The sequence below is a fragment of the Vipera ursinii genome, assembly GCF_947247035.1.
Source record: "Vipera ursinii genome assembly, chromosome: Z".
Taxonomy (NCBI): domain Eukaryota; kingdom Metazoa; phylum Chordata; class Lepidosauria; order Squamata; family Viperidae; genus Vipera; species Vipera ursinii.
Genome location: NC_139517.1, coordinates 10,049,605 through 10,572,644, shown reverse-complemented (window position 1 = coordinate 10,572,644; position 523,040 = coordinate 10,049,605). Strand labels below are relative to the sequence as shown.

The 523,040-nt window shown below is 41.9% G+C and overlaps 32 protein-coding genes and 1 long non-coding RNA gene across 43 annotated transcripts; 26 read left to right on the top strand and 7 right to left on the bottom strand.

The window, feature by feature from the left end:
* The first annotated feature begins 14,391 nt into the window (after positions 1-14,391).
* On the top strand, positions 14,392-22,052 carry LOC310648333. Its single transcript, XR_014494071.1, has 3 exons — positions 14,392-14,661; positions 16,016-16,043; positions 21,926-22,052. It is a non-coding gene; the product is annotated as an uncharacterized lncRNA (long non-coding RNA).
* Positions 22,053-46,918: 24,866 nt separating this feature from the next.
* On the top strand, positions 46,919-49,757 carry CCNB1IP1 (cyclin B1 interacting protein 1; the record flags this gene model as incomplete). Its single annotated transcript, XM_083376089.1, has 3 exons — positions 46,919-47,215; positions 48,017-48,350; positions 49,558-49,757. The coding sequence occupies 3 exons, from the start codon at positions 46,919-46,921 to the stop codon at positions 49,755-49,757; spliced, it is 831 nt and encodes a 276-aa protein (XP_083232215.1).
* A 4,312-nt stretch (positions 49,758-54,069) lies between these two features.
* Positions 54,070-72,926, top strand: TTC5 (tetratricopeptide repeat domain 5). 2 transcript variants are annotated; one of them, XM_083378602.1, is made up of 10 exons: positions 54,070-54,149; positions 55,912-56,041; positions 58,791-59,002; positions 63,743-63,893; positions 63,992-64,083; positions 66,033-66,089; positions 67,535-67,681; positions 67,790-68,004; positions 69,915-70,062; positions 71,960-72,926. In XM_083378602.1, exons 1-10 carry the CDS (start codon positions 54,102-54,104, stop codon positions 72,077-72,079), a joined length of 1,320 nt encoding a protein of 439 aa, XP_083234728.1. In that variant the 5' UTR covers positions 54,070-54,101; the 3' UTR covers positions 72,080-72,926. The 2 variants fall into 2 exon arrangements, with proteins under 2 accessions (XP_083234728.1, XP_083234727.1); XM_083378601.1 differs by having other exon boundaries at positions 54,078-54,149; positions 55,912-56,044.
* An 8,229-nt stretch (positions 72,927-81,155) lies between these two features.
* LOC310649131 (olfactory receptor 11H6-like) lies at positions 81,156-82,097 on the bottom strand (the record flags this gene model as incomplete). The annotated part of the gene is made up of 1 exon (XM_083377415.1): positions 81,156-82,097. The coding sequence occupies one exon, from the start codon at positions 82,095-82,097 to the stop codon at positions 81,156-81,158; it is 942 nt and encodes a 313-aa protein (XP_083233541.1).
* Positions 82,098-94,731: 12,634 nt separating this feature from the next.
* LOC310649430 (olfactory receptor 11H6-like) lies at positions 94,732-95,670 on the top strand (the record flags this gene model as incomplete). The annotated part of the gene is made up of 1 exon (XM_083377840.1): positions 94,732-95,670. The coding sequence occupies exon 1, from the start codon at positions 94,918-94,920 to the stop codon at positions 95,668-95,670; it is 753 nt and encodes a 250-aa protein (XP_083233966.1). The 5' UTR covers positions 94,732-94,917.
* A 1,586-nt stretch (positions 95,671-97,256) lies between these two features.
* LOC310649375 (uncharacterized protein) lies at positions 97,257-500,305 on the bottom strand. Of its 2 annotated transcripts, XR_014494214.1 has the most exons (4): positions 499,924-500,305; positions 497,111-498,243; positions 485,811-486,596; positions 97,257-97,270 (listed from the first exon to the last, which is right to left on the bottom strand). XR_014494214.1 is itself a non-coding variant. In XM_083377763.1 (2 exons), exon 2 carries the CDS (start codon positions 498,233-498,235, stop codon positions 497,216-497,218), a length of 1,020 nt encoding a protein of 339 aa, XP_083233889.1. In that variant the 5' UTR covers positions 498,236-498,243; positions 499,924-500,305; the 3' UTR covers positions 497,004-497,215. The 2 variants fall into 2 exon arrangements, 1 of the variants encoding a protein (XP_083233889.1); XM_083377763.1 differs by lacking the exons at positions 97,257-97,270; positions 485,811-486,596 and having other exon boundaries at positions 497,004-498,243.
* LOC310649130 (olfactory receptor 11H6-like) lies at positions 100,343-101,590 on the bottom strand (the record flags this gene model as incomplete). The annotated part of the gene is made up of 2 exons (XM_083377414.1): positions 100,343-101,308; positions 101,579-101,590. The coding sequence occupies 2 exons, from the start codon at positions 101,588-101,590 to the stop codon at positions 100,343-100,345; spliced, it is 978 nt and encodes a 325-aa protein (XP_083233540.1).
* LOC310649129 (olfactory receptor 11G2-like) lies at positions 110,079-111,035 on the top strand (the record flags this gene model as incomplete). The annotated part of the gene is made up of 1 exon (XM_083377413.1): positions 110,079-111,035. The coding sequence occupies one exon, from the start codon at positions 110,079-110,081 to the stop codon at positions 111,033-111,035; it is 957 nt and encodes a 318-aa protein (XP_083233539.1).
* On the top strand, positions 118,784-119,737 carry LOC310649128 (olfactory receptor 11G2-like; the record flags this gene model as incomplete). Its single annotated transcript, XM_083377412.1, has 1 exon — positions 118,784-119,737. The coding sequence occupies one exon, from the start codon at positions 118,784-118,786 to the stop codon at positions 119,735-119,737; it is 954 nt and encodes a 317-aa protein (XP_083233538.1).
* On the top strand, positions 127,598-128,545 carry LOC310649127 (olfactory receptor 11G2-like; the record flags this gene model as incomplete). The annotated part of the gene is made up of 1 exon (XM_083377411.1): positions 127,598-128,545. One exon carries the CDS (start codon positions 127,598-127,600, stop codon positions 128,543-128,545), a length of 948 nt encoding a protein of 315 aa, XP_083233537.1.
* Positions 139,531-140,484, bottom strand: LOC310649126 (olfactory receptor 11G2-like; the record flags this gene model as incomplete). Its single annotated transcript, XM_083377410.1, has 1 exon — positions 139,531-140,484. The coding sequence occupies one exon, from the start codon at positions 140,482-140,484 to the stop codon at positions 139,531-139,533; it is 954 nt and encodes a 317-aa protein (XP_083233536.1).
* LOC310649125 (olfactory receptor 11G2-like) lies at positions 148,667-149,611 on the bottom strand (the record flags this gene model as incomplete). Its single annotated transcript, XM_083377409.1, has 1 exon — positions 148,667-149,611. The coding sequence occupies one exon, from the start codon at positions 149,609-149,611 to the stop codon at positions 148,667-148,669; it is 945 nt and encodes a 314-aa protein (XP_083233535.1).
* LOC310649383 (olfactory receptor 11H6-like) lies at positions 156,158-157,096 on the top strand (the record flags this gene model as incomplete). The annotated part of the gene is made up of 1 exon (XM_083377782.1): positions 156,158-157,096. One exon carries the CDS (start codon positions 156,158-156,160, stop codon positions 157,094-157,096), a length of 939 nt encoding a protein of 312 aa, XP_083233908.1.
* LOC310649123 (olfactory receptor 11H6-like) lies at positions 162,111-185,568 on the top strand (the record flags this gene model as incomplete). Its single annotated transcript, XM_083377407.1, has 2 exons — positions 162,111-162,332; positions 184,831-185,568. The coding sequence occupies 2 exons, from the start codon at positions 162,111-162,113 to the stop codon at positions 185,566-185,568; spliced, it is 960 nt and encodes a 319-aa protein (XP_083233533.1).
* Positions 174,124-175,083, top strand: LOC310649124 (olfactory receptor 11H6-like; the record flags this gene model as incomplete). Its single annotated transcript, XM_083377408.1, has 1 exon — positions 174,124-175,083. One exon carries the CDS (start codon positions 174,124-174,126, stop codon positions 175,081-175,083), a length of 960 nt encoding a protein of 319 aa, XP_083233534.1.
* Positions 196,224-197,207, top strand: LOC310649970 (olfactory receptor 4Q3-like; the record flags this gene model as incomplete). Its single annotated transcript, XM_083378802.1, has 1 exon — positions 196,224-197,207. One exon carries the CDS (start codon positions 196,224-196,226, stop codon positions 197,205-197,207), a length of 984 nt encoding a protein of 327 aa, XP_083234928.1.
* LOC310649969 (olfactory receptor 4Q3-like) lies at positions 212,946-213,908 on the top strand (the record flags this gene model as incomplete). The annotated part of the gene is made up of 1 exon (XM_083378801.1): positions 212,946-213,908. Exon 1 carries the CDS (start codon positions 212,961-212,963, stop codon positions 213,906-213,908), a length of 948 nt encoding a protein of 315 aa, XP_083234927.1. The 5' UTR covers positions 212,946-212,960.
* Positions 219,701-220,543, top strand: LOC310649968 (olfactory receptor 4Q3-like; the record flags this gene model as incomplete). Its single annotated transcript, XM_083378800.1, has 1 exon — positions 219,701-220,543. The coding sequence occupies one exon, from the start codon at positions 219,701-219,703 to the stop codon at positions 220,541-220,543; it is 843 nt and encodes a 280-aa protein (XP_083234926.1).
* LOC310649966 (olfactory receptor 4Q3-like) lies at positions 222,790-230,182 on the top strand (the record flags this gene model as incomplete). Its single annotated transcript, XM_083378798.1, has 3 exons — positions 222,790-222,830; positions 225,610-225,629; positions 229,224-230,182. 3 exons carry the CDS (start codon positions 222,790-222,792, stop codon positions 230,180-230,182), a joined length of 1,020 nt encoding a protein of 339 aa, XP_083234924.1.
* Positions 238,006-247,302, top strand: LOC310649965 (uncharacterized protein; the record flags this gene model as incomplete). The annotated part of the gene is made up of 3 exons (XM_083378797.1): positions 238,006-238,955; positions 241,517-241,524; positions 246,350-247,302. 3 exons carry the CDS (start codon positions 238,006-238,008, stop codon positions 247,300-247,302), a joined length of 1,911 nt encoding a protein of 636 aa, XP_083234923.1.
* On the top strand, positions 255,846-265,568 carry LOC310649964 (uncharacterized protein; the record flags this gene model as incomplete). The annotated part of the gene is made up of 2 exons (XM_083378796.1): positions 255,846-256,761; positions 264,631-265,568. 2 exons carry the CDS (start codon positions 255,846-255,848, stop codon positions 265,566-265,568), a joined length of 1,854 nt encoding a protein of 617 aa, XP_083234922.1.
* LOC310649963 (olfactory receptor 4N5-like) lies at positions 269,345-270,271 on the top strand (the record flags this gene model as incomplete). The annotated part of the gene is made up of 1 exon (XM_083378795.1): positions 269,345-270,271. The coding sequence occupies one exon, from the start codon at positions 269,345-269,347 to the stop codon at positions 270,269-270,271; it is 927 nt and encodes a 308-aa protein (XP_083234921.1).
* On the top strand, positions 276,580-277,605 carry LOC310649962 (olfactory receptor 4K1-like; the record flags this gene model as incomplete). The annotated part of the gene is made up of 1 exon (XM_083378794.1): positions 276,580-277,605. One exon carries the CDS (start codon positions 276,580-276,582, stop codon positions 277,603-277,605), a length of 1,026 nt encoding a protein of 341 aa, XP_083234920.1.
* LOC310649122 (olfactory receptor 4N2-like) lies at positions 286,251-287,183 on the top strand (the record flags this gene model as incomplete). The annotated part of the gene is made up of 1 exon (XM_083377406.1): positions 286,251-287,183. One exon carries the CDS (start codon positions 286,251-286,253, stop codon positions 287,181-287,183), a length of 933 nt encoding a protein of 310 aa, XP_083233532.1.
* LPCAT4 (lysophosphatidylcholine acyltransferase 4) lies at positions 311,795-348,739 on the top strand. The gene is made up of 14 exons (XM_083377844.1): positions 311,795-312,095; positions 331,260-331,402; positions 331,506-331,726; positions 334,662-334,774; positions 334,869-334,929; positions 336,003-336,058; positions 337,389-337,423; positions 337,521-337,575; positions 338,555-338,637; positions 339,158-339,283; positions 340,906-341,047; positions 342,796-342,894; positions 345,060-345,219; positions 347,992-348,739. The coding sequence occupies exons 1-14, from the start codon at positions 311,988-311,990 to the stop codon at positions 348,147-348,149; spliced, it is 1,560 nt and encodes a 519-aa protein (XP_083233970.1). The 5' UTR covers positions 311,795-311,987; the 3' UTR covers positions 348,150-348,739.
* On the top strand, positions 367,111-372,173 carry NOP10 (NOP10 ribonucleoprotein). The gene is made up of 2 exons (XM_083377842.1): positions 367,111-367,296; positions 371,282-372,173. The coding sequence occupies exons 1-2, from the start codon at positions 367,243-367,245 to the stop codon at positions 371,420-371,422; spliced, it is 195 nt and encodes a 64-aa protein (XP_083233968.1). The 5' UTR covers positions 367,111-367,242; the 3' UTR covers positions 371,423-372,173.
* On the top strand, positions 375,737-436,058 carry SLC12A6 (solute carrier family 12 member 6). Of its 7 annotated transcripts, none has more exons than XM_083377640.1 (26): positions 375,737-376,187; positions 378,124-379,265; positions 409,545-409,589; positions 414,343-414,437; positions 415,692-415,823; positions 417,311-417,457; positions 418,381-418,435; positions 419,154-419,284; positions 419,497-419,738; positions 420,770-420,984; positions 421,724-421,882; positions 422,274-422,372; positions 423,542-423,599; positions 424,674-424,848; positions 424,939-425,057; positions 425,135-425,233; positions 425,723-425,842; positions 426,071-426,175; positions 427,703-427,871; positions 430,343-430,538; positions 430,631-430,800; positions 430,888-431,019; positions 432,157-432,285; positions 432,364-432,548; positions 434,199-434,332; positions 434,411-436,058. In XM_083377640.1, the coding sequence occupies exons 2-26, from the start codon at positions 379,019-379,021 to the stop codon at positions 434,500-434,502; spliced, it is 3,450 nt and encodes a 1,149-aa protein (XP_083233766.1). In that variant the 5' UTR covers positions 375,737-376,187; positions 378,124-379,018; the 3' UTR covers positions 434,503-436,058. The 7 variants fall into 7 exon arrangements, with proteins under 7 accessions (XP_083233766.1, XP_083233767.1, XP_083233765.1 ...); XM_083377641.1 differs by having other exon boundaries at positions 375,737-376,284; positions 432,157-432,264; XM_083377639.1 differs by having other exon boundaries at positions 375,737-376,284.
* Positions 437,338-442,915, bottom strand: EMC4 (ER membrane protein complex subunit 4). 2 transcript variants are annotated; one of them, XM_083377812.1, is made up of 6 exons: positions 440,992-441,134; positions 439,295-439,386; positions 439,080-439,194; positions 438,803-438,956; positions 437,958-438,118; positions 437,338-437,640 (listed from the first exon to the last, which is right to left on the bottom strand). In XM_083377812.1, the coding sequence occupies exons 1-6, from the start codon at positions 440,992-440,994 to the stop codon at positions 437,605-437,607; spliced, it is 561 nt and encodes a 186-aa protein (XP_083233938.1). In that variant the 5' UTR covers positions 440,995-441,134; the 3' UTR covers positions 437,338-437,604. The 2 variants fall into 2 exon arrangements, with proteins under 2 accessions (XP_083233938.1, XP_083233939.1); XM_083377813.1 differs by lacking the exon at positions 440,992-441,134 and adding an exon at positions 442,767-442,915 and having other exon boundaries at positions 437,386-437,640.
* Positions 443,067-455,117, top strand: SDR39U1 (short chain dehydrogenase/reductase family 39U member 1). The gene is made up of 6 exons (XM_083377788.1): positions 443,067-443,107; positions 446,577-446,683; positions 449,317-449,399; positions 451,454-451,575; positions 453,678-453,821; positions 454,496-455,117. The coding sequence occupies exons 1-6, from the start codon at positions 443,092-443,094 to the stop codon at positions 454,909-454,911; spliced, it is 888 nt and encodes a 295-aa protein (XP_083233914.1). The 5' UTR covers positions 443,067-443,091; the 3' UTR covers positions 454,912-455,117.
* KHNYN (KH and NYN domain containing) lies at positions 465,507-496,946 on the top strand. 2 transcript variants are annotated; one of them, XM_083377647.1, is made up of 8 exons: positions 465,553-465,668; positions 468,822-469,076; positions 473,673-475,516; positions 478,018-478,148; positions 479,147-479,243; positions 484,014-484,121; positions 488,700-488,801; positions 492,717-496,946. In XM_083377647.1, the coding sequence occupies exons 2-8, from the start codon at positions 468,879-468,881 to the stop codon at positions 493,036-493,038; spliced, it is 2,802 nt and encodes a 933-aa protein (XP_083233773.1). In that variant the 5' UTR covers positions 465,553-465,668; positions 468,822-468,878; the 3' UTR covers positions 493,039-496,946. The 2 variants fall into 2 exon arrangements, with proteins under 2 accessions (XP_083233774.1, XP_083233773.1); XM_083377648.1 differs by lacking the exon at positions 468,822-469,076 and having other exon boundaries at positions 465,507-465,668.
* A 3,346-nt stretch (positions 500,306-503,651) lies between the features above and the next one.
* On the bottom strand, positions 503,652-505,004 carry LOC310649391 (arylamine N-acetyltransferase 2-like). The gene has a single exon (XM_083377792.1). It carries the CDS (start codon positions 504,817-504,819, stop codon positions 503,977-503,979), a length of 843 nt encoding a protein of 280 aa, XP_083233918.1. The 5' UTR covers positions 504,820-505,004; the 3' UTR covers positions 503,652-503,976.
* A 5,077-nt stretch (positions 505,005-510,081) lies between these two features.
* Positions 510,082-513,251, top strand: LOC310649121 (olfactory receptor 2G3-like; the record flags this gene model as incomplete). The annotated part of the gene is made up of 2 exons (XM_083377405.1): positions 510,082-510,104; positions 512,324-513,251. 2 exons carry the CDS (start codon positions 510,082-510,084, stop codon positions 513,249-513,251), a joined length of 951 nt encoding a protein of 316 aa, XP_083233531.1.
* A 6,203-nt stretch (positions 513,252-519,454) lies between these two features.
* Positions 519,455-522,241, top strand: LOC310649120 (olfactory receptor 2D3-like; the record flags this gene model as incomplete). The annotated part of the gene is made up of 2 exons (XM_083377404.1): positions 519,455-520,160; positions 522,237-522,241. The coding sequence occupies 2 exons, from the start codon at positions 519,455-519,457 to the stop codon at positions 522,239-522,241; spliced, it is 711 nt and encodes a 236-aa protein (XP_083233530.1).
* Between the last annotated feature and the right edge of the window lie 799 nt (positions 522,242-523,040).

Sequence of the window (523,040 nt, the reverse complement as noted above, 5' to 3'; positions counted from 1 at the left end):
TTGTTAAGTGAGCCATGCCCCCTTTTATGACCTGTTTTCGCCATTGTGGTTAAGAAAATAACTTACAGTGGTTAAGTGAATCATGCAATCGTTAAATAAATTTGGTTCCCCCCATTGACTCTGTTTCCTAGAACCTCCCAAGGAAGGTTGCAAATGAACATCACAGAACCTGGGGATGCTGCAAGCATAAATAAATTCAATTGCCCCAAAGCAATTGCTGTGGGGATGCTGCATTGGTCATAAGTGGGCTAATGCCTCCTTAAGTAACACCAGCTGCCTGCAATTAGTGCAGGTTCACATCCCACCAGGCTCAAGGTTGACTCAGCCTTCCATCCTTCCAAGGTAGGTAAAATGAGGACCCAGATTGTTGGGGACAATAAGCTGACTTTGTAATAATGCCGCTTGGAGTGTGTGTGAAAGCCCTAACAAGCAGGCATATACATAGAATGAAGGCTACTGCTAAGCTTGTAAGCCGCCCTGAGTCTTCGGAGAAGGGCGGGATATAAATGTAATAAAAATAAAATAAATAAATAAAAATAAGTTTGAGAACTGGTCATAAGTCATTTTTTTCAGTGCCATTGCAACTTTGAACAATATGAAATGAATGGTTGTAAATTCAGGACTACCTTTATAGCCACCCAGCTTATAACCCTCCCAATCAAAAGTTAAAGCAGCGTAAAAGCCATATTAAACCTATGAAGCTAAACACATTAGCAACATCCAAAAACAACAAAAAACTGGCGCCAAGTCAAACCTCTGATGTGCGGCCTCCTGTAATATTTTTCTCGGTGATTTGAGGATGAGGCTCCATTGAAATTTCGCTGTTTTCAGCCCCAAAGTAGCCACAAGTTAATAATCCATGATCTTCAGTTCTGTTCACATGTACTTCTTCCATCAGTGGGTCCTTTCATCCAAGCAGATTTCATTCCCAGTTTAAGATGTACCCTCATTCGATCCAGACTGTTTTGATTAGTTTCAGATCTGTTCGGATATCAGGACACTGGGCAGCTTTATATTTCTGAGAGATGACAGATATTGCAAAGAATCACCGGCCAATCCACATTTCCTCTATGTCTAGTCAACAGTTGACCAAGGATAAGAGCTAGCCAGCAGTTACCACCCTGTTGGGTCCATGCCTAAACACACATCCCTTCCTCCTGTTAGTACCATTTCTTTATGTTCTGTACTTGCCAGGATGACCCAAATCCTTCACCTTCCCAAACTCCTATTCTGCTTGTTCTTCATTCGGGCCTTTGCAGAACATGAGCTAGAGCAAGTACAGAACAAATCATCCCTTTTAACATCCAGAGCAATTTGTTGATATTCCAGAAGTGGCATTCCCTGCTTTAAAACAAAATTTCCTAAATCCACATGTAGCATGGGGAAAGAAAGAGAATAAATTAAACAAAGAAACAAATGTCCTAGGCATAGAAGTATGCCAATATTGTTTGCAACTGCAAATCCCATGTGATCAGTAGAAAAACCCATCTCTCATTATAAACACTGGTACTCCGCCCGTGTTTGGAAGACCTTTGATCCTCCTGTTTTCACTAAAAGCTTATTTTCTTTCTGTTTTTTGCTGAGCACTCATGTCCTGTTCAAGCAGCCACACTATCAAAAGCAGGGCCTTACTTCACTGAACTTGTGACACTCTGTATTCAAAGAATTTAAACGCAATGGCAAGAAATGTAATTCTGATTATAGTGGCTACAAGTTTTAGAAGAAGAAAAGCCAGTTTTGTCCAATCGTTACATCTGTCTTTATTCAAATACTAGAATAAGATCATATGGGTCTTTCTTTGTTTTGGAATTTGGCAAAGCAGAAAAACCCCTTGAGAGCATGCCTCTTTGATTCTGGTTTTATCCTTCAATATATTCCTGATATAATGAAGAGAAGGACAAGGGGTGACATGATAGCCGTGTTCCAATATCTCAGGGGCTGCCACAAAGAAGAGGGAGTCAGGCTATTCTCCATAGCACCTGAAAGCAGGACAAGAAGCAAATGACGGAAACTAGTCAAGGAGAGAAGCAACCTAGAACTAAGGAGAAACTTCCTGACAGTTAGAACAATTAACCAGTGGAACAACCTGCCTCCAGAAGCGGTGAATGCTTCAACACTGGAAGTTTTTAAGAAGAGACTGGCCAGCCATTTGCCTGAAACGGTATAGGGTTTCCTGCCTTAGCAGGGGGTTGGACTAGATGACCTCCAAGGTCCCTTCCAACTTCTTCTTCTTCTTCTTCTTCTTCTTCTTCTTCTTCTTCTTCTTCTTCTTCTTCTTCTTCTTCTTCTTCTTATTATTATTATTATTATTATTATTATTATTATTATTATTATTATTATTATTATTATTATTATAGTATACACTGCATGAATGAAAACAAAAAAAACTTAATTATACATTTATTGTATTCCTTAACTTACAATCACAATGGAGCCCAAAATTTCTATTGCTAAACAAGACAGTTGTTAAGCATGTTTTGCCCCATTTTACGATCTTTCTTGCCGCAGTTGTTAAGTGACTCACTGCTGTTGTTAAGTTAGTGACACGGTTGTTAAGTGAATCTGGCTTCCCCATTGACTTTGCTTGTCAGAAGGTCACAAAAGCCCATCACAGGACCCCAGGACGCTGAAACCGTCATAAATATGTACCAGTTGCCAAGCATCCTCATTTTGATCATGTGACCATGGGGGATGCTGCAATGGTCACAGGAAACTTGTGTGATAAATGGTCATAAGTTATTTTTTCCAATGCCTTTGTAACACACACACACACACACACACACACACACACACACACACACAATAGATCAGAGGTCTTCAAACCTGGCCCTTTTATGACTTGTGGACTTCAACTCCCAGAATTCCTCACCCAGTGTGTCTGTTGAAGTTCACAAGTCATAAAAGGGCCAAGTTTGAACAGCCCTGATATAGATGATATAAAGGTAAAGGTTCCCCCGCACATGCATGCTAGTCGTTTCTGACTCTAGGGGCCGGTGCTCATCTCCATTTCAAAGCTGAAAAGCCAGCGCTTGTCCAAGGACGTCTCTGTGGTCATGTGACCGGCATGACTAGATGCCAAAGGCGCACAGAGTGCTGTTACGTTCCCACCGTAGTGGTCCCTATTTTTCTACTTGCATTTTTACGTGCTTTCGAACTGCTAGGTTGGCAGAAGCTGGGATGAGTAACAGGCGCTCACTCTGTTATGCGGCACTTGGGATTTGACCCGCCAAACTGCCGACCTTCTGATCGACAAGCTCAGTGTCCTAACCCACTGAGCCACCGCGTCCCTTTCATAGATGATATAGAGATAGATAAATATAGAGATATATAGATACAGACAGAAAGAGATGATAGATAGATAGACAGATAGATAGATAGATAGATAGACAGACAGACAGATAGATAGAAAGAAATAGAGGTATAGGTGCATAATATACTGTATGGAAATATATACAGTACACTGTAAAAGGAAATAGATAGAGCTAGATAAACATAGAGAGATATACCTATAGATATAGACACACACAGCAAACAACAGCATGCATATACTGTATGGAAATATATATACTGTAAAAGGACAACATATACATATATGTATACACATGTGTGTGTTTCCTTTTACAATATAAGAAAAACATGCTTTAAACAGCAGACAGATTTTAAGTCATCAAAAAATCTCAGCATCAGAGAGGAAGTATCTGTAATTACAAACAACGTGCAATGGAAAAAATATGTTGTGGGACTTTAAATTCAAAGATTATTTGTCTCAGCCCCTGGAAACTAACTAAAGAAATTCTAGCTTTTGTTATGTATCCCATCTTGCAGTCTGTGCCCATTTATTGTGGGAAGCAAGAAACCTTTTAAATGGTGGGAATGCATGACTCATACGGTACATTGTGACTAATCAGGAAATTTGAAGATTGCCAAAATGACAGTGTTTTCCTTTCTCTCATTTGTAATAATCTGTTGGAGAGGGAAATGGAAAGCGAAGAAGAAAACAAGCATCCAGAAGTCACAAGACGATTTGGGGATAGAAGGGTGAGAGAGAGGGAGATCTGCATTGTGATGTTACCACTTGTGTCATCATTTTTGAAATCATTTCAATTAGCTCCAGATTTCTGGGCTTTCAGTTCATATTACATGGGTATCATATTACATAGGTATCATATTATATAGGTATCATATTACATGGGTATCATATTATATGGGTATCATATTACATGGGTATCATATTATATGGGTATCATATTACATGGGTATCCATTCCTGCTGCAGGGTCCTGATTGACCAGTATATAGGTAGCCCTCAACTTACGACCACAATTGATCCCAACATTTCTCTTGCTAAATGAGACAGTTGTTAAGTGAAATTTGCCCCATTTTACAACCTTTCCTGCCATAGTTGTTAAGTGAATCACTGCCGTTGTTAAATTAGTAGCATGTTTGTTAAGTAAAGCTGGCTTCCCCATTGACTTTGTTTGATAGAAGATTGCAAAAGATTATCTCATGACCCGGGGACACTGGATCTGTCATATATATGAATATTGATCAAGTGACATGCTTTATTGAAGTCAAGCAGAACAGACCTGAAACAGTGGCTGCTGCGCAGCTACTTATATGGTTGGCCACTAGGCGGCGGCCAATAGGTTTAAAGAAACCTGTTCCCACCCCAAATCTACCAATGATATTCCTGGAGACAACAAGTGTGGCTTGGTCTGTAGCTGTTACACAGACACACCACTGAGTAACCGTTAAGCAGCATTTAAACAGACACGTGAATCAGTACAAGCAAAAACCCCAATACATTACAGTCACAGGTCACTTTTTTCGGTGCCATGGTAACTTCTAACAGTCTTGATAGTGACCCCCTTGCTTAGTGACCAAAATTCTGATTCCAATTGTCATAAGTCGAGGACTATCTATAATGACAATAAACCTGCTCATAGCCTCATTTTCTTGATTTTTTTGGGGGGGGGGAGATATCATTTTTACGGGCCCAGCCACAATATCCTGTCACACACACATATTCCCTTCGCCAGGAAATTCTAAAAACACCCCAAAAGTTTAAACCTGACCAGTTATTTTGTGGAGTTTGTGCTTATCCCATTTGCTTATCACTGTGCAAATACATTTCAGCTTCAGATTTTTGAAAGGGTGCCAGTTTAAGGGGTTTGAGCAAGCCGGGGCATGCAAAAGAGAGATTTTCCCTTTATTTAATAGTTTTGGGATCTTCTACTTTTCCTCAGGCACATCCAAATAACTAGAGGGCACTTTTTTTATAAATTTAAAAAAAGAGAAAACACTCACACCCAACATGAAACTCAAGCTCTTGCAGGAAGAATAGAAAGTGAAAGAACTTCACAGCTGAAACAGACCTTCAGAAACTCAGTTGCTTGATTCATCAATCACTACTTAGTTATCAGTGGAGTATGTCTTAGACTAAATGCTCTGGCAGATGCAGAATCTGGATGAAAATGTGAGTTGAATTCTTTACTCTCTCTCTCTCTCTCTATATATATATATATATATAAATATATATAAAAGCAATTATCCTTAGCAGAAATAGTTCTGTTTATTCCCAATGCCAAGTGTTTCTGCTTTGAATATTTGAAAGTCAGACTTGAGAAGTTAATTGGGAAAAGCCTCTTCACCCTAGGAAAAAGTTTAATTTGTTGACTGAATGAAAATGAAAGGATGTTTGTGGCTGGGGTAGTAAAAATCATATATCACCTCCAAATAATAAAAAATAGGCTGGGTTTGCACAACACCCCTAAACATAAATTTGGCAAACCTATTTTAACAAAAGATGTTGTGCAAATTCAAAAGATCAGGTTGAGGGAAACTCTGGTTCAGTCAACCATGGGATAAGTCTATCAGGTGAAGATAGTTTGAATGGGAGAGCCAGAGGGGACAAGATTTTATAGTATTAAAGCAGGGGTCTTCAAACTTGGCCCTTTTATGATTTGTGGACTTCAACTCCCAGAATTCCTCAGCCAGTGTGTCTGGCTGAGGAATTCTGGGAGTTGAAGTCCACAAATCATAAAAGGACCAGGTTTGAAGACCCCTTGCATTAAAGCATGGTCATTGCCACATCCGGCTACTGACACCCCTACTGAGAATTCAAAGAGCTACATGGTCTTGCCGAACTCTGAAGACCAAGTTTCAACAGAGATAGTAACAACTCAGGTTAAATCTTCTATTTTTGTGTGACATGCTTAACCATAAACTAACTAGACTAAGTTTGTACAACACATTCAGTAAAAATGCAGCGAGCTGATTTGTGGATCAGGTTAAGATTTGAGGTAAACCTATTGTTAGCTGATGTTTTTGGAAATGTAACTGCAGAGACCAAGTTTTATCCAGCTGTGGGTAACTTCCTGATGTGCTATGAGAGTTGAATTTGTTGGAAAATGGTTGGGAAGCTTAGATCTGAAGGTAAGTGGAAGCGAAGGAAAGCTATAATCTATGATCATTATCTTTCTATTCTTGGAAAGAGTAATTAATTAGAGTAATTAATTAACCTGAGGTCCTCTAGTTACTAGTAACCATCTCCAATATACACTGCATAAACACGACAAAAAATAAATAAAATAAATTATGCATATACCCACATACACACATACATATGTGGCCCAGAGAAACCACACAGTCTTTATACATCTGAACTAGGCTGTGTTGTTTGCTCCTCTGGGCCACATATGTGTATGTGTATGTGGGTATATGCAGATATCATTTTATTTATTTTTGTCGTGTTTATGCAATGTATATTGGAGGTGGTTACCCTTTGAGAGCTGTAAGCAAAAAAATCTCATTTTCATGTGTGCTGATTAGTGTACATTTAAAGTGACAATAAAATTATTATTCTGTTCTGTTTTTCTACATGAAGTTGGGCATAATATAATTTGATTTTGGCTTGGAAGAATATACATAGACCTACCTTCCTTCCTTCCTTCCTTCCTTCCTTCCTTCCTTCCTTCCTTCCTTCCTTCCTTCCTTCCTTCCTTCTGTAAGGTTTTCCACTTAGTCTCACAACTGTCCCAGCATTACTCAGGAATTTAAAAGAGCCAAAGAAACTCCTGAGCCAAGGTTTCAGCAAGCAAACAACTTTTATTTTGATCAAAATAGAGTTGGGTGACTCTATCTCTCTTCATGGCTGGTAGAGAGATGAAGGCAACAACCAGGAAAGATGTCTTCCACCTTTTATACCTTTCCAGAACAAAAAGTTCAGGTCCCAGTACCAGGCACAAGATAGCACAAAAAATAATTCCTAAATGATGACTCATCCACAGCAACCCAGGCTCCATCCGTAACCTTTCCCCCCCTCCCCTCACCGTGCTCTTTTCATGTAAAGCAATCACCTGTACCTAAAGCATGAAACATTTGCTTTTATATAACTAATTTCCCGATCTAAAGCACCTACAAAGCTGCTTGCACATAAACATATATATATATAATGATCACAAAGTATCTATCACTACTAATATCACTACTACTAATTTATAGGTTAGTTAGCTGGTTCATGTCAGCCCAGTTGTGGGTTGTTCACTCTATGCATAGTCTGCAACAACCACTCATTTAGTTTATGCATAGTCTGCAACAACCAATCATTTAGTTGTAGGTTTGAAGTTACAACAGCATTGAAACAAGTGAATTACAACTGGTCTTCGCCGATCGCAAGATCAAAATTTAGGCATTTGGCAACTGATGTGTATTTATAATGGTTGCAGCATCCCAGGGTCATGTGACAGCCATTTGCAACCTTCCAACAAGTAAAGTCACAATGGGGGAAGCTTGATTGACTTAAACACGTGATTCACTTAACTGCAGATATTTACTTAACAACTGTGGCTTACTTAGAGCTTTTGGTTGTAAGTCAAGGACTGCTTGTACAATGTTTTCACAAGCCCTGCCTTGGGACGATAGATGAACTGAATTCATAGGATGCGGTGGGTAAAATGTGAGTCGGGAGTCAAGAGATTTCTGATGTGTGAATTTCAATGCAACAATAAGATAATCGTGGTTGCTCTGCTGCTTTTTTCCCCTAGCATACTTCACAGGGTTATTTTGAAGATAAAATTGGACAAGATAATAAAATCAAACAGTCAAGATAGGACCAGGCAAGTGAACAATAAAACAGATCTATGCAATCTGAAAAGGGATAGGGAAAGATGACAAATTGGAATTCATCTAGGAAAACTTTCCTAGATTAGATGTAAATCCAATTCTTTAAAGCCAAATTATACGTCAGGCTGTCACTTAGGAACCACGGCAACTGTAGTCAGATATATTTGGTAGATATCCAGTTGGGAAAACCTGATGAATGGACCAGAGTTGTTTGAATCAAGAGGGTGATAGCAGGCTGTTGGATGAAATCTACAAATCTAGTTTGATCCAGCTTTCTTGTAGCTCCTAAAATTGGAATGGAGGAAGAGGCTATTGAAAAACAGTAAATGTGCCGCTCTTATGCACATATTTTCCAGAAATACATGCCATCACTGACTTTATTTAAGCATGGCCTTCAACATCCTGTAAGTTTGGAGCGGGGGGGGGGGGGGATTTGAAAGCATAACCATCCTTTTAGTGGTTTCCAGATCTTTCCAGAGCAGCCAGCGTTTTCAGTTCTTTTAGTGCATTGGGGGATTTTATTTATTTATTTTATTTTATTGGATTTATATACCGCCCTTTCCCGAAGGACTCAGGGCAGTTTACAGGGTACTTAAAACATTGATACAAAAATTAAAAACAATTAAAAAGAATTAAATTTAATCCCTGAAAAAAATATAAAAACCTCAATTAAAAACTCTCAGCCTGGGCCGGAGAGCTCAAAGTGCCAGGTCTTCAGGTCCCGGCGAAATGAACAAAGGTCGGGGGCGGTCCTATGCTCCGCGGGCAGCTGGTTCCAGAGGGCAGGCACACCCACAGAGAAGGCCCTCCCCCTGGGTGTTACCCGCCGGCAATCTTTAACCGCCGGCACCCTGAGAAGGCCCTCCCTGTGGGAGCGCACTGGACGAAGGGAACTTGATGCTGGCAGCAGGTGTTCCCTCAGATATCCCAGACCCAAGCCATTAAGGGTTTTATAGGTCATCACCAGCACCTTGAATCTTTTTTTAAGGGAAAAAATGGATCTTTATACTTTGCTGATGCTTCAAGAATCCATTTTGTCCTTCAACTGCTTTACACCCCAAAAAGATGGTTCTCTGGCTCCCACCCTTGTTTAAAGAGTTGACATTGATGTTCCTCACAAAACCTGGGGCTGTCCTTGAGCTGATAGAGGTTTTGCACTCTTCAAATGCTTTACATCCCAAAAAGATGGTTCTTTGGCCTCACAAGATCTGGGGCTCTCCTTGAGATGATAGAAGTTGTGCATCCTTGCTTTATGCAGCAGACTCTTTCTTCTTCCTACCTGTAAGAACAAAATCAGCACACTCCATTCCGCCAACCAAAGGAAGATCTTTCTGACCGGGCCTTGCAATTATCACCTATTTTATTTTTCTTCCTAACAGATCAAACTCTGGCAACATCTGGCTTTCTGTGACTGGGAAATAGGTAGGACTATCCACTAGCAAACTATCTGCTATCAGATAGTCCTTAATTTACAACAATTTGCTTGAACTTATAACAGCGTTGGAAAAAAAGTGACTTATGACCGTTTTTCACACGTATGACCTTTCTAGCATTCCCATGGTCACATGATTAAAATCCATATACTTAGCAATTGACTCATATTTATGACAGTTGCAGTGCCAGGGGTCATGTGATCACCTTTTCAAACTTCTGACAAGCAAAGTGGATGGGGAGGCCAAATTCACTTAGTAATTGTATTACTAACTTAACAACTGCAGTGATTCACTTAACAACTGTGGCAAGAAAGATTGTAAAATGGGGCAAAACTTGCTTAACAACTGTCTTGTTTAGCAACAGAAAATTTGGGCTCAATTGCAGTCATAAGTCGAGGACTACCTGTATGTCGCGGGCCAAGTAAAAGTTTTGATGTGGGTTTTGCTAAATCTTTGTGTCTTTCCCTTAAAGACTATTCCTAGCCTGTTATTCTCTTTCAGGAAATCAACTGGGCAGATGTGAAAAGAGTTGAGCGCTGCTTTCTCAGGCCAAGTAAGCTGTGAATTGTTATTTGAGTAATTTTAGCAAGAGGACTATCTAAGAAAAAAAGGGTTGTAGCAGCTGCTAAGGTGCTGCGGAAGGCCAGGATGAATGAAGAATTCAAGATGGGGCCATCAAGTCCAGTTCGAAGAGGTGAACTTCAGGAGGTCTCTGATGAAAAAGAGCCAAGCAGGCTTAGATATGGAAATTCAATCAAGAAAACTCCTGAAACGACAGAGCTTCTGTTCATTACTCTTCCAGAGCAAAGGTTGTGGAAACAGCTCCTGGGAATCCTCTCTCCATCCCTTTGGGAAGTTAAGGTTTCAGCAGCCCACCAAAGCAATTCGCCAGTCATCTCTTTCACTGGCTCCCCAGAGGTGGTTCTGAGAGCCAAAGAAACGATCAGCAAATTGCTTATTTTGGTAGGCTCCCAGGTTCAAGTCAACCGGATGGATGCTCCACTCCTTAAAGCTGTTGGCTTCTTCCAACTTCAGAAGGGATCCCATCTTTTCCTTTGGGAAGGAGAAACTTCTCACATCAGGGCAGATGCCGTGGTGAGGATCGGCACCAAAAGTGGTCTGGACAGTGGAAATGCCGTGTTTGCTCAGAGGGTGTGGAGCCCAGAAGGGTCTCTTTATACAAACTTGGACATTCACTTTTCATGTCCACCAACAGCTGCTCTAGCAGCTGGGATGGTGAAACTGGCCTTGGAGGCCGCCTCGCGGAAAGGATTCCAGTCTGTAGTTGTAACCTACTCATCAGGCAGTACAATCTCTGCAACTGAAGCTGAGGTAATAGTTCTAGGAATGGAGGCCTTTAGGAAAAAACATCCTGTCGGTCCCTTGAAAAGCCTTCACCTGGTCTCTGAAGACGGACATGCCGCTACGCTATTCTACAAGGAATGTCAGAAACACTGGTCTTCTGGAAAAGATGACTCAGAGAAGTTAAGAAACATGCTATTGTCTTTAGAGTCCACCAAGATTGAGGTAGCGATCAGTCCTGATGAAAAGAAAAAAGTAAGTATCTGTTGTTGTTTTTTTAAAAAATCAGTTACAGTTACAGGTTGACTTACAACCATTTGTTTAAGGCCCTTTTGAAGTTAAGACACTGGAAAAAGTGATTTATGACCCCTTTTCACACTTATGACTATCGCCGCATCACGTGACAAAAATTTAGAGGCTTGGCAACTGGCTCGTATTTATGACGGTTGTAGTATCCCGGGGTCATGTGATCTCCTTTCGTGATCTTCTGACAAACAAAGTCAGTGGGGAAGCCAGATTCACTTAATAACCATGTTACTAACTCAAGCACAGCAGTAATTCACTTAACAATTGTGGCAAGAAAGGTCGTAATATAGGGCAAGACTCGCTTAACAATGGTCTTGCGTAGCAATGGAAATTTGGAGCTCAGTTGTGGTCATAAATTGAGGACTGCCTGTACTTATTGGGCAGGGACAGGAAGAGAAATGGAAAAATAACATGGACATGTAAAAAGGGTGTGTGTTTGCTGTAATTGTAAAAAAAAAGTTTCACTAGGTTTTATTTGAACAAACTTGCATTGTTTTTGACAGGTTCACTGGGATCTCCTGATGCTAGTTTTGATTGTGACAGCACAGAAATATGCGTAATACATAAATAAATAAGTAGATAAATACAGGATTAGACAATTGGGAGACCAGGATTTTTTTCAGATGATTTGAAGTAGATGAATAATGTTCTACAGACGTTTCCTCATTAGAGATTTACAGCTTCTTAATAGTCATTCCACAATCATTGTGGCAGGATAAAAGTGAGGTAAATAGCTTTTTGGTTGCCACGGTGATGACTGGGTAATGGTTTGACACCACTCAAAGAAAAAAAATAGCTTATGATTCTCATATGTTGTGCAACAACAGTTAATCAAACCACAACCAAAAGGTGCTGTGATATGCTTTTAATAGTTGAATTAGTTACTGAATGACCTTTTTCCCCCCGATTTTTTTTTTTTAAAAGCTTGGAGGCCCAACTTGGAACTGCATCTGGGAAGAAGTTTCTTAATCTTGACCAACTTAATGGTCCCCATTTATGAAACAGTTGATAACTAATTACTAACTGCCTCATAAATGGGAGTGTTAAGCTGGTCAATATTACGGAACGTCTTCCCAGATGCTGTTCCAAGTTGGGCCCCCCAAACCTTTAATTTTTTTGAATTGGGGAAAAAGCAGCTACTTTTAAAACATACCGAGCTTCAGTTTCCATAATTTTGTACATCCTCTGCATTAACATGATGGAGAGAACATACTTTGGAGGTGTTGCAACTGGCAAGAGAAGACCCAAACCTTCCTCTGTGTGAGAGCCCTGAGCTGAAGAGCAGATGTTGATTGTTAAATTAATATGTCACATCATGATTCTGGTGACTTACCACAAGCGAAAAGCATAAAACACCCATGATAAGTCAGAGATTGGGCTCCTGAGCACCTGCTTTTAAAGAAGGGGGTGGTCTTGGAGATAAGGTACAGTCTTTTCTCTTTGTGCATCTTTTACTGTGAATATCCAATTGAGCTAAAGCCTTTTTTTCTTTGTGGACAGGCAGATGTGGCGGTTCTGCCCCTGGTTCTGGATCCTGATGGGCTGGACTGGGGATCAGGAGTCCGCGCCATTACCCAGAAGGCTCTGGAGACTGTCCCCCAATGCCATGACCTGTGTCCAGGTGATATTCTTTTGGTGGCAGGTTCAGCCTTTCCAGAGCTTGGCTGCAGAATGGTATACCTAGTAAGGTTTGATGACTTGCAGCGGACATCTAAAGAAGCCCATAAGGTAAACAAGACAGAAGCTATCATGCTGATGCCCAATATCTGTCTTCTCTCTGTGTGTTTTTTCCTTCCTTCCTTCCTTCTTTCCTTCCTTCCTTCCTTCCTTCCTTCCTTCCTTCCTTCCTTCCTTCCTTCCTTCCTTCCTTCCTTCCTTCCTTCCTTCCTTCCTTCCTCAGATATTTCTTACTGATCTTTGATAGTGAGCTTTCTAGTTTTCATTTTTCTTCTGATGTTCTACTCAAGCTTTCCAGACTTGGGGAGGTTTTATATATTTGTCGTCTACTTTTCATTCTACTGATAGATTATTTATAACTTGGGGTTTGAACTGTGGGGTTTTGGTGCTCTCTGAGCTTGGTGGTTTTCTTGCAGACGTTTCATTACCCAGCTAGGTCTGATGATGTTCGGTGCTAGTACTGATGATGTTACCTAGTTGGGTAAAGAAATGTCTGCAAGCTCAGAGAGCAACAAGGACCTCATTTTTCATTCTTTATGAATTCTTTCAAGAGATTTTCCTCCTATGTTGTCATATGTAGCCATTTTCCTATACTGTCCTCATAATAACACTACTAGTTAGGTTGACAGGAGGGAACTAATCCAGTCAAAACCATTCTTTGACCATCCTAATTTCTGTCTCGGCCTAGCGGTATGCAGATGCATGCACTGTGTACTGTTTTGTGTGCATTGTGTACAGTCCATTGTGTACTGGAACTAATCCAGTCAAAACCATACTTTGAGCATTCTAATTTCTGTCTGGGACTAACTGCAGATGTGGACACTGTGTACTGTACCATGTGCGTTGTGTACAATCCAGTGTACTGTACTGGATCTAATCCAATCGAAACCATCCTTTGAGCATCTTAATTTCTGTCTGGGACTAACTATGCAGACGTTGGCACTGTGTACTATACCGTTTGCATTATGCATAATCCAGTGTTCTGTATTGGAATTACAGAAACCATCCTTTGAGCATCCCAATTTCTGTCTGGGACACTAACTGTATGCAGATGTGTGGATTTTGTACTTCGATGAGTCAGAATTTGATGTTCATGTTTCGGTAGATTAAACTAACATTTTTTTGACCCATTAAGCCATGTGGATGCCATTAACTATCTGCAGATGAATCAACAAAATTTCTGGGTGTTGTTCTTTGCTGTGGGTTAGAAAAATAAAGGACTGTCAAGCACTTTTTTTTTGCACGGTTAATATCATTTCAAACCAATACAAATACAGGGAGTCCTTGACTTACAGACATTTGTTTAGTGACCAAAGGTATAACAAACTGAAAAAAGTGACTTACAATTGGTCCTCAAAGCATCCCCATGACTATTTGATAAAAATTCAGGTGCTTGGCAACTGGCATGTATTTACAATGGTTTCAGCATCCTGGGGTCATGTGATTGTCATTTGTGACCTTCCGAGTTGGCTTCTAATAAAGTCAATGAGTGACGCTGGATTTGCTTAATGGCTGCATCGATTCACTTAGCAAGTTTGGCAAAATCCTTGGCCTAATTTTTCCAATCGTCCTAATGTATGTTGCTTTCCCAGCAGGCTATTCGAAACATGGTTTGGAGCTGTCTCAGCACCTTCTATGGGTCCTTCCTGGAATCCATTGTGTTTCCCATCCTCCAACCAGTAGATGCAGGTCAAGTTGTGATGTGGGAATGGCTCCTTATTTTGTTGGAGGAAGTTAATCGGTTCTTGAAAAACTTTCCCAATACTTGGATGAAGCTGGTGCAAATCAGGCCCCTTCCAGGATGGATTCTGCCATGTCCGGTAACCATCATGGGCATCAAATGGTTCTGGAATGTGTGTGTGTGTGTGTGTGTGTGTCTGTGTGTGTGTGTGTGTGTGTGTGTGTGTGTGTGTGTATACAGGTAGTCCTCGACTTACAACAGTTTATTTAGTGACCATTCAAAATTACATACTTACGACCATTTTTCTCACTTGCAACCATTGTAGCATCACATGATCGAAATTCAGATGCTTGGCAACTGACTCATATTTATGATGGCTGCAGTGAACCCTAGGTCATGTGATCACCTTTTGTAACCTTCTGACAAGCAAAGTCAATGGGGAAGCCAGATTCACTTAACAACTGTGTGTCGTGGTTCCGACAGATGAAACTCTTCAAAGAACTTTGAGGCATTGTTTACCTTAAAGAATCTTTATTCGAGAAGCATAGCATCGGCACGTACATGGTTGAAGCCAAAATCTGAATTCCCCTCCCTTGAGCACATAGTATCAAAGCACAATTCCTTCCTCTAATGAAGAGTCGTAAACCACATTCTCCAATTAGTTTGAAATGCAGGCTTTCCCTCCAGTTCTCCAACCCGCCATTTCTTATCATCTCTTATTTCAAAAGCCCTGCGTTCACACACAATTATAATATTGTTATGTCTATCACAGTCCTCCTCCTCCCCCCAGTATCATCTAATTCTAAGAGTAAAGCATAAGAAAGGAAAAGGCTGCATCTCCATATGTAGTGAAAGCAAGAACATCTGATGTTAGCAGCGTTGGCACTGTGTTACTAACTTAATAACTGCAGCGATTCACTTAAGAACTGTGGTGAGGAAGGACGTAAAATGGGGCAAAAACTCACTTAACAAGAGGCCTGCTTAGCAACAGAAATTTTGGGCTCAGTTGTAAGTTGAGGACTACATTTATATCCATGTGGATTTTCAGATGAAGAAGGAAATGCTACCCAGATCAGATTTTCCAAACCTTTGCACACTTTAGATGCCTGGATTTCAAAACTCAGAATTCTCCACAAGTCCATAGATCTGGGATTGCAAAGGATTAGGAAAATTGTAAGAATACAATATTGATTTCCTGCATATTTAATGCACAGGTTACAATGTTTTTCTGGGTGTACCACCATAATTCTGGAATAGATGCATTTCTTTTGAGCTTTGTGACCGAACGCTACAACCTGAACAACACAAAGGCATGTAGAAATTAAAATAGGCAATAGGATGCTTAATTTCTGGTTGTCAGTCACTCTGTATTGCGAGAAGGGTGGCATATAAGTTTAATAAATAAGTGATTCCATTTTTAAATAGACAAGAATGTAAATATGCCAGCACTGGGATATCTTTATTTTTCATTTAATGTCTTTTTGTCTTAACAGGTAGAAGATTCTGTCTGTTTTGCTGCAGGTAAGACCCTGCAAGTCTCACTGCTGTATCAATGAAACACAACACAGATGTCTGGAAATGTGGTTGTTATTACTCCATACACACAGTCAATTAGTTTGACTTATGTGGCTTGCAGATGTCCTGTACAGTTTCAATTGGGCTACATGATGGTTATTGTTATATGCTAAGGAAATGTCATGCAATGGACAAAGATATTCTTTAGTTCTCCAAGTATCAAAAAAATGTGGAGTGATTTAAATAATATACATAGCATGCTTAACCTGATTATTATCTCAACTCATTTTCTGGGTTTATAATATATATATACTGAGTTATGAACAAACTGAACAGGGTAGATAGCAAAACATGCTAAAAATAACCAAGATTAAAATTAATCAAATTAGTATGTGGTGTGAATACAGCCGGTATATTTAAACTAATTAAGAGCGTGTGGATCCAGCTAAAGAGTTAAAGACAGTTTAAATTCCATCTATATATTAATTCCAGTTTGATTTCTAATGTCACTTGAAAAATGCCAATGCCGGTTTGCAATATATATGTAAACGTTTTGGCTTGCTAACAAAGAATAAAGGGATACCGATATGATCATTTCAAACTTATTTGTTCTCATCAGTCAGCCATTCCCTTCTGAGATTCGAACCTGGGCCAACTGCATCTTAAGCAGTTGTTTTAACCCCTAGGCCACAGGTTCTCTCTCTCTCTCTCTCTGTTAGCTGAAAAGCAAGGAAGATATGTGTTAAATATATGTGTTAGCAAACCAAAAAAATTACACAAATATGAGCTGCCACTGCTGTGGCTACTGCCTGTAGTTGGCCTTGGGCTAGGCCATGGGTAGGCAACCTCGGCTCTTTTATGACCCATGGACTTCAACTCCCAGAATTCCTGAGTCAGCATAGCTGACTCAGCATAGCTGACTCAGGAATTCTGGGAGTTGAAGTCCATGAGTCATAAAAGAGCCGAGGTTGCCTACCCCTGGGCTAGGCTGAAACAGGAAATAAGATGCTTAACAAACATTTCACACACACACACACACACATATATATATATATAAAGATTAAACATGGATTTCAACAGAATACAAGAGAATAATAAAAACAGAATACTAAATCAGAGCTAGATAAAAGATTCCGATCAACATAAAAATTTCAAGCAGGAAATAAACCAAGCTTGGGAAAAGAAAAAGTGGAAAGTGGAAGGTATCAGAATTTCTCTGAAAAAGGGGAACCAGTAAGGTCTTTCAGATGTGTTTGAATATTAGTAGTTTGAGTTGGTAGCTGGGCTGTTAGTTTGATCTCCTAGCTTGGCGATTTGGCTGCAAACATTTCGTCTCCATTCAGGAGGACATCTTCAATAAGCAATGAGCAAGTGTTCTTTTTAATCAGAAATTATGGATATGTCTTTTGAAAGACAGAAAGGAGACTGAGAGAGAGAAAGATGCAAATGCAAAGGGGGAAGCATCAGCCAATGCTATCCTCAGGCTTTTTCCCCGGATGTAAGGTCTTTAGTGAAAAAGAAGTCAGCAAGAGGTGCCACCACTGAGAAGACTCTGTCCTTGTAAACTTTCAAAGCAGGATTTGCTAGATCTTTTGTCTCATCCAAAATTACAGGTTTTTTTGGTGGGAAAAGTGATAAGTAAGCATGTTGCTCATCTCAGTATTACTTAGCTTTTGGTGGTTGTCTTTTCTTTATTTTGGAAATGCCATATCCACACTTAGTTAATGTACATTTCATCTTCATAAGTAAGAAGAATCTGAAACAGAATCAGGTTTTACAACTTTGCAGCCTTTGGAGACGAGCAGGAAAGTAGCTGGATGCTGCCCAAAGTACACAAAATTGTTTCCTTCTCGGTATAATGTAGAAGAGGAAAAGGCACAGCAGGATGTAAGCTGATGGATTGATTTTATTAATTATTTACTGCGTCATGGTCGGCGGTGGGATTCGGCTAGTTTGCACCACTTCAGCAGAACCGATAGCTAATTTTTTTGTTGCCCGGGCCCAGCGTGGACTTCCAGAAGCAGCATCCACACAGAGAACTGGTTGTTCACATATTTGAATCCCACCACTGGTCGTGATGGCACAGTAGTTGGAATGCAGCATTGCAGGCTGACTCTGCTCACAGCCAGGAGTTCGATCCTGAGCAGCTCAAAATTGACTCAGCTTTCCATCCTTCTCAGGTCGGTAAAATGAGGACCTGGATTGTTGGGGGCAACAGGCTGACTCTGTAAACTGCTTAGAGAAGACTGTAAAAGCACTGTGAAGCGGTATATAAGTCTTAAGTGCTATTGCTATTCTGCAAATAGAACAGAAATACAGCAGGTACAAGGAACACCGGGCCCATGAGACTAGCCCAACTGAACTTCAAGTATGGTTTTCTTCCCTGAGTCTAAATTTGCAGGAGTTTCATCAGAATTAAATTATGTGCTGAGGTCACATAACTGTTGTTTGTAACCTTCCCAGTTGGCTTTCAGCAAACAAAGTCAATGGGACAAGACAGATTCGTTTAACAGCTGAGCGATTCACTTAACAACCACACTGATTCGCTTAACAGCCCTGGTTATAAAATTTGTCACGACTAATTTAACTGCCACCTTGTTTAGCAAAATAAATTATGGTGCCAGTTGTGGTTGTCATTGTTTATTTTTATTGTTCTATTATGTTACTTCAGTCCTGTTCACACTCCTTTCATTTTTCTTCCTTTTTTGTTATTGCAAGCTGCCTGGAGAGAGAGAAGAGGGCAAATAAATTTGACAAATAAATAAAATAAGCTACGTATACAGCAAATTATAAAAGGGACGCGGTGGCTCAGTGGGTTAGGACGCTGAGCTTGTTGATCAGAAGGTCGGCAGTTTGGCGGGTCGAATCCCGAGTGCCGCGTAGCAGAGTTGAGCGCCTGTTACTCGTCCCAGCTTCTGCCAACCTAGCAGTTCGAAAGCACGTAAAAATGCAAGTAGAAAAATAGGGACCACTCTGGTGGGAAGGTAACAGCGTTCCGTGCACCTTTGGCGTCTAGTCATGCTGGCCACATGACCACGGAGACGTCCTCGGACAAGCGCTGGCTCTTCGGCTTTGAAACGGAGATGAGCACCGGCCCCTAGAGTCGGAAACGACAAGCACGCATGTGTGGGGGAACCTTTACCTTTACAGCAAATAATAAATTATTAACAAAGCTAACCACTAGAGGGCAGCATAGGCACACTAGTTCTTAGCTCTGTTGCTGTAATAGGAAAAAAAAACACTTGCAAATTTTTTTTTCCTGGTTTTTGAAGGTTTCAGAATAACAGAGTTGGAAGGGACCTTTCCTTATTTAAAATAAGATACAGTGTAAAACTCTCTTGCATATCTATTACTGTAATAAATTCCTGTCCTCAGTTCTTGTTTTCTCTCAGGTTTATGCATTTTGCTATTATTTTTCTCTCCCCCCCCTCCCCTGAGGCTTTTTTTTTGGGGGGGTGGCTTTAAATCACCACTTAGTCACTCACATATTCACTTCAATTACCTGAACTGTGAAATATATGATTCATTTATAACAGATACATTAAATGTGAAATACCGTATGTTGTTTGGTATATCAAAGAAGCAAAAATAATTTACTTAAATAATAATTTAGCACTGATGATGTTACCTAGTTTTGGATAATGAAATATCTGCAAGAAAACAGCCAACCTCATAGAGTATCCAGGACCCCTCATAATTTATTTCCCCTACGATGAGGTAAATGCCCATTGAGACAAATGTTGGCTTATCAGTGGCTTGTTCTTACTTATGCTGACTTCTCCCCAAGTGAGATGGCTAAGAAAAAAAATGCACTGTTTAGTTTTACGTTTGTCCACATCATCTGTAGAGTATTTTTTGATCCCCCTAACTAGTGCCATAGTAAATAAATCTGAAACAAATCTTAGGAATGCTGCCTGGTTACCAGCGCCCTAAAGAATTCTGCAAATGACACAATAGATTTCCCATAAAATATGGTCCCTGGTCCCTGGTTTTGAAATGAATATGATTTGCTTAACAATTTGGATGTACAGATAGTCCCTTCCAACTCTGTTATTCTGAAACCTTCAAAAACCAGGCAAAAAAGGGATTTGCAAAAGAGCTTCCCTCCCCCCCCCACATCACAGCAACTGAACTGTGATAGGAAAACTTACAACCATTCATTTGGTGATTATTTGAAGTTACAGTGGCACTGAAAAAGTGACTTACAACTGGTGCTCACATTTATGACCATCATCCCTACAATCACTGATAAAAAATTCGCATGTATTTCTCACGGTTGCAGTATCCTGGGCTCACGTGATTGTCATTTGTGATCTTCCCAGCTGGTTTCGGACAAAATCAATCGGGAAAACCAGAAAATAGGATAGCATAGGCAATCAAACTGGTGAGTCCTAGAGGAGATCAACCCTGACTGCTCTTTAGAAGGCCAGATCCTGAAGTTGAAACTCAAATACTTTGGCCACCTAATGAGAAGGAAGGACTCGCTGGAGAAGAGCCTCATGCTGAGAAAGATTGAGGGCAAGAGAAGAAGGGGACGACAGAGAATGAGGTGGCTGGATGGAGTCACTGAAGCAGTAGGCGTGAGCTTAAATGGACTCCAGAAGATGGTAGAGGACAGGAAGGCCTGGAGGAATGTTGTCCATGGGGTCATGATGGGTCGGACACGACTTTGCAACTAACAACAACAACAACAACAAGGATAGGATAGAAAATAGAATAGAAAATAAAATAGAATAGGAATAGGAACAGAATGGAATGGAACGGAATAGAATGGAATAGAATAGAATACAATAGAATACAATAGAATACAATAGTAACTTTATTGTCACTTTAAATGTACACTAATCAGCATACATTAAAATGAGATTTCTTTGCATGCAGCTCTCAAAGGGTAACCATCTCCAATACACACTGCATAAACATGACCAAAAAATAAAAAAGTGCATATAATCACATGTACACATGCATATACGTATATGACCCAGACAAATAACACAATCTAGTTCTGATGTACATGGAGAGAAAAAAGAATCCTGCGAATTTACAAGACAGATGGCGTAGGGAACAAAAACTGTTTCAGAATCTGGTAGTCCTGCTACAAATACTTCAAAACCTCCTCCCAGAGGGGAGCAACAGAAACAGACCGTGAAGTGGATGTCTGGGATCAGATTTGCTTAATGACTGTGTAATCCACTTAGCTCCAGTGATATACTTAACCAGGGGAAAAATAATAATAAAAAAATGTGCAAAGACACACTTAACTGCTTTACTTAACAAAAAGAAATTCTGGTCCCAGTTGTACTTAGCCAACTGAATTGAACTTGATAGCCTGATTAAACAGCCACAACTTAGCTTTAGATTTGAAGATGGGATTGAGAAGACGTATTTTTAGTTTATAGTTGGATAACAAGACTATGATCTTGGCCACAGATAGTGGAATTACAGTAATCCAGACTGAGTGCTGCGTAGCAGAGTGAGTGCCTGTTACTTGTCCCAGCTTCTGCCAACCTAGCAGTTTGAAAGCACGTAAAAATGCAAGTAGAAAAATAGGGACCACTACGGTGGGAAGGTAACACTGTTCTGTGCGCCTTTGGCGTCCAGTCATGCCGGCCACATGACCACAGAGACCTCCTTGGACAAGCGCTGGCTCTTCGGCTTTGAAACGAAGATGAGCACTGGCCCCTAGAGTTGGAAATGACTAGCACGCATGTGTGGGGGAACCTTTACCTTTAGACTGAGTTTATTCTCCACAACTAAACTTTAGTTTTTCCTCCCTTCCCATTTCCTGTAAAGGCATTTTTTCCTTTACGTATTTCAAAAGGGAAACTGAGAAACCAGATCATGCTAGCAACCTGGCCTAATGTTCATGACATCCATCTTTCTTTCAGAGCCGGTGGGATTATGTCACATGGAAGAACCACTTTTTCTCCAGTACCTTGAGGAGAACTCAAGTGCCTTCAGTGAATTTGAAGTTCAACTGAAGAAGGCTGGCTATGACATCCAGATAGACTTTGATTGGAGACTATTGATATTCCAGGCCATCAATCAGTCTATGCAGCTGCTTGACTTAGAAAAAGCCTTTGAGTTTGTGCGGAAGAAGTACGTGCTGCATTGCGAGACACGGGGAGAGATTCTAGAAGTCCTGATTGACCACCAAAGACTTATGAAGAGATATGAATCCCTCAGGATCTACACCCTTGACCAAATGTGGCTTGTAGGCCTGTTTGATGAGGTCTGTTGCTTCTTACAATGCCTTGCCCAGGAGGCATCTCAGAGGAAATTGGTGAGCTGGGAGTGCACAGCTGAACCATTGCCCTGGTATACTATTGCCAAAGATGTTGTCCTTCAGGAGATACTCCCATCCAATCCTATGATAAAGCTTGAAATTATTGCTAAGACTCCAGCAACTATCAGATTCTGGGGACCCTGTCAGAGAGTCAAGGAAGCAGAGAGGCGTCTCAAGGAGCTCTTGGACAGCTTCCAGATTCTACCAATACCTTTGTCCAATTTCCAGTTGCAATTTGTCAAGGCACATTGGGGCAAAGTGTTCTACAACCATTTCTTCCTAGAGAGGAGCATCCCGGTTGTTTTGGAGTTCTCTCAGGTTGTCCAGATTGCTGGCCTAGACTTGGGCAAAATGAAGGAAGCCAAAGAGATCCTCATGAAACTAGTGTGTGAAAGGACTCTGGACATTGCAGAAGACTTGAAGTGGGCTACTGAGTGTTCAGAGTGGAAGGAGCTGCTGCAAAGACTGGGAACCCATAAGGAAGTAGCCATCCACCATGTGGCACCTGGTTGGGTGATCTTGGTGGGTTTCTGTCCTCTGATCCTTCAAGCAGAAGACTCTATTAAGGAATATTTGAGAGAGAATTCTCCTATGGAAGAAAAAGTGAGACTCACTGGACCAGAATTAGCTTTAGCTGGGAAGGATCTGCTTCATATAATGGGCTGGGAACGTCTCAGCATGAATGTTGCGTTCCAGGTGAACAGTCAGCCTTTAGTGCTGCAGGTGAGTGGTCTTCAAAAATACGTGAAAAAAGCCCTGCCAGCCATCAAGAGGGACTTGGATTCTTTGGGATTTGATATAGTACCTCTAAGGAAAAGAGTTCTTAGTGAATACTTCTCTGGAGTTGGAGCTAGTCTGCTCAAGAACATGGCTTGGCAGTTGGGCTGCATTGTTGGTATGAAGACTGAAAAGCCCGACGGTTGGAACAGCTTCATAAATAATGAGGATCTCATAAAAGAGGTAAGTATAATCCATTTTTAATGGTTTCTATTTGCTTTTTGAAAAAGCTTGTGACATGCTAAGGAAGATGGTTCAATTCATCCTAAACAAGATTAAATTAGGAATATGGGTCATTATGTGTAAAAATAGCCAAAACACTGATGCTCTGCTTCTTAAGGGCGGAATCTAAACAGGTTATTTTATCAAAATTCAGTGCTATATTGTCTGCCCATGAGCTTGCAAAAAATTATACTAGCGTAAATTATGATGGCTTTCATTGTGCATTCAGGTTTTGTCTTAATAATGTGAGCATTATTAGTGCTGTCCTTACTGATCTAATGCAGGACAGCTTAAGGAAATTGGTGTGTTGCTTAGCTTTTATCCCAGCTACAGTGTCAATCTTGCATCCATTCTAGTCTAGCTGTATGAGTGTTCATTAGATTCCCTTTGACTTTACTGCCCACTTCTGGTTTTTCATTGAAAGCTGAATGCAAGCTGTCCTAGTCTCATTGGATCCTACCATTGATGGATATTCAGGTTGTCCTCATGGATCTGGCTGGCTGGAAACTGGGAATACTGATTTTGACATAATGTTTCAGGTTATTAAAATTGTGAATTATCTTCACAATTTGATATATGCCCCATGATTGGTGTTCATTGACTATTAAGCATGTAATCAAGTTTTATTGTTTATAATGTAGCTGTTATGTTTCTGATGTCCCCTGTTAGGTGGGAGAAGGTCTTCATGTTTCATCTCTAAAATAAATTTATTTATTTATGAGAACATGACAGAAGAGAAGTAAATATGCACACCATCCACATAATTATATACATAACTTCTAAGGTGTTACAGCTATGGATTCATAACTAGATATTCAGGTGATCATCTCTGGAGATGCTTCATGCAGATCTTCCAAGAAACCAGAGAACACACATTATGGTCAATCTTGCACAATATATTTAATAACCAGATAAATGTGAAAGTAAGATAAAAATCCTTATGGCTGACTCACGCTTCTGCATCAGAAAGTAATAGGCCAAGGTGGAAAATTATCAAAGATACTGATGGGAAGAATGAGTTTCTCAGTTGTAAATTTAGAATGCTTCACACTTATTTTATGACTTAACCTTATAGATCATACCAAGAACTATTGTGTCCTTAACATCCAATTTTCTTTATTTTTAGAGATTTGCTATGGGCTTCTCAGAGGCAATATATATAATGGGCAAAAGGGACCCTATGATCTTGTTGAAGCAAAATGTGGTTGGTTTCATCACAAAGTTTTGTACAAAATCCATCCATCATGAAGCAATTGCCACTTCTAAAAATATGAACATTGATGAGTTCCTTAGGAACATATCCCACAATTTTCCTGTAGATATCCGTTGGCTGCAGGATGATGAACTCCAGATTTGTGGTTTCCAAGAAGACATGGAGAATGTTCTGGAAGCTGTTCATAGAAGAATTGAGAAATACCAATCTGAAACAATTGAAGTCAAAGCTCAATATGAGTCAATCCCTTATCTTGTTATAAAAGAATGCTTGCTCCAGAAGAGATTTCCAACAGACCCTTTGGTAAGCACAGAAATGTTGGCCAAAGATCCAGCAACTATCATATTTAGAGGTCCCCGTCAGAAGTTGGTGGAACTGAAAAGGCACTTGGAGGAGCTCTTTAATGGTTTCCAATTTTTACCGGTCTCTCTCTCCGAACTCCAGTTTCAGTTTGTCAAGGCACAATGGGGCAAGCTCTTTCACAATGGTTTTTTTCCAGAAAGGAACATCCTGGCCGTTTTGGAGATCTCTGAAGTTGTCCAAATTGGTGGCTTAAGCTTGGGTGAACTCAAAGAAGCTAAAAAGATCCTGATGGAACAAGTGTGTGAGAAGACCGTGGAGATTGCAGATGAGTTGCAATGGGTCACTGAGGAGACAGAGTGGGGAGAGTTGATGAACAGATTAAAGTCTCGTAAAGACGTTGCTGTTCATTTCACTCCATCCAACCAAGTCACTGTGGTTGGTCCTTCTCCTCAGACTGCTGAGGTAGAAGAATATATTAAGGAGCACTTAAGAGATAATTCCCCTTTGAAAGAAAGCATGATGCTGAATAGATCTGAATTAGTATTAGCTGGTGGGGAAAGTCTCCTTCATATTATGGATTGGGAACACCTCAAGGTGAACATCAAATTCAAGCCGAGCAATCGTAGGTTGTCATTGCAAGTGAAAGGGCTCCGGAAATTTGTGAAGGAAGCCCTTCCTGTGATCAAGAAAGATTTGGATTCTCTAATGTTCGATATGATACCTCTGAAGAAGAAAGCATTATGCATCTACTTCTCTGAGGATGGGGCAGATCTGCTGAAGAACATTGCAGAAACCCAAAATTGTATTGTAAGGATGCAAACTCAGGGGAGCCACAGCTCTAGCAATGGAACTGCCAGTACTAAAGGGGAAATATTGCAAGTAAGTGATGGTGTTTTTAAAGGCAACAGCTAGTTGTTCTTCTCTGTCCTTCGGTCAAATGTATATAGGTAGTCCTCGCAACTGAGCCCAAAATTTGTTTAACAACTTAACAGTTGTTAAGTGAGTTGTGCTCCATTTTTACAACCTTTCTTCCCACTGTTGTTAAGGAAATCCCTGCAGTTTATTCAGTTAGTAACACGGTTGTTAAGTGAATCTGGCGTTCCCCATTGACTTTGCTTGTCAGAAAGTCATAGAAGGGGATCACGTGACCCCAGGACACTGACAACCATCATAGCCAGTTGCTAAACATTGAATTTTGGTCACATGACCATGGGAATGTTGCAGCGGTTGTAAGTGTGGGGAAAAAAAACATCCTAAGTAACATTTTTGTTAGTGCCATTGTAACTTTGAATGGTCACTAAAAAAATGGTTGCAAGTCAAGGATTGCCTGCATTCCCGTCAGTGCCGGCACCTGCAGTTTTCTTGGCAACTAGAACTCACAGTGTCCCAGAGAATAGAATAGAATAGAATAGAATAGAATAGAATAGAATAGAATAGAATAGAATAGAATAGAATAGAATAGAATAGAATAGAATAGAATAGAATAGAATAGAATAAAATAGAATAGAATAGAATAGAATAGGTTTTCAATCTTGGTAACTTTAAGACAGGTGGACTTCAACTCCCAAATTCTGCTGTTTTCTTGGCAACATTATCAGAAGAGATTTGCCTGCTTCCTAAGGCAGTGACTGGCTTAAAGTCACCAAGCAGGTTTTGTACCTAAGACAGGACTAGAACTCCCAGTCTTCTGGTTCCTGAGCTAGTGCCTTAACAACTATGCCAAAACTGGACCTAGCTTGTGTCAAATCCAAGCCCCACTTGAGGCATCTATTCACTATGTTAAGTTTCCTGATTAATGATTGATTAGATGTTTCCTCAGTACTAGAAGTACTTTTTTATTTAAATTGGTTTTGTAGTAATTGTCCAAATGGAATTGGGCATAATTCCGGTATGTTGAGTTCTAGAAACGTGAATTAAAACTTGAGGAGCAGTGAGGTTGACGTGATTAGAACACTGGGTTGGAAGTTAGCAAACTTGCGTTCAAGGCCTGAGTGCTGCTGTGGGGTAGAGCCAGCTCCCATCCTTTGCTCCAGCTCCTGCAGGGGGCACGAAAGGAGCCCTCTTACTTGGTGTCCCCCAGGCAGTAGTGATGTCAATGGTTAATCCTGAAAACCTGGAAGTGCCTTGGTGCTTCTGACACAAGTGCAATGTATATTAAACCTGACATCCACATTTCTAACCCATTTGATGTTGATTTTCTTCCAAAAAAAAAGTTCTTTTTTTCCTCCCTTCCCAGGACTTAGCTGAGGACCACAAGGCTGTGATCCATATAGTGGGCAACAGAAGCGAAGTGACTTCACTCAAGCAGCATTTGTCAGATTTTATCGCTAAATTCCACAAAGAAACCATCTGCAGTGCCGAGCTATCAACCTTCAGTAACGACAGCCTGAAGGCCCTTTGCGAAGCTGTCTCACCTCAGTATCCAGTTGTCTTCCATCGCCTAAGAGAAAAGGTGGCTTGGCTTTGTGGTTCTCAAGAAGATGTTGAAAATGTTTCTGGGAAGATTTACAACAAGTTAGAGGAAGTTCTTGTGGCAAAGATCCAAAAAGCTCAAGCTGAATACACAGATTCCAAGCTTCTGTATGAGACTATCCGTTGGTATCATAAGTCTGATGCCGGATGGTCTACTTTTGACATGCTAACCAATCGCTATCTGGAGCAGGCATATAGCGAGAAGAAAACAGAGGCACTAGTGCCGTGGGATGGACAAAAACTGGCTATCAACTTCCTGATGGGTGAGGCCTTCAGGCCAGGCAAGACAAAAATCAGGATAAGGAGAGAGATCTGCTTATGGGGTGAGAAGATGTGCCTTACTTTATTAAAAACTCTCTTTTTAGACTAAACTACCTAGATTAGACTAGACTGGACTAGAATACGGTAGACTAGACTAGACTAGGATAGGATGGGATGGGATGGGATGGGACAGAATAGAACAGAAGAATAGAATATAGTAAAATAATAGACTAGACTAGACTAGAAGAATAGAATAGAACAGAAAAGAACAACAGAACAGAACAGAATAGAATATTCTTTATTGGCCAGGTATGATTGGACACAAGGAATTTCTCTCCAGTGCATAAATTTTCAGTGTAAATACAATCAACAAAGTGATAAGTCATAGATCATAATGTTCTGTACCAGCCTACTACCGGCCCTGCAGAAAAGGCAGGGACAACCCCTTTACAAAACGGCAAGAGGCTGGAACTAAGCCTGCCAAATTTATTGACATAAAACAGAGCAAAACAAGACACGAACCATGAAACGGGCTATTCAAACAGTTGCCTTCAGCAAACCAGCCCTCCCACACATTCCCCTTTTAAACAGTTCAAGGTGTGGCTTCTCTCTGCCTCCTTCCGAGGTGCCCCATTGCCTTCCTCTGTTTACTCCTGATTGCCTGCCTCCTGCGTCGGGCATCCTTGAACAGGGCCAGCTGTGGGTCATCTTCATCCACGCTGTCAGGCTCACACAGCTGGGTCTGCATCGTAACCAGATGGGAGGGGCCTGGCTGAGGGCTCTGCGAAGCCTCAGGGCTATCCTCTGCAGGCTCTCCAACACCCCCCTCCTCCTCCTCTGAATCTTCCGACCCAACTGCCGAACCTACAGGCTGACCCTGAATCACAACACATAAATCACAAAATACAATCATAAGATACAAACAACAAAGTGATAAATCGTAAGATACCAATAGGAGAAGGTAATAGGAAAGATGAGAATACAGTCCTATTACATGGGTAAATATCATTAGGCATAAGACAGTCATGTGGGAATTAGGTGTTTATAGCAGAATGATGGCACAGGGGGAAAAACTGTCTTTAGGTCTAGTTATTTTGGCATCCCATAATGGCATCCTGAGGGAAGGATTGAAACAGTTTGTTTCCAGAATGTATGGGTTCTGTAGATATTTTCTATCCACCCTTTCTATATCACCCTTTTTATTGCATTTTCTATGGAAGCGGTATCTACATTTCTTATATCATCCCCATTTTCGCTTCTTTTTCTTACTTCATTCTTTAGTGGGTTGCTTTCTTTGACAGAGAACCTATTTTACTTGTATTTTAGCCTAGAGAAATCAACAGATTTTTTTTTTACCACAACATTGCTAATAAATAAACAGCATTGTCAGGTAATTCTGACTCACCATATTCCACCCACTTGTTTATCCGATCTAAGTTTTTTTCCTGTTAGGGAAAACGTGTAAAATTTCAGCATTATTCAGTGAAAGGTTTGACATCCCTTTTTAAAGTGTGGTCTGCATTAATAACTTTGCTTAGCAAAATAAAAATCATGGATATTTTCAAAAGGGTTATACAGTTGCTTTGAGGATATGGCCAAGCAGATATGTGGGCAAAAAGGCCTTAGGCAGCAAATATTCACAACCAGCTTTATTTTTTTTGTATTGTGTAAATGTGGAAACCAGTTTGATTTTAGAGTAAAGCTTAAAATGTGGGTTTACAAAGGAAGTGAGTGTACTTTTAAAACCTCACAGGGATATAGCTATATGGTAATCAAAATGTTTCTCTGAAAAAGAAATAATACAATATGAGAATAGAATAGAATAGAATAGAATAGAATAGAATAGAATAGAATAGAATAGAATAGAATAGAATAGAATAGAATAGAATAGAATAGAATAGAAATACAATATAGTACAATACATACAATATATTTCAACCTTGGCAACTTTAAGATGGGTGGACTTCAACTCCCAGAATTCTTCCCCAGCCAGCCATTTTGGGGAATTCTGGGAGTTGAAGTCCACCCATACCCATTTTAAGGTTGCCAAGGTTGACAAATATTATAATCTATATATAATATGACATATGACACACACATATATATATATATATATGTAAAGGTAAAGGTTCCCCGCACATGTGTGCTAGTCGTTTACGACTCTAGGGGCCGGTGCTCATCTCCGTTTCAAAGCTGAAGAGCCAGCGCTTGTCTGAGGACGTCTCCGTGGTCATGTGGCCGGCATGACTAGACGCCAAAGGCTCACGGAACGCTGTTACCTTCCCATCGTTAGTAGTCCCTATTTTTATACTTGCATTTTTTACGTGCTTTCGAACTGCTAGGTTGGCAGAAGCTGGGACGAGTAACAGGTGCTCACTCTGTTACGCGGCACTCGGGATTCGACCCGCCAAACTGCCGACCTTCTGATCGACAAGCTCAGCATCCTAACCCACTGAGCCACTGAGTCCCTTTTATATAATATATATAATGTAATACAAAGCTGGATAATGGAATTTGTAGCAGAGGAGCTCTCCTACTAAAGACACTTTGTACTTGCTCAGTTTGAATGACTAATTATATTGTTAAGTTCAGCTTTGATTCTGAGCCAGCAATAAGCTTAGAAGTCAAGGCGACTTTCTTCATGCTATTGTTCTGATGTTGCAACTGAATGCTGGGCAGAGATTCAGAGTAAAGTCAGCACTGTCACACAATTGATATATGTTGGTATTTAACCTTTTTATCATGGGAAATTAGCAAGCAAACTATGCCAAGCTGTGAAAAAGGTAACAAAAAATAAATGAACGGTTTCTTTCCATTAACCTTTTATGGCCGATCCCAATGACATAAGTATAATAGATCTTGGATCTAAACCAAGATTTCTTTTCTTAATCCTATCCCAACACAAGCTATATCAAACTGCATTACTTACCCAAGTTCAAAGTCATGATTATATTATCAAGAGTTTCAATTGTAGTCTTTAAAAACTGCCCAGACAACTCTGCTTTTGGTATCCTGAAGAACAATGTTCATGCCTACTTTTTATTAAGGCACAGAATAAGCCCAAAGCCTTTTCTTTTAACGATAGAGAGATATGCAAGTAGTTCTCGACTTACGATCACAATTGAGCCCCAAACGCACATATTCCAGAGAGAGAGGATGGGCTCCAGCTTGTAAGAATCAGCCTTTGGTCCCAGGGACCGACTCCGATTGGATCCCGAGCCCCAAATTTCCATTCCTAAGCGAGGCAGGTGTTAAGTGAGTTTTGCCCCATTTTACAACTTTTTGCCACAGTTGTTAAGCGAATCATTGCAGTTTTGAAGAAAATCGTGCAGTCATATGCAAATCTGGCTCCCTCCCATTGGGTTTGCTTGTCGGAAGATGGCTGGGGAGGGTAATTGCCTGATTCTGGGACAGTGCAACAGTCCATAAGTACATGCCAGTTGTCGGAAGTGTCGGAATTTTGATCATGTGACTTCAGAGATGCTGCGGCAGCATCACTCCTAGACCATAATAATAGCAGCATTCCTACTTGGTGGTCTCTCTCTCACAACACTTGATTCTGCCTTGGACACTTGTCCCATTTCATCCCGAGCATCACAATTTAAGATATTTCTGTAGAATACTTAAGTATATGAGGATTTAAATCATTCTCCTCTATGTGAAATAAATAGATTGATTGCAAAAGCCTGGGTTGTCTACATGATTTCCTGGATGAATTTGCCAAGGCAGACGACTTTCCGCGGTCAAAAATGTTCTTCCTACCTATACAGTATATCAGAGGAGGACTATAGTACTCTTCATTCATTCATTTGTTCATTCAATTTATTTGTTGCAGACAAGAATATTGCTCCCTACTGGGAAGCCATGGATGGATTAGTTAAGAGAGTGGAACTGCAGGCACATTCAAAGGAATATCAGGATGTTGTGAAGAATTTCAACAAGACAGCTGGGAACTACAAAGTTTTAAAAGTAAGTTGTGATCAATTGTAGACCTTGCTATTAGGATAAATTAATATAAACCAGTCTTTTCCAAGCTAAGCAACTTTATTATGTCTGGACTTCAACTCCCAGAAATCCTTAGCCAGCCTGTAGTTTGTTTTAAGGCATCCCGTTCTCTAAATCAGATGATAAAATTCAGACTATAATAGATAAGAAGCACAGAACAAGCACAAAGCAGGGAAAAGGAAAAATAGCTAATTTTAGATTATTTACGCAAGAGAACCCAGTCATATATTACAATAGCACCAAACTTTCTTTTAAAGTTGAGATTTGATATAGTTCATTTCATGATAAAGTAGGAGATATCTAATGATCACAGACATATATGGGTATAGATATGGGTAGCAAAACTTCACAAAACTCCACAAAACTCTTTATTATACTTTTCTCAATCTACAGTTTAAGATGTGTGAAAAATAAACCTGTGACTCAAGTTTCTGCTCATAATCTTTCTTTCTTTCTTTCTTTCTTTCTTTCTTTCTTTCTTTCTTTCTTTCTTTCTTTCTTTCTTTCTTTCTCTCTCTCTCTCTCTTTCTTCCTCCCTCCCTCCCTCCCTCCCTCCTTTCTTTGTTTCTTTGTTTCTTTGTTTCTTTCTTTCTTTCTTTCTTTCTTTCTTTCTTTCTTTCTTTCTTTCTTTCTTTCTTTCTCTCTCTCTCTCTCTCTTTCTCCCTCCCTCCCTCCCTCCCTCCCTCCTTTCTTTCTTTCTTTCTTTCTTTCTTTCTTTCTTTCTTTCTTTCTTTCTTTCTTTCTTTCTCTCTCTCTCTCTCTCTCTCTCTCTCTTCTTCCTCCCTCCCTCCTTCCCTCTTTTCTTTCTTTCTTTCTTTCTTTCTTTCTTTCTTTCTTTCTTTCTTTCTTTCTTTCTTTCTCTCTCTCTCTCTCTCTCTCTCTTTCTTCCTCCCTCCCTCCCTCCCTCCCTCCCTTCTTTCTTTCTTTCTTTCTTTCTTTCTTTCTTTCTTTCTTTCTTTCTTTCTTTCTTTCTTTCTTTCTCTCTCTCTCTCTCTCTTTCTTCCTCCCTCCCTCCTTCCCTCTTTCCTTTCTTTCTTTCTTTCTTTCTTTCTTTTCTTTCTTTCTTTCTTCTTTCTTTCTTTCTTTCTTTCTTTCTTTCTTTCTTTCTTTCTTTCTTTCTTTCTTTCTTTCTTTCTTTCTGCTGGTGATGACCTATAAAGCCCTAAATGGCTTGGGTTTGAGGGAACACCTCCTGCCAGCATCAAACTCCCTTCGTCCAGTGCACTCACACAGGGAGGGTCTTCTCAGGGTGCCGGCGGTAAAAGATTGCCGGCAGATAACACCCAGGGGGAGGGCCTTCTCTGTGGGTGCGCCTGCCCTCTGGAACCAGCTGCCCGCAGAGCTTAGGATCCCCCCCCCCCCGACCTTCGTTCATTCTGCCGGGACCTGAAGACCTGGCTCTTTGAGCTCTCCGGCCCAGGCTGAGAATTTTTAACTGGGGTTTTTAGTTAAGGGATAATTTAATCTTTTTAAATTGTTTTTTAACTTTTGTATTTTGTACTGTTTGATTTTAAATACCCTGTAAACCGCCCTGAGTCCTTCGGGAAAGGGCGGTATATAAATTAAATTAAATTAAATTAAATTAAATTAAATTAAATTAAATTAAATTAAATTAAATTAAATTAAATTTCTCTCTCTCTCTCTCTCTCTCTCTCTCTCTTTCTCCCTCCCTTCCTCCCTCCCTCCCTCCCTCCCTCCCTCCCTTCCTTCCTTCCTTCCTTCCTTCCTTCCTTCCTTCCTTCCTTCCTTCCTTCCTTCCTCAGACACACAGGGCTCAACTAAATAAAGCCACTCACCAAGATGCTTGCTTTTCCCATCTAGGTAGAGAGGATCCAAAACCGATATTTGTGGGTTTCTTATTGCTGGAAAAAAAGCTGGATGGAGAAAAGAAATCCAGAAAGGACAAACAATGAACTTATCCTCTATCACGGGACGCTGCCAGAAAACTGTTCCTCTGTCTGTGAGATTGGCTTCAAAAATGCTTTTCGAAAGCGTAAGAGACTGAGAAAGGGGTTCCTATCATTCTTTCCCCAAAGCTATCTAGTTCACCACTCTCAAACAAATAAACCTATCAGTAAAGAGTCCGAGGTAGTCCTATAGATGATCATTTGGCTGCCCATTTCTATTATCCTAACTTCAAGTCTCGCTAGAAGAGAGAGAATAAAAAGGGTGGGGAACCAGACGAAGGAATAGTATCTGCATAATTCAAGGAGATATAGATAACATAAGAAACCAGAGCTCGTAGCAGGAGAGATTTAAGGTTGGGGGTGAGCTCTTGGAATAGCCTTAACATTCTGAATATTCAGCAAACAGAAATTGGTTGTCTTTCGTGTCTACCAGGGGAAGATTTTTGTTTTGACTATGAAAAGCAAAGTATTTCTTGAATAGCACAAACCGCAAACTATTTACATTTGCAGCACTGTAACTTTTTTTTATAAGGGACGCGGTGGCTCAGTGGGTTAGGACACTGAGCTTGTTGACCAGATGGTCGGCAGTTTGGCGGGTCGAATCCCCAGTGCTGCGTAGCAGAGTGAGCGCCTGTTACTCGTCCCAGCTTCTGCCAGCCTAGCAGTTTGAAAGCACGTAAAAATGCAAGTAGAAAAATAGGGACCACTACGGTGGGAAGGTAACAGCGTTCCGTGCGCCTTTGGTGTCTAGTCATGCCTGCCACGTGACCACGGAGACATCCTTGGACAAACGCTGGCTCTTCGGCTTTGAAACAGAGATGAGCACCGGCCCCTAGAGTCGGAAACGACTAGCACGCGTGTGCGGGGGAAACTTTACCTTTAACTTTTTTTAGAACAGAATCACCAAAAGGACACCCTGCCCTCCAGCCAATGGAGGAAGCTCATTTTGGCACTGTTTCCTTCCATCAATTCTGGTTTGCTTTTTATTTGCATTTCAGAGGTTGAGCTGTACTAATGTCAATCAATCAATCAGAATAGAGATGGAAAGGGACCTTGGAGGTCTTCTAGTTCAGAGGCCACCAACCTTTTGGGCACCAGGGACCGGTTCTATGGAGAAATATTTTTCCGCGGACCAGAGGGGGTGTGGTTTTGTGTGCTGCCTGCATCCCGTGGATGGGGCTTTGCTTGTTTGCGTGGCCCGGTTGCTGGCATGCCACGGCCCGGTGCCGGTCCATGGACTGCAGGGTGGGGACCCCTGTTCTAGTCATATCCCCTGCTCAAGCAGGAGACCCTATACATTTCAGACAAGTGGGTGTCCAATCTCTTCTTAAAAACCTCCAGTGATGGGACACCCACAACCTTTGAAGGCGAGCTGTTCCACTGGTTAATTATCCTCATTGTTAAGAAGTTTCTCCTTAATTCCAGGTTAATGTCTGAGAAACATCCGGGAAAGATGAATTCCATAGATCAATATTCAATCTTTTACATGTTACTAATTCTAAAATGTGCATATTGTCTGGGTCTCTGAGGACTAAAAATATGGTCCACATTTTCTTGGCCTCATTAAAACTTGCCACATTTACAAGATCTAATGTAAGTCCAAAGGTTCGTGAATAATGGAAGATCCGCACTGGTCATATACAGTATGTGTAAATTCAATGCATTCTGACTATATTTGTTATAAATACAAACACAGGTAGTCCTCGACTTACAACAGTTCTCTTAGTGACTGTTCAAAGTTATAGCAGTGCTGAAAAAGTTGACTTATGACCGCTTTTCACACTTACGACTGTTGCAGCATCCCCTTGGCCACGTGATCAAAATTCAGACCCTTGGCAACTGACTCATATTTATGACGGTTGCAGTGTCCCGGGTTCATTGTGCAATCACTTTTTGGGACTTCCTGACAAGCAAAATCAACAGGGAAGCCAGATTCACTTAAAAAAATATGTGTTATTTAATTAACAACAGCAGTGATTCACTTCACAGCTGGGGCAAGGAAGGTCATCAAGTGGGGCAAATCTCGCTTAACAACTGTTTTGCTCAGCCATAGAAATATCGGGCTCAGTTGTGGTTGTAAGTCGAGGATCACCTGTACAGGATGCTTAAACAAACAAACAAACAAACAAACAAACAAACAGTCAAATGACACCAGTGAATTCTAACTTGGTGATGACCTATAAAGCCCTAAATGGCTTGGGTCCGGACTATCTAAGGCAGGGGTAGGCAACCTCGGCTCTTTTATGACTCATGGACTTCAACTCCCAGAATTCCTGAGTCAGCTATGCTGAGGGAAAAGGGAGAGGTTTCCAAGCTGAGCCATGCTGACTCAGGAATTCTGGGAGTTGAAGTCCATGAGTCATAAAAGAGCCGAGGTTGCCTACTCCTGACCTATACCATCTCAGACAGGTGATTGTCTAGTCCAGGGGTCGGCAACCTCGGCTCTTTTATGACTCTTGGACTTCAACTCCCAGAATTCCTGAGCCAGCTATGCTGGCTCAGGAATTCTGGGAGTTGAAGTCCACGAGTCATAAAAGAGCCGAGGTTGCCGACCCCTGGTCTAGTCCATAGCATAGCTGACTCAGGAATTCTGGGAGTTGAAGTCCATGAGACATAAAAGAGCCGAGGTTGCCTACCCCTGATCTAAGGGAACACCTGCTGCCGGCATCAACTTCCCATCGTCCTGTGCGCTCTCATAGGGAGGGCCTCCTTAGGGTGCTGCCGGTCAGGGAGTGCCGGCGGGTGATCCCCAGAGGGAGGGCATTCTCTGTGGGCGCGCCTGCCCTTTGGAACGATTTACCTGTGGAACTCCGGACTGCCCCCGACCTGCGCTCGTTTCGCCGGGACCTGAAAACCTGGCTTTTCGATCTATCCGGCCTGGACTGAGGGGGGTTTCAGTTTTAAGTTTTTAACATTGTTTTATTGTTGGGCTATTATTAATTTAATTCTTTTTTAATTCTATTTTTATCTTCATTTATATTGTCTTTTAAATATTGCCCTGTAAACCGCCCTGAGTCCTTCGGGAGTAGGGCGGTATAGAAAACTAAATAAATAAATAAATAAATAAATAAATAAATAAATAAATAAATAAATAAATAAATAAATAAAAAAAAAAAGAAGTTGATCAGGAGGAAAGGTGTACAGAACACTGAGAAGTGAATGAGTAACTATCTAAGTATGATGGTTGTTTTTGTTCTCTTTTTCTAGAAAGTCTCTATGGACAAGGCATTTATTTTTCTGTGGCTGCTGGCCGTGCTGTGTACTATGCCAAACCAGATCCCCAAGGGCTCCGGTACATGTTTCAAGCTCGAGTTCTTACAGGGGAATATGGTTGCGGGAAAGAAAATATGGTATTGCCTCCAGTGAAACAAGAGGGAAACGGCCGCTATGATAGTTTGGTGGACGTCCTTTCCAAGCCGAATATTTTCGTGGTGTTTTTTGACGATCACGCTTACCCTGAGTACTTGATCACCTTCTGAGGCATGACATCTTCATAGCAGTTCTGAGGGACCGGAAACGACCTCAATGGGACACAAGTGGAAGCAGAGAGATTTTCTGATGGGAACGAAGAAGAAATAATTTCTTTCAGGGTGTATATAGTGTATCGCTGGAGGGGAGATTGTCAGAGAATTATGAAACGCGCAATTCAATTTCAGTTGGAGGTCTTATCCTCTGGAAATGGTTTGTGGAACATCCTCATGTCAGGACAAGGAGGCTGTGTGAACATACGAATGAATTGTACCATTCCTAACTTATCCTCCTAAACCCACCCAAGTTTATACGTGTGACACAGCTCTACCTACTTTGCAATTCTCAGCCTCTCTGAGATTAAGTATAAATTTTGAATGAAATAAATATTAAGGGTAGTTCTGGTCATCAAAAGGGAACCTGGGCTTGTTACATTCAGTCTATCTTTCCAAAATCACTCACATAACAGAAAAAATGGAGGGGACACCATTACAGAATGAAAATTTAGTTTCCAAATCTTTCCCCGCACGGTCAAATATCCATTTTTCCAGCTATTGCTCATTTCTGCTTCCAGTACATTGGCTTTTCTAAAACCCATGTGTAAACAATAAACCTTGTGCAGTATAATTACTGTTTTGTTTTTCTGTCCACAAGAGTAATGTAAAGTTATAGATGGTTTTGAGAGAGAGTTGGGATATACCGTGTTTGCAAGAAGAAATAATTTTGGGGCAGTTCTGCCTTAATCCTTGGCATATTATCAGTCAGTTAGGCCAAAACTATAGTGTGTGATGTAAAACATTGTCTTCTGTGGGACTTCAGTACTGCAGAATCCTAGGATATAATTCTTTAGGTGGATGGATAGACATCAGGACCACAAAAGTAAAGATTTCTCGTCTGGTCGTGTCAGACTCTGGGAGTGAGGCTTATCTCTGTTTCTTACCTGAGGGAGCCAGCATTGTCTGAAGACAAATTCCACGGTCATGTGGCCAGCATGACTATAGGCCGAGATGCATGGAACACTGCTACCTTCCCACTGAAGTGGTACCTATTTATCTACTTGCATTTTTATGCTTTCAAATTGAATACGGTGCAAACGATAGACCAAAATATATTTGAATGTGCCATTGGATTATAAATCTTCACTGGCAAAACAACAACAACAACAACAACAATGATTTGGAAGGGACCTTGAAAGTCATCTAGTCTAACCCTCTGTTCAGGCAGGAAACCCTATACAATTTCAGACAGATGGCTGTCCAGTTTCTTATTAAAAACTTCCAGTGTTGGAGCATTCACAACTTCTGGAGGCAGGTTGTTCCACTGGTTAATTGTTCTAACTCTCAGGAAATTTCTCCTTAGTTCTAGGCTGCTGTTCTCTGGTTAGTTTCCATCCGTTGCTTCTTGTCCTGCCTTCAGTTGATTTAGAGAATAGCTTAACTCTCTCTTCTTTGTGGCAATCCCTGAGATATTGGAACACTGCTATCATGTCACTCCTAGTGCTTCTCTTCATTAAACTAGACATACCCAATTCCGCAACAGTTCCTTATATGTTTTAGCCTCCAGTCCCCTAATCATATTTGTTGCTCTTTTACATCGTGGTGACCAAAACTGGATGCGGTATTCCAAGTGTGACTTTACCAAGGCATTGTAAAAATGATATTAATACTTCACGTGATCTTGATTCTATCCCTCTGTTAATGCAGCCTAGCACTGTGTTGCTTTTTTGGCAGCTACAGCACACTGCTGGCTCATATTTAAGTGATTGTCCACCAGAAGTCTGAGATCCCTCTCACAGTTACTACTATTGAGCAAGGTACCACCTATGCTATACCTGTACATTTGGTTTTTCTTGCCTAAATGGCGAACCTTACTTTTTCAACATTGAATTTCATTTTGTTAAATAATGCCCAATGCTCAAGTCTTTCAAGATCCTTCTGTATCTTAAACCTATCTTCTGGAATGTTGGCTTGCCAGCTTGGTGTCGTCTGCAAATTTGATGAGTTCCCCTTCTATCCCCTCATCCAACTCGTTGATGAAGATGTTGAAGAGCACTGGGCCCAGAACAGAGCCCTGGGGCACCCCACTACATGCTTCCCTCCAATGAGATGCAGTTCCATTGAGGACCACACGCTGAGTATGGCCATTCAGCCAGCTACGAATCCATCTGCTGGCGACGCTGCCTAACCCACATTTTTCTATCTTATCAAGTAGTAGATTGTGATCTACTTTATCAAATGCCAAGTAAATTATATCCACAGTACTCCTCTGGTTCACTAATTTTGTCACCTGGTCAAAGAATGCAATAAGATTTGTCTGGCGTGATGTGTTTTTGACAAACCCATGTTGGCTTTTGGTAATGACTTTGTTTGCCTCTAGGTGTTCACTGATTCATTGCTTGATTATCTTTTCCAGAATCTCCCCAGGTATTGAGATCAGATTGGTAGGTCTAGTTTCCTGGATCCATTTTTTTCTCTTTTTTGAAGATGGGAACTACATCAGCTCTTTTCCACTCCTCTAGTAGTTACCCAGTGCCCCAGGATCTTTGAAAGATATAGTTCAGTGGTTCTGAGATCACATCTGCCAGTTCCTTGAGAACCTTGGGGTGTAATCCATCTGATCCTGGTAATTCGAACCCAGCTAGGATGGACAGGTGCTCACTTACCATTTTCGTGCCTATCTTAAATTGTGTTTCTAATCTGCTTTTTACGGTACTGTTTTTGATAGGTTGGACTGTTTTTTCCCTTAACAACCGTGTTACTAACTTAACAAATGCAATGATTCATTTAGCAACTGAGGCAAGGAAAATAAAATAGGGCAAAACTCACTTAACAAATGTTTCACTTAGCAACAGAAATTTTGAGCTCAATTGTGGTCGTAAGTGGAGGACTACCTATATTACATGAGTGTCATTAAATGAAGAACATTTATAAAAATTATGCTTTGTTTACATTATGTATTTTTAGTAATTTTCTTTGAAACATTGAATTTTCTTTTAATATCCAAGCCACAAACATTTTCTTATAAATGAGAATAAAAATTATAAAATAATTTTTTTAATAAAAATTTATAAAAATTATGCTTGCTTACATTATGTATTTCTGTTGGTATAGAAAATACCTTAACCATTTGCAATGTAAAATATGCAAATGGTTAAGATCTTTTCTATACCAAAAGAAACGATCCATTTAGCAGGAATTCTGTGGGAAGGGAGTGCTGTTTCTTGTAGAATGAAAATAACAGTCCCCTTTGGCATTACTTCAAAGCATTCCAACTTTACAATGCGATTTGTGAGTAGAGAACGTAAAATCGTCTGATTTTTTTTCCTTAGTATTTTCAGTTGGCTCTCAGGACTGGATCCAAAATGAAATAAGGTACAAAAACCAAGGGCATCTGCTCATCCTCAGATTGAAATAATAATAATAATAATAATAATAATAATAATAATAATAATAATAATAATAATAATAATAATAATAATAATAATATTTGGAAGGGACCTTGGAGGTAATCTAGTCCAACCCTCTGCTCACGCAGGAAACCCTATACCATTTCAGGCAAATGGCTGTCTAGTCTCTTCTTAAAAACTTCACAGCTTCTGGAGGCAGGTTGTTCCACTGGTTAATTGTTCTAACTGTCAGGAAGTTTCTCCTTAGTTCTAGGTTGCTTCTCTCCTTGACTAGTTTCCATCCGTTGCTTTTTGTCCTGCCTTCAGGTGCTTTGGAGAATAGCTTGACTCCCTCTTCTTTGTGGCAGCCCCTGAGATATTGGAACACTGCTATCACGTCACCCCTCACCCTTCTCTTTGTTAAACTACACATACCCAATTCCAGCAACCGTTCCTTATATGTTTTAGCCTCCAGTCCCCCAATCATCTTTGTTGCTCTTCTCTGTACCCTTTCTAGAGTCTAATATTCAGACTAAGTCTTAATTGCTCTCTAAAATTATTCTAGAAAGAGAAGAATTGTGGCTTGGATATTAAAAGAAAATTTAATGTTTCAAAATATTTGCCAAAAACATATAATGTAAAGAAATGGCACTCATGTAATACAGCTAGTCCTCGACTTACAACCACAATTGAGCCCAAAATTCATATTGCTGAGACATTTGTTAACTGAGTTTTGCCCCATTTTACAACCTCTCACTGCAGTTGTTAAGTGAATCACTACAGTTGTTAACTTAGTAACATGGCTGTTAAGTGAATCAGAGAACGCCCTCCCCCTGGGGGTCACCAGTCGGCACTCTCTGATCGGTGGCACCTTGAGGAGGCCCTCTCTGTGGGAGCGCACTGGGCGGAGGGAAGTTGATGCCGGCCGCAGGTGCTCCCTAAGGTACTCTGGACCCATGCCATGTAGGGCTTTAAAGGTCATTACCAGCATAGACCAAGGCATACTTGATAATGTTTTGCACACTTGCAGACTCATTGCCTAATATTATATCAGTGATTTAAATACAAACAGCTATTGGATGTGATATAGCAAAACAAATATACAAAATCAATTGAAAAGCCTGCAAAGTGCTATACTGACGATGAGATACTATATACAAAGGATTCAAATCATATTTAGAAGTTTATGAAATATTAAAGGATGCATTTAATCTCATAAAAATTGAAATATTTATTATTTGTTTCTACCCTGATTGTTCTCCAAGAGGCAACAGTACCATCGCTTAAGTATCTTTCTCTGCATAATAACCCTTTGAGATAGCTTGAGTAAACAAATAGACCCAAAATATATAACTCTATCATTATTGGATTAGTGGACAATCACTTAAATATGAGCCAGCAGTGTGCTGCAGCTGCCAAAAAAGCCAACACAGTTCTAGGCTGCATTAACAGAGAGATAAAATCAAGATTACGTGGTAACGTAATTACGTGGTAATAACACTTTATAATGCCTTGGTAAGGCTAATCAAGGAGAGAAGCAACCTAGAACTAAGGAGAAATTTCCTGACAGTTAGAACAATTCATTAGTGGAACCACTTGCCTCCAGAAATTGTGAATGCTCCAACACTGAAAGTTTTTAATAAGAAACTGGACAACCATTTATCTGAAATGGTTTAGGGGGTTGGACTAGAAGACCTCCAAGGTCCCTTCCACATTCTATTCTATTCTATTCTATTCTATTCTATTCTATTCTATTCTATTCTATTCTATTCTATTCTATTCTATTCTATTCTATTCTATTCTATTCTATTCTATTCTATTCTATTCTTCAAATCAAATAGAGTTTCTTCTCCTTTCAGTACCATCACCACCACCTGGTTATTTCTGAAACATACAGGTAGTTTTCAGTTCACAATCATTTGTTTAGTGATTGTTTGAACTTACAACGGGCCTGAATAAAGTGACTTGTGATCAGTCCTTACCCTTATGACCATTGTGGCTTCCCTACTGGACATGATCAAAATTCAGGCTCTTGTCAAAGGGCATATATTTACATCAGCTGTAGGGTCCTGGGGTCATGTAATCACCACATGTGACCTTCCCAGCCTGCTTCCAGCAAGCGAGGTCAACAGGGGAAGCTGGATTCAATTAACAATTATGTGATTCACTTAACAACTGTGCCAAAAATGTCATAAAATTAGGTGTGACTCACTTAAGCAACTGCTTTGCTTAGCAATGGAAATTCTGGACCCAATTGTGGTCATAAGTCAAAGTAGTCCTTGACTTAAGACCATAATTAAGCCCACAATTTCTGTTTCTAAACAAGACAGCTGTTAAGTGAGTTTTGCTCCATTTTGCAACCTTTCTTGCTAAAGTGAATCACTGCAGTTGTTAAGTTAGTAACCCAGTTGCTAAGTGAATCCGGTGTCCCCATTGATTTTGCGTGTCAGAAGGTTGCAAAAAATGATTGCATGACTCTGGGACAATCATCAAAAGTATGAGCCAGATGCCAAGCAGCCAAATGTTGACCCTATGACCACAGGGAAGCTGCAAAGGTCATAAGTGTGAAAAATGACCATAAATCGCTTTCTTTCAGTGCTGTTATAACTTTGTACGGTCACTAAACAAGATTGTAGGTCAAGGACTACCTGTATCTATATTGAGTCTATTATTGCACATCTGCAACACAGCTAACAAACTATAGATGGCTTCTCTATAGTTGTTTTTTTTAAAAAAACTCTGTTGGATCAAGCATTATCTGATATCAACAAACAAGAGAAAATAAACAAAATCTATGCTTGTCTGGGTTGTTCATCTCTATTCTATTTACCAAACACAGAGAAGTAGTTGTGCTATTATGCTTTTTCATGATTAATAATCTATAAAATTTATAACCAGGACCATAATCTGTCAGGTTTATAGTTGCAGACCAAATTTCCCTATTCTTTAAGGCCCATGAAGCCAAAATCATTGGGAGGGCCAATGATTGGCTCTCAGGGTGGAGGGAGAGGCGGGGCTTGAGCACTGCCACTTCCTGTTCTCCTTTTCCCGCCTTTTCCCACATATTGCTGCTCTTTTCTAGGAAGACACCCCCTCCAATGCTCCAGTCTCCATGGCAACCTAATTCGGCCTGCAGAAACACATACAAAAACCGACTGCATGGCCATCAAACGTGGCTCCTCTCCGGCCTGCAAGGATAGGGCCATTTTGCAAGATGGCTGCGGGTTAAAAAGGGCTTCTGGTGTGGGCAGTCCTCTGCCTTAAGCACCGCTGGGCCAGTCTGGAGGATCTCAGGGGGAACCTTGTCCATTTCTGGCAGAGCTGTGCCTTTTTGATTGCTCTTGCAGAAATTTGCCATCCTTCTTGCCCTCCTAATTAAGAAAGAAGGCCTGGGTAGCCCTCACTTCTTTTCCCCACTTCAAGACTGCTCATAAAAAATTATAAGGAGCTAGTCTAAACCCTGCACTTTTCAGGCATTAAGCGGGTAAAATAAAACAGAGGCTTTTGAAACTTTGGGTTTTTTAAAACAACCCTTAAAAATGAGGGTTGACGTGGGGGAAAATATGGAGAGGGGTATATGTGTTGGGTTTCTGAAGGGAAGGCTGGATTTACATCTATGAAAAGGGACATATGCTTCAACTTGGCACATAAGAATGGTGCACTTTATAGAGTGAATCCTGGCTTGGTTGGTCTTTGGGTTGCTACACAAATGACAAACATGTCAAGCATTTTCAAGTGTTTTTAAAGCAAAATGCATTGTTCAGATGACAAAAAGAAGAAATGACTATTAACACCTATGGAGATTCTCAAATCATCCAGATCATGGTTATCTCAAAGATGCTTTTTTTGCAAAAGGCAACTGGAGCTTCATGGTTCTTTTCTTTCTCTGAAAACATAGAACATAGAGTAATAGAGTTGAAAGGTCGAATAGAACAGAATGGAACAAAAGAGAATAGAACTGGAAGGGACATTGGAGGTCTTCTAGTCCAGCCCCCTGCTCAAGCAGGAGAACCTATACCAGGTGTAGGCAACCTCGGCTCTTTTATGACTCATGGACTTCAACTCCCAGAATTCCTGTCAGCATATGCTGACTCAGGAATTCTGGGAGTTGAAGTCCATGAGTCATAAAAGAGCCGAGGTTGCCTACCCCTGACCTATACCATCTCAGACAAGTGACTGTCTGGCCTCTTCTTAAAAATCTCCAGTGATGAACTTCAGAAGCCTTCAGAAGCCCACAACTTCTGAAGGCAAAGCTGTTCCACTGGTTAATTGTCCTCACTGTTAGGAAGTTTTTTCTTAATTCCAGGTTGCTTGTCTGTTTGGTCAGTTTCCAACCATTGTTTCTTGTCCTGCCCTCTGGTGCTTTGGAGAATAATTTGACCACTTCATCTTTGTGGCAGCCCCTCAAATACTGGAATACTGCTATCGTGTCATCCTGTTTCTTCATTTCTTTAGACTAGCCAAACCCAAGTCATGCAGCCATTCTTCATATGTTTTAGTCTGCAGGCCTTTGATCATTTTAATTGCTCTTCTCTGAACTTTTTTTCAAAGTCTCAACATCTTTAGTATGGTGACCAAAATTGGTTTCAGTATTCCAGGTGTGGTTTTACTAGGGTTTTATTTTTCTAGTCCAACCCCCTGCTTGAGCAGGACACCTGATATCATTTCAGACGAATGGTTGTCCAGTCTCTTTTTGAAAGCCTTCCGTGATGGAGCACTCACAACTTCAGAAGGCAAGCTATTCCATTGGTTGATTACTCTCACCATTAGGAAAATTCTCCTTATTTCTAGGTTGCTTCTCTCCTTGGTCAGTTTCCAACCATTGTTTCTTGTCTTGCCTATTGGTACTTTGGAAAATAGTTTGACCACTTTGTCTTCGTAGGAGTCCCTCAAATATTGTAAAAGTGCTATCATGTTCCCCTCATCCAAGAAGCTTCTTCAATTCTTAGAAATGCTTTCAAATAGGGGGAAAAAAAATCCTAAGCAAATCCAGCTGCCTTTTGGAAAAAAAAAGCACCTTTGGGATGACTGTTAATAATATAATTTGAATTTTCTAAGCTGACCTGTAAATAAGTCATTATAATTTTCTATAATCACTCAGATCTCCCCGTTCTAAGTCTGGGAGTTTAGAGAAAATGCATAAAGCCATGGTTTATGATATTGATTACCCCAGGGCGTTATTTACTTAGGCATAGCAGCAATCACTGGTTTTGAGGGCTTTTAAGAAGGATAGGGCAAAATAATAAATTTTTCTAAGGTGGTAAGCTGTGACAATCGAATGGATCTTCCATGTTCAGAAGCAATATGCTACTAGTGCCTGAAAATAACTGTAGTGAGGATACTGCTTCTGTTTTGCTGCTTGTGTAGCCTTGAAGGAATTATCCAGGGTGACAGACTTTAGCCCTTTAATTAATAATGTGCTGGAGGATGGTGGTGATGGAGGTAGTGAGTTGGGGAATTAAAGAGATGAAATTGGCACCTTAAAACTCTGCAAAGTTTGAGACATGCATTTTGCCCCTCACTCCAAATACTGAAAGACCCCATAACAAAGAGAGGTGGAGGTGGGGGACACAAGGTTCATATCTACTAGGCCATACTTTGAAACAATACTCTGGATTCCAAAATATCTTGTAAGGTCCCAGTCCCTTACTTAAACGTGAGATACCATATCAATCTAATTAGATAACCCAGGTGGAGACTTCTTGATCAAGCAGCACTTTATTTGATCAAATTAAGCAGCTGGGTGGCCCACAATCTGGAACACTGGCAGAGTTACGTCCAGAAGTGCCATACATTAGAAAGTTGGTAGCATTGCTTTATAAACTATGTTAGCCAATGAAAATCAAAAACAGAGCCATTACATCATAAAGAAGGCATCAATCATTCCTGTACACTCCCTTCAGTATATCCCATCCATGTTCCCACACTTGCATGAAATTTCTCTGGTGCAAAAGCTGATTACAAAAAGCAAGAAAGCAACAGTTAGACTAAACAATTTCCCTTTGTTCCAGAACCCTTAAGTCTCTTTGTTATTCCCGCTTTATCACCAAATTCATGTCTTTCAGATGTATTGGACCAGCTCTTATGGCCAAACTGGTTCGGAATGACAAAAAAGTACTTCAACCGAATTTGGAAGGCAACAATTTGAGGCAGGTTGTTTTTGCTTCATTTATTTTCTTTGATCCATCATATCAATTTATTAGCTTCAATTGTAATTCCTTGGTTGTTTCGACGTTGCAAATTCATTTAGTATCTTTCTTATACTGCCAGAAGGCATGCTGGGAACTGTAGTTCAGGAGCATCACGTGTTCTACACACTTATTGTACTGTACTAGCAAATGTGTTTGCATTTGAAGGGGAAAAAGTGATTTTAAGTCCTTCTGAATACCAGCTCTGAGTCTGATCAAATGACCATATTTTTTTCTAAATTCAGGTCTGTGCTGAGACTAAACCGTACAAAAGATCTAAAAATGTTGACAGTAATATATATTTTTTGCCCTATAACTGTGATACTGTACAGTGAATGCTACATAACTCTTCCACAGGAATCCTTTGTAATACATTTGGCTTGGCTGCAGTAATATGTCTGTCTGTGAGGATATGCTTCTTTGCAATTATCGCAAATGTCGAGTCAAGCTTTCAGGCTATGCGTGGGTCACGGCCTGCTCACATATCTTCTGTGACCAACATGGCAGTGGAGAGTTCAGCCGATCACCAGCAGTTTGTCCAGCATGCACCAGTGCCCTCTCTGGCAAGTTGGATATTGTTCGGACAGAGCTCAGTCCTTCGGAGGAATATAAAGCCATGGTATTAGCTGGATTGCGTCCAGAAATTATTCTGGATATCAGCTCCAGGGCTTTGGCTTTCTGGACATATCAGGTAAATTATATCCAGTAATGGGCAGTTAGAGTTAGAAAGAATTCTTTAGTTAAAAACTAGCTAGGTACCTTGCTCCTATGCATATTTAGTCTGAATATTTTTTATCATTCTTATTGCTTTAAAATGTTTTCAGTAGTTTTAATTAGACACACACTTTTTTAACTGTAAGCCACTCAGAGTCATTGAGATAGGCTGCTATAGAAATGGATAGATAGATAGATAGATAGATAGATAGATAGATAGATAGATAGATAGATAGATAGATACAGTAGATCAGGGGTGTCAAACTCAATTTCATTGAGGGCCTCATCAGCATTGCGGTTGCCCTCAGCAGGCCGGGTGGGTATGGCCAGGGTGGGCATGGCCTACTGGGTAGGCGTGGCTAGAGTGCGTATGGCCTACTGGGTGGGCATGGCCAGCTCTACATCATTGGCATCAAGGGTGCCTATGGGGGCCTGGGCAGGAGTAGGACAGATCTGAGGGTCTCTGGCAGGAGGAGGGTCTCTGGGCCAGGGCCAAGGCAGTGGGGGCCGTTCCCTCATTGTTTCCAAGATGGCTTCGCAGGCCACATGAAACCACTTCACGGGCCGGATCTGGCCCCCAGGCCTTGTGTTTGACATGTCTGCAGTAGATAGATAGATAGATAGATAGATAGATAGATAGATAGATAGATAGACAGACAGACAGACAGATAGATAATCTCCACAGACACATAGAAATAGTGCATTGAGTGACAAAAGTAATTTCATTCAAATCTTCCCAAGACTTACTCCTTGCTACTTATTCTTTATATCCATGTAGGTCCATCAAGAGCGTCTGTATCAAGAATATACTTACAGCAAAGCAGAGGGCCACCTGAAGCAAATGGAGAAAGTCTACACTCAGCAGCTCCAGAGCAAAGATATGGAGCTGACATCTATGAAGAGTGAAGTCTCTTCCTTAAAGAAAGTATTGGAGGAATACAAAAAGAAATTCACTGAGCTGTCAGAGAAACTCATGGAGCGTAATCGTCAGTACCAAAAACTGCAGGGCTTGTATGACAGCCTGAGATTACGGAATATTGCTGTGGCCAATCAGGAGGCAGGCCAAGAGCCTGCCATGATGCCTCAGCCTGCTGTCTTTGGTTTCCCTCTGGGTAAGAATGGTGACTTTTAGTATGATACTTCACAAGCACTTCATTGACAGGGTGAATAATGCTTGGATGGAATCTATACACACAGAGCATTATTAAAATGACATAGGGCTGATAAGGACACTGGGCGTTAGACAACTACATGAATGTGGCAAGTATTGTATACTATGTTATGCTCCCGTTAATAACTTACTGAGCATAACTAGCTTTCCTAGCAATTTAAAGATGTATTATCTCAACATAGTGGTTAACCAGACCTTTTAATTATCACATTTCACAGGTAAAATAGCATCTGCTTTTTCTGACTGTGAAGTTTTTTTTCAGATTACTTGCATGCATCGCATCGCACCAAACATAGCATGCATCAGTAGACTGCAATGCACAACTTAAAGAAAAGCAGTGTGTTGTCCTGTCTTGGGGTTTGGCAATTGCAACATAAAATGTAAAAATGAATCCCATCCATTTTTAGCTATTATTTTGAATCTAGGTAAAGGTAAAGGTTCCCCCACACATGCGTGCTAGTCGTTTCCGACTCTAGGGGCCGGTGCTCATCTCCGTTTCAAAGCCAAAGAGCCAGCGCTTGTCCGAGGACGTCTCCGTGGTTATGTGGCCGGCATGACTAGACGCCAAAGGCGCCCGAAACGCTGTTACCTTCCCACCGTAGTGGTCCCTATTTTTCTACTTGCATTTTTACGTGCTTTCGAACTGCTAGGTTGGCAGAAGCTGGGACGAGTAACAGGCACTCACTCCGTTATGTGGCACTCGGGATTCAACCTGCCAAACTGCCAACCTTCTGATCGACAGGCTCAGCATCCTAACCCACTGAGCCACCGCATCCCTATTTTGAATCTAAGCTATCTTTAAACAATCTGGATATTAAGTGCTTTCTGAATAAATATGGTGCCAATCAATATTTGCATGTTTTCTCTTCTGGAGCAAAGAGAGTTTAAATTGGAAAACTGCAAAGAAAGATTTCAGCAACTTCTCCCTAGCATCAGAGTTCTGATTCCCACCTCCTGTGTCTATAATATGGTTTACTTTAAAAATGGAGATTATGATTATGGATCTTCCACCTAAATATAATCTGTCCCTTATTATATGCATGTATCAGTGTTTGGCATCAATGTACTGTAGCTAATAAGGCCATTTTTACAGGAGAGGAAATTTAAGCCCTTCTCTAATAAACATGTTTCTCACTCACACGTTCTAGGTAATGCTGCCAGACTGTCTGGGAACTTCACACCTATCCAGGGCCGACATGGTGAGGGGGACTTCCATTTCAAACCCTTCTTTGCCTCCACTCCACCCATGGGTGAGTCTGCCAACGGCTTCTTTTCCTTTGCCTCTCCTGACCGTGATTTGGAACACCACGCAGGAGGCAACAGAGCTTATAAAATTAAGAGAATGTAAATCCTAATGTGCATTTCAGTTTAAGTGCAGGACCTTCTGAAAACCCAGTTCAATATTTACAGGCCCGAGGTTTAAAACTAAACAAAATCTCAACACAAGAAACCAACTTTTCGTTATGTCAGTGAATGTCAAATATTTCCCAAGCCATGTCATATGTTAAAGCAAGAGAGGGACATTTGCAAAGTCAATATTTTTTGAATGGTTAGATAGTATACTGGTTTACTGTAGTTTACATGTGCATGAGTTTGTTACAGTATTCAGCTTGTCATTGTTCCGCTATATAGCAACCTCCTTGCAAACACAACAGTTGTGACACATTTGCAGTGATTTGATTATTGTGCATTATGACAGTTTAATTAGTGCTCAAACACTTAATAATTGCTTATTGTAACGAATGTGTTATAATGTTTTAAACCTCTGATGACTGTTTTCAACTCTCACATCTTAAAATAGCATGTTTTCTTTGATGGGTGTGTAAATATATTTGCAAGGATTTGTTTCTTTGTTTCATTGTTACTTGTAAATAAAAATATGTGGAGGGAAAAATATTACTTGTGTGTATATGTTTCCATTGGTATAAACATCTGTGGATGTCCTTTTTGTCTTTTGTCATTAAGCATTAAATGTTTTTCTGGTCATCAGAAGTAGTCCTCCTCTTCTACCACTTGGATGTTGAGGGAGAATCATTTTATTAATTTTTTTAAATGGACCTAAATTATGAGGGCTGTGTTGCTTCAAGCACTTCATCTATTTGATAAATCAGATCATTGGATCACAATCATCCATATGATTTTCTCTGTGTTGTAACATGTAGAATATACCAAATGGGCCTTAAATTTGTAATGATTATTAATTCCATTTATTTAATGGATTTATGGTCATTGCAAGCCTTGATCTCACGGTATTTCACTGTATCACTTTGTAATAAAATCACTCTGATGAAAGGAAGGCTAAGATGGGCAAAATGAGCATGAAAAGTATTTACTGTTTAAAATGAAATCTCACAAGCACGGCATGTACATATGGACATAGAGACATAGAGAGTGAGGGAATTTATTTATATATTTGTATCCTGGTTTTATTATTTTACAAACCACTCAGAGTGGTGAACATATGTATTTATTTGTATTCTACCATTGTTAATTTTACAAATAATTCAAGGTAGCAAACATATCCAACACACCTTCCTCCTCCTGTTTTTCCCACAACAACAGCTGTGTGTTGTGTGTTGCGCTGAGAGAGATTGAGTGGCCCAAAGTCTCACCCAGCCAGCGTTCATGAGTAAGACAGGACTAGAAATAACTGTTTCCTTGTCATTCACCCAAAGTCACCCAGCTCACTTTCATGCCTCAGGCGGGATTAGAACTCATGGTCTCCAGCTTTCTCACCTGGTGTCTTAGGAGCTGAATTAAAACATTTGAAAATATTTTCAAATCCTCTAATAGGATTTTATTCTTCATGATACAAACTCACAACATCCTACTACAGCATGCCACTCCATTCCTTGACATATTTATTTCTGACTTCTGAAAGCAGTTATTCTGAGGGTACCAATCATAATCAAACCCCAATTTTTATTTCTATGTTTGGAGAAAAAAAAGGCCCATTGTCTTAATTGTTATGGATTTTTTGCTTTCTTTCTTTCCTGAATTACTGTTTTTGATGCTTCCATAAAATATAGAAAAGCAATATATAACTTTTTTGGGCTCGGGGCACATCTAGATTTTTTAAAAAATTCCATTTATATCCCGCCCTTCTCCGAAGACTCAGGGCAGCTTACAAGCTTAGCAGTAGCCTTCATTCTATGAATATGCCTGCTTATTAGGGCTTTCACACACCACCCAAGCGGCATTAATTTTGAGAGGAAATGATGGATAAATGGATGCCAGGGGAGAATTGGTGGTTGTTGATTTTTTTTTGGTTTACAAAATGGACATACATCATGGAAAGCATGATAACAGAGTTGGAAGGGACCTTGGAGGTCTTCTAGTCCAACCCCCTGCTCAGGCAGGAACCCCTGGCCTGTACCATTTCAGACAAATGGTTGTCCAATCTCTGCATAAAATCCTCCCGGGATGGAATTTTTTTTCAAAGAATTCTTGTAGTTGAAGTCCACTCAAACTGCCAAGATTGAGAAACACTGATCTAAGCAAGGAGCCTTAGTTAGAAATACTCTCCAGAAGTTGTGGGTGCTGGAGGTTTTTAAGAGGAGATTGAACAACCATTTGTCTGACATGGTATAGGGCAGTGATGGCGAACCTTTTAGAGACCGAGTGCCCAAACTGCAACCCAAAACCCACTTATTTATCGCAAAGTGCCAGGGCCACATCAGCATTGTGGTGCCTTCAAGGGAGGGGCAGGGAAGCACCTTTGAATGCTGCCGCTGGCATACAAAAGCCGGGGGGGCGTGCGCGCCCAAAAGTGGGCTACCGTGCTGCAAGGCACGAAAATGGCTGCCGCGGGGTGCAGATACAAGGCGCGGGACCAAGCAAGAACAGGGCAGGGCTAGTATCACGCAGGCACTTGCCCCACCCCATTTGCAGCGTGTGCGTGCTCGCAGTCCCGTGCATGCATGTACGTATGTAAAATGCTCCCCCCTCCCTTTTCTTCCAGTCCACCAATCGACAATGGTTGGTGACCTCTGTTCTATCACTTCTACTCAAGTTTGCTACTGGTCCGCTCTGCCTCCTTTGTGCTGGGTGGGGCTCCTGTGGCGGTGGTGGCCTGATGGACCTGCTGCTGGCGGCGATGGCACGTGTGCCAACAGAGAGGGCCCTGAGTGCCACCTCTGGCACGCATGCCATAGGTTCGCCACCATTGGTATAGGGCAGGGGTAGGCAACCTTGGCACAGCTGGCTCAGGAATTCTGGGAGTTGAAGTCCACGAGTCATAAAAGAGCCAAGGTTGCCTACTCCTGGTATGGGGTTTCCTGACTGAGCAGGGGGTTGGACTAGAAGACCTCCAAGGTCCCTTCCAACTCTGTTATTCTTCTTATGAAAATAGAAAAACCCCAAAGTTACTGTTGCCCTGCAAGGCAGCAGCCCCAAAAGCTAATACAACAATCCTTGGCTGTATAAACAGAGGCATAGAATCAAAATCACATGAAGTATTAGTACCTCTTTATAAAGCCTTAATAAAGACCACACCTGGAATGCTGCATCCAGTTTTGGTCACCACATTACAAAAAAGATGCTGAGACTTTGGAAAAAGTACAGAGAAGAGCAACTAAGATGATTGATTATAAAGGCCTGGAGGCTAAAACATATGAAGAAACAGTTGCAGGATTTGGGTTTGGCTAGTCTAGAGAAAAGGAGGACTAGAGGGGGACATGATAACAGTATTCCGGTATTTGAGGGGTGTGTGTGTGTCACCTTATTTTCCAAAGCACCAGAAGACAAGACAAGAAGCAATGGATGGAAACCAAATCAGGAGAGGAGCAATCGGAAATTAAGGAGAAACCTCCTAACAGCGAGGACAATTAACCAGTGGAATGGGTTGCCTTCAGACGTTGTGGATGCTCCATCACTGGAGAAGAGACTAGACCACAGGTCTGCAACCCGCGGCTCCAGAGCCGCATGCGGCTCTTTCAGCTTTCAGCTAGCTTTCGGCTTACTGCTAAGCTTGTAAGCCGCCCTGAATCTTCGGAGAAGGGCGGGATATAAATGGAATTTAAATAAATAAATAAAATAAATCTCCTGCGGCTCCCGGTCCTTTGCCATGTGCAGTCCCCCTCCCCCCCAAAAAAAGTGGGACTAAAAAAGTTCAACCAATCAATTCAAATATGCAGGGTAGGTGCATATCTCGCCTTGGCTCCACTCTTCAGTCAAACCGTGTTCTACGCATGCACGTGCATGTGCACACATTTTTTTGCGGCTCCCAGTTTTTCCTTTTGTGAGGGAACAGGTTCTGAGTGGCTCTTTCACTGTTTCAGGTTGCTGACCCCTGGACTAGACCAGCCACTTGTCTGAAATGATATAGGTCTCCTCAGTGCTTTTTTTGTAAAAGAAGAAAAAGGTGCCGGAACTCACACACGTCATACAATTTGCCTTGCCTACCCTACAAGGTTCCATCTAAAAAAGGTGCCGGAACTCCGTTCTGAGCGTTCTTTGAGGAAAAAAAAAAGCCCTGGGTCTCCTGCTTGAGCAGCGGGCTGGACTAGATGACCTCTAAGGTCCCTTCCAAGCTCTGTTCTGATCCTGGTTCCGCTTCTTCCTCCCCCCCCCCCGCTACGTCTGAACTGCTCCGAGTCCTCCCGGCCTTTAGAGGCCTCTACTTCCCTCCGTGCTGGCAAGAATGAGAGAGCGAGAGAAGAGGCGGAAAAGGACGGCGAGGCCGCAGCTAATCATGGCCGAGGACGACGAAGAAAACTCGCAAGGTCGGCAACGTCTGCAGGTAACGGCGCGCACCAGAGAGGTTTTTTTTCTCCCCCTCTGCATTTGAAAGCCACGATTAAAATAATAATATTTTTTTTAAAAAAGAAAAAAACACGCCCGCGCGTCCTCTTCTTGGGGAAGGGGATGGAGCAAAGTCCCCAGAGCTTTCCCGGATTTACGCAGGCAGGTAACTAGCTGAGCTGGTGGGCAGGAGGCCTTGTCCAAAGCTAGCCGCGTTTGAAGAAGTCGCGGACGAGCAAAAGCAGCTGGCAAAGCTTCTGCTTTCAAATTTGGTTTCCGCTAGCCCAGGGCTAGGCAACCTCGGCTCTTTTGTGACTTCGTGGACTTCAACTCCCAGAATTCCTGAGCCAGCATGGCTCAGCTTGGAAACTTCTCCCTTTTCCCTCAGCGTGGCTGGAATTCTGGGAGTTGAAGTCCACGAGTCGTAAAAGAGCCGAGGTTGCCTACCCCTGCGCTAGCTAGCCCGATATGCTCCTCTAGCAATTTTCACAGCTCAGTAATTTAGGCAATGCTGGGAGGGACGAAGTAGGCAGAGCAGGGGACGCTGCCCTCCTGCTTTGGTTGCAGAGAAAGGTATCCCTCTGTAGATCTCCCAAGGTTCTCTTGGATTCCAAAAATGTTAGAGTTACCAGAGAAGTCCAGTCTTAATTGCTGCGTCCGGAGTGAGCCATCGTTACGCTCCGTGATCCTGAGGATCAAAGATTTCTGCATTAATCTCCCGGCTATTCCACGAGGAGGTTAAATATGCTGGTTGGTTTTATGTAAAAATAGTAGTTCTGTGCTGTGGAATGTAGTTTAAATTAACGTTTCTCCTTTCTCATAGTTATGCTTGACTTTCAGACAGTACTAGTAAGGAACATTAAATGGAGGACTGATTGTCTGATTATATTTTGGATTTTCATATATATACAGGGCTTTTTTTGTCGTAGAATGCTCAGAACGGAGTTCCAGCACCTTTTTTGGATGGAACCTTGTAGGGTAGGCAAGGCGGGTTGTATGACGTGTGTTACGGCACCTTTTTCTTTTACAAAAAAGCACTGAGGTTTTCGCGGGTGTTCGTATGTGGATCTTTGGTTATTCGGGTTTTTCCCCCGCGTAGAACTAAAGGTGTAGGGGCGACGTTTCGACGGAATCCCATCCGTCATCATCAGGCTGGAGGCTTCTGCTTCCTTCTTCTGGGAGAAGCATGTGGCTGTTTGTTCCTCTTTTTTAAACTGGCACCCCCTCTGGCAGTTTAAAAAAGAGGAACAAACAGCCACATGCTTCTCCCAGAAGAAGGAAGCAGAAGCCTCCAGCCTGATGATGACGGATGGGATCCCGTCGAAACGTCGCCCCTACACCTTTAGTTCTACGCGGGGAAAAACCCGAATAACCAAAGATCCACATATATATATATATATATATATATATATATATATATATATATATATATATGTATGTATGTATATGTATATGTATGTATGTATATGTATGTATGTATGTATGTGTATATATATATATATATATATATATATATATATAGAGAGAGAGAGAGAGAGAGAGAGAGAGAGAGAGAGAGAGAGAGAGAGAATGGTATCAGCTGTGCTGCCACATTTGTATGGAATGGACACGCTAAGTTTCAAATTGGGCAATTACATTTTAGCTTAGATACTGAAAAATGCTTAATTTATGGTATGCAACCTGGGTGCATGTCGGTGTATTTTGTATTGGCAAGACATCGCTATTGGGAGATCTGACAGTATTTATCCATTTATGAATAGGAATTGGTTGACCACCTATATAATTTCCGAGATCATTATTTTGAGAACCACAGTGTGGAAGATGCTGGGAAAAAACGACAGGATGTTCAGGAAGAAATGGAGAAGACTCTTCAAAAAATGGAAGCCATAGGTGGTAATTCACACATAACTTGCATTTCTGTATCTATCTTAAGGCATCTGTTCTGTTTCATTACCAGGTCCTTCAAATATACCAGTACATATGATGCAGCCATAGAATTGAAGATATTTGAGTCTAGTACCATGAGAGAAAGGGAAGTTATAGGAATAGAAAACGCACAGCTGGGGCAGACAGAATTAAACATACCAGCAGTTTAGAGTCCTTGTGTTGCCACAAGAGTCCAGCTGTTCTTGAATTCTGTTGATTCTTATCTAATGCCAATCTAGCACTTATAGTTAGTTGACCAGATTCTAGTGTCTGGGCCTCAATTTTTTTATGCTGCAATCTACACAAATGGTCCAGATTCTTTACATCTGACAGAAGCAGATCTGACAGATGATTACAGTATAATCCTCCCCTCCAAAACATCCAGTCCCATGTACCCAATTTTTCTTCATTTCATCATTTTGATATTCTGATTCTTTATGACTTGGCTACTGGAAATCTTCGTTGTTTGTTTGTTTTAGTTAATTATTTAAAAGATTTGGACAGTCTTGAAAGAACTTTGGGTGGCTCACAAGGACCGTAAAATGGCAAAAAGCATAAAAGCCGTGGCACAAAAATTAAAAACCCTGCTGCTGCAATCAATCTTTCAAGGTTCCCTAACAAGCAGCCACGGACTCCACCCTTTGACCCAATCCCTTGGTAAAAAGTTCTAATTGCCTTCTGGAAGGTTAAGAAGATGGGGGCCTGTTGGATTGTGGGATGGAGGATATTCCATAGAGACAGCCACAAAAATGGCATGCTTCCCAGGTTTCCTTGATGGCAAAATGAGGCCTGGAATTTGCTTACCCTATCCCAGGGGTAGGCAACCTGGGCTCTTTTATGACTCATGGACTTCAACTCCCAGAATTCCTGAGCCAGCCATGCTGAGGAGAAATGGAGAGGTTGCCATGCTGGCTCAGGAATTCTGGGAGTTGAAGTCCACGAGTTATAAAAGAGCCAAGGTTGCCTACTCCTGCCCTATTCCATCAAGTGGGAGAGGCAAATACCCTTAGGGAAAGGCGGTCTCACATTGGTCCCATGTGATGTAGCGCTTTAAAAACAATGGCCAGCATTTTGAATTACACCTGGAAGGTACTTCTAGATGCACCCAACACTGTGCTGCTGTGTTCTGGACCAGTTGTAACTTCTGAGTGGCCTTCAAGGGCAGCCCCATGTAGATTGTATTTAGGTAGTCTAGATCCTATTTCCCATAATGAGCAACAGATGCTTCTGGGAAATCCTTTAACTAACTCACTAATTTTCTTACTTGCTTATTTCATTTGTATAGTAATGAATTGTGGTTTTGCTCAGCAAATGACTCTGGGCAGCTCACAGTTCATTAGTCAATGTGAGGACATGCTTAGTTTTCTGTTGATAATTAACTTTGATTTTAATTGGAAGAAAATCTTTCTGAGGGTCATTTAAGCAAAGAAATTTAAAACTTAAATGTGTCTTAGTGCTGTTGCTATTACGCATTCTAATCTTGTAAAAGACAGTTGAAAATTCACTTTTGTGAATTATCAACAACCTTACAGACAAATCATCTCAAGCATTTGCAGCACCCAAAAGTCCGTTAGGACTTCTACACTCAAATCAATTTGAATACTCCCTAAATGTAATAACTAAAAATACTAGAAATTAGAATTAAAAATGGAAAGTTTACAGCTATTCCTCATGTACCCACTGCTTTGTTCAGTGACTGCTTGAACTATGACAGGGCTGAAAAAAATAGGTTTACCACTGATCCTTGCAGTTCTCGCAGTGGCTCCATGATCATGTGACTGCAATTCGGGCACTTTGCAGCCGGTGTTCATTTATGATGGTTGGAGCATCCTGTAGTGATAGAATCGCCATTTGCGACTTTAAGAACCAGCTTCTAACAAGCAAAGTCAATGGGGAAGCCGTCAGGAAATTGCAATTCCTGGTCATGTGATGTCACATCATGTGATTCATATGATGTAATGAACATAGTGGAACTGATGTAACTCTGGTGCAGTTGAACATCACTTTTCTGAACTGATGCATCACTTAAAGATAGAGTTGCTGGTCCCAATTGTGTTTATTAAGAGAGGACTACCTGTATCGTTTGATACCCATGAAAGTTTATATCTGGAATTCAGATTTACCATTACCTACTAAGATAGCAGGGATGCGGTGGCTCAGTGGGTTAGGACGCTGAGCTTGTTGATCAGAAGGTCGGCAGTTTGGCGGGTCGAAACCTGAGTGCCGCGTAGCAGAGTGAGCGCCTGTTACTCGTCCCAGCTTCTGCCAACCTAGCAGTTCGAAAGCACGCAAAAATGCAAGTAGAAAAATAGGGACCACTACGGTGGGAAGGTAAAACCGTTCCGTGCGCCTTTGGCGTCTTGCCATGCCAGCCACATGACCACGGAGACATCCTTGGAGAAGCGCTGGCTCTTCGGCTTTGAAACAGAGATGAGCACCGGCCCCTAGAGTCGGAAACGACTAGCACGCATGTGTGGGGGAACCTTTACCTTTTTACTATGATAGTATATTTCAATTGCTAGTTGTATGGTTTTTGTATCGAATTATATCGGTGAGAGACATGTGTAAATTGAATGGCAAATGGAAGAGAAAAAAATGAACTGGCAAAAAGAAATGTATAATTACAGCTCAATATTAGATGGACTTTTTTCTTTTTGGGGGACAATAATATATGGATGGAATTTCTCTTTTTCCCCCCTTCCACTTTTATTAGGCTTATCAGAAGGGCGAGCGTACGCACTGATGCTTAAAGGGAAAGCTTTGAATGTATCGGCAGACTATGATGCCCAGTCTGAAGAATTGCTCTCCAAAGCGGTCAAGCTGGACCCAGAATTGGTGGAGGCATGGAATCAATTAGGCGAGGTTTACTGGAAAAAGGGAGATGTCTCTGCTGCCCATACCTGCTTCTCTGGAGCGCTCAGCCATGTAAGCTTCCCCTAAGTTCTCTGCTATCAAGTAGTTCTTTTGTTTGAAGGATTGTTCGGGAACCTGGATTCCAAAATGGTGGCGCAGTGCAGTACTGCAGGCTGACTCTGCCTACAGCCAGGAGTTCGATCCCAAGCGACTCAAGGTTGACTCAGCCTTCCATCATTCTGAGTTCGGTAAAATGAGGACCCAGATTGTTGGGGGGCCATATGCTGACTCTTTTAACTGCTTAGAGAGGGCTGTAAAGCAATATGAAGTGGTCCAGATAGGGCTCGCAACTTGGGCGTCCTCCTGGATTCACGACTCAATTTTGAAGACCATATAGGAGCCGTGACCAGGGGGGCTTTTGCCCAGGTTCGCCTGGTGTGCCAGTTGCGACCCTATCTGGACCGAGATGCCCTACGCACAGTCACTCATGCGCTTGTGACCTCCCGGTTAGACTACTGCAACGCTCTCTACATGGGGCTGCCCTTGAGGACCACTCGGAGGCTTCAGCTGGTGCAGAATGCGGCCGCGCAAGTTGTGATGGGGGTTTCCCGATACTCCCATGTAACACCTCTACTCCGCGAGCTGCATTGGCTCCCGGTTGCCCTCCGGGTGAGATTCAAGGTGCTGGTGATGACCTATAAAGCCATAAATGGCATGGGTCCGGGTTATCTGAGGGAACACCTGCTGCCGGCATCAAGCTCCCTTCGTCCAGTGCGCTCCCACAGGGAGGGTCTCCTCAGGGTGCCGCCGGTAATAGACTGCCGGCGGACAACGCCCAGGGATAGGGCCTTCTCAGTGGGTGCGCCTGCCCTTTGGAACCAGCTGCCAGTGGAGCTTAGGACCGCCCCCGACCTCCGCTCGTTCCGCCGGGACCTGAAGACCTGGCTCTTCGAGCTCTCTGGCCCAGGCTGAGAATTTTAATTTTAATTTTAACTGGGGTTTTATTTGTTCAGGGACGGATATAATTTTTTTAAATCTGTTTTTAACTTTTGTATTTTTTGTTTTAACCACCCTGTAAACCGCCCTGAGTCCTTCGGGAAAGGGTGGTATATAAATATAATAAAATAAATAAATAAATATAAGTCTTAAGTGCTATTGCTATTTCTGATGGTATTGTGTAGATCAAGTAAATCCCTTTCAGAGAAAAGATAGTCCTTGACTTACGACCACAGTGTGTGTGTGTGTGTGTAAAATAGACCAAGTCAATCTGATACACTACAGGTAATCCTTAACTTACAACCACAATGGAGCCCAAAATTTCCATTGGTAAGCAAGACCGTTGTTAAGTGAGCTTTGCCCCATTTTAGAACTTTGCTTGCCACCATTGTTAAGTGAATCGCCGAAATGTTTAAGTTAATAACAAGGCTGTTAAGGGAATCTGGCTTCCCCATTGACTTTTGCTTGTCAGAAGGTTACAAAAGGTGATCATAGAACCCCAGGAACCAGTTGCCAAGCGTCCATGCATCATGTGACCATGGGGAGGTTGCGATGGTCGTTAAGTTTGAAAAGCTGTCATAAGTCACTTTTTTTTGGTGCTGTTGTAACTTTGAACAGTTGATTGCAAGTCGAGGAGTACCCGTTAATTTGGAGAAGCCTGTTTGCGCAGTCCTCAATTTGCAAATGGAAGTTCCATTGCTCAGCATGGTGACTGTTAGCACCAGAGTCCTGGTGGACAGTCACTTAAATATGAGACAGCAGTGTGCTGAAGCTGCCAAAAAAGCCAACACAGTGCTAGTGTCAGGACCCACCCCAAACCACGTCTTAGGAAGACAAAATTCTTGGAGTCAAATCTATTCCAAAAAGAATCTTTACTATGATATGCTTGGTTGTAGGAAACGAGACAGGACTTAATATTATTCCACGAAGTAAACCCTTTTAAAGAGTTCCCGGTTTAACCCCCCTTAACCCCATTTGGTCAGTCCCCCATCCTTTCTCTCGTATCATCCCTCTCGTGGGAAAAAGGAACTTAGGACCTTTCATGTTTATTGCTCTCTTCCGTGACACAAGCCACATGCTAGCCCCCCCCTTTTGTTTCCCCAGTTCAAAAGGCTTCTCCTTTCCTTTGAAATGCCTAATACCGGTTCAATACACATGCATTCTCTCCTCTTCAGAAGATGGCAGAATCCATGGAATAATGTTTGAAACATTCCATCTGTGAATATGATATAAATGGATTCTGACAGCTAGGCTGCATTAACAGAGGGATAGAATCAGGATCATTTTATAACGCCTTGGTAAGGTCACACTTGGAGTACTGCATCCAGTTTTAGTTGTCACAATATAAAAACTGGTGAAACTAGAAAGAGTGCAGAGAAGAGCAACAAAGATGATTGGGGGACTGGAGGCTAAAACATATAAGGTCCCTTCCAACTTTATTATTATTATATAAAACTTTTATTCATTAAACATGAAACTCAGTCAACCAAACACTCAAATTGGCACTAACGGTTGACACAGGTTGCTGCCAGTATCCTAGGTATCAACCAGGTATCTCCTTAAAATGTAAGATGTTCCGAGTAGCACAGTTTTTTTGTAGCTTTGCTGGACTTATTGTAGGAAGCTGCGATTTCTTGATGTATTTTGCAAAGTTTTTGGACATAGTTCCCAGTGCCCCGATGACAATGGGTATCATTGTTACACGTTTCATCCATAATTGCGCAGTTTCGATGGCCAGGCCAGGTCGCGGTATTTCGTAATTTTTTCCAGTTCTTTTTCTTCGACTTTGGCATCTCCTGGTACAGCGATATCAATCAACTGTACGCTTCGGTTCTCTATGACTGCGATATCTGGCGTGTTGTGTTCCAAATGGCGATCTGTCTGTATTCGGAAGTCCCACAAGAACTTCACCCTCTCATTCACGACAACTTTTTCCACCCTATGTTCCCATGACTTTTCGTACACAGGCAAGTCGTATTTTTTACACAATGCCCAGTGGATGAGTTTAGCAACTCGGTCATGTCTAGCTTTGTAATCAGTTTGTGCGATTTTGCTGCACTCACATATTAAATGTGAAACAGTTTCAAGTTTGTCGTTGCAAAGTTGGCAATTTGGATTATTGTTGTTGTTGTTATTATTATTATTATTATATTATATTATATTATACTGTATATTATATCTTATATATTATATATTACGTATTACATATTACATATTACATATTATATATTATGGTCTTCCTTGCCATGGTTGTTAAGCAAATCACATTAGCTGTTAAGTGAACCATTGGGTTGTTAAGCAAATCCAGCTCCCCCCACCCCCCATTGACTTGCTTGTTGGAAGCCGGTTGGGAAGGTCGGAAATGGCAACCACCTGACCCCAGGATGCTACAACTATCATAATTACATGCTGGTGGCCAAGTGCTTGAATTTTGATCACATGACAGTCGGGATGCAGTGGTTGTTAGTGAGAGGACCAATCATAAGCCTTTTTTTTTACGTCACTGTAATTTCGAACAACTGCTAAATGAATGGCAAATAATATAATAATAGCAATAGTAGTAACATCATCATCATCATCAAAAAGTTGGAAGGGACCTTGGAGGTCATCTAGTCCAACCCCCTTCTCAGGCAGGAAACCCTATACCATTTCAGACAAATGGCTGTCCCGTCTCTTCTTTAAAACCTCCAGTGACTGTTTTCAGTTCTCACATCTTAATCCAATGGTGCTCTTTCACAAGGCAACTGGACTTTCTTGTTTTTCTTTGAAGACATTTCGCTTCTCATACAAGAAAGACCACAGTTTGGACAGAGGGGACTGCTGGTTTGAAAAAGGGGTCAAAGAAGCCATCTGTGTTAACACCGAACAGCCTTCTCTCAACAGAGGGAGAGGGATAGGACATCATCTATCTCCAGTCTACAAGACCTTCCTTTCAGCAGTTCCAGGAAGGCTCCACATCTATTTGCACTGCACAGGTGACCCTGACGACACAGATAAACCTCCAAGTGGCCTCACTGACTCTCTAAAAGAATGCAAACGACCAGCTGTCTGTAAGGAGTATAAATCCTTCCATTCCCCACCATCCAGTCAGAGCTGAAGAAGCTTCTTGGATGAGAAGTGAAATGCCTTTAGAGAAAAACAAGAAAGTCCAGTTGCCTTGTGAAAAAAGCACCTTTGGGATAACTATGACTTAGATGACTTGAGAATCTCCATAGACTCTCACATCTTTAAGGTAGCATGTTTTCTTTTTTTCTTTTCTTTTTTTAATCCCATTTATATCCCGCCCTTCTCCGAAGACTCAGGGCGGCTTACAATCTAAGAAGCACAAATCAATGTGCTTAGCAATAGCCTTCATTCTATGTATATGCCTGCTTATTAGGGCTTTCGGGGGCCCCAAGCGGCATTATTACAAAGTCAGCTTAATTGCCCCCAACAATCTGGGTCCTCATTTTACCTACCTCGGAAGGATGGAAGGCTGAGTCAACCTTGAGCCTGGTGGGACTCGAACCTGCACTAATTGCAGGCAGCTGGTGTTACTTAAGGAGGCATTAGCCCACTGCTCCACCAAGGCTCTTGATGGGTATGTAAATATATTTGCAAGGATGTGTTCCTTTGGTTCATTGCTGCTCGTAACTAAAAATATACGGAGGGAAAAATATTACCTGTGTGCATACATTTCCAAACCATTGCTAAACGAATGGACAATAGAGAACTGCCTGTATTTGGAGCTTAATAAAACTTCTAGTTTTATACAGAAATCATGTCCTGCAGTGTTGCTATCTCAGCCAAACACGCCTTTCTTTTCTACCCTCTCAGCGTAAGAACAAAGTCTCCTTGCAGAACCTCTCCATGGTGTTACGGCAGCTGCGCACCAGTTCTCCTGATGAACATGCACAAAACGTGATGGACAGTGTGCGGCAAGCCAAACTGGCGGTACAGATGGATGTGCGTGACGGACGCTCTTGGTGTGAGTTTTACAACACAGTCTTTTAGCCTAGGCAGGGAAAGGGCAGAGAAGAGAACGGGATATGCAATTGGCTAATTTATGTTTTCTGCATTCCACAGATGTGCTGGGCAATGCCTATCTCTCCTTGTTCTTCAATACGGGGCAGAAGCCCAAGATCTCCCAGCAAGCACTGAATGCCTATGCCCAAGCAGTAGGTGCTGGAGGGGACCCGGGACAAAGCTGTGGTATGGGGGAGGAAGGGATGGTTGTTCAAGTTAAGCCTCTGTAGTAAATTCTAGCGCAGTGATCCCCAATTCCGGCTTTGTGGACTGGCGGGGGGAGAGAGGGAATGATTATGCATGAGTGGCAGGTGGCTGCTTTTGCCTCCTGGTTCTGAACAGGCTGGGGCCCAGAAGTGGGCCCCAGCCTGGCTATTGAGGAACCCCCGTTCTAGAGGGCCAGGTGAGAAGAGTACATTTTGTGCAGTAGTCAGTGTGGTTATTGGAAGACTTGAGCTCATATTTTGATTTAGATGCAGAATACGCTACAGGTAGTCCTTGACTTAACGACCATAATTCAGCCTGGAATTACAGTTGTTAATCATATTGGTGACCACACCTGATTTTGCAATTTTTTTTGTGGTGGCAGTTAAACTGAATGCCATGATCTTTAAATGAGAGCTGGCCGGATGCGTCATGCCGAAACTGTGCCCACCCCATTGCCGGCTATGGGAAAAAGTCCCGCTATGTCGCGTGATGTCACAATGACGCCTGTTCTAGTCCAACCCTCTGCTCAGGCAGGAAACCCTATACCATTTCAGACAAATGGCTGTCCAGTCTCTTCTTAAAAACCTCCATTGTTCGAACACCTACAACTTCTGGAGGCAATTCATTCCACTGATTAATTGTTCTAACTGTCAGCAAATTTCTCCTTAGTTCTCGGTTGCTTCTCTTTTTGATTATTTTCTGGAGTGTAGACCACAGTTCCTTAACAATGTATTTCTAATGTGATTCTCGCTTGATAATGACATTCTTCTTATGAATTCATGCACCCCGAAAGATTTTATAAAAGGTCCATTTGCTAGATAGAGGAGGGTACAGCAGGATTAATAGTGTATGGGAAAAGTTGTCATACCTTTGAATGGTCACTAAGCAACCAGTTAAAAGTCAAGGACTACTTGTAATTTGGTTTGGGGGAAAAAGGCATTCTCTTGAATTCACTGGAAAGCTTCAAATTTTAACTGTGGCAGAAATGCATCCTATTGGTCACATCAGTTCCTTAGCTCTGCCTTAAACTGAGAATTCTGTGGGTTCCTTCTTGCTATATATAAAATGTCTGTTGATACCTACTCATACAGTAGACCTTGGTTGTAAAGGTAAAGGTAAAGGTTCCCCCGCACATGCGTACTAGTCATTTCCAACTCTAGGGGCCGGTGCTCATCTCCGTTTCAAAGCCGAAGAGCCAGCGCTTGTCCGAGGACGTCTCTGTGGTCATGTGGCCGGCATGACTAGACGCCAGAGGCGCACGGAACGCTGTTACCTTCCCACCGGAGTGGTCCCTATTTTTCTACTTGCATTTTTACGTGCTTTCGAACTGCTAGGTTGGCAGAAGCTGGGATGAGTAACGCGCTCGCTCTGTTACGCGGCACTCGGGATTCGATGCGCCAAACTGCCGACCATCTGGTCGACAAGCTCAGCATCCTAACCCACTGAGCCACCGCGTCTCTTGGTTGAGATAGGTGTAAATAAGAATGAATGTTTGTTTTGCAATAACAATAATAGATTTGGAAGGAACCTTGGAGGACTTCTAATTCAACCCTTTGCTCAAGCAGGAGACCATACCGTTTCAGTCAAATGGTTGTCCAATCTCTTCTTTAAAAACCTCCAGTATTGGAACACCCACAACTTCAGAAGACAAGCCGTTCCACTGATTAATTGTTCTAACTGTCAGGGAATTTAGTTCTAGGTTACTTCTTTCCTTGATTAGTTTCCATCCATGGCTTCTTGTTCTGCCTTCAGGTGCTTAGGAGAATAGGTTGACCCCCTCTTGTTTTGAGGGAGTGAGGGAGGAAGAATATTCCATGTGAATGAATTTGTTCTTTATCTACCTGCAGTGTTGATTGTGCATGCTTTCCTTCTGATTTTTTTTTTTTTGCAATAGGAAAAGGTGGACCCCACTGCTACCTGTAACCCAGATTTGCATCTCAATCGAGCCACGGTAAGGAAATGGAATAAAGAAGGCAACACAAAGTTGGCTTATGTAGGAATGATCCACTAAGAAAAGCTTTATTAGAATCACAGTTGGTGATTCCTAAGTGTAATGTGATCCAAGGCTGTGGGCTAAGTTGTTGACTGGAAAATCATTTTTTTTTAACTTTGGAGAGTTGGGGCTATGTTTTAATTGCTCAGTATCAGGACATAGCAGCATTTGTTGATCTGGTTTGGACTTGGGATCCTAAACAGCATTAGGGGTAGTTAGTATTTAACAGAGTTGGAAGGGACCTTGGAGGTCTTCTTGTCCAACTCCCTGTTCAGGCAGGAAACTGTTCTATACCATTTCAGAGAAATAGTTATCCAATGTCTTCTTAAAAATGTGGAATTCGGATAAAGCATCATCAGCAAATCCCAGGGTTGGAGGCAGATGGAAAAAAAAACATTTTGGAAAAGGCAGCATCAAACACATGATGCTCCACGAGTGTCCCCAAGGATCTCCATGAATGTGTCTAGGAAACTCCTTGGGGCAGAGACTCTTGTTGACAGAGAGATGGGGCGCTGAATAGTGAGTAACAAAAAACACGCACTCAGCTCTTCAAAGACATAGAGAACCTGCTTAAGTTTATTCTCCCCAATTCTTCAAACAGATCTGTACACCTTCTAGTGGGGGGAAAAAAGGCTACACTACTAAATGAAAGATCACTGGGCCACTAAGGAATACCTGGTGTGCCAATCAACTGTTGAGTGGTTAGTGGACAGGCAGTGGTCCCAGAGCTGGTGGCAGCAGTGAGGCGTGGAGACACTTGGAATTGTGTCTTTTGGGAAGGCAGCACATTAGTTTTGTGGAAAAAACAACAACAGTGGGTCACAAAGGCTGCTTGATGGACTGCCTGTGGCCCTTGAGCCAAGTGCTTGCCTTGAGCATTTAGGGACGGGTTGAAAAGATTGGAGTCATAGAAGTCAAAACCAAGATTTCACAAGTACCAGGTGGTCCTTGACTTACGACCGTAATCGAGCCCAGATTTTCTGTTGCTAAGCATGAGTTTTTCCCCCCATTTTACGACCTTTCTTGCCACAGTTGTTAAACGAATCATTGCAATTGTTAAGTTATTAATGTGGTTGTTAAGTCAATCTGGTCTCCCCATTGCCTTTGCTAGTCGGAAGGTCGCAAAAGGGGATCACATGACCCCGGGACACTGCAACATGCCAGTTGCCAAGCTTCCGAATTTTGATCACACGTCTGTGGGGATGTAAGTGTAAAAAGCTATCACAAATCACTTTTTTCACTGACAAAGCTGCCACTAAACGAATAGTTGTAAGTGGAGGACTACCTGTGTATATTTTTTCATTCGTGTATTAGGATGCTGAGCTTTTTTCGGATCCTAGAGACAGGCATCCATCTGAGTCCGAATTGTCTTGCAGTGTTGTTTTTGTATACTTTTTGCCCAGCTTTCTAAGTATGAAGAAAACTACATGGAAGCCTTAGAGGGTTTTGCACACGCCGCAGCCCTTGACCCGGCTTGGCCAGAACCTCAACAACGGAAGCAGCAACTCATGGACTTCCTTGAAAGACTAAGTGGACTCCTTGAAAACAAGGTATTATGGTGGTGGGATTTGTCTTTTTTTGTCCCACCCCCGTCCTGCCCATGTTAGGTAAGGTCATGTCTGCAAACAAGTCTTGTTTCTGCTCTTTTCCTCTCATAGGGCAAGGTGAAAGGCAAAAAGCTGCAAAGCATGTTGGGAAGCCTACGGACCTCCCATCTGGGCCCTTGTGGTGATGGACATTATCAAGGGCCTTCAGGTCAGAAGGTAGAACTACAGAGACAATCTCTCAGTGCCTTGCAGCCTGGTGTTAACACTGGTACTGTGATCTTGGGGAAGGTGCTATTCAGCCTGACTACTGAGGAAAAAGTGCCTTTGTGAGTAGAACACTCTATTTTCAATCTTTCCTGCCCTGCTATCACCGATTTCTGGTGTTGGCTTTCACAGCCTGCGTCTGTTAGGTAGTGTTGGACTTCAGGGTTTAGTGGCCTTGGTGCAGAGCAGGGGTAGGCAACCTTGGCTCTTTTATGACTCTCGGACTTCAGCTCCCAGAATTCCTGAGCCAGCTATGGTGACTCAGGAATTCTGGGAGCTGAGGTTCATGAGTCGTAAAAGAGCCAAGGTTGCCTACCCCGGGTGTAGAGCAACTATGGCAATATTACGACCTGTGGACTTCAACTCCCAGAGTTCCTGGCTCAGGAATTCTGGCAGTTGAAGTCCATTGGTTGTGAAATTGCTATAGGTGCCTAACCCCTGAGCTGGAGAACTGTGGCTAGCATCCAAGGAGGCCAAGTTAACACAGACCAGAGGCAACATCATTTTCCTTCTGAAGATGGCAGCCACAGCTTCTAGCGATTCAGAGGGTTTTAAAGATTGATATAGAAGTTGAGACCATAGAGGATTTGGGTGTGTGTGTGTGTGTAATTGATGGATAAAGAGTTGCAAAAAAGTTGTGGAATTTTGTTTATATGACAACTATAGCGAGATTTAAGGTGCTGGTACTTACCTTTAAAGCCCTACATGGCTTAGGCCCGGGATATCTGCAGGACCGTCTGCTGCCGGGGACGACTTCCCATCGCCCAGTGCGCTCACACAGAGAGGGCCTCCTCAGGGTGCCGTCGGCCAGACAATGTCGGCTGGCGACCCCCAGGGGGAGGGCCTTCTCTGTGGGAGCGCCAGCCCTTTGGAATCAACTCCCCCTTGAGCTTCGGATGGCCCCGGACCTCCAGTCCTTTCGCTGCGACCTCAAAACGTTCCTTTTCCATCAGGCTGACCTGGATTGATGATGGGTTTTTAAAAGTTTTAATTTTTAACTGTGTAATTAATATTTGGGGCTGTTATTTAATTTTTTCTTAACTTTTGTACTGTTGTTTTTTATTGCTGTTAGCCGCCCTGAGTCCTCTGGGAGATAGGGCGGCATATAAGTCCCATAATAAATAAATAAATAAATAAATAAATAAATAAATAAATAAATAAATAAATAAAATATTGTATGCGCAAAGATGGAAAGATATGGACCACCGGCGACGGATGAACAGTTGGCAAGGATGACAGAATTTGCTGAGATGGCTGAATTGACTTCTTCGATCAGAGAAAAGACAAAATATACATTTACTGATATAAACTTATGATTTATGGCAGAAGTGGGCAACTATGGCCTCTTTATGACCTATGTGTTAAGGTTCCAACTGATGATCCCAACGAAGTAAGCACAGCTGAAACTTTCAAATCTCTAATGAAAACTTTATGGAGCACACCATTTCGGCACAGATGAATGGAAAACCGGTCCTGAATAGTTGGCACCAAAAATCAGTATATTAAAGTATAGAAACTCCCCTCCCTCCTAATAGGTCACATTGTCAGACAGTTGTGAGAAAAAGTCTTCAGTTCTTCGTAAACAGCTTTTGAGAAACCTTGATTCTCACAACCTGGCAGCTTGCATCTGCAGTCCATATTCCATTCCTCCCTCTTCCCCACTGAGTCTGTAGGCCAGCTAAGAAGCAATAATGGATGAAGCAGCATAAGCAGTCTTCGCAGCTTGACACTATGGACTTCAACTCCCAGAATTCCTGAGCTAGCCAGGCTGGCTCAGGAATTCTGGGAATTGAAGTCCACAGGTTGTAAAGGGGCCATAGCTGCCCACCCTTGATTTATGATTTAGTAACTGCCTCTTGAATTCACAGCATGTAGTCCATGCTAGATCTTTATCGAATATGTTTGGCTTAAATTGCACAACAGGGGCAATAATTGACTTATTTCAATTTTTCCACTTTCTGTTCCCCAATAGCACCTTCGGATTGGTAGACTCGCTTGAAGGCCCTTGTTTTGCTGTCACTGTTTACAACATGGTACAAAGCTGGGGGGTCCTAATTGGGGACTCGGTGGCCATCCCTGAACCACATCTTCGGCACCATCACATCCAACACCAGAACAAAGTGAGTCTACTCTCCCTATTCCCCCTTTGTCTCTCCTAGGTCATGCCATGAATCAAGTTCAAACTTAACCAGAGCCTTCCACAAATAATCTTAACGTTTATAACGGGCAACCTGGAATTACAGACCGCCCTCAATTTATGTCCACATTCAGGACCAGAATTTCTGATGCTGAACAAGATCATTGTTGAGTCATGCCTGATTTTATGACCTTTTTACCCTGGTTGTTAAACGAATCACTGCAATTAAGTGAGTTCAGGCAGTTGTTAAATGAATCCGGCTTCCTCCATCGACTTTGCTTGTTGGAAGCTGACTGGGGAGATTACACATGGTGATCATGTGATCCTTCAACTGTCCTAAATACATGCTGGGTTGCCAAGCCCTTGAATTTTGATCATGTTACCATGGGGATTGCTGCAAGGTTTGTGAAAGCAAGGACCGATCTCTAGTCACTTTTGTTCTGTGCTATTGTAACTTTGAATACACACTAAAAGAAGGGTTGTAAGGTGTGGGCTAGCTGTACTTAAATGGAGAAATATTGGAAATATTCCTTTGAAAACAAAATGAGAGCTTTTATTTTCTTCATACATTTGTACGTGTTTCATGTCTTTTTTTTTGCCATGTATATGTATAAATTCAAACTAGACATGTTTCTCTGTGTCATATATGTTTGTATATGGGTATTTGCATAATGGTGTTTTTTTGAGAGAGCTGAATGCAACAAAATTTCATTTTAATGTATGGTGATTAGGGTGCATTTAAAGTGAGAATGAAGTTTTTATTCTAGTCTAGTCTATTCTAAAGTATCTGTGTAAGCCAGCTATGATTGTTCTTTTGTCCTTGTTTACATTATTGTTCTATTATTTTACAAGTAGTCCTCGAGTTAACAACAGTTCATTTACTGACCGTTGAAAGTTACAGTGGCACTGGAAAAAGTGACTTATGACCGTCTTTCACACTTAACGACTGTTGCAGCGTCCCCAGGGTCACGTGACCAGAATTCAGATGCTTTGGCAACTGACTCACACTTACGGCGGCTGCAATGTCCTGGGGTCACGTGATCTCCTCCTGCAATCTTCTGACAAGCGAAATCAATGGCGAATCCAGATTCACTTAACAACCATGTTACTAAGATTAGATTAAAGTAAAGGTAAAGGTTCCCCCGCACATGCGTGCTAGTCGTTTCCGACTCTAGGGGCCGGTGCTCTTCTCCGTTTCAAAGCCGAAGAGCCAGCGCTTGTCCGAGGACGTCTCCGTGGTCATGTGGCCGGCATGACTAGACGCCAAAGGCGCACGGAACGCTGTTACCTTCCCACCGTAGTGGTCCCTATTTTTCTACTTGCATTTTTACATGCTTTCGAACTGCTAGGTTGGCAGAAGCTGGGACGAGTAACAGGCGCTCACTCTGTTACGCGGCACTCGGGATTCGACCTGCCAAACTGCCGACCTTCCGATCGACAAGCTCAGCGTCCTAACCCACTGAGCCACCGCATCCCTTGCAAGATTAGATTAGGTAACCCTTATTGTCATTTTACTGTCACTTTAACAATTTCAGTGATTCCCTTAACAACTGTGGCAAGAAAAGCAGTGAAATGTGGCCAAATTCACTGAACCGCCGTCTCGCTTAGCAACGGAAACTCTGGGCTCAGTTGTGGTCGTAAGTCAAGGACTACCTGTACTCCCAATTCTATTTTCAAGCCTCCTCATTTTTATTCCTCTCCTTTCGATATTTCAGCTGCCTCTCCACAAGAGAGATAGGCCGCGAATGTATGTGAAAAATAAATCGTGCCGCTTACGCTGATGTGTGTTTTTTTTTAAAAAAAAGCATCTCACATTACCTAAAGTTCTTCGTTCTCATCCTTATTTTCCCTTTCTTGTTCTTCTTTTTCCTGCTTTTTAGAGTTTTTCTTTTTCTGGCATCCGCGTAGAGACCCCTCTGGTTCTGGTGGTGAACGGCAAAGTGCAAGGATCGCAAAACCAGGCCGCTGCGACCGTTGCCTATCAAGCACAAAGTGAATGAGGAGAGACGAAGGGCAAAAATTTCCGGGGATGCTGAAGAGTTTTAGGCTACATCAGTTCCCTCTCTGGCTACTTTTTCAGTAGTTTAGAGAGATTGGACCATCCAGCCGTTAAGTGAAGGAGTGAGAGAAAAAGAGAATTGTTTGTTCAACCTGGTGCTTAATTCTCATCTGTTTTTGTCCCCATCCACCCCCCGATTTCTTTTCCACCGATAGCTGTTTTGCTTTCAGTTGTACTAAAATGAGTGTCTACAGAAAATCAGGGGGCTGCTCATCTTGTTCCACTTCTCTCTGGTTTTCTGCCCTTTTCCTGATCCCTTCTTTCATCTTCGCTCTCAGCTTTGCCTCCATCGCATTTAAGTTTGGGCAGTCGGTCAGTTTAGATTTTTTTAAAATCCCATTCGTCTGAATCAAACTCTGCTCTTTTTGCAGCGTATTAATGAAGTCAGTGGGACTTAGGGTAGCCTGGCTATCCTAAATCCCACCGTCTTCTGGGTCAGTATGATCAAGGCTACATCCAACTCGTTATTTCTGTGTAAATGGAAGAGATGCTTCCTGTATTTATTTGATATTATTTTGTGGTGGTTTGTTGTTGTTTTTTTGTAATTTTTGTATACTTTTTCCACCGGACTCCTGATCATTTCCCTTCCAAACCAATAAAATGAGTCCTTTGCCATAATGTTGTGTAAAGTTTATGTTTGAGAATGGTAAAACAACTGTTTTAATTAGAATTAAGCAAATCATCTGTGTTGATCTCATACTGCTTAGAATGGAATGCAATGGAATAGAAATAGAAATAGAAATAAGAACAGAATGGAACAGAACAGAATAGAAATGGGAACGGACTAGGAATGGTGGAGCAGTGGGCTAATGCCTCCTTAAGTAACACCAGCTGCCTGCAATTAGTGCAGGTTCGCATCCCACCAGGCTCAAGGTTGACTCAGCCTTCCATCCTTCCGAGGTAGGTAAAATAAGGACCCAGATTGTTGGGGGCAATAAGCTGACTTTGTAATAATGCCGCTTGGTGTGTGTGTGTGAAAGCCCTAATAAGCTGGCATATACATAGAATGAAGGCTACTGCTAAGCTTGTAAGCCGCCCTGAGTCTTCGGAGAAGGGCGGGATATAAATGGAATTAAAATAAATAAAATAAATAAATTAGGAATAGGAATGAAATAGAACAGAATAGAATAAAATAGAATGGAACAGAATAGGAATGGAATGGAATAGAATAGAATAGAATGGAATGAAATGGGAACGGAAGAGAATAGAATGGAATGTAGAATAGAATGGAACAGAACAGAATAGAAAAATAGGAACGGAACAGAACAGAATAAAATAGAATGGAATGGCATAGAATAGAATAGAATAGAATAGAATAGAATAGAATAGAATAGAATAGAATAGAATAGAAAATAGAATAGAATAGAAAATAGAATAGAATAGAATTTTTTATCGGCCAAGTGTGATTGGACACACAAAGAATTTGTCTCCAGTGCATAAGCTGACAGTGTTCGTATAAACAGCAAGTAATATGTCATAGATCATAATAACAATAGATAAATCATAAGAAACCAATAGGAGAAGATAGTAGGAAAGATGAGAGGATGAGAAAAGATGGGAAATGAGATGGTGCTGTGAGAATTAAGTGTTCAGCAGAGTGATGGCGGGTGGGGGGGACTGTGTATGTAGTAGTTTTGGCATGCAATGCCCTCTAGCGGCATAATGGTTGCAGTTAAAGAAGACTGCTTGTGTAAGGCCATGCAGAGATTATTATAATTGACAGAAGTGTTCATTTTGGTAGCATGACCAATTAGTTGCCAAAGAACGGGCAAGAAATGTAATCTTGTGGAGTGAATCTGCCTTCTCCTTATGACAAGTAATTTTAGTCAGCACCTGCTGGCCCTATCAAGTTGGGATCAAGAAATTGTTTAAACATCGACCCATGGTTATCCTTATAAATAAAATAAAAAAAAACTAATCAAATTGTAAAATGTAGGGAGCTTGTACACTGTGAAATTTAAATTTGATTTCTTTCATGGTCTGTAACAAGAATCCAGCAGTTTTACATGTATAATACGCATATGAAAAGAATACTAATAATGGTGGTGACATCCTCAAATGGAACTTTAACTCATGCTGACGTAAATGGATGCACTTCCCTTGGCAAATAATTACCTGGGTTTTTATTCTTTTTATTTTTTTCAGTCTAATACAGTGTTTCTTAACTTTGGCAATTTACAGATGTGTGTACTTTCAACTGCTCCAGGAATTGATGAAGGATTAGGTTCATTAGATCCTATAATAAAATTCCATTCAACTTCATCTGTCGTTTCTAGAAGGGTATTGTAATAGCTTATATACACAGGAAAATTTCACATACAGGTAGTCCTCGACTTAACAACCATTCATTTAGTGACTGTTCAAAGTTACAGTGGCACTGAAAAGTGACTTATGAACATTTTTAACACAACTGTTGCAGCATCTCCATGGTCATATGATCAAAATTCAGAGGCTTGGCAACTGGCATGTACTTATGACTGTTGCAGTGTCGTGGAGTCATGATCACCATTTGTAAACTGACCAGCCGGCTTCCAACAAGCAAAGTCAATGGGGGAAGCCAGATTTGCTTAACAACTGAACAATTAAATTAACAACTTCAGTGATTCACTTAACTGTGGCAAGAAACATTGAAAAATAGACAAAACTCACTTAACAACTGTCTTGCTTAGCAATGGAAATTTGGGGCTCCATTGTGGTTATACGTTGACAATTACCTGTAGGGTATTTTACCTGTAGTGTAAAATAGACCAAGTCTATTTTGATATAAAAAGTGAATTAAAATACCATACTAACCGATATACATATATATGCATATATATAATTTACTGTGTGAATTCAGTAACTGCTTATTTAATAAATCATGAGATGAGTGGCATATCCATTTAATAACTAAATCATGGTTAACCAAACCATGGTTTAGCATAACATGTTAATTCAGAGTCTCTGCTGCTTAATTTGAGGTAAAATCCAGCCTAATAGCAGTTCCTTAACTAGCATGTATGCGAATAGATTCCTCAACTGTGTTCAACAGAAGATCAGAATAACATTTCTATAACCTTTCTTCAACCTTTTTTAATTGCAAGAAGTGTATGTTGTTTAATTGCTTGGCTTGGTACTGTAGAAAAAAGATAAATTGCTATACAAAGCTGGCAGATTTAATTGGCTCCTGAAGGAAATCCCAAAGGCATAAGTTCAAATCTGCATCTGCCTAATGATGCCAAAATGTTTTTGTCTTTAATTAGTTTAACTCTTGTTACCCTTTCTGTCCCTTGAGAAAGTGGCAGCTTTTGGACTAATGTATCAAGTAGATGCTTGATGCAAATGCCAGGGGAAAGTAGTGGAGACTTTTGAAGCTCTTTCCTACTTTTTTATTTTAGGAAGAAGAAGACAGGATGACTTGCTGTTTCCTGCCATTAAAGATGACTAACAAATTGTTTATGAAAACTACCTTTGTGGTGGTTTGACAAGGACAATCACAGTTCTTGTACATGGGTGAGGGAGGCAAAGCCTTGATGACTTTAGGTGATAAGACAAAATGGTGACATCTGACTTCCGGTTTGCCATTGCAGCCTCTGGAAGGCGAGCTCTGTCTTTTGTGTTTGATTTTGCACCACTGGAGGACCCTGGAAAAGGTCAAAAGGGGTGACCAGTAAGGAGGGGATCCCCGCTTGATCGCGGGACGGCGGTAGCCCTTCTGCTCGATCCAGGGCAGCCCTCTAAACCGGCGGACAAAAGAAATATGGCTCATCAGTAGGCTGTAGACAGCCGAAGTCAGTCTTACCACCAGGCACTCCAAAGCAGCGCGGATGAGACTGGGTGAGATCTGAACCTCTCTTTAATCCCAAGTATTTTTTTTCTCCTGCAAAAGCTGTCCAAAGTATCTTCCCCCCTGTGAGGAGAAAGGGAAGGGAACTTTTATCCCACCCTCTAAGAAAAGCGATGACTGACTATCCAGGGGAGTTAAAACACTGAAAGAATAACCTTAATCTAACTGGATTTATATGGTTCTAGAATTTGGGGACCAAAAGATTTTTTATTCTTATTGAAGACCTTGTTTTTTATTTACAAAAAAGAAATAAAATTGGAAAAAGGATTATAAAAATTTTGGACTTAAAAAAAAATCTTAAATGGCATTAGTGACATCATGTGGCTAGGTTTGATATTACAACCTGTTATTGTCTAAAGAAAACTTGGCTGGAAGCCCAGACTACAGATAAGACTTTTTAACCTTGACAAATATCAGCTGTGAGAAGCTCAGCTGTGTTCTATACTCAGTTGTTAACTTATTTTCACTCTCTGACTTTAAAGCTCTTAATTTAACACACTGGATAAAGATCAGGAACAGATTCTTCTTATGTTAAAAGCAATACATGAAACCATTCTTTCAGCTTGTGATGAAATAAGATGCTACAGAAAAGAACAAGATGTTAGTCTAGATATACAAACTCAAATTTTGACTAAAACTCAAAAATCAACCACACAAAACACAACAAAGAAGTGCAACAATTAAAAACTATGACAGAGGATTCAACTGACCAGCAAATACAGTCAATAGAAAATCCAGAAAAGGGACTGCCAACATTGAAAATGGAATATAAACCAGAAGAAACTTGAGAAGCAAGAAGAAGAATGGACCGAAGGGAAGATAAACATATCAGGACAATTATGGGGATCTGGAATAAAATGGCGACTGGATGGTCTCTTTTATTTCAAATAATATATATAATAACAGAGGGAGATCTATATGATGACCTAAAAGCACTGAAATAGAGGGCAATATGGCAAAGGAAAAAAGCTAGAATAAGGCTGAAGAAAATTGGGGTTTTGATTTATCAGTGAGGATTTTATATTACTAATTAAAATAGAATATATTTAAATAGACAAGATGTGTATTTTGAATACCAGATTTTCTAATGAATTGAGATTTAAAAAAACTGGTTATTTAAAACTTGGAAGTATAAAAACTAAAACTTGAATTTGAATATTGATGGGAAATTAAAAATTGTGGAAAACAAATAAATAGGATATTGATTGTTTATAAAGATTGAATGTAAAAGTAATTAAGATATGTAATAAGCTAAAATATTAATAAATGTAATAAATATGTTTTTATTTAATTGAGATAATAACTATTAGTTTAAATATGAGATAGTAGATGTCAAGAATAAAAGAGGAAATATTTGATGTTGAAATAGGGGAAATTTTGGTCATTAAATGTAAGACTTTTGGACACTAATTGAAAATAAATGTTATATTGTATTATTAATTAGATGATGTAAGATGGTGGAAAATAGAATATACTCAAATAGATAACGTGTATTTTGAATATTAGACTTTGTTAAGAATTGTGATAAAGGAAACTTTGGTTACCAAAAATTTGGAAATTATAAATATTAAATGTTAAATTTAAATATTGAGGGCAAACTGAAAATTGGGAAAAACTAACTACAGGACACTGACTGTTTATAAAGATTGTATGTTAAAGTAACTAAGATATGTATAAGCAAAAAAATTATTGATAAATGTAACAATGCTATCTTTACTTAATGGATATAATAAGAATTGTATTAGTTCAGGGGTAGGCAACCTCGGCTCTTTTATGACTCATGGACTTCAACTCCCAGAATTCCCGAGTCAGCTGGCTCAGGAATTCTGGGAGTTGAAGTCCATGAGTCATAAAAGAGCCGAGGTTGCCTACCCCTGTATTAGTTTAAATATGAGATAGTAGATATTAAGGGAAAAAGAGAGCAAATATTTGATGTGATAGTTTGAAACTTGTACTAAAGAGGATGGTGACATCTGCTAAAGCGAGATTGCTCCTTTTTCTGGCCAGAGACTAAAACATACAGTATATGAACCAAAGAAAAGAGAGTCAAGCTATTCTCCAAAGCACCTGAAGTCAGGACAAGAAGCAATGAATGGAAACTAATCAAGGAGAGAAGCAACCTAGAACTAAGGAGGAATTTCCTGACAGTTAGAACAACTAATCAGTGGAACAACTTGCCTCCAGAAGTTGTGAATGCTCCAATGCTGGAAGTTTTTAAGAAGAGATTGGATAATCATTTGTTTGAAATGGTATAGGGCAGTGATGGCGAACCTTTTAGAGACCGAGTGCCCAAAAACAGCCCCCAACCCCCCCACCCCCCCGTCACCCACAGGGCCACCCACCACCTACACAGCCCACCACAGCTGATCACCCATGTGTCCCAGCAACGCCATGGCGGCCACACCCTTGCCTGTGCCCCACAGAGCGATGGGGCACAAAGGTGGGGTCTTGTCCTCACTGCCCAGCTGCCATGTCCTTGGCTATGTTGCTCCGCATGGGCTGCATCCGGGGGGGGGGGGGTGGTGACTCTCCACCAGGGGGCTGCTGGTGAGGAGGGGGCTGTGAGGGGAGTCAGGGCTGAGTGCCCCCTCTGGCACGCGTGCCATAGGTTTGCCACCACTGGTATAGGGTTTCCTGCCTGATCAGGGGGTTGGACTAGAAGACCTCCAGGGTCCTTTACAACTGTTAGTCTGATAAAATACAATTTACATTTGAACATTCCTGTATTTTTTTTTGATAATTTTCTCCTTGAGTCATTTAAAAATTACAGTTCAGAGGCAATTCTTCAAGATGTTTTTGGAATTTTACATAAGGTTGAACATCTGCATTGAGAGCCATTGTTTATGTTTACTGAAAAACACATTTAGTTCTGTTTACATGTTAAACCAAAAACCATGACCCTACAAATCATCGAGTTTAAGTACACCCAACACAATATACCAAAGCAAAGAAAAGCATGTTATAGTTTAGCGCCAAGTATGTAGTAGTAGTATGCTAAAACAATAGCTCAAACGTAATTGATATTTCTGTTCTTTAAGCATCATACCTCTGTATATCCCATAGTAGTATTTTAACTGAGAGCATACTTTCACTGTACTCTAGCCCTTGTAAAAGACTTGGCTTATTTTTGTACTTGAAAACCAATTGATTGACTTTCAAGTTTAATAGTCCCTAGAAAGACTCTGTTCTCTTGACTAAGGTCTAGATTAGCCATCCATGAATTATAGCCATAGATGATAGATAGATAGATAGATAGATAGATAGATAGATAGATAGATAGATAGATAGATAGATAGATAGATAGATAGGGTAAGACTACATCTGGAATACTACAACCAATTTTGGTCACCATACTACAATACAAAAAAGATGTTGAGACCTTGGAAACAGTTCAGAGAACAGCAGCTAAAATGATCAAAGGTTTGGAGACTAAAACATATGAAGAACGGTTGCAGGACTTGGGTTTGGGTAGTCTAAAGAAAAGAAACAGGGGTGACATGATAGCATTCCAGCATTTGAGCGGCTGCCACAGAGAAGAGGGTGTCAAACTATTCTGCAAAGCACTAGAGGGCAAGACAAGAAACAATGGTTGGAAACTGATCAAAGAGAAGCAACCTGGAATTAACATTGACAACAATTAATCAGTGGAACAGCTTGCCTTCAGAAATCATGGAGATTTTTAAGAAGAGACTAGACAGTTACTTGTCTGAAATTGTATAGGTTCTCCTGCTTGAGCAGGGGGCTGGACTAGAAGACCTCCAAGGTCCCTTCCAGCTCTATTCTATTCTATTCTATTCTATTCTATTCTATTCTATTCTATTCTATTCTATTCTATTCTATTCTATTCTATTCTACTCTACTCTACTCTACTCTACTCTACTCTACTCTACTCTACTCTACTCTACTCTACTCTACTCTACACTACTCTACTCTATTTAGATAGATAGATAGATAGATAGATAGATAGATAGATAGATAGATAGATAGATGAGAGATTGGGGATAGAGATATGTGATGATGGATGGATGGATAGACAGACAGACAGACAGATATGATAGATACACAGATAGATGAGAGAATGGAGATAGAGATATGTGATGATGGATGGATGGATAGACAGACAGACAGACAGACAGATATGATAGACACACAGATAGATGAGAGATAGGAGGTAGAGATATGTGGTAGATATAAATGATGGATGGAGAGATAAATAGATATAGAGACAGGCAGAAAAAAGAGGTAGATGATGGAAGTATATGATAGATATAGATAGGTGTGCGGCTATGTGCATGTCTCTGTGTGTATGTGTGTGCATCCGTGTGTGCGTACATGAGAGAGAGAGAGAGAGAGAGAGAGAGAGAGAGAGAGAGAGAGAGAGAGAGAGAGAGAGAGAGAGAGAGAGAGAGACATAGTAATAGGAAAACTTGTGTGGCAAAGTTAAGCACCAGCCTTAAGCATAATACATGCCTCTAGGCCCCACAGAGACCCTGTGGTTGCAACCCAGTGCTTTTTTAAAAGAAGAAAAGACCCATTTATCCAGAGGAGAGAAAAATACAAGGATAAATTGAAGTAATAGCATATTCTTTTTTTTATTGAAAAGTTTTACAATACATTTTTTAACAAAGCAAAACCCCTCCCCACCCCCTCCCCTCTCCCCAACCCTCCCCAATACCTCCCTCCCATCCCCCTCCCCCCTCCCCGACTTCCCAGAGCTCAATACAGGGTATAAAAATACAAACAATCATAGTCTACCTTATGCAAACAATAATAAAATATTAAATCTATCGCACTTTAACTCTTATAAAATAACTACAAGCAATATAAATATCACATGAATACTTATTCAAATGCTAGGTGAAACTTTTTAGTCCCATATTTATTCTGGATATAATCAATCCATCTTCTCCACTCCACAATATATCTCTGTTGCTAGTAATAGCATATTCTGAAGTGCTGGATATGGAAACAAGTTTGCCCTCTGTTGAATAGTTTTGGGGATTATCCAAGACCATCGTGGCCACTATTCTGTGACACTGGATCTGCCACAAAATCCCAAATGTGTCCACCTAAACAGGATGATTGGCGGCTTCTGTTCTTAACATTTGAGTCTCTCTCTCTCTCTCTTTCCTCAATTGAGGATGTGCTCATCCTTAATTCCTTTTTCAGCTGTTTAAAGTATTTACTCGTTTTACATAAATCTCCCTTTTCTTTTCAGCAACCTGCCCAAAGCCTCTTTCACCTGGTCATTCCTCAGGCAGTAAATCAAGGGATTTAGAAATGGGGTAATGGTGGTGTAGAAGATGGTTTCTAATTTGGTAACATCTGCTTGACTTTCTCCCCCAGGAGTTAAGTAAACCCCTGCCACTGACCCATAGAAAAGTGTGACCACTACTAGGTGGAACACGATAGTGGAGAAAGTCTTCCTTCGGCTCCCTTGCCTAGATTTTTGCATCAGTGTGAAAATCACCATGCTGTAAGAAAGCACAACAAAGATGAGGTTGACTGCAAACACGGTATTCATAAACATTTGGCAGATAAAAGGAGCTTTCCCTAAGGGTGGACATGCCAAGGATAGAATTGGTCCAGGGTCACATAATAAGTGATCGATGATGTTTGAGCCACAAAAGGACAACTTGGACATTAATATCACAGGGACAATGTACCACAGAAAACCAAGGATCCAACAAGTAGCCACCAGGGCTGAGCAAATACTTTGGGACATTACTTGCCGATAACGCAATGGATGGCAGATAGCTAAGTAGCGATCGAAAGCCATAGCAGATAGGAGGAAGCATTCTGTGCTGCCCAGGGAGAAGAAGATGTAGAATTGAAGGAAGCAGGCCTGGAAAGAGATGTTCCCCTTTGAAGTTACCAGGTCATAAAGCATACGAGGCATGGTTGTGCTCACGTAAGCCATCTCCAGCCAGGAGAAGTTACTCAGGAAGATGTACATGGGAAGCTGAGCCAAGTGGGAATCTAGGAACACCAGGGTGACAATGATAATGTTCTCTGTCAAAGTCAGGATGTAGAGAACAACAAAAATAACGATGAGCAGGTGATGTATTTGTTGCTGACCTCCAAAGCCCACCAAAACAAACTCTTGAACTTTGCTCTTATTGACCAACTCCATCTGGAAGGCAACAAAAGGATCCTCATTACATACCAGAAACAAGTTCCATCTTCTCATCTTTCTGTTTCCATCGAAATGAGAAGCTGAGCAACTATGCCTTGTGACATCTGAATGAGGAGCCACCTGAACTGTCTTGAAGAATTCTAAGTCAATGTAGCTAGTCTTCCCTCCTCAGCCTTTGTGGGAATCAGCAAAGTTGGTAATGGCATTAGGAGCTGTGTCCCTGGTACTCTATGCATGAATGTCTAGGGCACAAATTATTCTGTCCCCTAGAGATTTTCCAAACTGTGTTTATAAAATAGTGGATCTTTTTCACAATTGTATCTCCTTCCCTTGTTTCCCATATAGTGAGACCCACATTTTCTTGAATAAGCCAAGATCATTTGGTTCTACTGATTTTCATTCAAAGGTACCTCATCCAGTTTGACCACCAGTTGACTTTACATTGATAGTACTTGCCGGTATCTTATGCCTATGCCAAATGTTGATAACATCTAGCTGAAAGATCGTCCCAAATATAGCATCAATATTTGGAGGAACAGATGAGAATGCATTAGATGTTTAGTTATGGTAACAAGCAGGAATGTAAGGCATTAGCCAAAGACAAAATGATCCAGAGTCAAAAATTATGCTTGAAGGCTGACTTTAAATATTTGGACTGGAACCATCAAATGAAACTCAAAGCAACATCCCTTGGGAGATCATTAATTCCTTCCAATTTAGGGAACTATTCCCAAAGGTGAATTTTAATGGTTTTGCTTTTGCTTTTTCTTAATATAGGGCAAACAAACCAATATAGTATTATGCAGGAGCTATTTGTGAAGACCTAAAAGTCTTTTTTTTTAAAAAAAAAAAAAAACCTCACCTTCCTCCAAATATTTTGGTCACCTTCCATCATATAAAAATACTTTCTGTCTATGGAAATTTAGAGTTTGAGAGAGAAAGCGAACTAGATCCAATTCCTTGCCATTTTTGTTTTTTTCCTACAGAATCATGCAAAGGATTTTTGTTTCATTTCTTTCTTGCACGGATGTAAGAGATTTTGTGGGGTCAGATTAAAATCCCTAATCCAGATACATCTTCCTAGAGAAAGAGTTTAAAGGTAAAGGTAAAGGTTCCCCCGCACATGCGTGCTAGTCGTTTCCGACTCTAGGGGCCGGTGCTCATCTCTGTTTCAAAGCCGAAGAGCCAGTGTTTGTCCGAGGACGTCTCCGTGGTCATGTGGCCAGCATGACTAGATGCCAAAGGCGCACGGAACACTGTTACCTTTCCACTGTAGTGGTCCCTATTTTTCTACTTGCATTTTTACGTGCTTTCGAACTGCTAGGTTGGCAGAAGCTGGGATGAGTAACAGGTGCTCACTCTGTTATGCGGCACACGGGATTCGACCCGCCAAACTGCCAACCTTCTGATCAACAAGCTCAGCATCCTAACCCACTGAGCCACCACGTCCCTAGTAAGTACCACATAAGCTCGTGGTAAATCAGCACTCCTGTGGATTGAACCCTGGGAAATGGATCCCTCATCAGTCATCACATAAATACTATGCATATAGAATAGCCCAAGGCACACATTTTGGTGAGAGAGAAGTTCCCTGAGTAAGGGCACCAGCATGTGTCTGAAAGCTTGGAAGACTAAATCTCTGGTCCTGGTGACCAACTCTTACTGGATCCTGCAGCATTATCCTAGGACATATATATTTGCCTTCCTTCATGGCACAAAGTTCCAGCTTTGCCAGCACTCCAGCGATCAGGTGATCACGACCTGGGTGCTTGACAACTAGCTCATATTTATGATGGGTGCAGTATCCATGGCCATGTGATCATCGTTTATGACCTTCCTTGCTGGCTACCAAAAGTCAATGGGGAAGCCAGCAGGAAGTTACTTGCAAGTTAAATGGGTAAGTTGCTTGCACCCTCCCCTGTTCACCAGCAATCACCTCCAGCTCTAACATGTTTATGCCATGCCACATGGGCCACTCATACAACATCCTCTGCCCAGCGGTACCTAAACCTGGCCCTCCTGCACTCTATGCCTTACTATACCTGCTTGCCAACCTGGCACTTAACAACTGATGATCCTCACTTAATGATGGCTGTGGGGAGTACTGGGATTGCCATCACTAAGCTACATGGTCATGTGACATTGTGCTTTACCACTTAGTGACAGAAATTGCAGTCCCAATTACTCTTGTTAACTGAGGACTACCTGCCTGTTTGTTCTTTCAAAGCCATATTATAATAATATTCTCTGTCGTCCCCTTCTTCTCTTGCCCTCAATCTTTCCCAGCATTAGGCTCTTCTCCAGTGAGTCCTTCTTTCTCATTAGGTGGCCAAAGTATTTGAGTTTCAACTTCAGGATCTGGCCTTCTAAAGAGCAGTCAGGGTTGATCTCCTCCTCTCCATGCTACACGGCATCAAAAAGTGTCAGCCTTCCTCTGAGGGAATGTGCAGCTGAAGAAGGAGTTGGGGGTGGATTTTGGCAATAGTACTATGACTTTTTGCAATGTATGGCAGTGAAAGTTGGACCATAAGAAAGGCTGAGCACCAAAGAATTGAGGCCTTTGAACTATGGTGGTGGAGAAGACTCCTGCAAGTCCCTTGGACTGCAAGGCGATCAAACCGGTCAGTCCTAGAGGAGATCAACCCTGACTGCTCTTTAGAAGGCCAGATCCTGAAGTTGAAACTCAAATACTTTGAGGGACAACAGAGAATGAGGTGGCTGGATGGAGTCACTGAAGCAGTAGGCGTGAGCTTAAATGGACTCCAGAAGATGGTAGAGGACAGGAAGGCCTGGAGGAGCGTTGTCCATGGGGTCGCGATGGGTCGGACATGACTTTGCAGCTAACAACAATTATGACTTTTCAGGGAGGAGTTAGCATATTCCAGATAGGGGCCTAAGACATCAGACTTCACAGTGCTGAACTGGATTAGGAAGGGAGGGAAAGGATTAGGGTAGCCACACTGTAGAATCTCCCAGGTTATATCTATTCTGTTAGAAGACTATAGCTTTAGTCTGGCAAGATTCTGTCTATTAGGTGGAAGCAAATTAAAAGCTGAAGTCAAGTGGATCTCAGTGTGCTATTTTTGCACTTTGGGCCTGACTCTTCCCTCATGCATCAAATGTAAACCAATCTCACAAGAGACAGAGAAAATAAACTATTAGAAAGGATTTAAAATGTGGAACAACATTTACCTTTCGATGTTGATCTCCAGGCAATAACCTTGGAAAAGATAACTTAGAGTGCTTTTCTAATTAAGGCATCCAGCATGTGCAAATGAATGGGACAAGAGCAAGAATTCAGCAGAATGCATAGAAGTTCTTTTTTTTAAAAAAAATATTTTTATTAGAAGTAAAACAAAGGTTTAGGCTGGATGGAGTCACTGAAGCAGTAGGCGTGAGCTTAAATGGACTCCAGAAGATGGTAGAGGACAGGAAGGCCTGGAGGAACGTCGTCCATAGGGTCGTGATGGGTCGGACATGACTTCGCAGCTAACAACAACAACAACAACAACAACAACAAAGGTTTAGGAAATTCTGATCCATTGTAAGATGGTGCTAATCTGAGATCAATGAAAGAAAACTGTTTTTGAAAACCTGCCTCCAGAAGCTGTGAATGCTCCAACACTGGAGGTTTTTAAGAAGAGACTGGACAGCCATTTGCCTGAAATGGTATAGGGTTTCCTGCCTGAGCAGGGGGTTGGACTAGATGACCTCCAAGGTCCCTTCCAACTTTAGATTATGATTATGATTATGATTATTATAAAGACCAGTGGCACAAATTTCTTGAAAGCTTGCTTTAAACTGACTGAAAAGACAATATTTTAAAATTATGCAGTGAAAAGTAAATCGGCAGAGACAGATGGCCTAGGGAGAATTAGGCTTTTTCTACAGGATAAATGGACAAACCTTCCCACTTAAAGAAAAACAAATTGGGATGGGGAATATGGAGTTAGAACAGGGAGGAAAAGACTGTCTCTCACTCCTTAATTTTAATCCCTCCTTTTTTCCACTCCAAAACAGCCTTTATCACTCTCTGTGGACAGGACCCTCCTGGGACCTTAAATAACGAAAATACAGGGCCAGATTGTTTTTATTGGTGAGCTCATCATAAAGGGGAAGATGGCTGGATTTGCAGAGAATTCTTCCAAATCTAGTAGTGTTTGTAGGTTTGCATTAGTGCTTTTTTCCCACTGTGGGACCGTCTTTTCTTCTAATCACTAAATATAATTGCCCTTCTATCCTTGAATCATGTGGGGGAAAAAGAACTCTGGATGGACATGCAACTAAACTCAGCTCTCTCTAACCTATCAATTCTTCTAGAGCTGAAGAAAGAGCCCTCAGTTGATCCTTAAGGTAGTTGCACCCTTTTCTTAAGTTTAAAGGTAAAGGTAAAGGTTCCCCCGCACATGCGTGCTAATCGTTTCCGACTCTAGGGGCCGGTGCTCATCTCCGTTTCAAAGCCGAAGAGCCAGTGCTTGTCCGAGGATGTCTCCGTGGTCATGTGGCCGGCATGACTAGACGCCAAAGGCGCACGGAACCCTGTTACCTTCCCACCGTAGTGGTCCCTAATTTTCTACTTGCATTTTTACGTGCTTTCGAACTGCTAGGTTGGCAGAAGCTGGGACGAGTAACAGGCGCTCACTCTGCTACACGGCACTCGGTATTCGACCCGCCAAACTGCCGACCTTCTGATCGACAAGCTCAGCGTCCTAACCCACTGAGCCACCATGTCCTTTATTTCCTTAAGTTTAGGAGAAGGAAAAGAGAGGAAAGGTAAACGTCAGTATTTAAAATATTGATCCTGTAGACCTCGCAAGCTTGAAAAACTCACATGGAATGAAAACTACAAACATTGAGGCAATAGGTTTGATCCTTCTGGGCAAGGTCTACTTACCTGGTCACTAGAAGTCAGCTCTGAGTTGATAGCAGTTGATAGGTATGTTTGAATCAAAGATCATAGGAATCAAAACACAAATCACGTTACACAGGTGTTTCTCTGTCTAAAAGAAAGACTAATAGTACTATTACTTTTCTCCTCATATGTAACTTCCTTGTGCCCCAGATCTGTACATATGAAATTAGCATGACATATGTCATCTTTGGATGCCTCCGAACCTGTGGTAAGGAATTCTGATTTATACATTTTAAGGACCCTGGGACACTGACCATCATAAATATGAATCAGTTGCCAAGCATCTGAATGTGAATCACAAGACCCTGGAGATGCTGCAACATTCCAGCTGTTCAGCGCTTCTTCTGGGCTCAGCAGAAGTGCCAGGATCAGTGCTGAGCTCCAGCTGGAGCTGATCCTGGTGCTTCCACTGAGCCCTGTCAGCCCTGCAGCTCCAACCATCTCTTGCTCAGGCTTGTGCGGTGCTACCACCGGTTCAGCTCATTCCCCTCCCCCGCTATCACTTTTCTAGGATGGTCACGTACCACCTGCCAGGTGCCAATGTACCACAGGTGGTACCTGTACCACTGGTTCAAAAGCCCTGGTCTATGGAGATTCTCAGTCATCCAGGTCATGGTTCTTCCAAAGGTGCTTTTTCATGAGGCAACTGGATTTTCTTGTTTTTTTTTTGAAGATGTTTCACTTCTCACCCAAGAAGCTTTTTCAGCTCTGACTGGATGGTGATGATCCTTCCATTCCCCACCGTCTAGTCAGAGCTGAAGAAGTTTCTTGCACAAGAAGCAAAACGTCTTCAAAGAGAAAAGAGAAAGTCCAGTTGCCTTGTGAAAAAGCACCTTTGGGACGCCCAAGACAAGAAACTGCATAAACCAGAGCTGGATGGGAAAGATTCACAGTATCCACACCATAGAAGCTCCCAGGGCATATCTATTAGGTTAGAAGTTTATAACTTTAGTGTGGCAAGATTTTGTCTATTTGTTGTAAGGAAATAAAGAACTGGAGTTGATTGACTCTCACTGTGTTGTTCCTGTGTGACTCTTTCCACTCCCATTGGATAAAAACCAAATTCACAAAAGATAGAGAAAATAAAACTTCATTTAAAAGAAGGCTTTAAAATATGGAAAATATTTAGCTTTAAATGTTGGAATGCAGGTAATCAACCTTGGAAAAGATAACTGAGAATGCTGTCTATGACAAGTGCTCTTGAATGTATATTTTGCTTTAACTTGTCAAATGGACAAGCTCATTCATGAACTGTTGGCTTTAGTTTTCTGAGGTCCAAGAACTGTTGTTCATAAAATATGGTTTCTACTTTGGTCTCTTCTACAAAAGCAACTAAAGCACACTAAAAAGCAGAGACATCACCCTACAGTCAACAAAAGTGCGTATAGTCAAGGCTATGTTCTTCCCAGTTGCAATCTATGCTTGTGAAAGTTGGACCATAAGAAAGGCTGAGCGCCAAAGAATTGAGGCCTTTGAACTCTGGTGCTAGAGAAGACTCCTGCGAGTCCCTTGGACTGCAAGGCGATCAAACCGGTCAGTCCTAGAGGAGATCAACCCTGACTGCTCTTTAGAAGGCCAGATCCTGAAGCTAAAACTCAAATACTTTGGCCACCTAATGAGAAGGAAGGACTCACTGGAGAACAGCCTAATGCTGGGAAAGTTTGAGGGCAAGAGAAGAAGGGGACGACAGAGAATGAGGTGGCTGGATGGAGTCACTGAAGCAGTAGGCTTAAATGGACTCCAGAAGATGGTAGAAGACAGGAAGGCCTGTAGGAACATTGTCCATGGGGTCACGATGGGTCGGACACGACTTCGCAACTAAGAACAACAACAACAAAAGCAACTACACTGTTGTTTAGCAAACAAGCTATCTAGTTGTTGTTGTTGTTGTTAGTTGCAAAGTCGTGTCAGACCCATCACGACCCTATGGACAATGTCTTCCTGTCCTCTACCATCTTCTGGAGTCTATTTAAGCTCACGCCTACTGCTTCAGTGACTTTAACTATCTAGACCTTACCATAAAGTATCAACATGATGTAAGGATGAGCCAAAAACGTATTTGGGGACTTACAGTGAGTGAAAATTAATTGGATCATGTGACTACTATGCTGACATTGCAATGCAGGATCAAAATACGAACATGCTAACTTCATTGTTCCTAGAGTGAAAAGTGGCTTCAAACTATTGCATTCCAATAGTTTGAAGTCATGGAATACTGTATCCAGTTTTGGTGACCAGGTTGCAAAAAACAATATTGCAACTTCGAAAAAAGTGCAAAGGAGAGCAACTAAGATGATCAAAGGCTTGGAGACTAAAACATGAAGAACGATTGCAGGAATTGGGTTTGGCTAATCTAGAGAAAAGAAGGACTACGGAGGACATGATAGTAATATTTCAGTATTTGAGAGGTTGTCACAAAGAGGAAGGGGTCAACTTATTTTCCAAAGTACCAGAGAGCAGGACAAGAAACAATGGAAAGTAATCAAGGAAAGAAGCATCTTGGAATTAAGGAGAAACTTCTGAACAGTGAAGACAATTAGCTTGCCCTCAGAAGTTGTGGAGACTTCATCACTGGAGGTTTTTAAGAAGAGACTACCTAGCCATTTGTCTGAAATGGTGTAGGGTCTCCTGCTTGAGCAGGGGGTTGGATTAGAAGACCTCCAAGATCTCTTTAAACTCTATTTTGATTGAGTGAGTGAGCACATTCATATAGAGGTTAAAAAAAACCCTCTTGTAAGAATTTCATATAGAGACAGTTCTGTTTTGGTAGGTGATTTTCATTATAGGAAGAACGTTAAAGCAACTGATTTATCTGTGGAAATTGCTGGTAAAAACCAATCAATTAAGTAAATTCCAATTACCACATTGTTTGTGCTTTTAAAACAATTGCAGAAGTTTTGCCATCCCCAAAATAATAATTGCAATTGTCCCCTGCCCAGAGAACTCTATTTAATAGGGTAAATCAGAAGTATATTTGCTTGTGTAGTCAATTTAACTTTCCGTGGGCTTATTGAGTAGAAGGTATAACGAGAGGACAATTGAAACAAATAAAACCTCAGTGAAAACAGAAAAACAATGCAAAAGGGAAAAAACCACACCGCATATCTTCATCCCCCTTTTCATCGAAGTGTGTGCAGCCCTTTGAGGTACGTAGGACAGGTCATGAAACATGCTTGCAAGAATTATAGGAATGTTATTTTATTTTTGTAAGATCTTATAATTGAACATGAGAGCGGGCCAGAATTTCTCATTCTACATTCTTGTACAGAGATGGACTTGCAAGTAGCTGCTTCTACAAGATTAGGACCAAATATTTTAGAGCAGGTCAGTCTGCAGTCAACACAAATGCCTCAAGTTGTACCTCCAAACCAACTGGCGATTAATTCAAATTGGGAATTTGCTGCTACAAGATGTGGTGCTGGTACTACCTAGGCTGGCTTCAGAAAAGGGTGGAGCAATTCATGGAAGTCATGGGAAACATTGGTTATTAGCCTGGATGGAAGTGGGATCCTAAGGGCATCTGCTGGAAGACTTGTGGGTTTTTTTGCAGTTGGTTGGCCACTGTGAGAAAAGACTTCATGACTAGATGGACCAGGATAGGCCACAATGGGCTCTGCTCATGTTCTTAACTAGGAATAAAGGTAAAGGTTTCCCTGTCTAGTCATGTCTGACTCTAGGGAGTGGTGCTCATCTCTGTTTCTTGGCCAAGAAAACATTTCTTGGCCTGAAAACATTTCCGTGGTCATGTGGCCAGCATGACAAGTTAGCAAAGGTGCATGGAACACTGTTACTTTCCCACCAAAGTGGTACTTATTCATCTGCTCGCATTTGCATGCTTTCGAACTGCTAGATGGGCAGGAGCTGGAGTAAGCAACGGGAGCTCACCCCATCATGAGGTGCTTGGGTCTCAAACCTGAGCTGTTGGTTTTCCAGCCAACAAGCTCAGCATCTTTAACCAGTGAGCCAACATACCCCCCCCCTTCTTAACTAGTACACAGGCCACAACCTCAGTGTTCTGTGTTCCCAATACCAAGAGGCAGTTAAGAACATGGCCATCACATTTCTGAATAGTGCTAAAAAGCAGCCCCACATAAAATACATTGCAGAAATCCAACCAGATAGCAATGAAGGTGTGACCTACTCTACGTCTTCCTGCCATTCTGTTGTCCTCTTGGGATACAATGGTCAGGGTTCTCAGCCAGAAGGACTCAGGCATCTGACCACAGCTGCTACTAAACAAATGAAAACATCCCAAGTTCACTTTCTCTTCTCAAGAGAGAGAAAACCCTCTTGAGACCTTAAATAATGGAAATACAATGTCAGATTTCTTTTATTGGCGAACTCTTCATGATGGAGACGTTGGGTGGATTTGCAGAGAAATCTTCCAAACCAGGTAAGGTTTATGGGTTTGCATTACTGTTTTTTCTACTAACTAAACTTCTTATGTTCTAAACAATAAATCCAATTGTTCTGCCATCCTTGAATCATTAAAAAAAAGTAACTGTGGCTGGACTTCCAAATTAACACAACTCTGCATCCTACTAATTCTTCTTTTAGAGCTGAAGAAGGAAACTTCTTCACCCTAGATCTAAAGGAAGTTGTAACCTTTCCTTAAGTTTAGGAGAAAGAATAGAGAGGAAAAGTAAATTTTAGTACATCGAACATTGCACTTGTTGAGCTGAAAAACTTGAAAAACTCATAGATCTAAAGCTACATACAGTGAAACAATAGGTTTGATTCCTCTGGAGAAGGTCTAGTTATATGGTCACTGACTTGATGGCAGCCAATCAGTATGCTTAAATGAAAGACATTTGAACTTAGGAACCAATATATGTATGATGTTACGCGACTGTTTCTGCATATAAAATAAAGATTACTACCTCTTCTTTTCTCTTCTTCTCTAATTTCCTTGTGGCCCAGATCTGGACATATGAAATTGACATGACAGATGTCATCCTGGGATGTCTCAGAACCTGTGGTAAGGAACTCTGATTTATAAATGTTAAGGACTATTTCAGGAAGAATCAATCCAGATTTTTGAAAAAATAATGTTGGACTGTTAGGTCCTACTAGTGAAACTGGTGAGATGTGTGTCTGATGGACAAAAATTAGTGAGAAGCTGTGTTTTGATGGACATGATGGGTTGGGGGAAGTTAGCTTGGGTAGATTGTATAACATTGCAGTGACAGTTAGGAAATGAGTTTAGGAGTTGTCTAGAAAACATAGATGATGGGGCAACTGTATAGGATAAACTCCACCTTTACATTCTTTATCACCCCAAAACCCATTTTCCTCTTTTTGCTTTCTAGAGATATATTCTCAAGTCTTTGGTGAACTCTCCAACTTTTATTTTTTACAAGGGTTACTGCCCTGTGAGTAGTTAACTGTCACAGAGACATTAATATTCATCCAATAATAGTCTGCTGGGTGGTGGTTAGATGAACAGCCTAGCAGGCATGTCGAAAGAAATTGCCTGTCTGAATTTAGAAGTGGAGAACATCAAGAGAGAGTTTTCAGTGAGTATAGCTTCCAGTCAGGGTTAGTCCATAACGATCTTGGGCTTCCTGTAGACATGGACTTCAGCTTCCAGAATTGTGCAGCTATCATTGCGATTACTGAGAATCTGAAACTTGAAGTCCTTATATCTGGAAACCACCCAGTTTGTGGAAGGGGATTGTAGCATGCCTTCTCTGAGATCATTTTACCATGAAGGGACATTTATTCATGTTTGGTGGACATGGAAGAAAGCTAGAAAAAATGTATTGCATTTAATAATACAGAACATTTTAAGGATGAATATATAAGTAAAAGCAGAGAGTTTTCTTTTGGGACTGATGGATAAGGAGAGGGGGGAAAAACCATGAAACTTTGTTTTTATTTTTGCAATTACTGAGAATTCTGAAACTTGAAGCCCATAACAACTATATAGGATAAACTCCACTTTTAAATTATCACTCCAAAATCCAGATCCCTCTTTTTGCTTTCTTAGAGATACATTCTCAAGTCTTTAAAGACTCTTTCAGAAACAATCAATCCTGATTCTTCAAACAGTGATATTGGACTATGTCTGATGGTGTGAAACTGGTGGGACACATTTCAATCTGTAAATTAATGGACAGTAATGGATCAGCGGAATGTTGGTAGAATGTTGTCTGATAACATTGCAGTGATAGTTAAGGAAATGAGTTTGAGAACTCCCTAGAATATGTGGGTGATGGGACAACTATAACAGGATAATGCCCAAAGAAGGTCGATAAGGACGATTCAGGAGCCAATTTCTATGAATCAGAAGGACCTGGCCATGTTTAATCTGGAGAAATGATGTCTGAGGGACAATCTGATAATGCTCTTCAAGCATCCAAAAGATCCATATTTGTTCCCTGTTGTTTCACAGCACAGGATTCAGAGTGACAGATTTAACTCCCAGAGAAGCAGTTTGGATTAAATGTTAGACAAAAATAGTAATGGTAAGAGCAATTCAGTGGTGATAACCATCATTTTGAAAGAACATGAGCTCTCCTTCATTGGAGGTGCTCAAAGAATTCTCAACATCCATCTGCTGGGGTGCATAATTTGGATTCCTGGATTGAGCAGATGTGAAGCTATATGTGAAGCTATGTGAAGCTATGATTCTGTAAACTAAGTTATTTGAGGTTAAATGGGTTTAGTTTTTTCTTGAAATGGTCCTCAAAGTTTCCTTTTTATGAAGCATTTAGAATATGAGTCTAGAATAGTCCAAGTATATCACAGTTCTATTTTTTTTTTGGAAAGGCTACTCAGTTTTGCACATCATAAGGCTGCTTTGCAGGGAAGTTATGAAAATAAAAGGAAATGGGGTCATCATTTATGACCCCACTGGCTTTCTTGATAAGAAGAAAAGAAGGTTGGGCAAGTGAAAAGTAAGTTAAAAAAAGAGTAAAAAATGACAAATGTAATTTTTTTCCCCTTTCTAGAAAAACGGAGAGGTGAAGCAACGGGAGAAATCCTTCATTCTTAGTAATATTTATTTGTATTCTAAAAGGATGCTATTTATTGAAATTCCAGTCCCAAACCTAGCTATCTATCCCTTTACTTCAGATTTTGGGAGGTAAAACAGACCTATGTTGATAACTCTACAATCATTTAAAATCAAAATACCTCATATTGTGCCACTATATTTGACAATTATAATTTTTTTTCTCTTAGGGTCCTTCTGACAGCTAAAGATGGTTTCTGTGTTGATAATTTACAGAAAGCATTGTTATAAAATATTTTTTTCCTTCCAATTTTAAGTTCTTTCTGTTTATTTTCTCTTGACCTTTAAATTTCTTATCACTCCGACACTCAGTTCTCTCTTTCTGCTTTCTAAGATATGTTGCTGTCTTCTTCTATAAATTCTCCAACTTTTCTAGATCTATTGGGTGGTGGTTAGTGAATAACCTGGTAGGCAAGCTAAAAATTATTGCTTATCTGAATTTAGAAGTGGAAAACAGCAACAGAGAACTTTCAGGCCAGTGATCCTCTAGGCATGCTTAATCCGTAATAGTCTTGGATCCACCTCCAGATGTGGACTTCAGCTCCCAGAATCGAGCAGTTATTATGGTGATTACTGAGAATCCTGATAGTTGAAGTCCACATATCTGAAAGCTATCCAAGTTGGGGAAAGGGATCATAGTATAGTTTCTTTCAGACATTGACTGTTTTCCCAATGTGTGATTCTCCTAGCAACCGTGGCACAACCCTTTGGATCAAGTCAACCATACCAGGGTGGTGACGGGCTTTGTTCTCCTGGGGTTCTCATCCCTTTCGCCCTCCTTCCAGCTGCTCCTATGCTGCCTACTTTCCATCTGCTATGCCTTCACCTTGGTGGGGAACCTCTGCATCGTATGGACTGTTCTCTTGGACTCTCGACTCAGCCGCCTGCCCATGTATATCCTCCTGGGAAACTTTTCAGGTCTAGAGATGTGCTACGTAACCACCACGGTACCCAGGATGCTCTTCGATTTGGCCTCTCCACTGCCGGGTGCCATCTCTTTCCGTGGCTGTTTCCTCCAGTTCTATTTCTTCTTTTCTATGGGGACCACCGAAAGCTTCCTTCTTGCTGCAATGGCCTTAGACCGATACTTGGCCATCTGCCACCCATTGAGATACCCACTGCTGATGTCTCAAAGGTTCTGCTGCATCCTGGCTGCTTCCTGTTGGGCCTCTGGCTTTCTCTGGTTTCTGGCACCCATCATTTTGATCTCCCAGCTCCATTTCTGTGGCTCCAGCGTCCTCGATCACTTTATCTGCGACCCAGGGCCGTTGTTGGCATCTTCATGCACTCCAGCCCCAGGCACAGAACTGGCCTTCTACAGCCTCAGCTCCATCGCTATTTTTGGCCCCTTCCTCTTCATTGTTTGCTCCTATGCTACTCTCCTCTGGACAGTAATGAGTCTGCCTTCAAGCACTGGCAGACGGAAGGCATTTTCCACATGTACCTCACATATGCTGGTGGTAAGCTTCTTCTATGGCTCCATCATGGTCACTTATGTGACCCCCGGAGCTTCAGGAGGAAGCAACAAAGTGGTGACACTTTTCTATTCAGTGCTGACCCCCTTGCTCAATCCACTCATCTACAGCTTGAGGAACAAGGAGATGAAAGATGCTATAAAAAGGACACTGTTCTCGGAAAATTAGGGAATGTGATTCATGGATGGTTGGTCTGGACCTTGGTCAAGAGATCAGGGCCTTTTCCCTTCTAGGATCTTTTTGAATTTATAATGACATCATTGTTGTTGATTTTCATGTATAAAAATAAGTAAAACAATGAGGGACTGGACTACGATGAAAGTGTGCTTTTAGTTTAATTACTACTGTGTTTCCCCCCAAATATGATCCAACCGGAAAATAAGCCCTAGCATGATTTTTCAGATTGCTTGTAATATAAGTCCCACCCCCCAAATAAGCCCCAGTTAAGATTGTCAGCCAGATGGATGCATTTAGTACTGTATTTCTCTGGAAATAACCTAATTTGAAAATAAGCCCTAATGCGTCTTTTGGAGCAAAAATTAATATGACACTGGTCTTATTTTCAGTATAATGGGATATACAAAAACATGATGGTTAAACAGTAGAAATGTCAGTTGTATTTGAGATATTTTTTGATACAGTACTGGAGAAGAGCCTAATGCTGGGAAAGGTTGAGGGCAAGAGAAGAAGGGGACGACAGAGAATGAGGTGGCTGGATGGAGTCACTGAAGCAGTAGGCGTGAGCTTAAATGGACTCCAGAAGATGGTAAAGGACAGGAAGGCCTGGAGGAACATTGTCTATGGGGTTGTGATGGGTCAGACATGACTTTGCAACTAACAATAACATCTGTATTTTATCCCTGGTTTCTTTTACTCATAATTTCAGATTCTCCATCTCAATCTGTTTGCTATCAGGTCGAAAGAAGATTTTAAAATGTCTGCCAATAATATTGCTATTAATCAATTAGACTGAAGCCAGGCAACCAATGGGGGGCTATTCTATTTCAGACTGAGGGATTCTAGAAGTTGGAATGACTCGGATATGATCAGCAATCATCTTTTGGGGTCACGATGTGATCGAATTCCTTCTTAGCACTAAACCATCATGTGTTTTTCTCTGCATTGGTACTGTGTGTATGTTACCCCTGTGATTTATGGACCATAGATTGCGGATTAACACGCTGTGTAAAAAGAAACCATTTTACAATAAACCATGGTTATAAACAATGGCTCCCAATTGAGATGCTTAGTGTTAAAGTGCATGAACTCTAATAATTGCTAATGGGGAAACTATAAAATATACAGATAATCAAATGAAAAAATAAAAAAATGTCCAGTTAAATTTATGTTTCGCCTCATGTATATCTGTATATATGAACCTTTTTTCATTAGGCGTAATTAAAATGTCTGAACATTCACTGCACGTTTATTTATTTATATCCCAGCTTTATTATTTTTACAAATAACTCAAGGTGGTGAACATATCCAGCACATTTTTCTCCTATTTCCCCCACAACAACAACCCGGTGAAGTAAGTTGGGCTGAGAGAGAGGGAAAGTAACGCAGCTGGTTTTCATAGCTAAGGTGGGAATAGAACTCATAGTCCAGGGCCTTAACCAGTAGACCAAACTAATTTTCTGTAGCTCTGGACAATCTGTTTACTGGCTTCATGCCTGAGGTATTTTTAGAACACTTTTTAATAACCTCTTCCCCACCAGCTTCAAAAAAAAATTATAAGGAGAGGTCTTAGTATCATCTTCTTTGCAATCTTCCCAGATTCTCCGTTCGTCTTTTGATGAAGACAAAATAGTTCCACAATATTAATACCAACACAAGTTCAATTCAGAAACCCTAGATATCAGCCTTATCTCTTTCCACTCCAGAAACAATCTTTTTTGACCCTAGGAAGCAATCCTCAATACCTAATATTCAGAAGTAAGGATAGAAGTAAGGGACGTGGTGGCTCAAAGGGACGTGGTGGCTCAGCGGGTTAGGACGCTGAGCTTGTCGATCAGAAGGTCGGCAGTTTGGCGGGTCAAATCCTGAGTGCCACGTAACAGAGTGAGCGCCTGTTACTCGTCCCAGCTTCTGCCAACCTAGCAGTTCGAAAGCATGTAAAAATGCAAGTAGAAAAATAGGGACCACTACGGTGGGAAGGTAACAGCATTCCGTGCGCCTTTGGCGTCTAGTCATGCCGGCCACATGATCACGGAGACGTCCTCGGACAAATGCTGGCTCTTCGGCTTTGAAACGGAGATGAGCACCGGCCCCTAGAGTTGGAAACGACTAGCACGCATGTGCGGGGGAAACTTTACCTTTACCTTACTTTAAGGATATTATGGGATGTGAGATGGTGGAGTATGAACAAACCTGAAATCAAACTAAATGGTCGGTCATGGAAGGTAGGGGAAAAGAATAAAAGAGAATATTTGCAGTTCAGGGTTGAACTATGGAGTCTTTGGTGCTCTCTGAGCTTGGTTATTTTCTTGCAGACATTACCCAACTAAGTAACATCATCAATGCATTGATGATAAAGTGACCTAATCTTTAATGCCTTTCGTTGCATGGGCCCAGGTTATCTGAAGAACCGTCATTGAAAGCATTAAAGACAGCAGACAGAAAATTCCAAGCTAAAAAATATGGCACAAAAGGAAAACATGAAAAAGGAATAGGTATATCTACATCATTGTCACCATCAACAACAATAGTTTATTTATTCCATAGCAAGATAATCCAGCTATATATCCTACATTCATTAAAAAAATAAGGCAAGCATTTTGAAATACCAACACCTAATGTAGAAGTCCATGGCTGAATATTACACATTTAATTAAAAGTATCTTTATACTTGCATTAAGTATATTTTTCTTTTGACCTCAAATACACTGTCATTTTCATAGCTACACAACAAATTAATTAGAACACACATATACAATCCTCAGGTTTTTCCATTCCTTGTAGGAAGAGAAAGTGACAGTTGAATGAGAGAAGAGGCAAGTATCATAGATTAATTATCAGCAGTTTCCCCTCTTTTAGACATAACACAACAAGATAACACAGAAAAAGGGAGTGTGTGTGTGTAAAAAGCATTAATGAAGCTTGGCTGTCAGACTTTCTATAGTTTAGCTGCAACTGTGCTGCATGAAAACAGACCAACATGAAATAGAAATAGTTCTGAAAAAAGGGAAGTTGGCTAAAAGGCTAAAGAAATACACTTGTTTTTAAATCTCCCAGTAAGATTTTGCATTGCATTAGACCAGGGGTGTCAAACTCAATTTCATTGAGGGCCGCATCAGCATTGCAGGGGGCCGGGTGGGTATGGCCAGGATGGGCGTGACCTACTGGGTGGGCGTGGCTAGTGTGTATGGCCTACTGGGTGGGTGTGGCCAACTCTACATCGTTCGCATCAAGGGTGCCTATGGGGGCCTGGGCAGGAGTGGGACAGATCTGAGGGTCTCTGGCAGAAGGAGAGTCTCTGGGCCAGGGCCAAGGCAGTGGGGGCTGTTCCCTCACTGTTTCCAGGGTGGCTTCGTGGGCCGCATGAAACCACTTCGCGGGCCGGATCCGGCCCCCGGGCCTTGTGTTTGACATGTCTGCATTAGACCATGCAAAATATTTCACAAGAATATTTATTTATTACATTTTTATGCCGCACACCTTACTTACAAGGTGACTCTGGGTGGCTTACAAGCTGTAAAACAAGTAAAACATAATTAGAACGTTAAAACATTAAAACTACACAGATTAAAATATTACAAAGGTAAAGATAAGGGTTTCCCCTTTGCATTCATATATGGACTGTGGTGGGAGAGTGCTCATCTCTGTTTCTTAGTTGAGGGAGCCTGTGTTGTCTGAAGACATTCCTGTGGTCAGCATGACTACACACTAAGGTGCAAAGAACACTGTTACCTTCCCGCCAAAGCGGTACTTATTTGCAATACCGGCGAATATCTGTAGTTCGTGTGTAGAATGAGGGTAAAGGTTCATTCTCTGAGGGTATGGGTTGATTTCTGAATGTTTTGTTACCAGGCTAGGTAGCATCTTCAATGGAGTTTAGGGGATGTCAGTGTTCTTCTGTTTATAAGGGCTTCAGGTGTGGGTGTTATGTGGGGGACTTGTGATGGGTCTTGTGATGGGGAGGTTACCTCAGGTCAGGGTCATTGGGAGGTGAACTACTGGTAGCAGGGGGGATAGGAAGGGGCTTGCGTGGGTTGCTGCTGTCTCTGGTTGGCTGTGTGGTTGATTTGAATCCTGACGGGTTCTTAGGCTGGTTGTAGGTCAATGTGTCTGTTGATGGAATTGCTTGTGGAGTGCCAGGCTTCAATGAACTCACGAGTGTGGTGGGTGGTAGCATGGCCAATGATTTTGGTGTTACTCAAATTGAACTGGTGCTGTTTGGTGTTGGCGTGGGTAGACATTAAGGATTTGCCAGCCAGTGTTCAAGGATCCTGCTTTTTAATTAACGTGACGTTTGTCTCATGTGGAATTGGTTGCAATTGGTACCTATTTATCTACTTGCATTTGCATGCTTCGAATTGCTAGGTGGGCAAGAGCTGAGGCAAGAACGGGAGCTCTCTCTGTGGCGTAGTGCTCGGGTCTCAAACCCAGGCTGTCAGCTTTCCAACTGTCAAGTTCAGCATCTTTAACTGCTGAGCCATGATGCCCCTCAAAATATTATTAAAATCTATACTAAAACTGAATCTATAAAGCAAAGAGATGGATGAAACGGGGATGAGGTATTCGTGAGAAAACAATATTCCTGTTTGCCAAACTGCGACAACACTTGTTTATCTCACTGATTGGATGATTAGTTATGTTTGTGCTATTTCCTTCTAGTTTCCTAACATTTATTTGCATTAAATCTTAATAAAGCTACCTTATTTCTTTGTACCCTGCCAAGGGCCTCCTTCATCTGATCATTCCTCAAACAGTAGATCATGGGATTGAGAAAGGGTGTAATGGCAGTGTAGAAGACAGTGATTATTTTTGTGATACCCGACTGGTTTTCCACACTTGGGGATACATACATCCCTGCTACGGAACCGTAGAAAAGGGTGACCACCATGAGATGGAAGGAGATGGTGGAGAAGGCCTTCTTACTGCCGCTTTGGTGAGTGGCTTTCACCAAGGTGAGAACCACAGCACTGTAGGATAACACAACAAAGAACAGGTTGAGTATGATGACTAGAGAGCTCATTGCAAATTGATAGTGAAGGAGCATATTTCCAAGTGGAGAGCAAGCCAAGGAAAGGATGGGTCCAGGATCGCATATCAAATTATCAATGACCTTAGGACCACAGAAATCCAACTTGGAGATCATAACAACTGGGATTAGATTCCACAGAAAGCCAAGAATCCAACAGATAGCCACAAAGGCATAGCAGGAATGAGGAGACATGATAGAGGGGTAGCGTAGTGGGTGGCAGATAGCCAAATAGTGATCCAAGGCCATGGTTGAGAGGAAAAAGCACTCTGTGGCACCAAGGCTAAAGAAGATGTAGAACTGAAGGAAGCAGGCATGGAAGGAGATGGTCCCATTTGGTGAGATCAGGTCCAAGATCATACGGGGCACGGTTGTGCTCACATAACACATCTCTAGCCAGGAGAAGTTGCTCAGCAAGATGTACATGGGAAGACGGGCCAAGATGGTGTCCAGGACCACCACGGTGATAATGATGATGTTCTCAGCCAAAGTAAGAATGTAGAGAGTAGTGAAAAAAATGAGGAGCAGTAAGCGTTTCTTCTCCCCATCTCCAAAGCCCACCAAAATGAATTCCTGGACATTGGTGCTATTTGCTGTCGCCACCTTTTAACATATAATACAGGTAACAGAATATATACCTGAGTAATCAAGGTCCATAAACTTTGGAATATCTGTATTCTAGATAAGATTTTTTTTTTGCAGAGAAATGTCACATGGACTAAAGTTTGTGGGATCCTTGGTGCTCTCTGAGCTTGGTGTTTTTTCTGGTAGACATTTCATTATCCAAATAGGTAACATCTGCAAGGACACTGATGATGTTACCTAGTTTGGTAATGAAACATTTGCAGGAAAATAACCAAGCACAGAGAGTACCAAGGACCCCATAGTTCTACTCTGATCCCACAAATATTCCTTCTTATCAGTATTAAAGTTTGCTGATCTGCTAGTTCATAGCTGAGTTAGGATTGGAGTTGTAGCTATATCACAAAGTACTCATTTTAGCTTTAAAGATTTAGCAGAGTTTTAAGATGAAAAATGAAAGATCTTTAAGAACTCATCAATCTTCTCCTCTCCCACCCCAAAAATTTATAGATAGATATTCTCTATCATCTAACTAGGTATCTCAATTAAATCACACAATTAAACCACACAATTATTTTATCAGAGTAGACGACCTAATGCAAAGTGCAGAGGTTACAAGAAATACTAATTTAAAAAAAAAATAAACATGAAAAAGGAAAGGAAAAAGAAGTACAGCAAATCTTAATTCAATGAACTGTTTAATTATCTTCATTACCTGCTTTTTTCTATTTTTAGATATTTTGAGTATTTTAACTTCTGTTAAATTTGTTCCATCTATGTTTTATTTCCTGTTACCAATATAAGGTCACAGACACAAACACACAAAACAAAGTAATAATACAATGGATTAAAAAATTAAATAAATTAAATAAATAGTTCGAGATTGAATTGCAGTGGTTCTTTCTTTTTTTTAACTAATATCATTTTTGGATGAAAAGTTAAATAATGTTATATGTGTAACTGTGACATTTCAAATGGCAACTGATACTGGTAGAGTTTTTATTTTTCTCTTTTTATTTTTAATGCTTTAAATTTTTAAATGAAGATTAAAAACTTTGAGTCATATTATATAAATATTGCTGCATTCAAATCTGTGTTGAAATAATACAATATATTGTGATTTATAATATTATAACAAAGGAAAAAAAACAATCTTGAGAACTGTTTAGGTCAGGATGGTAATTTTCTATAAATAAATAAAGTATTCCCTTTTTCTAATTGTGTTTTGGTGTGGGGAGAAATCTGTTTCTGTGTTTGTGTGTGTGTGTGTGTGAGAGAGAGAGAGAGAGTCTGTCTCTGTGGTTGTCTACATCTATTTCTCTCTCTCTCTCTCTCTCTCTCTCTCTCTCTCTTTCTCTCTCCCCCTACCTACCTACCTGTCTGTCTGTCTGTCTGTCTGTCTGTCTGTCTGTCTGTCTGTCTGTCTGTCTGTCTGTCTATCTATCTATCTATCTATCTATCTATCTATCTATCTATCTATCTATCTATCTATCTATCTATCTCATATCTCTCTCTCATCTGTATCTCTATCAGGACATTAACTTATTTGCTTAGGATTTCAGCAAGTGTTGCATGCAGTACTAAAACTGCAATTTCAAGACAAATGTATGTGTGTAAATCTCACATGAATGTCTCCACCCTAGTTCCTTTCCTTGTGTCATAGGCTGACACTGCACATACATAGAAAAGGATGGGGCTTAGACTGCACTGCAGTGCTTGTCCTTGTTTTGACTTGTATGGATGCTGCTGAATCTGTAACTCCCAATGGTCCATTTTTTCCCCCTCTGCAGTCTTATGAAACCTTCAGAAAGAGACTCCAAATTCTTCTAGGGTAGAAGTAACTTGGTCAGCAGTCATGACTCAGCCCCTGGAAGCATTGACTTCCCTTCCTCCAGTCACACCTGATTCAAACATGAAATGCCCACCATTTCTGGAGCATGAGAATACATCTATCTCACTCGATATACATCAAACAAGCATCTAACGCCAGCACCCCTTGTGTTTTCTAACTCTGTTTGAAAAATGGTTTTCTGTCTTGCACCAACCCAACTGATGCTATCTGGCTTGCATTCTGTGCTTCAGTTCCTTGTCAGCAGCTGGCAAATAGTTACCGTATGTTAGTGGAAATGTGCTAGCCCCTCTGATCGCTGGTTCCTGTCCCCTAATGCCATTATTTTGAACAAATTTGTTTTAACACTGGTCATTGGAACAGTAAATGAACAACCTTTAAAAAAAACAACCTTGTGAAGTTGTCAAGAATTCTCCCCCTTTTCTAGCCCAAGATATGGAAAAAAAATAGTAAAATAATAATAACACTTAGACCTATATATCATTTCACAGTGCTTTACAGCCCTCTCTAAAAGGTTTACAGAGTCAGCCTGTTGCCTCCAACAATCTGGGTCCTCATTTTACCCACCTTGGAAGGATGGAAGGGTGAGTCAACCTTGAGTCAGGATCAAACTGCTGGCAGTCCGCAGAATTAAGCCTGCAATACTGCATTCTAATCAATGTACTGCCACAGCTCTTCCAAAATAGTAATCTTTTTAGAAAAGCTGGGAATCTGCCACTCAAAGTCTCTGATAAATGTGGACTGGATAAAACATCAAGCCAATTCTCTGGCCAAATTCAACAAAAGTGTTGAGATTTGGAAAAGAATTTCTTAAGCCGACTTTATTTCCACAAAGTTGACAACATGGGAAAAATTCAAAGAGCGCTCACAGCAGTTATAAACTGGTGAATAACTAAGGAATCCCATATCTAGTTATACGTGTGATTTATGTCCCTTACTATATGTCTCAGCCTTCTATAAATTCCACCACAACTATTTCCTAAAGAGCCTAGTCTGTTTCAAGAGTAAGCGTGTTTGTGTGTGTGAAACATTTGAAGATTGTTTAGATTTGGATTGTTATGTGTCATTTAGAGCCTTGGTGGAGCAGTGGGCTAATGCCTCCTTAAGTAACACCAGCTGCCTGCAATTAGTGCAGGTTCCAGTCCCACCAGGCTCAAGGTTGACTCAGCCTTCCATCCTTCCGAGGTAGGTAAAATGAGGACCCAGATTGTTGGGGGCAATTAATCTGACTTTGTAATAATGCCGCTTGGGGTGTGTGTGTGAAAGCCCTAATAAGCAGGCATATACATAGAATGAAGGCTATTGCTAAGCACATTGATTTGTGTTTTAAATTGTAAGCTGCCCTGAGTCTTCGGAGAAGGGCGGGACATAAATGGGATTAAAATAAAATAAAAAATAAAATAAAATAACATTTAGTTTCCTGATCTTCCTTATTAGAAAAAAAAGGAAGAAAAGGGAATAGATATGACCTTTTTTTTTAGGCAAGCAGAAAGCTACACAATTGTTCACTATGTTCACCTTTTAGTTTTAAGCTAAGGAAGAATTTAAATAATACCTATTTGGTCAAGTTCTTCCCTTTAGTTAATTTCCTGTTAATTCTCACCCCCATCTTCTGTTGAGCCGTCCTGTATCTCACTGGCTGCAGTGGACCATTCCATGAGGAGAAGAAAGGGGAAGATTCTAGATCATAGCATGAGAGAGATCCTCTTATATAGATCCGGTTTCTCTTGGGAAGGTGTCCCAAAGGATCTGCCTCATTAGTTTCCAAAAGATCTTTTCTTTAGAGACTGGCTCCTCGGCCTTCAAGACCAGTTTCTAGAAACGGAGGTTTTTTTTAAGTCTACGAGGTTCTGAGACCCCCCAGTCTTGAAAGCACTTCATTTAAAAAAGCAACATATTCTTTCCAGTTCTTTCTATCTTGCTTTTGTCTGCACAGAAACCCAGAAAAGGAAGCTGCCAGCAGCTTAGCTAGATCAGAACAAGATCTGCAAACTTGATAAGGTATGTTGAAAGCAGATCTTACGGAGAAAGTATAATTAGATGCACAAGGATGTGGTTAGAACAGTATCTAGAAGCTTGTTGCACTTTGGGCTGAAGGGCAAACAGGAATCCAGGTGGTAAAGGTTCCCCCGCACATGCGTGCTAGTCGTTTCCGACTCTAGGGGCCGGTGCTCATCTCCGTTTCAAAGCCGAAGAGCCAGCGCTTGTCCGAGGACGTCTCCGTGGTCATGTGGCCGGCATGACTAGACGCCAAAGGCGCACGGAACGCTGTTACCTTCCCACCGTAGAGGTCCCTATTTTTCTACTTGCATTTTTATGTGCTTTCGAACTGCTAGGTTGGCAGAAGCTGGGATGAGTAACAGGCGCTCACTCTGTTATGCGGCACTCGGGATTCGACCCGCCAAACTATCAACCTTCTGATCGAAAAGCTCAGCATCCTAACCCACTGAGCCACTATGTCCCTTGTTTTAGTAACTAGGCATGTCTTTGATTGATCCTCCTAATTTTTTGAAGTAACAAAGCAACAAAGTGGATTCTGATAAAGAATGTGAAATTTTGATAAGAATCAGTTCAAACCAGCCAGAGACAAGAATGTCCAGAAAGTTGAATTTTATTACAGGTAATCCTCAATTTACAATCACGACTGAGTCCAAAAGTTCTGTTGCTAAGCGAGGCAGTTGTTAACTGAGTTTTGCCCCATTTTACGACCTTTCTTGTCACAGTTGCCAAGTGAATCCTTGCAGTTGTTAAGTTATTAATGCAGTTGTGTAGTGAATCTGGCTTCCCCATTTTTAACTTGTCAGAAGGTCGCCAAAAGTGATCACATGAACCCAGGACACTGCAACCGTCACAAATATGAGTCAGTAACCAAGTATCTAAAATTTTGTTCATGTGACAGTGGGGATTCACTTAACAACAAGAAAGGTCATAAAATGGGGCAACACTGAACAAATGTCTCATTTAGCAACAGAAATTTTGGGGCTCAGTTGTGGTCATAAATCAAGGACTACCTTTACATAAATAAAAAGGTATTAATCTATCTTTCTGGCTCAGATCCTATTTTGGCCAAAGGTACACCGGCTAAAAACTTTGCTTTTGTTTATGGCTAGCAAATGTTTGAATAGAGCTTGCTAGAAGCAGATAGACTGATGGCCCACTGCTTGTTAATGGGAATTATCTTCCTTGGGCCACATAGAGATACTGATAAACATGGCAAATCCCATTCTTAGAGCATAAAAGTTGATTTTTTTTACTGTAAGTGAAGAATAAAATCATGATTGGGAGCCTCCCCCTCCCCCCCACCTTTCTGTAAATCCAGAAGGCACTAAATCTCCTTTGGGGACCTATTTATTCTAGGTTTGATTTTCCTAATTAATTTCTTTCCTTCTAAAAGAAAGGAAGGACTGGTGGCCAGGGACTTCCTCTTGCTATTTATCCAAGGTTTATTTATCCAGTTCTTACAACTGCACTTGATTGCTTCCAGGAATCTTCCTTTGCATTCTAATTTTTTTTAAAAAAAAAATTACTAATAACAATGTATACTCCTCTACTGGATAAGGACTGTTCATTTGGGATTGCCAGTGGATGCTATAATGATACACAATGATTGTTCTCTTCCAACTAAATGATCCTGTTTGCACCAATATTTTGATCCGTGTGGCATAACATGGTCTTGCTTATTGCAAAAATGACTGATTATCCTCCAGTATGGCCCAGTATGGCAGGATCGCATAGAACCAAGACATTTCTTCATTGGGTCGCTTTGTAATGCTGAGTTTGATCTCAGTTCGGTTGACTGTCTTATGCAAGGCAGCCTCGGCACAATTCCTCAGTTGAGAGGAACATCAAGGACTCCACCACACACCCTTGTCTTCTGGGAGAAGAAACAGAGCTAATGGTAAGTGTTTATTACCTGCCTGGAGAGAAAGCATCAATAACATTTACCAAAGATTTTAAATGTTTCTGAGAGATGCCTCTATATGGTGTTCAGTTTAGATCCAGTCCCAAAAGTTCCATTCCTACAGCCTCTTTCAATTAAAATGAAGACATCTCTTTGGTTGGTAAATTGCACCATGAATTGTGTTGCGATGTTTCATTTCCCATCTTTGGATTAGAGTAACAGAATAACAGAGTTGGAAGGGACCTTGGAGGTCTTCTAGTCCAACTCTCTGCTCAAGCAGGAAACTTTATACCATTTCAGACAAATGGTTGTCCAATCTCTTCTTTAAAACCTCTAGTGTTTGACCCACAACTTCTGGAAGCAAGCATTGATTAATTGTTCTGTCAGGAAATTTCTCCTTCGTTTTAGGTTCTCTCCTTGATGAGTTTCCATCCATTGCTTCTTGTCCTGCCTTCAGGTGCTTTGGAGAATAGGTTGACTCTCCCTTCTTTGAGAAACCCTTTAGATATCAGAACACTGCTATCAAGTCACCCCTAGTCCTTATTTTCATTAAACTAGACTGTTGCATGGAGGAAGATGCTGAAATTCTACATCTAAATTCTAGGGCTGGTTCATTTCTCCTTTCCTGTTAGTCTCTACTGGAGTTACAGGCTGGATGTTTATTAGTTTAACCTTGTTACATCTTGATCCAGGCTATAGATCTTTACTCTCCTGAGAGGGAGAGAGTCCTTTACCATCAATATACTGCAGAATTTGATCAGCAATATCATTGCCACCCATCTTAAATGTGGCAAGTTTCATAAATGGAAAATTTGGGAGAAATAAATATTGTGAATTCCTCACTTAATCTAGCTCTCTCCCTGTTCCCTATTTCCTTGAGCAAAATATAGTAATAAACATCTAGCACTGTGTTGTCTTTCTTCCAGATCTCCTATAAGAAACTAAAATCAAATTTGGAACTAAAGCTTATCAAATATATCTCTGGAGAAATGTCTATGGGCATTCTCAATCATCCAGGTCGTGGTTGTCCCAAAGGTGGTTTTCCAAAAGGCAACTGGACTTTCTTGTGTTTTTTTTAAAAAAATGTTTTGCTTTTCATCCAAAAAGCTTCTTCAAAGAAAAACAACAACAAGGAAGTCCAGTTGCATTTTGGAAAAGCACCTGTGGGATATCTCTGGAGAAATTCCAGAGTAGCAAGGCAAGGAGATGAAATGGGGTCAAAAGTGTTGCTCCCACTGTCTCACAAACTCTCATGGTTAATAGTAGGATTTTGCTGTTGGTGCATTAGTGTGACTAAAGAGATGCACTCGTTCACCACAGGGAAAATTGCTAAGTTGTTTGAGGAAATATCTGGAGATGCTTTATTCCAGGCAGCTGCTAATTTTTTCTTGACCCACTCTTTGTCTTGTCTCATTCCTCTTTCCAGAACAGTTTCTCATGTGAAGCCTGAGATCACATCTCACAGGAGATAAATACCAGACATCTGGGTTGCACTGAAATTAGACTCTCTGCCAATCTGATCTATGGGAGCTTAATGTTCATAGTGCATTGAGTGGAAAGATCCTGACTCATTATCCTGGAAGACTGGACTTCTCTCCTAGGTTTAACTGCTGGTGCTGTCATCCATTGCGTGATGACAGCTCCTTCCTAGAGTTTAGCTCTTCTATCAGCCCACAAAGCCCCTCTACATCTCCATCTCTGAGTCCAGCCTAAGTTGCAATCAAAAGGAGGTTTCTTTGGAAACATCTCCAACCCACACCATGTTGTCCTCCAAGTTTTCTTCGATCACCTGCTGTGATGTTAAGGGAGACAGTTCTAAAGCTGCATCTTGTTGTTGTTAGCTGTGAAGTCGTGTCCGACCCATCGCGACCCTATGGACAATGTTCCTCCAGGCCTTCCTGTCCTCTACCATCTTCGGGCCACCTCATTCTCTGTCATCCCCTTCTTCTCCTGCCCTCAATCTTTCCCAGCATTAGGCTCTTCTCCAGTGAGTCCTTCCTTCTCATTAGGTGGCCAAAGTATTTGAGTTTTAGCTTCAGGATCTGGCCTTCTAAAGAGCAGTCAGGGTTGATCTCCTCTAGGAATGACTGGTTTGAATGCCTTGCAGTCCAAGGGACTTGCAGGAGTCTTCTCCAGCACCAGAGTTCAAAGGCTTCAATTCTTTGGCGTTCAGCCTTTCTTATGGTCCAGCTTTCACTGCCATACATTGCAACTGGGAAGACCATAGCCTTGACTATACGCACTTTTGTTGACAGGGTGATGTCTCTGCTTTTTAGTGTGCTGTCTAGATTTGCCATGGCTTTCCTTCCCAGGAGCAAGCGTCTTTTAATTTCTTGGCTACAGTCCCCATCTGCAGTGATCTTGGAGCCCAGGAAAATAAAATCTGTCACTACCTCCATTCCTTCCCCATCTATTTGCCAGGAATTGAGAGGGCCGGATGCCATGATCTTGGTTTTCTTAATGTTAAGTTTCAAAGTTGAAACTTAACACATTAAGCTGCATCTACTGAACTGTATTTTCTCCTATGTGTTTCATCTACTAGGCATATGGAACACTCTACTTTGGCTATTGATATGATGAAACAGAAGTTGTTACAGAAGTCAAATATTTAGGTCTAGAATGATAACTGTGTGGATGATGTGCTCATAGCAATTATTTTTTAATTTGTATGATACTAAATAATGACATTGAAAAGGTTTCAGTGACATAAGAAACTAAAAGGAGCTTGTATTTTATTATTCAAGTTGATGAGTAATCCTTTTGATTTTTCAGTGATAGAGTTATAGATGAGTTCATAAGGTTCCCATCCACCTCTCTAATCTGCTCTTCATTCTTCAACATTCTTGAAGAGCATTTTCTTAAGGACACACACACACACACACACACACACACACACACACACATGTGATAAGCAATCCCAGAAATTTCCTTCTTGTTGATTTGGTAGTTCTGTACTCTGCCATTTTAAAATCCCTTGTGGAAATAGATATATTTGTGAATTGCTAAGGATATTTTATCCTGATTCTTTTTCCTGATTCCAGATGGAGCTGACCAATGGAACTACGGTCCAGGAATTCATTTTGCTAGGCTTGGAGGACGGGAAGCAAAAACGGTTCTTCCTCCTTATCCTTTTTACTATTGTCTACATAAGCACTTTGGCTGAAAATGCCATTATTATCATGCTGGTGCATGCAGATGCACAATTAGCACAGCTCCCCATGTATAACTTTTTGGGAAACTTCTCCCTGCTGGAGATCTGCTATGTGACCACCACCATGCCCCGTATGCTCTTTGATCTGGCTTCTCCTCAAGGGATCATCTCCTTCCAAGCCTGTTTCACACAGTTCTACATTTTCTACTCACTTGGTAGCACTGAAGACTTTTTCCTCTCAGCCATGGCCTTGGATCGCTATCTGGCCATCTGCCACCCACTCTATTATCCATTAATTATGTCTCCAAAGAACTGTTCCAAGCTTGTGGCTAGTTGCTGGATGGCTGGCTTTTTGGTATATGCTGTCCCAATAATTTTGATCTCTAGGCTCTCTTTCTGTGGCTCCAATGTCTCTGACCACTTTCTGTGTGATCAAGCCATTCTGTCCTTAGCTTGCCCTCCACTTGGAAATGCTCCACTTATCCTTTTTTCCGTGAATATTTTCATCATATTGGGCAACTTAGTCTTTGTAGCTATTTCCTATGGCGTTATAATTGTCACACTAATCAAATCCTCTAACCAAAGTAGCAGGAAGAAAGCCTTCTCCACCGTATCCTTTCACCTCATGGTGGTGACCCTTTTCTATGGTTCTGTGGCAGGAATGTATGTAACTCCAAGTGGGGATGGTCAGTCATGTGTCAGTAAAATTGTCACTGTCTTCTTCACTTCTGTTACGCCCTTTCTCAATCCCATGATCTACTGTCTGAGGAACAATCAGATGAAGGAGGCCCTGGACAGGTTGTTGAGAAGGATGGAGCGATGGCTGAGAAAAAACATCACATCGTGACAACAGGAGTGGAAAGGAGAAATCTATTCAACCTTTAATTCCAGTGTTGTAAATCCTTTTAGAAAATTGTCATGCCCTCCATTTTTTTAAAGTAGATTTCAAGTACAAGGAACTTAACCAAGAGGAACGTAGGTGTCCTAATTTTCAGGTGATTGATCCAAATTCATGTATACAATCCTATGATTCTCAATTCAAAATGCAACATTAATAGGGCAATAAAGGTAAAGGTAATGGTTTCCCCGGTCTGATTCTAGGGGATGGTGCTCATCTTTGTTTCTTAGCTGAGGGAGCCAGTGTTGTCTGAAAACACTTCTCTGATAATGTGGGCCACATCACTATACGCTGGTGCACATGGAATGTTGTTACCTTCCCATCAAAGTGGTACCTATTTATCTACTTGCATTTACATGCTTTTGAACTGCTAGGTTGGCAGGAGATGAGGCAGGAATGGGAGCTCACCCTGTCATGAGGGGCTTGGGTCTTGAACCCAGGCTGCCTTTAAATCTTCAAATAAATTTATGTCTTTAAATAGTGCAATATTTAAATTCTAACTTCTCCATCATCATACTCTGAAATGTCCAATACATAGCCACACAGCGACAGAAGTTTTTACAATCACCCAAAAATTATTTTACACTGTTTAAGTCGATCCTTCCTTGATCTACCAAAACAAGACATTCAAGCTTCATAGATCTTTCAAATAACTAATATTGGTATAATTAGCTTCCTTCATCTTTCTATATAGACTTTCCATACAGGTAATTACTATAGATACTGTGTTTCCCTGAAGGTTAGACTTAGCCCGATAGTAAGCCCTAGCTTGATTTTTGGGGGGTGGACCTAAAAAGCCCTACTCCAAAAGTAATCCCTAGTTCTGGGGTGAGGCACACCCCTAAAAATCAAGCTAGGGTGTGGGTAGGGGGGTTGAAGCTTCCCCACACACCCCACACCCACTTACCTTATTGGTAGGACCACCACAGCTAGGCCTCCCTCACCCTAACACCTGTCAGGCCGTTACTTGACTTCTTCTGCGGCTGCTTGCTGCTACTTGTGGCCAGACACCATGTGGCACATTGCATTGTTGCAGCTCCTCACAGAAGGATGCTGCATGGCACCGTTTCCGCTGCTCATGTGCTTCAGGCCACTTCTGCTGCTTGCATGCTTCAGGCCACTTTTGTTGCTCACGGACGGAGGCCACATGATGCTTTGGGATGTTTCCACTGTGGAAATGGCCCAAAGAGTCATGCAGCATCCTGCCAGGAGGAGCAGAAACAGTGTAAAGCACCATGTGGCATACTGCCCGGAGGAGCAGAAAGGGCGCAAAGCACCATGCAGCATCCTGCTGAGAGGAGCGGCAACTGTGCAATGCGCCACATGGCGTCCAGCCACAAGTGGCGGCAATTGGCCGCAGAAGCCAAGCAGCAGTGCAACATGTGTCAGGGTGTGGGAGGCCTAGCTGTGGTGGTCCTACAGTAAGACATTCTCCGAAATTAAGACCTAGTGCCTCTTTTGGAGGCAAAAAAATTATAAGACAGGGTCTTAATTTCAGTGAAACATGGTAATTCTTCCCTCTTCAAAACATCGAACTACTAGGAAGCACCTTCTGACAAGAAAAGTTAATGAGGAAGCCAGATTCATTTCACCACCATGTTACTGACTTAGCAACAATAGTGATTCATTTAACAACTGTGGCAAGAAAGGTCATAAAACCTAGGGCTCAGTTGTGGTCGTATGTCAAGGACTACTTGTATTTGCCAATTACAATTTTATTTGTTTGTTTATTTATTTATTTCCTGCCTTTATTATTTTTATAAATAACCAAAGGTAGCAAACATATCCAACACACCTTCCTTCTCCTATTTTCCCCACAATACCAACCCTGTGAGGTGAATTAGGCCCAAAGTCCCAAAGTCACTAAGCTGGCTTGCATGGGTAAGGTAGGAATTGAACTTATGGTCTCCTGCGTATCTGACAATATAATGAAGAATGAGTATTCTCTATGTGTGCATGTTTCTAAGTCATTCTGTGTTCTGATAACTCCAACTATCCATGTCATTTGAGCTCTGGTGACACAGTGGTTACAATGGAGTACTGCAGGCTAATTCTGCTGACTGTCAGCTGCCAGCAGTTTGGCAGTTCGATCCTAACCAGCTCAAGGTTGACTCAGCCTTCCATCCTTCCAAGATGGGTAAAATGAGGAGCCAGGTTGTTGGGGGAAATACGCTGACTCCATAAACAGAGAGGGCTGTAAAGCACTGTGAAGTGGTATATAAGTCTAAGTGCTATTGCTATTGCTGTGAAAAAGTCAGCATCTTCAGATCCATATTTCTTTGCACATTGTGCATATGACATGAATTGTTTTTGAAGTTTTACACAGTTCCTCCATATGATTTTGCTTTTCACATTGGTGACATTTCTACCCACATCCTGGTCAACATTTGTTTATCTTCTTCATATATTTTGGTTAAACTGTTGACATATCCTTTGCCTTTTTTCAAATCTTTATTACTTGATGCTGGGTTTTTTTGTTAGTTTTTTGTTGATTTTGTGTGATGGAAAACTTGCAATATTATCCCTAATATCTTCTATAATTTTCATATGTAACTAAATGACTTTCGCTGCTTGTCATATCATACTTTTCTAAAGAGTTTTCATATTAATGCTTTCTCCATTTATTAATGTGAATATATTGCACACCCCAAAACCATCTCCTTCAGTGCTTTGTTAAGAAGAGTGCTATTTTCTGATTATTATTATTATTATCATTTATAGCCATCCACTCCAAAAGACTCTGGGTGACTTCTAATCTACCGACTATATAAGTAAAAGAGTTAAAAATCTAACAACAAAATATAATGCCCAGGAAAGAGAACAACCATAATACTAAAAACCACAATTGGAATTCCACAAAGACAGTAATCTAGATTTAGGAATGAAGGCATGTTTCAAGGGCTTCCCTCTTGAAACTACGTGTTGCTCCTTTATGAACACGCAATAATACAAAAGGCGAACTGGCTGATTTTGAAAACATTGCCTTGGTTTCCCCTTTGACGTCAAACAAAAAGAAACTTAATATATCGCAAAGAACAGCCCATTTCTTCACATAGCTTTGGTGGATTCAACTTCTGCTAGGCAACAACTTCCTCACATTAGAATATTTGCATAAAGAATTAAGCTTCAGCCAATCATCAGAAATGAAGTATTAGTTTGTTCACAGTTCTCTAGCTCTTTTGCACCAAATTTATGCTAACTTCACTTCACATCAACCAATCTGAAACCACTTTCTCAGAAATTTTGAACACCTGAAAATTAGCAAAGTCAATTTATGAAGCTGGCTAGGATTTTTATAGGAGTTTCATCTTTCTCTAGACCAGGGGTGGCAAACTCAATTTCATTGAGGGCCGCATCAGCATTGCGGTTACCCTCAAGAGGCTGGGTGGGTGTGGCCAGGGTGGGCGTGGCCTACTGGGTGGGCGTGGCCAGCTCTACATCGTTTGCATCAAGGGTGCCTATGGGGGCCTGGGCAGGAGTGGGACAGATCTGAGGGTCTCTGGCAGAAGGAGGGTCTCTGGGCCAGGGCCAAGGTAGTGGGGGCCGTTCCCTCACTGTTTCCAGGATGGCTTTGCGGGCCGCATGAAACCACTTTGCGGGCCTGATCTGGCCTCCGGGCCTTGTGTTTGACATGTCTGCTCTAGATCTTAAATCAGTGGTGGGATTCAAATACCTGAACAACCGGTTCTATTATGTGATGCAGGCCTGGGCCTCCGTTGCCTAGAACGGACTTCCGGAAATGGTATCCATGCACTTCTGGTGGGATGTTCTAGGCCTGGGAGGCCTCCAAGGCCTAGACTGGACTTCCAGAAGCCAGCCAGTTCTCTGAACTCAGGTAAATTTAGCTACCAGTTCTTCCAAACTGGTGCGAACTGGCTGAATCCCACCACTGCCTTAAATACATCTATTTATGGGATTATTTATTTAGTTCTATTTATAATGGGAGGTACTCTTGTCCTTCTGGAACTGAAGAAAGAAAAGAGGGGCAATGAACATGAGTAATATGGGTATTTTACTCCTCCTGCCCAATACCATATGCCACCCAGCCTTTTTTTTTTTGCTTGATCTCAGAGTATCTAATCTTGTTTTCCCCAAAATTGATTTGCAGTGAATGATCCCTACTAGAAAGGGTCAAAGCTTTCATTGTTCTCCTTAGAGCTTCTGGGGCTCTTGGACCTCCTTTACATTCATCCAATAGTACTGTTGCCGTGGGTTTCCTGTTGAAGATCAGGATACATTGGTTAAATAGCCCTATTGAGCATCTTTATAGACATGCCATTCTATCTGCACTTTATCTTCCACTAGGTGTTATGCTGTAATATGAGGGAAAGAAGATGACAGTTCAGCCAGTCAAAAATGAATATGCAAAATCAGTAAAATAAGATACAGTGTTTGAATAAAACTTGCAAGAAGCACTTAGTTTGATGGTCAAGAGCTGGTTAAGGGAACTATCTTTCTTTCTGTTCATGGAAATGCTGATAATTTTGGTAACCCTCTTCTCCATTTGGAGTATATCTACTGATCTTTCATAGTGAAGAGTGAATCCAGGGTCAGTTCCCTCACCAGGCAAAATAATCCTCTGCCAATTCAATTGTCACAGAATCTCCTTTTTTGGATTTGAATAGTCTAATTAGTTTATCTTGTAAACCCATGAGTTTAATTCCACTGACATCATTTAACACCAGCCTAGGGAATTCCTGTTCCTGAAAATCTCCAAAATTTATCCAGGACATTCACCTTGACAACTGCTCTGGATTGCATCCAGCACCTTCTGTAGTCTTTATAATGCTTTACTGGATAAGGAGTGTTCAACTGATGTTGCTAGTAGATGGTATAAATGAAGACAGTGGCTTTATTCTTGCACACAAACAACCCTTTTCACACCAATGTTTTGGTCCATGTTGGATAATGTGCCTGTGCTTAATGCAAAAAGGACTTCTTTGCCAGTAGAGCCCAACCAGGATCTTCTGGCAGCATGGGGGGGCTTCTAATGATTTTTGACCATACTTCTAGCAATTTCAATCACAACTGAGCTCATTTTAATTGACCAGTTTATCCAAGCCAGTCTCAGCCTGATCTCTGTCCTCTGAGCCAAAGAGTGGAGCTAATGGTAAGTGATCATTATTGGCTTGGAGAGGAAGCAGCATTAATATTTACTAGAGGCTTTCAAAGTCTTTGAGAAACAGCTGTGTATGGATCCAGCAACAAAAGTTGATCGAAAGGAGCTGTTGAATAAGAGGATGGTGCTGAAATTCTGCATGTAAATTCTTGGTCTGGGTCATTTGGTCTCTCCTATCAGTAAAATCTTTACCTAAGAGGTGCTAAGCCACTGGTTATATGGTTTTTAGTTTACCTGTGCTACTTCCAGAACATAGATTTTTAATCCACTTAGTGAGAGAGAAATGTTTATCAGCAATGTATTGCAGAACTTGACCACCTCTTTTAAAAGTGTCAGATTTATTGAATGATGCTTGCAATTTGGGGGGAAAAAAGAATGTTGGAAGCTTCCTATTTAATCTAACACTTTCCCTGTTTCTGGTTTCATTGATCAATTCTGAATTACAGCCATCTACTGTACTATTAGGTGCCCATTCCTCCAGATCTCCTATAAGAAAATTCATTTAGATCGGAAGCTAGATCTGATCAAGTATATCCGGGGACATATCCTTATAACCAGAGAAATTCCATGATACCCAGGTAAGAAGATAGAGTGGTGATGGTGCTGATGCTGAAATTCTACATCTAAATTCCTGAGCTCGGTCATTTGATCTCTCCATCAGTAAAGTCCCACCTCCACAGTCTCACAAACTTTTATTGTTTAATAGATAACGTAGAATTCTGCCCTGGGGCATTAATGTGGCTGAAGAGATTCACTTTAAATTTGACTACTGTACTGGAAGATTTACTAAATGACTCAGTCGGGGGAAAATTTTTGATTTGGGGCAATTGCTTATGTTTTCTTGACCTCTCTTGTTCTTGCCTCATTCCTCTTTCCAAGACAGCCTCTCAGATCAAGCCTGAGCTTACAGCCCATAAAGCACAAGCTGTGAGATGCCCCATTTTAATTTCTCTGTTCCTGTTGAGGTTCATAGTGCCTCAAACATGCTTTTCTCTGTCTCAGCACCTCTGGAGGTTTCTATGGAGTCTAAATGCAGGTGCTCTTCCTTCTTACATTGTGGCAGCTCCTTCTGGAGATTTAGTTCTTTTTTCTTCCCCCACATTATCTTTGAGTTCAGCTTCAGTTGAAATGAAAGGAGCATCCCTATCAGCAATTTGAATTCACGCCCTGTTATCATCCATGTTTGGCTCTGTTGCTTGTTACAGGGCAATTCTAGGTTTGTATCTATATTGCACAACCTGCAGTAGCCAAAGGAAGACCCACCACCAAGACAATGGTGAGATAAAAGAAGTCTGAGGGGAAAAGTAGAAATGTAATTTGAGAAAGCAATCCAGACAGGACCCCGATGAAGATAAGGAGAAGGAAGATATTCAGGATTGCAAGTTTATATTACTATATAAAGGTAAAGGTAAAGGTTCACCCGCACATGCGTGCTAGTCGTTTCCAACTCTAGGGGCCGGTGGTCATCTCTGTTTCAAAGCTGAAGAGCCAGCGCTTGTTCAAGGACGTCTCCGTGGTCATCTGGCCGGCATGACTAGATGCCAGAGGTGCACAGAATGCTGTTACCTTCCCACCGTAGTGGTCTCTATTTTTCTACTTGCATTTTTACGTGCTTTCAAACTGCTAGGTTGGCAGAAGCTGGGATGAGTAACAGGTGCTCACTCTGTTATGCGGCACTTGGGATTCGACCCACCAAACTGCCAACCTTCTGATCGACAAGCTCAGCATCCTAACTCACTGAGCCACCGCGTCCCTTATATTACTTATAATATTATGTTATGTTATGTTATGTTATGTTATGTTATGTTATGTTATGTTATGTTATGTTATGTTATGTTATGTTATGTTATGTTATGTTATGTTATGTTATGTTATGTTATTATGTTGCATTATGTTATGTTATGTTATGTTATTACTTATATTACTATAACTTTAGAATAAAACTAGTATGAATATTCATAGTTTTGGTTTCCCTGTATAGCCCACTTTGAAGAGGTAACAGTGTTTATCATCTGTTGTTTCATCTATGTTTTATGCTATGTGAAATAGTTTACTTTGGCTATTGATGGGATGTGTTTCAGTGCTGAGAATTATGCAGTATTGCATAACTCTGAGTTCAAATATTTAGGTCAGGAAAGTTGTGAGAATGATGTACCTATAGCAGTTATTGTCATGTTTCTATGATAGTCTAGTAATAATCTTAAAAGGAATTCAGTTGAAGAAGACACTGCCAACAATGAGTTGTTTTTTTGTTTTTCACGATGCATGAAAAATACATTCATGATACATTCATTGATACATGATATCCTGAGAAAGGATCCTTCTCTAATCTGTTGTCCATACTCCATCCTTCTTGAAATGTTCTTATTCAAGGGGAGCCTCAGAGAGGAGATGAGCAGGGTCAGAACAATTCCTTCTTGCTATCAAACTGATTTATCATCAGTTGGCACTTAAATCAAGTAAATTAAATCGTCAATTCTGGCTGTTCCACATTTAAGAATGTTTAGATCGTGGATAGAAACATTTGTGAATAATACTTCTTTAACAGTGTAGAACTTTTCTTTCTATTTGATTCCAGATGGAACTGGCCAATGAGACCACAGTCCAGGAATTCGTTTTACTGGGTTTGGAGACTGGGCAGCAATGGCGATTCTACCTACTTATCCTTTTTAGTTTTACTTACATAATAACTGTGATTGAAAACACCATTATTATCACTCTGGTGCATGTAGATGACCACTTATCTCAGCTGCCCATGTACATCCTCTTGGGAAATTTCTCCTGGTTGGAAATCTGCTATGTGACCACTACCATGCCCCGTATGATCTTTGATCTGGCTTCTCCTCAAGGGATCATCTCTTTCCAAGCCTGTTTCCTTCAGTTCTATATTTTCTTCTCATTTGGCAGTACTGAATGCTTCTTCCTCTCAGCCATGGCCTTGGATCGCTATTTAGCCATTTGCCACCCATTCCGCTACCCAACAATCATGTCTACAAGAAACTGTTCCAAGCTTATAGCTGGTTGCTGGATTGCTGGGTTCTTGGACTATGCTGTCCCAGTGACTTTGATCTCCAGGTTGTCCTTCTGTGGCTCCAATATCATTGACAACTTTGTGTGTGATCAAGGCCTCCTATCCCTGGCTTGCCCACCTTTTAAAAATGTTTCTTTTATCAGCCAGATTTCCATGAATATTTTGATTATATTGGGTAACCTTGTCTTTGTTACTATTTCCTATGGCATTATAATTGTCACACTGATCAAATCCTCTAACCAACACAGTAGGAAGAAAGCCTTTTCCACTATATCCTTCCATCTCGTGGTGGTGATCCTTTTCTATGGTTCTGTGGCAGGGATGTATGTCGCTCCAGGTGGGAAAAATCAGTCACATGTCACTAAAATAGTCACTGTCTTCTACACTGCCGTTACGCCCTTTCTCAACCCCATGATCTACTGTCTGAGGAACAATCAGGTGAAGGAGGCTCTGGGCCGATTGCTGAGAAGGATGGAGCAAAGGCTGAGAGAGAAAAAATAATGTATGCAAAAGGGTTGAGAATGAGAAAACAAATCAGCAAATTGTATAATATTTTCCTTATTTGTCTTTTTAAATAGCTTAAAAGCTGAATAATTAAACAGATTTAATTCAATTCCGTTGGATTGGAATGGAATGAACTGGATTGGATTGGAGTGTAGTGGATGAAAAAATATAAAGAAAAATTTTCTCTCACATGTTTTACACCTGCTAACCTCATGATCCAAAATAAATCACGAATACTTTTGGCACATACATAACGGAATAAAGAAGACCACTTCTGCTTCTTGAAATATTAAGTATATAATTTCATTTTTAACTGTTCCTCCCATTTCAGCATTGTTCCAGCTGGTCTGTTCATTGGAATGACCTAGTGAAATAAAAATGCAATATCTAAAATTATAAATGAAAGAGATTGTCTACTCTTCTGCATGGCAGGATGTCATGTATGACTGTCCTGGTAGGCAACAAACATATATGGGATGTTTGTCTCTAAGCCATGACAGTTTCACAACATCTTCTCTGGCACGTGTCCACATCTGTTTGCCACTGAATTTTTAAAAGCCCATGAAATTACCTTTTAACATAAGTGATCTCCTGAATGCTGTGGAACTAGATGAATGAGACTTTGAGCAGGCCTCCCTAATTCCATTATGTTTGGTTAAATTTAAGAAGAGGGGAAAGAAGACCTCTTAGTAATATCTAAATAAGTAGGAGGCCAAAGTTGAAAGGGGAATAGATGCTCCACTGTGATAATAAAAAAGCAGAGGCAGAACAAATATTCAAATACTTATTTTAATTGGTTTTTTTTAATTGCGCAGGGTTAGTTTAATCTTTTTTAAATTGGTTTTTTAACGTTTGTATGGCTGATTTTTAACTCCCTGTAAACCGCCCTGAGTCCTCAGGGAAAGGGCGGTATATAAATGCAATAAAATAAATAAATAAAAAACCTAAAGATGCATTTCAATCATGTGAAGTATCCATTTGTCTGAAACAGTGTCGAGTTTCCTGCTTAAACTGGAGGTTGGACTAGAAGACCTCCAAGGTCCCTTCCAACTCTGTTTTATTCATAAAAGAGATCTAGAGTTTAAATAATATTGCTATTATTAAAAAAAGATGATTGGAATGATCAAATGGATGGCCCCGGACCTCTGATCCTTTCGCCGCGACCTCAAAACTTTCCTTTTCCATCAGGCTGACCTGGATTGACAATGGGTTTTTAAAATGTTTTAATTTTTAACTGTGTAGTTAATTTATTTTGGGGCTGTTTATTTAATTCCTTTTAATTTTTGTATTGTTGTTTTTATTGTTGTTAGCCGCCCTGAGTTCTTCTGGAGATAGGGCGGCATATAAGTCCCAAAAATAAATAAATAAATAAATAAATAAATAAATAAATAAATAAATAAATAAATAAATAAATACTGAGATTTAACCTTTCCAATGTATAAAAGTGGTGTTCTCCTATGCTTAAATTTGCTGTTGCCTCCCAAAATGCCAAAAGCCTCCATGCAACTTCTCTATGATGGCCTATTGCCAGGAAGGTCTATAGCTACTGACCAGTTTGTTTTTCTAAGGAGACAATAGCACAAGAAGTGAACTGTTCTTGTTAAGTTGCTGCTGTGCTCTCTTATTGGGAGAACATTCCTGGGAGCGATGAGTGAAGAACACTGGGAGGATCATTCCAAAGTTGATTTGGAGTGAATGTTCCCTACTAGAAAGTGTCAAAGCTTAATTGTCTCCTTAGAACCTCTGGGCTTCTTGGACCTCCTTTTTCTTTCTCCAGGATCACTGCTGGGAAAGGTTTCTGGAGGAACATCAGGAGATAAATATCCTCTTCGTTTTGAGGTACAATTAGCATGGAGTGAAGTCAAGAAACACCCACATTTACATACCTTCCTATTTGAACTGACCATGAAAGATGTTCATTCTACACAGTTGCACTTTATCTTGCAAGAGGTGTTATTGTAAGGACCCACCTCAGCTAACCACCCAAGAGAGCAGAACTCTTAAAACAGGCATTGCCTCAAAAGGAAACTTTTATTAGGGGTTAGAGACAGTAGGGAAGTCAAGGCAAGATCTGGGGAAAATCCCGCTTTAACGGTATACTTAAACTAGTAATATTCCTCCTCGCACCAAAGTCACAGTGTCCATCTGAAATTCAGCCAATCCACAGGTGGCACGATGTGTGGGTAACTGGCACAGTTGGCCCGCATCTCAAGGTCTTCTCCAGTTTGTTTCTCTGTAACCATCTCCCTGATAAGTGGATAGAGGTGGGAGACGAAACGTAGAAAGCAAAAGTTATCCCAAGTGGAAGCAAATTCCCCCCTCCCCCCAGCAGAATGACAAGCCCCAAAACAAGAGCATGTATGCAGGGAAAACAATAAGGATTTGGGGACCTGGCAGTTATACTGTAATGAAAACATGGGGATAAGGCAAGAGTGGGCTGTAGCTCAGCAATTCTGGGAGTTGGAAGTCCACAAGTCATAAGAGTTGCCACAGTTACCCACCAATAAAGAATATTTGTAGCTCAGGGTTGAATGGAAGAATCCTTGGTGCTCTCTGAGTTTGATGGTTTTCTTGCAGATGTTTCATTACCCAAACTAAGGTAACTAGGTAACTAAAATACTACTGACGTGCTTACCTAGTTTGGGTAATGAAACATCTGCAAGAAAACAACCCAGCTCAGAGAGCACCAAGGACCCTTCACAGTATCCCACCTTTGCAGTGAGGAGATAACCATTCACTGAAGTGTCCTTGGTGCTGTCTGAGCTGGGTTGTTTTCTTTTTTTTTTATTGAAAAGTTTTAAAATACATTTTATCTTTAACAATCCCCCCTCCCCCTCCCCTACCTATCCCTCCCTACCCCTCCCCCCTCTCCCCCCCCCAGACTTCCCAGAGCTAAGTACAAGGTATAAAAACAGAAAACAATCATAAACATCCATATGCTAACAACAATAAACTCTTAAATCTATCGCCCTCTAACTCATACAGTATAAGATAACTATTATGTTGTTTTCTTGTAGACCAGGCATGACAAACTTGTGATGTCACATGATGTTGCGTGATGTAGCGTGACTTTCCCCCCATTGCCAGCAATGGGGTGAGCGTGGTTTCAGTATGATGCATCTGGCCTGCGAGCCGGCAGTTTGACATGCCTGTTGTAGACATTTCATTACCCAAATTAGGTACCATCCTAAGTGCTAGCCTTGCTCAATTCATTGAGGAAATTTTGAGTTTCTGCCAAAGGATTTCCCTAGATCAGTGATGGCGAACCTTTTAGAGACCGAGTGCCCAAATTGCAACCCAAAAACCCACTTATGTATCATTGGGTGCCGGGTGGGCATGGCCCATTGGGTGGGTGTGGCCCATTGGGTGGGCGTGGCTGCGGTGGTAACGGCGGACTGGGTGGGACTAAAAAGTTCGATCAATTCCAACTTTGTGAGATCTTTATCTTCCCTGCGAGACGTTGAATTGATTGATTAATTGAACCTTTTTGTTTTTGCCCACGGCGGCAGAGACCTAAATCGAAAAGGTTTTATAAAATCCAGCTGAAGGGCTAGGACTGGGGCGATGGCGTGTGTACCCACAGAAAGGGCTCTGCGTGCCACTTGTGGCACGCGTGCCATAGGTTCGCCACCACGGCCCTAGATATTTGAGTCAAAAGCCTTCTATGAAATCCTGTGGAAGCAATTGACAAAGTTACTTTAGGATCAAATTGTAAAAGATGGAGTTCAGATCACACAAGGACTGGTTTGATCTAAGGCCATTCTGGTCATCTGTCAAGGTATTCCCCTCCCTGTCAATTCCAAGAACTTCTAGCATAAGCATTAAAACCAGTAAAATAAGCTAATAGGTCTCATGTCCAATACTTAGCTTGCTGATAAGACTTAGGTTTTTTTACCTTTGTGGAAATGCTGACAATTATAGGCAAACAAACACACTGTTTATACCTGATTTTGCACTGTAAATGAAGAGTGAAACTAGGCAAATGATCCTCTATGATTTCAAATTGCGTTAATCCTTTTCTTGCACCTTTCTAGGTTTGATTTGCCTAATTAGCTTGCCTCCTTCTGAAACCACCATGGATTGCCAATTATTTCACTCAAGCCCAGGAAATTCCTGTTGCCACAAGTCTCCAAAATTTATCCTGGGCATTCATTCTGACAACTGCTCTTGATTGCTCCCAGACAACATTATTTCGTATTCTTTTGTTTTTAATTGCTTGCAACTATTTGTAATACCCTACTGGATAAGGAGTGTCCAGTTGGTGCTGCCAGAAGATGTTATAAATGAGAGGCAGGAGATTTTTGCTGGCATACAATCAAACCTGTCCACACCAATATTTAAATCCATGCTTGGTAACATGCTCTTGCTTAATACAAAAAGGACTTCTTATCTGCCAGTATAGCCGAATTGGGATTGGATGGCACCACAGTATTTGTTCATTTGGATGGCTTGTAACTATTTTGCACCATGCTTGTACAAATTCAAAATCTTAGCTCATATTGATCTGACACCTACTGATAATTTTATGGAAGGCAGCCTCAGCCTGATCCCTCATTTGGAGCTGAGAGGAACAACAAGGACTCTACCACACACCCCTGTCCTTTGGATGGAGGAGCAGAGCTAAGGTATGTGGCCATAATCCGCCTGGAGAGAAAGCAGCTTTAATATTTACTAAGGGTTTTCAAAGTCTTTGAGAGATTGCTATGTGCAGTGTTCAGTTTACAAACAATCAAAATCATCTTCCCTTGGAGGCTAAAGCATATGAAGAATGGTCACAGGAACTGGGCATGGCTAGTCTAGTGAAGAGAAGGACCAGGAATGACATGATAGCAGTGTTTCAATATTTGAGGGGCTGTCACAGAGAGGAGGGGGTCAACCTATTTTCCAAAGCACCTGAAGGCCAGACAAGGAATAACAGATGGAAGCTGATCAAGGAGCGATTCAACCTAGAGATAAGGAGAAATTTTCTGACAGTGAGAACAATCAACCAGTGGAACAGTTTGCCTTCAGATGTTGTTGGAGTTTCATCACTGGAAGCTTTCAAGGAGAGACTGGACTGCCATCTGTCAGAAATGGTGTAGGGTCTCCTGCTTGGGTGGGGTGGTGGTGGACTAGATGACCTATAATGTCCCTTCCAACTCTGTTTATTCTATTCTGTTCCGTTCCGTTCCATTCCATTCCATTCCATTCCATTCCATTCCATTCCATTCCATTCCATTTTATTTTATTCTATTCTATTCTATTCTATTCTATTCTATTCTATTCTATTCTATTCTATTCTATTCTATTCTATTCTATTCTATTCTATTCTATTCTATTCTATTCTATTCTATTCTGTTCTATTCTGTTCTGTTCTGTTCTATTCTGTTCTATTCTGTTCTATTCTATTCTATTCTATTCCCACAAAGTCTTTTCATTTATAATGGAGACATCTCCTTGCCCAGTAAATTGCACCAGGAAAGACTATGTAGTATTTCATTTCCCATGTTTAGACTAAAACACATCTAAGGAAATTGTTGCATGGAGGAGGATACTGAAATTCTACACCTAGGTCATTTCTCTTGTCCTGTCAGTAAAATCTCCACCTCAGAACTGCTCAACTAGAGGTTGGATCACTGTTAATTTAACTGTGCAATTCCCCAATTCAGGACAAGGACTTTTAATATACTAGGAAACAGCGATGTGTTCATTAGCAATGTACTGCAGAACTTGAATTTGATTAGCAGTGTCACTGCACCCCTCTTTGATGTGGCAAGTTTAGTGCCTGCTGCCTGCAGTTTGGGAAAAATGAATGTTGTGAGCTCCCCACTTAATCTAATTCTCTCCCTGTTTCCTTTTTCCCTGAGCAAAATTGCATTGTAGCCATCTTGCATTAAGTGGGTTGTCCTCCAGTACTCCTACAGTATAAGAAAGTAAAATTAGATCTGGACCTAAATCTGGTGAAATATCTTTCTGACTACATCCTTATAACTAGAAAAACACCATGATAGCCAGGCAAGGAGATGGAAAATTATTTGACTTTGGGCAGTTGTTTATCTTTTATTGGCCCTCTTTTGTTTTTGCCTCACTCCTCTTTCCTGGACAGCCTGTCAGGTCAAGCCTGAGCTTACACTGCACAAGATACAAGTCTGGTTATGCCTTAAATGTAGCTGCTCTATTCCTGTTGGTGGTGCTAGTGCATTGAATGGGAACCTTCTTTCTCAGAATCCTGCAAATCTTGGTATCAAGGTTCCAACTGATGAACCCAACCGAGCAAGCACCATCTAGACTTCCCCTAAGTATCTCCATCTTTGTGTTCTATCTCAGTTATAATCAAAGGCACTATCTTTCCCCACATCTATAATTCACACACTGTTATCCTCTTACTTCTTTGCTATCACGTTAGTGAGGATCCATCTATCAGTAGACGTCGACAGATGTCTCCTATCATGTGTTGTTCATTCTAAACAGTGTTTATCAGCCTTGGCCACTTTGAAATGTGTGGACTTCAACTCCTAGAATTTCCCCCAGGCAGAATTTAGGAAGTTGGAGTCCGCACATCCTAAAGTTCTCAAAGTTGAGAAACACAGTTTTAAATGATAAAAAAATGGATTACAGTACTTGGCTATAAGTGCGATGAAGCCATCTGAGGTTTGGTGCAGTTTAAACATTATGTTCAAGGCAGCTATGTGGATGATATAATAGCATTCAGTTTCCACTATTCAACATATCCATTGAAATATAAAGCGAAATTCCATTTACTTTATATTTTCATAATGTTATTGGAAAGGGTCCAGTGATAGAATGCACTAGGACTGTTCTTGAAAAATTTTAATGACACCCTTAGAAGACATCCACATTGCCAAACTATTTGTTCTTAATTTGGTAATCCCACGATCAGGCATTTTAGAAATTTAATAATAATAATAATACGTTGGAAGGGACCTTGGAGGTCATCTAGTCCAACCCCCTGCTCAGGCAGGAAACCTTATACCATTTCAGGCAAATGGCTGTCCAGTCTCTTCTTAAAAACTTCCAGTGTTGGAGCATTCACCACTTCTGGAGGCAGGTTGTTCCACTGGTTAATTGTTCTAACTGTCAGGAAGTTTCTCCTTAGTTCTAGGTTGCTTCTCTCCTTGACTAGTTTCCATCCGTTGCTTCTTGTCCTGCTTTCAGGTGCTTTGGAGAATAGCTTGACTCCCTCTTCTTTGTGGTAGCCCCTGAGATATTGGAACACTGCTATCATGTCACCCCTCGCCCTTCTCTTCGTTAAACTACACATACCCAATTCCAGCAACCGTTCCCTATATGTTTTAGCCTCCAGCCCCCTAATCATCTTTGTTGCTCTTCTCTGTACTCTTTCTAGAGTCTCAACATCTTTTTTACATCGTGGTGACCAAAACTGGATGCAGTATTCCAGGTGTGGCCTTACCAAAGCATTGTAAAGTGGTATTAGTACTTCACCTGATCTTGATTCTATCCCTCTGTTAATGCAGCCTAGCACTGTGATGGCTTTTTTGGCAGCTGCAGCACACTGCTGGCTCACATTGAAGTGATTGTCTACTAGGACTCCGAGATCCCTCTCACAGTTACTACTGTTGAGCAAGGTACCACCTATACTATACCTGTGCATTTTTCCTGCCTAAATGTAGAACCTTACTTTTTTCACCATTGAATTTCATTTTGTTACATAGTGCCCAGTGTTCGAGTCTGTCCAGATCCTTCTGTATCTTAAGCCTATCTTCTGGAGTATTGGCTATTCCTGCCAGCTTGGTGTCATCTGCAAATTTGATGAGTTCCCCATCTATCCCCTCATCCGAATTATATTGATATATTTGACAATCTTTAACACTGTACAATTCTGACTTCTGATTCCAGATGGAGCTAACCAACAGGACCACAGTCCAGGAATTCATTTTGCTAGGCTTGGGGAGTGGACAACAAAAGCGTTTCTTCCTTCTTATTCTTTTTACTATTATCTACATCAGCACTTTAATTGAGAATACCACTATTATCACACTGGTGCATGTAGATGTGCAATTAGCACAGCTCCCCATGTATAACTTTTTGGGAAGCTTCTCCTTGCTGGAAATCTGCTATGTGACCACCACCATGCCCCGTATGCTCTTTGATCTGGCTTCTCCTCAAGGGATCATCTCCTTCCAAGCCTGTTTCATACAGTTTTACATTTTCTACTCCCTTGGTAGCACCGAAACCTTTTTCCTCTCAACCATGGCAATGGATCGCTATCTGGCCATCTGCCACCCACTCTATTATCCAACAATTATGTCTCCAAAGAATTGCTCCAAGCTTGTGGCTAGTTGCTGGATTGCTGGCTTTTTGGTATATGCTGTCCCAATAACTTTGATCTCTAGGCTGTCTTTCTGTGGGCCCAAAATCTCGGACCACTTTCTGTGTGATCAAGGGCTTCTGTCCTTAGCTTGCCCTCCACTTGGAAATGCTCCACTTATCCTTTTTTCCGTGAATATTTTCATCATATTGGGCAACTTAGTCTTTGTAGCTATTTCCTATGGCATTATAATTGTCACACTGATCAAATCCTCTAACCAAAGTAGCAGGAAGAAAGCCTTCTCCACCATATCCTTCCATGTCGTAGTGGTGACCCTTTTCTATGGTTCTGTGGCAGGAATGTATGTAACTCCAGGTGGGAAAAGCCAGTCACTAGCTGCTAAAATAGTCACTGTCTTCTACACCGCCATTACACCCTTTCTCAACCCCATGATCTACTCTCTGAGGAACCATCAGGTGAAGGAGGCCCTAGGCAGGGTTCTCAGAAGGACACAGCAAAGGCTGAGAAAAAGATGACAATATGAAAAGGAGATAGGAAGATGAAAACAAAACAAGAAGTTGTAAAATATTTATAGTGGATTTTTAGTTGGCTCTTTGAATAGCTCAAAAACAAAATAATTTGATTGGATTTGGTTCAATTGAATTAGATTGGACTGAACTGGATCAAACTGGATTGGGTTGGACTATGTGGAAACTATGAAGGAATGTATTTACATAGGAAAATTTTCTCTTGCACTTGTTTTATATTAGTTAATCTCATGGCCCAAAATTAAACATAAAAGGCACAAGGTTGTGGGAAATATTTAATGAAAGAAAAAATAGCACCTCTGTTTCCTGAAATATTAAGTATGTACCTTCCTTTTTAACTGTGCTTCCAATTTCAGCAATTGTTTTGTCTGTTCTGTTCTTTGAAATGATGTAGTGAAATAAAAATACAATATCTTTCATCATAAATAAAAATGAATGGTAAATTTTCTCCAGTGTTTACATTTGCTGTTGCTCTAAGCCCCCAAGAATCTCCATGCAATCTGTCTATGATGGCCTATTGTCAGGAAAGTTACCAGCCAGTTACTTTCTTGGTGTTAATTAGTTAATTAGTTTCATAAATCCACTATGGCCTGAAACAAAACAGAATGTCAATATTTTAAAATATATGCAGCTCAGGATTGTACCGTTGACTTCTTGAAGTTCAAAGAAGTTTCTTTCAACATATAAATAACAAGAAAAAAGTTGAGGAAACAGTAGATTCACCTAAGAGGGAAGATGGCAGCAGAGAGAAATAGAACTGCTTAACTCTTTTGCATCAGTCTTCATGCAAAAAGAAACTATAGCCCATTCTGTTCTGTTCCAGCCTATGACCAGCCCTGTTTGAATGTCAGGGACAACCCCTTTTTATAATCAACAGGCTGGAAAAAACCCAACCAAATTTATTTACAAAGAGTTCAAACAAAAGTTAAATGAAAAGTTCAAACAAGACTTAAACCAAAAGGTTAAACAAGAGTTAAACAAGAATAACAGACCAGGACTCTAGCAGAAGATCTTCAAACGGTTGCCTTCAGCAACCAGCACCTCCCACACATTCCTCTTTTATCAGCAGTCCCAAGGTGTGGCTTCTCATTGCCTTCTCCCGAGTTGCCTCATTGCTTTCCTCTGTTCTGTTCTGCTAGATTGCCTCCTGCTCCTAGTGTCCCTGAACAGAGCCAGCTGTGGATCATTTTCTTCCAATCTTTTAGGCTCACACAGCTGAGTCTGAGGAGGAACAAGATGGGAGGGGCAAGCTGAGAGTTCCGCAGTGCATCAGAACCTTCCTCTGACACCAAAGGCTCTCCAAACCCCTCCTCCTCCTCCTCCTCTTCAGAATCATCTGACTCAGCTGCTGGAACCACAGGCTGATGCTGAGTCACAACACAGTCTACTAAAAACATAACAGTAAAAAACAGACTAAAAATTAAAATTAAAATAAGCAAGAAATGGTTAGAGAACGCCTATCTGATCTTGATGAATATAAGTCACTAGGACCTGATGGATTACATCCCAAAGTTCTGAAGGAGCTGGCAGATGTTATCTGAGAACCATTGTACCATATCTTTAAAAAATTGTGGAACACTGGGGAATTACCTAAAGATTGGAAAAGAGCGATGTGGTTCCCATCTTCAAAAAAAGAGGGGGGAAAAAGATCCAGGAAATTACAGACCAATCAGCCTAACTTTAATACTTGGGAAGACGCTGGAAAGGCTAATAAGAATCCTAGTGGATGATCACTTAACTATGAGCCAGCAGTGTGCAGCAGCAGTCAAAAAAGCTAATACAATCCTGGGTTGTATAAACAGAGGCATAGAATCAAGATCACGTGAGGAATTAGTACCGCTTTATAAAACCCTAGTAAGACCACACCTGGAATACTGCAGCCAATTTTGGTCACTATATCACGGAAAAAAATGTTGAGAGTTTGGAAAAAATTCAGAAAAGAGCAACTAAGATGATCAAAGGCCTGGAGACTAAAACATACAAAGAATGGCTGCAGGACTTGGGTTTGGCTAGTAGTCTAAAGAAAAGAAAAAATAGGGGAGACATGATAGCAGCATTCCAGTATTTGAGGGGCTGCCACAAAGAAGAGGGGGTCATGTTATTCACCAAAGCACCAGAGGGCAGGACAAGAAACAATGGTTAGAAACTGATCAAAGAGAGAAGCAACCTGGAATTAAGGAGAATCTTCCTGACAGTGAGGACAATTAACCAGTGGAATAGCTTGCCCCCAGAAATCATGGGTGCTCCATCACTGGAGATGTTTAAAAAGAGGCTAGACACTCACTTGTCTGAGATGGTATAGGTTCTCCTGCTTGAGCAGGGGGCCGGACTAGAAGACTCCCAAGGTCCGTTCCAGCTCTATTCTATTCTATCTAGAAACAAATAAAGTTATAACTAAAAGCCAGCATGGTTTTATTAAAAACATATCATGCCAAACCAATCTTATTTCATTCTTTGATAAATTAGGAGACCAGTGAAATGCTGTGGACATAGTAGACTTAGATTTTAGCAAGGCATTCAACAAAGTAGACCACAACCTACTTCTTGGTAAACTAGAAAAATGTGGCATAGACAGCATCACCACCAGATGGATTTGTAACTGGCTGGCAAACCATACACAATGAGTCATCCTTAATGGTACTACATCTACATTGAAGGAAGTAAAGAGTGGGGTACCACAAGGCTCTGCCCTAGGCCCAGTACTCTTCACTATCTCCATAAATGACTTAGATGAGGGAATAGAAGGGGAACTCATTAAATTTGCAGATGACACTAAGCTGGCAGGAATAGCCAACACCCCAGAATACAAGTTCAGGACCCAAAAGATCTTGACAGACTTGAACAATGGGCCCTATCCAACAAAATGAAATTTAATGTGGAGAAAAGTGAAGCTTTACATTTAGGCAGGAAAAAAAATCAAAGGTACAAGCAGAGATTAGATGAAATCTGGCTCAAAAAGAGTAACGGAGAGGGATCTTGGAATCCTAGTGGACGATCACTAGGAGGCGGTTCGGGTCTGGATGGGGAGGAACAGACTTCAACTCAACCCCGACAAGACCGAGTGGCTTTGCATACCTTCATCCCGGGTCTATTCGGATATTCCATCTCTTTCTATGGGGGGTGAATTATTACCCCCCGTAGATAGGGCTCGCAACTTGGGAGTCCTCCTAGATTCGCGGCTTACCTTGGAAGATCACATGGTGGCTGTGACTAGGGGGGCTTTCACCCAGGTTCGCCTGGTGCGCCAGTTGCGGCCCTATCTAAGCCGGGATGACTTATGCACGATCACTCACACGCTCGTGACCTCTCGTCTAGACTACTGCAACGCTCTCTACATGGGGCTTCCCTTGAGGACCACCCGGAGGCTCCAACTGGTACAGAATGCAGCTGCGAGAGTTGTGTTGGGAGTCTCCTGATACTCCCATGTGACACCTCTGCTCCGTGAGCTGCATTGGTTGCCAGTTGTCTTCCGGGTGAGATTCAAGGTGCTAGTAATGGTGTTCAAAGCCCTCCATGGCATGGGGCCGGAGTACCTCAGGGAACATCTGCTGCCGGCATCAAGCTCCCTGCGCCCTGTGCGTTCCCACAGAGAGGGCCTCCTCAGGGTGCCACCGGTCAGAGAATGCCGACTGGTGGCCCCCAGGGGGAGATCCTTCTCTGTGGGCGCCCCGGAGTTATGGAACCAGTTACCGGTTGAGCTCCGGACGGCGCCCGATCTGCGCTCCTTTCGCCGCGATCTGAAAACATACTTGTTCGAGCAAGCCGGCCTGGCCTGAGGGGGGATTGGTGGGGTTTTTTATCATTTGTATTGGGGTTTTTACTATGTATCAATTGTATTTTAATCGGGCATGTATTTAATCATCTTTTAGTTTTTGTAAATTTCTGTGTTTTATTCTTGCCCTGTACACCGCCCTGAGTCCTCCGGGAGAAGGGCGGTATAGAAATATTAATAAATTAAATTAAAATAAAATAAATATGAGCCAACAGTGTGCACTGTGCAGCAGAAGCAAAAAAAAAGCAAATAAAATCCTTGGTTGTATAACAGAGGAATAGAACCAAAATCACGGGAAGTATTAGTGCCACTTTAGTGCCACTAAATCCTTAGTAAGACCACACCTGGAATACTCCAACCAATTTTGGTCACCACATTATAAAAAAAAGATGTTGAGAGTTTGGAAAAAGTGCAAAGAAGAGCCACTAAGGTAATGAAAGGCCTGGAGACTAAAACATATGAAGAAGGGTTGCAGGATTTGGGTTGGCTAGTCTAGAGAAAGAAAAGGACTGGGGGGGGGGACATGATAGCAGTATTTCAGTACTTGAAAGGTTGTCACAAAGAGGAGGGAGTCAGCTTATTTACCAAAGCACCAGAGGGCAGGACAAAAAACAATGGGTGGAAACTAATCAAGGAGAGAAGCAAACTGGAAGTAAGGAGAAACTTCCTAACTGTGAGGACAATTAACTAGTGGAACAGCTTGCCATCCATATTGTGGGTGCTTCATCAATGGAGGCTTTTTCAGAAGAGACTAACAGTCACTTGTCTGAAATGGTATAGGATCTCCTGCTTGAGCAGGGGGTTTGGACTAGATGACATCCAAGATCCCTTCCAGCTCTATTCTGATTGATTGATTCTTTGAGTGTGCTTGTTTTTCTGAAGATGTTTCATTACCAGGCTAAGTAACATCATCTGTGCAGAGAACATAAGGAAACCAAGAAAAATAATTTGACATGTTGCAAGAAAAATACAATTATTCTCAAAATAAGGAGGTTCAACTTTGGAATGCGCCAACTGACATTGCATCTTTCTCAATTAAAAATATATCCACATAATATTCAATACTCTTAAATTATTTGGTTCAGGATCATGATAATATGTTTGTTAAAATAACTCATATGGCAGTAATATAGGATAGTATAAAACAGTACACTATTGTGGAACAGAGTATAACAAAGATAACATAACAACATAACATAATACAACACAACACATACAGTAATGTAACAAACATGGCATGATAACATAACTATAAAGATAAAGGTTCCCCTGCACATGTGTGCTAGATGTTTCCGACTCTAGGGGCCGGTGCTCATCTCCGTTTCAAAGCCGAAGAGCCAGCGCTTGTCCGAGGACGTCTCTGTGGTCATGTGGCTGGCATGACTAGACGCCAAAGGCTCACGGAACGCTGTTACCTTCCCACCGTAGCGGTCCCTATTTTTCTACTTGCATTTTTACATGCTTTCGAACTGCTAGGTTGGCAGAAGCTGGGACGAGTAACAGGCGCTCACTCTGCTACGCGGCACTCGGGATTCGACCTGCCAAACTGCCGACCTTCTGATCGACAAACTCAGCGTCCTAACCCACTGAGCCACCGCCTCCCTACTTGATAGCTACCATGTAGGAAAAAACTGCAGATCTTGCTTTCTGGCATCTTTAAGAATATCATGTCATTAGCTAATGACATTAGTTAGGAATTTTCTCCTTAATTCCAGGATGCTTCTCTCCTTGAGTAGTTTCCATCCATCATTTCTTGTCTTGCCTTCTGCTGCTTTGGAAAATAAGTTGACCCCCTCTTCTTTGTGGCAGCCTCTCAAATAATGGAATACTGCTATCATGTCCCCCCAGTTCTTCTTTTCTCTAGACTAGCCATACCCAATTCTACAACCATTCTTCATATGTTTTTTTTTTCTCCAGGCCCTTAATCAGAGATTAAGAATTTGTGGAAATAGAGAAGACTTGAAAAAAATTATCTTTGGGACTGAAACTAAACTGAGGACTCTATTCACAGTAGCTATCTCTTGAAGATTTTGAAAGCCTCTAGTAAATATTATGCTGTTTTCTCTTCAGGTAGGTAATGATCACTTACCATTAGCTCCACTCCTTCACCAAGAGGACAACTGTCAACTGTAAATGAGGAATCAGGCTGAGGCTGCCTTGCATAAGATGATGATCAGCCCAAATGAACTCACTCCTCAGCTAAAGCAATGTCCAATGTCATTACAAGTCAACCCAATTAAAAAAAAAATATTTTGGTGCTATGAGATTGGGCTGTACTGGCAAATAATGAGTAATTTTTGCAGCAGGTAGAATCACATTATGTGACCCGAAGCAAAATAGTAGCGTGGACAGGATTTCTTGTGTGGAAAAAAAAATATCACGTTTAAAGTATCTACTGGCAATCCTGGCTGAACACTCTATCCACTGGAACATTATAAATTCTTATTAACCATTTAAAAAAAGAATGCAGAGGAAGGTTCCTGGAGGCTGTCAATAGCATTGGTAGGAGTGAATACCTTGAATAAATAACAACAAAAATTCCCTGGACTGGAGTGAGGTGATTAGCCACCACCCCTGGGTTTAGAAGGAGACAAAGTAAATAGGGAAATCAAACCTAGGAATGCCACCAATTGACTTTAGTGTCATGTGAATTCATAGAAAATAATTTTGCCTGTTGGGAAACCAACCCTGGTTTCATTCTTCACTTACAGTGAAATATAAGCTGTAAGGTATACAATATATTCACATCAATGGATGAAGAAAGAAGTGACTTGAAAGCTCTAATGCAGAATATTATGACAAGCAGAAAACAAGCAGTGGTTAGAATGCAGTACTGCAGGCTAATTCTGCTGATTGCCGGCTGCCAGCAGTTCAGCAGTTTGAGTCTCGTTGACTCAGTCTTCTATCCTTCCGAGGTTGGTAAAATGAGGACCCAGATTGTTGGGGGCAATACGCTGACTCTATAAATTGCTTAGGGAGGGCTGTAAAGCACTATGCAGCAGTATATAAGTCTAAGTGCTATTGCTATCACCCAGTTATATTTGAAAATTATAGGACACACTTCACATATTAAGGGAAGGACAGCCATCGGTTTGGCCCTGACAAAGGAAACATCAACAAATAATAAAGATTTGTGAAAGGACAGCAGATACACCAACAGTTTTGTCAAATAATATAAAGCAAGTGTCAACATTCAGTTCGAGGATTCAAATAAAAGTCCAGGTTCATTCCATTTCCAAAAATCTTACTGTTTATTGAATACACAGCATGGTTATGTTGAAGCAAAACTAACTCTAAGGTTCCCAGGCACCAGTTCATAGAATTAAACAAGAATATCTCCAGCCTAACCCCCACTCTCTCATATAGTCCATGTAAACAATTTCACTTTGTTATGGAAACTGTTTGCTTCTTCTCCACACCTGCTGGAGTGTCCTTGGAAAGGTTTCAGGCTCTCACAGTCCTCAGCGGAATCATAGAGGTTTCATTTCTCCATCTTAACCAAATCTAAATAAACAACTCCTGTCAGTACCCACCTCAATCCACATCTTAGGAAATAAGAATTCTTGGATGCAAGTTTAGTCCAAAAGGAAAATGTTTACTAGTATGGGATCGATTGTGTCAATACAAGACGGAATCTAACAGAGTTACATTTCAATCCTATATAAAGCATTCCCATTTCAACCCCCTCCCCTCATCCATTTGGTCAGGCTCCCATCATTTACTTAGGTGTCAGACCCTTCTGTGGGAAAGGGAACTCTCCTTGTTTTTATTGTTATTGCTTCTTCCTTTTTCAGTTGTAAATGAAGATGCGATCCAGATTTCTCTCTCCCCCTCTCTCCCCCAGATCAAACGTTTCCCTGGTGTTTGAAGATAGCCTATTTCAATCTAAATAACCATCTTCTCTCCCCCCCCCCGAGAGATGGCAGAATCCCCAGAATGAGCACAATGTTCTACCTATACATTTATGAAGTGTGATATAAATGGATTATGACACCTCCCCCAAGTTGGCAAGTTGAAATGAAGAGGCATGTAGCTACCAAAGTTTCATTCTTGACAGCAGATATATAGATAATATCCAGGATATGGGTAGATGTGTTCCAAATGTGGAAAGGAAAACCATGTGGCTGAATCTTAGCATTTTCCCAGTAGGTACAGAGTCTGCTTTTTGGATCAACACAAACACCACCTTGTGCGATCAAACGCAGCATCTGGGTTTAACTGGGCATTTTTTGTGCTCGCATTTATTGTATCTTACCGTCTTTGCTTTGACCTTCCACGTGGACACTTGCCATCTGTATTAAAATGGAAGGCAATGTGGACAACAGTGTGGGGTGATGCTCATAGAACATGGTCCTACAATTCAAGGAGTTTCTCCTGAATTTTTTTTCTGATATTGGCACGGTGCCCATTTGCTTCCAAACTATGTCATGGCTGACCTGGTCAAGTAGAGAAATGCTTAAGGACCAATGAAGAAGAGAAGTTTGTGCATGTGAATAAATCCCTCGTTATTTTTTCATGCCTTCCACTCCAATTTATTGTTTAAAGAGACAAAGGAAATAAAAATGTAACCAGGTCTTATGTAGTATAGTGATTTGGTTTGTTTCTTCCTTCCTCATGTTTACACTGCATTCTCCTTCCTCGCACCTGGGATATTCCAAGGGGTGCAAAAACTTGGGTTTTCAAAATTATAGTGTATATGCATAATTTGTTGCCATTATTTCAAACTTTTGTAAGGGGTATGAGAATATATCAGAAGCGTTCTAGGGCTGCGGGGTATAGAAAGGTTTGGGAGCCACTGCTCTAGCCATTGCTAGAGCATCATCTTCCCATCGTCCTGTGCGCCCCCACAGGGAGGGTCTTCTCAGGGTACCGCCGGTTAATGAATGCCGGCGGGTTATTCCCAGGGGAAGGGCGTTCTCTGTGGGTGCGCCTGCCCTATGGAACCAACTACCCACAGAACTTAGGACTGCCCCCGACCTTCGCTCATTTCACCGGGACCTGAAAACTTGGCTCTTCGATCTGTTTGGTCCAGACTGTGGGGTTGTTAATTTCACTGGGTTTTATATTTACTCTTGGGGCTTGAATTTAATTTAATTGTTTTATTTGTTCTTAATTTTTTGTATTCATGGTTTTAACTGCCCTGTAAACCGCCCTGAGTCCTACGGGAATAGGGCGGTATACAAATCCAATAAAATAAATAAATAAATTGCTAAATCAGATATTCTCTATCCTATATTTGTCCATTTCATATGTTCCCTAAGTGAGCTTTCCTCTATTAAATTTCATTTTGTTACTTTCATTTTGTTACTTTCTAGCATTATCAAGATTTTGAATTTTACATCTGTCTTGTAGGATATGAATTGTTTCACCCAATTTGGGCTCATCTGGCAATTCAATAAGTGTTGTCTCCGTTTCTTTGTTTAAGTCTCTTACCACAATTTAAGAATATGGAACCCAGAGTTGACTTTTGTGGTATCCATGTGGGCCTTATGAAATTCATGTAGTAACCAAAGACTTGCTTGGACATTAGAATTTGTGCGTTTGTGTGCATGTGCATGTGTGTTTGACACAGCCTAAAGCTTCACTTGCCCCATTTTTTAAAACCCACACAAAATGCACACTCATGTTCAGTCTCCATTTAATATTCCAAGGTTACTAGAGTTGGAATTCATTGATAGAATGTATTTTGTATTGCAACAACTACAGAATTAATCAGCCAGTAAATTGCAGTGTTTAGTTAGCACCTACTCTATGGTTATAAATCCATAGTTCCTTTATGTTCTCAGGAGAGTTTCCTGTGACAGTTGTGACAGTTGTGAAACCATTAAATAGCAAAGCTTATGGTGACTGTACATTGCACATTTTGTTTGATCTGTATGGCTATGTAACTATCTTCTGCTACAATTTCTATATAATTTATTTATTTTATTTATTTATTTAGAAAATTTATATTGCCGCCTACTGGGACATGGCGACTCAAGACAGCTTACATGGATATAAAATATGGTATAAAAAGAATAAAAAAATAACAAGAGAAATAATAAAATAATAACCCCCACCACCCCAACAACAACACACATTCAAATTAGCCATTTAATGGGCTCCATCCCCCTCTGTGTTCCCCAGGCCCAGTGGCAGAACCAGGTCTTCTGGTTCTGAAAGAGTGTTAGAGTGGGGGCCAGTCTAATCTCTGGAGGAACGATGTTCCAGAGAGAGGGAGCCACCATGGAGAAGGCCCTGCAACAGTCCTTATCCCCCACCACTCTAGTGGGTCAGTAGATGTGACCAGCAAGAGATGGTCCCTCAGATAATAAAAACAGATTTTCTAACAGCTAGCCATAACTAAACCAGATATTCCCTATTTTATTACTGTTCATTTATAAGTTCCCTAAGTGAGCTTTCCTCTGTTAAATTTCATTCTGTTACTTTCAGCCTACTTCTCTAGCCTTATCAAGATTTTGAATTTTATATCTGTCTTCTAGGATATGAATTGTTTCACCCAGTTTGGGCACATCTGACAGTGTGATAGATTTTTTTCTTCATTTCTTTCTTACAACCTTTGAAAAATGGGGGACCCAGAATTTACCTTAATGGTTCTCCATGTGGGCATTATGAAGCTCATGTAGACCTGCTTGGACATTGGATTTTGTCTTTTCAAGGTGACATAAATGCTGTTACTATTCTCCAAAGCACCTGAGGGCAGGACAAGAAGCAATGGATGGAAACTGATCAAGGAGAGAAGCAACCTAGAACTAAGGATAAATTTCCTGACAGTTAGAACAATTAATCAGTGGAACAACCTGAAGTTGTGAATGCTCCAACACTGGAAATTTTTAAGAAGAGAGTGGACAACCATTTGTCTGCAATGGTATAAGATTTCCTGCCTGAGAGGTGGGTTGGACTAGAAGACCTCCAAGGTCCCTTCTAACTCTGTTATTCTATTCTGTTCTGTTCTGCTCTGCTCTGCTCTGCTCTGCTCTACTCTACTCTACTCTACTCTACTCTACTCTACTCTACTCTACTCTACTCTACTCTATTCTATTCTATTCTATTCTATTCTATTCTATTCTATTCTATTCTATTCTATTCTATTCTATTCTATTCTATTCTATTCCATTCTAGAAGCACACCTTTGACTTAAAGTTGTATATGTTGGTGCTTGTGTTTGATTTTGGTTACATCTTTCATCTACAATTTTAGACTATTCCTTGCTCCATATGAGTCTCACCTTTCTCCTTAGTAATGTATTCAGTGCTTCTTTAACTTGATTGTTCCTCAGACAGTAGATCAAGGGGTTGAGAAAAGGTGTAAAAGTGGTATAGAAGAGAGCCACTGCCTTAGTGATACCTGACTGGCTTTCTCCACCTGGTAACAAATACATTGCTGTCACTGAACCGTAGAAAAGTGAGACCACAATTAGATGGAAAGAGATGGTAGAAAAGCCTTTCCTACGACTGCCTTTGTTGGACATCTTCATTAGAGTGACAATCACAGTGCCGTAGGACAAAATAACAAACGTCATATTACCTAGGAGCAGACCACTGAGACAAATCTGACTCAAAGTGGGAACCATTCCAAGTGGAGGGCAAGCCAAGGATAGGATTGGACCAGCATCACACAAAAAGTGGTCAATGACATTGGCGCCACAAAAGGACAACTTAGTGATCAACGTTGCTGGAACAAGATACCACAAGAAGCCAAGGATCCAACAAAGAGCCACCAGAATGTAGCAGACATTTTGAGACATAATTTGTGGGTAGTGCAATGGGTGGCAGATGGCCACGTGCCGATCTAAGGCCATAATTGAAAGGAAAAAACACTCAGTGCCCCCAAGGATGAAAAAGATGTAGAACTGGATTAAACACTCTTTGAGAGAAATGATCCCGCCAGGAACTGCTAAGTCAAAGATCATGCGAGGAACTGTGGAGGACACGTAGCACATTTCCAACCAGGAGAAGTTGCTCAGCAGGATGTACATAGGAAGCCGCCCAAGGTGAGTGTCCAAAAACACCAAGATAATAATAGTGACATTCTCAACCAAAGTGAGCACGTAGAGAAAAGTGAAAAGGACGAGGAGCAGCAAACGCTTGTGCTGTCCAATTCCAAAACCTAATAAAACAAATTCCTCAACTGAAGTCTTGTTGGTTGAATCCATCTGCAATGAGATAAGAATTTACAGCCTGACCCACATTCTCTTTCCACATTTCTCAGTCACTTCGAAAAGTACACATGTAGTAAATATTTCAGTTTATGTGTGAAATCAGGCAGGTAAAGTGGTGCACCAAAGGTTTCAAATTTTAAATTGTGCTTTAACATTGCAATCATCAGTTGGGGTAAACAATATGGACTGGATTACCTAGTCCATTACAGGAATATTGACCAACCATACTATTTTAACTAATCAATTTGAATAATACACCTACAATAATAATGAAATAATTTTGTTTTAAAAAAAGGAAGAAAAAGACATCGGAATTACCAGATAATTATTTTACATCAGCTGCCTCTAGTAGAGCTTCATCAGGATGAATTTGACTATCATTTTTCTGGAGATGATGAGGTTTGTGATTTTAGTGGTCTGTCGAAAGAAGCACAGGAGACATCAGCATAACTCTACTGTTTCTCATAGGACAAGCCTACATTGGAAGTTTATTACATCTCCCTCATTTTATTTGTTTGTTTATGTTGTCCGATGTGTAGGATACAGTTATCCAAAAGCTCACCATACAAACATAGCAAAGGATTCTATTAAACATGAAAAACAATTAAAATGGCATTGATGCTTAGGAAAAATGCTAACCTTTAGACTCCCATTAACAGCCCACCCTCTTCCTTCCATCTCCTTCCCTAAACATATGATTGATATTTAGTAGCTTTGAAATCTGTATGAAAGAAAAACTGGAGTCAATACATGAATTACCTTTTGCATAAAATATGCACATATTTTGATGTCACCGGATACAGTTCATGCTGATATTTGATGGAGGGAGTGGGGAAGGGTAGGCTACTTATTGATTTAGGGTTTGGGTTGATGGAGTTCTGCAAAAGACTTTACCAAATCAGCCAGAGAGAAACTGGGAGACATCTATGAATTGGCAGCCAGACTGCTAAATGAAATTATAGGAATAAAGCTGCCCATAACCAATGTGGTGAGAACACAAGAAGCATCCTGGAGCACAGAACTTTGCTGAAAGATGGAGGATTGCGAATGATGTGTAAAATTCCCAATAGGTTAAAATATACCATCCATGTAATAAAGGGGAAGTTGACCAATTTCATTGTTTCCCAGCCCTAGGAAAGAGGTAATGACAAATGACTTTCAAAAATGTTGGCAAGGAAACCACAGGGCCTAGCCCTAGTTTCTCCAAAGCACCTGAGGGCAAGACAAGAAGCAATGGATGGAAACTAATCAAAGAGAGAAGCAACCTAGAACTAAGAAGATATTTCCTGACAGTTAGAACAATTGATCAGTGGAACACCCTGCCTCCAGAAGCTGTGAATGCTCCAACACTGCAAGTTTTAAAGAAGAGATTGGACAACTATTTGTTTGAAATGGGTTTCCTGCCTGAGCAAGGGGTGTGTGGATTAAAAGACCTCCAAGGTCCCTTACAACTTTGTTATTCTATTCTATTCTATTCTATTCTATTCTATTCTATTCTATTCTATTCTATTCTATTCTATTCTATTCTATTCTATTCTATTCTATTCTATTCTAGTCTAGTCTAGTCTAGTCTAGTCTAGTCTAGTCTAGTCTAGTCTAGTCTAGTCTAGTCTAGTCTAATCTTTTGTGTAGTTTATTCTAGTCTAGTCTAGTCTATAGTTTAGTGTAGTTTATTCTAGTCTATTCTACTCTATTCTAGGGTAGGGTAGGGTAGGCAATTGCCAGGAGTCAAGAGTGACTTAACTTCACATTTGACAATTTATTATTTGTTAGATTAAAACTGAGAGAAGGCTATTTTATGAATATAAATATTTTAAAGTTGAGTCCTAGCATTTTAAGATATTGGTATTATTTGCTTAAATTTAGAGACACCTTGTTGAATGGACTCTAGACTAAAAGAAAACCAGAGATCATCTTTGTGATAAAGTGGTTTGTTGTATTTTTTTTGTCCCTTCTAATTTGTTTTGCTATTCTCTTTCCCTTTTATATTAATTTGCATTTTAATATTTGACTTTGAAATTTAATAAAGGTATTATTATTATTATTTAAAAAAGAAACTCAGTGTTTTGCATCCCTGCAGAGAAACTGCTCCATAGCTTAACAGTAGGAAACCCATCAGAAGTAGCCAGCAGCCCTGCAAGAAAAACCTGGGCAATTTTTGTATGGGTTGCAAGCTGCAAAGTTGCTCGTGCCCCGCTTCCTATAGGGGAAAGGCGCTCTTGCCATTTATTCTTTCTTCTTTCCCCAGTTTCGCCTGAGTGGCGGGAAAAAAGTTTCCAAGAGGAAAGAGCAACTTCTTCGTTGCTTGTTCCCTGACCCTTGAAATGATGATTGCATGGGATAATAATAATAATAATAATAATAATAATAATAATAATAATAATAATAATAATAATAATAAAAAGTTGGAAGGGACCTTGGAGGTCATCTAGTCCAACCCCCTGCTCAGGCAGGAAACCCTATACCATTTCAGGCAAATGGCTGTCCAGTCTCTTTTTAAAAACCTCCAGTGTTGGAGCATTCACCACCTCTGGAGGCAGGTTGTTCCACTGGTTAATTGTTCTAACTGTCAGGAAGTTTCTCCTTAGTTCTAGGTTGCTTCTCTCCTTGACTAGTTTCCATCCGTTGCTTTTTGTCCTGCCTTCAGGTGCTTTGGAGAATAGCTTGACTCCCTCTTCTTTGTGGCAGCCCCTGAGATATTGGAACACTGCTATCAGTGTTTTAATTTTATTGGGTTTTAGTTTAAATTGGGGATTTGATTTAATTAATTTTAATCTGATTTTAATTTTTGTATGTTTGTTTTTAACTCTCCCTGTAAACCACCCTGAGTCCTACGGGAATAGGGCGGTATATAAATTTAATAAAATAAATAAATAAATAAATAAATGTCACCCCTAGTCCTTTTAAACTAGACATACCCAATTCCAGCAGCCGTTCCTTATATGTTTTAGCCTCCAGACCTCTAATCATCTTTGTTGCTCTTCTCTGTACTCTTTCCAGAGTCTCAACATCTTTTTTACATTGTGGTGACCAGAACTGGATGCAGTATTCCAAGTGTGGCCTTACCAAGGCATTGTAAAGTGGTATTAATACTTCATGTGATCTTGATTCTATCCCTCTGTTAATGCAGCCTAGCACTGTGTTGGCTTTTTTGGCAGCTGCAGCACACTACTGGCCCATATTTAAGGGATTGTCCACTAGGACTCTGAGATCCCTCTCACAGTTACTATTATTGAGCAAGGTACCCCCTATACTATACCTGTACATTTGGTTTTTCTTGCCTAAATGCAGAACCTTACTTTTTCACCATTGAATTTCATTTTGTTAGATAGCGCCCAGGATTCAAGTCTGTCCAGATCCTCCTATATCTTAAGCCTATCTTCCTGAGTGTTGGCTATTCCTGCCAGCTTGGCGTTAATCTATCAAATTACAAGTCACAGTGGTATTATGTGACTTGTCTCTGTGAAAATATCCTTCCAGTGGATTCAGGAATTGTCTGATCTTTTATGATGAGTTTATGAATAATATTCCATAGGAATAACTAAAGTTTGATATTCATGTTCTCTACCTGCTTGTTCCTTTCAAATCACTAGAGATATAGAAATAATTTGCCCTAATTCCAACTCTGCTTTTTACTTGCAGTGTCCCAAGAATGAAATACACATGCGGAGAGGCAAGAATTAGCTTGGATTATTGATCGAACATTTACTGTAATTCAACCTGCATAATAAACTTAGTACAGTTCCTCAGATTCAACTCGTTAGTTTAGAATGGACTCCAAAATTAATAATAATAATAATAATAATAATAATAATAATAATAATAATAATAATAATAATAATAATAATACACAATGGAAATTCTCCAAGCTAAAAAAAAGAAAGGGGAAAAATTAAATGAAATGTTCTACCTAAGTACAGCCTCATGTTTGTATTTACAAAAATCAGAAAAGCAGTTAAGATAGAATATGCCTACATAAAGGTTTCTATTTAACAAACCTATTGTGTCTAAGCCCCTGTTTCAATCATAAATTGCCCATGAATTAATTAACTTCCAAATGGCACAATGGTATCTTACCTTGGTCCTTCTCAAAGGTGTTGCTCAGCTATCAAGAAGGATCTGCTGATGATATAAGTTATGTGCTTAATGCTGAGAAATGGTCTGGAAGGATTCTAATCACAGGACCATGATAGGAGAATATCACCACAGGACTTTCCCAAGCATAAAGACAAGCTATGTTGTGAAATCAAAAAGCAGCTAAATTTCAAAATATCCTGGCTTGAGTTCCCCAACAGTTCTAAGCTTCGTGTCTTCAACCACATTGATTTTTGTTCTATCAACCACAACTGCAAATTTTCCAAGGTGAGTCTCTCTTGCAGAGTTTGTTTGTGAAAACTTTCCAACCATTCTCTCATAATGCGGTAATTCCATTGAGACTGTTCAGTCCCTTTAGTTATTTCTTGCAGTTTGTTAAAAGTTTGCTGCTCCTGATCTTGACCTCAAGAACTAAATAGTGGGCAAGAAAGTTCTTTGAATATCTCAAACTTAAAATAACAGAATACCAAGCAGGGTGGTGATGATACTTTTTTAAAAAAATACCAATAGCAACAAATAATATTTTTTAAAATGCCAATAGCAACAAATAATATTTTTTAAAAATACCAAGAGCAACAAATCATAAAAAGGTAAAGGTAAAGGTTCCCCCGCACATGCATGCTAGTCGTTTCTGACTCTAGGAGCCGGTGCTCATCTCCGTTTCAAAGCCGAAGAGCCAGCATTTGTCCGAGGACGTCTCCGTGGTCATGTGGCCGGCATGACTAGACACCAAAGGCGCACGGAACGCTGTTACCTTCCCACCGTAGCGGTCCCTATTTTTCTACTTGCATTTTTACGTGCTTTCGAACTGCTAGGTTGGCAGAAGCTGGGACGAGTAACAGGCGCTCACTCTGTTACGCAGCACTCAGGATTCGACCTGCCAAACTGCCAACCTTCTGATCGACAAGCTCAGCGTCCTAACCCACTGAGCCACCACATCCCAACAAATCATACATTCCCTCAAATGTTCATGGATAATAATAAAGCAATAGAAATTCATTAACTACAAAAATAAGCTGCAAAGAAGTCCAACTTGTCAGTTACTCTGAAATGACTGGGGTCTCCCCAGTAAAAAAAACCAAACTGCTTTTAAGCCCCTGCCTCTATAACCTCCCACAGAGAGGGGACAAGTAGCATTATAACACCTCCAAATTAATCAGACTAGAAATAGGGATCCTACTTTAATGAGGCTTTTTAGGTGAAAATCAATATAATATTGTAACTTCACAGAAAAAAACACTAATGTTATTCATAGAAAGGAATGAGAAATCATTTCTTTTGACAATTTGAGTCACTGTGTAAGGATCTCCTTATTCTTTTTGTTTCCAGCTATCCAAAATCAGAAGTAAATCAATATTCTTCAGATGCCAGCCCCAAAGAATGATGATCCTCTTTTAATTGAAATTTAGCATGTGAAGATCTCTAGAACATGCTATCTGAAGATGTGAAAGCATTTAAATGCTTTCCCAGGTGTACAATTCACAGGAAGGTTCCTATTGTCATCCTATTTTTCCAGAGTAAAAAATGACTTTTGATAGGAATATTGGCGTTATGTCATAAAATCATTTTAAAGATTTGCATTGATGTTCTTTACTCCTGTTAGTAAATTTTTCTAAGCATCTCCCGCTATTTTGGGCACATATTAGCCATTATATTTTGTGTAATTAGATTCTTAGACTACCACCATTAATTCATCTGAGAAATGCTTTTATACACACCACGCACACACGTATGTGAAAAGTCAAGAAGAAAGTATTTTATATTCTTTTTTATGCAAAATCCCCGTATGTTCCTAAATTGAAAATTCATAAATCCCAAATTCAAATTAATTTTTTTCATCAAATACATGATAAAAAAAGAGAAGAGATTGCCAAAGACTTTATTTTGTCCACAATTCCAGTACGTTCAGATAGAATCCTTGAATATGGGTTGTGTTTGTTCTTAAAAGACCTTACTATGCAATCCTATTAAAATTATTTCAAAATAAAATCTCCTACATTTCATTGGAGGATATTTTATTGTCGCTGTTTTCTGAAGTGTATGAGAAAGTTATAGGTTCATCTGACAAACGTTTGAGATTAAAAAAATTTTTTTAAAATAATTTTATTCAAATACAAATAATACAAACATAATACATATGTCTAAATAAAAAACAATATAAAAATACAAATATTACTGTCCACCCACCTCCCTGGAGACCATTTTTGTTACCTATATTTCTTCTTGTACAACAACTAACAATATACAATATTCCCTTATCTCAAATGTTTGAGATTTCGTAAGCCTTTAGTTCCCAGATTCAGATACCTGACAAGCATTAAACTTTGTTTCAGGATATTTAAAAACATGTTTTGTTGATAGGAAAAAGGTCACTGCCTTGGCCTTTCCTTTGTGGGGTGTCAGAAGCTCATTCCTCTCCCCCCCACAAGTTTAATATTTACATGAAACCATAGCATTAGGTCATCTGCTAGCTTAGGGAACAATATTATTGATATACTGACGATACCCATTTAAAACTCTTGACCCCAAGCTGTCCAAGTTGAGGTCTTATCCCAGTGTCTAAAAGCTGTGCTGATCCAGATGGGGAGAAGCAGACTTTGAGTTAATCCTACTGACTTGCTGTGGATTTTATGTCTTCCCCCCACCCCAGATCATGGGTTTTCCACCTTTAATCTTGGATTGCACATCCACATTCAAAAGTAGTTCCCAATCTGGTGGTTTTCTTGGTATTTACACAGCTTCTTGTGCACCGTTTGTACCCTGTCCTGTATTAGAAATCCATTCAGATGGTCACTCTTGTCTGGGTCACCTTGTAGCTTGACTATTGCAATGCACTCTAGATAGATCTGCCCTTGAAGACTACTTGGAAGCCTCAGCTGATTCAGAATGCAATGGGAAAGGGTGAGTGCAATGTAGTGGGTCCGACGCAAGGAAGAGACGCCAGCCGGAGTATGTGTTCAGCTCTTTATTGGGGGGGGGTAGCGTACTGGGGAATGAGGGTTACCTGGCCTCCTTAAATACCTGGCCAGGTGAGCAGACAGCCAATGGGGTTGGCCCTAGGTTTCCCGCTGAAAACTAGGTTTCCCGCCAAAACTGTTCAGGCCAACGCCCCCTGGTGGCTGTTGCTATGCAGGTGCCTGCATACATAACAGTGAGCATGTGCTTTCCTTCTTTGTGAGCTGCATCGGTTGATGGCATGCTTCCAGGTGAAATTCAAGGTGCCGCTTATCACCTGTAAAGCCACCCATGACATACAGCCAGTTTATTTGATGGACCACCCATTTCACATGGTATCTACCCAGAGAGTAATCTCCAACCTTGTCAAGATTCTTCTGAAATTTATTTCTGTCTTCTAGGAAGTTAGTTATTCCATTCCAGTTTGTCTCATTTATAGGTCTGATCAGCCTTTCCCAACCTCTTTAAGTCATTAAAAATATGGAAGAATAGACAACACATAAGAGATTTTGAGGAAGCTAGAGAAGGAATTGTAGACATAAACAATCACTGCTGACAAATCAGGAGACTGCTTCTTATCACATAAAAATGGTCCTCTTTTTGTCTTCTTTATGGTGATCATTGTAGCATGGTCAGTTGACCATTGCAAGAAAAGAAGAGAAGAGGAAGGAACTGTGGTCTTACCTTACATAAAAATGGAAAGAAATCTGGGAAGAATTCAAATCACTATAAGGGACTCTTCCTTAATTAACTCACTATAAACGAGGGTGGGAAATTTCTCTTGCAGTTATCAACACTCTGAATTTACCCCACTCTACTAAAATCTATGTTCTTTTTTTCCTCTTAATTTTGCCCAAGTGTGTGCGGCTTCACAGAATCTAGGATGAAGTGTTGTCATATTTTATACAGCTATGATGAGGACAAGGTGGGGCTCAGGGACATTTTTGGAAATAAAGAGGAGACTGGACATGGAAAATTTCAAGATGACATGAACATTATTTAAAGAAGCGTGCTTTTTGGTTTACAATCTGCCGAGGGCTTCCTTCAATTTATTTGTTTGCATTTTCTGTAGCTTTTCCTTCGATTTTCCTTGTACTGTATCTTTTTTGTGTGTGTAAACAAACAATTACTTCTTCCATATCAGTCTCACCTTTCTTGTTAGCAATCTGCCCAGGGCTTCCTTCACTTGATTGTTCCTCAGACAATAGATCAAAGGATTGAGAAAGGGTGTAATGGCAGTATAGAAGAGGGTCACAGCCTTTGTGACTCCTAACTGACTTTCCCCACCTGGTAATAAATACATCGCTGCCACTGAGCCATAGAAAAGTGAGACCACAATTAAATGGAAAGAGATGGTAGAAAAGCCCTTCCTAAGACTGTCGGAGGTCTTCACTAGAGTGAAAATCACAGTGCTGTAGGAGACCACAACAAAGGAGATATTGCCTATGAGGAGACCATTGAGACAAATCTGGCTGAAAATGGGAGCTTTTCCAAGTGGAGGGCAGGCCAAGGATAGGATTGGACCAGGATCACACAAGAAGTGGTCAATGACGTTGGCAGCACAAAAGGACAACTTAGAGATCAACTTTGCTGGAACAAGATACCACAGAAAGCCAACGATCCAACAAAGAGCCACCATAAGGTAGCAGAATCTGGGAGACATAATGTGTGGGTAGTGCAGAGGGCGGCAGATGGCCACATACCGATCCAAAGCCATTGTTGAGAGGAAAAAACATTCGGTGCAGCCAAGGGAGAAGAAGATGTAGAACTGGATGAAACACTCATTGAAGGAGATGAGGCCACCAGGGATTGCTAAATCAAAGAGCATGCGAGGCACCGTTGTGGAGACATAGCACATTTCTAACCAGGAGAAGTTGCTCAGCAGGATGTACATAGGTAGCTGGCCCAGGTGGGTGTCCATAAGCACCAAGATAATAATGGTGATATTCTCAACCAAGGTGAGCACATAGAGAATAGTGAAAAAGATGAGGAGCAGCAATTTGTTGTGTGGTCCAATTCCGAATCCCAGCAACACGAATTCCTCAACTGAAGTCCAGTTGGATGATACCATCTGGAATAAGTTAAGATAATTTCCAGCCTTAACCATATTCTCTAAATTCATTTTATATCTTCTTGCACTATTTTGGACTTCCCTTCCAAAACAAGAAGCTAAACAACACTCCCCATGTTCATCACTGGGTTACATCTTTCCATACTAAAAGTCAGAGAGGGGGGAAGAAGGAAGGAAGGAAGGAAGGAAGGAAGGAAGGAAGGAAGGAAGGAAGGAAGGAAGGAAGGAAGGAAGGAAGGAAGGAAGGAAATAACAGAGGGGAGGAAGGGAGGGAGGAAAGAAGGAAGGAAGGAAGGGAAGGAAAGGAAGGAAGGAAGGAAGGTAGGAAGGAAGGAAGGAAGGATTTTTATTTATATCATTCTCATTCAATGTGTTCCTTTCAGATGTATATGAACACAATGTCTGGAGACTATGAAGTTTGTAACATAATGGCTCATTGCCTTCTAGAGGAACAGTGAAATGAGTAAAGGAGACATTGGCCTGACTCTACTTTTTGACATAGATCTGGCTAGCATTAAGGACTTATTGCTCACTGCTTACCATGCATTGGCACTCTCTGTAAGCTATAGAAGGCAGGATAAAACATTGATGGGAATTTCCTCTAATTCCTGCTTTCCAAAAGCTGCACTGAAATTACAGCTCCCTCAGGCATTTATACATATTACAAGAAAATATCTATGAAATTCTCAAATATGATAGAATTTCATGAGACAAGACAAGTTTTGGAAATATTTCTGAACTTCTCCACTGTGTTTCACCGGAATGTAGGAACCTCCCTTGTATCAGAATCAAATCTTTAATCCATTAAATATAGTATTGTTTCCTCTGGTACTCAGGCAATACTGCTTCCTCATTTTTCCCCCTTCCATTTGAATGTCCAAATCTTGTCAACTGCCTGGATATGTCTCTGCAATTAATTTGGCAAGGTTTTCTTTTTCCAGAAGTGCTTTGCTATTGCCTCCTTCCTAGGGCTGAGAGAGAGTGACTGGCACAAGGTCACCAAGCTGGCTTTGTGCCTAAGGCAGGACTAGAACTCACAGCCACCTGGTTTCTGGTCTGATATTTTAATCACTACACCAAACTCTCTCTTCCTCATTAGGTACACCTTTACCCTTGAAAGGATGCTTAATTGCATTGAAATAGGTGTTCATTATTCAATTATATTTTTCCCAATTTTTTTCTTAAGGGGGATATTCGGGGAGGAGAAAGCAGAAGATACATCAGATATTCTGTTACTAAATAGCTTGGACGAATCCTTCGTTTAAAATCTGACAGCAAGAAGGACTCATTAGTCTAGAAAATAAACACTATTTTCTGCTGAGATATATATGCAAAGTAGAAGAGATAATAAGCAGAGTTGGACATTTATTAACTGTTACCAGTGAAAGCAGATAATACAATTTGAAATGAAGTTTAAAAACCACAACCATGGCTTATTCTTGTTAGTCATCACTTATATATTGTTCTCATACCATCTTCCTGACCAATGAACTCTCTTCTTTCTTGAGAAGGTGGTAGCTGATCAAATTAATTCCTTCTTGGTCCTTCCTCACAAAATAACTCCTTTTTTAATAAGAATAGTTCATGCTTTACCTCAGGGTTACTCCCTCCAACAGGAAGGATGTTGAAATGTGTTAGGATTAGGGAACGAGAAAAAGCTGTCATCCCTTCATTCTTACAGTGATGCTTAAAATTCATAGTCAGGGACTGAGCAGGGAGAAGGATGTGCTGTAATTTACAAACCTTGAAGGCTGGTGTTAAGCATTGGGTGCCTTGGGGATTGTGTCTCTCAAGAACAGAGATCATTATCCATAAACCCCCAAAGAGTGTTTCTTTGGGATTGTTGCTTAAATGGAAAGATGCTATGTTTTCTAATAGTAGAATGAAGTCAATTCTTGCAGATAATCAATCCTTTTGTCAAATGTCTATGGAGATTTCAGTCATCTATTTATTTTATTTATTTATAATGAGACTTGTATGCCACCCTATCTCCCGAAGGACTCAGGGCGGCTAACAACAATAAAATACAATAAATACAAATATTAAAAAAGAATTAAATTATGTCGAAGTCCCACTAAAACCAATAAAAAACATTTAAAATCATAATTAAAACCCAATTATCATCAATTCAGGTCGGCCTGTTGGAAAAGATATGTCTTAAGGTCATGACGAAAGGACCGAAGGTCTGGGGCCATCCGGAGCTCCCGGGGGAGCTGATTCCACAAAGTAGGTGCCCCAACAGAGAAGGTCCTCTGCCTGGGGGTCGCCAGCTGACATTGTCTGGCACACGGCGATGGGAAATCGTTCCTGGCAGCAGACGGTCCTGCAAATATCCCGGGCCTAAGCCATGTCATGGATGTCTCAAAAGCGCTTCGCTTCTCATCCAAAAAGTCTTTTCAGTGATCTGAAAAAGCTTCTTGGATGAGAAGCGAAACATCTTTCTTAAGAAAAAAATGTTGCCTTTTGAAATAGCACCTTTGAGATGTTTTGTCTAATGGTCGACTTTTCTGAGCAAACTAGTGGAGAGAATATGTTGTAGAGGAGGCAGTCACATTTGAAATGTTTTAGAGAAATGTCCATCTGTTAAAATAAAATAATAATAAATGCCCAAGTAATCTATGGATATTTTTCAAGATATGTAGGGTCTTGCTTCATTGCAAGGAAACCAGTTATCAGAATCTTCATTTATTCTAATCCTGGATTGAGGATTAAGAACAGACATTGCTGTTGCCTGGGTCAGAGACTTTATCTTATGTTAGTCACTGGATGCTTTGGAGCCCCAAAAAGAGTGCCATAGCTAGGTGGCAAGCTTGGTTTCTCATAACCTTCCTGGGCAAAATAGTTTGCAATGCAATAAATCCCAACCTTCCATTGTTCCTAAGTATTTCTCATACAGTATATTCTGCCCTTGGCCTTCAATCCATCTTCATCACCACATTTGCTTCCTTTATCAAAGATGAACATTTGTTGAGATTGAATTACATGCCTTTCTCCTCAAGAGCGGTATTGAATAAATATCTAAGTTCTGCATTTGATTTTTCAATAATTTTAGGTCACGCATATATAGCAAATGACTTTGATTTGAGAGTTGATTTGAGAGTGGTATCATTGCTAAAATCCATAATAAAGGTGACATTAGAATATTCTTTTTCTAATTTTGACTTTGATGATCCCTTCATTATTAGCAATATCAGATTTGTTTTCCATGCATTTATCAACAATTAAGTAGTTTTGAATGTTTTTACTAAGCCTCTCCTGATCCATCTATGAGGATGAGAATCAAATGCCTTTTTACAGTAAATCTAAGCCATAACAGGTTGCCTTTTCTTTTCTTGGAGATTTTAAGGATAATGTTGTTTTTTGTGCTGCATGGATTTGCGTTAAGTTGTTTTTGTTCAATGAGGGAAAGTGAATTTTCTTTCAAATGAGAATATAGTAAGTTTTCTAGGATTCCTGCGAATAATTAAAATGATGTGAGAAGGCAAATAAAAGATCTATAGGTGTCAGGACGGTGCCCATTTCTTTGTGTCGTATTCTGTGAGATATTTTGGCAAAGCTTGGTCTGTTCTAGGAAAGGTACAGCAGACTTTTCCTTTTGTAGAATGCTGCCTCTGATCACTGTGACTTTTTATTAATAATTTTATTAAAGAATATGTTGTGTAGATGCAACTAATACAAAGTATAAATGCAAAGAAAAAAGAGAACTTTTTGAAAGAGAAAGATGTAACTTCCACCTTCATGCCAACTTATCGCCGTCTCTTAAAATAAAACAATCTCTTCATTTCATATCTCGCCTCATTCTTCAATGAACATATCTCTAAATTCTCATCCTCCATCTTAGTCAGCAAAAGAGTGAGCATGAGGATCTGTGGTGGTGCAGTGGTTAGAATGCAGTATTCTGACTGCCAGGGGTTCGATCCCTACAGGTCAAGGTTGACTCAGCCTTCCATCCTTCCGAGATCAGTAAAATGATGGGGGCAATATGCTGACTCTGTAAACCGCTCAGAGAGAGGGCTGTAAAGCACTGTGAAGCGATATATAAATCCAAGTGCTATTGCTAGAGCTATTAAGGGTTATCAAAAATAATGTTTTATAAACTCAATCTAATAAAGCTGCTTTAATTATTTAATTATTATTTATTATTATTATTAAATTATTAATTGTTTAATTCCTTTTACATTTATATCTCATTTTCCATTATTAAACAAATCCCCCAAATCTCATCATTCAAACCTAATCTTTAAAAATCCAATAACAGTTATCAGAGATAACTGTTTTAACCTTAAACAAATTTAATATTCAGCAAATGAGCGGTTTCCTATATAATTCTTATATTTAAACAAAATTTTAAAACATCATCATTTAGTCCTGGTCAGAAAATAATCCATTAAAAATGTCCAGAAATCACATTATCTATTTTGATCTTGATTAAATAAACTAACTTTGTATTCCCTCTCCTTGCTCTTAACAATGTCAATTTTTAGTCCTTTCAAATATTGTCCAAACACTTGGTTTATTTTCATTTTCTCTTTGTCTCTTCTCACAAAATCACTGACAATATTAACAAAGAGAAAACTCCCTTTTTATGACCCTGTAATCCCTTAATTTGGGGTAGAGTCAAGTCAACTGGATAGAGCTGAGCATTTACTGGCCAGATACCCTTCCTGATGCCTAGGGGGAGTTCACAGCAGATTTTTTTCTTTGCACCTTAGGAAAGAAACATCTTCTGCTACCTAGGATTGAATTCTCAATGTTCCAAGTGAAAGGAAAGAGTCTTCACCACTAGATCATCATGCCACTCAAACAATATTAAAAAATATCTTTTGTAAGTCCAATGTAGAAAGGTTAACAGCCAGTTAAATTTGAATATTCAATATTTCACTTCAGGTAATAGAGAAAGGATTGGTGATTATGTTCAGTAATTAAAACATACCTTCCCAACAAAGCATTGTGAACTGTGGACCTCTGTCAAACAAGATATGATTGGGAAAGTTTTGTTTCAGATAATGTGTTGAATAAATTATCCCAAGAATATAGGGGAAGCCACAAGAAAAGAAATCAGATGGTAACTAGGCCTTTGACATAGGAAAATCAATAATAAATTTCAAGAAAGCTCTATTCTAACACACACCCTTTGAGATGTAACAATCTAGTCAGTTTATTTATTAGTGGCATGGAGAAAAGTGCGGCAAGAGGAAATCACCTTGACTTTGAAACCTGTTCTAATGCAAGGCCTTTAAAATCACAGAGAAGGAGATGGACATTTTAAATACTCAAAAATGTCAGCAGAAAATCGGGTTATGTTCTCAAGAACATCTTACTGAGTCTGATGGAAAGGAGTTGCTGAATGCATGGTGAGAAGACTGCCTTCAAAGGTAGACCATGAAAATGCAGCTTCCAAGATTAATACAGCAATTCAGCCTGTATAACAAAGGAGTATGCTGGATTTGGATATTGGAGATGAGCTGAGAAGGGCTGTTTCACTAAAAGGAACATTTGGGGGCATTAGAATCCCTTTTCAAGGTGGGTCTTCTTTTTGGTGAGATGATCTTTTTGGTGTTGTGGTTGCAACTGCCCTTGTTTTCTAATTTGCTGGAAAAAAAAGTATTGTGTGTTCGTGTGTGTGTCGCTTCCTGACAATCACTGGTTTTCACCTTGCTAGCTACAATTTTTATATATTGAGACTTCACATTGAATACTCTTGAGAAATCTGTCCTCCCTTGATTTATCCATTCTCATAGGAAATTTTGTTTTCATGGAATTAAATCTATCCTCAATAGAGCAGTTCCCAAGGAGCTTTTCTTTGTTGGATGAAATTTGTGATTTAAGTTCAGTATGAAGCATATAATCAAACTTCAATCCTTTGTCCCTTCACCAGCAAGCAAAACTCTGCCTGGTTGTAGCTGCTCATCCTGCACTGCTATGGTAAATAAAGATTTCTTAACAAACCAAAGTAGGGTAATGTACTCTCAGAAGATAAATAAGATTTACAAAGATTGGTCTGGGTGGCCCTGGATGATTTATGGAAAATGCATATTTATTAAAGGAATGAGTCTAGTTGATTACATTGTTAAAAGTGGTGGCTTGGTGGGGAGAAGAAATGAGGATCACTTTAGTCAGTTGTACCAGCTGACCACTAGAATTTGCTTGGATTTTTAAAGAATTCTGCACCAGAATTAATTCTGAAACATATATTTTCTCAGACAAGAATGTATATACAAAATCACAGAATATTAACTTTTTAAATAACCTCAGTGTGAAGACAGGGGGGGGAGGAGATGAGTGAATGAGAGATTTGTAGCAAAAGTAAATACAGCAGGTAAGACTTAAACCAACTTATTTCTTTTAGTAGGTATCCAACTTATTACAATCTAAATGACTAATGTATTGCATCATGATCCAACAACTCTACAATAGGACAGACTTTTTTTGGCTGCTACTTCCAAATATTGTTGCCTTCATACCATTTCAAAAAAAAGTTAGATCAAATCTGAGGCTCAAATAGGAAACTTTGGATCAACTGTTACCCTGGGAACTATGCTCTAGATGGAACAGTTTAATGTGTCAACACTGCAGGAATTCATTCTGCTAGGCTTCAGAGTTGGACAACAAGGACGTCTGCTGCTTCTCATCTCATTCACAGTGGTCTATGTCTTCACTTTGGTTGAAAATCTGGTCATCATCTTGGTAGTATCTGAAGATGCTCAGTTGTCTCATCTTCCCATGTACATTTTGCTGAGCAACTTTTCCTGGCTGGAGATCTGTTATGTAAGTGCTACAGTGCCAAGGATGCTCTTTGACCTGTCCTTCCCAGGTGGGGTCATTTCTTTTCATGCCTGCTTCATCCAATTTTATGTCTTCTTCTCCCTTGGCACCACCGAATGCCTCTTCCTCTCAGCCATGGCCTTGGATCGGTACTTGGCCATTTGCTGTCCACTACGGTACACACAAATTATGTCTAAAAAATTCTGTTTCCTCTTGGTGACTCTTTGTTGGATTATTGGCTTTCTCTGCTACATTGCCCCAGCATCCTTGATCTCCAGGTTGTCCTTTTGTGGTCCCAACTCTATTGATCACTATATCTGTGACTCTGGAGGACTTCTAGCCCTAGCTTGTCATCCCCCAGAATCTCTCTCTCTTTTCTGTTATGTCACCAGTTCTACCTTAATTCTAGGCACTTTCCTTTTCATTATGATCTCCTATGTGGGGATTATTTTCACCCTGGCAAAAAAATCTAGTGAAAACACTGGAAAAAAGGGCTTCCAAACGGTGTCTTCTCACCTAGCAGTGGTGACCATTTTTTATGGTTCTGTGGCCACAATGTACATTGGGCACACTGAAAAAAATCGTACTGAGAATATTAAAGTGATGACATTGTTCTACTCGGCTGTTGCCCCTTTGCTTAACCCCTTGATCTATTGTCTCAGGAATAATCAGGTGAAAGGTGCATTGTCTAGGGTCTTGAGAAAGAAGGGAGTTATATAGGGAAATAAAAGCAATTGTAATGAATTACGTCAGGATCAAGTATTAGTCATACTTGTTAGGATAGATCAATAGCTGTGAAAGTGGGGAAGCCAACTTCAACTGTGGGCAAAGAGGAATAATAAGATATTATACAAATTAATAGCAGGGAACCATTAAATTTTAATAGTAAGGTTGTCTTTAATGCCAATAATACTTATTCTTACAGTTTTAATAGTAACAGTGATGTGAATACGAGTAATGCTTATTCTTGCAGTTATTTCCAACTGTAATATTTTAATGAAGACCTAATATCAGAGCATTCGAACTGTACCAGAGCTTTTAATGCCCACAGCATATCTCTAATTGACTGTTCTAGAAAAGTAGGACTATTCCATTGAGTGAGAAATTATTGACACCAAATACATCAAATCTCAAGAAACAGAATGGGTTTTTTTATACATTACAGTTATTAATTGATAAGGAACTTGTAATCTGTTTTGCATGTAACTTGTATCTGCATAACTAACCTGTCTTCTCCTTTTTAATCCACTCCTTTCCCTCTACCTTTCCCCAGTTTAAGCTCTGCTGCTGTCAAGCCACTCTGCATTTAATAAAGTGAACTGCAGCAACATAAAAATATATGTCTTTTAATAAATTTTGTTACTTGGAAAAGATGCTTCAAAACTCCTGATATTTTTTTTGCCATAGGAAGCATGTGATTGTCATAGAAAGTTTAGTTCAGGATACAACCAGCAAGGCTATGGATGGTCAAATAACCTCCAGCGTCTGCATGTGCTTCTTTTTCAGCCCCAACTTTGACACATCACACTTTTTAAAAAAATAATAAGTGCAATACAAGTACAAGTACATTACAACTTGTATCTTTAAATTTTCTTTGCTTATATGTTCAGTCATATTTAATAATAATAATAATAATAATAATAATAATAATAATAATAATAATAATAATAATAATAATAATAATGTTGGAAGGGACCTTGGAGGTCCAACCCCCTGCTCAGGCAGGAAACCTTATACCATTTCAGGCAAATGGCTGTCTATATTTGGCAGACCTCAAATAGTATAAAGCCCCTTCCAGCCCAATAACTCTATGATCTGTAGATATTGCTTAGCTCTTCCTTGTTCAGTTCCATTGTTTCACCTGATCATAGTTTACTCTTGGGAGATTTCCAAAGGCTACTCTTGAACTCATGGGAATAAGACAAGCCATCTGTACTTGAAGGAGACAGAGGCTTATGCATTTTGTTCTTTGACAAGTAAAAATGCAGAGGGAAAATACAGGTAATTCTTGACTTACAAACACAGTTAAGTCAAAAAATTCTGTTGCTAAGTGAGACATTTGTTAAATGAGTTTTGCCCCATTTTACAACCTTTCTTACCACAGTTCTTAAGTGAATCACTGGAGTTGTTAAGTTAGTAACGTGGATGTTAAGTGAATCTGGCTTCCCCCCTGACTTTACTTGTTAGAAGGTTACGAAAGTTGATCAAATGACCCTAGGACATTGCAACCATCATAAATATGAGTCAGTTGCCAAGCATCTGAATTTTGATCACATGACCGTGGGATTCTGCAATGGTCATAAGTATGAAAAATGGACATAAGTCACTTTTTCAGAGCTGTTGTAACATTGAACAGTCACTAAGTCAACTATTGTAAGTTGAGGACTCTCTGTTCTCATAAGAATGTCAGCGGTGAATTAGGAAAAAAAATACTTGGATTTAAGATAGGAATGGAAAGAACCTTAACTTATTAATTCCTGCATTGCTAGGAACTGGATATATATTATGCAAACATTTTTACTTATCATACAGCATTACCCCCATCACCACCAGCCCAAGCAACAATTGTAATAGACAATGATTACCATTATTATTCCTGCAGAATGGAAACTGAATTTAAATCACACTCAACATGGAATTAATGATTAGGACAATTAGTAGCATACAACATATTATATATCCCTGTAATAAGGGAAAAGGCGCCCTCTGGGTCGAATCATTTCTTTCACTGAGTTACCTCACTTCTGAGGTAACCCAGGCTGGTGGTGAATAGCAATTGGCAAAGTAGGTCTCCATGCTGCCACCTCTTCTTGGTAAACCCAGTTTCTTCCTTCCCCACCAGCCTTCTGGGAACCAGAAGATTGAAGGGGTGACCCTCATCCCGCCATGGATCTACCTAAATACAGAAGAAAAACTCAAACTCAAAATTTGGGGAATCTGCGGCTCAACCAAGCTGAGGCAGGTGCCACAAGGCCATTGGTCTGTTCCAGAATTGAAACAAGAAAACCAACTTTATTAAAGGCACCAAAAGAAAGCAAGTTTCCATTCACACAACATCCTGTTTCAATGTAAAAAACCCCCTAATTCTAACCCAATTCTAAACAGAGCTAAACTATTCCACTTCTAGCCTTGCCTGAGGCCATCCCTCATCCAGGACTCCATCCAACTCCCTCACAAAAGAAGTCCAAAACGTTTCCCGCCAAAACCCAATGAAAACTCCTTTCTTTTCTTCGATTGGCTGTCAGGGGTCATGTGACTCCCTCTGAGTATCTCAGGCTTTCCTCACTACAGCCACAATGAAACTTAAGGCAGCTAATATAATGTAAAGATAAAGAAGAATCCAAGTAACATACTAAGAGAAGAGTTTAAAATGTGGAGTCTTGGAATTGGGACAAGTTATAAATTTTAGTTCAATATGTAACTACTTTGCAGTGTTATTTTGCCAGGCAGTTGCCCCTTTGCAAAGGATACATGCTTTCAATCCAATTAAAGAGGGAATATTTTTAGGAAAGTAAATATTGCTATAGCATACACTGAAATCACTCTTCAAGGATCCTACTCCATAGTAAATGAACCAAATATTGGAGAACAGGCTACTTCTCTTTATTGCTGTTTCCTTGAAAGGAAATCAAGACAGGATCACCTTGGGTTTGGAATAAATATTTTTTGGGAAATAAAGAGCACATGATATTATGGATTATTGCAGCTAACACAGAACCTGAAGAAAGCAGGATCCATGCCATGTGGGCAGAAGACATGCAGAACAATCCTCAGAAATATTGTTTTATTGGCAAACAGCATTTTTTTGATAATCAACAGGCTGCCAAACCTGAAATGCTAGTGCATACAATGGGCATTCCATGGTAGCACACACATTCAGGAATACACCTGGAGTTTCCCTCTTGTAAACCTACAATAAAGTCCTTTGGGCTCTTTGCTTGATTTGTCCTAAAGGTGTTTTTCCAAAAGACAACTGGACTTTCTTGTGTTTTTTTTCTTTGAAAACATTTCGCTTCTCATCCAAGAAGCTTCTTCAGTTCTGAAGAACTAAAGCTTCTTGGATGAGAAGCGAAATGTTTTCAAAGAAAAAAACCCAGGAAAGTCCAATTGTCTTTTAGAAAAACACCTTTGGGACAACCATGACCTGGATGATTGAGAATCTCCATAGATACTCTTTACCTGATTGGTCCTGCAGGGAAAGGACCATGTCAGGCCCTCAGAAGGAAATTGTCCTTCCTGAATTATGATGAAGTCCTTGGGCAGAATCTTCCCAAGAGGAAAAGATGGGTTAAATCCTACTGAGGTGTGGAAAGGGAATGTTTTTGAAGAGAAGAGACTTTCCATGCATTCGCTCTGCTCTTTTGCCTGGTGCACGAGGCTCTGATGGTGGATATTGTGGAAGGATAGAAAAGGATGGAGGATTTAGTATATTATTTCTAAGCTTCTACTGCCAGGAATGCAGAGAGGTCACGTAACAAAACAACAGGATCTGACTTGAGTACAATACATTACACTTTGATTTCAGTAGATCTATTGGTGAGACTGCCTCAGGCTCTTAGAAAAAATGCTGGGTTGGGAGGATTTTGCAAGGGATCCTGGATGGACAGGAGACGTTGTACTCAGGCTGTGTTAAGATTTTGCAGGGAGATCATGGAAGGGAAAGTAATTTAGAAAATCTTTAGAACAATGCAGTTTTTCTGTGGGCGAAGGAAGGATGGGCTCAAATGTTTTGTGCAACGTATCTCTGAGTCAATGGTGGAAGCCAGAAAAATATGTCGATGAGCAGTGCTTTTTTTGTAAAAGAAAAAGGTGCTGGAACTCACACATGTCATACAACCTGCCTTGCCTATACTACAAGGTTCTATCCAAAAAAGATGCCAGAACTCTGTTCTGGGCGTTCTATGCCAAAAAAAAGCCCTGTCGATGAGAAATGATTTTTAAATATGATATTGGTATAATAATAACTCAAGGAGAAAACCATATTACAGTAATTTGCCAATAGAGAAAACCATGGTTATTGTGGAATGGGAAAGAAGCTATTTCAATCCCAGCATTCCTATTAACATTAGTCTCCCCCAGCCCTCTCTCACACACACACAAAGAGAAATTGCTATATTTGCAAATAGATTTCAAGTAGCCAAGAATAAATGTACCACAGAGATTATTTTTATGCTCACAGTAAAACAAAGGAGCATATTTTCCAAGTCTAGGAGAATTAGTCAAAATATCATAATAAAACAGATAATCATTTCTCCTTTTTTAAAGCAAATGAAATATAATCTGTAATCATACGGTATTGTTTTTGGTAACAGGACAAAACAGGTTTGATACATTAGTCGATCTTGATTCTTGAATGCTAATGTTTGTTCTGTTATTGTTTCATATTGTTTTTTTTAAGTAACCTTTAAACACACCTTTCTAGCTTCTGGAAAAAACCCAGTGCTTTTCAAATATTATAATTACACTTTAGAGCAACCTTTTTTCAAAGTGTCATGCATCTATATGATGCAGATAAATATTGGAACAATCCATCTTCTTTGCTGGACATTAGCAAAGATATAGTAGAGCTCTATAGTTTCTGGCAATTTGTAGAAAAATATGGCAACTGCTTGTTAAATGGCCATAACTGTTCACATTCATGAATTTATGTTTTTCTTTCAAGCTAATCTGATAGACATCTGAGATAATAACAAATGTATCTTTGTATAAGAGCAATTCTCATATATGATTCTAGATGGAGTTGACCAATGGGACTGGAGTCCAGGAATTCATTTTGCTGGGATTTGGAATGGATCAGGAGAAACAATTCCTGCTCTTTGCTTTCTTGATTATCCTTTATGTGCTCACTTTGGTGGAAAATAGCACCATCATCACTGTGGTCCATATAGATGGTCAGTTGAGCCAACTCCCCATGTACATCTTGCTGAGCAATTTTTCTTGGCTGGAGATCTGCTATGTAACCACCAGTATTCCTCGCTTGCTTTTCGATTTGGCAACCCAAAACCAGGTCATCTCCTTCCATGCCTGCTTCTTCCAATTTTATATTTTCTTCTCACTTGGCAACACTGAATTTTCCTTCCTCTCAGCCATGGCCTTAGATCGCTATTTAGCCATCTGTCATCCCTTGCATTATCCCAATATTGTGTCCCCAAATTTCTGCTATAGATTGATAGTTGGATGTTGGTTGGTTGGCTTTCTAGGATTCCTTCTCCCAGTTGTTTTGATCTCCAAATTGTCCTTTTGTGGAGACAACAGCATTGACCACTTTGTCTGTGATCCTGTGCCAATTCTTTCCTTAGCTTGTCCTCCTCTCGGGAAAGCTCCACTAGTCATGCAAATTAGCATGCAAACTATATTTTTAGTCAGTATCTTCTTTGTGATATTCTCCTACGGTAATGTGATCTACACTTTGATGAAATCCTTCAGCAAAAGTGGGTGCAGAAAGGGCTTCTCTACCATCTCTATGCATCTCTTGGTGGTGACACTTTTTTACGGTACTGTAGGAGCCATGTATATAATTCCACATGGTGAAAGCCACCCAAACATTAGTAAGGCAATTACAGTCTTTTATACTGCTGTCACACCATTTCTCAATCCCTTGATTTACTGTCTGAGGAATGACAAGGTGAAAGAGACACTGAGCAAGTTGCTCAGAAGAATGATAAGATTTCTGCTGAAAAAGATTACAGTGGAAATCCAGTAAACCTGACTGGAAAAAAATCCAAATTCTTCTTAATTCATTTAGGGAAAAGAAAGGGTCTGACTGGTCTGAAAGTATAAAAGATCTAAGACTCATGGAATCTCTGACATGTGATACACAGAAGAAAATGCAAATTGTCCCGATTGTCTCATTGTTTCAAAATATGTGACTTTCCTAATAGTGTCCATGGAGATTTTCAGTCATCCAGTCATGATTGTCTCAAAGATGCTTTTTTTCAAGAGGGAACTGGACTTTCTTTATTTTTCCTTGAAGAAATTTCGCTTCTTACCCAAGAAACTTCTTCAGTCATTTCCTAATAGATGGTGTTAAAGCTGGATCAGAAAGACCTTAATCAATTCTGGATGGCAATACTTAAGGTAAAAGTAAAGGTTCCCCCGCACATGCATGCTAGTCGTTTCCGACTCTAGGGGCCTGTGCTTATCTCCGTTTCAAAGCCGAAGAGCCAGCGCTTGTCCGAGGACGTCTCCGTGGTCATGTGGCCGGCATGACTAGACGCCAAAGGCGCACAGAACGCTGTTACCTTCCCACCGTAGTGGTCCCTATTTTTCTACTTGCATTTTTACGTGCTTTCGAACTGCTAGGTTGGCAGAAGCTGGGACGAGTAACAGGCGCTCACTCTGTTATGCGGCACTCGGGATTCGACCCGCCAAACTGCCGACCATCTGATCAACAAGCTCAGCGACCTAACCCACTGAGCCACCATGTCCCTTATTTCACCAAGGAAGAAATGGATAAAGTAGATGAAACTGCATGAAGAATACCTTCCATTATTCTGGATGCAGTGTGTAAAATTGAATTGAATAACTGGGCAGAAATATTTCTTTACTTTGAAAGCATTTGCTGATGTTTCTGACACTTAATTCCCACAGAAAACAGTGGATATTGGATATTATCGCCTCTAGATGAGATGGGTGGCCCATAGATCAAACAAACAAACAAACAAACAAACCAAGTTTTCCCATTGAAAGGCTTTTTAATCTTTTCTTTCAAATCGAAGAGAATGGTATTTTCATTAAACTCTAAAGCTCTGGGAAGCCTTTTAACTAATTTTCTCTGTACCTTGTTCTGATTTATGATGCTTGCATATTTGATCCTTGATTATTTTATTGCCTTTGGAAAGTTGGTAGCTATTTAGCTATTTTTCATGAGAAGGGTGGTTTGGCTTGGTGGGTGCGGTGGGAGGGATGGAAGAAGTGAGGGAGAAAAGCAAAACTACAGGAATCCACCTGCCTCTGCCCCAAAGACACCTTGTACATTATAAATAAGGTCAGCAGCATTTATCCACACCATTCCTTTGGCAGGATGGGATGAGCAAGCTTTATGCTGGTATAACTTTCTTCCAGTGTCAACTGCCACTTTTATGCTTGCTTGTGCTTTGCTGCCATGTGGTGACAGGTTGCTACGAACTGTGAGGATGGGGAATGAAGGGGGAAGAGGCTTGGGGAAAATGAAAGTAAGTGCTGTATTTCCTTGAGACACTGCCTCAAGGTCACCCAGTTGGAAGAAGGAGGGAGCCACATAATAATAATAATAATAATAATAATAATAATAATAATAATAATAATAATAATAATAATAATAATAATGATGATGATGATGATGATGATGATGATGATGATGATGATGATGATGATAATGATAATAATGATAATAATAATAATAATAATAATAATAATAATAATAATAATAAGAAGAAGAAGAAGAAGAAGAAGAAGAAGAAGAAGAAGAAGAAGAAGAAGAAGAAGAAGAAGAAGAAGAAGAAGAAGAAGAAGAAGAAGAACTTGGAAGGGACCTTGGAGGTCATCTAGTCCAACCCCCTGCTCAGGCAGGAAACCCTATACCATTTCAGACAAATGGCTGGCCAGTCTCTTCTTAAAAACTTCTGGTGTTGGAGCATTCACCACTTCTGGAGGCAGTTTGTTCCACTGGTTAGTTGTTCTAACTGTCAGGAAGTTTCTCCTTAGTTCTAGGTTGCTTCTCTCCTTGACTAGTTTCCATCCGTTGCTTCTTGTCCTGCTTTCAGGTGCTTTGGAGAATAGCTTGACTCCTTCTTCTTTGTGGCAGCCCCTGAGATATTGGAACACTGCTATCATGTCACCCCTCACCCTTCTCTTCATTAAACTACACATACCCAATTCCAGCAACCGTTCCCTATATGCTTTAGCTTCCAGTCCCCCAATCATCTTTGTTGCTCTTCTCTGTACCCTTTCTAGAGTCTCGACATCTTTTTTACATCATGGTGACCAAAACTGGATGCAGTATTCCAGGTGTGGTCTTACCAAAGCATTGTAAAGTGGTATTAGTACTTCACTTACCAAACAGGGCTTAGACTGATCATTATGAAAACATCTTGCCTGAGTCTGATTGGTTACACTGTGGTGGACAATGATGGAGGGAAAAGTAGAATAGGAATTTTGGAGTGGATTCTCAGTTCTGGCTTTGCACTACTGCACTACTTGATCTCTAATAAACTATACCTTTGTCAAAAAATGGAGCCAAGGATCATTTCTATTTAAGTTGAGGCAGATCTGACAGCCAATTCAACTGGGGGATCACACTTAAACTCAATTGTAACAAACAGCTCTAAAGGTACATTAGTATTATGTTTATAAAATCCACACATGCATTTCCCATGCTCACATATTCTATTGCCAGATATTTCACATTCTCCTGCGTATTCTCAGCAAGTTATATTAATAGCCAATCCCTGTCATTCTTTTCTTGTTGTGCATACTATCGCTATGACTTTTACTGTGTTATATATGTAAACAGCTCATATACTTCATTTAACAGATTGTATAAAGTAAGGAAAACAGTCTGACAGGGAAACACGCGGGAACTTTGACAGCTGTCAAAGTTCCCCGCACAGCGCAGGCGCAGCCACTGACAGCTCGCGGCTGTCAAAACACCGGACCATGCGGAAGCCTGAGCTGTCAACAGAAGACGACGCGGATTGGTTCCGGTTAGACGCGGCGCCAAAATGAACACCCCTGATTGGCTCTCGCTAACAGCTGCCGGCTATAAAAGCCGGACAAGTTATTCTATGTTTGCCTTGTTCTAAATAAACCCTGTTGTTAACTAGCCTGTCGTCCCGAGTGGTCCTTAGGCTACTTCACTGGCGACGAGGGTGGGATTGCTCCGGAGTTGAAGTCACGGCCGAGGAAGAGAGTTCCCGGCAAGAGCTGTCACGGGAAGTTTTAACTTCCATAGGAGCAACCCAGGACCGGACGACATGGCAAACTTCGGGCGTGTGAGGGAATTTGATACTCGCCATCCCGAGAGATGGCAATCACACCTAGGCCAGGTCGAGGGATTCCTCCTCGTCAGTAAAATCACTGACGACAGAGCAAAGGCCGCCGCTCTACTATACATCAGCGGACCTCCAGTGTATGATGCCGCCGTTGGCCTGTTCAGCCCGGTGCCCATCACAGAAGTCTCCTACGCGGACCTGGTGGACCAGCTGAACAAGTACTATATGCCGGCTCGCTCAGAACTGTACTGGCGGGTCCAATTCGCCCAAAAGAAACAGCGGCCGGACGAGCCCGCCAACGAGTTCATCGCCGGGGTCAGACACGCCGCACGGAACTGCTGCTTCCCCGACCTGGAGGACCGCATCAGAGACCAGGTGGTGATCGGTCTGAGGGATGAGAAGCTGCAGAAGAAGCTAACATCCAAAACCGACATGAGCCTGGCAGAGCTGACCAGAGAAATCATGGCCTACGAGCACAGCCACAAGAAGAAGCCGACGACCTCGACCCCAGAGAGCCCAGCGACCGTCTTCCAAGAGAGCGCAACCTTCAGCGACAGCGAAGAGTCGGTGGATTTCACCGACGGAGAAGCCCTGCAGCGCAGAATGGAACGCAGGCAACCAAGGAGAGGCGACACTTCAGACCGCCGTAGGTCCTGGAACCCCCCTCTGCCGCCGCCATGTTATGAGCAACGGGCCGCCTGTGCCAGCTGCGGGGGCAACCATGCCCGAGGAAGCTGCCGATTCAGAAACGCTAAGTGCCACAATTGCGGAAAGACCGGCCACATCAAACCGGTGTGCCGCAGCAAGGGCCGTGACAACATCCATGATCTGGAGGCAAACTCCCCAGGTAGGCCAGCTACCCAGGCCAGCAGAGAAAAACCGCCAGGGCCCCTGGTAGAGACAATTGACAGGGTAAACAGCCTAAGCGCAAAGGTTAAGATCTGGGTAAAAATTCAGGGGGTGCCCTGCCACATGGAAGTGGATTCAGGGTCAGCAGTCTCCTTAATTTCATTAAAAACGTATCAGGAGATCTGTCGGCAAGGCAAGGGACAAATTCCCCTGAGGCAAACCCAGGTACACCTAGCTGACTTCCAGAAAACCCCTATTCCTCTGGAAGGGAGGGCTAAGGTCGTAGTGCAGTACAAGGGGTTCAAGGGCCCCTTAGAGGTCTTAGTTACACCAGGGAACCGCACCAACTTGATAGGGTTAAACTGGTTCGGGCCGCTAGGGATCGCCATAACGGGGGTAAACACAATTCAATCACCCAGCCTAGAAGCCGTTTGCAACAAATATGCAGACGTCTTCGATGGCACTTTAGGAAAATACACTGGACCCCCCATCTCCTTACAGTTAAACCCAGCAATCCAACCAATTAAGATAAGAGCTAGGAGAGTACCCTTTGCCCTAAAAGAAAAAATAGAAAACGAACTTGATCGCCTCATAGGTCTCGGGGTGCTTGAACCAACGGAGGGGGGGACCTGGGAGACCCCTATTGTCACCCCAATTAAACCTAATGGAGAAGTGAGAGTGTGCGCAGACTATAAAGCGACAGTCAACCTAGCCCTCAGCCCCCACGCTTACCCGGTGCCAGCGGTAAGGGACGTATTTGCTTCCATCCGTTCTGGCGCCATTTTCGCCAAACTCGATCTCACGCAGGCGTATTTACAACTGCCTGTCACTGATGACACCGCGGAAGCCCAGACAATTGTCACCCACCGCGGTGCCTTTAAAGTAAAGAGACTCCAATTCGGCATATCGGCGGCCCCGGGTATATTTCAGGGTATCATGGAGAAGACCCTGAAAGGAATACCCGGGGTCTGCCCCTATTTCGACGATGTTCTCATCGCCGGAGAAAACGAAACAAACTTAGCTGACAGGCTGTCAGCTGTGCTGAGCCTGCTCAGAGAAGCCGGCCTCAAACTTAAGCGAGAAAAGTGCTCTATTGGAGTCACATCCACTGAATTCCTAGGGTACAAAATAGATGGCCAGGGCATCCACCCCACCACAGAAAAACTAAGGGCTATTCAAACTGCACCAAGCCCAAGGAATAAACAAGAGCTTCAAGCCTTTTTAGGATTATTAAACTTTTACCATGCCTTCATCCCCCATAAAGCCACTATCGCTGAGCCCCTACATAGGCTCCTGGACATGGGTACGGTTTGGTCCTGGACCAAGATACATGAGAATAGTTTCCAATCATTAAAAAAGATTATCTGTCACAGCTCAACTATCACCCTTTTCAGAGAAGACACCCCAATATGCATCGCTTGCGATGCCTCTCCCTATGGAATCGGGGCTGTGTTAAGTCATCTATTCAAGGATGGTACACAAAGACCCATAGCCTTCTATTCACGCACTCTGACCAAAGCAGAAAGAAATTACGCACAAATAGACAGGGAAGCCCTAGCAATAGTTGCAGGGGTCAAAAAATTTCATGACTACCTTTATGGGAGGCCATTTACTATATTTACTGATCACAAACCCCTGCTGGGCATATTCACTTGGAATAAAACTACACCACAAATTCTCTCTCCGAGAATTTTACGGTGGTCCACATTCTTAGCAGCCTATTCCTATCAACTAATACATAAACCAGGAAAAGAATTAGGACACGCAGACTGCCTCAGCAGACTGCCCATGCAAAACAAGGATTCAGACCCAGCCCCAGCTGGTCTGATTTTAGCAATCTCTCAACTTCCAGATTGCCCCCTGACTGCAAACATTATAGCCAACAATTCAGCTAAAGACAAAATACTTAGCAGAATCCTCAAATGGGCCACAACAGGGTGGCCAGCTCAAAACCCACAACCCCAATTCCAACCATATTTTAACAGGAAAAATGAGATTTCCACCCATAGGGGATGCCTGCTGTGGGGAAATAGGGTCATCATACCAGAGAAAAACATAGACCAAACATTACACATTTTACATGAAGGACACCCAGGCATTGTAAAGATGAAAGCGATGGCTAGAAGTTATGTATGGTGGCCAGGCATAGATAAACAAATAGAAAAATATGTGGGAGGGTGCTATACCTGTCAGGCGACCCGAAACGAGCCACCCCAAGCACCAATCCACAAATGGGAAACTACAAGGAACCCTTGGTCACGTATACATTTAGATTTTGCAGGACCAATCCAGGGCCAAAGTTTCTTAATTGTAGTGGACAGCTATTCTAAATGGCTAGAAGTCACTCCCCTTAGAAAAACAACGTCTGGAGCCACTATTCAAGCCTTAAGAAAAATATTCGCCACACATGGCCTTCCTGACACCATAGTTTCAGACAACGGACCTCAATTCACCTCTCGTGAATTTCAGATGTTCGCTATGAAGAATTGTATTAGGCTGGTCACGTCTGCACCGTTCCACCCATCGGCGAACGGGATGGCTGAAATTATGGTACGGTCCACAAAAGAAGCTTTAAAAAAATTCGCTAAAGGGAACTGGCAGAGGCGTCTCAGCCAGTTCCTCATGTCACAACACACAACTCCATGCACAACAACGGGCAAATCACCAGCGGAACTGAGATGGGGGAGGAGGCTAATAACACGACTCGACAGACTGCACCCTGACACATATCCGGAAGAAAAAGAGCACCCCTACCCAACCCGCACACTTAACCCAGGACAGCTGATATGGGCACGGTCATACACGGATAAAAACAAGTGGGTCCAGGGGACAGTACTAAAACAAACCGGACCCATTTCATATCTTATAGCCACACAAACCCATGGTAACATACGCCGCCATATAGATCAACTCAGACCCAGACAACCGCCACACAACTCAGAGCAACCAATGGAACTCGAGCTACAACCACCCCCAGAAATACTTCCTATACCAAACCAGGAAGAAGAACAGCAGGGGAACGAACTACCAGAACCAGACAATCCCCCACCCCCCCGCCGCTCCAACAGGAACCGAAGAGCCCCCGCCTACCTAAAAGACTATCAGTGGGCAGGCTCCAACACCCAAGGGGGAGGAAACGCGCCAGGGGAGGGGTAAGGGGTGTGTTATATATGTAAACAGCTCATATACTTCATTTAACAGATTGTATAAAGTAAGGAAAACAGTCTGACAGGGAAACACGCGGGAACTTTGACAGCTGTCAAAGTTCCCCGCACAGCGCAGGCGCAGCCACTGACAGCTCGCGGCTGTCAAAACACCGGACCATGCGGAAGCCTGAGCTGTCAACAGAAGACGACGCGGATTGGTTCCGGTTAGACGCGGCGCCAAAATGAACACCCCTGATTGGCTCTCGCTAACAGCTGCCGGCTATAAAAGCCGGACAAGTTATTCTATGTTTGCCTTGTTCTAAATAAACCCTGTTGTTAACTAGCCTGTCGTCCCGAGTGGTCCTTAGGCTACTTCATTTACTACTTAGTTTGTCAGTGGTTATTCCTAAATATTTATAACAGGTGGAAATTTGAACATCAAGTCATAAAATAAAATTTTCCTGATTTAGGAGAAACTGTATATTACCCTTCAGTATGTTACCTTCTTAAAGGGCAGACATATTTTTTTCTGCGGACTTATACAGAATCCTGAAAAATTCTATTGTGCTTTCAAAAATAACAGAGGTACTCTGCTCATACATTGCAAAAACATTTTTTATGAATTATTATGTATGTCAATGGCATAGTTTTATAATCTTTGCAGATCCTGATTTCAAATTCATTTATGGGCGAGTGGACATTTGTACTCAGTTTAAACCATTATATTAGAAGGAGTCCTCGACTTACAATCTCAATGGAGCCAAAATTTATGTTGCAAAATGAAACAGTTGTTAACTGAGTTTTGCCCCATTTTACAACCTTTCTTGCCACAGTTGTTAAGTGAATCACTGTAATTGTTAAGTTAGTAACACAGTTACTAACTTCCCCATTGACTTTGCTTGTCAGAAGGTCACAAAGTGATCATATGATGCTGAGACAATGGAACTGTCATAAGTTCATGCCAGTTGCCAAGCTTCTAAATTTTCATCATGAAATCACGGGAATGCTGCAACAGTTCGTAAGTGTGAAAAATAGTCATATGTCACTTTTTTCAGTGACATTGTAACCTCGAAAGGTCATTAAACATAGTGTCAGGGACTGCCTAAGATGCTTAATTTTACTTACATTATTTTATTAATAACAACATAAAGTTAATAGCAACAATCAACTATCAACTCAGACAAAAAAATCAAACAACAAACAACAGCCTAATCAAGGAACTACTAAGAATACTTCCACTAACACTGACAGTGCAAACCAATACTATATAAACAGAGAACAAATCCTAAATTCTTCTAACCCTAACCGTCATCCTAGCTGGGTAATGAAATATCTGCAAGAAAGCCATCAAGTTCAGAGAACATAAAGCACTCCACAATTCAACCCTGGAATTAAAATATTTACTTCTATTGGTGTTCTCCCTGAACCATGAAAAAAGAGAGTACAAAGGGTAGGATAAACAGATGAAACAATGCCCATAACTACTACAAGGATAAGAAAAGTCTGGAAAGCTCATATATTTAGATCGAGGATGCAATTATATTCATTGCAAGGCAAATATCTGTTGGCGATATTCAGAATGGAATTTGTGCCCAATATAATTGATTATATAGCACCAGATCTCATGAATTATAGAGAAAGCCTTTACTGATCAGTTGTGGACCTCTTATACTTTTACTTTGCATTTTTTTGGTTCATAAAATCGCATTTCCATTAAACCCAGTAAGCAATCCCTACTGGAAGTGATGGGTGACAAATCTTTTGAATTTCAGAATATCTAGTATATCCGTTTTGCAATTTTTTACTGGCAGGTTTGCAAAGAGGTTCCAATGGCGTTTCTAATCAAAATTTCTTACTCATCCTTAGTTCCAATGGTCCTCTGTCTCTCTGTATGTGTGCGTATACCTTTTGCTGTACATTTCAGCAGCAAAATGTGTGAACAGAGGTCATGCAGGGAAAATCAAGCTGCGCTTTGCAGAATAATATTGAAACAAATGGCAATCTCCTTATACCTCCCTGAATATATAGTGGAGAATGATGAATAGTTAATGAAGTAGGAAAAGATGATTAGGGGACTGGAAGCTAAAACATACAAAGAACGGTTGTAGGAATTGGCTATGTCCTATTAAACGAAAAGAAGGACTAAGGATGATATAATAGCAGTGTTCCAATATCTAAGGGGCTCCCACAAAGAAGAAGAGGTCAACCTATTTTCAAAGCACCAGAAGGCAGGACATGAAGCAATGGATGGATACTGATCAAGGACACAGCCAACCTAGAACTAAGATGAAATATCCTAACAGTGGGAACAATTAACCAGTGAAACAGCTTGCCTTCAGAAGTTGTGGGTGCTCAAACACTGGAGATTCTTAAGAAGAGACTGGACAGCCACTTGTCTAGAATGGTATAGGGTCTCCTGCTTGAACAAAGGGTTGGACTAGAACAGTGGCCTCCAACCTTTTGGGCACCAGGGACTGGTTTCGTGGAGAGAGGTTTTTCCATTGACCAGAGGGGGTGTGATTTCATGTATTGCCCGCATCCCGCAGATGGGGCTTCGCTTGTTTGTGTGGCCCAGTTTCTGGCATGCTGCAAACTGGGACAGGTCTACAGACCGGGGATTGGGGACCCCTGGACTAGAAGACCTCCAAGGTCCCTTCCAACTCTGCTATGAAAACTTCCTTAGATATTTTCTTCAAAAGATAGGTTGGAGGTAAGGTTGGTATAAATAGAATTCTTTCTCCCAAGATTATGTTATTTCATTGCAAATTGGCCTTGCATATTCCCAAGTTCCATTTCCAGATAATGATAAAGGTCATCTGGGAGAATCTTTCTACAATATTTGAGCTCTTACTTATTACACATACATGAGGAGCCTTTTTACTATCAATCTCACAGTATGATTTTATTCTGCATCAGTCTTCTAGACAAGTACCAATAATATACAGCAACCAATGTTTGTAATGAGCTTACTGTCGTAGAGAACAATATTTTTACTCTGCTAAGGTATGAAACTTGAAATTCTATTTATGAGAACTGTTGGGTAGCAAGAAGAGATAAATGAACTATAATGTGGGTGACATTTCCACTTAAATCTTTAATGTCTTTGGCACATTCCCATCATATGTCAAGAGCCAAATAGATTTTCATAGCTTTCCCATTTATTGTATTGACACAAAGTGTCAAACAACACCTAGCTACCCAGTTTGTTATGATAATTAATAGCACATTCCAAAAAAGAAGGAAGGTTATAAAATTACAATAAATAAAATAAATAAAGCATAAAGCATGTTTCTTGTTCTGCAGATATCAAGCACCGTGGTACTGTTCTATTCTTCAATGGACTTTGTTATGAGTATCTAACCTCATTATTTTAATTGTCAATATGAGGCATAACATTGAGTTAGGTTTATGATATATAAAATAATTACATCGCAGCCCAAGGTATGGCTATAATGACTACATAACACTTTTGAAGCTCAAATATTTTGGCCAACAAATGAGAAGAGAGGACTCACTGGAGAAGAAGCTGATGTTGGGAAAGATGGAAGACAAAGGAGAAGAGGATGGCAGAGGGTAAGAGGGTTAGATAGCATCATCAACGCAGTGGGTGTGCATTTGGCCAGACTCAAGGAGACAGTGGAGAACAGGGAAGCCTGGCTTGCTGTGATCCATGGGTTGATGAAGAAATGAACCTTATTTAGCAACTGAACAACAACATATAAATCTTTTAATTTTTTTAGAAGCATTTTTATGAGATAGTGTTTTTATTATATGATTCCAGATGGAGCTGGCCAATGGGACTGTAGTCCAGGAATTCATTTTGCTGGGATTTGGAATGGATCAGCAGAAACGCCTCTTGCTACTTGTTTTCTTGATTATCCTTTATGTTTTAACATTGATTGAAAACAGCACCATTATAACCCTAGTCTGTCGAGATAACCATCTGGGCCAGATTCCCATGTACATCCTGTTGAGCAACTTTTCCTGGTTGGAGATGTGCTATGTGACCACCACAATTCCTCGCATGCTTTTTGACCTTGCAACCCATAACCAGGTTATCTCTTTCCATGCTTGCTTCCTCCAGTTCTACCTCTTGTTCTCTCTTGGCATCACTGAATTCTTCTTCCTCTCAGCCATGGCTTTAGATCGATACTTAGCCATCTGCCACCCACTGCACTACCAGATAACCATGTCCCCACATTCTTGTTATATTCTGGTAACTACTTGTTGGATCCTTGGTTTCCTGGGCTATATCACGCCTGTTGTTTTCCTCTCTAAGTTATCTTTCTGTGGACCTAACATTATTGATAATTTTTTGTGTGACCTCATTCCCCTTCTGTCCTTGGCTTGTCCACCACTTGGAAAAGCTCCTTTGATTTGCCAAATTATTGGGGACATTGTATTTTTAAGCAATGTTATATTTGTTATGCTATCCTATGGCATTGTGATTTACACCTTGATGAAATCCTCCAGTAAAGGGAATTCTAGGAAGGGCTTCAACACTATATGTATGCACCTGTTAGTGGTGACCCTTTTCTACAGCACAGTAGGAGCAATGTATCTATTTCCAGTTGGAGAAAGCCATTTAAAGATTAATAAGACAATAACACTCTTCTATGTTGCCATTATACCTTTTCTTAACCCCTTGATCTACTGCCTGAGGAACAATCAGGTGAAGGAGGCACTGCACAGATTATTGATAGAAGTATCAGGCTTGATAATGTCAACAATCACAGTGTAAAAAAGATCAATGTCTCTGGGTGGTAAAAAATCCAAGTTACATTTACTTTTTCTACATACATGAAAGAGGATGTAGCCCTGAATTCATACAATTTCCCTCCTTATTTCTCCTCAACTCCACAAAAATCAATGCAAAATCCTAGATTTCTCTTGACCAGTTGTTTCCAAAAAAATGACTTACTACTTGGCTAATGTGTGGCTCTAAAGATTGACTTTAAACAAATTACTCCATGAGTTATTTCAAGATATAATACATATAACTTCTGCATATGGCGGACGTGTCGGGCTGAGCTCCGTGAGCTCCGGCTATGGGGCGTCCTTTTGGAGTCCCTCAGGGGTCTTTTCGGGCCCACTGGGTAGGGGATGTGGATTTTAATCCACGAAGTGAATTACGAGGCAAATGAGGAGGCAGTTTGGCTGCTTGCCTGTTCCATCTGCGCGTCGCCTTTCCCTCGCCTGTTTGCCTGTTTGTCTCCCGCGGTGCTGCTGGGTTCGGCTTTTTTGGCCGGCCGGTCTCTGCTGCCCTGGTGTCTCCTGACCTCTCTTAGGAGGCTGCGGTCAGCAGTGGGGGTGTTCTCATCTGTCTTGGGCTGCCTGGGCTGTCGGGTCGGCGCTGCTGCTTCGGACGTTTTTCGGCCGTTTTCGGCGGCGTTCTCGGCGTCCCTGGAGCTTTCGGCGTCTTCAGAGCCCCAGCTGATCGGCGCTTCCGTGAGAGGGGAGGAGAGCCTGTATGAGAAGCCTGCAGACTATTCTGGCGGCGGCGGCAGCAGCAGCAGCGGCAATGGCGGCAGCGGCGGCGGAGACACTTTATTGTTGGACCTGCCTGTGCCGTTTGTTGGCGGCTGCGGCGTCTTCGGGCCGTTTGGCGGCGGAGAAGACAGCTGCTTGTTATTTTACTGATGGGGCTGCCCTTTGTGCGGGTTCTGGGTTACTGCCGGCGATGGAGGTGGCGATGGCGGCGGCGTCCTCGGGCTGCTTTGGGCGGTGGAGAGGACGACCATGGCGACAGCGATTCGTTGATTTCCGGCTGCTTGAGATGATGGCGGCGACGGTGATGGTGATGGTGGCGTCTCCGTGGCCTATTGGCCTGTTCTGTCGGCAGCAACGACATTTGTGGCAACGATGGCGATACAACGGACTGCCAACTTATTCATTAACTTATTCACTATCTTATTTATTAACTTTCCATCTGCCTCCTTCTTTCCCCTTTGGACTGGGACGGACCTGGGCACGGGCCACAGTGGGAGAGTGGCCTGTTTTACATCGGCAGCCCCATAGAGGTGGGAGCTCTGTGGGTGCTGCCCCACCCAGGGTGGGCATTTTGGACCATCCCCGGAGGCAGACTCGCGCCCCGTTGTGAGAGGACGGGTTGTGGTATGCCCCTGGGAGCATCCAACCAAGTGGCAGTTGGTTGGTGGATGGCCCAAATGTCCCACTCCTTTCCTTCGATCCTCCTGTTGGTTTTAATTGTTGGACTGCCCTTTCTGGACTTGCTGACCGGATGCATCGATATTCCGATACGGACTTACTCGCCCTCAGGGGTGCCCCCCTCTCCTGGGTGCGTCCCGCCTTCTTTTCTTTCCCTAGTCTCGATGAGGGGCCCAATTGTTGGGACCCTGAGAGATGGCCGGGAAAGGCCAGGGGCTCTCGATATAAACCTAATAAGAGGCCCCTGGTTAATTTTTTAGCCAAATTTTTTAGGGGGTTGGGGAGGGGGGTGGGGGGTAGTGGTTGTCTGGCGGTGGGGGGTAGCCAAACAACTTTGTTGCAGGCCAGGCCTGGGTCTGACGGCGTTCGGGGGGAGCGGGTTGTGGTTACATCTGGGGCTCTTGAGCGGGTCGTGGGACTACCAATTCCCACGACGGGGAAAGGCAGCAGGCGGAGAGACAGGGGGCCATATCGTTACCGGGAGGGCCGTCTCCGCTGTTTACAAGCGGTGAGGCGCTCCGACCCTCTGGTTCTTCCCCGAGGTCCCGGGAGCGGGGATGTGCAGCCTCCTGAGCTCCGGCTGGTGTACCTGAATGCCAGGTCCGTGGTTAATAAAGCTCCCCTCGTTAGGGATTTAGTTGAGGGTGAGCATGCGGACCTGGCTTGCATCACGGAGACTTGGTTGGGCCTAGAGGGTGGGGTCCCTCTGGTTGACCTCTGCCCACCAGGTTTCCGGGTGCTACACCGGCCACGAGCTCAAGGTAGGGGTGGGGGAGTGGCGGTTACCATTAGGGAGACCTTATGTCCGCGGGAGACCACCGTTCCTCAGATAGTCGGGTGTGAGTCTCTCTTCATGAGATTTGGTCCTGGGGCGCAGTTGGGCTTGCTGCTGGTGTACATTTCGCCTAGTCGCACAGCGGCAGCCCTGCCCGAGCTGCTCGATATCCTCTCAGGTTTGGTGGTTGAGTTTCCCAAACTTATAGTTTTGGGAGACTTCAATCTACCATCCCTGGGAGGTTCATCTGAGCTAGCTCGGGAGTTCATGGCTTCCATGGCGGCCATGGACCTGACGCAAGTAATTTCAGAGCCAACTCATGAGGGAGGCCACACCCTTGACCTGATTTTTTTATCTAGACGGTGGTTGGATGATCTAGGTGGGGGCTCTCCATTTATTATGCCCCTGTCATGGACCGATCATCATCTCCTGCGGCTGGTCTTCCGCTTTGCCACCCCCCGCCGTGGGGGTACGGAGCCAATTAGATGGTACCGCCCCAGACGCTTAATGGATCCTGATAGATTCCAAGCGGCGCTGGGGTCCCCACCTGCCTCCACTGCTCACAGCTCGGCTGATGCCTTAGTGGAAGCCTGGGAAAGGGCAGCCACTGAGGCACTTGACCGGGTTGTACCCTTGCGGCCCCTGACCCGGCGCAGATCCCAGCGAGCTCCATGGTTTTCCGCGGAGCTCCGGGAGATGAAGCACCGGAAACGGGGCCTAGAGAGCTGCTGGAGGTCTAGCCGATCCGAACCCGACCGGTTGCGGTTAAGAACCTATATTAGGTCTTATCTCGCTGCGATGAGGGTGGCGAGGTGTAATTACTTCTCCACCCTCATCGCGTCCGCAGATAATCGCCCGGCCGCCTTGTTTAGGGTGACTCGCTCACTTCTTAATCAGGAGGTGAGGGAGGATCCCTTGCAAGGTCGTGCCGAGGAATTTAGCCATCATCTGTCGGATAAAATCGCTCGGATTCGGACCGGTTTGGACTCCAGCTGGGCAGAGTCGGGCGATCAGGACACGGGCGGTCTTGTCAATGTTATCTGGGAAGAGTTTGATTCTGTGACCCCTGATGAAGTGGACAGGATTATGAGGAGGCTGAGCTCCTCCACATGTTTGTTGGACCCGTGCCCTTCCTGGCTGGTTTATGCAGCTAGGGAGAGGACACGAGGCTGGCTCCAGGCGGTTATATCTGCTTCTCTGAGTGAGGGTTATTTCCCCACCGTCTTGAAGGAGGCGGTGGTGAGACCTCTCCTCAAGAAGCCTGCCCTGGACCCAGCCATTTTGAACAACTTTCGTCCAGTCTCCAACCTTCGCTTTCTTGCGAAGGTTGTCGAGAGTGTGGTGGCGCATCAGCTCCCTCTGGTCCTGGATGAAGCGGATTATCTGGACCCCTACCAATCGGGTTTCAGGCCCGGGTACAGCACGGAGACGGCATTGGTCGCTCTGGTGAATGATCTCTGGAGGGCGCGGGATAGGGGACATTCCTCTGTCCTAGTCCTATTAGACCTCTCAGCGGCTTTCGATACCATCGACCATGGTATCTTGCTGCGGCGTCTCAGGGGACTGGGAGTGGGAGGCACAGTTCTTCAGTGGTTCTCCTCCTATCTCCTGGGACGCTCGGAGTCGGTGTTGGCAGGGGGGCAGAGATCGGCCCCTAGGTCTCTCGTTTGTGGAGTTCCTCAGGGGTCGGTTCTCTCGCCTCTCCTGTTCAACATCTATATGAAACCGCTGGGTGAGATCATTCGTGGTTTTGGAGTTGGGTATCATCAGTATGCTGATGATACCCAACTTTTCTTTTCGACCCCAAACCACCCCAGTGATGCCCTCGCTGTGATGTCCCGTTGCCTGGAGGCGGTTCGGGTCTGGATGGGGAGGAACAGACTTCAACTCAACCCTGACAAGACTGAGTGGCTGTGCATTCCGGCATCCCGGGACATTCCAAATGTTCCACCTCTTTCTATGGGGGGTGAGCTCTTACCCCCCCGTGGATAGGGCTCGCAACTTGGGAGTCCTCCTAGATTCACGGCTTACTTTGGAAGAGCATATAGTGGCCGTGACTAGGGGGGCTTTCGCCCAGGTTCGCCTGGTGCGCCAGTTGCGGCCCTATCTGAACCGGGATGCCCTGTGTACGGTCACTCATGCGCTCGTGACCTCTCGCCTTGACTACTGTAATGCTCTCTACATGGGGCTTCCCTTGAAGACCACTCGGAGGCTCCAGCTGGTACAGAATGCGGCCGCGAGAGTTGTCTTGGGAGTTTCCCGGTACTCCCATGTTACACCTTTGCTCCGCGAGCTGCATTGGTTACCAGTTGTCTTTCGGGTGAGGTTCAAGGTGTTGGTTACGACCTTTAAGGCCCTTCATGGCATGGGTCCGGGATACCTCGGGGACCACCTGCTGCCGGCATCGACTCCCCTCCGCCCTGTGCGTTCCCACAGAGAGGGCCTCCTCAGGGTGCCGCCAGTCAGGGAATGTCGACTGGTGGCCCCCAGGGGGAGGGCCTTCTCTGTGGGGGCTCCGGCATTATGGAATCAACTGCCGGTGGAGCTCCGGATGGCACCAGACCTCCGAACTTTCCGTCGGGGCCTGAAGACCCACCTGTTCGAATTAGCTGGTCTGGCCTGATGGGGGATTATGGGTTTTTAATTGTTTTTAATTTGTACCACTGTTTTATTGGGCATGGGTTTAATTCCTTTTTTAATTTTTGTATTCTCTTTTTGATATATGCCCTGTGAACCGCCCTGAGTCCCTACCAAGGAGAAGGGCGGTATATAAATCAAATAAACTATAACTATAAACTATAACTATAAGATGAGTTGTATATTAAACTCATCTTGAAATAATCCAGTATTTAATTTGGGGAGAAAAAGAGAATCTAAACCAAACCTATTTTATAACATGAATTACATGGGGAATGTCTAGATTAAATTATTTTTATACAATGAAATTAATGTTTGCCAATATTATTGACTAAATGGTAATGTATACTGGTGAGAAAAATGCTTACTTTGCATATATTTTCACTCTGGGACCTTTTCATGTTACTTGGGAAATGAAAACATTTTTTAGTGCACACCAGTTTTTCATTTGTTATAGAATTTTAATCTGACATTTTAATTGTTAGTGAAGTGGTTCAGAGTGGTTCACATTTTTATTTCTTGTATTGCATTAAAAATAAGCGGCACTATTATAATGGACAGAAAACTGAATTCAAAGACACAACGTGTATGCAGCATTTTGAAATGTGAATGACCTTATGAGCTTTTTGGAGGCGGGTTGTTAAATGAATCCATTGTCTGCAATGAGCATTTTCCCCCCCAGAAACCAGAGTAAATGTTGGTTTTGGCAAAAAAAAAACACCTTTGTAAATTATATCTCTGTGACTGTGGGACTCTGCAAAAGGCCCTAAATAAAAAACCAGTTGCCAAGTGCCCAAAATGCAATCACATGATTACAGGGAAGGCAGCCATCAAAACTTTGAATCCAGGTTATAAGTAGCTTTAGGAGTGGGGTGGGGTGGTGTCATAATTTTGAATATTTGCTAAGCAGCCAGTCATAATTTGAGGAATCTCTATATAGCTTAGAGAGCTCCTTCTGGATCATTTTGATATGTCTGTGCATAGTGGATTGTACATCCTGATTTGAAATCAGGAAGTTTATATAAAACTTGCATCAGCTAAAAGAATTACAATTAATGCATGTTACCTTGTTTATGTTCTCCATTAGTAAAGGTAAAGGTTCCCCCGCACATGCGTGCTAGTTGTTTCTGACTCTAGGGGCCGGTGCTCATCTCCGTTTCAAAGCCGAAGAGCCAGCACTTGTCCGAGGACATCTCCATGGTCATGTGGCCGGCATGACTAGACACCAAAGGTGCACGGAACGCTGTTACCTTCCCACCATAGTGGTCCCTATTTTTCTACTTGCATTTTTTATGTGCTTTCGAACTGCTAGGTTGGCAGAAGCTGGGACGAGTAACAGGAGCTCACTCTGTTACGCAGCACTCAGGATTCGACCCGCCAAACTGCCAACCATCTGATCGACAAGCTCAGCATCCTAACCCACTGAGGTGCAATACCAATGGATGAAGAATGCCAAGAATGTCCATTACTGCTACAATGACAAGAAAACTATTAATTTGGCATACATTTAGGTGTTGGATGTTAATACACTTAGAGGAAAGCTACTGCCTGATATTGATATTTGGCATGGATATTTTTGCACTGTACATTCTATATATTATATTGTAGCTGAACAATATAGTAAAAAATATATAATGAACAATATTAATTACTGTTCACCACCCAGAGTTTCTTCTATTAAATGGGCACTGATGTAAGTCGATTTATTTAATAAATAGATAAATACATAAATATGCAAATAAATGTATACATCACCAGTATAGTAAATTATACAGAAAGGCATCAGAAATCATTCTTTACCAACCGGTTGTGGAATTCTTCTCATCATAGTTTGATTCTTGTGCTTGATAGTTCTTAAATCCCATTTCCATTAAACCCATCAAGCAATTATGACAGCAAACGATAGGTGATGAATCTCTTGAATTTCAGGATATTTAGTACAGAATATTAATTTTGCAACTTTCTACTTTCAGGTTTACAAATAGTACCAATCATATTTCTAAACAAAATTTCTTACCTTAATTCCAATAGCTCTTTTCTCCCTCTCTCTCCCTCTCTCTCTCCCTCTCTCTCTCCCCCTCTCTCTTTCCCCCTCTCTCTCTCTTTCTCTCTCCCTCCCTCTCTCTTTCCCTCTCTCTTTCTCTCTCTCTCTTATTCCATATGTGTGTGTATCTCTTGTTGTACATCTCAGCAGCAAAATGTATGGACACAGGTCATGTATTGACAATCAAGCTGTATTTTGCAGGATAACATTGACATAAATGGCAATCCCTTATATCCCCATGATTATTCAGTGAAGAATGTTTAATGAATAGTTAATAAAATAGAATTCTTTCTGTAAAGTAGCGTGGTCGCACACAGAGACGGACACTCAGCTGGGTGATAACTTCTTTATTGCGGTCAGGAACAAAGCTGGGGAAAAGGGTTTACCTGGCGTACCTTTATACCTGCCCAGGTGAATGCCGACCACTCAATTCAAACCTGGGCTTCCTGCCATAGCCAGTGACCAAGATTTAAACCTTGGTTTCCTGCCAGAGCTGTCTATAACCCGGGGCTGTCAAACTTGCTTAAGCCAGACTTTCCCGCCAAATGCGGTTAAGCCTGGAGCTGTCCAGCCCCCTGCTTTGCTGACAGCCTGTGTATGCTTTAGCCACATACACTACTACACTTTTTCTGCGAAGGAAAAAATTCTTAAATATTTTCTTTAAAAAATATCTTTGTGGAAACTTGGTATAAGTAGAATTTTCCCTCCCAGGACATGTTGTTTCATTGCAAATTTGCCTTGTTCCTGAAAAGCATATTCCCAAGTTACATTTCCAGATAATGATAAAACTCAGCTGGGAAAATCTTTGTACATTTGAGCTCTTATTTGTTACATAATGATAGTGACTCGTTCTACTATCAGTCTCACGATATGACCTATTCCTCCATCAGTCTTCTAGACAAGCACCAATGATGTCCAGCAATCAATTTTTCAGATGAGCTTTCTATTATAGGGACCAATATTTTTCCTCTGCTAAGGTATGAAAATAGAGATTCTATTTCTGACAGTTGAGTAGGAAGCAAAGATAAATGACACTTCCACTTAAAACTTTAAAATTTATCCAAGGTAATTTTGCCAAATTCCATCAAAGGTCAAGAGATGAAGAGATTTGCATAGTGTTCCCATTTGTGGATCTAATAACAAGAAGTCAATACCTAACTACAATTTGTTATAGTAACATGGGGAAGAAAGGAAAGAAGGAAGGAAGGAAGGAAGGAAGGAAGGAAGGAAGGAAGGAAGGGAGGGAGGAAGGGAGGGAGGGAGGGAGGGAGGGAGGGAGGGAGGGGGAAGGAAAGGAGGAAGGGAGGGACGATATTAAATTCTATTTTATGCTACTGAAATAACATATATCAGGTTTCGTCTGCAGTTTTTTTTCAGGGCAGATATAAATAATCCTGATGAAATTCAGTGGGACTTATACCCAGAAAAGTGTGTATATGATTGTAAACAAGTAGCATTAAAAGGGTTAAGAAATCCTTTTTAGGGAGCTGAGATAGTCATTGCTCCAGCTAGAATTCATGATTTTATTTTGCAAAATTCTATTTCAAAGTATTTATTATTTACCGTATATGCAATCAAGATTCTATTTACATGCAAGTCTGTCAATTGTTTGGCTATCCATAGACAAAATCAAAGATAATGAAGGAGAGTGGCCCTTAACCATATAAGTGTCTACTCACTGAAATGATTATGCAATAGAAATAGTTATGGAATTTTATCCCCAAAAGCTGCCAATTATTGTAATGTAATCTATGTCTTAAATTTAGCAAATTGGTTCAATTCCAATTATCTTGCTTTTTTCTTCTCTCTCCTAGAATGCCTTAAATGTTTATACTAATATATCTATGCCTTTATCTGCACTTTTCTTTGAATATTTTATCTAAGATTCATACTGTTTACCAATAATTCCCCTATATCTTTTGGTACATGTTTTTCATAAATAAGCAGCTTAATACAGACTTTTCCCCAATACACTTTTCTTGAATCTGAACACTTCATTGTGAGATTTAGAGAGATTATATTGTTCAATGATGGCTAAATTAAGATGGTGATAATAAATGTGAAAATCTTACTCATTCCTAATCTAGAGTAATGACTGAAAGAAAAAATGCTAGTTATAAGAGATGTTACTTGACCAAAATAAACAAATAAACATTGGATTAAAGCTACATCTGTATCCAGCAATTTCCCAAGCTGTCTTCCAGATGTCTTGAAACTATACTTTATAGGATTTTCAAAATGTTTGAAAAGTCTTACATCAGCAAACCATAATGTACACTTCCTGGCACCACATCTCCATGGTCGAGCTGTCATATCTTATCCACAAATATCGGGATGATCTGTAGACAGTATTAAAGAATTTTTGCAACCACCCAATGGTTGTCTGGATTTTTGCAGCCTAAATAATGTGATTCTACTCCAAAAATTCAAGTAGCGATACCTTCCAGTATCCTTTATCAAGCACCAAAGTGTGGTCTTCAATGAACGTTGATGAAATTCATTGTTTCTTAGAAATTCTGTGAAAGCGTTATGAGCATCTGAGTTTAGTATTTGAAATGTCATTAGTGCAAGGCATAATATTTAGTCAGGTTTTTCATATATAAAACAATTACTTTGTGGTGTGTGAAATTATATGATTCCAGATGGAGCTGGCCAATGGGACTGCAGTCCAGAAATTCATTTTGCTGGGATTTGGAATGGATCAGCAGAAACGCCTCTTGCTACTTGTTTTCTTGATTATCCTTTATGTTTTAACATTGGTTGAAAACAGCACCATTATAACCCTGGTCTGTCGAGATAACCATCTGGGCCAGATTCCCATGTATATCCTGTTGAGCAACTTTTCCTGCTTGGAGATGTGCTATGTGACCACCACAATTCCTCGCATGCTTTTTGACCTTGCGACCCATAACCAGATTATCTCTTTCCATGCTTGCTTCCTCCAGTTCTACCTCTTGTTCTCTCTTGGTACCACTGAATTCTTCTTCCTCTCAGCCATGGCTTTAGATCGATACTTAGCTATCTGCCACCCACTGCATTACCAGATCATCATGTCCCCACATTCTTGTTATATTCTGGTAACTACTTGTTGGATCCTTGGTTTCCTGGGCTACATCACGCCTGTTGTTTTCCTCTCTAAGTTATCCTTCTGTGGACCTAACATTATTGATCATTTTTTGTGTGACCTCATTCCCCTTCTGTCCTTGGCTTGTCCGCCACTTGGAAAAGCTCCTTTGATTTGCCAAATTATTGTGAACATTCTATTTTTAAGTAATGTTATATTTGTTATGCTATCCTATGGCATTGTGATTTACACCTTGATGAAATCCTCCAGTAAAGGGAATTTTAGGAAGGGCTTCAACACTATATCTGTGCATCTTTTAGTGGTGACCATTTTCTACAGCACAGTAGGAGCAATGTATCTAATTCCAGTTGGAGAAAGCCATTTAAAGATTAATAAGACAATAACACTCTTCTATGTTGCCATTATACCTTTTCTTAACCCCTTGATCTACTGCCTGAGGAACAATCAGGTGAAGGAGGCACTGCACAGATTATTGATAGAAGTATCAGGCTTGATAATGTCAACAATCACAGTGTAAAAAAGATCAATGTCTCTGGGTGGTAAAAAATCCAAGTTACGTTTACTTTTCTACATACATGAGAGAGGATGTAGCCCTGAATTCATACAATTTCCCTCCTTATTTCTCCTCAACTCTGCCTCACACAAAAATCAATGCAAAATCCTACATTTTCCTTGACAAGTTGGTTCCAAGAAAATGAGTTACTACTTGGCTGTTGGATGGCTGTGACAATAGACTCTAAATAAATCACTCCACTCTTAATTTGCAACACTTCTTATCTTGCGGTAATTCAGCATGAGAATTATTTTATTTGAAAAGAAAAATTGGTCCAGACCAATTTTCTTTTCCAGCATGAGTTAAATGGGGAACATCTAGATTAAACTATTTGTCTATAATGAGACTAATCTTTGCCAACCATATTACTATTTGCTAGAAATAAGGAGAAATTTCCTGAGAGAACAATCCATCAGTGGAACAGCTTGCCTTCAGAAGTTGTGGGTGTTCCAGCACTGGAGGTTTTAAAGAGGAGATTGGATAGCCATTTTTTTGGAGTAGTATAACATCTTCCACTTGAGCAGGGGGTTGGACTAGAAGATCTCCAAGGACCCTTCCAACTCTGTTATTCTGTAATTTTCTAATTCTATTGGCTATTGATGAATCTACTGGTGAAAAAAATGCTTATTTTGCTTATTTTTCCTCCTGGAAGACCTTTTAGTTTAGATTTAGATTTAGATTTAGATTTTATTAAATTTATATGCCGCCCTTCTCCCCAAGGACTCAGGGCGGCTCACAACAATAAAAAATTAAAAAACATAAAGTACAAAATTTAAAAAAGAATTAAACAATGGATGTAATAAATAAATGACAATTTAACCCAATAAAAGCCAAATTTAAAACCATAGTCAGTCCAGGCCCGCTTGTTGGAATATCCATGTCTTCAGGTCACGGTGGAAGGACCGAAGATCAGGGGCTGTCTGCAACTCCGAAGGCAGTTCATTCCAGAGTGTCAGCGCGCCCACAGAACGGAACCCTGAGGAGGCCAACTCTGTGGGAGCGAACCGGGCGAAGGGAGGTTGACAATGGCAGCAGTTTAATCTGCAAACAAATCAGTTTTCTACTTGTTATGAAATTTTAGTCTGATCGCTTGATTGTTGGTGAAGTGCTTCAAGAAGAATTCACATTTTTATTTCTTGCATTATATTCAGAATTGGGGGCATTATCAGAGTGGATAGAAAAATGAGTTTAAAGACACAAAGTAGTATACAGTGTTTTGAAATATCCATGACTTCCTAGTAGTTGTGAAGCGAATGTCCTTTCACATACAGAAATCTAGGTAGACAGATTGTTCATCATGTTGGGGGCTGATGTTTTTTACAGTATTGACATAAAGTATAACTAGTCATGTCTTGGTCAGGAAGATTACTTAAAAATGTTTCTTTGGAGAAAAGCCACCAGAAGACAAAGGAGACAGAAATATGTGAAACTAAGAATAAAGATGTATTTGTTTCATATAAATGTGGCAGGGCCCAGCAGACCTAGGTTTATATCTATCTATCTATCTATCTATCTATCTATCTATCTATCTATCTATCTATCTATCTATCCATCTATCTATCTATCTATCTATCTATCTATCTATCTATCTATCTATCATCTATCTATCTATCTATCTATCATCTATCTGTTGGATGAGAAATTGCCAGAGGTCCAACAGCTGCAAAGAAGTAAAAAATAAATGAGAAAGAACTGAGCAGAAAGTTGTGATGACAGTAGTGACTATCTTCAGTTCTGCTGTGATGCCTTTTGTGACCCTCATCGTCTACTGTCCAAGGAACAATCAAACACTGGGCACTATCTAACAAAATGAAATTCAATGGTGAAAAAAGTAAGGTTCTACATTTAGGCAGGAAAAATCAAATGCATAGGTATAGTATAGGTGGTACCTTGCTCAATAGTAGTAACTGTGAGAGGGATCTCGGAGTCTTAGTAGACAATCACTTCAATATGAGCCAGCAGTGTGCTGCAGCTGCCAAAAAAGCCAACACAGTGCTAGGCTGCATTAACAGAGGGATAGAATCAAGATCACGTGAAGTACTAATACCACTTTACAATGCCTTGGTAAGGCCACACCTGGAATACTGCATCCAGTTTTGGTCACCACGATGTAAAAAAGATGTCGAGACTCTAGAAAGAGTACAGAGAAGAGCAACAAAGATGATTGGGGGACTGGAGGCTAAAACATATAGGGAACGGTTGCTGGAAGTGGGTATGTGTAGTTTAATGAAGAGAAGAGTGAGGGGTGACATGACAGCAGTGTTCCAATATCTCAGGGGCTACCACAAAGAAGAGGGAGCCAAGCTATTCTCCAAAGCACCTGAAAGCAGGACAAGAAGCAACGGATGGAAACTAGTCAAGGAGAGAAGCAACCTAGAACTAAGGAGAAACTTCCTGACAGTTAGAACAATTAACCAGTGGAACAACCTGCCTCCAGAAGTGGTGAATGCTCCAACACTGAAGGTTTTTAAGAAGAGACTGGACAGCCATTTGCCTGAAATGGTATAAGGTTTCCTGCCTGAGCAGGGGGTTGGACTAGATGACCTCCAAGGTCCCTTCCAACATTATTATTATTGTTGTTATTATTATTATTATTATTATTATTATTATTATTATTATTATTATTATTATTATTATTATTATTATTATTATTATTATTATTATTATTATTATTTTATTATTATTATTATTATAAGGAGGTCATGGCAGGGTCCTGAAAAGAAATGAAGAATTTCTGGAAAGGAAAGTGACAGTTTAGGGGCTGAGGAATATAGGGTAAAGGAATTATGTGAGAAATAAATGAGATTGGAGAAGAGATCAAGAAGAGTTAATTTTATTTTTGTTCAATTTATGACCTACTTTTCTCCAGAAGCTCAAGAGAACAAAGTATTCCGTCCTCCATTTTTCCCTACAGAACTCTGCTAGATACATGAGTTTCCAAGTTTAACATCTTAACTCCTGCAGTGATGTCCCAATATCTTTTGAAAAGTCAAAACACGTAGTGTGCATAACATTTTTGTTTCATACGTTATGTACCATCTTTGCAAATCAAGACTATTTGGGCTATCACCACTTTTCTTAAAAGTATATTCTATTTTATTTATTTATTTATTTGATTTTATATACCGCTCTATTTCCGAAGGACTCAGGGAGGTTTACAGGGCGAATTAAACAATACAAATAAATACAATTAAAATAGAATTAAATTAAGACTAGCCCACAATTAAAACAAATTAAAATTTAAAATTTAAAATTAAATTAAAACACCCTGAGTCCAGGCCAGAAAGATCAAATAACCAAGTTTTCAGGTCCCGGCGAAACGAGCGAAGGTTCGGGGCAGTCCAAAGCTCCACCGGCAGTTCATTCCATAGGGCAGGCACGTCCACAGAGAATGCCCTCCCCCTTGGAATCACCCGCCGGCATTCCCTAACCGGCGGAACCCTAAGGAGGCCCTCCCTGTGGGAGCGCACAGGACAATGGGAGGCTGATGCTGGCAGCAGGTGCTCCCTGAGATAATCTGGACCCATGCCATTTAGGGCTTTATAGGTCGTCACCAGCACCTTGAATCTCTATTCTAAGAAGAAGATGAGCACCGGCCCCTAGAGTTGGAAATGACAAGCACGTATGTGCGGGGGAACCTTTACCTTTACCTTTTAAGAAGAAGATGTATGGAATCAGAACTCATATATCAAACACCATTTGAATCAATGCCAGTTCCATGAAATGAGTTCAATAAATAAATGTTAATTATAATTAGAATAGAATAGAATAGAATAGAATAGAATAGAATAGAATAGAATAGAATAGAATAGAGTAGAGTAGAGTAGAGTAGAGTAGAGTAGAGTAGAGTAGAGTAGAGTAGAGTAGAGTAGAATAGAATAGAATAGAATAGAATAGAATAGAATAGAATAGAATAGAATAGAATAGAATAGAATAGAATGGAATGGAATGGAATGGAATGGAATAGAGCTGGAAGGGACCTTGGAGGTCTTCTAGTCCAGCCCCTTGCTCAAGAAGGAGAACCTATATCATCTCAGACAAGTGACTGTCTAGTCTCTTCTTAAAAATCTCCAGTGATGGAGTACTCACGATTTCTAGAGGCAAGCTGTTCCACTGGTTAATTGTCCTCACTGTCAAGAAGTTTCTCCTTAATTTCAGGTTGCTTCTCTAATCACTTTCCAACTATTGTTTCTCCTCCTTCCCTCTGGTGCTTTGGAGAATAATTTGACCCCCTCTTCTTTGTGGCAGCCCCTCAAATACTGGAATACTGTGATCGTGTCTCCCTTATTTCTTCTTTTCTTTAGACTAGTCAAACCCAAGTTCCACAGCCATTTTTCATATGTTTTAGTTTCAGGCCTTTGATCATCTTAGTTGCTCTTTTCTGATTTTTTTCCCCAAACTCTCAACATCTTTTTTGTGATACGGTGACCATAATTGGCTGCACTATTCCAGGTGTGGTCTTACTAGGGTTTTATAAAGCAGTACTAATACTTTGCGTGATCTTGATTCTATGCCTCTGTTTGTACAACCCAGGATTGTGTTAGCTTTTTTGGTTGCTGCTGCACACTGCTGGCTCATAGTCAAGTGATCGTACACTAGGACTCCAAGGTCCCTCTCACAGTTACTGTTTTTGAGCCAGGTCTTGCCCAATCTGTACTTGTACCTTTGATTTTTTTTCCCTGCCTAAATGTGAAACTTTGCTTTTCTCCACATTGAAACTCATTTTGTTGGATAGGGTCCATTGTTCAAGTTTGTCAAGATCTTTTTGGATCCTGAGTTTGTCTTCTGGGGTGTTGGCTACTCCTGCCAGTTTGGTGTCATCTGCAGATCTGATGAGTTCCCCTTTGTTCTGTACCAGCCTGCTACCGGCCCTGCAGCAAAAGCAGGGACAACCCCTTTACAAACGGCAAGAGGCTGGAATAAAGCATGCCAAATTTATTCACATAAAACAGAGCAAGACAAGACACGAACCAAGAAACAGGAGCTTTAAGAAACAGGAACTATCCAAGCGATTGCCTTCAGCAAACCAGCCCTCCCACACATTCCCTTTATATAGAGTTCAGGGCGTGGCTTCTCTCTGCCTCCTTCTGAGGAGCCCCATTGCCTTCCTCTGTTTACTCCTAATTGACTGCCTCCTGCGTCGGGTGTCCTTGAACAGGGCCAGCTGTGGGTCATCTTCATCCACGCTGTCAGGCTCACACAGCTGGGTCTCTGTGGTGACCAAGTGGGAGGGGCCTGGCTGAGGGCTCTCATCAGCAAGATCTTCAACCCCCTCAGCAAGGTCTTCAATACCCCCCTCCTCCTCTGAGTCGTCCGACCCAACTGCCGAACCCACAGGCTGACCCTGAATCACAACACCCTTCAATTCCCTCATCTAAGCCATCTATGAAGATATTGAAGAGTCCTGGGCCTAAGACGGAACCTTGTGGTACCCTGCTGCTTACTTCTTTCCATGTGGATGTAGTGCCATTGAGGACTACTTGTTGAGTATGGTTTGCCAGTCACCTGGTGGTGATGTTATCATTCCACCCTTTTCTACTTACCAAGGAGTAGGTTGTAGTCTACTTTATCAAATGCCTTACTGAGATCTAAGTATACTACGTCCACAGCATTTCACTGGTCTACTAGTTTAGTCACTTTATTGAAGAATGAAATAAGATTGATTTGGCATGAACTGGTTTTAACAAACCCATTCTGGCTACTGGTTATGATTTTCTAGTTGTTTGCAGATCTGTTTTTTGATTATCTTTTCTAGGATCTTCCCAGATATTGATCTTATACTGATTGGTCTGTAGTTTCCTGGGTCCATTTTCCCCCCCTTTCTTGCAGATGGGAACCACATCGTCCCTTTTCCAGTCCTCAGGTACTTCCCTGGCACTCCAGGATTTATGAAAGATGTGGTGCAATGGTTTTGAGATAACATCTGCCAGCTCCTTCAGAACTCTGGGGTGTAATCTGTGGGTCCAGGTCCACTGGACTTGTGTTTAGCTATATCTGTGTGCAGGTATTTTTATGGGTCTGCTATTTTAACTCCTGATAATTACAACCAGTGTTATCAATGGTGAGGAACACTAAATATCGAAGTTGTAATGTGTTAAGAATAATATGGTGGTTCTCCTTCCTTAATGTAAAGGGTAGTGCATACAAGCATAAAGGAAATAAAGGAAAAGCTCAAAAAATAAAATGATACAAGAAAAATATAAACCATCATCATCATCATTGTCATCATGTTTATTAAATTCTGAAAGATTTAAAGGCCATCCCAAATGCAAAGAGGATAGGAGCCAATTATGCATCTGGGCCAGCATATTGCACAATGTGGAGCAATCAATGAAAAATGAGCACCTCACTTCTGCCCTTTGTGATTGTGGTGACATTCAGACAACAATACACGTGTATGCCTGCCCTTTGTGTCCTGATCAGTGCACATTTGAGGACCTCATGGTAGCATGACAGAACACAAGGTTGCTAGATTCTGGGTGAGAGCTGCTTAACTCATATTGTACATACTTGTACATATTTTAAATTGTATTGTACATATTTTAATATTGTATTTGATATTTTAAATTGTATTGTACATATTTTAATATTGTATTTGATATTTTAAATTGTATGTAATATAGTGTGCCTTATTTTAATTGTGATGCATCTGACACGAATAAAGAAACAAACTAATGAGAAAGCTTGCTTTTTGGCCTAAACCCCTTTCCCTTTCCTTAGGTGCAGCATCTTTAATGGATTCTCTCAATATTCATCTGGATATGTAAAATCAGGTCAGAGAACATGATGTACTTATGCATCAACATATGTTTCTGGATAAGCAACATCTCACAAGATAAATTACCAATAGCCAATTTCATATTTAAACCACGAGACTTTCAATGTTCTAAGTACATGCTTGCATCATCAGACTGGTGGGAAGAAGTAAAAATGAAGTCCTCTTGGTTTGAGCTTGATTTCTTATGATTTCAGGGATGAGTTTTGTTGGCAACAGCATAGAAGAAATGTAACATTACTTTTTGCATTATTTAAAATTTCTCAGTCTAGTGTACAGTCTGGGATATGAAACAGGTTCAACACTCATTAGTTTCTTGAGATCATCCAAGGATGGCTAGAAGTAGCAAACCACTTCTGAAAAATCTTGGCAAGAAAATGGCAGGGACTAGTCCAAGCAGTCATCAGGAGTCCAAAACTGACTCTCAAAGGTGCCTCTCCTTAAAAAAAAGTCTTAGTGCTGCCACCTGCCATTCTAAAAGTTACCTTTGTGGTTCATCAAGGTCACTCTGATTTCTGGTACCTGCAGATACACGTCATTGCAATTTTCTCGGAAGTGGTTTGCCATTTCCTTTTCCCTAGGGATGAGAAAATGTGATTGTCCCAAAGTCAATCAGCTGGATTTGTGTTTAAGGTAGGCCTAGAATTCACCATCTCTTGGGTTCTACTCTAGTGTCTTTAACCACTGCACTAAACTGTTTAAAAATAGAGGTCTGATCAACACTTGTTCCAACAGCTTGCATTTCACTCTCAACTCCCCAAAGACAACTCCCCAAATGGGCACAATGATTGTGGAAATGGGATGATTTCCATGTTAGTCCAGAACAACTGGAAAATTGCGAACAAGAAATGGACAGATTTGTCCATCACTCTCATTGATGTCAAAATTATTACTTCCGAGTAAGTAGTTTAAAGATTAGAGCCCAAGAGGCTACCTAGTTGTCTTGAAGACTCATCTCCAAGGTCAATTATTTATTTCGGCAACTGTTTCTAATTGGGGGCATCACTTGTCACTTAATCTCTCAAGATATAAACAAAAGCTGGTATCCCAAAGGCTTTGATAAAGAGTTAATTACTTTTTTTGTTAATGCTTGAACTGTGAGCAATATTGCAAGGTAAGAAGAAGGATGAAGGTTTGGCACATTAATTTGTTCCTTTTCTCTGAAGGAGAACTTTGGTTTTTCTTCTCTAAAAAAACAATCTGCTTTTGAGATTGTCTGAAGTTTGAGCGAAGGAATGATCCATATCAATGGTGAAGTTTGGGAATAAAAAACTCCGTTCCAGGTATGGGCTTTCAAGAAAGGAGACTGGTAGTTACGTCTTGATTTTAATTCTAGCTGGAGTAGCCATGAAGAGGTCTATCTGTGAACTCCGTATACCAGAGTAAATGTTTATTTACCTATAAGATTTTATGCCACAGGATGAGATGCATGGTTCTTTATTCTTTTCAGCTTCACAATATAATTTTTGAGACAGTTTAGATTATGACTGACCCGAAAATCATCCAAGTAGAACCTTATAGCTGTCCAGATTTGATCTGGTTCCTGTATTTCATATTTTCTCTCTCCATCACTTTCTGTCTATCTATTATTCATCTATTTTATCTATTATCTAATACCTACAGTATATATCTTATGTATCATATCATCTATCTATCTATCTATCTATCTATCTATCTATCTATCTATCTATCTATCTATCTATCTATCTATCTATCTACCTACCTACCTACCTACCTACCTACCTACCTACCTACCTATCTATCTATCTATCTATCTATCTATCTATCTATCTATCTATCTATCTATCTATCTATCTATCTATCTATAATAATCTATCATTTTTATCTTCTCTCTTTCTCTCTCATTTGCCATGTCCTTTATAAATTACCTTTTTTCTGAGAGCTCGAAAATATTTCTAACATTTATTTATAAATTCATTACACGTTTATCCCACCTTTATTTTTGGTAAACTCAAGATGGTGTAGGCACTTAACGCTCCCACTTTCTCTTTACTCCACAACAACAACCCTATGAATTAGGTTGGGATGAGAAAGAGGGACTGACCAAAAGTACCCAACTATTTTTCATGCCTAACAGAGGAAGAGAACCCATGGTCTCTTCTTGTTTTATAGCCCAGCATCTCAAAATGGATTTCCCTCCAGCAACAGCCTAGTGAGGTGCATTGGGCTCAGAGAAAAAGCAAGGACTCCAGGTTGCCAATGAGCTCTTTATTGAATGGGGAGCAGGTCCCACATTTTAACTGCTATGTTCTCATATTGGTCATGATGAATTTTCTTATATGGGGCTTAACCTGATATTACTGGGATGTTTCTGATCCATAGATATTGAGCTCTTCTTCTTGTGAAGAAAACATTTTCCAAGAAAGGAAATGGGGAGCAAGTTCCACATTTTAACTGCTATGTTCTCATATTGGTCATGATGGATTTTCTTATATGGGGCTTAACCTGATATTACTGGGATGTTTCTGATCCATAGATATTGAGCTCTTCTTCTTGTGAAGAAAACATTTTCCAAGAAAGGAATCCAGACAAGAACTAAAGGAGGGCAAATTTCAGAAACAACTTCACACTAGTGCATCAAAAACTCTGCTCTTTTTCTCCATGAGTTATGATGGAATCCACATACTGTATATAAGTTTTTGTCCTTTGATGGAAGCATTGGATCTTATGGTTGCCCTTATAGAAGTTAGCCATTTGCTCCATTCTGGGATAGAAGATAAAGTGAGATTAGATAGATAGATAGATAGGTATGTATGTAGGTAGGTAGGTAGGGAGAGAGAGAGAGAGAGAGAGAGAGAGAGACAGACAGACAGACAGACAGACAGACAGACAGACAGACAGACAGACAGACAGACAGACAGACAGACAGACTTGTCCTAAGGGCTATTCTCATAAAATGGTCTTGATTTGTGCATGGATCCTGAAAAGCTTAGGTCTGCCCATTCCATAATACTACCCTTCTCTGTGGTAGAAGAAACCAGATACATAAATGCTAATATAGAAAATGCCTCTAAACAATCATAAACTCTTTATATTGTCTAGAAACTATAGATGATGTGGAGAACAAATTATGGCAAAGGGAACGTTTTCATATTAAAGACCTGGCTGATTTAATGTAATGTAATTAAAACAGAAATGCAAATTCAGTTCAATCCAGCTTAGTTGATGCTCTGGGGTCCTGATTCTGTCTTCGCCTTGACCCCATCTACATTTCAGAATGCTAGCCAGATGGTCATGGGCTATCAGTGATTCTCTAAACATTGTGTATGAGAAGATCAGAACGGTTCATGTTGGAGATTAGAAATCCACATGATTCATTACTCAACCTGAGGAAAAGGGTCCCGCTTTGCTCTGTCTTAAGTTGATGGAGACTCACACAGATAAACATGATCAGCAGGCAGCATAATTGTATAACTGACTTCCCCACTTTATCTCCATCTGCCATGGTTAGATTGATGAAGAAATTATGGTCAGAGCGGCACAATGCAAGTGAAAGTGGGAAAAACATGATGATGATGGTATCACGATAGCTGAACTCAACTCAGCTTTACAGTCGGTGATCAAGAGAAAAGAAGGGAGGGACACTGATGATTATACATTGTCTTACAGATTGTAAGGTCACCGATTTGCAGATGGGATGATGCACGATTTGTATAGCTCCACAGAGTTTCTGATCTGACTACCACCATGGGTATGGAGCTTATTTAATATCTACAAGAGCTAAAATGAAACATTTTGTTTTCAAATATCATATTCCAAGAATGGAATTTGTAAAGAAGAATTTCCTTTCTAGTTTCTGCTGATGTCCCCAAAGTCACAAAACATGTCATTTTCTCGTCTTCCAGGTCTACTCACGGCCCTCAATGATTCTACTGTTACAGAGTTTATCTTCTTGGGTCATTCCAATTCTCGGCCGATCCAGCTCCTTCTCTTTGTATTAGTCTTGGCTGCTTATACAATATGTCTGGTGGGCAACCTCCTTATTGTAGTGACAGTGCATGGAGAACCCCACCTCTCTCAGTCACCCATGTACTTCTTCCTGGCCAACTTGTCTCTCTTTGATATTACTTTGGGCTCACTGGCTACACCCAAGCTTTTAACAGATTTAGTGAGCTGCAGCAGGACCATCAGCTTTGTGGGTTGTATGATCCAGATCTTCTTTATTCACTTAATTGGGGGCTCTGAGATGCTCCTTGTAACCCTCATGGCTTACGACCGTTACATGGCCATCTGCCACCCTTTGACCTACATGAACAGGATGAACCGTCCACATTGCATCAGACTTCTTGCCCTCTGTTGGGCTGGAGGCCTCATTCACACTACCATCCAGATGTTTTTGCTTCTCCAGCTCCCATTTTGTGGACCAAACACTCTGGACAATTTTCATTGTGACCTCCCACAGGTGATTAAGCTGGCTTGTGTAGACACTTATGTCACTGAGCTGCTGGTTGTGGCCAACAGTGGCCTACTTTCCCTTGTGTGCTTCCTTGCCTTGCTTGCTTCCTACAGTATCATTGTCAGCAGCCTTCGAGGCCACTTCAAGGAGAGTGGAGGCAAAGCCCTGGCTACCTGCAGCTCCCACCTCATTGTGGTCTTCATCAGTTTTGTGCCTTGCATCTTTGTTTATTTAGTGCCTTTCTCCAGGTCTCACACAGACAAGGTGGCTTCTGTGTTCTACACCCTAATCGTACCTTCTGTCAACCCACTCATATACACCCTGAGGAACCGAGACATGAGTAATGCAATGAGGAAGTTAAAGAAGAGGTGCCCTTTCTTACCTTCTTCTGGGAACACGGAACGAGTATGAGTTGTTTTGGTCCACTCTTGGTCCAAATTCTATTTGCCTGTTATTTTCTTCTCTGGTTCCCATTCATGTAGGTGACAGTTGCACCTGATCTTCAAGTCAGTACTGAATTCATAGCTTGGTAGACAACATACGGAGACATTCTTTGGACAAAAGAGACAGTGGCCATTGTAGCACGATGTAGACAATACACTTTTAACCTGGAAAATGTTATTCATACAAGTGTTTTCATCATTCCTTCCTAGACAGGTTGAACATTTTCCTCTATTATTGAATGTTCTCTTGTATTGAATCCTGTTATTTCTCAACTGGAAAAAAGAATACATTGGCAAGTGGAATAACCATGTGGTAAATGGAATGGAATAAATGGAATAACCCATGTGATTTGTGTTGTCAGAAGGACTCACATAAGGCAAGTTCAAATTTAATTCAGCTGTAGAGAGGAATTTTAATTAAAACACAACTGACAAATGGCAATCCTGTCCCTACTTGGATTGTGAGCTGTCCACGGTTGTCTGCTCGGATGGGCAGCTATAGAAATAAAACAAAGAAACAAATAATTGTAGACATACAGTGAAGGAGAGTTCAGCAACATTTTTGGAAAATGCTTTCTTTACCCATTGTTTGAACTGTTAGGGAGTTTTTCATAAGTTTGACTAGAAAAAAATCTTATATTTCTGTATTGATTCCTTAAAAATAAAACTTATCTGATTTTCCTGTGTTTCTGTTGAGTCAGTTCCCAGATTGCAACTGTAACTTTCCTAACAATGTTGTTGAGGTAGGTATACTACAGGACATTTGTATTGTGACAGTGGAAATAGGTACTTCAATATTACCACAACTGATTCTTTGATACAATACATCTTTGCACTACTACAAAGGGAAGGGGGATGTTGAAATGTCTGTGAGAAAACCTAATTTTCATTCGACTTCATTATTCCAGTGCTAATTTTTCTCCGATTCATGTCCCTATAACTTGTGTTTGTTGTATAATATTAAGAGATATACATGTTTTTCCTGTGCACGATATAAGAAGTATCATCTGAAAAACTGCACATGAAGTCAACGAGTTTGAAAAGAGGTCCATGAACATCTAGAAAGGGCAGGAGACAGGAAAGGGAAGTAAAATACCCTTGATATAAGGGCTTAAGGGACAGAGTCTCCCTTGTAATGTAATCATGCTTCATTAAGCTGACTTTGTAATAATGCCGCTTGGGGGGGGGGTGTGAAAGCCCTAACAAGCAGGCATATACATAGAATGAAGGCTACTGCTAAGCTTGTAAGCCGCCCTGAGTCTTCGGAGAAGGGCGGGATATAAATGGAATTTAAAAAAAAACATAGCAGGACCAGATGGTTGAGACCTCTTTATTGATGGTGGATCAGAACCATTGAGAGACCCTCAGCAAATCAGACTTCCCCTAAGTCTCCTTCTTTTAAATGTGACAGCAGGAGAAATGATTTGCTAGAATGTCAGAATGTAACAAACACACCTATTGGATCCAGATTTTGCACTCCAGTCAGAAGCATCAAGGCATTTCCAGGTGGAAATGATTAGATGGTGATATCACCATTGCCTTGGAGACGCCCAGCTGGGGGCTCCTTTCATGTCCCCAGAAGGAGCTTGGCGAGTGAAAGACAAGAGCTCAATCCCACCCCATGGCCGGAGTCTCAAATGCAGGCTTGCCAGCCTAGTGCCCAGCATTTCAACAACTCGAACCACTGTGCTAAGATAAGACAACCTTGTCATTTATTTATTTTTACTGTGGGCACCCTGGCACACATTAAAAATGAAATTTTGTTGCCTGCTCTCAAAAGCGTGCATATACACAACACACAAATAAACATGCTATATACATACATAGGTATATACCTACACCCTTACATATAAATACATATACATATTAATGACTGTCCATCTTGGATACATAGCGGAAAGAGGAAACTTGAAAGTTCACAAGGTTGATTACTGTATGGGACAAAACTGTGACTGAATCTGGATGCTCTGCTTCAGATACTACGAAGCCTCCTCCCAGAAGGTAACAAGGAAAAGAGGTTGTGAAGAGGATGTGTAGTGTCCCAGATAATCTTAGGGATCATGCTCAAGCAACGCTTAAGTGCTATGTCCTGGATGGAAGGGAGGGAACTGCCAATAATCTTTTCAGCTATCCTCACCACTCTCTGCACCGCCTTCCTGTCTGATACAGTAACACTTCCAAACCAGACTGCAATGCAATATGAGAGGATCCTTTCCATCGTCCCTCTATAGAAAGTGGTAAGGACAGGGGAAGGAAAATGTACTTTTCTCACGTGATGTAAAAAATGCAGGCACTGCTGTGCCCCTTTCATCAGTGTCTTGCTCCTTACTGGATCAAATTACTGCTCAGTGTAGTGATAGATTCTCAAAACAGCCCAACTTTAAGCATCTCTCACCTGGACATAAAGTGATTTGTATTAATGAAATAAAAGTGTTGCATATACAAGGGAGTGGTCCAATCCCTGTCTTGCTGTGCTGCAATTGCACCCTTATTAGACACTCACCAAGCATACAGGACAATTGGAGGAGAAGTAAAACTAATTGGAGGAGAAGATTGGTGGAGACAGACTTCCCAAAATTTATCCCAATGTGTCTCCCATTCATAGCCTTGAAGTATGAATGGATGAATTCATAATTACAGTAGTCCTTGACCTATGACACCATTGGGACCAGAATTTCCATTACTAAGCAAGACAGTTGTTAAGCAAATTCTGCTCTCACCATGGGTTTTTCTCGTCAAAGGCCAATTTGGAAGGTCTCAAATAGTGATCACATGATCCCAGGATTCTTCAACCAGCATTGCAAATATATACTGGCTAAGCATGTGAACCTTGATCACATGACTGTGGGGATGCTGCAACAATCATAAGGATTACTTGTAAGACATTTTTTCAGTGCTGCTATAACTTTGAACATTTGCTAACCAAATAGCTGTAAGTTGAAGGCTATCTGTATATTACACAGACAGGCAGTTCTTTTTTTTTAAAGGACTTTTAAGAGCACAGATCACTTACCTTCCACATTACTGGCCTAACTGCTCACAATGCCAGACTGAACTGGAAAAGAGAAATTAAGAAAAAGAAAGTTGACTAAATTACTCAGAAAGCTGGGAGAATTTAGCTCCTTTCAAACATGTCTGTCTTCTTTGACTTTTTTTTTTTTTTGCCGGCTCCAAAGATGGCGGACGTGCTGGGGAGAGCTCCGTAACCCCCAGTGGTAAGGCGTCCCCCCAGGAGCCCCCCAGGGATGTCAACAGACCCCTGGGGTGGGGTCAGAAGTTGGGCAGCTGAGTTGGGCAATGTGCCGTCCGCTGCCGCCCCGAATCAGCTGTAGGGGTGCCGGGACATCTCCGCCCCACCGCCTGGGCCGTTGGCGGCCGTTTTAAATGGGGCCAACATCCTCGCTCTGCCTCAGCCGCCTGATCTACTCTGGGCGGTGGCGGTGTCTCCGAAGGATCAAAGGAGACGCCGCAGATCATCTGTGAGGCGGAGGCGGCGAAAGCGAAAGCGAGGACAACAACAGCGGCGGTGGGAGCGCTCCAAGCCCAAAGCCGATCATCTTCCCCAGGGGGCTTGAAACAGCGGTGGCGGTGGCGGTGACATCTTCGGCCCACCCCCTGAGCCGCTGCGGCTGTACAGCCAGCTGAAGTGAGGCCGACGCCTCCGCTCTACCTCGGCTCCCTGGCCCGCTCCCGGGCAGCGGCGGCGTCTCCGAGGATCAGAGGAGGCGCCGCGGATCAGCTGGGCAGTGGAAGAGGCGGCAGCGGAGACGACGGCGGCCGGGACTGCTTCTCCAGGCCCAGTCGATCGCCTCCCAGGGGCCTTGACAGCGGCGGTAGCACTGGCGGCGTGGCATCTCCGGCCTGCCCCCTGAGCCGCTGCTGCCGTTGCAACCATCCTGAGCGGGGCCGGAGTTGCTGTTCTGCCTCGGCTGCCTAATCTGCTCCCGGATAGCGGCGGCGTCTCCGAGGGATCAAGGAGACGCCGCAGACCAGCTGTACGATGGTAGCGGCAGCAACGAAGACGCGGGCGGTGAGACAGCTTCTCTGGGCCCCGGTCGACCGTCCTCCGAGGGGCCTTGACAGAGGCGCTAGCAGCAGCGGTGTGGCATCTCCGGCCCGCCCCCTGAACCGATGCAGTCATCTTGAGTGGGGCCGGTGCCTTGTTCTTCCTCGACCACCTTGGGCTGCTCCTAGGCGGCGGTGCCTCCAAAAGATCCACACCAAAGGAGACGCTGGGCAATGGAGGCGACGGCGGCGTGGGCCACAGCAGCAGCGAAAGCTTCTCCAGGCCCCGGCCGACCACTCTCACCAGGATCCTTCGACGCCGGCAAAAATGGACACGGCATAGCGTCTCCGGCCTGCACTCTGAGCCGTTTGCAGCCGCCCCGAATGGGTGCCAACGACTCCTCTATGCCCTGTACGGCGGAAGCGGTGGCAACGAAGGCGAGGGCGGCGGTGACAGCCTCTCCGGGCCCGGTCGACCGTTTTTGCCCAGGGGCCTTTGACAGCAGCGGTAGCAGCGGCGGCGAGGCATCTACGGCCCACACCCTGAGCCACCTCTTCGAGGCACCTTGAACGGAGACGGCAACAGCAGAGACATGACACCAGGGACTCCCATACCTCTGGGAGGCCACGCTCCGGACGGTCCCCAACCAATAGGGGCCTATGGAGCTGCGGCCGGGAACAACGCCCAGAGGATCAGGGAGGAAACTGTTTGGGCGGCTGAACCACCAAAGCTGACGCCAGTTAATGAATCCCTCCACCTTGCCTTCTGCCCACTCTCAACCATCCTTGCCCATTCTCTCCCCACAGGACATAACGGGCCTGGGTGCAAGCCACGGTGGCAGAGTGGCTTGGCCTTACACCTGCAACCCCATAGAGGTGAGAGCTCTATGGGGTATGCTTCACCCAGAGTACGTTCTGGACCACCTCCGGAAGCAGAGACACAACCCATCGTGAGAGGATGAGGAGTGGCCTGCTTCTGGGGGTTCGCCCGGCCAAGTGGCAGTGGCAGGGTGACGATCCAGAAACCCACCTACCCGACTCGACCCTCCTGCAAATTCACCATCCAGGGGACTGCCTTCCCGGAACCCCTTGTGACTATGCTCCTTCAATACTCCAGCACAGTACTGCACGCCCTCAGGGGTTCCCCCCTCTCCTGGGTGTGACCCGCCTGCACTACATCCAATCTCGATGACGGGCCCGACCACTGGGCCTCTGAGAGATGGCCGGGCAGGGTCAGGGGCCTCCAGCATAAGCCCAACAAGAGGCCCCTGATTAAGTTCTTAGTTAAGTTTTTTGTGGGGTTAGGGAGGGGGGTGGGAGAAGACTATGGTTGCGCGGGAAAGGCATGCCTTCCAGCCACCATAACGCAGGCCAGGCCTACGACCATTCGCGACGGTGTAAAACGAGGACCAGTCGCCGATAATACCCAGTGGCGTACTGACAAACAACCCATTCCCAGGATGGTGGGGAACGGCAGAAGGTGCACAGACAGAGGGCCGTATCGTCACCGGGAGTGTCATCTCCGCTCTGTACAAGCGGTGAGACGCTCCGACCCTCTGTACTCCCCCGGAGGACCCGGGAGCGAAGGTGTGCAGCCTCCTATGCTAAGGCTGGTCTACCTGAATGCCAGGTCCGTAGCTATCAAAGCTCACCTCATTCGTGTCCTAGTGGAGAGCGAGCATGCGGACCTGGCTTGCATCACGGAAACCTGGCTGGGCCCAGAGGGTGGTGTCCCTCTGGTTGACCTCTGCCCGCCAGGTTTCCAGGTGCTGCACCAGCCTCGGACCCATGGGAGGGGCGGGGGAGTGGCAGTTATCATCAGGGAATCCCTTAGCCCGCGAGAGACCACCGTCCCTCAGATGGTCGGGTGTGAGTCTCTCCTACTGAGATACGGCCCAGGGGCGCAGTTGGGCCTGCTGCTGGCGTACCTACCACCGAATCGTGCAGCGGCGGCCCTGCCCGAGCTACTCGATGTCCTCTCAGGGTTGGTGGTTGAATTCCCAAAACTCATGGTCTTGGGCGACTTTAACCTACCGTCCCTGGGAGGATCGTCAGAACTGGCTCGGGAGTTCATGGCTTCCATGGCGGCCATGGACCTGTCGCAAATAATTTCTGGACCGACTCATGAGAGAGGCCACACCCCAGACTTGGTGTTCTTGTCTGGACGGTGGCGTGATGATATCGGTGGGGGTGCCACGACTGTTACGCCCCTGTCATGGACCGATCACCACCTCCTGCGGCTAGACTTCCCCTTTGCCACCCCCCACCGTGGGTGCACGGTGCCAGTCAGATGGTACCGCCCTAGACGCCTAATGGACCCTGATAAGTTCCAGGCAGCGCTTAGGGACACACATGCACTCCCTGCTCACAGCTCGGCGGATGCCTTAGTGGAAGCCTGGGAAAAGGCAGCCACGGAGGCTCTGGACCGAGTTGTACCCTTGCGGCCTCTGACCCGGCGCAGATCCCAGCGAGCCCCATGGTTCACCGCGGAGCTCCGGGAGATGAAGCGTCGGAGACGGGGCCTAGAGAGCCGTTGGAGATCCAGTCGATCCGAATCCGACCGATTGCGACTAAGAATCCTCACCAGGTCTTATCTCGCTGCGATAAGGGTGGCAAAATCCAACTACTTTTCCACCCTCATCGCGTCCGCAGATAATCGCCCGGCTGCCTTGTTCAGGGTGACTCGCTCCCTATTGAACCAAGAGGTGAGGGAGGAACCCTTGCAGGGTCGAGCCGAGGAATTCGGTCAATATCTGCTGGATAAAATTGCTCGGATTCGAACTGGCCTGGACTCCAACTGGGCTGAGCTGGAAGAACAAGACATGGACAGTCTTGTCGACGTCATCTGGGAGGAATTTGATCCTGTGACTCCTAAGGAAGTGGACAGGATTATGAGAAGGTTGAGCGCCTCCACATGCTTACTGGACCCGTGCCCTTCCTGGCTGGCCTATGCAGCTCGAGAGGGGACACGAGGCTGGTTCCTAGCGGTCATCTCTGCTTCTCTGAGTGAGGGTCACTTCCCCACCGCCTTGAAGGAGGCGGTGGTGAGACCTCTCCTCAAGAAGCCCACCTTGGACCCATCCTCTTTGAATAACTTTCGTCCTGTCTCCAATCTTCGCTTCCTTGTGAAGGTTGTTGAGAGCGTGGTGGCGCACCAACTTCCTCAGATCCTGGATGAAGCGGTTTATCTAGACCCGTACCAATCGGGTTTCAGGCCGGGCTACAGCACGGAGACGGCATTGGTCGCTCTGATGAATGATCTCTGGAGAGCCCGGGACAGGGGCCATTCCTCTGTCCTAGTCTTATTAGACCTCTCGGCGACCATGGTATCTTACTGCGACGCCTCAGGGGACTGGGAGTGGGAGGCACGGTTCTGCGTTGGTTCTCCTCCTTTCTCCAGGGTCGCTCGCAGTCGGTGCTGGCAGGGGGACAGAGGTCGACCCCGAGGCCTCTCGTTTGCGGAGTCCCTCAGGGGTCGGTCCTCTCGCCTCTCCTGTTCAACATCTACATGAAACCGCTGGGTGAGATCATTCGCAGCTTTGGAGTAGGGTACCATCAGTATGCTGATGACACCCAGCTTTTCATCTCAACTCCAAACAATATCAGTGATGCCCTCGACGTGATGTCCCGCTGCCTGAAAGCGGTCCGGGAATGGATGGGGAGGAACAGGCTTCAACTGAACCCGGACAAGACTGAATGGCTGTATGTACCAGCAAGCCAGGATATTCAGAACGTCCCATCCCTTAACATCGGGGACAAGTTACTACCCCCTGTTGATAGGGCCCGCAACCTGGGTGTCCTCCTAGACTCGCAGCTCTCCCTGGAAGATCACATAGGAGCTGTGACCAAGGGGGCCTTCTCCCGGGTTCGACTAGTTCGCCAACTACGGCCTTATCTGGACCTGGATGCCTTACGTACAGTCACCCATGCCCTTGTGACCTCTCGCCTAGACTACTGTAACGCTCTCTACATGGGGCTGCCCTTGAGATCCACTCGGAAGCTTCAACTGGTGCAAAGTGCAGCGGCACGGACACTCTTGGGAGCCTCCCGATACTCCCATATCACACCTCTCCTCCGTACGCTGCACTGGCTTCCGGTTGCCTTCCATGTGAAATTCAAGGTGCTAACAATGACATACAAAGCCCTACATGGCATGGGTCCGGACTACCTACGGGAGCACCTTCTGCCAATGTCAGCACCCCACCGTCCTGTGCGCTCCCACAGAGAGGGCCTCCTCAGGGTGCCACCGCTCAAGGAATGTCGGCTGGTGGCCCCCAGGGGGAGGGCATTCTCAGTGGGTGCGCCAGCCCTCTGGAACTGCTTGCCAACCGAAATCCGGATGGCCCCTGACCTCCGCACCTTCCGGCGCGACTTAAAAACCTTCCTGTTCCAGCAGTCCGGCCTGGCCTGATAGCTTTAATTGGGGTCCCAGTTTGTTTTTACTATTGTTTTTTATTGTTCAATCTGTATACCTACCTTACTCTGTACACCGCCCCGAGTCCCTCGGGAGAAGGGCGGTTTATAAAAACAAACAAATAAATAAATAAATAAATAATCATAATCATAATCATAATCAGTTGGAAGGTAATTTGGAGGTCATCTAGTCAACCACATGCTCAGGGCCTACATCATTTCACACAAATGGATGTTCAGTCTCTTCTTAAAAACTTCCAGTTTTGGAGCATTCACAGCTTCTGGAGGCAGGTTGTTACACTGATTAATTGTTCCAACTGTCAGGAAGTTTCTCCTTAGTTCTAGGTTGCTTCTCTCCTTGATTAGTTTCCATCCGTTGCTTCTTGTCCTGCCTTTGGGCGCTTTGGAGAATAGCTTGACTTCTTCTGTGTGGCAGCCCCTGAGATATTGGAACACTGCTATCATGTCCCCCCTCGTCCTTCTCTTCATTAAACTAGACATACCCAATTCCAGCAACCATTTCTCATATGTTTTAGCCTCCAGTCCCCCAATCATCTTTGTTGCTCTTCTCTGTACTCTTTCCAAAGTCTCAACATCTTTTTTACATCGTGGTGACCAAAACTGGATGCAGTATTCCAAGGATGGCCTTAGCAAGGCATTGTAAAGTGGTAATAATACTTAATGTGATCTTGATTCTATCCCTCTGTTAATGCAGCCTAGCACTGTGTTGGCTTTTTTGGCAGCTGCAGCACACTGCTGGCTCATATTGAAGTGATTGTCCACTAGGACTCTGAGATCCCTCTCACAGTTACTACTATAACCGCTATAACTATAACTTATAAACAAACAAACAGGAAATCACAAGGTATGTTGGCTACAAATGCTATGGATGGAAGCTAATCAAGGACAGAACCAACACAGAACTAAGGAGAAATTTCCTGACAATTAGAACAATTAATCAGTGGAATGACTTGCCTCCAGAAGCTGCGGGTGCTCCAACACCGGAAGTTTTAAAGAAGAGATTAGATGACCATTTGTCTTAAATGGTATAGGGTTTCTTGCTTGAGCAGGGGGTTGGACTCGAAGACCTCCAAGGTCCTTCCAACTCTGTTATTCTGTTAAAGGGTGCTTTGATTTTTGTTATTGTTACTGTGGATTGTACTGGAAAAGGTTTCAATGGTTCTTCTAAACTAGAGCTGAAGGAGGAGAGACTGTAGTAACATCAAGAGGGTAAAATCAGCATAAAGAGAAGCCAAGAAATGACTATGATGAAGCTCTAATGAAAATACTATTGAGATTCACGAGAACACCAATGCTTTGAGTATGTCATCTGATTATACAGATAGTCCTTGACTTACAAGCTTTCATTTAGTGACTGTTTAAAGTTAGAACAGCACTAAAAAGTGACTTATGATCCTTTTTCACACTTTCAACCGTTGCAACATCCCCACGGTCATGTGATCAAAATTTAGACACTTGGCAACTGACTCATATTTATGATTGTTGCAGTGTCCCTGGGATCATGCGGTCACTTTCGCAATCTTCTCCCAAGTAAAGTCAATGGGGAAGCCAGATTCCCTTAACAACCATGTTACTAACTTAACAAGCATACTGATTCACTCTGTTATGCGGCACTTGGGATTTGACCCGCTAAACTGCTGACCTTCTGATCGACTAGCTCAGAGTCCTAACCCACTGAGCCACCATGTCCCTTATTAGAGCAAAATTCACTGAACAAATTTCTTGCTTAGCAACAGAAAGTTTGGGCTCAATTATGGTAATAGGTTGAGAACTACGACTATGTCAATCTTCTGCAAAAAACAAAGGAAGCTCAGTGTTTCAGTTGTAATCATGTAATCATGTAATCATGTAATCATTCATTCATTCATTCATTCATTCATTCATTCATTCATTCATTTCTATAGCTACCCCACTCAACCAAATGGTCCTGGGTAGCTTACAATTCTATCATGATGATGATGATGATGATGATGATGATGATGATCATCATCATCATCATCATCAATCAATCAATCATCCATTTTTTCATTAGACCATAAAAATTACCAACTATCCAATTATCCTAGTCAATTTCAACCATATGCCCTTTGACTTCTGCAATTACCTCTCCCTGACTGGGGATCTAAGAAAAGGCTCATAATCCCATTGTCCCAAAGGTCTAATAATGGGTCACTGAAATGCTTCATTTGTATTGATTGGTGCCCTGGAGGAAGGAAACAGAAGGCACCCCTCCCTTGTAAGGTGATGTGTTTGATTTTCCACTTCTGGAAGAAGAAAAAGACAATCACCTTTTAGAGTTACCTTCATTCCAGCTGGGAGAAGCCACTAAGCGACTGGAATGAACAGGTATTGTGGATATTGGTCTCTTGGTTTTAGCAGAAGAGTAAGTTGAGTGGCGATCAGGAGCAGTGGGGAAAGGAAGAATGCAATGTCTTCTTCTTTCAATTCTTCCTTAATGAAGAACCAATGCTGACATACTTTAGACGTGCCTCTAGCCTCTTTTGGCAAGGTGGAATTATGTATGAAATGAGAAAAGAAGAGAGGAAAGAAGAAGAAGAAGGGGGACTAAGATTCCATAGTTCCCTGAGTCCTTCGGGAGAAGGGCGGTATATAAATCAAATAAATATAAAATATAAATATAAAAGCAGCTATATCTGAATGCTTCATTTGTAATTGTTATAGCAAATCAGTTGTTTGCCTTTACACCAGAACACTAAGTTTAAGATACTCTTATAAGGTAGATATAGGGACATGGTGGCTCAGTGGGTTAGGACGCTGAGCTTGTCAATCAGAAGGTCGGCAGTTTGGCGGGTCGAATCCTAAGTGCCGCGTAACAGAGTGAGTGCCTGTTACTCGTCCCAGCTTCTGCCAACCTAGCAGTTCGAAAGCACGTAAAAATGCAAGTAGAAAAATAGGGACCACTACAGTGGGAAGGTAACAGCGTTCTGTGCGCCTTTGGTGTCTAGTCATGCCGGCCACATGACCATGGAGACGTCCTTGGACAAGCGCTGGCTCTTCGGCTATGAAACGGAGATGAGCACTGGCCCCTAGAGTCGGAAACGACTAGCACGCATGTGCGGGGGAACCTTTAACTTTACCTTTATAAGGTAGATATTTGAAGTTCCTAATGCCCCTTAATGCTTTCTTTTTATGCTTTCCTTCACGTCTCAGGGACATCAGCTCTGAAGATATCCTAATGCAGTTCAGTGCTATTACAGACTACCAAACCTGGGAACAAGAAGGGGAAGAATATCTTGGCCCCAAGAAATGGACAGTAAGTAACCATGAAAGAGAGATGGCTTCAAAAATCTACTTAGGGAGGAACCATGTTATGATGGTATCACAACATTGTTTTGTGCTGATCTGGAGAGAGAAGACCTAAAATAGGTTTCTCATATATTATTGTTGTAGTTGTTGTTGTTAATCATATTTATTGGCTGCAGGTGTCTGTGGAGATTCTCAGTCATCCAGGTTATGGTTGTCCTAAAAGTGCTTTTTCAAAAGGCAACTGGACTTTCTTTATGTTTTTGCCTGAAGATGTTTTGCTTCCGAACGGCTGCTGGAATTGGGTATGTCTAGTTTAACGGAGAGAAGGGTGAGAAGGGTGAGAAGGGTGATAGCCGTGTTCCAATATCTCAGGGGCTGCCACAAAGAAGAGGGAGCCAAGCTATTCTCCAAAGCACCTGAAAGCAGGACAAGAAGCAATGGATGGAAACTAGTCAAGGAGAGAAGCAACCTAGAACTAAGGAGAAACTTCCTGACAGAACAATTAGCCAGTGGAAAAACCTGCCTCCAGAAGTGGTGAGTGCTCCAACACTGGAAGTTTTTAAGAAGAGACTGGACAGCCATTTGCCTGAAATGGTATAGGGTTTCCTGCCTGAGCAGGGGGTTGGACTAGATGACCTCCAAGATCCCTTCCAACAACAACTTCTTCTTCTTCTTCTTCTTCTTCTTCTTCTTCTTCTTCTTCTTATTATTATTATTATTATTATTATTATTATTATTATCATCATCATCATCATCATCATCATCATCATCATCATCATCACCACCACCACCACCATCATCATCATCATCGAAGAAGTTTCTTCAGTTCTGACTGAATAGTGGAGAATGGAAGGATCCTTCCATATAAATCCTGCAAGGAATATAACAATAATAATAACAATAAGTTGGAAGGGACCTTGGAGGTCATCTAGTCCAACCCCCTGCTAAGGCAGGAAACCCTATACCATTTCAGACAAATGGCTGTCCAGTCTCTTCTTAAAAACTTCCAGTGTTGGAGCCTTCACCTTCCATTCTCCACCAAGCCGAAGAAGCTTCAGAACGGAAGAAGCTTCTTGGGTGAGAAGTGGAATGTCTTCAAGCAAAAAAGAAAGTCCAGTTGCCTTTTGAAAAAGCCCCTTTGGGACAGCTTACCACAGGGTAACTCTGGGTGGCTTACAATATTACAGTACAATACATGATTAACAACTACAAGAAGAATTTTGTTGCCATGTGTAAGTCCCTGATGTTACATGTCTTTGTGTCTTGGAAAGAATCTTTCCATGTGGTCACTAGTAGTCAAAAATGATTTGATGGCACATAATCATCAATCAGTCAAAGTCTTAATTAAAAGGATCTCTCATTCTAATACCACTGAAATGGATTGCTAATCTAAAATGAAGTGTAATCACTTAAAAGCAAACCAACAATCTCCTAAGAATGAAAAGGGATCACAAATCTGGATGAAAATAAATTAGCAACATTTTCAATGATAAAAAGCGGCCACTTTAATACCTAGAAGATCACTGAATTATACTGTATACTGTGTTTCATTCTTGGTTTCTTAGCAGCTGTCAGGCTCCAAACATATCCATACCACCTAGGCATATTTTTCTTGAACTCAGTTGGCTTACTCTTGTGTAGAATTGCACTGCAATAGATGATACAAGTCTGATCACGATTTGCTGAAACTAGTGGATATACAAATATTTACTCACATAACTGGTTTTCTCTCCTGGCCAATAGTGGCTATTTGTGTATAGCCCACAATTTTCAGGATTAAATCCAAAGTTTAGTTGATGTTTGTAATGACCTACAGCATTTTAAAAGATGTCTATTAATTTTGGAAAGTCATTGAGGTTACTTCCAAAGAAGGAGGCACATGATGAATCATTTTAAAGTGGGGAAATTCTCCCCCAGGAAAAGTCGATGAAAGAGAGAAGAGAGGAGAGAATGGACATCTATACCTTACTGACAGTGGTGGGATTCAAATATGTGAACAACCGGTTCTCTGTGTGGATGCCGCTTCTGGAAGTCCGTTCCAAGCCTGGACAACAAAAAATTAGCTACCGGTTCTGCCGATCTGGTATGAACTGGCTGAATCCCAACACTGCTTACTGACAAGTGTTTGTAGAATTATGGAGCTGGGAGATTCATGACCTGGATTGACCTTGAATGTACAGAGAAATCATCCTTTATTGAACCGAATTAAAGCAAAATTAATACAGATTCCTTCTCTTAATTGTCCTGAAAGAAGGATGGCTTAAGCGAATGCTTAGCTAGAAACGTTCATATGTGCATCCTTTGGGGAACAGATGTAAAATGGATCAGCATACATAAAAATTTATTCTGAGAAGAAATGTGGGCTGTAGGTGTCCTACCTTTTAATGGAATTGGCAAGACTGTGGGTGTTCTATTGCCTAGGTATTAATGGGGACTTAGAAATGGATTCCTAAATTACTATTCGGGATGGCTTTGGAAGCAAACAGACCCACCCCCACCCCCAAGGGAACAAAATGGATATGGATGCTGCAGATGAAGAAGTCTCTCTAGTGCCCTGTGGATCACAGAAATATTATAGGTAGTGGTGTGTGTGTGTGTGTGTGTGTGTGTGTGTTTGTGTGTGTGTGTGTGTGTGTGTGTGTGAGAGAGAGAGAGAGAGAGAGAGAGAGAGAGAGAGAGAGAGAGAGACTGTTGCACAGAATATTTTAATACTGTAGTTACATTCCAATACAAAGGAATAGATGTATACCTGTGTCTGCGTGTATATTTATATCTACTATATATCTTTATAATCTTTATTTACATTATTTATATGATTTTATACTGCCAATATATACTTATTTTTGTAGAGAATAGTTCCACAAAAACATTGTACTAATTTCCAATCTGTCATGTGCATGACTGCATGAACTAAACTTTTCACGTGAATCTGAAAATGATCTGCTTTATTCATTGGGTCTATAATATTTTAATCTCATACCTCTTTTTTCCCTTCTGGTTAGTAGTTAGCAGTATACAGGGTACAGGTTTTCAGGACTATGTCCTGAATTTTTCTCATGATTTGGAAATATTTCTAAGTTGTAACTATATGAATTGCTTGTGGACAAGTGGGTATGAACAATTTTAAAGGGTGAAAAATTCCCCTTGAAGAAATTGTAGAAGTAGATTGGAAAACTGGAGAAAGAGTATCAATATCTAACTTACTATTTTTCATAGAAGTATGAAGCTGGGAGAGTCTTGCAAAGACTCATGGCTTAGATGGACCTTAGTTTTGCTACAGGAATCATCACTCATTATCCTAAATATGAACCCAATTTCTTTTGCCTTATTAGTTATACTGTTGTTAACTACTACTTTATATGGTAGATTTCCTTGTTTTTTCAATTTGTCTTTTTTAAAAAACAAATTCATTCCCTTAGAACTTACTGCTACTACTGCTAATATTAATATGTAATAACGTGTTACATATATATTGTATACAATATTCTACAAGAAAATGCTTCTTCTATACATCTGTGAGGCATGGGGAAGATAGTTACACATTGGCTCACCAAAGTTATTTAATGCCAGTTTAACAAAAGAAGCTTCAATGAGAAATTGGTAAGCTATAAAATGAAATAGTGGACATCATAAAGCATTTATATATGACGATGGTGGCATTAGGGTTTCAGAATCTGCTGCTTGATTTAGTTTAAATTCTGGATTCTTCCCTGGAGTGTGAAATTGTAATAAGCAAACACTGCAGAACCGCAATACCCAGTATCTCTAGTCCACAATAAGGCCCCAGGAGTAATATAAACCAGTAATCTGGAAGGAAATGATTTGCTGCAAACTCTTGTAAAAAATGCTCATTTCAATATTTTCTCTTTGCATTACAAGACTTTAGGAGTACAGTCTACTTTTGATTCAAATAGAAAAACCACATTAGTCATTGTTCCATGTTGTCATTGATTAGTATGAGAAAGTTGTAATGATAATTATTTCTTCTTTCTTCTTGCAAGGTCCTGTCACTTTCATGAATGCCTCCAGGGTCACTGAATTCATCTTACTGGGTCTTTCCAGGTCTCGGTCCACCCAGCTCCTTCTATTTGTCCTGGTGATGTTGTGTTATGCTGCCATTTTGTTTGGCAACCTTCTTATTGTATTGACTGTGCGCGTAGATCCACATCTTAAAAAATTGCCCATGTATTTTTTCTTATCCAATTTGTCCATCATTGATACATCGGTGGGTTCAGTGGTAGTCCCCAAGGTAGCAGCAGATCTGGTCACCTGTGGCAGGACCATCTCATTTGCGTGCTGCATGTCCCAACATTTTTTCCTACACTTCTTTGGGGGTACAGAGATGCTCCTCCTAACCCTCATGGCCTACGATCGCTATGTGGCCATTTGCCATCCACTGACATACACAGCCACGATGAACCGGCCACGCTGCATTAGACTGATGTGCTTCTGTTGGTTTGGAGGCCTCCTACACTCTTCTAGCCAGTTGTACCTGGTCTTACGGCTGCCGTTCTGTGGGCCAAACGAAGTGGACAATTTCTTTTGTGATGTTCCACAGGTAGTCAAACTAGCTTGCGTTGACACCCATGTCACTGAGATACTCATGGTGGCCAATAGCGGCCTGCTCTCCCTGGTTTGTTTCATCATCTTGCTGATCTCCTATGGCATCATCCTGAGCACACTTCAAGGCCGCTTCAAGGAGAGTGGAAGGAAAGCTCTGTACACCTGTAGCTCTCACCTGACCGTGGTCAGCCTTTTCTTCCTACCTTGCCTCTTTGTGTACCTTGTCCCCATCTTCAGCACCAGTCTGGACAAGGTGTCTTCCGTGTTTTATACCACAATCACTCCTTTCCTTAATCCTATGATATATTCTCTAAGAAATCGGGAAATGAAAGAGGCAATGGGCCGGGTGAGGCAGAAATTAACTTTTTCCCACTGGCCTCAGAAAGAAGCAGAAGGATGAGTAGATTTTTCGAAAACCCTTGTTCGTTTCAGATCATCCTATTTGATAGTGTAGTTCCTACCATTGTATGTGTAACGGCAGTGGTGGTGAACCTCAGCATATAAGTTCCCTGAGATAGAGCACAACCAAATATATGAGAGTCAATATTTCCTTTAGGGACATTGGAGCTCTGATTTTAGTGGAAACAGGAGTGCTTTACACTTTATAGATGTTTTAGCCAAATGTCTATGGAGATTCTCAGACATCCAGGTTATGACTTTCCCAAAGGTGCTTTTTCAGGAGGCAACCGGACTTTCTTGGTTGTTTTTTCTTTGAAGACATTTTACTTCTCATCCAAGAAGCTTCTTCAGCTCTGACCTGATGGTGGGGAATGGAAGGATTTATATTCCTTCCGGATAGCTGGTCATAGCTGAAGAAGCTTCTTGAATGAGAAGCCCTTGATTGTTCCCTGAAAGTCTTGTAGAATTTGTCATAACAAGTTGTTTATGGATTAAAATGAAATACTCAAGGACAAAAGAGAGGAGAGAGAGATGAATGATTCTAATAAACAAGTAAAGGAATTTTTGGACCTCAAAGAACCGACTATGTTTTCTTATTTGGGAAGTAGGTTTTTTAGAGCAAGGTAACCATCAAGGCTTAACTAAAAAGGGTTGCCCTTCTAAGGAATGGATTCACAAGAACCCGGTCTCTGAGAAACACAAAGATATGGGTTTCATTTGTACAACAAGATTATCTTGAAAGTGTGAACTATTTGAGGTTCACACCAGGCACTGATTCATAAATTTATCAGTGAAGCAAAGGATAAAACCAATGTACACAATATGTTAATAAGAACATAAGAACACTAGCATACATGTTAATTGGATTCATGTATGGAAAGTCAAAAGTAAACCTATTACATTATGGCTTAGTCCTGTGGAGATGTGAAGAACCTTTTAGATGTACATTGCTGAAATAAATTCACCTTTCCCAATGTTTCCTTGTATTTTTTTTCCTTGTCCATTTATGTCTATTTTGGTGTTTGGATTTTTAAGGGAGGTTTGTACATGAAGGTTAACCTGAAGGGAGGAGTGATTATTCATGTTTGGTGAGATGGGCATCTATATAGATTAGTTAAATAAATAGATAAATTCCCTCGACACCCAAGGGATAAAAGAGGAACTAAAGAAGAATAGAGAAATAACCAACCAAATTTAGGAATCCTTGGCTTAAAAATATGTGTGAACCATCCCACAAATACAAACTAGAGAGAAAGTTCCTCTTTCAACAAGGGCCACCTAACAAACATTATGCGGTGACTGCAAGAAGACCAAGTCACCACTGAGGTTTGCCCATGCAGTTATTATAGTTTTCATAAGGGAATTCATTCCCTTTTCTTTTATCATGAATAATGGGAAAAGGAAAGACAATGGATCCCTGTCAGTTGGGAAGTGGACTTCCCTTTCTCTCTCTTGCTCAGCCAGTAAGCCAGGGTCAAATTAGGATGGAAGAAAGGAAGGAAGGAAGGAAGGAAGGAAGGAAGGAAGGAAGGAAGGAAGGAAGGAAGGAAGTCTATATATTGGTTAGAAATTATTTGTAGTAATGATCTTCCATTTTAATTTTCCATCAGTATGGCCTGGGTTGTTCTGCAGTTTAATGATTAAAGATTCCCACAAACACAGAGATCCCAAACGGGACACTGTCCTGGAAAAACATACTAGCTGAGCAGGGCCAACAAAGTTTCAGCTGGAAAAAATCCAATTTTGTTTACTCTTTTCTTGGGTGTTGTTAAAATAAAACTCATCCACTTTATAGTTCAATTGGTTTTGCCTTTCTTCTGAATCAAATCTTTATTTTCCTGAGTTCCTTTATCTCCATGTTTCCAATGGCAGAAAGGAGGTGTTGAAATTGTATATGCCATTGTTAAATGAATCATAAGGTTTTTAAGTGAATCTGGCTTCTCCCATCGATGTTGTTTGTTGCAAGGCAGCTGGGAAGGTCAGAAATGGGAGTCAAATGATCCTGAGATGTACAACTGACATAAATTCATGCCAGTTGCCAAGCACTTGAGTTTTTGATCACATGACTGTAGGGATGCTGCGACAGTCATAAGTGCAAGGACCAGTCATAGGTCACTTTTTTCAACCAATCATCCCGGTCATAGTTGTCTCAAGTGGTGTTTTTTTCAAAAGCCAACTGGCCTGTTTTTTTCCTTGAAAAAGAAGAAAAAGATTGTAATTGCTCAACAGTGTCTATGAACACGTTCATGACTGCACACTGGGAAGGATGTTCCTCTTTCAACAAGGGCCACCAATCCAGCATTAGGCGGTCAATACAGTGTGAGCAATTGGCCTCTCAGAATGGGCCATGAAATTATTATGCTTTTGATAAAGGAAACTCCTCCCTTTAAATGGGAAAGGAAGCAAAAAATATATTCCTATTGTTTTTGCAAGTCGGATAACTTTTCTCTGTCTTGCTTAGTCAGCAGGTAGATACCACATTTGTTAAAGAAGAATACTGATGGAGAAGCCTTCCAAATTTTAACCTCAGTTTCAAATTTCAAATAATGTAGTATGTATGTATGTATGTATGTATGTATGTATGTATGTACGTACGTACGTACGTACGTACGTACGTACGACATACGGATGTAATCCTAATTTATTCCAATATCCTGCTTTCAGAAGAATGGACTTTTAATAGCCCTGACACATGTTATTCCTAGACATTGTTGACCAAGCTCATTCTTGATGCACACACGAGTTTGGACAAAGAAGCTCAATCGCTTAGGAAGCCATGTGCGTTCAGTATACTGCTTATAAATGCTTCCATTTTCTTTGTCATAGGAAGGAAGGAAGGAAATCGATCCATATTTTGGTTAGTAATGATTTGCAATCAAGGTCTACTATCTTAATTTTCCATCAATGTGGGTTTGTGGGTATCATTAAGCTCTTAGAACAGAGCTCAACCATCCCACAAACATACAGGAGTTGTCCCCAAGCCAGGAGTCAAATGTCTGACATGTTACTGGATTTTAAATATGTTTCCAGAACATGATGGAGGACAGAGTTCAGTATTATCTGAAGAGCTGCCATTATCATTTTATTGCAATAATTCCATCAGCAGCCCTCTCTGATACCAATTTAAACTCCATTTCATCCTGCAACATGGGGAACAAAAGGAGACCACCACCACCCCTCCTCCTCCTCCTCCTCCTCTTGATCATCATCATCATCACCACTGTCATGGAAAAACCCAGTGAAAAATACAAGAGACAGCAACACAAAACAATAATTCTTACTTTAAGATTCAGAGGTTTATTTTACTAATAATTTGGAACATAACAAGCATAATAACACAACATCACTTACATTAGTAACCCATTGCAATGAGGACCATATGGCAATAGCAGGTTCCAAAGGACAGCTAAAGGCCAATGGCCCCGAGCTGGACTTAAACTAACATTTTTATACCTTTCTTCTAAAGACCACCCTCAGATAGTCAGCATCTTGCAAAATCAGTTCCTTCCTTGTTCTTTTGTGCTGACCAGAAGTTTCCTCATGCACCTGTGTTCATCTAAAACCTCTATCCGTCTGCTACTTTCACTTCCTCATTTCCCACTGTTGCAATACTCATGTTCCAAATATACACAAAACTATCTACTTTGCAAGTTCATATTGCGCATAACTCAGCAGATTACAAATAATACATCCGTATTGTGAAATATGGAGTTCAAGCTAAGCTTTTATTCTCTTGAATCACTACTGTGGGGCCTATCTCAGGTTTGCTACAGCCTCATCTTGATAAATGAGGAGGGGGCTGTATTTTCCATCTCCCACACCACCACCACCATCACTATCATCATCATGCAATTTATTTTCTAGATTTTTCCCACACATGAGCTCAAGTGCTCCCACGTAGTTTTCAATCAATTAACCACAACCCTAAGAAACAGGTTGGGCTGTTAGAGAAAATGGTCCAAAGTTATCAAATAAGCTTCCATGGTTGAAGATAAACTAGAACTAGGTCCCCGTGCCCATTTTCAATCCTTTTAACCACCGTTCCCCATTAACTCTCATCATCATGATATAATGATGCATATTAGAAAAAAAGATGTAATAAAATCTAATCCTTTTCTTTCCATATCTTCTTTTGCTTTTGCAATTATCTTTTTTGATTGGGGACCTGGGAATGGCCTCATAAGAATGTTTCCCAAAGGTATAATAACAAGACACTGAATATTTCTTATGTGTTTCTTGGTACACTGTTGGAAGGAGAAGTAGATGTCATTCCTTGTTAGTCTGATTGCTTGCTTTTCTGAAGAGAAAAAAAGGTAATGGTGAACTTCTCCAGATGTTAACCTTTAAAGGTAAAGGTAAAGATTCCCCTGCACACACGTGCTAGTTGTTTTCAACTCTAGGGGCTGGTGCTCATCTCTGTTTCGAAGCCGAAGAGCCAGCGCTTATCCGAGGACGTCTCCGTGGTCATGTGGCTGGCATGACTAGACACCAAAGGCGCACGGAATGCTGTTACCTTCCCACCGTACTGGTCCCTATTTTTCTACTTGCATTTTTACATGCTTTCGAACTGCTAGGTTGGCAGAAGCTGGGATGAGAAACAGGCGTTCACTCTGTTATGCGGCACTCAGGATTCGACCAGCCAAACTGCCAACCATCTGATCAACAAGCTCAGCGTCCTAATCCACTGAGCCACCGCGTCCCTTGTTAACCTTTAGGTGTTACCTTTATTCCAACTTGGAGGTACTCTTAGCAACTGGAATGAACAGGTAATATGGGTTTCTACCACTTGGCTTCAGAAAGGGAATAGTTAATTAGAAGATAGCTGAGTAATAAACAACGGAGAGCTGCTAATTGATATTAGAGGTCAGTTTGAAAGTTTTTGAGGTCATTTTGTCAAATCAGTGAGAAAAAATTAGACCTTGACTGGGTCTAATTTCTTGCATTTCTACTTGCAAGTGAATGCCTGTTACTCATCCCAGCTTCTGCCAACCTAGCAGTTTGAAAGCACATAAAAATGCAAGTAGAAATGCAAGTAGAAAATTAGACCCAGTCGAGGTCTAATTTTTTCTCACTGATGGTTAAGTTTTCTTTCTATGCTAGATTTCCTTGCTTCTTACATTTAGATCATACCTGTGCATACACCTTGGAGTATTGCTGCTGCTTATGCTACTGATCTTCATTTTTAAGTTTCCAGACATCTCTGAAATACTAATGGAAGAGATTCAGGATGTGGCTGGATAATTCTCATTTACTTCATTTCACATTTGGCAAAAGGCAAATTACACAACATTTGGATCTCTTCAGAAAAATGTGCTTCGTCAGCTAAATAGGACATCCTTTGAAAGATTTTCTGGTTCTGCCTACAAAATGGTGTGGATTAATGAAGCAAAATATGGGTGTAAAGGAAGTTGAGAATTTGCTCTCTGGTTCAATGAAAATTCTGGCTGTAGTCCCAGTGAGGAAATGGTAGCTACTAAAAATTGAAGAACTATAGTATCAAGAATCCACTGGATCACGGTAACTCAGACCTCTATAATCTAAGGGAAGAACCAGGAGGGTCAGCTAGTGAATAGATATTGAAACTGACATTACTTTTCTTTGTACCATATGACAAATTGGGTTCACTTTGCTGGTTACTGGGAAAACATGCTGGAAATGGCAGTAGTAAATAATTGACTTTTGTCTTTGTAAGGTCCTATCAACTTCATGAATGCCTCCAGAGTCACAGAATTCACCTTCTTGGGTCTTTCCAAATCTGGATCAACACAGTTTCTTCTATCTGTCCTGGTCACCATGTGCTATACCGGCATTCTGTTGGGAAACCTCCTCATTGTATTGATGGTGTATATAGATTCATGCCTTCTAAGGTCACCCATGTATTTTTTCTTAGCTAATTTGTCCATCCTTGATACTGCTTTGAGTTCTGTAGTTGTTCCCAAGCTGGCAACAGACTTGATCACCCAAAGCAGGACTATCTCATTTAGGGGCTGTATGTCCCAGCTCTTTTTCTTACACTTCTTTGGGGGTTCAGAGATGCTCCTCCTAACCCTCATGGCCTACGATCGCTATGTGGCCATTTGCCATCCACTGACATACACAGCCACGATGAACCGGCCACGCTGCATTAGACTGATGTGCTTTTGTTGGTTTGGAGGCCTCCTCCACTCTTCTAGCCAATTGTTCCTGGTCTTACGGCTGCCATTCTGTGGGCCAAACAAAGTGGACAATTTCTTTTGTGATGTTCCGCAGGTAGTCAAACTAGCTTGCGTTGACACCCATGTCACTGAGATACTCATGGTGGCCAATAGCGGCCTGCTGTCCCTGGTTTGTTTCATCATCTTGCTGATCTCCTATGGCATCATCCTGAGCACACTTCAAGGCCGCTTCAAGGAGAGTGGAAGGAAGGCTCTGTACACCTGTAGCTCTCACCTGACCGTGGTCAGCCTTTTCTTCCTACCTTGCCTCTTTGTGTACCTTGTCCCCATCTTCAGCACCAGTCTGGACAAGGTGGCTTCTGTATTTTATACCACAATCACTCCTTTCCTTAATCCTATGATATATTCTCTAAGAAATCAGGAAATGAAAGAGGCAATGGGCCGGGTGAGGAAGAAATGTATTTTTCCCCATTGGTCTTAGAAGAATGGGAAACTATGAGTAGATGCCTCAAAAACCTTTGTGATTTTAGAGATCAGATTTTTAGGAATAATTCTTGTTATTATACAAGAATTATACAAATTATACAAAATTATACAAATATAATAAATAATAATAATAAATAATAAGAATTACTAAAAGAGTAATTGCAGATCTGTTCAACATACAAGTCCAAGTCGCCATGTATGGTCATTCAAATCCCCCAAGTAGAAGAGGGTGATCTTTTTTAGAGCCAATGTATGTTTGTTTGTTTAGAAAATTTACATTGCTACTCATGTTACATATGAAAAACATAATGATGAGGTCAGTTCAATAAAACCTCTCTTGATCAATCAAAAACAGGGGGCTGTAAGAAAATTATCATAATATAATAATCAAGGCATTGTATACCAAACTCAACAGCACACAGTACACATTCTGTACCTATATTCTGCAAGTAAATAGCTATTTTGGAAGATCAGGTTTGCAGGTGAACGTGCACCCAAGGCTGAAGTCAAATGTTTTCTCATCTGAAGCATCATGTTCTTCCTTTTCTTTATGGGATAGATTTCCAAAAACTAAATCTCAGAAATGCAAAATCATAAGCGTTTTCTGCATTATCCTTACATGTTTATCCAGAATGTTTTCACATATTTGCAGGACCACTGCATATGATAACATGTACCTGGATTTTGATTACATTTCCAACACTTGTTAGAGGTCCCTCTATACATATAGCTAATCTATCTGGAGTCAAATATCAATGACATATCATTTTATATATATAAAAAAATTCTTCAAAACTATAATTCAAAGTAAATTTTAATCCATTCGTCCATACATTCTCCTATTTGTCTAGTGCTATATTATACCCCCCACAAATTGCCCATTTTACCATACAGTCTTTTACATATATTCATCTTGCAGGTTCATCTTAAGTAACATTTTATATACTTTAGCAATCAATTGGTCATCTCCAGAACATAAATTGATATCCAATTCAGTTGTAACTCCTGTTTAACTTTCTTGTTAAATAAGGATGAGAAAGTTTATAACTATTTGCAGACCCATTATGTAAGGAGAGCAGAATTTGTCATGGGTTTTTTTCCCAGCATACAGCCAGGGTGGATTTTTTTTATTTTTATGTTTAACGTTGGCTGTTTGGGGCATTTTTTTCTCCTTTTTTCCTTTGTTGTTGCTGTTGTATGTATGTTTTTTCTGTTTTATATTTTATTCCCATTGATAAAACACAATAAATATAATAATAAAATAAAAAATAAATACAGTCATGTGCTGCATTTGTACAATAGGCGAACTTAATGTTGAAGTATTTTTTATCCATTTTCGTGCTGAATCAAATACCCATCAGTAAAGTTGTGCTTCCTAATAAACTAAACCAAACAAATTTAAGCAAAGTTGGGGTATGCAGTATAATTTCTTAATACAACCCCTAGGTCTTCTATAACCCTTTTTAATGACATTGTTGTTCAAATCCAAAAGCTCACAACTGTAACAGAATAACAGAATTGGAAGGGAACTTGGAGGTCTTCTAGTCCAACCCCTTACTCAAGCAGGAGACTTTATACCATTCCAGACAAGTGGCTGTCCAGTCTCTTCTTAAAAGCTTCCAGTGATGGAGCACCCACAACTTCTGAAAGACAAGCCATTCCACTGGTTAATTGTCCTCACTGTCTCCTTAGTTCTAGGTTGGTTCTCTCCTTGATTAGTTTCCATCCATTGTTTCTTCTCCTACTTTCAGGTGCTTTGGAGAATAGGTTGACCTCCCCCTTCTTTGTGGCAGTCCCTCAAATATTGGAAAACTGCTATAATGTCACTCCTAATCATTCTTTTCACTATATAGTGTGACCTCATTGTACCCATGAAAAAACAGTATATGGAAGTCCTCTTGATATTCTTGAACTCAAAATCTCATTAACATCATTTGTATAGAAGGAAGCCAGAATAATGAGGACTTCAGAGTTATTATCACCCTTCTAGTGCAGTGGTCCCCAACCCCTGGTCTGTGGACTGGTACCAGGCTGTGGCATGCCAGCAACTGGTCCACACAAACAAGCAAAGCCTCATCTGCAAGATGCAGGCAGCCCACAAAACCATTCTCTGGTCTGCGGAAAAATCTCCAAGGAACCAGTCCCTGATGCCCAAAAGGTTGGGGACCTCTGCTCTAGTGGTTAGAGCACTGGGGTAGAGCTTGTGATTGTGAGGCTCAATCCTTTGTTTAGAATCTGTCGATGTGCCAGGAACCACACGGCTGGCTCAACGTAGATCTCAGGCAAGTCGGAAAACATAGAAAACCGCTTATATTATTAAGTCCTTTTCTGAAAGTATTGCCATGTAAAGTTGAGGATACTTCTTCCTCCGTTTTACAAACACTAATTTTATATTAGAAGACCTGTGGCTGGATTTGATTTGTATTCAGAAAAGTGATTTATATTGATCTGAAACAACCTGTTTGGGCATTATGAGTCTTCTCAAAGCTGGTGCTCCTCTCATGCAGAATGGCTGTGTTCCCTCATCTTGCCAAGTCATGGTTGCTTTTAGATGTTGGTTTCCACATTGGTTGAAGCCATCTATATGAAAGCCAACCCCCACCCCACCCCCAGCAAAACAACAACAACCCGGCAATAGTTTGATCGTGTATGAATTAATCCATGAATGCAAACTGAAGAAAAAGTTCCATTTCAACAAGAACAACCAATGTCAGACTATGCGGTGAATGCAAGGAGACCAAGTCACCATTTACACCTGGCCATGCAAGGATTATAATTTTGATAAGGGAAATTCCTCCCTTTATTTTTGATGAAATTGGAAAGGAAGGAAGAATGGATCCCCCTTAGCTTTGCGAGTGGGCTGTAGTCTTTATGCCTTGCTCAGCCAGTAGACATGGGCTGAATTCATTAGAGCAGAACTTTGATGGAGAAGGATTAACCCAATGTGCATTGGTTGCAAAGGAGTATAGCATAAATGGATATGAATACATGAAATATGGATATTTTCCAAGACAAATGTCCTACTTTCAGGGGAATAGACTTATATTTGCCAGAAACAAAGAAATAAGCAGTTGTTTTTGGCAATAAACATAAATCATAGTCACATGACTACATGATATTGCAAACTGTTGTAAATGTGGGCCAGTTGACAAACATCCAAAATGCAATCATATGTCTCTGGGAGGGAGAAACCAACAAGGTTGTTGGAACTTTAAATATGTCCTTTGGGAGTCCATCATAACTGACCAGTTGTAAGTTGAGAACTACATGTACTTAAGCACTACATTTCTATGTTCAGTACAGGAGACCACAGGGGCGCATCCTTTATTTATTTGATTTGTATTCCATCCTTTTTATATACATATTGCTTCCTCTTTTTCTGCCAAGTTTCAACAACCCTGTAAGGTAGGTTGGGCTGAGAAAGAGTGACTTCCCCAGGGTCTTGATGAGTTTCCACTGCTGAGTATGAACTAGAACCTGTGTCTCTTCATTGTCAGTCAAAACCTTTAAACACTGCACCACACTAGCTCCTTGTCAAGTTTCGAAATCCTGTCTTGCTGGTGTGACAGACATTGCTTCTCAGCTTGCCAGAAAACTCAGGGGAGGGAAGAGGTTTGGAATGCAGAGGTCAAAGATTAAGAAAGCAGACTGTGGGAATCAAGGACAATGGCCAGGTGTCTGCTGGATCTAGAGAAGCTTTGTCATAACAATATTTCCCAACTTGATTGGCCAACATGACCTGACCCAGAGAGAGGAGGAAGAAGTCAATGCTTTTACTACGGGGGTTTGGTGAAGGGGTCTGCCAGAGCTGGTTTTACTTTCATATGTGCTGATATGCTGTACTGAATGAAGTTTTGTACTAAGAGCCTGAAGAGACTCGGAAGTGTTTGCTTCATTGGATTTGCTAGTCAGAATGATACTCTCATCTTAGTCAGAGAGAGCCAAACCAAGCTTGCATAATGTGCAAATATGGGGACTGAATGTTAAAAACTTCACATGGCCTGGGATGAACAAACGATAAAGGTAAAGGTAAAGGTAAAGGTTCCCCCGCACATGCATTCTAGTCATTTCCAACTCTAGGGGCCGGTGCTCATCTCCATTTCAAAGCCGAAGAGCCAGCACTTGTCCGAGGACGTCTCCATGGTCATGTGGCTGGCATGACTAGACACCAAAGGTGCACAGAACGCTGTTACCTTCCCACCGTAGTGGTCCCTATTTTTCTACTTGCATTTTTACATGCTTTCGAACTGCTAGGTTGGCAGAAGCTGGGACGAGTAACAGGTGCTCACTCTGTTATGCGGCAGTCGGGATTCAACCCACCAAACTGCTGACCTTCTGATTGACAAGCTCAGTGTCCTAACCCACTGAGCCACGGTGTCCATATGAACAAACGATATTGAGCCACAAATCAGCCAATGATCTCACTCAGATAGTTTATGTGGATTTTGAACATTAGAGGAGGAGAGAGTTGAATCCTGAGGCACCCCACAATGAAAGACCTTGTGAATGATGTCCCCCACCAACCAAACTATCCCAGAGGAATAAAAGGCCTCCGTAGAATGATAACCCCTATTTCCAACCCCCCCAGAGCCATCCCAGAATGATATCATGGTCCACAATATTGAAAGCCACTGAGAGATCAAGAAGCACAAAGTTGGCTGCACCACTTTCATCCTGGTTCAGCTGGTGGTACATAGGTGCACATTAAAACAAAAATTCATATCGCTGCCTGCTCTCTTTCCTGCAGAAATATTTTTCTTTGTTTTTTGCAATTACCTGATTTTAATAAGGGACCAGGGAAGGGCCTCAAAAGAGTGGCTTCCCCAAGGCTTAATAAGAAGCTGCCGAAATATTTCTTATATGTTGCTTGGTGCAGGAGAGGCAGGAGAAGCAGGAGTCATTCCCTTGTCACACCCTGTGCTTGATTTTCCAAAGAGGAAAAAAGGTAAGGGTAAGCTTCTCTAGGGCCCCATCTGAGGGTGTGATCTTTATTGCATCTCAGAGGTCTGTCTAAGCAAGCAGAATGAACAGATAATGTGAGATTCCCCCACTTGGTTTCAGAAATAAAGTAACTGTAGAAGGTAGGTGAGTCCTGAACAAATCAGGGCTACAAATTCAAAATTAGGAATTTTGGAGTGACTTTGATATGCAGTGAGGATCTTGTCTATTTTGGGATGGGGGTTTGAGGAACTTGAGAAGAAGGATTTGTAAGTTCCATTTCTGCATTGATGCTATCCTGAGTTATTAGTCATTATCCTGAGATGGAGTGCTACTTATTCTTTATTTATTTTTCCCTCTTTAACACTTGACCAATTTCCTTGATCTCTCAAGGGACCACAATTCTAAAGATATTATAAGGCAGGCTAACGATACATCTTGGGAATTAGAAGTAGAATGATGGCCATGGAATCATGGACAGTTAGCGATCCTGAGAGATGGATGGTTTAAAGGTGGACTTAGCTAGAGACCTTAGAGTGGGATCCCAACCCACCGTTTTGTCCATTCTTTTGGAGAATATGTCAAGGGCTGGAGAAATCAAGAGATTCAGGCAGTTCAAATGAGTATAAAGATTTATTACAAGCTTAAGTTCTCTACAAGAATCTAAACTACTAACGGTCAAGGGAAATTAGTGGGAGTTAAGAATAGAAAGGAATTCAAGGTGGACTGGACCTAGATCTTTTTTGGGCATGCGGGAACTCATGACTGATGATGCATTTGACCCTTCCCTCCAGGTCAGCCTGGTCATCTCCTACAGAATAGCTATAAAACAATGTTGGCTTATTCTCTCTGTCGCTGTCTGTCTCTCTGTCTCTGTCTCTCTTTCCCTCTCTCTCTCTCTCTCTCTGTGAGCATGCACACACACATATCATATGTGTTCTATATACCTTGGTGGAATGAGTGGGATGGTAGTCGGTATCCTGTTCCCACTGTGCTAGTTGCTCTTATTCTAATACCACAGAAATAGTTTACTGACCTAAAATCCAGAGCAGCTTTACAAGCACGCAAGCAAGAAGAAAAGGGAAGACAAATCTCACACAGATTCACATGCACGTACAGAATTTTCTAGCTACATGCCTATTTAACTGGTGCATAATTCTCCCTACACATTGTGCTGACTTCTGATCATTCAGATCAGATTGCCATAACACATTTTTCAAGACTCTGAAAATGTTTTGCTACAGTGAGTGAATAAATAAATCTTGACTCTTATGCTTCTGTTTATCTCCTGATCAGAAATAGCAGATCTGATATAGGTTCACGTCTTCAGGATTTAGTCAAAAGTTGGATGAATATCTGACCATCGAGAACTATGTGTGGACTTAAATCTGAGACTCTTTGTCAGCGGGAGTTAATTCCAGATCAGCAGACACGATCTACGTATTTAAGGTGTTATATTTTCCCCTTGAAAAATTATGAGGATTTTTGAGTTCGAAAAGAGCAGAATGGGGATCTAACTTCCACTCGCTACTTCCCATAGAACCTTGGAATCAAGTAATTCTTTCAAAGAATCATATCTTAAATGGACTTTGGCTGGATAGGGAAAGTCATTCCTTGTCATCCTTAGCTGGACAATTTTAGGAGTCCTTTTCCATGGTGTTACTTGATGGTTAATGGTTCCTTTCTATGCTAGATTTCTCTGCTTCTTAGATCATATCAGTGTATGCAACTTGGAGCATTACTGCTGTCATTAGTACTATTAATTTTTTTTAATCTTCTGGAGATCTTTGCAGTACTGGTGGAAAAGATTCTGGACATATCTGTTTATTTTGTGTTTGAGAAGCTACTTAAACGAGATCATGTGTCATCTCCAGAAAAACATTGTATTTCATGAGCTGCATATGAACTGTTTCATTTTTATTTTTCCATTATGAAAATGGAATAGATTGATGAATAAATTAATCTATACTGGATGGTGAAAAATTTAGAATCTGCTTTCAGGTTCAGTGGAAATTTGGCTTCTTTCCCAATGAGAAACTGGTAGCCTAATCTTAAACTATACTATGAAGCTGCTGCTTTGTCAGCGATAAGTGATTGGATTAATTTAACACAAGTGAGATTATTAAATCTTGAAGGCCATGATTTGTTATTTGGTTGGCATGCATACTTATTGTATGATAAGAAGGTGGATAATGTGTTCAAGGTACATATTTTAAGACATGCTCTGTTGCGAGTTTGGAAAAAGTATAGACATAAGTTAAATTATAAGATACCTATATGGGCAATACCGAAACGTGCATTAGAAAATATAAGTGTTGGGTTTAAACATGATGTGACTACATATAAGGAAATTTTAAGTTTGGAAAGGAATGTATGGTATTTGAAGCCGTATAATATCTTAAGAGAAGAAAAGATTGTTCAAACTTGGTTTCAGTATGGGTAACTACAGGCCAGGTGGAAAGAAGATCAGAAAATTGGTTTTTCGATGACTGATGAAAATCTGGTAAAGCAAATTAGAGATCAAGGTCAAGCACATATTAAAAGGATATATCTTGCATTGATAGAAATTGATTCAGAGACAGAACTTGTTAAAGACTGTATGATAAAGTGGGCTCAGAATTTTCAAGAAGTCATTACAATGGATACTTGGGAAAAGATTTGGGTGAGAAATGTAAAATTTACGCAGGCTCAAAACTTAAGAGAGAACTTTTATAAAATGTTTTATAGGTGGCATTTAGATCCTAAAAAAATAGCAAGTATGTATTCGAACTGCCAGCCCAAATGTTGGAGGTGTGGCGGTGAAGATGCAACGTATTTTCATATATGGTGGACCTGTAAAAAGGTTAAAGCTTTTTGGATTAAAATTTGGTGGAACATGCAAAAGATATTCAAGAAAAGGATAAAGTTTTGTCCGCAACTGTTTTTACTGGGCATTATTACTGATACTACTGTTGTGGACACTAAGCTGATGTTGAACTTAATTACGGCAGCAAGACTGTTAGTAGGGCAATATTGGAAGAAGGAAGAACTGCCGACTATAGAGGAATGGACTTTAAAAGTTTCCAACCTGGCGGAAATGGCAAAGATCTCAGCGTACTTGAAAGACCATTCGCAACAGAGATATATTGTGGAGTGGAAAAAATGGATTGATTATATCCAGAATAAATATGGGACTAAAAAGTTTCATTTAGCATTTGAATAAGTATTGATGTGATATTTATATTGCTTGTAGTTATTTTATACGAGTTAAAGTGCGATAGATTTAATAGTTTATTGTTGTTTGCATAAGGTAGATTATGATTGTTTGTATTTTTATACCCTGTGTTTAGCTCTGGGAAGTTGGGGAGGGGGGAGGGGGAAGGGAGGGAGGTGTTGGGAGGGGGGAGGGGGTTGGGAGGGGTTTTGTTTTGTTAAAAAAATGTATTGTAAAATTTTTCAATAAAAAAAAAGAGAAACTGGTAACCTTCCCAAAACTGAAGAATTGCAGTTACCCAGCATCTACTTACCCATGAAAACTCAGGTTTCTATGAACTGACTTGGAGTAGACAATGTGAAAGGCAATCTGAAGGGTGTCTTGTAATAGATATTGAAGTTTAACATTGCTTCTCTTTGCACTAGGTGGCATCGGAGGTTCATTTTATTCCTATGCAATTTTTTTATTGATCCACGAACTGTTAGAAGTTGTGAAGCTAACTTGGAATAGTTGTGGAGCTAAACTATTCTTTTTTTCTTCCAAGGTCCTGTCACCTTCATGAATGCCTCCAGAGTTGCCGAATTCACCTTCTTGGGTCTTTCCAGATCTCGACCCACCCAACTCCTTCTATCTGTCTTGGTCATGATGTGTTATGTTGCCACACTGTTGGGTAACATTCTCATAATATTGACGGTGCATGTAGATCTACGTCTTCTAAAGTTGCCCATGTACTTTTTCTTAGCGAATTTATCCATCATTGATGCTGCTTTGGGTTCAGTGGTGGCTCCCAAGGTGGCAACAGACCTGATCATCTGTGGCAGGAAAATCTCATTTGCGGGCTGTATGTCCCAGATCTTTTTCCTACACTTCCTTGGAGGTTCAGAGATGTTCCTTCTTACCCTTATGGCCTACGATCGCTATGTGGCCATTTGCCATCCACTGACATACACAACCAAGATGGACCGGCCACGCTGCATTAGACTGTTGTGTTGGTGTTGGGCTGGAGGCCTCCTTCACTCTGGCAGCCAAGTGTTCCTGGTCCTGCGGCTCCCGTTCTGTGGGCCAAATGAAGTGGACAATTTCTTTTGTGATGTTCCACAGATTGCCAAACTGGCTTGTGTTGATACCCGAGTGACTGAGATACTCTTGTTGGCGAATAGTGGTCTCCTGTCCCTCATGTGCTTCATTATTTTGCTGATCTCCTATGCCATCATCTTGACCACACTCCAAGGACGTTTCGGAGAGGGTGGAGGGAAGGCTCTGTACACCTGCAGCTCTCATTTAATAGTAGTCAGCCTCATTTTTGTACCATGTCTCTTTGTGTACCTTGTCCCCCTGTTTAACACCAGTGTGAACAAAATGGCTTCCATATTCTACACAATAGTCACTCCTCTTCTCAATCCTATCATATACACCTTAAGAAACCGAGATATGAGGGACGCTATGAGCCAAATACAGAGAAAATACATCTTTCCCATTGTTGCACCACAGAAGAAAACTTAGCACTAATTGGTTTACAAATCTTTGGGTGAGGTGGGGCTGATGGCTCACTTTTGATATTTTTTCTGAATACTGAAAGTGAATATTTCTTTATGCAAATAAATATGTAGATATGGAAACCTATATATATATATATATATATATATATATATATATATATATATATATATATATATATATATATATATATATAAATCTTGATCTGTGTATTAATATTTTAATTATTTTTCTATTTGCTTTATAACCTGAAAGCCACCCAGAGTCACCTTTCATGGGAGATGGATGGAATGAAAATTAATTAATTAATTGAATCCCATGGACTCCCTCAGATGGAGCACATTCATATTTTTCAGAGGCATCCCCCCACTTCCTTGGCATATCAGAAACTAATCATGAATAAACTTGTTGCTGCAAATTGCCACAATTTTTAAACATATTTCATTTACATTTAATCACAATAAAGACATTACCTGTCTTGTGTCTATAATTATCTAGGTGTTACAAGTGATGGCTTGATAACAGTTATTCAATAAAGTAGTATCATTTCCCTTTACTTAAATGTGTAATATTCATTTGTTCACATCCTTTCCTAGCAACTTTCTGTTCTAGAATCCAAGAAGAGACTTCAGACCCATGAAGTGGGTTGATACCCCATATCTGAATCTTTGACTCCAGCAGACCTTTCAGAAGATGCTTCACCATAGAAACCAAGGATAATTTCATTGGAAGGTCATTCCATAACTAAGGGCCCACTCCCAAAAGGCCCTGCTCCTCATGAAACTGAGTTTTTTGTGTGTGTTTGTGTGTGTCTATTATATGCATGCATATGTACCTCAAATCAGTTTTGACTCCAGGGGACTATATGGGCAAGATGATAGAGGTTTTTTGGCAACATTTTAGGAAGTCATTTGCTACTTCCTTCTTCTTCTTCTTCTTCTTCTTCTTCTTCTTCTTCTTCTTCTTCTTCTTCTTCTTCGGAAGAAAGGTAATTAGGTCAAAGTCACCCTATTGGCTGAGAGTAATTGGATCACCTAATTGGCTCCTGGACCTAAGGCAAGATTAACTTGGATATACACAGGGTGTCAAACTCAATTTCATTGAGGGCCACATCAGCATTGCGGTTGCCCTCAAGGGGCCAGGTGGGTGTGGCCTGGATGGGCGTGGCCTACTGGGTGGGCGTGGCTAGAGTGCGTATGGCCTACTGGGTGGGCATGGCCAGCTCTACATTGTTCGCATCAAGGGTGCCTATGGGGGCCTGGGCAGGAGTGGGACAGATCTGAGGGTCTCTGGCAGAAGGAGGGTCTCTGGGCCAGACCCAAGGCAGTGGGGGCCATTCCCTCACTGTTTCCAGGATGGCTTTGCGGGCCACATGAAACCACTTCATGGGCCGGATCCGGCCCCCGGGCCTTGTGTTTGACATGTCTGGGTATACATGTTTCTCAGGAATACTCAGCTCAAGGCAGAGTCTGGTCCAGGCCAGAGCAAGGATACCTCCATTTGCACATCTCATATCATGGTGGTAGCTCTGTGTTTTGGACCTTGCATCTACATTTGTCTACTCTAGTGAAAAGAAGACTAGAGATGACATGATAGCAGTGTTCCAATATCTAAGGAGCTGCCACAAAGAAGAGGAGGACAATCTATTCTCATGAAGGCAGGACAAGAAGCAATGGATGGAAACTAATCAAGGAGAAAAGCAACCTAGAACTAAGGAGAATTTTCCTGACAGTGAGGGAAACAGTGAGGGAACGGCCCCCACTGCCTTGGGTCTGGCCCAGAGACCCTCCTTCTGCCAGAGAACAATTAATCAGTGGAACGATTCGCCTCCAGAATTGTGGGTACTCCATTATTAGAAGTTTTAAAGAAGAAACTGGACAACCATTTGCTCAGAATGGTTCAGGATCTCCTACTATTGACAGGAGGTTGGACTACTAAAAGATTTCCAAGGCCCTTTGCAACACTCTTATTCCATGTTCTACTTTGCCACTTATTTCCTAGGAACTATAGAGAGATTGGACAACCATTTTTCTGAAATGGTGTAGAGTTTCCTACTTAAGCAAGAGGTTGGAGTAGAAGACCTCCAAGATCCCTCCCAAATCTGTTATTCTGATATTTGTGCTCATCACTTCTGCAGCTTTTTCTTGGATAAGGCAGCTTCTGTTCTCTACACTGTCACCACTCCCATCCGGAGTCCCTTCATTTACACCCAGAGGAGCCAAACACTCCAAGTGGCTTTGGAAAATCTCAAGGGAAGACAAGGAAAAGTGATGCCCTGACTCTAGACATGTCTTTTTTATTCCAGAAAGTCCAAACTCTTCAATTAAAAGAAAGTTAATGAGAGATAACTATCTCAGGAGTGCTAATAGCCAATACTTGTAATTCCATTGCATGAAAAGTCATTGGGATCCACCTAAATTATTTTCTACTTGCAAGGGAAGAAGTGTTACGAATTGTGGATGTTCCACTGGCACTTGGAAAAGTCTGGGAATTGAATTTCACACATCATAAAGTTGCCAAGGTTGAGAACCCTTGAACTAGACACTCTATGAACAAGGGTGCTGCAGCTCCTGAAAATGTATGCCTTTTAATAGAATTTGCTAGTCAGAAAAACTGCTCTCAGCCTCCTGATTTTTTGACACTACAGACTAACATGACTAACATACCACAACTACTACAAGGAAAGCTCAGGATTGAGTGTAGATGCAGCATGATTAGAAAAGAAGGCTGTATGCCAAAAAAGCCAACACAGTGTTAGGCTGCATTAACAGAGGGATAGAATCAAGATCACATGAAGTATTAATACCACTTTACAATGCTTTGGTAAGGCCACACCTGGAATACTGCATCCAGTTTTGGTCACCACGATGTAAAAAAGATGTCAAGACTCTAGAAAGGATACAGAGAAGAGCAACAAAGATGATTGGGGGACTGGAGGCTAGAACATATAGGGAACGGTTGCTGGAATTGGGTATGTGTAGTTTAATGAAGAGAAGAGTGAGGGGTGACATGATAGCAGTGTTCCAATATCTCAGGGGCTGCCACAAAGAAGAGGGAGTCAAGCTATTCTCCAAAGTACCTGAAAGCAGGACAAGAAGCAACGGATGGAAACTAGTCAAGGAGAGAAGCAACCTAGAACTAAGGAGAAACTTCCTGACAGTTAGAACAATTAACCAGTGGAACAACCTGCCTCCAGAAATGGTGAATGCTCCAACACTGGAAGTTTTTAAGAAGAGACTGGACAGCCATTTGTCTGAAATGGTATAGGGTTTCCTGCCTGAGCAGGGGGTTGGACTAGATGACCTCCAAGGTCCCTTCCAACTTCTTCTTCTTCTTCTTCTTCTGATGATGATGATGATGATGATGATGATGTTATATTGACCCTCCTCTGCTCTTGACTGTCACCAAAGAAAAGAGTGTTACTTTCTCACAAATCCAGAGACAGGGAAGAAACACATTTGGTTTACAGAGTTGCATAAATGTATTTATTTAGTCATTTTCAAACAATACACCTGAAACCAATACATTTGCCTTTTTCTGTAATTTGCAAGGAAGTCTTTCAATTAGACATCATAAGTCCTAGATCCACTTGTGGTGCTAAGATAGTTGGTGAACTTGGGCTAGACATTTTCTCTCAGCCCTAGGAAAAAGGCAATGATAGATCACGCCTGGAAAACCCTTCAGTGGCCCATGACATAACTCAGGTCTGAGATTTCCCACACATCACTTACACCCCAGATGGCAAGCTCAGGATCCAAAGAGATCTTGACAGATTTGAACAATGGGTCTTATCCAACAAACTGAAATTTAATGTGGAGAAAAGCAAGGTTTTACTCCTAGGCAGGAAAAAAAAGAAAGGTATGAGTACAGATTAGGCAAAACCTGGCTCAAAAACAGTAACTGGGAGAGGGACCTTGGAGTCCTATTGGAGGATCACTTAAACATGAGCCAGCACAGTGTGGCAGCAGTCAAAAAAGCTAACACAATCCCTGGGTTGTATAAACAGAGGCATAGAATCAAGATCACACAAAATACTAGTACAACATTATAAATCCTTAGTAAGACCACACCTGGAATACTGCATCCAGTTTTGGTAACCACATTACAAAATAAGACATTGAGATTTTGGAAAAAGTGCAAAGAAGAGCAACTAAAATGATTAAGGAGAGACAAAAACATATCAAGAATGGTTGCAGGATTGGGGCATGGCCAGTCTAGAGAAAAGAAGGATTAGGGATAGCAGTATTCCAGTATTTGACTGGCTGCCACCAAGAAGAAGGGGACAACTCATTTTCCAAAACACCAGAAGGCAAGACAAGAAACAATGGAGGGAAACTAATCAAGGAGAAAAGCAACCTGGAATTAAAGAGAAACTTCCTAATAGTGAGGACAATTAACGGGTGCAACAGCTTGCCTTCAGAAGTTGTGGATGCTTCATCACTGGACATTTTAAAGAAAAAACTGGACAGCCGCTTGTCTGAAATGGTCTGAAAAGGGTCTCCTGCTTGAGCAGGGGGTTGGACTAGAAGACCTCCAAGGTCCCGTCCAGCTCTATTCTGATCGATTGTATTGGCCGCCTCAATGGAAGCATCTAGCCAGCTTTATTATCTAAGCAGGGCTGGTCCCAATTTGTACTTGAAAGGGCAAAGGGAGTAGGTTAGACTAGGAGATAACAATTCCTCCCCAAAGAGGAAGTTTGAAAAATAATCCTGTACCATTGTCAATGCATACAGAATAACAGAATAAAAGGGTTGGAAAGGACCATTGAAGGATTCCTAGTCTAACCCTCAGCTCAAGCAGAAGACCCTATACTATTCTGGACAAATTGCTATCCAATCTCTTCTTTAATATGCCCAGTGATGGAGTACCCACAACCTCTGAAGGCAAGACATTCCACTGATTAACTGTTGTCTAGAAAATTCTATTTAGTTCTAAGTTGGCTCTCTGCATGACAACTTTCCATCTGTTGCTTTTGACCTGCCCTTGGGTGCTTCAGAAAATAGGTTGACCCCCACCCTCTTCAGTGTGACAACCCCTCATATATTGGAAGACTATCATGTCACCTCTAGTCATGACATAGTATTCCTATGCTATCTGCTTTCATACATTATACAGGTATTAAAGGTAAAGGTAAAGGTAAAGTTTTCCCCGCACATGCGTGCTAGTCGTTCCCAACTCTAGGGGCCGGTGCTCATCTCCGTTTCAAAGCCAAAGACCCAGCGCTTGTCCGAGGACGTCTACGTGGTCATGTGGCCGGCATGACTAGACACCAAAGGCGCACGGAACGCTGTTACCTTCCCACTGTAGTGGTCCCTGTTTTTCTACTTGCATTTTTACGTGCTTTCGAACTGCTAGGTTGGCAGAAGCTGGGACGAGTAACAGGCGCGCTCACTCTGTTATGCGGCACTCGGGATTTGACCCGCCAAACTGCCGACCTTCTGATCGACAAGCTCAGCATCCTAACCCACTGAGACACCGCGTCCCTTTTATACAGGTATTAACATAATTCTAAAAAATGCAAAAAAAAGAAAAGACAGGAGTACAGATAACAAGGAACACATCAATGTTCTTTAATATCAGTATGTTGCTTACAGACCCTTCATATTTTTCAGCTCTGAGTGTAACCTTTAGACCTATCTGGGGACTTCCTTAAAGTTTTGTCTTCTTCATCCCTCAAGGGAAAGAGACAAGTTGCACTTTTAATGATTTCCCCACAGAATTCACACATCTTCTAGTGAATCCTTAAGTGTTGCCTGATCCCAGATCCTTATGCTATTATGCAGTTACATTTTGTAGGTTCTTGAGAAGATGATCCTCCCAGAACAGGAGTTCCTTTGTTGGCAGAAAGGAGTTGCTTCCTCTCTTCAACTGTGTTGCTGGTAAGGAGCCTTGGTGGAGCAGTGGGCTAATGCCTCCTTAAGTAACACCAGCTGCCTGCAATTAGTGCAGGTTCGCATCCCACCAGGCTCAAGGTTGACTCAGCCTTCCATCCTTCCGAGGTAGGTAAAATGAGGACCCAGATTGTTGGGGGCAATAAGCTGACTTTGTAATAATGCCGCTTGGGGGGGGCTGAAAGCCCTAATAAGCAGGCATATACATAGAATGAAGGCTATTGCTAAGCACATTGATTTGTGCTTAGATTGTAAGCCGCCCTGAGTCTTCGGAGAAGGGCGGGATATAAATGGGATTAAAATAAATAAATAAATAAATAAGTATTACTAAAGCTTTGTTAATCACAGTAAATGGAGATGTGACATCAAATTATCCATTGATATCAGAAACCTCTTTATTTTACAATAGCAGTTTGCCTCACAGAGGATGCTCCATACGTGCAGTAGGAAATAATTGGCTCCTTCTACAACTACCTGTCTGTTATTTCATTTTTGAATTTTTCTTCTAACATGTTTAAATCGGCAATGGGAATTTTACACTGGTGCAGAAAGGTGGGGGGGAGATGAACATAATATGAGAAATATATGTTATCAATAAAGGTAATGGTAAAAGTTCATTAGGAATTGAGATTAAGGAAATTTCCAGAAAAAAAACATTTCAGACAAAAAATAAATGAAAGGGAAAAAATGGTTTTGAACTATTTGTCAGGTTTAAGAATAAATCAGGAGTTGCGGGGATATCAGGAATAAAGCAAAGAAATGTGCTGAGAGAGACAGGAGGAAAAAAATTCAAAGAACAACAGCAACAAAGGCAGTGGCGTAATGAGTATTATAGTTTCAAAAGGAAGGAAAACCAGCTCTCAAAGGGTCACCACCTCCGATATACACTACGTAATTATGACAAAAATAAATAAATACAGAATTATGCATATACTCACATACGTATATTATATGACATAGAGAGACAGTCTAGTTCGGATTATGTATACCTGTGCATGGCAAGAAAAACGAATCTTGTGAGTTTACCAGACGGATGGCATAGGGAACGAAGCTATCACAGAATCAGGTAGTCCTGCTAATTACCTTAATCTAGGAGGGAATTTATAAGGGACGCGGTGGCTCAGTGGGTTAGGACGCTGAGCTTGTCGATCAGAAGGTCGGCAGTTTGGCGGGTCGAATCCCGAGTGGCGCGTAACAGAGTGAGCGCCTGTTACTCGTCCCAGCTTCTGCCAACCTAGCAGTTCGAAAGCACGTAAAAATGCAAGTAGAAAAATAGGGACCACTACGGTGGGAAGGTAACAGCGTTCCGTGCGCCTTTGGCGTCTAGTCATGCTGGCCACATGACCACGGAGACGTCCTCGGACAAGCGCTGGCTCTTCGGCTTTGAAACGGAGATGAGCACCGGCCCCTAGAGTTGGAAATGACTAGCACGCATGTGCGGGGGGAACTTTACCTTTACCTTTTATGAGGGAATTACATACGTTTAAATCAGAAGGTCACAGAATTGCAAATATAATGGGAGCTCTAAATATAATGGGGGAAAATTATCCCAATTCCATCCTGTCGTCAAGGTTTAACACAACGTGGACAAACTGAACTGCTTATTATGTACTAGAATATTGTCCTTTTCACTTTTTTCTTCCCCTTCTTTTCCACTCTTTCTGTTTTTGTTTTCTGATCTTTTTTTCCCTTCCTTTATTTCAGTAAATGTTTCTCATTTCCTAGTGGGTCTACCTTTGATAAAGTAGTGGAAGGTAAAATTAACGGAGCTGTATGTGAATAATTCTGCCCTTAGTTTGCATCAGTTCTTTGTCTTCATTCAGTTGATCGGTTTCTTATTTCCCGCTCTTTTTCCCACCACTTCTTCAATGATGCCCATTCCATTTTCCTTTTGTTTCCCAAAAATTGAAGACTGGAACAAGAGTCGCTGAATCTGCAATGGTAGAGTCACCTTCTGCCCCACTTCACCCACCATCTATGGGAGTGAGAAACAGCTCTGACGTGACTGAGTTCATACTGATGGGTCTGTCCCATGAACGTGGCGTCCAACTCTTTCTCTTTGCTCTCTTCCTCATGTTTTATCTCATTGTCTTACCAAGCAATGTGCTGATCATTATTACCATCCGGGGAGATCCACATCTCAACTGCCCGATGTATTTTCTATTAGCCAACCTGGCTTTTTTAGATATCTGGTATTCCTCCATCACTGCGCCCAAGATGTTGGTTGACTTCTTTGCCGAGCGCAAGGTCATTTCTTTCGGGGGCTGCATTGCTCAACTTTTCTTCCTCCATTTTGTGGGGGCTGCAGAGATGTTTCTACTCACCGTCATGGCCTATGATCGCTACGTCGCCATCTGCAAGCCTTTGTATTACTCAGTCCAGATGAGCCAACGACTTTGCGTGGTATTAGTGGTGGCTTCCTGGGTGGGAGGTTTTACCCATTCCCTCATCCAGGTGGTGCTGATTATCCGCCTCCCGTTCTGTGGGCCCAATGAACTGGACAATTATTTCTGTGACATCACCCAAGTCCTGAGGATCACCTGTGCTGATACCTTCTGGGAGGAGATGGTCATGATCTTCAGCAGTGGCCTGATTTCTGTGGTCTGCTTTGTGGCACTCTTGGTTTCCTACGCCTTCTTGCTCACTGTGCTAAAGAAGAATGTGGGTGAATCAGCTAGTAAGGCTCTCTCTACCTGTTATTCTCACATCACCATTGTCATTTTCATGTTTGGTCCCGCCATCTACATCTATGCCCGTCCTTTTGATGAATATGCACCCGATAAAGTCGTCTCTGTCTTCCATACCATCATATTTCCCCTCCTAAACCCCATTATTTATACCCTCCGGAACAAGGAAATAACTACAGCCATGAAAAAGATGGTTCTTGAGTACCTCTTCTGCAGGAAATATGCAGGATGATGTATTGACCCATTCTGTGGATTTATAAATTGCATTCCTGTTCACCAGGCTGATAATAAGCTAAGTGAGTTTTGCCCCATTTTACAATCTTTCTTGCCACATTTGTTAAGTGACCCACTGCAGTTGTTAAGTTCGTAACACAGTTGTTAAGTGAATCTGGCTTCCCCATTGACTTTGCTTGTCAGAAGTTTACAAAAGGTGTGTTATGGCTTCCCTGCATGCCAGCTCAGATGACAAGGAAAGTCGGCTCTGGGGAAGCCATTACAAGGTGATCACATGACCCCCAGGACACTGCAGTTGTCATCAATATGAGCCAGTTTCCAAGCATCCAAATGTTGATCACATGACCTTGGGGATGCCGCAATGTTCGTAAGTGTGACAACTGGTCATAAGTCACATTTTTCCAGTGATGTTGTAACATCAAATAGCCACTAAGCAAATGTTTGTAAGTGTTGTAGATCTCTTGAAATGTGATTTCTTTTATGAGATGAAATAAAATGCTGGATGGGCCTCCTTTGTTTCTGCTGCCTTCTCAGGGGACATCTGTGCATGTTTTGTGTGGAAGCTACACAGTGGGCTATATACGCTCAGCTCTGTGTCACACGATGGGAGGTAAAAGGGAGGGATACTTAAAATGGATCGGTCAGTAGCATTCCAAGATGTCTTCCCAAAGCTTCTTCAATGGGAGGAATTTTCTTACACATTTTTTCTCCATGATGCTGGCCAGGTATGGTTCATTCTTTCTTTTCTTGACGAAGTCAATGCACACAGACTTTGTTTCTTTTCTAACGCAAAAAGAGAACTGTTTTAGATATTAATGGGAAATTGGAGTGTCAGGTTTTGAAGCACAGACTTGCTGGTGTGACAGAACTTGCTTCTCAATTTGCGAATGAATTCAGGGAGAGGGGAGAGGCTGTGGAATGCAGACTTCAAAGATTAAGAAAGCAGACCGTGGGAATCGAGGACAATTGCCAAGTGTCTGGCCAGACTCAGAGTTGCTGTCCCATAACAATATTTCATGACTTGACTGGGCAAAGTGGATTGTCATCGGGTTTTGGATGTACTAAAAAGGAAAATAATAACTGCTCAAATACAATTATCGAAACATTTTAAATATTTTAATCAAACCTCTGAAATTGTTCTAGGTTTAGAAGGCCTGAATTAGATCGGGGCTTTTCAACCTTTTCACCCATTGTACCACTTTTAGGATATGGGAACATCCGAGTACCACCAGTTGCCTAGCAAGGTGTCAAAAACTTGATGACCAAAAAAAAAAAGAAAGAAAGAAAGAAAGAAAGAAAGAAAGAAAGAAAGAAAGAAAGAAAGAAAGAAAAAAGTGATGAAGTACAGGTAGTCCTTGACTTACAACAGTTCGCTTAGTGACTGTTTGAAGTTACAATGGCACTGAATAAAGTGCCCCCCAAGCCACAGCCAAGCAACACTTGCCTGCCCGCCCAGAGGTGCTCTTCCTCCTGTCCGAGGTTTTCATTGTTATGAGCATTTCTGTTGAGGATTGGCAGCGAGGATGGGGTGGGGGGTGTTTGGTTTTTATTTCCCCTGTCTGCTGGGTGGTTGCAGCAGGTTTTGGTCACTTCACATGACCCTGGGACATTGTGACCATCATAAATATGAATCGGTTGCCAAGCATCTGAATGTAAATCACAAGACCCTGGAGATGCTGCAACATCCCAGCTGATCGGTGCTTCTTCTGGGCTCAGAAGCACCAGGATCAGCATTGAGCTCCAGCTGGAGCCTGGCGCTGATCCTGGTGCTTCTGCTGAGTCCTGACAGCCCTGCAGCTCCAGCCGTCTCTCGCTCAGGCTTGTGCGTTGCTGCTACCGGTTCAGCTCATTCCCCTCCCCCGCTACCACTTTTGTAGGATGGTCGCATGCCACCTGCCAGGTGCCAATGTACCACAGGTGGTACCCGTACCACTGGTTGAAAAGCCCTGAATTAAATGACCTTTGTAATCTTGTTCAGCTCTGCAGTTGATTCTGTGATCCTTGGACTCACCCTTTCTGTCTTTTGAAGGGGGAGAGAAGCCACTGATGTGAAGCTGCCCCTCTCCCTAACATCATTACCTTTTCACTTTGTCCCAGATGATAAGGGGTCTTGAAACTAAACCATATGATGAACGATTGAGGAAACTAGAGGTTTTGGTAAGAACTAGGAATGGTACGATAGCAGTCTTCCAGTACTTGATGGGCTGTCACAGAGAAGAAGGGGTCATCTTATTGTCCAAGGCACTTAAGGACAGGACAAGAAGTAACAGGTGGAAGCTCATTATAGAGAGATCCAGCCTACAACTAAGGAGACATTTCCTGACTATGAGAACAATTAATCAGGGGAATGGCTTCTATCTGGAAGTTGTGGGAGCCCCATTACTGGAGGTTTTCAAGAAGAGACTGGAGTGGACGACCATTTGTTCAGAATAGGGTCTCCTACCATGGGCAGGAGGTTGAACTAGAAGACTGCCAAGGCCCTTTGCAACTCTGTTATTCCATGTCATACTTTGCCACTTATTTCCCAGGAGCTATGGTGAGGTCCACAACTTTTGTGAACCAAGGGCTGCACTTGAGCATCAGCCATAAGCCAGAGGCCAGTCTCCATAAAAGTGACGGGGGGAAAAAACCTTCAAAATTTGACAGGATCTGTTCATGCCACTCAATAATCCCAATTGCTAAATTTTCACTTACTGAATTAATTAAAATGGCTGGACTTCATACAACACAGTTCAGTTTTGGTGCAAAGCTAATCACATTCTAAATCACTATGGATAAAGAAAAGAGAATGGGTAAGCAGGAGGCAGGATCAGGTCAAAAAATTAAATTTAACTGAAACTGAATGCAAATGTAAGTTAAATCAATTAAAATCATTAATGTGAATACTAATACTAATACTAATAATGCCAGATGCCAGAGTCAAAGAAAAAGAACTGGGAAAAATTACGAAATACCGTGACCTGGCCATTGAAATTGCACGATTATGGATGAAACATGTAACAGTGATACCTATTGTCATCGGGGCACTGGGTACTATGTCCAAAAACTTTGCAAAATACATCAAGAAATTGCAGCTTCCTGCAATAACTCCACAAAAGCTACAAAAAACTGTGTTACTCAGAACATCTTACATTTTAAGGAGATACCTGGTTGATACCTAGGATGCTGGCAGCAACCCATGTCAACCATTAGTGCCAGTCAATTTGAGTGTTCAGTTGACTGAGTTTCATGTTTTATAAATAAAAGTTTTATAAAATAATAATAATAATAATAATAATAATAATAATAATAATAATAATAATAATAATAATAATAATAATAATAATTTAAAAAAAAAGTTGGAAGGGACTTTGGAGGTCATCTAGTCCAACCTCTTGCTCAGGCAGGAAACCCTATACCATTTCAGACAAAACCCTATACCATTTCAGACATCTGTTTAACAATTCCCTTTTTAGTTTCATTTAAAATTAGAACAGTAGGGTAAGGTTTGGGAACTTGCAAGCACAACTGAATTTCTGGTTACCCAACCTGTACTTTTCAGCTCATTCCAATCTTTTAATTCTTCTCTACTTTATTTCCCTTTATTATTTATTTGCAGTGAAGTTCAGACTGTAACCTTCTTGGGGCAAGGAACTCTTCTTACTCTCAGTAAAGAGATGTTCTATGATTATGATCATTATTATGATCATATTATCATATTATTATGAGCAGTGGGCTAATGCCTCCTTAAGTAACACCAGCTGCCTGCAATTAGTGCAGGTTCGCATCCCACCAGGCTCAAGGTTGACTCAGTCTTCCATCCTTCCGAGGTAGGTAAAATGAGGACCCAGATTGTTGGGGGCAATAAGCTGACTTTGTAATAATGCCCCTTGGGGTGTGTGTGAAAGCCCTAATAAGCAAGCATATTCATAGAGTGAAGGCTACTGCTAAGCTTGTAAGCCACCCTGAGTCTTCGGAGAAGGGCGGGATATAAATGGAATTAAAATAAAAAAAATTATGATTATGATCGATGATACATATTCCTTGATCTACATATAATCATATGCTGGTCTATGACTGCAATAACATTTGATTTGGTGGATTTCACATATAATTAAGGAACAGGTAACATATAAACAAGTAAGCAAGCAAAAGAATAAATAGCAAATAACATTTCAATGGGCCAAAATACTCTACTAGCTTTAACAAGTTGTGTTAAAATATAAGTTAGCTAGAACTTGGTCATCATCTCCTCTGGGGCTGATCGATTGAGAACTCCCAATTGCCTTGCTGACATCCAAAGAGAGAATTTTTTCCATACTCTCATTTGCCAGTTTTACAGTCAGAGTCAGGGAGAATTCAAAAGCATTCAGTGATGTCCAAAGACCCCATTTTAAGAGGTGATTTGACAGTAGGGAGAAGGATTCTGTGCAACCTCAGGCAAGTATGTAAGGTAAGATGGATGGATCTGGTAGAATAATCTTAGGAGGGAAAAATACTAATGAATTTTTTTCTTCAATGAAAACATGCATAAAAGTTGGAATCTGAATGTTAACTCTGCAACATTTATGATAAGTCTGGCTTTAGACATTTTTGCAAATCACACAGGAAGTGGTACTGTAATTGGTTTGTCAATTATTGAATCCATGTTATAGGAATAAAAGATTTTACTGCAATATTTTCCTTCCTTCAAAGACTAGACAAAGGTATCTAATAAGTAGGACTTGATGGAATCAGTTTTTGCCTATTTTGTTCTCTACAGATATAAAATTCACAGGTATGTTGGGTCTAAAAGTGAATACTCTTTTGGGCTATTGTATCATTTTTTTATTCATTTGTTCTTCTATGAAGTCATTCCTTCTGTTTTTCATCTCTCTCTCTCTTTCTCTCTGTCTCCTTCTCCACTTCCCTCCAAACATGGAAAAAACTATGAGCATAATTCAGTTGGCTGAAACATTATCACTTGAAGGCTAGCATCTGCATTTCTAAAATAAAATGCTCCTTATATGCGTGGGTGATATTTTAAAAGTAAGAATGTGGAACTAGGAAAGGAACCCAGCATGCATGGAAAATGAACAATCAAGGTGAGACATAAAGGCATTATTTTGAAATACAGAAATAAGGTCATTTCTTGGGAAAAGGTCCAAGAGTTTTGCATGGGCCAGCTGATAATTTCAGCAAAAAGGGACATAGCATTGATAGGCATGCTTCTGAACAGTACACGATGTTTATGAAAGCGTTTATCATAGCCTGTGATGTTCTAGTGATTTTCCTTTAGTGGCCCTGGAAAAAGCTAGAGAAGTTAAGCAGAAATTATTTGTTAAAATTCTTTGCACAGAGATGAATAAATTGCAGTTTGGAGAAGTGAGAGGTGAGGAGGCACAGAGGCTCTTCAAAAACCCCATCAGCATCTTAGGATGCTGGCTGTCTCTCTAGATATCTTTCTAGATAGAGCCTTGGTGGAGCAGTGGGCTAATGCCTCCTTAAGTAACACCAGCTGCCTGCAATTAGTGCAGGTTCGCATCTCACCAGGTTCAAGGTTGACTCAGCCTTCCATCCTTCCGAGGTAGGTAAAATGAGGACCCAGATTGTTGGGGGCAATTAAGCTGACTTTGTAATAATGCCGCTTGGGGTGTGTGTGAAAGCCCTAATAAGCAGGCATATACATAGAATGAAGGCTACTGCTAAGCTTGTAAGCCGCCCTGAGTCTTCGGAGAAGGGCGGGATATAAATGTAATTAAAAAAAAATAAAATAAATAAAATATCTGACCTTGATTGTTGCTTAAAACATTGGAGCATTTATGAGGGTTGGATATAAAGGAAGACCCCACTTGACGATGCTCAAATTTTATTGTTCCCACGCTAAATTTCCAGGTAGAATCACGACCCTGGCCTTAGCTCTAAGATGTAGCTTTTCTTATCTGTATGACTTTCCCACAACATACTTTCTTTGTCCTAAAGTGACTTCGCACACATTCACATTCACATTCATCCTGCATTTTATTCTCTGGTCTTACCACAGGTTCTCTCGTTCTCTCTCTCTCTCTCTCTCTCTCTCTCTCTCTCTCTCTCTCTCTCCCTCTCCCTCTCCCTCTCTCCCCTCCTCTCTCCTGTTTTTGCTGCATCATCTCTCTTTTCTCTTCTTCTCTTCCCCTCTTTTTGTCCCTGTCCTTGCCTTTCTTCCTGTTTAACACTGAAATTTGCAAAACCTTCCCTTACCACCAATGAACTTAACAGAGGGAGGGGATTTAGCACAAAATGAGGGAGAGTTGGATCTCTTTCAAGTTCACATATTTGTATTTATTTGCTTACTTTATTTATTTATTTTTTTATTTACAGGCCCTAACTATTATTTAAAAGAAAATGAGCACTAAGGGAAGTGAGTATCTTAGTCTCTACTGCATGGATACATGTACTTTTCATGTGTTTGTGTTTGTGTTTGTGTGTGTGTGTGTGTGTGTGTGTGAGAGAGAGAGAGAGAGAGAGAGAGAGAGACAGAGAGAGAGAGAGAACAATCCAAATTGGGCCAAACAATGTTTTTTTATATAAATGTTTACCTTTCATTTCATAATAATATTTGGTATTAGATTTTTTTATCCTGCCGTTATTATTATTTTTGAAATAATTCAAGATAGTAAACATACCAAATACTTCTTCCTCCTCCTCCAGTTTTGTGAGTTTGATGTTCATACACCAACACTGAGAAACATGCACATTTACAAGCTATGTTTGGCTCCAAATTCTTGGGATTGTAATCCCAAAATATTTGAAAAGACTCTTGTTGAGAAAAGTTTATTTGCCAAGGGGCAGAAACAGGAAGAATCCATGGGGATGAGAAATAACACAATAACAGAGTTGGGAGGGACCTTGAAGGTCTTCTAGTCCAACCCCCCACATATGCAGGGAACCCAATACCATTACAGACAAATGGCTGTCTAGTCTCTTCTTAAAAACCTCCAGTGTTGGAGCACCCACAACTCCTGGAGGCAAGCCGTTCCACTGGTTGATTGTTCTCCTTGGTTCCAGGTTGTTTCTCTCTTTGGTTAGTTTCCATCCATTGCTTTTTTCCTGCCTTCAGGCACTTTGGAGAATAGCTTGACTCCCTCTTCTTTGTGGCAGCCCCTGAGATATTGGAACACTGCTATCATGTCACCCCTTGTCCTTCTCTTTGTTAAATTAAATTCCTGCAACCATTCTTCCTATATTTTAGCCGCCAGTCTCCTAATCAACTTTATTGCTCTTCTCTACATTCTTTCTAGAGTCTCAACATCTTAATAAATAATAATATTAATTTCTTGTTCTGGCTTTCCTTTCCCTTGGAAGCAAATCATATCTGAAGAAAGAATCCTGCTGTCTCATAGAATGAATCTGTCAACCTCCAGCTGCAGATAAGATGGATTTCCAGAAAAAGAATGGCACAAGAATCAACGAATTCCTGTTGGCAGCCATTTCTCCCACATGGCAATCCCAAGTTGCTCTTTTTGTGGTCTTTCTCCTAGTCTATGCAGCCACCATCGTGGGAAACACCCTCATAATGCTAACAGTGGGGTCTGCTCCCCAATTACGGACTCCCATGTACTTCCTGCTAGGGAATCTGTCCTTCCTGGATCTTTGCTACTCCACTGTCACAGCTCCTAAAATGCTGGTGGACTTTTTGGTGGCGAAGAGAAGCATCTCCTTTGATGCCTGCATGGCCCAGCTCTTTTTTCTCCACTTTGTAGGTGCTGCGGAGATGTTTCTCCTCACCGTCATGGCCTATGACAGGTATGTGGCCATTTGCAAGCCTTTGCATTATCCTAGTATCATGAATAGGCAGCTCTGTAGCTGGCTTGTAGCAGCCTCCTGGATGGGTGGTTTAATTCATTCTACAGTCCAGACCATACTCACCATGAGGTTGCCCTTCTGTGGGCCCAACTGGGTAGACAACTTCTTCTGTGATGTGCCACCGGTCATTAAACTGGCTTGCACCAACACATATGTCATCGAGCTCCTCATGGTCTCCAACAGTGGCCTTATCTCCACTGGCTGCTTTATCATCTTATTGACCTCCTATACCACCATCCTGGTGAAGATACGTTCTCCTGATGGGCGCCGTAAAGCTCTCAGTGTCTGCGCTTCACACCTAACCGTAGTGACCTTGTTCTTTGGACCTTGCATCTTCATCTACGCTCGTCCTTTCTCCAGTTTCTCAGTGGACAAACTGGTCTCCCTCCTTTACAATATTATTACTCCTATGTTGAATCCCTTGATCTACACTTTGAGAAACAAAGATGTGAAGATGGCCATGAGCAAACTGAGAAGCAAGGAAATAATTGTTAACAGGGATGGGAATTAGGTGGGAAAAATTCTTTCTCATTCTTTTTACTTTACATTAATTTGTACATTTTTCTCACCAATGACTATTGCAGCACCCTGTGGTCCTGTGGATCAAAATTCAGATGCTTGGCAGCTGATTCATATTTATGATTGTTGCAATTTCCTGGGCTCACGTGATCACCTTTTGTGACCTTCTGACAAGCAAAAACAATGGGGAAGCCAGATTCACATAACAAGAATGTTACTTCACTTAACAACAGTGGCAAGAAAGATTGTAAAATGGGGCAAAATTCACTTAACAACTGTCTTGCTTAGCAATGGAAATTTTGGGCTCAGTTGTGATTGTAACTTGAGGACTACTTGTAGTTGACCATAATAATAACAATAATAGTAGACTTCGGGTTTGCCAAGTCAGCCGACATAGATGTCTGGAGGATGGCTCTCGTCTTTCACGTCTAGTTTCGCATCACTGGGGGGTTCTAAAACAGCCGAAGAGTCGCCCTGGAGGGGCAACCAGAAAGAAGAGCCTTTTGCAGAAACGTGGGGGAGCCACAACCCCCCGTTAGTGCCTGCATTCCCTTCATACCGGTGGATGAAAGACTGGCCATAGTAATATGGCCAGTTACTAGGCTGCAGACAGCCGAAGTCAAACTTACCATCAGGCAACATTAAAGCAGCGTAGAAGAGATGGGGTAAGATTCTTATACCTTAATCTTCTTTTTTTTTTCACCTAAATAAGCTGCTAAGTACCTTCCCCACTGTGGAAAGGAAGGGGGGAATTCAACCCACCCTTCAAATAAATGGTGAGCAAGCCCAGGGGTGTTTTTTTAAAAAAAAACATTGAAAAAAGAAACGGACTAAAAGAAAAGAATTTTCAAAGTACTTGGGGGACACCCAGTGGCTAAACCTGAAATTGCAATCTGACTTTCTCTTTTAAAAAAATCAAGAAAATATTTAAGAAAAACAAGATAAGTTTAACCTTGAACACCAGATGTGAAACTTCACTATGGAAAAGTTTCAAAAACAAATCTATGTTTTGTGGGAAATATCTTACCAAACTTATGAGTTCCTTTCTTCAGCTGGCGATGAAATAAGAGCTTTTGGAAAAGAACTAGAAAACATCTCGAAGAAACAAACTCAAACTGTGACTACAACTAATATTTTATTGGGACAGAACTTAGCAGAAGAAATTGAACAATCAAATGAACTGGCAGAAGAATTAAATATTCAACAAATACAGACTTTTGAAGATTATAATGGAAAACAGGTGGGGAAAAATCTATTCAGACCAGGACAATTATATCAAGAGGCGGAAATAATGAGAAGATTTGGTACTGTTAACAGACTTCTCAATCCTTCAAAAGTGGAGACTGGAGGGCCTCTTCAATATGATATAACAACACAAGAATGCTTTGATGATCCTGAGGCAAAGAAGCGAAAAATGACATGGAAAAGGAAGAAAGCAAGAATAAGATTGAAGAAATATGGACATTCTTAAGAGGCCTGAAATAGTTAATACCAAAATAGACAGGATTGTACTTGGATTAAGAGAGATTGTTTTGATGAGTAGATAAAAATACTGACTAATTAAAAATAATAATAAAAATAAAACACAGATGTATGAATACTAACATTGAAATATTGAGTTCCTTAAATGATATGGATTAAGATGTATATATGTTAAAAATGATAGAATGTAACTAATATACTTGGATGTAGTGACATGAAAGGATGTATTAAATGTTGAAATGGAAGAAATTTTGGTTAATTTTTAATATATGGAAACTATAAATGAGAAACAAGAATATTATATTGTCGTCCTCCTCTTTCTCCTCCTTGCAATTGGTATTCTAATGACTACTATTCTATATTGTACTACTAATATTGATATGGAAATGAGATAAATAAGAAGTGTATTATATTACTAGGTATTGGAGAAAATTGTGTAAAGGGAAAGGAGGTTATTTAGCAATATGGAAATGAGAAATTTTAAATGTTTAATTTTAATATCAATGTAAAATTAAAGCTAGAAAAATACATAAGGAGTTTGATGTTTTAAAGATGGAATGTTAAAATATAAAATATACTAAAGTATTGATAAATATAAGAAAACTATTAAAGGACTGATGGATAGCAATGAGAAATATGTTAATTTAGATAAGAGTTAGTATGTATTAAAGGAAAAAAGAGAGAGGAAGTATTGGTTACAACAATTTGGAGATTTGTAATAATATGTATTTGTCTGAAATGGAAGTATTGTAACCCAGACACCACGTTGCTTTTTAGAGATACTATTGTAATATTGGAAAACTAATAAAAATAACAATAATAATAATAATAATAATAATAATAATAATAATAATAATTTGTAATAATATGTATTTGTCTGAAATGGAAGTATTGTAACCCAGACACCACGTTGCTTTTTAGAGATACTATTGTAATATTGGAAAACTAATAAAAAATAACAATAATAATAATAATAATAATAATAATAATAATAATAATAATAATAATAAATATGAACTTTATTTTAGGTTACAAATGAGATCAAATCTTTTTTCCCCTTTTCTTTCTTCTTCCATTTCAATTTGTTAAAAATAAACTTTTAACTTGTTTTATGCATTCATTTATCTCCTGGGCGGTATAGTTCTCTTGTCTCTGCTTAATATAAACTTAACAGGATCATCATACTAATCATAATAATATATTATTACTGCACTGTACAATTTACACCATGGAAGAAGACTTTTAAACTGTTGGCTTTTTATCAATAAAAAATTAAGCAAGTATAAAAGAGAGGGAAGCACACAGTATCAACTTCTGCTATATGTAGACAATATGAATTAGCCAGAAACTTCCATTCCTAATTTGATTTCATTAATAAATGAATTCGATTAACTGTTATCATGGGGAGAGGTAAAAAAAATCAAGGTGGCAGGTGCAGTCATGTAATTAAAGCTGCACCCCTTTCATTATATCTCTTCCATATACATTTAAAAGGGGGCAGGACTTTGTACAGTCATGCCCGCCATGTTAATTTTTCTGATCCCTTTGCGAAGAGCCCTACCGGTTATTGGAGCAAATCAGAAAATCTGACTGGATCTTAGCAATAATACTGACATGAATAGACACCAGCCATTTCTAATGCCTTCACTTCAAACGTTCCTGTGTTCCTCTAAATTTGTGCAACTCCCCTCACAAATTAAACCAACAATTTCTTTGGGATGGGGTGGATAAGAATTAAATCTGGGGAATCAAACTCAGAACCCCAAAAACAATAACCAAAGCTCACTACAGTATTTATTGTAACAGTACACACTGGAAGAATTGACTCCAAACAAGAGGGTGGAGAGCTGCTGAAGACAAAAGGATGAACTTGTGTTTAAACATTTCAGAAAAGAAAGGAAAATGAAAGAGTAGTTTCATAGAGGCAGCATAGGATCGTGTCCAGAGAAATACATATCATTGAAAAGATTAGTATGTACAATAATTCTCCAGTCAGTCTTGCAGCTTTTAAACAAACAAGCTAACAGTGAACAATCCAAACAAACAGTCTCATTAACATTGACAGGGCAAGTCATTAGAATACAAAATGAGAGTAAACCCCACTTCCTACTAGCAATGATGAAGTTACCTAGTTTGGGTAAAGAAACATCTGCAAGAAAACAACCAAGCTCAGAAAGCACCAAGGACAACTCATTACATTAGTTTAGTGAAATGATTTTGGCTTAATGTGAACAAGCAGGGTCCCAAAATTAGGAGAATCTGAATCCAAAAGTTGAACGAAGACAGCTTTTCTTCCTAGCTTTCCTGCCACCTTTGTTCCATTGGGTTCAATTCTCAGAGATTGCCTGGACAAGTCCTTGCAGTTTCCTTGACAAGGTTTTCCAGATGTGGTTTGCCATTGCCTTCTCCCTAGGGCTGAGAGAAAGTGATTGGCCCAAGATCACCCAGCTGGCTTTATGCCTAAGGTAGAACTAGAACTCATAATCTTCCAGTTCCTTGGCTGATGCCTTGATTACTACATTAAACATGCTCTTGGCAGGAAAAAAATATTGATTTGGGGATGTCAAAATTAAATTGTAAGGGCAAGTTCTGTTTGGAGAGAACTCCAAGAGCTGAAGTCCAACAAACATGGAAGATGGGAAGTTGGAGAAAGTTTAGAGGGTCATCTGCTGATAGTCAAGATCTCTTAAATAACAGAAAAGGAGAAGTTATAGCAATAGCACTTAGACCTATATACTGGTTCACAGTGCTTTACAGCCTTCTCTAAGTGATTTACAGAGTCAGCATATTGCCCCCAACAATCTGGGTCCTTATTTTACTGATCTTGGAAGGATGGGAGGCTGAGTCAACCTTGAGCCGGTGAGGATCGAACTCCTGGCAATCAGCAGAATTAACCTGCAATACTTCATTCTAACCACTGTGGCACCATGGGTCTTATACCTTGATGCTACTTTTTTAAAAACTGCTGCAGAATATGCTGATGGTCACAAATAATATGGCCACTATGAGTTTTCTTTAAACAGTTTTAAAAAGTATACAGGTAGTCCTTAACTTACTGTGTGTCCACAATTGAGTCCAAAATTTCTGTTGCTGAGGGAGACAATTGTTAAGTGGGTTTTGCCTCATTTTATGACCTTCCTTGCCACAGTTGTTAAGTGAATAACAACTGTTGTTAAGTTAGTAACATGGTTGTAAAGTGAATCTGGATTCCCCATTGACTTTTGCTTGTCAAAAGGCTGCCAAAGTTGATCACATGGCCCCGGGGGATGCTGCAACCGTCATAAATATGAGCCAGTTGCCAAATGTCCGAATTTTGATCGTGACCATGGGGATGCTGCAATGCTCATAAGTGTGGATAACAGTAACTTTTTTTCAGACCATGGAGATGCTGCAACATTTGTAAGTAAGTGGTAAGCAACTTCAAATGGTCACTAAGCAAATAGTTGTAAGTTGAGAACAACGTGGAACTGATTTTTTTAAAAAAAAGTTTGTCTGATTCTAGCTTTATAATAAAGACCTTGGAGACTACAGTATAGGAAGGAATTGTGCTCTAGGATCCACCTTGTACAGAGAAATACACAAACTTTGGCTCTCTTGTGGCAGAAATAATATATCCCTAGAAATTAATGACTGTCAGATCTTAAGGCAAATGCAGGAAAGGAACACATTATCCACCTTTTCCTTAGTAAGGTAAAGGTAAAGGTTCCCCCACACATGAGTGCTAGTCGTTTCCAATTCTAGGGGCCAGTGCTCATCTCCGTTTCAAAGCCGAAGAGCCAGCGCTTGTCCGAGGACGTCTCCGTGGTCATGTGGCTGGCATGACTGGACGCCAAAGGTGCATGGAACGCTGTTACCTTCCCACCGTAGTGGTCCCTATTTTTCTACTTGCATTTTTACGTGCTTTAGAACTGCTAGGTTGGCAGAAGCTGGGATGAGTAACAGGCACTCACTCTGCTATGCGGCACTCGGGATTCGACCCACCAAACTGCCGACCTTCTGATCAACAAGCTCAGCATCCTAACCCACTGAGCCACCGCATCCCTTACTGTCCTAACTGTCCTTTTCCTTACTGTCTACTTAATTTGGTCGCTCCCTTCTCAAATCCTCTTCATATGTATGAGGGAAAACTTGGAGCCAGAGATTGACTGAACAACTTCAAGGGCTGAATTCAGGTCTTCTAAAAAATCTTCCAATGATATACCCAACTCAGTCCCCAAAATAATTTGTTTCACTTTCTTTATTTTCCTGGTTTTCATCACAGCAGTTTCCATCATTTGATTGCCTTTAGCTGATCTGTATTTTACAAGTAAACGCTTGATAATTTCTGTCTCAGATAAACTTTTCTGAGAAAAGAAAGGACCAGAAATGTGACATGTTCACCAAGAAGATTCTCCATCTTCTATGGACACATGAAGAAGGGCATGAAATTGGCTTTAAATTCAGAACTCAGCATATTTATTTTACTAAGTGTGTACTAACATAGTGGGAGAACGTATGGACTGCTAAGCTGAGGACTCGGTGATAGATCTGTGCTATCCCCTTTCCAAAAATGCATCCTTGTTCCCAACTAATTTTATCTAAAATTACAAACTACCGTTCATCAGTTCCCAATTATGGCAACTGAGAGATTCTCCTGCATTGTGAACAATCCACTAGTTTCATTTTGTACTGCCCTTCCTTGTAACCCTAAGATTCAGTTCCAGAATAAATACAGGCATCTTTTTATTATGCAATTCTATGTAGGCAGGATTGTTTGTGCTGTATTGAAATAGTTAACTCTCAGCAAGAGTAATTCTTCAGCAAATAGCTGAAGACCTTGAATCTCTGCAGAATGTTGATTACTTCCACCAGTTACTCCAGAGTATATATTGTAGACCTGCTCTTTGGAACGATTCCTAAGATACAACTGGGGCAAGACTGAGTGGCCATATTAGTGACACAGAGGCCTTAGTCTACAATGGATTTGCTCAGCAATTTGAACTAACTACCAGTCTATCAGGATCAAGGAGCTTATATTCATAGAAAAGTAAGTAAAGTTTGGCTGTTGGGTAAGTAAAGTCTTTTTTTTTAGTGGGCTTCATTCCTGGTCACTTCATGGACATGTTCCTTTGGTACTTTGAGTTAAACAGAATAGAAATGGGAATAGGAATAGGAGTAAATAAGAATAAGACGAGAAGAGTTGGAAGGGACCTTGAAGGTCTTCTAGTCCAACCCCCTGCTTGGGCACGAAACCCTATGGTTGTCTAATCTCTTCTTAAAAACCTCAGGTGTTGCAACACCCACAACTTTTGGAAGTAAGTTGTTCCACTGATTAATTGTTCTAACTGTCAGGAAATTTCTCCTTATTTCTAGGTTGTTTCTCTCCTTGGTTATTTTCATCCATTGCTTCAGGCGCTTTGGAGAATAGGTTGACCCCCTCTACTTTATGTCAGCCCCTTAGGTAATGGAACGCTGCTTTCATGTCACACCCTAGTCCTTCTTTTCATTAAACTAGACATACTCAATTCCTGCAACTGTTCTTCATATGGTTTGGGGGGGTCTTTTGTATTTTAGAACATTTATTTACTTGCTAAGTTGCAATGTTTTATTATTTGACAGTATTTATCACAAACAATGTCAGATCATGCAAAGGAGAAGTGGCACAGGAACAAGTTCACTTAAACAGAATAGTGAGTTATCAAAATTAGTTAAGCAGGGTATGGAAAGCAAGCGTTCTTGTTGCCTTTTTAATTTTTGGCGCACAAAGATAGACACCCACATATGCAAACAGTCAGAAATAATTCAGGAGCACCAGTAAATGTCCATGTGTTTCCATCCATGCGGTATAGGAATAATCTTATCCTTAAAGCAGCTTATGGATAACTTGCTATTTTCCCCACTCCCTCCCTCACTGAAGCAATGAATCCACTTTCAACACATCTAAAAATCCTGGCTGAGGACAGATCAGTCTGGAAAGAATCTATCTATCTGGTCTCAGCACTGAGTTGATGAGTTGATGCACTTAATCAACCAGTTTCTAAGACTTCCACAACTGAAGAGGGCCGAAGAGAACACTTTTTCTCCAGGAAGGCTGTTTCTTTCCTTCCTGTATAGAAAAAAACGGATTTCTTGATGTAATTCCTATTCACCATGTTATGATTCCTAGTATGGAACTAGAAGAATGAGGCGTGGTTATGATAGTCATAAAAATGAAACGAAGGGACATCCGACTAAGAGGCAGAAATAAAAAAGTTTAATAGATCACAGAAAAAGAACATTTAAGTTATTATTAAGAAATTCAAGTTATTTCTTTTTTTCCATAAGAATCTTCCTTGACAATAAATATTCGATTCCCTTTCTGAAGAAAAAAATCTCCTGTGAGATGCTTTCATTGAGAAGAATCTCTTCAAACATGCTGGCATGTAGTACCTGACTGCCTGAATAATAATAATAATAATAATAATAATAATAATAATAATAATAATAATAATAATAATAATAATAATAATAATAATAATAATAATGTTGGAAGGGAACTTGGAGGTCATCTAGTCCAACCCCCTGCTCAGGCAGGAAACCTTATACCATTTCAGGCAAATGGCTGGCCAGTCTCTTCTTAAAAACCTCCAGTGTTGGAGCATTCACAGCTTCTGGAGGCAGGTTGTTCCACTGGTTAATTGTTCTAACTGTCAGGAAGTTTCTCCTTAGTTCCAGGTTGCTTCTCTCCTTGACTAGTTTCTATCCGTTGCTTCTTGTCCTGCTTTCAGGTGCTTTGGAGAATGATTTCAAATGATATGAAGATGAAAGCATGTCCTTGAAAGTTCTTGAAAGGAGACATACAATCGTAAATAGGCAGGTGCCATCATTTTAAACCCATCTTGAAATATCCACCTGAGATTTTTTTTTTAAAAAAACCTACTATCTTCAGAAAGCAGGTTAGATACTGCTGTGTTATATAAAAACCTACTATCTCTAGAAAGCTGGTAGATACTGCTGTGTTATATTTGAAGTGATTTGAATGTTAATGGAAAAGATTAGCACTAAGACCATCTATTTTTCTTCTACAGATCTAAGATGGAAAATGGAACTCATTCAGCAGTAACTGAATTTGTCCTCCAGGGATTAACATCAATCTGGGAGATACAGCTATTCTTTGGTGTTACCCTGCTGCTATTCTATATCATGCTCCTCCCTGTGAATATTCTTATAATTGTGACAATTCTAAAGAATCCCTCTTTGAAATCCCCCATGTTTTTCTTTTTGGCTCACCTGGCCTTTCTGGACATCATCTATAGCTTTGTCACCTATCCAAAGCTTTTCCTCAACATCATTTCTGATTGCAGAACAATCTCTTACTTAGGCTGTATCAATCAGATATTTTTCATTCATTTTCTGGGAGGAGCTGAGATGTTTCTCCTCATTGCCATGGCAGTTGACCGGTATGTAGCCATTTGCCATCCATTGCACTATGCCACAGTGGTAACCAGAGTTACTTGCTGGGCGATGGTAGTAGCTTCATGGCTTGGAGGTTTCATACATTCCATCATCCAGGTCATTCTCATAATTCCACTTCCATTCTGTGGCCCCAATGAGTTGAATAACGTCTTTTGTGATGTCACCCAGATCATCCGATTGGCTTGTACCAATACCTACACTCTAGAATTCCTCATGTTTGCTAGCAGTGGACTAATGAGCGTTGCATGCTGCCTCTTCCTCCTCATGTCCTATGGGGCCCTGTTGTTGAAAGTAAGAATGGGCTCCGGTCCAAGGAAAAGCAAAACCTTTTCTACCTGCCTCACTCACGTCATCGTCATCATCATTATGTTTGGTCCAGCCATCTTTATCTACTGCCACCCTTTCCAAGAATACTCTTTCGACAAAGTGGTAGCCTTTTTTCACACTGTGGTCTTCCCTTTGATGAACCCTGTTATCTACACCTTGAAGAACAAAGAGATCCAAACTGGCATGTGGAGACTGATCAACAATATTAGTTTTATTTATTAAATGAATGCATTTAATACATTTCATGTATTTCATTAATACATTAATACATTTTGAGATCTTTCAAAGGGAAGTATTATTTAGTGTTGCATTTTTGGTTATTATTGGTTTTGGATTTTGCCTTTGAACAGCAGAAAAGCATTAAATTTTATAATATACTCTCAGACCAGTGGCGTACTGGGGATAGCATAAGATAATTTATGATCCTCAATATGTTCTTATCAGCAAATCTGATAATCTATTCTATGATGTGGTGGATCGTGGTTCTAGCAAATCAGGAAGTTTGTGAAACCTTTGTGCAGTTCTGACATATTCAGTGTAATATTTTGTATTTGAAAAAACATAAAGCATCTCTGAGTCAACACGATGGGATTTTAACTCCAATTGATCTGAATGCTATGTGAGTGTCCCAAAGATGCTTTTTCATAAGGCAACTGGACTTTCTTGTTTTTCTTTGAAGCTTCGTCCAAGAAACTTCTTCAACTCTGACTGGATGGTGGGGAATGGAAAGATTTATACTCCTTGCAGACAGCTGGTGAATAGTGAATAGAATAGAGCTGGAAGGGACCTTGGAGGTCTTCTAGTCTGGCCCTCTGGTCAAGCAGGAGAACCTATACCATCTCAGACAAGTGACTGTCTAGTCTCTTCTTAAAAATCTCCAATGATGGAGCACCCACGATTTCTGGAGGCAAACTGTTCCACTGGTTGATTGTCCTCACTGTCAGGAAGTTTCTCCTTAATTCCAGGTTGCTTCTCTCTTTGATCAGTTTCCAACCATTGTTTCTTGTCCTTCCCTCTGGTGCTCTGGTGAACAAAGTAAACCCCTCTTCCTTGTGGCAGCCCCTCAGATACCAGAATACCATATCATGCCTCCCCTATTTCTTCTTTTCTTTAGCCAAACCCAAGTCCCGTAGCCATTCTTCATATGTTTTAGTCTCCAGGCCTTTGATCATCTTAGTTGCTCTTCTCTGAATTTTTTTCAATTTGGTGACCAAAATTGTATTCCAGGTGTGGTCTTACTAGGGTTTTATAAAGTGACACTAATACTTTGTGTGATCTTGATTCTATGCCTCTGTTTATACAACCCAGGATTGTGTTAGATTTTTTTGGTTGCTGCTGCACACTGCTGGCTCATGGTTAAGTGATCGTCCACTAGGACTCCAAGGTCCCTCTCACAGTTACTGTTTTTGAGCCAGGTCTCGCCTAATCTGTACTTGTACCTTTGATTCTTCCTGCCTAGGTGTAAAACTTTGCTTTTCTCCACATTGAAACTCATTTTGTTGGATAGGGCCCATTGTTCAAGTTTGTCTAGAACTTTTTGGATCCTGAGTTTGTCTTCTGGGGTGTTGGCTCCTCCTGTTAGTTTGGTGTCATCTACAAATTTGATGAGTTCCCCTTCAATTCCCTCATCTAAGTCATTTATGAAGATATTGAAGAGTACTGGGCCTAAGACAGAACCTTGTGGTGCTCCACTGCTTACTTCTCTTCATGTGGATGTAGTGCCATTGAGGACTACTCATTGAGTACAGTTTGTCAGCCAGCTACAGATTCATCTGGTGATGATGTTGTCTATTCCACCTTTTTTCTAGTTTACTAAAGAGTAGGTTGTGGTCTTTATCAAATGTCTTACTGAAATCTAAGTATACTACATCCACTGCATTTCACTGGTCTACTACAGTAGTTTAGTCACTTTATCAAAGAATGACATAAGGTTGGTTTGGCATGATCTGTTTTTAACAAACCCATGCTGGCTACTGGTTGTGACTTTGTTTGCTTCTAGTTGTTCGCAGATCTGTTTTTTGATTATCTTTTCTAGGATCTTCCCAGGTATTGATGTTAAACTGATTGGTCTGTAGTTTCCTTGTCAAGTCAAGTCAAGTTAAGCCAAGTCAAGTCAAATCATAAGAACAGAACAGAACAGAACAGAACAAAGCAAAGAACAGAACATAACATAAACATAACATGTGAGGTTTGCCAGTTGGCCTGGGGTTTTCCAATGGGTCTTCCTTCAAAGTCGGTACTGATTGCCTTTTGGGGATTAGCTGAGATCAGGTCAATTCTGCCATCTAATGGGACTATTTGTGAACATTAAAGTAAATAAACTTCCAATCTGTTCCATAATCTGTTTTGTTATTTAAAAAAGTCCATCAACAATTCTTCTACCAATCAGAACAGAGGAAACCTGCTTCAGGTCTATTTATTTAGCCAGAATTGGACAAACCAAATCTCACAAAACTTTTTGGTTCTAGAAGTTCCTCTTTGGGGAAAAAGAAATGGCTGTAAATTAGTCCTGATGATGTTGCCTAGTTGGGTAATGAAACATCTGCAAGAATGTCTGCACTGCACAAAGAGATGAGGACTTTAATTAACACTTTGAAAGGTACCAGTTTGGGGGGGGAAATCAGATCTAGTTAATAAATTTAATGGAGAACAAGTTTCAAAACTACTTGCCTGGAATTCATTTTTTTAATAAGGACCTTGGAGAGAACTTGAAGGAATCTTACACTAGGGATCAGTTTGTCCAGGGAAATCCAGAATCTTTTGGCTGTCTGATGACACACATTTGTAGAAATGCACGAGTGTCAGAACTTAATTGCAAGGAACCTTCCCTTTCCTTCCCCTTTCTGTAATTCCCCCTTTCCCATCACATAATCTTCTTAGTAGGCATGGGAAGAAAAGTGAATTAGAGGAAGGCCAATGGAAGGCCAGAGTAAAAGTTTGAGGGGCTGTGTTCAATTCTTCTAAAAACTCTTTAATTAAGGTTCCAAAACTATGCTTAAATTTAAGTTTTGTTTTGAATATTCCCCTGGTCCCATCCCAGCAATATCTACATAATCATCAGCACTACTTCTAATTGATTTGAAGTATTATAAAGAAATACGTGCTGTTTTCTACTTAGCATATATTTTTATGGGACAGGTATGCAACTTATAGATATTCTGGGTGATATGAAATCCCACCAATATTCTGATTTTTGTTTCTTTCTAAAATAGATTTACTTCATTTTTGCCAGTCCTCATATAACTAGATAGATGGGGCTGGTGAATATTTTTACAGGGTGGAAGCATGAAACTGATTTGGGTTCAGTATATATGTTTTAGTGAAATATATGCAATTAGTGAAAGAAAAAGGGCACTGATAAATTAGAAGGATTTTTGAACTCCTCTCATTTCTGAGAATGTTCTCTCATTCCCCAAGAACTCCATCACCAAGGATCCCCTTCTCCAAATTCCATTTTTGCATCTCAGTCTGTTTAATCCAGTTCCTCGGCAGATCTCATTTCAAGCCTTGACCGAGAAGGAGAGCAAAAGTGAGAAAAACCACATCTTGCCATTATTCTTCATTGAGGATCAAGTGTTCAAGATTGCCGAGATTGCAAATTTAATAGCAAGAGAGAGCAAACTAACATTCTTCTATTATTGCCATGTCTTTTGGAAATATAAATCAGAGAAAGTTAGAACTTGAACTATATGGCTTGCAACCTTATTGTCCAACCTCTGATCCAATATGTTGCACAATTCCACCTTCAGAAATGCTTTCACGAATTACCTCTAGACTAACATCCTCCCTGCCAGCAAGTTCAGCTTCAAAGACTGATTTCAGGTAAGAAGGCACTCAGGTGAGAGTCTCCCTGAACAGCCACATACAGTGGTAGCCCAGAGTTAATATGTTACTTTTAGAAGTCCATATGTTTTTAGCTCCAGCATCAGAGGCTGCTTCTTCATAAAATGGAGAGACCTGGGCTGGAAGTTACAAAAACCACCAACTTTAGATGTGGGTTGGTTGGTTGGTTTGTTTTTTCCTGAGTTCATCCACCAAGATTGATGGGTTGATTCACTGATTCACTCTATGAAAAGTTGATTTTTTAAAAATAATAATAATAATAATCCAGAAGGTATCAACTGGGCCAGAATGCAGTGATGATGTTACTGGCTCAGGCACCTTAATTTGCAAGGTCCTGTGCTAACAGATCTGTATGGGATGCCAATCTGTTATTGAATCTGGATCAAGAAGCTCACATTTGTAGAAAGTAGGTAAGATCTCCTTCAAGTCTTATTTTACCTCCTGGTGGCTTCACAGGTATGAAGATAACAGATTTCTCCTCCACATTTAAATGAGGCAGAAGCGCTGACAAGTCTTCAGTATTTTCGGGGAACTGATGTTTTAACTTGGATTCCTTAAACTGTTAATGTCCACCCATAACCGCCATTGCATCAGATAGTTTTATTATTTGACAATACAAAGACAGTCATGAACCATAGCATCCAGTTGAACATATAATAATAATAATAATAATAATAATAATAATAATAATAATAATAATAATAATAATAATAATGAGGAGGAGGAGGAGGAGGAGGAGGAGGAGGAGGAGGAGGAGGAAGGGATCTTGGAGGTCATCTAGTCCAATCCCCTGCTCAGGCAGGAAACCCTATACCATTTCAGGCAAATGGCTGTCCAGTCTGTTCTTAAAAACCTCCAGTGTTGGAGCATTCACCACCTCTGGAGGCAGGTTGTTCCACTGGTTAATTGTTCTAACTGTCAGGAAGTTTCTCCTTAGTTCTAGGTTGCTTCTCTCCTTGACTAGTTCCCATATAAAAATAGAAGTGTACAGTATTAAAACTTAAATTAAAACTAGTGGAACAGAAAACACAATTTGGGCTGCTTTTTTATACAATAACGGTCTTGGAAATTAAAGCAAAGCACTACATCTCATTACAGTATAGTGACTGACTTGAATAAACCTTATTACGAAGTTTCATCATTAAAGGACTGGGAACATCTTGGTCAACCAAAGGGTCTGCCAGCAATTTTAAGAGAGGACAACAAATGGTAAGTTCTTAATTTATTTCTAGCCATCAGCTCCATCCCATATCTTTTATTTTCAGTTCTTGCATGCTTCCTCCAGATTCTTCCATGCAAACCACATTTTCCAATTGCTGTTCACTCACTTGACAGAACAGATCAGGGTTTTTTTCCTCAACCAAAAGGGGTTTTTTCACCTCTTATCTTTGGGTTGCTACCAGATCACTTTTTTTTCTGAGCCCTTATCAACTCTCAGATCCTCTCTGCTGTAGTAGTAGATAGGCTGTGGGACTAGGATTGTGGAGATCCAGGTTTTGCCATGGAAGATTGCTGAGTGACTTCAGCTCACTTGCTCTCTATCCCTCTCTCAACATACCACACTGAGAACTTGGGGGGGGGAGTGGAAGAAGGGAATATGCATTATCCTTGCTAGAAAAAAGGTGGTGGGGGGTTAACTTAAATTGTTAATGCCTCCTTACAATGCCTTGGTAAGACCACACTTGGAATATTGCATCCAGTTTTGGTTGCCACGATATAAAAGATGCTCAGAATACTAGAAAGAGTGCAGAGAAGAGCAACAAAGATGATTAGGGGACTGGAGGATAAAACGTTTGAAGAATGGTTGCAAGAATTGGGTATGTCTTGTTCAGTGAAAAGAAGGACTAGGAGACATATGATAGCAGTGTTCCAATATTTGAGGGGCTGCCACAAGGGACACGGTGGCTCAGTGGGTTAGGACACTGAGCTTGTCGATCAGAAGGTCGGCAGTTTGGCGGGTTGAATCCCGAGTACCGCGTAACAGAGTGAGCGCCTGTTACTCGTCCCAGCTTCTGCCAACCTAGCAGTTCGAAAGCACATAAAAATGCAAGTAGAAAAATAGGGACCACTCCGGTGGGAAGGTAACAGCGTTCCGTGCGCCTTTGGCGTCTAGTCATGCTGGCCACATGACCACGGAGACGTCCTCGGACAAGCGCTGGCTCTTCGGCTTTGAAACGGAGATGAGCACCGGCCCCTAGAGTCAGAAACGACTAGCACGCATGTGCGGGGGAACCTTTACCTTTACCTTTACACAAAGTAGAGGGGGGTCAAGCTATTCTCCAAAGCACCTGAAGGCAGGTCAAGAAGCAACATATTGAAAATAATCAAGGAGAGATCAACCTCCTAGAACTAAGGAGACAGTTAGAACAATTAATCAATGGCAAGGCTTGCCTCCAGGACTTGTGGATGCTCCAGCACTGTAGGTTTTTAAGAAGAAATTGGACAGACATTTGTCTGAAAGGGTATAGGGTCTCCTGCTTGAGGAGGGCAGTGGACTTGAAGTTCAAGTTCATTTCCAACTCTGTTATTCTGAGTTATACAGGTAGGCTGAGAATTCAGAATGTGTTACACTTTCTCAGCAGCTGAGTGCTAAGTCCTTTCAACATAGTTCCTTTGCAGCCAGTTGAGAGACCCTCACTTCACGTCACATCCATTCAGACCCTCACCTCACGTCATATCCAGTCATAGACTCTATCTATGGTACAAGTAACATGTTGTCTCAATTGAAATCATAATGAATAATGAGCTGCTGATCTTACAACAGAGTGATGGTAGCAGCTTTCTGTGATAAAAGAATTCTACATTGGTTACTACTGAATTTTGTCTATTTTCAAAATTCCCTCTCTCTTGATGTTACTGCCTCATGTAGAAATAGAGAAATCCTGACTTTGTTTTGGTGGGGGAGGGGAGGCAACTGTAGGGCACATTTTAAGTCATCTTCTCTTCTGATTATCAATCGGACCCATTTTGGTCAATGGGATACTCTCTAATGAACTAGACCTTAAAAAATGCTTCACAGGGAGTAAAAGTATAGCTTTATTGAGTTATTGAATCCATTTGTATACTATATCATGTTCCACATTAAAACAGGCTAATGCAGCTGTCCCCAATCTTAGATCCTACAAATATGTTGAATCAGAATTCCAGGCTAGGGGTTGCAATTTGTCAGTTACAGAGGGTACCAGATTTGGGGAAGCTTAAGATAAACATTTTCCTGTAGAGTAAGAAGTGCTAGAAAATGTTAAATGATCATGTTCTCTTAAAATTGACTGTGAAGTGTCTATGCATCTAATGATGCTGATGTTATCCATTCAGTCATGTCTGAGTCTTGGTGATTCTATAGGATTCTCCACATCTTCTGATCTTGCACTATTTCTTTGAGTTATTCTATGCTCTGATAGCTTGTTAGCTTTGATAGTGTCCAGCCACAATGTTTTTTGATGGCCTGGTTTCCCTTTACCATTAACTTTTCCAAACATAATAGCTTTCTCCAGTGAATTCCCCTGCATGACATGGCCAAAGTAAGTGAGACACGGGTTTATGATTTTCCCTTCTAGTGACACACCTGGTGTTATGCATCCCAGTACTTGATTGTTAACCACCTTTGCTATCCAACAATGCAACTAAAAGGGGTAGGAGTTGATCAGGCTAAACTGGAGGGAAGGGTCAAATGCATCATCAGTCATGAGTTCCTGGACAACCACAAGAGATCTTAGTCCAGCTCACCTTGAATGCCGTTCTTAACTCCCGCTAATTTCCCTTGACCATTAGTAGCTCAGATTCTTGTAGAGAGCTTAAGCTTTCAATAAATCTTTATACTTTGAACTGCCCGAATCTCCTGATTTCCCTGGCATTCGACAGATGGCAATAACAGGATAACACAATAAAGGTGGGAACAACAATCCATATGGTCAATAAGAGTGAAAATAGAAATCTAATTTTCTTGTAAGGCAGGATTTAGCCTTTCTGGTTGGTTATCTTAGACTCTGAAATCCAGAATATCCGGAAGGATCCAGCCTTTTAATAACTATTTCAGATTAGAGTTCCTCCTAAGGAAATATTAATGAATGGTTCCTAGGAAAACAGATGGTCCAGACAGATTCTGAGATCCAACTAGGATTAAAAACCTACTGTCCCCAGGACTACTAGATCCATTGCTGGGATATATTTGGAATTGCATAGTTAAATGGAAAAAAATTAAGACTGATTTCTTAAAATTTATATCCCTTTACAGGTATAAGGATGGAAAATAAAACTTATTCACCAGTGACTGAATTTGTCCTCCAGGGATTATCACAAATCTGGGAATTTCGGGTATTATTTTGTGGTCTTCTGCTGCTCTTCTGTTTCACCATTCTTCCTGGGAATATCCTCATTGTTGTAACAATTCTGCAGAATCCCTCTCTGGAATCTCCCATGTTTTTCTTCTTGGCCAACCTGGCCTTGATTGATATCTTTTACAGCTGTGTCACCCATCCAAAGCTCATCCTCAACATCTTTTTTGGTTGGATGACAATCTCCTATTCAGGCTGTATCACTCAGATATTTTTCATTCATTTTCTAGGAGGAGCTGAGATGTTTCTCCTCTTTGCCATGGCTATTGACAGGTATGTAGCCATCTGCCATCCATTGCATTATACCATGGTGGTAACCAGGGTCATTTGTTGGGCTATGGTAGTAATTTCATGGCTTGGAGGATTGATACATTCCATCATCCAGGTTATTTTCATCATTTTACTTCCATTTTGTGGTCCCAATGAGTTGGATAACTTCTTTTGTGATATCACTCAGATTATCAGATTAGCTTGTGTCAACATCTACACTCTAGAATTTTTCATGTTTTTTAGCAGTGGTATACCAAGCATTGTATGTTTCGTTCTCCTTCTTATATCCTATGTGGCACTGCTGATGAAAGTGAGGATGGGCTCCAGTATAGGAAAAAACAAAGCCTCTTCTATCTGCATCACTCACATCATTATCATCTTCATCATGTTTGGTCCAGCCATCTACATCTACTGCCACCCTTTCCGAGATTACCCACTGGACAAAGTGGTGGCCTTTTTCCATGCTATGGTCTTCCCTTTAATGAACCCTGTGATCTACACCTTGAGGAACAAGGAGATCCGAATTGCCATGCGGAGACTACTTGTGAATATTAAAACTAGCAGATAAATAGCAATAGCAATGGCATTTAGACTTATATGCCACTTCACAGTGCTAAGCAGTTTACAGAATCAGCATATTGCCCCCAACAATCTGGGTCCTGACTTTACCCACCTCGGAAGGATGGAAGGCTGAGTCAACAATAACAAGATTGGTTTGTTAATTTTTTCCCCAGGAAGATTTTAAGTTGAAAACAAGAAAAAAAAAGTGGAGTTGAAAGGCTTTTTATGTTTTCTTATGCTCAGTTGAGAGAAAGATTTAAGCTTGATAGAAGAATTATGAGTCTGAAAATGGTAAGACTGAATTAGACGTGAAACTGTGTAGAAGTGATGTGTTACTGCTAATATGTATAAACTTTTATTGAATGATTCCACAATAGGCTCAGTGTGGCATTTTTGCTAATTAATTCTAGTTTCCTGGGATGGTAGTATATAACAAAACAGAAAAATTAAACTAACCATGTGTAGTGGGGCAGTCTGAATCATATAAAACCAGGCACATCATTAGAAGACAACATGATGACTGGATAGTGAGACGGATGGTATATAAATTAAATAAATAAATACAAGACATGTTTCTGGGGACTGTTTGAGGAGCAGGGTTCTTGATGGAAATAGACTTTCTGAAGCCAGCACCCTATTGATTGATTGGATGATAATTCCCATCATCCCGCCATTACCTGTTCTGTTCCAGCCTACTACTGGCCCTGCAGAAATGTCAGGGACAACCCCTTTTCAATAGTCAATAGGCTGAAAGTAAGCCAACCAAATTTATTTACACAAATGAAATGAAACAGATCCAAAACAGAGCAAAACAAATACTAACATGACTAAATCAGAAGCTGTTCAAACGGTTGCCTTCAGCAACCAGCACCTCCCACACATTCCCCTTTTAAACACAGTTTCAAGGCATGGCTTCTCTTTGCCTCCTCCCGAGGTGCCTCATTGCCTTCCTTTGTTCACTCCTGCTTGTCTGCCTCCTGCTTTGAGCATCCTTGAACAAAGCCAGCTGTGAATCATCTTCGTCCAAGCTTTCAGGCTCACACAGCTGGGTCTGAGGAGGAACAAGATGGGAGGGGCCTGGCTGAGATGCCTCAGAACTTTTCTCTGCAGGCTCTCCAATCCCCTCCTCCTCCTCCTCCTCCTCCTCAGAATTGTCCGATTCAGCTGCTGAACCCACAGGCTGACACTGAATCACATTACCTGAATAGATGGGCTCTGTGATTTAAGACACCTACAGAGTAGGTTTGCTTGGGGAAAATCCAATGCAGAATTGCTTTCAAAAAAGTTTGACTAGCGTGAACTTGGAGGTCCTTGGAGACCAGCAGAAAGAATCGTACACAAGGGCCCGGTTTATCCAGGGACACCCACAATCTTCTAGCTTGCTCAAAGGAGAAGTATTATACCTGTGAAGATCAATAATTACTTGATAGGTAGAATGGAAGAGGTATATGGCCATCTTACCCATTTCCTTTCCTCACTTCCTCCAAGGCATCCAACTGTCCATCTCACTCACAATGGCAACTAGACCTTGGAAGGAATGAGAGCAAGACACTGACATAGGACTAAGGCAAAAGACTCAGGGGATGAATTTACTTTCTGAAAATACTGCTCAGTAGTGGCCCAATGGACTCCTTTCTTTTCTTACATTACTTTCTGCTATCAAAGAAGAATGCATTGGTTTATTAAAGCTCTTCCCAATTGTGTATTGAAGTTCACCTGGGAATATTCACTCTTTTCAACCTTGTCAATGGGGGACTTTATAGTTTTTTATGAGACTGAAATGCAACAAAGAGATAACATCTCACAGAATCTGGGCCTGCTTAATACTGGACTAACAATTTTTGATCTCCAAATTCAGAAAGAAAGAAAAAAGAAACAACCCAGTCCTTAGATATTTGTTAAAAAGGCTTACTAATATGCAATTTTGAATAGATGGATAGCTACCTTTATATTTCTGATGTTCCTGCTATCATGATGTTGAACAAAAAATTGGTTCTGAGTTCAGAACCAATATTCGGAGTTCAGAATATTTACTTTATGGAAATAGATCCATTTGATGGAAGAAAACAGGGACAGCTAAAGCAGGCAGTTAAGAACAATATCTGAACTTCTCCTCCATCCAAGAATGTATAGTTAGTCCCAGCTAACTCTAAAATTAATCACCCATGTTTGCATCTCAGTTCTTTTTCTCTAGTTCCAACGCAAACCTCATTCTAAGATTGGGAGGGAGGGAAGGAGGGAAGGAGGAAGCAAGGAAAGAGACTCCCAACTATGAAGGGGATATTTTTTTGTGCTTGGTCTGACTGATGATTACTGAGAGATGATTTGGGGTAGCTAGTCAAACATCAATTTAATAGAGATGATCAGCCAACAACCATAATATAATTCCTACTAGAGATTGCATTGTAGGAAACAAGCAAAGTGAAAATAAGGCCAGGAACAACATCTGAGAAGAGCTTAAGGTAAGGCTTGACATGTTACTATTTTTAACAACAGTTTTATCTACTGACATGATTCCATTTTCTATTTCCATGTGCCTTCCTGCTGCTTGATATTTTAATTGGCATTTCAAGGATTGCTCTAATTCACTTTGTGAAAAGGGTAGTTTGTATGAGTAGAGATGGTTTGAAAAGCAGGCAACACATATATTCATTGAAGGAACAAAGTCACCTTGTAGGGGAGATGGGTGGCACAGCGACTTAATAAATAAATACATTTTTAAATATAACTGAAGATGTCCGTAGGGCACAAGGATGTTGAAAGATCTCTCCTTCCAGATGAATCCTATATGCAGACCCTCAAAAGGTGTTTGGAACTAAGTAATTTTATTACTGACATTATTCTATTTTCTATTTCCATGTGCCCTCCTGTTGCTTGATATTTGAATTTGCATTTCAAAGATTGCTCTAATTCACGTTATGAGTAGGGTACCTTTTTGTGGGTAGAGGTGACTTGAGAATACATCTATTCAATGAAGGAATGAATATATTTTAGATAAAACTGAGAAGGCCGATAGGGCACAGTGATTTTGAAAGATCTTTCCTTCCAGATATAAGCAGACCCCCAAAAAAGATGTGTTTGAAATTAAGTGCCTCTTCAACAACTTGTAAGTTCAGTTTAACTTCTCAGTTTGCAGAGTAAAATTCTTTATTGTAGGCAAAAACAAAGCCTTTTCAAATTGGGGGTCTGCTATGAACAAGGAGACTGAAATGGTATAGGGCAGGGGTAGGCAACCTTGGCTCTTTCATGACTTGTGGACTTCAACTCCCAGAATTCCTGAGCCAGCATGGCTCAGCTTGGAAACCTCTCCCTTTCCCCTCAGCATGGCTGGCTCAGGAATTCTGGGAGTTGAAGTCCACGAGTCATAAAAGAGCCAAGGTTGCCTACCCCTGGATAGGGTTTCCTGCCTGGACTAGGATTGGATTAGCAGACCTGCAAGGTCTCTTCCAACTCTATTATTCTGAATATGGAACATCAGATGGCCCAGACAGAGGAAAAAGTGAACAGCTTAGGCAGACCAGTGGAGACTTGCCTTCCAAACAACTACTTTAAAAGCTGCAAACATGACCATGTACAGAAACAGAAAACAAAGGATTTGTGGCACAATCATACTGTATGTGGGCTGCAAAGTACAAGAAAAAAAACCTGAATGGCAGTAAAGAGTGACACTGTTTTCTCTTGCCTAGACGTTTGGTTACAAGAGGGGGGAAAGCCTTACTTGTTACAAATTTCCTCCCATTTAATATTCCCATCACTATTCCACTACAGGAATACACAAAAAGAATGGACTCAGGCAACCACACCGAGTTTGTTCTTGAAGGGTTGGCAGAGACCAGGGAACTGCAAGTCTTGCTCTGTGTCCTCCTCTTGATCTTCTACCTCATCATTCTTCCTGGAAACATTCTCATCATTGTGACTATTTGGAAAGATCCTCAATTAGGGGCTCCCATGTTTTTCTTCTTGGCCAACCTGGCTTTGATGGACATTTGCTACAGCTGTGTCACCCCTCCAAAGTTGATAGTCAGCCTCTTCTCTGGAAGCCAAACTATCTCATTCACAGGTTGCCTGACACAGATATTTTTCATCCACTTTCTAGGTGGAGCTGAGGTCAGTCTCCTTATGTCCATGGCATTTGATCGGTTGGTGGCCATCTATTTTCCATTGCATTATATAACTATTATCACCAAGCCAGTTTGCTGGGCTTTGGTGGTGACTGCATGGGCTGAAGGATTCATGCATTCCATAACTCAAATCATTCTCATCCACCCACTCCCTTTTTGTGGTCCCAATAAATTAGACAACTACTTCTGTGATGTCACCCAAATAATCAGGTTGGCTTGCACCAACACCTACAGTCTAGAATTTGTTATGTTTATCAACAGTGGCCTTACAACTGCTGGATGCTTCATCCTCCTTCTCATTTCCTATGGGGCACTGCTGATCAAAGTGAGGACAAGTACCAGCCAAGGGAAGAGCAAAGCATCTTCTACTTGCATCACTCACATCATCATTGTTTTCATCATGTTTGGTCCAGCCATTTACCTCTACTGTCACCCCTTCTATGACTTTCCCTTTGACAAAATGGTGGGCTTTCTCCACATTGTGGTTTTCCCTTTGATGAATCCTATGATTTACACACTGAGGAATAAGGAAGTCAAGGTTGCCATGTGGAGACTGTTGAAGAACTGCAACGTTCAGTGGGAGAAGTAAAAGAAATTTATTTTTATTGTTTAGTTTCCTTGTACTGGACTTCATAACCATACAGCAGTCTCTTTTGTGTGACTGTCAATGTCTGTTACAATGTCTAACATTGGCATGTAATTCTATTTTTTTTTAATAAATGAAAATCAAATCTTTCCTTCTTTATCTAATAATGAAATTTGGTGATAGGAACAATCATTTATTTTTTTAGATAATCTTTGTTGCTTGTACCGGATTATTTTAATGCCATTTGTAAACATATACTCTGTATAATTTTGAGGATCATCAGCAAAGAGAAAACCATTTTTGGATGACTGGATAATGTATTGATTGCCATAAATCTAATGTAATAATTTCCCAACCTGGATAACTTCCAGAACATTGGTTGTCACTGTTCTCAACAATCACCATGTTGACTAGACAATTATGGAAATTGAAGTTCACGTATTGGGAAATTGCCCAGATCAAAAACCACTGACCTAATATAATACCTGCAAAAAAGATTTCTGTAAACCAATTCTGATGTAATTATATAAATGAGACAGTTTTCCAATATTCAAGGGATACATTTTCAGAGTTTTCTGTGGAAGACAAAACTGTATAAATGTGTACAGAATCCTTCTAGGTTAGATATGTGAATGACACAAATTGGTTGCAGAAAGTGGATTTGGTTTATGCATTTAGCTTTGTGGCATAATACTTTGTTACACAATGAAGACTAATTATCAATGTCAATTTTAATATGGAATTATTCTTCAGGAGATACTATACCATTCCAGACAAGTGACTTTTCAGTCTCTTCTTAAAAACCTCCAGTGATGAACCACCCACAACTTCTGAAGGCAATTTGTTACACTGGTTAATTGTTTATAGTTAATTATTAATATTTATTGACTGTACATATAGCCACATATATGATGAATATTTCTTTTTCCACCTCACCATATTTTGTTCTACTCAACCATCAGCTGCCATTTAGAATAACTCCTATTAACTATCACAATGAAATTAAAATACAATCAAAGCAGAATTAAAATTATGTTTCAATCAAACCAGTCAAAACACTGAAGATCAGGGGTCTTCAAACCTGGCCCTTCTATGACTTGTGGACTTCAACTCCCAGAATTCCTCAGCCAGCATGCCTGGCTGAGGAATTCTGGGAGTTGAAGTCCACAAATCATAAAAGGGCCAAGTTTGAAGACCCCTGGTGAAGATGATAAAGATGAATCCACTTTAGGTTTCCCAAGGGAAATGATAGAAGGTCCCAAAATTTTCTACAAGTCTCACAACTGTCCTTTTACCACATCAGGAAGATACCATAGGAAAGAAAGTTGATAAAGACATAACTTTGTTCTTTCTTTCAACCACGCGATCAGATGTCTCCCAGGACAGTGTTTCTTATCCTTGACAACCTGAAGATGTCTGGACTTCAACTTCCAGAATTCCACAGCTAGCTCAGCTGGCTGTGGAATTCTGGGAGTTGAAGTCCAGACATCTTCAAGTTGCCAAGATTGAGAGACACTGATGTTGAAAGAAAAATCATCAGGGACCAGTCCAAGCTGGGAATAAAGAAAATGGAGGCTGTTTGGAAGGAAGATTCTTTATTGAGTTGCCAGAAACTTCAGTGACACTGCATGTGTTTCTGGGGTGGCTGAACACATGGAACTGGGAATGGTGGGTTTTATACCATCTTGGGCTTTTGTGTTTGGAGTTGTTCCTGTTCCTGTGGCATGAACTTTGGCCTGAGATTCAGTGTGCCCTTTTGGTATTCTAATGGTGCTGGGTTAATCCTATTATGTCCTAAAGGCCATGTCCTGCTTCTCTGGGACTGGGGCTGATGGCTATGTCCTGTGTTGGATGTTTGGGTGAGCGGCTGCTGGTTCTAATTCTATCACTCTGCTATTGTTAGCTATCTGTTTTGCTGCCAGGGATTTCAAAATATTTTGCCTTGAATTGGCTTCTGCCTGGTAGTATTTGCTCATGAATGGGGCCTGAGTCTTTCTGAATGGGATTATCAAATCTGCACTTCCACAGAGCTGGCCTGCTCAATTTCTGTTTGGGGCTATTAAGAAAAACTGAGCCTGCTTTTCTGCCTTTAAGATCCTTTGGGGAAATATAATATTCTGCCTTTTTAATATTCCCCAAAATATTTCCTTCTCTGGGGGAGGGTGTGTGTGACCTCCAACACTGACTTAGAAAATTTGAAAAGGGGATGTATTAGAAGATATATCATGCATCAACAGTTTGTCATCCACAGGTAGTCCTCAACTTACAACCATCGTTTAATGAACGTTTGAAGTTACAACATTTGGTCACATGATCAAAATTTGAGCACTTGTCAATTAGCCCATATTTACAATGGTTGGGGTATCTCAGTGACATGTGAACACTATTTGCAACTTCAGACGAACAAAGTCAATGGGGAAAGCTGGATTCACTTAACATATGGTTCATTTTAACGACCGTATGATTGGCTTAATGATCATGGCAGAAGAGAACATGAAATCAGGCACAGCTCACTTAACAAAGTCCAGTCCCAATTGTGGTTGTAAGTCGACAAGTACCTTTATCCATAAAAGATGGAATCAAACAAGAAGAAAATGTTAAGGGTGCCAGATATGCAATTCTCTGTGAGTATTTTGTGCAGACTATTTGGGGCTGCAAATTTGGAAAAAAAATGAGATGACAAATACAAAGCAGATTGCCCTATCATACACTTTTGATTAATGCCTCTGAAGGAGTAATACCCTGGGGGAAAAATGTGGGGCTAACTTTTTAATTCAGCCCAGGTGTAAGAAATGGAAAGTGTTGCGTGCTTTCTCTTTTAATAAACACATCTTCAATTCTCATTCTATTTAGGACCACAGGTGATATTAAGGATGGAGTATAAAAAGCCCTAAGAGCTTCCAAACATTTGAGGAGCAGAAGGGTAAATAGCAACTCCATCTCGGACTTTCAGCTACACACACACACACACACACACACAGAGAGAGAGAGAGAGAGAGAGAGAGAGAGAGAGAGAGAGAGAGAGAGAGAGAGAGAGAGAGAGAGAGATAAACCCCTTCCTTTTTTTCACACTAATCATTTTCCTTCTGGCTCACTTGAACACTTCCTTCCTTCCTTCCTTCCTTCCTTCCTTCCTTCCTTCCTTCCTTCCTTCCTTCCTTCCTTCCGTCCTTTCTTTCCCAAATATACAGTACATTTTATCTGAATTATTGTGCATTCATTACTTTTAAAATTACTATTAAAATTAACATTTTAATAGACATTGGGGGGGGGGGGTTTCCTGCATTTTTCCTGATGTTGCTTAATTGAAAAACAAAACAAGCAAATGCCATCCATGCTTATATCTGTGAGCAGTTCTGACCTTCGTTTTCTGGGAAAGCTCTAGTTTTGCAGTTTGCTAATTCTATGCTTATGTGCATCTGTGTTTGTATACCAGAATATTTGATTCAACTGATTCTGCAATCACTATCGGCACCCATGGACACAATTAAACAAGTAGGGACCTCTACAGTGGACACCAAAGAATTAAGAAAGCGTTTGCCATCTCTATATTCCAGGTGTGGCACTGCTCTAGGTGGGTCATTTAGATCAGCATTTTCAGACTTTATTAGAGCTCTGATAATTTTCTCAGTTACTAAGAAAATGTTTTCCAGTTATGAAAACTGTTATGAAGTTAGGAAGAGATTTCTCCTGCTTGGGTGAGGGGTTGGACTAGATGACCTACAGGTTCCCTTCCAACTCTGTTATTCTATTCTATTCTATCCCCAATGACCATCACCCCCACAATGTCCATCCCTGCCCTCTCCCCCGCGAAATAAGGTCTTCTCCTAGAATGAACTAAAGGATTTTTTCATGCTCCAATTCCCAACTCTGACTTGGATCCAGTTCAATTTCTCTGCAGCACAGAGGGATTGCAGTTGATGAGCAATGCCTAGTCATGAATAAAAAGTGCACAAACATCCCATTTCTGAATCTTCATGTGCATGAATTGTTAGCAGTCTCTAAGCTAGAACAAAATTTGCTGTCTCTCTTTTTCCTCCTCTGACCCCAGAGGTTGTCTGCACCATCTTTGGTATCCTTTACTAACATTTTAATAAGATTCCCTGAGAAGAATACAAGTCTGGTGTCTCCACATTGGTTCTCTGGAGTTGCTACTAAGGATATATTTTCTGGAGCAGCAAGATAGAAAAGTAAGTATAATGAAATTCAGCTCTTTTCTCTTGTCCTTCCCCTCTCCAAAAAGAGAATGAGATGTGGTTGGATTTTCTTTCTTTCTTTCTTTCTTTCTTTCTTTCTTTCTTTCTTTCTTTCTTTCTTTCTTTCTTTTTCTTTCTTTCTTCTTTCTTTCTTTCTTTCTTTTCCTTCCTTCCTTCCTTCCTTCCTTTTTCTTTCTTTCTTCTTTCTTTCTTTCTTTCCTTCTTTCTTTCTTTCTTTCTTTTCCTTCCTTCCTTCCTTCCTTCCTTTTTCTTTCTTTCTTTCTTTCTTTCTTTCTTTCTTTCTTTCTTTCTTTCTTTCTTTCTTTCTTTCTTTCTTTCTTTCTTTCTTTCTTCCTTCCTTCCTTCCTTCCTTCCTTCCTTTCTTTCTTTCTTTTCCTTCCTTCCTTCCTTCCTTCCTTCCTTCCTTGTTCAAAGATTATGAGTTCCAAAGCTGAACCTGTGACATTTAAACCACATCAGAGGCTAAATCCTAACAACCTTGTTCAAATGCAAAGTCCTCTCTACTATTTTTTACACCTTTCTGTCCATTTAGCCATTTACCTGGCCTCTGCTGTCTTTGCATCTACTGCAGCCTGTTCCCAGATCCTTTTTAAAAAAATGCATTGTCCATTTAATTTCCAGTGCAAGACTTTTCCAAGCTGGTGCCCACTAGGTTCATTGCACTTCAACTTCCAATGTTTAATTTTTGTGGGTGCCTTCAAGTCCGGCTTCGACTCCTGTTTTACTGACTGAACAAGTCCCTATAGTTTGCTTGGAAAGGTTTTTTGGGGATGTGGTTTGTCATTACCTGTTTCCTAGGGCTGAGGGAGCATGACTGGCCCAAGGTCATCAAGATGGCTTTGTGCCTAAATGGGACTAGAATCCACAGTCTATTTGATGACATAACCACTACACCAAACTGTTTTATTCTCCTGCCTTTTTCTTGTAACTTTTGAGAATAGCTACACCATGCTGTCCTTGGTGACCAAAACATTTTCTTAACTAATTCCCTTGAAGGAGATAAAGCACCAAGGAATGGGTATCTGCTTTTGCTTCCAGAATTATCAGCAGGTCTTTTTCGATTCCTGATTTGCTAATCCTTAATGCATTATGCTGCTGTACAGTATATCATTTCAACTCATGCTTAAGAAGGACTCTGAGCAGTTCCATCTAGTGCCAAGCAGAGCTTTAGAAGCAGTTGCTACAGCAGTCCTCAAAGAACACCTATTGGTGTTTGCAGGTGAGTAAAAATTTAGAATGAATTGAAGGAACCATTCTTCTTCCAGCAAAAGACAAACATAAGACTACTTGTCATGCCCAAAGCATCTGCCTTGAACCTGTTGAGATCCAGGTAATGTTTAAAAATTCTGTGGATTTTGGTTTTCCTTTTCTTCCTTCATTCTCTTTTATTTCTATGACATTCCTTCTCTGGCTATAAACCTGAGAACAAGGAGAATAATTTTGTGTTCTGTAATGTGTTCTGAATGTCCTTGCAGCTGGAGTACAAGCAATGGTTGAAATAACCACATAATGAATAATATCTATAGCAAATGTTCTAGAGATGAAGGGAGAAGAACGTACTAGAGAGAAGTGGAGGTGAAGAGAGGGAAAGATCACAAAAACAGATGCACCATAAAAAAATTTAAGGAGGTTATGGATTCCAGAGGAACATCGTTAATTTAATTTGCTTTCTACATTTTGCAAAAGCGCTGATATAAACATAGTTATACTGTATATAACATCTGAACTGTGTGAAGTAAAACAAATTAAAATTAACCTAATATTGCTATCAAGCCTTAGTTTTCTACCTTTTTAATAGCTTATAGATAACTATGAGTCATTCAACTTCTGCTTGCTCTCTTATATACACAATATGTATATTGGAGAATGGTCTGTTTCATCACAAAGACAAACCTTTGAACAGAAGTGCAGAATCTACCTTGTTTTGGAGCTGATAGATGAATAATATCTGGATCATTAGAACAGAAAGGAAGGCAGATGATCCACAAGTCAACCTTAACTTGACTTCATCTATGATGGAGGTAGCTCATTCATGATCTGTTTTCCCCTCCCAATTTTCTAGGTAAGAACTGAATGGCATGGAGAAACAAGACTATGGTGACCGAATTTGTTCTGCTGGGCCTCTCTTCATCTTGGGAGATGCAGCTGTTCCTATTTATCTTCTTCCTCCTCCTTTATGCAGTAACTCTCCTCAGCAACATCCTTATCATCCTGGCAACTTCAAAGAACCATCACCTTTACAACTCACCCATGTTCTTCCTGTTGAGTCATTTGGCTTTCCTAGATATCTGCTTGGCCTCTTTTGCGACGCCCAGGGCTCTCCTTGGTTTTCTTACCCAGCGTCAAGCTATCTCCTTCAAGAGTTGCATGACACAAATCTTCTTCCTTCACCTCTTTGGAGGCAGTGAGATGCTTTTGCTAACAGTTATGGCCTATGACCGATATGTGGCCATCTGTCACCCTCTTCACTATGCTTCAGTCATGAGCCGGCGCCACTGTATAAGCTTTGTGCTAGCCTCGTGGACTGGTGGGCTCCTCCACACCAGTGTGCAGTTGGGTTTCATTCTAAGTGTGCCATTCTGTGGGCCCAATCAGATAGACAACTTCTTCTGTGATATCCCCTTGGTCATCAAGCTAGCCTGTGTGGACCCTTATCCCTTAGAGGTCATGATGGTGACCAACAGTGGTATTTTATCATTGTTGTGCTTTGTGGCATTGCTTGTCTCCTATGGACTCATACTTTCCACATTTCATTCCAGACACCTCTCTGAGGGTTCTTCAAAAGCTTTGTCTACATGTACTTCACATCTCCTGGTTCTCATCCTGTACTTTGGACCTTGCATATTCATTTACCTGCGTCCACATACCCATTTCGTGTTTGACAAAGTGATCTCTGTCTTCTATACTGCAGTTACCCCTTTTCTCAATCCTGCCATCTATGCGCTGAAGAATAAGGAGATGAGGGCTGCAATGGGGAAGATGGTGGCAAGGCAGTTGGGACAGGTCTCTGCACAAGTTCCCGTTCATCCAGCAGTAAGACTTTCCTTGCAGAGACACAAAAAGAATTGGTGTCCACGCAGGCCAGTCTTGAACTCAGTGTCATTGTTACATATCATTTAATCTATGGTTTGTTGAATTAAAGGGTTGATTTGAAATAAATGGTCAAAACAACAAGAAACCCTATAAATCCAAATTAGGGACATTAATAGCTTTATCTATTTTCCCCTTACATTAATCAACTATAGAACAAAGTTCTCACTTTTAAGGTTAGTTTAGTTTAATGAAGAGAAGGACGAGGGGTGACATGATAGCAGGGTTCCAATGTCTCAGGGGCTGCCACAAAGAAGGGGCAGTCAAGCTAGTCTCCAAAGCACCTGAAGGCAGGACAAGAAGCAATGGATGGAAACTAATCAAGGAGAGAAGCAACCTAGAATTAAGAAGAAATTTCCTGACAGTGACAACAATTAATCAGTGGAACAACCTGCCTCCAGAAGTTGTGAATGCTCCAACACTGGAAGTTTTTAAGAAGAGACTGAATAGCCATTTGTCTGATATAGTATAGGGTCTCCAGCCTAACCAGGGGGTGGGACTAGAAGACCTCCAAGTCCCTTCCAACTTTATTATTATTATTATTATTATTAGTAGTAGTAGTAGTAGTAGTAGTAGTAGTAGTAGTAGTAGTATTGTTAGTATTATTAGTATTATTAGTATTATCATCATCATCATCATCACTTGCAGCATGGTTATGGAAGTACCAGATAATGTTCTGCTTTGTTGGCAGAGATGGAAAAGTTTCCTTGAATTGGCCAAGCTCCCAAAAGAAGCCAGCTTTTGCTTTGAATTCTTGTGTCCTATAAATCAAACTTTCTTTTCGTACTCTATAAATCAAAAAGAAAAAAAGGGAGGGGGAAGTAGCAGCAAAGAGTGCCCTCCCTAAGAACACTGAAGCAAGGAGAGCAGAGATGATGAGCAAGATTCAGTCATTTCTGTTCTTCTACTGACCATAGCCTGGCCAGGTTTGGAAACACAGCAATAGTAAGCTGTAGTAGACCCTGGATAAACATGTCAGTTGGTCCTTGATTTACAATCGTTCATTTAGCAACCGTTCAGTTACAGGGGCACTGGGGGGGGGAAAGGTGTTTATAAATGGTCATCGCACTTACAACCGTCACAGCATCCCCATCGTCCCCTGATTGCGGGTGCTTGGCAATTGCACATTTATAATGGTTTGCACCATTCCAGGGTCACGTGATCGCCATTTGCAACCTTCCCAGCTGGCTTCCGACAAGCAGAGTCAGTGGGGGAAGCCAGATTCATTTAATGACTGCATGATTCGCTTAACAGCTGCAGTTATTTGTGGCAAAAAGGTCATAAAATCAGGTACGACTCACTGAACAAACCCCTTGCTTAGCCATGGGAATTCTGTCCCCCCCGTTGTGGCCATAAGCTGAGGACTGCCTGCATTGAAATTTTTCTCATGCAAATGTCTATGGAGGTTCTCAGTCATCCAGGTCATGGTTGTCCCAAAAGCTGCTTTTTCAGGAAGCAACTGGACTTTCTTGTTTTTCTTTGAAGACGTTTTGCTCCTCATCCAAGAAGCTTCTTCAGCTCTGACTAGATGGTGGGGAATGGAAGGATTCATATTCTTTGCAGACAGCTGGTCAATTGCATTCTTTTAGAGAGTTGTTAAGGCCATTTAGAGCAGGGGTCTTCAAACTCAGCCCTTTTATGACTCATGGACTTCAACTCCCAGAATTCCTCAGCCAGCATGCCTAGCTGAGAAATTCTGGGAGTTGAAGTCCATGAGTCATAAAAGGGCCGAGTTTGAAGACCTCTGATTTAGAGGTTTACCTGGGTCTCAGGGTCAAATGTGCAAATGGTGCAAATGTGTGTGATATGTGTGGAGCCTTCTTGGCTGAGGGATGTTTTCTGCCCTGGGTCCCTTCACTGTTGAGGACAAGTGGAGACTGTTGGGGATGAGTCTGTGTTGTCTGCCTCTCAAACTGAAGAGCAAATGGTTCCTGTAGTCTGCAATGTTTTCTGGAAATCCATTCATACTCCCTCACCATTCGAAGAGTGTTCATCCCAAAGTGCATCGCTAAAGGTCTGTGGAGATTCTCAGTCATCCAGGTCAGGGAAGCTTCTTGGATGAGAAGCGAAACGTCTTCAAAGAAAAAAACAAGAAAGTCCAATTGCCTCTCGGATTCTGATGCAAATATGCCCTCAGCTCTTCAAATCTCTGTTAGGGCTGAGATTAATCATGGGTTGGTCTTACTTTCAGGACCATTAGAGAGTACAGAATCTCTTCTGTTCAACATCAAGCATCATCAGAACTTTCACCAAAGTAGTTTAGCTTATAATCCTTTCTAGTTATCTTGAGACTAGATTGGCTTCAAAGACTCAACCCACATATTCGTTGTGGTCAGAGCCAACAGATCCCTAGACATAGAGATCTGCAAACACCCTCCTCCCCCCCCTCCCCCCTCCCCCATTACTCACTCTTCTGCACCCTAGAAGAACAGACGTTTTATCCTGGCTTCCCGATTAAAAATGCAGATTGTGCTGAAGGATTTGGAAAGGGGAAATTGCAAAAACTGCCCCACATCAATTCTGATGAAAGTCATCAAAGCCTTGCAAGAGGCTGGTGGTGCATAGTGGTGAATGAATCCTTGGCAGAGAAGATGGTGGTGCTGACCTTGATTGAGGAAGTAGCCTCTGCTCAAGCGATCATCATTAACTTGGTTAGTTTGGAGAACGAGTGATATGTCTCAAACCTGCCTTTGACAACAGAAGTTATTGAAGAGGTGTAATTGCAGAGAAACATGGGGGGAAAAAACAATTGGGACCCTTTTCAGCCATGCTTCAGACTGACCCATAGTACTAAGATGACACTGATTACTCTTTTGGGATGATGCGCGGTAAAACCAGAATGGGGAAGGATGAGCTTCCTAGTCCATGGGCTGTTTGGCTTTTGAGCAAGAAATAATTTTATAAACTTTATGCATGATTGACTTGCGAGGCCAGTGTGTTGTGCAATTAGTTCACATGGTGTAATAAGATGGAGGGTTTGTGTCACTGTAAGTTGGGGGGTGGGGACACGAAGGGAGGCTCAGCCAATCTCAATGTATACATGGTTGTACTTTGACAATAAAGGTTCATTCATTCATTCATTCATTCCTGTTTGATTTTTGACCTGCAATTGTTATCCTCATTCACAATATTCTTCTGAAGCATCTCTGTAGGTGTTGAATGGGTGGAATGGTCAGCCACCTCCTTCCTCCAGGGCCAGTTGTATTTTGGTGATGGAAGGAGAAATGAGGTTCAGATGGAAGGCCCTCCAGTGTACACCTCCACAGGGACTATGTATCTTCTATTATTTAGCATGTATGTGAAGCTTCTGGAAGTGGACACCCATCAACATGGGGTCAGATATCACCAGCACGTTGGTGGTACTTGTGTATCTCAGCTCTGATCTGAAAAGAAAATGTCAAAATGCTGTTCCAGTGTCTGCAGGCTGCAGAGTGTAAATATGGAGGAACATACTGTACGTAGACTCAATCCATGCAAGATAGAATGTTATGGGCACAAAGGCCAACATGTCTGGGCTTTGTTGGTCCTGGGTAGAATTGTAACTAGTCCTCTTTGATTTGGTTTGATAGATTAAAATTTGGGCATTCTTCTGGTCTCTCAATTTCTTGCTCAGTGACCAGATGGACACTCCCTTAACAGCAGTAGGAAGCTAGGGAAAGAAAAGCAAGTTTATTTAGATGCCTTTTGTTGAAGTAGATGTGGCTGGAGAGGACCAATGGTTGAAGGGAATGGGCCCTTGGGAACATTGCAGGATGAAGAGCATGGGTTTACGTTTTTTTGCAGTCCACAGCTCCCTTCGTTCATTTTTCCCCTAACAAGTGGCAAGGAGTTCCACTGGTGAGGAGAGGAGGAGGACGAAGAAGAAGGAGGTTTGCTGAGATCATAAGGGGAGGGATAACCTATATCTGTCTCAAAAGAAAGATGACCCGATGGGTTATGGGTTGATTAATTAAATGAGTCCTTGTTTTAACATTATCTTGACAGAACAAAGAAATATTTGCTTGCTAGGTTTTTTGGCATCTAAAGTTCAAAATGAGAATTCTACCCTGGCCTTGAGTTTCATGGCCCACTGGAGATGACTCAACCCATCAGTCAAAACTATATTCCATTGGGGAAGGTAAAAGGTAAAGGTAAAGATTCTTCCGCACATGCGTGCTAGTCGTTTCCAACTCTAGGGGCCGGTGCTCATCTCCGTTTCAAAGCCGAAGAGCCAGCGCTTGTCCAAGGACATCTCCGTGGTCATGTGGCCGGCATGACTAGACGCCAAAGGTGCACGGAACGCTGTTACCTTCCCACCGTAGTGGTCCCTATTTTTCTACTTGCATTTTTTACGTGCTTTCGAACTGCTAGGTTGGCAGAAGCTGGGATGAGTAACAGGCGCTTACTCTGTTACACGGCACTCAGGATTCAACCCACCAAACTGCCAACCTTCTGATCGACAAGCTCAGCGTCCTAACCCACTGAGCTGCCGCATCCCTACCCATTGGGGAAACTCTACTGCAAATTTAGCCATTCTCCTGTCTTCTTCCAGTTATTTTCCTGGGTCTGTTGCTAGGACTTGTAATTTTGACTCACTAACTTTTTAACAAGCCTCCTGAGTGTTGGGTGAACTTGTTCCCTGGGAAACTGAACATATATCTTTATCTTCAGGGATCGGAGGTTACTTAGCCTGACACGGAACCACCATCAATGACTGTGATGTAAGTCGTCTTTTTTTAAAACAAAACAAAACAAAACAAAAATCCACTCTTTTATTCTCTCTCCTTTCCTTTCTTAATCTTCCATCTCGCTGAACATCTGGAGTCTTGTTAGAAGCCACTAATCTTAGGTGAGACACTTAGGAAAATAATATCTTTCCCAGTGAGCTTGATTTGACAACTCCATCTTTGCTCAAATCTTATCTTTTTTTTCCCTTAAAAGATTACAAGCTGTCTTGCTATCTTAGAGAGAAGATAGAGAGATATAGAGAGAAGTTCCTCAGTGGTGGATTCCAGAATGACTTACATTTCTACCCAGAACATTTGGTCCGAGTGACCAACCCAGACTGGAAATTCATACATTGTTTAACATTTGTCGCCTCTCAAATTAATGTGAGTCCACTACTTACCTATGCCTTTTTGTGATGTTATAAGCACCCACGTGATACTGGGCTAGTGTCTTTGGATGTTTTTATCTCACCATTATATTTATTGTTAACTATTATGACTACTGCCATTTTAGGTAACCCACCTAAATTGACAGGTTCAGATGATTAGTCTTGGCCCTCACTAATCTTCTGCAATTAATTGGGTGCCTGGTGTCTTGACAGAGGAAAAGAAGCCAGAAGTTATTTAAATAATATTTTTCTCAGGAAGCTGTTGCATTGCAGGTAACTATTTATCAATGGAATTTCTTGCACAGGGTAACCATCGCTGTTGCATCCTAAAGGTGCTTTTTCACGAGGCAACTGTTGTTTCATTGCTGTTTCATGGTTGTAACTTCTCTGCCTGTGAATGACCATCCTGGCTTCCACAGGTTATGAGTTCTGCTCCCATCAACCTCCACCAGCAGAGCTTTGGACCGGGGTGGGGAGATCTATTTTTTAACACATCGAGAGGGTGCTCTTTGCAGTATCTACTGTAAAAAAAAATGGCACCTGCTTTAGAGAAAATCAAGCAAGAGATAAGAGAAAATTTTGAAAAGAGGGTTTGCTTATCTATAAGTCCTAGATGTGGAAACCTGTGAAGCAAAATCTAACTTAAAAGTCTGGTAATGAAAAAGAGAGGATCCATAGCTCCAGGATCTCCAAGTCACTGTGGAACAGATCCCAATTTTAGCTCCTATTGTTGCATGAATGAGACGGCAGGAAACCATTGAAATGCTTGTGGTTGGTTGGATCAATATGTGTTTTAGAGGGTCAGATTATTTTTGTCATCGTCGTCATCATCATCATCATCATGAATTATTTTAATCCTGAATCTTGAAAATCTAAAAATATAAGCCTGGTTACTTATAGAGGGGCAGGAGAAAAGGAACAGGTTGGAAATTACTGGCTAAAACCATGCTGGGAAAAGATGTCTAGACATCCTTATTTCCAAAATTCTTGGAACTCCTGGTGATACATTGACTATATTAGAATTCTTTCCAAGATCAAAGAATTTAAAAAATGATGGGGACATCCAATATTTCCCATGTCAACCAACATGCAAGTGAGATTGAGAAAGTGGTAGATTTAAGTTGCCAACTATTAATCAATCAGCATTGCAGTTGAGCAAGGATTTGAAGTAGACTTCTGTTGCAAAAATACATTGTCCCTCTATGAAACTACTTTTTGAGAGACTTCTAGTCTATGAAGGGGGTAATCAATCAGGGAACCCAAGGAGGACAAGACTTGCAGTAGCACGAATAAGCTTAGGGTCTCCCTTGAGCTGATGGAAAACAATAAAATGAGGGGTGATATACTCAGTGGGAACAAGTAGCCAGAAAAAAATGGAAAAAAATAACAGCCTTCTCTGCTTAGCATTCATTGCTTTAATCCTCATTCTGCAAGCCGCTTATTGAATCTTATTGGGCGAAAGTGGACTAGACAAAGAAAGGATTAGATAAAGGGGAAATTTCTCTCTGTTGAGTTAAGCATTCGGTACCTTTATGAGTATATCTTCAGCTTGCTTGGTAACAGTGAAGAAGTGGCTTGCAAATGCCTTCTGCTAGAAGGTTTTTCCAACTTTCTGGTCCAGTCTACAATCCTGGGGCCCCGGTGATCTCTTCTCCAAGTATTAACTGGGTTCAATCCTGCTTGCTTTTTGAGATCAGCCAAGACTGACTAGGTGCCACCTAAGTAGCTGGGTGACTAGAAGGGCTGCTAGGAGAAAAGGAAGACGTGGTGATAGATAGCATGGGTCTCTAGAGGCTTTTGATTTAGGGGACACTCCAGTTTGCAGTCCCAACAGCAAAACAACCTTAACAGCTTACCTGTAATTTGCAGCTGGAAGCAAACTTTGCAATGGACATTTGTTAGGATATTGAATTTAGTAGCTGGAACAGTAAAGCGTACAATAGGCCAGAACACACAGTTCTAGTTAATTAGTTAGAAAGTGCTGACTCGTTTATGAATCGATCTATGCTACGATGGGTTGTTGTAAGTATGAAGGGGGCATTTCCCTCCCCCCCTTTTTAAACTTCTGTATACTGTTTTAGATTTACTTCTGGATACTCCTGTGTTCCTGACTATCTTTATGTTCTTCCTTTTCTGGATGATGATAAAGACTGCTGTAAATTAAAATGTTAAATATATTTATACTACGGTAAAAGGGACGCGGTGGCTAAGGGACGCGGTAGCTCAGTGGGTTAGGACGCTGAGCTTGTCGATCAGAAGGTCGGCAGTTTGGTGGGTCGAATCCCGAGTGCCGCGTAACACAGTGAGCGCCTGTTACTCGTCCCAGCTTCTGCCAACCTAGCAGTTCAAAAGTACATAAAAATGCAAGTAGAAAAATAGGGACTGCTACAGTGGGAAGGTAACAGCATTCCGTGCGCCTTTGGCATCTAGTCATGCCGGCTACATGACCACGGAGACGTCTTCGGACAAGCACTGGCTCTTCGGCTTTGAAATGGAGATGAGCACCGGCCTCTAGAGTCAGAAACGACTAGCACGCATGTGCGGGGGAAACTTTACCTTTACCTTTACCTAAAAGACTACAAGTTTCTGTCAGTGTCTCTGACTTTATTAGGACAGTTGCTGTGCAATTCCTTGACAACGGAGGGAGTGGAGGAGAAAACATGTGTTTCACTTGGGGACAAGGGGCATGCAGCGGTGTTCTGGTAAATGTTTATGGATGTTCTGGTAAATGTTTATGGATCGGCTCTGCCATTTCCACTGCTGCTATCCCACACTGTGCCACCATCTGTGGAACAGGTGATCAGCACACTAGGCCCAGTGTGACTCAGCTATGCTCTCAACTGGCTTGCAAAATTCGAGAAAAAATAAATAACAGTTGGTTCTAGCAAACTACCCCAAGATGGCTCCAGCACTCTATTGGCTATGTCTCTTTCTGGTTCTCTGTGTCTTCCCCCTATGATCAGATTGACAAATTGATATTACTATGGTAAGAACACATTCCCCCCCCCCAATCCTTTTTAACTATGCTCCCCCCCAAAATCACAAGGAATAAAGCTCAGGGGGGGATAAAATACAGAAATAATGTTTCACTCATGAAGCTGCTGGCTATTGCAAAAAGCAGAAACGTTGAAACAAGCCTGTAGATTTGCAAAGAGACCTTGCTAAAGATAATAGACAGAGTAAAGATAAGTGGATAAAATTACATTTGTCTGACAGGATTAAAACCCAAGGAAGTCAGTATTTGAGACCTATGGCTAGCTTTTGCGAAACAAGCTAAACAAATCTAATAACAAAAGCACACAAAGCAAGCCTCCAAATTATGAAATGCTGTAAAACCGTATACAAATCCTTGCAGTCATCAAATCAATTTGTCAACTGTCCCAGAACTGCATGCTGTTGCTGGTTCTGCTCATCAATAAATAGACTTTCTTTCTTAAACAGCCTCCATTTTATTCCCAGCTTGGAACTGAACCTGATTTTTTCTTCCAACATTATAATAGAACAAAGAAAAGAAATCTGCAATCATCCTCTTTCTTTTCCTTTCTGTACGTCACCTATAGAAACTGGCCCTTTTTACAAGATGCTCCAAAGAAATCAATCCACGGTGGAAGAGTTTGTCCTGCTGGGCCTTTCCCAGACCAGAGAAATCCAACTGGCCCTCTTTCTCCTCTTTCTCCTATTTTATTCTCTGATAATGCCGGGAAACCTTCTCATCATCCTGACCATCCAGAAAGAACCTCAGCTGAACTCTCCCATGTACTTCTTCTTAGCCAACCTGGCTTTTCTGGACCTCTGCTACTGCTCCATCACTCCTCCCAAGATGCTGGTTGACTTCTTCTCCAGCCATAAGACCATCTCCTATAAGGGCTGCATACTCCAGATCTTCTTTCTTCATTGGTTAGGAGGCTCTGAAGTTATCCTTCTGGTTGACATGGCCATTGATCGCTATGTGGCCATTTGCCACCCTTTGCGCTACGCCAGCCTCATCAGCAAAGCGGTCTGCTACATGTTGGTCCTGGCAGCCTGGTGTGTAGGATTTATGCATTCTATCATCCAAGTAATTCTTATTCTCCCACTGCCGTTCTGTGGACCAAATAAATTAAATAATTTCTTCTGTGATATCACTCAGATCATCAAGTTGGCTTGCACTGACATATATGCACTGGAGTACATCATGTTCTTCAACAGTGGCTTGGCCACCTTGATGTGTTTCATCCTCCTCCTCATTTCCTATGGGGTCCTTTTGGTCAAAGTGAGAGCAAATTCTGACAAAGGAAAGAGTAAAGCCTTCTCTACATGCATCACACACATCATCATTATCTTCATCATGTTTGGTCCAGCTATCTACATCTACTGCCATCCCTTTCAAGAATTCTTCTTTGATAAGGTGGTGGCTGTTTTCCATACAGTGGTCTTCCCCTTGATGAACCCCATGATCTACACTTTGAGGAATAAGGAGATCAAGCAAGCCATGTTGAAGCTGTTGGGCAAAATTAAGGTTCAAAGCGGATGATAAAGATAATTCGTTCTCAAAGGCATTTGAAAATTTGCACCCTGCCCCTGATGCTACACATAGCCTGCTGAAAGTTTGTAAGCAAGTGGCAGAAAAACCACTCCGTTTCCTATAACTATCTGAAGATTGAAGTGAACCAAAGTCCACATTTAACTCAGGAACATCAGTCATAAACAATTCAAAGATCCAAGCGTTAAAGAAGAAAAAATAGGCAGGTAGGAGAAGGGTGGGAGCCTTTGAACTGTGGCGCTCAAGATGCCTATTATCCATCCCATGGACTGCAAAAATCACAAACAAAGAAGTCCGAGATTAAGCCTCACCAAAAATATCACTCGAAGCCAAGACCGCCAAACAAAGGCTATCATACTTTGGCCATGTGATGCTAGCTGACTCACTTGAAAACTCAATCCTGCTGGGAGTGATCAGCAGAAAAAGGAGAAGGGTCCACCTTAGTAATCATGTGTCATCCAAGTGTGGTGGACCTTCGTATAACAAATTCAGAGCCAGCCTAGGAAGGGTTTAGGGGAGCTGTAGCTGAAAGCATTGGGAGGACAGCCATCTGCTGACTTGCCTGCAGACCAGTGGTGGGATTCAAATACCTGAACAACTGGTTCTCTGCGTGGATGCAGGCCTGGTCCTCTGAGGCTTAGAACGGACTTCCGGAAGTGGCAACCATGCACTTCTGGTGGGCCGTTCTAGGCCTGGGTGGCCTCCTCCAGGCCTCCGAGGCCTAGAATGGACTTCCAGAAGCAGTGTGCATTCAGCTGGTTCTCCAAACTCAAATAAATAAATAAATAAATAGATAAAACTTTATTGTCAAAGTACAACATGTGTACATTGAGATTAGCTGAGCCTCCCCCCGTGCTCTCTCCCCCCAACACACAGTGACAACAAACCCTCCATCCCACCACACTATGTGAACCAACTACACCACACACCGGCCTCCCAAGTCAATTCTGCATAAGTTCACAAAGATTATATCCCATTTAGAAGCCTAACAGCCCACGGATAAAAGCTATTTTTCAGCCTGTTGGTACGGCTGGCTATACTCCTATATCTCCTACCAGATGGCAGGAGAGTAAAGAGATACCGTCCAGGGTGTAAGTCATCCCTGAGAATCTTCCTCACTCTTCCAAGGCAACGAGCCCTGGCAATGTCATCCAGTGGTGTCAGGGGACAGCCCACAATGTCTTGTGCCGTGCTCACTACCCTCTGTAATACTTTCCTGTCCGCGGCTGTCAGACCAGCATACCAAACCACAATACCATACGAGAGGACGCTCTCTATAGTAGACCGGTAAAAGAGGGTCATTAGCCGTTGTTCTACCCTGTTCTTCCGCAAGACCCTAAGAGTCTCTATTGGGCCTTTCTGGCCACCTGGGTTGTATTGACATTCCAGGTCAGATCTTCACAGAGGTAGACTCCCAGGAATTTAAAGGAGGAAACTCTCTCCACACAGTCCTCCCCGATGTAAAGTGGGGCAGGTTCCTCCTTTTTTCCCCAAGAAAACTTAGCTACCAGTTCTGCCAAACCAGTGCAAACCAGCTGAATCCCACCACTGCCTTCAGATGTTCTCTAACACTGGAGGCTTTTAAGAAGAGATTGGTCAACCATTTGTCTAAAATGCTATAGGGTTTCATGTCTGAGAAGTGGGTCGGACTGGAAGGCCTCCAAGGTCCATTCCAAGTCTGTTATTCTGTTATCTGAAGGCAACAGTGCTAAAACTCCCATCATAAGAACACAGCCCAGACTCCCAGGAAAATATAGAAAGTTTTGAAACGTTGGAAGCTGTGCCTCTCCCTCCTTCCAATTCCTCACCAGATTGCTATTTTAATTGTGACCGACAGTGAAAACATAGGCAATAATTGTGTCCAACTGATTTTTCTCTTCATGGTGCTTAAACAAAATTAAATACAGGTAGTCTTTGACTTATGACCACAATTGAACCCAAAATTTCTGTTGCTAAATGAGACATTTGTTAAGTGAATTTTGACCCATTTTATAACCTTCCTTGCCACAGTTGTTAAATGAATTACTGCAGTTAAGTTAGTAACGCGGTTGTTAAGTGAATCTGTCTTCCCCACTGACTTTGCTTGTCAGAACTTCGCCAAAGGCGATCACATGATCTTGGGATACTGTAACCCTCATAAATATGTGCCAGTGGCCAAATGTCTGAATTTTGATCACAGGACCATGGGGATACTATAATAGTCACAACTGTGAAAACTTTAAAGTTGGCAAATTACATGTGTTTATTGGCCAATCATGAACTTTATTTACAATCCCTTTGGAACTTGATTTTGCAAGCAAATGAACTTCAAAGGATTCAGAGGTATGGAGAGACACACATACAAATTCTGAAAACTTTATCAGTTAGTACCATTTTAGTACACTTTGTTAGTACCACTTTATAATGCCTTGGTAAGACCACACCTGTAACATTGCAGCCAGTTTTGGTTGCCACGATGTAAAAAATATATTGAGACTCTCAAAAGGGTGCAGAGAAAAGCAATAAAGATGATTAGGGGACTTGATGCTAAATCATGCAAAGAATCGTTGCAGGAATTGGGTATGTCTAGTATTTAATGAAAAGAAGGGCATAATAACATTGTTCCAATATCTAAGGGGTTGCCACAAAGAAGAGAGGGACAACCTATTCTCCAAAGCACCTGAAGGCAGGACAAGGAGCAACGGATGGAAACTAGTCAAGGAGAGAAGCAACCTAGAACTAAGGAGAAACTTCCTGACAGTTAGAACAATTAACCAGTGGGACAACCTGCCTCCAGAGGTGGTGAATGCTCCAACACTGGAAGTTTTTAAGAAGAGATTGGACAGCCATTTGCCTGAAATGGTATAAGGTTTCCTGCCTGAGCAGGGGGTTGGACTAGATGACCTCCAAGGTCCCTTCCAACATTATTATTATTATTATTATTATTATTATTATTATTATTATTATTATTATTATTATTATTATTATTGAAAAAATGTTATGATTTCCAATCAAACGTGTGAAAATACTGCAGAGAAGCCCATTCATGATCACCACAAATTGATGTTGACTCTTGCAATAGCTTTTAAGCAAAATGAAAAATATAGCTAGATCTATCTATATGGAAAGACGGGAGAGTCTCTTCTGTAGTGTAACCGCAGCAATCATTTCTTTCTTCTAATTATAGAGGTGCTTTAAGAGACACTAGAGGGCAGCAAAATGCTGATGAAAGAAAATGAAGATTGTAAATAAGAGTCTCAGACTGAAGCCTCTGCAGGGTTTTAGGTAGGATTAGAAAAATGCCTCAGTATCCATGTTCGTACTGAACCAATGGGTGAGCAGTGCAAAATCACTCAGCTGTTTGCTTGTTTGTATATTGTCTGATTTCAGCCAATGTAGCTTCTAAGGCCAGGTTTTATCAAATAGGAGTCCAACTAATTGTGGGTTCCTCAAAAGCATGGGAATGGTAGTAGTTATTAGTACAGAGAACTAGCTTCTGAGCTTATTTCTTCTGGTGCCCATCCCACACTTAAATGTAGGAAGTTGACATTAAGTATTAACATTGTTGCTGGCCTAGAAACCAGGAGACTGTGAGTTCTAGTCCTGCCTTAGACATGAAAGCTAGCTGGGTGACTTTGAGCCAATCACTGCGAGATTGAGAGTTCTAGTCCTGCTTTAGGCATGAAAGCTAGCTGGGTGACTTTGGGCCAATCAGCTGGAGACTGAGAGTTCTAGTCCTGCCTTAGACATGAAGCTAGCTGGGTGACTTTGGGCCAATCACTGTGAGATTGAGGGTTCTAGTCCTGCTTTAGGCATGAAAGCTAGCTGTGGGACTTTGGGCCAATCATCAGGAGACTGAGAGTTCTAGTCCTGCCTTAGACATGAAAGCTAGCTGGGTGACTTTGAGCCAATCACTGCAAGATTGAGAGTTCTAGTCCTGCTTTAGGCATGAAGGCTAGCTGGGTGACTTTGGGCAAATCATCAGGAGACTGAGAGTTCTAGTTTCTCCTTAGGCATGAAAGCTAGCTGGGTGACTTTGGTCCACTCTCCAGCCCAACCGACCTCACAGGGTTGTTGTTGTGGGGGGAAAGGAGGAGAAAGGAATATTATACATGTTCATTGCCTTGGGCTATTTATAAAAAATAATAATAAAGGCATGATTTTTAAAAAATCTAATCTAATTTAAATCTAAAGTGTCTAGTAGAAGCCACAAGGTCACACGTGTCATCATGCAAATGACACAGATTATGGAATGTTTATTGGCCAATTACATTATTTGCATGACTTCCCCAAAGACTCCAATATCTCTCGTGACGTGTCTTCTTCCTCCTTCCGTTGCACCCTACAGGCACTCATGTAAATGTACAGTAGCTCCACCAAGTAGCGCAGCCCTGGGCCTCTCGTTGCAAGGTGACTTCCTACCTATATACAGAAGAGATGGAGAAGGGTGGGGCGGAAAGTCTGCCTGGATGATCGTGCTTGCCCAAATGTCTTAAGGGGAAGCGAGAGGGCAAGGAACATCAAACAAGATGACATCAGGAGATGTGTGACATCACTTGCTCTTTTGCCAGATATTGGGGCAAGCATGATTATGTTAAGCTGCCCATCAGTCTCCCTCCAGAAGGCACCTTTTAAATTGGGTCCCCAACCCCTGGGCCGTTATCAGGCCTTGAGGACTAAGAGTGACATGATAGCAGTGTTCCAATATCTCAGGGGCTGCCACAAAGAAGAGGGAGTCAAGCTATTCTCCAAAGCACCCGAAGGCAGGACAAGAAGCAACGGATGGAAACTCATCAAGGAGAGAAGCAACCTAGGACTGAGGAGAAATTTCCTGACACTTAGAACAATTAATCAGTGGAACAACTTGCCTCCAGAAGTTGTGAATACTCCAATACAGGAGGTTTTTAAGAAGAGATTGAACAACCATTTGTCTGAGATGGCACAGGGCACAGGTGTCAAACTCGCCACATCACATGACGTGCTGCAATGTATCGCAACTTTTTTTGCATTGCCAGAGCTGGGGTGGACACGGCCTTCACATGATGCAACCAGCCCTCAGGCTGGCAGATTGACACCCCTGGTATAGGGTTTTCTGCCTGAAGAGAGGGTTGGACTAGAAGACCTCCAGGGTCCCTTCCAACTCTGTTATTGTACTCTACTCTACTCTACTCTACTCTACTCTACTCTACTCTACTCTACTCTAATGAAATTGGTTGTCAGAAGGAACAAGGGAAAGACTGGACTAATGGTCATAACTGATGACTGGGATTACGGTCATATGCCATGCTGATCATTCATTAGGTCATTATGCATGTGACTGACCCCATTTTATGACACATTTTTGCAATGGTTGTTAAGCCAATACTGTGGTTGTTAAGCCTATATATATATATATATATATATATATATATATATATGTATGTATGTATGTATGTATGTATGTATGTATATGTATATGTATATGTATATGTGTGTGTGTGTGTCTGTCTGTGTCTGTGTCTGTGTCTGTGTGTCTGTGTCTGTGTCTGTGTCTGTGTGTCTGTGTGTCTGTGTGTGTCTGTGTCTGTGTCTGTGTGTCTGTGTCTGCGTGTGTCTGTGCCTGTGTCTGTGTGTGTCTGTGTGTCTGTGTGTCTGTGTCTGTGTCTGTGTGTGTCTGTGTCTGTGTGTGTCTGTGTGTGTCTGTGTGTGTGTGTCTGTGTGTCTGTGTCTGTGTGTCTGTGTCTGTGTCTGTGTCTGTGTGTGTCTGTGTCTGTGTCTGTGTGTCTGTGTCTGTGTGTCTGTGTCTGTGTGTCTGTGTGTCTGTGTGTGTCTGTGTCTGTGTCTGTGTGTCTGTGTCTGTGTGTGTCTGTGTCTGTGTCTGTGTGTCTGTGTGTCTGTGTGTCTGTGTGTGTCTGTGTCTGTGTCTGTGTCTGTGTGTCTGTGTGTCTGTGTGTGTCTGTGTGTCTGTGTGTGTCTGTGTGTCTGTGTCTGTGTGTCTGTGTGTACGTATACATATACATAACAAAACATACGTCACAAAAATGTCTCATAAGATCGAGTCAGTCATGTGCATGATGACTCACTGAATGATCACCACAACATATGACAGTAATCCCAGTCATCAGTTCTGGCCATTAGTCCAAGATTACTTCTACGCAAATAGCCCATTCCTTGTATTGAAAACTGAAAAAGATCCAAATATCTTTTCTCTTTCAAAATTTAGTTGTATATTTATCTGCAATAATAAACTAACCACAGCAGCAATGAGTCTTGTGAGATCTTAAAAGACTAATAGCTTTATTATGGGCTGAGATATGGTAAACCATAGCTTGCTTCATCCAGCGCCTGAGGTGTAATCCTGGCATGGGATGAATAATAAGCTTTGAGGTCAGAGGGAAATGAAATGTAGGAGGAGATTTCCTATCATAGATGATAATTAAAAAAATAAGAAACAATTTAAAAACAATTGTCTAGATGACAGGCATTCTTGCATTAACAAACTACGTAATAGTGCAATATGGGAAGAATCCTGTAACCTGCTATTAGCCCTGCAAGGTACAAGTAGTCCTTAGTCCTTAGCCATTCACTTAGTGATCATTCCAAATTATAACAGCACTGAAAAAAGTGATTTAAGACCATCTGTCAACATGCGGCTCCAGAATCAGATAAAACTCCAGGTTCATTCCATTTCTGAAAATCTTACTGTTTATTGAACACACAGCATGGAAATGACGAAGCAAAACTAACTCTGAGGTTTCCAGACACCATTCCATACAATTAAACAATATTTTTTCCAGCCAAATCCCCAACATTCTCATGTAGTCCATGTAAACAATTTCACTTTGTTATGGGAACCATCTGCTTCCTTCTCACACCTGCTGCAGTGTCCTTGGAAAGGTTTCAGGCTTTCACAGTCTTCAGCAGAATTGCAGAGGTTTCGTTTCTCCAGCTAACCAATTCTAAAGCAACATTCTCTTTCCCCTCCCCTTTATTCTAATGGCAAGTTGAAATGAAGAGGCACATAGCTGCTGAAATTTCATTCTTGACACTGTCTTTCACACTTATAGCCATTGCAGCATCTCTATAGTCACATTATAAACATTCGGACACATGGCAACTGGCTCATATTTAAGAAGGTTGTAGTATCCCAGGTAATGTGATCACCTTTTAGGACCTTCTGACAAAGTCAATGGGGAAGCTAGATTCACTTAACAACTGAGTTACTAACTTGATAAGCTCTGTGATTCATTTAACAACTGCAGCAAGGATGTGTTGTGATTCAGGGTCAGCCTGTGGGTTCGGCATTTGGGTCGGATGATTCAGAGGAGGAGGGGGGTGTTGGAGAGGTTGCTGAGGGAGTTGGAGAGCTTGCTGATGAGAGCCCTCAGCCAGGCCCCTCCCACCTGGTCACGACGCAGACCCAGCTGTGTGAACCTGACAGTGTGGATGAAGATGAACCACAGCTGGCCCTGTTCAAGGACGCCCAACGCAGGAGGCAGTCAATCAGGAGTAAACAGAGGAAGGCAATTGGGTACCTCAGAAGGAGGCAGAGAGAAGCCACGCCCTGAACTGTATAAAAGGGGAATGCGTGGGAGGGCTGGTTTGCTGAAGGCAACCGTTTGAATAGTTTCTGTTGCATGGTTCGTGTTTGCTCTCTTTGTTCTCTTGCTCTGTTTATGTTTTTATGTTAATAAATTTGGCAGGCTTAGTTCCAGCCTCTTGCCTTCTTGTAAAAGGGGTTGTCCCTGCCTTATCTGCAGGGCCGGTAGCAGGCTGGTACAGAACAGGATGATAATAAAATGGGGCAAAACTCTCTTGACAACTGTCTTGCCTAGCAACAGAAATTTTGGACTCAGTTATGGTGGGAAAATAAGACTACCTGTATTCCAGAGAAGAAATTCATAACAATTGTTCATTGGGGAACTCTGGGAGATGAAGTCCACACATCTTAAAGCTGCCAAGGTTGAGAAACACTGTTTTATGATACAGAGCATTTGGAACCCCAATGACACCAAAAGGATGAACTGTGCATTGGGACATTGCAAAGCCAGCTCCATTCCTTCACGCTGGTGTCACAAATTTCATCACAAATTAAAGTGTTTGATCACCTGTGCTGCTTTTTTCTCTACTTCCCCTGAATTTTGGCATTTGTTTTTGCCATTTACTGACCTCTTGGAAGGTGTGGGTGTCCATGTGCTTTGCAAGTTTAAAGATAAATGAATTCCTTAATCTCTGAGGCACGGAGAGGAATGTAAAACCAGTTGAGAAAGAGCAGTTACATTAAAGGAAAATGAAATGTAGGCCATGTGGCCAATTTTTACTTATTTAATTGATCGTAGTGTTGCATGTGAAAACACTGCACATGTTAGTTAGGCACATTTTCATGGTTCGATTTTATGAAGACATGCAGCACATGTAATGGTGTGTGAGAATGACCTTGGCATACAGGAGGAAGAATTGCAGACTGGACAATCAGAGTATCTGATTGTCAAATCAAAAGATATCTCCACCCAGAGATTGTCAACATCCAGCTCGAGAATCCATATAAAACTCTAGGTTCATTTCATCTCTGAAAATCTTGGTATTTATTGAATACACTGCATGGTTTTGTTGAAGCAAAATTAACTCTGAGGTTCAAACGCCAATTCATAGACTTAAACAATAATTTTACCAGCCAAACCCCCAACGTCTTATGTAGTCCATATTGACAATTTCACTTTGTTATGGGAACCTTCTGCTTCAAATCCACACCTGTTTTGGTGTCCTTGACAAGGCTTCAGCCTCTCATGGTCTTTAGCTGAAGTTTCATTTTTCTATCTAACCCACTTGAAACTAACACCTCCCCACTTTCTCTAAAGGCAAGTTGAAACTCAGAGGCACATAGCTACCAAAGTTTCATCCTTGACAGAAAGAGGGAGGGCATGGGAAACATTTCAGAAGAACCCTCCAACTTTTCCAGAGAATAAAAGCAGTGGAGGAGAGAAATACTTACAGTCTTACATGATTCTGTTAATATAACCTTAGGTCTCTGAGAAACACTGTCCTAGATAGTAGTGGGAATATTCATAATCTCTTAAGTGGAATGTTTGCAGACAGAGATGTCTGCAAGGGGTAAAAAAAACGTGGACACAACCATGCACTCAAGGTCCCATGCACAGCCCACATGAAACGGGAACGTGGCTTCAGTCATGTGGCTGTAGAAATGGAAAGATTCATCCATAAAGGGATGGACAATCATAGACCAGAGCTTTGCAAAATGCAATGATCAAGAAATCCAATCAATACTATACATGTATTTCTCAACTTATGACCACTTCAGTGACGGTTCATGAGTGACTTATGACCATTTTACTGATGGCTCATAGTTAAGTAGTTGTCCACAGACTCCTAGATCCTTCTCACAGTTACTGCTATTGAGCCAAGGACCATCTATTCTATTCTATACCTATGTATTTGTTTTTTCTTGCCTAAATGTACAGGAGAATAGCAATAGCACTTAGACTTATGCAGCTTCACCATGCTTTACATCTATCTCTAAGCAGTTTACAGAATCAGCATATTGCCCCCAACCATCTGGGTCCTTGTTTTACTGACCTCAGAAGGATGGAAGGCTGAGTCAACCTTGAGCTGGTCAGAATCAAGTGAGCAGTGAGTTAGCCTGCAGTACTGCATTCTAACCATTGCGCCACCATGGCTCTTTACTTTTCTCCCCACTGAATGTCATTTTGTTAGATAGGACCCAGTGTTCACGTCTGTCAAAATCCTTCTAGATCCTGAGTCTTTCTTACGGAGTGTTGTCTATTCCTGCTAGCTTGGTGTCATCTGCAAATTTGATGAGTTGCCTTTCTATCCCCTCATCTCTAAATTGTTTATGGAGATATAAAAGCGAACTGGAAATAATGGATTCCTCTCTCACAAAGAGCATGATTTTCAGCTGAAAGAGCCTATAGTTTTCAGTGCTCACATGCAAGGTATGAAGACAATGAAATCCTTGTTTGACTCAAGTATATGGAATTCAGAGCAGATGATCTCTGAATCCTTGCGGTTATTTGGGAAGTTGATCATTAGGAGTTATGAGGATCCAAGATATTCTGGGCAGGCTGATGTCAGACTGCTGCAAGACATCCCTTTTGTGGCCAGAGCAGGGATGGTGCCAACCAAGCATGGGATGTGTCCCTGTAGGACCTACAGTAGCATATTGGTTACCAAACCATACTTGGCCAATTATGCTTTAGAGCAGTGTTTCTCAACCTCAAGTTCCAGAATTCCCCAGCTAGCATACAAGCTTAAGATGTGTGGACTTCAAATTCCAGAATTCCTGAGCCAACATGCAAGTTTAAGATGTGTGAACTTCAACTCCCAGAATTCTGCAGCCAGCATACAGGTTTAAGATATGGGGACTTCAACTCCCAGGATTCCCCAGCCAGCATCCAAGTTTAAGATGTGTGGACTTCAACTCCCAGAATATCCCAACCAGTGTGGCTGGCTGAGGAATTATGGGACTTGAAGTCCACACATCTTGAACTTGCCAAGGTTGAGAAACCCTACCCTAGAAAAATCAAGATGAAATTCAACTCTACCCATCCACCTATCCTACTAATCTCCTGCCTTCAGAATCCACTTCAGGACAAGCAAGGTGCCTGCCTGAGGTGGAGCTGAATCAGGAGTGAGCCTAATCTCACCTCAGTGGTTCTGTCACCCATTCTCTCTCTCTCTCTCTCCCTCCCTCCCTCCCTCCCTCCCTCCCTCCCTCCCTCCCTCCCTCCCTCCCTCCCTCCCTCCCTCTCTCTCTCTCTCTCTCTCTCTCTCTCTCTCTCTCTCTCTCTCTCTCTCTCTCCAGAGCACAGGAAACCAAAGATAGATCCGACAAGGTCAAAGAAGGAGACGCAGAGTGGAAAACCAGGAGATCAGGATTCTCCCAGCCCTGCCTGGATTGTGAGGCCCAGAGCCAAGGATAGAAATGAACCTGGGGGACTGCCAGCTTCTTTACACATTGCTCAGGGAGGTCTCAGAAGGAAAAGGGGGAAAGAAACTGCAGCAGGATCGATCTACTGAGGTCAACAGTGGAAGAGGAAGGGAACTGTTTGTTTATTTGGAAGTATGTCCCAGGCTTGGGACTTAGGTCCAAGAGGCTATCAAAGAATTGCCCAGTTTCCTGGAGGTTACCCAGTTTTTTTTTTGCAGGTCTCTCTTAATGTGTGCCGATGTGCCCACAGTAAAAAAAAATAACAGTAAAGATTATCTTATCTTATCATTTGCATGATAGCAGGGACAAATTTACTGCTGGCGCTTAGCCAGTAACCAGACTAACGTTCAGTGCAATGAGACTCTTGCAAAGGGACAAACGCTGCCTAGCCTGGTCCTCACCCAGCAAGCAAAACCAGTCCTACCTGATTTTAGTATCCAAAGTCCAGCCATCCCGCCCTTTCTAAATATGGCTGGGCCAGCTTCTGCCCTTGGAGCTGTTTCCAAAGCCTGTGGCTCCTGTTGCCAAAGTCGAAACAACCACCAGGAGAGGGGAAACCACCCTCCACCACCACTAACCTAGCTGCCTCTTGTGGTCAGCTGGAGTTTTGCAGCTGAGGTAGACCTCCAGAACCTGCAAGGCACCCAATGAACAACCCAAAGCCTCTGAGCATGTGCAGAGGGCCTTTCCCTTGGTGCTGTCTCACTCTCCACTTCTTCTCTTCCCCCCACACTTTGTTTGCAAAGTTTCCCGTTGTTGTTGTTATTGTTGTTATTATTATTACTATTATTATTAATAATAATTATTATTATTGAGTTAGAAGGGGCCTTGGAGGTTTTCTAGTCCAACCCCCTGCTCAGGCAGGAAATCCTGCACCATTTCAGACAAATGGTTGTCCAGTCTCTTCTTAAAAATTTCCAGTGTTGGTGCATTCACACCTTCTGGAAGCAGGTTGTTCCACTGATTAATTGTTCAGACTGTCAGGAAGTTTCTCCTTAGTTCTAGGTTGCTTCTTTCCTTGATTAGTTTCCATCCATTGCTTCTTGTCCTGCCTTCAGGTGCTTTGTAGAATACAGTAGCTAGACTCCCTCTTCTTTGTGGCAACCCCTGAGATATTGGATATCTTGTTTGCAACGCCCAGCTAGAGTAGCCAGCATTGTTACTCTAATTATGATTAGGCATGAGTTTCCACGAATTGCATTTCAGATTGATGTGGTTTTTAAAATAAAAGGCCATTTGTACTCGGACAAATGGAAGCACGTCTTGTGGGTCCTGAATGGCCCTGCACAGTTCTGCTTAGCAAAGGGACACTGATATTTCTCACTCCAGTTGTGCAAAGAACATTCTGGCCACTGCAGTGTGTCTCTGCAGATTGTCTCACATCCTGATAAAAGGAGACATTGATTTCCTATTATGTATCTGCAAGGCAGTGTCTGCAGTCCACTCCTTCACCTGGCTGCGTTCGTTTAACAACAAAGAATGACAGCACAGAATTCTGGACAAAGAATTCCAGCTTGTCGCTAGAATAGATTTTTTTTTTCTGCAAAAATTTACTTCTCCATAACAAACCAACTCAGAACTGGTCAGTCTCATAACCCAGCCCCATTTTTCCAAGCTACAAAACTGCTAGGGCTGAAGGACAGAAATGTAATAGTGCAATCCCCTTGCCACCAAATACACGTTTTACTACAAAATAAGGGACTTCCTTTTCAGTTGGATTGTTTCTTAGAGTACAGCTAATCCTTGACTACAATTGGGACGAGAAATTCCACTGCTAAGCAAGGCAGCTCTTGTACCCTTGCCACGGTTGTTAAGTGAATCATTGGAATTGTTACTGAAGTGAATCTAGTCCCCCAATGTCTTTGCTTAGTGGAAGTTGGCTAGGAAAGTCACAAATGATGATCACGCGGACTCCATGATCCTGCAACCATTGTAAATGTATGCTGGTTGCCAAGCACCTGATTTTTAATCATGTGACCACGTAATGGTAATGTAATTGTAATGTAATTGTAATGGTCATAAGTACAAGAACCGGTCATAAGTCACTTTTTTCCCCCAGTGTCATTATAACTTTGAACAGTTATTAAATGGTTATAATTAGAGGAGTACCTGGATTGGCAAGTTCCAAAGGGCTCCACATCCTCGCAAAACTATGACTTATCCCAAGATGGCAGCAAGGCTTTGGAGTTCGCAGGGCTTTTTTTCTCAGAGAACGCTCAGAACGGAGTTCCGGCACCTTTTTTGGATGGAACCTTGTAGGGTAGGCAAGGCGGGTTGTATGACATGTGTGAGTTCCGGCACCTTTTTCTTATACACTGGGAGTTTGATATGATTTTTCTGCCTTCTGGTGATCAATTAGATTTGTACATTCCAGGCATGAGTTTCTCCTCAAATTCTAAAGATGTGAGGGTGAAGGTTCATTCTCCAAGCTTGTGGGTTGCTTACTGAATGTTTTATTACCAGGCTAGGTAACATCTTCAGTAGCATTTAGGATAGAGGTCTCCAACCTTTCTTGGTTGGCAGACTGGAGGGAAAGGGAGGGGAAAGCATTTTACACACATGTGCAGACATACACAAATGGGGGCCATGAGCACACGTGACGCAATCAGGAAGCTGCTAGCATCCACCTGACACTCGCTAGCACCACCCCATTTTCCCTGCATGGTGCCCTGTTTTTGCCCCATGTCGCCCATGCAGCGCCCCATTTTCCCCATGCAGTGCCCCATTTTCCCTGCATGGTGCCTCTTTTTCCCCACATGGCACCCCATTTTCACCCTGTTTTCCCCGCATGGCTCCCCGTTTTCCCCACATGGTGCCCTGTTTGCGTAGCGGTGGCGGTGCTAGCACAAGTGGGGATGAGTGTATGCACACATGTACATGCACTGGCCAGCCTGTTCTGTGGCCAAGTGGGCCGCGCCCACAGGTTGGGTACCCCTGGTTTAGGAGATGTCAGTCTCAGTGTTCTGTTTATAAAGGTGTGGGTATGTCAAGTCAGGGGCTTGTGATGTGTCTTGTGATGGAGGTTACCTCAGGTCAGGGTCATTGGAATGTGAACTGCTGGTGGGGGGACAGGGCTTGCGTGGGTTGGTTGAGGGTCTGTGCTGTCTCTGGTTGTCTGTGTGGTTGATTTGGATCCTGAGGGGTTTTTAGGCTGGTTGTAGATTGATGTGTCTGTTGAATGAATTGCTTCTGTGATGCCAGGTTTTGATGAACTAACAAACGCGGCAGGTGGTAACATAGCCAATTATTTTTATGTTGCTCCAATTGAACTGGTGTTTTGGTGTCGATGTGTGTAAAGATTAAGGATTTGGGTTCGTGGCATTTGACTGTCAGCTGGTGTTCGTGGATCCTGGTCTTTAATTGACGCAATGTTTGTCCCACGTAGAGTTGGTTGCAATCATTACAGTTTGTTTTGTAGAGTAAATTGTTTCTTTTATCCTTCTGTATCTTGTCTTTGCTTCCTGGCAGAGTGTGGCTGTGGGTTTGTGGGCTACTGCTATTCCTAAGGGTTGGAGAATTCTGGCTGTCATTTCTGAAGATGTGGTGAAGGACAGAACATGCTTGACCGCACCCACTCTGTTGACATCTTCCATTATTGCCATATCCCTCACTGTTCTCAAAGACCTTAGAAATGCAGAAAGATGCCACCTAACTAGAGTACCACACAGTTAACCTGGATTGCTGGGGCTGCTAGGTATTGTAGTTCGCCAATATTGGCACAGCCACAGGTTCACTTGCTTGGAAAGAATCTTAAGCAACTTCAAAATCTAGAATTTCAGAATTCCAATATTTATAGAGTTAGCATGGAGTTGTGATAGACTTCAGACACACCAGTTCAGGCCCATCTTGAGTTCTGGAGCTCCTTGGTTGATTCAGTCCACACATTCTCTCAGACCAACCAACCTCACAGGGTTGTTGTGGGGAAAACAGGAGTAGAGAGTAGAGAGTGTTTTTGAATCCTGAGTTCAACTTCTTTGAAAGAATGGCAAGCCATAAATCAAACAAGTAATTAAATACAGGTAGTCCTGGACTTAAAACACTTCATTTAGTGATCCTTCGAAGTTACGACGGCACTGAAGCAAATTACTTATGACCATTTTTCATACTTATGACTGTTGCAGATCCTTGCGGTCACATGATCAAAATTCAGGCACTTGGCAACTGACTTATATTTATGATGGTTGCAGCATCCTGGGGTCATGTGTGCACACCTTTTGTAACCTTCTGACAAGCAAAATCAATGAAGAAGCCAGATTCACTAACAATTGTATTACTAATTTAACAGCTGCAGGGATTCGCTTAACAAGGCCTCAAGGAAGGTTGTAAAATGGGGAGAAAGTTGCTTAACAAATGGCTTGCTTAGTGACAGAAACTGAGTGCTCAGTTAAGGTCCTCAATCAAGGACTACCTATAAGTGTGTAGTAGATACATACAGAAATAGTAAGGGAGATTCATCACTTTGTTAACACTTGGGATTTTCATTGAAAACACAGCTTATTTTGCAGGCACATAAATAAAAGCCAAATGCTCAGCTATAAATAGCGGGTGGATGGACATGTATTCTTCCGGACATTCAACACTGGGGTTTGTTCTAAACTGCAAATAGAATTGTTAAAATATGCAGGACATTCTTTGTCTTCGAAAATGTGTTTCCGTGCTCTATTAGAATGGAATTTCTTAAGAAATAGCCGCTTTTCCTGGATTTGCAACAACAAATTCTTCTCAGTTCACAGCCATTAAGCCCGTGGGTTTTAGATTATTTGATGTAGTGCCAGAACAGACACTTATAAGCTGCAGGGCTGCCCGCAAATTCTTATAGTGTCATTGTTATTGTGCTTAACATTATAATTAACATAGCTCTTTCTTAACATGTGCTAGTGTTGCTGTAACTGCTGCTTGCAACTGAGCCTTTTAATTCTGGCAAAGTTGGGATGTCAGCCAGTAAAAAAGTGCACTATGGTGGCATGTTAAATAAACAAATACTGTATAAAAATATGATTATAGAGGAACAGAATAACAGAGTTGGAAGGGACCTTGGAGGTCTTCTAGTCTATCCCCCTGCTCAAGCAGGAATCCCTATACCATTTCAGACAAGTGGTTACTCTATCTGTTCTTAAAAACCTTCAGGGTTGGATCACCCACAACTTCTGAAGGCTATTCTACTAATTAATTGTTCTGTCAGAAAATTTCTCCTCAGTTCTAGGTTGCTTCTCTCCTTGATTAGTTTCCATCCATTGCTTCTTGTCCTGCCCTCAGGTGTTCTGGAGAATAGCTTGACTCCCTCTTCTTTATGGCAGCCCCTGAGATATTGGAACACTGCTAATATGCCACCCCTAGTCCTTATTTTCATTAAACTCAACACACCCAATTCCATCAACCATTCTTCATATGTTTTAGCCTCCAGTCCCCTAATCATCTTTGTTGCTCCTCTCTGCTCTCTTTCTAGATTCTCAACATCTTTTTATATCATGGTGACCAAAACTGGATGCAGTATTCCAAGTATAGTCTTATGAAGGCAGTACAAAGTAGTATTAACACTTCAATAAAGGAACGAAATTAGATTATCAAACAACTGCTTGGGGAGTGAAGAGATCAAGAGAACGGGGAAGAAAGAGGAAGAAGCACAGGTAGTTCTTGACTTACGACCATTTGTTCGAAGTTTCAGTGGCACTGGAAAAAGTGACTTACAACTGGTACAGAAAGTTACAGATATACAGTATCTATGTACGGGATATGAACACAGACTTTGGCAGGAGTCCCTAACAAAGTTTGTAATCTTAAAATTGCCACTCTTATTGAAGATTGTAATCTTTCCTTACCCCAGTCAGGGGGGAAAAAAACCCAAGGGAAAAATTACATGTCCGGTAATTAGTTACGTCATTATGCCCAAAGAATAGGGTCTGTCAATATGAACCCAGCAGTGTTTCTCAACCTTGATGACTTGAAGGTGTGTGGACTTCATCTCCCAGAATTCTCTAGCAGCCTGAGGAATTCCGGGAGTTGAAGTCCACACATCTTCAAGTTGCCAAGGTTGAGAAACAATGTGTCAAATTTCCGACAGATGAGCTCTTCAAATGACATTCGATGTTAGCAGCGTTGACACAGTGGATTAATGAAGAGGATCTGAGAAAAGGAGGAACTAGAAGACTGCATCTAGAAATTAGTTTAAAAAATTAAACAACACTTGCTACAGCCCCACCCTTAGAAATTACAGGGCTTTAAGTATGACACTTCCTTGCAAATACAAACGTAATTTTGTAATAAGCAGGTCAAACAGTGGTGACATGACACTATCAAATTTTACCCCAGGACTGCTCAGAGGCTCGGAGCAATGCAAAAATTATCACTCCATCCCACGTTGCCTCAGAGCCAGAACCCTGTTTGCTGCATGATCTTATTCCATATGTTTTTTGCAAGTCGTAAAACAGAAGCCTCTGCAGCCTCAGAAAACGCTCGCAACTTTCATTGGAATGAGGACACCACCATTGCAGCCTCTGGTGGCAAGCTCCGCCCCTTTCGGAGACACATGTGATGTAGCAGTGTGGAGCTTGGGTCACTACATCTTCCCCTTAGGCCAGGCATGTCAAACTGCTGGCCCATGGGCCGGATGCATCATACTGAAACTGCGCCCACCCCATTGCCGGCAATGGGGAAAAAGTTGTGATATGTTGCATGATGTCACATGACGACGCAAGTTTGACATGCCTGCCTTAGGCAGACATGGTTGATTTCTTTTATCCGCACAATTATTGTGGTTGAATATTTTCTTGAAGATAAATCTCCTATTTCCTATCTTCATTAGGGAGAGCATGATGGGACGTATGCCTCAGCCCCACCTCTATCATCTATCTATCTATCTATCTATCTATCTATCTATCTATCTATCTATCTATCTATCTATCTAGCTAGCTAGCTAGCTAGCTAGCTAGCTATCTACCGATCCAGTGGTGGGATTCAGCCAGTTCTCACCAGTTTGGGAGAACTGGTAGCTAATTTTTTTGTTGCCCAGGCCCAGAATGGATTTCTGGAAGTGGCATCCACACACAGAACCGGTTGTTCACATATCTGAATCCCACCACTCTACCTATCTATCTATCTATCTATCTATCTATCTATCTATCTATCTATCTCAACTACAGAATAAAGAGAGCCGAGGAAGGAAAGGAAGGATGGATGGAAGAAAGGGAGGGAAGGAGGGAAAGAGAAAGAGAAAGAGAAAGAAAGAAAGAAAGAAAGAAAGAAAGAAAGAAAGAAAGAAAGAAAGAAAGAAAGAAAGAAAGAAAGAAAGAAAGAAATAGAAAGAAGCTGCTACACCAGTTTGGTATAATGGTTAAGGTATTGGGCTAAAAACCTGGAGACTGAATTCTAGTCCCACCTTATGCATCAAAACCAGCTTGGGTGACTTTGGTCCAGTCACTCTCTCTCAGCTGAACCCACCTCACTAGGTTGTTGTTGTGAGGAAAATAAAAGGAGGAAGGAGTATTATATATGTTTCTCACCTTGAGTTACTTATCAAGTAATACAGGCGGGGAAAAAATTCAAATAATAAGTGTTCAAGTGGTACTTTAGATGTTTTGGGATTGCACCCAAGGACCTTACTACTATTGGTATGATCTTTGATTATTATTATTTTTTGCCACAGTCATTTTATTTTTATCTGCAGGTCTTTGTATTTTGTGATTTTTCCCCCCCAGTTCTCTCTCTTTTCTTCTGCTGTCTCCAGGCACTGCCACATCCACTGTCCAGACTTTTTTGTTTCACTTATCAACAATTGTTAAGTCTGGGGTGTTCTACGGCAGGTACTTACTACTGATACTCTAAAGTCCCAGAGTGCTTTAATTTCTCCATTTTCTATTATTCTGTCTATTTTGTGGTCCCACCAGTTCTTGTTTCCCAGCAAGTGGTATGTCTTGCAGATATTATTGCTATTCTTGTGGTTGGTTAGTTGCATAGTCAGCCAAATGTTATTATTGAACTGTGCACATTATAACTTAAAAACCCATTGTTGCAAATATTTCATCTCATCCAGATCCTTTATGGGACTTCAAGGGAAGCTCTGCCTAACTCAGAAAAGGTGAATCACGTGGAACCATTTTTTGAGGCTGACAATTGGGTGTTCCCAAAAGGACAGGATATGATTTGGCAATATTTATGACTCTTTGTGTGAGGCACAAGATTTTGCTTTTGATCACATGCCAATTATCTTTCATTAAATAATCAAGCAACCACAACTCACCTCCGTTTGTCCAAAAAAAATGCCAATTCAAACTTCCAGGATAAAAACATGGAGTAAACCTGAATTTTATTCTTTCAGAAAGGACCCAGCTGGTAAAAGAAAGATTGACAAGGAGAGAAGCAACCTAGAACTAAGAAATTTCCTGACAGTTAGAACTATTAATCAATGGAACAACCTGCCTCCAGAAGTTGTGAATGTTACAAAATTGGAAATTTTTAAGAAGAGACTGGACCGCCATCTGTCTGAAATGGTGTATGGTTTCCTAACCAAGCAGGGGGGTTGGTCTAGAACAGATGTCACAAACCTTTGTCAGTTGGTGGACAACAGGAAAAGGGAGGAGGAAAATAATTTACATGCGTGTGCCTGGGGCCACAAGCACGCACACACCGTAAATTGGTTGGGGCTAGCACCCGTGTCATACTAGCCCTGCCCTGTTCTTGTGTGCCACAGCGCCTTGTTTCTGCACCCCACAGTGCAGTGGCGGTAGCCCATTTTCATGGCATGAGGCACAGTGGCGGCAGGATCCTGTTTTCACTCCCCAAGGCACAGCGTTGGCAGCCTGTTTTCATGGCCTGAGGCACAACGGTGGTGGAATCCTGTTTTCATGCCCCGAGGTATGGCATCAGTGTCCCATTTTTGTGCCCTGAGGCACAGTGTCGGAGGCCCATTTTTGCATCCTGAGGTGCAGCGTTGGCGTCCTGTTTTCACACCCTGAGGCACACTGGCAGCGGTCTGTTTTCACACCCTGAGATGCACTGGCAGTGTCCCATTTTCGCACCCTGAGGCGTGTCAGCATCCCATTTTCGTGCCCTGAGACTCGATGTCGGCGGCCCATTTTTGCGCCCTGAGGTGCGTCATTGGTGTCCAGTTTTCACGCCCTGAGGTGCACTGGCAGCAGTCCATTTTCACACCGCAAGATGCACTGGCAGTGTCCTATTTTCACGCCCTGAGGCACGGCGGCAGCAGTGAACCATTTTCGCACCCTGAGGCATGGCGGCATCCCGTTTTTGCACCCCGAGGTGCATCATCGTCGTCGTCCCATTTTTGTGCCCCAGGGCGTGGCAGCGGTAGCATGCCATTTTTGTGCCGTGAGGCACAGTGGCGGCGGCCCATTTTCCTGCCCCAAGGCGCACCAGCAGTGGCCCATTTTTGCACCCCAAAACGCACCAGAGGCGGCCTATTTTCACACCCTGAGACATGCTCCCGGTGTCCCGTTTTTGCACCTCAAGGCACTGCGGTGGTGGCCCATTTTCGCACCTCAAGGTGCGGTAGTGTTGGTGTCCTTTTCACACACCGAGGCATGGCAGCGGTGGCCCGTTTTTGCACCTGGCTGCTGTGCTAGCACAAGTGACTGCACACTGGCCAGCCTATCCCGTGGCGCAGTACTGAGCCATGGCCCACAGTCTGGGGACCCCTGGACTAGTAGTTCTCCAAGGTCCCTTCCAACTCTGTTATTCTAACTGACAAGCAATTATGAAAGACACTCATGTTGGTCAAAATTATAAATGACCATGCATTAGTCCAGACATGTCAAACACAAGGCCCGGCGGCCGGATCCGGCCCGCGAAGTGGTTTCATGTGGCCCACGAAGCCATCCTGGAAACAGTGAGGGACCGGCCCCCACTGCCTTGGCCCTGGCTCAGAGACCCTCCTTCTACCAGAGACCCCCAGATCTGCCCCACTCCTGCCCAGGCCCCCATAGGCACCCTTGATGCGAACGATGTAGAGCTGGCCACGCCCACCCAGTAGGCCATACGCACTCTAGCCACGCCCACCCAGTAGAACATGCCCACCCTGGCCATTACCCACCCAGCCCCTTGAGGGCAACCGCAATGCTGATGCGGCCCTCAATGAAATTGAGTTTGACACCCCTGCATTAGTCAGTTCCAAGCTAACGCCTGTAGACCAATCGATCATTCATCTCTGTGGTATTAAAAATCTAAAAAATGTTTCATCTTGGAAAATTTCTGAAGGCGGGGATTTAAAAATGAGCTTTAAAACAGTGGAAATATCCCATCTCTAAAATAATTTATCGACAGAACTGGGATTGGGTTATTGGTTTTTTTTTTTTAAAAATTAATAACCCAGATCCTTGGGAAGGACTCAATAGGCAGACAAAAATACCAGATCTAGTCTGACTGATTGTGCAATAGACCATAGTCATAATTTGTGTATGGAGAGGCGTATCAAGCTTCTGTGTAACATGCTTTCTTAGTCAGCGGAATGTTATTTCTTTTTCTTTCTTTCTTTTTTTTTTAACATCCTCTTGTTGCCTTCTGCCATTTTTAAGTCTTTTCTAAAAACTGCTAAATCCCTTGGGACAGAGACCTTAGAATAGAATAGAGCTTGGAAGGGACCCTGGAGGCCTTCTAGTCCAGCCCCCTTGATTGCGACTGGCAGTGTGAAAGTTTTATAGGGTACACCCTTCCTTGTTACAAAACTATTTTCCTGCTGATGTAAACTGAAAGGCTGAAGGAAGCATGGATGGAATGTCACCTCTGTCCTTCTTACGTTACTTCTGTCCTTTTAGTAACAGCCTCTTCATCCATTCCTTTAAGCTGCACAATTTACAATATGCAAGTCCCTCATTTATTCTCTTGGTAGCACATTCAGACAAGGGACAGGTCATTTATTGCCAAGCACGTAACGATAAGCCTGTTTATTATTGCTTTCTTTTGCTGGTGCAGATGACCACTAGTTCCAGTTGGAAAGGGCTAACGATAAAATACTTTTTATCTTCCTTGAGAGTTCTTTGATTAGACTACTGTTTCTTCCCTGGTTGTTTATTTGATATTGGTTTCACCTTAACTGTTGGTTGCTACATTCTCTGGTGTTTTCCTTCCTCCACGTGTGGTTCTATCAGGATTTTTCAGTCTCAGGACTTCAACTTCCAGAATTCCCCCGCCAGTCTGGAATTCTGGGTGTTGAAGTCTAGACATCTTCAGGTTGCTAGGATTGAGACACACTGGGATACATCTTATAAACATTTAGAGACTGCATTTATCTCTACCTGTCCACTGGTGGCTGATTGGTCAGAATGTCAAGCTTCCAGGAATTCCCTAGGATTTTTCAACCAGACTTGATTTAACATGTTGACAGTTACCCAGTTGAAATGAAATTGGATTCGGGTACAGATCGAGTGGACGCAGTGGCTCAGTGGGTTAGGTCGCTGAGCTTGTCGATCAGAAGGTCGGCAGTTTGGCGGGTCGAACCCCGAGTGCCGCGTAGCAGAGTGAGCGCCTGTTACCCGTCCCAGCTTCTGCCAACCTAGCAGTTCGAAAGCACGTAAAAAAATGCAAGTAGAAAAATAGGGACCACCACGGTGGGAAGGTAACAGCATTCCGTGCACCTTTGGCATCTAGTCATGCCGGCCACATGACCACGGAGACGTCCTCGGACAAGAGCTGGCTCTTGGGCTTTGAAACGGAGATGAGCATCGGCCCCTAGAGTCAGAAATGACTAGCACGCATGTGCGGGGGAACCTTTACCTTTACCTTACAGATCGAGATTAGGCATTTTTCCTCAGTTCTGCCAGGTGAGACTCATTGTGTTGGTGTCCTACCTGCCTCTCACACACAGTAGGTGTATTCTAGCTCCAGGTTTTCACAGCAATGTGGAAATTGTTACTGTAAATATTTGTGGTGCTGACCGCAGTTGGAGATAGGGATAGTAGAAGGCTGAAATTTGAGATATAGGAATTTCCTGACTCACCGAGGCCGTTGGTTAATCCCTCCTTTTCTAAATAGGACAACTGAGATGGAGAACTGGGTCTCTGCACTTCCTTCCACCAAACAGGAACAAACAAATTCTGAAAGTGGCCAAAAAAGGGAAACTATTACATTAATCACTACAGTTTCATCCTAACGTGTGTCTGAATGTTCACAGTGAGGCTTTCTCTATTTTTATCCCAGAACAACAGCAGCCCTGTGAGGTGGGTCAAGCCGAGAATGGATGAGCCAAACTCACTCATGAACTTCACAAATGGAAGTTTCAAGCCTGATGCTTCAAATTGCTGCCATTCTTAGCAACTACACCACACTATACTGGTTTTCAAAAGGAAGCTCATTTAATTTTAATTACTGTTTATTGAAATTTAGCTTAGGTTTTGTTCTCTTCTCTCCTACAGATGCCTTTGAGCTGAATGTGACTCCACGAAGATGTTTTGAGAACAGTGCAGGTGTCGCATGTTATTACTGCCTTTGGGCATTTCTTTAGCTCTCTGTTAAGCCTACACATTGCCCTGCGGCATTTCCTAGGGGTCTCCTATCCATCCAAGCAGTGCCAAACCCAGAAAAGATGGGCCATTTCTCAAACAAACTGGCTCTTCATATAGCACAAAGGGGACTGGAGGGGAAGGGTTGCAGGCCAGCAGAGAAGGCGAGAGGCAAAAGGGATGGGGGAAGGAAGGGAGGGAGGGAGGGAGAAAGAAAGAAAGAAAGAAAGAAAGAAAGAAAGAAAGAAAGAAAGAAAGAAAGAAAGAAAGAAAGAAAGAAGGAAGGAAGGAAGGAAGGAGGAAGGAAGGAAGGAAGGAAGGAAGGAAGAAGAAAGAAAGAAAGAAAGAAAGAAAGAAAGAAAGAAAGAAAGAAAGAAAGAAAGAAAAAGGAAGGAAGGAAGGAAGGAAGAAAGAAAGAAAGAAAGAAAGAAAGAAAGAAAGAAAGAGAAAAAAGAAAGAAAGAAGGAAGGAAGGAAGGAAGGAAGAAAGAAAGAAAGAAGAAAGAAAGAAAGAGAAAGAAAGGAAGGAAGGAAGGAAGGAAGGAAGGAAGAAGAAAGAAGGAAGGAAGGAAGGAAGAAAGAAAGAAAGAAAGAAAGAAAGAAAGAAAGAAAGAAAGAAAGAAAGAAAGAAAGAAGAAAGAAAGAAGAAAGGAAGGAAGGAAGGAAGGAAGGAAGGAAGGAAGGAAGGAAGGAAGGAAGGAAGGAAGGAAGGAAGGAAGGAAGGCTCTTGACTTTGGTGCCTTCCAGATCATTTGGGCAGCGGTGGCCTTGTGCAACTTCGCTTCCTCCTGCTTTCCATGGTTCCTACTTGCTTCCCCACTAGTGGAGAAAGGGAAGCTCACGGAGAGCTGGGTGGACGAATGCAATAGAATAACCCGAGTCCGAAGAGACCTTTGGAGGTCTTCTAGTCCAACCCCTTTCTCAAGCAGGAAAACCCTATATCATTTCAGATAAGTGGTTGTCCAGTCTCTTCTTTAAAAAAAACTTCCAGCGTTGGCGCATTCACAACTTTTGGAGGCAGGTTGTTCCACTGATTCATTGTTCTAACCGTCGGGACATTTCTTCTTAAAGCAATTTAAAGATGGAGGGACGGGCGGACGGACGGACGGAGCGCTGCTCAGGGATGCCGAGCCCGCTTCTCCTCCTCCGCCGCCGCCGCCTCCTCCTCCTCTCCTCCATCCGGTCCCTCCAAAGCGAAAGTCCCTCCCCCAGCCAGTCCGTCGCCGGGACGACCGCGCCGAGCCCCGCCCCCTCCTTAGCATCCTGGCTCCCTCCAGCCGCCGCCGCCGCCGCCGCGCTCCGGTGCCAGGGTGTCCCTCCCGCCGCGCGCTCCCTCCGTCTCGCCATCCTCCGTCCTCTTCCCCGACCAGGCCCCGGGCTCCGGCCTTGGGGACGCATCCCAGGCTGGAAGGGGGATCCGGCTATGGAGGGCGGCTCGAACCGGGGGGCCCCGGAGGAGGACGAGCCGGCCGCGGCCGCCCCCAATCCCTTCGTCCACCAGCCGAGGCTCAGCCGCCGCCAGCAAGTCCAGGTAAGCTCTAGCCGGGCGGCGGAGAAGCTGAGGACTGGGTTCTCGGTAGGGGCTGGGCTTGGGACCGAGGCGGCTGGAGGGAAGGGAAGGGAAGGGCGCGCTGGCTTAGCTGGGTTTGGCCTGGCCGCGGATCCCGGACGGTTGCTTCTCGCAGCTTCTCGCTCCATCGCTCACGCCCCTTGGGGATCGCGATTTCCCTTGCGATCCAAGCCGGGGGGAGGGATCCCAGCCAGCGGATCACCTGAAAGGATGGAGATCTAGATCTGCCGGCGCGCCGGCTGGGATGATCCGATATCCCCGCAAGGCAGGGGGAAGCGGTGGGGTGGGGTGGGGGGCGACGATCCTCCAACTCGGAAAAAAGGAGGGTCTTTATTATTCCAGCCAGCCTGCAGGGAAAGGGGTTAGAATGAACGGGGTCCTGGCAAGGGTTTTGCTTCAAACGCTAACTTCTTTCTTTTTTGGGGGGGGTGGGGGTGGGGGGGGTGTGTGTCGCGATTCTGCTAAGGCAGAAGTTTTCTTTGCATGGACTTCCGGAAAGCTGAGTGGTGGAAAGAGGTTTTGGTGGTTCACCGATGAGAAAATCGGAGGGGGGTGGCACTTCATATCAAGTGGTACCCCTTGCCCCCTCCCCCCCAAGATAAATAAACCTTTATTGTCAAAGTACAACATGTGTACTTGAGATTAGCTGAGCCTCCCCCTGTGCTCTCTCCCCCCCCCCCCCGACACACAGTGACAACAAACCCTCCATCCCACCACACTATGTGAACCAATGATGATGATGTTGAAGAGAGAGCGGCTTGCTTGGGTGCAACAATTTCGAGGCTGAAAAGTTCTCCTTGTGGGGGGGCGGAGCGTGGGAAGCTTTTGGAAGAGGGGGGGGAGTCTTGCAAAGCCCCCTCTTCCCGGGCGCCACGAAGAACTGGATGTTTTTTGGTGTTCAGGAGGGGCTGAATCTTTGGAGGTGGGAGGGGGGGGTTGAGATGCTGCTGCGGTGCATTGTGGGTGATTATGCAGTCTCCCCCCACCCTCCCAAATCCCAACCAACCCCCTCTTCCCAAACCCAAACCTTCCAGATGTGTTGAACTATAGGCTCCCTTGTCCTGTCCACCCAACCTGGAGGATTTTTCAGCAGGCAACTGCAAACATCCGCTACCCAGCCACTCACACAAAAACACGCTAGTTGCAGGGATGAAAAGGATATATAGGGATCCTAATGGGAGGATCTTGAAAATGCCTTTGTGTGGGAAGGCCAGAGGGGCTACAATCTGGACCGCTCCACTTGGCCTCAAACAGGATGGGGGGGGGTGGAGAAGGGGGGAAGATCCCCTCCCCTCCCTCTGCCCTATGTCTCCTTCAGCAATTGCTTTAGCCATGCGGTAGCGCAGAGCGAAAACAGGGCCCTGGGAAATGTAGCATAAAGGAGGGTGGGGGGTTCCTGTTAGAACCCCCTCCACTTTCGTTTCTCTCTCCCAGTCTGCAAGCAGAGCCTGATAGCCTATAGATGACAGGCCTTGCTTTTCCTCCTTACTGTTCTTTATTAAACGATTAAACATGCTTTTGCCGCCGGCCTGCTCGCTTTCTTTGGTCAGTCACAAAATGGAGCTGACAGCTCCTTTTTTCACTCCCAGGCTGAAAAGCAGCCTCCAGGATCTATAAAAATTCTCCCTCTGTGCAATTTTCATCACCCTGAACCCTGCCATAAAATAATTCTGTGTTGGTTTTTTGTTTTAACTACTCAGCTTTCCCCCTTTTCCCTACCAATCTGCTTCATCCCTCTGGGGCTGAATATTCTTGTTTATCCTTATCACCCACCACACATCTGACTATTTAGATCCTGAGGTAGTGGTTCTGCCACTAGGCTGAACCTTAGTTGCTTTGTTTTGTTTTGTTTGAAAAGAACTGCCCGATTCATTGGCTTGTGTTTTAGAGCAGCAGGAGGGTAAGAACCCAGTAAATGAATTAATTCAGTGCATCGGTCTGTGTTAGCCAAAGCTAGGCACTGTTTCCAACGTTAAAAAATCAGTTGTTTTCAGTGTCTGTTTAATTTAAGAGCTTCAGAGAGAGAGAGAGAGAGCATTAAGCTTATTATCTTTTGCAGAAAATGAAAAAGCTGCTTTCATTTTCATTTTGAAATGCAGCTAGAATGTGAATGCTAACAGCCAAGTTCAGAGAGCACCGAGGCCTCTCAGTGGCGGCTCCCATTTTAGAAGGTTGTTACCGGTGCTTTTTTTGTAAAAGAAAAAGGTGCCGGAGCTCACACATGTCATACAACCCGCCTTGCCTACCCTACAAGGTTCCATCCAAAAAAGGTGCCGGAACTCCGTTCTGAGCGTTCTATGAGAAAAAAAGCCCTGGTTGTTACAGTTCAAGGATAGGAGAGTGAGTTAGAAGCAAACAGGAAAGCAAGCTATCTCTGCATCGGCGTTTCTGCTTTTTAAGTCGTGATTTTGTTAAGAATTCCAGTTTCAAAGATAAAAACAAAAAAAAAATAGAAGGTGCAGAAAATATCAGAAAGAAAAAGAAAGAGAAAAAATAAGAATATTGCAAAGAAAAAGAACTAGGTATAGAAAGAAATGACTTTCCCTTCTAGACAAGTATAAACAAGTTTAGTAACTTATCGCCTTGACTTAAGATACAACAAATCATCTTTTCTTCCCATATCTCATTTCTTATCTATGAACAAATCCTTAAAATCCTTTAAATTCCTGAAGAGCACAAGCAACACTTTCCTTCTAGTTTAACAGAATGCCCGGAGTTTATTGTATTCTGAACAATTGCAGTTTTTCCCAGAGGCAACTGGATTTCCTTGTTTTTCTTTGAAGATGTTTGGCTTCTCATCCAAGAAGCTTCTTCAGCTCTGGCTGGATCCATCCCACCCATCTCTCTCTCCCCCCCCCCCCCCATTCTTCAGAGCTGAAGAAGTTCCTCAGATGAGAAGCCAAACGTCTTCAAAGAAAAACAAAAAAAAAGTCCAGTTGCCTCTGGGGAAAAAAGCACCTTTGGGACAACCATGAATTCATGACACGGATGACTGAGAATCTCCAGAGAGATTGAACAATTGCAACTTTTAACCCAGAAGAAATAGACAATGTACTCCAGGGGTGTCAAACTCAATTTCACTGAGGGCCGCATCAGCATTGCGGTTGCCCTCAGGGGGCCGGGTGGGTATGGCCAGGGAGGGCGTGGCCTACTGGGTGGGCGTGGCTAGAGTGCGTATGGCCTACTGGGTGGGCGTGGCCAGCTCTACATCGTTCGCATCAAGGGTGCCTATGGGGGCCTGGGCAGGAGTGGGACAGATCTGAGGGTCTCTGGCAGAAGGAGGGTCTCTGGGCCAGGGCCAAGGCAGTGGGGGCCGTTCCCTCACTGTTTCCAGGATGGCTTTGTGGGCCACATGAAACCACTTCGCGGGCCGGATCCGGCCCCCGGGCCTTGTGTTTGACATGTCTGATGTACTCTCTTCAGAGAGAATGAAACTCCTGCTCTTGATTTATTTGCAGAATGATTGTATACGTTGCAACAAGAGGGGGGGGGGTTGTTTTTTTTATTTTTATCTCCTTCAATTTTGCTCTCCTTTTTTCCTGCTGTTTCTTTCCAACTGCTTGCCTTTTGCTGCCCATCTGTCCCCCTTGTCTGTGATCTACAGCAGAGCCTTTGCCGAGATTGACACGCCCCCTCCTTTCATTTCAGACAAATTGAGAGAAGTAAAACTTCGATCCATCTCCCTCCTAGCCTCGTTCACCACCCATGACTGCAATCAATATGATTTCTGATCCCTGCAGCTGAGCCCCAAATTTCTGCTGCTAAGCAAGACAGTTATTAAGTGAGTTTTGCTCCCTTTTGTGACCATTCTCGCCACAGCTGTTAAGTGAATCACTGCAAATGGAATTAAAATAAAATAAATAAATAAATATGTCCAGTTAGTAATGTGGTTGTGAAATGAATCTGGCTTTCCTATTGACTTAGCTCAGACATGTCAAACACAAGGCCCGGGGCCCGGATCCAGCTCGTGAAGTGGTTTCATGTGGCCCGCGAAGCCATCCTGGAAACAGGGAGGGAACGGCCCCCACTGCCTTGGCCCTGGCCCAGAGACCCTCCTTCTGCCAGAGACCCTCAGATCTGTCCCACTCCTGCCCAGGCCCCCATAGGCACCCTTGATGCGAACGATGTAGAGCTGGCCACGCCCACCCAGTAGTCCATACGTACTCTAGCCATGCCCACCCAGTAGGCCACGCCCACCCTGGCCATACCCACCAGCCCCCTGAGGGCAACCGCAATGCTGATGCGGCCCTCAATGAAATTGAGTTTGACACCTCTGACTTAGCTTGTCGAAAGGTGCCAAAAGGTGATTTAGGTGATCTTGGGACTCTGCAACCGTATGAGCCAGTTGCCAAGTCTCCAAATTTTGATCACGGTGACCATGGGGATGCTGAAACGGTGGTCATAAGTCACTTTTTCCCATGGCATTGTAACTTTGGGCGGTCACTAAATGAAAGTAGTAAGCCGAGAGTAACTTGTGTAGCTGCCGCTCCATCACTTACTAAACAGGCTTCACCCAAAAGGGAAAGTTAGAGATTGGATGGTATTTGTCCACTTCTTCATGTAACCACTGGTAGTCCTCAACTTACAACAGTTCATTTAGTGACCATTCAATGTTACAATGGCACTGAAAAAAGTGACTTACGACTGTTTTTTCACACTTACGACTGTTGCAGCATTCCTATGGTCACATGATCAAAATTCAGACACTTTTGCGATTGGTTCATATTTATGACGGTCGCAGTGTCCTAGGGTCATGTGATCCCTTTTGAGACCTTCTGACGAGCAAGGTCCATGGGGAAGCCAGATTCACTTAACAACCATGTTACTAATGTAACACCTGCAGTGATTCACTTAACAACTGTGGTGAGAAAGGTCGTAAAATCAGGCAAAACCCACTTACCAAATGTACATTTTGGGTTCAGTTGTGGTCATAAGTTGAGGACTACCTGTTTAGGGACAAATCATAGTCTTATTTTTTTAACTTCTTATTGCAACCTACCAATCTACTATTTCCCAGTCTTCTGCAAAGCAGCTCTAACCTTCCATAGCTTTATGAGAAATACAATTTTGATCAACTCAAGCTCTTCACAGCATTATGGACGTGATTTGCTGTTGCTTTCTTCCAGGATCTTTTTAAAAAAAAATTCCTAATCTAGCCTACATCTTTAGGATTTCCGAAGAGGTCCCCATCGTAGTTCAGTGTGATACTGCTGCATAAATCCCTTTTAGAATTATGCATAGATATGTGTGTGTGCAGGTGTAAGTACATAATAGAATAGAATAGAATAGAATAGAATAGAATAGAATAGAATAGAATAGAATAGAATAGAATAGAATAGAATAGAATAGAATAGAATAGAATAGAATAGAATAGAACAGACATGTCAAACACAAGGCCCGGGGGCCGGATATGGCCCACGAAGTGGTTTCATGCGGCCCGCGAAGCCATCCTGGCAACAGTGAGGGAACGGCCCCCACTGCATTGGCCCTGGCCCAGAGACCCCCCCTTCTGCCAGAGACCCTCAGATCTGTCCCACTCCTGCCCAGGCCCCCATAGGCACCCTTGATGGGAACGATGTAGAGCTGGCCACATCCACCCAGTAGGCCATAAGCACTCTAGCCACGCCCACCCAGTAGGCCACACCCACCCTGGCCATACCCACCCGGCCCCCTGAGGGCAACCATGATGCTGATGAGGCCCTCAATGAAATTGAGTTTGACACCCATGACCTATACCATCTCAGACAAGTGACTGTCTAGTCTCTTCTTAAAAATCTCCAGTGATGGAGCACCCATGATTTCTGGAGGCAAGCTGTTCCACTGGTAAATTGTCCTCACTGTAAGTTTTTCCTTAATTTCAGGTTGCTTCTCTCTTTGATCAGTTTTCAACATTGACTTACAACAATTCATTTAGTGACCGTTCAACATTACAACAGCACTGAAAAGAGTGACTTATGGTCATTTTTCACACTTATGACCATTGCGACATCCCCATGGTCATGTGATCAAAATTCAGACACTTTGTGACTGACTCATATTTATGACGGTTCCAGTGTCCCAGGGTCATGTGAACTCTTTTTGTGACCTTCTGACAAGCAAAATCAATGGGGAAATTGGAATCGTAACACTTGACAACCATGTTATTAACTTAACAACCGCAGTGATTCACTTAACAACTGTGGCCAGAAAAAATTGTAAAATGGGGCAAAATTCTCTTATCTGTCTCACATAGCCATGGGAATTTTGGGTTTAATTGGGCTCATAAGTCGAGGACTACTGTATATGCACAGAAACACAGACCAATTGGAGAGGGGGGAAGGAAGTTCCAATATTTGTGACTGTCCATTAAATCAAAGACAATGTCAAATCATGGCAAATGATACAGATGACATCATTTGTGTCCACTGATATCATTTGCACAGTAATACCATCGTGTGAATGGCATAAATCACGGTGAAATTTGATTCACGGCGTGCAAAATCTGTTGGATCAAAATTGTTGTTAACGCTGTTTAAAGATTTCTTTCCCACCGTTTATTAAAAACAATCGGAATGCACACAATACGTTGCCTAGGCAACCACAACCAGTTTGGGATAGATGAGTGGAAATGTAAAAAACAGATCTCATTTACAATCACATATCAACAGGAAGTTCTCAGATTCTCTGGGTCACAGAAAGAGCTTAGAAATCTATCAACTCATTTTCTTAATCTGCTGAACTATTTCATGCATTTTCTGGACCGTAATATTTTGGTCAGGGTTTTCGCTAAGCCACGAAACATAATAAGGTTAATAAAAATCTAGCGCGTGGGAGTGTAACCACTAGAATTTTATCTGTGTTGATTAAGTGGCAGCCTTACCAGGTAAACCAGACAAGAAATACAACCAGATAAAATAATTACACTTTATTTAATAATTACACTTCCGACGCGATCTGAAAACGCATTTGTTTGAACAAAGCCGGCTTGGCCTGATGGGGGGTGGGTTGGGTATTTTATTGTTCTTAATATCTGTATTTATTGTTTTTTACCTCGGGCATTATGTTTAATTCTTTTTAACTTTTGTATTTTTTGTATTTTGTACATCTGCCCTGTTCACCGCCCTGAGTCCTTCGGGAGAAGGGCGGTATATAAATAAAATTAGTAATAATAATAATTGTATAGTAGTGCAAGACTGGAATGTGTGGGGAGATCTGGCTCATAGAATCGCCAAGAGTCGAACACGACTAAACTGATAACAACATCCTCATCACTTTATTGTAAAACTGCTTTTAACACAGTTTTGCAAGTCTGAAAATACACTTTTCATTCCCGTCTCTTTTTACAAGTAGTCCTCGATGACCACAACTAAGCCCAAACTTAATAAGCAAGGAACTGAGTCATACTCCATTTTACGACCTTTCTTATCACAGTTGTTAAATGAATCACAGTGGTTGTTAAGCTGTTAGCACGGCTCTTAAGTGAATCTGTCTTCCCCTTGCTTGTCAGAAGGTTGCAAAAGGGTACACTGCAACTGTCATACGTAGAAGCCAGTTGGCAAGCGTTCGAATTTTGATCATGTGATCATGGGGATGCTACAAAGAGGGTGCAAAAAGGTCATAAGTCACTTTTTTTCAGTGCCGTTGTAACTTCTAACAGTCACTAAATGAACTGTTGTAAATCGAGGACTACCTGTACAATTCAAGAAACGAGAGGGGGTCCCTTCTGAGCTTCTTACTCCATCCACTGTCCAGCTGAGGGCTATGCCTCTCTTATCTGACCATTCCCTAGGCGGCATCTGTTTGTTCTGTCTTGTAAGGTCTTTCCCATGTACAGTTAAACTACGTGCATTGCTTGAACGTGCATGTAGTCCTCAATTTACAACAGCTTGTTTAGTGACAATGGCACTGAAAAATGTGGCTCATGGACCTTTTTCATAGTTATGATCTCTGCAGCATCCCCATGATCATGTTCTGTACCAGCCTGCTACCGGCCCTGCAGAAAAGGCAGGGACAACCCCTTTTACAAGAAGGCAAGAGGCTGGAATTACGCCTGCCAAATTTATAGCTACAAAAACAAACAAGACACGAACCAAGAAACAGGAGCTTTAAGAAACAGGAACTATCCAAGCGGTTGCCCTCAGCAAACCAGCCCTCCCACACATTCCCCTTATATAGAGTTCAGGGCGTGGCTTCTCTCTGCCTCCTTCCGAGGAGCCCCATTGCCTTCCTCTGTTTACTCCTAATTGACTGCCTCCTGCATTGGGCGTCCTTGAACAGGGCCAGCTGTGGGTCATCTTCATCCACGTTGTCAGGCTCACACAGCTGGGTCTCCGTGGTGACCAAGTGGGAGGGGCCTGGCTGAGGGCTCTCATCAGCAAGATCTTCAACCCCCTCAGCAAGGTCTTCAACACCCCCCTCCTCCTCCTCTGAGTCGTCCGACCCAACTGCCGAACCCACAGGCTGACCCTGAATCACAACAGATCATGTGATCAAAATTCAGATGCTCGACAACTGTGTTCATATTTATGACTGTTGCTGTGACCCAAGGTCACATGATCCGCTTTTGCAACCTTTTGGGGAGCAAAATCAATGGGGAAGCCAGATTCTAACCTATCAGCTGCAGTGATTTCCTTAAGAACTGTGGCAAGAGATGTCATAAAATGGGGCAAAACTCACTTTTAACAAATATTTCAACAGAAATTTTGGGCTAAATTCTGGTCGTAAGTCAAGGACTACCTGTATTGCAACAGAAAAGGGGACATTTTGGTGGCAGAAGTCAATAGAAAAGACCAAAAATGATATTGTATTATGGCAGGGCAACCACACTTGCTCTGCTCTGAATAGTTGTGGTATCTTTGGAATGGAACAAACCTCTTTCCACAAGGAAAGGCTAAAGGATTCTTAATTAGCTATACTTTTGCCTCTGAGTCAGTTTTTGACTCCTGGCAATTGCCTGGACTAGACTCTTCAATTTTCTTGACAATTTTTTTTTCCTGGGAACTGGAAGTCTCCATATCTTAAATTTGCAGGCTGGCTGGGGAATTCTGGGAGTTGATGTCCACACATTTTAAGGTTGCAGACTGGCTTGGGAATTCTGGGAGCTGAAGTCCACACATCTTAAGCTTGCCAAGGTTCAGAAAGACTGGATTAAGCATTACACCAAACTGGTTCACCGCTACTTTGTACATATACCGGGGTAGGCAAGCTTGGCTCTTTTATGACTCGTGGACTTCAACTCCCAGAATTTCTGAGCCAGCCATGCTGACGTAGGGATTCTGGGAGTTGAAGTCCACGAGTCATAAAAGAGCTAAGGTTGCCTACTCCTGACATATACTTTTTTAAAATGACTAAACATCTGGTTTGTCTAATAAGATGTTAGTTTTTGCTAAATGGATGAGTACATCATAAAGGTGTGTCTCAATTATTATTCTGGCTGTGGCTGAATATTATAGTGCCCACTTATCTGTAAGGCATCCGGTTGCAAAAGGCTTAAATCGTCTTTTAATAACAGCAAATGTTGGCTCTTACATTCCTGCCTCCGTTAGAGAAATGTAAGAATTGCTGTGAAAAGCATTCACCCTTCATGGCTAGGAAGAGGTTGGCCTTTGTTTCTTTGGGCCTCAAGTGGCAGATTCTTCCTTTTTTAGCAGAGAAAGAGAAAAGGATGGTTTACAAAACGTGAATATAGGTACTCCTCAGCTTACGACCACAATTGACCCCAAAATTATCTTTGCTAAGCGAGGCATTTGTTAAGGGAGTCTTCTCCCATTTTACGACCTTTTTTTCCATGGTTGTTAAATGAATGATGTGATTGTTAAGCAAAACTGGCATCCCCCATTGACTTTACAGGCCGTCCTCGACTTACAACAGTTCATTTAGCGTCTGCTTGAAGTTACAAAGGCACTGAAAAAAGTGGCTTATGACCGTTTTTCACACTTACGACCATTGCAGCATCCTCATGGTCACATGATCAAAATTTGGATGCTTGACCACTGGTTCATGTTTATGATCGTTGCAGTGTCCCGGGATCATGTGATCACCTTTTGTGACCTTCTGATAAGCAAAGTCAGTGGGGAAGCCAGATTCACTTAACAACCATGTTGTTAACAAATGCAATGATTCAAGAAAAGTCGTAAAATGGGGCAAAACTCACTTAAGAAATGTTTCACTTAGCAACAGAAATTTTGGGCTCAATTGTGGTCATAACTCAAGGACTGCCTGTACTTTTCAGAAGCCAGCTGGGAAAATTACAAATGGTTACATACAAATACGATTCTGGGACAGTGTAACTGTCATAAATCTATCCCAATTGCCAGGAATCTGAATTTCGATCACATGACCATGCTGTAATTGGTCATAAGTGTGAAACCCAACCATAAGTCACTTTTTTCAGTGCTGTTGTAACTTTGAGCAGTCACAAAATCAGTGGTTGTAAGTTGTCAGTTACATTTTTATTAGGATAGATTACTGTTTCTTCCTAGCTGAAAAATACAGTTTTCGATGCAATCTGATCTGATTTTCCTAAGAGTAAGTTCTACTGAATTTATTTGGATTTCTGATTAGTGGGTTTATAAAATGTTTTTCATGGCAAAAATCCAGAATTAGCTAGCCCTTGCTTCTTTTAGGAAGCCCTTCCAATTTCTCAGTTGAGTCTACAACCTGGGATTTCCTAGCTGTTTCCCACCCAAGTAATAACCAGACCTTTAGTACAATAAATTATAAAAAAAAATTAAAAACAAACAGCAGAAAAAAGAAGATGGAAAGTAAGAAAAAAGAAATGAAATGTAAAAAGAGAAGGAAAAGATAGAATTATGACTTCCGGCCTTCTTCCCATCCAGCAAATGCCATCTTAATTTTTTTTTCCTGCCTCTTTAACCTCTTTTAAATCCATAAATCCTCCATTCAGACGTCTCTTCTTTCAACAAATGTCCATATAAGGAAACCTTATATGAGAGAACATTTCATCTCTTCTCCACTCAAAAGCCTTTCCAAGAATGCCATAAATCACTTTGATTTATTTTTGACATAGACAAATCTTTAACAGAATTTATGGATCTCAGGTTGAAAATGATAGCATTATGCATTTGATTTTTCATAATTCACTCTGAGTTAACTGCACTGTCTGTAAGACTGGTTGGATGTTTTTCTTTTCTCTCCGAATTGACATTTGTGGATTTAAGAATAACTTCTATTCTTTTTTCTACTGTGATTTTATATACAGAAAATCCTCAACTTACAGCCATTTAGCGACCGTTCAAAGTTACAACAGCACTGAAAAAAGTGACTTCTGACCTTTTTTTTCACACTTACGACCATTGCAACAACTCCATGGTCAGATGATCACAATTCGGATGCTTGATCGCTGGTTTATATTTTTGATGGCTACAATGTCCCAGGGGTCATGTGATCCGCCTTTGTGACCTTCTGACAAGTCAGATTCCCTTAACAATCTCGTTACTTAACAACTGCAGTGATTCACTTAACAAATATGCCCCCCCAAAAAAAAAGGTTTGTAAATTGGAGCAAAACTCACCGAACAACTGTCTCACTTAACCAGAAATCTGGTGTTCAGTTGTAGTCATAAATCAAGGACTACCTGTATTATTAGTTGCTTGCTTGTTAGAGCAATCCAGCATTTTGGATTCTGTTTGGAAGATGGGTGTGGGATGTGAAGGAACGCAAACCCAGCATCTCTTAAGGAGAATATTTCTAACTCAGGGTTGAAATGAAGGGACCATGGCGTTCTCTGAACTTGGTTGTTTTCTTGCAAACGTTTCAGTGTCCATTGATTAACTAGCAGTAGTTAGTTGCCTAGTCTGGGCAATGAAAGGTCTGCTGGAAAACTAACAAGCCCAGAAAACACTGGGGAACTCTCAAACCCAGCATTTATTCAAACAATCATGTCTGTTTCCAGGATCCTAGGTTATAGTGGATAACTCCTTCAGCTGTATTACCCTAGAACAGGGGTAGGCAACCTTGGCTCTTTTGTGACTCGTGGACTTCAACTCCCAGAATTCCTGAGCCAGCATGACATGGCTCAGAAAATGACATGGCTGCTTCGATGAAAATGACATGGCTCCTTCGATGAGTCACAGATTTTTGCTCCTGTAGATTCTGAAACACCTCTTCTAATTGAATCTGACACATTAAACAGCCCATTCATTTCCTTCTTTTCCTATGAGTTATTAACCAAGTGTAGCAACAACAACAATATTTTTTTTTAAAAAAAACCACTTTAGCTTCTCCCATTTTTGGAGCCTGACATTTGCAAAGAGATTCACAGTCTCAGATTGCATACGATTTTGAATCAGGGGCATGCAAGATGCACTCTTCCAGATATTTTTGGCCCCTTCTTAAAAGGAATTCCCAGGATAGAGAGATGCTAGATAACTGTTGCCTGTCTCAATATCTATGGAGATTCTTAGTCATCCAGGACATGATTGTCCAAAAGTTGCTTTTTTTCAAAAGGCAACTGGAATACGTTTTTTCTTTGAGGAAGAAGACATTTTGCTTCTCATCCTAAAAGCTTCATCAGTTCTGACTGGATGGGGGGAGTTGATGGAAGGAACTAATGTCTAATTCCATCTTTGAGATCCAGGACAAACCAAAGTCATCTTACAGTTGTTGTCTGTCTATATGGCAACTGACTGAAGTGTAAATTGAACATCTTTCTTAAAACACAGCCCAGTGTCCTTTGCAGTATTTAGGAATGTAAGAAAGTTAGACAGCTCTAGCTGTCTGCTTGAAATATATACCATGTTTCCCCAAAAATAAGACAGGGTCTCATATTATTTTTTGCTCCAAAAGACATATGGTTTATGGTTTATTAAATTTATATGCCGCCCTTCTCCCTGAGGGTTTATTTTCCAGTTAGGTCTTATTTTGGGCAAAATATGGTATTAAATGTGTCCATCTGGCTGAAAATCTTAACTGGGGCTTATTTTGGGGGTAGGACTTATATTACAATCGTCCTGAAAAATCATGCTAGGGCTTATTTTCGTGAAAATACGGTATTTACCTATCAATTAAATAATGTGAATATTATCAATATTGAATAATATAGTATTGTATAATAGGAATATTCAAGAATTCTCTCTCTAATTGTGAGTCAAAGTTGGCTTTTGGTATTGTAGGTACGTTTTATGGGTTCACGCATAGTACTTACTCAAGGCTCAACTGTGATTGGTTGTTCACTCAATTTACCTTAAACCATGTTTCTTAGAGATCCATTCCAAGAATCCTGCAAGCCACATGTGTGGATGTCCTGTATTCCTATGCACTAAAATGGTATTTTTAAACAAATGAACCATCCTTTCTGCCCAATAACCCATCCCAATTTTGTGATAGTGCTTTTGATTCGTACTATTCCAAAAGTGTTATATTATTCTTTGTGCATTCCTTTAAATTATCATTTTAGCTTATTTTCCTTAATGCCCAAACTCTCTTTTGGATATTTCAGAATCTAGCAATAACTTAGCAGGTATGAAACTAAACTCTTGTTCTATATAAGCAGATCAGCTTACTCTTTTTAATTAAGAGGAATATTTGATGAGCTCTGAGCTTTGTTGTTTGCTTGCAGACATTTCATTACCCGACTAAGTAACATCATCTTTTTAATTAAGATTGCAGACAGCGCTGCTGGTGATATAATATACACAGATACACACAGAGATTTACCTCTTTCTAGGCAATTTTAGGATAACTAAATAAATGTTACTTCTTGCTGTCTCATTAGCCCATGTTCCTGAGTTGACCTGTGCTTTTGGGTCTAAAGTTTGAGAATTGTCAAAATGTTATTAACTACAAACAGAAGCATCCACGGTGTCTCTCTGTGTGTCAAATCCACAAGATGGCATGTGTGGTGTCCACCATTTTGTAAATTTTAAGAGAATAACAGAGTTGGAAGGGACCTTGGAGGTCTTCTAGTCGAACCCCCTGCTCAAGCAGGAAATCTTATGCCATTTCAGACAAATCTCTTCTTAAAAACCTCCATGGGGTCATGCAATCACCTTGTCAGAGCAAGAATATCCGAGGTTTTGTGACCTTCTGCAAAACAAAGTCAATGGGGAAGCCAGATTCACTTTCAAACCGTGTTATTAACTTAATAACTGCAGGGATCCACTTAACAACTGCATCAAGAAAGGTTGTAAAATGGGGCAAAATTCACTTAACTGCTGTCTTGCTTAGCAATGGAAAATTTTGGGCTCAATTGGGGTCATAAGTCAAGGGCTACCGTGTTTCCCTGAGAATAAGACCCAACTGGAAAATATGCCCTAGCATGATTTTTCAGGATGCTTGTAATATAATCCCTACCCCCAAAATAAGCCCCAGTTAAAATCGTCAGCCAGATGGATGCGTTTAATAGCGTATTTCCCTGAAAAATAAGGCCTAACTGGAAAGTAAGACCTAACCGAAAAATAAGACCTAGCGCAGGGGTAGGCAACCTTGGCTCTTTTATGACTTATGGACTTCAACTCCCAGAATTCCTGAGTCAGCTGACCTAGTGCATCTTTTGGAGCAAAAATTAATACAAGACCCAGTCTTATTTTTGGGGAAACGGGTACCTGTATCCTTCTCCCCTCCATTTTTAAAAAACTCAATTCTCCTCATCAGTTTCCAAAAACATGTTCCCTCACCATCCTCAGTTGTTCGTGGTACTCACAACTTCCACCTATCTATCTTTCTTGCCGGATTTATGGCTCAATTTTATTTCTTCTGGGCAGTGTGCACTAATGGTGCCCTTCCAAGGAGTCTTATCCGGAGTCCTAAGCTCTTTCACTTCCTCCCTCTGAATGAATGGCATCTTCCTTGCCCTTCCCTCTAAAATAGCACAGCCGACTTCTTCACTCTGGCTGTTCCCCAAATGGCGTCAGCGGTGAAGGAACTCTGTGATGTAGTATTTACGCCAAGGGGCCCCAGGAGAGGAGTTACAACTGGGAATTAATTCTAAGCTGGACAGGAATTCCAGAGCAATACAGTAAAACAGGGGACAGGATTGCTGACTTCTCTCTCGTTAATGTGGTATCTCTCCTAGGGAAGAAAAAAGCAGGATTTGCTGTTGCTACAACCCAAGTTTAGACTGAGGTTACTGTGCAAATTTAAACGGTCCTCAACTTACCACAGTTCATTTAGTGACTGTTCAAAGATACGGCACTGAAAAAAATGACTTAGGACCATTTTTCACACTTACCACCCCGTTAGTCACAAGATCAAAATTCAGATGTTTGGCAAGTGGCTCATAGTTATGATGGTCGCAATGTCCCGTGATTATGTGATCAACTTTTGCGAGCTTCTGACAAGCAAAGTCAACGGGGAAGCCAGATTCACTTTATGACCGTGTTGCTAACGAAGAACTGCACTGATTCACTTAAGAACTGTGGCAAGAAAGGTCATGAAATGGGGCAAAACTCATTTAACAAATGTTTCACTTGGCCACATAAATTTTGGGCTCAAGTCGAGGACTCCCTTTATAGCAGGGGTGTCAAACTCAATTTCATTGAGGGCCGTATCAGCATTGCAGTTGCCCTCAGGGGGCCGGGTGGGTGTGGCCTGGGTGGGCGTGGCCTACTGGGTGGGCGTGGCTAGAGTACGTATGGCCTACTGGGTGGGCGTGGCCAGCTCTACATCGTTCGCATCAAGGTTGCCTATGGGGGCCTGGGGAGGAGTGGTACAGTTCTGAGGGTCTCTGGCAGGAGGAGGGTCTCTGGGCCAGGGCCAAGGCAGTGGGGGCCGTTCCCTCACTGTTTCCAGGATGGCTTCGCGGGCCACACGAAACCACTTTGCCGGCCGGATCCGGCCCCCGGGCCTTGTGTTTGACATGTCTGCTTTATAGCCATCCAAAGCCCTCATTAAATCATTTTCAAATTGATTTTTAACTTGTAAGGCTGCAAGGTGTAACTCCCCTCTTCTGTTTGTTTGTTTTCATTGAAAGGCTAAAATCTTGTAAGATGACTTAACTGAACTGAAAAAGTAGGGATAGTATATACAGGGTGCAAAATATCAGTTGACCACCAGACGGCAGCAGTGAGATACAGAAAACACAAACATTTGCTGCCTCTGCAGGCTGTCTGGATATTTACAACCTGGACCTCTTGGCTAAGAAGACATGTGTTGGAGGCTGGCCAGCAAAGGGAACACAAAGACAAAAACTGTGTTAATAGTTACACAATTACAAAACAAATAAAAAAGCCACCCTGTTTTGTAATTTTGTGAGAGTATTACAAAGATTTGGCTAATTTTTGCCTGACTTCATCTGCATAGTTTATAATGCTCTGATAATAAAAATGTAAAAGAACCCAAATTGTGTGAGGTTCTGGTGAGCTAACCCCAACATTTCACAAGATTCTAGACAAAATTCCCAACTCCTACCGGCATTCTTATGAAATATGGAGTATATTTTTACTTCTAAAACTAAATTTTACATAATGTTGGGGGCCCTTGGAAGCCCACTGAATGAGGAGGGATTGTGTACCAAAGCACCCATGGGATTCCTTGGCTCATGTGAAACCATTTGAAAATGAGGTGATTACTGTGATCCATATATGGACCCCAGGTTGAAAAGCGAGACATGCTCCAATTTCAGACTGGATAAAGGAGGCAGGTTCTATATCTGAACTGGCTTAAAAAATAAGACATCTTTGGAATCCATAGAGAAGTCATTACAGATAGTCCTCGCCTTGCAACAGTTCATTTAGTAACCATTTAAAGTTACAATATGACTGAAAAAAATGACCGTTTTTCACAACCAGATCCTGAATTTTTAATTAACAAGGACCAATGTAAACCTCAGGTTTTTTATCATCTGGAAGCAATAAACAATAATATCAGCCTCAAACTTGTTTTTCCCAGCAAAGCATGTAAGGGAGAGAAATCCCCAGGGAATCCCAGTCCCTCCCAGTTTGGGCCATCTTAGCTTGCTGGACTTCCATTTCCTGTTCAGAGAAAGATTATCGCCCCAGGTGTCTCTTACAAGTCACGATGTGACGAACACAAATTGCATAATTACATAGTTTGTGTGATCGATGTGATGATGTCAAGCTGCACAGGACAGGACTTGCCCCCCGGCAGGTGCCTGTTGTGATCTGGGGGGAAAGGAAGATGCTGTTGGCTCCCTGGGAATCAGTTCGTCCAACTTTAAGATCTTGGCTAAGAGAACATCTAGGCCCTCAGAAGAAAGTGACTTTTCCAAAGTAACAAATGATCTTGTCAAGCGCAATGCAGAAAAACGTATTATTATTGCCTTCGCAGGTGGCAGTCAGGAAGAACAAGCAGCAGTGGGGAACACAGAGAAACCGAGTTAATCCGTCTTCCTATTTTATGCAAATAATATATGCAAACTGATGTTCTCTTAAAGTAAAGGCCTTAAGGCTACATAGGGCATAATAAGATGTATTTATTTGGGTTTTATCCCACCTTTATTACTTTAGATGTAATTCAAGGTGGCGAACGTCCTAATATTCCTCCCTCCTCACATTTTCCTCACAACAACAACCCTGTGTGGTGGATTGAGCCAAGAGAGAGTGACTGGTCTAAAGTCATCTAGCCACTTTTGATGCCTAAGATGGGACTAGAACTCTCAGTCTCCCAGTCATTGGCCCACAATCACCCAGCCAGTGCCAAGGCAGGATACAACTCACTGTATCCTAGCGGTTGACCCAAAGTCACCCAGCCAGCTCCCATGCCAAGGCAGGACTAGAACTCACTGTCTCCTAACGATTGACCCAAAGTCACCCAGCCAGCCAAGGCAGGACTAGAACTCATAACAATTGAGCCAAAGTCACCCAGCCAGCCAAGGCAGGATACAACTCACTGTATCCTAGCAGTTGACCCAAAGTCACCCAGCCAGCTCCCATGCCAAGGCAGGACTAGAACTCACTGTCTCCTAACGATTGATCCAAAGTCACCCAGCCAGCCAAGGCAGGACTAGAACTCACTGTCTCCTAGTGATTGAGCCAAAGTCACCCAACTTGCTTTCATGCCTAAGGTAGGAGTGCAGCTCACAATCTCCTGGTTTCTAGTCAGCATCTTAATCCCTAGACCAAACTACTCTACTTGCAATGGGAATCTAGGCTCGGAATAGTGAAATTCAAATTGATTTACATATGACTGCAGTCTTATTTTTTATTATTTTTTTCCATTTATTTTTTTGCTTATTTATTTGGATTCTGTACTATTCTTTTTGCTGGAGAAGCCCAGACTATTTTGCCAAGTGTGTGGTAGGCCCTGAGGGTGGGGAGTCCTTGCTTAATTGTTATAACACTTAGGTACTATTATAATACAGGTACAGTATAGGTGGTACCTGGCTCAACTGTAGTAACTGTGAGAGGGATCTCAGAGTCCTAGTGGACAAACCCTTAAATATGAGCCAGCAGTGTGCTGCAGCTGCCAAAAAAGCCAACACAATGCTAGGCTGCATTAACAGAGGGATAGAATCTAGATCATGTGAAGTGTTAATATCATTTTACAATGCCTTGGTAAGGCTACCCTTGGAATACTGCATCCAGTTTTGGTCACCACGATGTAAAAAAAATGTTGAGACTCTGGAAAGAGTGCAGAGAAGAACAACAAAGATGATCAGGGGACTGGAGGCTAAAACATACAAGGAACGGTTGCTGGAATTGGGTATGTCTAGTTAATGAAGAGAAGGGTGAGGGGTGACATGATAGCAGTGTTCCAATATCTCAGGGGCTACCACAAAGAAGAGGGAGTCAAGCTATTCTCCAGAGCACCTGAAGGCAGGACAAGAAGCAACAGATGGAAACTAATCAAAGAGAGAAGCAACTTAGAACTAAGAAGAAATTTTCTGACAGTTAGAACAATTAATAAGTGGAACGGCTTGCCTCTAGAAGTTGTGGATGCTCCAACACTGGAAGCTTTTAAGAAGAGACTGGACAACCCTTTGTCTGAAATGATATAGGGTTTTCTGCCTGAGCAGGGGGTTGGACTAGAAGACCTCCAAGGCCCCTTCCAACTCTTGTTTTCTGTATTCTGTAACTTTTGCAAACTACGCAGGTATATAATCATAATTTAGAGACACACATCCCCCCCAATCAAAGTATAAAATGTAACAAAAAGGAAAGCAAGTGAGGGACTGGATCGGGGTGCCTCCTTACGAGACACCTTCCAATGTATTTCTTTTCCTTGTAGTTCTATGTGCTGGGAGTTATTCTGGCCCCGATCCGGGTTGCGTTGGCCTTTGTGGTCCTATTCCTTATCTGGCCCTTTGCCTTGCTGCAAGTGGTGGGACTGTCTGAGGAAACCTTGCAAGAACCCTGCTCGGGATGGAGAAAGTAAGTAATGGCGGGGAGGACATCTCGGCTCTCCTTTGGGCCCGTTGCCCATGGCCCTCTTAATGCCTCCTCCTTTGTCGCCTTTCTTCTTCCTTCTTTTCAGCACAGTTGCTCATAGTTCGGTCTACTGGCTGAGTCGCCTGATGTTTTTCTTGCTTGGGTTCATGCGGATCCGGGTGCGAGGTCAGATGGCATCCCGGCTCCAAGCACCCATCCTGGTGGCCGCTCCTCACTCTACCTTCTTTGACCCAATTATTTTGCTGCCCTGTGATCTTCCCAAGGTGGTGTCGCGCACGGAGAATCTCCACGTACCAGTCATTGGAGGTAAGGCTGCTTAACGTAGCTGGGGATGGGGTGGGAAGGACAAGGAGAACCACGTAGGCAGTAGATCTTGCCGCAAAGGTTCTTTTTCAGGAGACAACTGGACTTTCTTGTTTTTATTCTGAAGACTTTTTCGCTTCTCATCCAAGAGGCTCCTTCAGCTCTGACTGGATGGTGGGGAATGGAAGGATTTAGGGACGCAGTGGCTCAGTGGGTTAGGACGCTGAGCTTGTCGATCGGAAGGTCGGCAGTTTGGCGGGTCGAATCCCGAGTGCCGCGTAACAGAGTGAGCAGCCTGTTACTCGTCCCAGCTTCTGCCAACCTAGCAGTTCGAAAGCACGTAAAAATGCAAGTAGAAAAATAGGGACCACGACGGTGGGAAGGTAACAGCGTTCCGTGCGCCTTTGGTGTCTAGTCATGCCGGCCACATGACCACGGAGATGTCCTCAGACAAGCGCTGGCTATTCGGCTTTGAAACGGAGATGAGCACCGGCCCCTAGAGTCGGAAACGACTAGCACGCGTGTGCGGGGGAACCTTTACCTTTACCTTTATAAATATACACACACACACACACACATACAAGGAGTATAAGTCCTTCCATTCTCCGCCATCTAGTCAAAGCTGAAGGAGCCTCTTGGATGAGAAGCGAAAACATCTTCAGAATAAAAACAAGAAAGTCCAGTTGTCTCCTGAAAAAGCACCTTTGGGATAACTATGACCTGGATGACCGAACATCTTCTTAGATCTTACCTTTGGACGTTTTTCATCCACTGCATCTGGTACACCTTGCAAGACCATTTGGTTTAGACTTTGGCTTTCTGGAGATTTTAATCCATTCTGAAATGGAACCTCTGGGATTCTAGTCCTCATGACTGTGAGGATATCTGCAATGGTGACTGCAGTGAGTAGTTTAACAGAATAACAAGAGTTCGGAGGGATCTGGGACCCACAATTTCTGAAGGCAAGCAGTTCCACTGGCTAACTGTTCTGTCACCAATTTTCTCCTTACTTCTAGGTTGGTTCTCTCCCTGAGGGGGAAAAAAAATTATTTGTCTTTCCAGATTCATCCAAGTATCAGATTCACTGAGTGGCCTCTGGTTCTAATCCTTGAGGAAGGGAAAGAGACCTTCTCTTTGTCCCTTTGTATCCACATCATGTATAATTTTTTCCCCACTGAGTAAAGTCCCCTCTCAATCACCTCAGTTTTGTAGGATGGAAAAAATACAGTAATTAAAATATTGGACTGCAGTGAGGGATGGAACTGAGGGGTCCTTGGTGCTCTCTGAGCTTGGTTATTTTTTTTTGCAGACGTTTCATTACCCAAACTAGGTAACGTCATCAGTGCTCAAGCGGGAGGAATTTGCTCTTCAGACTTCATATCAATTAAATTAAATTATGCTTCTAAACTAGGTGCTTCCTTCTCACTCCATGCAACACAACTTCCCTGCTCTTGGAGTGAAGCTCGATTTCACCTTCAAATGCTTAACGGAATAACATTTGTGGGTTTAGATGTTCACTAAGTCTGCCTTATTGTGGCTGCAAAGATCCAGCTGATCGGTAAGATGGCAGCAAAGGGTTGGCGTATCTGTCTATCTTTGCCATTGTCAAGTAGTAGTGAATGCTGTCATGGCTCGGCAACTGGACTTCCGTTTCTTTCTCTCTGCAGATCTTTCACTTCTCATCCAAGAAGCTTCTTCAGCTCTGACCGGATGGTGGGGAATGGAAGGATTTATGTTCCTTGCAGACAGCTGGTCATTTGTATTCTTTTGGAGAGTTGTTGAGGTCACCTGGAGGCTTATCTGTGCCTTCAGGGTCACCTGGATGGTGCCAATGGGTGTGGAGCCTTCTTGGAACGGTTGAAAGGACTTTGTTGTAGATTGGAGATAGATGATGTCGTATCCCCTCTGTTGAGAGAGGGCTGTTCAATTTTGACAGAGATGGCCTCAATGATTCTCTAAAACAGACATGTCAAATTCGTGACGTCGCGCAATGTATCGGGACGGTTTTGCCATTGCCAGCAATGGGGTGGCCGCGGCTTCCGGTTGACGCATCCAGCCCGCGGGCCAGCAGTTTGACAGCCCTGCTCTAAAAGAATGCAAATGACCAGCTGTCTGCAAGGAGTATAAATCCTTCTGTTCCCGACCATCCAGTCGGAGCTGAAGAAGCTTCTTGGATGAGAAGCCAAACGTCTTCAAGGAGAGAAAAGGAAGTGTAGTTGCATCGTGAAAAAGCACCTTTGGGACAACCGTGACCTGGATGACTGAGAATCTCCATAGACTGTCATGGCTTGAATTTTGGTCACCCTGATTTATTTGCTCCAAGACCGTCATTAATCTTGTGCTGATTTTATCATTGTCATTCCGTAAAAATGACACGAACCTTTGGACTGATCCAGCAGGTGTTTTATCAACTTAGAAAGAATTCATTCCACTGACAGCTTGGGATTTCAAGAAGCCAATGCCGTACAATAGTCCTTGACTTGCGTCCACATTTGAATCCCAAATTTCTGCTGTTAAGTGAGGCAGTTGTTAAGTGAATTTTGCCTCATTATATGACCTGTTAAGTGAATCAGTGCAGTTGTTAAGCTAATAACACAGTAGTTAAGTGAATCTGACTTTGCTTGTCAGAAGGTCGCAAAAGGGGATCACGTGACCCCAGGACACTGCATCCATCATAAATATGAATCAGTTGCCAAGTGTCCAAATTTTGGTCACATGACCATGGGAATGCTGCAATGGTTCTAAGTGTGAAAAATAGTCCTAAGTCATTTTTTTCCAGTGCTGTTGTAACTTCAGTCACTAAACAAATTGTTGTAAGTTGAGGACTACCTGTATTCCATCCTTTGGGAAAAGATTTCTCAGGCCAACTGCCTTAGCAGTGAGTCAAAAGATTTGCAACAACTTATTCATGTCTTCCCCATGTGTTCATTCTCTCCAGCCCTTCTGAGATTCAATCAGGCTATCTTGGTCTCTCGCCATGATCCAGCCTCTCGCAAGAAAGTAGTGGAGGAAGTGAAGAAACGAGCAACATCCCAGGGCAAATGGCCACAGGTAAAACTTGTTGGAAGACCGGATCCATTAAATTGTGTGTGTGTGTGTGTGTGTTTGGGGCTCCTCTCTTGATTTGCATGACCTCTTTTTCCAGGTACTTTTCTATCCTGAGGGGACCTGCTCAAACAAAAAAGCCTTACTGAAGTTTAAACCAGGTAAGGCATCAGCAAGCCTGTTCAATAGGTGTAAAACAATGGATTGAGTTACAGATCCAATTCATTAGCATTGAAGATTGCTCTGCCTTAAACTAATCAATGAAAAAGACAACTTTTATGATTGACACAAGAGACTACCAATTAGGGCCTTTCAGTGCCTGCTTTGAAAAGTAGACAGGGTTGCCAATTAGATGAAGTCTAATCTCTTTGGAGGGACGCAGTGGCTCAGTGGGTTAGGACGCTGAGCTTGTCGATCAGAAGGTCGGCAGTTTGGCGGGTCGAATCCCGAGTGCCACGTAACAGAGTAAGCGCCTGTTACTCATCCCAGCTTCTGCCAACCTAGCAGTTCGAAAGCACGTAAAAAATGCAAGTAGAAAAATAGGGACCACTACGGTGGGAAGGTAACAGCGTTCCTTGCACCTTTGGCGTCTAGTCATGCCGGCCACATGACCACAGAGACGTCCTCGGACACGTGCTGGCTCTTCGGCTTTGAAACGAAGATGAGCACCGGCCCCTAGAGTCGGAAACGACTAGCATGTGCGGGGGAACCTTTATCTTTTAGTCTCTTTGGAAAACTGAAAAAAGAGGGGGGGGAAAAGAGTTTTTCTCAGAGTTGATTTGGGTGAAAAGCTTGTGAGTATCCTCATCCTTCAACCTTAAAATATATGTACCTTAGATTCACCTTCAGCACTCAGATAAAAAAATGTAAAGAAATCCCTGCAGATTTTACTCCGCTAGCCGTTGCCAACTGTAAGGGGCAGTGCTCATCTCCATTTCAAGGCCATTGAGCCAGCACGGTCCAAAGACATTTCCACAGTCATGTGGCCAGCATGACATCGTGGAGCACTGTTACCTTCCCACTAAAGTGGTACCTGTTTATCTACTCTCGTTTGCATGCTTTCAAACTGTTGGGTTGGCAGGAGCTGGAGTGAAGACAGGAGCTCATCCCATCCCACGGTGCTCGGGTCTTGAACCTGGGTTGACGGCTTTCCAGCTGACAAGTCCAGCGTCTTAACTACAGAACTACCACGCCAGATGAGTAAATCTTGAGCATGTGTGCTTTATGTTCTCAGGTGCCTTCATATCTGGTGTTCCCATTCAGCCGGTCCTCATTCGTTACAACTCTCTGGTGAGTTTCCAAGAACTTTAGGAGTCTTAGCATTGTAATAATTACAGATAGTCCTCAACTTACAGCCTCAATTAGGATCAGAATTTTGATGCTAAGCAAGATGATTGTTAAATGAATTGCGACCAATTTTACAACCTTTTTTTGGGCCACAGTTGTTAAGTGAACCACTGCAGTTGTTTAGCAAGTCACATAATCATTAAGGTATCTAGCCCTCCCCTCCAAGTTGGCTTTTTCTGTTGGAAGCCCTCAGGGAAGGTTGCATATGAACATCACATGACCTTATAATTCTGAAATACGATAAATACTTGCAAGTTGCCAAGTACTCAAATTTTGATCACGTAACCATGGAGACTGCAACGGTCACATGTATGAATATGAGTTGTAAATTACTTTCTTTCGTTGCCATTGTAACTTTGAATGGTCACTAAACCAACAGCTTAAGTCAAAGACTTATCTGTACCTGATGCCAGAGAGGGCTGGCTGAGTTTCTTGTCTGAATTTCTGAAGCTGGCTTGTCTAGTACAGCAGCTCCAACATTTTGGGCACCAGGGACAAGTTCCGTGGAGAGAGGTTTTTCCACGGACTGGAGGGAGTGTGGTTTTGCATGCTGCCTGCATCCCGTGGATCGGGCTTCGCTTGTTTGCATGGACTGGTTTCTGGCATGCTGTGGCCCAATGTCGGTCCATGGACTGGGGGTTGGGGACCCCTGGTTTAGAAAATATTAAGCTACATAATGTTTAACTTAATGTACATGTCAAGGATGAAACTTTGGCAGCTACGTGCCTCTGTGTTTCAACTTGCTTTTAGATTAAGGGGGGAGGTGTTACTTTCAAGTGGGTTAGATGGAGAAACGAAACTTCTACAATTCAGCTGAAGACTGTGAGAGCCTGAAGCCTTTTCAAGGACACCAGAATAGGTGTGGATTTGAAGCAGACGGTTCCCATAACAAAGTAAACTTGTTTATATGGATTACATAAGAAGTTGGGGGTTTGGCTAAGAAAATTATTAAGTCTATGAATCAGTGTTGGAACCTCAGAGTTAGTTTTGCTTCAACATAACCACACAGTGTATTCATTAAGCAATAAGATTTTCAGGGATGGAATGAACCTGGAGTTTTATTTGGATTCTTGAGCTGGATGTTGACAATACGCTTATTAGTGCTTATAAAATTGGTAGTGGAGAAACTTAATTTCTTCTTTCTCTGGTGATATGTCCCCATTATGGATTATATGCATCTCTATTATGGACCATTATGGACTTGTTATATTACGTCCCCCTTATGGACAATGCCACTTAGTTTGATAAAACTAAATACCTCCTTTTTTTACAGGATTCAACCACCTGGGCATGGAGAGGACCTGGAGTGTAAGTTTTTAATAATGGTTTTATAATAGTGGCTGATTATGTGTATACCTCATGTCAGTGAGACCAAGTCTGAGTCATCTTCCATTTCTTCTTCCAGGTTAAAAGTCATCTGGTTGACTGCATCTCAGCCTTGCACGACTGTAGAAGTAGAGGTAACAAGAAAGATGGGGAGTTTGTGATCATTCCTCTTGGGGTGATCCCTTGGTGCCTTTTCTGCTTCAAAGTAATGAACTGTACTTTGTCCAAAGTGCCAAAAAACCCAACACAGTTCTAGGCTGCATTAACAGAGGGATAAAATCAAGATCATGTGAAGTGTTAATACCACTTTACAATGCCTTGGTAAGGCCACACTTGGAATACTGCATCCAGTTTTGTACACTATGATGTAAAAAAGATGTTGAGACTCTAGAAAGAGTACAAAGAAAAGCAACAAACATGATTAGGGGACTGGAGGATAAAACATATGAAGAACTTTTTGCTGGAATAGGGTATGTCTAGTTTAATGATGAGAAGGACCAGGGGTGACATGATAGCAGGTTTCCAATATCTCAGGGTTTGCCCCAAAGAAGAGGGAGTCAAGCTATTCTCTCCAAAGCACCTAAGGAAAGGACAGGAAGCAATGGATGAAAACTAATCAAGGAGAGAAACAACGTAGAACTAAGGAGAAATTTCCTGACAGAACAATTAACCAGTGGAACAACTTGCCTCCAGAAGTTGTGAATGCACCAACACTGGAAGTTTTTAAGAAGAGATCGGACAACCATTTGTCTGAAATGGTATAGGGTTTCCTGCCTGAGAAGGGGGTTGGACTAGAAGAACTCCAAGGTCCCTTCCAACTATTCTGTTCTGTTCTGTTCTGTTCTGTTCTATTCTATATGATTTGTAGGAGCTGGAGTCACACTTTTGCTTTAAATGTTGTGTGGGAAGTCCAATCCCCCAAACAATGGAAGGGAATTTCTATGCTCCACACTATTAAAAATTATAATTTCATGTAGCCTTGGGTGCTCAGATTCTAGTCTTTAGATTGGCCTACATTTTGTCTAAAGTTGATGCCATTTTTTTCTTTGCGTAATATAGCTCAGTTCTCCAGAAAGCCATTTTCCTTTAATTCTGATTTTTTTTCCTTTCCAGTTTCTCCCAGTTTATCAACCCAGCCCCGAAGAGGCTGTGAACCCCACACTATATGCTAACAATGTCCAGAAAGTGATGGCCAAGTGAGTTGGAGATGCTTTTCGTAAATGGGGAGTTTGGGGTGCAACAGGAGGAAGGATAGGCTCAACATTATAAGAAATGGTCAGACGATGTCGTGACTGGTTTGGGGTCCAGGTTGCGTGGGCTGCTAAAAACTGAGCTCTGAAGACTTGAGAAGGCACCTGGAAAAACTGAATTCATAGCAGAGGAAGCCCAAGGCTCTTGATAGTTGACCAGTCTAGAACACTTGGCCAGTTCATTAAGGTTTATGGCAAAATCCATCAATGCAGAGGTTTTCCCTTGACCATCTTGCTGGGCTTCGAATCTGATCTACAGGATGCTAGCTTGAAGTCCCTGATGGCCTCAGCAAGAGACTAGAAGCTGTGATTTATTACCTGGAAAATATACTGGGGTGTATGGAAAAACTACTGCAGCTTTAAGCCAGGTTCTTGGTGCACATGGATAATACGTTTCTTATCTTGCTTGGTGAATCTTTGTTTCCCTCCAGACTCTTCTCCTTATGTTGTCTCCTTCTTTAACTAGAGCCCTGGGGATCCCTGCCACAGACTGTGAATTTGTGGGCAACCTTCCAGTGACAGTAGTAGGATGCTTGAGAGTAGCTCTGGAGCCACGCATCTGGGAACTGGGGAAGGTTCTCCGGAAAGCCAGGTGAGAGGTCACCAGGACAAGGAAAGAGCTTTGGTGGTTGCATCTCATCCTTCATCCAACCTTTGCCACAAGACACAAAAAAGTCTCCTTTGATAAGTTATGGGTCAGCCTCTCTTGCTATTAGGGTGGAGCAGCTGGGGTACCCCTTCTGGTTCTTGGAAATCCATTGGCAAAGGAGGGGTAGCTGTTAGTGGATCAGAAATTTGACTAGCATAGCGTAATCATTGGCACAAAGTCTGCTTGGGAGGAACAAATCAAGTAGGACTGGAATGACACCTGGGAAGGAACCAAGATGGTCCAGGTTGGTGGGTTTATAATTTTCAGTGTGCTTCACTTAATATAATGAAGCACACTAGAAAATCAGTTGTATGTTTCCTTCCTTCCTTCCTTCCTTCCTTCCTTCCTTCCTTCCTTCCTTCCTTCCTTCCTTCCTTCCTTCCTTCTTTCCTTCTCTTTCTTTTTCTTCTTCCTTTCTTCTATGTTTTTGTTCTGTATATTGTTACTATATTGAAAAATTCGAATATCTATCTATCTATATCTATATCTATATACCTACACACACACACACACACACACACACACACACACACACACACACATATGGTCTGTCACTGAAGGTGATCTAAGAACCAATTATAGGGATAATTGAGGAAAATGCGGTTAAGTAAATCAGGGCTCAGCTTCACTGCTGTGGGGAAAATAAATAGAATTCCACTGAAATGGGGGAAATATTTGCTGATCTGCCCAAGAGGACAGTGTAAACATGTAAAATAAATACATTTCTTTTTTTTATCCCCTCCCCCACTTTTCCCTCAGTGAGTAGGCAAATTCATTCTATCCCAGTTAAGCTAATTTGCATTTTTGTTTGTTTGCGTTCCAGAAAACATGTTATCACTGGATATAGTATAACACTGGATATGGTATTATACTAACAAAAGCAATCGTTTGTTATTATTCTTTCCTCCCTCAAAGTATGTTGGAAGGAAATGAATTAACTAAGTTAGAATTCTGATTGTTTGTCACCATAGTAACTCTCAAAAATCTGAAGAGAGTAGGAAGAAGCTCGCTGCGAGGGAGAAGCTCCCCCCCCACAAAAAAGAAAAAAAAGGCTGAGTTCAAAAATGGCCCAGGGATTGAGAGAAAACAATATCCCCACCAAATTCCCCCAGCACATCCCTCCTTTGTTCTGGTCACAACAAAGAGCTGAGCATATGCAACCTACCCCATGCTTTCCTGTTCACAATAGATACAAAAAAAGAAACATATTGTTTTTCTATACAGACGAAAATATGGATACGCTAGAAAATGAGCAGGCTGAGCTGTGGGGGTGGGGGATGTCAAACACTTCATCAGTTTGGAATCCTTACGTAGCCACAAGCAATCTAAATCCAGCCCCTGTGAATTCTATTGACTCTTATCCAGTGCCAGTTTGGCTTGACCATTCCTTAATGGATTGAATTCATGTAAGACAGCATGAAATAAACTTGTAGTACTTTTGAACTCCATCCCAGCTCCTGGTTTCTTGCGCCGGAGAGATGGCTCTTGTGGCTGATGTTGCCAAGAGGGCTGACAAGCTTCCCAGCCTCATTGGTTTTCACCTTTCCAATTATCTCAATCAACAGATACCTAACTGATGAGATCAAATACGATTTGGATGCGCTTCCTGTTGGCACTTCGGGGCAAGTGGGACCAAGTGATCTTGCCCACTGGCTGGGACTGGCCTGTCCTAAAGCTGTGGAGGAGATCTGCGTCTATTTCCAGCAGGTAAGCTGGAACAGGAAGAGGAGTACAGGTCATCCTCGACTCACGATCACAATAGAGGCCAAAATTTCTGTTGCTAAGTGAGACAGTTGTTAAGTTGGTTTTGCCCCATTTAATGACCTTGGTTGCTGCAGTTGCTAAGTGAATCACCACAGTTGTTAAGTTAGTAACATGGTTGCTAAGTAAATCTGGCTTCCCCCATTGACTTTGCTTGTCAGAAGGTCACAAAAGGTGAGCTCACGTGACTCCGGGACACTGCAACCATCGTAAATATGACTCAGTTGCCAAGCCTCTGAATTTTGATCATGTGAGCATGGGGATGCTGCAATGGTCATAAGTGTGAAAATCAGTCATGTCACTTTTTTCAGTGCCGTTGTCACTTCAGTCACTAAGTGAATGGTTGTAAATTGAGGATTACCTGTATGGAAGAAGCTTGCAACATTGATAATAAATAAACTCTGCTGAAATCAGAGCAATCTTCTTTTTTCCCCCCAAATTGCTCTCAGGTTAGCTAGTCCCTTCTTTATGACCATCATTGAGCTTCAAATTATGATTATTAGTGGGTCACCATGTGACCACGTCCGATTTAACAACCTTTTTTGCAGCAGTCGTTAAGCAAACGTGAACCTATTGTCTGCAATGGGCTTTTTTTTGCTAGAGACTGGAAGCAAATCCCTCTTTCTAGCCAAGATCATCATAGATCATTGTAGAGCCGTGGTGGTGCAATGGTTAGAGTATAATATTGCAGGCTAATTCTGCCGACTGCCAGCAGTTCAATTCTCATCGGCTCAAGGTTGACCCAGGCTTCCAAGGTCGGTAAAATAAAGACCCAGATTGTTGGGGGGGGGCACATATTGACTCTGTAACCTTAGAGAGGGCTGTAAAGTCTTATTGCTATTGCTAAATTGCAATCACATCACCACAAGATGCTGCAAACGGCTGTAAATGTGGGCTGGTTGCCAAATGCCCAAAATGCAATCCTGTGACCACAGATAAGTCCTGACCATCAAAACTTCAAATTTAGGTTATAAGTAGCCCAGGGGAGGACCATCATCACTTTGAGTGGTCACTAAGTGATTGGTTGTAAGTCAAGGATTACCTCTATGGAGAGGTTCCCTGATGGGTTAGGACTGCTTTATAGGAATGATTATTCAAACGTTGGAAAATTCACTGCAAAACTAGTTGAACCTTAAAATTTCATCCCATTACCGAGAAGTCTCTGCCTTATCATCAAATGCAACGTTGGCCTTCGTTGAAATGTTGTTCCAGGTAGTCCTCTACTTAAGACCACAACGGAGCCCAGAATGTATGTTGCTAAGTGAAACACATTTGTTAAGTGAGTTTGGCCCCATCTTACAGCTTTGCTTGCCACAGTTGTTAAGTGAATCACTGTCATGGTTAGTCACATGGTTGTTAAGCGAATCTGGCTTCCCCATCAACCTTCCTTGTCAGAAGGTCGCCAAAGATTATCAAGATGACCCTGGGAGACCATCATAAATAGAAGCCAGTTGAAAAGCATCAGAATGTAAATCACGTGACCATGGGGAGGCTGTGATGGTCATCAGTGTGAAAAATGGTCATAACTCACTTTTCTCAGTGCTGTTTTAACTTCGAACAGTCACTAAATGAACGGTTGTAAGTCGAGGACTATCTGTACTGTGTGCATAAGCTAGAGTGGCTTCTTTCTTCTTTTGCCCTTTGCCTTCCCTGCACTTCATCAACTCTTTTGTACTTCCTGCATTGATTCCCAGGATTCCAATGGAAACATGGATGCCCGGGAAGTGGCCTTAGCCCTGGAAGCTTTACAAGGAGAAAATGACCCACAGCAGCTGACACGTCGGGCTTTTGAGGTAATGGCTCTGATTATCTTTGAGGGGCAAAGGAAATGAGCTTGCAGAAGGCCAGCGAGATGTTTAGCAAGGACTTGGATCCCTACTGCCCAGGGGATTGTGGGAGTTGAAGTCCTCACACTTTCAAGTTGAGAAAAACTGAGTTAGTACTGGGGCAGGGAGCACCAGAACATGCCAGGGAAAGGCAGAGGAGAAGGAGACCCTTTCGTATTGCTGTTAAGAAAATGACAGGGACCTATCCATAAAATCTTCCAGAGTAAGCTCAACTCAAAAAGTTTTTTATGCCTCCTCATGTGTAGGGAGAGAATTTTCACACTGTCAGTGAAGTACAGCTGATGGCAAATCTGACCATTGCAAAACAAGGGAAAGGGGAAAATCCCGCCCTTATGTGCAAGAGGGGAGGACAGGAAGGAAAAGATGCAGATGGATTTGAATAGCGTTTCTCTAAATAGAGCTCGTTCTTCAAACACAGCTGTTCCCTAGAATTTTTTCTTTTTCCGGTGGCTCAGTGGGTTAGGACGCTGAGTTTGTTGATCAGAAGGTCGGCAGTTTGGCAGGTGGAATCCCGAGTGCCGCGTAGCAGCGTGAGCGCCTGTTACTCGTCCCAGCTTCTGCCAGCCTAGCAGTTCGAAAGCACGTAAAAAATGCAAGTAGAAAAATAGGGACCACTACGGTGGGAAGGTAACCGCGTTCCGTGCACCTTTGGCGTCTAGTCATGCCGGCCACATGACCACGGAGACGTCCTCGGACAAGCGCTGGCTCTTCGGCTTTGAAACGGAGATGAGCACCGGCCCCTAGAGTCGGAAACGACTAGCACGCATGTGCGGGGGAACCTTTACCTTTTTTAACTTTGTAAACATCACTTGTCAGAAATTACAGATAGCCTTGAATTTAGGATCAGCAACTGAACCCAACCTATCGGTTGCTAAGCGAGACAGTTGTTAAGTGAGTTTTGCCCCTTTTACAGCTTTCCTTGCCACAGTTGTCAAGTGAATCACTGCAGTTGTTCAGTTAGTTAACACAGTTGTTAAATGAATCTGGCTTCCAATTGATCTTGCTTGCCAGAAGGCCGCAAAAGGGGGGTTGCACTGCAACCGTCATATGAATCGGTTGGCAAGCATATGATTTTTTTTTTATCATGTGACCATGGGGATGCTGCAATGGTCATAAGTGTGAAAAACAGTCATAAGTCAGTTTTCAATGCTGTTGTAACTTCGAACAGTCAAGAATGGAATGGAATAGAATAGAATAGAATAGAATAGAATAGAATAGAATAGAATAGAATAGAATAGAATATCTTTATTGTCATTGTGTAACTCACAACAAAATTAAGTGCTGTCCACAGTGCACCACTCCACACAAGTAAAAACCACAAATAAGAACATACTTTATAAACACACATCCTTCACATTCTATTCACCATTGCGCTGCCCCTAATATTGCACTTCAATGTTGCATTAGACTGTGGTATTTAATATGGTTACAGCTCTGGGATGAAAACTGTTTTTCAGCCTATTTTTCTGTTTTTATTATCCTGTACGATCTGCCAGATGGTAATAGTTCAAAAAAAAAAAAGAATGTCCGGGATGAGATGAGTCTTTAAGAATATTTTGAGCTTTCCTAAGACAACGGGAACTGTATATTTCATCTGGGGGGGCGGGGGGGAGGAGAGGGCATCCAATAATCCTCTGGGCAATGGTAATGACCCTCTGGAGCATTTTCCTATCTGCTACTGTGCAGCAAGCAAACCACACACAAATGTACAAAACCACACACTAAACAAACTGTTGTAAGTTGAGGAATACCTGTATTGTGAATTTCCTGGAGTGGTTCCAGTTCTGGATGTTGGGTGAAGCCCGACATCCAGAATATTTTATCGGTGAAAAGGTCAAAAGTATGGAAAGGAACAAGTAGGTAGACACAGAATAGTTAGCAATGGAAGACATGGAGGACATCAGCATGGACTTCTGAAGAAAAGATCAACAGAGTCTGTAGCAAATCAGGGGCACAAGATTTGAAGAAGGTGGAGCTAGATAGGTTTTGTGAACTATCTAGCTATCAATTTCATCCCTTTGTCAATCAATCTCTTATTTATTATTGAATTACAATAAAGTGCTAATATGATTTATAGTCATGTATTTATTGGCCCCTTCCCTGTCAACCAGCTATTCTCTGAGGTGGAGACCACGACAGGAAGCTCTTGTCTGCACCAAGATGGATTCTGTGCCATTTTGCGCCTCTTGCTGGGCACTCCAGTTGTGGATGGAGCTGAACTCTATGGCCGACTCTGCACCGAGGACCACAGCCGGGATGGGCTTACCCTTGGTGAGAATGGGGCAGGGAGAAGAACTCTTAGGATGGGAAGGAAACCCTGAACTGTGCACAGTAGTAGTAGGTCATCCAAAGGATATTCAAAATCCACACAGCAAGTCATGGAAGAGAGAAACAGATGGATATGAGGAGCTGAGAAAGAGGAAGGCTGTTATTTTTCTGGCCACTGATATGATATGGAAGCCTTATGAGGGAAGCAGATTTGGATGAGAAAGTTTTGGGCAGCTCTTAGGCCATATGCCCCACACCGAACTTTGTTTCTGTAGGCCATGGAGACCTCCAGGATCAAGTTTCTAGGTTTAAACTCTTCCATTTATAGTTATCTAAAAATCTCAGGGATGACTCACACCCTGGACGGTATCTCTTTACTCTCCTACCATCGGGTAGGAGATATAGGAGTATAGCCAGCCGTACCAACAGGCTGAAGAACAGCTTTTATCCATGGGCTGTTTGGCTTTTGAACGGGAAATAATTTTATAAACTTTATGCATGATTGACTTGCGAGGCCGGTGTGTTGTGCAATTAGCTCACATGGTGTAATAAGATGGAAGGTTTGTGTCACTGTAAGTTGGGGGTGGGGGCACGAAGGGAGGCTCAGCCAATCTCAATGTATACATGGTTGTACTTTGACCATAAAGGTTCATTCATTTAAGTTGCAGTATGGAAGGAAATGTGGGCAGAAATACACTTGTTTGGCTTCTTTTAAGCCTAGTATGTCCATTTTCTCTTTCGATACCCTCAACAGACACCCCAAAAATTGAAGAATCATTGAAGGAAACATTTGTAGCTCAGGGTTGAAATGAGGGGTCCTTGGTGCTCTCTGAGCTTGGTTGTTTTCTTGCAGACATTCCCTAACCCAAACTAGGTAACATTATCAGTGCAGAGTAGATGTGACCTAATTCGGGTAATAAAATGTCTGCAAGAAAACAACCAAGCTCAGAGAGCTCTACGGATGCCTGAAGTATCATTATCAACTACCTGTGGCTGTAGGAGATCTTAAGTTAAAAATATGGCCTCTGGTTGCCTGTTCCTCTAACCATGGAAGCTGTTCTGTACCAGCCTACTACCAGCCCTGCAGAAAAGGCAGGGACAACCCCTTTACAAGAAGGCAAGAGGCTGGAACTAAGCCTGCCAAATTTATGGACACAAAAGCAAACAGCAAAACAAAACACGAACCATGAAACAGGGGCTATTCAAACAGTTGCCTTCAGCAAACCAGCCCTCCCACACATTCCCCTTTTAAACAGTTCAAGGTGTGGCTTCTCTCTGCCTCCTTCCGAGGTGCCCCATTGCCTTCCTCTGTTTACTCCTGCTTGACTGCCTCCTGCGTCGGGCGTCCTTGAACAGGGCCAGCTGTGGGTCATCTTCATCCACGCTGTCAGGCTCACACAGCTGGGTCTGCGTCGTAACCAGATGAGAGGGGCCTGGCTGAGGGCTCTGCGGAGCCTCAATACTATCCTCAGCAAGCTCTCCAACACCCCCCTCCTCCTCCTCCTCCTCCTCTGAATCGTCCGACCCAACTGCCGAACCCACAGGCTGACCCTGAATCACAACAGAAGCAATAAGAAAGGTACTCAAGAAAGAACTGGCTGTCCACATGTGAGCTCTAAAATGTAGGCTCCATATTATAGAAGGTGGTGGTTGACAGGTCACTTCAGAAGAACCCTGCAGTTTTCTTGGCAACATTTTTGGGAGGGGTGTGCCATGGCCTTCTTTAAAGGACTGAGAGAGAGGGACTGGCTCCAAGTCACCCAACTGGCTTTGGGCCTAAAGGAGCAGCGTCTAATTGAGTTTGACTGATCACAAAAAGAGCGGAGCCAAGTTGCACCTGGCTAGTCATTAGATAGACGACTGCTCCCATGTCTCAGGGCTGTAGGCTAGGTTGGGCAGTCTGAAAAACATCCTGGAAGAAAGCAAATGGCAAACCCATTTCTGTACTGTTGCCATAAAAATTACCCAGGCATTTTCAGCAGGGGCTGAACTGGATGTGTGGCATCTTTGCCTGGATCAACCCGTAAGTGATCTGGGCTGATGTTGAGGAAAAAAAAGCCTAGGGTTTGACCTTCTTGCTCCTTGGAGGGGAAACCACGGAATAATTTCTAGGCTAGGAAGTCAAAAACACATCCTAGAAAATCCACAGTGGCAAGCCAATTATGATAGAAATTACAGAGCATTCTGTTGCTCCGATGTCTTTGGAGATTCTCAACCATCCGGGTCACAGTTGTCCCAAAAGTGCTATTCCAAAAGACAACTGGACTTTCTGGATTTTTTCTTTGAAATTCTGGACAGAGAGGACCACTGATTTGAAAGAGGGGTCAAAGAGGCCATCTATGTTAAAACTGAACACCCCCCTCTGTTAAGAAACACCGCCTGCTTCCTGTCTATAACACAGTCCTTTCAGCATTCCCAAGAAGGTTCCACACCCATTTCAACTCTGATTCAGGTGACTCTGAGGGTCCAGATAAACCCCCCCAAGTGGCCTTAGCGACTCTCAGGAGAGTTAACGAACAAAAAAAGACTGCAAAGAATAAAAATCATTCCATTCCCCACCAGTCCGCTAGAACTGAAGAAGCTTCTTGGATGAGAAGAGAAATGTTTTCAAAGAAACCAAGAAAATCCAGTTGGCTTTTGGAATGACACCTTCGGGATCTTCCTGTGGTTCATCTAGAACCATGCTTGGTTCAAGAGAGACTTAGCCTCTTGTGATGCCACCATTGGGAGTCCTTTTGTAACAACGGGCTTTGTTTTCTCCTTTTCCGTAACCAGGTGAATTCCAGGACTTCTCTCTTCATCACCCCGACTACGCCCGCCTCTTCAGCACGTACCTGCGTCCCCCTCCAGCCTGCGCTCTGCCCAAGCCTGCCCAAGCCTCCACTTACGCTAACGGTGTCTCCGCCATCTCTCCCAAAAGCAAGGCTGACTGAAGCCCTCCACCTGTCTGTCTACTAAGCCATGTGTATCCAAGCACCGTGACAACAACCCACACTGACACTCAGCCATGCCACACCTTTGGCCTCTACAGAGCCCGTTTTTTGCTTGCTCCCTGCTGTCCGGGTGGTTAGGCGGACTGGGGCCGAGTTCCTCCCCCCTCCCTCCCCATCTCAGGGCAAACGAAAATGGGGAAATCACAGCCGCAGTTTTTTTGTTTTTTTTTTGGGGTGGTGGTGGTGGAAATTGGGGCTTCTCTGGGTTTACTTTAGAGTTTTGTTTGGGGGGGGGCAGGGCGGGGGGGGGGGGGCTAGGATTTTAATCCTATCCTTTATTTTATGTTGTTTTGTTTTGTTTTCGTCAAGAGGAACGATGAACCGAAGGATGAGATCGTATGGCTTTCGGGGTTTCATTTTCTGTTTTGTAAAATATAAGAAAGTGCTATTTTATATATAAGATAAATATCTATATCTCTAAAATAAATATATATATATATATATATATATAAGTATGTATTACATTTTAAGACAAAGATGGTTCTTGACTTTTTTTTTAAAAAAAAGCATTGATACAGAAACAATCGTTTGCCATCTGGATTTTTTTTTTATCTCATTCAAGGTTGCAAAAGGAGATTGAATATTGCACGGTATCCCTACTACCTAACCAGTGGGAATATGGCATTTACAGGTAGTCCTCGACTTACGACCACAATTGAGGCTAAAATTTCTGTCGCTAAGTGAGACGTTCGTTCAGTGAGTTTTGCCCCATTTTATAACCCTGTCTGGCCACAGTTATTAAATGAATCGCTGCAGTTGTTAAATTAGTTAGACGGGTTGTTAAGTGAGTCTCGCTTCCCCATTGGACCTGGCTTGTCAGAAGGTCGCAAAATGGGATCACACGTGACCCCCGGGACACTGCAACTGTCATAAATATGAGTCAGTTGCCAAGCATCTGAATTTTGATCACGTGAGCATGGGGATGCTGCAGTGGTTGTAAGCGTGACAAACAGTCATTTTTTTCAGTCCTGTTGTAATTTCAAATGAACTGTTGTAAGCCGAGGACTATCTGTATAACACCTGGGGCATTGTTCAAAATTCACTTATTGGGGCGGGAGAAAAACCTCACTCTTTTTTGCCCCCACCTTATTTATTTATTTTTTTATTTTAATTCCATTTATATCCCGCCCTTCTCCGAAGACTCAGGGCGGCTTACAAGCTTAGCAGTAGCCTTCATTCTATGTATATGCCTGCTTGTTAGGGCTTTCACACACACCCCAAGCGGCATTATTACAAAGTCAGCTTAATTGCCCCCAACAATCTGGGTCCTCATTTTACCTACCTCGGAAGGATGGAAGGCTGAGTCAACCTTGAGCCTGGTGGGACTCGAACCTGCACTGATTGCAGGCAGCTGGTGTTACTTAAGGAGGCATTAGCCCACTGCTCCACCAAGGCTCTTCCTGATCACTTCAATTGTGCTAAGGGTAAGAGAATGATTTTACTGTCCTGATCTGTTTTATTGCAATATAGCCCTGGTGGATAAGAAAGAGACAGAGTTTGGGATTATTGGAAAATACCTTATTTACTTTTTCTTGAAATGTTCCCATATTATTCAAGGACTTTTTAAAAAAATTGCCCAAACCAACACAAAACATTCCATTCCTAGAAGCTATAAAACCACTCTCATTCATTTAGCTGTCCTCCATGTGGGTATAACTGCAATACCCCTCATCCTCAACCAGTTCTCCCCTTATCCCCAGCCAGTGCACTTAGAAACACTGAGTTTTTGAAAGGCTGCTTTGCTAAAAAGCCGACGCAGATCCTCATTCTTTCTCAAATTGTAAAATTCCCCCTCCCTGTTCCATAAATTTGAAAGCGACAAAATGTGGCTTTCTCTAATTGTGCAACCCAATTGTGATTCCTCCCTTCCACCCTTCTCCATATTTGTAATAAGTTTAGAAAATTGGCATTGTTTTGCCTAGATGGGCATTCTCCAACTTGGCAGAAATCATTCTCTCATTCTTGGTTGGGCCTTTCTTTCTTCCAAAGTTCACCCAAGTTCAATACAAGATGGACTTAAGAAGACAAAGCATTTTTATTTTATTTTTTTACTCTCTGAACAGCAGACTTTAGACAGCTTTGGACTCCTTCCTGCAGACCCAGTTGAGGGGTTTAAAATCGTTTTTAATTTGCTAAGAAGCATGAACAACTGGGGTGGATGGGTGATGGGACACGTCCTTAAAGGAAGTTTTTTGTTTTTTTAGAAAGATATAAAAACCAACAAAACCTTATTGCTGGTCGTATTTTGAACAATGATGTGATTCAGGTGAATGAAGATGACACTTATCAGCATTGGGTTCAAAAAGGACATTTCTGGGCTTGTTAATGACAACCCACTTAGGAAAAGGGGACCAGTTACTGGTTGCGAAGACGCTTGCTTCTCCGAGTCCCAGTGGTGTTGCTTTTTCTCTTGTGATAACGATGGACAGATGAGTTAACGTCCAAATTTTTGTTGGCAAGAGGGCTGGCATTCTGGGATAACTGACCCCTGGAGCAATGCCTTGACTTAACTTGCTTTGCCAGATCCATGGGCGAAAAGGTCAGTGGGTCCCCTTGTTCCATGGTGAGAAGCAAGTGGTCACTGTGAGGAGAGAAGTTGAGCTTGGAGGCAAGTAATGAAGAGAAAGTGGACAGTTCTTCATCCTCTTCTTCGTCCTCTTCCTCTTCTTCTTCTCTGAGTACACCTTCCATGGTTCCTCCAGGGAGGTCTGGAAGCACAACGTTCATCACAGTGACTGCCTTGACCAGATCACCTCCTAGTTGATTCCAGTTACTCATTTCCTTCTCTGGAGTTACTGGCTCCCAATAGACTTTGGATTCACTTCTTAGAGTTGTAGGGTTGAAATCAATGTTTCCATGACTGCTATTGCCTTGGAGGCTAAGGGGTGGTGGAAACGCACTAGTGGCTACAGGGGTATGAGCACCATGGGGACCACTGTTCTCTCCATCAGCCTCGCTCATAGAGATATAGCTGGAAGGATTTAAAGTGGATTTTAGGCATTGGTCATTTGAAAGCTTTTCCATCTGTGGAGTGACATTATCCTGATCTGAGAATGGTCCCTGAGACTCCTGGAGTTTCTCGAGGCCACTCTGGACAATCGAAGATGTTGGCAAATGCTCAGAAAAAACGAAATACGGCGGGTGCTCAGAATCTCCACCTTGTAACTGGTCTTCGACCTTGCCTCCCTCACTCGAACCCCCTAAAGACAAGGGCTGCATATTTTTTCTGCCCAACTCAACGCTTGGTTTTAAATTAGTTTCTTGATGAGTTTCCAACCCAGCTAGTTCAGTTGATTGTTGGCCATCTTGTCTAACACATCTCAACTGTTTGTACAATGCTAAGTTATCAACAGGAAACCTTATGCTTCTCGCTTGGGTTTTGCTTTTTATCGGCACGGTCTTCATTTGCTTTACGTTAGTGTGGGTCTTCCTCTGAGATATGGTCTTGGCCCCTTGGCCAACTGGTTTTTGACCAATTCCTGAAAGAGCTGGTATTAGTCTGTCTTGACTTGCTATACTTTGACCACAAGGATTTACATTTTCAAACTGAACTGCAGTAACATTAGATTTCTGAAGCCCCTGGATTTGGTATTGATCTTTGCCTACTACTCCTTGGCAACTCTCTTGTTTACCACGTTCAAATTGACTGCTGACTTTGCTTTGAGTGTCCAGATGAGATCTCATTTTGCTTTCCTGATAATCTAGCTCTGCTTTACTTACAGGAGTTTCAAATCCCCCATCTTCCTGACTCTGAGGTTGATTTATGACCTGTTCATTCAATTCTCTATGTCCACTGAAACTCAATTTTAGATGCTTTTCTCCCTTGCGGCTCCCTACTAACATCATATTGTCTTCTTTATTATGCTCAGCCTGTTTCGAAGAAGACACTTGTGCTGTCCATGTTGTTTTCACTTCTCCTTGTTGGTTACAATCCTGGTTTGATTTTCTATTATTCCAAATTGTCTGAATTCCATTCTTCACAGGTGCTACGATTCCATGGCTGCCCTTCTCTGTAGTCTCAGGGGACTCTGCTTGATCCTTCTTCTTTTGTTCCTGGCTGATATCTTGCTTTGCATTACCAGAAGAGACGAGTCTTACCATTTCTGGCCTGGCTCTACTATGCCTTGGTGATGCTAAATGACTACTAAGGGTGTTGTTTCCTTTCACGCTTGGAAAGGTCCATTGGGTCTGAGGTGGGGTTTCATTACCATTACTCATAATTAGATCTTTTTCCTGGGATTTCTGCATCTCTCGTTCCTCTGACTTCTTCAAGGTGGATAGTAAATTCCCCTCCTGAGAGCCGTGACTGCAATATTCCCGAGGAAATAAGCTTGCTCTGCCAGTCTTTGGGAGAAACTCACGGTCTCCCAGTTTTTGTTGTGAGTTAGAAGCCAGTGGAGAACTGACGATGGAGGTGGTCAACTCTAGTTGACTGGCTCTGGCGCCCTTGTTCATGGAAGACCGTTTTACAGCCTGTCGCATCATGTCTTCTCCTTTGCCGTTACCGCTCACCTCATCTTCTTCCTCAGATTGTGATGGAGTGGAATCAGAATGGGAGGTAGGATAGGCAGAAGGCTCTCTTTCCTCTTCTGATAGTGCCAGAAGTCTCTTCTCAGTTAACTGAAGATAGACAAGAGACGGAGGGATTGAATCAAGATCATGTGAGGTACTAGTACAATCCTAGAAAACCTTAGTAAGGCCACACGTAGAATACTGCATCCAGTTTTGGTCACCACAAAGATGTTGAGAGTGAAAAGTGCAGAGAAGGGCAACTAAGATGTTTAGGGGCCTGGCGGCTAAAACATATGAATTATGTAAGAATCGGGTATGGCTAGTCTAATGAAGAGAAGGACCAGGGGTGACATTTATTTATTTTATTTTATTTTAATTCCATTTATATCCCGCCCTTCTCCGAAGACTCAGGGTGGCTTACAAGCTTAGCAGTAGCATGATAGCAGTGTTCCAATATTTGAGGGGCTGTCACAGAGAGGAGGGTGACAACCTCTTTTCCAAAGCACTAGAAGGCAAGACAAAAAAAAACAAGGGTGGAAACTAATCAAGGAGAGAAGCAACCTGGAATTAAGGAGAAACTTCCTAACGAGAACAATTAACTAGTGGAACAACTTGCCTTCAGAAGTTGTGGGTCCTTCATCACTGACAGTTTTTAAGAAGAGACTGGATAGCCACTCGTCTCAAATTCTATAAGGTCTCCTGCTTAAGCAGGGGGCCGGACTAGAAGACCTCCAAGGTCCCTTCCACCTCTACTCTGATCAATATGAATTTGCACAAGACTACGGAATCCAGGAGCCTCAATAGGAAAATAAAATTTCTGTAGCCAATTCCATCTGAATTGATCTATAAATCTGCTCGAACTCCGATACAGAATTTATTCCATGCAGTGGTCTTAACTGGAATCGAACTGCAGGACAAATATCTTTTTATCCATAACTGAGAAACACCCCCCTCCCCCCCCAAATGAACACTTGCAGAGTCACAAGTGTCTATTTTCAATATCTGGGTGACAAGCAAGCTACAACTGTATTTCACAAATTGCTCAGTATTTCATCTTCCCCCCCCCTTTAATTTTGTAGCTCTGGACAGCTGGAGAGGATGTACCCAGATATGCCTAATTATAGACAGTCATTTTATTGTACTCACTTTAAAAATGAATGTTACTTTTTGAATTAAAGATAGCACTTAAACCCTAGGAACACATACAAAGGCCCTTGCCAGCTAGCTTCAGAATAAAAATACTAAGTCTACGATCCAAAATTTAGAATAGAATAGAATAGAATAGAATAGAATAGAATAGAATAGAATAGAATAGAATAGACAGAGTTGGAAGGGATCTTATAGGTCTTCTAGTAATCTAGTCCAACTCCCTGCTCAGGCAGGAAACCCTATACCATTTCAGACAAATGATTGTCCAATCTCTTCTTAAAAACTTCCAGTACTGGAGCATCCACAACTTCTGAAGGCAAGTTGTTCCACTTATTATTTATTTTATTTTATTTTATTTTATTGAATTTGTATACCGCCCTATTCCCGTACGACTCAGGGCGGTTTACAGGGCAGTTAAAACCATGAATACAAAAAAATAAAAACAATTAACACAATTAAATTAAATTCAAGCCCCAAGAGTAAATCTAAAACCCAGTTAAATTAACAACCCCACAGTCTGGACCAAACAGATCGAAGAGCCAAGTTTTCAGGTCCCGGCGAAATGAGCGAAGGTCGGGTGCAGTCCTAAGTTCTGTGGGTAGTTGGTTCTTATTAATTGTTCTAACTGTCAAGAATTTTTTTTCTTAGTTCTAGATTGTTCTCTCTTTAATTAATTTCCATCCATTGTTTCTTGTCCTGCCCTCAGGTGCTTTGGAGAATAGGTTGACCCCCTCTTGTTTCTGGTAGCCCCTGAGATATTGGAACACTACTATCATGTCACCCCTAGTCCTTCTTTTCATTAAACTGGATATACCCAATTCCTGCAACTGTTGTTCATATGTTTTAGCCTCCAGTCTCCTGATCATCTTTGTTGCTCTTCTCTGCAGTCAGGATGGCACCATTGCTTCCAATAGTCTTCCGCATGCCCTTCCCACTGCAGGATTGCAATCCCCCCCGTTCAAATTTCATTTCCTTGTAATACCTGGCTAGGGGTCAGATTTAATTCCTCTGCTAACTCTTCCACCAGGTCCAAGGGATCTTGGGTTTTCTCTGGAGATAGTAAGTCAGCCATAAATTGTGGATGGATAACAGCTTCCACCTGCCACAGAGAAGAGAATGCCGTGCTAGGCCAGGTGGAGGATAACCACAAAAAGGCATCAAATTCTCTCATCCTCACACTCACTGGTATGAACACAATTATATTCGCAATAACAAGAAGCCACAAAAAGTGAGGAATTGGTTGGCAGAAGAGATTGCAACCTGTATTAGTTTAATAAATCCAGGACATTACAGGTAGTCCTTGATTTATGACCACAACTGAGCTGAAAATTTCTGTTGTTAAGTGAGACATTTTGTTAAGTGTGTTTTGCCCCCTTTCACAACCTTTCTTGCCACAGTTTTTCAGCAAATCGCTGCAGTTGATAAGTCAGTGACCTGGTTGTTAAGTGAATCTGGTTTCCCCATTGACTTTGCCTGTCGGAAGGTCTCAAAAGGGGATCATGTGACCTTGAGACACAGCAATGGTCATAAATATCTGAATTTTGATCACAAATTGCTGCAAAGGTCGTAACTGAAAATCAGTCATAAACAGTGTTGTAACTTTGAATGGTCACTAAATGAACGGTTCTAAATCGAGGACTACCCATAATTGAAACCACTATGGAAAATCAGGAGGGAGAGGAACATAATGGATAAGAAGATATAAAAGTAAAGTAGGGGTGATCAGTCTATAGCCTGCAGGCGGATGCGTGTCTTCAAAGCCCATTTTAGGTCCCTGGAATTCCTCAAAACCACGTTACTGAAAAATCAGCAAATCATTGAATTTGGGATGGATGGATTTTGAGATCAAATCGGTACATGAAGCTCCTTGACTAGGCTTCATGTGCATATTTCCAATAAAGGGAGAATTTTGTAGTATAGGCTTGAAATGAGGGTCCTTGGTGGTCTCTGAGCTTGGTTGTTTTCTTGAAGATGTTTCATTACCCAGCTAGGGAACATCATCAGTGCTGTAATGGAACATCTGCAAGAAAACAACCAAGCTTGGAGTACATATTTCCCTTTCATAGCAATAGCAATAGCACTTAGACTTATATACCACTTCATAGTGCTTTGCAGCACTCTCTAAGCGGTTAACAGAGTCAACATATGGCCCCCAACATTCTGGGTCCTCATTTTACTGACCTCAGAAGGATGGAAGGCTCAGTCAACCTTCAGCTGGTCAGGATCAAACTCCTGCAGTGGGCAGAGTTAGCCTGCAATATAGCATTCTAACCACTGTGTCATCGTGGCTCTTTAAAATAGGCTCCGCAGGCCCTAAACTTAAAAAAAAGCTTGAATATTTCAGCTTCTTCCCTTATGATGACATCATGGAGGCATTCTTCCATCCCTTTTAGTTCTCAAGAGTCCTAAAACAAGTATTTTAATTAAAGGAACGTTTTCCCAACTTGGAGTTAAGCCAAGACTCATGTGGAAATGGCTCAGTAAAGGGAGGGTCACAGTTATATCCCTATTTGGAATAGCACTGCTCAAGAGACCGATGACTGCTTGCAGTAAGTTACTGTCTTTTGTGAGCAAAAACAGTTTGGTTAAGGAAGGGGTGTCAAACTCGCAATGTCACGCGACGTGTCGCGATGCATCGTGACTTTTTTTCCGATTGTTGGCAAATGGGGTAGGCGCAGTTTCGCCGTGACGCATCCGGCTGGCAGTTTGACACCCCTGGGTTAAGGCAGCAGAGCTGATCTGCTGATGGGGGTCCAATGGTCTATGCCTCTCCATCTTCCTTGCCGTCTGGCGACTCTTTTGGGATAGCTGCTGATGGTCATTAGCACCATCATCACTGCCCCATCTACAAATTAAAATGATCTAACTGTGTGTTTATCATGTGAAACCCACATTTTAAAAGAACACTTGGAATTCTCAAGAGAAAGAAGTCATGAAAATGAGGCAGAAGAATGCTACAGCTCAGAAGGACAAATCTCCCTGCTGTTGGACGTTCTTCATTACCTTACAAACAAATTCTTCATCATCACACAACTGATCAATATACTGAAGCAGGCCAGGGTCTGGGAACACCCCTTCCTCCTGGTCCTGGGCGTCTCGGCACATCCCTTGTTCTTTCTTCTCAGCTTCTTCTTCCTCCCAGCTGGCCTTTAGGCCTTCCATGATCTCGGCATACTGGTGCACGGCCTCAGCAGGGATCTCCCTGGGTGCTCCTGGGTTGGAAGTACTGGGTGGGCGCTTTTGACGGCGTCGAGGCTGTCGGCTCTTGGAAGCTGATTTCTTTGGAATGTATACTTTTGGGGAAAAGAGGGATTAGGGAGTCAATTCTGAAGAAAACCCACAGGCGTACTTTTGCCACTCCCCTTAAATAGAATGATATGGTCTACTCAGTCCTACGGTTGACCTACAAGGGTCTAGGACAACTTGCCATGGCCAACTCATTGTGGGGCAACTCGCCGTAGGACAATTCAATACTGTATTAACCATTTTCATTCAGTTACTTTTATTATTGGGGGCCACGTTTTCACAGAAACTATTGTAACTCTTGTATTTACTCTTGCAAATACAGAGAAGAGCAAAAAAAAGATGATCAGGGGAGTGGAGGCTAAAACAGATAAAGAACAGCTGCTGGAATTGGGTATGTTTAGTTTAATGAAGAGAAGGACCTGGGGTGACATGATAGAAGTGTTCCAATATCTTACTGGTTGCCAAAAAGAAGAGGGAGTCAAGCAATTCCCCAAAGCATTTGAAGGCAGGACAAGAAGCAATGGATGAAAACTAATCAAGGAGAGAAGCAACCTAGAACTAAGAAGAAATTTTCTGATAGCTAGAACAATTAATCAGTAGAACAACTTGCCTCTGAATGCACCAACACAGGAAGTTTTTAGGAAGAGATTGAACAACCATTTCTCTGAAATGGTATAGGGTTTCCTGCCTGAGTAGTGGGTTGGACTAGAAGACCTCCAAGGTCCCTTCCAATTCTGCTATTCTATTCTATTCTATTCTATTCTATTCTATTCTATTCTATTCTATTCTATTCTATTCTATTCTATTCTATTCTATTCTATTCTATTATTCTATTCTATTCTATTCTATTCTATTCTATTCTATTCTATTCTATTCTATTCTATTCTATTCTATTCTATTCTTCTATTCTATTCTATTCTATTCTATTCTATTCTATTCTATTCTATTCTATTCTATTCTATTCTATTCTATTCTATTCTATTCTATTCTATTCTATTCTATTCTTTCTGGATTGAATTTCCTGGTTTTATTATTATTGGCTGCAGTTCCGTCGAAATTAATTTAATGTTTGTATCTATTGAATTGTCCCTCAGTGAGTTGACCACAGCAAGATCACTGTGGCAAGTTGTCCCATTCTGAACCTATAATTTCTAGAGGATGGCCCAGGGAGCAACTAGATGTTAGCTGAGAAGAAGATGGAAGAATTTTCAGCAGTTTTCAAGGCTACTGCTTGAAATGCTCTTTTCCTTCATTTGGACTGGTCACTGAAAAGAATCGCTGATGCTTCTCCAGTTGGATAAGATCCAAATACTTTCTGCCCAGGGAAATCCTAAATCAGTTTTCACTTATCTATAGCAGGGCTTTTCAACCTTTTCACCCATTGTACCACTTTTAGGATATGGCAATATCCGAGTACCACCAGTCGCCTAGCAAGGTATCAAAAACTTGATGACAAAAAAAAAGGACTGTTCGAAGTTACAATGGCACTGAAAAAAGCCCCCCCCCATAAGCCACAGCTGAGCAAGACACCTGCCTGTCCGCCCGGCGGCGCTCTTCCTCCTGTCCGAGGTTTCCATTGTTGTGAACATTTCTGTTGAGGATTGGCAGTGGGGTGGGGGGGGGTTTGGTTTTTATTTCCCTGGTCTGGTTGCAGCAGGTTTTGATCACTTCACATGACCCTGGGACACTGTGACCGTCATAAGTATGAATCAGTTGCCAAGCATCTGAATGCAAATCACAAGACGCTGGAGATGCTGCAACATTCCAGCTGATCGACGCTACTTCTGGGCTTAGCAGAAGCGCCAGGATCAGCACCGAGATCCAGCTGGAGCCTGGTGCTGATCCTGGCACTTCCACTGAGCCCTGACAGCCCCGAAGAAGCACTGATGCTAGGGCTTCCGCTGAGCCCTGACAGCCCTGCAGCTCCAGCCGTCTCTCGCTCAGGCTTGTGCGGTGCTGCCACCGATTCAGCTCATTCCCCTTCCCCGCTACCACTTTTCTAGGATGGCTGCGTACCACCTGCCAGGTGCCAATGTACCACAGGTGGTACCCGTACCACTGGTTGAAAAGCCCTGATCTATAGCATCTGAATATGGTGGGAATTCCCAATTCTCACTGAGAATCCTGGGAGTTGAAGTCCCACTACATCCAGAGGGAATTGGGTTAGAGAAGGCTAGGCAATGACAGGTCTGGCTTTGTACTAATTTATTGTACACGAAAAAGGCATACTAGCTTAAACTCATAGCAGCCATAGCAGTGTTGGGAAGCAGAGACACACAGGAGCCAAGATTCTAACGACGAGTCCCTATCTAGTGTCCTCCCATAACTCAGGTTGATAGAAGCAACTTTACACAATTCCCACATGTACACACAATGTGTTCCATTGGCATAATGACTTTTGGTGCAATGTGTGCTAGCTGCTGCTGTGCTTTTGCAACAGCATTTTTAACATCTCTGGAATTCTTACGCTTTGCGCACTGCTGCAGCTCAGAATTAGGGATTATTTCAGATTCCTTGTATGGTATTAAAAAGAGAAGTGAGTTGGAAAGGAGGCTGGTGAGCACACTTTATATATCCCAAACACATCACTTAGAGAAACAATTTTTTCCCCAGGATTGCAAAGTGGAGCACTATAAACACATATCCATGAAAGCATGGAGACTAAAGCCTGGTTTGTAATCAGAAACACTGAAACAAGCTAATAGTCCTCATGCCTATATATGCACTGAAGTCCTACTCTGCTCTTAAATTCAGATACAAAATGCTTTAAGCATTCCCTGCTAGAAACATAATTAATGGGTGGGCCCAATAAAGCTACCTACCATCTTTGAACTGCAGCAATCTGGGTAACCACCAGACAGCAGCAATACAATATGGAAAATGGCGTCACCTAGTGGTTATTTGGAGACCTGGTGCTTGCATATGGTACTAAACTATGGTTTACTTTAGCTTTTATTAATAATAACATATCATTATTATTATTATTATTATTATTATTATTATTATTATTATTATTATTATTATTATTATTATTATTATTATTATTATTTGCTTTTGTTGTAGCTGGCAGGTTTATAATCCACATGTACAGGTATTCCTCAATTTGCGCCCACAATTAAGCCAGAATTTCTGTTGCTAAGCAAGACGCTTGTTAAGTTGAGTTTTGCCCCTATTTACAATCTTTCTGGATATAGTTTCTTGCAGTTGTTAAGCTATAACACGGTTCTTAAATGAATCTCCCTTCTCCATTGGCTTTGCTTGTCAGAAGGTAGATTCTGGGGACATTGCAACCGTGATAAATGCACGCCAGTTGCCAAGTGTCTGAATTTTGATCAATCAATCAGAATAGACCTTAGAAATCTTCTAATCCAACCGCCTGCTCAAGTGGGAGACCCTATACCATCTGGACATCTATTTGTCTGACTGGACAAACGGACCCTGAAATACTGGAATACTGCTATCATGTCCCCCCTAGTCCTTTTTTTCTCATACCCAATTCCTACCAACCAAGGATTGTGTTAGCTTTTTTGTCTGCTGCCACAACACATTGCTGGCTCATATTTAAGTGATCATCCACTAGGACTCCAAGGTCCCTCTTGCAGTTACTGTTTTTGAGCCATGGAGATGCTGCAACAGTGTGAAAAATGTAAGTCCGCTTTTTCAGTGCTGTTGTGACTTCAAACAGTCACTAAACGAATGGTTGTAAGTAAAGGACTATCTGTAGTTTGATCATAAAACCATGTTTTACCAATGACATTGCTTGGATTCATACATACTACAGGTAGTCCTCAGTTTATAACCTGCCCATTAGGATCATTAAGTCATGATGGTTGTAAGGTAGGTTGCTACTGTATGTGACTGGAGCTGTTTTCACTGCCTTTTTTGTGGCTGTTGTTAAGTGAGCACAATGGTTGCAGAGCAAACCCATTGTTTGTTATGGAGCGATTTTGCCCAAAACTAGAGGTCAGGACAGGTTGTCCGCAAAAATGTTATAAGTTGTGGTGGGCATGACCGCAGGATATGGGGAACGGCCATAAATGTTGTCTGGCTGCCAGGTGCCCAAAATGCAGTCACATGACCATGGGGTGGGGGGGGGAGGGAGTCAGCTATTGCAATTTTGGAACTGGGTCATAAATATCTTTTGTGAGGTCTGTTGTAACTTTGCAGAATGGCCACTAAACGACCGGTCACAAATCAAGGACTAGCTGTCATTCCAAATCGAGCCAACTACATTACCCATGAACCCACCTCACAGGGCAAGGGGAAAAAAAGGAGTCTCACTGCAAACAAGGCCCCTTATTTTCCCATCATGCCTCTTGTTGACTGACCCTGGGTAATTCTCCGAGCGGCTTCCCTGAGTGAATAAACCATTTGCTCAAACAGCTGATGATGGATAGACAGTACCTTGCTGATGTCCAGACTCAGGGACGGGGGACATTGTTGGCTTGGTGGGTTTGGGGACTGGGTTTTGGAACTGGGAACAGGTGGCCAAGAGTTTGATCTTTTGGATCTGCTGTTCTTCTTCGGCTTCAAATTCCATGAACCTGGGAAAGGATGGAGATGAAGAAGACTGAGTAGGGGGGGGTCAAGCATCTTAAACCCACACCAGATATGCGTAACATACACTGAGGGCCTCGGGGGATACTAAAAGGGACACTTGGAGCCAATTCTCACTTTTCTGCCATTTCATAGAAGATCATGCGTTCAAAATTGCTGCTGTGCTCCCATTCCTGCACAGCACGAGGGATCCCATCCTCTAGGGTCATGTTGGGACGAAGGCGGGCCAGTGAACGGAGGACGGGGCTGTAGGGCAGGATGGCAATATTGTGTATCAACAAGATTTCTCAATTCTGAACAGCCGTCTTCACCGTAATAAGGTACCATTACCCATTGTAGCATCTCCCACCACATGACTTACAACTTTCCATCCCCCACCCCCCACCATTCCTTCCTCAAGCCCTCATCTTCAAGACCCCCTCAGAGTACCTTCTCATCTTCTTGGGCTCTCCAATAGTGTAGCTCAGTGGTTACAGCGCTGTGATAGAAGTGTAATTGATTTAAGTGCACAAAACAAGAAGAAGAGAGTAGCAAGGGGCAAATAAACCAACATTTTGAGAGGCACTTAAAAAAACCGTTAGGGAAAAGATGAGGGGGAAGTTAGCAACAGATTGTACTAAGACTGCCCTATGAGGAAAAGCAGAATATAACTTTGCAGCACCTAAGAGTGGGTTTATTTTGTGCCAGAATTTTTAGAAACTTTTTTTTGGGGGTGGTGGTGCTGATTTTAATTTTGATTCTGCTTTGTTTCTTGACATTACACAAATATTTGACACAAGCATATTTAGCAATGTAGCTGTCGCCTGAATTTATACAGCCTAGCTTAGAATAGTTGTGAGACTAGAAATTCAGGTTTAAATATCGACTCTGATACAAAACCTATTGACTCTAGGTTAGATGTTGGTTGTGTTAAACATAAACTAGACAACCATGTATTTACTGCTCCAGGCTATATGATTATTTTATGGTCTGGAGGAGTGAAAGATCACCCATGATTATTCAGTTAACCATAAGTAAATATGTCCTGTGATGAACAAAGCAACATCTCTGAGACCAGGATACCTCATAGAATTGTTGGGAGGATAAATCTGAAGGCAAGATTACTACTGATGCCGCTTGGATGCTGAAGGAGAAAGGTGGAATATAAATTAATCAAAGAAACAAACAGCTATCGGTTGTCTATCCTTAAACTCATAGATCTGAAATTTTAGATGGACCTCTTGCTGTGGAGGTAAAATGAAAATCTCTGTAAATCTGACTCGCTAACTTTACATTCAGCGTTCACAATTTGAGATTTGGAGCTAACCAGTTCTTAGTTTGCTACCAAAGTCATATTGCTTTGGGCCAAGCCATTTCCCTCCCTTGAGTCTATTTTTCTAATGGGTTGAACTGAGTATTTTTTGAAAAACAGGATTTGTTCTAAACTTGGCATTTTGTCCCAGTGAAGGATAATTTAATTTTAAGTGTCTCTAGTCCCATTTTATAGTCTAGGTTCATATATTGCTCAATACCATGGTTTATCAGAAGTCACTAAACCATGATGTCTACTATATAGCTGGGTTCACCCAGCAAGCTAAATCAAAAATCTAATACATTCCCCTAGGATTTGGCATATTGGCTGAACCCTGTCTATATCTCCTTATCTTCCCAAGACAAGATCAGCCTTCCAACCTATGGATCTTGCCCACCAGGATCCTCACATGAAAAAACAAGCAAGAGCTTCTGCATCAGGTGTGGCTGGGAAATGGCGCCTTGCCAAAGCCTTGTAGCGTTGCCAGCGCCGGTAATTCTCATAAACTCCCTTGGAGGTACAAGCAAAAGAGGTGTCACTGGAAGGTGACCCTTGTGCAGATGGGACAGCCTCAGGTGCTCTGGTTTTCCGACCACCTGGCTCCTCACCAGCTTTCGACAATAACACAGTGCGGATGCCGGGACCACCTGGCCCATCCCGGCGGTGGGTGGCCCAACCTAATGGCATCCCTGTCAGGAAGAAAGTCTGAGTTCGGGGCAGCTCCTCACTGCCTCCCATAAGTGGTCCTTCACGTTTCAGTTTGATGATCAGCTTGCTTCCTGGGGTATCAGCTGAGGTCACCAGTAAAGCAGCCCCAGGAAAAGCTGGCAGGAGCAGTGAAGGAACATTTGGGGGGCAGGATGAGAGGCCAGGGGCCTGGGTATGATTCTGGGAGGTCATGATCCTACAGGAGAAAGAATCTTTAGCAAATTGAGCTGGCCAAGAAAACTGACAGCCCTTTGGTCTCTGAGAGGTCCTGCTGTAACAGCATTAGTGGAAGTGGATTGGATGCTGGGTCTTCTGGGAAATTCATGAGGCCAGCATCTGGTTTCCAAGAAGATCGTTCATTGTTGACTTGACTCTAGGTGCAAAGGTTGAATAACGGTTCCAGAACTTGGATGTCTTGGTGGTTCTAATAAGGGGGAGGAAGTTTAAAGTTCTACCTGCAGATCCGACCTGAATTTTCATACAGTGGCTCTGTATTTATCATGTATAATATTCCATTGTGTGAACATAATTTATTTATTTATTTATTATATTTTTATACCGCCCTTCTCCCGAAGGACTCAGGGCGGTGTACAGGGCAATAAATATAAAAAAGCGGAATACAAAAGTTAAAAAAAACGATTAAATATTTAGCCCAGTTTAAAACAGTATTAAAACATATTAAAACCCCAACCCTAACCCATCAGACCAGGTCAGACTGCTCGAATAGATATGTTTTTAAGTCGCGCCGGAAGGAGCGAAGGTCAGGGGCCGTCCAGAGCTCAACCGGCAAGCGGTTCCATAGGTCTGGCGCACCCACAGAGAACGCCCTCCCCCTGGTGGCCACCAATCGGCATTCTTTGATCGGAGGCACCCTGAAGAGGCCCTCTCTGTGGGAGCGCACTGGACGGAGGGAAGTTGACGCCGGCCGCAGGTGTTGCCATAGGTAATCCGGACCCATGCCATGTAGGGCTTTGTAAGTCATTACTAACACCTTGAATCTCACCCGGAGGGCAACCGGCAGCCAATGCAGCTCGCGGAGCAAAGGTGTAGCATGGGAGTATCGGGAAACCCCCAGCACAACTCGCGCGGCTGCATTTTGCACCAGTTGGAGCCTCCAAGTGGACTTCAAGGGCAGCCCCATGTAGAGAGCATTACAGTAGTCTAGACGAGAAGTCACGAGCGCATGAGTGACTGTACGCAAGGCATCCCGGTCTAGATAGGGTCGCAACTGGCGCACCAGGCGAACCTGGGCAAAGGCCCCCCTAGTCACAGCTCCGATATGCTCTTCTAAAGAGAGCTGTGAATCTAGAAGGACCCCCCAAGTTGCACGCCCTATCTACGGGAGGTAATAGCTCACTCCCCATGGACAAAGATGGAATAATCAGAATTTCCCGGGATGCCAGCACGAACAGCCACTCAGTCTTGTCAGGGTTGAGTCGAAGCCTGTTCCTCCCCATCCAGACCCGGACCACCTCCAGGAAGCGGGACATCACGTCGAGGGCATCACTGGGGTGGTTTGGGGTCGAAATAAAAAGCTGGGTATCATCAGCATATTGATGATACCCAACTCCAAAACCACGAATGATCTCACCCAGCGGCTTCATATAGATGTTGAACAGGAGAGGCGAGAGAACCGATCCCTGAGGAACTCCACAAATGAGAGGTCTCAAGGTCGATCTCTGCCCCCCTGCCAACACCGACTGCGAGCGTCCCAGAAGGGAAAATGGAATGGAAAATACTTTCTGCGAGAAGGAACGTTCTATTCCATCTCAACAATACTTTCTAAGGATGTTTATCTCTTAGGTCAGGGGTGTCAAACTCAATTTCATTGAGGGCCGCATCAGCATTGCGGTTGCCCTCAAGGGGCCGGGTGAGTATGGCCTGGGTGGGCGTGGCCTACTGGGTGGGCGTGGCTAGAGTGCGTATGGCCTACTGGGTGGGCATGGCCAGCTCTACATCGTTCGCATCAAGGGTGCCTATGGAGGCCTGGGCAGGAGTGGGACAGATCTGAGGGTCTCTGGCAGAAGGAGGGTCTCTGGGCCAGGGCCAAGGCTTCGCGGGCCACATGAAACCACTTTGCGGGCTGGATCCGGCCCCCGGGCCTTGTGTTTGACATGTCTGTCTTAGGTCTTTTATTTATTTATTTATTTTATTGGATTTATATACCGCCCTTTCCCGAAGGACTCAGGGCGGTTTACAGGGTATTTAAAACAAAGATCGATACAAAAGTTAAAACCAATTTAAAAAAAATTAAATCAATCCCTAAAAAATAAAAACCCCAATTAACCTGTAAACAGGAATAGGTTACAATAACCTACTGGGTTCCATGATTAGGATTCATGCCTGATGTTGCCTGTACACAACACAGCTCTTACGAAAGGTAAAGAAGCAAGTTTTAGAAATTACTTTTGGGTCAGCTGACAATCCTTCCTTTAGCTGAGACCTTTAAAAAAAAAACAAATCACACGGGAGCCCTATGAAGTTACATACCTTCCCCCAAATATGATCTAAGTCCGGTTTACCAAAATTGAAACAGCAAGGGGGTGTTTGTGAGGCGCAGTTTGATACATGATGTCTCTTCTGACATGGGGCAGTGAATTGTAGGCACATGTTATCCCCTTGAGGGCAGCCTCGACTGACACAATGTAAACCAGTTTCAAACTGTTTTAACTGTCATATGGCCTCTATTAACAGAATTTTGAGAAATGTAGTTTGGAGAAAAAGCCAATAAACCCTCCTCTGAGAGGATTTGCTCCCAGGTGACACAATGGAAATGGGGTGCTGGTTTTTGGTGACGCCCAAGAGAAAATTGACTTCTAGACGCGTTCCAGCTTTATTCTACAACAGGGCAAGAAAGGTGAGCTGGAGAGTGATCTAAGATTTCTTTCATTTAACTGCTTGGAAATGTGATGTTCTTCTCCTCTCTTCGATCAAACAATGAGCTGTCACAAATTAGATGTTTTGAGGTCATCGATAAGTTTTTGCAGGGGCAGTTGTTGCTTGTGACGCAACTTGCTTTTTTAATTAATGCGGCAAGCTGTCTTTTCTAAGAAAATCCAACGAAAACCTGAACGAAAACCTCCCCAAAAAAAGCCCCCACATCCTCAGCGACAATGCTTTCGACAAAATAAGGCAGGGGTCTTCAAACTTGGCCCTTTTATGACTTGTGGACTTCAACTCCCAGAATTCCTCAGCCAGCAAAGCTGGCTGAGGAATTCTGGGAGTTGAAGTCCACAAGTCATAAAAGGGCCAAGTTTGAAGTCCCCTGAAATAAGGCTTGCGCGAGAGAAGAACGACTACCCTTCCCAGAATTCATTGAGGGAAGAGACTCCAGGAGAGCACTGCGAGCCAGACAGTGACGTGATTCGTCGAGCTTCAGACGAATAAAACGACAAGACCCAGAATGCTCTGTTTCTTGGGCGGTTCTTCTTTGGAAGATTCAAGTGGAGCGGTATCCCGGAAGCGGTGGCACGCACGTGCGTGTGCGGAGTAGCGGAAGGAAGAACTGCGTTTTTTTCATAATAAATAAACCTGTAAACTCAGCGGCTTTGCGGTTGCAGCTCGGTCACAATGTTTCTGCAGTACTACATCAATGAACAAGGGGAGAGAATCTACACTCTCAAGGTAAGACTTGTTTGGAACAGAAAAGGACAGAGTAGCAAGAGTTGGGAAGGGACCTCGGAGGTCTTCTAGTCCAACCCCTCCGCTCAAGCAATAGACCCTAGAACAGGGGTAGGCAACCTCGGCTCTTTTATGACTCATGGACTTCAACTCCCAGAATTCCTGAGCTAGCTTGGCTGGCTCAGGAATTCTGGGAGTTGAAGTCCATGAGTCATAAAAGAGCCGAGGTTGCCTACCCCTGCCCTAGAACAACCTTGGCTCTTTTATGACTCGTGGACTTCAACTCCCAGAATTCCTGAGCCAGCCATGGAGTCTACTCTGGACCATTTTAGACAAAATGGTTGTCCAGTCTCTTTTTTTTTTAATTGAAAAGTTTTACAATACGTTTTTTTTAAAAAAGACAAAACCCCTCCCAACCCCCTCCCCTCTCCCCAACCCTCCCCAACCCCTCCCTCCCCTCCCCCTCCCCCCTCCCCGACTTCCCAGAGCTCAATACAGGGTATAAAAATACAAACCATCATAGTCTACCTTATGCAAACAACAATAAACTATTAAATCTATCGCACTTTAACTCTTATAAAATAACTACAAGCTCAAGTCTCTTTTGGAAAGCCTCCAGATGGAGCATGCACAACTTCTGCAGGCAGGTTGTTCCACTGGTTAATTGTTCTATCAGGAAATTTCTCTTTCGTTCTAGGTTGCTTCTCTCCTTGATTTCTTTCCGTCCATTGCTTCTTGTCCTGCCTTCTGGTGCTTTGGAAAATAGGTTGACCCCCCCCCCCTTCTTCTTTGTGGTAGCCCCTCAGATATTGGAAAACTACTGTCATGTCACCTCTAGTCCCGCTTTTCATTAAACTGGATCAATCCAATTCCTGCAACTGTTCTTCATATGTTTTAGCCTCCAGGCCTCTAATCATCTTTTTTGCTCTTTTCTACCCTCTTTCCAGAATCTCTACCTCTTTTCTATAATATTGTTACCAACATGATTATACAATATGGTGACCAACATGATTATATAATACGATGACCAATATAAAAAGCCATGGAAATATAATTCCCATGGCCATTTAGCGATTTGTCTGAATGGTTGGCCTGTTTTATTTTTTTTGATATCCTGTAGCTAATCTTCATGCATCTGGTGTGGCTGCAAACACAATTTTCTTTCCAAAGTATTTCTCTTAATCATCTTTTGGGAAGTAAAGGGAGGTGGAGAGAATGATCTCCATATGCAGCTGGATTTGCAGAATTTAATATGGGAATATTTTTTGTTCAGTTTAAAACTAGGATAATTAATTCTGGGGCTCTTCCAGGTCTTTAGCCTGGAGAAGAAAAACTGGGAAATATAGAAACCGGTGTGAAAAAAAGTTAGAATGGGATCGTTATCTAGATTTGGGAATGGAATATTCATTTACTGTATCTTATAGAATTTTTCACACCTCCTAAAGCAAAACTGATAAAAAGAGATTGAAAGCACAAATATGCAACTCAGTGGTTAGAGCCATAGAGCTGTTTGTTTTGTGATATTAAGGCTTGCAAAAGAGGCACCAATAATAATTTATAATTTATTAATAAAGCCAAACACAAACTGATATTTAACTGTGGTTGAAAAGAAGAAAATGTGGATCATTGATGTGACAGTACCAGAGGACAGTAGAAGAGAAGACAAAGAGTTGGGGAGGATCACAAAGTAACAAGATTTGAAAATAAAAATTGAAAAATTATAGCATAAGCTGCCCAGGTTGGTCCCAATAGTTATCGGCACACTTAGTGCCAGACCAAAAAATCTTGGATGGCCCTTAGAAATTGCGCACATTGACCAAATTTCTGTCAATTGCGAAAGGCCGCACTACTTGGATCCACACATATATTACAACATCTTAGGTTTTGGGAAAGAACGTGATATGTATGAAGGTCAACGCCAGCTAAAGACTTGCAGCTGTGATTTCACATTGTAGGGTATATAATAATACAATAATTTTTTAAAATTTATATGCTTCCCAACTCCTGGCAACTATGGATGGTTTACAATTGTTAAAATATTTAAAACAAAGAGAAGTGGAAAATAACTCTACAAAACAGTACAAGCCAAAAGAAAAATGATGGCAATGAAAGTAAACCCAGAGACAAAGAGAGGGGAAGAAAAGAACATCAATTGTCTTCTCCAAAGGTCTGGGCAAAGATGATGATGATAACTTTATGATAACTTTATTGTCACTTTGTACACCAATCGGCATACATCAAAATGAAATTTCGTTGCATACAGCTCTCAAAGGGTCACCACCTCCGATATATACTTCTTGTTCGTGGCCCGCTCAAATTTCACATTGTCCATTTTAGTCTCTAGGGAGTGAACGATGGCACACAGGACAGATGGAAATGGGGCTCCATGTGGATTAGCCCTCAAATTCGCTTGTATTCCGGCAACCTTGCCTTCTTTCCTTTTTCTGATCCTGACTCTTCCACCTTTTCCTTAAAGAGGCCTTGCTTCTTTTCGCCCCTCTAGCACGCTGCCGCCTCCACCAACTCCTCCTAAAGCCTCTCTCTCTTCCTCTGGGCCTGCTGGCAGCCTCATCCAGTTCCTTCACTCCATAAGCTCCAGGTCCTCTCCTCCTCTGCCTCCTCTGGAAACAGCCCTGAGCTAGGTCATTTGAAATACCAGTAGTATTTTAATCACCACATTAGATTCTCAATACTACCAAAAGTCTTTCCCATAACCTTTAATTGGGCAAAATGTTAGGAAACCATAGGACAACAATTTCTGAAACAAACTACTTCAAATAGGCTAATTTATATAATGCATCCATAATCTAGGACTCAAGACTCCTGTGGAATTGAAATTTTGCAAATGGTACAAAGCTTTTTATGACACAAACAATATCCTTATGACACAATACAAAATGTCATAAAATACGTCCTGTGCTGATGTTTGATTGTGGTACGCGTATATCAGTGGTTCCCATCTTTTCTGGCTCCATGGAGCGGTGCTGGGAGGGATGGTTTTGCATGCCCAACCTAGATCCTGCCCATGTGCAGATGAAGCTTTGTTCATCTGCTGCTTGTATGGCTGTGTTCCCAACAGGCTGCGGACCGATATAGGATTGTGGATCAGGGTGTGGGGACCCCTCTGCTATACAGTTCAACATAGTACCAATAGAGAATATTTGTAGCTTAGGGTTGAATTGAGGGGTCCTTGGTGCTCCCTCTGAGCTTGGCTGTTTTCTTGCAGTTGTTTCATTATCCAACTAGGTAACATTATCTGTGCTGGCGCTGAACATCTAGCATTGATGATGTCACCCAGTTTGGGTAATGAAACATCTGCAAAAAAATAACCCAGCACAGAGAGCACCAAAGATCTCTCAGTTCAACATGTGCTATTTTCAAGGCAGATACATCTCTGAATGAATCCTAACTTTTCCAGTGAAGGCAGTGCATTAGAAGCTCTGTCATTGTTGAAGACACTGAGGAATCTGGTAAGGAAATATTTCTGAAACGATGACCCCATGGGGTCATTGGTTGTCTAATGTTAGACCTGTTTTTGATAAGAAAGCACATTTGATGGATGCTAGTGGTATCAGTCAAACACCAATGGACACATGACCTTTTCCCAGAGCTGGATCCGTGTGTGTTTGCGAGTGAAAATAAAGACTCCAGAGAGAACTGCAGGGAGACTTTTAACACTTTCCAATTTGCTTTCGAGGTCAGTTGCTTGGTGGCTGAATATACTTTTCTAAATTAAAGAGAAGCATTGCAGCACAATCCTCATGCAGGTTACTGAGCATCTCAGCATTGTTTTTTCATGGTCTTCTAATACTTTGCAGATGTTCTGGATACGTTCCAGTGAACTTTCAATAAGTTATGCTCATACAGCTATTTCATCTGAGAGGTTGGGGGCCTGCATGATTTTAAGATGAAATATGTTGATTTCAAGTTAATACATCATCTTCATGAAATTGACACACGGTTCTGTTTTGCCTCCCCGGCTTTGTAGAAGGTGGATCCATCCGGCCAGCCAACATGTTCAGCCCATCCTGCCCGCTTCTCTCCTGATGACAAATATTCTCGACATAGGATCACCATCAAAAAACGCTTCGGTGTCCTGATGACCCAGCAGCCTCGGCCTGTTGTTTAAATGAGCTTCCCTCCTGCTCCTGAGTTACAAAGGCAGCAGATAAGCTTTGAGAGCAGCTTTGAATAAGCCCATGAAGGCGAAGAATACCTGTCAATCTGCCGTCCACATTGTTGCCGATGTTTGTCAAACTTGACTCAATTCCCTTTGCGTTCTGTGGAAGAGGAATGAATGAGATCCTGCAAGCAAGCAAGACAGAATTATATTGTATTCACGTTTTTCTGGCTATGTAGTTCTGGAAATAAAGTGAGATTTTCCATTGTTCTGCTTCTTTAGCATGATGGGTCTGTGTCATATTTTCCGGAGGATAGCTTTTTTTTTTTTTTTAGCATGGTAGGGCTATCAATATCAGTAACACTGGAAAAAAGTGACTTGTATTTTGAGTGGGTGATTCTTTTAGTTCTTAAGCTAGCCAGCTAACTTTTGGCTATGTGGCACAACAAGTGGATTGATGCTGACTTGAAAATCACACTCATTGACAGTTTCTCATCAAACTGTAGGGAAATATTGAGTGGGGTACTATAAGGTTCTGTCTTCCTTCCTTAACTCTATTTTTTTTTCAATATTTTTTTTATTTTGGGTATGGAAAAAGCTTATCAAATATACTAATATTACAAAATTGGATGGGATAAATAATGATCTGGGGGAAAAAATCCAAAATGTACTTACAATTTTGTTTTTAAAATGGCTTAAAAATAACAATGAAATTGAACAGACAAATGCAAAGTCATCCATCTGAGAAACAGACAACAAATGCATAAATACAGGATGGGGCTTGGTAGTAACATTTAGGAAAAAGGTTTTAGAATAGCAGTTCATCATAAATAACAGCAATGGTATTTAGACTTATACACTGCTTCACAGTACTTTACAGTCCTCTGGCTCCTCATTTTATTGATCTCAGAAGGATGGAAAGCTGAGTCCATCTTGATCTGGTCAGGATTGAACTGCTGGCAGTTGGCAGAATTAGCCTAAAATACGGCATTCTAAACACTGTCACTGCAGCAATCTGAATTAAACAATCTGAGTTAAAATACACTACATGACTCGGCAGTATAGTGATGCAAAGAAGGCAAATATTTTAGGCTCTTTCAAGGGAAGTATACTTTCCAAATCATAAGTAATAATTTATCTTCATTCTGCATTGGTTGGACACCCCCACACTTTGAATTCAGTTCTGGGTACTACATTTTAAGATTCAGAGGAATCAAAGCAAATTTCAACAAAAGGTACAAAGATGATCCAGGGGGTGAGAAACTAGATTCAGTGAACAAACAGAAAACTAAAGAGAAATTTAATAGTGCTCTTCAGCTCTGAAAAGTTGCCAACAAGCAAGAGTTGCCAAATAGAATAGGTTTGGATGGGTAAATGAGAATCAGACACAAAGTCTATTGCCCTTTCCTGGGTTTGGGATGCTTGAAGATATTCTTGCAAGTAAGCAGAAAAGTGCCTAAATTGTCCCAGTTCGTAAACTATGCCAATAGTAACCATGTAATGCAGGGTGTTGTTGTTTTTTTTAGCAATTTGAATTTTGCTGGCTGCTTAGGGTCTCCCCAACAGATTAGGGCAGCCATGTAAAATGGCTGCTTAAGGTTTCATTTCTGTTGGTTACAGGTGAGACTTGTGCCATAGTTGAGAACCCAAAAAACTTCGCTCACCTGTTTTTTTTATCACGAGATTGCCACTCTCCTCACCCTGTATCTTGGACATATTTATTGCAGCATAATTGTTGAAAATTTTAATGCTCTTGGGGAAAGGGTGATCAACCATACAAGACAACTATACAGCAGGTGGTCATTTTCTACTGCCAGTTGTCTGACATCACATGGATGCAGAATACTGAAGAGGCTTGTTGTGCATTCTGTTTTGTTCTTGTATTGCTTGAGTTTCCACTTCCTGCCTCAAACTGGGGGTGGAAAAGGCTGATCTAAGCCAAAGACCGCTATTTAAAATGTCTCATGTTCATATCCTGCTGCTGAAACCGCAGTTAAGAGTGGGGATGAAGACACAATAAATAGAAGGGCTGCTGCCATTAGATTTCGAGCAGAGCGGAGGCTCACATGAATTAAGCAAGGCTGAATCAGCACCTAGCACTTCTGTGCTACTCAGTCTGATGCAGCTTTTTTTTTTTTTGCTGACCAGAGGTGTGTAGAAAATGGGGAACAATTTGTGTCTCCAAGCAGGGAGAATCCATGCAAGTATATTTGGGGTGGCATGCCAGGATTGGATATTATACAGAACCAAAGTATGGTTGGATAACTTTGGAGTGTGAAACCTCAAGCAGGTGGTTTTCCACAGATATGAAAAAAGGCGTATCACTTTTATCTTTCCCTCAACACCCTTCAGCTGCTTAGTAGTTGCAGGAGGAACAATTGGTGCAACTGGTCATCATGCAGGACTAGTCTTAAGAAGACTGTTTCAGGTCCTTGGGCTCAAACTAGTATCTCTCAGTATAATATAGGGCAGGGGTGTCAAACTCGCAACATCACGTGACGTGTTGCAACGTATTGCGACTTTCCCCCCATTACCGGCAATGGGGTGGGCACGGTTTTGGCATGACGCATCTGACCCGTGGGCCCACAGTTTGACACCCGATATAGGGGGAAACACAGAATAGCAAACTCCCTTAAGCTTCATGGAGAAAACCATTTATTAAACTTGACCTGTCCATTTATAATATAAGCTGGACTATGACTCAGGCTGGCCTATGCGGAGATGATTCAGACACCCTACACTGAATCCTTTCCAAATGTATTCAAAATTGCTTTCCTTTTTTGTGTCAGTTTAACAGTCTTACCACCAAAAGGATCCAATAATTTTGGTCAAGAACTAGAAAAAGCTGAGCAGGGACAGACTGGCCAGTAGATTGTAAGCTAAGCTTGTAAGCCGCCCTGAGTCTTTGGAGAAGGGCGGGATATAAATGGAATTTAAAAAAAAAAGATTTCCTCTTACAGGGTTGGGAAGCAAATTCAATTCTGATTTATTCATTTTATTTAATTTAATAAAGTTAAATATGATTTTCTTCTCCTGGAAGGTTTCGAGGAGAAGGGGAAAGAAGGCAAAACAGAAGTTAATGGTGGAATTATTTGGGATGGGTGAAAAGGAAGGGCTTCCTTGCACAGAATGAAAAATGCCACAACAGAGTCTTCCATTGTGATGCCAACAATTTTGATGGCTTTAGAAAGGAATTAAGACTAACATCAGACCCTCCGTGACACTGACCACTAATTTTGGGTGGTATATTTTTGGAATGTCTCATGTGCCCTAAATAATCACCAGTGACTCAGAAGCAAGTATGGAAAAGAGCTATTGGTCTCCTAATATTGCTTGCAGGCTTCCCAGATGCATGGACCGCTATGGGACACATGCCCTCAAAGCTACCATGGCCTTTCCTTTCTTTTGAAGGGCTGTGATATTACAACATATTAACCACTTCAAGCTAAATGCTTTGTAATATTGCATTGCTGCAATGCCTGCTATGCATTATTCTACAATATCACTGCATGTAATGATCACACACATTACGCTGCAGTATCATTGCATTTCTTTGCACACTATAATGTGCCTGTAGCCTTTCAAGCCATGGGGGGGAAGACTTCAACTCCCAGAATTCCCCAGCCAGAAAAGCTTAGCCAAGATGCCAAGATATTATTATAATAATAATAATAATAATAATAATAATAATAATAATAATAATAATAATAATAATAATAATAAGTTGGAAGGGACCTTGGAGGTCATCTAGTCCAACCCCCTGCTCAGGCAGGAAACACTGCCATAAAAACTAATCTTCAGCTCTGCTCCTAGTGACATGTAGGTAATAATGTAGATGTCATGGCTCCATTCTGGGGATTCTCTCTCTCTCTCTCTCTCTCACACACACACACACACCATTTCTAATATAAGTTTCCAGCCCATTCTCCATCCAAGGAGGAACCAGGCCTGGCCAAGCTTAGCATCGCAGAAAAGCCAAGATTGCCCCAGACTTTGGTTAAGGATGCCTTAGAAGTCATACAATAAAGTTGTGAATCCTATGTGTGGCTATTTGGAGGAAGGGGGCTAAGCCGACCAAAAGAGGTTGCTCTCAGTCATGAGTTGCTCGTCCAACTTTTCCCCCGAGGTCTCACTAGTCCGGGGGTAGGCAACCTCGGCTCTTTTATGACTCATGGACTTCAACTCCCAGAATTCCTGAGTCAGCTACGCTGACTCAGGAATTCTGGGAGTTGAAGTCCATGAGTCATAAAAGAGCCGAGGTTGCCTAACCCCTGCATTAGTCCCTCCTGTCGTTATAATTTCTTTCAGCCACATATTCTTGGAGGTAAGAAAGCACCCCCTCATTCTAAGGAAACTACATCCCCCAGCAACCCTCGCGCGTTCATAGCATCCCCTTCTCTTTCGCGCCCCCCCTCCGCTCTCCAAAAGGGTTCCAAACCCGCCCTCCCACCTCTCCCTCGCTTTCGCGCGCTTCTCTGAAGGGAGAAAAAAAAAAGAAAAGCCCAGCAACAGTAACCGCTCTTTCTTTCTGCGCTTGCGTGGCCAAAAAAAAAAAAAAAAAACCAAAAACCCAAAAGCGACGGAGGGGGGCGGGTGGGAAATAGCGTTGGAAAGAGGCGAGGATGAGGACACTTATAAGGAGAGTCGGCTTTCCCTCCTCCCACTCCTTTCCCAGCATCTGAGAGAGCGGCAGTACCAGCGTGCGTGCTGCGCGCGCCGGCCGGCCGGCCGCCCAGTCGAGCTTAAGACGGCCCAACCAACAAGACGGCGAAAGGTCTTGAGAACGCGTGCGCGGGCGAGACCCCCCCCCCTTTTTTTGGACCGTTGGTCTGTGTGTGTGTGTGAGAAACCCGCTTCGCCGCGCGCCGCAGGTAAACAAGCAACGGCCGCTTTCGCGGGGGGGGGGGCTACACATCAAAGGACGTGTGGCGCTCGAGCGGGAGGAGGACGGGGAGGGGGGAGGAAGAAGAGAAAGAGCGAGAGGATGGCGCAGGCGCGCTGTCGCCTTCCCACCTGTATCCTCGTTCGTTCTTTCCCCCCCCTTCCCCCCCCCCCCGAGAGTTCCTTGCACGCTCTTTCCCTCTGCGGCTAACGCGGAGGGTGTATATATATATGTGTGTGTGTGTGTGTGTGTGTGTGTGTGTGTGTGGCTTTGAGGCAGGGGTCTTCAAACTCGGGCCCTTTGATAACTCGTGGACTTCAACTCCCAGAATTCCTCAGCCAGGCACACTGGGTGAGGCATTCTGGGAGTTGAAGTCCATGAGTCAGAAAAGGGCCCAAGTTTGAAGAACCCTGCTTTGAGGCATGGAGGAGCCAGACACCCCCCCCTGCTTAGGACGGGGGAGGGGGGGGCCTTGAACGCTATAGCCCCTGCCCCCCCCCTTTGTATTGGTCTGTGGGTCCTCAGCTTGAGGGTCCAGTTGGGGTGTGTGTGAGTGAGTTGGTCCGCTTTGCCTCATTATCTTGTCTGCAGAGGTCTGGGTGCATTGGGGGTGGGCTTTCTCACCACCACTTGATTTGCCTCTACAGCTCTTTCCACCCCCCCCACCCCCCCCACCCCAAAATCTTTTGCTAGCAAGAATCTGTGGGCTCGTAATGGCATTATTGCTGTCATTCTGTGGGTGGGAGACCTGGAAATGTGTGTCCCTAGCTTTTCGGTGAACTCTCCTGCAGTAATAGTTTTGAAACGGTCCTTTCTCCCTCTTAGGATATAACACACCACCAAGTTTAGATAGTCCTAGACTTAACGGCCACAATTTATTTTTATTTATTTATTTTAATTCCATTTATATCCCGCCCTTCTCCGAAGACTCAGGGCGGCTTACAAGCTTAGCAGTAGCCTTCATTCTATGTATATGCCTGCTTATTAGGGCTTTCACACACACCCCAAGTGGCATTATTACAAAGTCAGCTTATTGCCCCCAACAATCTGGGTCCTCATTTTACCTACCTCGGAAAGATGGAAGGCTGAGTCAACCTTGAGCCTGGTGGGACTCGAACCTGCACTAATTGCAGGCAGCTGGTGTTACTTAAGGAGGCATTAGCCCACTGCTCCACCAAGGCTCTTGAGCCTCACATATCTGTTGCTAAGTGAAACATTTGTTAAGTGACTTTTGCCCCATTTTAGGATCTTTCGTACCACACCAAGGACCCCTCATTTCAACCCTGAGTTACAAATATTTTCCTTAAAAGGTGCTGGGCAAGCAAGCAACTGATAATACAGGCAGTCCTTGACTTACAACCACAGTTGAACCCAAATTTTCTGTTGTTCAGTGAGACAGTTAAGTGAGTTTTTACTCCATTTTACAAACCATTCTTGCCATGGTTGTTAAGGGAATCACTGCCGTTGTTAAGTTAGTAACATGGTTGTTAAGTGAATCTGGCTTCCCTATTGACTTTGCTTGTCAGAAGATCGCAAAAAGTGATTCGCATGGCACTTGGACACTGCAACCATCATAAATATCACTCAGTTGCCAACTGTCTGAATTTGATCATGTGATCATAGGGATGTCGCAACAGTTCTAAGTGTGAAAAATGGTCATAACTCAATTTTTTCAGTGCTATTGTAACTGAGCGGCCACTAAATGAACTGTTGTAAGTCAAGGACTACATTGGGTTAGTGACATTTTACAGAGGATTCAGTGTCTCAGTACAATTTTGTGTAATAGACTTTTTGATATATATATATTCACTGTTTTTTTTTCCTCCAGAATCCTACAATTTGAGGAGGAATGACAGTTTCCTTGCACTAGGCTCATCTAAAGGTTATCTCCTTCTACCAAGATCTTCAAAAACAACTGGAAGTTTGCAGAGTTCTTGATGTTGCACCTTAAGAGATAACTTTGCCTTCTCTTGTTTAAGTTCTTGGACTGGAATTTGACATTTTTCCTCTTCGGTTTGAAAAAAAAACCAACCCACTTTTGTCTCCCTCTCTTGTCTTTTTCTGCACCAGAATCATAAGGGACATTTGCAAAGAGTTTTTTTCCCCCCTTGCATTCATCATGGAAAAAAAGTGAATTATATAACCTGACGTTCACTATAAACTTTCTAGCGTTTTGGCATACCTTGCAGATCTTTGCCTTTTCCCCCCCCTGTTGCATTTCGCTGAGATAAAAGGCATTTGCTTAACCGAAACGTTGAGCAGGTTCTGTGTGGCTGTTTTCACAGATGTATAGTAAAGCTGGAATTATTGCATTGTGTCCCTTTGACAGATAAAAATTGCAAGCGTTTTTCTTTTTTGACCTTTAGGCTATCCTTAAGAACAGAAAACTGACCTATTTGCCTGATGCATGGAAATCTTCAGCGTAATCATTTGTGAAACATTAACCTGCAAAATCATGGAATATTGCCTTCACTCAATCTTAGGCTGTATTTCTAAAAATACACCCAATAAGCATTGATGTCAAAATAGTACGCTGTCCGAAGCAGTTTGTGAATCCACGGTAGACATGAATCTTCCTTGTGCGAGAGTATTGGATAACATTGTTGGCGCATCTACTTTTCTGAATGATCTTCCTCTTACAACTTGAGGTGACTTGAGGTTAAACTGATCAAGGAAAAGGGTTGGGTTTTTTTTTTGTTCTCTTTGCCATCTTTGTTGCCAAGATGGCTTCTGTCCGGTTTATGGTTACCCCCACTAAAATTGATGATATCCCAGGCCTGTCTGACACTAGCCCGGATCTTAGCTCCCGCTCGAGTTCTTGCGTCCGCTTCAGTTCCAGAGAAAGTGTGCCTGAAACGAGCCGCAGTGAGGGTGCCAGTGATTTCTCCCGAATAACCACTTCCTTGGCCACTGAAGCAGCCGAGCCTGCTTCCGACAAGACAACCAACCCTCGCGCAGATGCGGTTGAAGGTAAGGTTCCCTTTGGTGGGAGGGAGAATGAATTATCTTGCAATGGAGAAAAATTACTGGTTGCAAGTGCCTTGTTTGGTAAAAGAACCAGGTGCTGCTTGTTTTTGAGTGTCTTGTTGGTAGAAGAACATTGAGGGATGAACAGGTACTTGGAAGCTTCTTCAGAAGTTGTGGAAAGCACACTTCCATACCCGATGTTGTTGCTCATGCAAAGAAATTTTTGTGTGTGTTTTGGGGGGCTTGTTACAAGGGTTACGTTGATGATGTCAGAGGAATGTGAATGGCCCTGTCTATATTCAGTACTGTTGAATACAGTATTGTCATATTCAATACTGTTTGACAGGTATCATTTTCACACACAACTGGATTTTCCAGATTTGGCTCTTTATAATACCTTTGTCCTTTTTATGCCAAAGTTTGACTGGTATATTTTAGGCTTGCAAGAGAAGAAATAATAGTTTGTCTCTTAAATTTCCTGATCAATCTCATTGGAAGCAGCGCTGAATTCCTCTGCTTCTAAAATGGATGGAAACTAATCAAGGAGAGAAGCAGCCTAGAACTAAGGAGAAATTTTCTGATAGTTAGAACAATTAGTCAGTGGAACAGCTTGCCTCTAGAATTTGTGGGTGCTCCAATACGGGAGGTTTTTAAGTCGAGTTTAGACAACTATTGGTTTGAAATGGAATAGAGTTTGCTCCTTGAGGAGGGGGTTGGACTAGAAGACCTCCAAGGTCCCTTCCAATTCTGTTATTCTGTTAAAACAAGGCAATTTTGTTGTCTTTAAATGGTGTTTTCCCTTTGGAGTACTGAGTTTGCTGAACTGTTCAGTTTTTCAGATCCATTTTTGTTATTTTTCCCCCCTTGTGCCTGGAAATGCTGAGTAAGTCTCATGGGAAATGACTTGGGAGAATTTCAGTTCCCTTAATCTTGTTGATTCTTCTGTCTGATTTTAAAAGGAAAAAAAACACGTCTAAGGTTAGCCTAGGTTTTGCTCAGTCACCACTGAGTCAAAGTCACATCTTCATTGTGGAGTTTCTGAATAGCAACACTGATCTGTCAACAGTCTTTAGATCCAGCCAGTCTGTAGTTCATTGTCTGTTTTCTGAATCTTACTTTGTTCTAAAAGGCATCTGTCCTAAATTGCCCTCAAATCCCCAATTGAAACAAGTCGAAAATAAAAAAAACAACGGTAGTGAAACAAAAGAAGAAAGCAGTTTTTCAGAGCATCATTTATGAAAGTGAAATACCATAGGTGAAGGCTTATGCAGTAAAGCCCTTTTTTCTGCTCAACAAAGACTGTTAACAAGAATCACTTCTGGGAAATCTGGCAGTGGCGTTTTTTTGATAACTGAGAATTCCCCTTCACCAATCTATGTTTATGTGTGTGAAGTAATTATTTAATTGTAGCTATGTTTGGCCTCCAGCTTTGCAAATAAGACCTTTTTGCGACGCTGAGTAGAAAAAAAATAATTGTAGTAAGGGAATAATTTACCGTATCTGATCTTTTTTGTTAATTGGGTATGTGTATATGTGAATAAGTTTAAGCCTCAATTTATATTACTTTATGAGATATATATTAACTTCACACCTAGGTGCATTTTAGGAAAGGATAAGTAGATGAGACATTGTATGGTACAGCTGCATCCTTTTTTTAGCAATCATTCCCATCCTAGAGTCTGTGGATCATGGTGGTTTGTAACAGTATTGTAGGTGGCCCCTACATTTATCCATTAATTTTATATTCATGGATAAAATTCACCTAAGATTTGCTGAGATTTCAGCAATTCCTGCTCAAATTATCGCAAGATTCAAGTGGAATATCAGAACCTTAGGAGAGTACATGGTCCCACAAGTTTTTAATCATTTCGTATTTTAAAATTAAAATTTGGGTCCATCAGATAGATGCCCTCAATATAGGTGATATCTGCAGTGTAATAATATTCCTGAAGGATTCAGCAGAAATGTTGAAATAGTCAGTTCTGCAAGTAATCTGACCTGGTTCCATGCACTGCTTTCAATGGTGATGACCAACACCTTGAATTGCCTCTGGAAATATACTGGAAGGCAGTGTCACTTGTGCAGCAGTGATGTTACACAGGGGGACTTTGGAGTACCCGAAACTAAGCACTGTTACATTCTGAAACATTTTAAGTTCTGAGTATTCTTCTAGGAAAGTTCCATCTAGAGCACAAAATGGTTTCCAATCAAGAGGTGACAAAGGTATGAATGACAAGCATTGTAGTCCAGAAATGAGCACAACTGGTGCATGGGACAAATCTGTGCAAAACTCTTTGAGCAGGAGCTGTGTGTTCCGGAAGACCTCCAGATGGCGTATTAACTCTGGTGGAGTGCTACTCCAAGAGCAGTAAGAGATATAAAAGCAGGCCTAGAAGGTTCAGAAGTCTAGAACCACTTGGCATCTGCCAGGGTTGAGCTGAAATCTATTTTTCCCCCATCCAAAACCCCACAGCATGCAATCACTGGATAATAACCTTGAACAAATTGTACAGCTAAGGGCAGAATATATTTATTTTTTATTTTTTTTATTTTAATTCCATTTATATCCCGCCCTTCTCCGAAGACTCAGGGCGGCTTACAAGCTTAGCAGTAGCCTTCATTCTATGTATATGCCTGCTTATTAGGGCTTTCACCCCCCCCCCCAAGCGGCATTATTACAAAGTCAGCTTAATTGCCCCCAACAATCTGGGTCCTCATTTTACCTACCTCGGAAGGATGGAAGGCTGAGTCAACCTTGAGCCTGGTGGGATGCGAACCTGCACTAATTGCAGGCAGCTGGTGTTACTTAAGGAGGCATTAGTCCACTGCTCCACCAAGGCTATATATAGCTGAGTAATATTTTGATGGTGCTGACAAATAATTTCATTCAGTGATTTCATTTAGAGGTTAAATATGAGTGGGGAGAGAGTTCAGCCTTGAGGAATTGCACATAAGAGAGGTTTAGGGTTACACCCCTCCCCCTCCCCATCAGCATCAACTGGAACTAGCATTGAAGGAAGGAGAGCTACCAAAAATGAGTGTCTATATCTATATATAATATCTATCTATCTATCTATCTATCTATCTATCTATCTATCTATCTATCTATCTATCTATCTATCTAATTTTTTTTGGCTTGCTAACAAAGAATAAAGGGAGACCACAAAAAAAATTACACAAATATGAGCTGCCACTGCTGTGGCTACTGCCTGTAGATGGCCTTGGGCTAGGCTGAAACAGGAAATAAGATTTGTCCCGTGTCTGGGACTAAGCAAGTGTATTCTTTTGGACAGAACTACATGTTCCTCCTGGGTGACCTTGACCAACTAGAATCAACATGGATCTAAAAGGTAGAAGAGCTCACAGCTCCAAGGACCCTATCTACTTCCTCAGGCCTAAGCAGGTTAAATTTATTTCAGATAGCAAGACTGTATCTCAATCACTTGCATAAGACCTGCCTAGTTCATGTCCACCTCAAGTGGATTTCAGTGACTTTCTCCAACAGATGTCTGGAATAGCCTCATCCCTCATCAAGAAAGGCTCTGGTTACTCAAAAAAAGGCTGCCAGTCGGTTATTTGCAAACACGATAAAAGCAAAGAAGCAGGCCCACTATATCATTTGTTCGATCGCCAAGTGAGTCCACTTAAGGGCTCCTACTCATGCTCAGTTGGATTTGTTCTTTTGTCTTTCTCCAGACATATTCACAAGAGGTGTTTTCATCTCCGAAGCTGCTTAGAAAACAGGAAGCTGTATGGGACCTTCAATCATGTAGAGTCTGAGATTCAATTTAAGGCTCTTGTTGCCTACTCATTCGAGGCAGCTTTGACTAGAGCATGCTGCAGAGTTTCAGTAATAAGTCCCTGAAACCCTACTGGGTGAATCAGTTGCCTGGCCTGGAGCAATCATATAGGCCTTTCCTCCTTGCAGTGGGTAGCAGCCACAGAGAACTGCAGTAATTTGTGTAGTTGCCTGGAGTCAGGTTTGACACGAAGGAGTTACTGCAGTGCACCATTTTTTTCCTCTCTTCTTTTACAACAGTCCTGTTGTCAGTTGCACATGCATCATCATTTTGTTACGACCTACAAATAATCTTGCCTACTTCAAGGAATAAAGATTGCACATATGCGTATCTAAAAACTATGGAGTTTTATATTGTGTTTCTCCCCTTAGGTTTTTTGCAATGTCTGTGGGATGTTTTTCTCCAAATACTTTTATCACATTTACGTAGCAGGCAGTTTTGATGCACGTTTCATGGTGAAAGTTGGCAGGTTGCTTTTTCCTTGTTGTTGGTTTGCTGAGCGCTTGCCCAGCTTTGCTGAGCACCAATGTGGACATCTTCTCCTGCAGTTAATGTCTATCCTTCAGGAAGCAGTATATTTTTGCATACTTGTTTATATTTTACATCTTTTTCTCACAAAAACAATTTTTGAAGTATGCAAAAACAGTAAACACAATAATGTTATTTTGTCGCTCCTATTCCTTAATAGCACTTTGTTTCCTAGTGCTATGTTTATCTCACACAGTTTGCTCCTGTCATTTATACTTACTACTTTGTTTTTAGTCCAAACAGATGTTACATGCAGACTTTTATGTAATTCATAACAACTATTTTTCTATTGACCTTTCCTTTTTCTTCCTGCTTCCTGCTCTAGTAGTTATCCATAGACAAAGAGTTTTTCTTTTTCTTTTTGTTGTTGTTAGCTGCGAAGTCGTGTCCGACTCATCGCAACCCTATGGGCAACATTCCTCCAGGCCTTCCTGTCCTCTACCATCTTCTGGAGTCCATTTAAGCTCACACCTACTGCTTCAGTGACTCCATCCAGCCACCTCATTCTCTGTCGTCCCCTTCTTCTCTTGCCCTCCACCTTTCCCAGCATTAGGCTCTTCTCCAGTGAGTCCTTCCTTCTCATTAGGTGGCCATGAGTTTTAGCTTCAGGATCTGGCCTTCTAAAGAGCAGTCAGGGTTGATCTCCTCTAGGACTGACCGGTTTAATCGCCTTGCAGTCCAAGGGACTCGCAGGAGTCTTCTCCAGCACCATAGTTCAAAGGCCTCAATTCTTTGGCACTCAGCTTTTTTTATGGTCCAGCTTTTACTGCCATACATTGCGACTGGGAAGACCATAGCCTTGACTATACACACTTTTGTTGACAGGGTGATGTCTCTGCTTTTTAGTGTGCTGTCTAGATTTGCCATTGCTTTCTTCCCCAGGAGCAAGTGTCTTTTAATTACTTGGCTACAGTCCCCATCTGCAGTGATCTTGGAATCCAGGAAAATAAAATCTGTCACTACCTCCATTTCTTCCCCATCTATTTGCCAGGAATTAAGAGGGCCGGATGCCATGATCTTGGTTTTCTTAAGTTTCAACCTAAATTTGCACTCTCCTTCTTCACACGCAACAAGAGGCTCTTTAGTTCTTCTTCACTTTCTGCCATTAGAGTGGTATCATCTGCATATCTTAGGTTGTTGATATTTCTTCCGGCAATCTTAATTCCAACTTTTGATTCCTCTAACCCTGCCTTTCTCATGATGTGCTCTGCATATAAGCTAAATAGGCAGGGCGACAGTACACAGCCTTGCCGGATTCCTTTCCCAATTTTGAACCAATCAGTGGTTCCGTGTTCCGTTCCCATTGTTACTTCTTGGCCCACATATAGGTTTCTCAAGAGACAAATAAGATGGTCTGGTACGCCCATCTCTTTAAGAACTTGCCACAGTTTGTTATGATCCACACAATCAAAGGCTTTAGCATAGTCAATGAAGCAGAAGTAGATGTTTTTCTGGAACTCCCTAGCTTTCTCCATGATCCAACGTATGTTGGCAATTTGATCTCTAGTTCCTCTGCCTCTTCGAAATCCTGCCTGTATTTCTGGTAGTTCTCGGTCCACATACTGCTGGAGTCTAGCTTGTAGGATTTTAAGCATAACTTTGCTAGCATGAGAAATGAGTGCAATGGTGCAGTAGTTTGAACATTCTTTGGCACTGCCTTTCTTTGGAATTGGAATGTAAACTGATCTTTTCTAATCCTGTGGCCACTGTTGGGTTTTTCAAATTTGCTGGTAAATTGAGTGTAGCACTTTTACTGCATCGTCTTTTAAGATTTTGAATAGCTCAGCTGAAATACTGTCACCTTCACTAGCTTTGTTGTTGCTCAGCTTTTCTAAGGCCCACTTCACTTCACATTCTAGGATGTCTGGCTCAAGGTCAGTGACCACCTCATTGTGATTATCAGGGACATTAAGCTCATTCTTGTATAGTTCTGTGTAATTTTGCCACCTCTTCTTAATCTCTTCTGCCTCTGTTAGGTCCCTGCCATTTTGGTCCTTTATCATGCCCATTTTTGCATGAAACGTTCCCTTCTCTCCAATTTTCTTGAAAAGATCTTTGGTCCTCCCTATTCTATTGTTTTCTTCTATTTCTTTGCACTGTTCATTTAAGAAGGCATTCTTATCTCTTCTAGCTATTTTCTGGAATTCTGCATTCAATTGGGCGTATCTTTCTTTTTCTCCCTTGCCTTTCTCTTCCCTCCTTTCCTCAGCTATTTGCAGTGCTTCCTCAGACAGCCATTTTGCTTTCTTGCATTTCTTTTTCTTTGGGATGGTTTTGGTTGCTACCTGTTGTACAATGTTGCGAACCTCTGTCCATAGTTCTTCAGGCACTCTGTCTATGAGATCTAATTCCTTAAATCTATTTGTCACCTCTACTGTATATTCAACAGGGATATGATTTAATTCATACCTGAGTGGCCTACTGCTTTTTCCTACTTTCTTCAGTTTAAGCCTAAAGTTTGCAATGAGAAGCTCATGGTCTGAGCCACAGTCAGCTCCTGGTCTTGTTTTTTCTGACTGTATAGAGCTCCTCCATCTTTGGCTGCAGAGCATATAGTCAATCTGATTTTTGTGTTGTCCGTCTGGTGATGTCCATGTGTAGAGCCGTCTCTTGGGTTGTTGGAAAAGAGTGTTTGCTATGACCATTGTATTCTCTTGACAAAATTCTATCAGCCTGTGCCCTGCTTCATTTTGTACTCCAAAGCCAAACTTGCCTGTTATTCCGGTTAACTTTTGGCTTCCTACTTTAGCATTCCAATCCCCCATGATGATAAGGATATCATTTCTTGGTGTTAGTTCTATAAAGGTGCTGTAGGGCTTCATAGAACCGGTCAATTTCATCCTCTTCAGCACCGGTGGTTGGGGCATAGACTTGGACTACTGTGATATTGAATGGTTTGCCTTGGATTCGAACTGAGATCATTCTGTCATTTTGAGGATTGTATCCCAGTATTGCTTTTCCTACTCTTTTATTGACTATGAAGGCTACTCCATTTCTTCTGAGGGATTCTTGCCCGCAGTAGTATACCTGATGGTCATCTGAATTAAATTCACCCATTCCTGTCCATTTTAGTTCGCTGATACCTAAGATGTCGATGTTCAGTCTTGTCATCTCTTTTTTTGATCCAGCTTTCCTTGATTCATGGATCTTACATTCCAGGTTCCTATGGAGAAAAAAATCTTTACAGCATCGGACTTTCCTTTCACCACCAGACATATCCACAGCTGAGCGTCCTTTCGGCTTTGGCCCAGTCGCTTCATTCTTTCAGGCGCTACTAGTACTAGCCCTCTGCTCTTCCCCAGTAGCATATTGGACTCCTTCCAACCTGAGGGGCTCATCTTCCAGCGTCATATCGTTTTGCCTTTTGGTACTGTCCATAGGGTTTTCATGGCAAAGATACTGGAGTGGGTTGCCATTTCCTTCTCCAGTGGATCACGTTTTGTCAGAACTCTCGGCTATGACCTGTCCGTCTTGGGTGGCCCTGCACGGCATAGCTCATAGCTTCATTGAATTACGCAAGCCCCTTCGCCACGACAAGGCAGTAATCCATGAAGGGGTTTCTTTTTATATAACCTTCATTAAAGAGATTTTTTAACAAGATGAAAAGAATTGAGATTTCAGGGGGAAAAAAGAAAGAGCAAAATAGTGGAAAGGTAAGAAAGAAAATAGGAAAAAATGAAAATAGAAAATAGAGCAAAAGAAAAAAAAAATGTAAGAAAGTTGTTTCTGGTCCTCTTTAACAACAGTTGTAAATGCATTCAGGTTTTACCTTCTCTCTAAAATTACCTCACCAGAGCAGTGTTTTTTAAACTTGGCAACATCTGGGAAATTCTGGAAGTTGGAAGTCCACACATCTGAGATTTGCCAAGTTTGGAAAACACTGTACTTAGACCTCCAGTGTGATTTTTGCCATACGTTTGTGGTTGATTGCTTTAGGTTGTTTGCTTTATGAAGAGCAAACCTCTTTGAGGTTATATCTGGCATCAGTAAGTGAGCTTCTCTCTCCTTTTAATAACTCTACATATAGGTGAAACTCGAAAAATTAGAATATCGTGCAAAAGTTCATTTATTTCAGTAATGCAACTTAAAAGGGGAAACTAATATATGAGATAGACTCATTACATGCAAAGCAAGATAGTTCAAGCCGTGATTTGTCATAATTGTGATGATTATGGCTTACAGCTCATGAAAACCCCAAATCCACAATCTCAGAAAATTAGAATATTGTGAAAAGGTGCACATTAAAAGGTGCTAAGCACATTGATTTGTGCTTTTTAGATTGTAAGCCGCCCTGAGTCTTCGGAGAAGGGCGGGATATAAATGGGATTAAAATAAATAAAATAAAATAAATAAATAAATATTCTAGGCTCAAAGTGTCCCACTCTAATCAGCTAATTAAGCCATAACACCTGCAAAGGGTTCCTGAGCCTTTAAATGGTCTCTCAGTCTGGTTCAGTAGGAATCACAATCATGGGGAAGACTGCTGACCTGACAGTTGTGCAGAAAACCATCATTGACACCCTCCATAAGGAGGGAAATCCTCAAAAGGTAATTGCAAAAGAAGTTGGATGTTCCCAAAGTGCTGTATCAAAGCACATTAATAGAAAGTTATGTGGAAGGGAAAAGCGTGGAAGAAAAAGGTGCACAAGCAGCAGGGATGACCGCAGCCTGGAGAGGATTGTCAGGAAAAGGCCATTCAAAAGTGTTGGGGAGTTTCACAAGGAGTGGACTGAGGCTGGCATCAGTGCATGAAGAGCCACCACACACAGATGGATCCTGGACATGGGCTTCAAATGTCGTATTCTTGTCAAGCTGCTCCTGAACAACAAACAACGTCAGAAGCGTCTTACCTGGGCTAAAGAAAAACAGACCTGGTCTGTTGCTCAGTGGTCCAAAGTCCAACTTTTGCATCTCATTTGGAAACCAAGGACCCAGAGTCTGGAGGAAGAATGGAGAGGCACACACTGCAAGATGCTTGAAGTCCAGTGTGAATTTTCCACAGTCTGTGTTGATTTGGGGAGCCATGTCATCTGCTGGAGTTGGTCCTCTGTGCTTCATTAAGTCCAGGGTCAATGCATCCGTCTACCAGGAGATTTTGGAGCAATTCATGCTTCCTTCCGCAGACGAGCTTTATGGGGATGCTGACTTCATTTTCCAGCAGGCCTTGGCACCTACCCACACTGCCAAAAGCATCAAAACCTGGTTCAATGACCGTGGGATTACTGTGCTTGATTGGCCAGCAAACTCGCCTGACCTGAACCCCCTAGAGAATCTATGGGGCATTGCCAAGAGAAAGATGAGAGACATGAGACCAAACAATGCAGAAGAGCTGAAGGCCGCTATTGAAGCATCCTGGTTTTCCATAACACCTCAGCAGTGCCACAGGCTGATAGCTTCCATGCCACGCCGCATTGAGGCAGTAATTGCTGCAAAAGGGGCCCAAACCAAGTACTGAGTACATATGCATGCTTATACTTTTCAGAGGTCCGATATTATTCTATGTACACTCCTTGTTTTATTGATTGCATGTAATATTCTAATTTTCTGAGATTGTGGATTTGGGGTTTTCATGAGCTGTACGCCATAATCATCACAATTATGACAAATCACGGCTTGAACTATCTTGCTTTGCATGTAATGAGTCTATCTCATATATTAGTTTCCCCTTTTAAGTTGCATTACTGAAATAAATGAACTTTTGCACGATATTCTAATTTTTCGAGTTTCACCTGTATAGGTAAACATGAGAGAAGATAAATTGTGCAGTAAGCCAACCAGTGTCTCAGTAACTCCGAGGTCCTTACTGCTTCCCCAGTTTATCTTATGAGATGTTTGCTCTTAACTGCTTGTGTTTCAATACTCCTATAGTTCTTATTTTTTTAAAAAAAAGACAAGCAGGACCATATTTTTGTCACTAGAGTTCTAGGAAAAAGTAACTGTTTACAGATAGCAACTTCAATGTGGTGGTACATGACACCAGCCTAGAAACCTAGGGACTGACTTCTAGTCTTCTTTTAGGTAAGAAAGCTAGCTGGATGATTTTGATCCATTCATTCTTTGTCTGCCCAATCTACTTCACAGAGCTGTTAAAGGTGGGATATAAATCTAAGAAATGGTTTTATATATATATATATATATATATATATATATATATATATATATATATATATATATATATATATATATGTTTTCTGAGGTATATATATATACACACACACACACATATATGTATGTGTATGTATGTATGCGTACATTATATAAATATATATATACATATATATACATATATATACATATATATACATATATATATACTTCTGCTTCATTGACTATGCTAAAGCCTTTGCTTGTGTGGATCATAACAAACTGTGGCAAGTCCTTAAAGAGATGGGTGTACCAGACCATCTTATTTGTCTCCTGAGAAACCTATATGCGGCTCAAGAGGCAACAGTGAGAACTGGACACGGAACCACTGATTGGTTCAAAACTGGGAAAGGAGTCTGGCAAGGCTGTATACTGTTTCCCTGCCTATTTAACTTATATGCAGAGCACATCATGAGAAAGGCAGGGCCAGATGAATCAAAAGTTGGAATTAAGATTGCTGGAAGAAATATCAACAACCTAAGATATGCAGATGATACCACTCTAATGGCAGAAAGTGAAGAAGAACTAAAGAGCCTCTTGTTGCGGGTGAAGAAGGAGAGTGCAAAACTTGGGTTGAAACTTAACTTTAAGAAAACCAAGATCATGGCATCCAGCCCTCTCAATTCCTGGCAAATAGATGGGGAAGAAATGGAGGTAGTGACATATTTTATTTTCCTGGGCTCCAAGATCACTGCAGATGGGGACTGTAGACAAGAAATTAAAAGACGCTTGCTCCTCGGGAGGAAAGCCATGCCAAATCTAGACAGCACACTAAAAAGCAGAGACATCACCCTGTCAACAAAAGTGCATATAGTCAAGGCTATGGTCTTCCCAGTTGCAATGTATGGCAGTGAAAGTTGGACCATAAAAAAGGCTGAGCGCCAAAGAATTGAGGCCTTTGAACTATGGTGTTGGAGAAGACTCCTGCAAGTCCCTTGGACTGCAAGGCGATCAAACTGTTCAGTCCTAGAGGAGATCAACCCTGACTGCTCTTTAGAATGCCAGATCCTGAAGCTAAAACTCAAAAACTTTGGCCACCTAACGAGAAGGAAGGACTCACTGGAGAAGAGCCTAAGGCTGGGAAAGATTGAGGGCAATAGGAGAAGGGGACGACAGAGAATGAGGTGGCTGGATGGAGTCACTGAAGTGGTAGGCATGAGCTTAAATGGACTCCAGAAGATGGTAGAGGACAGGAAGGCCTGGAGGAACGTTGTCCATAGGGTTGCGATGGGTCAGACACGACTTCGCAGCTAACAACAACAATGCCTTGTTAAGTGGAGCGGGATGCTCTCCTCCCGAGCAATTGAGGCTGCCTCCGTTGTTCTCTCCTTCTCTCTGCTCTTCTTGGTCTAGTATTGGTGGGGGGCTTGCTCCTCACCTGCACTATGCCTTTCCTGTTCCGAACCTGAAGGGCCCTGGCCTGCCTCAGCCTGTTCTTCCGTACAGTCCTCCAAAACCACAGAAACCCCCTCCTGGGCCTCAACAAAGTACTCCATATCTTCCTCAGAGTCAGGCTCAGACGGAGGCACGACAGCCAAATTCCAATCCTTCCTAAACACCAACATCATATGGCCGCAACTTCTGCTCCCTCCCATCCCGCTCCCAACCATCAGGCCAAGCGAATGGTGAGGTCCACCAAGGAATCACTCAAGCGGATAACAATGGGAGATTGGAATCACCACCTGCAAATTTTCTCCTGTGCCAGCACACGACTCCTAGCACTGCAATGGGTCGCATCCCTACAGAACGAAGGTGGGGCCGCAGGCTCACAATGAAGCTTGAACAATTCTACCCAAACAGGACAGCAGCAGAAACAGCTCAACCAAAGCTTCCCAGGAACCTAGGACCTAGAGTGACTAAAGTAACAGGGCCATTGTCTTATGAGGTAGCTCTGGAAAATGGTCACGTGGTCAGATGCCACATTGACCAGTTATGGCATTGTCAGGCTGGGCCAATCCTGGGAGGGAGGAATTCAGACACACTGAGTGACTATGTTTTTCTGAATCTGCCCACATTTGCCAGGGCCGGCTCCGCAGAAACAGAGGCATCACAGGTTGGAGAACCACCTCTTCCTATCAGATGACCTAAATGGCTATCACATCATGGGTCAATTAGAGACGGATGATCGTACAGTAGAACAGGACTCCCAAATGACATTACGGCAGTCCACCCGAATCCGCAGTCCCCCTGTCTACCTTAAGGACGATGTGCATTTATCGTTTTTTTAAAAATAAATCTTTATTTACATTTCGTGTTGAAAACACACATACACCAACAAAGACCAAAAAAAAACCATTTACAATATACAGAAAACGAAGAAATCAAAAAATTGAAAACCATTTCAAAAATTTCAAATTAAATCTACTTCTAAACTGACAATTGTATTCCACTCATTAAATCTCTTCTAACTATCCAACTCCAAAGCTTATTCATTAACAAAAACTATATCATTTCATTTTGGACCAACCTCCAAGCCACCATCATTTCTTTAATCTTTTATCCATCCAAATATACCATTTATTCCATGATAGAAATGCTGGTGTCTCTTCTTTACCCTTCAACTTCTTGGTCAATGTATCTGCTTCTGCACAATCAAGTATTCTCCTAAGTATAGCTTCATCCGGCGGAGTATGATTTGCCTTCCAAAATTGAGCATACCCCATCCTCGCTGCCATTAAGATATGTAAAACTAAATACCATATTCCCCTCTTAATATTTCCAAGTCTGAAGCCAAGCAGATATGTCTCTGGTTTAAGATCAACTAAACACCCTGTAATTTCCTCTATCCGTTTTTGAATCCTCATCCAATATCTAACCACTTAGATGGGAGATGCCATCTATAAAGCATTTTGTATATGTTCTCCTTATATGACGTGGAAACCACCAGCCTCATATTAATTCACCAAATCTCTTCCCATTTCTCAAGTGGAAGTGCATAACCAAAATTCTTCCCCCAGGCAATCATCGTGTCTTTTACCACCTCCTCCCCTACTACCCTGGTTAGCAAAAATTTATAGCACTTAGATATCACCCCTTTCTCCGGACCCAGTAGAATCTTATCTAATTCTTGCAGGTTCAGATAAATACCCCTTCCTTCCTTATCCTTCTTATACTTTGACTGAATCTGCAGGTAGGCCCACCACTCCAGTTGAAACCCTTGCTGAGCCAGATCTTGTCGCGTTTTGAGTTCTCCCCCGCTATCTAAAAGTTCCTTGTAAGTTGGTCTTCTTCCCTTCTTGAGTAGGGTTGGATGGGTCAAAGCTTCCAAGGTTGATAACCATCACGGAATTTGCACATAGTACTTGGCCCTTATCTTATCCCAATTCCGAATCAGTATATCCCTTATGTAATGACGAGTAAACTGTTTGCTTGGAGGAGTACTTTCCCGCCAGAGGGCAGCATGCCATCCCTGCAACAAATCGAATCCTTCCAAACTCAACAATCGATTATTCCTTAAACTTATCCATTCCTTGCCCCAAACTAAAAGGGCAGCCTGATAGTAAAGTTCCCAATTCGGCAGGCCAAGGCCCCCTCTTTCCTTAATTTCTTGCATCATTCTTTTTCCAATCCTGGGCCGTGTCCCCTGCCATATGAATCTAGAAACTACCCCCTCTAACTCTTTAAAAAATTTCATCGAAAGTTTAACTTACTGCTAAGCTTGTAAGCCGCCCTGAGTCTTCGGAGAAGGGCGGGATATAAATGTAATAAAAATAAAATAATAAAATAAAATAAACTGGGGCTGTCTGGAAAAGAAAATTCCATTTCGGCAAAATATAAGATTTCACCGTGGCTACCCTTCCTAATAATGACAACTGTATCCTACCCCATTTTCCCAAGTCCATTTTTGTTTGTATCAGTAATTTAAACTGTAATTTGTTTAAATCAGTAATTTATTACGATTTAAAACCTTGTAATGTCCACTAACATCTGTTTACTTCTATTCAAAAGATTTTTCGTTAATATATTCGTCTTATCTTTATTTACTTGTAGACCAGCCACATTTCCAAATTCCTCAATCCTTTTTAGTAACTCCGTGCTGGATTCCAGAGGGTTTTCCAAAACAAAGACCATATTATCTGCAAACGCCTGCAGTTTATAAATTTGGTCTCTTATCTGAAGCCCAGGAATGTCCTCATCTTTCATTATTATTCTCAATAGGGGTTCTAAAGTTAAAATAAATAAAAGTGGGGAGAGTGGACAACCCTGCCTAGTGCCCTTACAGATATCAAATTTGTCAGTTAAATTCCAATTTATCAACAATCTCGCAACGAAGCTTGACCAATTCCACCCAAACAGGACAGCAGTAGAAATAGCTCAACCAAAGCTTCCCAGGAACCTAGGACCTAGAGTGACTAAAGTAATGGGGCCATTGTCTTACGAGGTGGCTCTGGAAAATGGTCACGTGCTCAGATGCCACATTGACCAGTTACGGCACCGTCAGGCTGGGCCAATCCTGGGAGAGGAGTTAGGGGGGAATTCAGACACACTGAGTGACTATGTTTTTCTGAATCTGCCCACATTTGCCAGGGGCGGCTCCGCAGAAACAGAGGCACCACAGGTTGGAAAACCACCTCTTCCATCAGATGACCTAAATGGCCATCACGTCATGGGTCAATTAGAGACGGATGATCGTACAGTAGAACAGGACTCCCAAATGACATTATGGCACTCCGCCCAAATCCGCAGTTCCCCTGTCTACCTTAAGGACTATGTGCATTTATCAAGCAAAGGATAACAACTATCCTTTGGGGGCGGGGTGTTATATATTAAGTACTAATGTTAATGTGTTGTGAAGTAACATATCTCCAACTGCTTTGGAGGGAAACTTCAAGAATTTAACTTTCGGTGGGAGCGAAATAACTTTGCGATTGGCTGATGCCCTAGAGGTGGAAAGTATAAACTGCAGGCATTTGCCAGTTTTAACTCAGTTCTGTTCTTACTTAATAAACACCGTTGTACCATACTGGTCTGGTCATTGCCTACGAAACCTACTACACAATAGGAATCATGGTAAAATGACATCACAATCAGAAAGAACACTCAGCTTGCAGTGGCCTTCTCCTGCAGCCTCCATATAGAATGACATGTGGTTGCTTGGTAACCGCACAGAATCACCTCCACTGTGGGATGCCATATTGAAAGGCATCCTTTACTGACAAAGAGAGGATGTCCAGAATGAGATGGATTGTCATATCTATTACCCAACTATTTTTAGTTGGGATCCTTCTGCTATATTTTAAAAGGCTGGGAGGAGAAAAAGATCATGATCTTGGAAAAAATCCAAAGGGAGAAGATTTATTTCTTAGATTCCTAATAAAGAGGCGACAATTTAAAGAAAATGTTGGAAAAGGTACAGGAGAGCAAGTAAAACCGGTTCCATATAGAATGGTGGAACAATGGTGGAAGCCTGTAGGACGGAAAGGGCCTATGGAGTTTAACAGGCAGCCAGAAGTATCTGCTAAAGGAAAAATAAGAGACAATATAGAGAAAAATTATGAGATCCAAAAGAAGTGGCTACGGAAATTTTTGTGGCTTCTGATGACACCAGCCAGAGGAATGAAAGCCCTCTGGAAAAATTAAGGAGCCATCACAAAACTGGAGCAAAAGATCGTGATCTTGGAAAAAATCCAAAGGGAGAAGATTTATTTCTTAGATTCCTAATAAAGAGGCGACAATTTAAAGAAAATGTTGGAAAAGGTACAGGAGAGCAAGTAAAACCGGTACCATATAGAATGGTGGAACAATGGTGGAAGCCTGTAGGACGAAAGGGCCTATGGAGTTTAACAGGCAGCCAGAAGTATCTGCTAAAGGAAAAATAAGAGACAATATAGAGAAAAATTATGAGATCCAAAAGAAAGTGGCTACAGAAACTTTTGTGGCTTCTGATGACACCAGCCAGAGGAATGAAAGCCCTCTGGAAAAATTAAGGAGCCATCACAAAACTGGAGCAAAAGATCGTGATCTTGGAAAAAATCCAAAGGGAGAAGATTTATTTCTTAGATTCCTAATAAAGAGGCGACAATTTAAAGAAAATGTTGGAAAAGGTACAGGAGAGCAAGTAAAACCGGTTCCATATAGAATGGTGGAACAATGGTGGAAGCCTGTAGGACGGAAAGGGCCTATGGAGTTTAACAGGCAGCCAGAAGTATCTGCTAAAGGAAAAATAAGAGACAATATAGAGAAAAATTATGAGATCCAAAAGAAAGTGGCTACGGAAATTTTTGTGGCTTCTGATGACACCAGCCAGAGGAATGAAAGCCCTCAGGAAAAATTACGGAGCCATCACAAAACTGGAGCAAAAGATCATGATCTTGGAAAAAATCCAAAGGGAGAAGATTTATTTCTTAGATTCCTAATAAAGAGGCGACAATTTAAAGAAAATGTTGGAAAAGGTACAGGAGAGCAAGTAAAACTGGTTCCATATAGAATGGTGGAACAATGGTGGAAGCCTGTAGGACGGAAAGGGCCTATGGAGTTTAACAGGCAGCCAGAAGTATCTGCTAAAGGAAAAATAAGAGACAATATAGAGAAAAATTATGAGATCCAAAAGAAAGTGGCTACGGAAATTTTTGTGGCTTCTGATGACACCAGCCAGAGGAATGAAAGCCCTCTGGAAAAATTAAGGAGCCATCACAAAACTGGAGCAAAAGATCGTGATCTTGGAAAAAATCCAAAGGGAGAAGATTTATTTCTTAGATTCCTAATAAAGAGGCGACAATTTAAAGAAAATGTTGGAAAACGTACAGGAGAGCAAGTAAAACCGGTCCCATAATACAATAGGACTTCCTCAAGCCTCAGTTCATTCATTACAGAAGTGCTCCATTTTACATCTTCCTACTGAGTTGTCTCCTTTGACTTCATCTTCTGTAGCGGATCTTGAATCACGAATGGAAAATCTTGAATCAAGAATGGAAAATCTTCTCAGACATTTGATGATTGGAGGAAGCAACTCCAGAAGACCTACTGATAAGTCAAAAAGTTTGGATGAGAAAACGTTATCTGATGAAGCGCATTTGGAACCTCAGGAAGAAACCACGTCTGCTACCAATAACCCTTTGCTTCAGAGAGATCTCTTTGAAGCTGAGGTGCAAATAGTCTTGGCACAGCTGATCCTCAATGAACGCATCAGGAACTTATTTTCTCACTTGATCCGTTTAATCAAAGTGGAGTGCAGACAACTGAGTACGAGGAGCTCTTGTCGTTTTCTCATCACTAAGATAGGTCTACACATGAAATTGTACAGTAAGAGAAAAAACATCCCGGAGGCATCTGCTATGTTGAAATCCTCCTTGTTGCTGGGTAAAAATGTAAAGACTATGACTATAGCAAGGTCTAGAAAAATGGAGAAACCTTCTGATGAGGTAAAAGCAACCTAGATAAATAGTCCTAAGAGCTGCCCAAATAGGAGTATTACAAGATTTGGTTACCTAGATGTGTCTCTTTTTTTTTCTTCCAGGATACCAAATTGATGTAAACAAATTGCCTTTCACTTATGAAAGACAATTATGATTTTTTGAGTAAAAGCCTTGTTAGACTGTTTATAATAATGTGCAGGTGCAAAGACTCCGTTTCTACCTAATTTCCATATCTGTATACTAGGATGAGCGACATGTGTATCGATGTAAGGTTCTTACAAATTGTGATCAGCATCTCTGGAAGAGTGGTGTATAGCACAATACTAAAGTAACAAGCATGAAAGCAAATAAAAACAGAATGAGGTTCATCAGAATTAAAAGAGAAATTTCAGATATGATGATTTTAGGAAAACTGGATTTTACTGTTTTTAAAGGGTAGATAGACACAAAAATACTTTTTTCTGGAGAAAAGAGCTTTTATATAGATTAGAAGAACTGCAAGAGTCTGCAGGATTTGTTTCATAAAGTAGATAACTGGTCATTAAAGAAAATGATACACTGAAAAATGATATAATCAAATGTTTACTGCATTGATGACGATGATGATGATTGCAATGATATATCATTGTCTCTGGTCTGATTTATCAACTTACGTACATAGAATGAAGGCTATTGCTAAGCACATTGGTTTGTGCTTAAATTGTAAGCCGGCCTGAGTCTTCGGAGAAGGGCGGGATATAAATGGGATTAAAATAAAAATAATAATAATAATATGTGGATAATTTTATATTTAGACTTTTTTGAGTTCTTGGTGTTAAGAAGCATAGAGTTTAGCTTTAAATTGTAAATTCTCATTTAGTATATGACATACTAATCTCAATCTCCTTTTCTTCCAGTCCAGGGCATTAGCTTAGACCTGTGCTTGTGGAGCTGAGGCAGAGAACAGTGGAAGAAAACCTGGAACAGCCAGGACTTAAAAAGGCAGATGAAGATGCAGTCAGATTACAGTGAAAGAGGGTATATATATATAGTGAATATTATATAAATATTTCCCAAAAGCTTACTAAATCCTGATTAACAACAAGGTTTTTCTGGAAGTCAGATTTGTGAACCATTGCTTCCAAGCAAGCTCTCAGCTTAATTAAGGGCTATTTCTGCTTTTTCATTATGGTTTTTCCCACCTTCCATTCAGATGAGATTTTTAATCACATTTTAGTTGTGCAAGAATGGAGATGTGCTCTCTTTCATAATAATGCTCTGTTCTGGGTCATCTGCCTGGGTAGGAGGCATAATAACGAAAGAGCCTTTATATTTGGAGGCACCCTAAATTATCTTCTGGTTTGCATGTAACAGGTCTTAATCTACAATATGATGACAGGACTTTCAGGTTATATAATAAAATCTAGGTGCTGAATGGAATTCAGAAGCTTTTTGTTCACAATTCTGGACTCAGAATGAACCAGCCTGTAGGGATAGTTAGATATTCTCTCTAATATAAGTTGAAATATCAACCATAACCTGAAGGATTGGTTTACTTTGGTGATACCCATGTCAATTTATTAATGACTCCATTTCCATTTTTTCTTCTGTTCTTTTAAGAATATGAGAATAGCCGTGTTATATCAGCACAACTTCATCTTAGGCCAGAATTTTGCTTCTGATAGTGGTCAGCCAAATGTCTCAGTTGTCTTCCCAAACAAGAGGTGGCAATGTATTTCTTTCCAGCTGTTTTTTCCTTGCTACTGGTATTTGGAGGCATGTTTTCTATTTCACGTGGATACAAAGATTTTAACAGCAGTGTTAGCAAATGATATTGTTTGTTATTAAGAGTGATCAAGCAGAGTTTATAAAAATGAGGGAAGTAGCAGACAACATTAAGTTAGTCATAGATCTAATACACTTGAATAAAAAGAACACACTGTAGTTTTATTGATGAAAAAAGCCTTTGACAAAGTACATAAACAATATATGATTGCTGTCCTAAATACATTTGGATTTCCTTTGGAATTCGTAAAATGAAAAGATATGACTTGCTTGTATCTAAAATAAAAATTAATTGCATATTTTCTCTTACATTTCCACTGTTTAAAGGAATAGATGTTCACTTTCATTCTTGCTTTTCAATATCTGCAGGGAACCCTTTGCTTGTGCTATGGAACAACATAGAGAGATTTACAGAATAGTAAATAAGTCAAGTTAAACACCAGTTGTTTTTATTTGCAAGTGACTTTTTTGTTTATTTCCAAACTTCATACTACTATCACAGTGTTGATGAAAAAAATAGATGTCTTTAATAATATAGCAGAATACTCTGTTAACTGGTCCAAATCAGAATTGATGCCTATAGGTAAAATTTGGTTACCCATCCACTTAAGGCATATCAGTTCTGTATTTGTACCGAATTCATTAAATAACTAAGTAGGTATATACCAAAGGATGTCAGTTAGCAATATGTAATATATAATAAAATAAAATATAAAGAGAGGTATCTACAGATATTGTTAGATGAGTGTGGTTTTTACAAAGACCAGACAATGTTAGACTAGATACTATTGTCATCATATGACAAACTGATTAAGAAACTGTACAGCTTTCTGTTAAATTTAAAGATGGAAATGAACAAGTTAAAGATCAATGGTAACTTGGGCAAAAAACTTTGGGCACAATGTAGAGTTATAAAAATGGCAAACCTATGGGAAAGACATTACAAATAACGAGGGCAGTTACTTACAAAGAAAATTTATATAAAATGTTCTATAAATGGCAGTTACCAGCTGCAGGATTAGCAAAAATGTTTAAAAATGTGTCTAGCAATTGTTGGAAATGCAGACAAAATCGAGGCACGTATTATCATCTTTCGTGGACATGTGCTAAAGCAGGGTTCTTCAAACTTGGCCCTTTTATGACTTGTGGACTTCAGCTTCCAGAATTCCTCAGCCAGCAAAGACCCCTGCCCTAAAACAAAGAACTATTGGTCAAAAATACATACAGTTGCCATAAAAAGTATGTGAAAACTTTGGGATTACGTGGAGTTTTGCATGAATTGGCCATAAAATGCGCTCAAAACGTCATGTAAGTCACAATAGAAAAACACAGTCTGCTTAAAATACTACTACACAAACATTAGCTGTTGTCATGTTTTAATTGAACATAAGATAGAAACATTCACAGTGCAGGGTGGAAAAAGTATGTGAACCCCTAGCCCACGGGTCGGCAAACTGCGGCTCCGGAGGCTCAAGGTTGACTCAGCCTTCCATCCTTCCAAGGTAGGTAAAATGAGGACCCAGATTGTTGGGGGCAATAAGCTGACTTTGTAATAATGCCGCTTGGGGGGTGTGGGGCGAAAGCTCTAATAAGCAGGCATATACATAGAATGAAGGTTATTGCTAAGCACATTGATTTGTGCTTAGATTGTAAGCCGCCCTGAGTCTTCAGAGAAGGGCGGGATATAAATGGGATTAAAAAAAAAGATTGTTACTGTAAAAAAATTAATAAAATATACATTAAAAATGGGTAAAAGATGATATGGAAAAATTAGATAAAGCTGGGATATAGAATTTGAAACAACTGATAAATGATGAAAATGGATTTTTAATATATTTTGTGTTGAGGGACAAATATTACCTACCAGGTATGACAGTGTTTACCAGTTAACATTTGTTAATAATATTTTCCCCAACTTGTCTTTCATGAATTTATCTAGTTCCATTATAAAGATAATAAATTATACTGTATATTGATTATACTAAAGTATAATATATATATACCGAAATAAAGAGCTGTGGTGGCACAGTGGTTAGAATGCAGTATTGCAGGCTAATTCTGCCAACTGTCAGGAGTTCAATCCTGACTGGCTCAAGGTTGACTCATCCATCCATCCTTCCAAGGTCAATAAAATGAGGACCCAGATTGTTGAGTGCAATATTAACTCTAATTTTAACTTAATTTTAATTTTAACTCTAATCTTTAATTTATTTCAATTTTAAATTTTAATTTACTGTACAGAGACCTTTAATTTTTGTTGTTGTTAGCCGCCCTGAGTCCCTCGGGAGATAGGGCGGGATATAAGTCCCATTAATAAATAATAAATAATAATATGCTGACTCTGTACACCGCTTAGAGAGGGCTGTGAAGCACTGTGAAGTGTATACAAGTTTAAATGCTATTGCTACACTATATATGAAAACTGCGTTTCAGATGAAATTCTGACTGTGTGAACATTCAGATGCAATCAAATGAGGCATTAATACAAGATTATTGCTTTCAAACTGTGGTTTAACTTTTAATAGCCTGTTAAACAAGAGCTTCTAAATCTTCATTAAGAGAAACCAGTCAGAGAGCCCATTAAATACTTTTGAACTTATTTGATGCTGTGGTTCTCCACACCTGATTGTAGTAGGCAATAGGAATAACCTTAAGGGACAGTAGAAAGAGCCATAACGGAAAAAACCCCCAGATAAAAGATCAAAGTAGTATCATTAGCATTCATAATTTATGGTTTCCTAGTCTGATCTACTTCAAAGGGATGATGTTTATGTAGTAAGTGAACCATTGTATAGGAACTGAGAACAGTTATGCAGGTGAATGAAGTTTATAGTCAAATACCTTTTTTCACTGGATTCATCTCTCCGAACTATATCACAGCCTGTCTACTAAAGCTTCTGTACTGTCTGTCTAGAGCAGGGGTCAGCAACCTGAAACAGTGAAAGAGCCACTCGGAACCGGTTCCCTCACAAAAGGAAAAACTGGGAGCCGCAAAAAATGTGTGCGCATGTGCGTACATGTGCACATGCGCAGAACAGGGTTTGACTGAAGAGTGGACCCAAGGCAAGATATGCACCTACCCTGCATATTTGAATTGATTGGTTGAACTTTTTAGTCCCACTTTTTTTTTTTTTGAACTGCACATGGCAGAGGACTGGGAGCCGCAGGAGACGGCTGAAAGAGCCGCATGCGGCTCCGGAGCCGCAGGTTGCGGACCTGTGGTCTAGAGCAGTAGTGTCAAACTCGCAACATCACATGATATGTTGCGACGCATCGTGACTTTTTTTCCATTGCCGGCAATGGGGTGGGCGCGGTTTCACTATGATGCATCCGGCCCATGGGCCGGAAGTTTGATACCCCTGATTTAGAGCCGTGCTAGGGAAATAAGCCACAAAGGGGTTTTGTAGATACTAGCATTCCACTGCTTTTGTTGGGCCAAACAATTACAGCTTAACCTGAGATTAAGCCCAAAGTGCCTTTTAAATTGGTTATTGCCCTTGTCTGTAATCTTGTCGTGTTGATGGTATAAACAGCATGTGTAAGATTGCGGGAAGTATAACTGGAACATTGGAGCTTTCTGTCTTAGTTCCCCCCACACACACACAGTGTTGTTTTCACCCACTGTAGTTTTAGTAAATGAGTGTGCTAAGTGTAAATAGAGATGGAGTCTTTTCTCAAAGGGATTTAGGGATCTATGACAGAGCCAGTTGTGGAGGGAAGTTTATTGCAAAATGGGTTTTAATTCTGGGTTTAACAGACTATTGAGAATAGTCAGAATTAACCTAACAGTGGGGACACAGTTACCATTTTTCTCATTTCAGTTTTTTCCCCCCTCCACCTTCTATGTAATATCTTTATCTGTAATATGTAATATCGGGTGTAATATCTTTGATATTACAGTTCTCTTTTCTTCCCCAGCAACTCCCAATTAGTCTGAACCTTCTTCTTTTCTGAACGTGACAATACAGACCTGCATTCTCCTACTAGCCTTCTTTTTTGCAAGCCAAAGTAGGATTAAATGTCGGTTGGGTAATGCTTATGCCTGAATTTCAAGTTTGTGCATTCTTTTTTTTTTTTTAAACAAACCTCTTAGGGGAAAATTGAAAAACAGGAGTTCCTCCAGGAACAGCTATCGCTATGCAGCCATATACATTTGAATCATATTCTGGCTTTAGGGAATGGCATTTTGCCAAGAACGGCTGTCTTCCGATGTGAGTTGCTTTGCTTTTGCTTTTGCAGAATACATTACTTGTCCTAGTAGGGCTACATTTTGGTGACTCTTGCTCTTTTGCATGACAATTGTTATTAGTTCTTTGGATTTTCAAGCTTATAATACTTTTTTCCTTTTAAGGTGCATAAACTGGATAGCTTCTCCCAAATGTAACTTCTCCAGCGCTCTTTATGTAAGGCCAAACAATTATTAACTAGATTTTGTACCTGTTAGCAGGGCTGCGTCTAATTCTTGGCAGAAAGCAAGAGACTGCTACTGTGATAGTCAGGAGCGTGCAGACTAGAGCAGCACAGCAGTATGCACTGAGAGTAATCTTCTTAGTAGCAGGGTTGTAAATAACTCTTCTTGGCATGCATACACTTGAACACGCACCTATACCCGTAGAGGTGTGTCTCCCTTACACTACAGGCCCACACCCTTTCCCTCCCATTCCCTGGGGCTGCCTGTCACCTGACCCACCAACACTTTCAGTTCTTTGTGTCCTGGCCTAGAAGAAAGTTTTGCTTTGAACATGCCTCAGTTCACTGTAACCAAAGTGGAAGATGAAGAGGGGAAACCAGAAGAGGATGGACAGGCAAGAAGCAGTTCAGGGCAGATCTGGGATCCTAGTGAAATTGCCAGGCAAGGTAAGGAAGTTAAATTGGATAGTTTCTTCCCATTTAATCACGGTTTGCTCTCCTCCCCCAACTTTTTACTTGAGGTCTGGTGATGTTTAATCTGTTTCGTTAGCCCCATTTGCTAGTAAGAACCATGTGCTCAGTTACCCACCTTCTAACATGGCGAAAGCCCTCTTGTCTCCTTCACTTTCCCCTCACCATCATTTCTTCCCAGTGCACCCTCTGATAGGTTTTTTTTTTTAAGTCTTCCTGTCTCTCCTCTGGCTTTGTTTAATCCATTAATCGCCTTCTCACTAACATGCCTGAAGCGTGACCTTCAGCCAGGTACTAACTGGCTGTCTAAGGCAAGTAACTAAAGTCGAACAAAACTATAATCTGTGATTAGGGTTTAATTAGGACAGGGGTGGTGTCCTGCTTCTTGTTCTCTGGAGGAAATTCTAGCCACACGTATATCCGGGATTCCTGTTCGGTTTCATCCCTTAGATAGCACGTGAGTCCAGATCAATGGGAAAAATTGTGGACTGTGAAGCCAGGTTCTCTTCAACATATTATTTTAGGATTACAGCAACAGAGTAGTGTGTCTTGAGACCACATACACAGCTCATTGTTTTTCTGGGCTATGATTTTGGGGGATGTAAACCCAGAAGTAGAATTTAAAACAAATAACGATTAAATGCAAATCTATTACATTTGCTTGCTGCCCGACTTCATGACTCTGGCTCAGAATGTTCTCTTTCTGCTTCCATTTTGGCATCAAGTGAACCCATTCAGAGATACTATAGATAGTTCTGCTATGGCTCCATCCTAGTGGTGATGAAAACAGATAATACCTATGCCACCCTTTTTTTCTTCTTGAATGGGTTGATAGGTATTTTATTCTCCTTATACTCTCTGGGTTGCATTGTTTATCATTATGTTTTTTCCTGGATTTTTTTTTAGAAACGTTGAACAGTTGTTTGCTTGTCTTCAGAGTCTTCCCGCGATAATACTTCCTTTTCAAGCATACTCTGTTCCATTAATGTTTCCCATCACATTCCAGCCATGCTAAGCCAATCTGATAAATTATTATTATCTTTTTTTCCTTTGGATTCCCTCAACATAAGATTTACTTTTTTGAAGTTTTTCCCCTAATTCTATAAGCCCAGGTCTTTGTTAATCTTAATTACGTTTTATATTTGGATGAAGTTGCTTTGGCTTTTTCCTTCTCTTTGCTTGGGTGTGTGTATCTTCGATAGTCTGTTTCATGTGATTTGGCCTGAATTGTTTATTGTTACATTACTATGCTGTTACTCAGCATGACCCTGAGTTTGCTAAATTATTTTTTCCCCCATTAGGCTACTATTTTCTATGCCATCTTAAAGCTTCCTTGGTGTTGGCACTAACCAAAATTCTCTTACACTCTGCCTGGGAAAGCAGTGAAAAGGAATTGACAATTTAAGTGGAAAAAATGGTTAAAAATGACTATTTACTATAGTTGTGGCCTCAAATTATTACTATTGTTATAAACAGTGCTTTGTTTCATTCTTCCCAATACCCAGCTATAGATTTCATTATTATTCCCATTTTGCAGATAGGAAGCAGCAGGTAGAAAATGTAGACTTGCGTAATAACTTTCAGTAATATTTCCCCTAAGCCCCCACAGAATTCTGAGCTCTTATAAAGCAGGATTCCTAATCAGAGATATGGAAGATGCAAGTCTGAGAGTATATAAGCTGATAGGGTAAAACCATTCAGGTTCAATAAGCTTTACTTCCACTTTACTCTAATGTGACCTAGAGAGCATCACTGGCTTAGAGAAAGCATATATATTCTTGGTTTTCCTTCCTATTTGGAAAGAACACAAATCTCATAACCCCAAACAAATTAATTTGCAAGATTTCTTTATGAAAGGGTAGATGAGAAGAAGGAACTTGGAATAGATTTTGCAGCACTCCTCAGAAAGAATGGAAGTCGAGTTTACCCCATGGTGTTTCTTCTATATGAACAATTAATTACATGGAGGAAATGCACATATCAGAAAGGTACAACAGAACTTAAAACTCAACAGAAGGGTTTGTTCTATTGCACAATATTGGTGGCCCCCAGGGGGAGAGCCTTCTCTGTGGGCGCCCCGGAGCTATGGAATCAGCTACCGGTTGAGCTCCGGACGGCGCCCGACCTTCGCTCCTTTCGCCGTGACCTAAAAACATACTTTTTTGAACAAGCTGGCCTGGCCTGATGTAGGGATTGGGGGGGGGTTGTTATGGTTATTTTATTGAGTTTTAAAGATGTATTTTAGTATGTGGGCATTTATTTAATCTTGTTTTAACTTTTGTAATCTGTATTTTTATTCTTGCCCTGTTCACCGCCCTGAGTCCTTCGGGAGAAGGGCGGTATAGAAATAGTATTAAATAAATAAATAAATATTCTAAACTGCAGCTGTTAACCTAAATAAAACTTAATATGTCCTATCACCTCGTCAGTCACCCAGAATAGTATTTCTGTCTTTGGTTTGGCCTCCTGCATACGTCCCTCTTTCCCTCAGAAGATTCCTACACAGCCCAGAAAGTTCGTTCTTAGCTGTGTATCTGGCTGTAAAAGTCTGGATGCTGTCTGGTAAAAAGTTGCTCTCTTTGCAGTATGTCCATTCTTTGTGCCTCCATTCTTCCACAGGTAACAAAGAAGGAAAGCACAAAGAAAAAAGCTTTTTAACAATAAGTGTTAAGAAAGTACGGTAACTAGTGGGTTTCTATGCCTGCAGAGGCCAAAACTACTGCCTTAACTGCCTTCACACCACTCGGCCTAAGATACTGTATTCAGAAGAGAAGCCTATTAAGGTTAAATCTCTTAGGCTGAGTAATCTGTTTATGCCCGAAGTATAATAATCCTAAATCGAATCATTTCTATGATCTCCAGAAATGCAATCTTCTATATAGATTTCGTTTTCCTGCTGGTGATGAGGAAACACACATACCTACACACCATGCCCCAGAAACTTATTCTAATTTAGATTTGATGTGTAACCAGGCACCTTCCTTGTTGGAAGTGCCCCAAATCCGTTTAATCTCTACTTATCCTCCTCAACACTTTAAATTGCTTTGCCAAGGCAAGGAGCAGAAATAATTATGTGCAGACTCAAGAGTCATCCAGTGGTTTTGCTGCTGGGGACCAAACTATGCTAGCTAGTCAAGGAAGATTGCCAGTGCTAGAGTGTTTGACAGCCATGAAGATACACTTGTGAATGGATATGAAGTATTTTGGTTTGATATTTCATCAACTAGTCCCTCCTTTTTCAAATGGTTTGAAAATGTTGGTTAATGTTGGCTTGCTGGAATCATGGCCTGCAGTCTATACAATCTGAGCATTGTTCTTATCGGAAACCAACCCACAAACTCAGAGAACAAACCACCCTCATCCTACACTCGAGCTACAGATATTCGCCACTGTCGCAAATTGTTCTTATTGCTGCCAATTAATTAATTGATTAATTAATTAATCAAATTTATTTACAGCCTGGTACAGTCTCAGCAGCTGTATAGAATTTACTCATGAATGTGTTTTCACTTTGGAAAAAAAATAGCCCAAATTATTTTCTCTTTCCCTGCCATTTAAAAAAAAATGGGTACAGTAAAACCTCATTTTAACAGATAGTTTGGGGAAAGGTGTTCATTAAATCCGTAAGCATGAATTTATCATTTTCATCAATTAATTGACGTAAATGGTTTGATTAATGTGCAACAAGCACTTGGTTTAATGCACATTACTTCCTTAAATGGTGATGAATTCTGGATTAGCATATGTTCTGTCAAAGATCTATTAAACTAAAATTTTACTGAAATTGTATTGGTTCTCATTTTTATTATATTCAGCGGACACCCTTTACCAAGCTCACAAGACATATTTTAAATATTCAATAAAATGAAAATATGATTAAAAATAATAAACAATTTTGACCCTCAAAAGAACAACACCAGCATTTGTGAAGTCAAAATTGCAACAACAGTAAGGTAAAGAAGATTTTGACCACATTCCTAAAAGCTACCAATGGCAGACTTCCTCTGGAGAAAGTTAAATAGAAGAGAAGAGAAGAGGAAGGGACCTTGGAGGTCTTCTAGTCCAGCCCCCTGCTCAAGCAGGAGAACCTATACAGCTTCCAATATACCATTCCAAGTTCCAAGATTTGCTGTTCTAAAAGCATTTCAGATTGTTTAAGTAATTGTCTGTGGTGCTGTTTCCAAAACACTTGAACAGACCTTTGTATAAGTGTCTTAAATTTGCTTGCCAGTTTATTCCAGCTACCTGATAACAGTGTATAATATAGAAATCTTTCATCTGACTGATAGTACACTATACCATTCCTGATCTCCTTCCTTGCATTATTTTTAACGTGATTTTTTTTAACAGCCTTGTTAAAAACATCCAGTTTTGATTTGACTTTAGCAGATTTGTACATAATTGGCTCTGTCTTAATGATGGACATTTAGATAATGATGGACATTTAGACCCTCATTATATCTGAATGCATTTAAGGCAAAACAAATCTTACGTTATCCTAGAGCCTGTAAGTCACTAGAAAAAGAAATAGGCATAGCAGGCCATCATTTTACTGTTTCCATAAACAAGAAAATTAAAAACAAAAAACAGGAAGCTGATTTTGAATCATGCCCATATCAGCTGCATCGATTAAATGAGAGAGCAAGAAGAGAGGGAATTTTCGGTTTTATGGGCAACGTAGGCAAAATTCAGGGACAAAATGATTAGGCAATCATTTATATTTGTTAATTGTTTATGTTTGCATAATCCTGGGTTTATTTCAATTTGAACATGTGCTGCTATGCAATTAGAATTTTACATTACCAGTCTCATAATCTTGCAAGAGTCCAAACTCCCTCTTCTACCCCTCATCTATTCCTTTCCTACGTATTTAATAGTCCTGCTCCATCAGGAAGTCACAGAGGAATAATAATAATAATAATAATAATAATAATAATAATAATAATAATAATAATAATAATAATAATAATAATTTTATTTGTATACCGCCCTTCTCCCGAAGGACTCAGGGCGGTGAACAGGGCAAACATATAAAAATACAAGAATACAAACATTAAAAGAGATTAAACAGGGTGCCCAGAAACTAACAACAATGAATTAAAATACATTAAAACAATGTTAAAATCCAAACCCATCACCCATCAGGCCAGGCCGGCTTGTTCGAACAAGTAGGTCTTCAGTACAGGAAAGATGGTCAGCCTGTGATCATCCAGGCCTAATTGAAGTGCATTTTTCATTTAGCCATATTCAGGATGGCCTGTTGTGAAGGATGTTGAAGTTCAGCAATATTTGGAAGGCCATTGAGGAAAACTTATCGTTTAGGCTAACAGAAGAATGACGTACGATTCCTTCCTTTCTATAACTCTCTCAGGCTTATTCCGGAATAAGCCAGAGAGAGTTACAGAAAGGAAGGAATCGTACTTCATTCTTCTGTTAGCCTATTATTTTTTTCACTCACGGGTGCCCCCCCCCCACCCCGTCCTATCTATTATCACCCCGGCCCCTTGGATTACAATGTGACACCAATTGTGGGTTGGTGGAAAAAGGGAAGGGCAGTTCTGTACAGTGGCTTCTAGTCTCGATTCTTTGTTTAGTGATTTGCCGCTGTTGGTTTAAAACCACAGAGTAGGGTTCCCTGATGAGTTACTTCATGCTTTTCGTTAGGTTGATTACAGTTGTTGAGGGAAAGGGGAAAGTACCTTTTAAAGAAATCCTGGGAAGTTTGGGGACAAAACAGTTCGTTTTATTCTCCCATTCTCTTTATTTTGCTATTCATTTTCCCCCCCTCCATATTCTGCTTGATTTTTCAGATGTGAGTCAAATTTCCATCACAGGGGAACAATGTCACCTCTTAGGTACAGTATCGCAGAGGACTTTTTATGTGTGTTTGGTCGCATGTGTGTTTGTGGTAAATGTATGTTATCATGTTATTAACAGATCAGTTGATGTGGGGCGGAGGGTACACATCTCGGTTGGCTGAAGCTGTATAGGTGGATAGAAGGAAGTTGAGTGTGTGTATGTGTGTGTGTGTGTGTGTAGGAGTGTGTATTTTTGTGTCTGAGAGAGAGATAATATTGTGCAGTGCAGTCTTCATCAATAGAACTCATAAATTTTCCAGTAATGGGAAGCTTGCTCTTTAATAGATGTCTTTATAAATGTCTGTTTTGTTGGTTGATTATATTCTTTAAAGGAGCAGTGTAACTTTTTAGTTGCTTGGATTATATTCTCATGAAAAGACAGTGGTCATACTGATAGAGGTAATATAACCTAACACTAAAGAAAGCAAGATGATGAATACCTTTTCTAGATTATCTCCTGCTTTAGCATTTGTAAAAAAATACAGACATGCTTCTTCCCGGTCAATTTATTTTTGTAGCATTTGGATTCAGGTTAACTTTGTTTCAACACAAAATAGCTCTTAACTCTCCAAATTCATTTACTTAGTCAATTATAAAAACCTCATTAAGCATACAATTAAATAAAAAAAACATTATTAAAAACAATAAGGATCAATACAGTGTTGACAATGCCATTCCTTCTGCAAGGAAGGAAGAACTTAGACCAGGGGAAATTTACAGATAGTCTATGACTTACAACAGTTGATTTAGTGACTGTTGAATGCTACAACAGCACTGAAAAAGTGACTTATGACCATTTTTCACACTTATGACCATTGCAGCATATTCATAGTTACTTGATCAAAATTCAGACACTTAGCAGCTGCTTCATATTTATGATGGTTGCAGTGTTGAGGGTCATGTGATCAGCTTTTGCAACCTTCTGACAAGCAAAATCAATGGGGAAGCCAGAGTCACTTAACAATAGTGTTACTAATTTAACAGCTGCAAAGGTTTCCCCTAACAACTGTGGCAAGAAAAGTTTTAAAATGGGGCAAAACTCACTAAACAAACCTTTCACTTGGCAGCATAAATTTTGGGCTCAATTGTGATCGTACCTTGAGGACTACCTGCATTCTACTGCTCTATAGATTACCATAGGTAATTTAAAATCAGGATGGCTATCAGAGATTTGGGGTTGTTGAAACAGGATCAACATGCTTTTGAAAGATCAAGGAGTCCTGCATCTTCAGTCTGGGAAAACTGACTGGGTAAACAATAGCAGATGATTATCTATCTGTGTTTGTAGGATTCCAGAGATACAGAATCAACAAAAGCATATCAGCAAAATACCCTGGAACTGTTTGTTCCAGTATGCTGAGAATGTTACCTTAGGATAACAATTCAGTGAAAGCTCATTCCTACTTCATTTAATAGATTCTACATACTCTGAAAGCAGAATTCAGAACACAGAATTCTATACCATCCCTTCATTCCCCTAAAATGGGGTGAGTCGTCCATTTTCCCTTTCCTATATTTAGCTGGCCAATTAACAGGCTATTTACGAGCCTTTTATGAGGTAGATAGATAGATAGATAGATAGATAGATAGATAGATAGATAGATAGATAGATAGACTTTATTGTCATTTTTTTAATGGGCACAATGACAAGACATTAAAAATGAAATTTAGTTGCTTGCTCTCAAAGTTTACACATACACAACACACATTAAAGCACCCTGTTTACAACATATGTATAGACCTACACCCTTACATATCAGTAAAATATTAATCACTGTCCATCTTGAATACATAACGAAAGAAGGAAGCTTTAGAGTTCACAAGTCGAAGCTGTATGGAACAAAACTGGCTGAATCTGGATGTTCTGCTTCGGATACCACGGAGCCTCCTCCCAGAAGGTAACAAGGAAAACAGGTTGTGAAGAGGATGTGTAACGTTCCAGACAATCGTGCGGACCCTGCTCAAGCAATACTTAATGTGCTATCCTGGATGGAAGGGAAAGAACTGCCAATAATATTTTCAGCCATCCTCACCACTCCCTGCACCGCCTTCCTGTCTGAAGCAGTGATGCTTCTAAATCAGACTGATGCTGTATGACAGGATGCTTTTGATTGTCCCTCTGTAGAAAGTGGTAAGGATAGGGGAAGGAAGATACGCTTTTCTCATGCAACACAGAAAATGCAGGGGTTGCTGTGCCCGCTTCACCAATGTCTTGCTGTTGAGTAACCAAGCCAGCCCACTCCTTAGCTGCACACCCAGGAATTTGATGCTGGTAACCATCTCCACAGGTGAATCATTAATGCACAGAGAAGTGTGGCTGTGCCTGCCTTTTTTGAAATCGACAATGATCTCTTTGGTTTTTCCAGGATTTAAAACTAGGAGAGAGAAACATTAGCATTTTGACTTTATTACAGGTAGTCCTCGACTTACAATAGTTCACTCAATGACCATTCAAAGTTATGACACAGAAAATAATGACTTATGACCGTTTTTCACTATTACGACTGTTGCCGCATCTCCATGGTCACATGATCGAAATTCAGGCACTTGGCCACTGACTCATATTCCGTATCTGAAATCTGTTGAGAAAGTCCCAGCAATAAATTGAGAACCAGTATATATCTATAATTTGTGATTTGCTTCTGTTTGGAAGATCACCAGCCATAGTCAGCATCTTTTTACTGATTGCCTGTTCTGAGGCAAGAGATATGAATAAGATATTTTTCTCTCAAATGATGTTTGTGTAACATGTGTTGGTGTATACAAGGAGTCCAGAAACCGACATAAGCTAATGTTTGGAAAATGGGTAGAAAGTTTCAACCTTCTGTTTGGATGATTGTATTGGGAGAATGAAAGACAATTATTAGTTTAGCACATAAGAAGAGGCTGGGAGTGTGAGAATTTCCTTTTGAAAAAGGTACCAATCTGATTCTTTTGAAAAATATTACACGATAAGTAATTTTAGAGTGTCTTACTTGAAATGCCTTATTTCCAAAGATAGTTTCTCTTGCCTTCCATCATCATGGATTAAAGTTTACAAAAATGTAGAAAGTATGTAAAATTGTAAAAATCACTATAAATGGACTTTAAAGAAACAGCATTTATTTCACTGATTTGGTTTTTAAGTGCCTCTTTCTCCCTCAAAGTTGATCTTAAATTTTCACCTGAGAAGACTGTTCATAATTAAGACTTCTAGAGAAGAATTTGGCACAAGAATCTGTATCCTTGAAAATTATATATGAACCACTTTCAAGAATCTGCCATCTTAATAAACAAATCAGCTGCAGCTGTGAAGCCTGTTATCAGTGTCTTTGTGGATGAATTTAAAATTAAAGAATGAGGTCACAGAACCTTGCAGATAAGATTTTAGAACTTGGCTGCCTGTCTTTCAGTCTATTCCTCCATGAAGCTCCAGAGAAGAAGAGCTGGGTGATGTTAGACAGTTCTCCAAGATTAAAAAACAAGTGTGCACTGGCCAGCAACATTGGTTAAACAGAATCTTGGCATTGTACAATGGAGTACATGCACACTCACAATCTGAGATGTGGTAGGTTAGCTCCTCTTGCTGTCCCAAGTGTGGTCCGTGCTGCGAAAACCTCCCACAGTCTTGTGGGGTGAAGGGGTTTGTCATTGCCACCATCCCTGTTACAAAAATAAAATAAAAAAAAATCTCTGTCTTCCTTTATTCCAAAGAAGACAAGCATCCCTGCTCTTTCAGAGCTAACAAAAGGGCCAGGATGTGCTATATAAGCTAAATTTCGATTAGAACGAGATTACTGATTTCAGAAAAGAATGCAAATTATTTATAAAGGGGTTTAATAATTGAGGAACCCGTTTACCATCAAAAGGACAATGGGGAAAGAAAGAAGGAAATTCAGATTATTGTTAGCAGCAGAGGGCTTCTAACAGTTCACCTGAGAAAGGGGGGAAAACCTTGCTCCTGATTGGTTGCACAGAGTTTGAATTTCCAAGACTTTGGTGGTCTGTTCCCTTTGTCAGGGGTGTCAAACTCGTAACGTCATGTGATGTGTCGCGATGTATTGCAACTTTTTTCCCATTGCTGGCAATGGGGTGGGCCCAGTTTCACTACGATGCATCCGGCCCACGGGCCGGCAGTTTGACACCCCTGGTCTAGATTGATAAATTTAGTTTATTATTTTCTCCCCTTATTTCTCTCTGCCTGTTCTTTATGACACATATCCACCCTAAGAATAATAGAAATTGGTTCCTGAAAGATATTTCTTTTTATCGGCTGAGCAAGAAAAGTGCTTAACGGTCCTGCAGCAAAGATTTATTCTGATTGTTCCTGTAGAGATAGAGCTGCATGGTACAGAGCTGGAGAAACAGATTTGGGCTAGTCTTTCTCTTAAGCCAGGGGTGTCAAACTCACTTTCACTGAGGGCCGCATCAGCATTGCGGTTGCCCTCAGGGGGCTGGGTGGGTATGGCCAGGGTGGGCGTGGCCTACTGGGTGGGCGTGGCTAGAGTGCGTATGGCCTGGGTGGGCGTGGCCAGCTCTACATCATTCGCATCAAGGGTGCCTATGGGGGCCTGGGCAGGAGTGGGACAGATCTGAGGTTCTCTGGCAGAAGGAGGGTCTCTGGGCCAGGGCCAAGGCAGTGGGGGCCGTTCCCTCACTGTTTCCAGGATGGCTTTGCGGGCTGCATGAAACCACTTTGCGGGCCGAATCCGGCCCCCATGCCTTGTGTTTGACATGTGTCTTAAGCCATGCTTTCTTTTCCACATTCCAGATCCTGGACACAAGAAGGATTCCCATGCATTTCTTAACAATATCAACTATGAAGGAGGCGACGAATGCTTTGACAAGAATTTGGCACTCTTTGAGGTGAGATCACTGCTTGTTGCCATCGGTTCACTTTTGTTTCCCACTTCCACCATATACAGGTAGTCCTTGACTTACAACCACAGTTGAGCCCCACATTTCTGTTGCTAAGTGAGATATTTGTTCAATGAATTTTGCCCAATTTTTCAACCTTCCTTGCCACCGTTGTTAAGTGAATCACTGCAGTTGCTAAGCTAGTGGTTCTTAAGTGAATCTGGCCTTCCCATTGACTTGGCTTGTCGGAATGTTACAAAAGGTGATCACATGACCCTGGGACACTGTGACCGTCATAAATGTGAACCAGTTGCCATGATCAGGTGACCATGGGGATGCTGCAACGGTCGTAAGTGGGAAAAATGGTCCTCAGTCACTTTTTTCAGTGCTGTTGTAATTTTGGTCACTGAATGAACTGTTGTAAGTCGGAATACCTATACTTTCTATACCAATCTATGTCTGTATCCTTTCCTCCTTGTACCCTGTAATATAAGTTATGCATAAAAGCTTTCATCTTAATTCAAGTTTCTGGGCTTTTACAAGTCCGTAGAAAAAGTGTAGTTACTCTTAATTCTGCATGTTGAAAATTTTCCACCTGTCTTTTTTAAAGGATTTTGTTGTTGTTAGTTGCGAAGTCGTGTCCGACCCATCGCGACCCTATGGACAACGTTCCTCCAGGCCTTCCTGTCCTCTACCATCTTCTGGAGTCCATTTAAGCTCACGCCTCCTGCTTCAGTGACCATCCAGCCACCTCATTCTCTGCCGTCCCCTTCTTCTGTTGCCCTTAATCTTTCCCAGCATTAAGCTCTTCTCCAGTGAGTCCTTCCTTCTCATTAGGTGGCCAAAGTATTTGAGTTTTAGCTTCAGGATCTGGCCTTCTAAAGAGCAGTCAGGGTTGATCTCCTCTAGGACTGACCGGTTTGATCGCCTTGCAGTCCAAGGGACTCGCAGGAGTCTTCTCCACCACCAGAGTTCAAAGGATAGTAATTTTAAAAACAGTTTGGAAAGGGAGGCCAATCTTGTTTTTTGAGTTTTCTGAAAGTCTGAGGAAGATACAATGAAGATGCAAAACAGGAAAGATATGTGAACACATAAGTCTGTAGTATAACTAGCTTGTTCATAGTCCACTCTTGTTTCTTTTGGCTTCCATCCTTCATCGCTACTTTCAATCCTTCATTGATTTTTTTCCCCCTTCATCCATCTCAAAGGGACTTTTCATTGAAACTCGCTCTCAGGTCTACTGTCTTCTGTCCCACTTTGCAGGAGGAGATGGACACCCGACCCAAAGTGTCTTCTCTGCTCAATCGAATGGCCAACTACACCAACTTGATGCAGGGAGCCCGTGAACACGAGGAGGCAGAGAGTGTCCCTCCAGGCAAGAAAAAAATCACCAAGGTAAGAAATGGCACCAAGAAGGTTTATGGGAGACATCTTGAAATGAGGGAAAGAAAATGTGTTTAAGATCAGAATTGAAAGAATTAATATTTTCCTCCACGATTATTTCCCAAAGGTCCTTTTTCAGGAGGCAACTGGACTTCCTTGTTTTTCTTTGAAGTTGATTCGTTTCTCATCCAAGAAGATTCTTCAGCTCTGACTGGATGGTGGGGCATTCTTTTAGTGAGGGTTAGCGAGGTGATCCTGAGGACACAGATAAGCCTCCAGGAGCTTGAACAATTTGCTGAAAGAATGCAAATGACCAGCTATCTGCAAGAAGTATAAATCCTTCCATTCCCCACCATCCAGTTGGAGCTGAAGAAGAAGCTTGGATGAGAAGCGAAACGTCTTTAAAGAAAAACATGGAAGTGCAGTTGCCTCTTGAAAAAGTATCTTTGGGACAACCATGACCTGGATGACAGTCTCAGAATAGAATAGAGTAGAGTACAACAGAACAGAACAGAACAGAACAGAACTAGAGAAGTCTACAGTCCTAAACATTTGACTTTCTCAAGATATGCTCTGGGCTTCTTAGAGAAGCGTTCGTTTTTGTATGCTCTGGAAGAAACATTTCTAAATCCTTGGACTTTTACATGTAATTTTTGAGACTTAAATAAGTAGGATTAGATTAATAAGTTGGCAGAGATACATTTTTTTTTCCTTTTGTTTTATATGCCTCACGCTTTACTGACCTTTCCAGACTTTCTGAGAATTTCAGCTTCCTCAGAAGCTTCACTTTGGTAGATCTTAAACATTACCTTGAAACTGATTACGCCCAGTTGATTTACTGATATTCACTTAACCCCTGTGGCAGGAAAGGTCATGAAATGGAGCAAAATTCACTTAACAAATGTCTCACTTAGCAACAGAAATTCATTCCATTGAATCAGCAGCTAGGAAAACACTTGTCACCTATCCTGAACTCAGAGAACAGATTAACCTGGATATTACAGTTAATGACTCTTGAGAAGTGGACAGGATCAAAGAATAGAGAAATTACAAGTTTTCATTGTATAGGTAATCCTCAACGATCACACCTGAGCCCAAAATTTCTGTTGCTAAGTGAGACATTTGTTAAGTGAATTTTGCTCCATTTCATGACCTTTCCTGCCACAGGGGTTAAGTCAATTACTGCAGTTGTTAAATTAGTAACACAGTTGTGAAGGGAATCTGGCTTCCCTATTAACGTCGCTTGTCAGAAGGTCGCAAAAGGTGATCACAGGTGACCCCAGGACACTGCAACCGTCATAAATATGAAACAGTTGCCAAGTGTCTGAATTTTGATCACATGACCATAGGGATGCTGTAATGGTTGTGTGAAAAATGGTCATAAGTCACTATTTTCAGTGCCATTGTAACTTTGAAGGATCACTAAACGAACTCTTGTGAGTTTAGGACTGCCTGTATAGAGAAGCTTGATCTTAACCCTCTGCCTGTCCTTCTACTAGATTCCACAGATGGGCACCTTCATGGGAGTCTACCTGCCTTGCTTGCAGAACATCTTCGGAGTGATTCTTTTCTTGCGTCTTACTTGGGTTGTGGGTACAGCTGGTGTGCTGCAAGCCTTTATCATTGTCCTTATTTGCTGTTGCTGTGTAAGTTACCCTGTCTGATCAAATTAGTATCACACTATGTTACTGCAGTCTTCGGTATAGAGGAAGGCTGGGGGGCGGGAGGGGGGGTGGAGAGAAGAAGGAAACCTCTGATCTTGAGGAAGGAGAAATTACATTCACTCATTTTAGTATCCCATGGCTGAAATGCCAGTACAAAAATAATATTCTTTGTAAAAAAGGTAAAGGTAAAGGTTCCCCCGCACATGTGTGCTAGTCGTTTCCGACTCTAGGGGCCGGTGCTCATCTCCGTTTCAAAGCCCAAGAGCCAGCGCTTGTCCGAGGACGTCTCCGTGGTTATGTGGCCGGCATGACTAGACGCCAAAGGCGCACGGAACGCTGTTACCTTCCCACCGTAGTGGTCCCTATTTTTCTACTTGCATTTTTTACGTGCTTTCGAACTGCTAGGTTGGCAGACGCTGGGACGAGTAACAGGCGCTCACTCTGTTACGCGGCACTCGGGATTCGACCCGCCAAACTGCCGACCTTCTGATCAACAAGCTCAGCGTCCTAACCCACTGAGCCACTGCGTCCCTATATTCTTTGTAGATGTAGTCAATTGTTGTGTTGAGATCATTGGTGATCTTTATTTCCATATTTATTCTTTGGTTAACCTGTTCCTACATTTTTGAAAATGTCCATCTTCCCACCTGACTAAAGCCATTTTGCTCACTTCCGCCTTGGCATTTTGTCCTCATTACCCATAATAATAAAGAAAACTAAAGGGAGAATTATCAAAATATAAAACTGAATGGGGTGGGAAAAAGCAAATCTAGGTTTGTCAAAATAATAGCCAAATGTTATAAGCTCTGTTAGTGACTTTTAACACATTGCAAGATAAGAACCTGCAACTTCCTGTATTTATCTCCTAAATTACTTAGGCTGTCTGTTTCTCACCTTCTCCTTAGACATTGCTAACAGCCATCTCCATGAGCGCCATTGCCACCAATGGAGTTGTGCCTGGTAAGCACTAACTTTTTAAAAATCTCCCACATGCCTTCAAATCCGATCACGTTCAATGTCTTCCTGAGTGCTCCCCTCTCAGAAATCTGATTAGTTGATATGGAGAATGTCCCCACTTTCACAAAGCATGGAATTCTTTCTCTAACCATGGTTATAGCAATAGCTCTTAGACTTAAATACCACACTATAGTGCTTTACAGCAGGGGTCCCCAACCCCCAGTTCGTGGGTCTGTACCAGGCCGCAGCATGCCAGCAACCGGTCTGCAGAAACAAGCAAAGCCCCATCCATGGGATTCAGGCGGCACACAAAATCATGCACCCTCCGGTCCACGGATAAACCTCTCTCCATCGAACCAGTCCTTGGCGCCCAAAGGATTGGGGACCTCTGCTTTACAGCGTTCTCTGAACGGTTTACTGTGTCAGCATATTGCCTCCAAATATCTGACCTCGGAGGGATGGCAGGCTAAGTCAACCTTGAGCAAGTCAGGATCAAACTGTAGACTGTGAGCAGAGTTAGCCTACAATACTGCGCCACCAGGGCTCCCCAGTGTTATTTGTCCTTTGGGGGCTGATTTTTGTTCTGCTGTTGGTTTGTTTTTGAAAGCCACAGGCAGGTCCTTCTGAAAAGGTGAGGGGGTTGGAATGAGTAAGAAAGCAGGGATCATATGATTTCCCCTCTGCAGCTTCTGCCATGAGCTTCTTTGTCGCCTCTCTGCAGCTGGAGGGTCATACTTCATGATTTCACGAGCCCTGGGCCCTGAGTTTGGAGGAGCTGTAGGACTCTGCTTCTATCTCGGCACTACCTTTGCTGCTTCAATGTACATCTTGGGGGCTATTGAAATCTTCCTGGTAGGTATTCAGTGCCCCATAGGAGAAGATATAAGACGGTGTTGTAGTTCTGAGGTATAAGTCCTGTCACTCGGCTACAGCTCCTCTGAGAAGCAGGAGACTGCGGATCGGAGTGTCTCTTGCTACCATCGTGCCAACCCCACATCTTTTTTTATTTTCACTCCTCTGACTAGGCCGAAGGTGACGTGTGACTCATTCTTGCCTCCTCTCAGATGTACATTGCCCCCAAGGCAGCCATCTTCCACAGCGATGATCCCCTGAAGGAGCCGGCAACCATGCTGAACAACATGCGGGTTTATGGCTCGGCCTTCCTGCTGCTTATGGTGCTGGTGGTATTTGTGGGAGTGCGTTACGTGAACAAGTTTGCCTCTCTTTTCCTTGCCTGCGTCATCGTCTCCATTCTGGCTATTTACAGTGGTGTCATCAAGTCCTCCTTTGCACCTCCTGATTTTCCGTAAGTTACTAGCATACTCTGAAGTGGCTAACCAAACTCCCTTTGAAATCCCCACCATCCTGCCCCTAAAGGAGTTGGGAAATATAGAATGGCCAGCAGAAGAACTCTGCTCTCCATAGTACTCTCTGAATTTGGTTGTTTCCTTATTACCCGAACTAGGTAACATCTACTGTATTTTCTGGCGTATAAGACTACTTTCTAACCCATGAAAATCTCCTCAAATGTCAGGGGTCGTCTTATACGCCGGGTGCTGAAAATTTAGGGACAGGGCTGGCTGGAAAACCTGGAGCGGATCTCCCATTTAGTCTGCGCAGGGAAAGCGGGACCAATTGGAGAAGAAGCTGCAGTCTGTGATTTTTTACAGGGTTTATAGGGTTTCCTGCCTTAGCAGGGGGTTGGACTAGATGACCTCCAAGGACCCCTCCAACTTATTATTATTATTATTATTATTATTATTATTATTATTATTATTATTATTATTATTATTTAATCCACTTGCACTGTTTTATGTTTACATGTTTGATGACAAACAGCCTTATGTTTATAAGTGACAGTTTTCCTACTAAGCACCTGCATGTCATAAGCATTTGAATTAAAATTACCATATTAAAATCAAATCTGATGTTTTTTAATTTTGATTTAAGTGTGCGTTGGAAGAGGGGTAGTCTTATACGGCGAGTATAGCCCAAACCCTATAATTTAACAGGAAATGTAGGGGGTCGTCTTATACGCCCAGTCGTCTTATACGCCGGAAAATACGGTAGTCTAGCACTAGTGACATTACGTAGTTTGGTTAATGAAATGTCTGCAAGAAAACAGCCCAGCTCAGAGAGCACCAAGGACCTCTCATTTCCACCCCGAGCTACAAATATTCTTTACTGAGAATTTCCTTCCCAACCCTAGAATTTCTAGTTTGTGTGTACAAACAGAACAACAACTCACCACTCCCACGGATGGTAGCATGTACTCATTTTCAAACTGGTCAGCTTTTGAAATCCAATTTGCTCGTCTTTATTTCTCTCCCCATTCAGTGTGTGCATGCTGGGGAATCGTTCCCTCTCCCAGCACCATATTCAGACATGTGCCAAGACCAAGGAGTATGGTAACCTCACCATACCCACGTTCCTGTGGACACGCTTTTGCAACCATAGCAGGCTCCTCAACGCCTCTTGCGACGAGTATTTCCAACACAACAATGTCACTGTTATCCAAGGAATTCCAGGACTAGCCAGTGGTGTTATTGCTGGTGAGAAAAGGTTTACTTTTGTTCTTTGTCTGGCGAAAGTGCTCTTTGTTTTTTCTCTGTTGCTCTTCAAGTCCTTTCTTATTGCAGCAGTGACCGTGAAGTTTCTTTGGGACACTTCTCAGCCTAATTTTATTATTATTATTATTATTATTATTATTATTATTATTATTATTATTATTATTATTATTATTTAATTTTATTCATATACCGCCCTTCTCCCGAAGAACTCAGGGCGGTGAACAGGGCAGATATATAAAAAATACAAAAATACAAAAGTTAAAAGAAAATTAAACATATGCCCAACTAAAAACAGTAAATACATATTAAAAATGACCATAAAAACCCAACCCATCCCCCATCAGGCCAGGCCGGCTTGTTCAAATAAGAGTGTCTTCACATCGCGACGGAAGGAGCGAAGGTCGGGCGCCATCCGGAGCTCAACCGGCAACCGATTCCATAGCTCCGGGGCGCCCACAGAGAAGGACCTCCCCCTGGGGGCCACCAACCGACATTATTATTATTAATGGGACCGGTGGCACCCTGAGGAGGCCCTCTCTGTGGGAGCGCACAGGGCGGAGGGAAGTTGATGCCGGCAGCAGGTGCTCCCTAAGGTACCCCGGACCCATGCCATGTAGGGCCTAATTGTTAAGAAGATTGTGGGATGGGGGGGGCACTTTAAATAAATGATGGGGTGAGGGTGGTGGTGAGGGTGATGGTGATGATGGTGTCATAATTGCAGAGAATCTCTGGAGCAGCTACCTGACGAAAGGTGAAATACTTGAGAAGCCGTCTTTGCGCTCGGTTGATGGGGGAGGCACTCTGAACCAGCAGTATGTCCTGTCTGACATCACCACTTCTTTTACCCTTCTTGTGGGCATATTTTTCCCTTCTGTCACTGGTAAGTGCCCGTGTTGCTCGAGCTCTCCATTCAGCGTGGCTTCAAAACCAAGCCATATTAGAAGGGTAGATTAGTTAGCTGTGAGGCCTACATTTGGACACCTGAAGATTTCAACTGCAGTTTCTCAACTTTGGTAAAAGGAGCTTGATCGTGGCCGGATTAAGACCAGCAGAGGGGCGAGATTCAGATTTATTGTGCCTTTTCCCCCCAAGTTGAACCAACTCTGCTTCACTCAGTTAATGTTTAATTTTATCGAAGCAATGGTTCCTCTGCCAAAAGCTTTACATAAAATACCAGTCAGCACTGTTCCTCGTTATTACTTTATTCAGTCACATAAATGTACATTCCAGAAATATACCAACTCTTTGTTTAAATGGTATTGTTTTCATAGGAATCATGGCTGGGTCCAATCGTTCAGGGGACCTAAAGGATGCCCAGAAATCTATTCCCATCGGTACCATCCTGGCTATTCTCACCACCTCCTTTGTGTGTATCCTTTGCAAGCAGCTGGAGGCACCTCCAGACAACCCGCCTCCTTGCATTCCATTCCTTCTAAAATCAGTTTAATAGGAAATGGAGTTTGGCAAGGGCTACTTTGCATAGTTTTAGAATCATTTTGACACAAGCCTGGACATGTTTACCTATTTGTGAATCTGGAGCTTGCAGAGAACTAGCAAACATTTTCTGTTGCTCTTTTAGGCAAGTGTCTGGGTAGAGCAGAGTTTCCCAACTTTAAAATATCTGGATTTCAACTGGTAGGATTCCTGAGCCAGCATGCTGGCTGGGGAATTGGGTCAAGCCCAAGCATCTTAAAAGTTGTTAAGGCTGAGAAACACTGATGTAGAGATAGCTGTCAGAAAATCATCTTCCTCTTGGATAACGTTCATCATTCTTGACCAAAGAGAATGTCTTGTTTTATGTTCTGGAATTTGGACCCCTTTAATAATGCCAGAAGGGACGCGGTAGCTCAGTGGGTTAGGACGCTGAACTTGTCGATCGGAAGGTCGGCAGTTTGGCGGGTCGAATCCCGAGTGCCGCGTAGCAGAGTGAGCGCCTGTTACTCGTCCCAGCTTCTGCCCACCTAGCAGTTCGAAAGCACGTAAAAATGCAAGTAGAAAAATAGGGACCACTCCGGTGGGAAGGTAACAGCGTTCCGTGCGCCTTTGGCGTCTAGTCATGCCGACCACATGACCACGGAAGACGTCCTCGGACAAGCGCTGGCTCTTTGGCTATGAAACGGAGATGAGCACCGGCCCCTAGAGTCGGAAACGACTAGCACGCATGTGCGGGGGAACCTTTACCTAATAATGCCAGTGTGCTGCTTTAACAAATCCCAGATGTTTGGGGGCACATTGAACCCAGAATCCTCTCTAGTGAAGATGACGGCTTTGTTGCCTTGAAATTATGTTTCCTCATCCACAGATACAAAGCTACTGGCAAGGAAATATATCAAAGCTGTTTACAGTTTCAGCCCTGTAGTTCATCTTGCCCTGATACCAGGACCGTGCCTTTGCTTGGCAGATTCCTGGCTGGAATATGTTAGGATTAATAAGCAAGGGAAGAGTACTGACTTGATACAGTTACTTACGTGAAGACTAGCTGTTCATTTTTACTACATTGTTCTTTGCACAAAATTAACTTTGACTCTTGCCACATTAGATCTTAGCAACGTAGTGCTGTTTGGGGCATGTGTGGAAGGCGTTGTACTCAGGGACAAGTAAGTAGTAGTACCTTGGCTTTCTTTTAATTTTGTAATTTTCCATTAGTAGACACTGCTTGTATATTTTTCTGGGTGCATGTTGTGTTGGCTATAAAGAGCCATGGTGGCGCAAAGAGCTGTGGTAGTGCAGTGCTTAGAATGCAGTATTGCAGACTAACTCTGCATTTCCTCTGCCAGGAGTTCGATCCTGACCAGCTTAAGGTTGACTCAGCCTTCCATCCTTCCGAGGTCGGTCAAATGAGGACCCAAATTGTTGGGAGCAATAGGCTGACCCTGTAAACCGCTTAGAGCTGTAAAGCACTGTGAAGCATAAGTCTAAGTGCTATTGCTATTGTTATAAAGTTCCTTTGTGGTCAACATCTGGAATGTTAGATACATGCTTCTTTTTTTAAGCTGGATATTTGTGATTAAAGTTAGTTTGGAGTATCGGTTAAGGCGTCAGGATAGAGACCAGGAGTTAGATCTACCTTAGGCACAAAACCAGCTGGGTGACCTTGGGCTAGTCCCACACTCAACCTTAGGAAGCAGACAAAGTCAAATCACGTATGAAAAATATTGCCAGGAAAACTCCAGAGATCAGGTAGTTGCCAGTACTCAAAGGCAGGTGTGTGTGTGTGTGCATACACATAAATTGTGGTTAGCATTTTATTTTGCTTCTGTTCCATGGCTTGGATCTAGTTAGAATGCAATTATATATCTGTTTTACTAGGAATTAAGTCTCATTGAAGTTGCTTTAAATACTATTTGATAAATAGCAACGATAAAGAAGGATCCTCATCCTTCTATCCTCCTTACGAACTTTCCAGATACATTAGGATAATCTCTGTGTGAGAGAAGTTACTCGACTAGATCGGCTTTTTGGACCTGATCCAGCAGATCTCTTCTTAGATATAGGAGCGTGCACTATGAATTGTATTATTTCCACTGGAATCCAAAGATTTTTGCAATCAGTGTGTATGGAGCCATCCATATAGTAGAATATATAATTTCTTTTTCTAGCTTGCTTCAGGTGCACTTCTGAAGCCTTAAGGATTCCATTTAACAATGCTCATTGTTGTGTCTATCCAATAGATTTGGCGACACAGTAAAGAGGAACCTGGTGGTGGGGACACTCTCCTGGCCGTCCCCTTGGGTCATTGTCATTGGTTCGTTCTTCTCCACATGTGGAGCTGGCCTGCAGAGCCTCACAGGTGCACCCCGACTACTGCAGGCTATAGCAAAGGACAACATTATACCCTTCCTGCGGGTGAGTGGACCTATTCTGCTCTCAGATAGGGAATATCTAAGGGTTAAACCATACTCTCTCTGGCTTCTCTCACACATGCATTCATTTTAGGTTTTTGGCCATGGTAAAGCTAATGGGGAGCCCACCTGGGCTTTGCTTCTGACAGCGGGCATAGCAGAACTTGGGATCTTGATTGCCTCCTTGGACATGGTAGCCCCTATCCTCTCCATGTAAGTGCCATCTTTCTTGTGGGTTGGGGGGGTCCCAAGGAAACACACGTTGCTGACACCACCAGATGCTTTTCTAGGTTCTTCCTGATGTGTTACCTCTTTGTCAACCTAGCCTGTGCCTTACAAACCCTACTACGCACCCCTAATTGGAGACCACGCTTCCGGTACTACCATTGGTAAGAACACTCTTCTACCTAATTGTTGAAAAGGGAGGGGGCGCAAATAGATGCAGAAGACAAACAAGGTGGGGGAATTTAGACACCTAATTCCTACCGTGTTTCCCCAAAAATAAGACCGGATCTTATATTAATTTTTGCTCCAAAAGATGCAGTAGGGCTTATTTTACGGTTAGGGGTTATATTTGGGGAAATACGGTACTAAATGCATCTGTCTGGCTGACAATCTTAACTGGGGCTTATTTTGGGGGTAGGGGTTATATTACAAGTGTCCTGAAAAATCATGCTAGGGCTTATTTTCCAGTTGGGTCTTAGTTTTGGGGAAACACGGTATATATAGGCCAGTAGTCTACAGATTATATGTAAGAGGGCAATGAGGGTCAATAAAATCTGAGTTGCTAATATTCTCTTTGGTTGAATTCTAGCTCCCATGGTCTTTAGGAAGCTATGTTGTGTGTACCCTTCTCCTTCCAATTTCTCTCCCCATAGGATACTCTCCTTCATGGGCATGAGTATCTGTGTGGCGCTCATGTTCATCTCTTCCTGGTATTATGCAATTATTGCAATGGTGATAGCTGGCATGATCTACAAATATATTGAATATCATGGGTGAGTGTCCCTGAACTGTTTTGGATTCGTTCTGTGTGGCGTCTGCTCAGTGAGGATTTTCTTGCAGTTAGATTTAACTCCCTCCCAAACCCTGATCCTAATCCTGCCCTAACTTAATGATAAGCAGCTGGATTCTGCAGGGTCGCCTGAATACATTTTTGCTCTGCCTGCAACGATTCCGGAAAGGATAAGTCTTTTTTGTTTGACCAGACTGTGCTTCCCTTGCAGGGCTGAGAAAGAATGGGGAGATGGCATCCGTGGCTTGTCTCTGAGTGCAGCCCGTTTTGCTTTGCTGCGCCTTGAGGAAGGGCCACCCCACACCAAAAACTGGAGGTAGGGAACTTACTGACTGCTTTTGGACTCTTGTTGTCTCAACATGGGACAGTGCTGCATAGAAAATGCATATTCAAATTCAGAATAGAGGTGGAAGGGACCTCGGAGGTCTTCTAGCCTAACTTCCCCGCTCAAGCAGGAGTCTCCATTTCAAAAGTGACTGTCCAGTCTCTTCTTAAAAACCTCCATTGATGAAGGACCCACAACTTCTCAAGGCAAGCTGTTCCACCGGTTCATTGTCCTCACTGTTAGGAAGTTTCTCCTTAATTCCAGCTTGCTTCACTCCTTGGTTTAGTTTCCATCCATTGTTTCTTGTCCTGCCTTCTGGCGCTTTGGAAAATAAGGTGACCCCCCTCCTCTTCTTTGTGGCAGCCCCTGAAATACTTGGAATACTGCTATCATGTCACCCTTAGTCCTTCTTTTCTCTAGACTGGCCATACCCTACGGGTGAGATTCAAGGTGCTGGTTATGACCTACAAAGCCCTACAGGGCATGGGTCCGGATTACCTACGGCAGCACCTGCTGCCGGCATCAACTTCCCTCCGTCCAGTGCGCTCCCACAGAGAGGGCCTCCTCAGGGTGCCTCCGATCAAAGAATGTCGATTGGTGGCCCCCAGGGGGAGGGCGTTCTCTGTGGGCGCGCCAGACCTATGGAACCGCTTGCCGGTTGAGCTCCGGATGGCCCCCGACCTTCGCTCCTTCCGGCGGGATCTAAAAACTTATTTATTTGAACAATCTGGCCTGGTCTGATGGGTTTGGGGTTGGATTTAAACAAGTTTTAACACATTTTTAGTATTGTATTTTTGGGCATAATTATTTAATTCTTTTTAATCTCTTTTTTAACTTTTGTATTTACATTTTTGATATTTATTGCCCTGTACACCGCCCTGAGTCCTTCGGGAGAAGGGCGGTATAAAAATTAATTAATTTAATTTAATTTTAATTTAATTTAATAACACTTATATACCGCCCTTCTCCCTGAGGACTCAGGGCGGTTCACAGGGCAGAATAAAATAGCGAATACAAACATTAAAACAGGATTAAACAATAGCCCTAGTTAAGAACAATATAAATACAACGCTAAAAACCCCCAGAAAAATTAAAAAGCGAGAGATAAAACAACCCCAACACTCCCCCTCAGGCTAGGCCGGCTTGTACAAACAGAATAATAAATAAATAAATACATACATACATACATACATACATACATACATACATTCCCAAATCCTGCAATTGTCCTTCATATGGTTTAGCCTCCAGGCTTTTAATCATCTTAGTTGCTCTTCTCTGAACTTTTTCTAAAGTCTCAACAACTTTTTTGTAAATGCGTTGACCAAAACTGGATGCAGTATTCCAGGTGTGGTCTTATTAAGGTTTTATAAAACGGAATACTTACACGTGCAGATTTACATGCATTATTTGCTGCGATATAAATTCTTAATGTCTCTGTGATGTTGGGCAAAAGTCTAAATTCATCTGCTCCTTCATCTTACATACGTGGGTTGGGCTTCCATTTCTCTCCCCTAGGCCACAACTGTTGGTGTTGCTAAAATTGGATGAGGATCTACATGTGAAGCATCCACATCTGCTCACCTTTGCTTCTCAGCTGAAAGCTGGCAAAGGACTCACTATTGTAGGCTCGGTCATGGTGGGCAACTTCCTGGAGACTTACAGCGAAGCACTGGCTGCTGAACAGGTGAGACTTCGTGGAAGTGCAATCGGGTGCCACCGATTAAGATAGGAGGCTACAAAAAGGGCAGCTGTCAGTATGAAACAGAGCTTTTGGATAATTAGAGAGAAGAAAAATAGGGAAATAGTTGATATTTAATCTTTCTGTTTGTTCAGCGATGTGTCTTCTCCAGCTAGCATGTGTCTTCCAAAGGTTCAGGTACGAAGGTGCCTTTTTCATTCGGGCTACCTGAAATCTTTTAACTGGATATATAGTGAGGATTTGAATCCTTTGCATACGAAACAGATGCTTTGAACTGAGTAACGAATCACTTCTTATAAGAACTTGCTTTGCAAAGTCCTAAAACTGAATTTTTGGGGGAACAAGTTCCAATAAGTAACCAACACAAACCAAATGCTAAATTAAGGTAGGTAAAGGTAAAGGTTCCCCTGCACATGCGTGCTAGTCGTTTCCGACTCTAGGGGCCAGTGCTCATCTCCGTTTCAAAGCCGAAGAGCCAGCGCTTGTCCGAGGACGTCTCCGTGGTCATGTGGCCGGCATGACTAGACGCCAAAGGCGCACAGAACGCTGTTACCTTCCCACCATAGTGGTCCCTATTTTTCTATTTGCATTTTTACGTGCTTTCGAACTGCTGGGTTGGCAGAAGCTGGGACAAGTAACAGTAACAATTCAGGTAGACATACATTTTATATTAAAAGGTGTACATAAGCGAACTAGCTTCTGCTGCTGCTCTCTTATCTTAGTATGGTTTTCCCATAAGGGAATCTGGTTTCAAAGATGGTTGGGAAAAAATGTTTTAGAGCGCTATGATAGGTAAGGCAGTCACTCGTTGTGTTTTTGTTAAGCCGGGTTTTCCAAGCTTGCCAGAGTAATCTGAAATGGGATTTTTAGCATGAAGCATAAACTAGAATGTTGTGTTTTGTCAACCTGGGTTTTATGTGTTGGATGGTGCCTGTTCTGTACCAGCCTGCTACCGGCCCTGCAGAAAAGGCAGGGACAACCCCTTTTACAAGAAGGCAAGAGGCTGGAACTAAGCCTGCCAAATTTATGGATACAAAAGCAAACAGAACAAGACACGAACCATGAAACAGGAGCTATTCAAGCGGTTGCCTTCAGCAAAGAAGCCCTCCCACGCATTCCCCTTTTATACAGTTCAGGGCGTGGCTTCTCTCTGCCTCCTTCCGAGGTGCCCCATTGCCTTCCTCTGTTTACTCCTGATTGACTGCCTCCTGCGTCGGGCATCCTTGAACAGGGCCAGCTGTGGGTCATCTTCATCCACGCTGTCAGGCTCACACAGCTGGGTCTGCGTCGTGACCAGGTGGGAGGAGCCTGGCTGAGGGCTCTCATCAGCAAGCTCTCCAACCCCCTCAGCAACCTCTCCAACACCCCCCTCCTCCTCCTCCTCTGAGTCGTCCGACCCAACTGCCGAACCCACAGGCTGACCCTGAATCACAACAGTGCCATCATAAGGTCAACAGGAATTTATCTGCTTCCACCATGAAGCTGTTGCTTTGTCTTGTGATTGTATCTGGCCCAAACCCAAATATGAAAATAAGAGATTGCTTGTGTCAGGACAAGCAATCTCTGAGATATATTGATTCAGTTTATATTATAGTATTAGTAGCATCTAATAGTCTACAGGTAATCCTTAACTTACAACCACAATTGAGCCCAAAATGTCTGTTTCTAAGCGAGACAGTTGTTAGTGAATTTTGCCCCATTTTGCAGTCTTTCTTACCATAGTTGTTAAGTGAATCACTGCAGATGCTAAATTAGTAGCACGGTTGTTAAGTGAATGTGGATTCCCCCATTGACTTTGCTTTGATCACATGACCCTGCACATTGCAACCATCATAAATATAAACTAGTTACCCGGCATCCAAATTTTGATCACGTGACCATGGGGATGCTGCCACGGTCGTGTGAAAAATGGTCATCAGTCCCTTTTTTCAGTGTGGTTGTAACTGAATGGTCACTAAACAAACCGTTGTAAGTCAAGGTTTACCTGTACATTACAGATTCTTGCTCTTCTTCAGAATGAAATCATCAGATAATCCATTTCCAGAAATGAGCATCTGTTTCCTTAAGGGTCCTGCTGCAAACTGTCTAATGTAGGGGCCCCCAGTCTTTTGGGCCTCAAGGGCCAGTTCTACGGAGAGAGTTTTTTCCATGGACCGGGGTGTGGTTTCGCATGCTGCCTGCATCCCGCAGATGGGTCTTTGCTTGTTTGCGTGGCCCAATTTCTGGCATGCCGCAGACCGGTGCTGGTCTATGGACCGGGGATTGGGGACCCCTGTTCTAATGAATGATCCTATCCACACATTATGTTCAAGTCTGAAGGACCATCTTTAGATGCAAATCATCATAGCTCTACATTACACTGAAGTTTCTGTTTGCAATGCCGAGTAGCTTTCTGCAGCGTGACCTTTAAGCAGCTTTATGTTATGTTATTTCAGCTTTATGTTACGTTATTTCAGACCATCAAACATCTAATGGAGGCAGAACGTGTGAAAGGTTTCTGCCAGATCGTGGTGGCTGCCAAGGTGCGGGAGGGCATCTCCCACCTCATTCAGTCTTGCGGACTGGGTGGTATGAAGCACAACACCGTGGTGATGGGCTGGCCGAACGCCTGGCGTCAGAGTGAGGATGCCCGTGCTTGGAAGACTTTTATTGGTACGGTTTCCCTACGGGGCAAGATCCTTGGGGCAAGAGGTCAGAAGAGTCAACTGAACATAATTGCATGAGTTCCTCTTCCTGTTCTCCAGGCACTGTCCGCGTGACTACAGCTGCCCGCCTGGCCTTGCTCGTGGCAAAGAATGTGGCTTTTTTCCCTAGCAACGCGGAGCCCTTTTCCGAGGGCAACATTGATGTCTGGTGGATTGTGCATGATGGAGGGATGTTGATGCTCCTCCCCTTCCTTCTCAAGCAGCACAAGGTGGTAATGGGCGGGCATTGCTGAGATACAGAGTAGACATTAAAGTGATAAGTGGAGTTGCTGATTCCCCTTCTCCTTGCTTCAAAGGTGTGGCGTAAATGCAAAATCCGCATCTTTACAGTAGCCCAACTGGAGGACAATAGCATACAGATGAAGAAGGATCTGGCCACCTTCCTGTATCACCTACGTATTGAGGCAGAGGTGGAAGTGGTAGAAATGGTGAGTGACACAATACTGTGGGGATTAGAAACATTTCTTAACCGTAGCAATAGCACTTAGACTTATATACCGCTTCACAGTGCTTTACAGCCTTCTCGAAGTGGTTTACAGAGTCAGCATATTGCCCCCAACAGTCTGGGTCCTCATTTTACTGACCTTGGAAGGATGGAAGGCTGAGTCAACCTTGAGCAGGTCAGGATCGAACTGCCAAAATGCTGGCAGACAGCAGAATTAGTCTGCAATACTGCATTCTAACCACTGTGCCACTACGGCTCCATCTAATAGATAGAGACATATCTAATGGGGAAAGAAGAGACATATGCAATGGATATAAACATATCCAATAAGGATAAAGGGATTGGAGGTATACAGGTAGTCCTTGATTCACAACCATAATTGAGCCCAAAATTTCTGTGGCTAAGTGAGACATTTGTTATGGGAGTTTTGTCCCATTTTATGACCTTCCTTGTCACTATTGTTAAGGGAATCACTGCAGTTGTTAAGGTAGTAACATGGTTGTTAAGTGAATCTGGCTTCCCCATTGACTTTGCTTGTCAGAAGGTTGCAAAATGTGATCACATGACTCCAGGACACTGCAACCATCATAAATATGAGTCAGTTGCCAAGCATCCAAATTTTGATCACACGACCATAGGCCTGCTGTAATGGTCGTTAAAGTGTGAAAAAGGGTCATAAGTCACATTTTCAGTGCCATCGTAACTTTTTATGGTCACTAACTGAATTGTTGTAAGTCAAGTGCTACCTGTACCTAACGGACAGAGACATATTTAATTGGGAAAAAGGGATTAGAAACACATCTAATGGATAGAGATATATCCTATGAGGAAAAAGGGATTAGGGATATATCTAATGTACAGAGATATATTTAATGGGACAGAAGGGTTTAGAGACATATGAGGATCAAAAACAGATGTTTAAAAAAATATGGAAATAGGCTGGCTAATCTTATTTTACCCAGAATGCCTGTAGACATGCATATTCCTAGAGAAGTCCCTCTATGCAGATGTGCCATTGGTTGAAATCTGGCAAAAGTTTATGAGTGAAGGAAGAATGTTGGGACATAGCCAGAGGTTGGGAAGGTTTCCAGTATCAGCTGTCCCTTCTTTTCTCTTGCAGCACGACAGTGACATCTCTGCCTACACATATGAGCGCACTTTGATGATGGAGCAACGTTCCCAGATGTTGCGCCAAATGCGTCTCTCTAAAACAGAACGAGAACGTGAGGTGAACCGGGCTGAAACAAAGGTGGGAGAAAATAGGTTGAAAAGAGCAGCCGATTTCGGTTTCCTTTTCACTAAAGCGTCAGTGATGCCACCCTTATAGGCCCAGCTTGTGAAAGACAGGAACTCAATGTTGCGGCTGACCAGCATTGGCTCAGATGATGATGAAGAGACTGAGACCTACCAGGAGAAGGTGCACATGACCTGGACCAAGGACAAATATATGGCTTCTCATGGACACAAACTCAAGACCCTGGAGGGTTTCCAAGATCTGCTCAATATGCGTCCGTAAGATGTCAATTCCTGGGTTATTTCTAATATATACTTCTACTGTCATTAAACTCTTCCTAATTACCGTATTTTTCGGACCATAAGACGCACCGGACCATAAGACACACCCAGTTTTAAGAGCAGGAAAACAAGAAAAAAAATTCTTTCTCCCTCTCTCTTTCTCTCCCTCCCTCTCCCATTGTTCCTTCCTTCCTTCCTTCCTTCCTTCCTTCCTTCCTTCCTTCCTTCCTTCCTTCCTTCCTTCCTTCCTTCCTTCCTTCCTTCCCTCTTTGTCCTTCCCTCTCTGCATTAGAGCAGTACCCGCGGAGGCGGCCCTGCAGCCCGGCTTTCTCTTGCAGAAAGCAAGCTGAAACGGAGTGAGGAGATTGCCAGAAATGCGAATCGGCCGATCTCGCGCTCCTGCAAACTCCCTCGCTCGGTTTCAGCTTCCCTTGCTACAAGAGAAAGCAAGCTGAAACAAGGCAGATTGCAGCAGCGCGAGATCAGCCGATTCGCATTCCTGGCAATCTCCTCACTCCGTTTCAGCCTGCTTTCTCTTGTAGCAATGGAAGCTGAAACCGAGCGAGGGAGAGTGCAGGAGCGTGAGATCGGCGTTTCTCAGCACGTGCCGATTCGTGCTCCACTTGCAGAGGTTGGGGCTGGCCATATGGATCACCTTCGGACCATAAGACGCACCCTCGTTTCCCCCCCCCACTTTTGGGGGAAAAAAGTGCGTCTTATGGTCCGAAAAATACGGTAGTTGTCCACCATTCTGCTTCCAAACTCTTCTTGGAAAGTGACACACAACCTAACCTAACCGTAACTCTGATCTTACCACTGTTCATCTATTCTAAGTGATTTGTTTTGCTTTTTCCACCGTAGATCCCATTATTTCCCACAAGTAATGCTCTCCATCTTCACCACCTACCCGAGTTCTTCCTTTATTTATTTCTTATGGCCTTAGTACATAACACCATTAGTGCACAATATTCACAAAATCAGCATACAAGATGTGTATCAAAATATGAAAAAACTAGTACAGGGAATTATTTTAAAAACACACAATACGAATGATGACTAGAATTATGAATAAAATTAAATTATGTACGAGTAGTTAGTAGAGTGACTAAGCCTATGGCTGGATATCTAGATCATTTAGCCATTGGGACAGCAGAACCCTCAAAATGGTGTAGTTCTTGCAGGAATCCTGGGAACCTTCTGAGGGATCATTCCGTTGCAATATGATGTAAAGTTTGCAGGACGTTCCCGGGTCACAGTATAATCAACCAACCCCCATTTGTATTTCCAATATTGGCACCTGCCATGGTTGGTCTGTATTCGGTTGAACGTTGTCCAACTGTTTTTCCTTGGAAGATCAAAACTGGAGGGGCATTGTAGTGGATCAGACATCAAGTTAAACAGATCTGGCTTAGAAGTTGCCCCTTAGAAATTCTTGCTATTACTTTCAGTTTGCTTTTTTGCAATGACCATGTCATTCCCTGTTCTTTTAGGAAGGACCCGTGCTTGTCTCTCTAATCCATGAATACCTTATTTGCTCACCAGCCAATCCTAGGCTGCAGATTAGATATCCTGGTAAAGCTTGTTGTATGGATACATTTTGTATGGGCCCCGGTCTTGCTAATATTCTTTTTCCTACCCCCAACTTAGGGATCAGTCTAACGTGCGGCGTATGCACACGGCTGTTAAGCTCAATGAAGTTATTGTCAACAAGTCCCACGAGGCCAAGCTTGTGCTGCTTAACATGCCTGGGCCACCACGAAACCCCGAAGGTGATGAAAATTGTATCCTTTTCTCCTGGGCACAGGAAGGAGTGGAGATGGCTGTGTTGTGTTGTTCCTTTGACTCTTTTCCACCTGCAGATATGGAATTCCTGGAGGTCCTCACCGAGGGGCTGGAGCGTGTGCTGCTTGTACGGGGCGGAGGCAGCGAGGTCATCACCATCTATTCCTAGAGGATGGGAGGTCTTCCTCCTGACGACCCGAGTTCAAATTGATACTTGCTTCCTACCTGTTCCCATGTGCCACTTGGATCTCCCAAGGAGACCAGCTATTACCGCCACATTTATTTGCTTTCATTTCTCGTGGCAATTCAGGGTCTTCAGAATTGGGTGTTTTCCCCCCAGTGTTTGGAGGATGGATAGTTGGCAGCTTTTTCAGCTTCCATCGAGTTAGAGCTACACGCTAGAACCTTCACCGGCTTGTTGCGAGAGGGAAATTAGAGATAGGTAGGAAATCGCTCTGTCAGCCCTCTCAAGAAATGTAGGAGCCGTGTGGCGAGTAGTAATTCCTGCAGGGCATTAAGAGGAGCAAAAAGATCAGGAAAGGAGTGACAGGATCCATCAGCTGGAACAGCAGGTTTGGCCCAGCTGGAGAAGCTGTTACTTGTTATTATCATGTTAAGAGGAACGAGAAGGGAAAGGAGAGAACTGTTGGGTGACTTAGAAGAAGGGAAATCCATCCTTCCTTGTTCTATTTTCTCCTGGTCAGCACCAGAGTCTCTTTGCTTTCCTTCCCACTGAAATCAAGGCCATAATAAGCACTTAGAGAGTTGGAAGTCACTTTTCAGTGTGCTTAAAACCCTGATCCCTTGTGGTAGGGGTAGGCAACCTCGGCTCTTTTATGACTCATGGACTTCAACTCCCAGAATTCCTGAGTCAGCATAGCTGACTCAGGAATTCTGGGAGTTGAAGTCCATGAGTCATAAAAGAGCCGAGGTTGCCTACCCCTGCCTTGTGGTACTCTGAGAATCAGATACACTGTTTGTCGACAAGGCGAGAGAATGGCTGATCCCCAAGTTAGGGTGGAAGCAGCATGTTGATGGAGAAACATCTTTTCCATCTGGCCTTTGCACTTCTACCGAGTCAAGGAAACTAGCAGCTGCCTTTTCCTCTTTTTACTGATATTCTGTAGAACCAATTGCTAGGCACACTCTGTACTTACAGAGCTGACATACTTTCTTCTTACTCACCGATGGGGACAGGATTTCTATCCTGAAGAACAGGGTTTGCTGATTTTCCAAATTACCCTCTTTGCTTTTGAAGAGGTCCACCTCTTCCCTCCAAGCTTGGATGAGAAGAAAATTAATGCCACATCTTCTGTGCCAAGCAAGATTGCTCCCTTCGATGTCAGTGACAAGGATATACAGCTTGCTTTGATAAGTGTTGGGATGGAGTTTTTCCCCTTACCTCTACAGAAGCAAACTTAGGGAAAGGTGCTTTGTCTATTTTGTCCTATCTAATTTCAAGGATGGATGTCTCCCTCCTCCTGGTACCTCTTGCTCAAGAATAGAATACAGGGACCACTCCCTCGGGGTAGCCTTAAAAGACACATCTCAAGCCTCTCATTTTATTCTTTAAAAGAGAATTTCACAGACATCTCTTATTTTGGCTGAGACTTTTTTTAATTTATTTAGGGTGCAACCTTGTTTACATCGCATCGGATTGGGAGTGTGATTTTTTTTTTGCTTCTTGAATTATGTAAAGAATAAACATTTTATATACAATTTTTATTTTAGTAGTTGTGCATAATTGGCTCCACTTGCTCATGTATTCATTATGTAACATTCATCCACTTTACAGCCTTGGCGTCATTTATAAAAAGCAGTTAAAAAAATAGTGGCATATGTTTACATTTTACACACAGGAAAACCTACATTTAGTGGTCTAGTTCATGGAAACATGACTCTGAGACTAATGTGAACAGGCTATTGTAGAACAAGTTTTACCATTTTTCCCCAGTAAATTTGTATTAGTGGCTTAAGAATTGGGTAACGTACATGAATATTGGAGTAGCTATTTGTTCTCCACTGTAAAAGAGTCTGTGCATTTTACTCCATTAGTCGTTGCTCACTATAAGGGGTGGCACTCATCTCCATTTCAAGGCCATTGAGCCAGAAAATGTCTAACGACATTTTCAGTGTCACGTGGCCACCGAAGTGGTACCTATTTACTTACATTTTCATGCTTCCAAACTGCTAGGTTTATTTATTTATTTGATTTGTATACCGCCCTTCTCCCTAAGGACTCAGAGCGGTGAACAGTGACATAAATGTCAAAAAGCACAAATACAGAAAATTGAAAATAAATTAAGCCCTACTGCCCAAATGTAGAAGATAAGTTAAAATCACAATTAAAATTAAACCCGTCAGACCAGACTGGATTGCTTAAATAGATATGTTTTTAGATCGCGTCGGAAGGAGCGAAGGTCGGGAGCCATCCGGAGCTCAACCGGTAAATGGTTCCATAGGTCAGGCGCGCCCACAGAGAACGCACTCCCCCTGGGAACCACCAAGCGGCATTCTCCGAACGGTTGGCAGAGTTGGGACGGGAGCTCCTGTGGTGCTTGGGTTTCGAACCTGGGCTGCCGGCTTTTCAGCCAACATGCCCAACATCTTAACTGCTGAGCCACTGGACTGTCCCACTGTTCTCCTTGAAGCTTTCAAAAATTTTTGTTGATGGTTCATATGTAATTGATACAAGAGATCATCCAGCAGATGCCTATACCCTTTTTAGTTGGCTTTAGGATAACAAAACCAAAATTTTATCAAGAATTACAATTAGCAATGAATTACTTTTACATTCAGGTCAGACTATACATGCATTCAGCCTAGAACTCTTAGCTTTGAGATTGGAGTGCTGCAGATGCCTTTCTGGGCCACCTGTTTCTGCATAATTTTCAGATAAGTGAAGCACTCAGTATATAACCTGGGTCATCTTGCAATGTTGGGTACTTCCTAGTATTATATACATATTATAGGAAAATGGATTTTCTGATGGTAGAACTTCAGTGAAACACTAAACACATTTAAAAGTTAACATTTTTATTTTGCTTTTTAACAGAGAGGAAATTTACTAAGGCAAGTATTTTGCTTCAGCTCCTCCAAAACATATCAGTCCTTGTTCTGGATAACATTCTGTAAATGCTTCCTACTGTTCCACAATGCAGCAACATGCACTTAAAATCCAGCATGTTTTGGAGTCGACAGAAGGAAGAATAATTCACAATAGCAAGGCAGACACCTAGAGCAGCAGTTGATTTCTGGAAATGGGGTCAGGTCATAAGATTAGACCCCCGCCTGTATACTCCATACGCTAGGCAGAAGACAGAAAATACTGTGAGTCACAAACCACAAGTCAGCAATTTGATAATTAGGCTACCCTTAAACAGGATTAGCAGAGACTCAAAAGAGTTTAAACAGAGACTAAGCAAGAGAATTGTTAAAAACCTGGATTAGATCTGGGTTCTTGTAAATCGTCTAATACTGCCCTTTTGTGAAGTTAAGAGGGCAAAGACTTGAGAGCTTTGATCCAAGAAATCTGTCCTGTACACCACCTTCCCCTTTCCTCAGCAATACACACAACCTAGTGAGATGACCCAAGGGAGGAGAGTTCATACAGTTCACACTTACCTCAGGTGGTTCAATAAAAGCCAGCCAGTCAGAAGCATGAGTTGGCAGCAGCCCCATTGACTGGCACTTGTAAACAGCCAAGGCCAATCCTAACAGGTTGCCAATTAAATACACCAGTCCCTGAAGAAACTTCTGACTTGAGCTTTCAAGTAGCTTAAAGGCTGTGGGGATAATACAAAAGAAGTTAAGGTACCACTGTGAACTATGAAACACTACACAGCACACTAGCTGATAGCGCTGGGTAGAAAAGCCCGTTTGGGGATATGGTTGTCAACTGAATAATCTTTCCAGAATGAGATTTGGGAATCTGTTATTAAAATGCTAATATAAAGCATAATTTATCAAGGAGTAGGAAATATAAAGTCAATCTTACTAAGTGAATTTTTACCATTGGAGATTAAGCTGCTTTGCACTTTGTCCTAATGACAACTCTGAAGCCAAGCACAAATCTAGATATGGATCTTAATCAGAGGGATTGTTTTGCACCTAGCAATCCCCTTTTCTTTATAAGCCTCTAGAATAGATGTCCCAAATCCATCTAGCAAATGTTCCTCATTCACGTTATTGTTCCTGGACTGCCTTAGTTTAGCATAACCTAGTGTATGTAGCATTTACTTATTTGTATGTGTAAACTGCCCACTCAACAGAGTTCCAGTATTCCCATTTTAAAAAAAGAGAAAGCCGTTCCAAGTATCCTATTTTTGAAATTGTTCAAACTGTACTTTGGAACACAACTAAGACTATCAGTTTTTTTCTTCGAGTTGGAATAACAGCCCCACAAAAGAGAAAATGGAAAAAAAAGTGGGATATAAGAAGGCTTTGGATGGTGATACAAAGAGACTTACTAGCAGAGATGGACATTAGTGCTTGGATGGGCCTCCAGGCCATCATACAGACCATCATGGTGGGGAAGATAGAAATTGTATTCCCTGCCATATACATGATGAACAGGTTCATAGGTATTTGCTTCAAGGGACCGAGAGCAATATCCCAGCAGCGCTAAAACATTTAAGGAAGAAAAATAGAATTCAATAAGCAAAGTCTATACAGTCTAGTTCTACGTTTTGAACAGCTATAGGCATTTCTACGACCAGCTCATCCATTTTCTCTCCAGGACATTACCTTTTCAACCAGGATGCGATCTGTCTCCTGAACGCTTGTGTCAGGCACCTGCTTATCTGAATAGCCTATAGGGTAGAGGGTGTCTCCTTGGCTGCTGCCACGGTCACTTCGGCCTCTGGCAAAGAAAAGAAATTCCTCATCCAAATGCACATGCCCAACATTTGTGGATTGCCTATGTGAGGAGACATATACAGGGGCTTATCCTAGACACTTACCTACCACCACTGCCTGGACCGCTCAATTCAATGGCCCACTTGAAACGTCGTCCACGATTGGTCACCAATCCCCCTCCGGTGCTCATTGTTGCCTGTAAAAGAGATAATACACACACTAAATAAGACCCTCAATTAAATATTAAAAGAAGTGAGCAGCCTGACCCGTTTGGTCACACATACCATAATCCTGAAGAAACTGCAAGCCTCCTCTTGCATCACTGCCTCCATTCCTTTCAACAGGTATTATAATGTCTCTAGCCAGGTTAACATTGCAATGGAAGCTGGGAACCAAACCTAGCAAGCTCTTGGTTTCATGATTAATACAGATCATCTGTAACTGAGGTTTTTAGTTAAGGGATAATTTAATCTTTTTTAATTGTTTTTTAACTTTTGTATTTTGTACTGTTTGATTTTAAATACCCTGTAAACCGCCCTGAGTCCTTCGGGAAAGGGCGGTATATAAATTTAATAAAATTAAAATTAAATCTAAGCAGCTGACAGTTCACATAAACTCGGATATAGCAGTGTCAACATCATTTTCTCCTAAAACATAAGTAACTACCCTACCCTTCCCATACAATATTTTATTGATTCATTATTTATATCCCACCTTTATTTTTTATATATATATAAACTCAAGGTGATGAAAATATCTAATACCCCTTCTCTTTCCTATTTTCTCCATAACAACCCTTTGGGGCTCAGATAGAGAGTGATTGACCCAAGATTAACCAGCTCTAACTTTCTCCATACTTCATTTGGAACTTTTAATTCCACACCACCACCACCACCCTGCAACAAGGCAACTCTTTTGACACTTCCTATATACATTCTAAAGGTAAAGGTAAAGGTTCCCCTGCACATGCGTGCTAGTCGTTTCCGACTCTAGGGGCCGGTGCTCATCTCCGTTTCAAAGCCCAAGAGCCAGCGCTTGTCCGAGGACATCTCTGTGGTCATGTGGCTGGCATGACTAGATGCCAAAGGCGCACAGAACGCTATTACCTTCCCACCGTAGTGGTCCCTAATTTTCTACTTGCATTTTTATGTGCTTTCGAACTGCTAGGTTGGCAGAAGCTGGGACGAGTAACAGGCGCTCACTGTGCTACATGGCACTCGGGATTTGACCAGCCAAACTGCTGACCACCTGATTGACAAGCTCAGCATCCTAACCCACTGAGCCACTGCGCCCCTTGTGTATCCATTCTAGCATCTTCCTAATACTCTATAATATCCAGTTCTTGCTCTTCCTAACCTACTTTGTCACTTTGAATGTACACTAATCGACACACATTAAAATGAAATTTTGTTGCATACAGCTCTCAAAGGATCACCACTTCTGATATACACTACATAAATATGACAAAAATAAATACAGAATTATACATATACAAACATATATCATATGACACAGAGAAACAACAGTCTAGTTTGGGTTGTCTATACATGTGCATGGAAAGAAAAATGAATCTCGAGTTTACCAGACGGATGGCATAGGGAACAAACCTATTACAGAATCAGGTAATCCTGCTAGAAATACTTCAAAACCTCCTCCCAGAGGGGAGCAATTGAAACAGACCCTAAAGTAGGTGTGTGGGGTCTCTAACAATGCTCTGAGCTCTAAGCACACATAAGCGCTTATAAGCAGCATCCTGAAGACCAGGAAGCGAGCTTCTTATGATCTTCTCGGCTGTCTTTACCATGTATGGACTTTCTTATTCATTATCCCTCTGATTCATTTCCCTGCTCCTCTTCCTTAGCCCATTTGAGCTATAGTATAGTATTTATCAAAGGGACGCGGTGGCTCAGTGGGTTAGGACGCTGAGCTTGTCGATCAGAAGGTCGGCAGTTTGGCGGGTCGAATCCCGAGTGCCGCGTAACAGAGTGAGCACCTGTTACTCGTCCCAGCTTCTGCCAACCTAGCAGTTCGAAAGCACGTAAAAAAAAATGCAAGTAGAAAAATAGGGACTACTACGTTGGGAAGGTAACAGCGTTCTGTGCACCTTTAGTGTCTAGTCATGCCAGCCACATGACCACGGAGACGTCCTCGGACAAGTGCTGGCTCTTCGACTTTGAAACGGAGATGAGCATCGGCCCCTAGAGTTGGAAACGACTAGCACGCATGTGCGGGGGAACCTTTACCTTTACAGTATTTATCATGGAGATACATTCAAGTGCATGGTTAATGGTATAGCTGCTATATCATCAAACATGCATTTGAATCTATCTCCATGATACATAATCAGCATAATATACTGAGGGTTGCAGGTCTATATTTTAAAAAAAAGTCCTGTGTCTATTTTTTAGGAAAAGCATTTGCTCATCATTTATCAGAAACATTTAGAGTTTTTGAAGTACACTGCTGAATTATGCTGAAAATGTACTCCTTGCAGTCTTGGACATAGGATATTTATCTCTAAATCTGAAGCAGAGTGATTTTTGTCTAGTAAAACATGTACATATTAGAGATTAACACATGCAAAAATGCTAAATTTCCAAAGATAAGGATAAAATGGCATTTATGTAACCGTCTACATTGAAACTCATAAAACCAAGTGTTTTCAAGTTCATCTGGGAAGAGTCACAAAAGGGAATTGTTCATTGCAAATGGTGAAACAGCTTCTGCACAGAAATGGGAGATTCTGAATATTGGTGTCTCTAATTTCCTCTCTCATATAAGATGGTGCTCCCTCTACTACCATGCAGTAGCCTGAAGAGAGGAAGATTTAAAAAAAAGAAGAACAGAATAACAGAGTTGGAAAGGGCCTAGTCCAACCCCCTGCTCAGGCAGGAAACCTGGCCTATACCATTTCAGACAAGTGGCTGTCCAATCTCTTCTTAAAAACTTCCAGTGTTGGAGCACCCACAACTTCTGGACGCAAGCCGTTCTGCTCCTTCCCAATGCGGGGTGAAGTTGACCCCCAGAAGAGAAGATTATTGTCCCACAACTCTAATAAAAACTCTCTTTTTTTCCCGATCCTGTAGTCCCTGCAACTGTAATGCCTGGCCATAAATCCCTTTTCTCCAACCTCTATGAGGTCTCGGGGACTGCAGCGGCCAGGATCCCTAACCATTATTTTAATTTATTTTAATTTATTTAATTTATTTCAATTTTTAATTTTAATTTACTGTACAGAGACCTTTAAGTTTTGTTGTTGTTAGCCGCCCTGAGTCCCTCGGGAGATAGGGCGGGATATAAGTCCCATAAATAAATAAATAAATAAAATCATCAGTAGTAGTTGGCCTTGCTGGGAAGCCTGGGAGTTGTAGTCCCTGAAGAGTAGGAAGGCTGTGTGAGAGAGGTGGCAGCTTCAGCCTTTTGAGACGTTGATTAAGTAACGCGAAGTCCAGGAGGGAATTTTTTTTCCCCTCGCTTCTAAGTCACAACAAAACCCCAACCCTAACAAGGCCGGGAAGCCTGGGAATTGTAGTCCACCCGCAAAGCCCCAGGGGGAAAAAAAGCGTTTACACTCACGGTTCGAAAAAGCTGCAGCAGCTGTCTCCGGCTTTTTCGTCACGGCTCTGCGCCACACGGTCCACCTCTGATGACGTCACGAGCAACGCTACGTCCCTTGCTTCCTTCCTTCGTTTCTGAATTCTTAAGTCTCCTCTGCTCCAAATTCCTCCCGCGGAAGAGTTTCATCAGAGAGGATTCAAATCTAGAGAGACACCCCCTTCCCTCTCTCAGCTTATTTCCGGTGAAGCGCCTCGGTCCTCCCGGAAGACCGGTCTGTGCCTCACTCCGTCTCGTCTCTTTGATTCAGAGGCTTCTTGCGCATGCGCCCGGAGTTGCTTAAACCATGAGAGTCTTAATCGGTGAGTGGTGGTCGCTCTGGCTTTAAGAGCCGAAGAGCGCCCCTTTGCAATGGGGAGGAACGACTGTTTTCTTTGTTGCGGGGTTGCTCTGGTTTTTTGTTGTTGTTGTTGTTGCAATTGCAATTAGGGTGCAGGATTATCGCCACCTTGAACTGCGGTCAATACGCGAGATATGTGCAAAGGGTGAACGGGAGATTCCTCTTTGAGGAATGTGGGTCCCGTCCGAGGAGTTGAAAGGCATTGGATAAGGACTTGGGGGAGGGTTCAGGTCTACCTTCAGTTTGGGACAGGTGCTTTTCTCAACCTGCTTCCTTGCTAGGGATGCTGCCTTCAGGAAGGGTGGGATATGCATCTATCAAAGAGAAAAGGGAGGGTTTTTTTTTTTAAAAAAATCCCATTTATATCCCGCCCTTCTCCCAAGACTCAGGGCGGCTTACAATCTAAAGCACAAATCAATGTGCTTAGCAATAGCCTTCATTCTATGTATATGCCTGCTTATTAGGGCTTTCGCCCCCCCCCCCCCAAGCAGCATTATTACAAAGTCAGCTTATTGCCCCCAACAATCTGGGTCCTCATTTTACCTACCTCGGAAGGATGGAAGGCTGAGTCAACCTTGAGCCTGGTGGGACTCGAACCTGCACTAATTGCAGGCAGCTGGTGTTACTTTTCTTTGCAGAAGAAAGACAGGAGTTCTCCCCTCAATAATGTTTTTGTTTTTCATTTAATTCTCTGCCTTCCAGTCAGTGTTGATTTGCTGGTAACCACCTGGATGAATCTCTGCAGCTTTCTTGGCAGTTGTTTGTTTTCTGGAAGGTGGCTTGTCCTTATTTATTTATTTATTTTATTTATTTTAATTCCATTTATATCCCGCCCTTCTCCGAAGACTCAGGGCGGCTTACAAGCTTAGCAGTAGCCTTCATTCTATGTATATGCCTGCTTATTAGGGCTTTCATACACCCCACCCAAGCGGCATTATTACAAAGTCAGCTTAACTGCCCCCAACAATCTGGGTCCTCCTCTTTCCTACAGCTGCGAGAAAAATGACTAGTCCAAGGTCACCTAGCTGGCTTTGTGCCTAAGGCAGATCTGGGATTTCTGATGTCCTGGTTTCTACCCTGATGCCTTAGCTAACACACCAAACTGGCTCACTAGTAATGCATTGCCTGACTTTTCCCTTCCTTCCTCTTGAGAATCCAAAGCTGTTAAAAATCCTCATTTGCTGCAAGAATCTCCCTCTATTCTACTGGTCAGTCCAATAAACAGAATCCTACTGGCTGAGGCATGTGCAGGTGTGACCAAAAAACCCCCACAAAACCCCTATGGCTAGCTCCGTGACTTCAGATGTTCCTGGTAGTTGGCTTCAATCACCCAATCATTTTAATCTTAGGAATGTCTATGGAGGTTCTCGGTCATCTATTCTACGTCATGTTTGTCCCAAAGTTGCTTTCAAAAAGGCCGCTGGACTTCCTTGATTTTTCTTGGAAGACGTTTCACTTCTCATCCAAGATGCTCCTTCAGTTCTAATGAACTGGTGGCAAATGGAAACAAATTGTATAAATCCTCTCCATTCCCCACCAGTTAGTCAGAACCGAAGAAGCTTCTTGGATGAGAAGTGAAACGTCTTCCAAGAAAAATCAAAGACCTTTTTGAAAGGACGATTGGGACAATCTTAGCAATGCTTCCTTCAAGGAAAAAAAAGTTTAAAAAATTCTCATAACCTATTTAGGTATACGCCAACCAAAGAGTGTCGAGTGGTGGGTACTAGAAGATGGGCTTTTTTGACAGTGGCTCCTGCTCTATGGAATATCCTCCCTTTGAAGATTAGAATGACTCCAAACCTTTTAGCCTTTCGTAGGGCCCTAAAAACTATGTACTTGGGTTGAATGTGTTAAGAACCCAGTTTCCAGGCTGCGTGGCTAAAATCCATTTAATTTGGATTTTTTTTTTCTATTTTTTCATTCTTTTGTTTTATAACATTTTAGTATTTTACTTGTAATATATTTTTTGAATTGTAAACTGGGTGGCTATAGCAATTTAATAATAATAACAAAAACCTCTTCCCCCAATAGAACATTTCCATTCCTTTTTTTGTGGGTGACCCAAACAACTTCCCCCAATTTTTTTGTTTGCTTTGTTGGGTTTTTAAGGAAGTGAGTCGCTTGCCATAAGGAAAGAAAGCTGTTGGATTTATTGAATGGGATATTCAGATTTTAGGAAACAGACAATCTCCTTGAGAACTCTGAAGATGAGGAACATAAGCTTTAATGAACTAAAATTACAACTAAACTTAAGCCAATTTGGTCTAGTGATCAAGGCATCTGGCTAGAAACCAGGAGGCTATGAGTTCCAATTCCACCTTATCGCCTGGTGCGCCAGTTGCGACCCTACCTGGACCGAGATGCCCTACGCACAGTCACCCATGCGCTTGTGACCTCCCGGTTAGACTACTGCAACGCTCTCTACATGGGGCTGCCCTTGAGGACCACTCGGAGGCTTCAGCTGGTGCAGAATGCGGCCGCGCGAGTTGTGATGGGGGTTTCCCGATACTCCCATGTCACACCTCTACTCCGCGAGCTGCATTGGCTTCCGGTTGCCCTCCGGGTGAGATTCAAGGTGCTGGTGATGACCTATAAAGCCCTAAATGGCTTGGGTCCAGGATATCTGAGGGAACACCTGCTTCCGGCATCAAGCTCCCTTCGTCCAGTGCGCTCCTACAGGAAGGGTCTTCTCAGGGTACCGCCGGTAAAAGATTGCCGGCGGACAATACCCAGGGGGGAGGGCCTTCTCAGTGGGTGCGCCTGACCTTTGGAACCAGCTGCCCGTAGAGCTTAGGACTGCCCCCGACCTTTGTTCATTCCGCCGGGACCTGAAGACCTGGCTCTTTGAGCTTTCCGGCCCAGGCTGAGAGTTTTTAATTGGGGGTTTTATATTTTTCAGGGATCAAATTTAATTATTTTTAATTGTTTTTAACTTTTGTATTGTATTAACGTTTTTAAATACCTTGTAAACCGCCCTGAGTCCTACGGGAAAAGGGCGGTATATAAATTCAATAAACTTTAACTTATTATGAAAGCCATTTGAGGGACTTTGGCCCAGTCCCTCTCTCTTAGCCCAACCCAACTCAAAAGGTTGTCGCTCTGGAGAAAAGCAGAGGAGGAAAGAGCATTAGATATGTTCACTGTCTTGAGTTATTTATAGAAATAATGAATAAAAATATCTAAAATATAACATAGTCACATTGATTTGAAGGGAGGGCAGTTGGGAAACTTAGATTGAATATTAAGCAAAAGAAACTTAAAGGGTGCATCTTTTTTCAGCGCAATCTTATGTGTTCCCAAGTAAGCCAAAACAAGCTCCCTGGAGTAAAAGCAGGATATGAGCTTAACAGAGAAATAATTTCTCAACAGGATTGCGGTTGTTTTAACTGTCTCATTCACTATTCCATCATCTCTTTTTGAATGTAATTTAGGTGGCGGGACTGGATTTATTGGCCGAAACTTAAGCCGGGTGCTAAGAAGCCAAGGCCATGAAGTCACCTTTATTTCTCGTCAGCCTGGAAAGAACCGATTAACTTGGGTAAGGGATGGGCTTAAGACAAGCTGAAACTTAGAAGGATATTTTTAAATGCATTCCAGACTGGACGGTTGCAATTTAATTTCTTCTGAAGTGACGGTGGAGGAAAGGTTTGTATAGATGAAGAGGAGAGATGGAGGACAAAGTTACAGAAAAACCTGAAGAATCTATAGGGCAGCTTACGAGAGAAGTTAGATGAATTAAGGACAAAGTGGAAATTTTAGGAAGTAAAAGAAATAATGAACAAAGAGACGGAGAAGGACTTAGACAATCTGGCATTACTGGAGCAGAGAGAAAATAAATTTTATTTCAGATTTACAGCTGTTCCAGAGAAGACTCCAGAAAAAAGATTCTTCTAGCCTTAATAAAAACTTTTTTTTTGAATGGGATGAGGATGATACGGAGGTAGAAATGGTCAAAGTGTATTGAATCAACAGACAATTGGCAACATCAAAAAATGTACCAAGAAGGACTAGAGGCTTGCCATTTCTTTCCTTGCTGACAAAAGCTTCTCCCGTTGAACGCTAAGATCCAGTGACAAAGAACAGAACAGCTTGTTTGGGTGCTCATTCGCTGTAGGTGGGGACAGCAAAGTTAATGCTGGGGAATGCATGAGCCATTTGTAGTTGAAATGAATACAGGTAGTCCTCGCGTTACAACAGATTGTTTAGTGACCGTTCGAAGTTACAGCGGCACTGAAAAAAGTGTCCTATGACCATTTTTTCACACTTAGGACGGTTGGAGTATGCCAATGGTCACATGATCAAAATTCAGATGGCAACCGACTCGTATTTATGATGGTTGCCATTACCGAGAGCTGTGTCATCCCTTTTTGTGACCTGACAAGCAAAGTCAAGGGGGAAACCAGATTCACTTAACAAGCTATTCTCCAAAGCACCTGAAAGCCGGACAAAGAAGCAACGGATGGAAACTAGTCAAGGAGAGAAGCAACCTAGAACTAAGGAGAAACTTCCTGACAGTTAGAAAAACTAACCAGTGGAACAACCTGCCTCCAGAAGTGGTGAATGCTCCAACGCTGGGAGTTTTTAAGAAGAGACTGGACAGCCATTTGTCTGAAATGGTATAGGGTTTCCTGCCTGACCAGGGGGTTGGACTAGATGACCTCCAAGGTCCCTTCCAACTTTATTATTATTATTATAAGAAGCCCAGATCGAATTGAAGACAACTATACTAGAACAAACATGGGGATCTGGGTTACCAGGGTGACTATTGTTGTTGTTATGATGATGATGATGATGATGATGATGTTACTAACTTAACAACTGCTGTGATTCACTTAACAGCTATGGCAAGAAAGGTCCTAAAGTGGGGCCAAAGTCACATAACAGCTGTCTCACATAACAGCTGTCTCACTTAGCAACAGAAATGTTGCACTCAATTTATGCTCATAGGTTGAAGACTATCTGTAGTTAAGAATATAACCTCTAACGTATCGTAGGATGAGAATTGATTTAGTCTATAGAAGGCAGAAATCAGAAGGACTCTAAGAATACCTTTTCAATCTAATAATAATTATTAAAAGGTTTAAGCTTTTATGAACCATAGTGGAGCTCGCTTCACCCGATGCAATGGAGCAACTAGACTGGTGTAGAATTTAAATTGGGGAGCAAGGACAAAGGAAGGAAAGCTAGAAATCAAGGTGGCTATGCAGATGACATGTAAAATAGATTGCAGATTGCCTTTAACAATTAACATTTGCCAATGGAGAGTTCCTTTAAATAATGTGAGACTATCCATTAATGTCACCTGGAAATCAACCACAAAAAATTGCTTGTATATTTTGGACATGTTGGGTAACGTTTTCTGTCTAGTTTTCTTTCTATTTCTGTTCTGAGTATTTGGGATAAGGTAGAAAAATGTACCCTTTTCAACTGTGGAGAGTTCGCTAAAATGATTATTATACAACCTTAGAAAGAAATTACATTTCATTTGTAGCAACCATCAGATCAGAAAGACAGGAGCCATTTAGGAAAAACCCATCTTAATGGATCAAACAGTTAAAAGCGCTTGTACCTTCAGACTTGCAAGATTCTATTAATAAACTCCCTTTTTATGATCTTGTAATCCCTTAATTCGGGGGTAGAATCGGGTGACTAGATAGAACAGAGCGTTTGTTTGTGGCAGTTTTTTTTTTCTTTGTGCCCTGGGAGAGAAATATCTGCATTACCTGGGCTTGAACTCTCAACCTTCTGAGTAGGAGGCAAACATCTTCACCACTAAGCCACAGCGTTGCTTATTTGCAAGATTCTATTAATGTAGCCTTATAATAAAGTATAATTAGGTCATACAATTGTGTTTCCTGTCTGGTTTATCTGGGAAGGCTGTCAAAATGCATTTGTTTGTCAGATTTAAATTAGGTTTAGGGTTTCTTTTTTTGCAAATAAGCAAGATGGAAGACTTTTGTCATATCTGGAAAGTTCTGCTCATAATATTTTTCTAGATTTTCTCTTATTCCTTCAGCAATAATTGATTCGATGTTTCCGTGTATTGCTAATACTATTGCAGACGCAGCAGCTTTTTCTTTGTGTTAATTACGGTGATATAGTAATATACGTTTGAAAGAGGGGAAAAAAATAACCTGAGAAAAACCCCCGAGCTTGTGTTTTCGTTTCTAGGACGAACTCTCCCGTGTAGGCCTGCCTTCCTGTGAAGGAGTGGTCAACCTGGCTGGAGTAAATGTCCTCAATCCTTTGCAGAGGTAAGTCTCAATCATTTTGGACAGGGTCAGCTGCAGGACACTAATGTGGTTTACTCAGATTCTGCAACTGTTAATAATAATAATAATCTCCAAGTCTCCAAACTTGGCAACTTTAAGACTTGTGGACTTCAAATCCCAGAGTTCCATGCTGGCTGAGTTCACAAATCTTAAAGCTGCCATGTTTGGAGACCTCTGGACTAGACATATTTGTAGGAAGATGATGATGATATTATTATTATTATTATTATTATTATTATTATTATTATTATTATTATTATTATTATTATTACTATTATTATTATTATCTGCCGATCCTGACATAATCCAGCCATTTTCAAATTTCTTTTTCAATTGCCAACTTCTCCCACCCCACCACGCTTGGTCTGATCTATTCTGCTTCTCTGCCTACAAAAACACACACTGGACCGAATGTCCCATTTCATAATTTCATTTCCAATATTTAATTTAGTTGAAATGAAAAAAGAAAAGAAAAGGATCTTGTATATGGCAAAAAAGATTCAGCTCGCAAGCTGAACGTCATTGCCTTTGTAACCCTTATGACCTGTTAGAGAAAAGACGCTTGTTCCTTGGGAGGAAAGCCATGGCAAATCTAGACAGCACACTAAAAAGCAGAGATATCACCCTGTCAACAAAAGTGCGTATAGTCAAGGCTATGGTCTTCCCAGTTTCAATGTATGGCAGTGAAAGCTGGACCATAAAAAAGGCTGAGTGCCAAAGAATTGTGGCCTTTGAACTGTGGTGCTGGAGAAGACTCCTGTGAGTCCCTTGGACTGCAAGGCGATCAAACCGGTCAGTCCTAGAGGAGATCAACCCTGACTGCTCTTTAGAAGGCCAGATCCTGAAGCTAAAACTCAAATACTTTGGCCACCTAATGAGAAGGAAGGACTCACTGGAGAAGAGCCTAATGCTGGGAAAGATTGAGGGCAATAGAAGAAGGGGACGACAGAGAATGAGGTGGCTGGATGGAGTCACTGAAGCAGTAGGCGTGAGCTTAAATGGACTCCAGAAGATGGTAGAGGACAGGAAGGCCTGGAGGAACGTTGTCCATGGGGTCGCGATGGGTCGGACACGACTTCACAGCTAACAACAACAATAGGGTTAAAGTCCTCTGTAATCAGTCAGGGTATCTCTATCCAACCTTGATGGGTTGTCATTTACCTGCAGGAAACCAAAGGCCTTTCTTTCTTCCTCCAATTCTATGCAGAGAGATCAAACTCTTGATTTCTAGAAGACGCAAGTTCTTTGATGCCACGCAAGGCAATCAGAGGGGTTTTGCTAGAAAGACATTTTTTTTCTGGCTGGAACGCTCAGTAGACTTAAGGTTGTGAAAATAGGCTTCCAATGAAGATGGCCTTCAGGGAGAGATCCCTGAAGTGTTTTTTCCCTGGGCTGTGGCTCTTCAATTACTAACTGAAGGGACTGGCATTTCTTCAGTTTTTATGACCCACCCCGATCAGGGAGAGTCTAAAACAGGCGTGTCAAACTCAATTTCATTGAGGGCCGCATCAGCATTGCGGTTGCCCTCAGGGGGCCGGGTGGGTATGGCCAGGGTGGGCGTGGCCTACTGGGTGGGCGTGGCTAGAGTGCGTATGGCCTACTGGGTGGGCGTGGCCAGCTCTACATCGTTCGCATGAAGGGTGCCTATGGGGGCCTGGGCAGGAGTGGGCCGGATCTGAGGGTCTCTGGCAGGAGGAGGGTCTCTGGGCCAGGGCCAAGGCAGTGGGGGCTGTTCCCTCACTGTTTCCAGGATGGCTTCGCGGGCCGCATGAAACCACTTTGCGGGCCGGATCCGGCCCCCGGGCCTTGTGTTTGACATGTCTGGTCTAAAAATTACCCTTCAAAAGCCTCCAAAACAGCTGAGGTCTGCAAGCAACTTCAGGAGCTGTGCTTCAAAGTTGCTGCATGCCAAATGCTAGTGTGTGTGTGTGTGTGGCGGGGGAGGGCTGCATTCTGTTAGTTACTGAAAATAGGCAATGTTACTGGAAGGACAAGACGTATCTTTGAAAGACTGATGTCTTTGGGGGCTTCTGCAGGTGGAATGATGCCTTCCGTCAGGAGGTCATTTCCAGCCGCGTAGAGACCACAAAGTCCTTGGCGAAAGCCATCAGAGATGCTGAACACCCACCTCAGGCCTGGGTCCTTGTCACCGGCATAGGTATTAACCACAGTGCTGTCATGTAACTTTTTTTTGCTGTCGCTTTGACTGTAAGTAAGTAGTGAGTGTAAGTACGGGTAGTCCTCAACTTACGACCACAACTGAGCCCAAAATTTCCGTTGCTGAGGGAGACGTTTGTTGAGTGAGTTTTGCCCCACTTTACCAACTTTCTTGCCACAGGTTGTGAAGCGAAGCACTGCAGTTGGTTAAGTTAGTAACATGGTTGTTAAGCGAATCTGCCTTCCCCATGGACTCTGCTTGTCAGAAGGTCACAAAAGGTGAACGCATGACCCAGAGACACTGCAACCGTCGTAAATACGAGTCAGTTGCCAAGTGTCTGAATCTTGGATCATGGGATCACAGGGATGCCACAACAGTTGTAAGTGTGAAAACGTTCATAGGTCACTTTTTTCCAGTGCCGTTGTAACTTCAAATGGTCATTAAATGAACTGTTATAAGTCAAGGATTACCTGTAATAGGAAAAGGGTTTGGGGATCTGAATGTAGTCTCTCAGCTTTGATGGAAACTTCTTTTAAAACAATTCATGTTAAGAACTTTCAGCCATTGAGCAGCAATTTTGCTTATATAGCAACAAATAAAATTATGTGTCTACATCAAGAGCCTTAAAACCATTGACCTTATGGCTGGTTTCCGTTGAATATTCACAAACATTCTGACCAGTCAGTGTGAAGATTGTAGTGAAAGAATGTTGACAAGCAGCCTTAATATATTAGGGCAGCGTTCGTCAACGTTGTCAACATTCAAGAGGTGTGGACTTCAACTCCCAGAATTCTTCATCCAGCATGGCTGGCTGGGGAATCCTGGGAGTTGAAGTCCACACATCTTGAAGTTGACAAGGTTGAAAAACACTGTATTAGGGTCTGCTTGAAATGGATGCGTTTTTTCCTTTGGGGTTTAGGGCTAATTGAGGATTGATTGCAAAAGATGGCATCGGAGAGGGAAGCGTGCCAGTGAGGTAGAAAAGTCAAAACTTGGCTAAAGTCGTTTGAAGTAGATGGTGGTTCAGTGAATACAGCCATTACAGTTTAAGTCATGATTTGGGCTGTAGGGCAGGGGTCCCCAACCCCCGGGCCGTAGACCACTACTGGGCCATGGCCTGTTCAAAACTGGGCCATGTGAGAAATGGGGAAGTGCGTGTGTCTGATGCTTCTACAAATTGCTGTGCTTGCGCTAGCATGCAAATTTCCATTCACGTGAATGGAGCTTTGCACGTGAGCACAATTGCCCTCTACACACGAGTGGAGCTTCGTGCGCAAGTGCCTGCTACTCATGCAAATGGAGCTTCATGCAGGAATGCAAGCACCCTCTGCTCGTGTGTGAAACTCCATCCAAATGGAGCTATGTGCACATGCATGCTCCTGCCACCCACAGGTTCTCCCCCACACACACATGCTGGGCTGGGGGACCGCTGCAGTACGGTGTTCAAACACCAATCAACAAAAATGTGATTAAGCAAACAAGCTTTTAGTGTGTGATGTGGGTCAAAGGAATTTATAGCTAAGTAAATAATACAGGAGCGCTTGGGAGTGGGGAGGTGGGCTAGAGGTGGAGGTCTCGCCTTAAAATCAGGAGGTTGTGATTAGGTAGTGTCAGATATTTCTCTTTCTGGCCTCAGTGAGTAATTATCTGCTGTGAACTCTGTGTAGGTGTCAGGAAGGGCATCTGGCCAGTAAACGCTTGAGTTGCCCTGGCACCATCCATAGGGAAGGGGTTACAGGGTCGTTCATGAACTCCAGGTCCTATATTCTGTATTAAGGACGCTCCATGCTGTTATGAATTGTAGAGCACCAATATCTGGAGGGTTAAAGGTTTCCAATCCTGCGTTAAAAAAAAGAATAGGTACGAATAGTGATTAAGTCAAGATATGTTTTGGAAACCTCAAAAAGAGCTAGTTTCTGTATTCTTGAACTAAGTGAGTAATAATCTCTGCAGCTTGTTTTGGGGAAAAGTATGTCTCAAAATATTTTGGTAGATGTATTCCAAAGTTCAATTCTAAAAGATGGGTGGTCGTCTGAAGCGCTATAAAATATTTGCATGGAGTACAGTTCCATAAAAAAATCACTGTATAATATCTCCTCCAGGATATTACCGGCCCAGCCACACCACCAAATACACTGAAGAAAGTCCAGGTGGAGACTTTGATTTCTTCTCGCGCTTGGTGACTTCTTGGGAAGAAGCAGCTAAAATTCCTAGTGAAGCTACTCGCCAAGTGGTAGTGAGATCTGGTAAGAGAGGATGCGCAATGTGGGAACATTTATTTGTAGACTACAAATTCCAAACTTCTGCTTTGAAGAGACTTTTTGTGTACTGCATGGTCTACAAAATTCAATTCTCATTCAGTGCAACACCTCATTCTTGTGGCTTTAGGTCACAAATAGCAATAGCACTTAGACTTATGTAGCACTTCATAGTGCTTTACAGACTGGTCTAAGCGGTTTACAGAGTCAGCCTATTGCCCCCAACAATCTGGGTCCTCATTTTACCGACCTCGGAAGGATGGAAGGCTGAGTGAGCCTTGAGCCAGTTAGAATCGAACTGCTGGCAGCCGGCAGTCAACAGAAGTAGCCTGCAGTACTGCACTCTAACCACTGCGCCATCACGGCTCATGTTGTTGTCTTTGTTTTCCCTGATGAGGAACAATACCAAGCACATCTCTTTCTTCTTACCTCAAAAATAACTGGAATAACTTGTGGCTGGTGTCACATACACATTAAGCCACAGTGTAGCTTGCTTGGTGCGCACCATGTCAATAAACTCCAGTTTTCTAGCTTGGTGTGTTTATAAGAGACCCGTTCCATTGGGGCGTCTTCAGAGAACCAGATCATAGGCCAGTGTGTAACTGAAGCCTATGTGAAATAACACTTTGTAACTATGTAACTATACCTCTATTTGCTTTAAGGTGCTGTGCTGGGCAAAGATGGCGGTGCCATTAGCCAGATGATATGGCCTTTCCGTCTTGGCCTGGGAGGCCCCATTGCTTCTGGACACCAGCCTTTCCCATGGATCCACGTAGCAGACCTGGCAGGAATTGTGACCCATTCCCTGCAGAAAGAAGGCCTGAGGGGCATCTTAAACGGTGTCTCGCCGTCTGCAGTTGACACCACAAACGAGGACTTTGCCCGAGCAATGGGGTCGGTGCTCAAACGTCCAGCCTTCTTGCCTCTGCCGGGTTTCGTAGTGAAAGCCGTTTTTGGCTCTGAGCGAAGCACCATGCTGCTTGAAGGGCAGCGGGTGGTCCCCAAGAGGACTCTCGAGAGCGGCTACACGTTTGCATTCCCCGATCTTTCCTCTGCTCTCCAGGATATCTTAGATTGACCTGAGAGGTGTGAGGAGGCCGCACGTCACCGTATTTCCGTTTTGTCTAATACTTGCTGGGTAGGCGCACGCTCAGTCTTGTCAGTAGGTTGGTTTTTGTAATTCCGTAGGTTTGTTTGAGCACTGGAGTTTCCCAAGTCAGGAAGTTGCTCTGTCCAAAAAGGTTGGCTTCTTTCAAGAGAATAAAATCTATGTCATGGTGGAAACAGTGCTGTGAGAAGAGGAGTAGTTTGCGGTGATTCCTCTTGTGGATGTTAGGTCTTCCATCTTTTCTTCTAGAGGTTCTCCTACACCAGGGGTAGGCAACCTCGGCTCTTTTATGACTCATGGACTTCAACTCCCAGAATTCCTGAGTCAGCATAGCTGACTCAGGAATTCTGAGAGTTGAAGTCCATGAGTCATAAAAGAGCCGAGGTTGCCTACCCCTGTCCTACACCAACTGAACGATTATTTGGACGGGCAGCAAAATGTTATAGTATCTGTGAAACAATGCGCTAGTCTTTGAATGGAGAATGCCAGTTGCGGATTCCCATGTTGGGTGAACTTTGCAATGTATTTTTATTTTTATTTTGGGGGGGCAGTGCGGTGGCCTAGAGGTTAAGATGCTGGGCTTGCCGACCACAAGAGAAAACAAAGGAGGCAGTGGTCCCAAAGGTGTTTTTTTTTTCCCTAAAGGCAACTGGGCTTCGTTTTTCCTTGAAGATGTTTCGCTTCTCATCCAAGAAGCTTCTTCAGTTCTGACCGAATGGTGGAGGATGGAAGGCTTTATGTTCCCTGCAGCCATCTGACTGTTAGAACTCATTCTGAGAGTTGTTGAGGCCACTTGGAGGTTTATCTATGCTCTCAGGGTCACCTGAATAGTGCAAATGGGTGTGGAACCTTATTGGGACTCCTGAAAGGACTGTATTGAAAACAGGAGATAGGTGGTGTCGTATCTTTTGAAGACAGCGAAGTCTGGACCTAGAAGACTGCTGGTTTGAAAGAGGGGTCAAAGAGGCCATTTGCATTAAGATTGTATAGCATTCTGTCAACAGAGGAAGAAGATACGACACTAGCTATCTCCTGTTTACAACAGTCCTTTCAGCCGTTCCAAGAAAGTTCAACACCCGTTTGCGCTATTCAGGTGACCCTGAGGGCACAAACAAACCTCCCAGCGGCCTCAACGACTCTCAGAAAGAGTGCGAACGACCAGATTTCATTTCATTTCATTTATTATATTTGTATACCGCCCTTCTCCCTCAGGGCGGTGAACAGGGCACATATAAAAATACAGAATACAAAAATTAAAAAAAGAATTAAATAAGAGCCCGAGCTAAAAACAATAGAATAATATAAAAATCCACAATAAAAACCCCAGCACATCCCCCATCAGGCCAGGCCGGCTTGTTCAAATAGGTAGGTCTTCAGACCGCGTCGGAAGGAGCGAAGGTCAGGTGCCATCCGGAGCTCAACCGGCAGCTGATTCCATAAAGCCGGGGCGCCCACAGAGAAGGCCCTCCCCCTGGGGGCCACCAGCTGACATTCTCTGACTGGTGTCACCCTGAGGAGGCCCTCTCTGTGGGAACGCACAGGGCGGAGGGAAGTTGACGCCGGCAGCAGGTGATCCCCGAGGTACTCTGGACCCATGCCATGTAGGGCTTTGAAAACCATTACCAAAACCTTGAATCTCACTCGGAAGACAACTGGTAGCCAATGCAGCTCACGGAGCAAAGGTGTAACATGGGAGTACCAGGAAACTCCCAAGACAACTCTCGCGGCTGCATTCTGTACCAGCTGGAGCCTCCGAATGGTCTTCAAGGGAAGCCCCATGTAGAGAGTGTTGCAGTAGTCCAGACGAGAGGTCACGAGCGCATGAGTGACCGTACACAGGGCATCCCGGTCTAGAGAGGGCCGCAACTGGCGCACCAGGCGAACCTGGGCGAAAGCCCCCCTAGTCACAGCCACTATATGATCTTCCAGAGTAAGCCGCGAATCTAGGAGGACTGCAAGGAATATAAACCCTTCCATCCTCCCTCATTCAGTCAGAACCGAAGAATCTTCTTGGATGAGATGGCGAAAGATCTTCAAGGAAAAGCCACCGTCTGATAAAGCACCTTTGGGACAAGCGGGATCTGGATGACTGACAATCTCCACAGCCAAGGATGCAGTGGCTTGCCAGAGGCGGGACTGGCAGGAGATCCTACATCGCATGAGCTTCATTGGCTCCGTAGCTTCTGAGTCTGATCTTTTCCCCAAGCCACAGGTCTGCTCTTGACTTAGAATCTCTTCCGCCCCAGTCTTTGACTTAGCCCAATATGTACTGCGGTTTACTTGCTTTTCGCTTTGTGAGATTGTTCAGTAAATCATGGTTAAGCAAATCAGTTCTCCTGACTTCTGTCTTGTAAAGGTCCTTGTGTGTTCAACAATCTCCCGGATGTGCTTGTCTGGTTTATTATGTTAGGGTTTTTTTTCCCCTTCAAATATTTTATTAACCACTGAAGTCTGTTTTGAGGTGGGATCACGTTTTGGTCACCTTCTGGACATGCCCATGTAGTTATCTCAGTACTATTAAAGAGGCAGAATATATTTATTTACTTAAATGCTTTCTGGGGTGATTTTGGACGGCCTCTGCCTGCAGCTAAAAGGAAGCTTCTGAGCTTCCAGATACAGATCAACAGCAATAGCATTTAGACTTTTATTTATTTATTTATTTATTTATTTATTTATTCATTCATTCATTCATTCATTCATTCATTCATTCATTCATTCATTCTCAGGGCGGTGTACAGGGCAATAAGGGCCAGATTCGCTGAACATCCCTGTTGCTAACTGAACAGCTGCAGTGATTCACTTAACAACCGTGGCAAGAAAGGTCGTAAAATGGGGCAAAACACACTTAACACTTAACACACTTAACAAATGTCTCGCTTAGCAAGAGAAATGTTGGGGATCGATTTGTGGTCGTAAGGCAAGGACTACCTGTAGGCAGATTTTTCTCCTTGACGGTTTGTCCCTAACATGGTTTCTTCACGGCTTCCAAGCCTCTGTAACCGCATTCACATGGCTGCTGGCTGCCCCTTCTTCTCCTTTCCTTCTGCCTTAACCAGCATCTCCACTTAATGGCTCTGAAGTAGGATAATCATTGGAGGAACAGTATTCAGGCGTCCTTTGCTTTACGCTTAGTTCCATTCGGTGGGAGGGAGGCTTAGAAACGGCTGCAGGTCCATGGCGAAGAAGAACCAAAGAGAATGAGGAAAAAGTATAGCAAAACGAGTTGTGGCAGGGAGCAATCCAAAGGCTAAGGCAGGCTGCAGAGACCAATGGCGGGAGTAGCGCAGTCAGCAGGAAACTGGGATGGGATGGCAGGAAAGAGCTCCAAGCATCTCCCTCCTCTCTCTCTCTCTCTCTCTCTCTCTTTCTTCCTTCCTTCCTTCCTTTCTTTCTTTCTTTCTTTCTTTCTTTCTTTCTTTCTTTCTTTCTTTCTTTCTTTCTCTTTCCTTCCTTCCTTCCTTCCTTCCTTCTTTCCTTCCTTCCTTCCTTCCTTCCTCTTTCTTTCTTTCTTTCTTTCTTTCTTTCTTTCTTTCTTTCTTTCTTTCTTTCTTTCTTTCTTTCTTTCTCTCTCTCTCTCTCTCTCTCTCTCTCTTTCTTTCTTTCCTTCCTTTCTTTCTTTCTTTCTTTTTCTTTCTTTCTTTCTTTTTCTTTCTTTCTTTCTTTCTTTCTTTCTTTCTTTCTTTCTTTCTTTCTTTCTTTCTCTTTCCTTCCTTCCTTCTTTCCTTCCTTCCTTCCTTCCTCTTTCTTTCTTTCTTTCTTTCTTTCTTTCTTTCTTTCTTTCTTTCTTTCTTTCTTTCTTTCTTTCTTTCTTTCTCTCTCTCTCTCTCTTTCTTTCTTTCCTTCCTCTCCTTCCCTCCCTCTCCCTCCCTTCATCCCTCTTTCCTCACTCTCCCTCCCTCCTTCCTCTCTCCTTCCTCCTTTCCCTCTCCCTTCCTCCCTCTCCCTCCCCCCCTCCCTTCCTTCCTGGCTACCCATCTCACAGCAGTGACTCTAGGCAGTGTCTGATATTAGAATTTTCTTTGCCAAGAGTAGCCGAGCAGTTTAAATCGAGGTGCACCAATTGAGTTGCCCAAGGCCACCTCAGACTGCAAAAGCTTTTGGGGTGACCTCTGAAGTGTTCCCTACAACTGCTCCCTCGTATTTCTCAGTACAGCAGGAGGAAGTGCTGAAATAAAGGAGAATCTCCTATGAGCATCATTTAACTCAGGGCTTTTCAACCTTTTCACCACTTAGGATATGGGAACATCCGAATATCACCTGTCACCTAGCAAGGTGTCAAAAACATGATAACCCCCCCCAAAAGGAAAAAAAGGATGAAGTACAGGGAGTCCTCGACTTACAACAGTTCGCTTAGTGACTGTTCGAAGTTACAATGGCACTGAAAAAAGTGCCCCCCAAGCCACAGCCGAGCAAGACGCCTGCCTGCCCATCTGGTGGCGCTCTTCCTCCTGTCCGCAGTTTTCATTGTTGTGAGCATTTCTGTTGAGGATTGGCAGTGGGGGGTGGGGTGGGGGGGTGTTTGGTTTTTATTCCCCCCCTCTGCTGGGTGGTTGCAGCAGGTTTTGGTCACTTCACATGACCCTGGGACACTGCAACCGTCATAAATATGAATCACTTGCCAAGCATCTGAATGTAAATCACAAGAGCCTGGAGATGCTGCAACATCCCAGCTGATCGGCACTTTTTCTGCGCTCAGAAGCGCCAGGATCAGCGCCGAGCTCCAGCTGGAGCCTGGCGCTGATCCTGGGGCTTCCGCTGAGCCCTGACAGCCCTGCAGCTCCAGCCATCTGTCGCTCAGGCTTGTGCAGTGCTGCCACCGGTTCAGGTCATTCCCCTCGCCCGCTACCACATTTCTAGAATGGTCGCGTACCACCTGCCAGGTGCCAATGTACCACCTGTGGTACCCGAACCCCTGGTTGAAAAGCCCTGATTTAACTCACTGAACTCAAAAAAAGGTCCTTCAGCAAAGCTGGGAGAGTGCTGTTCTCCCCTAAAACTGGTACAGCAGGGAAACATTTTTTTTCTCCCCTTAACAGCCCTTTGCCTTTGTGTAAAGGAATGAGAAAGAATTCAAAGTATGTTGGCTATCTTGTTCTACTTGTTTTCCTTAACACTCATTAACCTTTGTCTCCATCTCTTCCCTTTCTTTACCAATAGGGCAAATATTCCGTCAGGCATTTGAGAAAATGGATAATGTTTGCCTCAGTAAAGTCTTTGTACAATTGTAAAGTGGAAAGAATCACCCCTGAATACAGGAAGATTTCTAAACATACATATATGCTTGAATTGTTCAATAAGCACTGAATTTTTATTTTTCTGTATGATTGTGTCCCATAATTAAGAGACAAAAACTAAACTTTGAAGAATCGATCTAAAAAAAAAAAAGTATGTATGGCTACTCCTCGCCTTATGACCGTAAGAGCCCAAAAATTCTGTTGCTAAGTGAAACATTTGTTAAGTGAGTTTTGCCCCATTTTACAACCTTTCCTGCCACGGTTGTTAAGTGGATTGCTGCAGTTCTGAAAGTTAGTAACATGGCAGTTATGTGAATGTGGCTTCCCCACTGATTTATCAGAAGGTCGTAAAAGAGGATCACATGACCCCGGGACACTGCAACCGTCATAAATGTGAACCAGTTGCCAAACTTTTGAATTTTGATCACGTGAGCATGGGGATACTGCAACGGTCATTAATGTGAAAAATGGTCGTAAGCTGCTTTTTTCAATGTCATTGTAACTTTGGCCAGTCACTAAATGAACTGTTGTAAGTCAAGGGCTAATTGCAGTTAGAAGGAATAACAAAAGAGTAACAAAACCACACAAGGTGATCACATGATCCCAGGACACTGCAACTCATAAATACATGCCACTTGGTCATGTGACCATGTGACCATGGGGATGCAGAAATGGTTGTAAGTGTACAAAAACGGTCATAAGTCACTTTTTTCAATGACGTCATAATTTCAAACAGTCACTAAATGAATGGTGATAAATCAAGGATTACCTGTACGATGCTGAATGGGAAAGAAGTTCGCAGACTCTTGGCAGGGTTACTGATTTCTCGTGTCTTCAGTTTTGTAACCTGATATTTCCCCAGTTTGCTTTAAAATCAAGCATTTTGGGAAAAGAATGATGAACACATCAAAAGAGTCCTCTTTTTGCAGCCTTCTGAAATGCCAGTGGGTTTTTTGTTTTGTTTTTTGGAATCACGGTTGCTCATTTTTGGAATGCAATTCCTACTTTTGATCTTCAAGTACTTGAGTATTTCAGTTTGAATATTTGAGCATTCCAGTATTAGATAGATAGATAGATAGATAGATAGATAGATAGATAGATAGATAGATAGATAGATAGATAGATAGATAGATAGAGGTAAAAGGTTCCCCCGCACACGAGTGCTAGACGTTTCCGACTCTAGGGGCCGGTGCTCATCTCCATTTCAAAGCCGAAGAGCCAGCGCTTGTCCAAGGACATCTCCAAGGACATCTCCTGTGGCCGGCATGACTAGACGCCAAAGGCGCATGGAACGCTGTTACCTTCCCACCGGAGTGGTCCCTATTTTTCTACTTGCATTTGTAGGTGCTTTCGAACTGCTAGGTTGGCAGAAGCTGGGACGAGTAACAGGCGCTCACTCTGTTATGCGGCACTCACTCGGGATTCGACCCGCCAAACTGCCGACCTTCTGATCGACAAGCTCAGCGTCCTAACCCACTGAGCCACTGCATCCCTTAGATAGATAGATAGATAGATAGATAGATAGATAGATAGATAGATAGATAGATAGATGATAGATAAAGGTAAAAGGTTCCCCCGCACACGAGTGCTAGTCGTTTCCGACTCTAGGGGCCGGTGCTCATCTCCATTTCAAAGCCGAAGAGCCAGCGCTTGTCCAAGGACATCTCCGTGATCCTGTGGCCGGCATGACTAGACGCCAAAGGCGCATGGAACGCTGTTACCTTCCCACCGGAGTGGTCCCTATTTTTCTACTTGCATTTTTAGGTGCTTTCGAACTGCTAGGTTGGCAGAAGCTGGGACGAGTAACAGGCGCTCACTCTGTTATGCGGCACTCACTCGGGATTCGACCCGCCAAACTGCCGACCTTCTGATCGACAAGCTCAGCATCCTAACCCACTGAGCCACTGCATCCCTTAGATAGATAGATACATAGATAGATAGATAGATAGATAGATAGATAGATAGATAGATAGATAGATGATAGATAGATAGATAGATAGAGATAGATAGATAGATAGATAGATAGATAGATAGATAGATAGATAGATAGATAGATAGATAGATAGATAACCTTTATTGTCATTTTTTTACCATGGGCACAATGGCACATATTAAAAATGAAATTTAGTTTCTTGCTCTCGAAGTGTACACATACATAACACACATTTAAAGATACTATATACAACATACGTGTAGACCTACACTCTTACATATAAGTAACATGAACATTAATCATTGTCTTGAATACATAACGGAAGGAGGAAGCTTTAGAGTTCACGGGGTTAATACTGTATGGAACAAAACTGTAACTGAATCTGGATGTTCTGCTTCGGATACCACGGAGCCCCCTCCTCCCCGAAGGTAACAAGGGAAACAGGTTGTGAAGAGGATGTGTGGTGTCCCAGAAAATCTTGCAGACCCTGCTCAAGCAGCACTTATGTGCTATGTCTTGGATGGGAGGGAACTGCCAGTATTTTCAGCCATCCTCGCCACTCTGCACTGCCTTCCTGTCTGAAGCAGGGATGCTTCCAAACCAGACTGTGATGCAATATGACAGGATGCTCTGGAACATCCCTAAGAAGAGGGACTAACTTATTTTCCAAAGCACCAGAGAGAGGGCAGGACAAGAAGCAATGGATGGAAGCTAATCAAGGAGAGAAGCAACCCGCAATTAAGGAGAAACTTCCTAAGAGTGAAGACTATTAACCAGTGGAACAGCTTGCTTTCAGAAGTTGTGGGTGCTTCATCACTGGAGGTTTTTAAGAAAAGACCATCTGAAATGGTACAGGGCAGTGATGGCGAACCTTTAAGAGACCCAAGTGCCCAAACTGCAACCCAAAACCCACTTATGTATCATCGGGTGCCAGATGGGCATGGTCCTTTGGGTGGGTGTGGCCCAATGGGTGGGCGTGGCCCATTGGGTAGGCGTGGCTGCGGTAGTAACGGCAGACTGGGTGGGACTAAAAAGTTCAATCAATCAATTCCAACTTTGCGAGATTTTTTTTTCCCCACGAGAAGTTGAAATTGATTGAACCTTTTTTTTTTTTGCACACGGCGGCAGAGGCCTAAAACTGAAGGCCTAGGACTGGGGCAACGGCGTGCATGCCCACAGAGAGGGCTCTGCTTGCCACCTGTGGCATGCGTGCCATACGTTCGCTACCACGGGTATACGGTCTCCTGCTTGAGCATGGAGTTGGACTAGAAGACCTTCCAAGGTCCATTCCAGCTCTATTCTGATTAAATTAGAAGCATGATTGCTCATGTGCCAAAAATAGGGGGGAAAAAATCTCTACTGGTGGGAGGATTTCATAAACCGGAGGCGGTTTGCAGAAGTACAGAAGGGGGAGCAGAAGTCTAGGGTGGCGGTGGTGGTGGTGAACCCCACGAATGTCCCAAAGCAAAATCAAGGGGTCCCGTGGCAGTGAAGAATGGAAACAAGAGAGGCAAACTAAATGCAATATCTGTATTCTGGCACGGCTGATTGAAACCAGAAGTGGGGACATTTTGTACCTAACCCTTTCCTGTGGGAGCCAACATCTTTTCTGATTCTTGGGGATTTTTTTTTTTTTTGCTTTTTTAGGGGGTTTCTCAGGATGTCTTACGGCAATGCAGTGACATTTTAAAAAAAAAAAGGCAAGAGGGGACTGAAATGTTCGACTGTTTCTTGCTTGTGTTAGCCTTGTGCGATAGCATTATTTTAGCTGTTTGCAGGTAAAAGCTTCTCATTACGTCCTGAACTAGTTTCACCCCCGGGGCACTGCGGCAAACGTTTGCAGACAGGAAACTGAGGCTAAGCTGGCTCTTGTCTTGGGGTATCGGCAGGGCTTTTTTTGTCATAGAACGCTCAGAACGGAGTTCCGGCACCTTTTTTGGATGGAGCCTTGTAGGATAGGCAAGGCAGGTTGTATGACACGTGTGAGTTCTGGCACCTTTTTCTTATATAAAAAAAGCACTGGGTATCGGCAACAGTTTGAAGGTTGGGGAGACTGGATCCTGGGGACCGGTGTGAGGCCACTCTGGCCACGACCAAGCACCCTTTGGCAGGTCTGAGGTCCTTTTTGAAGATTCTGGTGTTGTTTTTTTTTGTTTTTTTTTAATGCAGTCATTCCTTGGCAGAGACAAGAGAACAAGAATTACCTACAGGGGGCAATCCCGCATGCATACAATATAATCGCACATTCGAGTCGGGGCACGTGGGCGAGTCTCCTAATCCTGTGCACACACAACAGGCTTTTGCACGTTCCATCTCCGACCTAGAGACTTTGTTTACCCAGTTTTTTTACCTAGTTATTCGATTCACCCTTTTTCCGGAGCCTCAGATTTCATCGAAACACAAGCGATCTGAAGTGACGAACGTGATAGCAAACTCATTCTCTCTTTCTCTCAAGCCTTTAAAATCAAGGTTTGCACGATGGGCATCTGCACCCAGCTAATCCGGTTCAGGACATTGTGTGATTGCGTAAACTCAGCCAGATGCACGAGCACTGAGGAAAAAAAACATGCATCTTTGCAAAGGGGTGGTGGTGAGGGGGGTGGAGGAAAGGAGAGAGGATGGATATACAATAAAGATAGATGATGGATGGGCAGATATGAATGCATGATAGATGATGATAGACATAATAGATGCTAGGTGGGTGGAAGAAGAAAGAAGAAGTTGAAGTTGAAGTTGGAAGGGACCTTGGAGGTCATCTAGTCCAACCCCCTGCTAAGGCAGGAAACCCTATACCATTTCAGACAAAGAAGAGAATAGAATAGAATAGAATCAGAGTTGGAAGGGAGCTTGGAGGTCTTCTAGCCTAACCCCCTGTTCAGGTAGGAAACACTATACCATGTCAGACAAATGCTTGTCCAATCTCATCTTTAAAACTTCCAGTTTTAGAGCATTCACAACTTCTGAAGGCAAGTCGTTCCACTGATTAATTTTTCTGTCACACACACAGACACACACACAGAGAGAGAGAGGCAGGCAGGCAGACAGACAATTTGGGCAATCAAATAATTTTTCTGAATGAGTTACAATAACATTTTGCCAGATGCATTGGGCGCCGAGAAAAACCGTGCCCTTTTGCAAAAGGGGGAGGGAGGAGGAGAGAGAAAAAGAAAGAGAGAGAGAGAGAGAGAGAGAAGCGGCACTCTGTTCACGTTCAGAAACCGCTTTCTTCCTCGCCCAGGGCAGGAAGTTACCGGCGTACAGGAAGCGGGCCAGGGAACCTCCACCTTCCCCCCCCCCACCCCGAGACGCACCGCCCAGCTGGGAAACTCCGAGTCTGCACAAGCAGTCGGGCGCTTCCGCTTGGCTCTAAAATGGAAGCTGAACCTTGAGCGCCAAGGCTGACTTTTGGGGGAGTTCCTCGCGGGAGGCGTCCGGGCAGAGAAAAGAGCGTCCCCCCCTTCTCCCTCCTCCCCCCCCTCTCCGAAAGGCAGCGCGGAAGAAGAAGCAGCAGCAGCAGCGATGGGAACTGATGGAGTGGGGGTCCTCGGCGACTCCAGCGGGTAAGGCGCCCGGCGGAGCCCGCAGAGCGCAAGCTCTGCGAGCGCCTCTCTTTCGGGGACTTCAATTCTCCCCCCCTCCCCTTTCGTCGTAAATGGGGTTCTCCCCCCTCCCCTTTCGTCGTAAATGGGGAAAGGGCGGTCGTATTGGGACGCGGTGGCTCAGTGGGTTAGGATGCTGAGCTTGTCGATCAGAAGGTCTGCACTTTGGCGGGTCGAATCCCGAGTGCCGCGTAGCAGAGTGAGCGCCTGTTACTCGTCCCAGCTTCTGCCAGCCTAGCAGTTCGAAAGCACGTAAAAATGCAAGTAGAAAAATAGGGACCACTACGGTGGGAAGGTAACAGCGTTCCGTGCGCCTTTGGCGTCCAGTCATGCCGGCTACATGACCACGGAGACGTCCTCGGACAAGCGCTGGCTCTTCGGCTTTGAAACGGAGATGAGCACCGGCCCCTAGAGTCGGAAACGACTAGCACACATGTGCGGGTGCGGGGGAACCTTGACCTTTACCTTTATTGGGCTGGAGGGAGGGGGGCGCTTGGGCAGTTCCCCTTCCTCCCCCCCAGGTCATCGGGGTGGCGACAGGCAGGATCTCGAGCGGTGGAGCTCCCCTCTCCAACTGCCCACTGGCTGGTGGAGTGGGGGGGGGAGATCTCGGGGGGGGGACGCCGGGTTGGCGATCCCGAGGATGAAAGGAGAACTGGATGATTGGCGGGTAAGTTTGGGGCACAAGGGGGGTCTCTTCGGTCAGATCGGTGGGGAAGGGAAGGGAAATGCCCTCCCCCTCCCTTCCCCGCAAAAAGTGGAAGTGGGCGCATCGTTAGGCCAAGAGATTGTTGGTGGTGGTGAAAGATCCTCTGGTTGTCGTTTTTCTCTCTTTGCTGGGTTTTTTTTTTTTTTGAAGCTTTGCTTTTGGGACGCTGGTCCCCCTCTTTGGTGAGTGTGAGTCCTTTCGGACTGATGACTTTTGTTCTGGGATATTTATGTTCGGGGAAAACAAAACACAGAGTCAACTCCCCCCCCCCTCCTTTCACTTTTCCACACTGGAGAAGCAGTATGAAAATAAATGAGAAATCCCCTTGACATGGAAAGTGGCCTGTTTGTATTTCCTGGCCTTTTAGGCTCCAGTTGCTTGGAGTTCCTCCGTCCCGCAGTCTAGGTAGGTTCCCAATCCAGTGGGATGAACGGCAGCTCTCCTCCGTGGATCCTTCTGCCACCGTGAATTGGACTAGAAGACCACCAAGGTCCCTTCCAACTCTATTCTCTGAATTGAAACTGGCCTTTGGTGTTTACATTTGCTTTCCTTTTACAAACGCTGATCTTTTAACATTTTACATCCCCTTGAACTGAGACACGGGGAGCCTGCCTTTTCCTTGATTTCCCTAAGGAAAAGCAGGGTAATAGATCTGACACATACCATATCTTAAAGCTTTAAAAAACTAGTCCGTGAGACAGGTTGGCATGAGCGAAAACAATTGGTTCAAAGTCTCTGGCACGGGCTTTAGATCTGATTCTGCGCTTTAAAGATTAGTTCATGGTGGCCCGGTCAATGCTTTTATTCCTGTATCCTTTCCTGTGCTTTGCTATTACTAACACAGGTAGTCCTCGACTTATGACCCCAATTGTGCCTAAAATTTCTGTTGTTAAGTGAGACATTTGGGATGTGAGTTTTGCCCCTTTCCTGCCACGATTGTTAAGTAAATCACTTCAGCTAATAAGTTAGTAACCCCGTTGTTAAGTGAATCTGGTCTCCCCATTGACTTTGCCTGTCAGAAGGTCACAAAAAGGTGATCACATGACCTCGGGACACAGCAATGGTCATAAATATGAACCAGTGGCCAAGTGTCTGAATTTTGATCATGTGATCATGGGGAATGCGGCAAAGGTCGTAACTGTGAAAAACGGTCATAAGTTACTTTTTCAGTGCTGTTGTAACTTTGAATGGACACTAAATGAACTGTTGTAAGTTGAGTACTGCCTGTATGACAATTATTGTATTTGTCTTTGAAGTCAAGCCTTTTTTCCCTCCCTCTTCCTGAAGAGTGAGATCAGCATTATGTAGACACTGGGGAATAGAAACTTATTTCTTCAAGCTTAATATTTAGATCATGGGTGCCCAACCTCTTTGCTTGTCTTGGGCTGCATATAAAATATCTAAGATAGTTAATGGATATAAATAATATAATAAGGTTAAAGCTATTGTGGGGCCACATTGCAAGCTCTCTGGGGCCACATGCAGCCCATGGGATATCCACCTGATTTGGATAAAGTCAAGTGCTTAGATTATGTATGTGGGAAAGATCTGTAATTTGACTTCTACAGATTTTCCACCCCTCATTTTTATCTCCTACACCAGGGGTGTCAAACTCTGCACGTCGCATGACGTGTCGCGACGTATCGCAACTTTTCCCCCATTGCTGGAGCTGGGGTGGGCATGGTTTTGGCATGACGCATCTGGCCCACGGGCCTGCAGTTTGACACCCCTGTCCTACACCATTTCATACAAATAAGGGTTGCAGGTCAGCACCGTTGGAGACTTTTTATAATTTTTATAATAAGTGCAGCTTTATTCCACATGAGTACCTTATCACTGCATAAGGTGGAGTTTGCAAATAGTCTGAATCCAGTTGCAGTTTGCAAATAGAGAGAAAAATCAATGCGTTCTTATGGAAAGGGGCACCCAGTCAGCTGTTCTGAGTATTGCCACCTCCTCCATTCTAAGTCCCCCTTCCTTTCTTTTTTCAGTCATGTGAACTTAAATAACAATAACACTTAGACTTATATACCGTTTCATTGTGCTTTACAGCCCTTGCTAAAGGGTTTACAGAGTCAGCATATTGGCCCCCAACAATCTGGGTACTCATTTTACCAACCTTGGAAGGATGGAAGGCTGAGTTAACCTTGAGCCGGTGAGAATCGAACACTATTAAAAGTGTTTTGCAAAGTCAGCTGGATGTTTGGACTGGATTTAGCATTTTTATCATCCTACTGAGTCCTTCCCAAGGTTGTGGGATAGGCAAATGTTGATAGTTCATGGTTACTCAGGGACTGGAAAGCTTTAAGTGATGGCATCCTGTGTGCTTTTGCTCCCCTGTTTTCACTTTGCTTTCATCTCTCAACCACAGCCCTTTCAATCAGGCTGATTTCTCTTCCCTACAGCTTTTTAGCTACATAGCAACCCAGATCTTCAGTGGCTGGCAGACACAAGCTCCCATCATGCCGAACAGCAGGATCCTGGATGAATTTGCGGTACCCGAGGAGGCCCAGGATATGTTGATGCAACACCGTCCCCAAATTGAACGCCTCTTTCGGGTGGAGCTGAATGTTGTGGGGGTGCTGGGATCAGATCCCAAAGGAGCAAGGAAGATCTGGTTGCAGTTACAAGGAAGCCAAGAGAATCTTCATAGTGCAAAGGTCAGGCAAACTCTTTGATCCTCAGTCCAAATTAATTCCCATAAAGCAAGTTATCATGGTCTTCAGTGCTTTGGTAAGGCCACACCTGGAATACTGCATCCAGTTTTGGTCACCACGATGTAAAAAAGATGTCGAGACTCTAGAAAGGGTACAGAGAAGAGCAACAAAGATGATTGGGGGCTGGAGGTTAAAACGTATAGGGAATGGTTGCTGGAATTGGGTATGTGTAGTTTAACGAAGAGAAGAGTGAGGGGTGACATGATAGCAGTGTTCCAATATCTCATGGGCTGCCACAAAGAAGAGGGAGTCAAGCTATTCTCCATAGCACCTGAAAGCAGGACAAGAAGCAATGGATGGAAACTAGTCAAGGAGAGAAGCAACCTAGAACTAAGGAGAAACTTCCTGACAGTTAGAACAATTAACCAGTGGAACAATCTGCCTCCAGAAGTGGTGAATGCTCCAACACTGGAAGTTTTTAAGAGACTGGACAGCCATTTGCCTGAAATGGTATAGGGTTTCCTGCCTGAGCAGGGGGTTGGACTAGATGACCTCCAAGGTCCCTTCCAAATAATAATTAATAATAATAATAATAATAGTAAATAAAAATAATAATTAATAATAATAATAATTTATATTATTTTTATTATTATTATTATTATTATTATTATTATTATTATTATTATTATTATTATTATTATTATTATTATTATTATTATATAGGTAATGTATTTCCTTGAAAATATCACCTGGCTTTTTTTTTTCCCTTCCAAAAGAGGCATCGGGTCTTATTTTTTTGTGTGTGGGGTTGTCTTTTCCATGGTCTCACCTTGCACGAGTCGCCCTCGGCCTCCATTTTGCTTTCAGAGACCTTCCAGAAAGGCCTCTGCAGCCGAGATCTGTAGCTCAGTTCTCGGATGGCACAGCCCTTTCTGGAAGGCCTCTAATGGTAAAATGGAGGCTGGGGGCGATGCATGCGAGGTGAGACCATGGAAAAGATGCCACCCTGAAAATAAGATCCAATGCCTCTTTTGGGGGCAAAAAAAAGTGCAGGTCTTATTTTTTTGGGAAACATGGTACCTATATACTTCCAGGTGGCCAGGAAAATTTGCTTCCGAATGGCAGAAAATGACTTGGGCTCAGCCTTGAAGTCACTATGAATTGAGGCTGAGTCGGAGGAGATTCCACCGTAAGGCTTCTACCTTACATAACAGAGCAGAACAGCAACAGAATAATCATCACAAGATCTCAAAAACAGTTGGAACAAGGGTGATAGCTGATGACTTTTGGATTGTTGGCAATTGTATGAACAGGCCTAGAAAGGTGCCAGGAGTTGAGATTGTTCTCTTTGGCTTTTCTGAAGTCGTTCTTCTGTTGAAAACGTTGAGAATTCAACAGTCGCACCCTCTGTATACCTCTCTGTAATTTATCCTCCGTCCTTTTAGAGGGGCAGGTTAAAGATGCTATGTTCTATCCTCATCACGGTAAACTGTTTTCTCTACAATCAGATCTTGAAGCACCATCCCATGCCGGAATGGAGAAGAAGCTTTACTCATTGTGGCAATAATACTGGTTGATATCTGTGGAGATTCTCAATCATCCAAGTCATGGTTGTCCCAAAGGTGCTTTTCAAAAGGCAAGTGGGCTTTCGTATTTTGTTTTTTCTTGAAAATGTTTCACTTCTCATCCAAGAAGCTTCTTCAGTTCTGACTGAATGGTGTGGAATGGAAGGATTCATATTCTTTGCAGTCATCTGGTCGTTAGCGCTCTGAGAGTTGTTGAGGCCACTTGGGGCTTAAGTGTCACCTCAGGGTTATCTGAATCAGAGTGCAAATGGGTGAGGAATCTTCTTGGTATAGGTGGTGTAGGCCTGTGGTGGTGAACCTATGGCACGCGTGTCACAGGGGGGCACACAGAGCCACGCACCGTCGCCCCAGTCCTTGGCCTTCAGCTGGGTTTTATAAAACCTTTTAGCTTTAGGCCTCCCAACGCCGTGTGCAAAAAAAAAAAAAGGTTCAATCAATCAATTTCAACTTCTCACGGGGAAAGAAAAGATCTCGTGAAGTTGGAATAAAAAAAAAGGTTCAATCAGTCAATCAATTTCAACTTCTCACGGGGAAAGAAAAGATCTCGTGAATTTGGAATTGATTGAACTTTTTAGTCCCACCCAGTCTGCCGTTACCACCGCAGCTACGCCCACCCAATGGGCCACGCCCACCCAATGGGCCACGCCCACCCAATGGGCCACGCCCACCCGGCACATGACGATACATAAGTGGGTTTTGGGTTGCAGTTTGGGCACTCGGTCTCTAAAAGGTTCTCCATCACTGGTGTAGGCTGTTGAGAGAGGGCTGTTCAGTTTTAGTGTAGACGGCCTCTTTGACCCCTCTTTCAAAGCAGTGGTCCTCTTAGTCCTGAAGGTGAACTTTGCTCTCTTCAAAAGAGTGACCTTTGACTTTCAGATAAAATGACTGCTGAATCTCGTCCTGATGGCTGTGTTCTCCTGTGTAGAGCAGTGAGACATGCAGATCTGTATATTGGAGAAACAAAACCACCACTTCACAAACGCATGGCACGGCACAAGAGAACAGACCCATTCAGTCAGAACTGAAGAATCTTCTTGGATTAGAAGCGAAACGTTTTCATGGGGGGGGGGAACCCCCCCCCCCAAGAAAGTCCAGTTTCCTTTTGAAAAGTACCCTTGGGACAATACTGATTGGTGTGTTTTTCTCCAAATTTGGGATGAAATGTTTAAATGTGAAAGGCCAAGGTGGATTAATTCTCTGGCTTAATTAACAGGACATCTTATACTGGCCTACTTAGGAATCAATCGCATTTAATTCCAAGAGGCTTCATTCTTGGTCAAGCAGGTGAGAATCGTACCCTCAAAATTTAGCATCGTTTCTAATCTGCTTCACCAAAGGTGTCTGTCTTCAGCCTGAACAATTTTCATTTTACTTTTTCACTGCAGGAAATGTCCATGGAGATTCTCAGTCATCCAGGACAGAGTTATCCCAAAGATGCTTTTTCACGAGGCAACTGGACTTTCTTGTTTTTTCTTTGAAGATGTTTCGCTTCTCATCCAAGAAGCTTCTTCAGCTCTGACTGGATGGTGGGGAAATGGAAGAAAAAACATCCTGTAGCCAAGAAAGTTCCACACATTTGCGCTACTGAGGAGACCCTGAGGACATAGGTCAGGGGTCTTCAAACTTGGCCCTTTTAAGACTTGTGGACTTCAATTCCCAGAATTCCTCAGCCAGGCATGCTAGCTGAGGAATTCTGGGAGTTGAAGTCCACAAGTCATAAAAGGGCTAAGTTTGAAGACCCCTGACATAGGTAAACCTCCAAATGGCCTCTAAAAAAAATGCAAACGACCAGCTGTCTGCAAGGAGTATAAATACTTCCATTCCCCACCATCCAGTCAGAGATGAAGAAGCTTGTTGGATGAGAAGCGAAACGTTTTTCAAAGAAAAACAAGAAAGTCCAGTTGCCTCGTGAAAATAGCATCTTTAGGACACTGCAGGAAAAGGGTGCAAAAACTGTTAAGTGAGCATTTTGCGGAAAGAAAGAGAGGAATTTCCAAGGTTCTAAATTTGATTTGCTGTATTTCCTTAGTTACATCATTTGCCTTATCTTTGCTGTATAAACAGAGGCAGTTCCTTATTTACATAATGCTGTACTTTGTAATTCTGTGCAGTCCAGTGTGGACAAAAAATTGGCTTATGCAATGATTCTTAAGATCCCTGCAGCGGCCACTTTTATCTTGCAATGTTATTTTTTTCTTAGTTGCCCAAAATATTTTCAGTGGATAAAGCTTATTTGAAGTAGCGGAAAGAATACTTATTATTAGATTCAAAGCTTCGCTTGGAAACTATTATTGTTCTTCTTCTTGTTGTTATTATTTTACTTCATTGCACAGTCAGCCAGATGTTCAGACTGTATTTTTTTGTCTACTTATCAAATCCTTTCCAAGGACCTGGGATAAGCATATGTGACTGATGCTGTTATAGATTCTTCTTCTTCCTCCTTCCGCTTCCTCCTCCTATAGCACTATCTATATATATCTATATCCATCCATCCATCCATTCCCCCCTCCCCCCCCTCTCTCTATATATATATATGTATACTGTATATTAAAGGTAAAGGTTCCCCCGCACATGCATGCTAGTCGTTTCCGACTCTAGGGGCCAGTGCTCATCTCCGTTTCAAAGCCGAAGAGCTAGCGCTTGTCCGAGGACGTCTCCGTGGTCATGTGGCCGGCATGACTAGACGCCAAAGGCGCACGGAACGCTGTTACCTTCCAACCGTGGTGGTCCCTATTTTCCTACTTGCATTTTTACGTGCTTTCGAACTGCTAGGTTGGCAGAAGCTGGGACGAGTAACAGGCGCTCACTCTGTTACGCGGCACTCAGGGTTCGACCCGCCAAACTGCCGACCTTCTGATCGACAAGCTCAGCGTCCTAACCCACTGAGCCACCGTGTCCCAATATATATATATATATATATATATATATATATATATATATATACAGAGAGAGAGAGAGAGAGAGAGAGAGAGAGAGAGAGAATGACCATATTGTATGTTCCTATGTTTTTCAGGAATACATCAAAGGTCTTTGTGCCCCAGAGCTTCAGGAGGAAGTACAGTATCCGAAAGACATGCAGTGCATCTTCTTAGGTGCCCATGGATTATTTCTGGATTGCCTCATTCGGGGGACCTCTGCGAACCTCACCTTTCTCCACCCGGGCACCCTATTGATCTCAGGGTTGGCAGAAGCTTTTGTCATGGCTCAGAGCCGGATCCAGGAATTTGTGGGGAAACACCAGAAGAACCCTAAGCTTCCAGAAGAAGAGGAAGCTCAGGTCAAACGGTCCTTCCGGGAATTGGTGGAGAATTATGATGACAAACATGCCATGGATCTTTTGATCTTGCCCACCTCGGTCAAAGAGGAATTGCTTAGTTTGGTCAAGGAGATACAGGAAAAAGACACAGAGGAGGGACAAAGGAATGGCTATAGGATACCATCTGGTTTGGGGAGAGATTGTTCATTGGGGTGGGAAGCCAACGTTGCGAATAGTGGCGGATCTGGGTCTCCAGATAGGCCTCAACCGGTCTTTGGCATACATGCAGAGTTCAGTCGAGTCCAGAGACAGAGTAGAACTAGAGACTCCAGCCCTGACTGGCCTGTGGAATGTACCAGGGCACAAGAATCTTTTCACAAACCTGAAGATTTGATGCAACTACCGTACTCAGAGAGGCCTTGGGATGCTGGGATGGACTTGCCTATTGTGGATGCACAATCTCCAGACCAAAAACATCTTCATGTCCCACGGGATGGCTTTTCAAGAAATGCTGATGAGGCCAAGTTGCACACTAAGCCACAGGAACATCTGTCTGACTTGAATGGTCCTCGGCATTGGCTGGAGGCAATAACCACTAAGAATTCTGGGCTTCCCAAGAGTTCCCCAAAATCGATTCCAGCTACCTCCGAGACTCAGATTCTACGTGGATACAAAGGCCTTGCAGAAAGCTTGGAGGATCAAGCAGAAGAGAAGAATCCCCTTTGGGCAACAGAATCATGCTCCGTTAGTTTGCCTGAAGAAACCACTGAGGAGGAGGCAACATCTGATATTTTGCTGTCGTCGTGGACTGAAAAAGAGTTCAAAATGAGGCTAAACTTCTTTAAAACTATGGGCTATGAGGAGTGTGTGGTCAAAAAGGTATTATTGGAGGGTGGAGTTCAGGAAGCCCCTTCAACCATCTTGGATAGAGTCCAAATGATGGAGGCAGGCTTGTCTCAAAAAGAAGACAACTCCCCATCCCAACGACGAGGTCTCGCTGCTTTGTCTCTGGAAGACCCTTACGATGAAAACAGTTTTGTCAAGGAACTGATCAAAACAGCAGTGGTCAACTGCGGCCATTGCCCCAGCAAGATCCCCACAGAAATACAAACAGGAGCCCCATTGGCAAGTCTCCTGAGGCAGCTCAATGAGAAAGGGGAATGCCAAGATGAAGGCGAGAGTGCGATAGGGGGGTCATCAACAAAGCCACAACAGGAAGGTCAACTTGGCACCCAGAAGGCAACCATTTTGAATCATGGGGAATCTTCTCACCAAAGGACTCATCCGGAGGAAGGGTGGAATGATACACTTTCGAATCACAAGGGGGTCCATGTTTCAGCAAGTAATCCTGGAGTTCCCGGTTTGTTGCCTATTACTTCTCCTGTTGCTAGTTTTTTGTCCTCCCTATCGGATACTGAGGGGACGCAGTCAACAGAAAGCACCAACCTGGACACTCTTCAGCAGGGTTCTGTTTCTACGGTAACTGGAGCTCAGCGCTTTGAGGAGGCTCTCCAGACTGAGTTCAAACTCAAGTTGGCCAACACACCTGGGAAGAAGAATTTGCGGATGGTCATTATTGATGGTAGCAACGTGGCCATGATGTGAGTTGGGTTTGGGGAAGAAAATCTGGGTACAATCTAATTTTTATTACCGCAGCCTCCATCCACTTTTCCATTCCGTTCTTCTGTAAGATGTGATTACAGAGGTACATTGCTGGCCACTAATACTGTCTAGTGCTCTGCATGAAATCACAAAATCATATTCGGTTTTCAGAATACAGCTAGTACTTGACTTGAAACAGGTCGTTTAGTGGCCGTTCAAAGTTACAACGGTCACACTTAAGACCATTGCAACATCCTCATGGTCACATGATAAAAATTCAGATTCTTGGCAACTGGTTCATAGTTATAACAGTTGGCTTGTGCGGGGGTGTGTGTTTATGTGACCACGTTTTGCAGCTTTCTGGCAAAGTCAAAGGAGATGCCAGATTCACTTAAGAACCGTCTTACTAACTTAACAACTGCAGTGATTCACTTAACCACTGTGGCAAGAAAGGTCATAAAATGGGGCAAAACTCAATTTACTGTCTCGCTTAGCAACAGAAATTTGGGGCTCAATTGTGGTTGTAAGTCAAGGACTAGCTGTATTTTTCAAGCAGGCCAATAAGCAACTTTGAAACGCCCCCAAGGCAGAAAGTTTTAGTACCCATAGTATGAAAATCTCTTAAAAGATTAAGGAATGCCATTGTCGTAGGTCAGGTTCTCCTGCGTGAGAGGGGGCTGGATTAGAAGACCTCCAAGGTCCTATTCTATTCTATTCTATTCTATTCTATTCTATTCTATTCTATTCTATTCTATTCTATTCTATTCTATTCTATTCTATTCTATTCTATTCTATTCTATTCTACTCTACTCTACTCTACTCTACTCTACTCTACTCTACTCTCAACCTTGGCAACTTTAAGTCATACGGACTTCAACTCCCCGAATTCCACACGTTTTATTTTATTTTGATTTAGTTAATTCACATTATTATTCAGCTTTCTAAAACTGCCCAATTTCTGAACAACTCTGGGATGCTTACAAATTGAAACTCAGAGTGATAGAAAGACATCAAACAGTAGACAAGGATGATGTTTATACTGAGGGAATAGATATAAGAGCCTATCTCAAAGAGAGCACCCCAACCAATCCAAGCCTAGAGAAAGATCCAGGTCTTCAAAACTGTAGTACTGTGGCAGAGAAGACATACTTCTTAAATCCCATCAGTTGACATATAACCGTGGGGCTGCATTCTGGATCAGCTGAACCTTTCAGTAAAGTTTTGTGCAGTGGTTCTTTCTAGCACGGAAATTTCTGGTTCCCACATTCCTTTATCTCAGCATTTTCACCTAGCTTTGATGCTCCCAACCCTGGTCTCCATTCAAGACAAGGCTAACTCTTTTCATCAAACGTAGACACGCAAATCTTAAGAGTTTGCACACAACATAATGAGACCTCCGTGGAGACTCCAGTGAAACAAGCAGTAGGATTTCTGCATCCCATTTCTCCTTACTGGCCAAGTTTTCTTCTGTTTCCTTGGACCGAAGTTAGAAGTAGATTTGCCCTAATTCTGATCCAAGTTATTCACGTTCCTTTGAATTCATGTAATTTTAGTGCATTTTCAAGGTACGATATCAAATCGTGCTTTATGCAGAGCATTGTGGTTAATCTGGGTAGCTGAGGAGTAAAGTGTTGTCAGTGCTAATGAGATGAGGTCAATTCACTTGCCAAAAAAAAAAATTGGAAGGAATGTGCGCACCAGATTATATCCTTGTTATATATGTTATATTATACCCTATAGCTTGAGACTTGGTATGTCTCTTAGATTGAAGATTAAATAGCACCAATAATAATCTAATCACCATCCACAGTCTAATTCAATCCTATCCTATCCTATCCTATCCTATCCTATCCTATCCTATCCTATCCTATCCTATCCTATCCCCTCCCCTCTCCTGTCTCTTCTCCCCTCTCCCCTCCTCTTTTTAAACCTCCCTTAAATTATGTTATGGGTAATTTGAGAAAAGGGTAACAGGCATAGACTTATTCCAACTTTATGGGCCATTCTTTAATATACAGTATAAAAAGGTAAAGGTTCCCCCGCACATGCGTGCTAGTCGTTTCCGACTCTAGGGGCCGGTGCTCATCTCCGTTTCAAAGCCGAAGAGCCAGCGCTTGTCTGAGGACGTCTTTGGTCATGTGGCCGGCATGACTGGACACCAAAGGCGCATGGAACGCTGTTACCTTCCCACCGTAGTGGTCCCTATTTTTCTACTTGCATTTTTTACGTGCTTTCGAACTGCTAGGTTGGCAGAAGCTGGGATGAGTAACAGGCGCTCACTCTGTTACGCGGCACTCGGGATTCGACCCGCCAAACTGCCGACCATCTGATTGACAAGCTCAGCGGCCTACTTTTTTCATGGAGTCCTTCCTATTCCCATTGTCTCTTCCCTCCCCTGCGCCATCATTCGGAGGGTGTCCCACAGAGTGACTCAACTGAGTCTTTCATGTTCCTGATCTTTGATTTTCATAGACCTAAGTGCCATCTTTTCTCTTCTCAGGCATGGTCTGAACCAGTTCTTCTCCTGCCGAGGAATCGCCCTAGCCGTGCAATATTTCTGGGACCGAGGCCACCGCGAAGTGAACGTCTTAGTGCCTGCTTATCGAATGGAAGAAGATTCTAATGTGAGAGGTGGGAAATTCTTGCTTTTTTTTCCTAAAGCAAACACCTGAGCCACCACCTTTTGGCTGATTCACTGCAGGAATTTTAATCAGTAAAGATATTTGAAAATGGATAAAAATGTGAATGCTGGTTTTTAAATGATGTATGGAGGACTTCCACCAGCCTCATCTAAACAGAGGCATTCGTACTGCTCTGATAATTGCGGGAAAGGGAAGCTAGATGTTCCTACCCTGGCTTTTCTAGTAAATGTTAATATTAAAAATAGTTACTCACTGATTTGTTGCAATGGGGAATATTTCTTCCAGTTTATTTCTTTTTATTTCAAGCATGTTTATACCTTGAATGAGCTCCTCTCTCCCGTGGCCTTTTCTATTTTCTTGTGAGTTTGAGGAGCCAATCAGATGCCTAGATTGAGGATAGAATTCATCTGCATAGATTGAGGGTGGAACTCAACAGCCAGTCAGATGCATGGATTGAGGGTGGAACTCATCTGCATAGATTGAGGATGGAACTCATCAGCCAATCAGATGCATAGATTGAGGGTGGAACTCATCTGCATAGATTGAGAATGGAACTCATCAGGCAATCAGATGCATAGATTGAGGGTGGAACTCATCAGCCAATCAGATGCATGGATTGAGGGTGGAGCTCATCTGCATAGATTGAGAACGGAACTCATCAGCCAATCAGATGCATAGATTGAGGGTTTAACTCATCAGCCAATCAGATGCATAGACTGAGGGTGTAACTCATCTGCATAGATTGAGGGTGTAACTCATCAGCCAGTCAGATTCACAGACTGAGGGTGGATAAAGATTTCAGTGTGAGTTTCCCTAATTCTTCAACAATTTTGGTGGCTACCGCTGCAATCCTTTGTGGATTAATTTAAAGAAGACATCTCATTGACATTTAATGGAACTTCATTTGTGTTGAGCTGCAACCAATGAGCAAATCTACCACAGTGTATTTTGACCACTAATTTTTTTTGCCTGCTTCCCTAATCACAGAGAGGCACTTTTTGACTGAGCTGCACAATCTAAGCATCCTGTCCCTTACACCATCACGAAAAATCGATGGGAGAGGCATTGTCCCATATGATGACAGGTGAGCTCAATTGATGGATTAGTTACTAAAAGCTGTCAGTGTTTTGTGGAGTTCTTGGTTGTTTGCTTGCAGACGTTTCATTACCCAACGAGGTAATGTCATCAGTGCTAGTAAGTGCAGAGAATGTTCCCTGTTTACGTCCATTAGCTTGCCATGCCAGTGTTGGTGGGAGTGTGCTTCCCTCCTTGGTAGTTTCTTGACTGGAGAATTGTTTTCTGCATGTTTGTCTGGTGTTAATCTCTGCTTCTTTGGGTTTTGGTTGCTGGAAAGGATGTGTTCTGGGTTTTTTATTCCCTTCTTAGCTTTTTATTTTCTCTTTGGAATGGTATGTAAATATGGCTTATCACTATGTGTCTATTGATGGATGATTTCTCTGAACACCAAGCTTCCAGGAATTGCCTAGCATTTTTGCATTTAGCTTGGTCTAGGATGCTCATATTTCCAGTTGGAACTATGTTTGAGTGCGTCATGTTGTGAGATTCTCTTCTATTAGAGTAAATGTTTTCTGTGCCTGCAGAGGTTGGATGTTGCTTGTTTAATTCAAGGAGTAGAGCCACCAAAGGAACATAGAAATCAACGCACCTCAGAGTGGATATGGAGCAATTCTGTTTGGAATGGAAACAACACCCTCAAATGTTGTCCCACGGTGCATAGCACTGTTCAAAATCATTGTCATAGTTTGTTTGTTTTTATTGTTGGATAGCTTTCAAAATCTGCTTCTTCTTCTTCTTCTAGAGGAGGTGCCCGAGATAACGTAGGCTTGAGAATCCCTCTTGGGACCATTACTGAAATTGTGGTAGAAATGAACACTCACAATATCAGACCCTTGTTTTTTGAAAAGGCTCAAGAGATAGGAATGTTTCCCAGATTATCATTGTTTTTCAGTTGTTAATATGTGCCTGACTGTGACTCCATTGACCATAGCATGCCAGGACCCCTGTCCTCCACTGTCTCCTGGACAGGTACCAATGAAGGAAAATACTTGTAGCTCAGGGTTGAGTGACATGGTGGCCTAGTGGTGAAGATGTTTGCCTGCCACTTGAAAGGTTGAGAGTTCAATCCTAGGTGGTGGCTGATGTTTCTTTCCTAGGGTGCAAAGCAAAAAAATATTTGCTGTGAACTTTGTGTGGTGTCAGGAAGGGCATCTGTCCAGGAAATCTCAGCTCCATCCAGTTACCCGGCTCTACCCCAAATTAAGAAATTACAGGGTTGTAAAAATGGAGTATTTTATTTGTAGCTCAGGGTTGAAATGAGGGGTCCTTGGTGCTCTATGAACTTGGTTGGGTTTTTTTGTAGATGTTTCATTACCCAAACTAGGTAACATCATCAATGCTTGGAAGGAAGGAAGCACTAGAATTTATGATGTCATCTAGTTTGGGTAATGAAACATCTGCAAGAAAACAAGCTGCGAGAGCCCCAGGGACCTAAACTATTTGTGCCACTTTAGAATACTTCAAATTATTTCTTTAGGCAAAATTTGGCCAAATTTGGGGAAATTGAGGTTAACATAGCGAGAGCTTTTTTTGGTCCTTTTTTGAGAATCACCCAGTTATTTCAACATACGCTGAGCAGACTAGTGGAGGACAATGAAGTCATCCTTTTACAGGGACTTGTAATGGGCTTTTCCCCCAGGGTTTAACAGTTTCAAGGGAGTGAATGACTTCATTTTCTTTTAGGTTACATGAGCCTGATACACAGAACAGAAGCAGGAAATGATTCTGCCAACCAATAATTAGACATACAATGCAAATTAATTTTGAAGTCAAATTCCCTATCGTACTAAGGAACAAAAACCTATTAAGGCCATTAAAACAGACAGCAGAATTTACTGCAGCTAAAAATTAAGTTTACTTAGTGGTACCTCGGTACTCAACTGCTTTAAAAGTCATCAAATTTGGTACTCAGTGCATTTTGATACAAAATTTTTGTCCTGGTACTCGTTGTTTGTTTGGTACTCAATGCACAAGTTAGAACTTGTCAGTGTTGGCTGCCTTGTGACTCACTATATTATTCCTTATGGGAAAACAAATTGGTACTTATCATTTTTGGTACTCATTGCACCTCCCGGAACCAATTAACGATGAGTACCAAGGTACCACTGTATTTACAATGATTTATAGGCCCTCTTGCCTCACAAATAATCCTATAAATAGAGGCATAGAATCAAAATCACATGAAGTGTTAGTAGCGCTTTATAAAGCCTTAGTAAGAACACATCCGGATTCAATTTTGGTTACCACATTACAAAAAATGTGTTGAGACTTCAGAAAAAGTGCAAAGAAGAGCAACTAAGATGATTAAAGGTCTGAAGACAAAAACATATGAAGAACTATTGCAGGAACTGGGCATGGCCAGTCTAGAGAAAAAAAGGAGTAGGGGGGGACATGATAGCAGTATTCCAGTATATGAGGGGCTGCCACAAAGAAGAGGGGGTCAACCTATTTTCCAAAGCACCAGAAGACAGGACAAGAAATAATGGATGGAAACTAATCAAGGAGAGAAGCATCCTGGAATTAAGGAGAAACTTCCTAACAGGACAATTAACCAGTGGAGCAGCTTGTCTTCAGACGTTGTAGGAGCTTCATCGCTGGAGGTTTTTAAGAAACACTAGACAGTCACCTATCTGAAATGGTATAGGTTTCCTGCTTGAGCATGGGGTTGGACTAGAAGACCTCCAAGGTCTCTTCCAGCCCTATTCTGATAGAAATAGAAATTTGGAATCTTGTGCAGAGTTTGAATTCATTGGCTTTGATGGCCCCTTCTTAACTCTAAAGGTCTTTGCAAAGAAGTAGGAAGATAACTTGTATCTACCTATGGTTGTGCCCCATCTCGCTAAGCTCTAATGTGATTTAGGCTAGAGCTAGTTGAACTAGTTGAAAGAACCATAGCTTAATGGAAGTATAAACCATCTTGGATACTCCAGCAGGTGTTGAATGACAACTCTTATCCTATTGGACAGTGGAAGTTGTGATTCAACAATATTTGTTGTTCTACTCCCAGCTGCAATGTGTAAATTCAACAGTTGAGATCAGTCAAAGATCTGTAGGCTTTACTGCTAAGCTTGTAAGCCGCCCTGAGTCTTCGGAGAAGGACGGGATATAAATGGAATTAAAATAAAAAAAATAAAAAAAATAAGTAAGGCTGTGTTTCTCAACCTGAGCCGTTTTAAGAACATGAACTTCAACTCCCAGAATTCCCCAGCAAGCCATTCTAACTGGGGGATTCTAGGAGTTGAAGTCCGCCATCTTAAGGTAGCTCAGGTTGAGAAACACTGAAGTAAGGATTTGATCCTTAGTCTCTTCCGAACTCCTGATCAGCCTGGTGTAGAAAGAACAGCAAATGGTGTAGCTGTCCCACTGGTTTTTCAGCTGAAACTCAAGAGAAATCTTAGGTTGCTTCTTTATTTTCATTCTCATTCTCCACTGATCAGTTATGTCCAACTCTTGGGTGGCTTCATAGGCAAGTGCTCTTCATGCTACCCTGTCAAGCAAAGCTTCTTTCAGTTGCTGGATGTTCGTCTTTGTATCACCATCTTTGATGTTATCAAACCAGCTTGTTCTTTGCTTGCCCCTTCTTGTTCCACTAACCATTCCTAGCATCACTGACTTCTCCAATGAATTGGCATGCATGACATGCTCAAATTAATCAGACCTACTCTCTCTATCTTTATTTGTGTGGTGGCACAGTGGTTAAAATGCAGGATTGCAGTCGGACTTTGCCCACTGCCCATTTCTTGGAAATCTTGGAAAGTTTTGTGTACTACGTTATTGAAAGATAACAGTATATCCATATATGTGTCTGTGTGCCTGTAAGCATCTTTCTGTGTATACACGCAAAGGTATTCAGGATGCAAATCTGTATGTGATATATTTGCCTATTAAAAATGACAGTTCTTGAGAAAAGTGTGAAATTTCAGCTAGAAAAATAGGCATTTCATTATCTGTTTTGGAGAAGCAACGTTTTTGCTGGCAGGACATTACAACATTTTTCTAGATGTTTTATTTTTTTGTATTACTTTTCACTAACATCTCTCCTATTATCTGATTGATTTGATCTCATGATGGCCTCTTACGAAGTCCTTGACTTTTATCAGCTGGCAATATCCCAAATTTTGGTTAACCATTCAGACATTATTTTTAAAAAAAAATGGTTTCCAGTCTGGCAATGAGGATATTTGCTCTAGCTAAGAAAGCATTGTGGCAGAAAGTGTGTGTGGTGTGTGTGTGTGTGTGTGTGTGTGTGTGTAGGGGGGTGTTTCTCTGTCTATCTATCCATCCATATCCTGTCTTTATTATGTTTACAAACAACTCAAGGTGGCAGATATATCTATCTTACTTTCCTCCTCCTACTTTCCCCACAACAATTCTAAGAGGTGAGTTGAGCTGGGAGAGAGGGCCTGGTCCAAAGTCACCCAGTTGGCTTTTCATGGCTAAGGCAGGACTTGAACTCACAATCTCTTGCTTTCTAGCCTGTTGTCTTTGTGGTTGCAAAACACCGTGGCTATCTCAGTAACTCATGGATCAATCATGGTAGACTGGTTCTCTGAAAAGAGATTGTCCTCTGTTGTTGGTCTGGTTGTAAAGGAGAGACAATTGTGCTACCTAGGCAAGACTTTTGCCCTGCTAGATCTTTGGCGATGTGGCAAATATCCATGAGGGATGCAAATCTTACCTCAAGGGAAATTTGAGGACCTTGAAATAGAGGAGGTAAAATTATCCTAATTAATTTCTCTGTCGGCTCTTCTTTTACATGTCTTTCATTGGACTGCAGAATGATGCTGAAACTGGCAGAACAGACTAACGGGGTGATTGTCACCAACGACCAGTTCCGGGATCTTGCCAAAGAATCGAAGAGATGGATCAAGCTAATCAAGGAGAGGTGAAGATGGATTCTTGAATTTTGGGGTGCAGTGGGGGTGGAGCAAGAGGCAATCCTTTTTGAAGGAACCTTCTAGATCAGAAGTGGGAAACGATAGCCCACTTTATGACTTGTGAATTCCAGCCGGTCCACAAGTCATAAAGGGGCCATCATTCCTCACCTCTCTTCTTAGATGGTGCTGCGTTTTTCTTTCTTGAATGAGGTGGGGAGAAGTAGAGTGAGGCTTGGACTTCTTCCTGTCAGGGATTTTGATTGCCGATTGATATACAAAAGCTTGAGGGAATCAAGGAAGCTGAAGATTTGTCCTATAGAGAGTCAGATCTCAAGTACAGGCAACCCAGAATGAGACATTTGATATGGTCCCCTGGGACTGTACCATCCGGTGCACTCTGAGGGAAATCACACATTTCAATGCCTTTCCACACATCACACTAATTAGCATGCCACTCATTGAAAGCTAAGCAGTCAACAAGGTCAATTCCAGGTGTCCTTTATTTCAAAACTTGAAATTTCCAAGCTTGTAAGGGGGAGTTCTTTTGAGAAGTGGTACAGACCAGAAACAAGGCATTTTTGATCTTCCCTGTCTTTCTCCTGGGAGGCTTTAATTAAGAAAATTACTTATTTCCTACTTTACCACTTATTATGAAGCCTATGCTCTAGCTTAATTAACATAATTAATTACAGAATAGCTTGCCTCCTGGAGTTGTGAGTGCTTCATCATCCTGGAGGTTTTCAAAAATAGACAGGACATTTATTTGACTGGGGTGGTATAAGGTCTCCTGCCTTGAACAGGAGGTTGGACTAGAAGACCTCTGGGGTCCCTTCCACCCTATGGATTCTATATACAGGTAGTCCTCGACTTATGACCACAATTGAGCCCAAAATTTCTGTTGCTGTGCAAGATAGTTGCTATGCGAGCTTTCCCCATTTTACAGCCATCCTTGCCACAGTCGTTAAGTGAATTACTGCAGTTGTTACGTTAGTGACATGGCTGTTAAGTGAATCTGGTTTCCCCATGGACATTGTTTGTTAGAAAGTCACAAAAGGTGATCACCTGACCCCGGGACACCGCAGTTCTCATAAATATGAGTCAGTTGCCAAGCATCTGAATTTTCATCACGTGACCATGGAGATGCTGCAGCAGTCAGAAGTGTGTGTGGGGGAAAGCAGTCCTAAGACACTTTTTTCAGTGCCGTTGTAACTTCGAACACTCACTAAATGAGTAGTTGTAACTGAAGGACTACTTGTATTTTGTTCTGTTTTACCCAATGCCTAGACCACAGGTCTGCAACCCGCGGCTCCGGAGCCGCATGCGGCTCTTTCAGCCGTCTCCTGCGGCTCCCAGTCCTCTGCCATGTGCAGTTCAAAAAAAAAAGTGGGACTAAAAAAGTTCAATCAATTCAAATATGCAGGGTAAGTGCATATCTCGCCTTGGCTCCACTCTTCAGTCAAACCCTGTTCTGCGCATGCGCGCATGTACGCGCATGTGCACACATTTTTTGCGGCTCCCAGTTTTTCCTTTCATGAGGGAACCGGTTCCGAGTGGCTCTTTCACTGTTTCAGGTTGCTGACCCCTGGCCTAGACGGACATCTGCATCTACACTTCTGGATATATCTTATTCCTAAGCAGTCTACTCTCTTCTTCGTTGCTTGGGCTTACGCCAAAATCTTTAGCCAACATTTAGCTACCTTCAAGTTGGTTTTATTTATTTATTTATTTTATTTATTTTTGGGACTTATATGCCGCCCTATCTCCCAAAGGACTCAGGGCGGCTAACAACAATAAAAAACAACAATACAAAAATTAAAAAAAGAATTAAATAACAGCCCCAAAATAAATTAACTACACAGTTAAAAATTAAAACATATTTAAAAACCCATCATCAATCCAGGTCAGCCTGATGGAAGAAAAAAGTTTTGAGGTCGCGGCGAAAGGACCGGAGGTGCGGGGCCATCCGAAGCTCAAGGGGGAGTTAGTTCCAAAGGGCTGGTGCTCCCACAGAGAAGGCCCTCTCCCTGGGGGTCGCCAGCCGACATTGTCTGGCCGACGGCACCCTGAGGAGGCCCTCTCTGTGTGAGCGCACTGGGCGATGGGAAGTCGTCCCCGGTAGCAGACGGTCCTGTTGCTGTCAACTGGAGTTCTAGACTGCTGCTGAATTTCTGGTTTCTCAGTTTGTGCTGCCGTAGGAGAAGGAAGGTGTGTCACAGCTGCTGGGTGGCTGTAGCTCCTCAGTGTGAAACTGCAGGGAGCTACTTCCCCTTTTGCCTTGTCTGCCTTGGTTTGGTGGAGTCCAAACCTCCTCCCCGCTAAGCTGACAGCTGCTTCACTCCTTCGCTTGTACACTTCTCCTTTCCGCTTTCCCACACAATGCAGATCTTTTCTCCAAACACACCTAGGCGCCCATCCTCTGGTGCCCTCTACATTTCTCTCTTATACTTTGAAAACAAGGGTGGGAAAATGCTCTTCAGGCAGTCCTAGGAGAGAAAACAGAGGGAAGGAAAGAAACTCAGGCTGTGCATCGGAAGGCTTTTTTTTCCCCACACAGTTTCGGAAGATTATTTATAGAGGATGTTGTTCAAATACGGAGCTTCTGCTGTTGAAGTCCCCTCTGAAATGGTGCGACGGAAGAAGAGCTGGTTTATTTATTAGCAGCTACATGAGCAGTGTTTTTCCCACAGCAATTATTGGGAAAATTCCTTCCTTCTTCCCTTCCTCTCTCTCTCTCCTTTTTTCTTTCTCTCTTCCCTCCTTCCTCTTCAAACAATAAAGGAAAAGAAGGACTAGGGCTGACCTCATAGCAGTGTTCCAATATCTCAGGGGTTGCCCCAAAGAAGAGGGAGTCAAGCTATTCTCCAAAGCGCCCGAAGGCAGGACAAGAAGCAGCGGATGGAAACTCATCAAGGAGAGAAGCAACCTAGGTCCTAGAACCAAGGAAAAATTACAGTTAGAACAATTAACCAGCGGAAGAGTTTGCCACCAGAAGTTGTGAATGCTCCAACACTGGAAGTTTTTAAGAAGAGACCGGACGGCCATTTGTCTGAAATAGCATAGGGGTTTCCTGCCTGAGCAGGGGGTTGGGCTAGATGACCTCCAAGGTCCCTTCCAATTCTGTTATTCTGTTAATCTCAGTTTCTGTGTCTGTAAATCTTGCCTACAGATAGGAAATGTTTCTCACTTATATCAGCTGTGATTGAGGGCTCAGGTGGCATTCTATTTGGGGACATGATGATGCCATTGGAAGTTCCTGACCACATTTTGGACTGGAACATTTGCCATTAAGTGGTGTGATTGTTAAGCGAGGCAACGTATGGCTGCACCCAGTTTTACAGCCTTCTTTTGCCATGGTCCTTAAGCGAACCACCGCGGTCACCATCCCAGGACTGCAGTGGTGTTGGGATGGCCAGAACATCCAGGACCGGTTGTGAGTGCTACTCATTTAGGGCTGTTGTATGGCCTCTGAATGAGTTGTGGTTCACCTGTATTCAGTCCATATTCATTCACCACCCAGTAATTCTTGATTTTCTTGTTTTGTTCCTCACACTTGCCTCATTCAGCTTGTATGTTTCTCCTGACATGCCCATCATTTTCTTCCCCAAAATAAGCCCTCTGGGGTGTGGGTGTTTTTCAGTGGTTGGTGGGTGTTAAGGATAGGGATGAGAGTAGTTAGTCGATTTCAAGGAGAAAAAGAGGCCAAACCAACTCCAGTTAGTCCTTGACTTACAACAGTTCATTCAGTGACCGATCGAAGCTACAACAGCAGTGAAAAAAGTAAATTATGACTATTTTTCACACTTAATTTAGCAGCATCTCTTTGGCCGACTGATCAAAAATCAGATGCTTGGCAACTGATTCATATTTATGATGGTTCCAGTGTCCTGGGATCACATGATCACCTTTCGCGACCTTCTGACCAACCAAGTCAATGGGGAAGTCAGATTCACTTAACAACTGTGTTACTAAATGTAACAATTGCAGTGATTCACAATAACTGTGGCAAGAAAGGTCAAAATGGGGCAGAACTCACATATAAACTGTCTTGCTAACCAATAGAAATTTTGGGCTCAGTTGAGGACTACCTGTTCAGTTTTTTTGAGGATAGGAACAGAGACATAACTGCTCTCAGTGCCCCTCTTAAGTTGGAGTATAAAGCCGACAAATTGTGCTGCTGAAATTCAGTGACTGGATTTTAGGGGTTAATCTTGAGGTGCTGTGGAGTCTGTGAAAACTGAGGTGCTGTGGAGTCTGTGAAAATTGGTTATCCCTGAATGTGTATTGAGTATTATCATTGCTCCTAAAATGGCTGCATTCAGAAGATGGTTGAAAGTGCTAGGCTGATACCTCAGCTGAATCCATGAAAGAAACAGTCCGGTGGGTGATTTTTCTTAAACTTCTGGCTGGATTTTCAAATTGCAGGATGTCTGAGCTGGTTTACGTCGTTGTGGCTTAGTGCGTCGATTGGCTTGCAAGCCGTCATTTGTGGCTTGGCACAATCAGTGGATCTGACCCATTTGAATTTGCCAAATAGACTCCAGCTTTGCAGGATGTTTGAACCCCTTCTCCGGTTTTCTGTTGTGCAGCTTGTTGCAGTACACCTTTGTGGGGAATATATTTATGGTCCCGGATGACCCCTTAGGACGAAATGGCCCTACCTTGGCAGACTTCCTGAAGAAAAAACCCAAGTGAGTATTTCTGATGAACTTCTAACAGATATATCCTTTAAACTACTCTAGCCAGATTAGGTTTAGAATTGAAAACCAACGTCTTGTAGATTGATGGGTAGAGTAGAGTAGAATAGAAGCTGGAAGGGACCTTTAAGGTCTTGTAGTCCAGGTCCCTGCTCAAGCAGGAAAACCTATACCAGTAGCCTCATTCTGGGTCAAGCAGTAGCAATAGCACTTAGACTTATATACCCCTTCATAGTGCTTTACATCACTCTCTAAGCGGTTTACAGAGTCGGCATATTTTCCCCAACTATCTGAGTCCTCATTTGGATGGAAGGCTTGAATCAACCTTAAGCAGGTCAGGATCGAACTGGCAGTGAGCTGAATTAGCCTGCAATACTGCATTTTCACCACTGTGCCACCACAGCTCCTCAAGGTTAACTCTTGGGGGCTTTATGGGAATGCATGTTTCTTTCAAATTATAATTCAAAGTAAATGTTAACCCATTAGTCCATACATTCTCCCATTTAACTAGCATTATACCCAAATTTTTTTGTCCATTTTACCATACAGCCTTTTACATATTCATCTGCCAGGTTCATCTTGAGTAATATTGTATATACTTTAGCAAGCAAGTGGTCATCTCCAGAACCTAAATCGATATTGAATTCAGATTTAACTCCTGTTGATAAAAAAACAACCTGTCATGGTTCTGATAGATGAGACCAACTAAAGCAGAACTCAGAGGCTTGAGTTTTCCTCTAAGAACATGTTTATTGGTTACAAAGTATTGGCACTGTCAAAAATGAAAAAAAAGACTAAAGTTCCCTCTAAAAGTAACTGTGTTACAAAGTTAAACTTCCCACCCCACTGTCTATGACTCTATGCAATCAACTACGTTTCCCAATAAAATATTTTGGTGGGCTTTCTAACGTTTGGTTCAATGCCCACAGCCAAAGGAACAGAAATGACCTTGGTTCCCACGGGACAGAGAATTGTGTAGGCTAGCATAAAACTTCCCATTCCTCCCCCGAATTGTGTGGCAACCAAAAACAAGCAAGATGGCTTCAGCCAGGTTTGTTGCAGAGTTGACAAAACTTTTTTTTTTCTCAAGTTTAAATCTTTCACAAATTCTATAAGGGAATGCATACGTCTTGACAACAATGCATTAAGTAGCTTCTGTCCAACTTCATAGTCTAGCCTTCAGCCCTGGGGCTTCTTGCTGGTCCTCCACGCAAGGGTTAAGTCTGCCATTACCTTGGGCTACAGGTAAACATTTCCATTGAGTTGACTCTTGGTAACCTCATGGTGAGGTTTCTACAGTTTCTCCGACAACCCCCGAGGAAGCGGTTTGCTCATGATAAATTTCAACTTCCTGATCTAGCTTGCAACCTTGGAGTGGCCGGTGAAGTGGCCTTCAGGCGGTCATGAGTCAGCAATTCCTCTTCAGCAGGACAGCCAATCCAAGCATTAACCAGGCTTAGCTCTGCTTAGCAACGGAGAGTCATAGGATCAGCCATAGGCTGCTCTTGGTTGCTACCACGAAGGATGTATCTTAACTCTCAAGACTACATCCTGGTGGTGAGAAGCGGATCTGGAGTGACAGGCTGACAAGACATGAGGGGAAACTGCCAGATATTTTCCCCATTGTCGCCTTTCTCCCTTTTTCTAGTTCTACTGCAGTGCGCTCCCACAGAGTGGGCCTTCTCAGGGTGCCTCCGATCAGAGAATGTCGACTGGTGGCCCCCAGGGGGAGGGCGTTCTCTGTGGGCGCACCAGACCTATGGAACTGCTTGCCGGTTGAGCTCCGGATGGCCCCCGACCTTCGCTTCTTCCGACGCGATCTAAAAACCTATCTATTTGAACAATCCGGCCTGGTCTGATGGGTTTGGGGTTTGGATTTGATTTTAACACAGTTTTAATTGTTGTATTATATTGGGCATAATTATTTAATCTTTTTTAACTTTTGTATTTGTATTTCGATATTTATTGCCCTGTACACCGCTCTGAGTCCTTTGGGAGAAGGGCGGTATAAAAATTAATTAAATAGATAGATAGATAGATAGATAGATAGATAGATAGATAGATAGATAGATAGATAGATAGATAGATAGACAGATAGATAGATAGATAGATAGTTCTTAAGAGTTCCAGGTTTGCAACCAAAGTGAAGGACTCCTGCCCACAGTTATTGTCTGGGATGTTACACATCCACTTCACGACCTGTTTTCCTTGTTATTTTCTGGGAGGAAGCTTTGTGGTATCCATAGCAGAACATCTAGATTCATACTTTTGTACCATATAGCATCAACCTTCTGAACTCTCAATTTTCCTCTTTCTGCTATATATTCAAAATGGACAGTGATTAATATATGTGTATATATGTGTGTGTGTGTATAGGTATATATGTATGTATGTGGGCTTTTTTCCTCATAGAACTCCCAGAACGGAGTTCCGGCACCTTTTTTGGATGGAACCTTGTAGGGTAGGCAAGGCGGGTTGTATGGTGTGTGTGTTCCGGGACCTTTTTTTTTTTTTTACAAAAAAAGCACTCTATGTATGTATTTTGCATGTGTAGGAGTAGTTATATATTTTCTTTTGAGAGCAGGCAACATAATTTCATTTTTAATGTGTGCCAGTGTGCTCGCAGTAAAAAATGACAATAAAAGTCATCTTGTTGAAAGTTGCCGAACCTGTTGGGATAGTGGCAGAGCTCCATCTTGTGGCCAGAAGTGGGAAGTGCATGGCTTTTTAGTTATCACAGTCAGTAGCTCCTCCTTCCTATCTATCTCACCTTCCGACTATTGCTGAGTCCAAAACCCCCAGGTTCCATTACAGGGGAATGCCTTATTTATTATTTCTGAAAAATACTAATTTAAGATCAGTTTTATGAAAACATTCTCCTTCATTGCTGCGAAGAAGGATCTGTAAACATATACTGGGCTGGATCCCAGGAACTGCTTCGCTGAGAACTAGCAGCTCAAAAAAAAAAAAAGAAGAAGAAGAAGAAGTCAGCAGCTTGAAAAATGAGCTGCTGTTCTTGGCAGTCTTGGCTAAATGAGGCAAAGGGGCGGGTGAGTGATGTTGTCGGACAGGAAGTACATCTGGAGAGACCACCGCTTGCTTTTGACCCGGTTGAGTTCAAGCCTTCAACCTTGTAGATCAGGGGTGTCAAACTCAATTTCATTGAGGGCCACATCAGCATTGCGGTTGCCCTCAGGGGGCTGGGTGGGTATGGCCAGGGTGTGTGGCTAGAGTGCCTATGGCCTACTGGGTGAGCATGCCCAGCTCTACATCGTTCGCATCAAGGGTGCCTATGAGGGCCTGGACAGGAGTGGGACAGATCTGAGGGTCTCTGGCAGAAGGAGGGTCTCAAGGCCAAGGCAGTGGGGGCCGTTCCCTCACTGTTTCCAGGATGGCTTCGTGGGCCGCATGAAACCACTTCGCGGGCCGGATCTGGCCCCTGGGCCTTGTGTTTGACATGTCTGTTGTAGACGTTGTAGCTGGGTAGAAACATGGAGCCAGTACTCAGAATAGCAATAGCACCACGGGGAGCATCAGAAAAGGCTTATCTCGCTGCGAGGCTACTGTGTAGGCAGCTTAATGGGAAAATAGATATGAAAAGATGGGTAAACAGAAGTGAAATAGTAGAACAGTAAAGAATGACAAAGGAACACGATGAGAACAAATACATTAATACGATAACCCAAAAAAAGATGGATGGGCGGAGAGCACAGAGGAAGTGGGGGGGAGGAGCAAATGGAGTCTGCCATCAATCTAACTGCCACCAATTAAAATAATTGGTTTAAAAACAAGCTAATTGATACTTCTGATAAGAGAAACTGATGGGGGAAAAAAAAGTCACCCATCCTGTTTCTTGCAAAACCAGGGCGGGGTTTGAATTTTTCTTCTTTTTTTCCCTCCCCGTTGCAGAACCAAGTATCCTGAGTGTCACTCTTTCAGCGGCCAGCCCGCCCCTCAGTTCACACCGTCACATCCTATATCCCAGACAGAGGTCCTTCACCTCCGGGACAGGAGGCCTCCTGCTGGTTCAGTAGGGGACTACAGGAGAGGTCGGCACGACAGCCCTGTTGAGGAGACACTTCGCTCTACAGAAGAGACAGAGTGGCTGAGGAGCAAGCTTTTGGAGATTTTTGAGGGACAAGACAGAAAAGTAGACTTTGTGCTCATGAGAGAACCTTGTTGCCAAGACCTGAACAAGCTTTCGGAGGCTATTCTGAGTTTTACTTTCTGAGCCAGCCTCTTCTGTTCTGTCCCCAAAGGGAGTTGATCTAACACAGTCGCCTACAGAGATGAAACTTCAAATGATTGACGTGCTCTTTGTGCACCAGTGGCCACTGATAATGGAGAAAATGCTTGGGGAACGAAGACGAAAAGATTGGACCCTGCAAAAGGCTTCGGTCCTAAAGCCTGCACTGTTGTGTTTTTCCTCTTTCCTTAATATCAGATGAATCTCATCTTTGAATCAGATGGTTTTCTTTTCAATAATTGGACCTCTCTGCATTCCAGAAATGTGAAGTTGCTTGCAGGAACTTAAACTCCCTACATGCAATATGGCGGGCCTAGGCTATGAGAGAGCTAAAGGCCTTGAGATGGAATTACTATAAATTGGTCCTCTGCTACGAAATTCCTGCAGGATTTCTCACTCTAAGACTTCAATTCCCAGCATCCATCTTGACTGTATTAACCAATCAAAGATTTCTGAGATAAAAGTCATGACCTGTGTAGGTTTTCACAGATGTTTCATTACCCAACTTAGGTAACATCATCACTGATGCTAACGCTGAAGGTATTATTTAGTTGGGTAATAAAACGTCTGCAAGAAAACAAACAAGCTCAGAGAGCACCAAGGACCCTTCATTTTCAATCCGGAGCTACAAATGTTCTCCTTTATTGTTACAGATGCTTAAGCAACCTCCATTTTAGGCTTGGTGAGGGGACCACATCATGTACTCAGCATGTTCCAATTTGATTGGATTCCAGTTTAATATTAAGACGCACTGCAGATTAGGTGTCTGGCTTGATAAAAAGCTGCTTTAAACTCTTACAATAGCTTTCCCTGAGGTGGCAACCTGCAAATGTATTCAGTGTCTTCAGATGCAGTTACTGATCTTAACTATTCAAAACGGGATGGGAATTGTTTTGCACATGTAGGTCAACCTGTTTGAAGAAAATCTGAGCCTCCAATACCAATTGTATAAATCCTATTTTTATATCTTGAAATATGGTGCCGACATCAATTTTTAGCAGAGATTTTAAATTTCCTTCAAGAAATTCAAGTATGTTTGGGGCACTCAGTTCTTATAAATAATACAGTCTCTTATAAATAATAGGTGATTTTTATAGAAAAAAAAACTTTTTTAAATTATACTTTTGTAGGACAGAGAAAAATATTGCACTGTTCCTCCCAACTATTTTTTGAAAGCTAAAAATAAATCTTGGCATTTTCTGAAAACAGTATTGTGTGCTTCTAGTGCCCGTAAAGTGTCTTAGGATTGGTATGCTGTTGTTGCTAATGGGCACCAGGTTGGGGAAAGCCAAAGTCATTTAATGCAAGTAATCCTCGAATTATGTCCACAATAGGGGGGGAGAGGTGTTGCCTCCCTTTGATAGGGTGTGCAACTTAGGCGTCCTCCTGGATGCACGACTCAATTTAGAACATCATATAGGAGTCGTGGCCAGGGGGGCATTTGCCCAGGTTTGCCTGGTGCGCCAGTTGCGCCCCTATCTGGTCCGAGATGCCTTACGTAAGGTCACTCATGCACTCGTCACCTCCTGTATAGATTACTGCAACACACTCTACATGGGGCTGCCTTTGAAGACCACCCGGAGGCTTCAGCTGGTGCAGAATGCAGCCGTGCGGGTTGTGATGGGAGCATCTCGATACTCCCATATTACACCCCTCCTGTGCCGGTTGCTGGTTGCCCTTCGGGTGAGGTTCAAGGTGCTGGTTCTTACCTATAAAGCCCTACATGGCTTAGGCCTGGGATATTTACAGGACCGTCTGCTGCCAGGAACGACTTCCCATCGCTCTGTGCGCTCACAGAGCGGGTCTCCTCAGGGTGCCATCGGCCAGACAATGTCAGCTGGCGACCCCCAGGGGGAGGGCCTTCTCTGTTGGGGCGCCTGCCCTCTGGAATCAGCTCCCCCGAGAACTTCGGATGGTCCCAGATCTCCGGTCCTTTCGTCACGACCTAAAGACATACCTTTTCCAACTGGCCGACCTGGATTGAAGACGGGGGTTTTAATTTTGTTTTAACTTTTATTGGTTTTTAGTGGGGCTTTGTAAATTTAATCTCTTTTAATATTTGTATTTATTGTTTTATTGTTGTTAGCCGCCCTGAGTCCTTCGGGAGATAGGGCGGCATATAAGTCCCATAATTAAATTAAATTAAATTAAATTTCTGTTGCTAAGCGAGACATTTGTTAAGTGAGCCTTGCCCCATTTTACGACTTTTTCTTGCCACAGCTGTTAAGTGAATCATTGCAGTTGTTAAGTTACTACCATGTTGGTTAAGTGAATCTGGCTCCCCCATTGACTTTGCTTGTCGCAAAGATGGTCACATGACCCTGGGACATTGCAACTGTCATAAATATGGGTCAGTTGCCAAGCATCCTAATTTTGATCATGTGACCATGGGGATGCTGCAATGGTGTGAAAAGCTGTCAGTCACTTTTTTTCAATGCCGTTGTAACTTTGAACAGTCACTAAATGAATAGTTGGAAGTCGAGGACTATCCGTAGCAGAGAAACATAGATGAAGAGAGTTATGTTGCTATTAGCATTGATCGTTTTCCAGATTCTTCTATTTCCTAACATGTTTTGATGACAACTCCTTGGAAAAAAAAATTTGTAGCACTCTGAATTACCTTTTTTACCTCATGTTGTGTGAAGGACACCCAGATAGGTTCTTCTTGTGTTTGTCAAATTGGAAATGTGGAAGATCACAAAACCCCTCATGACCACCCAAGCGTTTTTCGTGTCCACAATTCGTAAGCCAGCTGATCACAGGATTCTGCGCTTTTTAGATTCTATGAAGAAGGGTTTAGGACTTGCCGCGGCCGACTTGCTGCGTAGGACAACTCACTGCGGAAGAAAGGTTCCACTAATACTGAAGAAATGGTGGAATAGAATCATTAAAGAAAGGATGCAAAATGAAATGTGAATGACAACAACTGAAACAATTTTTAAAATTATTTTAAATAATCGAATTGTTGGAATTGTCCCGCAGTGAACTGTCCCACAGCAAGTTGGCTGTGGCGAGTTGGCCGCGTGGAGTTGTCCCATTCTGCAGGAAGAAACCCAAAGAGCTATCGGCAAACATTTAAGATTGTTTCTCTCGATATAAAGTGATTGGGTTTTTTCTCCCCCCCAAGCTGGAGTGTTCTCCCATTCAGATGGTTCCACCACGAGACAGCTGTCTCCTGTCCTACTTTTGATGTAATGACCGTTTCATGGCAGGAGGGCACAAAAGGTGATCAGATGACCACGAGACACTGCAACTGCCTTGAGTCAGTTGCCAAGTGTATGGATTTTGATCGCGTGACCATGGGGATGCTACAACGGTCGTAAGTGCTGTTGTGACTTTGAATGGTCACTAAATAACATGGGAGTTTCCCGGTACTCCCATGTTACACCTTTGCTCTGCGAGCTGCATTGGTTACCAGTTGTCTTCCGGGTGAGGTTCAAGGTCTTAGTGATGGTTTTTAAGTCCTTACGTGGCATGGGTCCGGAATACCTCGGGGACCACCTGCTGCCGGTGTCGACTCCCCTCCGCCCCGTGTGTTCCCACAGAGAGGGCCTCCTCAGGGTGCCTCCGGTCAGAGAATGCCGGCTGGTGGCCCCCAGGGGGAGGGCCTTCTCTGTGGGCGCCCCGGCTCTGTGGAATCAACTGCCGGTTGAGCTCCGGATGGCACCGGATCTCCGCTCCTTCCGGCGCGGGTTAAAGACCCATTTATTCGAACAAGCTGGCCTGGCCTGATGGGGAGTTAACTTAGGGTTTTAATATTTGTATATTCTTACTGTTTTATTTTGGGCAATAATTTAATTCTTTTTTAACTTTTGCATTTTTGTATTTTTATTATATGCCCTGTTCACCGCCCTGAGTCCTTCGGGAGAAGGGCGGTATAGAAATTTAATAAACTATAAACTATAAATGAACTGTTGTAAATTGAGAATCATTCTGTGTGTGACCTCAGGGATGCTGCGATGGCTGCAACCACACAAGGACCTGTTGCAAATCCCCCTTGTTAAAGCACCTTCACAACTTCAGTCACCAAACAAGTGGTCACTCAGTGAAGATTTACCTGCAACTTGCCATTGAAAGACACAAGAAGAGGAAGTACATAAATATATGCATTTATTTACTTCTTCCTAGCCTTGTTAAAAGCATCCGTCCTGAAGTCGTGACTTCAAACCTCAGCCGGTGGCAAAGGTACGTTTGTAGGGGGTGAAGGATTGCGGGTGATTTTCAGTGACCGGCAATACAAGATGGGTGTCTTACCCAACCCCAGACAGTAATGCCACCAGTAAAGCTTTTGCCTGGGCTGCAGGATCACCCGGAGAGGTTCTTCTTCCTCCGCTGCTTCTTCCCATTCTTCTTGCTCGGTCTGAAGTCCCAGCCCTCCGTAAACTGAAGGGAGGGCAAACTGGTGCTGGAGAAGGGAGACTGTCAGGGCCTCTGGACTCACCGATTTGTCGACGTGAGCTTTTAGCCCAAGTTCCAAATGAGAATAGCCAACCTTGCGGGATATTGCATAGCTGCTGGGCATGGGCAGGTCGCTTGCGTTGGAGAGGAGTTTGAGGCACTGCCACTGACCGAAGGCAGCTCCGTAGATGAGGGACAGTCCACCTGGGAGGAATGAGACCACGTCTGGGTGGATCGCAAAGGACTCCTTGTGTCCTTTTGCGGTGGTGGCAAAACGGGTGCCGCAAAGCCGTTGCTCCTCGTCCATCCTGAAGCAAGCCAGGTGTTCAGCATCCGCGCCGTAATAGTATAGCCCCTTGAGGAGGGTGGCTTCCAACTGGATCTCCTTAATCAAGGCCCCAGTGGCCAGATCAGCCACACAGAGGACCACCCCACGTGACAGGAAGAAGATGAAAAAATATCCCTCGCAGAATGCATACTGGTCTGCTCCACGGCAGCTGGGGTGCAACGGGAAGACGTCCGAGGGCGGCTCAGAGTTCAGATCTGCCACTTGGCAGAACGAATCCCCGTGGAGGAGATAGATGGTCGAACTGCTGGGGTCTCCCACATAGTGGTCCTTTCCACGGCAAGCAGGGTGGAGGGGCTGTATTTTGAGATCTTGTCCTGAGCAGAAGTCAAGCGTTTGAAGGAAATATCCCAAATCTGAGCGGACCACGAAAGCGCCGTGGCGAGTGACAAAGACCTCTGAGCCTGGAGAAGCTGTCTGGGGAACGATGGAAGCCATGGAGGAGACTGTGGATTAGCAATGATAGTTTAATGAAAAAACCTGTTTTAAGACATTTGTACGGTATTCCTGATACTGTTACACTCTAACTCCTTGCAGCCCTCATAACAGGCCATGCTAGTTGAGGCTCAGACAGACATGACTGAGTACAATTGGAGAGGCACACACAGAAACCATAATTAATTGACTAAGCCATAGCTCCCTGGGCCCAAACACTAAAGCACAAAACCTTGTTTGGAAATCAAAGTGCTGACTGCCAGGTGAATTCTGGGAGTTGAAGACCATACATATAAAAAATGCCACAATTATACGTTTTTCTCAATTTGATCAGTAATCAATAAACTAAATATTTAATTATCAGTGTTTTATTTGGTGTATGAACGTTCTGCATATACATACACACATATGGAAGTCTATGTGTATTTGTTTATGTGTCTGTATGTGTATCTAGTTGTGTATCTGTAGATGTTTGTATACACACAGTATATATACACAGTCTGTCTGTCTATCTATCTATCTATCTATCTATCTATCTATCTATCTATCTATCTATCTATCATCATATATCTATTTCTAAAGGAGGCTTGTAATCCAGACTACAACTGACAGGAAGCTACTTAAAAGCTACTTTAATTAATTCTCACAAAGGTTTATTACATTTTTTCTTTCCAAATAAAAAGAAGCACAAGTTCTCAGCATGGGCCCATTCCAAACTCACGGCTCTCCTCCATTCCCTTTTCAGGCAGGGGATTAATTTTGTTTTTTCTCTCCCTTCCTCCCCACACCGAATTAGGGCAATGCTCTTCCTAGGCCAGGGGTAGGCAACCTCGGCTCTTTTATGACTCATGGACTTCAACTCCCAGAATTCCTGAGTCAGCATATGCTGACAGCATATGCTGACAGGAATTCTGGGAGTTGAAGTGCATGAGTCATAAAAGAGCTGAGGTTGCCTACCCCCCTGTCCTAGGCCAACTCCTGGTCACAAAATCATGTGAGAACCCAAGAGCATTTGGGGGAGGACTTGAGAGAGGCCTATCCAATAGGGCAGGGGTCTCCAATTCTTGGCCACTTTTGAGACTTGTGGACTTTCAACTCCCAGATCTCCCCATGCTGGCTGGGGAATTCTGGGAGTCGAAGTCCAGAAACCTTAAAAAGTAATAATGCCGCTTGGGGTGTGTGTGAAAAAGCCCTAACAAGCAGGCATATACATAGAATGAAGGCTACTACTATGCTTGTAAGCCGCCCTGAGTCTTCGGAGAAGGGCGGGATATAAATGGAATTAAAATAAAAAATAAATAAAAGTGGCCAAGATGGGAGACCCCCTTGCGATACGGGAAGCTCGCCCAGGGAAGCCAAATTGCCATTGTGTTGTTGTTAAATTGCGAAGCACATCGGTCGGCGCTTAAAATGGTAAGCCGCCCTGAGTCTTCGGAGAAGGGTGGGATATAAATGGGATTAAAAATAAAAAATAAAAAAATAAAAAAATAAATGCAAAAAAACAACAACCACCACCACCAACCAGCCCGCTAATCCGCAACGGTTTCCCTGTTCCGGAGAAGCCCTAATTCGGCCCCAGGCTGGCGGGAAGGGGGAGCGGCGGGGCAGAAACGCAAGCCCGGGAGGCTGCGGATCGAACGGGGTTAGGGGTGGGGAGAGAAAGCGGTGGAGGCTACCCGTCCCTCCCTCACCTGCTCGGCCGGCGCAAAGTCGAGAGAGGCACAGCAGCGGGAAAGGGGGGACCGTGGCGGCTTCCGGGGTCAGGCGGGCGGGCGTGCGCGCCACCCGCGCTCGGCTCCTCCTTTCCCAGCCGAAGGAAGAAGAAGAAGAGCGGGCGGGAGCGCGCGGGGAGAGTGGAGGAGTGGGGTGGAATGGTGGGGCTGAAGGTGAAAGCGTGGCCGGCCAGTGCTGCAGCCTTAAAACCTACCTGCGGATTCCCGGGAGGGTGGTGGTGGTGGAGGTGGGGATGGGTGGGACGGGAAAGCCCGTTCGGCCCTGGAGGCGCGCGCGGTGTCCGACCTCGGATCGAGCGGGGTAGGGAGGTAGCTTACGAAGGGAGGTAGCTTAGGGAGGGAGGTCGGGTAGCGAGGTAAACAGATTAAGGTAGGAAGGTAAGGTTAGGTAGGTAGACAAGGCTAGGTAGGTTAGGGAAGTAAGGTGGGTTAGGTAGGTAAATAGATTAGGGTAGGAAGGTAACATTTTATTTATTTATTTATTTATTTATTTATTTATTTATTTATTTATTTATTTATTTATTTATTTATTTATTTATTTATTTATTTATTTATTTATTTATTTATTTATTTATTTATTTATTTATGGGATTTATATCCCGCCCTATCTCCCCGAAGGACTCAGGGCGGCTAACAACAATAACATATAATAAGTACAGACATGAAGATTAAACATGAAATTTTAAAATCACCGGTGCAATAAATAATTAAAATTAAAAACTGAAAGTAAATTAAAAATTGTAAATATAATTAAAATGCCTGTCAGTCCAGGTCAGCCTGGTGGAATAGGAGTGTTTTGAGGCCGCGGCGAAAGGATTGGAGATTTTGGGCCATCCGAAGCTCAGGGGGGAGCTAGGTAGGTTCGGTAAGTAAGGTGGGTTAGGTAGGTAAATAGATTAGGGTAGGAAGGTAACATTTATTTATTTATTTATTTATTTATTAATGGGATTTATATCCCGCCCTATCTCCCCGAAGGACTCAGGGCGGCTAACAACAATAACATATAATAAGTACAGACATTAAGATTAAACATTAAATTTTAAAATCACCGGTGCAATAAATAATTAAAATTAAAAACTAAATGTAAATTAAAAATTGTAAATATAATTAAAATGCCTGTCAGTCCAGGTCAGCCTGGTGGAATAGGAGTGTTTTGAGGCCGCGGCGAAAGGATTGGAGATTTTGGGCCATCCGAAGCTCAGGGGGGAGCTAGGTAGGTTCGGTAAGTAAGGTGGGTTAGGTAGGTAAATAGATTAGGGTAGGAAGGTAACATTTATTTATTATTTATTTATTTATTTATTTATTTATTTATTTATTTATTTATGGGATTTATATCCCGCCCTATCTCCCGAAGGACTCAGGGCGGCTAACAACAATAACATATAATAAGTACAGACATGAAGATAAAAATTAAATTTTAAAATCACCAGTGCAATAAGTTAAAATTAAAAACTAAAAGTAAATTAAAAATTGTAAATATAATTAAAATGCCTGTCAGTCCAGGTCAGCCTGGTGGAATAGGAGTGTTTTGAGGCTGCGGCGAAAGGATTGGAGATTTTGGGCCATCCGAAGCTCAGGGGGGAGCTAGGTAGGTTCAGTAAGTAAGGTGGGTTAGGTAGGTAAATAGATTAGGGTAGGAAGGTAACATTTATTTATTTATTAGGTAAGGTCAGTGCTTTTTTTGTAAAAGAAAAAAGGTGCCGGAACTCACACATGTCATACAACCCGCCTTGCCTACCCTACAAGGTTCCATCCAAAAAAAGGTGCCGGAACTCCGTTCTGAGCGTTCTCTAAGGAAAAAAAAGCCCTGGGTAAGGTTAAGTAGGTTAGGCAAGTAAGGTAAGTTAGGGTAGGCAGGTAAATAGAGTAGGGTAGATAGGTAAGTAAGGTAAGTAAGTAAGGTAGGTAGATAAATTTACTGCCCCCCAAAATAAAGGGAACACTTTAAACAACACAATGTACTGTATTTAATAGTAAGGTGTCTTAGTTTTGAATTTGAATTTAAATTTGTGTTTAAATTTGTATTTTCTGTTCCTTTTAATTTTTTTGAGCAGTATAGGTTAGGTAGGTAGGTAGGTAGACGCGGGAGGGGACTGTGGCAATTGGCCTTGGTGAGTGGGGCCGGCCCCTCTCCACTCCTTTTGGCTTTTGACTGGACTGCAGGGGAGGGGGAAGGAAGTTTGTGGGTGGCGCACTGGGAAGATTGCGGCCAGGTTGGGATTTGGGTTGGGCAACCGGAAACGCCGCACCCTGGTCAGCGTAGTTCTTTGCGGAAATATTTGGAAGCCGCCTTGGTTTGCAAGGAAGGATGGAGAGACCCCTCCCCCGACACGTGGATCTGAATATGAATATTTTGAAGCATCTCTCTCTCTCTTTCTCTCTCTCTCACTCACACACACACACACACATGTGTTTGCCAGTTGATCTGTGTAGCTATTTCACAAAACAAAAGATTTGGAAGCCTTGCGTGTATGTACCCATGTACTTGCGAACTGATCCCTGTAAATGCATGAAGATACTGATTTTGTGGCCTTACACACGCGCATGCACACTTGTGTGCAGGTCTGCAGAGTTATTTGCAGCAAGTTCCCCCCCTCCCCGTTTCCAAATCCTTTTTGGCGTCTTCTTCTGGATCCTCCACCTTTTTTTTTTCCCTCCCAGAAACTTGGGACAAGAATTGGATAAAACTGCCTTGCGTATTTCTTGACGAATTATTCCGGAGAAGGAATTACACGCTGAAATCCAATATTTTGGAACTGCGCTGCAATGCATTGCCTCTTTGACCTGAATGCGGGATCATTGCATTTCTTCCTTTCTCCCTGCTTGCATTAACCCTGCAAAAATCACCAACGCTTCCGATGCAATGATTGTGTTATACAACGCTTTCTTTTTCCTCTCTCAGCAAAACTACTTGTCAATAGAAATCCAGGAAATGAAGAAAAGGTTAGAGCTTATACCATTTGCAAGCGGCTAGTCTAGTGAAGAGAAGGACCAAGGGAGACCTGATAGCAGTGTTCCAATATTTGAGGGGATGTCACAGAGAGGATGGGGTCAGCCTATTTTCCAAAGTACCTGAAGGCGAGACAAGGAATAATGGATGGAAGCTGATCAAGGAGAGATTCAACATAGAAATAAGGAGAATTTTTCTGACAGAGAACAAGCAACCCATGGAACAGACTGCCTTCAGATGTTGTGGGTGCTTCATCACTGGAGGCTGGACTGCCACCTATCAGAAAAAGTTTAGGGACTCCTCTTGGGCAGGGACACGGTGGCTCAGTGGGTTAGGATGCTGAGTTTGTCGATCAGAAGGTCGGCAGTTTGGCGGGTCGAATCCCGAGTGCCGTGTAACAGAGTGAGCGCCTGTTACTCATCCCAGCTTCTGCCAACCTAGCAGTTCAAAAGCATGTAAAAATGCAAGTAGGAACCACTACGATGGGAAGGTAACAGTGCTCCGTGCGACTTTGGCGTCTAGTCATGCCGGCCACATGACCACGGAGATGTCCTCGGACAAGCGCTGGCTCTTGGGCTTTGAAACGGAGAGTAACCCTAATTGCCCTTAAAAACTAAGTAATATCTTAGTCATACTTCTGGGGAAGATGGAGTTTGTAGTCAAACTCACCTAGGTTTTTTTTAAAGCTGAACAAAAGCATAGACTGATCAACTACCAATGCATTTGGATTCATCTTTTTTGTAGCAGTCATTGATAAGTGCACAAATTCAGGCAAAATCATGTTCAGGGTTCCTTATAAATCTAAATGATGACACTGCAATTGCCACAACACTAAAATGCTAATCAGTAGGATATCCAACCTTAAATCAGTTGAAGTGTCTCTTAACCCTTTACAGAATCACAAGCATGATCTTGGGCATGACCTTTAACATGATCAATCTATCCAATTCCATATTTCATTACAATCTAAAAGTTTGCTTTCCCCACTAACTGATCTTGTCGAAGAGGTGGCAATAGATCCTTAATAGATCAGCCTGCCCAATTCTATATTTCATTACAATCTAAAAGAGATCACCGTTCGCTTCTTCCACTAATGAATCTTGCTGAGGAGTTGGCAGGATCTTTTCATCCTTTGGCTCAAAGCTCTTCAGGCTGATCCCAAATTTATCAAAGAGGACGGTTGGGATATCAGAGTTCTGCAAGAATGTTTCTGTACGTTCCTTTCCCCTGGTGAAAATTAGGCGCTGGCCCATGTAGGTCAGACGTCCACCACCTGCCTTGTGTAGGGAACAAAAGGATTTGCAGGTGAAGATAGAACAAGGTGACGTCTGATGGTAAAGACACATGTCAGAAAAATCTTCCAGTTTCTTCTCCTCTAGGGTGAATTTATAGAGGGATCTCTTCTCTCCAGAAATTTCCTGACGTTCCAGTACCCAGGTATTTCCTTCCAGGCTCAACCAAAATACGCCTGCTTCTTGAACTTGTTCCACCTCAGGCTTCATCTCTAATGGTTCCAGGAAGCCTTCTCCAAAACCAACATCGCACAGAAACTGCTGCCCATCCAAGTCTACCAAAATTATCAAGTGGTCCAACGGAGGACCGTAGCACTGTGTGAAGCGGTTCCGAACACGTGCAGCTATAATTTTGGTGTGAAATCCTAACGCTTGCAGCAACCACTGGAAAAGTCCGTTCAGCTCATAACAAAAGCCACCCCGGTGGTTTTGAACAATCTTCTCGTACAGACGAGGCAGTTCCAGGCTGATGGGCTCTTTACAATGTATGCTGAGGCTCTCGAAGGGTACTGAGAAGAGGTGGGAACGGTGGAGGCGCTTGAGGGTCTCCAAAGAAGGGCAGGTAGAGACACCTTGGAATCCAATCCGTTTCAGGTAACATCCAACATCCATGTCTGACTGGATGGAAGATGTTGGAATAGGGACGTTTCAAAATTCCTGCTTTACCTCTTTCCAAGATCTTGCTCCTTTGATTACTTTCAGTAACGAAGCTCTAAACAGGTTGAGACACCCAAGACACTCCTATTCCCAAGTCTCTTCTCCTTTCTTGCCTGATTTCCTTCCCCTCTTCCCGAAAACTTTTCCCTTGGGATTTCTGCTGTGAGTTTTGCTGTCTGCACAGCAGCTGGTAGTTTCATTATGCCAGGGAACGGAAAGAGGAAGTGAAAAAAGTCAGAACCTCCCACTTGCGTTATTCTGTAATTTATGTATATTAACCCTTTTTCACCTCAGATGACTTTAGGGCATTGGATTTCTCAGGGAATACAATAGAGTAGAATAGAGCTGTAAGGGACCTTGGAGATCTTCTAGTCCAGCCCCCTGCTCAAGCAGGAGAACCTATATCATCTCAGACAAGTGACTATCTAGCCTCTTCTGAAAAATCTTCAGTGATGGGAGTGCCCACGATTTCTGGAGGCAAGCTGTTCCAATGTTAGGGAATGTTCTGCTTTTCAGGTTTCTTTCGCAGAGATATTTCAGGGACGGAGATTTAACTGATCTTGCTTAACACATGAATATTTTGCAGAGAAGGTCTCTGTCGCACATATACAATTTTCCTTTTTGTTTTTCCTACCTTCCTTCAGTCATTCAGTCACCACAGAATTTGCAGATAAATTTTACCTCATTCAAGGAACGTACTTCGTAGAATGTGGAAATGTTCCACATGCGTATGTTTGGATTTCACAAAAACAAAAAAAAAAAACAACATTTGCCAAAATAACTCACAAACCCATAAAGTGTGTGCTGAGTAGACTAACGGATTGAGCTCCCTCCCTTGTTCTACATCTTACAATGGCCTCTGAAAAAAGTGACTTACAGTATGACCGGTTTTCCACTTAGGACCATCACCACATTCCTACAGAGACGTGATCAAGATTCGGGTGCTTGGTATCTGGCATGTAATTATGACAGTTGCACTCTCCTGGGGCCACTTGATCACCATTTGTAACTTTCCTCCCACAAGCAAGCCAGATTCACTTAATGACCACATGATTCACTTAACAATTGTGGCAAAAGGTCTTAAAATGGGACAAAGCTCACCGAATAACTGAATTGCTTAGCAATAAATATTTTGGCTTCAGTTGTCCTATAGTCTAAGACAATTGTCAAAAATAGATAATTAACCAAAGCTATTTCAAGTGTTGCTGTTTTATCCCCTTTGTTTGTTTGCCAGGATTGTAGTAAATGAAAAAAATGATACCATAAGGTTAATTATTTACTATGATAAAAGTACGTTCTATCAATTGAGAATAAAAAAAATAAAATAGCTACAGATTAAAAAGAAAAAAGCCTACTTATCTTCAAATGTTGATTTTTCCTGGAATAATTTAATTACTGTGATGGGATAAATGGTTGTTGGTTGTCTTGTTTCCCCCCCCCCCTGTATTTACATACTTAAAGATGGGAATTGATCTAATGGTCTCTCATTCTTTTTCCTTCTCAGGTAGGAGACCATGACAGAAGCCAAGATCTTCACCTCTGTCAAGGAATTCATCCTGCTGGGACTTACCACCCACAGAAAAATACAGCTTCTCCTCTTTGCGGTGATTCTTATCATCTACTGTGGTCTATGTCTTTAATTTCAAGATCATATGTCTTTAAACTCAGGATCACATGGACCTAAATGCAAGAAGATCAGATGTCTGTTCTTATTGAAAATCATTTCTATAGCAAATTCTCTTGCATCACATTGTAATAAAACTTAATAGGAAACAAACAAGCTGGTACTTACCTTTAAAGCCCTACATGGCTTAGGCCCGGGATACTTGCAGGACCATCTGCTGCCGGGAACAAATTCCCATCGCCCAGTACGCTCACACAGAGAAGGCCTCCTCAGGGTACCGTCAGCTAGGCAATGTCGACTGGCGACCCCCAGGGGGAGGGCCTTCTCTGTGGGAGCGCCAGCCCTATGGAATCAGCTCCCCCCTGAGCTTCGGGTGGCCCAAAATCTCCAATCCTTTCGCCACGGCCTCAAAACACTCCTGTTCCACCAGGCTGACCTGGACTGACAGGCATTTTAATTAATTATATTTACAATTTTTAATTTATTTTTAGTTTTTAATTTTAATTTATTACACAGATGATTTTAATTTTTTTTTATCTTAATCTCTGTACTTATTATATGTTTTGTTGTTAGCCGCCCTGAGTCCTTCGGGAGATAGGGCGGGATATAAATCCCATCAATCAATCAATCAATAAATAATAAATAAACAAAACATGTACAAGGAAATCCCTGTGTCTTCTAATAAATACATCTTTGTTTCGTGGAATAAACCCTATATTCCTCTCTTAAGGGTTATGAAAGTTTTCACAAACAATTTCTTGACTGATCTGAGGAACAAGAGCAGCTTTCGATGACCTTGAAGATATATTCTGTTATTTAAAAAGAAAAAAAAATATGTCTAATTTGTTGAGAGGTGAGAATATCACTGTTAAGGAATTCATCTTGCTGGAGTTCACCCTCCACTGAAAAATCCAGCTTCTCCTGCTTGGTGTCATTTTCATGATCTACTTATAGTTTTGGGGGAACTTACTGATCGTGATATTAGCACAAGTTGACATGCAACTTCACATTTCCACATTGTAGCAAATCCAGAGGCGTGGCTGAAGAAAAGGGGTTGGATTTACGCCAAGATCATTTATTAATTTATTAAACTTATATGCCACCCATCTCACTGTTGAAGCATCTTGGAAACACAGTCTGGTATAGGGTGACCTTAAGGCAGTGTCTTGAGGAGGTACATCTACTACTTTCACTTTCCCAAGCATTTCCCCCTTCATTGCCCCTCCCCACAGTTCATGACAGCGAAGCACAAGCAAGCATGAGGCAGCTGACAAAACCCATTAATCATAATTAATTAATCATAATCTGTGGGAGCGCCAGCCCTGTGGAACCAGCTCCCCCCTGAGCTTCGGATGGCCCAAGATCTCCAGTCCTTTCGCCGCGGCCTCAAAACACTCCTTTTCCACCTGGCTGACCTGGACTGACAGGGATTTTAATTATGTTTACAATTTTAACTAATATTTAATTTATTTCAATTTTTAATTTTAATTTACTGTACAGAGACCTTTAATTTTTGTTGTTGTTAGCCGCCCTGAGTCCCTCGGGAGATAGGGCGGGATATAAGTCCCATTAATAAATAAATAAATAAATAAATAAATAAATAAATAAATAAATAAATAAATAAATAATTCTTTTTTCACTTTCAGAAAAGGATCAATAATGGATTTCCAGTCATTGGAAACCAAGGGTGTTTTTGTGGTAGAACAGACACCTGAAGTCTGATGCCATTCAGGAATATTACTACTGGAAGTATTAGAACTTTCAGCCAACATTGAATGTAATTATGGAAGTACAACACAATGTAACTTGAGGAAACCATATTGGTGGACAATTGTGAAGTTAGAGGATGATTCTTTCTTCTTTCTTTCTTTCTTTCTTTCTTTCTTTCTTTCTTTCTTTCTTTCTCTTTCTTTCTTTCTTCCTTCCTTCCTTCCTTCCTTCCTTCCTTCCTTCCTTCCTTCCTTCCTTTCTTTCTTTCTTTCTTTCTTTCTTTCTTTCTTTCTTTCTTTCTTTCTTCTCCAAATGAAAGAGAAAATGGGAAAATCCTGATGAAATTGTCATTTTGATCCCTTCATGCATATTAGCTTTAAAATATCTGGGGCATCTTTTATTTTTAGAATTTAAAACGTTGTGTTGGAAGAAACTTTCTGATATTGACAAGGATAATCACCAAAAGAAACCACGGTAGAATATTATTTATTTTAATCCTTTTCAACCCCCAATTATTGAGATGCTCAGCATATTCAATTCAGAGCAATACATTTGATATCAGTAAGATTGAAGCAAAGGAAGTTGAGAAATTTCTACGGTGTTAGTGCAATTAAAACCTTCAGGAAACAAAAGGGCAATATCCTGCCCATTTCCTGATTTGTAAAAATGTTTAGGGTCTTTGAACCTCACCAAGAAAGCTTTAATATAAACCTGACCTTTTGGCCAACAAACAAATGGAGAATCCTATTAACATTTCTAGAGCCAAAATAGAAAGGCATCTTATTTCTCCATTTTTGTTCTTTTTATAATCTAATTATGCAAAATATATGGCCAATATATGTTCAAATCAAAGAGGATTTAATGAATAAAGCATACTTTTCAGTGTAGTCAGTTTATTAAAAAAAACAAGTAGAAAGTAATTTAGAGATGATGACATGCTTTAAAGTTGAAAATTCAGTACTAGAATAGAGTGCTTACAAAAGACCAACTGGTGATGAACATGGAGGCACACATATACTTGGACACCCAGATCTCATGAATGGAATTAAAGACTTGGAGACATGCCCAGGTCATATTTCTCAGGAAAGTACAGAAATAGTTTGCCACTGCCTTCTCTTGCAATTTTCCTTTAATATTCATTCTCTCTATACAACCATTATTGCATGTTACTGTGTTTTCCCAAAAGTAAGACCAGGTCTTATATTAATTTTTGCTCCAAAAGACGCATTAGGGCTTATTTTCTAGTTAGGGCATATATTTGTGACAATACGGTACTAAATGCATCCATCTGGCTGACAATCTTAACTGGGGCTTATTTTGGGGGTGGGGGTTATATTATTAGCATCCTGAAAAATCACACTAGGGCTTATTTTTCGGTTGGGTCTTATTTTCGGGGAAACACAGTAAAGGTTGTGGGAATGTTCATCTTTCTTGTTTTTAACAATAGACGTAGACAGTGGGTATTGGGAATTCATTGCTGTAATATCTGCTGATATATTCAAATAATGTTCTGTCCTTGATTATGTTTTAGAGATCCCCAAGAGATCAACATGAACAAATTACTGGAAATGACCAAGGGGTGTAGAGCAATTTCATCAGAATCATGATCTCATGGCAGTTTCCTTTCAAGAGATATTGTGAGGAGAAAGAAAAGCAAACAAAATGTTATAATCCCAGTGGTAGTATGCAGAATCCCTTAGTGATGTGTATACATTCATAAATTATAATAATTCCAAGATATCTTTAAAGAGTGTGTTATTTTCCAAGATAATTTAGATGTCCTTACTGTTAATGAACTGATGAGCTCCTCCCAAAACTATTCTTTATTATTATTTTTTTTTTTACTAAAGACACTTTCTGTGAAAGTTTTTGAAGATTCTTCCATGATAGACCTGCAAACTCCCAAGTAGGTACACAATATCTGGCTTTCATAGAAAGCAAATGGATCATCTTCCATCTTGCTAAGCAGTTAATAGAAGCTAACAACATGCTGGGTTTTTCTTGATGGATGAGGAACAACTCACCGGCTCAAGATTGACTCAGCTTTCCATCCTTCCAAGGTCAGTAAAATGAGGACCCAGGTTGTTGGGGTCAATATGCTGAATCTGTAAACCGCTTAGAGAGGGCTGTAAAGCACTGTAAAGCGGTATATAAGTGCTAAGTGCTACTGCTTTCTTGGAAAAGAAGAATGGTAAAATTCTCTTTTCCTGTTAGAGAAAAACTGCAACTCTGGAAATCTCTAGTCATCTGTAGTCCAAGAACTAAACATACCAAAGTTTGTTCTCCCAGAGAAATAATGTGTATTATTACACCAGTTTAGTTTAATATAGGTGTGTTATAACATGTTCTAACATCTTTATTCGAATTCAGAATAAACGTTGATGAATTTTGATTATTTCTAGCAGAGTGAGTGCCTGTTACTTGTCCCAGCTTCTGCTAACCTAGCAGTTCGAAAGCACGTAAAAATGCAAGTAGAAAAATGGGGATCACTACGGTGGGAAGGTAACAGTGTTCCGTGTGCCTTTGGCGTCTAGTCATGCTGGCCACATGACCACGGAGATGTCCTCGGACAAGCGCTGGCTCTTCGGCTTTGAAACGGAGATGAGCACTGTCTCCTAGAGTTGGAAATGACTAGCACGCATGTGCGGGGGAACTTTTACCTTTACCTTTACCTTTGATGGTTGCTTTTGGAAAGATTCTTTCCTGACTTCCCTTGAAAGGAAATCTCTGTATAATAGACAAAAAAGTCACAGAACATAGAATAATAGAGTTGGAAGGGACCTTAGAGGTCTTCTAGTCCAAACCCCTGCTTGAGTAGGAGATCCTATACCATTTCAGATAAATGCTTGTTCAGTCTCTTTTTGAAAGCACCCAGTGATGGAGCTTGAATCTGTTGAATTAACCTTTCTTTTTCTTGAAAAATAATGCATGTTACTAGAGCAAAAAAAGAAGTTTAATATGGGCAAGATCTAACTTATTTCATAACTTGTAAATTCAAATAAAGATCGATGATGCAACAGACGTATTTTATTTATTTCCTTTTGGAGAGACTCTAAAAGAACACTTAAGAAATATTTGTTCTTAACCCATTTCTGAAAACGTAAGGCATATTTGAAATTATTACTCAAGCAATCTTGAAAAAGAAATTTTCAGTAGCAAACCAAGAAAAGAATTGTGTTTTGTATGTTTCTGAGCATGAGAAAATGTTTGCAGTTTCTGAAGTTAGGATAATTTTTGCACCTTTATCTAGTGGTAATAAATTCCTTGGATTTATTTATTTTTTTAGTTTGCATTGCTACAGAACAAATCATGGAATAAATTATTACTGATGACAAAACCTGCAAAAATCCATGTAGTCTAATTTAAGTGAATTGCCCAAAGTAGCAATTAATTAATGTTATTTCAGTTGTAGTTTTGTAACTTTTATTAACCTGCCAGTACTGTGCTAACTGGAAAAAAATTGGCATAAGTTTAAATATTGAGAATGATGATTGATGTTAAAGTACATTCTGTCAACTAAGAAAAACTCACAGATAAAAGAAAAATGGATATGAAAATAGAAAAACAGGAATGGCTCCCAGAGGGAGGGCGTTTTCTGTGGGCGCGCCTGACCTATGGAACCGTTTACCGGTTGAGCTCCGGATGGCTCCCGACCTTCGCTCCTTCCGACGCGACCTAAAAACATATCTGTTTGAGCAATCCAGTCTGGTCTGACAGGTTCTGTTGTAATTATTGTTTTAAGGTAACTATCTTCTGCATTTGGGCAAAATTAGGGTTTAATTTGTTTTCAATATCTGTATTTGTGCATTCTGTTATTTATGTCACTGTTCACCGCCCTGAGTCCTTAGGGAGAAGGGCGGTATACAAATCAAATCAAATCAAATCAAATCAAATAAATAAATAAATAAATAAATAAATATTTTTCTACCTCCCACAAGTAATTTTGTCATTACATGCATCAAAACATGTATACCTTCAAAGGCTGATAATAACATTTCCTGGATTTTCATTACACTGTTATAAAAAAAAAAGGCTGTTAGTTATCATCTTCCTGTTCTTCTAAATGTATATATTTAAAAATGGTAATTGACCTAAAGGCTTTTCATTCTTTTTCCTTCTCCTCAGACAGGAGACCATGACAGAAGCCGAGAATTTCACCTCTGTCAAGGAATTCATCTTGCTGGGACTCACCAACCACAGAAATATGCAGCTTCTCCTCTTTGGGATCATTCTTATCATCTACTTGCTTACAGTTTTGGGAAACCTGCTGATCATTGTATTGGTGTGGATTGATATAAAACTCCACACACCCATGTATTATTTTCTCTCACACCTTGCATGGGTAGATATGTGTTACGTAACCACCACCATGCCTCTCATGTTGACTCAGCTCCTGACTGGAGAGGGAGCTATTTCTTTAGCATTCTGCATGGTCCAGATATACATTGCAGTGGCCTTAGGTGGTGTTGAGATTCTCCTGTTTGGGGTTATGGCCTATGACCGCTACCTGGCTATCTGCCGTCCCTTGCTTTACCCTGTTCTCATGAACAAGAGCTGCCAATTGCAGTGCAGTTCAACATGCTGGATTACAGCTCCTCTGGTCTCTCTGATTTACATTGTCTGCCTTCTTTGCCAAAACTATTGTGGCCCCAATCAGATCAATAACTTCATATGTGAGATGCCAGTGGTGCTGAAACTTGCATGCGGCAATACCAAAATTGCTGAGGCCATTATTTTTGGTATAGGAGGATTTTTCCTTTTGCTTCCCCTTTCTATTGTATTGGCCTCCTATGGTTTTATTCTTCATTCTGTCTTACAAACGAAATCAAGTGGGCGGCGCAAGGCTTTCTCTACCTGTGGCTCCCATCTCCTTGTGATCTCCATGTTTTATGGTCCTTTGCTATGGGTGTACATAATTCCAAAGACTAATTCAGCTGCTGATCGTGATAAACAAATAGCAATCTTCTACGTTTTGATCACCCCTCTGCTCAACTCTATCGTTTACACCCTGAGAAACAAGGACTTTCATAGGGCAGTAGCCAAGATCTTGTGAAGAAGGTCAAACTTGAAGACAATTATTAGGCATTCTGTCATGGGTAATCAACTTTAAAAAAAAAGCTGATGGTCCTTAAGTGGCTGATTATGACTATTACTCCACAGATATTTGAAAACCTTTGTTTCTTTAACCTTGAAGTCAAGTCATGGATTCTGTGGATGATCTATCTGTCTGAATAATCTTCATCTAGTAATTGTGTTAAGATGTTGAAACCTTAAAGCAAAGTTCTTTGTGGTGTAAAGAACATGACCCCCCACAGTGTTTGAAATATTGTACCAATCTTTCCAAATGCACTGGAAGATGGACAGAACATAGTATATTGCAATTCTCAATCTAGCCTATATTTGGGAAGAATTATTTGTCTGATTGATCAGCCTAGTCTTTTCTAGTTATGTAGTGTATATTGGAGGTGGTGAGCCTTTGAGAGCTGTATGCAATGAAATTTCATTTTAATGTATGCCAATTAGTGTACATTTAAAGTGATAATAGCTATTCTGTTCTATTCTGTTCCGTTCCATTCCATTCCATTCCATTCCATTCCATTCCATTCCATTCCATTCTATTCTATTCCATTCTATTCTATTCTATTCTATTCTATTCTATTCTATTCTATCTCTTCATCTTCCATAATTACCCTTTCTTTTTAATTGATAGCTTCATGTTGGATGATTGTATTAATTTAGAATGTTTGCTTTCTAGAACCATGATGCCAATCCTATGATTCTGTTGATATTTGCTCAATATAATCTCTTTGTAATGAGATGTTATAACTTCTAAAATAATTTTTTGATTGAAGTAAAACAAACATGGTGACACGTGGTTTCCTAGTTGCGGTTTGAAATGTTGTGGAAAGTTACTATAATACCATACTTAAAGTTGGAGAAAACAGACCATATCTATAGTGAATGTCTGTGTACATATGAAGCTAAGGTATTCAAGTGTGGTTATTCAAATCCACTCCCTAAATTTCAGGAAACAAGATGATGGTATGGCAGGTTGAAGTGCATGGCTGAAGGAAAAGAATCTGTGGCAAGTTCATGGGTTTATAGGGAAGGGAAATGATTCTCCACATGACCATAAGTATGTAGGGGGGAAAGATGGAAAATGCTAGAAGAAACTGATATAGTAAGCCATATATAACAGAATAACAGAATCTGAAGGAATCTCAGAAGTCTAGTCCAACTTTCTGTTAAGGTAGGAAAACCTATATGATTTCAGACAAATGGTTGTCCAATCTCTTCTTAAAAACGTCCAGTGTTGGAGCACCCACAACGTCTGGAGGCAAGTTGTTCAACTGATTAATTGTTCTAACTGTCCAGAAAGTTCTCCTTAGTTCTAGGTTGCTTCTCTTCTTGATTAGTTTCCATCCATTGCTTCTTGTCCTGCCTTCAGGTGTGAAAAATAGGTTGTCCCCCTCTGTGTATATATGTTTTGACTCTAGGATATAAATATATATTTTGCTTGCAGGATATAAAAAGAGGCAGGAAAAGCTGAGAAACAATGTGTGTTTTATAATAAATGCTTCAGGTTATGTTGCTGGAGGGGTCATCAACTGGGAAAATGAAAGTGAAGCAAAACAGATCCTGTAACTCCCAAACCTGAGGCAAGGAGGAAGCCCAGGAAGAAAATGTGAAAGACCAGGAGAATGGACTATATCATGTTTATGAAAAGGGGAAAACACTGGAAGGAATGGTACAGTATGACACCACCACCATTACCACCATCATTACTAACAACAACATGCCTCTAATGTTGACTTAGCTCCTGGCTAGAGATGGAGCCATTTCTTTAGCATTCTATATGATACGATTCAAATGTATATTGCCTTGACCACAGCTGCAGTTGAGGTTCTCCTGTTGGTGGACATGGCCTATGAGAGCTACTTGACCAACTGCCTTCCCTTTCTTTATCATGTTCTCATGGCAAGCTCTGTCAGTTGCAGTTCACCTCAGCATACTGGATAACAGCTCCTCTACTCTGTGTGATCTGAATTATCTGCCTTCTTTGCCAAAACTTTTGTGGCTCCAAAGAAATCAGTAACTTCATATGTAAGTGGTCAGTAGTATTGAAATTTGCATATGGTGATACAAGGATTGCCAAGGCCATTATTTTGGGTATAGGAGCATTTATTCTACTGGTACCCCTTTCTGTTATGTTGACCTCCTATCAGTTTATTATTCATTCTGTATTACAAATGAGATCAAATGTTGGACAGCACAAGACTTTCTCTACATGTGGCTCATATCTCCTTGTGGTCTCCTTATTTGCTGGGCCTGTTTTCAAAGCCTGATTCAGCTCCTGATCATGATATAACAAATTGCAGTCTTCTATGTTGTGATCAACCCTTTGCTCAACTCTATCATTTATATCCTAAGCAATCAGGGCATTCATAGGGCAGTAGCCAAGATGAATAGAATAGAATAGAATAGAATAGAATAGAATAGAATAGAATAGAATAGAATAGAATAGAATAGAATAGAATAGAATAGAATAGAATAGAATAGAATCAGAGTAGAGTAGAGTAGAGTAGAGTAGAGTAGAGTAGAGTAGAGTAGAAAATAGCTTTACTCCCTCTTCTCTCAGGGGTTGCCACAAAGATCTTTTGAAGAAGAGTCTTTGAACAGGACCATTAAGATTTGTGTCATGATTAATTGTTTAATTGGAGACATATCCAATTCATATTTCTTAGGAAAAGCTAATAATTCTGCCTATACAATTTTTTTTTTTAATGTTAGAAGTTCTGGAAATATTAATCTTTCTTGCCAAGAAAGGAGAATATTTGTAGCTCACGGTTGAAATGAGGGGTCCTTGGTCTCTCTGAGTTTGCTTGTTTTCTTGCAGACATTTAATTACCGAAACTAGGTTACATCATTGGAGCTATTAAGCAGTGCAGTTTGCTGTCAGTTTATATTTTAGTGGCTTGCCCTGTCAATGTTGGTAGGGGTGATCTAAAAGATTCTTTGGACTGATTTTTTGGATTGCAACAGCCACTGTGTAGAACAAATAGACAGAAGACTGGCAAAATGCATCCATGAACACCAGCTAGCAGTCAGAAGACAAGATGAAAACTCTTTTATTCCACAACATATAGACAGAACCATAGTTTCAATTGGGAAAATGTGACCATACTAGACCAAGCCAAGTCCAAAATCACCAGGGAATTTCTAGAAGCCTGGTACTCTGACAAATTAGCCATCAGTAGACACATAGACATTAACAACATCCATAGACTAAGTGAAAGAGATAATCAACCAGCCAAAAGGAGAACCAAAAGACCCAAGCACTTCCCCACAAGCAATCAGCATCCAAATGGAAAAGTACCTCAATTAAACTTTTTGTAATTTTTGGTATCTAACTCTTTATATAATTAATAATGTATCGGTTGCATGTTCAGTGACAACAGCTAATGAAGAAAACTAAGCAGAAAGAAATTTAGAAATGGTCCCTTGCTTCCACATTGAAACTCCAGTATTATGTAATATAGTTTACAAAAGCTCAGCTTGTGATAAACATGGGGACACACTTGGACACGTGTATCTCATCAGTTGAATTCAAGACCTGGAGACATGTCCATGTTATTTTTCTTAGGAAATGTACAGAACTCTCACTGACTGATAGTTCTTTTAATAATCACTTTATCTATAAATTGTTTTTAAATGTTAGAAGTCTGGAAATATTAATCTTTCTTGTTTTTTTTAAAAAAAATGATCAGAGACAGAGTTATGAGTATTCATTATTTTAACCTCTCTTGATATCTTCAAATAATGGCCTGTCCTTGCATACAGTTTTGAGCTCTGCAAGAAGTCAAGATTAAGAGAAACCAAAAATATGTAATCTATTGCAATAGGCTAAGGAGACCTGAGCAATTTCATTCAGATTATGACCTCCTACTAATTTCCTTTCAACAGAGATTTGGAGGAGAAAGTGAAGCAAAGTTTTGTATTCCCAATGATAATATGCAGAATCCCTCTATTCCCTTGGTGATGTTTATGTACTCATAAATTATAAATAATCCCAAGATATCTTCAGATAGCACATTATTCTTCCATCAGAATTTGGATGTTATTCTTAGTGTGAAGTGATAGGTTGCCAAGCTCCTGTGAAGAATATTTTATTTTTTATTAAGACAACTTTTGTGACAATTTGTCAGAATCCATTTATATCACATTTCATAAATGTATAGGTAGAACAATGTGCTTATTCTGGGGATTCTGCCATCTCTCCGAAGGGGGGGGAAGGAGAGGATAGACTTTAGGCATCTTCAAACAACAGGGAACATTTGAACAAAAAAGGAAGCAATAACCATAAAACCAAGGAGAGTTCCCTTTCTCATGGAAGGGCCTGACATCTGACCAAATGGATGAGGGGAGGGGCTGAAATGGGAATGCTTTATATAGGATTGAAATGTAACTTTGTTAGATTCCGTCTTGTATTGCCACAATCGATTCCATCCTAGTAAACATTTTCCTTTTGGACTAAACTTGCATCCAAGAGTTCTTATTTCCTAAGATGTGGATTGAGGTGGGTCCTGACACAATTCATATATGCATTTCCATGACAGAGATCTATTCTCTGTCCCCAATAGATGTTCAATATCTGGCTTCAATAAAAAACAAATGGATCATCTTCCATCATGTTGGTTACCTTAGTAGAAGCTGATCACATGATTAGCTCTTTCATGAAGGCTGAGGAACATCCTGGAAAAGAAGAAAGGTAATTTTATATTTGATCACTGGAAAAAAAATAATCTGGAGAATGGAAAATCCCTGGTTATCTCTATTCCAAGTATAACCATATCCAACTTTGTTTAGCTTCCAGATCCAAAGAAGATTATCTAGATGCAGAATCTGATGAGATGATCCTTGTTCTCCTAGAAAAATAATCTTTGTTCTAGACCAGAAAAAGCTTAATATGGCCATGTAGTAACTTGTTTTCTAATTTGAATAAATTCAAAATATATTGGTGGAGTAACAGAGGTGGTTCTGTTTTATTTCCTTTTGAAAAGACTCTAGAATAACATTTCTTTTCAAGAAGTATTTTTTCTTAATAAGTTACTATTAAGTTACTAATAAATTACTGTTCTAACAATCTTGAAGTAGAATCCTTTAAGAAACTTACCACTATATTTCTTTATTATGGTCCCCAACCTTGAGGAGGAAACCAACAACAGAATTACATTATGTGTAATTTACATCATGGAAAAATATTTTCTGAAGCTAAAGCCATGTTTGCACAATTATTTGATTGTAAAAAATTCCTTTGATATTTTTTTAGTTTGCATTGCTACAGAAGAATAACTAACAGAATAATTTTTTACCAACCATGAAGCCTACCAAAAGTACAATCAATTGTCAAAAGCAGTTAATTAAGGAAATTGTTTCAATTGTTGTTGATTTGCCTCCTTTGCCAAGACTTCAGTAACAGCCAAAAAAAAAATCTTACCATCAGGTTAAACATTTACAATGATGACTGGTATAAAAAAGCACATTCTATCAATAGAAAAAAACAAACCACAATAGCTACAGATGGCAAGAAAATAGATTTCACCCAAAATAAGTTATTTATATTCTGCCTCTTTAAATCTGATCTCTAAACTAAATTCTCTTCTCTCAAATAAACTGATGGGAAAGACATGAAAAAAGGACTATTTTTCCCCCTCTCGCTTTTAATTTTGATGTTCCCTGCATCAAGCACACTCATCTTCAAATGATAATATTAACATTTCCTGGAATAATTTCAGTAGCCTAATTTCAGAAATGACCACCAAGGTCCCTTCCAACTTTATTATTATTATTATTAATCTTTGTTCACCTTGAAAAACCTGTGTTAGTAAGTTTAATATAGCTATATCCTAACTTCTTCATTCAAACTCAAAAGAAATATCGTTGAAGCAATTTGAGTATTATGATGTTTGCTTTTGAATATATTCTTCCATAATCTTCCCTGAAAGGGAATCCTATAATCGTATAACAAAATTGACAGAACATGTTTTCTATCCTGTAGTAATTTTGATCTTCTCTGCATCAAAACATGCTCATCTTCAGAGGATGATATTAACATTTCCTGGAATAATTTCACTATCTTGATTTAAAAAATGGCGGTTGGTTGACCCAAGCCTGTTTTTGTTTATTTATATCTTTAGATGAGGTGGTCGATGTAATGGTCTCTCATTCTATTTCCTTCTCTTCAGACAGGTGGCGATGATAGAAGCTGAGAACTTCACCTCTGTCAAGGAATTCATCTTGTTGGGACTCACCAGTGATAGAAAACTCCAGCTTCTCCTCTTTGTGGTCATTCTCATCTTTTACTTGACTACAGTTTTGGGGAACTTGCTGATCATCATATTGGTGGAGTCTGATATACAACTCAACACTCCGATGTACTATTTTCTTTCTCATCTTGCAGTGATCGAGATATGTTATGTCACCAGCACCATGCCCATAATGTTATCTCACCTCATGGCTGGGAATGGGGCCATCTCCTTCCCACTCTGCATTACCCAGATATTTGTTTCAGGGTCCATGGCTACTACCGAATCTTTGCTACTGGGTGTCATGGCTTATGACCGTTATCTGGCCATCTGTTCTCCCCTAATATATACTGTCATCATGGACCAGCGATGCCAGTTGCAGTTTGCTTTATCCTGCTGGATAATTGCCCCTCTGCTCTGTGCCGTATGTGATGCCTTCCTGGTTTCCCAAACCTACTGTGGTCCCAATCATATCAACCACTTCATGTGTGAAATTCCTGCGGTATTAAAACTTTCATGTGGTGATACACAACTCGTTGAGAACATTGTATCAGGTGCAGGAGCCTTACTCCTTCTGCTTCCCCTTTCTGCCATCCTGACCTCCTATATGTTTATTCTTTGTTCTGTATTTCACATGAAGTCTACAGTTGGACAGCGTAAAGCATTTTCTACTTGTGGTTCTCATCTGCTCGTGGTCACTTTCTTTTATGGCCCTTCCATTTTTATATATATAATTCCAAAATCAATCTCAGCTCCTGATCGTGATAAGCACAGTGCAATTTTCTACGTTCTGGTCACCCCTTTGCTTAACCCTATCATTTATACTCTAAGGAACAAGGACATCCATAGGTCATTAAGAAAGATACTGCGAAGTAAAGACTTTGACCAGAAAACATGAATGTTCATGTCTTGTCAGTCTTTTTTGTTTTTTAAATGGTCATGTCAGATTGATTGATCATGAGCATTAATTTAGAATGCCTTAAATGTTGGTTTGTCTAGCCATAAACTCAACCAATGATTCTCTGAATGACTTCTCAGACTATTATTATCATGGTATCTAGGGGCAATGTAAATACGATTTTTAGAAAAAATGAGGCATCTATGGTGTTGTTTTATCTGCTTCCTGAGCTCTTTACAAAAGTCTCTTTAATAGCATAGTTAAATCTGGAGAAGCATTGACACAATCTAAAGTAAAATTTGGTGTGTGTGAAATCAGATGAAATGATTTGGCTGAGAGGGACAGAGTTTACTGGCCTACATTTCACAAAGTCCTATTAGTCTGGAATATTGTTTATAAATCCATGTTGATCCCAAGTGAGCAATGAAAATTTATTATCACAGGTTGACCATACAGTAATCTGTTCTAAAGTTGTGCTCAGTATCAATGATAGTTGACTAGTTATAGATTCCTCTTTCTCCCAGGTATTTCTTTTTCTTTTTTTAAATAGCAATGCTGGCTGGGGGATGCTGGGAATTGAAGTCTATACTTCTTAATGTTGCTAAGGTTGAGAAACACTGTACCAGGAAATGTGCTTCTATATTATAAATGACATTTGACTCTGAATACACATATAAAAGATTGTATTGTAAAAGTTACAAAAGAGCATACACTACTAGGTATGCTGGAATATCGGATATTAGGCATTCAGGCAAACATCTACAATATTTATCTATTTCATTTATATTTCATATTCCTAAACCATTCATGCACCTCAAAGAAGGGCTGTAATATAATGTACTGTATTATTGTACTATACTACTATACTACTACGCTACCCTATCCTACACTATACTATACTGTATTATATATTATTCTTACTATACTTATATCACATCACATCGTATCTTATTCTACCATATTATATTATAAGATTTGAGGGACATGGGCAGTTTAAAAATATGGAATATACTAAATATAAATCAAATGAATGAATGAATGAATGAATGAATGAATTAATGAATGAATGAATGAATATTGAGTTTGTCAATGGAGATTCTCCGTCATCCAGATCATCCAGGCCAAGAAGCTTCTTCAGTTCTGACTGAATGGTGGAGAATTGAAGGAACTGAAGAAGTTTCTCAGATGAGAAGTGAAATGTCTTCAAGCAAACACAAAGAAAGTCGAATTGCCTCTTGAAAAGAGCACCTGTGAGATTGCAGACAGCTGGTCATTTGCATTCTTTTAGAGAGTTGTTGAGGCCATTTGGAGGTTTACCTATGTCCTCAGGGTCAGCTGAGTAGTGCAAATGTGTGTGGAGCCTTCTTGGCTGTGGGATGTTTTCTGCCCTGTGTCCCTTCACTGTTTCAGACAGACTGTTGGGGATGAGTCTGTGTTGTCTGCCTCTCAGACTGAATCCCAAATGGTTCCTGTAGTCTGCAATGTTTTCTGGAAATCCATTCGTACTCCCTCACCATTCAAAGAGTGTTCATCCCAAAGTGCAAACTAAAGGTCTATGGAGATTCTCAGTCATCTAGGCTGTGGTTTTCTCAAAGGTGTTTTTTCGTGAGGCAACTGGACTTTCTTGTTTTTCTCTGAAGATGTTTCACTTCTCATCCAAGAAGCTTCTTCAGCTCTGACTGGATTCCCCACCATCATTCCCCACCATCCAGTCAGAGCTGAAGAAGCTTCTTGCATGAGAAGTGAAACATCTTTCAAAAAAAAAAAAAGTCCAGTTGCCTCTTGAAAAAGCACCTTTGAGTCAGCTCTGAATGTGTGTCCTTGTTTATTGTAGTGTGAGGCTACCAATGAGTTTGGGTTTCTTTGTCTAACCACTTACTCATATTCTTGCAGTCTGGTGGTTAGCTTCCTCCCTGTCTGTCCCACATAGTTGCAGAGTCAATCCATGTAGGGAATTCGGTACATTCGAAGTTTCTCCCACCTTCAAACAAGTAGTGGTAGTAACACTTCAGGGGATCTTGATTCTGTCCCTCTGTTAAGGCAGCCTAGAACTGTGTTGGCTTTTCTTTTGGCAGCTAAAGCACACTGTTTTCTCATATTTAAGTGACTGTCCACTAGGATTCCAAGATCCTTCTCACAGTTACTACTATTGAACCAGGTCATTGGGTATTGATTTTTTTTTAACTTTTGTTAAAAATTCCTATTCAAATGTTTTCTTTTCCATTATTAAAGATTAGGAATATCAAGTTCTGAATAAATCTACCAGGAAGAAAATAACTGGAGCAGAGCAATATCCATATAGTCGTTAAGTGCTATCAATTTCCTTTCAGTAGAACCTCTGAGAATAAACTAATGCAAAGAAAGTTCCACATTCACATTGTTATAATGCACACTTCTTGGATTCCTTATGGATATGAATATGCATGTTAATTATAATTAATCCCAAAGGTATCTCCAATACTGTGTGTTTATATTGTAGTTCATCTGTAAGAGTTTAGATGCTTTTAAGGTTTATGAACTGATAAGTTGCTGAGAATTTTTTTTATTTTACAAAAACATCTTCAGTGAGAGTTCTACAATGGATCAAACCCTTTCCAGATAAGTATCGCATAGTCTACTGAATTGGATAGAAGCTGAG

Coding starts and splice junctions, on each gene's coding strand:
- TTC5 (XM_083378601.1), top strand. CDS start 54,102: ATGGCCGAGGACGACGAAGAAAACTCGCAAGGTCGGCAACGTCTGCAG. Junction 56,045..58,790: donor AAAAATGGAAGCCATAGGTG/GTAATTCACACA, acceptor CACTTTTATTAG/GCTTATCAGAAGGGCGAGCG. Junction 67,682..67,789: donor GTGGACTCCTTGAAAACAAG/GTATTATGGTGG, acceptor TTCCTCTCATAG/GGCAAGGTGAAAGGCAAAAA.
- LPCAT4 (XM_083377844.1), top strand. CDS start 311,988: ATGGAGGGCGGCTCGAACCGGGGGGCCCCGGAGGAGGACGAGCCGGCC. Junction 337,424..337,520: donor GCATGGAGAGGACCTGGAGT/GTAAGTTTTTAA, acceptor TTCTTCTTCCAG/GTTAAAAGTCATCTGGTTGA. Junction 338,638..339,157: donor GTCCAGAAAGTGATGGCCAA/GTGAGTTGGAGA, acceptor TTCTTTAACTAG/AGCCCTGGGGATCCCTGCCA.
- NOP10 (XM_083377842.1), top strand. CDS start 367,243: ATGTTTCTGCAGTACTACATCAATGAACAAGGGGAGAGAATCTACACT. Junction 367,297..371,281: donor AGAGAATCTACACTCTCAAG/GTAAGACTTGTT, acceptor CCGGCTTTGTAG/AAGGTGGATCCATCCGGCCA.
- SLC12A6 (XM_083377640.1), top strand. CDS start 379,019: ATGGCTTCTGTCCGGTTTATGGTTACCCCCACTAAAATTGATGATATC. Junction 421,883..422,273: donor ATTTTTCCCTTCTGTCACTG/GTAAGTGCCCGT, acceptor TTGTTTTCATAG/GAATCATGGCTGGGTCCAAT. Junction 426,176..427,702: donor CCCCACACCAAAAACTGGAG/GTAGGGAACTTA, acceptor TCTCTCCCCTAG/GCCACAACTGTTGGTGTTGC.
- EMC4 (XM_083377812.1), bottom strand. Junction 438,957..439,079: donor ATCGCATCCTGGTTGAAAAG/GTAATGTCCTGG, acceptor TAAATGTTTTAG/CGCTGCTGGGATATTGCTCT. Junction 438,119..438,802: donor ACTAATGTCCATCTCTGCTA/GTAAGTCTCTTT, acceptor TTATCCCCACAG/CCTTTAAGCTACTTGAAAGC.
- SDR39U1 (XM_083377788.1), top strand. Junction 446,684..449,316: donor GAAAGAACCGATTAACTTGG/GTAAGGGATGGG, acceptor TTTCGTTTCTAG/GACGAACTCTCCCGTGTAGG. Junction 449,400..451,453: donor GTCCTCAATCCTTTGCAGAG/GTAAGTCTCAAT, acceptor GGGCTTCTGCAG/GTGGAATGATGCCTTCCGTC.
- KHNYN (XM_083377647.1), top strand. CDS start 468,879: ATGCCGAACAGCAGGATCCTGGATGAATTTGCGGTACCCGAGGAGGCC. Junction 469,077..473,672: donor AGAATCTTCATAGTGCAAAG/GTCAGGCAAACT, acceptor TATGTTTTTCAG/GAATACATCAAAGGTCTTTG. Junction 479,244..484,013: donor ATTGTCCCATATGATGACAG/GTGAGCTCAATT, acceptor ATTGGACTGCAG/AATGATGCTGAAACTGGCAG.
- LOC310649375 (XM_083377763.1), bottom strand. CDS start 498,235: ATGGCTTCCATCGTTCCCCAGACAGCTTCTCCAGGCTCAGAGGTCTTT.
- LOC310649391 (XM_083377792.1), bottom strand. CDS start 504,819: ATGGATGTTGGATGTTACCTGAAACGGATTGGATTCCAAGGTGTCTCT.